The 506742-nt window shown below is 34.9% G+C and overlaps 36 protein-coding genes and 4 long non-coding RNA genes across 90 annotated transcripts; 15 read left to right on the plus strand and 25 right to left on the minus strand.

Moving 5' to 3' along the window:
- Nucleotides 1-625: 625 nt before the first annotated feature.
- On the minus strand, nucleotides 626-8122 carry LOC120327778 (protein artemis-like). 2 transcript variants are annotated; one of them, XM_039394137.2, is made up of 8 exons: nucleotides 7850-8122; nucleotides 7286-7371; nucleotides 6829-6926; nucleotides 6366-6497; nucleotides 5866-6059; nucleotides 5195-5392; nucleotides 4036-4170; nucleotides 626-3527 (listed from the first exon to the last, which is right to left on the minus strand). In XM_039394137.2, the coding sequence occupies exons 1-8, from the start codon at nucleotides 8120-8122 to the stop codon at nucleotides 3204-3206; spliced, it is 1440 nt and encodes a 479-aa protein (XP_039250071.2). In that variant the 3' UTR covers nucleotides 626-3203. The 2 variants fall into 2 exon arrangements, with proteins under 2 accessions (XP_039250071.2, XP_039250072.2); XM_039394138.2 differs by lacking the exon at nucleotides 4036-4170.
- Nucleotides 8123-8214: 92 nt separating this feature from the next.
- On the minus strand, nucleotides 8215-9667 carry LOC120328598 (ARL14 effector protein-like). Its single transcript, XM_078114329.1, has one exon. It carries the CDS (start codon nucleotides 9531-9533, stop codon nucleotides 9153-9155), a length of 381 nt encoding a protein of 126 aa, XP_077970455.1. The 5' UTR covers nucleotides 9534-9667; the 3' UTR covers nucleotides 8215-9152.
- A 2067-nt stretch (nucleotides 9668-11734) lies between these two features.
- Nucleotides 11735-14718, plus strand: LOC120327780 (methyltransferase-like protein 27). Its single transcript, XM_039394140.2, has 5 exons — nucleotides 11735-12709; nucleotides 13069-13163; nucleotides 13334-13445; nucleotides 13720-13840; nucleotides 14166-14718. The coding sequence occupies exons 1-5, from the start codon at nucleotides 12582-12584 to the stop codon at nucleotides 14433-14435; spliced, it is 726 nt and encodes a 241-aa protein (XP_039250074.2). The 5' UTR covers nucleotides 11735-12581; the 3' UTR covers nucleotides 14436-14718.
- LOC120327779 (sphingosine 1-phosphate receptor 1-like) lies at nucleotides 14538-22292 on the minus strand. Its single transcript, XM_039394139.2, has 8 exons — nucleotides 21374-22292; nucleotides 19977-20142; nucleotides 18130-18227; nucleotides 17587-17695; nucleotides 16617-16798; nucleotides 16337-16445; nucleotides 15806-15959; nucleotides 14538-15270 (listed from the first exon to the last, which is right to left on the minus strand). The coding sequence occupies exons 1-8, from the start codon at nucleotides 21822-21824 to the stop codon at nucleotides 15154-15156; spliced, it is 1386 nt and encodes a 461-aa protein (XP_039250073.2). The 5' UTR covers nucleotides 21825-22292; the 3' UTR covers nucleotides 14538-15153.
- A 6652-nt stretch (nucleotides 22293-28944) lies between these two features.
- On the minus strand, nucleotides 28945-36451 carry LOC120328291 (armadillo repeat-containing protein 2-like). 2 transcript variants are annotated; one of them, XM_078114312.1, is made up of 2 exons: nucleotides 36380-36451; nucleotides 28945-33521 (listed from the first exon to the last, which is right to left on the minus strand). In XM_078114312.1, exon 2 carries the CDS (start codon nucleotides 33439-33441, stop codon nucleotides 30742-30744), a length of 2700 nt encoding a protein of 899 aa, XP_077970438.1. In that variant the 5' UTR covers nucleotides 33442-33521; nucleotides 36380-36451; the 3' UTR covers nucleotides 28945-30741. The 2 variants fall into 2 exon arrangements, with proteins under 2 accessions (XP_077970438.1, XP_077970437.1); XM_078114311.1 differs by having other exon boundaries at nucleotides 35453-36444.
- A 3384-nt stretch (nucleotides 36452-39835) lies between these two features.
- LOC120327560 (calcium/calmodulin-dependent protein kinase type 1-like) lies at nucleotides 39836-59367 on the minus strand. The gene is made up of 10 exons (XM_039393880.2): nucleotides 59131-59367; nucleotides 58519-58650; nucleotides 57791-57865; nucleotides 57391-57529; nucleotides 54117-54243; nucleotides 53077-53152; nucleotides 52348-52460; nucleotides 43646-43724; nucleotides 42479-42566; nucleotides 39836-41981 (listed from the first exon to the last, which is right to left on the minus strand). Exons 1-10 carry the CDS (start codon nucleotides 59229-59231, stop codon nucleotides 41907-41909), a joined length of 1005 nt encoding a protein of 334 aa, XP_039249814.1. The 5' UTR covers nucleotides 59232-59367; the 3' UTR covers nucleotides 39836-41906.
- Nucleotides 59368-63752: 4385 nt separating this feature from the next.
- LOC120328393 (protein arginine N-methyltransferase 6-like) lies at nucleotides 63753-70309 on the minus strand. Its single transcript, XM_039394862.2, has 5 exons — nucleotides 70080-70309; nucleotides 68306-68419; nucleotides 67224-67559; nucleotides 66213-66359; nucleotides 63753-65421 (listed from the first exon to the last, which is right to left on the minus strand). The coding sequence occupies exons 1-5, from the start codon at nucleotides 70284-70286 to the stop codon at nucleotides 65056-65058; spliced, it is 1170 nt and encodes a 389-aa protein (XP_039250796.1). The 5' UTR covers nucleotides 70287-70309; the 3' UTR covers nucleotides 63753-65055.
- Nucleotides 70310-79471: 9162 nt separating this feature from the next.
- LOC120328946 (uncharacterized) lies at nucleotides 79472-81796 on the plus strand. The gene is made up of 6 exons (XM_078114423.1): nucleotides 79472-79869; nucleotides 79944-80077; nucleotides 80246-80263; nucleotides 80668-80899; nucleotides 80976-81103; nucleotides 81148-81796. The coding sequence occupies exons 1-6, from the start codon at nucleotides 79752-79754 to the stop codon at nucleotides 81499-81501; spliced, it is 984 nt and encodes a 327-aa protein (XP_077970549.1). The 5' UTR covers nucleotides 79472-79751; the 3' UTR covers nucleotides 81502-81796.
- A 138-nt stretch (nucleotides 81797-81934) lies between these two features.
- Nucleotides 81935-84867, minus strand: LOC120328157 (D-arabitol-phosphate dehydrogenase-like). Its single transcript, XM_039394575.2, has 6 exons — nucleotides 84728-84867; nucleotides 84044-84177; nucleotides 83499-83651; nucleotides 82687-82918; nucleotides 82472-82599; nucleotides 81935-82257 (listed from the first exon to the last, which is right to left on the minus strand). Exons 1-6 carry the CDS (start codon nucleotides 84837-84839, stop codon nucleotides 81964-81966), a joined length of 1053 nt encoding a protein of 350 aa, XP_039250509.2. The 5' UTR covers nucleotides 84840-84867; the 3' UTR covers nucleotides 81935-81963.
- Nucleotides 84868-85316: 449 nt separating this feature from the next.
- LOC120328206 (alkaline phosphatase-like) lies at nucleotides 85317-92724 on the minus strand. Its single transcript, XM_039394635.2, has 12 exons — nucleotides 92352-92724; nucleotides 91852-92087; nucleotides 91338-91512; nucleotides 90123-90298; nucleotides 89699-89903; nucleotides 89399-89545; nucleotides 89149-89179; nucleotides 88450-88598; nucleotides 87697-87846; nucleotides 87180-87324; nucleotides 85650-86884; nucleotides 85317-85396 (listed from the first exon to the last, which is right to left on the minus strand). Exons 1-11 carry the CDS (start codon nucleotides 92635-92637, stop codon nucleotides 86668-86670), a joined length of 1917 nt encoding a protein of 638 aa, XP_039250569.2. The 5' UTR covers nucleotides 92638-92724; the 3' UTR covers nucleotides 85317-85396; nucleotides 85650-86667.
- A 10211-nt stretch (nucleotides 92725-102935) lies between these two features.
- Nucleotides 102936-104214, minus strand: LOC144425068 (uncharacterized). The gene is made up of 3 exons (XR_013477245.1): nucleotides 103996-104214; nucleotides 103405-103476; nucleotides 102936-103316 (listed from the first exon to the last, which is right to left on the minus strand). It is a non-coding gene; the product is annotated as an uncharacterized LOC144425068 (long non-coding RNA).
- Nucleotides 104215-107653: 3439 nt separating this feature from the next.
- Nucleotides 107654-111299, plus strand: LOC120329102 (uncharacterized protein C5orf34 homolog). The gene is made up of 3 exons (XM_039395729.2): nucleotides 107654-107839; nucleotides 108191-108337; nucleotides 108522-111299. The coding sequence occupies exons 2-3, from the start codon at nucleotides 108278-108280 to the stop codon at nucleotides 110325-110327; spliced, it is 1866 nt and encodes a 621-aa protein (XP_039251663.1). The 5' UTR covers nucleotides 107654-107839; nucleotides 108191-108277; the 3' UTR covers nucleotides 110328-111299.
- Nucleotides 111300-113332: 2033 nt separating this feature from the next.
- On the plus strand, nucleotides 113333-118704 carry LOC120328599 (transport and Golgi organization protein 6 homolog). 4 transcript variants are annotated; one of them, XM_078114307.1, is made up of 2 exons: nucleotides 113333-113470; nucleotides 113967-118704. In XM_078114307.1, exon 2 carries the CDS (start codon nucleotides 114992-114994, stop codon nucleotides 118088-118090), a length of 3099 nt encoding a protein of 1032 aa, XP_077970433.1. In that variant the 5' UTR covers nucleotides 113333-113470; nucleotides 113967-114991; the 3' UTR covers nucleotides 118091-118704. The 4 variants fall into 4 exon arrangements, with proteins under 4 accessions (XP_077970433.1, XP_077970436.1, XP_077970435.1 ...); XM_078114310.1 differs by lacking the exon at nucleotides 113333-113470 and having other exon boundaries at nucleotides 113510-114089; nucleotides 114957-118704; XM_078114309.1 differs by lacking the exon at nucleotides 113333-113470 and having other exon boundaries at nucleotides 113510-114089; nucleotides 114960-118704.
- Nucleotides 118705-118713: 9 nt separating this feature from the next.
- On the plus strand, nucleotides 118714-132629 carry LOC120328601 (histone acetyltransferase KAT2A-like). The gene is made up of 16 exons (XM_039395131.2): nucleotides 118714-118908; nucleotides 119522-119605; nucleotides 119933-120017; nucleotides 120394-120509; nucleotides 121640-121777; nucleotides 122360-122493; nucleotides 122920-123111; nucleotides 123653-123768; nucleotides 124317-124409; nucleotides 124931-125133; nucleotides 125785-126177; nucleotides 126734-126937; nucleotides 127417-127531; nucleotides 127921-128024; nucleotides 128824-128908; nucleotides 132102-132629. Exons 1-16 carry the CDS (start codon nucleotides 118726-118728, stop codon nucleotides 132293-132295), a joined length of 2439 nt encoding a protein of 812 aa, XP_039251065.2. The 5' UTR covers nucleotides 118714-118725; the 3' UTR covers nucleotides 132296-132629.
- A 1246-nt stretch (nucleotides 132630-133875) lies between these two features.
- On the minus strand, nucleotides 133876-139051 carry LOC120328406 (organic solute transporter subunit alpha-like). The gene is made up of 9 exons (XM_039394874.2): nucleotides 138838-139051; nucleotides 138370-138524; nucleotides 137487-137560; nucleotides 136544-136699; nucleotides 136178-136289; nucleotides 135923-136040; nucleotides 135692-135817; nucleotides 135331-135458; nucleotides 133876-134653 (listed from the first exon to the last, which is right to left on the minus strand). Exons 1-9 carry the CDS (start codon nucleotides 138950-138952, stop codon nucleotides 134390-134392), a joined length of 1248 nt encoding a protein of 415 aa, XP_039250808.2. The 5' UTR covers nucleotides 138953-139051; the 3' UTR covers nucleotides 133876-134389.
- Nucleotides 139052-142084: 3033 nt separating this feature from the next.
- On the minus strand, nucleotides 142085-195322 carry LOC120328034 (uncharacterized). Of its 3 annotated transcripts, none has more exons than XM_039394419.2 (3): nucleotides 194273-195322; nucleotides 144744-144968; nucleotides 142085-143463 (listed from the first exon to the last, which is right to left on the minus strand). In XM_039394419.2, exons 1-3 carry the CDS (start codon nucleotides 194417-194419, stop codon nucleotides 142942-142944), a joined length of 894 nt encoding a protein of 297 aa, XP_039250353.2. In that variant the 5' UTR covers nucleotides 194420-195322; the 3' UTR covers nucleotides 142085-142941. The 3 variants fall into 3 exon arrangements, with proteins under 3 accessions (XP_039250353.2, XP_077970449.1, XP_077970448.1); XM_078114323.1 differs by lacking the exon at nucleotides 194273-195322 and adding an exon at nucleotides 186349-186453; XM_078114322.1 differs by lacking the exon at nucleotides 194273-195322 and adding an exon at nucleotides 145327-146181.
- Nucleotides 146525-153827, minus strand: LOC120328033 (uncharacterized). 2 transcript variants are annotated; one of them, XM_078114320.1, is made up of 9 exons: nucleotides 153700-153827; nucleotides 153028-153150; nucleotides 152495-152653; nucleotides 149656-149772; nucleotides 149178-149333; nucleotides 148613-148738; nucleotides 147855-148004; nucleotides 147322-147549; nucleotides 146525-147106 (listed from the first exon to the last, which is right to left on the minus strand). In XM_078114320.1, the coding sequence occupies exons 1-9, from the start codon at nucleotides 153767-153769 to the stop codon at nucleotides 146916-146918; spliced, it is 1320 nt and encodes a 439-aa protein (XP_077970446.1). In that variant the 5' UTR covers nucleotides 153770-153827; the 3' UTR covers nucleotides 146525-146915. The 2 variants fall into 2 exon arrangements, with proteins under 2 accessions (XP_077970446.1, XP_077970445.1); XM_078114319.1 differs by having other exon boundaries at nucleotides 147322-147552.
- On the plus strand, nucleotides 192877-194157 carry LOC144425069 (uncharacterized). Its single transcript, XR_013477246.1, has 3 exons — nucleotides 192877-193718; nucleotides 193797-193856; nucleotides 193940-194157. It is a non-coding gene; the product is annotated as an uncharacterized LOC144425069 (long non-coding RNA).
- Nucleotides 195323-195468: 146 nt separating the features above from the next.
- LOC120328035 (uncharacterized) lies at nucleotides 195469-201166 on the minus strand. 2 transcript variants are annotated; one of them, XM_078114318.1, is made up of 9 exons: nucleotides 201013-201166; nucleotides 200348-200470; nucleotides 199815-199973; nucleotides 198494-198610; nucleotides 198021-198176; nucleotides 197580-197705; nucleotides 196803-196952; nucleotides 196270-196497; nucleotides 195469-196054 (listed from the first exon to the last, which is right to left on the minus strand). In XM_078114318.1, the coding sequence occupies exons 1-9, from the start codon at nucleotides 201080-201082 to the stop codon at nucleotides 195864-195866; spliced, it is 1320 nt and encodes a 439-aa protein (XP_077970444.1). In that variant the 5' UTR covers nucleotides 201083-201166; the 3' UTR covers nucleotides 195469-195863. The 2 variants fall into 2 exon arrangements, with proteins under 2 accessions (XP_077970444.1, XP_077970443.1); XM_078114317.1 differs by having other exon boundaries at nucleotides 196270-196500.
- An 11262-nt stretch (nucleotides 201167-212428) lies between these two features.
- Nucleotides 212429-281881, plus strand: LOC120328603 (uncharacterized). 37 transcript variants are annotated; one of them, XM_078114267.1, is made up of 95 exons: nucleotides 212429-212702; nucleotides 214863-215018; nucleotides 216575-216739; nucleotides 216814-216910; nucleotides 217004-217105; nucleotides 218232-218450; nucleotides 218725-219038; nucleotides 220937-221033; nucleotides 221214-221347; nucleotides 221702-221833; nucleotides 222252-222350; nucleotides 222730-222801; nucleotides 222880-222992; nucleotides 223448-223661; nucleotides 224044-224184; nucleotides 224325-224480; nucleotides 225136-225384; nucleotides 225755-225871; nucleotides 226426-226566; nucleotides 227010-227156; nucleotides 227446-228180; nucleotides 228358-228492; nucleotides 229843-229899; nucleotides 230251-230316; nucleotides 231756-231818; nucleotides 232228-232290; nucleotides 232691-232753; nucleotides 233619-233681; nucleotides 234351-234413; nucleotides 234810-234875; nucleotides 235450-235515; nucleotides 236101-236166; nucleotides 236621-236686; nucleotides 237604-237669; nucleotides 238011-238070; nucleotides 238454-238513; nucleotides 238897-238956; nucleotides 239834-239908; nucleotides 240528-240838; nucleotides 241298-241370; nucleotides 243804-243929; nucleotides 244003-244128; nucleotides 244402-244527; nucleotides 246610-246747; nucleotides 247103-247225; nucleotides 247784-247935; nucleotides 248028-248104; nucleotides 248809-248936; nucleotides 249652-249767; nucleotides 249858-250005; nucleotides 250552-250681; nucleotides 251097-251308; nucleotides 251623-251783; nucleotides 252443-252469; nucleotides 253452-253653; nucleotides 254066-254181; nucleotides 254574-254721; nucleotides 255080-255156; nucleotides 255561-255669; nucleotides 256200-256316; nucleotides 256553-256659; nucleotides 256762-256849; nucleotides 256951-257070; nucleotides 257543-257713; nucleotides 258942-259121; nucleotides 259609-259760; nucleotides 260125-260248; nucleotides 260585-260743; nucleotides 261393-261571; nucleotides 262334-262520; nucleotides 263173-263371; nucleotides 264060-264188; nucleotides 264860-264985; nucleotides 265452-265577; nucleotides 266267-266388; nucleotides 266655-266774; nucleotides 267253-267405; nucleotides 267926-268099; nucleotides 268476-268575; nucleotides 269449-269558; nucleotides 269631-269767; nucleotides 270280-270384; nucleotides 270908-271013; nucleotides 271180-271323; nucleotides 271779-271892; nucleotides 272460-272675; nucleotides 273101-273682; nucleotides 275352-275420; nucleotides 276031-276143; nucleotides 277127-277334; nucleotides 277871-278006; nucleotides 278451-278584; nucleotides 279199-279274; nucleotides 280264-280447; nucleotides 281005-281881. In XM_078114267.1, exons 1-94 carry the CDS (start codon nucleotides 212642-212644, stop codon nucleotides 280418-280420), a joined length of 12885 nt encoding a protein of 4294 aa, XP_077970393.1. In that variant the 5' UTR covers nucleotides 212429-212641; the 3' UTR covers nucleotides 280421-280447; nucleotides 281005-281881. The 37 variants fall into 37 exon arrangements, with proteins under 37 accessions (XP_077970393.1, XP_077970394.1, XP_077970430.1 ...); XM_078114268.1 differs by having other exon boundaries at nucleotides 280264-280405; XM_078114304.1 differs by lacking the exon at nucleotides 273101-273682.
- LOC144425075 (uncharacterized) lies at nucleotides 244586-246543 on the plus strand. Its single transcript, XM_078114340.1, has one exon. The coding sequence runs from the start codon at nucleotides 244586-244588 to the stop codon at nucleotides 245330-245332; it is 747 nt and encodes a 248-aa protein (XP_077970466.1). The 3' UTR covers nucleotides 245333-246543.
- A 2908-nt stretch (nucleotides 281882-284789) lies between the features above and the next one.
- LOC144425136 (uncharacterized) lies at nucleotides 284790-290181 on the minus strand. Of its 2 annotated transcripts, none has more exons than XM_078114508.1 (2): nucleotides 288913-290181; nucleotides 284790-286540 (listed from the first exon to the last, which is right to left on the minus strand). In XM_078114508.1, the coding sequence occupies exons 1-2, from the start codon at nucleotides 289879-289881 to the stop codon at nucleotides 286445-286447; spliced, it is 1065 nt and encodes a 354-aa protein (XP_077970634.1). In that variant the 5' UTR covers nucleotides 289882-290181; the 3' UTR covers nucleotides 284790-286444. The 2 variants fall into 2 exon arrangements, with proteins under 2 accessions (XP_077970634.1, XP_077970633.1); XM_078114507.1 differs by having other exon boundaries at nucleotides 284794-286540; nucleotides 288913-290029.
- Nucleotides 290182-295145: 4964 nt separating this feature from the next.
- LOC120327573 (regulator of nonsense transcripts 2-like) lies at nucleotides 295146-357253 on the plus strand. 2 transcript variants are annotated; one of them, XM_039393899.2, is made up of 29 exons: nucleotides 295146-295274; nucleotides 295799-295860; nucleotides 297486-297647; nucleotides 298395-298475; nucleotides 299199-299351; nucleotides 299837-299890; nucleotides 331849-332018; nucleotides 332812-332854; nucleotides 334507-334625; nucleotides 335635-335740; nucleotides 336252-336291; nucleotides 339155-339306; nucleotides 341851-341966; nucleotides 342670-342887; nucleotides 344356-344459; nucleotides 345217-345411; nucleotides 346205-346318; nucleotides 347618-347836; nucleotides 348628-348753; nucleotides 349542-349703; nucleotides 350398-350585; nucleotides 351150-351240; nucleotides 351771-352005; nucleotides 352815-353152; nucleotides 353801-353920; nucleotides 354209-354327; nucleotides 354909-355109; nucleotides 355721-355816; nucleotides 356966-357253. In XM_039393899.2, exons 1-29 carry the CDS (start codon nucleotides 295253-295255, stop codon nucleotides 356973-356975), a joined length of 3816 nt encoding a protein of 1271 aa, XP_039249833.2. In that variant the 5' UTR covers nucleotides 295146-295252; the 3' UTR covers nucleotides 356976-357253. The 2 variants fall into 2 exon arrangements, with proteins under 2 accessions (XP_039249833.2, XP_039249832.2); XM_039393898.2 differs by lacking the exon at nucleotides 356966-357253 and adding an exon at nucleotides 356090-356451.
- Nucleotides 300720-315843, minus strand: LOC120327574 (uncharacterized). The gene is made up of 16 exons (XM_039393900.2): nucleotides 315051-315843; nucleotides 311917-312042; nucleotides 311178-311321; nucleotides 309512-309635; nucleotides 308320-308490; nucleotides 307711-307865; nucleotides 306916-307096; nucleotides 306338-306460; nucleotides 305397-305552; nucleotides 304975-305052; nucleotides 304411-304632; nucleotides 303607-303739; nucleotides 302931-303086; nucleotides 302220-302413; nucleotides 302029-302143; nucleotides 300720-301837 (listed from the first exon to the last, which is right to left on the minus strand). The coding sequence occupies exons 1-16, from the start codon at nucleotides 315695-315697 to the stop codon at nucleotides 301383-301385; spliced, it is 3180 nt and encodes a 1059-aa protein (XP_039249834.2). The 5' UTR covers nucleotides 315698-315843; the 3' UTR covers nucleotides 300720-301382.
- Nucleotides 357254-360220: 2967 nt separating the features above from the next.
- Nucleotides 360221-365828, minus strand: LOC120328583 (GDP-D-glycero-alpha-D-manno-heptose dehydrogenase-like). Its single transcript, XM_039395115.2, has 6 exons — nucleotides 365638-365828; nucleotides 365268-365358; nucleotides 364893-365052; nucleotides 363776-363921; nucleotides 362893-363050; nucleotides 360221-360658 (listed from the first exon to the last, which is right to left on the minus strand). Exons 1-6 carry the CDS (start codon nucleotides 365778-365780, stop codon nucleotides 360382-360384), a joined length of 975 nt encoding a protein of 324 aa, XP_039251049.2. The 5' UTR covers nucleotides 365781-365828; the 3' UTR covers nucleotides 360221-360381.
- Nucleotides 365829-368835: 3007 nt separating this feature from the next.
- On the minus strand, nucleotides 368836-376669 carry LOC120328886 (mannan-binding lectin serine protease 1-like). Its single transcript, XM_039395449.2, has 8 exons — nucleotides 376537-376669; nucleotides 376060-376300; nucleotides 375186-375393; nucleotides 373854-374012; nucleotides 373411-373514; nucleotides 372846-372938; nucleotides 371624-371771; nucleotides 368836-369208 (listed from the first exon to the last, which is right to left on the minus strand). The coding sequence occupies exons 1-8, from the start codon at nucleotides 376545-376547 to the stop codon at nucleotides 369006-369008; spliced, it is 1167 nt and encodes a 388-aa protein (XP_039251383.2). The 5' UTR covers nucleotides 376548-376669; the 3' UTR covers nucleotides 368836-369005.
- A 3607-nt stretch (nucleotides 376670-380276) lies between these two features.
- LOC120327592 (ras-related GTP-binding protein A-like) lies at nucleotides 380277-383547 on the plus strand. The gene is made up of 9 exons (XM_039393920.2): nucleotides 380277-380709; nucleotides 381028-381127; nucleotides 381306-381372; nucleotides 381578-381800; nucleotides 382389-382484; nucleotides 382559-382651; nucleotides 382734-382855; nucleotides 382955-383070; nucleotides 383158-383547. Exons 1-9 carry the CDS (start codon nucleotides 380698-380700, stop codon nucleotides 383277-383279), a joined length of 951 nt encoding a protein of 316 aa, XP_039249854.1. The 5' UTR covers nucleotides 380277-380697; the 3' UTR covers nucleotides 383280-383547.
- LOC120327593 (spliceosome-associated protein CWC15 homolog) lies at nucleotides 382648-385066 on the minus strand. The gene is made up of 5 exons (XM_039393921.2): nucleotides 384809-385066; nucleotides 384270-384452; nucleotides 383943-384041; nucleotides 383666-383775; nucleotides 382648-383477 (listed from the first exon to the last, which is right to left on the minus strand). The coding sequence occupies exons 1-5, from the start codon at nucleotides 384950-384952 to the stop codon at nucleotides 383351-383353; spliced, it is 663 nt and encodes a 220-aa protein (XP_039249855.1). The 5' UTR covers nucleotides 384953-385066; the 3' UTR covers nucleotides 382648-383350.
- On the minus strand, nucleotides 385034-387846 carry LOC120327591 (leucine-rich repeat protein 1-like). The gene has a single exon (XM_039393919.2). It carries the CDS (start codon nucleotides 387730-387732, stop codon nucleotides 386494-386496), a length of 1239 nt encoding a protein of 412 aa, XP_039249853.2. The 5' UTR covers nucleotides 387733-387846; the 3' UTR covers nucleotides 385034-386493.
- A 1200-nt stretch (nucleotides 387847-389046) lies between these two features.
- Nucleotides 389047-401163, plus strand: LOC120327589 (outer dynein arm-docking complex subunit 1-like). 2 transcript variants are annotated; one of them, XM_039393918.2, is made up of 16 exons: nucleotides 389047-389230; nucleotides 390209-390300; nucleotides 390942-391041; nucleotides 391171-391301; nucleotides 391905-392086; nucleotides 392690-392803; nucleotides 393021-393167; nucleotides 393867-393966; nucleotides 394039-394164; nucleotides 394563-394645; nucleotides 395503-395671; nucleotides 396521-396684; nucleotides 397276-397379; nucleotides 398380-398436; nucleotides 399370-399463; nucleotides 399932-401163. In XM_039393918.2, the coding sequence occupies exons 2-16, from the start codon at nucleotides 390234-390236 to the stop codon at nucleotides 400001-400003; spliced, it is 1710 nt and encodes a 569-aa protein (XP_039249852.1). In that variant the 5' UTR covers nucleotides 389047-389230; nucleotides 390209-390233; the 3' UTR covers nucleotides 400004-401163. The 2 variants fall into 2 exon arrangements, with proteins under 2 accessions (XP_039249852.1, XP_077970797.1); XM_078114671.1 differs by lacking the exon at nucleotides 398380-398436 and having other exon boundaries at nucleotides 389048-389230.
- Nucleotides 401164-404071: 2908 nt separating this feature from the next.
- Nucleotides 404072-427888, plus strand: LOC120327586 (NUAK family SNF1-like kinase 1). The gene is made up of 7 exons (XM_039393911.2): nucleotides 404072-404361; nucleotides 414108-414228; nucleotides 418056-418207; nucleotides 418621-418686; nucleotides 419186-419305; nucleotides 424481-424613; nucleotides 425141-427888. The coding sequence occupies exons 1-7, from the start codon at nucleotides 404161-404163 to the stop codon at nucleotides 426640-426642; spliced, it is 2295 nt and encodes a 764-aa protein (XP_039249845.2). The 5' UTR covers nucleotides 404072-404160; the 3' UTR covers nucleotides 426643-427888.
- Nucleotides 427889-429698: 1810 nt separating this feature from the next.
- Nucleotides 429699-436935, minus strand: LOC120328546 (ATP-dependent DNA helicase Q1-like). 2 transcript variants are annotated; one of them, XM_039395063.2, is made up of 14 exons: nucleotides 436699-436935; nucleotides 436049-436243; nucleotides 435302-435478; nucleotides 434776-434882; nucleotides 434156-434263; nucleotides 433719-433809; nucleotides 433566-433645; nucleotides 432952-433120; nucleotides 431986-432134; nucleotides 431810-431911; nucleotides 431348-431502; nucleotides 431150-431241; nucleotides 430491-430704; nucleotides 429699-430129 (listed from the first exon to the last, which is right to left on the minus strand). In XM_039395063.2, exons 1-14 carry the CDS (start codon nucleotides 436856-436858, stop codon nucleotides 429790-429792), a joined length of 2139 nt encoding a protein of 712 aa, XP_039250997.2. In that variant the 5' UTR covers nucleotides 436859-436935; the 3' UTR covers nucleotides 429699-429789. The 2 variants fall into 2 exon arrangements, with proteins under 2 accessions (XP_039250997.2, XP_039250998.2); XM_039395064.2 differs by having other exon boundaries at nucleotides 436468-436932.
- Nucleotides 436936-437397: 462 nt separating this feature from the next.
- Nucleotides 437398-438843, plus strand: LOC120328396 (large ribosomal subunit protein bL17m-like). The gene has a single exon (XM_039394864.2). The coding sequence runs from the start codon at nucleotides 437814-437816 to the stop codon at nucleotides 438315-438317; it is 504 nt and encodes a 167-aa protein (XP_039250798.2). The 5' UTR covers nucleotides 437398-437813; the 3' UTR covers nucleotides 438318-438843.
- A 5-nt stretch (nucleotides 438844-438848) lies between these two features.
- On the minus strand, nucleotides 438849-442946 carry LOC120328395 (transmembrane protein adipocyte-associated 1 homolog). Its single transcript, XM_039394863.2, has 8 exons — nucleotides 442573-442946; nucleotides 441796-442027; nucleotides 441569-441721; nucleotides 440832-440948; nucleotides 440689-440752; nucleotides 440060-440162; nucleotides 439596-439770; nucleotides 438849-439523 (listed from the first exon to the last, which is right to left on the minus strand). Exons 1-8 carry the CDS (start codon nucleotides 442806-442808, stop codon nucleotides 439317-439319), a joined length of 1287 nt encoding a protein of 428 aa, XP_039250797.2. The 5' UTR covers nucleotides 442809-442946; the 3' UTR covers nucleotides 438849-439316.
- On the plus strand, nucleotides 439711-440185 carry LOC120328397 (uncharacterized). The gene is made up of 2 exons (XR_005567645.2): nucleotides 439711-439821; nucleotides 439996-440185. It is a non-coding gene; the product is annotated as an uncharacterized LOC120328397 (long non-coding RNA).
- A 16229-nt stretch (nucleotides 442947-459175) lies between the features above and the next one.
- On the minus strand, nucleotides 459176-461073 carry LOC120328279 (T-complex protein 1 subunit alpha-like). The gene has a single exon (XM_039394721.2). The coding sequence runs from the start codon at nucleotides 460988-460990 to the stop codon at nucleotides 459314-459316; it is 1677 nt and encodes a 558-aa protein (XP_039250655.2). The 5' UTR covers nucleotides 460991-461073; the 3' UTR covers nucleotides 459176-459313.
- Nucleotides 461074-462636: 1563 nt separating this feature from the next.
- Nucleotides 462637-468458, minus strand: LOC120328341 (uncharacterized). The gene is made up of 11 exons (XM_039394801.2): nucleotides 468161-468458; nucleotides 467591-467732; nucleotides 467384-467484; nucleotides 466230-466960; nucleotides 465769-465945; nucleotides 465352-465479; nucleotides 464803-464939; nucleotides 464460-464559; nucleotides 463593-463730; nucleotides 463232-463398; nucleotides 462637-462992 (listed from the first exon to the last, which is right to left on the minus strand). The coding sequence occupies exons 1-11, from the start codon at nucleotides 468232-468234 to the stop codon at nucleotides 462824-462826; spliced, it is 2064 nt and encodes a 687-aa protein (XP_039250735.2). The 5' UTR covers nucleotides 468235-468458; the 3' UTR covers nucleotides 462637-462823.
- A 1952-nt stretch (nucleotides 468459-470410) lies between these two features.
- LOC120328362 (guanine nucleotide exchange factor DBS-like) lies at nucleotides 470411-483731 on the minus strand. Of its 2 annotated transcripts, none has more exons than XM_039394826.2 (22): nucleotides 483558-483731; nucleotides 483082-483286; nucleotides 482567-482657; nucleotides 482063-482176; nucleotides 481546-481662; nucleotides 481318-481464; nucleotides 480220-480332; nucleotides 478999-479101; nucleotides 478613-478744; nucleotides 478100-478291; nucleotides 475747-475935; nucleotides 475072-475218; nucleotides 474755-474849; nucleotides 474457-474523; nucleotides 474065-474250; nucleotides 473516-473704; nucleotides 472865-472987; nucleotides 472398-472658; nucleotides 471925-472117; nucleotides 471479-471639; nucleotides 470932-471055; nucleotides 470411-470632 (listed from the first exon to the last, which is right to left on the minus strand). In XM_039394826.2, the coding sequence occupies exons 1-22, from the start codon at nucleotides 483622-483624 to the stop codon at nucleotides 470523-470525; spliced, it is 3126 nt and encodes a 1041-aa protein (XP_039250760.2). In that variant the 5' UTR covers nucleotides 483625-483731; the 3' UTR covers nucleotides 470411-470522. The 2 variants fall into 2 exon arrangements, with proteins under 2 accessions (XP_039250760.2, XP_039250759.2); XM_039394825.2 differs by having other exon boundaries at nucleotides 482057-482176.
- Nucleotides 483732-488655: 4924 nt separating this feature from the next.
- LOC120328846 (uncharacterized) lies at nucleotides 488656-497635 on the plus strand. Its single transcript, XM_039395393.2, has 5 exons — nucleotides 488656-489566; nucleotides 491094-491247; nucleotides 491784-491914; nucleotides 494019-494192; nucleotides 495573-497635. The coding sequence occupies exons 1-5, from the start codon at nucleotides 488778-488780 to the stop codon at nucleotides 495705-495707; spliced, it is 1383 nt and encodes a 460-aa protein (XP_039251327.2). The 5' UTR covers nucleotides 488656-488777; the 3' UTR covers nucleotides 495708-497635.
- Nucleotides 497636-500744: 3109 nt separating this feature from the next.
- On the minus strand, nucleotides 500745-503028 carry LOC120327987 (uncharacterized). The gene is made up of 3 exons (XR_013477406.1): nucleotides 503005-503028; nucleotides 502285-502383; nucleotides 500745-501974 (listed from the first exon to the last, which is right to left on the minus strand). It is a non-coding gene; the product is annotated as an uncharacterized LOC120327987 (long non-coding RNA).
- Nucleotides 503029-506742: the final 3714 nt, after the last annotated feature.

Genomic DNA, 506742 nt, shown 5'->3' on the forward strand with positions numbered 1-506742 from the left:
GTTCACAGATCCAGCTTTGCTCAGGCTGGGTTCTTCGGAAAATTGTGGGTGAAATATTTTAAAATATTTCGTTTTTGCTTTCGTGTCTAAATATTTGAGCATTTTTCTCTTGTGTTTTTTCAGAGGCATGGGCCTAATGGCAGGGAAACAGTATAGAGTCCAAAAACGCGAAAACGAGGTAATGTTCACGACCACGCTCGAAAATCTGTCTGAGTGAGAAAAGTGTCTGATCGGATGCGAAAAGGGAGCATTGTTACGTCACTTTTTGCATCTTGCTGATTGGCCAATGTCATGAAGTAAACAAGGAAGTCGATGCTCGGGGAAAGGTCTATACAGCGACAGAGTCCAGCCATCCTCTCGCACACAGTTATACCCGACGAGATTCGAACCTACGCAAGGAATCAGTGGTGCGCTGGCAAGCGTAACCTAAAGGCTTATCATCCACGCAGGATATTCAGAGGTGCGATGAATTTGGGATAAATGCCATTTTCCAAATCAAACCCCAAAACGTTTTAAACGGTAACGGGACACTCATGTGTGTTCTACTTACTGAAGATGAGCACCGGTATTTCACAGTTCTGTCATTCTTTTTCTCACTCTGGTTGTTAGATCAGAAGACACAAGATTTCAAATTTGTTATTTATTGAAAACAGCAACTTGACGCAATAACTTGAATAAAAAGCAGCCGACCCCCATCCCAGCAGCCGGAGAAGTGAGCTATATTTTTTCGCACGTGGTATGGGAGATCAGAGTCACATATTATACAAATTTAGATGTTAACACAGTAGGCTTCTTAGACTAGACCACTGGTACTCAACCATGGCCCACAGCTAGGCCACGGAAAGATTTTTGGGTGGACCACAGAGAGAGAGATTTATTTTCGTCAACCAGAAAAAAAAAAACACTGGAACAATAGCAACAATAAAAATGTATAGTTTTTCGGTATAGACTGGGAGGAGCGATACGACCATACGGTCATCAGAGTCAGCTCCCCCCATATTCACTATTTTAATTATGCATATGAGAATTCTTGAAAATTGAAAAAAAAAAAATTTTCTATTACAGAAGAAATACAGAAATAATACAGAAAATAATGACATCCTAAATAGATATCTAATATTGAGTTAGGTGGAATTTTTGTTCAACATGCCAGCTGATAACAAATCATGGGATATGTGGATTGGAGCTTGGAAGGAGCAGCGGTGTGGAAAACAGTTACAGAAAAGATTTGGAGAAGATTGAGAACCACTTCTGAAAATCATGATCACGAAAATTGGTCACGTCTGGGAAAATTTCACTTAGCAACTTATGCAAAAAATAAATAAAACTTTCACATTGTCAACGTCAAGTACATTCAAAAACCTAATGATGAACTTTTATGATGACAATTGGGAGAAAAGCTTTCATTGAAAGGCATGTGTTGGCAAGAAGAAAATTTATACACATCTGAGGAATGTTGGACTTGATAATGCGGAAGACTGAGTGCCCCCTATTATATATTCATAGGACATATATTTATAGGGAATGTCATAACTCGAACTATATCTATGTTTGCTGACTTAATGCTATGAGAAATATTTTTTGCTAATAAAAACTTGAGCCTTTGGGTGATGTATACAAGTCAGTCAAATTACTGTTCGTAGGGTCCGCATTGATAAAAATAGATTTGAAAGGAGTACTGGGAATAAAAATAATTACACTCCATCCTGGATCTAGTATAGTTGGGGCGTTCAAGAGGTTTTCAGCATGGTCATTATCAATGTAAATGTACCAATGCGGTGATCAAACTGACCTAATCACAATGAAGTATAGGAGGAAAATTTGTAAATATTAAAGCTCAATAAAGGCACTCAAAAGATCTCATTTATATAAATACAATATTCAAAAGAAATAATATAACAGTAATCAAACATATAGGATAATTCTTATATCATTTGGATAATTATGAAAGTGATGGACAACTAAGACAAGTACAGTATGATTAACAGAACTATTGAAAATTTGATAACTAATGATTGACGATGCTGTTTCCTGCTACTGAATGGTAATTGGACACGTAGTGGACATAACGATCGTTTCAATATTATGTTGGTCTTGTTGTTCTTTGACACTTTTTGGACATCTAGTGGAAAATCTAAAAAACCGCTTTTCTCTTTCATTTCTGGACCGATTGCTTCGAAATTTTTACTGGTTAAAGATGAAATTTTTCTCCAGAAGACATGGAACGTCGATGGTTCGTAACGAAGTCCTTACGGTACTTTGCTACGATTTTTTCCTTACGCTGTCTTACTACGGTACCGGTACTGTACCGTATTGCAATAATGTTGGTTTTCTTTTCTGCGGGGACGTTATGGTACCGTACCGCCTTAGCGAAAGTTGGAAGTCCTACTGTACTGCTTCGCTTGGTGTGAATATATTTGTAGACTGTGATCTGACGGTACGGTAAACCGTACTCTACTGCGAACAGACGTGTCCATATATTTGGGCGTAGCTCTCTTGTTTTCATTCTAATTATAAAGGGAAAGTGTTCATTTTCGCAAAACGATTTTTAATTTTTTTGTAGTTTTTCCTTTGCAATAAAAAGTTAATGGGTCACGAGAATTTTTGTGCAAAAAAAATGGGCCACAAAAGAAAAAAGGTTGAGAACCACTGGACTAGACAAAACAGCATCGAATGGGTCAGCATAAAAAAGATATACACAATATAAATATATAATTTGGCTCGGAGGTGTGATGGCGACGGGTCGTGCGGCTTGCCACCGCATCTCCGATTCCCGTGGCGGATATCATGTGCAAGAGAATTTCTGGACCCTGGTCGCCGAAGGGTAAGGGTTCACGTAAACGATCAGCGGTTACGGCTTCCTCAGGCATCAAGTCCACGCATCTGAAAACATATACGGTAACTGCTAATTCCATACTTGACTGGACTGATAACCGGAAGCCGGGAAGATATTTGAGTGCGGTCTAATAATGAAGTAAAATGCATTAATTTATTTTATCAATTCATGTCAACTTCAAAATTGAATGAAATCTAGATGTACCAATAAAGTATATTGTCTGTTTTCCACTCACGGGAAAAAACAAACTGGTATCGTATTTGCACAAAATGCCCAGGAAATATTTCTTCAAACAGATTCAAAAAAATCAATTCATTATAAAGGTACTATTTATTTAGGGGAATATTCCATCCAAATCAGATCATCATCAAGGAGGTAGACCGCTATTAAGTGCAATTTTAAGGTGTAGATCATCAATTTCATTATTCAATGGAACTTTGCCCTCAGGCGAACAACTAATATTAAAATCATCATTATTATTAATTTGTGCATCACTATATGATTGTTCTTCGTTATTCGATTCTGTTGTTATTTTCTTTGAATAATTTTTAGCAAATTCTTTCCATAGCTCCTGGGAATCATCATCTGTGCTACTCAAAGACAATGCTCTTTTTCTTGGTTTGATTTGGCTACTTGTGGATAACTTATTCATCGTTAATTCTGGTTTCTTCAAATTTCCAAAGGATTTAAACTGGAAAATAACATTTGGTTATCAGCATTTTCATCTGAATAGTAGAATATGGCCGACAGCCTTCTTATGAAATATGTGAAACACAGGATAACAAATTTACCAATTTGGTTTATTGCAAGTAAGGCACTAATGAGCATGTTAATACTTGATACCTGTGTGAAAATAATAGAATATAATCCCGAATCCACCTCCCTGGATAATAGTTCATTATGTATCTCTTCATTAGGCCAGTAATTTTCTGCCAACATAAATTAAGGTAGCTGGGCTCGCCGTTTTAAGCGCAATGCTGGGTTTAGGCCTAGAGAGTCTTCGAAAAATCTGATCACTTCTATATTAGGGCTTGCAACCTGTCTTCAAGTATAAAAAAATACTTAATAGGAATAAGTGAATTATTTATATCCAGACCAAAAAAATTGAAACATGATGAATGTAGCTACTAAAAAATTACAAAATTGCTGCTTTAAGTAAACAGATTGAGCATATTTGTAGATATAAACAAAAATTTCACCGTAATTTCATCTTTTACATTCGTCAAACAGTTAGCAGAAAGTTCATCTTCAACTTCTTTCAATGTCATTCCACCACGCGGTATTACATTTGCATATATATTATCAGGATTGACATACTTGACAAAATCACAAACCTGATAAACATAGAACATTGTTTTTTGCATGTGATATTTTCCCAAAATGCATATTTGATACAATTTGATATTAAATCAAGATGAACTCCAACCTTACATTTAGGTATAGCCACATCTTTAAATACTAAGCACAGTGGTATATTTTGTGCAAAATCAAATTGAAAACCGATATTTATACCATATTAAAGAGCAGCAATTTTCAATTTTTTTGCCCTGGAACATCTATGTTTTTTAATTTGCCTAGCGGAACACCAAGAAATTGGAAGGTAAAATTGGTGGGTAATTTCCAAAATATCTAGCTTATGGTAAAATTAAACTGTTTGCTGTAAACTTGACAATTAAAAAATTAGGCCGATGGTTATCAATATTGAACGGTAAACGAAACCTCCATGCTTTCCAAACTAGCACAAGGCCTTCCCGCATGTTTGAATAGCAAGGCCTGTCCGCCTTTTTATCGCTAGTTGGGAACTTGGGATACAAATGTACGATCCAGAATCGCAGAAGTACGACCGAGATCGCCATGGCGACCAATTCAGTCACAACTCGTGGAACAGCAGTGTTCCGTGGAACAAAGTTTGGAAATCGCTGTTATAGAGATACACTTATTAATATATTCTTTTGATGTACAACATAATCCTTAGAACAGAATTTTCATATTTATCCCCCAGTCCATAACATACCATACAGTTGTCAGTCCATGACGGGTATAGAAAGAGTTAACCAGTTATTTTTTTCAGATTGAACGACTTAATAGTGGAGGAAACCGCAACTGACCAGTTATGACCAGGTTATGTGAACACTGTTTATCGTGGAGGAGTCTAGCAATCCTCTTATACATAAGTATCTGCTACTGGACTTGAAACTACATACCTGTGGAGGTTTATCAGAGGAATATTTACATACGAGTAACTTGATTTTCTGTGATTGTGATACATTTTTTCATATTTTGTACACTATCTTAAAATTTATGAAACAATGGTCAGCCATTCTGGCAAAAAAATGAAAATCTCTTAAATATACAAACCTCACTATTCGATGAATGAAAAGAGAAGCAAAACCGAAAATGATTTTTCCCAACTTGATGAAAAACTTCATGAGGTTTAGCGGAATAAGTAAAATACAGTGTACTCAGCGTCAATGTGAGAAATTTTTTATGAGTTTTCCTCTCTAGATCTTCTTCATCTGCTTCTTTCATGTTCCACTGCTGAGGTTTGTTGATTCGCTAAGAACAGATTAAATGTAAAGCTTATTTATTGATTGGGTTTCTGCATGACCAACTACTCATCCTTTTTCTCTGCTTTTGCGCCAGTGGATCAGATGCATATAACTGCAAGAATGCTGTAGCAAGAGTTAAAATGACTAGTTTCGTGGAATCTAAAAGCCTTGTTGTGCAATAACACAAGTATGTTTCTGGTAGTTGAATTATGTATGTTTGAGGAAGTCTGACGTAAAATATTGCGGAAATATATTTTAGTTAGTATGCTGCAAGAAGCTTGAAAATGATTAAAATCTTTAAATAAGAAAAAGGTGGTATACCACTACCAGTACAAGTTGTGAAAATGACCAATTCTAACCCATGACAAATTTTATAAAAGACCACTTTGAGAAGCAATTCATTCAAACTAATGAAACAGTAGTATCCAAAATTATTAAACTTACTGATAAGAACCATACAAGAAAACAAGTTATTTTCACCTCTTTTTTGAAGCAAGCAAAAATTTTTGCATATTCTGGGTTATCCGTCAATATTTTATGAGTTTCTGGCAAGCACTGGTAAAGATCCTTCCGTTTGCAATAAATTTTTGTTTTGAATTTATTATGAAGTGCATGGAATAAATATTCATATCCATATTTTGCACTAATGTTTAGTCGTACAGCATGCAAGTCATCTGAAAACATGGGGATTAAAAAAAATAAAATATGATACTTTTTCTACTATTAATATGAATTTTAAACTCAACTTAAAAAAATGAAAAGCATAATTGAAGTTCAGATTGTATAAGGCACAATGTGTGGAATATTTATTAACTAAGATTTCAAGATAGGCTTTTTCAAATATAAACCAGGTTGGAATTTAAAGTTAATATGCCTGTGAAATTATAGAGTGAATCACTACTGCCTTTAACTTTGGAACTAACCATCTGAATTCACGTAATGGACATAATATAGTGGACATAGTCGAGCATCAAACTCACCCTTTGTCAGCCATTCTGCTACAACAAGTTCTAATCTTTTTAAACAGTCTTCCCTGCTTGGTATAAAAATAGCATCTGGTATACAAAAAGTTGTATCAGCATACATGCTTTTGATATGCTTTTTTGTCCCATCTAAAAATAGTAGAAAGTCTTCGAATGAAAGATTAAAATTAGATTGAAGTTTAAAATTAAAAGCCAAGGCTATCTGAGTTTTATGTCCTCCACTTTAAATGAGGTTTTGTAAACGCTTTTAGGGCCTACCGGAATTTAATTTTGGAAGAACCTTAATCTTTGTGTTTCTGCATTGTCTACCCAATTCATTACATAGTGGGTGATTATAAATGAGAATTTGGTGGATAATGTGAAATTGAAAATCAACACAAATACAGTTCATTCACACCAGTACTATCATGATTATATTTATGATTGAAAAATAAATAAATACTATCAGCATATTCCTTACTTGATGTATGAAGACATTTCATTCTATGACCTGAACCTTTTGAAAATCGAAAATCTCCTGTGTATAAAACATTACCTTCTTCCCCTTCAAACAAAAACCTGAATTAAAAAAATATGCAGATCATAAACAAGACAAATTTATTTACTGAATGTCGCAAGTTAATTTACTCTCGAAACAAATAAAAAATGCTCATAATGGACAAGAAGGAGGCACATCAGTACGGGATTCAGTACTGAAGATTCCCATGGATCACAATGAAACAGCAAAATTTTGGGTGCTACGGGACTCCGAGAAAATTGGAAAAGAAATAAATGAGTATCCTTCTTCCAATTCTTTCAACCATCTTCAAATTGAAATTGATTGGTGTATCAGTAGTATAGAAAGGTGATTTTTCACAATAAACATAAATTTAACAAAGCTTGTAGGTTATTTAATGTTACATTAAAACTGTTCATACATTACTGATCCTGGACAATGAGAAGCTGGAAGAAGTGTAATTGTGATTGACTTCAATTCATTTTCATTGATTTTTATATCGATAACCTTAACAAAAATAAAGATAAAAAATAAACTAAGTTTCAAATTGAAATATTCACAAATCAACTGGGTTTCAAAGGTCAAATGAACAACTGTTTCTTTCATCTTAAAAATAAAATTATTATCACAAATAAATAGTTCCAACACAAGAAAGGTTGCAATTCTCAAACTTCAATCTGAAAAACAACCATTAATGAGTTTATCAGTACACATAATCAATATATATTTAAAAACCAATATTTGAGTCCAAATCTCACTTAGGGTGTAATAAATGTTATGTTTTTTTCCAAACCAAAAAGATGCCAGGCTTTTCAAAACATGATAGCTGTCTATATAAAAAGTGCTGCTTGTCTAAAATTTTGTTAGTGTTTAAAAAAAGTTTGTTTGGTGACATCTCTCTTTCTTGTGACAGATTGACACTGATCAAAACAGAAACACAAAAATTACTGCATTGTCCCATTTATATGGTAAAATATATACAAACCTTTGGATAATTAATCGGAAGTGCTATTATATTATTGGCAAGATGATAGTAGCGGTCATCTGCAAGCAATAAGGCCCTTGAAACTTCAGAGCAATAGAGAAACACACTTTCATTCGATTTCAAGCGCTCATGAAAGCTTTCATCTCCTAAACCAACCATGTGATCAGTGTGGCAATGAGAGAGAAAATATGCCCATGAAGATAAATTTTCTCCATCAAAACGATCAATGGACAGGTATTTGTATTCATTGAGAAGACCACCAAAACAACTCATTGCATTAATGTTTTAAGTATATCAATTCCAAAGTAATCATTCAGAAGCTATTGATCAGTAAATTTCATTATGTTACCAATTTAAAGTTTCACTGTAAAAAAAATACATAAGAAATATGAAAAGTGAACTTGGAAATCACAATACAGCTAATGATGATCAAATGACGGGTGATCAATCAAAAAAATTCAAGGAATAATAGTCATTTAGTGTGACCAACATCCTATGGTTGCGCCAGCTCAAATATATAGTTTACTCTAACAATGTAAGAAGCTCAGTTCTCGGATTCCAAGAATTCCCTACATTTTTTTTCAATAAAACAAACATCCTATTTGTGAAGCGTCATGCTTGGCGCAATAATAATATAAATCAATCGCGGCATGCAGTCGCTGTCATATGACTAAAATTCTCCCTGGCTGACATTTTTTTGCTAAAACTCTCAAAATGAATTGTATTAATTTTTCTGAGGGATCCAATAGTGATACTTTAAGATTGCGTTTCTTTTAGTTTATCCTGAAGTGTCGTTTTGTGGTTATATCGAGACATCAGACCTCGTAGAGAGGGGCTTGTATTCACTTTTCTAAATATTGTCTTTAAATATGGGGGTTATTCTTGGAATCGGAGAACTTTGCCGGACTAGATATTTGACATGGTATACCATATGACAGAATGATTAGGTCTAAAATAAAGAAAAAATATATTACACAATGCATTAAAATATTAAAGTTCAGCATTCCTCTCCTCTGGATAGATAAGCTATCCTACGATATGGAAAATCTTACATTTATTCCAAAGCTAAACTACAGGCATTTACACCCATGATATAAAAATATTATAGGATAGGATTACCATATTTATCCAGAGGGAGAGGAAAGCCGGATAGACAACTTAATTATATGGTGATCCACTACCTCTGGTCTGGTTACAAGCCCATGTCGGGTATGGGATTAGTTAGCCAGTTATTTGTTTCAGATACGGTACATGGATATTTCTGTATTTTACATTTTTTCGTTTTCTCTAATCAACTACTGAACTATCCATTAACTTTTTGGGTCGATGGCTCAAATGTTCGTGTTTTCCCACCCTCAACTTCAACACTTTCGTATTGCCAACGTCTAAATGTCCGACAGTCAATTCCACATTTAGAACTACGACATGTATCACATGGATAAAAACATCCAGGACAGGTGACCATCAAGCAATCACATAAATCTCTTCCATCTGCTACAAGACACCCTCCTTCGTCATATAAACTCTTTTTGCGACTTTGATTTTGTTTGATAATTCTTTGTAGCTTTCTTTCTTGACGCTGGCTAGTTTCTGGATTGAAGTGATCAAGAGCAGGGCCAGGATTTTGAAATTGAAGATTCTTTATTTGTCTTGCTTGTTGCATTCTATCAGAATATCGTCTCATATTTCAATGTTCAATTCTCACTTTAATGCTCTAAGATTGTGTCAACTAAATTAATAATCAGTTTGTCAATAAAGGAATATTCGCAGACAGATAAACACATAAAGTTCAACCCACCTCCACCAGAAAAAAAAACAGTAAATTAGGGGGAAATCCCTTTCGACAGGAAGAAATGGCAACACTTATCTATGAAATTTGTTTGTTAAAAGTCTATTATATATTTTCAGAAAATTTATAAAAAAAATTTAAATATTACATTTCAATTTTAAATTAGATTGAATTGTTTCATTGTTCATTTGAGCAATTGTTTATTCAAATGTGACCTTTCAACTCGTTCAACTAAAAAAGCCCCTACATCAGCGCCAACGACACTTGTTGCATTGCAGCTGGGAATATAATGAAAGCGATCGGCAGGTGTGTAGATATATCTAGGACACGTCAGTCAGTCAGATGAGTATAACTTTATTTTTATTAGCGTGTGTAAATGATACGAGCATATTTTACAGTGCAAGTCGGAATCATTTTGTATGACAGAAGTCATAATACAGTATTATGGTACCTTGGTACAATGCGGCATGATTCGATGAAACAGCATTTTATCATTTTCAATCAATCAATTTTATTTTGGTCGCTCCGGTATAAAACTAAACAGATAAACTATATCGATTTGGAGTAATCAATCAAGTCCTTTGACTGTATAAACGACTTCCTTTCATCCGAATGTTCACAAACCATTGCGCTCTTTCTAAAGATATGATTAATACTAAGAGCAGGTTTCTGTCTTATTTTGCATAGGTTTATTTTTCTCTTTTCCCACCTTACCCACTTTTCAGTAATTACCAAAACCTCAGCACGCAAATTTTTGCATTTGTCAGGTATATTTTTTTTTTAGAAAGTCAGTTGAAATGTATATTATTATTTTTTTGTTTGTGTGAAATCGACTCTGATCATCCAATCTTATTCGCTTTATTTTTATATTCACTCGACTTTGCCATTCTTTATCTGTTTCATTGCACATCGTAACATATGACTGAAAATCTCATGCATGTTATAATAATATTCCATGTTTGTTCTGAAGTGATTCACACTTTTACCTCAAACAAAGCTATAGAACAGTGCTCTTCAACAGGGATTCCGCGGAACCCTAGGGTTCTGCAACACATGCAGTGGGGTTTCGTGAGTTTATAGGGTTCCTTGGGGGTTCCGCGTAAAGGAAAAAATGACTGCTGGGCCAGTAAAGTTGCAAAAAATGATTATTCTTCTTTTCCATTTTTGGATGAATTTCTAAGTGCGCAACAGCAAGAAGGACTCGTAGATATCTGTAATGATATTAATTCTGAGGAAACCTTCAAAAAAAATGGAAAGGAATATTTTTGGATTTCTCTTCACAAAGAGGGTACAGCAATTGCAAAAATGCTTTAAAATTTCTGTGTAAATTTCTCAATACCTATTTGTGTAAATCAGCATTTTCTGCTTTAATAACTATTATTAACAAAAACGAAGTTGTTTAAAGAGTGTAGACATGAGTATGAGAATTGCTTTGAGCGTCGTGGAGCCACGATTCAAGAAAATGCAAGAACAACCTTGTCATTGAATTTCACGCTTGTTACCTTCTTTCTGTTTCGTTGTTGAGGTGGAAATATTTGAATTACAAATATTTCGTGTTACGAGTATTCCATGTTTTATTTTTGTTATTTAGGGTTCCATAAAAAACGAAAAATGATATCAGGGGTTACGCAATACCAAAAAGGTTGAATAGCACTGCTATAGAACCATAGCAATTGATATGACTATTATGCTTTTAGTAGGGATGGGATATGCATATGCACTAACCACTGGGCCGAAACATTCACTATTTCTGTATTTATTGGAAAGCTCAATGCTATAATTTTGTGCCTCCTATCATGTTTGTCATGCATTCTGTTTAAAAAATATACTTAGCCACTTATCTATATGTGGTACAAAAAATACTGCCAACAAGTTAACATCCAGACAACTACGGTGATCCAGCTCAAGATGTTAGTTACTGTTTATCTCCAATACTATAGTCCACTAGGTGACATAGTAATAATTTCTAGATTATAAAAGAACTAGCTTCCTTCGTTAATTTGTGATATTAAGACAGAATGCCTCCTTTGTACCCGTTAATTATTGAGCTGAATCTTGAGTCAGAAGCATAGGATTTTTGTCAAGGGTGTCATTTTATAACAGTGTGTAAAGTTGCTGAGGAAACACATCAGTTCACTGAAGGAAGTCGTTTAAGTGTATTTAGCTCCCATTCTTGTTTCCCTCTTACTATCATATTACTTTGAAGGATGCAGTAAGCGCTAATGGTGTTCATGACTGATATATAAATAAACGTGCCGTCAAACAATTGTTCGAAATCTCTCCGTGGATAATATCAGTTGTTAACGCATGTATTGCGCTATCAGATAGTAAATGTAGCAACCAAAAATGTGGAATGACGCATAAAATCATTTGCAATGACACAAGATGTCAGTATTATTTGTGAGTTGAAATTAAGTACCTAAGTAACATGAGTAAACTTCTCACAACTAATTAGCTCTGATGTTGAATATTTCATTAGCCTGTTGTTTTTTTATGTTGAGTTTTATCGGTCAAAAATATCATTATAATTGCGCTTGGACCGGATATGCAAGGCTACAGCAACAAATATTAAAATAATGATGTTATCAACGATACGTCTCAAAGGGCTTTTATTGATATATATGGTATAATTTGTGTCCGGATTATTCGTGCCGATTGTGACTTTTGGCATCAAATTTATGTATTATAGTATTATTTTTAAATTATTAGGTCGGGAAAAACGCTTTGAACATTTTCATTTCACAAACTCAATAGCTCAGCGTTTGGCACATCGTGCTGACCGCTACGAAGAGTACGCCATTGTGTATAATAATAAATTCTCTGACTCGAGCTGTTTGCAATTTTTTACCCTTCACGTATTTTACGAAATTGAGTTCTATAAGTAAAGTTTTATATCCTTTGCAAGGTACTACATAAGGTAACTTATACTGTCAGTATCTAACCATGGAAGAGTCTTTATGCCGAATCAAAAATTTGGCTCATGCTTCTGTTGCTTCTCTGGAAATGAAAATGCAACAATATGATCGATGGTCCGAAAATTTTGAAAGTGATGTCAGCAATCTTGATTATCGGTAAGCTGCAAATCTGCAATTCAGATTGGTAATCTGTGAAGATTTGACTTTCATATTCAGCGTATTTTCATTAGTGATCGGAAGCTGAAAAAAGTTATTTCATAATCAACGTAGTAATCAATCCGTATCTAGATACCTTTAATAAATTTTGCTGATTTAAATTTTCGTTTATTTTTTCAACGAAATGGTATCGTTTCTGGGGATGTTTTGATACTAAATACGAAAAAATGTTTTGGAAAAAAATTTGTTTTAGATAGGATAGTTAATTTCGTCAATCAGAAATTACCCCTTTTTCTAAAAGATTTTTGCGAGGTCGTGATATATGTCGAATTTGTTTATTACATATTTACTTTCAACAGAGCTCCAAAGATTTGCGTTGATCATTTGTATCGAGTGATTGAATCTAAGGGACTTCAATTCACCGAGGAAACAGAAATAATCGACTTAGCTGCCGGTAATACTCCTATTAAAGATTGTATAATCAAGTAAAGCTCTTGCTGCATCATCAATATCAAAACTTGACGCAGTCGTCTTAAATAAGTAAAAATTCATAATTCGTACAGCCAGAACTGCTGTCAATATCTGTGCATACATAATATGCTTTTTTTCGTGTTTTTATGGCAGGAACTGGATTGGTCGGTAAATTCCTCCGCGATAAACAATTCATAGGAACAATTGATGCTCAAGATGGAAGCTCCGGAATGTTGGACGTTGCAAAGACTAAAAACATTTACTCGTAAGCTTTGCCAAAGATAGGATAAAATTTTCATGTTTATCCCACCGGATGGGAAATCTCAAAATAAGACCTATCATGTAGAAGATAACGACTGTCCATACCAGACATATGTACTCTTACACTTTATTTGTTTGTTATTTGTTCCCCTGGGATATTTAAGTAAGTACTATCCTATGCACGAAAGCTGCAATACCATGATAATACCATATTTGTCATAAAAGAAATTATGTCATACCTATATATATATGTAATAGTTTAATATTTTATTTCACAGCAATTTCTACGAATGCATTTTAAAACCAGATGCGATCTTGCCTCTGCCGGTAAATCATTACGACGTCGCAATTTTGAGCGGTGCTTTGAGTGACAGTCAAGTACACCCGACGTGCCTAAAGGTTTGTGCATAATGAAAAAGTTACATTTGAAACTACATTAGACATGAGCGACAGTGCGTTGCCGTTTTCAATACCGGCGTCTCAATTGAGTTCTGTAGCCTAATTTAGCACCATTTCCACAAACTCGCTCAGCGCGTAATAAATTGGGTACCGGTAACGCGATATGGTCACGTAAATGCTTCATTCCATCTCTAATTCTAAAACATAGGCGCTTTATACGTAATCGGTGATTGCATGTTTTGAACGAGAGTGCCAAAATACCTTGTATATATATTCCTCATTGTGGTGAGAGGCGCATCATATTTAAGATTCGTAATATTTTCAGGATATACTGCGGCATATCGAAGTTGGTGGGATTTTTGTATTTTCCACTCGTTCCAATAGAAACAACCTGGATTTCAAAAAGAAGTTGGAGATAGAAATTGAAAAATTAGAGCATGACGGCTGTTGGGAAAAGCTATTAGTAAATGATGTCAAAGAATTTGAAAGAGCCACCTCTCCAGAAGAAGTAATACAGGCAGCTGACAAACAGCAAATTACTGAGGAATATCCTTTTATATCTGGATCTGTTTATTGTTATAGAAAACTAAACTAGCTTTCTGTCTATTTATATTGTTGATTTGCAGCTAAAGTGCACTCGTGGGTTTTTACCTAATTATTTATAACCCACGATTCGATTATTTGATGTTTTCCAATGGAGGTTGCAAATAATGTTTCAACTATTTTTGATCGAAAGCAATTTCAACTATTTTACAATATACACTCAGGTGCATGTTTCCCATTGCAATATTGTTTTTAATTATGCTAGTGGTTTATAAAGCAATCACAAGTATATATGGTACATTATATTAAAATAAAATCATAGTGTTTTTCGTTGATTGCAGCTCTTTGTATTGAACGTGAATGTCGGCTTCGAGTGTTACGGCGATTTGTATTGATGTTACTTTTAACATCGTCGTTCAGCCACGATCTCATGCTCTCAGGTTCTCGTATTCAGACATCAGGAAAATATATAAATGCGCTATGTTTTATATGTGAATATTTCTGTATACTGCGGCTTGTAAATATTATTTCCAAATTTAGCATCATAAATTAAAGTTATTTGCCAAAAAGAAGTTGGCACGATGGCAACTTAGATACACGACTGGCAGCGACGAATCAATCCCGTGATTTAGTCGTAAGCTGTCGGAGTTGTAATTTGCTATTTGACAGTTAATGACACAAAGAGAGTTCAGTCTCTACCGCTGCTAGCCAGTTGCTTAGTTTGTCATAAATATATTGTCTAATGATAGAAACGAAATAATCATCGGTGGTTAAACAGCGGATGATTTCTGCTGGTGACTGTGAGTGTCTTCACTGCTGTATGTTTGTTTTCCTATCGAGACAGAGACTGTTTGTGTGCAACATCGGACAAATGGCTTTTTGAGTGCCTGAAATCAGATGCACGTGGTTATGAAAGTCGATCAATAAGATGAAACTGTTGAGCCAGGGAGTTTAGCAAAGAAAATAACATTTTACACAAATTTGGATTAGATTTGTTCGGACTGATTTGGGGCATGACTCGAGTTGAACATATATATATACATATAGTAATATCTCAGCGCAACACGAAAATTATACATTTTACTCGATATGGACTAGTAACAGAACAAGAAAAATAAATACACTTTCCAATGCGGCCGAATTCAGGTATCGAGTAATGAGATCGTCTTCAACTTAAGACTAAGAAAATAATTAAATAGTGTAGAAAGATTCGCTGTCAGAATGTCAAAAAAACACTTAACATGATCATGTTAGTACGACAGGGGTGATCACTTTTACTTGTAAAATTTATCATGATAAACCCCTTCAATACACACTGTCTAAAAACAAGGAGGCACTTACGAAAACGAAACTGTTAACTTGACCTCGCAGGATTAGTCGAATATCTCACTTTGATATTTATATATCATACAGGGCACTTACTTCTTTCATTCCATGGAGAGTCAGTGTGAAAATAATTGGATTTATTATTGAATGAGAAAAGCTCAGAATAACAATAGCAGCAGCAGCTTCGTTTGATAAGTTGAGTCGGAAGTTTGTTACTGATTCAATAAAGAGGAGTATTGCCGAAGGAACTCTATACGAAGAAAAACATTTGTGGTTTGTTTACATGGGTTAATACGTTGTGTAATCAAAAAACTGCGACATAAATTCGTGACTCGTGGTTGAAACTTTATACGAAAAACAATTCAAATTTTTGTTGTGAGATATCTTTCAAATGATTGTGGTAAACTGAACATGCATGAACTCGGCACTAGAGTTTGGCGCCATGTATATATATATATATCATAACTAATTCAACATTGCCATCATGTTATTCGATCCAGATACATGGACGATGACGATGAATGAATATAAACTGTCCAAGGGCATTAATAAGCCAGGTCACTGTTTAAGGTGAAGTTGAAGCTTTGGACAAGGTAAAACACAGAAATATTGCTATAAATTACTCACTTGCATATGACAAATGTAAAAGTTATTGTAATCATAAAATGCATCATGTCTCTCATGTAGTTCATCTGCACGGAGTGTCCTCGTAACCTTCTGGGCAAATTTGTCGATTCTGATAATGAAATTTAAGAATATCTTCAATGCATTCACAGAAATATTATAAGCAGAAATATCACGCCGTATTAATAGTTTTTTTCATTGTGGTAATGATTAAATTTTCAAATTGCACTTAATAAAATCGCGTTTTATGGACAATGTTATATTGATATTATCCAAAATTTACCTTCGGAACTTGCGCGACGTCTTCGGGCGTAATATTGGTGTAGTCGAAAAGGTAGAAAGGCGATAAATCCTCCAGCTGCTTGCGTCACTTGAACGGATGTCACAACCAGAATTATTAGTGTCACGAAAAAGAGGAATAAACATAATATGTAGGATACCGATTTCAGTGGTGGAAACATATAGCTAAAGTGAAAACATAAGATAATTTAAAATCTGAAACTAAATGTAATGTGTATTCAAAATGAAGTGATTTCGTTATTCGCAGAACAGAAAGCGTATAAAAACACCAGTTAGCTTCAAACACTTCCGGCAATAGTCAGTCAACATATGTCAAAATTCAATGCAGTGAAGCTATTAGACAATAAAGCTAATGAGTTTCGTGTGACCCACTTTAGAGCATGCTTAGATCAAATTTCTTTATCGCAACCGTAATTACCGCGTGTTTTCACACCTTTTTCGAAAGAGAGAGATGATTCATATATCCCACTATGGAACAAGTGAGATTGGGATGGACGATGATAAATTGAGGCTGATAAATTGAGCCACGAAAAACTATATCGCGGATATGAAGACCCCAAGTTTCTGATTTTGTTGTTTATTCAGTACAGACCAGGTAAATCTTCGAAGCTACCGAACCAAAAGTTTTACCAAGTTCTGCATCATGTGCGAAACTTGCCAATAAATCTAAATGAAAATACAACATGAAAATTATCCATCCCTCATCCGCCACCTAGTATCCCACCGAATTACCCGCCTTAACAATCCCCTATAAAATATTAATATAGATCGGCTTCGCAACTGATGGCTTAGAAGGGTCACAAAGCATTTTTGTTGGCAATAATCGTAGAACGGTTCACAATTTTCTACTGTTGGCAGTAATCCCAAAACGATGAATTGTGAAACTATCGTAGCTGGTCTTTTCCTAAAAAATATTATAGTAAAATGCACAAAATATTCCATTTCTATTTTACCTGCATCCATGATTTTCGAAACACCGACTGGCATTTACACTCTGAATGCGACCGGCTTCGACAAAACATGCACAGGCTTCGCCACAATTCCAGAATAGTGGTATAATTCCTGAAATTTACAATCAGTTCACTTCACTATATATAATTATGTTTAGTGTTAGGGTAATACGTATACCTTACATATTGCATGAATGACAGCACTTTCACGTGTTTCTAATCCCATTCAAAAAGATTAATAATCAGTTGCATGGGACTAAATTGTAAAGTGTGTAACCAAGTACCGCTGGCCGTCAGGTTTTTGGCGGTTCAAGTGTAGATAAAGTGTCGTGAAACACGCAATGCATATCGCTTCTGCGTACTGCGATGACCGGGGTAGTAATGACGTCTCTAATTGGCGTCTCGCCTCAAAACAACGTCATTCCATATTTTATTGCATTCGAGTTCCTACCTTAAAAATGGCACATTTCCCGTCTGGCAAACGCGTCATAATCATTCTGACGCCCCGGACAATAAGTATATATAATTTGAAATTAATCAACTTACCAAGAATCAACGAGACTGTCCAAACGAAGATTGTCATTCGGTAACTCACTTTTCTGGAAAGTATACCAGAGGGTGCTTTGCCGCTTTCTTTCGACTTCCTAAAAATATAACAGACCAGGATACTAAAATGGCAAAGGGATCGCTAGTCTTAAACCACAACCATTTAACTTATAATGCTAGAAGGCTAATTTGGCTGTTATACAGTACGTTTAGGCAGCCGAAGAAAAAAAGGCAACCTTAACTCGGCAATTTAATATTCAAATCAAAATATAACCAGTATTTTTAAATTCGTGACTATGGAGGACCCTAATCATTTTAACCCATATATGTCGTAGTGTAGGGGAATCCCAATGTCTATACCAGGGGTTCTTAAACTTTTAGAGCCGCGCCCCCCTTTAAAATTTTTTACAAATTTCGCGCCCCCCCCCTATTTTTGCTTTGAAAAAATGCTTTTTTGTGATGGACAGGTTGTTATATATTAAGATGGCGCTATAGGAGTGTTGTTCTCATAGCGTCATTGCTCAGGTTGTTTAGGCATAAAACGCTTCGGAGTACAACTTCGCCGTTCACTGGCGTATGTATAAAGCCAAATGAGGGTTGGTCATCATACATCCTCGTTTTTCCGCCTAGTTTGCAATACCTGGCAAAATCAAACTAATTATTAAGTAAAACTAAACAAGCAATAAACCTATGCTTTAATGTATTTTCTGCCCAAACGTTTACATAAGACATGTAAAATTTCAATCAATTGTTTACTTCATCACTATTGAGCAATGCAAAAATTTTTACTGTGTGTTAAAAATAAGCAACAATTACAGACTTCTTGGCTTCACTAACGTTTCAAACAAAATGGAGAAGTGCAAATGAATTTATGTAAATTTAAAAGCAGTTCATTTTTTAATAGTCATTATGCATGTGGACGTTTCCCCGGTCCTTGACCGCTGAAAAATAAAGTCGCTAAGGCGTTTGCGATTGCATTTTGTTTTAATCTCCATTGTTTACGTCAGCGTGGCGTGTTATTTAAGCCCTAAAAATCTCGATTTCGGTGTTTATTCTCCCTAAATCCGAAATTTCCCTCGACATATTCTTGTGCCGTGAAGACTATTCTAATTACTTTTTTTTTGTTTTCGAATGGAACCATGACACCTCTGAGGAAAACGAGTTAGTTTTTATTATATAACCATCAGCGACGAGATGCTAATGATAAAATAAAGAAGTGAATCCGTAACTAATAATTAAATATACTTTCTGGGATATTATACCAGATCGTTCTAATGACGACAACGAATTCGCATGAGTGCAATATATATAAAAACTAAATATAATCGGGCAGTTGATCACACTTTATTATGTCCGCGGATTGGCGTGGTATTTTAGATAGGTAATGAGTTTATTTTGTCGTGAGTCGCCGCAACCGCGAGTTACCTTGAACACATATGAATTAAAATAGAAAGAGAAAGACATTTTGAATTATTGTAGTTATTACGAGACAGAAAAATTTATTATAACACAAAAAGCCGGTATTTTTAACGAAAGCGGAGACCGTTTCAGGAGCCGTTCCATGTAAATTTCCGATTCCATCTTGTGACCTCTCGCCCCTACCCCAGACCAACCCCCCTGTGAGCATCTCGCGCCCCAGTTTAAGAACCACTAGTCTATACCGTCTATTTGAACCCAGTACATTCACGTATGTTCAGTCGTTTAATATTCATGAATACAAATTGATAATAAAATGAATTATGAATGGCTTCACAGAATCGTTTCATTCATAAGGTAACGACATTTGGGTAAGAAAAGACGTATATTAAAATCCGTTAAAATACTTTTCCATATGAATAAAAACAAACCCCAAGGGAATTTTCGGTGTAGATCCACTGGGCGCCAACGCATCAACATATTTCTTGAATGCAATAACGAGACATGCAGCGTTTCCTGTTGATGCTACTTGTGCGGTCAGCAGAGTTGTGGCACGTATCAAGTAAAACCACGACGATAACCCCATTCTGTCAACCGCTGAAATGAAAAATTGCATATATACTTATTTTTGTAACAAATTTGCGGTGAGTATTTATTGCAGGATATATTAGCACCATAGCGTTAATTCCGATGTCATAAAAATAACTACCAGTTTGAGACGATCATAGAGTGGTGATTACTGATTAGCAATGCATATTGCATTCTTTTCAATCGTCATGCATTGAGTTGAGCTGATGACGAAAATATTTTTGACCAAATGAAATTAAGGGTGAATGCCGTCGTACGCTTTATCAGGACATTGTGCATTGGGCGGGCTTTACTTTACTGAAAGGTGCAAGAGACTCACAAAGTATGACCGTACTCTGTAATTTAAAATTATTGACATTAGCCAGCGATTCTCGGCTTCATTCCGTGCGCTGCGTACATAGGGTATATGTGTTAATAACCTAAATTTAAAAACAAGGTTAAGAAGCCCAATGCTCTAATATTATGTCATAATATACCTAAGGCATGGTGTCATAATTCCCGTTTTCAGTCGCTTGGTCTGGTATCATTCTATATACAGTAGTAGTGTGAAATATATGCGTCTTCCTTTGTCGTTATATATATACGATTTTAGATTTGTACACGTAGGGTGATTTTATGTATAAGACAACCGTTACGCTCATTTGCTTTAAAATTGAAAATCGCCCCAAAATTCAATACAACGTTTCTTTAGTATCAATTGCATAGGCATATAATATGCGTCTCGCGATTCGCGAATTTGCTCTATTGATGACTAATACTCAATATATGTGGTTCAACAAATCATCCGTATTTTTTATTACTGTATTTTGTAACCTAACCTTATTTGTGGAACCTGTCAAAATGACATATTTTATTATTTATAAATTACCAATATATACCATACCATTTCAATAGGGTGCTTTTGTATTCTTTCGGTGCTAAGCTACACATGTTTGAATGAAGGGTGTTGATGAAAACTCAATATTTAGACAAATATCATGAATCAAATTTTGAGTAGATTTTTTAAAATTTTGTTTAAAAACTGCGAACACAGAACATTGAATTTTGTCGAATATTTGGTTCAGCTCCACGCAATTTCGAGTTCCGTCAATATAGTCTTTTTCCTAGAATAAAGGGGGAAATAAAACTGGGATCTTTCGTACAAAGCCCCCGTCAAAATAACTGGAAAACTGAAAGACTGGAAAAAGTCTATAATCTCGACATGAATAAAATTTAATACTCATAAAACAACATTACTAACCTTCGTTTTGCAAGCTCTCTTCATCGCTGGTTGATAATCCTATCACTATCGAGTTTATTATGTGAATAAATCCCAATAGACAATCCGAAAAAGCAATGCTCAAAGCAAAAATATAGATATTTTGTCTCAAACTTTTCCAACTGTACAGTAATGCTATCACAACTATTGCGTTTTCCAAGAAACTCGCCGAGGCAATAATCAATCGAATGATTGGTTCATGCACTTGTGTCGTATGGGTAACATTTCCTCCTTCAGCGAGCATGAAAGTTTCACATTCGTAAGACGTATAATATGTTTCATTGGAATTTCTACTTTCTTTTGTTGTTGATTCTTGTATATCAAAAGTGCTCATATTACCAGAAACTATGGTTGTCGCTATATCCAGCGTGCTGCTGACAGACGTCGCGTCTCCAGAGAAAGCCATGTCATATATTGGCGTACTTTGATACATAGCTTTTAGATGTTAGAAACGCAACGTACACATTTGCGGAATAGAAACCTACATATGGCCTGAGAATTTTCCACGCGAGGTTTTTTCCGCTTGCGTATGTCGACCTATAGGCGTGAAATCTTTTCAATAGTGAAGCACATCGCTCACGCCATTTCCTACGAAACCGCTTACTCAGCTCCGAATATATCTGACAAACACTGGTTACGTTTTGACGAAAATGTTATGGAGGAAAAACACCGCATGCCATTAAATTACCTAATTGTTGAATGTACATTGTGACATTCATCGTTCTATTTTGAAATTTCTAACGCGTATTTAATAAAAAAAAATACGTTTTTGAATAGGCGGCATATAATGTCTGCTCGTGTAATGTTTTTGGTCCATTTTAAAGTTCCCAAAATTCATGTGTTTAAATCTTAATTCTGTATGACTGACCTTTTCGGGCAATACACCTCGCAAAACATTCGAGTCAATCATTTCCTCTGCCCGAACTCGGTATTGTCTAGCTCTCGGTATTCCAGCGCATGTTTGTGCCTCATTCGACCAGTCATCATACGAAATGACATATTATGCTAGGTCATTTCGCTCATGAAAAATAAATCGAAGCCCGGACTTGCCGAACAGAGATGGATGTTGCCCGACTCTCGACCCAAACTTCTTACTATATAAATATATACGGGGTGTCTCAAAAGTATGTATATATACCAGTGGCGGCGCGTGGTCATTTTGACAACTGGGGCAAGCTACTGCGGGACCAAGTCACCCCCACCTACGGGGACAGGATGAGCGCTGTAAGTTCTCCCATCATTTTATGAGTATAAAAACCATTCCATCGGTAACAACCAATCGGCAAAAGCGACAATTTTTAACGATAAGAAAGTGTCTTTAAAACCGGTCCAAGTCAAGGGATTAATAAATATAGACATAGTTTATTTTGAAACCTCTTTCAAAAGGAAAGGCAATATTTACCCAGATAAATACAATGACATATTAACAGAAACTTCGGGAAAGCAGACAAAACCTAAAATAAGGTTTAAAACGTTACTATGAAGAAAGGAAATATAATGCAAAGATAAGGACATGCGTCGCTCACTCATAGATATATATGCTGCTAGACTTCTACTGCTTGAACATATATGCGACACGCCGCGGTTTCTTGGAAGCAAAATGCTCAATAACGCGCTGATTAAAGTCATGCATCCCAGAAATAACGTCTCTGTGAATGCATAAAACAGCCAAGGAATTTAATCTATCTTGCTTCATTGTGTTTCTGAGATACGTTTTAATACGCTTCAGCGTGCTGAATGTTCGCTCTGCGTCGGCGGAAGAAATAGGCGTCGTCAAAATGATGTCCAGAAATTTTGCAGACGCCGCAAAGGTAGTTACTAGAGTGTTATCTATGAGGAACCCATAGAGCGCGCAAGTTGATGTGATGTTCAAAAAAGTTTGATTGGTGTATATACATCGCAATTCATTTTCCAATTTACCCACGTTTATCATGGGGTAAAATTTGGAGACAGTAGCCAACAAATGGATGGGAAATTGACGTGCAAATTTTGAAAAATTTTTGGGGTTCATCAAAGAGAACGCGGCAAGGTGTTCAGTGCGCAGACGATCGCCTATTTGATTCACCAGAATGTCGCATCATTCCTTTGCAGACAAAATCAAACGCTGCGTTATTTGCCCGCGGCGTAAAGAAGCACTCCATGTGTCGTCGTATTTTATTGTTTCCCGGATACGAGATACAGCATCGCAGAAGTCTGAATTACACGACTGCACAGACGCTCCATCCATTAGCCGTGACTGCAATGCGCCGTATAATACATCCACGTGATAGAATATTGTGGAGAAAAAAGCGAGAAAAAATGAAAACTCACCATCTTCTAGCAGACGCTTTAGACCTGCCGCCTCCCTCACAGAGCGTTCGTCCCAAACCGGAGAGCTCTGAATGCCATTGAAACACTCAATGAGCTCAGACCTAATTTCGGACACGCCCTGCACCACGCGTGATTGGAAGTTCCAACGTGTTGGTGCACAAGCTGGGAGACGGCGGCTACATATCTGTCGAAGGAGGTCAGAGCGCTTCGACGAAACGGAAAAAAATGAAGAAAACCCCGAAACATTTGCAAAAAATATACGGACGAGAGGGGTATCAAAACACATATCTTTAATAACGAGGTTAAATTGGTGTGCATAACAATGTAAAAAATGCGCATGAGGAAAATCTTCTTTTATATAAACTTGAACACCATGTTTCGTCCCACTCATGACTGCCGCGCCGTCATAAGTTTGAGCTATCAATTTTGATTTCGCGTTGTAAGGCTGTAACACTTCTTTCAGTACAGCCGATATCCCGCAAGCCGTGCGACAAACGATTGGTACAAAGCTGTGAAATCTCTCGGTAGGTTTACCATCTTTCACAAACCGAAAAATCACAGCCAGTTGGGAAACGCACGTGATGCCAGTTGTCTCGTCAGACTGAATCGAAAGGAACTGGCAATTCTCAATTTCCAGAGCCAAATGTTGTAAATAAATTTTATACATTGAGCCGAGCAAATCATTTTGGATATCTTTAGATGTCCCTTTCGAACAGTTGCGGCATCAAGATGATCTCTCAATACTGTATCTAGGGATGCGGTGTATTCCACCATATCCAAAAATACCCCTCTATTAGAAGAGCCAGCCCGTTCAACGTGCCCACGGAGGGACAGCTCGTGACAACCAATGAACTTCAAAACATCTATCAATCGACCGAGAACATGGCGGTTTTTCTCGACGTTTTGGTTGTGCCGACGAATAGAAACCGCGCTTCCTTCATCCAACTGTGCTGCAATATTAACATTTCCGAATGTTCGGTATTTTACTGCATTGTCCAGATTCTCCATAGAAGATTGATGATCCCTGGCACGCTCGGAAAGATGTTTAAGATCTCTAAAACCAAATTTACACCAACGTGAGTCACGGGCGGTAGCGAAAAGTAGGCAATGTAACACAACCATTCGTGTTTTTTATACCAAGTTTCTGCGCAGAATGTACGCCGACGCTTTCCTCCGTCATGGGATTGTTCCAGTGAACAATTTTTTGGTTGATAAGGCTCAAGACGTTGTACCTCTAATTTTTGTTCCAGCGGCAGCTGCGAAAACAGAGTGCGAAGTAGTGCATCAACCTTATTCATTATGAGGTCTAAGGCTAAGAAATGCGAAGCCGGAAAGAAGTGAGGAGCTCAAAAGGAATGTGGAAAATCGAAAGCAAATGGACTAAAGGATCTAACTGATTCAAATAGCGAAACAAGCGACAAAAACGAAGGCGAGGAAACTATCAACTCTTCAGGCAACCAACGAACGAGAAGTAATGCGTGAATATGTCAACACGTTGTTGTAAGAAACGTCGGCATTGTGTCGTCATAATTCCGGGGCTAGCCCGATCGGCCCCGATGATTTAGTAAAAGAAACAGAAAACAAACGAGACAAACGCGGCGAGTGGAAGATAAAAGAGAGAATACGATATACAATGAGCAACCGGGGCAAAATCGGCGTCGCCCCGTCGACGTTCGGCGAAGGCTTTGCGAGCGAAAAATGAACCATGTCGGGAGAATATGGCTAGTGTAGACAGTCTGTGCAACCGATATTGAGGTATTTTTCGAATATTTTTCATTATACCGAAAAAACAACCGGGGCATTGCCCGGTTGGCCCTATTGACGCGCCGCCACTGATATATACACTTTTAAATCTGGTTTTCTTTTCAGGTACTCACCATTATGGTGGCCCATCGTTGTCACGCGTAAAATTGAAAATAAAAAATAAAATAAAAAACCGAAAATAAAAAAATTGTTGTAAAAAACATAAAAATAATTGAAAAAAAAAATGAAAAAAAAAAATTAAAAAAAAATAAATAAATAAAAACGAAAAACAAAACAAAAAAATTAAAAAAAAAAAAAAATTAAAAAAAAAATTGAATAAAAGGAAAATAAAAAGGTTGACAACGATGGTCCGCCTCGTGGCCCATCGTTGTCAGGCGTTTTTATTTTTAGAAAATTTGCTTCTGCTTGGGACCAACGTTGTCAGGCATAATCCTACGCGCACAAATGTGTTCCCTGGGTTTCAAACTCACTACTGATTTTCTTGAGCAATATTCAATATGAAAATGTTCTATAAATTCTCCATGCTACAAGTTCAACAAGAAGTAATATATTTATAATAATGATAAGAGAATATAAAATTGAATACGAAAATTCGGAAAATTTGTTGTTACGTGTATAAGGTAATTTAATTGGAGAATGCTGCTTAACTACTCAGTTGTCTGGACACTCGCGATGCCGGTACCGTACCGTCTTACCAAATACCGGTAGTCGGTTATAGTCGCTTTGCGTCTGACCGTACCGGTAGCCATACAATCACTCATCATCTCCCATTCTTTCACGAGTGATTGCATGGGTACCGGTACGGTCAGACGATACCGTACCGGCATCGCACGAGTGTCTGAGCAGTTAAGCAGCATTTTCCAATTAAATTATCTTCTACACGTAAAATCAAATTTTCGTATCCAATTCTATATTCTCTTATCCTTATTATAAATATATTGCTTGTGGTTGAACTTGTAGCATGGAGAATTTATAGAACATTTTCATGTTGAATTTATTGGATATTGCTCATGAAAATCAGTAGTGAGTTAGAAACCCAGGAAACACATTTGTGCGTGTAGGATTAAGCCTGACAACGTTGGTCCCAAGCAGCATCAAATTTTTCAAAAATAAAAACGCGTGACAACGATGGGCCACGAGGCGGACCATCGTTGTCAACCTTTTTATTTTCTTTCTATCCAATTTTTTTTTTTCAAATTTTTTTTTTTTTTTTTAATTTTAATTTTTTTTTATTTTTTTTTGATAGTTTTATTTTTCAATTTTTTTTTTAATTTCAATTTTTTTTTTATTTCTTTTTTCAATTATTTTTATGTTTTTTCACAATTATTTTTTTTATTTTCGCTTTTTCATTTTATTTTTTCATTTTTTTTTAAATTTTACACGTGACAACGATGGGCCACCATACACCATAGAGCGTTCATTTCTTCCGAAAACATAGTATGAATAAGTAATAAAGTTTGGATATTGTTTGCATTTTTATCAACCCACAGAATGACAAGAAGATTAACCCAAGATGTGAGGTGCAAAATCGCTGTTTGGCAAGAAGCGTATAAATCAGTAAGGCAAATTCAGCGCTTCTTTAACAGAGAATTTGGAATCTCTTCGGTTAATCTTCTTTCATTTTATGGGTTGATAAAAAATGCAAACAATACCTAAATTTTACTACTTATCCATACTAAGTTTTCTGAAGAAATGAACGCTTTATGATGAGTACCTGAAAAGCAAGCCAAAATTAAAAGTGTATATATACTTACTTTTGAGACACCCTGTATATAAATTTGACTATTGGAAAATTTTTCAATCTTATAAGTGTTTTCGTGTGATGGCACTTACAAACAGATTTAGTTGTTTTACAACAGTTCTTTTGATTCGATTAATAATACGGGTATGTAGCTTATTCCGTAAGGGATGGATTATAACATCTAAACTTTAGATTCTAAAGTGTAGGCCTACATTTCAGCGTTGACCGCGCGTGGGCCATGTAAAGTGAGCCGTTCCCAGTAATTTTTTGTAGATTTCACTAGGTCTGAATGCAGCTCTAACAAATCATTTACTGATCTGTACGCTGATTCCGACTATTCAGAGCTGTGACTGCATATGAATTAGATTTTGGGATTCCATTAGTGGCTGTTATTCAATAGACCGTGTCCTACCTAATTAAATTAGGCTGGGAGTCACGATCACGCATTTTGATAAATTTTAAATAAACAAGCTATTTGAGGTATTCGAATCAGTTGCATGTTGGGCACTCAAATACGAAATAAGTTTCGTTTTGTAGCAATCGAATCACAGCATGTCTAATTTTGCAAAGAAGGATTTGCCATATTGGACGGGAACGGATACGTTTGAATAGGTGGCCGTACATTTGAACCCATGTACATTTGAACCCATGCGTATATCCACGGGTTCAATCTATATGCGGGTGCTAAAACCCATGGGTTAGGGTTAGTATGAGTTTAACTATCCGCGAAACAAAAAAAAATTCCATAGGTGCAATAGCATACAGGTGCAATTGTCATGGGTTCAAATGTACGTGGGTTCAAATGTAATGGAACCGTTTGAATATTTTATAGGCTGTCAGCTGTCTGCGTGTAGATCATTTGTACGTGCGAGAGTTGTTTCTGACACTGACCACCTCCTGGTCGCATCGTTTCAGCAACCTGTCCATAACAAGAAATCATTTTGTCCATGATATTTTGCTCTCTTATTGTGTTGATATGTCGGCAAAAAATAAATAGAGCAACCATCCACTCTCTCTCCACCTCGAAGATTTAGGGATGCCTTCGGGACGGGAAGATTTCCACATCCAGCGTGAGTAAAACGCAAAGGTACACCAATGAGCATATGTATATATGCTCATTGGGTACACAAACAAACCGTTCGTGATTTTTATTCGATATTTCTCTGTTCTTTTCACGTTTTTATTATGCAGCAATATATTTCTAACATTTTTTGTTACGAGTTTTAACCATAATTGTAATTTATAAAAATATTATGTCAGAGTTTTGTGGGGGCGTTGAACGGAATAGGGCATTTACAGGTAAATTGCATCCCTACTTTCTACCTACGAATGGGCTCCCGGAACTAATTGATTTCGCAGGTAGAGTTTCTACTGTGGTTGCGCGCAAAAATATTTGTTTCTTTTAGTTATTGATCACACGGCATTGTTAGTGGTCCTTGTTGAGTTAAAACGCATAAATTTCTAAAGAAAACTGCTCTTCAAATTCATTGCCACACTGACTTTCAACAAATTCAGTGAGAAACACGTTTTTATAACATTGTGCAACAGGATTTTGCAACCTACTTTTATTAATATGGCAGTGGCACTTAGGTACTGGTATAGGCTTTGCGGCGAAAAGAGATTGGAATTGCTCACCCGTTTCAGATGAATTAAACTAAAAACTTGTTTCGTGAAAGACACCCCACATTCATAAATACCCAAGACTGAATCTTCACTGGAGGAATAAACACACAAAGAGTTCTAACAACATATTTTTAGATGTTACAATGTTCTGCAGTCACTTATTAATGGCATTATTAACATAAATTGATGACATCGTCTATACCAAAAATTTCGACCAAACTGGACACACACAGTACACATCATATAAAAGAAATGGGAAAGCTCTGAAGTGCAATAAATAAATAATTTACCAAAAATAAACTACTTTGAATACAAAAAGCGATAAAATCAAATAAAAAGTGAGTGGTCAATACAATAGAAAGGATCCTAAAAATGATGTTTATTTTAAGGAACAGTTGATTAATTTTTCAATTTCAAAAATTAAATTATATAAAATAGGAACAGTGTTATTTTAGATTAATTGAGGTCGAAAATGGTAGCTTGATCTAGCATATAGTATTCAAAATATACAGAAAATTCAAATAAACAATTTTGCTTTCTTGGGGAAAAATTTCCTTGTCAACAGAATCTAACTAAAGAACTGACTGTGAATCTTCTAAACGTTACAAAGAAAAATACTGTTAAGTCACTTAAATTCATCACAAAATGATACCTCCTGAACACTGGCCAATGTAAAAGTGTTGCTGCAGCTACATTTGTTGGCACCAAGATACATGACGACAAAAAAATAACAGGTATCAAGTACAAAAAAAATAAATAAATTATGAAGCACAGTACATTATGGCACCAGGAGATGACTTGCTACAAAATTATGGTTAAAATACCACATTATTTCAACAACTTCTTATAATTGAAATACAATTAATAGGCAATAAAAAACACAATTTTCTGTTAATTACGTATTATTAATATACAATAAGACACAGCTGTTGTAGTCACATTGAATTATGTATGCCCATGAATACGGTTTGCAAGCAAATTCCGATTATTAATTTTTAATGAGACATGGTTAAGAAATGACGGTCGGAATAGTACAATACTCCAAATTTCTAAAAATACATTACTTTGATTTTGAATGTTATACAGAATGGTGTGCAAATAGTCATAGTGTAGATGGTAATTTGGATTGGAACTACTGGTATATAATTGCAAATTTCATCAATTATGACACAAACTGAGTGCTTTAAATCCTAGGATTGGAATTAGTCCCACTCTCAACTCCAATCAAAATGTTTTGGATCGATAGAGTTGGCAAAATTTTTTTTAACTTTTTTTTACTCATCATAGTAAGTAGCATTGGCTCGATTATCAAGAATAATTAATGATTGAAGTATGGTAAAATGGGGAAATTATGTTGTGATTATATCAAATTAATATACCTTTAACAAATATGATGACATAATATTCAATTTGGCTGTTTTTGCTCTTTCGGAATTTATAAAATAAAACTTGACATAAGTTATTCTATATCAAAATGAATTATAAATAAAAGCTAAATTCAAAATATACCTCAATATTTCCAAATTGATAAAATATAAATAAACAGTGCCAGTGCTGAAATGAATGTGAAGTTGTGCAAAAATGAGTGTGAGCATTAAACATAAAATTGGGATGATATCAAGTTATAAAACCATACAATATTTTTAGCAGAAGCAAAAATCATTAAGAAAATAGAGTATTTGGGATTTCAGAATTTTCTCAAAAATCATCCTACGTGTTACTTGAATCTTAATGGAAAACTCTTCAGGCATTCGATGCGAATACTCATCTCAATTTTTATAAAAAAAAACTGGAACATTAACAATGTAGCAATAGCTAATTGAATCACAGTAGCAATACCTATAAAATATAATAGGTAGATAAATGAAAGCGCCAGTCAATGTTAAATATCACACAGCTGAACTTTGACATCTTACTGCGAAGAGTCATCTTGAGCTAATGGGACAAGTTGGGAGAAATGAGAAGATATTTTTTTATAAAGTCGAGTTGCAACAGGACAGAAATCAGTTTTCCAATTGTTCAAAACATATTGCTTTATATCTTCTTCCCAGCCAGTTGAATCGAGTAGTGTAAATGGAGCATTCTCTTGAAGATAGGCATGAAGAATTTCCATAAGAGAATCCGCATCTTTAGATGATAAAACTGATGTAGTTGAAGATTGGATAGATTCACAAAGATTCCAGAGTAATTGACAAGCAACTCCACCGACTCGCCATTCCATAGGAGCAAAATCTTTCAGGACGTCACACAGTTTTGAAATTATACCCTCCTCAATAACACATGCCCTGTATGCTTTATTGGCTGTCATATTTATCAAAACACCACAAGCAGAGTAGACCATTTGCCAAGTGCTGGAGTCCAAAAATGCCACCATCATTAAATCTACTTGTCGATTATGGAGAAGTTGTCTGACATCAGCATGCTGACTCACATTTCCAAATACTCTTGTTGCTTCCATCACACATGCCATGTTATCAGAGAGTAAAATGTTCGTCAATATATTTACAATTAAAAATCTGCTTTCAAACACAGCATTGTCATCATAACTGTAAAACGACAAATTGTTTAAAGTAGTCAGTGTGTTTATGATTAACTCTTCTGAATCATCAATTTGGACTTGTTGTAAAATAGACAAAATTACTTCCACAGATTGGGCGTCGAAAGCTATATTTTGACCAATTTCTTCACTGATTGATAAGTTGGCAATTACTCTCACAATCTTGTTGACAGTATCCAAGCATTTATCACCAACTTCTTTATCATTAGAGTCACTGTTATCATCCTTGCTTGTTAAAAATGATGACAAGAAATGAAGGAGAACTGAATTTAAAACAGACAAATATTTGAAACCACTTTGGCTTGTAGTTTCTTTGTTCAATCCAGTGGCAAAAATCAGCATTCTTGCATGGTCTTCTTTAGCTGTTATATTTCCAAGGGCAAAGCATAGTCGTACTACAATATTGGAACATTTTTCATGCATTTCCAACGCATGTAAAATGGAAGTAGCCCAATCTGGGCTGCTGAAAACTTCTCCATGCAATTCACTGTACATTGTGAGTTTGCTTAATAATCGAGAAATGTTAAGAGTCAGTGTTTCATCTGATCCTAAAACTTTCAATGCGGCAAACAGATGAGTAAACAATCCACTATTTGAGAAAGCATGCTTTTCAACATCGGCCATGCTTCTTAAAACAGCTGTAGCTTGAATTAAGATATCAGTGGCTCGGAGTTTTTCCTTCTTCTGATTATTACGCTCATGCAGAGATAACATTGTATTGCTGAGTAAGGATATAAACGAAGTTACACAATCCTTATTTGCGAGTTCTATTGCCACTGCTTTGTTATCAGAAAGAAATTTGATGGCGCCAGTAAGATATACCAAAGTTTCATAATTGTCGAGTGGATCCACAAAATTTACAATCAGTTTGAGCATGCCATCTGGAAGATTATTCTCTATGAAAGCATCATCAAACCTTTTCTCTCTACTGATTTTAAAAAGCATTTTGCATACACTGTTAAGATTTTGTCTCCGAACCTGTAGATCCAATATTATTCTTGCACATGCCAAGTGGACAGGGGTGCTAACACTGTTTAATTGTTTGAAAAGTGTAGATAGCAGTGATGTTCTTCGTCGTCCTAAAATACTGTTCAAGCAATTTCCTTTGTTCAAAGCACAGTGTAGTTTGACACATACTTCATAGGCGGCTTCCTTTGATAAACTTGGGTCTTCGAGAGCTTCTAAAAGAGGTAATACATTTTGATTCCAGTACTTTGCTTGATCAGGAGTTTCTTCTCCAGTATTGGTTCCTGAACCACCTCCTGATCGTTTTTTTCGTGGAATATTTTGCTGCTCCACTGATCCAGCAGAAGATGAAGAGCTTGCTGAATTTCTGGGATGACTAACAACAGGATTATCTACATTTCGATATAATTCACTCAGGTTTATATTGATAGCTGATGCACTATGTGGTTTGACTCTTGATTTTCCTTTGTATGTTGGTGGTGATGGTTTTGATTGGACAATCGGTTCCGCTAAATTAATTGTACCTTCACCAGCACTATGTACATTTCTGACTGCGGTTGTTGGTGAACCCATTGCACCACTATTTCCAATGTCTTTTTGATCAGGATGAAAAGCTTTCATTGGCAAATTTCCAACAGATTGCTGTTTTGGGCTTGGAAATAAATTTCGTGATTGACTTCTCACTGACCAATCTTGTCTATGAACACTTCTGGGTGGCATAGGAATATGAACTTTAGAAATCACAGGCTCTGCATTGGCTGGAACAGTCGGGGCTTTTGTTAGTGGTGCCAACTTCACAGATGCTGCAGAAGCTGGCCTAGATCCTGGGTCACTAGGATCAAAATGATGAGAGCTTATACTAATAGCAGAAGGTGGCCTCGACCCAGATTCTCTACCGATTTCAAATAACTTTCGAGTGTAATCCTTGGGAGTGCTAGGCCGCCTTGTTTTAACACTAGCTAGTGCAGTCCATTGTTTTGCTTCTTTTATAACATCGCTGCTCCTAACTTTTGGTGACAGAGAAAGAGGTCGATCATTTGAAGATGAAGCTTTTTGCCTCATATGAGGTGATCTATTTTGATGATTCATTTTCTATTTGCGTAGGAATATTCAACTTGCCCCAAACACAAATTGGCAATATACCACCATTCAAGGTGTCTAATTGCCTTCTGAAATAAATAATTACAGAATTATGATAAAATTTTTAGTTATCATACTATATTCAGATTTCAGAGATCAAGTATAGTAACACAAGTACTTCAAGTGGGGTGGAATAAACATTTTTTGCATATGTCATTCCTAACCACTATCTGACTAAGTCATCCAAAAATTATGTTACAGTGACGTAATGAGGCCTGTCGAAATATCCGAACAGACGCACAAATGATCATCTGAAATGATTCAACAACGAGAGAGTATGACGTAGCTTGTTCGATTTCGGGGAATCCTCTATGCGTTTCGGATGATATTTCAGCCGCCGTTATTGCATCACTGTGATATAAAATTTGGATGATGTAATCAGATAGAGGTTAGGAATGACTAAGCAAAAATTGTTGAGAAAGAGATTTATTGTTTTAGCAACCAAAAAACAAGCGACAGTACAAAAAATATATACATAATACACATTGTTAAATTATTATTACCGTATTTTGTTTCACTTTTATTGTAGAAAACTATTTATTGAATACTGACATATTAACTCAACATATTATGTGTCGAGCTGGATGGACATTGTTTGTCACACCAAAAATTTCCGCTTAAAGTAACAGCTAAGAACACATCAGTGGATAATGTTTGAAACAGGAGATAATTGGAATGATTAGGAGAAGACTGAAGACCATGAAAATTCATCATGATGAAAAGTCTATGGTCAAGTCTCGGATTATTTCATTTAACAACAATGCAATAGGTATCACCGCCTCATATTCATGGAGCTCGTATTGAAATGGTGTATCATTGCACTATACATTTTGCTGAAATACTTATCACTATTAATAAATGTTGAAATGGGGGCGTACTAAAAGTGTACATAATTACATTGAGTTGAAAAAATAATAGAACATCTAATGTAACATTTTAAGATAAAGCAAATATCAATCTCAGATAGAGTATAGTTGAGTCGATTTAGACAAAATTGGGCATTCAAGAAGTTCAAAATCTCATCATTTTGAAATGTGAAATTTACAAATAAACCTCATTAAAAAAATGTGATCACAAAGAGCCACGCCACCCAGAAGTACTTGTGGTACTAAACTATACTAAGACAGACCGTAGTCTACTGCTGTACTACTGCTTAAATTAAACCGAATACTGTGCGGTAATACAGAAATAAGTCTGATATGTGGCAGAGTCACTAATCAGCAGAACATAATTTAGGTATGAAAATGTTCAGTGTGCTAATTCTGTACTCTGTAATGGCAGGATGCAGGATTTGAGGGTCTCGTGTAGTTTCGTATCTAACGTACTTCTAGTAGGTGTAGCATAACATTTTTTTGATATGTCAATCCTAACCCCCATTTGACTACGTCGTCCAGAAATTATGTCACTACGACATCACAATCACAGCATAGCGCTTGCCAGATATACGTACTATCGCCCGAAATGTCGTCGGCGCCGACGATAAAGAATTGACAAAAGTCATCTATCTCTCTCCTATTGGGATCGTAACGACGTTAAAACGAGAGAAATAGCTGTTCGATTTCAGGTGTTCGTCTACACGTCTTAGATGGCAGTTCGTATAGTTTGAAGGGCTCTATTACGTCACTGTGACATAAATTTTTGGATGGCCTAGTTAGGTGGGGGTTAGGATTGATACAGGAAAAAATTGTTATGCCACGCCCAATATTATTTCCTAGCTTTTTACTAGAATTTCAACCATTCATAGCCATGTTATAAGGAGTGTTACAAAAAGGACTCATTTCATGCCATGATTTTCATCAATAAAAAAATCGCTTAAAGCAGTACAGCAGTAGGCATACTTATTTGGGAAAAAATTCTGTCAAATATTAAAGAATATTCACTTGTAACATTCAATGAACGATTAAGAATTCTAAATCATCTCCTATGAATAGATGAAAAAAAGAGACCATGTGTTAGTTACCTTTATTCAAGTTGTGTTATTATTATATTATTGCGTGTAGTACAGTAGTTGTATTGATGTGTTATACTGATGTCTAATATCTTATAGAACTTGGAGATAATAAAAGAAAATTATCTTGATTTACTTGCCCTCGTATACAATCAATCAATCATTTATTTTGGTTCTTTGACATAAACAATACAAAAAGTAAACGGACAAAACAAAATGCAGAGATGTACCTGGGAGACGGGCATAACTCAAAATAAAGTTAAACAGCGTACAATGTACGTGCCCGCCCAACAAAAAAAATAATAAAACAAACACAAGTAGGCCTATATCTACGGTAATAATAATTTTTGTCACTGCTCATGCCCAATCAGCCAATTACTAACACTAACAGCCTTGTAACACATTTGAAATATAAAAGCAATGCCACTATAAACAATTGACTAATGCCAGAATGTAGTTTTTTCATGGTTCATAGACTAATTCTTATCTTTTACTACAGTACTAGCAGCAATAGGCTACAACTGTGAAGCTAGCAGCAATCTCAGCCAGAATCATTTTATACATTGAATATATACGGTAACTTAGCCAGCCAGATACGGTACCGGTAACCTATTGCAGTATTGAGGTTTTCTGTGACCCCCTTCACCTGTGAATAACAATATTTTGCTACCGGTACTGCTTGTAACGTTAAATCAGTAAATGTACCGTATCCAGGCTAATTATTAAGACTAATTCTAGAATATGAGAATGTCACTTTTTTTTTTGCCAAATTTAAATCCATTGCCAATTCGGATTTATGATATTGATAGTTTTGGTTTATCCAAATATATATATTTAAATTTAGTTGCATGAATCCCAATTTTCCAGGTAATTTAGGTGAATTTATAGAGCATATAAGTATACAATACATAGATAAATAATGATAAATTTTAAACAAACCAGATACAGAATGTCACTTTCACCATCACAACGGGACGCCGAGTTAAAATACTACGCTTCGATGGAATTCCACAGCCACACCACCTAGCGCACAGAACACGGTAGCGCCATATCAGTACTGTAAATTACAAGAGTACGATACATCAGTAGTCAGTACCGGTACCTGTGCCAAAGGGTTGAGCCTGAGAATAAGTTTAAAACGTATTGAAGGCGTTCACCCACCGAAGAAGACAAGTCACAAACCTGAACAAATAAACGTGAATATTAACTCAAGCGTTTCATTTTATCATCAGGTTGCGTGCTATTTATTCAAAACATATCGGTGCACTGAATAGTCACCGTGCAATGATTGCGGTGGGATGTAAGCAAACATTTTTAAAAAATACTAGGATAAGTATGAATGCATGTCGCCGTTCCATGTGAAAAATCAAAAATATATCTAGTGAAATTCATGATTTCGACTGAAACGTCTATGCAAAAATAGATTGTGAGCTTTCAAATATAACGTTCATGCAATTTAACATTTGTATATCCAGTAAGTCCAAGCTCAATTTCGTTCGAACTATCCTCATAGATCTCTTTTCTGAGTAATCAGGAGCGCAGTTCACCCACAATGTAGGATATATTCAGAATAAAAGCCATGTAGATAAAACATTAGGGTAGTAATGAGATGCAAAGAGTGCACTACTCCGACGCTGGAGACGGCTTAGTCAAACCGCATTCCACACCTAGGAGCGCAGTTCACCCACAATGTAGGATATATTCAGAATAAAAGCCATGTAGATAAAACATTAGGGTAGTAATGAGATGCAAAGAGTGCACTACTCCGACGCTGGAGACGGCTTAGTCAAACCGCATTCCACACCTATAGTATGTTTTTGTTTCACGAAATCAGGCTCCTTGTCTATTACTTGTATCCTGCGCAACAGTGGCGGCGCGTGGTCATTTTGACAACCGGGGCAAGCTACTGCGGGACCAAGTCACCCCCATCTACGGGGACAGGATGAGCGCTGTAAGTTCTCCCATCATTTTATGAGTATAAAAACCATTCCATCGGTAACAACCAATCGGCAAAAGTATTTTATTGTTTCCCGGATACGAAATACAGCATCGCAGAAGTCTGAAATACACGACTGCACAGACGCTCCATCCATTAGCCTTGACTGCAATGCGCCGTATAATACATCCACGTGATAGAAGATTGTGGAGAAAAAAGCGCGAAAAAATGAAAACTCACCATCTTCTATCAGACGCTTTAGACCTGCCGCCTCCCTCACAGAGCGTTCGTCCCAAACCGGAGAGCTCTGAATGCCATTGAAACACTCAATGAGCTCAGACCTAATTTCGGACACGCCCTGCACCACGCGTGATTGGAAGTTCCAACGTGTTGGTGCACAAGCTGGGAGACGGCGGCTACATATCTGGCGAAGGAGGTCAGAGCGCTTCGGCGAAACGGAAAAAAATGAAGAAAACCCCGAAACATTTGCAAAAAATATACGGACGAGAGGAGTATCAAGACACATATTTTCAATAACGAGGTTAAATTGGTGTGCATAACAATGTAAAAATGCGCATGAGGAAAATCTTCTTTTATATAAACTTGAACACCATGTTTCGACCCACTCATGACTGCCGCGCCGTCATAAGTTTGAGCTATCAATTTTGACTTCGCGTTGTAAGGCTGTAACACTTCTTTCAGTACAGCCGATATCCCGCAAGCCGTGCGATCAACGATTGGTACAAAGCTGTGAAATCTCTCGGTAGGTTTACCATCTTTCACAAACCGTAAAATCACAGCCAGTTGGGAAACGCACGTGATGTCAGTTTTCTCGTCAGACTGAATCGAATAGAACTGGCAATTCTCAATTTCCAGAGCCAAATGTTGTAAATAAATTTTATACATTGAGTCGAGCAAATCATTTTGGATGTCCCTTTCGAAACAGTTGCGGCATCAAGATGATCTCTCAATACTGTATCTAGGGATGCGGTGTATTCCACCATATCCAAAAATACCCCTCTATTAGAAGGGCCAGCCCGTTCATCGTGCCCACGGAAGGACAGCTCGTGACAACCAATGAACGTCAAAACATCTAACAATCGACCGAGAACATGGCGGTTTTTCTCGACGTTTTGGTTGTGCCGACGAATAGAAACCGCGCGTCCTTCATCCAACTGTGCTGCAATATTAACATTTCCGAATGTTCGGTATTTTACTGCATTGTCCAGATGCTCCATAGAAGATTGATGATCCCTGGCACGCTCGGAAAGATGTTTGAGATCTCTAAAACCAAATTTACACCAACGTGAGTCACGGGCGGTAGCAAAAAGTAGGCAATAAAAACAAAAAAGTGCATTTTTGTCCACGCTGTAACACAACCATTCGTGTTTTTTATACCAAGTTTCTGCGCAGAATGTACGCCGACGCTTTCCTCCGTCATGGGATTGTTCCAGTGAACAATTTTTTGGTTGATAAGGCCCAAGACGTTGTACCTCTAATTTTTGTTCCAGCGGCAGCTGCGAAAACGGAGTGCGAAGTAGTGCATCAACCTTATTCATTATGAGGTCTAAGGCTAGGAAATGCGAAGCCGGAAAGAAGTGAGGAGCTCAAAAGGAATGTGGAAAATCGAAAGCAAATGGACTAAAGGTCTCTAACTGATTCAAATAGCGAAACAAGCGACAAAAACGAAGGCAAGGAAACTATCAACTCTTCAAGCAACCAACGAACGAGAAGGAATGCGTGAATATGTCAACACGTTGTTGTAAGAAACGTCGGCATTGTGTCGTCATAATTTCGGGGCTAGCCCCGATGATTTAGTAAAAGAAACAGAAAACAAACGAGACAAACGCGGCGAGTGGAAGATAAAAGAGAGAATACGATATACGATGAGCAACCGGGGCAAAATCGGCGTCGCCCCGTCGACGTTTGGCGAAGGCTTTGCGAGCGAAAAATGAACCATGTCGGGAGAATATGGCTAGTGTAGACAGTCTGTGCAACCGATATTGAGGTATTTTTCGAATATTTTTTATTATACCGAAAAAACAACCGGGGCTTTGCCCCGGTCGGCCCTATTGACGCGCCGCCACTGCTGCGCAACAATATACCAAACCCTCTTTCCCGAGTTACAACAAATTATCCCTACTTCACTTTAATAACAAATTTAGCTCTACAAGATACCTTCTCTGCAAATAGCCCATTTCAATTTGGTTACTGTCCTGGCCAGAGTACCCCTATTTCGACACTTTCCTAGATTTTAAACAAACATATCTATTTTGCACATCTGCCAGAGCGATGTAATCTACTTGACTGATTTAACTGAACATGCAATGTAACGTAGAGATAAGGGCCACCTGTATAGGGCTAGTCTCCAAGACAAGCTTAACATTCGCCGCCATAGTGAAATGGATTTATACAACAACATACTGTAAATGTGGTGCAACTGACAGCAACCATCCTAATGCATTCGAAAACATTTTTAATTTTATTAAACACCAGATCTCAAAACAAATTAGTCATTCATTTCAAGAATGATAAAATTGATGTAAATTGATAATTTCATGAATTAAAAAAAAACCTTGATATGCTTGGATAATGTCTGCTGTATACTGCATAAAAGAAAATGACAGCATTAAACTACTACAGTAGCCAATAACAATTATAGCGGAAGAAAAAACGTTTGCTTCATAGGTGACAAACTCATTAATACAAAGAAGCCAGCCAGGCAAATCAAATAAAACACCAGGAAATAATGGAGATATAGAACAGCAAAATATCATTAAATCGCGAGAATGACTTAAAAAACGCTTGAGCTCAAAATCTGTCATGTTCCATTCAATCAGAGAATCCGACACTTGATGATAAAGAAAAAAACTAATAATTAAAAAAATCATTTCAAAATCTGCATGGTTTTTTATTAACAATGAACCATTTTATCACAAAATTTCTACACTCGAGAGATGGACGGAATATAATTAACAAAAATGTCATAAGCATAGATCAATGTGTCACAGTTCTAAAAGAACTTGGTCAAAAGGAATGTCAAATTTGAGATGAAATGGTAAAACACAGTTTATATATTTCTAATGTGTAACATGATTATAATGTTATATTAAATCAATGGAGTTCAATGAAATTCTTAAACATATCTTACATTATTCAACTCAACTTGAAAGGTATTTAAATATTTAGATATTTAAAATTGTTTTCATATGAGGCATATGGGTTGATACTATCCAGATTTTCATCCCAATTTTAGTCGTTTGACATTAATAATTATCAAAAAAGCATCATGACATGTAATTTAAATCTGCTTCCCCAAAAAATTTCTTTCAAATTAACTGAATTCATGTTAACGAAATGAAATGTTGCAAACGAAATCACATTGTAGCGCAACCGAAAATGATCAGCGCAAAAACATGTATTTATATCAAGAATATATCTATAAACTATCAAATTAGTGCAATAAAATATCATTCAAGCAATTAAACTGTATTTGAAAATGCATCATGATACTGCTGTTGCTGTATGTAACAACTGGTGATTGTGATTATTTCAATGTCAATTATTTTAAGAGGTCCGTTCAGTAACTTGAGTCGGGAGAAGTTAAAAAAATGAATACCAGAAAACATATTTTCAACTAGCAGGCACAGAGCCAAATTAAAGGCATGAGTTTTCAAATTTGTGACTTGCGTTTGAAATTGATGCATGGGCTCTGCACTGGTGTCAGAGACTGGCATTAATGTAATTTATCTTATTACATTACAATTATTGGAGTTGATTTGATTATTTAGAAATGACATCATATTTAAACAATTTGTTTTCCCTTTCCACAACTCTCTCTAAAAGCTGGCTTATGCCCCAACACGAAAATTGGCAAAAAATTCCGCTTCAATTCATCAATAAATTTGTGAATAGGTGAAAAAATCACTAACGCAAATAAGTTTGAGAATATGTACCTGAATAATAATAAGCTTATACCAAGCATCGATGAGAACACATTAAAATGTTTTCAATAGATGTGAAAATGTTGATGATAAAAGATAAAAACAATTTAAATGCTTATTTTCCAATTGCAACCAATAAAACTGAAATAATAATGGCACAAAAGAAGCTCCTGCTACGATAGGATAAAATTTAATAACCATAAAAGTCTCTTCTTTAGGATATAATGGTAATTGGTAATATATATATCAATCTCATAAAGGTTGAGAAAAAAAGTTAGGAATGATAAAACAATTATATAAAATATCCATTCACTTGAATTACTTAATTTATTTAAAATATCTCATTTCTAGTAATGCCGATTTATGTTGTCTTCATCGTGATATATATATATGTATATATATATATATTTACAGAAAATATGCTAGAACAACATCGTATACCCATTATTGAGAAACATTGATTGCGTTAGATATTCGAGCATATTTCCTCTTTTCAGTGGCCCATACTCGCTACAATAACAATTTCAGTTAACCACCACATGGTCAGGCAGTAGGAGGTGAACTGTTGACAATGAAATTAACAATCCTATGAATTGTCAGTGGAAGAACCGAGATTCATTCTTCGCATTCTTGAGGTAGCCGCCGCAACATGGAAAGCTTGCTGAAATCGAAAAATTGAAACTCAATTATTTTCGGACAATCTTTCATATTGTCTGGTGTGAATTACAGATTTCTATTTTTAAAATAGGTAAATGTTTTCAAAACCTAAATGAAAACGTTTGGGGAATTGGGTAACATATCTAGACAATATAACAAATTTTTACCCTAATTATGAATTTACTAGAAAAATAAAACAAATTTTATTGTATATGAAAATGATGGTTTTAATATCTGGTTGTTCCTAAAAACAATTACAATGATTTTTAGATCCTAATTGGCTTAAACCAAACCTCCATCTTTGAAAAGACAAAATAAAAGCACAAATATTGGGATGTGTAACACCACAGTTTCGATTTGGAAAACCGTTAGTGGTCGATGGTAATTTCACTCAGCGAGCAATCTCTTTGTTTCTGACCGAGTGCCCGTGACCTTACTTTGAGCAAATTCCTCAAAAAAATACACTTTTTTGACAAACAGATAGACCATGTAACAACATACTTTCCATTTAGTTCTTGCGAAGTTTTTCTTCATGTTGGTACTGACATGTTGATGGATATTTTTTGTACTTGCAGCTCCTCCTGATATCCTGAATAACAAACACAAAAGCTTCTATTTTATATAAAACTATCAAATAAACAATGCCTCATTCCATATGAAAACAGAGCAGTGCTTGGACAAGTTTCATATGTATATGCATATATAAAACAGCGGACTACATTAGGGTATTATATGGATCGCATAGCCTGCTGTTAACTCTGTTTGGTGATTGGAAAAGATTACAATACATTCCTATTCTCAACCATACGAGTGGCTGACTAGTATATTATTATGTATCAGTATCATTCAGTAATATGCATTGCTTTTACCAGTTGGCATATTGTTTTAAGGATTATGAAGAGGACCTACTGCTCCCACCACTAAAATGCCCTGCGGGGGTGTGCAGGTACAAATCCTGTGGGAAATTATTATGGTATGTGTTAGCAGATTACTTGATCCATTGATGTTACAGGATTTGCATAACTACTGAATGTAGACTTCTCATATCTACTCTTTTATTGCATTGTAAAATAAATAAAGAAGTTCATGCATGCCGATTTTCAATAGTTATATCTATAGAAATAACAATATGATAATAAAAATGTAGAAAAATGGTAATAACGTTTGTCAAGCATTTTGTTATGAGAAGCTTAAAATTTCTATGTGACAGGACCTTTAAAGTTTGAAAATCGTTGATAAACAAACAGAAATATAAAAACCTTAGTACCAAACAATTATCGGATACTCGAGAATACAGTAACTTTCTGGTTATCAAAAATCAAAAACCTAATTCTTCAATTCATAATAATTTATAGACGTTATCTAATTGTTACAGCAGATCTCAAATGGGAGGAATTCCTCTAGAGGAACAAATTTTGTTGTTTTCGGAGAGGAGATAAAAAAATATTGCTTTGTATTTCGTGTAGTTTTACTAATATTATTTAGTCATAAAGTCAGATCACTAGATGAAGATTTAAAAATTAGATGTATAATGAAAACATAGTGACACAAAAAATGAAGTGTGAAAAGGAAGAATAAGGTTGGGAAGAACTTCTTACAGCATTCAAACTACTATTTAATAAACTTTTTAAAAAATGATAATATATATATATAGAACACTTCACTTACCAGGGATCCTGCATTGCCTGTTTACAAGAATATCTTTTATCAGAATTTTTCTCCATCAACCTTCGTATAAAACTTTTAGCTGTAAACGAAAAACACAGAAAGAATAGTATTAATTAAATGATATACTCGAAGACATGAATGTTGAGGATTATTAAGACTAAATCAGAAAAAAAATTTTGTCACAATATTCTTAATTATAAAATAAGAAAACATCTGAGATTAGTTTTTACAAATACAGTAATGAATAATTCAATTCCAATAATTTAATGATAGATGCTCAATTCAGAGAAAATTTATTATCGTCCATAACTTTGACTTTTGACCCAACTCTGATGTAATCAAGTATTAAATCAACTAACAAAACATTGGCATTTGCAAGCCTCTTAGTAAACTCGATGCTTTTTGAAAATCCATAGAAAAATTTGGGTAACTAACTTTGTTTGCCTATTTTACATCAAGTTGTGTAAATGGACTGAAGCCTATGGGCAGGGGGTATATTCACTTTGCTAACACAGACAGTCCCCGAACTCGTAATAGAACTAAAATAAGGAAAATCGGAATAAAATTATGGCCTAACCTTAACCTCGCACACATACTACGGGAGTATTAAAATTTGACTCCTATTATCAACATTGAAAGTAAGAAATTCAGTATCGAACCCTGGGAAATTCAAAAACGTCGACTTCAACTTCCAACTGTTGGAAAATACAATCCTCGCTCCGACCTCAATGAAAACGGCATGGCATATTATATCCTACTTGGAATTATCAGGTCATTGAATCTCAACTTCAGTGACATAGGCTACGTCTTTAGTAATACATGGTATGACATGACAAATGATATTACCGTATATATCATTAGTACGTACCATATTTCACAATAGCATGATTTGAATAATTAAAATTTGTATTGATAAATTACTGGATATACTTTGACATGACTGCAAACGATATGAAATTGAATTCAAAAATTTTAGAAAATCTAATTAATTTTCCTGAAGGTTACAGTTGTCCAATTTCAAACATTTGATTTCAGCTTTTCAATTGTTCAATACAGAATTTTGTTTTGTAAAAATGTATAAAGAACACAGACAAAGGATATGCTACAGATTTAATTAACCCAACAAAATTATAGTTTTTATTTTCTAAAGCAATGTGGTTAGATAGTGGTATGGATATTTATAGTTTGACATTTTTCTCTTTAATTAATATTGATTTCAAATATTGACTTACTAAATTACATAACCCTCTGACATAAAAGAAAAAAAACCACTGAATTTTCATTACTAAAGATAGTGTGGCAAATTTTATAGTAAAAGAGCTATCTCGACATCTCCAGCTATTGGTTCTGATATTCATCACTGTACCTGCCCTTCGGGGCTCGGTCCCATCTAGTAAAACGCTAAATACTGTCCATATTAGAACATTGGTTCCAAGTATAGTATGTAATCACACGAAGTGAAGATGGAAGAAAATGAAATCAAAAAAATATATCAAAAGATTACTTCTATTTTAAGACATCGCTCAAATAATAAATCAGCATGTCAGTGGTAAGGATGATTAAAATTGAAGTTGTTTTGACAAAATTTCAGTTTCAAAGAAACTAAAGTAAACATGATTTAAAGCTCGGAGTTCATAATAATATTATTAGTTAACATAACTTATACGATAGGACCACCAAAGAATTTATAATTTGTAATATTCAAAGAACGTAAATTTAAATTTTACCAAGGAAGAATTTCGTCAAATGCAAATTTTCGATTTATTTAAAAACTTGTTTTCATTAGAATTTTAGCATTTAAAGGATGGTGCGAAATAATAAAAAGTACAATATCAGTTTTAGAACAACAAATGACTCAATATCGCATTTCTAAATACAGAGCACATTTTTTATGACAAGTTTCATATTGTACAATAGCATGGATTACTGGACACGAAGTAGACCTGTGGATCCTTTCGTTATTATGTTGTAGTTGTCATTCTTGTTGGTATTTTGCTTCTTATTGTTATGAAAATAATCGCTTTCCTCATTAACTACTGAACCAATTTTCAGAGGTTAAAGATTGTATTATTATCTAGAATTTTTTTTATTCATTTCAAAAATTTCTGTGGTCTCTTTAGAATTCGTTTTTTTTTTGTGTGCGATAACATCATCAAAAATCGCTTTCGTGTTAGTTTGGAGATTGCCAAAGAGGTGGTGATAATATATAATAATTGCCAGCGAGAAGAGCCGCACAAAAACTCCAGCGAGCCGCATGCGGCTCACGAGTCTACTGTGATAGTTTGAATACCCGTACATGGCCGTACTACTTCCTTTTGGCCCTTTGCGTCTATAATTGATCATCACGTTGTTATCATCATCACGATCATCTTGTTGTTAACGTATTCAGAATTTTAAACTGAATTTAAAAAAAAACCTAGCATGACAACTAATTTGGATATGGAAGTACCAAAGGCTGACATACATCCTCGTGATTCAGAGACTGTTACATCCTGTTTTTGCCATGATGAATACATAATGGTACCTCCGTCATAGGACATTAGTCGTAACAGATTTCGATTATCTCAGCATTACTGGGAAGGGAATATGGGAAAAAATTAATCTAATCCAAATTCAGAACTTTAGAAATTGAATTTAAATATCATATTTACTTTGGATATAGGTCTACCAAAGAATCATTTTTTAATTCTTGTTCAAAATAGATACTTTTTATCTATAATATCATTACTGCTTATTATTTTTAGCATTAGAGAGCAATTGTAAATACTAAAACATATTAGACTAAATGGACTAAAATAGAGAATCAAAATAAAGAAATATAGATAAATTTATATTTTGCTCAAATGATACTGTGATTTCAGCATTATATGCCCTTTATTCCTCTGAATGTATTCTAATCGAAAATAAAAATAAATCATGAATATCCAATATAAAACAAATTATATAAGGAAAAGGTACAGAACAAACGAAGACATAAAGTTAGAGTGCAAAAAATATATTTGTTTCAGTCTATCTATGAATTTGCAAGAAGCTAAGTTTCAGTCATAAGATGCCACACGTGAAAAAAGATGCCAAAATATATCGATGAAGAAAAGAATTTATGCACTATATTGACTATGATCTATTAGCTCCATCTATTAGCAGTAGAATGAATTTGCTTTCAATAATAATATCCACGGTGTATTGAATTTTAGGGCAATGTCGAATCCAGTTGTTCTAAATATGGTAGATCTATCAGTTGCTATTTATCTAGGCTCTACAAATCTTTATCGCAGTGAAAATATGGAAACCTCATGAAAAAATATCATCATTTTCTAAAGTTTCTAGTTGAGGCTTGACTGCTTGAATTTTATCTGACAAACTAGTGTTTCAAAAAACTTCGAAAAATTATGGCCATTTTTTTTGAACTAATAAATCAAGAGCAGGAGCTAAGACTATGAAAAGATATAATAAATACTGTTGGACAGTGATAAACCTGAATTTTTTATTTTATATGGGTTTATGCATCTTTTGGTTGGAAGTTATTAATTAGTTCTTTTGTGAATAAAAATTATTTTATTATTGAACATGGATCGTTTGACACATGATATTATGGCAGGACATTCAGACATCTTATCGACAAAGCTCACTGTTCAGCTATGGTCTTACCAGTATCAATGTTAAATTCTTAAGCAGTAAGACTTGTTTTGCAATTTTGATACGGAGCTTCCGAATGATCGCATATGTTACCACCAGACACCAGTACAACATTTATTCATTGAACCTCCATGTCCATATTATACTAGAGCAGCATTTCTTAAACTTTTTTGTCCCAGAACACCTACCCTTTATATCTTGCTTCGCGGAACACCAAGAAATTAGAAGGTAAAATTGATAATCAAAAAATTGTGTAGAAGATCAACTTGCACAACCGGCTCATCACAACATCTTTTGAGGCTTCCAGTTTTAAGCCAACAATCCATTGAAAATGGTGGTTTCCAAAAAAATTTAGCCCACGGTAAAATTAAAAGTTTGCTGTAAACTTGACGACTAAAAAATTAGGCTGACCCGCCGGCGGTCAACGATATTGAACGGTTAACGAAAACACCATGCACCGCAGACTGGCACAAGGTCTGCCAGCCTGTTCAGATAGTGAGGCTTGTCTGCCTGTTTGTTGCCAGTTAGAAGACAAATTTACGATACAACGTCATCAAAGTATGGCCGAGATCGACATGATGACCAATTTAGTCACAATTTTGATCCCTGTCTTGCAGAACACTCCGAATAAGCTCGCGTAACAGCAGTGTTCCGCGGAACACAGTTTGAGAAACACTGTGCTAGAGCATAGTTCTTCTGTTTAGAATTTATAAAGAATGCTAACAAAGATGCTCGGAATCAGAAAACGCCAACAAAATTAAATTCAAAATTGAAATGTTTTAATTTCTTGCCCAATGTAACACCTATTTCTTAATCCTCTTGGCATTTACAAAGTGAAAAAATATTGATTATTCCCACTGCATTGTAAAAGCTGATGATTATTATCAATCAAAAATATTGACAGAATTCACAAAACATGACTACTCAATTGATCCATTTATTATTTGTAGAATGGATTTCTCAAGAGAGAATAAAGGTGTCAATAAATTAATCATTAATTTAGTCATCAACAAAAGGAATGCAGTATATTATTAATAATATCAACAGCCGGCTAATGTGTCAAGACTTTATTGTGTTGGTATCGTAGGGTATATATATATATATGAGGTTGAAATCATATGCTCAGCACATCACCCAAAGTGTAATAAATTAGGTAAAATATTAGCTCATAACATAATAATGGCTGACAGTACAGGGCCTTGTTCAGAGAGAAATGTGTTAATTTAAGTTAATTCTTACTATATATCCCATACACCACAATAAATATGTTGCTATTGTCATTTTTGATGTGATACTTTAGTTATGGTGCTGCTCTTTGGAGCTCGATTTTCAATAAATTTCGGGAAATTTTGAAACATATTCTTTGACTGTGGGATATGTGCCCACAATGGCACACAAGAACACTAAAGAGGCTGATAAATACCCCTGAACACCAACTATACAAAGTCAACAAATAATAAGGCAGAGATTTACGACAAAGTCAACAACGCAAGCGCACATTTTTGAGGTCGATTTAATCTTACAATACCAGACATTATATGAATGCACTAAGTACCCAACAATGAAAATATTGTTAATATAACAATCGAATCTTATTATAACAATTTAGAGTGATAAAGAGATTTAACAGTAGCATTTTTTACCTGAAAGTACATTCCTATCAGTAGATTCAACAAAGAAAAATTTTAAGATTGATTGACAATGTTAAATTGTTCCAAAGTCGTTAATGGCAAGACCATTCGCAGCCGGATTTCGAAATATCTGACAAAAGTAACTGTCAAAAAACAAGTGATGAATGCACTACAAAAATAACAGTACAGTTTTGTCTGGTTTGCCGACCAAATTGATAAAAACTCATGCTGGAAGAAATCAATTTTTTGTTTATTTATGATATGAAAAAATTTCTGACTTATTATAATAGTTTTTATTTTGAAATTTACACATAACAATAAATTTTTTAGAAAACGACACTTAATAGCAACATGAAATGTATGCTGTGCTCTTATTATTACCAAAAACAACAGAACTAGATAAAATCAGGCCACTAAGGATATAATACACTGTAAGAATTTGTTCAAACTATTTAAAAAATTTTCATTTCCGAAATGAAATTCATTTTAGAGAATGCATATTGCATTTTTGTTATGGTACATAGAGTGCTTAATACCTACAATAAATACCACCAATTAAATTCAAGAACATATCCCTATGAAACAAAGTAGGTCTACTTTTATGTGATATTGAAAATAAGTATTGCTTGGCAAATTGTCATAATATGTTTATATAAGGTAACCAAGGCAATAAAATACAATTGTACATTCCCATTGCCAAAGTGGTACCATGACAGCGGTTATTTATAAAATAAATCAAGTGTAGCCTAATTATACTCAGTGAGCATAATAGAAGAGATCAATTTCTTGAAATTATTTAAGCGAGACCTTCATCATATGCAAGGAATTTATTAATTTTTAGGGACGGTATGTCATGTTTATTTGATCTATTTTTACAAAATGTTTGAGCTTCACTCTGAACAAGGCCTTAGAAGAGCACTTTATACAACATTTTTGGTTTCACATTGCCCTTATGGGATAAAATAATTCTGGATTGCAAAATTACAAAATTGAATACATGGAATATACTCTATTTTGGCTAGTTTGTGACTCATTGTGTGATAAGCAAAGGCAATGAATGATAAGAAAAACGAAAGTAATTACGGCAATAAACCATTAGTTACACATTATTCCGGTTATTACATACCATTAGATTCGCTCAGTACACAACTTGAAAAATCTGAGTACAAAAAGATAGGCGGCAGGGTGAGGCAATATCAATGCAACAACGGCTAACAAAAATGTAATAACGCCAAATAATGTACGTATTTTAAACATAACAGTCAAAAAGATTGCGGCAATGACATGAATAAATAATAGCATCAAATCCCAGGGTCAAACACATGAATAATACATTTTTCTAGTTTGCTCAATATGGCGTTCCAGTGACAAGTTTAGACAGAATAATGTATGAAAATTACAATTACCATATCACATAATGGCATTTTTGAAAAAAACATTACTAGGATAATCTGTTACTTCAGTAGTTAGATGAACACATTAGCCTGAAACCTTTTCCCCATGGGCTGGGTAAACAGATAGTTTACCAAAATTGAACACAAATTTATATTTCATTTTTAAAAAAAGTTTTGAGGTAAAAATTGAAACTTATACAGTAAACATAAAATTAAAAACCCTTCAAAAGCAAAAACAATGCATTTTAACGAATCATTTTCAAATCGTAAACTGACAATAAGATTATTTAGGGTGTTTATAAAGTACCATTACAATTTCAACTTTGTTATGAAGTAAGTTCTCTATATACCTCGTTCGGTTTTGTTTATTATAATCAGGGTTTATTTAAATTTTCTATTTCATTTAATACATCTGTAAGGGCAAACAAACTATATATGATATCGATAAATTCCTTTTGCCTTCAAAAAAATTAAGACTTTATATGCATACTGTATCACCCCTTGCCAGTTTACTGTTATAAAGTTCATATAGGATTGTAGAATTGCTGTTAAGCAGATTATATTTAACTGAAGCCCTAAGGAATAAAAGTATACGAATTTCATATCATAGTGATAGACCAAATGTTGAAATGTCTCTCGTAAAATCTATTTGATTAATATCATCTTACTGGAAGGTAGCTGTAGACACCCTTTGTGTAAATATTAGGTTAGAGCATCTGTCATACGAACCTCTTAACAAGGCAGTAACAACTAAGCAACAATGAGAATAATTTTTTTAGATGTATGAATTATGCTTACGGTAGTTATATTGTACCTCAAATTTGCATAATTCATCACACCACTCAGAGCCCATTCTGGGACCAAATCCCCAGGTGGAAAAAATCAATGAAATCAGATGAGATCTCTCAGTTCTAGAGTGCACTGTGAAATTTTATGGCAAGTTGGCCAAAATGCATACCCTAATTGCATTCAGTCATGCAATAGCGTATGAACGGGAAATTTAATCTGGGAATCGGTATGAGTCTCACAGTCAACCAAGCGCAATATTTATCCAATGCATAGCATTTGAGTAAGACAAGGAATGATCCAGAAAACAAAGCAATGCCAACTTCAATTTCAAATACTAAATAGGACAGAGATGGACAAATCCCAACTGCTAAATATTGAATAATTTTCAGTAAATTTATCATGGCTATGTAATCATAAAAAAAGTCCAAAATGAAACAAATGCTCAAATCAATTGAAAATTGATCATGTTCAATATTTTAATTTTTTAAAGTGAGGATCAATTTAGAATAGCTGTTATTTGAAAAGTTATTTTTTTAAGAAATTGAAGGCATACAGTATGACCAAAAAGGTCCTCATTCAATTTCTGGAAACTTTAAAAATATAAAACCAATCAAAGCATTGTAATAATTTTCTTGCAAACTGATTGAATATGCCTTTACATTTTTGTGTTCTTTGATGAACATGACCCAAATTAAACAATATTCGATATTCCATAATCTAAAACATTATTTTAGAATGTATTCTGCATAGATGATTTCAATTTTGGAAATTACTGATTATGTTATTATATTCCATATATATAGCTAAGCAATGAAGCTATATTAGATTGACTACATAGAATGCAGTTGATTGTCTTGCTTAACATGACCCAATTTAGAACATATTCTATATTCCATAATCTAAAATACTATTTTGAAATGTATTCTGCATAGATGATTACTCAATTTAGAAATTTCAGGTTATGTTATTGTATTCCAAGTATATAGCTTAACTAATGGAACTAATTATATTGAATTGACTATATAAAATGCAGGTGATTGTCGGAATGAAAAAATTTAAAAGATGTAGAACAATAATTGTACCTATATAACCTTATAACAGTAGACTAAACAGTTTGTATATAAGAACAATAAAACATACTCAGCTGTTTATGAGAATGAGTCAAAGTCTATACAGAACCTACAAGAAGCCACATACGAATGAGCAATCGCGTAATCTTTCCTTAATAAAATATTACAATAGTATTACTTACCTGCTTCTGAAATATCGTCCCAATAAGGCGAATCAAATTCATATTCCGCTTTCTTGATTTGATCGAAAAGTTCAGGATCTTCTTCCGCATAAAAAGGAGGATAACCGCAAAGTCTATGAAAAAATATAGTTTTAAAATCTGAATATCAATCCAATTCAATTTAATGGGTATTGACCTCAAACATCAGGTACTGCTGCAGAATTAAAGCCTTTTACACTTCGCCCGGGCTGCTATACAGTAAACAAAAAATTTCAATAAGCAAAAATTGAAAAAATATTGTTCTTTTTTTTAAATTCCTATAGTGAGAGTAGGAGCAAACTTATCAAACGTTGTAGTGACACACATATATATTAAATATTTAGTAATTTTGCTGATTAAAATGAGGATATTGGTGTGACAGAATTACAGTATGCTTTATGGTTGTTCTATAATAATGATGTATAATATTAATGTGTATGCAAACGTTTTTCGTAAATGATAAAGATTTTGTGCTGCAAAATGCATAAATTTACAAAATCCAACCAGAACTCCTATTATAAAGAATTATAAGTAAAAAAGATGTTCGGAAATAAAATACAATTTGACTAATATGAAAAGTTAGAATAGCACATTTTTTGTTCATAATGAATCAAGCGTTATTACCATTTACTGGCTATTCAATAACTCCTACAATTTCAAAACAATTTGCCGCAGCTGTAGTTGATTTTTCACTCAGACCAATATACTTACAATATGTATGTTATTACTCCCACCGACCATACATCGACAGCTTTTCCATATGGCTGTTGTAATAAAACTTCCGGCGCTGAAAGATATTTAATTACATCGTTGAGCTTGCGTTATTGTTAATCGAAAAAAGTTTTATTATGAATGCCATTTACGGCACGTAATATAACTAAATTATGTGGAAGACTGTAAAAACACATGCTTTGTGTCATAGCATTGTTAAATTTAGAATACCGCTATCAAGAATTTGCTTATGCGAAAATTCTAAGAATATAATTTCGGAATGGATGACATAAAAAAAGTATAGCAAAATCAATATTCAATCCACCGACATCCGGTTGTCAGAGACTTTTTGCTCTAAAAAGCCCTTGAAACAGCCATAATAATGCAGCTATATCCATAACTCAATGCAGCGCAAATATTTCATATATATAATTGACAAAAAATGCATCATAAAAATAATTTCAAATTCATGATCTTCAGAGTGCTATTCCATTGACCAATCAAAGCTTGTAGATTAAATATTAATCAAGTGTTGCAAAAAAATTTAAGTCTGTATTTTTAAACCTTTTATTGTTAAAAACATGTTCTGAAAACATAACTTATTATGAGCAAACTTCAAAATTTATTACTAACTGGATTGGATATTTTAACTGGATTAAATTCCAAGTTTTGAAGAATAGTCTTCAGCTGAAAATAATATTTTTCTCCATCATGCACTCAGTCTGATATTATACAATCAATACAATCACTCAAAACCAATATCAACACATCAGAGACGAAATGAATGAAAGATTCAATTTCAAGACAGCCTAGCAGTTAAAGCATTAGGCTTAACTATGTTAGCATCACAGGTTACACATATTGGGTTCAAATCCCATGGCTACCTGGTAATAAAAGAATCGAGAAGATTCCGTTCCTTCCAAAAAACAGTAGCTTCTTGCATCTTATTAGATAACAATGACTACTTGCACATGGACTTGTTTAGAGCAAAAAATGTGGATAAATGCTGAATAAATGAATAACAAATGAACCGCCCATACCTACATAACCCGGTGTACCGCATGCCGTCTTAAGTGTTTTCCCTTCAACTACTGTTTTCGAGAGACCAAAATCACTCAACATGATTTTTGAATCTTCATTAGCTGTTGCATATAAAAGATTTTCAGGCTGAAAAAAGTACAAAAAAACTTTTGTAACTTTAACTTTTAACTGTGCCGTAGGGGTACAAAATAATTACAATACAATTCAGGAAAGTAGCTAAGCATCAAATAAGGTTTAAAATACGAGACATAAAATGACTACATAGGCAATTTCCCCTTGTGACATAGAATAGTAGTTCCCCGCCTTTTTTCAAGCAAACCAAATTGAAAAAAAATTGATTTGGTAAAATCTCGCTACCCAAGAATATGCTGTAGGACTTTTACAACCAAAATTAAATAAATAATATAGAAAAATTAATTTTATACAACATTAATTTCCCCATAAATTGTTATAAGTTGAGAAACACTGACATAGAATATAGATGAAAAACATTGAGAAATTTTCTCTAATCAAACTTTAAGCTTATGATATTACGCAAAAATACTGAAAAAAAAACTGACAAGATACTGTCAATATTCATTATCATAACAAGAGGCAAATTATAATGGGTTGATATGATACAGAATTAAAGTTACCTAATTATTATTGTTAATGAATATTGAAATGAATATTGTTAATATTAATTAAGAGGGAACCGCTTGGCTATGAAGAATCTCACAAAAAATAATTCCAAGTTTTAGTTTTGTGATATTCTTCAAAAACATTTGATTGGCAAAATAAACAGAGCCTCTGCAATAAACATATTTACTATTGCAACATTTACATAAAAGTTAATTAACATTTTGTCTATGCACAAAGTTCTGTTTAAATGGAATTTTAATCCAAGCATAATGCATAACATTTGCGAGAATGCTAGTCTTTATGTTACAGCATTGATGTATCAATTATTAAGTGAAATATGCATTTGTGCGTGGTATGATTAAAAAAGAGAGAAAACATCATAAATTGTTGTAGCTCCAGAAGTATGTGCACCAAGATGGCGCACAACCTCAACGTAGTATGTGTACCAGGTTGGGGTTCAGGTTGTGCGCCATCTTGGTGCAGATACTTCGGGAGCGCCAAATTGTTTGTGTAAAAAGCTGCCTAATTGCTGTGCATCAATCATTAGCCACACACTATAGATAATAGGACGACCCATGCTGTAAATTGCCTGTAACGAGCTTGAATAGTTGAACATTTCCTACCGGCTAATTGACTAAATAAGCCATTATTGTACACGAAACAATGAATATCGAATATCATCAATGAGTATTACATAATCCATGCTATGACTGAAAGGATTACAGTTCACATTACAAATTTACAAACAAATACAACAACAAGGAATGCCAGGAAATACATTTTTTATTGATATTCATATGTGACATGTCATTAACATTTTGTATTTATTCAACTTTGCTTTTGCTATTTTACACTTTTCAAATAGATTAGGTAGGTTCTACATAACAATATAATATCAATCTCACAAAGTGATTTCTAAGATTGTTTTATATATTGAAACAATAAATGATGTAATAGCAGTATTCCACACAGGTCAAATGAGAGTAACATTTGTTTTCAGGTAGAATCCCATACAGAGAATCACTTATTGCTTGAGATAGTACACAGTAGACAATTTGAATTTTAATCAACCAATTTTAACATTGGTCGTAATATGATTATTTATACTGCCATATTTTACTGACACGTATCGTCAAATGGTAGAATAAAACTAGACGCATATTCACACAAAATAAGAAACAACACTTTGCGAATAAAGAAAATAAAAATAAAAAAAAATATTTATGTATTGTGAATAAACTAGTACAACTGTATCCCATCATGTGATAAATAAATGTACAATGTGTAAATGACTGATAAGTAATCTGCTATTGTGAAAAACAAATCATTATCCTAACTAAATGAACATTATACTGATAATCGACCACAAAGAATGTGATCCTAATGCACCTTTGCACATTCAATATGCATAATATCCCAGTAGGCCAAACTAGTTTGATTTTGTCCATATTGAAAGGGTTTGTGAAGATAGGCATAAACGATGTCTGCTTTGTAATATGGCTTGCTGACAAAATATTGATATCAATATATTGAACTCAGCGCATCCAAAACTTCACATATGCTATCTGTTCACTATAGTCGGTTCATTTAATTACCTTTGCTTTCAACAGATTAGTGTCCATATGTCAAAGACATTAATAAAAAGAGGATATGGGGATACAATATTGAATGATGAAACATTATATGTAATACATCACAGACTTCATGATAATACTGCATGACCAATGGGCAGTCCGATGAACATTTACCAACATGAATAATTCAAAAAAGCATATATATATTATATATATATATATATGAGTGTTGGCTTATGAGCTAATTTTATTAGTTTGACCACACATCATATCAGGGATCAGGATGATAACAAAACATGAATGTGGCAGATTATTATTGATTTTAGTAGCTGTGTATTACTTAACCCTGCTGGGCCCAATAAATACAGATGACTGACCTAATTAATTTTTACTGTTTTGCCATAAAATAGCAAAGCCATAAAACTCTTGTCACTGTTGTGGGCGTGAGGAAGTGTCAAGCTGACAAGCACAACAGGCATTTTAATCACCTCAAAAGGTAGTTATTAAATTTTAATCAGCACATGTTGCACAGCAGCATTGTAAATAAATAATGATAAAAACAACATGACTTCTGTCGTCATTGTTTCAGTTACAAAATGAAAATAATATAGAATTCACCTCAGCTTAGTGGTGAATGCTTACCCTGGAGGCATAATTTAAAGTTTGCTATGCTCATTGCAAGTACGTATGATAGTGATTGCATGAGCATATATGATTTATGACATTCTTACTTTGTGTAACTCGTAATTCTACTTCACTAATTTAATGCTTTCGTCCTTAGTACAAAGGAAATCAAAGAATTAGGTGTGACTTTCTTTTGGAACTCTGAAAGTTTTTGAGCTAGCATGGCATCAACATGCTCAAATTTGCAAAAGCACCCTTGGGCCTCTTTCATCCAATTGTGACAATCAGAATTTGACAACGTTTATAACGTACCATCATAAATCTATATAATCTCATTAGCTTATGACAATTCTAGTCGTTGTCCATAACTTTGCTCATAGTATGTATTCAAATTGTATCAGTATTCATAAAATTATTATGATTTATGGATTATTGCAAACAAAACAAAAAGTACCTTAAGATCTCTGTGAACAATACCAGCATCATGAAGATACGAAACAGCGTCTAATATTTGACATACTACATCACTCGCATCTTTTTCTGTGTATTGTCCTTTTTCTAATATTCGATCAAATAGTTCCCCACCAGTTACACTAGAGAAAATAACAACAAATAATAATTAAATTCACAGTCAATATTATAGTCAATACATATCGATTAGAAGAACGATTTAGTAAAAATTCACATCAAAATAGTTAAGAAAAAGTTATCGAAATCAAAAACATACGGCATGATAGTTTATTATAATTCAACTAATTCTTACTACCAGTATTCAAATTGAATCACATAAAATTTTAATCATTGCAGCATAAATCAATAGAAGGTATAAACAGAATAAAAACAACATGACTTACAGTTGCATCACCAAACACACTTGAGTAGGATTGCTAAAAATTTCAATAAGACGAACTATATTTGGATGCCTCAATCTGTAAATAAAGACAAATTTTTAATCACAATTATTTCATACTCTTATATAATTTTTTTTAGGGTGCTAGTGTACTGTGATGGCATAAACCATGCTGAATGGCCTACTCGTATACGATATATACTAAAACGGCAAATTTTGATTGTGACATTTTATGTAGAATAGCCAACATGCTAACAAGCCAACCCTAATTTTCTGGTGGATAGATTGGATAAAAACCTGAATTTGTAAAATATATTTATATCTCTTAAATAGTCCACAGTCCTAAAGGCTAATGTACAAAATTTGATTTGGCACCGTTGACATGCTATAGCGGACATGAGCAAACTACGGCCAGTTAGGTATTTCAATCAGCAAAGAATTTCAAAGAAGTCTTTGATCGCAATTAAATTCAGTTTTGGCATGAGGTTTATTGTTTTCCACTTTTTCTTTTGTAACACTGTAAATATTGTTCATAAAATATCACCAACGGGCGAGACTTTTGTTTGGCCTTATTTGAGTAATTTGAGCACTATACCCAGGTTTTGTACAATATTGTTTTACAAACCAAGTGTGAAACCCAAATGATACATGAGTTATCAGGTCCTAACTACTGGTATGTTGAAAATATTCTCAATAACAGAATTATTTTTAAGATATAAATATAATACTCACTTTCGTAAAACATCAATTTCATTTGTTAAGGCATGACTCTTTCCTTTCAAAGTTTTAGTAAAAATACATTTGATTGCAACCATATCTCCTGTCTTTTTATGTTCTCCAAGATATACTTTCGAAAATGCACCTCTGTAAAAAGAAAAATAATGAATTAGAAGTAGATACATAGCCATATACAGAATAGAATTAATATTCATCCCAAAAGTCCAAACCCATGACTTTACTAAAATTCTCTGTCTATTTCAGCATTTGGGTACAGTTAAATGAGTCATAGACAGGGGTGACGCAAGCGCATCGAATATTCGGATACATTCAATAAAATTGGTTATATTCGATATATAGTAAATTCTGGATTTGAGTGAGAATTTAGAATATTTAGATACTTTCTGACAGAAAAAAAAGAAAGAATGCTAATTAAAACAATGTTTATCTTGATTATTCTGCATAACTAAATTTATTTTAAACAAATTTACAACTGTTTTCAAGTTCTCTTGTGGAACAGACCCATTTCAGGATATATTGGATATTTCATCTTCGAAAATATCATTTTAGAACATATTTGAAATACTATAGAAATCTTTTAAAAACAGATATAATCGATGCACTTACGTTCCTAACAAATTCTTGAACTCATATTTATTTCTTATATCTTCTTTACTTAGTGCAACTGTGGCACATTGTACATCACCAGATTTTTTAATTGAAGTCATTTTATCTTTTGAGCGATGTAGAATTCATGTGAATGAATTAAAACCATTTAAATATATACAATTATGACAATTCAAATCATTTGAGTCCTTGAAGCTTATTACCTATTGTTAACCTGCTAATTACTTATTTACAGAAGAAATAAAAATGAGAAGAATTAGGTAGTGTTTCATCTTTAAATATTATACCTGTATACTGTTATAACCAATCACAAATTAAATCCAACAATTCATGTGTTTCCTAGATCAGTAGGTTAAGTTATAGTCTACCATGTAAAACTTGAAAAACATTTCAATACTGCAATAAATTACTTCTTCACAAATATTGCTTACTATAAATGCCGAAATGATTGGCACGTACCAGTAACCAGGGAAATGAAAAAAATTTGAAAATGTTACTGTAGGTGTTATCTGCATTATTAGTCTATTTTTTCAAAAAATAATCAAGTCACCACGTGGTACGGTAACTTCTAAAATTTCTTCAAATCGAAACTTGCATCCCTAGTTCAGTAGTTTCGACTGTCAGTACCACCAGACTACTGACCTACTGCAGAACTGTTTGTTTGTAGTGCAGTGTGCATTGTTTTTGTTCCAGTAGGCTACGGTATTCTGTTATTCCAGTTTGTGAATACCGGTAGGCATTCTGATGTTCTGGCAGATACAGATATTTTATTTCGTCGTGCATGAAACATTGTCAACAAATAGTAATAATAATAAACCGGTATTCTTTCTATTTGCTTGCTTTTACCTCTGACTACTGGATTAGGTAAATCTACAAGTTTTAGGATTCTCACTACTGCATCACAGACACAGTCAGTAGTACAGACCAAAGATACATAGCATTAGCCATTAGCAGACTGCAGCAGAAATCTTTCTCGTTTTCGAACGCGCCGATCGTAGTTGCCAGAACTCAGATTCCAATTGACCGATGCGAGAGTCTACGAAAAAGGCATCGACGGAATAAATTGTGAATACTGTAATTGCTAAAAATTATAGTTCTCCCCCAAATATAAGTCTTACCAATAAGTTCGCCTCTAAAAAGAAAGACTAGTATAAGTGAACGAAACACGAGGTAAACACTGCTTATTTCCGTATAAACCGTCCCCCCACTTTAATTAAACAAAAAAAATACACAAAGACATATTTCGCCCCCAAAAATAAGTGTTTTACAATTACAACGAGTTTGAAAAAGATTGTATGGGGGAAATATATTTATGCTCGTTTAAACCTGGCCCAATCGTCAATTTATGCAAAAATTGCCGAAAAGACATATTTTGCCCCGTAGCGAAGCGGCCGACAGCGAAGTATATTCAGTAAAAACCATGGATGAACAGTGTCATGTAATCGGAAATAATTTTGAGCGAGTATTTGGAACAGAAAATTTTCCAGTGAAATACTTTTCACCTCGTCGTTTAATGTAGTACTGAACAATACAAAATTTGCTTGCATGTGCAACAATATCTCGATGCCTAATAAATGGGCCGTGACCATTATATCATATTTGTAAGACGCGGTATTTGCAAGCAACATCCGCAAAGATAAAACTTCTTCAAGAAAATCTTGGATTCATAAAATTCAGCGTCAGGAATAATTGCTCGCTTGGTTAAAACCAACGGTTAAAACTTATTTCCTCAGTTTTACATTAAATACCCATTTTGAAGCATGAAGCCTTTCTATAATTCTGTTCTCCACTTTTGACATTGTAACTGTAAAAATTGCCCATAAAATGTAACTTTTTACGTCACACTTACACGCTAGTGTAATTTTAAACAAAGGTTGCGATTGTTAGCGCTTTTCTAGTTTAGCAATTGTGTCTTGATCTGGCGACCCTGGGTCCGCTCGTTGTTTCAGAATGCGCTTTGCATTTGGCAGCGCTTTTCTGGTTCAGAATTTAGGTCAGAGTAGGGAGCTTGGAAATAGTACACTTTTGAGATTTTCTCGGAACCTAGAAGGTATGAGCAACATAACCAATGAATTTTTTAATACAAATGCTTCGCAATGAAGTATTTCTCTGAAATCAAACAAAATAGCGACCCCTCCAACTAGCATATTTAAACATGACGAAACAAATCATCGGATGATTCTGGCTGGAAACGATCAAGAGTTCTAATCGATATCAACAGAGTGGAAGTGATTTGTGCTTTCTACAAGTCAATCAATCAAGTTTATTTTTTTCCACCCAGTAAAAAATAAATAAATACCACAGGCACAAATTACAGGAAAATAATAAAGTACACAGTTTTACTGGGAAAGGAAAGTCGCGGGGAACCAATAATGGTTATCGAGCAGCGACACCCGAAGTACCACTGTTATTATTGGATGAACAATAAATAAGGTGAACACTAAACACAATAAATAAGGTGAACACTAAAAACAAATAGCCTACGTTAAGCATTTGTTTACAGCAGTGCTCTTCAACGGGGTATACGGTATACCCAACGACTAACATACCATGATGCGCAACTAAAGCCTTGACCAATCAGGAGTGTCTGACGCGTTCCGCTCCATTACGGCAACTTGATTTGTTAACGCCCACTCGAGCTTTCAGCGTTTTGCTGCAGTTTCATCATATCTGACTCATAGGGCAGAGGTGTATAGTTAATATATTATTCGGTGAATATGGCTAATAAAGGTAAGTTTATTATTTTCATACGTTAGATAAAAAAATATTCACCTGTTCAAAATTACAGATTTCTGTAGTTTGTGCAATGTTTCCAAGAATGTATTTAAAAGACTTTAAACTACCCCTGCATTTCATTTGTTTCTATACTAAACCCACCAATTCAGCCCTAACTTGGACGCTATCTATCAGTCTATGAACTATAGGATATGATAACGGTAAGTTTAAATATTACCTTTCAATGAAAAGTATTGTATCCTTCTCCTGCTGGGCGAAAGAAAAGTTCTTGGAGAACCAAGTCATCTCTGAGTAATTTCATTTTTGTATGGTAAATAAGCTTTTAGAACTAAGTTAGGTAAGCGGCGGTGTGGCTCAACGGGCTAAGCGTTAGGAATACGCTCGCCACCGCACCCCTAATTACTCTGCGTGGGTTCGCAGGTTCGAATCCCATGCAGGGATGGTTATGTGCGAGAGGATTGCTGGACCCCTCGCCGTCGTTGGGTGGTTCACGTAACCGCTGGTCGGTTACGGCTTCCTCCACCACCAAGTCCATGCTTCCGGAAACAAACAATATATAAATAATCCCATACCCGACTTGGAATGGTAACCGGACGAGAGGCCGTGGTTCGCCATATGGATAAGCCGTCTTATCGGCTTTCCTCTCCCCCGGGATAAATATGTAAATCCTATCCTAACGAAGAAGACAAACCATGTCTTCTTATTAACTAGCTGAAAACGCTACACCTATCACACTTGTAGGAAGACGGTGGGCCGAAAATTCAAATCTCAATTTTATATTGCTTTCTGGCTCGAGGAACAAATAAACTGTTAAATATTTCTGACGAAAGGATCAGCGGAACGTTCTTCAACAATCAAAAATTACATGACACCCAAGAGGGCGACTGCTCAGCTTGTGGCTATGACCTGATCATTTAATGGCATATTACAGTTTTTGTTTTGTTTGCACCCAAGAATGAAAAACCTCACTTACACCCTTTGTAACCAATTTATTTCCACCTCCTACTTTACTTAATTATAGTAATTTTACTGTTACCGGTAACTTTAATTACTTACTACAATCTGGACTAGAATTTGGCAATAATAGGCTCTAATTTGGGGAGAATGGAATGAAATGGTCTCGCCCACCTCTTCATGCACCCAATTCTGGCAACTTTGGTTGGGCAACTTGGCATTTGACTCCAACTATAATCAGCTTGGCAATATGTTTTCAATAGAATCTTCCTTTTATATCTTAATTAACGATTAGAAGATCGATCAATTTGGCAATGGCAATCATTACAAAAATATCAATATGGTGTGGCAGAAAATTTTTTTTTTCTTTTCTTGTATTTATTTATTTATTTTTTTTGTTTACTGTATAGTATACCCTAAATTTATCGCGTCTTATTCTTACTTAAATAAATTCTCAGTGGTTGTGTGTGTGTGTGTGTGGCTGGTGGGTGCATGTGAGCGTGTGTGAAATAACTTAATAATTTTAGGTGAGTAAACACGTACCACTTCCTCTTGGCAAAACCTTCCATCTTATATTTTGTACGTTATAAACCTTATCTAAGGTTTTGTTTGCTCCCCTGATTTCATAATCATTTTGTTTTTATCTGTCAAATGTATTGTTATGCTGATTATGGAGTCGAAATAAACTTATACTTATTAAGAATATTGGCCTTATCGATTACAGACCAGTGCACACGTGATGAGTGTTTTCAATTTTAATTCAAGTCTGTAAGTACCGTATCCTGACCTAAACCACTCTAATTTTTAGGCGATGCCCAACTGAACTGTGTCAAAATATCAGCTTCTACTTATCGAACTGGATAACAATCGAATCTCGCCAGTCCCCGCACTTAATGCTTCTGTAATTGGCAAATAAAAGATCAACACTCGCATCAAATTTTCATTCACGTATTTATCTTATTTTAAAGAGGTATGTCTAATCATTCCAATGGCTTGTGCAAGTGTCCTAGCAAAATACAATCAAATGGAAATACTGTTGTTTAACATTAGGTATGAAAAAAGTAAATGATAAGAGAGTTTGCCTATGAAGAATAAAAATAATAAAAAAACAACAAACAGTCAGAATAAAAGAAAGATCGTCCGCCTTACTTATTAAGGATTCAAAGTTATAATCCTATAGTATGAGCGGTAATTTCCCTAAAGAATACTCATAAATGGCAGAGAATGCAAAACAAACTTGATTCTGTCAGTATCATACTTGGTAAGCCATCAAGTAAAACTCGAAATTTACTTAATTAAGGTAGTTGTGAAAATTGTAGCATGGTTCCATCTCTGAATCAATGCTACAAGTACTAAAGAACATTGCTTGAAGCTAACATTCAAAATTCATGCTAAGTTAATTAATTGCTTCCCAGATTTGTAAGGAATCTGATTTTTCCTAGCAAGTTGAAAAATATTTGAAACCAATTCCACACATTTTCGAATAACTAGGTACATAGGGAGTAGAGCTGGGCATTTTCGAATACCTGATGATTTCAGAATCGAATCGAATATTTTTTTCGAATGGAATCTTGAATACTTGGGAAATATATAATTGTATGTAACTTTCTTATTGTATTGGGTCCCCCAGACACATCAATTACTGGAAACGTAACATAGATTGCTGAGCGTTCACACACAATAAAAAACACGTTTTCATCAATAAATCACTACAGAAGAGAGTCATATGTCAGAATTTCGTTGAAAAAATATGGTTTAAATAAAAAAAAAATTGCGAAATTTTCCTCGACCATTGGCGGAAAGGAAAAAAACAAGATGGCGGCGATTCGAAATGCCGCTCTGAACCGATTCGAATAATTTACTATTCGATTCGAAATGCCCAGCCCTAATAGGGACCCAATACGAAAGTAGCTGTAATTGTTTATTACTAAATACTACAGCCTTCTGTGCATCTTTTACACTTGATAAATGCATACCGCCGAGAATCCACTAGTAAAAACTGCCAATTGCACAGTTCTAGCATAAAACGACATCTAGTGCATATTAAGCGGACAAGAGCTCGCATATCAAAATGCTGAATGACTAGTATCACATTGCAAAACATATCTAAAAATTGCCTATAATATGAGGAAGTTATTTCCACAATGATTCCTTTGAGGACATAACACGACTAAAGATATTAATAATACTTGACGATACAATATTTAAAACATGCATTTGCTCATACTGTTACTGTTAACTTTCTAAAGCACTGACATCAGCTTTAGGTAGCTCATAACCCATGGAATATTTTTTACATATCATTTCACCATCATCTATTTTTGTATCGAGGGTGATTGAAAGAAAGCGTGGGTTATATTTCTCAGGCCGCAGCTGTATTTTTCCACTGATATCAGAATCTTGCTGTACAGCTACCTCGTTATCCAAGTATAATATGGATTGCTTCCAATGGGTTTCAGGTTTGAATGGTGAAGTTGACAAAATAACACTGTTCTTAGTGTGGTTGTTCGATTGCGAGTCTTTTTTATCGCCATTACAAGCTAGCTTATATGTTGAAACATCATGACCAGAAAATTTCACATCAAACCAGACAGAAAATCCCTGAAAATCATATTTGAATAATCATAGTTATAAATATCCTTTATCATGAACTGAATAATATGAAAATGTAACTGGTTAATATTGATTCTAGATCAGGGGATGGGTAATTACTTTTCTGAGTGGGCCAGTTGCAGATAATAGACTTGGCTACTGGGCCGGAGACTCAAAGCTCAGTATGAAAAACGTTTATTTCAACAGCTAGACTAACATTTATATAGCAATAAGTAGCACAGTGTAACAATTTGGGTCATTATGGCGTTATTTTAGTCAATATTTTCAACAGAAATTTATATCCATAAATGCTATAGTCATAATTTCAGCAGACACAAGTGGGTCGGATGAAACATTTCGGTGGGCTGGATCCGGCCCATGGGCCGTAATTTATCCACCCCTTTTCTGATCATTGATATATAGATTGCTGGGGAAATTTATTGCATCTTCATTCATGTTCCCTCAAATTTGCATTTCAAAGGTAAACGAGCTTGCAGGAATACAAGTTTTACATTATTTTGTGATACATGACTGATTTTATAATAATAAGAATGCAGAAGTTATCGAAAAATCTTGTTCATACCTGGCAAGTCGAAACGATACCAATGTGGCTGTTTTTCCAGAAATATACTGTAGCCCCATATCACAACTGACCACATAAATATTTTCATGACATAGTCTAATTCTTATACACTTCTCAACGTCATTTACCCTTATTCAGGAGCTTGGAGCTTGGTAAAGGCCACAACTGAGCACTGAAGTATGCATAGCTACACAATTAACATGTTATATATAAAAACCTGTAGATCGGCGATTCCAAAACATTTGAATGAAAACTTATATTGAACTAATGATAAATCATCTGTAGTCACAGTGTACAAGTCAAGTTTTGCAACAGTTTGCTCATGAGACAAAACGCTTTCTCCACCTATACATTTCACCATTACCTGAATTAGAAAAATCATTATAGCAGAAATAATGGTTCGCATTAACATCAAACCCAGTCTAAAGATATGAATATACAAATATTTCATATGAATAATTCATAATTTATTCAGAAATTTAGCATGAATCCTATTTCCGCAGCTAACGAAGCATTTCACAAACAATTCAGAATATTAATAATTGAAGTATTTGGTTGCAATAAGGTTCCATCATATATAATAATTCGCATTCTTAAAACATGGTATTTATTATTATTTTATATACACACATATAATACATGATGGTTAGTTAAATAGGTTTTTTCCTATATTTCAATAACATGAAATATATAGTTCCAATTAAATTCAAATATTCACAACTCAAATACAATACTAACATATCTCCTGAATGATATAATTTAAATTTTAACCCACAATCTCAGTGTTACTTCAATTGGGTTGGGGTGGCTGAGGGGTTAAGCATTAGACTTAACTGTGTTGGCATTGCAAATTACAAATCTCATGCCTCCCACCTCACCTGGGGTGTAATTAATTGGATAGGCAAGAACCGGTAAGATTCCCCCTCCAAATAAATAGTAGCGCTCCCCCATCGTTAGATATCAGGAGCTGCTCGTACAGGTCCAGGCAAGAGTAGTCATTGTATGAAACAAATTCATTAATTATTCCAGACCAGTAAGATCCATATTTTTTTCCAAGATTTCTTCCCCACAATCACCAAAAAAAGCAAAGTGATCCATAGGTATACCAATTTAAGATGCCATAAGGCTAGGTTATAGAATCTGAGATAGCCCATCACAAAAAGTATCTGGGAATCAAGTGATGATTGCAAAAAGATGTTACTTCTGAACTACTTGCATGCGTTCTTACCTCCTTTGCTAATGATTCTCTGGCAAATGGGATTAGACATGCCATGTCGACACCATAAACTTCATCCATATCATTCCAAAAATTAACTTTTTCCACCATCACCTCATCATCGCATACAGGTGCAACAAAGATAGTGGCATGATCTGGCAACATTAAACCTCCGGGCTTCAACCATTTATCTCTGGCCCATATGACGGATGACAACATTGATTCATAAAGCAAACAGTATCCCATCCATTCACTGACGATGATATCAACTTTTTCTGGCAAATTTACTTCTTCCATAACACCATGAATAACTTGGACACGGTCTTGCAATCCATTGTGCTCAACTACCTGTTTAAGGATAGGAATATTCTTTTATAACCCTGGGAAGAGGAAAGCTGATATGACGACCTAATGGCAAACCATAGCCTCTCGTTCGGTTACCAGTCCATTTCGGCTATGGGATTAGTTAGCCAGTTATTTGTTTTCAGATGCATGGGCTTGATTGTGGAGGAAGCCACAACCACCAACCGGTTATGTGAACCCCCCTTGTGAGTGAGCAGTGAGAAAACCAACAATCCTCTCGCGAACCCACGCAAGGCAAGTGTATTCCTAATACTTAGCACGATGCGCCACACCGCATACTAGCTGTTTTTATTGGAATAGTTTATTTTGAAATACGAAAGATGAGAAACCAAATTCATATACGAACATAATAGGCTACTAAATTTTGCTGTCATAGCTATAATGCAAGATGCACAAGTAAATCTTGCTGGAATTTATGGCCATTCGAATTATATCAAAATGCGACATTAAGATACCAGCATAGACAAAGATATTAACGATGATTTTTAGATGGTAGACCTAATAAATCTAAGAACAATATACCCCAGATTTAGCTGGTCTTACAGCTGAACAGCTCAAAGATATAAGCTATAGAATGTGTGATTGAAAAATCTGGTTGGAATTTATACTATATATATACGATATACTATTATAACACTAACATCAAACAACTGACTTTCAAATACTTACAGAATGAGTAAAAATAAGATTTGTAAATAATATGAATCAAAAAATGTTTAACATTTTCACACCTTTTCTGCCTGCTTGGCAATTTTGCTGGCTTCAACTGCATAAACTTTTGCTGCACCAACTTGAGCACAGAAACAACTTAGAATACCAGTGCCAGCACCAACATCTAGTACTACCTGAAAAATGAAATAGATAAAGTTATTTTATTATTACAAAAGGAATTCTATTTTCTCTAGAAATACAGAGAGTTTTTATGAACATGGTGTGAGCATAATAACGGTTCTACAAAATAGAAAACTTTATTGCCATACAAATGTCTCCTTTCACTGCTGAAAATCAGAATCGTTCCAACCAGGGGTTGGAGGTTTTTGTGCAAGGGAGGAGGAGAGAATCTATTTTGCATAGGGACGCATTAAGAAAAGCATTTAATTCACAACTTACATTGTTGAAAATCGCATTAATATTATTTCAATAATTCACATTTGAGATATTTTAAATACAACTGAAATTCAAAAATGAATCTAAATTTTGTATGTAGTGGTAAGAAATATCCTAATTTTCCCCAAAAGCAAAGGGCGCGAAAATTGCTCCGGGTCATAGTTTGCGCATCCCTGATTTAAACTTATAACCTAAAATGAATAAATGCCAATGCTGCAATCTTCCATGAGGCAGGTTAGTATAAATGTTCATACAAAGTTGGGTTGTGCATAAATAAATTTGATCCCGAAGTTCACATATGCAACTCGAGTGAATATAATGCAATGTCTGGCACTCAATATGGTTCTAGACAAAAAAGGCAAACTTAAAAACATTCACACATAGAAAAACTATCAAATAATGTGCCGGTCAAAAATTGAAATGGGTGAAACATATAACATGAAATGTAGTGCTGGGATCCCATTGTGCGTAAGAAGAGCACACATAAAACATCTCACATAAAAAACATGTACATGTCACATCATGTCCAAACACAATTAACTCTAGTGAAAATTTTGCTGCCGTTTCATTTTCAATACAAGATTGCAAATGAGGCCTCAAAGAAGTTTCTGCAACTTGTTGCTCTGCAGCGGCGTGTAGCCGATTTCTTTGCTTCGTTTTAATTAAAGCTAGTGATGAAAATGTTTTTTTCGCATAATGCAGTAACTGGTTGAAAATACACACAACAGTTTGATTGCTCGATTGCTTAGCAATGGGTATTTATTATCAAGAGATATCCAAAATTGTGACAGTGATTCTTTTTTAAGTCTGGACTGTAAAGTCAAATCACAATTTTAATCAAGCGTTTTCTTTTTTATCGGGTTCATCAAAGCCGGGGCCGAATAAGCTAAAAATGTGATTACTCTGCACCAAGATGACGCAAAAGACGTCGCAAGTTGTCACGAAAGACTTCGCAATACTGCTAGTGCAATATGACGGCAGAAGAGAAATTGCGTAATAAACCAACGCAACCTCGTCTTCGGTGAAGCGATTGAGTCGGCATAAAAACAACAAAAGAACGAGACTTCTCGCGAAATGGCGATTGGGAACCACTGTCATATACCATACTTCTGTACTTGAATTGGGAACTGACATGTCACAACAGTACCAGGTTGCAGCAACGTACAAAGACACAACATGCAAACTTCTGGATTTGTGCAATTTTTAAACTTGAACAATCAAAAAATTAGTCTCACACAGTTCAGTTGGGCAATGGCTAAATCATTAAATACCTGTAAATCCAACCCTTTCTGGTGATTTATATTTAATGGCATGGCAGAATCGTGTCACATGTCCTGACTGCCTGATGCAGTGCAGCAGTGATGTGTTACCGGTAAGCAGTAAATATTACAGAATTACCTTTCCACTTATTGCATCTCTACATGAAAATATTGCTTTTTTGTATGCATTAGTTCGTTCACCATCACCAAGCATTTCCTCGTGGACAGAAATATCGCAATACGATTCAAAATATGATTTTTCTTTCATAGAGTGAAGTCTTGGGCGTTTCGCTTTGTCAGCCATGTTATTAATCGATAATCGTCGAATCAAAGATTTAATAAGCATTACACATCACTGCAAAAACTGAAAAAAATAAGTGTAAGTTGGTGTTACTCGGATATCAAAGAAATACTACTTCTATCGAACACCATGAACTACAGACAATACAAACAAGAGCCTATGAAATTAGTATTACTTTAGATAAGATAATGCAGCACGCCAGACATCGCTGCAATCTCGCCAGCAAGTAGCTCACGCTGTGTTTAGCATTTGGCCTACTCCGGAGGTTCTCGACATTTTCACTTGGCGGTTCGCAACAACGGTAATTGATAATTGAATGAGCACTAGGCCTACTGTATTAATGTCGTATTCCTCGCAATAATACATCCGAGGATTTACCGCTACTTCGGTAAAAGGACTGATTTTTATTGATACGATTACCCACAATTGCCACAATATTAAATTAAAGTCGCGTAATAATTTTATGATACTGCGTTTGGTCAGTATATATTTACGGTTTGGTGCTCATTGTGCAGCAAATTGCAGGTTTATGATGTCACAATGAGTTCGGTAACAGTTGAGTAGGGATGGCCCCCGATTGTTGTTTGGATGGCCAGGTTGGCCACGTGTATGGTGGCCCATCGTTGTCACGCGTAAAATTGAAAATAAAAATAAAAAATAAAAAACCGAAAATAAAAAAATTGTTGTAAAAAAACATAAAAATAATTAAAAAAAAAAATAAAAAAATAAAATGAAAATTAAAAAAAAATAAATAAATAAAAACGAAAAAAAAAAACAAAAAAATAAATTAAAAAAAAAAAAAAATTAAAAAAAAAAAAATTGAATAAAAAGAAAATAAAAAGGTTGACAACGATGGTCCGCCTCGTGGCCCATCGTTGTCACGCGTTTTTATTTTTAGAAAATTTGCTTCTGCTTGGGACCAACGTTGTCAGGCATAATCCTACGCGCACAAATGTGTTCCGCGGGTTTCAAACTCACTACTGATTTTCTTGAGCAATTTTCAATATGAAAATGTTCTATAAATTCTCCATGCTACAAGTTCAACAAGAACTAATATATTTATAATAATGATAAGAGAATATAGAATTGAATACGAAAATTCGGAAAATTTGTTTTTAACGTGTATAAGGTAATTTAATTGGCGAATGCTGCTTAACTACTCAGTTGTCTGGACACTCGCGATGCCGGTACCGTCTTACCAAATACCGGTAGTCGGTTATAGTCGCTTTGCGTCTGACCGTACCGGTAGCCATACAATCACTCATGAAAGAATGGGAGATACGGATAGTCTCGTAGAATATAGAATACTGAAACACTCTCTGCGCCTGCCCCATACCGTACAGCCGTAACGTACCGATCCAGACAAATGATAAATCGCCCGTGCTCAACCATTTATTTCAATCCATACCTCGATCCTAGTAGAATATAGTGAGTCGAGGTATGGATTGAAATAAATGGTTGAGCACGGGCGATTTATCATTTGTCTGGATCGGTACGTTACGGCTGTACGGTATGGGGCAGGCGCAGAGAGTGTTTCAGTAGACTACATTCTATCGAGACTATCCGTATCTCCCATTCTTTCACGAGTGATTGCATGGGTACCGGTACGGTCAGACGGTACCGTACCGGCATCGCACGAGTGTCTGAGCAGTTAAGCAGCATTTTCCAATTAAATATCTTCTACACGTAAAAACAAATTTTCGTATCCAATTCTATATTCTCGTATCATTATTATAAATATATTGCTTGTGGTTGAAGTTGTAGCATGGAGAATTTATAGAACATTTTCATGTTGAATTTATTGGATATTGCTCATGAAAATCAGTAGTGAGTTAGAAACCCAGGAAACACATTTGTGCGTGTAGGATTAAGCCTGACAACGTTGGTCCCAAGCAGCACCAAATTTTCCAAAAATAAAAACGCGTGACAACGATGGGCCACGAGGCGGACCATCGTTGTCAACCTTTTTATTTTCTTTTTATCCAATTTTTTTATTTTTTTTTTTTTTCAATTTTTTTTTTAATTTCAATTTTTTTTTTTATTTCTTTTTTTTCAATTATTTTCATGTTTTTTCATAACTATTTTTTTATTTTCGCTTTTTCATTTTATTTTTTCATTTTTTGTTAAATTTTACACGTGACAACGATGGGCCACCATACACGTGCAATAAAAAAACATGGTAGATTTAGCGTTTAAACAGCGGTAAATGTGACATGTTTTAAATCTTCAGGAACTACCTTGTTTCCCCGGAAATAAGATAAATATTTCAATTTTGTTCCAAAAAATAACACTAGGGCTTATGGACCTTTCCCCGAGCATCGACTTCCTTGTTTACTTCGTGACATTGGCCAATCAGCAAATTGCAAAAAGTGACGTAACAATGCTCCCTTTTCGCATCCGGTCAGAGTGAGACACTTTTCTCACTCAGACAGATTTTCAAGCGTGGTCGTAAACATTACCTCGTTTTCGCATTTTTGAACTCTATTCGTTAGTTTTCAGTTGTGTTTTGGAAACTTAAATGTAAATCAGATAATTAAATGGTCACCCTGTCTTCCTAGGAGTTTTATTTTAATTGCAGTAATAAAAATCAGTGTAGAAATAGCTGTGATAGACTAGGCTAAAATTCTTTATCGGTAATTTTAAAAAACAGATTGTTGTATGCGATGAATCATAATGATGGTTTGAAACACATATCCCATTTCACAGGCGCCAACTCGCAAAAGCACTCTTAACATAGCCCCGAAAATTTTGCATTGGTTAAGTCAGCGATTCCCAAACTCTCCGCCCAACACTAGTGTTCCGCGAGCGTCTTCCGAGTGTTCCGTGGAGAAGAAATCAAAAATATCGCCATTGCGATCTAGAAATCGTGTAGTTGTCGCCAAACTGACCGTTCAATATCGCGTTATCGTCGGCCTAAAGCAGACTAACTGAGGTAGAGTAGTGGCATTTTCGTGACCGTCGTCGTAGCTTTTTGACTGTTAAGTTTACATAGACTTACCATACGTCCCGCCGTTTTAGGCGGGACAGTCCCACTTTTTAACGTTTTGTCCGGGCGTCCCGACCGGTCAGCCAAAAGTCCCGCTTTGGCGTTCACCCAGTCAGCATGATACATGAACATCACCAATTAGCATGTTCTCGATACTGTTGTTGCCGTGTGGTGTACCGGTGGTAGCATACTTACTGAAGGTGGATGCGTGGTTTTGTTTGTTTCGTTGTTTTCCGCTAACATTATTAGCGGTTAATTGCTACAATAGTTACGTGTAAGCCCCATACGTCAAAAGAGCGCTTAACGTAAAGTCCTTTCTATTTATTGAATTGAAACCGATTTTTAGACAGACACCACATGCACTCTCGATGACAATATAGTTACTGAAGACAGCCGGGATGGTTTTAAATGTGTGCCTAATGTAAAATCGGTAAATTTAAAGTTGAAAAAAAAAACACATCTATGGCCTTTGGAGGCGTCCCGCTTTGAGGTCACAAAAAATATGGTAACCCCAAGTTTACAGCAATCATTTTGGTTTTGTTATAAGCAAACAAGTAGGTCTAAAGAAAAAAGGCAAAAGGCCAACTCTTCTTCCTCCGTCGCTGCCTGGTTTTACTATGAAATGCTGAAAAATTACTCATGTTCGCTAAATTCAATTCAGCAGATAAATAAACTGCAGCTCGCGAAATTGCAGCAAGTAGGCTACTTTTATATTTCCCTAGAGGTAACATTGGAGGCAAACACTACGTAATGAAAAGTAAACGACATAGACAGGTAAAAAATTGTGAATTGGTGAATTTATTGATTCATATACACAGCTCTTAAATTAGGAAACAATAAAACATTTATAATAAATGCAATATGTAAAATATTCAATCATATTTCAGGTATGTTTAACCGTAGTAGTATATATTTACGGTTTAACACAATTCTGTTAGTTTTCGCGGCGCATTTGGCAACTCGTCACGGCGAACCCATTGGGAACCGCTACATTACACCGTTTTTCTTTATCAATTTTAGCTTTCCATTTTTTGGTGTTCCGTGAGGCGAGATAAAAAGTCTAAGTGTTCCGTGGCCGAAAAAGTTTGGGAAACGCTGGGTTAAGTATAGGAAGAGTTTTTCGGGGGTCAAAGGTCCATTTTCGGGTGATATCTTATATTTTTATTTATCAAAAACGAAATTAAAAGGTAGAGAATTACGAGATTTTCAAATATACAAACTATGAAAACCGATATCCATTTACTTACAAATAACACGTTCTTAGTCAAAACAATTTTAAAATATAGATTATCAATCATTTAAAACGTGTAGGAGCAATGACATTAAACAGACTAGGTCTTATTTTAAGCGGAGGGCTTATATTAAAATCATTTTTAAAAATTAGGCTAGGTCCTATTTTCAGGAAAGGTCTTATTTTCGGGGAAACACGGTATATAAAATGGGTGCCGAAAGCGCAAAACACTTCGCCATATTTTTTCAAATTTTAGTGTTTGAATATTCTCTGACACAACTTTATGTGGCGACTTTATCTTAGCTATCTTGGTATCCCAGGCTAAAAGATTCTCTTACTCAAAGTTGTATCAACTATCCGATTCAATAGTACTGGATTCAACGATACCTCACAAATATGTTTACGGTTCATTGAAAAAAAAAAAAACAGGCCCGACTCAATTAGTTTTATCATCGAGAACTGCAGTCACTCTACCTTGTTCGTTTGCTTTCGGACGAAAAAGGTAAGGCTTTTTTCGAAAAAACATCCGCTCATATAAAAGATTCGCCGAAAAGACAAACGCCATATCATTGATGCTTTTCAGTTGTTGGGTTACTATGGATACAAATGGTACGAAACGTTCAGTTGAGTCTCGCTTCCGATCAAAGAAAAATGTCAAAATTACTGTCGTGGTGAAGGATAAACAATGTTCAATCTATACAAAAAGGATGTACAGTATGATTCCACCTTGTTCGCCGAGATACAAAACAGAACAAACAAAAACTATACAGCACGCAACAAAGTCTTTCAAGTGGGAACAAAATACTTCAAATTGGGATAGTATCTTCCGTATGCTGCATGGCACGTCAAAATTAGCCACAATAGAAGAAACGGGTGAACTTTACAATGAAGAACCTAATACAGACTCTGGCATTTACTATCGGCAATGTACAAAATCGAACGTTTTCACATCGCGCTCCGGCAAAGAAATCTCAAGAGAAAAATTGTTCAGTATTCCTGAAGAACAAGAATCTCCTAGTTTATGCGAAGTTATGTCACCAACGTTCAAGTCGAAATTTGTATTTCCCCCGACTATGGTTTATTGTCGATAATCTTGTGTGGAATTCCTGTACATAAATAATTTTTATAATTCGTCACTTTTTGCCTCATATTTTTATTATTTCTCATTTTATGCAATATATTTTTTATGAATAATATTGTCGATATTATTACTTCGGGGGGAATTATTAGAAGGCCGTTATGACATTGAATTGTCTTGACAACTTAGGCACCTTTCAGTTTCAGAAAAGTAGTGTTAGGGAGGCTCAAACCATTGGCTCGATTAGAGTTGGATTATAGTCATTTCATTAATCAAAGACCCAAAGTAACTCGAACAATCGAAAAAGAATGACCCCGAAATAGAGAGACCTCGTCAACAACTAACCTAGGGCGACTTAACTCAGTGATATACTAGACTTCAATTCGGAGGACCCTTGAGTGACTCGTCTTGACGCAGAGATTAGAGATTTCTATCCAACACTGATGAAAAACAATGATTATTTCTGCGTTATATGACGCTGTTTAATATATTTGGCGTATACACATACATATATATATATATATATATATAAGTGGAAACCCAATACGAAAACACAAAGTTCGAAGCGTCTGAAATTCTAAGTTTATATGCGAGTTTGAGAATGATAAAACTTTGCGTTAATTGAAGTCATTCAGAATTTCGAAGCCTTATCCCATATTGTCAGTATGCACGACTTCAATATTCGATCCATTTGTGACAGGGTGACATTTCAGCTAATATTTGTGACAGCACTTGACACGTCTTATTTTCTATCGAAAAATAGTCATGTGAAATGAGAAGGGTGGACATAAGTTATCTTAGTTCGAAGTTGTTACACCATGCTGGGCTCTTATTTCGCATAGGATATGGTCGAAATCGTATCCCTTGCTTCCGACCAAGTATTTACGTAAGTTAATTGAAAGAAATGTTTATAGTAAGCAAATGCAATTGAATGCATATACGTCCGCTCCTTTAACGTTTTCCAAAAACTTTTGTTTTGGGATGTTTCTCGTTTATTTTGAAAATAGTGGAACTATTTAACATGACGCATGTACAACGATTTTGTGTTAACGCAGTCGATCGTGTTCGTAGATGCGGCATACATAATACAACATAAAAATGTGAAAATAAAAATATTGTCTGTCGTCTTTGGTCAAATTATTTATATATATTTCAGAAAATAGACAGTTTGACAATTTTACAATAAGTTTTCTATATCATGAGTAACTAACATCATTAGTCTTGATTAGTGATATCAATTTGACGTCGATGTGTTTTACCATTTTATGACGACCAACTAACTACATGAGATATCTTTTATTATAAATTAGTGGAATCCGTGTTACATAATTAATGATGCTCGGGTGGCCATAACTTCACGTGTACTTCAAATCAAATGTGAACTAACAGAATACTAGCATTCGAATCACAATGTTAAATCAGAATCTAAATAACCAGTTGAAAGGGACTATCCGCAAATTTATATATATATGTGGAATTAGATTAAACTAGACATATGACTTACTTATCTTAACTATGACTCTTTGGCTCGAAACTTGGAAGCGGATATGCTGTAGGCCAGTAGCAGTACCGGATTTCAAAAAACACTTGAATTTGGAGGGTTCATCCTGTTTGTCATTCGATCCCGATCTTTTGTTCTTTCGAAAGGGGGCGTACCCCAGATTCCAATCCGATCTTTCATTTAAACTCTTACATTTTTGTGAATATGTCTGAATAGAGTATTTTTAAGGATGTTCCACGTCAACATTACCGTTAGATTGTGAGAACATAGGGTAGCCAAAGTCGGACATGACATACAATCCTTTCGCTTTTAATTTTGCTTAGCTGAAAATGAAATGTCAAAAATACCGCCACGCTGTACGTGGTTATACATTTTATGTCGGATCTAACATGATCAAGTTTAGCATTTTAAGCGCATATTTTCATCATTATTAAAAATTAGTGGAATTCGTGTTACATAATGAATGTTGCACGGGTAGCTATAACTTCACGAGTACTTCAAATCAAACGTGAACTAACAGAATACTAGCATTCGAATCACAATGTTAAACCAGAATCTAAATACCCAGTTGAAAGGGATTATCCACATTCACAATGAAATGTCCAAAAAAAACCGCCGCGGTGTACGTGGTTATACATTTTATGTCAGATCTAACATGATCAAGTTTAACATTTTAAGCGCATATTTTCATCATTATTAAAAATTAGTGGAATTCGTGTGGAATAAATTCAATGTTGAATTCTACTACCAATATCCTCCGAGGCTGAAAAGTGAGTGTATGGATGAGCGGAAATACGAAAGTTTTTGCTGAGAATACGTGATGCGATGCATCGCATAAACCAGTGATTTCGCTATTTTGTTGTTTTTCCGTCGGTGCAGCCGTTCCACCCAAACCAAATAGGCTGCATTGCTTTGTTAAGCGATTTCTCATCCGCCGTTATTTTGCGTGTTTGATACCTGCGGAGATAAACCATTGTTAACGTTTTTGTAAAAATATGATTTCATGCATTTCACTGCTGTGTAATTTTGAAGTAAGTGCTATGCATCCAAGATGAATCTTAATTTATCACATCATGAATTCTGTAACATTCCGTATATTTGTTCGCTTGCAACACATATTTTAATGGCTTAACTTCTATAAATTTGAATTAATGAATCAAGCAAGACATCTGTGACCGCTTATATCATTTTTTAAATTATAATAAGGAAAGACTTTGGAGCGCTTCTTTTATCATTTGTAAACATTTATTAAATTATAGGTAAATTGCATTTAATTTTACAACCACCGGTTGGTGAATGTATTTTTAGATACAGGAAGGTTTTGAGTCAAATTTCGCGATTTGGTAATTATCAACTATCATACAGCTGTTCTTCTTACTGTGTGATGTTACAAGTTACAGTCTGGGTTTTAATGAATCAATTTAAATCAATGTCTAACGTTATGTGAGGAGCTACTATTATTTGGAAAGACCGGAATCTTTCCGGTTTAGCATGGTCAAGCAAATTTGTCACATCTTGGGTGAGGTGGGCAAGTGTGATTTCAATACGAGATGTGTATTCTTGCGATACCAACACAATTAAGTCTAATGCTTCAACCGCAATGCCAGGGATGGCGAACCGTTTTAATGAGTGGATAAAAAATGATATATTCATCACGGAAAAAAGAACTGTTGGTCATAAACTTTCAATCAAATTTGTGCATGAATGAGAAACCTACTGTTACGTTTTTTCTGCGAGTCATATAACTTTGGTTGCAGTGTGTAGTTTTGATCTTTACACATGCAACACTTATATCAGGACTGAGGCGATTGCCGGCACTCTTTTTTACAAAATTTATTCGGGAATACACTGATTCGTTTGCATATAAATGATCGAAAACCTTCATAACGCTATAATTTTTTTCAATCTGGTGAATTGTATTTTTCCATCCCATCACAGGATAAGGGATAAGTTGCAAGAAATGGATGTACTATAATGCATACTATAGTTCACATATGTTCGATATATATGCCGCGTGTTCGATTTTTTCGTAATGAACAAGTTTACGATAAAAAATCCAAAAATTGCAAAAAAAATCATTCTTAGATTGTTCGTTTTCATCGTCGTTCCGAAAAATAAAGGCCTTATTAGGCTAAAAAATTCGATTGTATTTAATTTTTAATCTTGTAAACGAAATTTATTTGCGACAAGAATTATTAAGTCGATTAGAAATATATATAAATAAATGTTAGTTTGAAAGAAATTTAAAACGGAAAATTCGTTAGCAAGCCTTTTTATTTGTAAACGACAAAAAATTAATAACTTTTCAATTTGAAACACGCTGTCAGTCAGGTGGAAGTGGAGAAGGTAAAATAAATTTCATTGATGACGTCGCAGTGTTATATAAAAGGCCCCTACAATACCAATAGCCACACTGCTGCCGGCCCCACAGAATACTTTTGTGCAGCGGTGATTATTGGATAGCCGACTTTGTTTTGTGTCAATCGATTCTTTTTAAGACTTTTTATTACTCGCGAAGTAGACTTTCTAGCATCTAAGCACATTTATTTACTTTGGTGATCCAAATCGGTAACTGATAATATATATTAGGTAATATATAACTTAGCAGCAATTGCACTGCATAGAACAAATACATTGTGACTAGTATCCAATAAGCCATTCGACGTTCTGCGTTACACCGTTATTTCTACCGATTACAAAATTAAATTCAATTGATGAAAATGAGAGCTTTGTGGTGGGAAGGAACCACAAAAACCCTTTCATACATTAAGGACGCAGTTGAGCCTAGTGTGGTCGAAGCAGATGATGTAAAGTTAAAGATTGCGTTTTCAGGTGCGATAAGTGATGCTGTTGTATCACTTCGCATTTTCTACGATGTATCGACGTATTGTTTATTATAATTGCAGGTGTTTGTGGATCTGACTTCCATTTTATGTCCGGGGAAATGGGAAAGTTTGCACCGAAGAGTGATGGAGTTATATTAGGTCATGAATACTCTGGAACTGTAGTTGATATTGGTTCTGCTGTACAGGATCTGAAGGTATCATTAGTATTAATAATTTACTCTGATAAAATATGGGGACTTCTATGCGTAACGTCGCTGGAAGATCTAAAACCGCCAAAGTCTAGTTTGGTTACTCTGCATGTGAAAGTAAGTTTTTATCATTATTTTTTATTATTTTTTAGTTCAAAATTAAATCTTCTGCAGGTCGGGGATACAGTTGCAGTAAATCCCAATAATTTTTTCAAAACTGTTCTTGGTGTAAAGAAAATAAACCCAACTTTTGTGAAAACAACATTAATATTGGAGTGAAAAAGAATGGAGGTTGGGCGGAGTACTGTGTTGTGCCTGTCAAATTGGTAAGCGTTCGTTTAAATAATTTCAAAATTATTGTCATTGGCGATATTTTCAGGCAAGTTTTATCATTGGTACCTTGTATATCGATGCCAAAATTTCCACTAATGACTTTTCATGCTCGCAATTCCTTGGAAGTTTTATCACGTCATTATCATTTTGCGTCATGTGAATTTGCTAATTTTTATGTTTAAAACTATTAAAAACGAAATTCGTTCAAGGTTTTCTATCTGCAATTCATAGTGTTATGTTGGTTTCGAATTAACAACTTGCAGGTGCATAAGTTACCAGAAGGTGTGTCTCTTGAAGGTGGTGCACTGGCTGAACCTTATTCTTGTGTATTGAGAGGCTGGAACTTGATGCATCAAAAACCGATAAAAACAGCCAAAGTATTAATTCAGGGTGCTGGAATAATTGGATCCATGTTTGCCTGTTTGTTTCATGTTAATGGGTACAAAGATGTAACAATTTGCGAACCACATGAAGTACGTCGGAATATTTGTTCTGGTAAGGTGGTAGGCAATTTTTAAACTTTTAAATCAATGTTTATAATGTTGTATAAGGTTTATATGACTTGTAACAGGGTTGAGGCTGGGATATGAAATTACACACCCGGATGAATTAGACAAGATGATGTCAAGTAAAGACGAAGACACACACGGTTTCGATGTAATCTTCGATTGCACAGGAAATTGCAGAGCTGTTCAGAAAGTAAACTTTTGAAATTTATTTTGGTTTATTTACGTTTCCCATATTTGGATGTAGGAACTATTCGAGACAAGCTTTTTATAATATTTATATGTTTATATTTAAAGACAATCAATCTGGCACGTCGAGGCGCTTTCATCTCGATGTTTGGCTGTTGTCCAGCAAAAGAAAAGATCGAAATTGAACCGTTTCAAATATATTGGAAAGAGTTGAAAATTGCTGGTTCATTCATCAATCCGTTTTGCTTTGAAGAAGCAGTTGCTTTTCTGAAAGATTTGAAGGAGTACAAACTGTTGGATTTGCAAAAATTTGGCGTCAAAACTTTCGATCTGTCTGAATACAAGGCAGCGTTTACTACACTGAAAAGTGGAGAGGTGTCAAAAGTAATTTTCAGATTATGATTCACTCATAATACATAAAATTGAAAGTAAAAGTATATTGATATAGGTAGTCAGAGTGTGATTGATATAGGTAAGCTGAGTTGTATTATTACGACAACTTCAGGTAAATACAGAGGCGCCTTTAATATATAATTGGCATGGAGTCTTGGTTATTATTTTCATTACAACAGCCTCAGACTTAGTCAGAATAAATAACCATGGGACAAATTTGGTATAATGAAATAAAACACAATATTTTTCAAAAATATTAGTACAGATATGATACGCGACGACAGGTGGACAAAGTCTGTGTTGTACCGGCCAATAGGAAAACTGTGTTGTTTGTAAAAAATAATCTAAATTTGGGTTTACTATCACGCTGTGCCAATCAATTGTCTTATCATTAGCTGTCTGCTCAAGCTTTATACTCTTATATGTGATTAACACTCACAAATGCTTGTGCCTTTCAATTTATTAAAAAATTCACATTTTAAACATTGCTTTCGCTGCATCTCCACGTTTGAGAGATGCGAAGGCAGCTTCGAAATCGGATAGTTCAAAAATTTTGACTCCTATTTTATTCAGATCGAGTAGATTTTTTTCGTTGAGGATTTTCAGCATTCCAACAGCTTCTTCAAAACAAAATGGGTTGATAAAGGAACCAGATATTTTCAATTCTTTCCAGTAAATTTGAAATGGTTCAATTTCAATCTTTTCTCCCGCGGGACAACATCCGAACATTGAAATGAAAGCCCCACGGCGTGCCAAACTGATGGTCTGAACGAAAATTTTTTTTGAAATGTTAGAATATTTACAGAGGATTTTAAAGATGGTAAAACTAATTCTGTTGCAACCTAAATCAAGTTTCGAATACAATAATTTCAATTCATCAACAAGTGCACTTCCGAATTATCGAAAGTGTATTTTGTCTTTCCTTTTTATATGAATATGAGCAATATCAATGTGAACAAAGAGAAATTTAACGACGTACCTTTTGCACAGCTTTGCAATTACCAGTACAGTCAAAAATAACGTCAAAACCATGGGTATCCGCATCTTTGCCAGCCATAAGCAGATCTAACTCTTGTGGGTGTATAACGTCATATCCAAATCCAAGACCTACAGTTTGGGTAAAGAAATAGCATATTAATAAAATAAACCCGTATATATCAATACTTAAAATAAAGGTGAGTAAACAAGCATAACCTGAACAAGTATTCCTACGTCCTTCATGTGGTTCACATATTGTTACATTGTTATATCCTTTAACATGAAACAAACACGCAAACATAGACCCAATTATTCCGGCTCCTTGAATCAATACTTTTGCGGTTTTCATGGGAAGTTGGTCCATTAATTTCCAGCCTCGTAATACGCAAGAATAAGGTTCGGCCAGAGCTCCACCATCTAATGATACGGTTTCTGGTAACTTGTAAACCTGTAGTATGGTATAAAGGGAATAGTTATCGCGAAGATATGTATACCGAAGAAATAACAAGTTACAGCAGTGAGTAAAAGCTGAGATAATATATTATAATACAGAATTTTCATAAAGTCCCTATACAATTTCAATTTTGTTATGAAGTCAGTTCTCAATATATCTCAACCAGGTTTGTTTTGTTTTATTCAGTAATTGTTCAAGTATTTTTACTTCATTTAATGCATCTGTAAGAGCCAAAACAATATATTGTATTGATAAATTTCCTTTGCAATTTTTTTTCAAGTCTTTTTTCAAGTATATATGGACACCCTATATATTTATCCATGTGGAGAGGGAATTCGATACTTTTTTAAACTTGGTTGCTTGGAAATAGATGACCATTAACATAAAAATATGCAAGAATCCCATAGTAGAAATTATGTAAGATTTGCAAACCTATGTCGGATAATCGAGATTCGGTAACAACTGTGGTCATAGCACCATAATTATGCTAACGATTGAGCAGATTTTGTGTACTTGCATTTTCGTTTTATGATTGCTGTTGACATTATTTAATTTTGAATAGAAATTTACTAACCAGTTTATTAGGCACAACACAAAATTCTGCCCATCCTCCGTTTTGTTTTACGCCAACTGCGACATTTCTTTCACAAAACTGTGGCTTTTTCTCTTCGTGCCACACACAGTTTTCACAGCAAAAATTTGGATCGACCGAAACTTCATCTCCAACCTGTAAATTTTCGAAAAGAACATATATATATTTTATATATTTTTTAACATATATATATATTATATGAGAATCCAAAATTGAATACCTTTATATATATATTACCATATACCGAAATTCCAGAATATTGTAATTTTATTGCATATGAGAATAGAAAATTTGGGAATTCCGATTTAAGTGCTATAAAGTATAAAAGTCAAGTTACTTAATATTATATCGAGAGTTATGTATCAACACTGTAAAATCAGTTTGTTCAAAACGTAGATATGCAAAGCAAATAACTTTGAAACGTTATTTAATCATTAATATACTAAAAGATTAGGGGTATTAGATGTAAACTGAAAGTTTTGGAAATTGCATATATACAAAGCAATAAATGAAAAACTCGTTTCAACCTTTATGTTTTCTACTCCTGTTCCAACTTCGACTACAATTCCTGAGAATTCATGACCCAGAACAACTCCGTCAGGTTTAGTAGAAAACTTTCCCATTTCTCCACCCATGAAATGAAAATCAGAACCGCACACACCTGAAGAAGAACGATATACATTACCTTTACCAGAAAATCAGAGGGTAAGTCTTCTTACGACTCTTTGGCTGGCATGATAATTTATATTAAAATGTCAGCATTCTGAAAATTTCGCATCAAAAAATTGTTGTGGCCTTTCGATTCGATTTTGGATTGATATTAATTGATTGACCTAACAAACCCATTTTGAATATATATAATTTTACAACGGGATGCCATATAAAATAATTTATTGAGTATTGATTACAAGTCTTGAGAGGACTTTAATTCAGACTTGAGGATCGAGCGAGGTTCTAATAAATACCGCGGTGCGGAGTAACTGAATATTCAACGAGAAATTTTGTAGAATTAGGACCGTATTTGAAGCGCCTATTGATATTTCCGTCCAGTATTCAAACAGTATGAAATAGTATGCATTGGTATTTATTAGACAAAAATATTATATATATATATATATGTTTAAGAAAAGTTGTATTTCTTCGAAGATTGAATGCTGAGAACGTTATCATATCTATCTATCTGAAATCTATAAATTTCTGAAAATGTTTACCTGAGAAAGCAACCTTTACTTTGACTTCATCTGGTTTGGTGACAGTTGGCTCTACGGCATCTTCCACAAAAGAAAGTTTTTTGTCATTTGCTTCCCACCAAAGGGCTCTCATTGTTTAGCATAAGAGGAAACTTCGAAAAATACTCTGAAAAATATTCAATTTCAAATTTGCAACATTACTGTTATTACAACAATAACAGAAAAAGGAAATGCCGCAGATGTATCGCTGTCAAGACTAAATAAACTGTTGACAAAATATGGATTCCTACCTAAAGTGAAATTTAGCTAAATAACAGTAGCTCTCAGCTGCAAGTATACAATAAAAATAAACAGTCCCACAAGCAATGCAGATACGACATGGTCGTATTTACTGTTATAGTACTAAACCAACCCGTCGTGCCCTAAATTATTTCTTAAATGTTATATCTTGTTTGCAGCACAACAGCCGAATAACATTTTCGTTCTGCAATAGATAAACTTCCCTCCACAAAAGTTAAACATTTACCAAAATGGTTCGACGACGGCATTATTGCAAATCAAACAATGGTACTTCATATCGACATGCAAAACAAACATACTCAACCTATCCGCTTTGAACAAGCTGTTGCTTACTATCTTTTATCGGCGTGTCTCTCTCCTTGATAATTGATAAATATCGGAAATTGCGACCTAAAAAAACTCTTAAGTACATATGTCTGCGTTCTGATTGTGTTGGAGTTGTTTGCATAAGAACCTTTCAACATGATACGAAAAAACTTTTTGGTCGTTTTAACTTCACGATAACGAGCTTTGCGGAAACCTACCTTTTTGTAATAATATTTTACGCGGATTTATCAGAGAGCATTCGAATAAACAGCACGACCCTTTATTACTATTTACTGTAATAATCTATTTAGTCCCAATACTATTTAAATGTAATTACCGAAATATCTACAGTCTCTACTCCTTCAGAGGTGAATAAACACACAATATGCGTGTTGCTTATGTACATATATTGCAAAGTTGCACAATCAATTTGGATCATTCAAAGTAGCAGATAATGTAAATTCTCATAACCCTTAATACAATCAAATACGAATTATTATATGTAGCCTACTTCAGAAGCAATAACAAAGTCAAGCAAACTCTTGTACGCGGAAACACACAATTAATCTTGTCGCATGGCATCAAACGCTTGTATGAAAAAGACATTCCTTGGGACTCGTGTAGGCTATATAGGACATGGATTGGGTTATAGCCTTGCTTTGCGCAAATAACTTGCTTTTTTGGACTAAGTGGGTAAAGATATTAAAATGTACAATAACCATCACTATGTACTCGCTATTGCGCCATTTGAATCCTAGTATTTCTCGCCATCAATTTTGATAATATCAATTATTACTGGGTAATGAGATAAGAAAATGTTGACCGAGTCACTGATGAGTGGTGCTTCAGTTTATCCGCAATTTATCGATAGAAGGCGATTGTGCATTAAACAAACTGCAATTGCTTTGTTATAAGTTTCTTTATTTGGATTAATTTGAAAATCGATTAGGTAAAAATAAAATGGATTTACTTCGCCGTGTAGTATATTCAGTAAAACTGAGATTAAACAGTACCTCCACGTAACCTAATCTCCTAATATATTCTCTTCTACTGCACAATACCAAAAGTTTTGTTTCATTAAATCTTGTATTCAAAGACCTATTTCATTTATTGACAACATTAGTTTGAAATATTATATTTTATATTTGATATTCTAACGCAGAAAACTTGTATTGGTGCGAAAGTCTGTAAGAGTGTCAGGAGAACTAAAATCAGTTACCGTTTCAAAATTTATAGCTAGTGGCATAGCTGACGCCATCTGAGGTAAATTAGAGAGATATGGAAATTACATATAATAAATCGGAAATTGCATAAAATAAACAGAAAAGTCGAACAGTAAACAACACAGCACATTTCTACAATTTCTTTTTGTGAATCAATACTCCACAAAGTCCGATAATTGCGATGGAAAAAACTAATTCCAAAGCAAACAGAGAATATAAAGCTGCTTCCGTGTCCGCTTTTGTCATCTGGTTTCCCAGAAATTCGATCGTATCTTCTTCTGGAGGTTCGGTAACAACTATTTCTCTGTCCAAGCAATGATCTTGGTTTTCTCCCAGGCAAGCAGCGTATCTAAATTTAATTTAAGATTGTTCAGGAATTTTAGAATAGATTTAGGAGCTAAGTATGATGCAGCTCTTAAGTCAATATGTAGGCTTGTTTATGAAAATTCTCGGAAATAGGAATACACTATATATAACATTATTTCGACAATAGCTTGTTACAGGTTATGGCAAAACGTAGTGAATTCTTCATTTGATAAACTTTGGTAGTTTAATTATTCGAACACACCATAATTAGTTTATTTTCATCTTTCGTTCCCACAAAACGAAGTAGTAGTGAAGATATATAAATATAAAGATTTTACCTCATGACATGGGCAATATAATTTTGTTCGTGAACTCCGTGAAACAGATGGGCCATAGGACCTGTTGCAAATATACCAACGTCTTCACCTCCGTGAGATTCACTACCCAGAGGTACAGCAGTTTGTTGTTCGTAGTATATGTTCTCTAAAATTTAATTCGAACTAATTTAGAATTTCAAAATTAATGTGTACCAGAAAAGTTGGGAAATATCCAAGTATATGCTCAAAAACTAAGCGGCATGTTGTGACGTGGCTATACTTAAGAAAAATAGATGGTCACAAGTTTTTGTGCGGCGATATATTTCCCACATATACAAATACTAATGAGCAATAATTCAATACCAAATACAAAAACAAACAATGAAATTTACTAGAAAATAAAATCAATAACCTTTTGTTGAAAAACTATCGACCAAAAGGGATTTTTAGGCAACCCAGCTTTGGGTAGCAATCCATTAGGTTGGGAAACACTGATCTACTGCACAATCAAAACAACATAATTTAGCTTCATTCTTACCCGTCAGCTCAACTGTCACGTTTTCACGAACGATGTCGTTATAATCAACAGTTGTGCTTCCCTGATACCCCGGTCCGTTTCCGTATGAAAGAGCAGTATATTGTTTCAAATCTAATGCTACATCTGGCTCCTCGTTTGAAGGTGCAAGACCTATAAATACAATTATTCAATTCTCCCAATGCATTGTAATAAAGTACAGATATCAGAGATAAAAGGCATCATTGACGCCTTGAGAACTATAGAAAGTCTTATTCCTATGGAGAAGATGTCAGCAAGTAGCGCTGCCACGATACCTGGAGCAATTCAAGACAATACCGTTACCAAGTTCAGCCACAGATATATAACGATATGTGAAAATGTACTATTATATGTAAGGACCGGAATTATTTATTACACCCCGGATGAGATGGGCGATGAAACCCGATATGTATAATCTGTAATTATAACACTGTAAGTCCAACGATTTACCCACCACCTTGACGCCGCTAAAATTTCCGGTTCCAATATAGTCGTAACCAAGTGGCCTGCGTATGTTTAAGCCGCTCTCAATGACAATATAGTCAATGAAGACAGCCGGGATGGTTTTAAATGTAGGCCTTTTATGTGAAATCGGTAAATTTAAAGTTGATAAAATCACAGATATGGTCTTGGAAGGCGTCCCGCTTTAAGGTCACAAAAATATGGTAACCCAATATATATATATATATATATATTGATAGTTTGATACAATATTGTGGTAAAACGTTTATTCACCTGTAATTGGATTTCCACGAACAGAATATTCTCCCATGTTGAAAGTATGACTATGATCTGCAGTGACAACAGAGAGTGTGTCTTCTACTGATGTCATAGACAAGCCAACTTCAATGGCATCGTCAAACGCAACGACATCTCGCAGGGATCTTTAATAGGAAATATATACTCAATTTTATGACAATTTGCGTTAAATTTCTTGGAACTTCAAACGTCTGGTAAAGCTCTTTCATACTAAAGACGATGGGAATTGTAATTGTCGACAGTAATTTTCTGACATTCATGCTTGCTGTATTTTTGCGTGTACGTTAAAATGCCTATTCGCACTTACAAGTGTTTGTGTATTTCAGTTAAAATTTCAATCAGCTGTCCATTTTTTAAAACTTACAAATATACTCCTAATAACAAATATATTCCTAACATCAAAAAGCAATCGGACTATTCCTGCTGTCGATAAAATATTCAAAGATTAATGGGAAGTTATGGTGACAGAAGAGTGAAGATTTGAGTCAAGCCCACCTTGAACAGTATTATGACGTCACATTTTTCTTGTTTGTTTTTAAGTAGTTATCACACATTCAATGGAATCCTAACTAGAAATTTATATGTCGGACACGAGGTTGACATATTTTTGACGTTTTCTCCTTTAACACATTTGAACTACAGCATTTTGTGAAAATGAATATAAAGAAGACGTACCTATAAGCGTTTCCACCGTGATGAGAATGATCTAAATACAAAATTAAAAGTTCACCATATTTTTTTAAGAATTTTCTCTATTCCTTTTGTTTTGGTTTAGTCTCTATTTATGAATGTCTTTGAATATTTTATTGATAACGTAGCTGCTAGAGTAGCTGTTTACCTTTTCTCCCTCAGTCACGTGATACTTATTCATAGTGCACTCTTTTTGGACAGTACTAAACGACGTAATAAATTAAAACATATCTACCTATTCGAGCACCTTCCACCAACAAGTAAAACCCATTTGGATTTTTCTGTAAAATTTCAATGGCTTTCCTTGTCATTTCAGCAAGACTTGGTTGCATGGTGGGATCTCGATCGGCCTCATAATCCATGCTGCCAGGAGCAAACATTCCTAAAAAAATGTTAACAAAATTACTATTGTAAGAATAAATTTTTTTATAATCAATAAATAAATGGATATCGAAAATGAGAATTTAATAAGGAAGAAAATGATAAGTTTGGTGATATAAATCAATGTAAGTGCATGTGAAATGTGTCGACTTACCCCACAAATGGTCAATATAATCAGGAACTTTATCGAACTGCTGTTTGTTGTGTACATACATAGCATTCTCTTGTGATGCTTCTACATTCATTTGCCATTGTTTAATAAAATCTTGTCCATCGGCTCTTTCATAATGATTCCCAGGATAATCTTCATCTTCTACTGTGTTTGGTCTGAAGTATCTCCGTCCTCCGCCTAATACGACCTATATACAATCTGCTTTCAGTGGTTGGGGAAATAAAACATGAATTCCCATGCGGAATAAATAGAAGCACGCGGTATGAAAAGCATTAGAACGATGTGCATGGGGCTATTGCTATTTCCATATAAACTGGTTACACACCTGCTACAATATATTTCGACCCTCTTGTACACCAATAATTTTGACTCGAAAAACATCACTTACATTGGTTATGCAACTTACATCGATATATGGAAGATTGTCGTACAGTTGATGAGCGATATCCTTGCAATCATTAGTTTTGGCTTCCTCTGGAAGATCCGAATCGGAATACCATGTTCTACTGGCTGAACTTGCAAATGCGGCAGCAGGTGTAGCGTGGACAACGTATGTGGTCGTAACTATTCCAGTCGATTTTCCTGAAGAGGACATACAAGTTGTCATTGCCTTATTTTGAAACAACAACGAGCAGATTTATGTCGAATAGTTTTGTCGGGTATACTGACTGTCTGTTTGGGTCAATTATGCCGTTTGGAGGTCTAGGACTCTAGAGTGAGGTATTTTAGGTGAGTGATGAATATAAAATAAGATTAATATCAATTCCGGCACATAGACACATTAGGTTAAAAAAAATGATTTCAATTTTAAGTTCAGATGTACTTGGTATAGTTGGTATTATCTGTGGCAGAGTGGGTAAGCTGACAGACATTGGTTTGAATTCAGAAGATTCGAGCACCGTTATTAAGACAAAAACATTCCGGTTTCCAATTTTTATTTAACTAACTTGGTGTCTGCTGGACGAATCGCCCTTAAGTAACATTTTCTTCAAACCACTCTAAATCAAGATTTAGATATATATACGAGAGAATAGAAAATAAACTGAAAATTTTTTTACACTGTACAATATTTTGACCGCAAGTGACGAGGACCGCGAAAGACTGTCAAGTCATCGTGACAGCGAGAACATACGGTAATTGAAAAGTTCAGCAACTGATAACGCCAAACAATGGTCACCATGATAAATATCACAAAAGGGGCAAAAGAGGACTTGAAAACAAAAATGATGACTGAGATTCACAACCTGTTATTTGCAATGTGCCTTCTGAGTTAGTTCTGCCACTAATGGTATAACTTAACGGTTAAGTTAACCAAGAATAAAGCCAAGAATAAAAGGAATTTTCAAATTATTTGAGTGTTTGAATACGACGATATATTCTAGATTTAGTGTCAGTAACATAATTATCCACAGTTATTACTAACATAATTGCGCTGGGGTAGGTTCACAGCTTTCAGGCAGTAAATGTTACAACTTTATCAAGTTACAACCTTATTAAGCCGTGAATAATAAGCTATTTCTTTTCAAATTTACTGAAGTACTGTAAATAATCGTTAAAATTTTTTGCTCAGTGTATGATGACAGAAAAAGAAGAACTTTCCAGTACTGCATATAATTCATACCTGCTTTCTTGGCCTCTTTAAGAACAGATTCCAATTCGTTTCCTTTTGAAGATGCACAATCACCATATCTTGTTGCTGCATTGACACCAACTGTGTAATATCTCGTTTTTACTCCACATAAAAATGCTGTTGCAGTTGCAGCGGAATCAGGAACTTGGTAATCTACGTTGTAAGTCTGATGCAGACAAAATCATTCATTTGCATCAAATCAGTATATATATATGTGATTTTTCATTTTATTTATGTACTCTTGATGAGGGAGAAATTTAAATCTTATTCGAGTCTGGACAAACGACAAATGCAAATTGCGAAATACTCAGAAATGAACCAATATTACTAATACATATTTGCTGTGATGCCAAGGCAAATCCTAGAATAATGGTGCAAAAAACTATATCCGACCAAAGTATACATGACATGCAGTGCCAGATATAGCATTTATTTCATTTTTAAGTGATTCAAAGTTTTAGCCTGCTTTAAATAGAGGTGGTTCGAAAATGGCTAATACGCATACCTTTGACAGTGCAAAGTGAGGGAGTGATTCCATAGCTAGTTTGCTCTCCTCGCCTGATTGTCCTTTCAGTTGTCCTTTCATGATTCTACCTGCAGTAACGCTCTGAAGGCCCATTCCATCGCCAAGATATATAATTGTGTTTTTGGCAACATTAGTATTCAAGTTTTCCTTATTCAAAGCATCTTTTAAAGTATTCTGTGCTTGTTCATTCCAATATTCCGCAGTCTCCTCGACAGCTAAATAAAACATATGGTATATCGCTGTTGTGTGTTTATATATCGCTTTTCAAGTCAAAAATATAGGTTTATGCGTTCAAGATACGGTCTTCAATTGTATATTGAGTTCTGTATTTAATATTATAAATACTTTATATCCTGTTACGGCACGAGTTTGAAATGTATTCGTAAAGACTCAATAAACACTAAACTTTACGATACATCAGGTTGAGTTGGCTATATCAGAAATTGTATTTATCTCAACCTTGAAAATATTTTATTCACCTGATATTCGACTCAATCTCTCCGAAAGTATTCTAGTGTCGTGATATTTTTCATCGTCGTCTTGCGGTGGCGATTGTGGAGTTTTTGATGTTTCTCTACGTAGTTGGTAATCATAAGACTGTCTTTTGGGTTTGTTTGCGCAATTAGGGTCCAACGGTTTCACATGATAAGGATCATTTTTATCTTGCTCAGATGTTTCAACACATACTTCACTATTCTCACATTCTAGTAACTGTGCGAGAATAATTACTACACAATATACCAAACGCAACTTTTCTGAATTCATATTCTATATCGCAAATTGCATTATTAGAGATACCAAAACAGAAAAGAGTGTTTTTAATGATTGGTTGAACGTCGACTCAGTATACGCAAACAAATTCGACAAATATTTACTGTGAATAATGCAGTGAGCAAATCAACATGTCGCAACTGACGACCGCGGGGACATCGTGCTTGATTATCACATGCTATAGAATTATTATTGGGCCGTGAAAGTACCAACCAAATCATTACATCAAGAAAGAAATGTAGTATTTTTAAATTTGGCAAATACTGGAGCCTTTTATACTGTATTTTATTTCCCTCAATTACTTATCACTCCTAAGCAATATACTCATATATTGAATGTAACACAAATGCGACGCTTGTTGACATTAAATTATATATTATGTGAATGTATGTGTTGAGTATACATTGTATTAGCTTCGCAAATAATTAAACGTCCGACAACTACTGATAAAACATTCTCTACCTATTTGCAGTACGTTTATGAAATTCTGTCAGAAGAAATTTCGTCCTGTGTACGGGAGGGCAAAGCCATACTTATGATCGCAATGGTAGCCGGTACAAAATAGGACATTGCGCAACGCGGGTCCTTGCCCTAAATGCGCTGGTGCTTGTGGTATACATAATTACAACTTTGGTGTAATAGTATCAAAATTTACTTACTAGTCAAATCAAATAAATCGTTTTTTATTAGCCGTCCAGGCAAACGGGCACAAAAAATTGAAGCAAAATTGAAAAATTATACATGCCTTTGCCCAGAACGGGCAGGATGGCCGCGAAATGACCATTCGGTTTACTTGTCAGCGGCTATCTTGAAATAGCTGTATTAAATAAAATTTAGGAAACGAACATAGGTAATCGCTTCTATACTTATTAGTCAAATGAATTATAACGACTACACGTCCGGTTAACAGTCATTGAGTTTTTTTTAATAAATTTGACGAAAATTGCAAAAAATTCAAACAATGCTTGCGAACTTTTGTCTTGCGTTTAAAAAACTCTAACATTACAATATCGCGGTAGGCTTTTTAAATTGACTGAATATCACTATCAAGATTTATATTCATAAATAACGAGTTGCATGTTACACCTTATCATAGTCCGTCGACTGCGGAACCGATAAGAAACCTGGCAGGTTATCGAGCATCGACTGCTGGACCGAGCACACAGGCGCACCCACACTTATGCACGTTCGGTGGTTTCTGTTGTGATTTCTCATCAATTTTTTTACCGTCTTCAATGGTGCTCGAATCCTTTGTCTTCACACTTGATCATAATCAATCCTACGCATTTCGTCGCGCCATAGGCCAGTTTTGACCCGATATTTGCGATTTTTTTCTGAGAATTCTGAAATTAGTATCTCTCTACTCATCAAATGTATAGCCTACCGCCTGACTCAGCGTTACATCTCTATAATGAGCAACATTATACGAAAAATAACCATTGTATACGCCTTGCGGTCACGCAGCACGGTGTGATTGGGAGGAAGGAATAAGTCACATTCTCTGGTTCGCTTTCTAAAGATATAGAAGTACCAAAGCTCTACAGAAAAGTGTATCAGAGATCATAGTGCAACGCCAATGCAAATCCGCAAGATAGAGAATAATGATCCAGTCAGGGATCATAAGAAATTGTATATTTGAATCGATTGGAAATTTGTTCTATATTAGATATAGTATTTTCTTGATTTCACGAATCAATTAGAATATTGTAAACTTCGTGCAATTCCTGACAATGTAATGAATATCAATGAATAGGTTTTTCATATATATCCGTAAATATTATTCCTGAGGCTTTCGGATCAATATTTAATTCGATTTTGGCTCGATTGTCACTTTATCCAATTATCATATAGTGTACCAGCGTAGCTATCAGTACAAAAAAATTGAATAAATCATATATATATGATTATTTTTTTCGAAATATCGTGAAACCAACATGAATTTCAAAAAGTTAATAATTAATAATAATTTATTGTAGTTGTAAATCATCTATAAAATACCCGCTCATTTTTGATGAAATAGAACTATGGATTGTTTCATCTACTTGGTACAGAAGGGTTTTCAGCCGGTCAAAGTGTTTGTGTTTGCAAAATTTGTTCGATGTATACAGTGCTGTAATCAGGCGACGATATATAAAAGTTTGATAACCACAGGTCATTTCAAATCTAGCTATTGTTCGACTGAGCGATTTGCCATTCATTCTCAACTCTACAATAATCAGTTTGGCGATGTATGTTTACGTATTTTGCTTTTCATGTGTTGAGCTTTTGGTTAACCTATCTACATTTCGTATCCAGTGAGTCACCTTATGACGTTTAGGCCATATTCAATGATATATTGCTATTCGATATATATAACTTTTTATACTATTTGGGCGTTTGGGTGTGCGTTCGAAAAAAATGGATATGTTTTATATATATTTCTTTTTCATTTATGGGTGAGCAAACCCCTGTCCCTTATACCTCACAATTGTCCTCACAAATTTTAATTGCCCTTTGAACTTCATTATATAGGTTTAATTTGTTTACCTGACATTCATATTTATGCATTTATTTATGTGTTTATTATTGGACACGTAAGGGACATAACGATCGTTTCAAAATGTTGTTGTTATTGTTATTATTTGTCTCCGTCAACACGTTTTGAAGAAATCGCTTTTCTCTTCAAATACTGGACCAATTGCTTTGAAATTATCAGTGGTTAAAGATGAAAATTTTCCCCAGAAGGCTATTACTTTTTTTTCGCCATGACGTCATCAAAATTATGTGACTCTACGTGTTCATATATTTGAGCATAGCTCTCTTGTTCATAAGTCGCTTATATGCTGATTATGTAGTTGAAATACATTTACTTGCTAGTCGAGTAGCTCTGTACCGTGTTACCCCGAAAATAAGACTGGACTAAAGACTGGATGTCTCATATCATATTTTCATTTATCCAAAACAAGGTTATAAAGTAGAGAATTATGAGATTTCCAAATATACAACATATGAAACCCGATATCCATTTACCTCTAAATAACACGTTTTTATTTAAAATAACTGCAAAACATAGATTGTCTATCATTTGAAACGTGTAGGAAAGATTTCTTGCTATCGACTAGGTCAAAACAAATTTCACTTTTTTGACTAGTTTTTTATTTTTATTTTATTTTTTTTGGGCTTATATTAAAATCATTTCATGCTAGGTCTTATTTTCAGGGTAGGTCTTATTTTCGGGGAAACACGGTACTGACAACCAATGTGAATATATATATATACTGATTATTCCAGGTTTTCAGTTATCTAATTACTGCACCCGAAAACCACTCAGTTGTTTCATTCACATCCAAATGTCAAAAACTAACCCCTAATATACGCATGGCCAAAACCTATAACAGTGGTGAAAGACATGAGTGGATGACAACTCCTTCAATTATTATTCCACCTTCAACTGATTGCTCTCGTCGCATAAAAAAAATTGTTAGTCTATAATTGGTAAACGTTCATTGAAACATTCACTATCATTATGGTATAGACCTTTCCCCGAGCATCGACTTCCTTGTTTACTTCGTGACATTGGCCAATCAGCAAGATGCAAAAAGTGACGTAACAATGCCCCTTTTTCCCATCAGGCCAGACACTTTTCTCACTCAGACCAATGACATTAAACAACATGATGCGCAACTCCGGCATTTTTGTCCGAAGATCGTATTCGATAGCACGCTCCAATGCACATACTTGACGAGACGAAAACGAGCGGATGTGTGCTGCTTTCAAGGCGTAGCACGAATGGTGTTCGTGCCTGCTTTGACAGTTGTTGTCGATTTTAATGATATTTTTGAAAGTTGGGGTAAAAAGAAATCGGTAAAAGGTAAGGTGAATACTATTGTTGTATATCACACCCGGGCATCGCACTGTTAAGTACATGTGGGAAAGCCAGCCTTTGTCAAATACTACGAAGTTATTAATTCAGTACGGTACGTAGTTGCCCATTTGCCGAAATTACATATTTACTTACCCCTTATGGTTTCAAATAGTTCATGCACCTCCAGTTAGATTTTTTTAATCAGTGAGGATATATACTCATTGTTGATTGCTGCTCATTGTAACATACTATTACGCATTCACTTTTATTTGCGTATTGAATCAAAGTGTTAACAAGTTCACCTAACATTTCACTCATACCGGTCTATATTGTATAGTCTGATTTCTCAAGTATTTGGAGCCACGAATGCTTGTAATTTTCTGACTAAACCCTTTTATTAGTTGGTTTGCGAACGAATCAGATGTGCGTGGAGTCGTAATTTTTGAAAACCAAATTTTGGTTAAAGACCTTGCGTGCATCATGTCAGGGGATACTGAAAGATTCAGTCTAAAGGGAATTATAGTTAATCGTTATATTTTTTTTTTACTCCACATCGATATATAACATATTTTATGTCTTTTCGTGCAACCGTTTAATTCTACGGTGCATTTCATCTTTTATGAATTTGGTCACTGATTTAAATAATAAAAAAACATGCTCGTAACCAGGATGTTATGTTTTTTTTTTATTTTAAATACTTATGATGGATATTTGGTATTTTTTGTTTTTTGAAAATGTTCTTTTTTTCTTCAAAATATTTATTTTGAAATGTTTTGGTGTTTCATTAACTTTTTAAGCTATTAACCTGAATCAACAAGCGTTTTAGGTGTCGCTGCCTGAAGACCTCTTGAGGTCCCTCGCGACTCCTGTCACACAATTTAAGTTAGTTTCCACTTATATTTGTAATTATTTTTTTTATATATCATACCATGTTTAAATTGTGTTGACGAATAAATGATGATTGATTGATTGATTATATACCAAATTCAGTAAAATATTTTTTAAATAAAACATGAGATATTGGATTTATTAGCTTTTCCATTCTGAATCATATAGACTGCTTTATTTATTCTTAACGAAAATTAATAAATCTCCTCTCTTTCTTCAGATGTGAAAGTTGTGGACAAACCTGTCTAAGCATTGCGAGACTCTTGCAGCACAAGAGGCAATAGCAGAAATAGCAAGTATATCAATCAAGAAATTAAGCCGACATAAAGCAAAACTTTCAACTATTCGTCCAATCTCAATTTCCTATTATTTATTCACAGGACAACTATAGCAGACGGGGAGATATCAGAAGTCTGGCGACATATCAGTGACAGTGTGATTCCGAGAAATATAATGCAATTGAAAATAGAAAATTGCAATAGAAAAACAACCTATGGAGGCATGCAAAGACATTTGACCCTCCGGTAGAGTTGTGTATGGCCCCCACATCCTGCAGGGCTTGAGGAAAATAACTAAAAATTCCAAAGCGTAAGATTGCATAAGCGGTCTTATTTGTAAAAAGGCACAAAACACGCCAGACATACTTAAAACAGCTTTGGAAATGAGGATAACGGGTACCTCACTGCACCTGTGTTATATTTGGTTCATCAACTTTTGGTAGTACTATAGAAGAAATTCCGGAAGGGGTATAATCATCATTCATGATAAAATACTATCATATATTTTTTGAACAACTTCAATCTATACCAGGGATCTCAAACTCGCGGCCCCAGAGAACTTCCAGTGCGGCCCTCGAACGCTTAACAGTAATTGTAATAGTATTTTGGAAGTTTTTATTTTTATCTAAATGTAATAGATTTTTCAAACCTTCTAAAGTGAAATTGATTATTCACACAGAAAACAATTTACTGAAAGTAGTTTTGAAATATTGATTTTTTTTGTCCACATTTTGACCCAATTAAGTTTACACATAAAGCTAGCAAAAGAATACTTGAATAAAACACTTGAGTAATTAAATTAAACGCAAAGTACATGAAGAAGGTGGCATTTTCGAAGAAAATGGGAGTTGTAACATTTCTGCTCTTCACAAAATTCTGAAGCACATTGTTTAATTTGTCATATTTCCATCAATACAATCAAAAAACACAATAAGCTCAGCAGTCAATATGACAAATTCGAAGACCAACTTCGAACAGAAAATTTCCATGTGTTTGTATATTAATATAATTATACAACGACTTAGTTACTAAAAATCAATATCAATAATAATTCAAGCAATCCTATGCCACGCAATGTAGTGCGAAATGTCTTGTCGAAAAAATCTGTCATTTGTTTTTTTACTGATCTATACATGAAATGATAAAAGTAACTTTTTTGCATTACTGGAATTAATTAAACATTCGTAAAGATCCAGATAAACCCATGATCATGTGGCCTCGTTAGTTAGAGTTGGTACTATAAAATCATTTCAGACTGGCCTTAGTATGCTGGTGACACAAAAAAATGCCAAACGCCAGGACAAATGTAATTATTAAAACATTGAGTTTATACTGTAGTATTTTTGTTAATTTTAGGTTCATATATTTAGATAAGTTATTTTTAGTGTATGTATTATTCTTTCCTTATTCAAAGCTTGTTCAAAAATGATTTTGATGGTTGTACATAGAATTTTACGATTTTTTATAATAAATACTGTAACTTGCAAATGTTGCAATAATAGTGGAATGCAAATATTAATATGTAATTGCATTTGAAATTGAAGAAAATAATAAAACTTAATCCAACTGTTTAGTTGCATCACAATATATGTCACAAACTAAAACTATCTTAAAAATATCTTTTAAGTATACATTATCAAAAACTGTTTGCGGCTCTTTTTACAATTTTCAAAATGCAATGCGGCTCTCGAAAACCCATGAGTTTGACACCACTGATCTATTCTAGACGATTCAAGCATTGCTTTGGGAAATTATATCACTTCAATTAAATTGAAATAATCTCGCTATATTAAATACAAAATCGTTGCTATCATAAAGGTAAACCAATTCAGCCACTCGAAATATATTGGCCTTCACAAAGCAATGGAGGCAAAATTGAGAGTTCATGAACTATGAACATTTGTTCTTTTCTTTGTCTTGAACTTTCCATACTCCACAGCCCCTATTAATTTTTTTAAATTTTAATTACCATGTGATGGTCATACATATCTTTAACTTGTATTTTCTGTCAGGATGTATTATCTCAATGTGCCAAACTATTAATTAGTGTGCATATTTTGCTTCCAGATGACATAAATGTATTGTCATGTTTATTACCTCAGCTTGGAGTATTGACAAGAAAAAGGTGCCAGTAAATTAGGTAAAAAATTTTCAACTCATTGTTATAATCAGAATTCACAATCAATAGGAATTATAAACAGCCAACAATCAGTGAGAATTATATGCGAAATCCCTCAGAATAAATTTGTCTAAAATCGGAGGAAGTCAAAAAATATAGGTAGTTTCTATCCACACAAGCATTTCAAGAAGACTTGCTCGAGCCAAACTAAATGAGCATCGTCAGGTGATCGGTAAGGCTGCAAGTTGAATTCAGCCCTGCAACCTCCTGCATAGAAGATAATATTAATTAGTGGGCTATGAGCTAAATTCTTAAATTTAAACAAACCTATCTACGATGCATTATGTACCAGCAATGTTACCTACGATTAACTGAATATGTAATATGTCTAATAAATTCACCTACGAAAGCAAGTTCGATAGGTGCAAACTTTGTGTTATGGAATTGTATCGCAGCACAGTTTTGTATGACACCCTCTTTAAATGAAATTTCAATGATTAAGCGCAAACATTAAAATTACTAACTTTGAACTTTGTCATTATCTGCAAAATGTTCCACACAAATCTTTCCGCTATCGCGTTTGTAATCTTCTCTGATAGAAAAAAACGTCTATGATGTCCAGAATTGCTCTTTACAGCTTGCCTGTTATTCCAGCTTTCCAAGGAAGCAAAACTTCTTAGATATAGAGATTATTTTGTTTCGTTACAGGCGCAAAAAGGCAGGTACTACACGTAAAAAAGACGCCGAGTAGCAAAAGCGAGCGGAAAACGGACGCGAAAGGCGACGAGAAATATGTGCATTGGAGCGTATCATGAAATACAATGTTTTGCCTGTAGTCTTATGGAGTGACGTCAGAGTTGCCTATCGTGTTGTTTAATGTCATTGGTCTGAGCAATGACATTAAACAACATGATAGGCAACTCTGACGTCACTCCATAAGACTACGTGCGAAAGATTGTATTTCATGATACGCTCCAATGCACATATTTCTCGTCGCCTTTCGCGGCCGTTTTCCGCTCGCTTCTGCTACTCGGCGTCTTCTTTACGTGTAGTACCAGCCTTTTTGCGCCTGTAACAAAAGAAAATAATCTCTATATCTAAGAAGTTTTGCTCACTTGGAAAGCTGGAATGGCAGACAAGCTGTAAAGAGTAATTCTGGACATCATAGATGTTTTTTTTTATCATAGAAGATTACAAACGCGATAGCGTGAAGATTTGTGTGGGACATTTTGCAGATAATGACAAAGTTCAAAGTTAGTAATTTTAATGTTTGCGTTTAAACATTGAAATTTCATTTAAAGAGGGTGTCATACAAAACAGTAAAACTGTTTATACTTCTCTTAAAGGCGATACAATTCCATAACACAAAGTTTGCACCTATCGAACTTGCTTTAGTTGGTGAATTTATGAGACATATTACATATTTAGTTAATCATAGGTAACATTGCGGTACATAATGCCTCGTAGATAGGTATGTGTCTAAACTTAGGAATTTCGCTCATAGCCCACTATTTAATATTATCTTCTATGCAGAAGGTTGCAGGGCTGATTTACCTTGCAGCCTTACCGATCACCTGACGATGCTCATTTATTTTGGTTCGAACAAGTCTTCTTGAAAGACTTGTGTGAATGGAAACTAACTATATGTTTTGCCTTCCTCCGATTTTAGAAGACAAATTTATTCTGAGGGATTTCGCATATAATTCTCATTGAACGTTGGCTGTTTACAGTTCCTATTAATTGTGAATTCTGATTATAACAGAGAGTTAAAAAAAAATTTACGTAATTTACTGGCACCTTTTTCTTGTCAATACTCCAAGCTGAGGTAATAAACAAGACAATACATTTATGTCATCTGGAAGCAAAATATGCACACTAATTAAAAGTTTGACACATTGAGATAATACACGATGACAGAAAATACAAGTTAAAGATATGTATGACCATCACATGGTAATTAAAATTAAAAAAAAATTAATAGGGGCTGTGGAGTATGAAAAGTTCAAGACAAAGAAAAGAACAAAAGTTCATAGAATTTTGCCTCCATTGCTTTGTGAAGGCCAATATATTCCGAGTTGCTGAATTGGTTTACCTTTATGATAGCAACGATTTTGTATTTAATATAGCGAGATTTTTTTCAATTTAATTGAAGTGATATTATTTCCCAAAGCAATGCTTTAATCGTCTAGCTCTAGAATAGATGGGTGGTGTCAAACTCATGGGTTTTCGAGAGCCGCATTGCATGTTGGAAATTGTAAAAAGGGCCGCAAACAGTTTTTGATAATGTCTACTTGAAAGATATTTTCAAGATAGTTTTAGTTTGTGACATATATTGGGATGCAACTAAACAGTTGGATTAAGTTTTATTATTTTCTTTAATTTCAAACGCAATTACATATTAATATTTGCATTCCACTATTATTGCACTGTATTTATTACAAAAAATTATATGTACAGCCATCAAAATCATTTTTGAACAAGCTTTGGATAAGGAAAGAATAATACATACACTAAAAAAATGACTTAATCTAAATATATGGACCTAAAATTAACAAAAATACTACAGTATTAACTCAATGTTTTTTTAATTACATTTGTCCTGACGTTTGGCATCTTTTTTGTGTCACCAGCATACTTAGGCCAGGCTGATATGATTTTGTATTACCAACTCTAACTAACGAGGTCACATGATCATGGGTTAATCTGGATCTTTGCGAATGTTTAATTAATTCCAGTAATGCAAAAAAGTTACTTTTATCATACCATGTATAGATCAGTAAAAAAAACAAATGACAGATTTTTTCGACAAGACATTTCGTGCCACATTGCGTGGCATAGGATTGCTTGCATTATTATCGATATTGATTTTTAGTAACTAAGTCGTTGTATAATTATATTAATATAAAAACACATGGAAATTTTCTGTTCGGAGTTGGTCATCGAATTTGTCATATTGACTGCTGAGCTTATTGTGTTTTTTCATTGTATTGATGTAAATATGACAAATTAAACAGTGTGCTTCAGAATTTTGTGAAATGCAGAAATATTGCAATTCCCATTTTCTTTAAAAATGCTACCTTCTTCATGTACTTTGCGTTTAATTTAATCACTCAAGTGTTTTATTCAAGTATTCTTTTATTCTCAATTGGATCAAAATGTGAACAAAAAAAAATTAATTTTCCAAAACTACTTTCAGTAGTTTCAATTGTTTTCTGTGTGAATAATCAATTTCACTTTAAAAGGTTTGAAAAATCTATTACATTTAGATAAAAAAACCTTCCAAAATACTATAACAATTATTGTTAGGCGTTCGAAGGCCGCACTGGAAGTTCTCTGGGGCCGCGAGTTTGACATCCCTGGTCTAGATTGAAGTTGTCCAAAATATATAACAGTATTTTATCATGAATCTATATCATATCTATATTACTACCAAAAGTTCTTCTATTGCAAACATTAATGGAGTACTTCAATTATATTTCTTGGAATTACACTGTCACTGATATGTCGCCAGACTTCTGATATCTCCCCTTCTGCTACAGTTGTCCTGTGAATAAATAATAGGAAATTGAGGTTAGACGAATAGTTGAAAGTTTTGCTTTATGTCGGATTAATTTCTTGATTGATATACATACTATTTCTGCTATTGCCTCTTGTGCTGCAGAAGTCTCACAATGCTTAGACAGGTTTTTCCACAACTTTCCCATCTGAAGAAAGAGAGGAGATTTATTAATTTTCGTTAAGAATAAATAAAGCAGTCTATATGATTTAGAATGGAAAAACTAATAAATCTAATATCCCATGTCTATGTAAAATATGTTTTACTGAATTTGGTATATAAACCAACTAATAAAAGGGTTTAGTCAGAAAATTACAAGCATTCTTATACTTGAAATACTTGAGAGATCAGACTATACAATATAGACCGGTATGAGTAAAATGTTAGGTGAACTTAACCCTTTGATTCAATACGCAAATAAAAGTTAATGAGCAATAGTAGGTTACAGCAATGAGTATATATCCTCACTGATTAAAAAAAATCTAAATGGAGGTGCATGCACTATTTGAAACCATAAGGGGTAAGTAAATATGCAATTTCGGCAAATGGACAACTACGTACCGTACTGAATTAATAACTTCGTAGTATTTGACAAAAGCTGGCTTTCCCACATGTACTTAACAGTGCGATGCCCGGGTGTGATATACAACAATAGTATTTACCTTACCTTTTTCCAATTTCTTTCTACCTCAAATTTACAAAATATCATTAAAATCGACAACAACTGTCAAAGCAGGCACGAACACCATTCGTGCTATTCCTTGAAAGCAGCACACATCCGCTCGTTGTCGTCTCGTCAAGTATGTGCATTGGAGCGTGCTATCGGATACGATCTTCGGCTAAAAATGGCGGAGTTGCGCATCATGTTGTTTAATGTCATTGCTCAGACAAACATTGCAATATTCAGGCTTGTGTAGGGCAATAGAGTGGTACCGGTACGTTTCTCGCTTTAAAGGCCTTCGAATGGCATTTCACTGGTGATGGCGGTATTTTCGTGCTTCTAAAGTTATGAGATATTGTCAAGTGATCTATTATTAACGTTATTCCGCCTTCACATTGCCGTTACCGTACCTAACTTAGTTCCAAAAGCTTCATTAACATACAAAAATGGAATCACTCACAGATGACTTTTCTATGACTTGGTTCTCCAAGAACTTTTTTTTCCACCAGCTTTAGAAGGATATAAAAAAATTTTAATTGAAAGGTGATATTGAAACTTATATGGTTGAAGAATGTCAGAGGACTGTGAGACCTGTGCGAGTGTGACTACCGGTACCGTATCCCATGGTTCATAGACTAATAGATAGCGTCCAAACAGCAACACTTCCGACAACATTCAGACATTGCGTCCCCGAATCACCTCCCTGTATGAATCCACTTTTTAAACTGCACTTCCCGGCAACAAATTTCAAAGTATTTACTTTTCAGACAGTCAAACATGATTTCATACTATTATGGTTACCTGTAACTTGACGATCTTTACTAACCTGTTGAAAACCATGAAAAAAAAAATACAAAATCATCTCCATAACAGAAATCAAGTATGGCTCCATATACAGATATACCATGTTTCCCCAAAAATAAGACTGGGTCTCATTTCAATTTTCTTCCGAAAAATGACACTAGGGCTTATTTTCGGGGGATATCTTATATTTTTATTTATTAAAAACAAACTTAAAAAGTAGAGAATTACGAGATTTTCAAATATACAAACTATGAACCTATATATATATATTATAACCTATATATAAACCTCGGTTAAACGTGATTCAAGCGAATACTTTTCACTAATAAGGTTTGCCTGTACCTTCAAGATCATCACTAACCTGTTAAACACACAAAAAATAAGACTAATCCACACCTAATAACAGAATTTGAGTGTGGCTCCATATTACTGAACTGCTCAAGTCTGTGGCTCCATTATCTATCCTGTATTTCCAGACAATAAATTCTCGGTTAAATGTGATTCAAGCGTATTCTTTTCACTAATAAGGTTTGCCTGTACCTTCAAGATCATTACTAACCTGTTAAACACACAAAAAATAAGACTAATCCACACCTCATAACAGAATTTGAATGTGGCTACATATTACTGAACTGCTCAAGTCTGTGGCTCCATTTTCTATCCTGTATTTCCAGGCAATAAATTCTCGGTAAAATGCGATTCAAGCATATTCTTTTCACTAATAAGGTTTGTCTGTACCTTCAAGATCATCACTAACCTGTTAAGCACACAAAAAATAAGACTAATCCACTTCTCAAAACGAATTTGAGTGTGGCTCCATATTACTGAACTGCTCTAGTCTGTGGCTCCATTTTCTATCCTGTATTTCCAGGCAATAAATTCTCGGTTAAATGTGATTCAAGCGTATTCTTTTCACTAATAAGGTTTGCCTGTACCTTCAAGATCATTACTAACCTGTTAAACACACAAAAAATAAGACTAATCCACTTCTCAAAACGAATTTGAGTGTGGCTCCATATTACTGAACTGCTCTAGTCTGTGGCTCCATTTTCTATCCTGTATTTCCAGGCAATAAATTCTCGGCTAAATGTGATTCAAGCGTATTCTTTTCACTAATTAGGTTTGCCTGTACCTTCAAGATCATCACTAACCTGTTAAGCACACAAAAAATAAGACTATTCCACTTCTCAAAATGAATTTGAGTGTGGCTCCATATTACTGAACTGCTCTAGTCTGTGGCTCCATTTTCTATCCTGTATTTCCAGGAAATAAATTCTCAGTTAAATGTGATTCAAGCGTATTCTTTTCACTAATAAGGTTTGCCTGTACCTTCAAGATCATTACTAACCTGTTAAACACACAAAAAATAAGACTAATCCACTTCTCAAAACGAATTTGAGTGTGGCTCTATATTACTGAACTGCTCTAGTCTGTGGCTCCATTTTCTATCCTGTATTTCCAGGCAATAAATTCTCGGTTAAATGTGATTCAAGCGTATTCTTTTCACTAATTAGGTTTGCCTGTACCTTCAAGATCGTCACTAACCTGTTAAACACACAAAGAATAAGACTAATCCACTTCTCAAAACGAATTTGAGTGTGGCTTCATAATACTGAACTGCTCAAGTCTGTGGCTCCATTTTCTATCCAGTATTTCCAGGCAATAAATTCTCAGTTAAATGTGATTCAAGCGTATTCTTTTCATTAATAAGGTTTGCCTGTACCTTCAAGATCATTACTAACCTGTTAAACACACAAAAAATAAGACTAATCCACTTCTCAAAACGAATTTGAGTGTGGCTCTATATTACTGAACTGCTCTAGTCTGTGGCTCCATTTTCTATCCTGTATTTCCAGGCAATAAATTCTCGGTTAAATGTGATTCAAGCGTTTTGCCTGTACCTTCAAGATCGTCACTAACCTGTTAAACACACAAAGAATAAGACTAATCCACTTCTCAAAACGAATTTGAGTGTGGCTCCATAATACTGAACTGCTCAAGTCTGTGGCTCCATTTTCTATCCAGTATTTCCAGGCAATAAATTCTCGGATAAATGTGATTCAAGTGTATTATTTTCACTAATAAGGTTTGTCTGTACCTTCAAGATCATTGCTAACCCGTTGAACACACAAAAAATAGAACTAATCCACTTTTCATACCAGAATTTGAGTGTGGCTCCGTATTACTGCATAGCACCATGGCCTGGCCCCGATTTCTCCGTGGCCCGGCCTCAATTTCTCTGTGGCCCGGCTCCAATTTCTCCGTGGCCTGGCCCCAATTTCTCCGTGGCCTGGCCCCATTTCAGTGGCCTGGCCCCAAAGCCACAAAAAAAGTGACCACTCCCTCTCCGGTACCAGTACCTTTAATTGCATCAGTACCACCCTTGATTGCATCAGTACCGGGACCGGTATGACTGTCTACTATTTTTTGGTTCGAAATAGCAGTTGGTTGACCTGTACGGTACCTTAACTGAGAGTTTATTTCATTTTGTCAAACCAAGAAAACAATTTATGCACACATAAACAAATATCAAAAATATCAATATCAAATAGTTTTCGGTATATGACTGTAAGGTGCCTGCAACGGGTACATCCTTTTAGTATAGATTGCGTGAACGTGATTTGCAACAAGTAACATACAGTATTACAGCTTTCTAATTCTCGCAGCCCTATAGAGAAAACAAAAAGGGACAAAGATCTGCCTAAGCCGCCAGCAGCCTGCGCGGAACGCGTCCAAAGTTGTCTGAGCGACTTTTCAGCGGAGAATGTTTGTTTACATCTGCTCGCTTGTGATTGGTTGAGAATACGGATGTTTTGATGTCGGGTAAAGGTCCATAGGGAGAATTTTCCGGGGGTCAAAGGTCGGGGAGAGGTCCATATAAAGCTCACTTGCCTCACAATGATGAAAGCGCTTGATTTAAACTATCTGCATGAGCGATTTTCGGAGTTCCGCGCACATCTTTGAAAACTGATGAATTGGCAAGTGGGCTCAACTTCTATGGACATGTTATATCGGAATGTATTAACTTATTGAAATCGTGTTAATGGTATGAATTTGTATTTAGTTTTATATTTACCATACTATTCCAACTTGTTTGGCATTGGAATTTATTTGACAAGTGTTTATTTTTGAACCAAGCCTTGTTTAACAAGATTTGTATTTTTTGTTGTGAATGCGTGTTAGTGAGCGGGCACATGATACTCATCATGTTTTAAACTTTTTTATAGGTTTTGCTCGCTCTCCAAAATTCTCCATTTTTAATTTTTTAGAGATTCACTCTAAAATATAGATTCGCTTCTCTCATAAGTCATAATTGAATTGAAAATTTGATTTTAAGAGTTTGGTAATGTATATAGACTACCATTGCTTCTTCAATTAGAATATTTTTTACCTACAGATGATGCAACCTTAGCAAAGTTGACACACTGCAGATACTACTATTCCTGCCAGTAACTTCTTTGCTGCTGGCTGTGGAAATGATGCAATGTTGAGCCTTCCGCTATGCCAAGCCTCAGCAAATGTGGATTTGAAAAACATCTTCCAGGTTATATTCCTTTTTTGTGGTATTTTTATCAAGTGTTTCATGAAATCAATATATTGTGTCATCAGTTACCGTACCCTAATTTTTAACCAGTAACTTACAACACCAGCATTTGCCTTAAACACGTTTTCACACAAGATTCAAACTTGGCACACCTTGCTAACCTGTATTTATTGTATTGTTTTAGATAATTTCTTTTGAAGATGACAGTTTGGAAATTTTGTTCAGAGACCAATCAGTTCTTCAGCTATCACCATGCGGAGCCAACTTTAGATACACACGTCCTCATGGACAAAACCAACCAAGTTTAGCTCAAAATCTGAATGAAGTATGCCAGAGATGTATATTTGCAACAAGCGAAACACGATCAAAAGTTATTCAAGCGATTTCGATTCGTAATCAACTTAGTTCTTGTCCTTATTTGCCCTCAGACTTACTTGAACATATGGGTGTAGACTCTTTTCGTTTTCATCGAAAAATTGGAACATATGAATGGCCACAAGTTTTGAGCTTCAATACAGAAGATACAAAAGCAATAAACAAGCAGGTTGTTTTCAACAATGATGGGTCAATTACAGTAAAGAGTGTGGATAATTTTGCACAACTCGACTTATTTCCTGATGGCCATCGCATCAGAATATCGTTTGTTGTTCCATTGTCAGAGAATGACAAGGTTAACCATAAATTTGAATCACAACAAGATATAGAAAGTTCTCAGAGCAGCTCTCAAAATATATATGTCTGGCAAACTCGTATATTTCCTGTATTTAACTGTCCTACAGAATGGCAGTACCCTCTAGAACTGGCTCTCCATGCTAAGTATGGAACCAGGCATGAAAAATGGAAATCAAGGGATAACAGAAGCTTAGCTGTTGCTTCTGTATCTAGGATATGTGAAGGGCAATTCAGGCACAAATGGAGAAATGTAATATCATGTTCATCAAAAGATATCCAACCTATGAACAAGGATAATGGCAATGAAATAAGTTTATATGAAACTCATTTTTCATCTGGGAATTCTGTCATTAAATTTATGTGGTGTGAAAATGCTTCATATTGGATGTCCTCTAAATTGAATGATCAGCAATCAAAAGTTGAAGTATGGTTTGCCAATGGTGATGTCTTCAAATCTCATCCTTTAAACGATAGGTACTTTATTCATGTATATCCATCTCTTCATAATAGCAGTTCATGTTCGAAGGAATATTTATATACCAATGGGAAGTTCGTGGAAAAAATAATATCATCTGCCTCAGTCCCTGCACAGAATTCAATTTTGAAAAGTATTATGCTCCGTTGTATAAGAATGCTCTTAAACAGACAGCAAGAAGTTGCAAATTTTGCAGGAATGGATAATGATACACCTTGTTGGAATTCAAACAAACATGAAGAACTGAGACATGCATCGTTTTCATTGGACGATGTTGAAAAAGTCAGCATTAATGAAAAAGTACATATTACAGGAGTTGGAAAATTCTCTGTTGCTGATGACAGCATTCAAATAGCATTTGATGATGGCTCAGTTTTACATATGACCATCGATATTGGACAATTAAGAAAATCTGGGCAACATTATGCCAACCTTTTTATTCCTGGCCAATGCAGAATTATGTTGGCAACAGGAAAATATTTTGTGATTGAAAAGTTGGATAAGCCACAGGAAGAAGTGGAAGAGTACATGAAACATGCTGCTGCATGGTTGGAATGGTTGTCAAAGCCAGTTCAAGAAAGAACAGAAGCTTCATTTTATTCTGATACAATTTACAATATAGAAAATGTGGACATGGTGTCTCAAGAACTTGCAAAGATCAACAGATTAACACTTACAAGTACACCTCAATATTTAGAATTATCAGAAAATCATTCAGTTGAAAAGAAAGGGAAATTCACTGAATGCTCAAATTTTCAAGATGTTTCCAGGGCGTTGTCACATACAAGTAAAGCAATTACTGATTTGGAGAATATAATAGGTTCATTCAGAAAAAGTAGTTAGCTCAGTCGTCACTCTCGCATGTTCAATGCTTTTGGTTGTTTGAATTGAAAACACTTCACGAAACAGATTGTACATTGATAATGTAGACCAGGGGTTCTCAACCTTTTTTCTGTCAAGTACCCCCCGAGTCACGGAACAATCAATGCGAGCCCCCAGGAATCAGACACCGAACAAAGTTGTGATATGTTGACAATTTGTTGCAACACCAATTTATTGACCTTATGTAACTAAATTAAATCGTCTTGTTGATAGTATTGCCCTTGTCATCTGCCTAACTTATGAATTTATAAAATCTGTTGCAAGTTTCAATAAGCATAATCACTTCTCCAATGCTCGCAGCACGCTGTCTTTGGAGATTTCACAGTTTGCATGCAAAACCTTGAGTTTCACATTGTTGCGCCACAATCACAACAACGCAACATCAAGGAAAATCTACTCTTCAATTGGCATGCATTTTCCTATGGTAGTAATAAAGAATATTAAAAAAGATCGCCACACAAAAACTTGACTGCCATCCAAGTACCCCTGGGAATCTTCTCAAATGGCTCTCATTTTGATGCCATGATTTGAAAACAAATTGTATTTATTGAACTTAATTCTATAATGTATATTTTAAAGATGTGTAATAGGCAGTTTTCTGTCATTGATGAGTGCATTGGCATATCAATGGCCATACTTGTGCATGTTGTTGTGTATATTCTGATATAAAATGATTATGAATCCGAAGGCGATTTGTTTGAACGAAAAATTAGAGCGATAGATGACTCCAAATCTCAGGGCTATAAGTTTATTTCGACTCCCATAATCAGCATACATATGATAAAATGATGATAGAAACAAATCAAAAAGCCTTCGAAACCTTCAAAAAGTGGATTTTATTTTAAAACGCACAGAATTTAAATTGAAATGTTGCCAAAAGTAGTGGTACGTGATTACTCACTTATGAATAATAAATAAATTTACCCACTTGCACACGCGTACTACCACTCAGTTATAATGAAATGAAGAAAAAAAAACGTTATTTGCTACACTATATTAGTAAGTTTGTTAGAATCGCCAATTGAATTCGTCACTGAGTGTAAGTTAAAATATATCGTCAAGTTGATTTTAGTTGGAGTCAATTGTCACAAACATCCTGTCATGCAGGGATAAAGATTTGACGTTCTTGAAAGCACAAGTCATTTATTTCCTGGGTGTGACAGAGATTCAGTTGCGATTGATTCCTCATATTTCCAAGTCAAAGCAGAAATGACAGCCAATGCTTCCCGAAAAAACAACCAACACCAATCGTTCGCGGTAAAATTTCATTTTACCGTCATAATCTTCAAGTTTCCGATCTTTTTCATTTGATCAGCAAAGCGCTTAACTAGGTTCGCGAGCCGAAGTAGCTTTTTAAACGCTCCTCTTTATGATATATATATATAATATATATCCTGGCTATGCCGAGCGTTAGGTTGGAAAATGGCCTTTTTCGTTGGGAAATCGCAAATTCTAGAACGGCCATGGCCATCATAGTACGGGCGCAATGTTGCTATTTTAGTCTCAGCATAACGGACATCCCTATCTTAGTAGGAAGATGCTCATTTTATAGGATTTACATGTTTATACCGAGGGGGAGGAGAGCCGATAAAACGGCTTAATCATATCACGCCACGACAAACCACGGCCTCTCGTCCGGCTACCATTTCATGTCGGGTATGGGATTAGTGTTGTTGGTTATTTGCTTTCGGAAGCATGGACTTGATGGTGAAGAAAGACGTAACCGACCGGCGGTCACGTGAACCAACCTACGGCGGAGAGGATCCCAACAATCCTCTCGCACATAACCATCCCCGCATGGGTTTCGAACTGACGCAGAGTAATCAGAGGAGCGGTGGCGAGCGTATTCCTTACTGCTTAGCACGATGAGCCACACCGCCGCGCCTATGGACCTTTCCCCGAGCATCCCGTGACATTGGCCAATCAGCAAAAAGTGACGTAACAATGCCCCCTTTTCGCATCCGCTGAGACACTTTTTTCACTCAGACAGATTTTCAAGCGTGGTTGTAAACATTACCTCGTTTTCGCTTTTCTGAACTCTATTCGTTAGTTTTCAGTTGTGTTTTGGAAACTTAAAATATAAATCAGATATTTAAATGATCACTCTGTCTTCCTAGGAGTATTAATTTAATCGATTTAATTGCAGTACTCAAAATTAGTGTAGAAATAGCTGTGATAGACTAGCCTGAAATTCTTTACCGGTACCTTTAAAAACAGATCGTTGTATGGAATAAATCATAATGATGGTTTGAAACATATACCCCGTTTTACAGACGCCAACTTGCAAAAGCCTTCTTAAACTAGCCTCGGAAATTTTGCAATGGTAAAGTCTCGGAAGATTTTTCTGGGGGTTAAAGGTCGGGGAAAGGTCCATAAGTTAAGTGAATACTACACCCAGTGTATAAATTGAAATAAAAAAACATATGGCACTTTTATTTAAGAAATGTCGATATAAAATTTCCATCCGGATAGGGAAGTTACGAAGCGAAGTTCCTGTCTTTCTTTCTAGTTGCCATATGCATGCATTTTATTGTATCGGTCTTCTCAAAATCTATAGAAGATGCTGGCAGAATGACTGGCTACATAAGTCACGGACCTTGTTTAATGTCCTTATTTACGATGTACTCGGTATGTTAGTCGTTGGCTGTACTACAAAAAAGCGAATATGATCCCTTTTTGACTACAACCAAATTGTGACACATGTCTGTAACTGCCAGGGGAAAAAGTTTCATGCGTCTAGGACCTAGGTTTAAGATGAAAAATGAAAGTAATGCCGTATCCTTTGTGATTTCTTCCATCTTTGAGTACTCGAAATTTAAAGTTATTTGATGAAAAAGTTTATCAGTTTATTTAACCGATCTCCCGGGATTTGGCACCGGGGTCAAATGGCTAAATTGGCATAAGAAGTGCAAAGCCGCAAGCTGATTGGATTTTTCCATATTCTCTGTCTAATTTTTGTATTGTATTTTTCATGCTAACAAAAAAAAAAAAACTGATTACCTGTAAATTAAAATTATATTCAACTAACTGCTGAGTGGATTACATGTGGATTAACTCAACTTTTTTGGACATATATTGGAATATATTGAATTAATGACATCATGGTAATGTAATGGAATGAATTTTGTCTTTATTTTGATTTTTACTATTCATATGTATTGGGGGGAATGGAATTAAATTAAAAAACGATGAACAAAAACATGGAAACAAAAAACTATCTAGCCTAGTTATATATTTATAATAAAATGATTTGATACCAAAATATCAATACGAAAATTCCGTTTGGCATTGAAATTTATTTGGCACAAAAAAAAAAGGTATTGGACTTTTTATTGTTGTTTCGATTCATGCATACGTCATACTCATACATATTAGATAAGATAAGATTTACATATTTGTCTGTATATGGGACCATATTATATGTATTCGATTTATTTCTATTTAAAACTTTTCAAAGGGGGTGCATGCCGCACGCTTGTGTTTTAGGCCAGTATGGTCTTGTGCTAAATCCCGTCTTCAGTAATGATAATCTATCTACGCTTTTGTTGCTTTTTTACGAGACAAATAAACATACATACATACATTTATCACGGGGTATAGACTACAAAACATTGGAATTGACCATCGACTGCAAAAAATGATTGTGAAGTGCTAGGGTGCAGGAGTTGCCAAGAGTTTGGTGAATGTGGAAAAATATCAAAACTGCAAACGTCAATACTAAAAGTATGTAACTTTTATGTATCGTAACTTGTTGATACAAACAATGATACCGGTACCCCAACTAGTCTGCTCGTCCAGCCAACTAAGGTTTCATTGAATAGCGATTTTACAGTGAGTATAAGGATAAGATAAGGATAAAAGTTCTTTAACCCCGTGATCGCAAGTACTTTAACCCCTTGATTGCAGCGTGAGTGTGGGCTAGCTGGGGTTACTCTGATGGATAGTGGGGCATTAGTTTTTGAATGGTCTGAAAATGCATGGCCAGTTTTAGTGATATAATCTACTGACCTTTGTGCCCACCCACTAAGGGCCCACAGAATTTCCGTACCCAAGGTGAAGAGACGTTATTATGAGTTGGATTTTCAGTCCCTTGAAGATTAGTCTATTCAGAAATATTAACCGAATAATACACAAATAAATGCTGACATGTGGAATTTTTGGGCATAGTATGGCCAGTATATATATATCTACTGTCTAATTGCAGAATTGTGATGAATAACTTATGCCCAAATGTCCCATAAATTCTGAAATTTACATGTAGCCTACAGATGTATTTGTATATCTATTTATTATTTTGTTTAAACAACTCCCAAGGCTGCAATGGGAATCAAACTCCTAACTCGAACTGTCTTATGCCACCTCATGACCCGAAAGTTTAGTTTTAGCACATCCAACCTAACTCAAAGTCGGCTGCATGACAATTATAGATCGAATATTATTTTCAACAGAGAATTTCAGCCGTTGGTTAATATAGCTGTGAAAATCTCATAAAGTTAGTAGAGTGGTTACTAATGCTCTGTCTCTGAACTGTCTTCACCTGCATATAAAATATGAAATTATCTGACTTAATTCAATTCCTCTTTTGTCCAGCAGTTCAACTCTATCTATTTTGCCTAATTTGAGAAATGGATGATATCAAGGCTGTGATTGCAAATGTCACTGATGTTATCAGATTGAAACATGAAGTTTCAAGTGGTGATGTACATACCCTGGAAGGAATGTATCAAACTGTTATCAATTTGTTGAAAGAGAGCGAAATACAGTTTGACAGTGTAGAACTTTCTGAATCTCAGGCAAAAATATCAGTATATTTTGTGCTACAAAAGTTTATACAGTGTATACAAATTCTGCTTTTAAAACTTGGTAAGGAACTTGAGAATATTGGTAATCTTTCTGAAGGACCATATTTATCAGTCGCAGATGTGGATCATGTGTCTTGCCTATTGCAATTTGTGTTCAAATTTGGCATTGTATCTCATCTTGAACCAAGTATACAAGGAATTATGATTTCAAAAATTTCACATTTCTATACTGAATTTACCCCAAGACAAAAATATGGAATGCTTCTTGAGAATTCCTTATTTATCCATGTTATTTGCAAAGCCATTGAAATCAGAAACATAGTCACCAAGAATTTATTACCTGAGATTATTGCATCTTATATGCAATTATGTTTTTCTCCAAATTCCGCCAGATTAATAGACATGAAAGATCGAAAAAGATGTTTACAAGTTCTTAATGAAATAATAGAATCATGGATTTCAAAAAGCCGTCTTATACAAGAGATTTTTGTACTACAAGGAAACCCAGAAACAAGACTTTCGCCAAAATGGTTGCGAGAGAAATGTGGATCAATATTATCAAGAACATTGCTGGAAAAAGAGGGCATGAAAGCTATTATTTCTGCAGTTGTCGAAAACTCGCGCGATTCTGATTTCAAAACTGCTGGATGGGAGCATATAGTTGCACTTTCTTCAATTATTTCTACCCTTCCTTCGAAGGGTATTCCTGCTAAAAAATATTGTATTTCGATTGGCCATCAAGCGATTGAGTTGATTTCTGATTCGCGAAAAGACAATTCTGAAGCTATGCATGTTGTCAGAAAAGTAGCTGTTACTACTCTGCATGCTCTTTACGAAAAATATCATTCAGAATCGGATATATTGGAAAGTATCATATGTAAACCTTTGTCGGAATGCTGTTTTACAATCGGAAAAGAAAAAATGTTCCATGAAAATGTTTCTTCTGAAGAAATAAATGACTGCATTGAAAACTTACATGATATTTGTATTTCCATCGGAATTGTTCCTGATGTAGCACTTTCTGCACTCATCAAACCCTATTTGAAAATATTCTTTCAGTTGATTTGTGATACAAATGAAACTTCTTCTCATCTAAACTTATTGACTAAAGAACTTTTATGTAAATCCTTAAAATGTTCAGATGACTTGAAAGCAGAGGAAATGTTTTTTTCAATGTACGGGCAAATTAAAAGCACAGAACTTGGGATTAAAACTCCATTGATTAATCTGAAGTTTGAAGTGGATGCAAATGGAAACGTTTGTCCAATAGCTAACAACAAATTTTTTGAACCTTCAGAAGTCTTACAACATCAAGATATTAAAGTAAATGTATTGCTAGACATTTTATCGAATATGGATAATAGCGGATTTATTGGTGTTGTGTTTATTTCACTTTTAAAAATTATTTGCGATCCATCGAAAAATTTTCCAAATGAAATTAATGAGGACAAAATTATAATGACACCTGAAGATCGAGCTGTTCAAGCTTTGAAAAATAACGAGACTCGATTTATTACTTTCGGTTTATTAACGACAATGTGTGAGACATACAATCCGAACACTTTACTTTCTGATGTTTCTCAAATAATTAGCTTTATCAAAACAATGTTGCAAAGTCTGGATAATAATTCACTCGAAATGTTAGGAACTTGTGCCAGTGTATTGGGAATATGTCTAATGAGCGATATGACCTCTGAAGAAAAGAGTGAACTGTTGTCTGTGGTTCCATTGTTGCAAAAAATATGCGGTAATAATAATTTGGATAAACATACAAGAGATTTGTTGTCGGATCTTACAATTGCAATATCAACGTATGGCGCTGTAAATGAAACTTCAATGGATGCATTCTCAGTATTAATGAAAGAACAAATGAAAAAGTTTGAAAATATGGATTTGAGTAAAGAAACCCAACCAAAATGTAATGAAGAAACTACATTGCCATCGCAAGCAGCACCATTGCTTGTTGATACAGATCGGGATACTGTTTTGAATTCTTCTGGCAGGGATCAGTCTTCAAGTAGTGAAGATACCATTAAGAATAGTAGTAAAGAGACTCATTCCACTTCAGTGACTGATTCTATCGCTAATGAAGAAGATTTCAATCTATCATTTTCTCAATCATTAGATGAAGTATTTGACCCCAGTCCTGCCATAAAAGGAGGTTCAATTCGTTATTTGACTAAATGCATTGAAAGAAAACTGCCAATTGCTTTTAAAAAATTGGACAAACTGGTTGAAATTTTTGTAGAATGCTTGGACAACCAGGATTCATTTGTTTATTTATCTGCTGTACAAGCTTTAGCAGTAATCGGGTCTTTGTCTGTAAGCAATATTGCTTCAGAGTCTCTCCTAAAAAAGTTAATCAATATATTTATGAGAGATTCTGAAACCAAAACCCAAAAAAATAATTCAAATAATACCATTGATGCAAAAATGAAAGTGGGTGAAATTATAATGAGAATAATTCGGCATATGGGTGATATGGGACCGTATCACGCTTCTATACTATTACCAGAGTTTCTGAAAGGTTCTAGACATGTTAATCCTGACATGAGAGCAAGTTGTTTATCAAATTTTTCTGAACTTGCACCTATGGCACCATATTATTTATCTCAAATACAACAAGAAATAAATGAGTGTCTCAGCAGTACTGCAAAATCGGATCCTGATCCTATGGTTCGTAGAGCAGCTGTGCATGCTATTCGTAATCTTATAACTAAACTTGGTAGCAATTTTATACAGATATTTTCTAATGTTACAAAACAAATGTATCGAACATTGAAGTTTTTATATGAAAGAGATGAGGATACTGCGGTACAACTACATGCTCAGCTTGCTTTGGAAGAACTAGATAACATAATGCGTGAAACCATTTTTAAGAAGCAAACTTTATCAAAGAAAATTACAGTGTTGCCAATATAACATAAAATTTTTGTTTGTATCGTTATACTTAGCCTATCAGGACTCGGATTCTGGGAAACCGTACACCTGATTCCAAACTCTTATTCATTTAAATATTGGCTCTTGACACCTACTTAACAAAAATGTTACCTGAAGACTCCAGTTTCGAACTCTGATGAAACTAAATTTTGGTACGAAAATTTGGGTTTTGGCAAGACTTATGAATTACGTGTTTACAATGCGGATTTATGCTTTATGAATTTCTGTCTAAAATTTCGATTTTGTTTATCACTATTTTGATTCTGGAAGGTCAACTTCAAAACCAAAAAATTTGATATTTCGACCTTGTCTGCGGTTCCGAGAAGTTTTAACACTGATCCAATTCCAATGCCAAAAACATCCAACTCCAAATCTACATTGCTGCATTGTTCTGCAAATAAGACAAATATCTTAGTCTGCATAAGTATTTTTTACTGATCAGCCATGTTCTTACATGAAAATGATTTTTAATGTGCAATTATTTGTTTATTTTTTACAATTTTTGTAAATGTCCTGATCCTGATGCCTTTGATGATAGATGACACGTTTCCTTAACTTTCCATTTCTTACATTTTATGTTTCCACCTATTTGTAGAATACTGATATAGCCAACATACATGGATAATTCAACTAATGTGAAAGCTGAGACGTCACAAAAGAAATCTTCTCGGCAGTCGTTCGTCCCAAGTGAACTAGCTCGATCTGCCAACCTTGCAAAAATCCAACAACGTAAGGCACAAGTTCGAGGTTATCCACGGGTTAAGAAACTTGAGAAAATTGGTGTTTACTCATCATGTAAGGTTAGTATACATCAGTGCTGATCAATTTTTTTTTAAATGATGTTCATTCAACCTTTCCTTTTAAAGTCTGGTACATCCCATCCATCTTACTATAGGTTGGTAAAAATTATAAGAATTATGTGTGAGAGACTGAGAGGATCACTTGACTACTCATTGTCATAGGTAGCCCCCGGCATGGACTGGTAACCAGACAAGAGGCCGTGGCTTGCAATTTGATTCAGTTGTTGGCTTTCCTACCCTCAGTATAAATATGAAATTTCTATACTGAAACTCTCATTATGGAGAATATAATAGGCTACATGTATACTTTTTATACAGACACAGTTAGTTCGGATTCCATCAGACAATTGTACCAACGCCTATGCTGTGGCATAATACAAAAAGTCTTCCCATCTTTGTGACCACATTCTCTCAAGACCCAACGATAAAAAAATTGGTTCATGCCTCTTTGTGTTTTTTCACATGGGATAGGTTCAAAAATGACTAAGGTTCATTGTGATAAACTACAGCTTTGAAAATCCGATTCTCGGGTTATATTGTGCCATTGCCTAGCGATCCTCATCATATGTCAAATTATTTTAATTGCTTCATTTATTTTGTTCTGACTTTTCAGGATGAAGGATGTAAATGCAACGGTTGGAAAAATCCTTACAATCAATTAGCAACAGCTCAACCTGATGCATCTTCATCACAACAGGTAAGGTGGTAGGTTGGTTTCAAAATTATTAGCATAATCCCTTATTTCTGTTGGGCAATTATTTTCAACTAGACCAAATCTTCCAACTTTTCACAAAATATTGGTGGACTATTGATAATATATTACATTGGAATGGATTTTCATATTGATTCTATGGTGTGATAATTAAAGAAATAAGATTGATGAAAAGGATACTTATTCTGGATGAAGATCGGAATGGCGGGTGATTACTACTCAATCTGCAATTTGCAACCTCCAAGTTTTTGCAGTGTTTGTGAAAAATACTTGTTTTTGATGCCATTACTGATTTGTTTATTCGTTTTTCAGGTTCAAAGCACAGTGACGTTAGAAAGCAAATGCAGGAGTTGTACACATGCTCTGCAGAATCATGTTTCCCATTTGGAAATGAGTGGTATGCATCATTCTTAACAGTTTATGTCATGTGTTTATTTTGTTATGCATTTAGGGATCAAAATCATGATATGTAGGCCTACGGATAATTTACTTCTCTTCCGTCGAAAATTTTAGTTTTGTGAACTTTGAATTGATTTTAAACATTATCTCGTTGGTTAGGTGTAGAAATAAATTATAAGCTTTTAAATATCTCTGCTATCTTCAAATTTTCATTTTTGATTTAATTAAATGATAGATTTTGCTCATTAAATGATTACAATATGATAGAATTTAGTATAGTCCTACTCATATTTATGTCCACATTGATTCATTGAAGAAGATTGCAACTAGGCAATACAATATTCAATGAAATTTTTGTTTTAATACTTTTTCAGGAGAAGATGAAATCAACAGATTATTAGGAATGGTTGTTGATGTTGAAAATCTTTTTCAATGTGTTCAGAAGGAAGAAGATGGTGATTCCAAACAAGTTTATTTCTATTTATTCAGAGTGAGAATCGCAATGTTTTTCTACTGATTATTCTGTACAACCACCAAGTGGCGGCATATTATATATATCAATATTTAAGGAGAGATATTTTTGGAAGGATCTATGTGGTTGAATGTCGCCTAAGCCCTAATACACTCTAATGCAGTGGTTCCCAAACTTTTTGGAGTTGGGATGGGACCCACTATTTATTACCACAGCTTATGGCGACCCACTTAACTCTAATTCAGTTTTTTTTTGTTTTTTTATGATGTAACACAAACACAGCAATGGCTAATCACCGCAAAACTACTGTGTTTCCTCAAAAATAAGACCTGGCCTGAAAATAAGATAATAATTTAAATTTTCAAAATGATTTTATTTAAACCCTACCCTTAAAATAATTTTTAATTTGTGGGGAGAAGAAAGGTTCATTGGCCTGAGGTAAGGTGAAAATCACACCACTATTCAAGATTGTGTAATATCACAATTATGATATTTGTCACTTGATTTTTGTATAGCAAATACAAATAAAAACAATGGATGTCGGTTTTTATATAATGTTTAGTAAAACATCTTGTGATTTTCTACAATATAATTTTTTTTTCAATAAATGAACACAAAAGACCCTTTCCCCAAAAAAACCGTAGTGTTATCCTTCAAAAGAAAATAAATCTAAATTCTGTCTAAATTTCGGGGAAACACGGTAAGAAGTGCTGTGCAGTGTACAAAACTGCTATGCAAAAAAAAAGCCACATGGTCATTCTTTGTGTAGCAAATTTTTGTTCTTTTGAGAAGATCGTAAAAAAGAAACTTTCACAGATTAGAATTTAAATTCAATTTAATTTCTTTTGCTTTTTTAAAGATTTGCGTATTCGAGTCGCCACCGATCCTAATAACCAGCATAATTAACCAATGCTTTCTACATCTTTTCACGACCCACTAAGATTCCGTTTGTGACCCACCAGTGGGTCGCAACCCATAGTTTGGGAATCGCTGCTCTAATGGGTGTGAGATTTGAACACAAGTTGGCGACGGCCATACCGATTTTAAGTTTACCGCTTTAACTGCTAGTCATCGGTCATCACATGCTAATTAAGTAATTATTTAACTGTTGGATACTCAGCTTATTATTTTTGATTATTTTGTTTCAGTTGTTAAGAAAATGCATCATTCAGTCAAGTAAACCAGTGATAGAGGGACCTCTTGGTTCACCACCATTCAACCAACCCAGTATATTCAAAGGAATCACAAATTTTATAATTTATAAATTTGGACATTTACCTCAAAAAGTAAGTTGCAAATATATCTGCTTTTAATTATTCTTTTTATATTACCGCCTTAGAATTAGAATTCTCAAAAATTTAAGCTTTATGTTAAATGAAATTTGATGAAAAAAGCATTTAAGCATCTGACATAGGTTGGCCTGAATTGAATAATTCATTCGTAAATAATATTTATGAATATGGATATTTGACTCAAAGCTTGTAGTCTGGTCAAATTTTCCACAACTTCATATCCATGCTAGAAACAATGAATTCATTACTTATCGATTTCAATTGGTAAGTATGTTGATAGGTATTTGTCTGCCTGTTTGTTTGTCTGTCTGTTAGATGCACGCGATATCTCATGAAAGCGAGATTGAATCTGCTCCAGATTTTGCATGTGCTTTCATCATATGTCGTACCAGATGAATTATGTCGTATAATTAGCGAGTTATTAATTAATTAGTAATGGGACACAAGGTGTCACTATAGAGTAAGAGCGCTGTTTTGGGGGATCTCCTAACTTTCGATCGATAAGTCTTCGGTCTCTGACCGATATCCTCGTTTACTATTTAGTCAGTTTTGATTAAAATATTATTTCTTGTAAAGGAATTTCAAATAATGCACGACTTGGCTAGAACATTCTTGGCATGTCTCAATCAAGAAACATTGGAAACTCCATCTGCAAGAAAGTCTCGGACACCAGATGATGACGAGAAAGATTATAAAATGAATTACACCAGGTTGGATCACTTTTATGGATGCTTTCCAAGCCTGTTGCTATATTATTGAAAATATTAAAATATTTCTGATTCGGCCATGATTTGAACCATTTTCTTCATATAAAATCTCTTTCGAATTACTAGTTAGTGTTTACATGGAACGGAAGTCACACTCCCGACTTTTGCATAGGATAGGATTTACATATTTACAAGGGGAGAAGGAAAGTGGATAAGACGGCTTAATTATATAAGCCATTGTTTTTATCTGTTCATAAAAAATGCTTGTATTATTACAATGATATCAAATATCTAAACAATATCCTATTAGTCAACTACACCAAATACAGTTGCAAACACTGGCTTACGTTCTTACTGTTGTACGATTGATTTTTTATGAATTCAATTGTGAAAACACTGTTAATTTTGTTTCATTTTAAATTCATTTAGATGGCTTTGTTATTGTCGTGTGCCTCGATTTTGTGACAGTTTTGCTTGTCATGAAACAACAGAAGTGTTCGGCAGAATTCTGCTACGTTCAGTGTTCCCCACAATTCGAAGAAATGTTTTGGAAAGTTTTCGATCTGATAAACATCACATGCTTGCTGACAAGAGGACGCTTGTATTGTCATATTTTCCAAAGTATGCTGTGGTGTTGTTTGATATTGTTTAAACTTAATATTGTGCGGCTTTATCAGGATAATAGTAATAGAGAAAGGTATATACTGTAGGTTGCATAATCAAGTTAAACAAAACCCTAATCTCGTCTTCTTTTCATAATTTTAAGTCTTTAATAAACTGTGGAGTTTTTCTGTTCTTCAATATTAATCAAAAGGGATAATAATTTGGGCTTCCATTTATTCCATTTGATACCAAGTTAGCACCTTATTTTTTATTAATATTCTCAATGAACTACTGTTAGTTTAATTGATAAATTGCTCTTAGAAGTAGTTTATAAAGGAATGTCTCATTCTTCGTAAACCTACATAAATCATTCAGTTGTCATTGTTTCGATTCAATATTTATGTCAGACTTGTTCAGCAGGATACTTCGTAAACATTTTGCATTTTCCTCGCTAACCGCGTCCGTTGAAAAGTTAAAAATTCAGAATTCAGATATCGTAACTCAAATACGTAGAAAATTCAAAAGCATTCCTGGTATGTTCTAATGTTTTGTTTTTCAGATTTCTTTCCATGTTAGAAGAAGAACTTTATGCAACTGATTCTCCTATATGGGATGTTGATTTTTCACAGATGCCTGCACACATGCCACTACCCTCACCTAGATCTAATGATTCAAGTATGTCTGTTAATAACAATCTACATCTATCTATGCATTTGAAAATGTTTTGAAATTGTCCCAATACCTGATAATTTATTAGTAGGTTACATGATTCAAATATATGGTATTTGCTAATTTCTAAACAAGGGCTCTGGAGTCTGGCTACATTTATTTCCGACACCCAGACTTTTAAATATCAACATCGGACTTTGGGTTGATAAAAATTTTGAGCGAAGGTGAAAGTAATTTTGTTTTTGTCAATTTTTGTCAAGTTCAACTCTGACATAAGCGATTGATTATCTTTTATTAAAAATGCGAAAACAGCTTAATGCTCTTCAATTTCTGTCTGTAGTTTTGACTTTTATTATCACCATTAAAAGTAATTCCAACTTCAGGCTCATATTTCAAGACTTGAATTTTTCAACTCCCAACTTGGGGAGATTTTGGAAAATGTGCTTTAAATATCAGTAAAAACATGCCATTACTCCACATCCCAGTTCTGAAATAAAGTTTTTATTACTTCTCGAACAGTTCATCTATTTTCAACTTTCTCATTACATTGGCAGGTGATCCATTCATTACAAGTCCAGGAACACCAGGTAGTTTGTTTGCATTGACATCACCTGCAGGTGGTGTATTGGATCCCAGGTTCTTAACAGGTCAGTTATTATTAATATACAGATACATTGATATAATCAGTCTCAATAAGCAGTAATCAAACTGTAGTAGTTTATGTTGCATTTGTTAGCTTCGGATTGAGTTGTCTTGGTAAACTGGTTGAAATTACGGTAATAATTTCCTGTTTGCCAATTTTACAGCTTTCAGCAACATAACGATTTCCCTCAAGGTTTAGATCAGTGGTTCGCAATTGGCAATCCACATGTAAATTTTAGGAGGTCCATGAGCTTCGCAAGAATTTATAAAAACTAGGTAGCTAGGCTAGAATGAAACACAAGATGCAATTCATGTGCAAAGTCGTGTTGATCAACTTCAAAACAACATTTAACACTTTTGTATAACAATGCATTATTAAATTTCAGGCGAACCACCCAAGCAAGGGTCTGTTTCACTGAATAGGTTGGGAACCACTGACTTGGGGATTACAATTTTTAGTATAATGTTGTCATCATGAAATAATTTTTTCAAATCTTGCAAAATTAAAGGCATCCTTTACATTCAGCTCAGCGTTCATCTTTCTTGTCTGAAGAAATGTCAAGAGGAGAAAAAAGAAAATCATCAGACTTGGTTCAACAGTTCACACCTCCAACAGCAGATGAAGACGGAGCCAAACGACAACGATCAGCTTTGACAGAATTTCCATTAGAAGTTATCAATGAAGTGGTATCAACTGTTACAGATCCAGAACAAATGCTTGGACCAGAGGTTTGTTTTATTTTGTTGTGATTATTCATCCTTAAGATTTTAAAATCAAGTTCAAGTCATTTGTTACTAGCCATTCAGGTAAATGACCACAAAATGAAAACAACAGAAGTAAAAAAATATATTCAGGCATTTGATGGGAATGAATAAGATACTTTGGCTTGAATGGACAGTTCAGTCTACACGTCATCAACTATTATATTAGGCTGCATGCCTGAAAAATGCCTGCTCCTAAGTTTTGTATAGTCCCTGAGTAACATGGGCTCGGCGGTGAGGAGCATTGTGCTAAGCTTTAAGAATACGCTCGCCACTGCACTTCTGATTACCGTGCGTGGGTTTGCAGGTTCGAATCTCATGTGTTTATAGTTATGTGCAAGAGGATTGCTGGACTCCTCGGCGCCGTGGGGTGGTTCACATAACCACTGGTTGATTACGGCTTTCCCCACCATCAATTCCATGCTTCTGAAAACAAATAACCGCCTAACTAATCACATACCCGATATCGACAGGTAACCGGTCGAGAGGCTGTGGTTCACTATATGATTATGCTGTCTTATCTACTTTCTTCTCCTTCGTGATAAATATGTAAATACTATCCTATCGTATCATGTAACAGTAGAAGGAATTTTCTTTTAAACTACTCTATTTTTTTAGCCAAACCTACTGTCACCTCAAGCAGCCAGAGATGAGGCAGCACGACAAGAAGAACGAAGAGGAATCATTGAATTTCATGTCATTGCTAATAACTTGGACACCAGTAATCCATCTTCAAGACAAACTTTAATTTGGTTGGTCGAACTACAAAATGTATTTTCACACCAACTTCCTAGAATGCCGAGAGAATATATCACAAGACTCGTCTTCGATCCAAAACATAGAACACTCGCTTTGGTGAAAGAAGGCAGAGTGATTGGTGGGGTTTGTTTTAGGATGTTTCCGACACAAAAGTTTACAGAAATCGTGTTTTGTGCTGTCACATCTAATGAACAAGTAAAAGGCTATGGAACTCACCTTATGAATCATTTGAAAGAATATCATATAAAACAGGTGAGTGTAAAATTGTGTTACTGCTTTTCTAATATTTGGTTAATCAGGTATTAGTGTCTAGAATAAGTTGATTTATGAAAAAGGTAATTCATTTGAATGTTAATCAATGGGGCCATTGAAGATTTACCTTATGATCAGTCTTGACTTTTGACGAAAATTCACTTTTCATTCGAAATATCACTTAGTCATAGTTTTTACTTTCAACAAGGCCCTGTGCAAAGCCCACTAATGATATGTAAGGATCTACTATATTATTTGGAAGGACTAGAATATTCCTGGTTCTGAGTTCGCCTACACTCTGGGTGTAGTGGTGCACAAGGAATTTGAATCCAAGATATGTACCCTGTGAAGTGATGTCAACACAGTTAAGCAAATGCTTTATTAACTGACAGGCCATCACACCAACACAATAAGTTAAATTGGAAAGTTTCCGAGAATACGACAATCATCCATAAAATTGACAATTAAATATTATCATGCGATTTTATAATTTATCCAAACATAAGAATTCCAGAGATTTAAACCCTTTTTATATTTATATTTTTCAACTCTTCAGGGTGTTTATCACTTTCTAACATATGCTGATGAGTACGCAATCGGATATTTCAAGAAGCAAGGTTTTTCTAAAGAAATTGAAATTGAACGGGCTGCTTATGTTGGTTATATAAAGGAATATGAAGGAGCAACGCTCATGGGTTGTAAATTGAATCCAAGAATTCCATACACTGAGTTTAGCAACATCATTAGAAAACAGAAAGAGGTTGCTATTATATTTTACTTCTCATTTTGGTTTTCATATTTCATTTTTAACTGATTATTTTTATTTACTGACTTACCATTTGGCCTAAATTCATGTAGTGCAGTGATTGCCCCCTCTAAGCACTTTATCATAATCATAGTCGCCATTCCAGCGATACGAAAAACATGAAGTTATCATATTTACTATCAAACAAGCAAGTACTTGAGTGTTTTTTCAATGAGGTGGGGGATCTTGGTGATCTTCAACGAGTATTCTTAATATTTTGAGACATTTTAAGTCGGGTACAATTCATAAGCAAAACGAGTTTTACAATAATTTTGACTTTTCAAGAATGCACCATCACACCTATGACCTCTATTTCAGGGGGCGATATTGCCCACTTTGAGAATTAACGGTCCAATGGACTTTATGTTATTTTGGTGACTTTGGCTTAAAGTTTCAAACAATAAAATGTATAAAACTTGAGTTTTGTTCTACAGATTGTTCGAAAACTTATTGAAAGGAAGCAACAACAGTTTTCTAAAGTTTATCCTGGGTTGACTTGTTTCAAAGATGGTGTTCGACAGATTCCAATTGAAAATATACCAGGAATTCGTAAGTTTCGATATTTATATACAATGTCGGTTGTGAACTCATTTTTTAAGATGTTGTTGACTGGTACTTCTTGCACGAGTAGAGAAAACTACATAAACAACTAACTTCAGTTATCCCCAAACTAACATGTAAATTTTAGTTGCTTTCGCTTGAGAGCTTTCATAGTTTCTTGTTTATCCCCATGGTTGGCACTTAAGGTTAACGATAATGGCATCCCTCCCATTGCTTTTCGTGGTGTTTGCTTGTTCAGATACTGTGGAGATTAGCTATATATTTGATCATTTGTGTACCCTTCTTCAAGACCATGTACCTGCAACTGGCTTACTTGTGATATATGTCCCTTCTTTGAGACTATATAATTATGAAAACCATTTTGTATCATGTTTCAGGTGAAACTGGATGGAAACCAGCTAAAGAAAATGGAAAGAAAGAAATGAAGGAATCGGCGGAAAGTTTGTACAGTGTTTTGAAAGCAATTATACAAAGCATGAGGGTGAGCTCAATATTATGTTTCTGATATAAACTATGGATGCTGAAACATTTTTGAGGTTATTCTACTAATTACTAGTAGCGTAAGATCAAGTTTTTTCATGATATTGAAGTTCAAGAATGTTGCAAGACGTTATTGAATATGATTATTATTCTTATTTTGAGGTATGGTTATTGGTATTTACCTCAAGTGGTTAAATTCATTGTTATTTATTAAAAAAAGAAATTATTGTACAGGTCACTGAGCTGGTTGAGACTTAGATGTATCCCTATATTCACCTCTTTTAGCTTAGGAATAGGTAATTTGTGGGTTTAGGGCAAGTTTTTTATACCCTAGGTGTTGGTGATGGCTAATAATTCCTTGTCGAGTAACGTCCCTAATAATTGATTGTGCTATCTGTCTAGTGCTAACGTGTCGCAGTTGCGTCACTCGCTAGTATGTTCTGTTGCTGTAAGCATCTTATGTTGTGTGTTATGCTGGTGTAATAAAGAAGTGTAAGCGTATTCAGTTGAACCCTTATTCTATAATAGCTTGGGTGTAGAACTTAACATATAACCAAGACATTATTAACACTAGGCCTAGTAGTTGAGCAACATAGCAACTTCTTGTTAAGTTAGTGCATATTTTGACTTCGCATATCTCATGATTTTACTTCAAAATATTGACGAATGAAATCATTTGTAAATGACATTGTTGGAAGTATGTTAGATTTGGAACTTTTTTATAGTTTTAATCCTCAAAATTCCAGATATTGTTATAATTTTTTTTTTATTATATATTTTTTTTAATTTTTTTATCATAGAGTCACAGCAGTTCATGGCCTTTTCTTGAACCAGTGAAGAAATCTGATGTACCAACGTATTATGATGTCATCAAGTCACCTATGGGTATGTTATACATTTATTGGTTTTTAAATTTTAGGTACAGGTATATTTATTTATACTTCTAAAATGGTCAAGAAAGAGATTATGTGTGGGCACAGTTATTTATTATCTCTGAGGTTCGCCGGCCTAGTTGCATGCAATATTTAAACACATGTGGGGAATATCATTTTTGTAATAAGCTTGCAAGTCGAAACGCTAGAGTCGCCTCTGATCTATCTACAATGAATACAAAGCCATGTATTATTGTTAGGTCTAGGGAACTGGTTTAAAATCACATTCACCATTCTTCATCATCGTCCTCAGAGTCATTGGTGTTTTTGTAGTATCATCATCAAATTTTAAAATTGAACATCGAACTTTAATTTTACAAATTTACCTCGAAACTCAATTAACTCAATGTTTTAATTTAATTTATATTCGATCATTAATATGATTTAATCATTTGAAATCAGTATTTAATAAAATTAATAAGATGACTGAAGTTTTCTAGCTTTGGTTCAAGCTCCAATAAAACGTCACACCTCTACAGCCCTGGTTAGTTAGTGATTGTTCATCTGATTTAACTTAAAACCAGACAATTTTATTTATTTTTCATTGTTTTACCTTATACTAACTCGATTACGGGGTTGGCATGTGCGTTGTTGTCACTGTAATAAAAATAAGATACTTTGAAACACTATTGATTTCACCGCCACCTGTTTCTCTACACCGATGATTTAGCGTTGACCAATTTTTAATAGTCAATTATCCCATTTTTATTGCAATAAAATTCTCGCTATTGTTTCCGTTAAGTATACTGTTATTTAATTGTTAGGTAAACCTATTTCGTCGGAACGGTGCCTGTGAATTTACTAGTCCTAAACGCATCATAGCATGAAAATTTAAAAATTTTATGCTCTAATCGCGTGTGGCTTATCAAACTGGGAAAATGTCATATTTGGTTTAAAATGTTTGAAGTACCGCTGGTACCTACCTCGTTATTTCAGTAATATTTTTTACGATATACAAATATATTTGACAATAAAGTTCTGTGAATCACCTAGCGGTCTCGGCTAGACGGAACGTCTGTTCGATCATCCCGTTGTCTGTTTGTTTATCTGAAATAAAAATGAGGGTTTTAGTTGTTCTCTATTAATTTTGATAATTTTTATTTCATAGGCGTTATTTCAACTGTATATCATGAACTATGGACTCGTGCGCCCCCTTCAAAAATTACTACATAGGTCATATACTGTTTTGCTTCACAACTTAATCGTCAGCTCTTCTCTGAGTCAAATGCGCGTTTATTATAGTTGTTGGTAACTTAGTTATATAGTATCTGCGTGATGCTATCTGTTTATGTATATATATACTGATATGGTTTATTTATTCTGCGTCTCGATCGATAATATTTTTAAACGTAATAAGAAGTCAAAATCCCGAAACATATATGATAGATTGATTTTGCTTCATCCATCAGATTTACCATGAATCTCACTTAATATGCTCAACCAAGATGATACACATCAATGAACATTACACCAAAGGAAATTGGTATTGGCTATACATTCAAGAATATTCTGTATTGAAACTGTATGAAAGCTTGTAACCCGGCGAACAGTGTTAAATGTATTATAAATTTGAACACCCTTAATAATAATCATTGCGAGTTGTCCACAACCTAGTTGTAATATTGCACATAATTTGATAAGCGTTCATGCGTGTGTGATCGAATTCTCATTGCGTCAAAAATGTTTAAATCTTCAACCTATCCTTGGTAATGATTCCTAACGACTGTTTGCCGGCGTTGATATTAAAATACCATACAAAATTTCCGGCTCTTGGGTAATTTTAATTTTCGACTCTTCAACAAAATCGTGTCTGGATCAGCCTTAAACAGCGCATCAAGGCAAGTACTGGTACATGATCTGTATATATGACCAAGAAAGGAATTCGCAAAAGTCGTATTATGAATTCCAATTAAAAATTGTGGTCTGCCTTGTTTTGCAATGTCATCATCGTGTTATTTTATTGGTGTTGTCACTTCGATTATTAAATTTTACGATTTTAATCGATTTTTAGAATTAGGTAGGCTGTAACTTCAACGTTCGTGATAAGCGCTTAACGTCTCCGAAAGTTCATTCCCTGCGGTCGTATGCACGCTATGTGTTCATTAGAGCCGTATGATCCGAAATTTGCGAGGTTACTTAGGCAGTGTGGATGTCCGAGTGGCCAAGTATATACGAAACACATGTGGCCCGCTGCTTGATTGTCTGTGACCCGCGTCGCATTCGGAGAGTAATCAAAAAAATCGCATTTGGTGTTGTTTCGCCATAAAAGTAACCAGAAAAATCTTTTGACATATTGTTACATCACTAATGTCACTGAATTGACGCTAGCTGCGTCAACTAGCGAAGTTGAATTATGTGCTTGGCAGTCTAAATTGTTATCTGGCTCTCTATCTTTTTGGTCGGGAATACATGCTAACACTTTTGGCATCGAATGCAGATTCTATTAGCCTAGGTTGGCTATGCCTGATAACTAAATATTAATGTTATGGCCGAACAATATAATCCATGCCGGGTGTTTTTTGCAACCAGCCTAAACAGTATTACAAAAAATGTTGACTATATGGCAAAAAAATTATTAATTACTCTCCTGTACCTCACATTTGGTAATCAATCAATCTGCAGTTATTTGTAGATTATTTTGTAAACATGAGCTTGAAAAAAAACCTGACGAATTCAAACAGATTTTTAACTAAATATGGGTGAGAAAATCCCACAATGCTTGCTTGATATGTGGCCAAGTTGTGTCGGTGACAAAAGAATATAATTAAGAACAGCATTTTAGAATCTTGTGAGCAATGAACATTTTCCAAAGTTAAGATTTTGCTTGCGAAAATCTCATCGATGTCCGAAAGCACTTACATTTGCGGAAGCGCTTTTCCGTTATGAAGAGATTAAAATCTTACACTAAATGTGGATATAGAAAGACTCTTGCAAGTTTTAGCTTGATAAATGACAAATATTGATCAATGTGTTTGTACAATCAAAGTGTTTGTTTTGTATTGCACTGTCTACGTACTCTTGGCACTATTGTGGCCCGCAGACAATTCAAAAATAATTTTGTGGCCGATAAAATTGGACCACACTAATTTATATTGTATTCTACACCTAATCAAAAACACGACCAACTCAACATATTTCATTTTCAGATTTGCGAACTGTAAACGAGCGTTTGAAGTCAAAATACTACACAAACAGAAAACTATTTATCGCCGATATGCAGAAAATTTTCAATAATTGCAGAGAATACAATAATCCGGATACTGAGTATTACAGATGTGCCAACACGATGGAAAAATATTTTTTTAATAAGTGCAAAGAGCATCAATTAGTGGAGAGATGACTGCAATATTATTGTGATTGACTCCCAAATACTGTGCAAAGTTTCGTTTCCAATAGATCCTCGGCTGCATCACACAAAATCTAATATGGGCGTTGACTTAATCATCAGAAATACATTTTTCTAGAAAATTTGAATTAATTTCAACAAAAACTTGGAATTGTGTCAAATTTTGCTTGAAATCTGGCCGTGTGACGCAAAAAAAGAAGAAAGAAAAACCTTGCGCTTGTGAAATGTGTGAATGATCATATGATCGGAAGTACGTTCCTTGATTTTTTTTGTATAATTTCTTAATGTAATAAGATGGAAATTAAAAGCATTAAATGCACAAATAGAATGTTTTGTGTATTTTTGCTGTTTGCCAATACTGAACTATCAGGGGGGGAATAAACAACTCATTTAAATTACAATTATAAATGAAGTGCAGACGCAATGTACCGAAGTCGCAATATATTCCGTTGGAGGTATACAATTACGTAGGACAACGTGTACCCACCGGGGAGACATTCCTCCCCATGAAGGAAATACTACTTTGTTGTAAGCATGGTTTCACTAATATTGTTTGGTTATTTATTATTTTTTTAATACGTATTTATGAATATGTTACCTGTACCAGAGTGCGAGTTGCCCGTAGCAATAAGATTAAACAAACTAGGAAACTGAGAATTTAGGCATAGTGGGGAAAAACTAAAGATGTCCAAAATAGGCAAAAGGACGAAATTATCGAAAAAGTTTGGGGAACACCGACGAAGGTAGCTTTGCTATTAGACTCCTCCACTTCATATTGAGTCAACATGACCTTGCTTCGAGCAAATTACTGCTCTAGTGATAATTCGGCGGTCGAATTAGTTTTTATCAGACCCAAGCTACATCAAAAAGTGTTGCGCCGCTTTTATGAACTTTAGAAACAACTGACATGAAGCGGCGTTGCGAATCAGTCTTGCTTAAAAATCGTAGTGCCTGCCGAAAGATGAAAATTTCAGTTATGATAAGGACGAGGCCCGTGCTTTAGAACTATCACTTTGCGGCGATGTTTTGTTGTTTACTTTACCTTATCTCGCACACGAGATGTATATAACAGGTTTGACGGCCTAATGCGTGAAGAATCGATTCTAAATTAACCGCTAAACAGAAGCAAATGTGATCGGAAAATCTTTTTGACCTTTCGTTGACGCTTGCTCTGTAATATTGAGTAATTGGAAGTTGGCGGTTGCGCAGCGAAACCTAAAATGCATCTGAAAACGTTTTCCGCAGGTAAATTCGAATGCAAGAAAGTCGCACACATTTATAATTTGGCATTGGACGTCCAACAAGATGGCTATAGGCTCGCTTTGTGAAGTTTCATTGCTCGGATGCCAAAGACACTTTGTTGACGAACAATTCCTTAAAAATCCCTTTACAGCCCATACAACGGAACAACTGCATGTGATAGCATATTTCCCACTAATAGGCTTAGACAAACTATTATCGTTCCGCTTGTATTTATTATTGCTTGATCTTATTTGCATTCCATTCTTTCAAAAAAAACCATCTAATTTCGAGACCTCGTTGTCGACTTTATTCAACATTCCAAAAGACTACTAGAATGTAAATATATTTTAATATGAGATCGGAACCATATATACTGAACAATTATACTAATGAACAATGCAATATGGCGTGCTGCGTGAAGCAATGTATGAATGCGAACTTAAATTGCAATAAATGAAAAGGTGCGGAAGAGAAAAAATACAAATAATTTTAGAGGATGCTTGTGGGCAATAAATTTATTACAAAAAGTATTGTAAATTATAAAAATAAATATATCGCCTTACACAATGATACGAATAAATTTGAATAAAACAATAACAACAATGTATTTGCATCAGTGGTACACTTTGATGATACAGTCTCAATAAAATAGCGTATGTTTTGAGGAACATAATAATCCACTGGGTATAAATAAAAGGTTTAATATTCGTAGGCGAAATAACGTAGGCACCCATGCACTTCCGGAGCGTCATGGCTAAATGTTCGCCCATTATCAGATGCCATGGATGACGGTCAATGCCATCGCCGTCGTTCTGAAATTTTAAATTTTGTGCACTGAAGATCTTTCTATATGGATGTGTTGTGCATATAATCTGTTGGTGTGTTATGGGATGCTGATTTGTTATAAAGTTTCAGTCGAACTGAATTACTCGAAGTATCAGAAGCTACATCGCTTGTAATTTCATAAGGCTTCTTTGTCAAATTTCCTGCAGTTCCAGAGTTTACTGATGAATGTCTGTCTGATGATGATCTGTAATCTGAATCTCCGTCGCAATCAACTCGGCGTTTAGAATGAGGAGCCACAGCGTCTATTTCTTCACCATCATCGACCTGGTTTAACACATTCTGTTAATCATTGGTATATTGTCTAACTCTAATAGAAGTTTATTTTTATGTTAAATTTCCAAACCACTTCCATCGATATAAAGTTTAGCCATACATGAACTTCTTTGTGGTATTTTTTTCTAATCGCTTTTCGATGCCATATACAAAATACTAATAAATATTTCCACTTGGAGACCGAGCCGGAATCATCTGGCATCACAAAACCAATTTAAATATTTCTTAAGCCCAAGCTAATAGTTGAAGCAGTAGGAAAATTTCTGTGATAACTGGCTATGGAACGATGTAACAGGTTATTGAGAAAAATGTTTATAGATCCCAATTCTTTCTACCGGTCATTTACATCAAATTAAATCATATATATATATAGCTAACTTCTATATACTCTATACTTTAACTTGAAAAGTTTTAGCTACTTTAAATAATCATTTGTATCTGTCAGCTGTGTGAAAAACGAGACAGCCAATAGAGTTTCTCATTTTTACCCAATCTATCACATACGCTGTGGTTGAACCATAATTTTGACAGATTTCTTTCCGCATGTTGGACATAATTCAGAATCAGCAAAAACCTTCGCGTATAAGATCTTTAGATAGTTCGGTGTGTATAAACGTTTCAGTATTTGCACAAAGAGCCTTCTCAGTTTTAATTATTATATTTCTCACCTTGATTTCATCAAAGTCATCTCTTGGTTCTGGAATGGGCAATATGCCAACTTCAGATACTCTGAAGACAAATCTCGCGGCCACAGATAGAAGAAACAATTCCATGGGAAATATGTATAAATGAAGCACTGAAAAGATTTTGAATAAATGACTAAAATGAAAAGTAAATAATCTGATACAGAATTCACCGATATTTTTTTTCTACTTTCATTTTCCTTTTGTAATGAAATGAATAAGTACTTAAGAGTGAGATGAATTAGACAAATATAGTAAATCGATAAATCAAGCTTTCTAGGCAAGATTTATCTTCGAACATACTTGATAAAATACCAAATTTGAGATGATCGGTAATGTTACTTACTGAATCCAGGTCTTGGACTTTGATATGGAAAGGTGCATGGTACTGCCCTAAATCTGTCCATGAGCAACAGGATGACTCCTTGCACCGTGTTGATTCCCAGAATAAGTTGTACAGTCACGAATTTCCCTGTTCAAAAACGGAATCGCATTATTGCAAAAATAAGATATACAATATTATTATTTAAATATTATTAGTGTATAAATATTTCAAAAAATACTTTCAAAAACTTACCTCTAATTCTGAAATTTCTCAGTGGTCTCTCTGATGCTTTATTCATTATAACGAATCCGTACACAGCCACAAACGATGCGAGGGGAACACTTAGATTTAAAACTGTCAGAAGAGGAGCCTAAAAAGATAGTATAAATGTGGATGAAACGCGGTAAAAAGTTGGATATTATGTAAATTCTCAATATTCCCAATTTATGTTTTTCATATTTGAACAAAAGTAAATTTATTTACTACTAGCTGACAATAGTTACTTACTATTGATGTGCCTCCTAAATCTTCGTTCCACAGTACAGTTAGAATGAAAAAGACGATTGGTTGGTATACTGTGACTGGATATATTAAGTACTGCATAATTCTGATATTGCGTCTGCGAAGAGAGAAAATTATATGCAATAAATAAACTATTAAACACACTTAAAACATCAAAATAATAAATTTTTGCTTCACTGAACTTTATTTAATAAAGCCATAATATATATTGTGGTTGGGTGGATCACCATTTCCACCACTTGTATAATTGAGTTGAAAATGCTGAATGAGACCTTGAGAAGGAAATTACAGCACAATTTGGTCTATTTTGTTATCTTATTTGCTGCTTAAAATGTTTACAAATTTACTTACACATTCATCACGATTTTGGGAAAACAGAACCACATAAAGCACGGGAAAGCATATGGAATCACTTTCATTTCGTTACATATTTCTGCCATTTTCTTTTTTCCGCCATAATAATGTAGTACAAGATCAGCATATTTCTTCATACAAAGCGCATTGTAACTGAAATACAAAGTTTTGTATTGATAGGCTATGCCATACCATTATGTTAATAATGTCAATAATTTCATTCAGTTTATTTAAAAATTTGACGACAAACTACATCTTTCTACACTTTTTTTTTCAAATTTTGTTTCTACTCAATCTGCAAACGCAGGGTTCAAGTTGAAATAGATTTATTTAACGCAATTTTGATTCCTTCAAACTGGATCGTATGGAATGAGTTTGCCAACGGAATCTTCATCACAATCTGCCAAAATGGCAAATAGGTATAATCAAATAGAAAACTCATTTTTAGTGCCATTGTGAATTTTGTTTGCCATTGTTTTTCACCTTTATACTATTTTCTCGTAAGATGGAAAACTAAGTCAATAGTCATAACGATCAAACAAAGTTATTGAAAATTTCAGAGTAGCGGTTAAAATGAAAATAAATAAAGTGCTCGTCTGAATGATGTGGCTAACTTAACATTCTTTGTTCGCGATGGAGAACACCGTGTTAGATGTTAAATATATATTCATTAAAACAAAATGGACACACTGTAGAAGCACTTACATACAAATTGGCGTTGCCACAATCCGTTTTACATAACAGAATTTCATGAACTTTGTTACATGTTCTATTTTATCATCGTTAATTCAAACTCTTGAGTCGTGATATTTTGGAAGCCGACTTATTTGGTTGTTTAAAAATCCGTATATTTCAAAGAAAAGTATCGAGAAAAAAAATTAACCTTTTCGCTGATTGTAGTTTTTGTTTTTTATATAGATTATCAGAAAAATGTACTTACAATGATATTAGAATTTGAATTGTAGGTGAAGAACGAGGAAAGAAGAGTCCGACAACACATAGTCCGGCTATTACCTAAATGGAAAAAATCAAGAAATAAAATACTGTTTTCTCTTTGGGAAATTCTATCATAAGACTCATAAAGCATCCGAAGCTGTTTGCAATGTTAAATTTTCCTCTTTTATGAAGATGAATAATATCTTAACATTAGTATTATTTACCATGGCAGTTATGAGAAATTATTCTCACTTATAAAATTTAAAACTACCTAAAACAAATTCTGTATCACCAGTCAAAAAAGGTGACCCACAAACATACCAACAAAACAAAATTTGAAAGTTTTTTGTGACACGGAAGTTCTTATTTGTCTTTGTGAAAGTGTTCCGATAAAATCTTTTTACGAGTAATTATTGTGTTTGCAATAGTTTAATAATGATGAGTTTTAGTTTATAGAATTTGTTTCACAAATACAATGAACTTGTTTGACGTCTTTCGTGGTATTTTTATGACACAAATCTTTTGCCCATACTGATAGCTTCATCTGCAAATCTATCTTCATCGCCTTGTGGGATAGATTGAAATTGGGCGTCCACATTCACGTGACTTCCGACTTGCATTGGGAATTAACAGTGCAATTCTCAAATATAATCCTCAGAATTAATTTTAAATATTAAAAGAAAATAACAACAACAGCCCCAACAACAAGAATTCAACAAAACGAACCATATCGGGCCCTATCCAACAAATACCTTCAAAAGGATCATCCTTCGGGCCCGACTTATGTTACGAGGCCAGACAAAAACAATTGGACCACAAACTCCATTTACTATCATAATTTATTATTGTTTGAAAAGAATTATATTTTGATTTTGAATGTTACTTACGGGAAAAGCAGACAATATCCACAATTTGTGTTGAGTTCTTCTCCAAAAATCTGTATTTTGAATTAGAAAAACTGCCTCTTCTACATATATTATTGACAATGCAGTGAACAATACAACAGGCACCATCATATAAACATATGCTCCTGTACCCATATCTAAATCAAGACATATAAGATTAGTGATCATGGTTAAACAAAATAACACTTTATCAGATAGTAAAATAAGAAATATCAATTTTTTAGCTACCAATTTTTATTTTCGTGTCAAACAAGCAATTTGAATATAAAAAATTCCAAGTTATTGATCGTGGATCTCTTTTTCAAACCGATCCTATAAGGCTGAGTTTGATAATAAATGGATAAACTGACCACATAAATGACTTGCTGTCGTATTGAACTATTTTGCATACAAACATTTTAACCCACGTCTAATCAAAATATACCACGATTTTCAGTCGTGCTTGGGTACCTGCAATCTGTTGTATCACTTCACTTGAGTTCGGGGCTCGGTCTTGTGGTCCGTATAAACATTGAGATTCTTGCATTGAATCTGTGGTCATTATTTCAGCAGTAGTATCAACCATCTTGAAGCTTTATTTTAACTTTATTTAGAGCAAACGACACTGGATATTAATTCAACAACAATTACATAGGTTTATATACAAAATCCATTACAGCAAATAACATTTTTATGCTATATGCCCCAAAGGCTACCGTCTGACGCCACATCAGAAACGTGTTTATCGTAACAAGCAGTGTTTTAGTATATCTGATTTGACGTAAATCTTTACACTTTGACGTAATCATATTTTCTTTGTTATTTGAACATTTTTAGGCTTTTTTGCTAATTGTTGTCACCTTCAACTGTACGTGAGGCCAGCTATGTTCGACCAAAGTCCGTTTATTTTTCCACAAATATGTCAAAAACGTCGAGTAAAAATTTCATCATTTGGAAGAAAATTCAAAACAGCTTTGATCGATTGATTACCAACTAACCTATTTATTACGTTATAGTTCTTTTCTCCATCACAAAGTTCAATGACACTCTGTATACAGTAGCCTGTTTTTCTCGACGAAAACAGTAATTTTCTACCGTACATATTATTTTTAAAATCGGAAGACTAAAAATCGTTGTGTACCTCTCCTATTCAACAACGTATATATCGTATATCGCTTAATTGGTAAGATTGACTATATATCAAAAATGTTTCTATTTTTTGATTTTATTCAAAAAAAATAATCAGAAAGCTGTTGACTATCTAAATATTTCTGTTTTGAAAGTTAGTGACGTTACTATCTTTCGTCTTGAGAACAGGTCACGCGGAGAATGCTAATTACAAGCAGTTCCTTTTTCAACAGAAACGCTATAACGTCCTGTCTTATCAACCCTAACGCTTACTCTCAGTTTTATACTCGCTTGCATATTCCATCTCTATCATATATATATGAGAATGATTGTACAACAAAAAAGGTTTTTCTTTACATTTTGGTCCCAATTCTATATTTCTACGACTGATGTCACAAAACACAAAAGGGCCGTACGTTTTCTATTTGCATTGTCGCTAGCAGTAAAATTCAATTACCGTGCGATCATTGCTTGGATAAAGTTTTTTACAAGTAAGCTGTTAAAATCGGTACCTTTTATCCGCCAGATGGTCGTTATGCGAAAGAAAAATGCAGCCTTACGTATATCCTGACAAAAGCTCGCTACTTTTTAACACCCTTTATGACCATGAGTTGACAAAAGTTGTTATTTTCACGAGTTTATAAGAAATTGATTTGAAGCTTTTGATCCCTGAAATTTCATTGTTCGATTAGTCAAACTGTACTAAGTACGTTTATTCACATATTCAGGATATTAAATGGAATTATTGTAATTCTGAGCCTAACCTAAAACAGTAATCATGATATGCAAAGTTTGTTGACCCTATTTATATCCTTATAATAATAACAAGATGGCCCGCTCCTCGGAATCGCTTTCATGTTTTCAGCAATCGCTTTAGCTCGTCATTGCGGAGATGAAATTTATTAAAACGTTCTCAGTTTTTTCTAATCTCTGTTGGAGATTTCTAACTCTTTGACTGTTGGAGATTCATAAGAAACAAATGCACAGAATGTTCAAAAATAAAAATAAAATCTCAGACTTAAGTATTCGATAAAAATTATATATTTAATATTGTTTTAAATTTATCAAAATTTACGTACATGGTAAATACAAAAATTGCTAATTACCGAGGAATTACCGAAAGAAATCGTACTTGTAGATGAGTAATTTATCTGATGGCATGACTTAGCATTAAGTCAATGTTTTGGGTTGAATATGCGTTTCCAAGAATTTATTTTCATAAAAACTGACGGGGTCCGATTGGACAAATACCGATAGAAATTCACGTAATTGAACAATGAGTTTTTCAGATCTAAAACCATCAAATACAATAATTCCGGTAATATTCCGACTTTTAAAATTTTTTGTTGGAGAAACTGATTCTGATCAATTCAATGTGGATTCAGGTTGAAATTTTAAGTAAATTGTTATAATGACAAGTTCTCGAAATTTTTTCGTTTATTAGAAAAATAGCATGAAAATAAAATGAATTTAACTTGGCAGTTATCTGTAAATATGGAAGAGATACATTACTATTTCTTTTTATGCAACCTCTTACTTCAATAAATTTATATTATACGGGACAAAGAAATATAATTCGTCAATTTAGTGTTGGTCACGCGAGCACTGTTGCGTACGGAGTTGCTATTTTTATATACGTATCGGTATCTTTTTTATTGGGCGTAGTCAATTTACAATCAATTTGGTTGATTGAAGAGAATCTTAGAAACCTATCTTAGTAAATTATTTTATATTTCACGACTTTATATCCAGAGTCTATGATGATATTGAAACTTGTTTTAACTTAAAGGTATAGTATGTAAAATATACCCCACCACTTTTTAACGTCCACTGGTATGTGATCTAAATATATTTTTACAGATATTGTATATGGACATACCAAAAATTTTGGTCATCAAACGTTATTTTTGGTGGTTTTCCATGCTTATTTATGCCATATATATAAAAGATCAATGTTTGGCAGAAGCATCTGAAGATAAATCGCAAAAATAGTCTTTTTCAGTTGACGAACCTTTAGTTAATGTTAATTGATTCGTTTGAACTAAGAATGAATTTAAAACTGTTTTGAAATGCACTTCTTCTGATTTTATCCTATGGATTTGTTACGGAACTACGGAAGCACGAAAATATACTTTAATTCAGAGTAATTAGTTTGTACATTAGTTTGAAAAATACGAGTTAAAAAGCTATCGGAAAATGTCTAAATCTTCACGTCTAATTATTTGAAATTTATCATTTTTGGTCGCCCTTATATGATATATATTAGGATTAGAACATAGCGCAAAATCAAGTATGATTCACAAATAGAGCAGACATAAACGACCATGCTCGGGACCTCGGGAACTATCGGTTCAGATTTTTCGTCAGTGGAAAAAATAAAAATCTATGAGTAAATGGACGAGTGTGGGAAGAAAAAGTACATACCCAGAAAAATGCGATTTAACATAAATTATAGGGATATTTTGGAAGACTCCGGCTAGGCATAAAAGAAATTTTAATTTCTTCGGGTCAACGAATATGACAAAACTAGTTTTTGTGCCGATAGGACTACACTCACCCTCAGAATTCTGCCATAGACATAGAATTCAAACAAAATTTTACAGTTTCTCTTTCATCATTATGTACATACACCACTTCTTTGAATTATTTTTCAAACAATAAGTTCTCAACACGAAAACAATTTTAGCGAAGCAACAAGAGCAAGGCAGCAAAGAGAGCAATTCTTCGTATTTGCCCCATTCAAGCCGGAAATAATTCGTTTGCAAATAAGGCGGCTTTGATTGTGTACTTCGGCAATGGTCCATAGTCGTACGTATTCACAAAAATTTAATAAACCGGCTGGATAAAATGTTTTTACTTATTGTATGTATTCTTTAAAAATACACATAAACTTAATAAAATAGACTGAATTAAAAAATTTGCCACGCTTTGAAAATAGTCGTCATAAAATGCGAATAAAAACATGAATCAAATTACAAAATATCAGAATATAAATAAAATAAAATGGACGGAACTCAAAATTCGACGGCCCATGAAAATAGTCGTCATATTTTGTAAATACGTAAGAAACGAATAAAAACCATGACTAGTTTTTATTATGTGAAAGTTTTATTTCACAAACAAAAATGAGTCAACGACCTAAGCACTATGATAAATTTATAGTCGGATTCCTATTTCAGATGAACAATTTTTATATATTTTTTTATTACTTCATATGCTTTTGACACTATGTCTAAATCAGACATAAGCTGTGATAAATCGAACATCAAAAGTGAAGTATATTTATCTACGCCAAAATAATCTGAAATAATGAAAAAAGGAAATTTGACAGGACAATACCACTCATATTTTGTTTGAGGGACAATGCACTAATGGCTCAATAATTCGAACGTTCGTTTCGTTGTAATCAAACTTATTTGCAATTGGATTAAGACGTGAAAGACTGGTTTAAAAATATTTCCAAAAACAGCAAAATACAAATAGACGCAAAATTGCGGATATTTGAAGTTTTGGCGAGCTATTGGTCGTGAGGTATAAATTTTTCGTTGTCGTTTGCGGTTCCGTAAGTAGATAGTCGTGTCGAAAGTCAACAGATTGTGAAATGCTCCCAGGCATAATACGAGTTGAGATTAATTCACTGAAAGGTAGCTTTTCAGCTGCAGATTGTTCTGTCGGTACGTCTTCCACTACTTCCGGGTCATCATTTTGCTTTTTGAGATTTTCAAGTTCCATTTCATTTATATCTAAAAACATGCTTGCGTCAATTTCAGACCGGAAGTCGATTTGAATATCCGGAAGTTGACATCCGCTTTCGAGAATATGATCTTCTAATGCTACTCTGTTGTCTAAAGTATCTTCAAAAACAGCATCTTGCTTGTTTACGAAATCAAGTAGAAATTTTTTCTCAGAAGTAGTGTTTTGATTGACGAGAAGAAAAAGGAAATATGGTTTACCAGTCTCCGGGATAATCTGAAAAAATGTAGTTTCGTATGTGTAATTTATAATATGATATTACTACATTAAAGTGGCATGAAGCGTGGAAATATTTGCTCATGATATTTCCACCATAATTTATATTCATTTCATTCCATTTTCATATTAAAATGCATCATAAGCTTCATATCAAAACATCTAACCAAGCCTACCAGCTACCATTGTATCAATTTATGTCGGTACCGGTAAGGCCGAAGCTGGGCACCAGGTTGGTCAAAAGATTGCGGAGTAGACTACCGGAATGCCACGTATCGCGCACAATGTGAAAAATATGAAATACCATAGGATTCAAATAACAAATAAATAAAAAATAACAGCCTTCTAGTGACTTCCCCATTTTCAAAGTACTGGAAGTTTGAAATAGATTTATCAACTAGTTGCAAAGAATGGTAATTATTCACAACAACAACAATTCAGTTGTCAAACTTCGTGTCCAATTACGTCATCGTTTTGTTTTTAAATTAGAGGTATTTTATGATATTGCTTACAATATTTAGCTTCAATCGTCAGAATGGTTTTCTTGATTTCCTTAAAAGGAATAATCCAGTACCTGCTAGAGCGTATCATAATAAACCAATACCATTATATGCTGTTTATATGAAAATAATTTAATTCCAAATACACGACATCAAATTATGGCCCGTGGCTAATGTAATTACTGTCATCTCTATTAAAAATAGTAAATTATACACAAAAAGACAATGACTTTCATAATGTAGGATAATGAATGTCTACATATTATATATATATACATGTTTATGCGGAAGTATAGATCGATGGTCGGAAAAATAACTAAAATATATATATCAACAAATTTCGCAGATGATAAATTTCTAATATTGAATTCCTCAATTGATAAGTTCATGACACATAATGCGGCGGAATAATGCATTATGCATATAGCACAAAAGTTCATTACGGATGCCTCGATGGTTTATTTATACAAAGTCCTTAAAACTATTCTATAGCCATTTGCAGAAATGCACCAAGCAATAAAGAGGTGACGGAAAGCGCGACGAATGCGGTCAAGCGTGAGGAATAAAAGATGTTCTTCTCTTATTAAAATAAAACAGCAAAATTTTGCTTAGGTAATACCGGGATTATATGACTCAAAGAAATAGACGCACTCCTCCCATTTGAGTACTGATAATTTGGGTCAATTAGTTAAAAACGTAGAAAACAATTTTACTGTACAACACCAAGAATAACTTAGCAAAACGATTCATATGTGCACTTACAATAATCATTTTACTTACATCGCCACAGTATGTATCACTTAGGTTGGTGTTGGTCACATTGAACCTTTCTTGATCGCCACCTTGTGGATTTTGTAATTTATACTTCTCTCCCCGATATCTTTCATATTTCAAAATACAAATGAGCGAAAATTCAGCTTTATTTAATGCATTATCGTCTGCTGCTGAACTCTTTTTAATACTGACGACATTTTCTGCTAATGATACGCTCGGTAATGAAAGAGGCTGTGAAATGTAAAAATTTGAAATGATGTGATTCATATTTCATATTGAAGTTGGCGGTTTCAAATCCCGGGTGCTTCAAGTTTCAAGCTCACCTTTTTATTCCTGGTCGCAGAGTAAATTTGTCCTCAAATACAGATGAATCTTACGTATACGTATATGAACGTTTATCCAATGCTATGGCATCGTATCGATGAAACTTCCTATTTTAAGTTTTCAAATACTGACTTTGAAAAGTAAAATGTACTTACATAATATGATCTTCTCTTTCAAAGAGTTATTCCTATACTTAATTTTTACTTTATTCATTGTTTTATGTTTATTGAAACAAATAGACATTTGAAAAAGAAGTACGACTTACAACAGCATATACAATAATTCTTGTTTGCAATGCCCTCGTTGGAATATCTTGCGGCTCCCAGTGATTATCCTTTTCCCCACATGCATGAGTATCTTTAACATTTACTGCAGTAAACAGCGCACAAAATAGTACAAGCTTCCCCACCATTTTTGTCCTAGAATGGCTATCAATTTTATTTTAGTCTTCTGAATGTAGACAACAATGACAACAGTTTTATTGACTCATCCGCTTTATAATATAAAATGGATTAAATATGAATAATTTAGCTGTTATGCATTAACTTCATAACACATTGAAATTAACATTTACAGCGGTGTGTGTAAACTGTGTATATAGTAAAAAAGACTTGTAATTTTAACTAACATATCCCTGTAGAACAAGCAATTTCTATCTGATTTTGTCGAAGAGCAGTAATAAATTACTAACAGATTTCATGTACTTTATAATTCAAACTCTTCTAGTATAATATGGATTTTCTTTCGAGTAATGGAGAGCAGTCATGGAAAATATTTCAAAATGGAAAGTGAAGAAAACACCTCAAGTATATTTATATATTTTATCTTTTGATAATGTGTGAAATACTCAACAGTCGACTGCATTATAGCGACAAGTTTAAGAAATTTTTGGGATTTATGACATTTCCCAAAATTTTATTGTATGCGGGGAATATAAGGAGTGTGCATTATTATAACTCCAGTATTATCCAGTAACTCGGTAATTATCGGTCAGGACTCAGGAGTAAATTTAGCCCGTCTTCTTAGTCTATTCTGGGGAGAAAGCATGCAAATTGAGTGCACTAAAAATACTTTAGGCTGATATGGTTTGATAACATATAGTATAAAAATCTATAATTGCACAAACTGTATATATAATATTATTATATATACAAACCCATCTGTAAGCATTTGGCTTGAAACTACCCATATGCGCCGATTTACAAAAATTTTCTGTAAACCCAACCGCGACCCGAAAGGCCGATTTGTCATGTAATTGTAAATGATGCCAGGTATATTTTTCATTCCACTATCACGCCTTCAAAATGTATCTAGGTAGCGGATAATTTCGTAGTGCCCAACTCTAGGACATGTATAATGAGTTACATATATATCTATTTATATCAAGCTATCGTTATATATGTCCACTAAAACTGATGTATAAATCATCTACAAACTCGACAGTAATAAATCAACCCATAGAATTGTATGGTTAATTTTATTTATTATATCAAATCTTAACGATCTGCTTTGTTATATATATGAATCCCAAATCATTCAATTCGATATTAATACAAGCAAGATGATCGATATATCAAGAAGGGTAAACGAAATCTAACATGATATATTTTCAGAATCTGCGTTATTATCTGCAGCAAGTATGTGGAATTTGAAAGTTACATCACAGGTAGCAGCAAGTACGATTTCCAGTTCAAATCCTTGTAAATCACATCTGCGTGATAATATGTAGAAATCCTAGGTTTTAATTGTCTGTACTGAAAACCTTTATGAGGAAACATTTTTAAAGTGAGGAAAGTAACAAAAGTTCAAGAAAATCATTATATCGTTGACAGATACTTGAGATATCTGTGAGCTTTAATACTCATTGGCACATTGAACACGTTGTCCGGTACGTTCATCAATCCAATATGCCAAGCAGAATCCACATTTTGTTACGCGACATCTTGCGTTAGGATTTCCGCGACAAACCAATGGTCTGCCATATATGTCAGAACAACTGTTGGCAAAACAAGAACTGTATTCTTGAGCACCTCTGTTGCACGGACCTACAACAAAAATAATGACTGTTGTACTTTTTTCTTTTGTCATAACAATTAATACTAAATATTGGAGCGCAATAGATCTCCCAAGGTCATTCAAATGTCAATTGGAGGTAATATATTTACCAATTTACATACATATATTTTAAGGGGAAAAATTTGAATCTATACTTTCGCTACTATGAGAACTAGTTGGATAAATAGTTTTCAACTTTACTTACAATTCTGTGTAATCAGATGATTGGTATACTGGTCATAAAAATGGATATCACATCGTCCCCTGATCGGTTGACATCTTGCTCCAACATTTGTGGGACAAACTAGTTGACCGCATAGGTTCGGTGGACAATAAGGTACATATGGTGCAGGAATTACAGGAGTTTGACGCCCACGGTTTGACAAGGCAAGAGCAATCAACAACGGATTTAATGGCTTGCGGGGAGGTGAATCTGCTAAAAATAATCAAAATATTTTAGAAAATTTCGAATTAGCAACAAAACGATGGAAGAAATTTATTTTTGATAATGTAAAGCAAGATTAATTAACAGTAAAACATGAATTGGTTTTTCTGTTCCGGCAAATAGATATAACAGTTTGGCTAGTTAGCTTATAATATCGAAAATGATGTATACATAGTGCCCATTTTATACAAATGTAGATGGTATCAGAGAACTATAAATAACATATGTTTCATAATTTCCATCGTCACTTTCAATAAAACATGGTTTATATTTCTATAACACAACATTTTCACCTGGGTCCACGCACTGAGTTCCGCATCCTGTTGAACAGCAGTATTTATCACCTTCGCAATCTTCATTTTTTGTACATGTCGTTGGATATTCAAATTCAAGGCATGTATCACCAGCAACCTCCGGAAACTCGCAACGTTCATCGAGCAATGCTAGATTTTTCAAATAAATCGGTTTTGATTATCAAAACACTTGCTTATGATCTTGGTTACTCATTTCATATTTTCTATGACGTCTTGCCAAAAGAAAAATTGGTACGTATTCAAATGTCTACACCCTATATATATATATTTCTATTGAAACACCTAGCACCTTTAAAGCCAGTTTGCTTCCATGGGTTTATAAAGATGGCAATAAAACCATCTACATGATAGTTGGAAGCGCCATATAATAATTACTGTACCAGGTGTTATGAAGTAAAATTATATTTATATTATTATTTAATATAATTATTAATTATATTTATTTATATACTCAATTACTTTAATTTACATACTCTTTAAATAGCTCGTGAACCCATAATGCTTCTTTCTATACCTATCGAAACCAATACGGATTACCCTTTCTCTTAAAAAAAACGCTATTTCAAACTCATTTGGTAGTCCCTAAAATAGATATTTTCGCTTTCGGCGCAAAATATGTTGTTTTTTTTTTTTATATTCGAGTGTGGCTATAATTGTTACTTCTTACTGAACTTTTTTACTTCTTAACTGAAACAGTAATGTTTCTTCGTAGCATATTGAGCATACAAACTACTCACCTATTTCACACATCGTACCGACATATCCTTGCGGGCATATGCAACTGTATACATCGGTAGAGTCGTCGTTTATACATAGCTTATTCTGGTCTGTACATGTTTTGAGTTCTTCGGCATTTTCACATCCTGATTATGATAGAATTGAAAATTATGTGCAAAAACAAAACTTCTATATGATAAACCACTTGAGATTATCATGTCTTAATACGTCGAAATAAAGTTTTCTTTTTTAAAGCAATGTTCTAATATGGGGGATCCCGACGGTCTTCATCACACACAACTTCAGAGTGAAAAACGAATTCCATAAAACACAAAGAATTTTTTTAAATAGATAAAAGTAATAGCCTTCTATCGAGAACAACAATCTTGAATCACTGAAAATTTTAAAGCAATTGGTCCAGGAATTGAAAAGAAAATTTTTCACAACAACAGTAGCAACAACAGGATACCACAAAAAATACTAATAACAACAACAATTTAACAAAAAGATATGTAGGTCCACATCAAATTGGATATCCAGTCTATCCAATATTGCCCTGTTTCCTAGTTTTTTATAAAATCTCACCTATCGGTAAGCAAGTGGTCGAACAGGCGTCCGGCGCTACACAGCATATGTGTTTCGATGGACAATCTTCATGTCCTACGCATTCTTCCTTATTTATATCTTCACAAACGTCAATGATATCATTCGGAAATGGACATCGTTGATCTAATTTTTGGTCTACGAAAATCAATTTAAGATAGAAATAATTACCTGAAGTTGGCTACTTCACAATAAAATATAGTCACAAGTACTTACAACCTTTTTTCCAGTCTTAAACTGTGGGAGATCGTTTTGAGGAAATACGTGAGATATCATTTTACAAAATTTAATTTATAATATTTATACTTCAACCATTGTAGACATGTAGTAAGTAAACAATAAAACTTACATCAGGGCTTCGTTTGTAGCCCTGTATAGCACAGATTTTTTTAAAACTTTTAATATATATAAGACTTTTGAAAGATAAATTTTAACGTTTTTCAATAGTTCCAATACTCACGTTCCATGCAATCTTCGCCTCCAAATCCAAACGCGCAGAAACAGATATTATCTTCCTGATTAATTTTATAACATCCCTGATTCGGTTTACAATCATTTTTTGTTGTACACTTAAGTTCTGAAATTATGGGAATTTGAATATTCAGCATACAAATCTAGCCAAGTACTGCTGATTATTAATAAACTGCCCATTCATACCTTTTTTAATTAAATCAATCAAAATATAAAATATATTAGTTATTCTCAAGGATCTGTTTTTGCCATGAAAATGGTAGGAATAAATAGTTACATATAAGTATTTAAGTGGTTCTTGAACTTGTTTGTGCTTGCGGCGCACTAAGCCAATAAAAAAAATGCGACACACTTGTAAAAAAATAAATTTAAATTTAAATAAATTTATTTTGCAAATGTAAATGCAATGGATGTGCCTGTTTTGAGGAACAAATAAGATAAAAAGGATGTTCTGTCGTTGCCAAGCACACTTGCATTTCGTCGTCAATTCCAAGAAGTCACTCCCTTTTTTGCTTTTAATTTCAGTCAAAGAAGATAATCCGTGTTCACGGAGCGATAAAGATGCAAATGCCAAGCTAGCCAGTTGCATGTATGCCTAAGTGTGATACGAATGATGTATTTTCTAAAATTCCAAAATTCTCAAGCGACACACCAGTGTGCCGCGGCTCGCGGCACAAAGCTTGAGAAACGCTGACGTATTTCGACAGTGCTGTTTTAATATTACAAGCATGCAAAATTGTGACAAGCTGGATTTTCGTATTTACGGATATTTTTGAACGATAATACATCACGCTTTTGTAACGTGTTTTCTAAGTAAATTACTTCCGTGCCAATCTGTACCGGTTATTTTTTCAACCGCGGTCGTCGAGGCCTGGGGCAATAATAATTAGTTTCAACTATAGTAATACTGTCGGCAAGTCTACGATAATGTTATTCAATATTTTTTTTATTCATTTGTACAGAATATATTATATAGATAGATTTACGTAAACACATGGTGAAAATACAACAAATTTTTCAACAGAAATACCAAATGCAATTTTTTTTTTGTTCGTGGTGTGTGCTACGAAGACTGATTAACCGGCATTTGGTCTAGACCAGGGGTCACCAACCTTTTCAAAGCCGAGGGCTACTTTTTGGGTACAGATTAAGCTGCGGGCTACCAGTTCAATGTACACTTCTAAAAAATTCAGTTGCTCGATTAAGCTTCAATTATTGATATAATTACTGGTATTTAGTGAGGTATAGACACTTATAAACCTTCGGATTGTTCAGGAAATCAAACGATTAACACAACGTTGCAAATAAATTTCTATCAATTACTCTTGTATTTCAAAACTGAGTGTTTTCAAATTGATTTTCAACACTCTGCACAAGTCTAAGATAAAATGGACTTAACAGTTGTACTATCGAATGTTGCAGAGTATTATACTCCGACGTGTAACTTGACACTGTAACTCTGAGCGAGTCTTGCAGATTTTCATCAGTGAGGCGTGTTCCATGTTTGTTCCTGGTGGAGTGAGTCGCGGCGCTATGGCCCATCGTGTTAAGCGTTAGGTTCGCAGGTTAGAATCCCATGCGGGGATTGTTATGTGCAAAAGGATTGCTGGACTCCTCGCCGCCGTAGGGTGGTTCACGTAACCGCTGGTCGGTTAAGGCTTCCTTCGCCATCAAGTCCAAGCTTCCGGAACCGACATCGAATGGTAACCGGTGAGAAGCCGTGGTTTATCCGTCCTATCGGCTATCTTCTCCCCCGGGATAAATATGTAAATCTCCTATCCTGAATTTATGTCAAAAATGTTGATTCGAAAGGATAGGTTGAAACAAACGATGGTCTCGTAAAATAGGATTACTGTATGATTTGAATCGCGAGATTTTTTCTGTCCGTACTGTGCTGAACAGTGGGTAATTAGCGCGGAAGATCACGTGACAAGATGTGAAATATCTCTCCGCTTTGCCGTCGCTAAAATCGCCCCACTAATGAGACACACGCAGGCTGTTTTCATGGTGGTATAAATATATCCACCTCCCATTCATCGTGAAAATGATGGATTTTTCATTGGAATCAATAATTGTGTTATTACTGCTCCGCTAACCAACGGACAAGAAAAAGCGCGGGTTCGTGGAAACTGATCTCAGTGTGATGTCATAATTGGAAGAGTGTTAATTGACCCGTCACATTATTGAGGTCAAATAAAAATAAGGTTGATGGTTACAATTACAATAATTATTATAGTGCCATTTCTAGTTCCCATACAAGTGTGATTTATACTAAAATAGCAGGATGAAATATAATTGATGTAGCTTACTTAAAAGAGCCTTTATTAAGTTTAGTTTGGAACAGACCTGCGGGCGACTAATATGGTCTTCGCGGGCGACTTGGTGCCCGCGGGCAACGCGTTGGTGACCCCTGGTCTAGACTCTACATCTAGGTCTAGAATCTGGATGATAAAACATTTGTTTTCCAGGCATCCCTTTTTTAATCTTTGATTTCGAAATAAAATATGAATTAAGTATCAACTTCTGGTACTCTCGTAGCATGTGTACCAGGTTAGGGTGAGGCCATGATTTTATTTCGAATTCCTATGTTTTAGTTCTACGAGTTCGGCACTGTCTGTACTAGCCAAGTGAATATCCCCCTGTCCATAGGTTTCATTCTCTTTATACAACTTGATATGAAGTAGGCAAGCAAAATTAGTTACCTCCATATTGGTGCACATACTTTTGGAGCGCCCAACTTTTTTATTAAAATCGTGTTGTATTCACACTCAAGGATATCCGACTGCCTAACTTATGTACGTTATTGAAATTTTCAATACATTACTAACCCGGATTAACTACACATGTTGTCCCGCATCCAGTTGAACAACAAATTTCGGACTCTTGGCAATCATTATTTGTACATTGGATTGTGAGTTCAAATCTGTCGCACAAATCCCCTGGTTTGTCTGGTAGCTCACACTTTTCGTCAATAAGGTCGGTCATTGCTGCATAATTGTATTTAAAATATATTTAATTTTTTTGTTTGGAACATTCTTCAAAGATAAATTTTAAAATATATCTAGTTTCAAAATGCTTATGAATTGATGACATATCAAACTGTTCGGTAACTAAGCACAGGTAAATTATTTATAATATGACCTATCGGGCGTACATGCGTGATTCAACTTATTCAAGTTCTAATTTTAATTTAGTTCCCCTTACATAGTTTACTTTTCACTGTCCTAAACGGAGACTATTTCGTGTTCAACAAAATGCGTCACATATCGCTGTCGGAACTGATTCTAAAATTGCTACTGAGCTAATCTGTAGTAATCATCAGTGAACATAGTTAGACAAAATAATATGAAATATTTCTTACGTTCCTCGCAGTTGTCACCCTTAAAGCCATATGGACAATAACAGTTGACAGAATCACTATTACCGCGGAAGCAAATTTCATTTTCTTCTATGCATTCCAGCGTTTCTTCTGGACAAGACGATCCTAGATGTATAATAAAATAAAAGTGACTAAAATTTATATGCAGCTAGGTTTTGGTAACTTCATTCAAATAGCCTGAGCTCGTATAACTAATCTGTAAATTTGATCGAAATGATAATATATAGTCAATCAATTTAATAGAACATATTACCCCGTGAAACAATGAAATTTGATTAATTACTTGGTTTACTCCGTTCAGATTAGGTGCATTTTGGGCTGGTATAAGTCCTAAGTGAGTAAATTGGTATGGTACATTTTATTTGATGTAGTGGGAAATCAGCAAAATCAAGATAAACCGGAGTAAAAAATTGGGAAACGAAACGAAATGGGTTTATTCAACTTCTTCAGTATAGGCAGGCTTAAAGGTTAGATGTGCCTTGTGTATATGGAAAGACGATCTCTCATTTAAACTGAACTAAACTAAATTTGTAAAATTTCATTTATCATCATGAAACAAAAACTTCAAACCGCAAACGGGTATAATGAAAAACAACATAACAATAAGTTCTTTATTTTTTATTCTTTATTTTTAATTAAACAGTTATCACCAACCTGAACCAGAAAGTTGTCCCCGACAGCGTGTCACTGAAATTAGGAGTAATATGTAGAAATACTTGTCCATGGTAAAAATATTTGAAAAAAAAATATCGACTGCGGCGATATTTCGATTGAAAGAACTATTTAAATACAAATTTAAACTTTTCTGTGAGAACAACTTGCCTCCGGGTCAAGACAGTGAAGTGACGTTTACAGTTTGATGACCAGTTTTAAAAAATTGCTTTTGCGGGTCACATTGCTTTGTCGTCATTTACAAAAGAACGCTTTTAGCTTTTAATCTTATAGGGTGACCGACTGGTTAACAAAATGTTGAATTTGTATTTCGTTTTTTTATTGTGGCCCGGATTGCCCTGTCATTTATATTCGAGTTCATCACATGATCAATGAAAAGATGAACATTTTTTCCAAGACTTACCTTTCATCGAATTTTCCCGAACGTTACTATATGGTGGATCATTACTCATGTAATGCATATTGATAATGTGCATTTAATCACGCATTTCCCAAATCTGTAGCAACAGGAACCCCAAATGTACACCAAATTCGAATTAAAATTATGAAAACAAAGTTAATTTTTTCAAATGTCTAATTCTAATAATGATTTTCGTGGGGTCAAATAACAGAATTTAAGCTTTTGGGAACATGTTTCGACCTGTCATGATCAAACAAAAATTCATAATTAAATCTACGTTATAACCGGTACACTCATACTAATACTTTAATTACGATACTGTTAGTGTTATGACGTGAATAACGAGATCAAGTTTTTAATATTAATTCGCTGTTTGATTAGCGTGTTTTTTTATATATATATATATATATACTGCTAAATATATTTCCAATGAAGTTATAGTCATGATAAAAGAATTTAGAATTGTATTCTGTATATCGTTGAAAGCTACAAATAAAATAAAATACAATAAAGATTTTTAAGAATATATAAATTTTCAGTCTTATATAAATACAATGGATAGGGATTGATAACATCAACTCAGCGACTTCGGCGCAACATTTATACATATCGCCAATACATATATTTCAATATATTATTTCTGACATTTGCAGATTTGCATTGACTGCGCTTTGTGATCACTTTCCCATTTTAGTTCACATTTCCAAGAAATATCAACTTTAGAAGCTTATACTTAATCAGTGAACGTTGCACACACCGTGAAAGAATGTTAAATTCTCACGGCGATCAAGAAATTTCGTTAAATATCAATTACATTTCTTCAGTGTGATCTTTATTTATAATCTTTATTTTTCAAATTCCTAAAACCGTTCACTTGATACAGAATAAAATGGGAAAAACATGTGAATGTGAAAAACAGTCGGATGTTGACAGTCATACCATAGTTAAAACTACTGATTATCCCCTCAAGCACATACCAGATCATAGACGAAATAACCGATACAAACTGACACGATAATTATTTTATATATATATACATCATGATTTAGAAAATATCTCCCAAAATAAGTGAAAGCTAGTGTTACTGTTATCATAATTACACGATCTTTATCTATAAACAAAGATCCTCACGTACACTGTACCTTAATTAGAGAGCAATGCTGGACAGAGCAATATATTGACATGAAGGCTCAAAAACTTACCACATCAACATAGTCTACGTGATTTGGACTGAAGTCAGTTATCAGATCATGCAAAAGCTTTAAATCAAAATTACAAATTAAATACCATCGCCCATTAAGACACATCGGTACCGACAAGGTCGTATAGTTGAGCAGTGAGCTGAGCACCAGTTTGTCGAAAAAATGGCCGACCGGGTGACATAATGCGACGCAGTGGCGCAATATTCATATAATATGGGTACCAAAGGGCTCAAAGCAATTAAAAAAAAGGGAAGGAAACAACGATCGTTTGTTTAGTATTAAACATTTAATTCGATTGGTCCATTTACTGCAAAAAAAGCGACTTTTCTTAAAATCATTAACAATCACATCAACAACAATAACCACAACACGAGTTAAGCAAATAATCCATTAAATTGAATTTTGACATTTCTTGGTATCCTATTACTCTGAGCACACCAAATGTCATTGTTTTTGTATGAAAATATACAATACCACTACTGTAGTGCAGTCGATTGATGATGTAACTGACAACAACTAATAAATCACATATTATTTCGGTATTTGTATTTATATAGTCTCCACGTCGCACCATCTTGTCGCATCTGCAAGATCGCAGGTACAACCCCCGTGCTCACCTCCTCCACCTCTTCCGGAGATAGTAGTTGCGGCGTATCCACATTCTTTTGCTAAGTGAAAGAGTGAAAACACGCATAAGTTTTCTATATTGCCCGGCAGACACATTATGTACACTGTGCATCGGGGTAAATCTGACGTTCTTTTAGAGATACTGAGTCAATTATCAACTCAAAGTCAGTGTTGTTGGACACAAAAGGGCAGTGATTTTGACTGTGTTAACTGATGCTGCCCACCTAACTCACTTATTTCGAGTTGAATAAATATCGATCAAGAATCGCGTGATCCAAACAACGGCATTACTGACTTGTGTGAATGAGAGTGTGACATGGTGTGGGCCTATGAATGATGTTGTTGCAGCTTTAAAAAAAAACTTTATATCTTTAACTACAAGACTAATCGGTTTTAAATTTTAGGGAATACAAACGAAAACTAGAGCTGCGTGCAGCTTTAACAGGCTTCCCGCGTAAAGAAAATGAAGACGCGTTTTGTTCACTGGAGCGTGAAAGCGTGGTCAGTCATGCATAAAATTTGCAATTTATGATGGGGTCTTATTATCTGCATGTGATGTAAATTTCAAGTCTCCAAGTAGTGTCGTTCTCGAGAAGTAGATGAAAATGTAAAATCCTATATTGCTCACTGGAGCGTATCGCCGAGGTCACTCATGCGTATCCTTGACATATCGTATCCGGAACCTGTCCATTAATCATTGTTATGAATTTCAACCCAATAGCATGTATCAATTTTGAGAAATCGCAAAAAAACTGAAGACGCGTTTTGCTCACTGGAGCGTGAAAGCGTGGTCAGTCATGCATAAAATTTGCAATTTATGATGGGGGACTTATTATCTGCATGTGATGTAAATTTCACGTCTCTAAGTAGTGTCGTTCTCGAGAAGAAGATGAAAATGTAAAATCCTATATTGCTCACTGGAGCGTATCGCCGAGGTCACTCATGCGTATCCTTGACATATCGCATCCGGAACATGTCCATTAATCATTGTTATGAATTTCAACCCAATACCATGTATCAATTTTGAGAAATCGCAAAAAAACTGAAAACGCGTTTTGCTCACTGGAGCGTGAAAGCGTGGTCAGTCATGCATAAAATTTGCATTTTATTGCTAGCTGAGAACTTCTGCACATTTGAAGTGAATTTCAAGTTTGTAGGACCAATTTGAAAAAAAAATAATAAAAATAAATAAATAAATAAATAATAATAACTAGAGCTGCGTGCAGCTTTAACAGGCTTCCCGCGTAAAAAAACTGAAGACGCGTTTTGCTCACTGGAGCGTGAAAGCGTGGTCAGTCATGCATAAAATTTGCAAATTATGATGGGGGACTTATTATCTGCATGTGATGTAAATTTCAAGTCTCTAAGTAGTGTCGTTCTCGAAGAGAAGATGAAAATGTAAAATCCAATATTGCTCACTGGAGCGTATCGCCGAGGTCACTCATGCGTATCCTTGACATATCGTATCCGGAACATGTCCATTAATCATTGTTATGAATTTCAACCCAATACCATGTATCAATTTTGAAAAAACGCAAAAAAACTGAATACGCGTTTTGCTCACTGGAGCGTGAAAGCGTGGTCAGTTTTGCATAAAATTTGCATTTTATTGCTAGCTGAGAAGTTCTTCACATTTGAGGTGAATTTCAAGTTTGTAGGACCAATTTGAAAAAAAAATAATAAAAATAAATAATAATAATAATAAATAAATAATAATAATAATAAAACACAGGAATACAATAGGTTCCCTGCTGACAAGCAGCGGGAAGCCTAATAAATAAATAATAATAACTAGAGCTGCGTGCAGCTTTAACAGGCTTCCCGCGTAAAAAAACTGAAGACGCATTTTGCTCACTGGAGCGTGAAAGCGTGGTCAGTCATGCATAAAATTTGCAAATTATGATGGGGGATTTATTGTCTGCATGTGATGTAAATTTCAAGTCTCTAAGTAGTGTCGTTCTCGAGAAGAAGATGAAAATGTAAAATCCTATATTGCTCACTGGAGCGTATCGCCGAGGTCACTCATGCGTATCCTTGACATATTGTATCCGGAACATGTCCATTAATCATTGGTATGAATTTCAACCCAATACCATGTATCAATTTTGAGGAATCGCAAAAAAACTGAATATGCGTTTTGCTCACTGGAGCGTGAAAGCGTGGTCAGTCATGCATAAAATTTGCATTTTATTGCTAGCTGAGAACTTCTGCACATTTGAGGTGAATTTCAAGTTTGTAGGACCAATTTGAAAAAAAAATAATAATAACTAGAGCTGCGTGCAGCTTTAACAGGCTTCCCGCGTAAAAAAAAACTGAAGACGCGTTTTGTTCACTGGAGCGTGAAAGCGTGGTCAGTCATGCCTAAAATTTGCAATTTATGATGGGGGCTTATTATCTGCATGTGATGTAAATTTCAAGTCTCTAAGTAGTGTCGTTCTCGAGAAGAAGATGAAAATGTAAAATCCTATATTGCTCACTAGAGCGTATCGCCGAGGTCACTCATGCGTATCCTTGACATATCGTATCCGGAACATGTCCATTAATCATTGTTATGAATTTCAACCCAATAGCATGTATCAATTTTGAGAAATCGCAAAATACCTGAAGACGCGTTTTGCTCACTGGAGCGTGAAAGCGTGGTCAGTCATGCATAAAATTTGCATTTTATTGCTAGCTGAGAACTTCTGCACATTTGAGGTGAATTTCAAGTTTGTAAGACCAATTTGAAAAAAAAATAATAAAAATAAACTAGAGCTGCGTGCAGCTTTAACAGGCTTCCCGCGTAAAAAAAACTGAAGACGCGTTTTGCTCACTGGAGCGTGAAAGCGTGGTCAGTCATGCATAAAATTTGCAATTTATGATGGAAGACCTATTATCTGCATGTGATTTAAATTTCAAGTCTCTAAGTAGTGTCGTTCTCGAGAAGAAGATGAAAATGTGAAATCCTATATTGTTCACTGGAGCTTATCGCCGAGGTCACTCATGCGTATCCTTGACATGTCGTATCCGGAACATGTCCATTAATCATTGGTATGAATTTCAACCCAATAGCATGTATCAATTTTTAGAAATCGCAAAAAACTGAAAACGCGTTTTGCTCACTGGAGCGTGAAAGCGTGGTCAGTCATGCATAAAATTTGCATTTTATTGCTAGCTGAGAACTTCTGCACATTTGAGGTGAATTTAAAGTTTGTAGGACCAATTTGAAAAAAAAATAATAAAAATAAATAAATAGTAATAAATAAACTAGAGCTGCGTGCAGCTTTAACAGGCTTCCCGCGTAAAAAAAACTGAAGACGCGTTTTGCTCACTGGAGCAGGAAAGCGTGGTCAGTCATGCATAAAATTTGCAAATTATGATGGGGGACTTATTATCTGCATGTGATGTAAATTTCAAGTCTCTAAGTAGTGTCGTTCTCGAGAAGAAGATGAAAATGTAAAATCCTATATTGCTCACTGGAGCGCATAGCCGAGGTCACTCATGCGTATCCTTGACATATCGTATCCGGAACATGTCCATTAATCATTGTTATGAATTTCAACCCAATAGCATGTATTAATTTTGAGAAATCGCAAAAAAACTGAAAACGCGTTTTGTTCACTGGAGCGTGAAAGCTTGATCACTCATGCATAAAATTTGCAATTTATGATGGGGGACTTATTATCTGCATGTGATGTAAATTTCAAGTCTCTAAGTAGTGTCGTTCTCGAGAAGAAGATGAAAATGTAGAATCCCATATTGATCACTGGAGCGTATCGCCGAGGTCACTCATGCGTATCCTTGACATATCGTATCCGGAACAGGTCCATTAATCATTGTTATGAATTTCAACCAAATAGCATGTATCAATTTTGAGAAATCGCAAAAAAACTGAAAACGCGTTTTGCTCACTGGAGCGTGAAAGCATGGTCAGTCATGCATAAAATTTGCATTTTATTGCTAGCTGAGAACTTCTGCACATTTGAGGTGAATTTCAAGTTTGTAGGACCAAAATATGATGAGGGACTTATTGTCTGCATGTGATGTAATGCATGTGTAGTGTCGTTCTCGAGAAGAAGATGAAAATGTAAAATCCTATATTGCTCACTGGAGCGTATCGACTAGGTCACTCATGCGTATCCTTGACATGTTGTATCCGGAACATGTCCATTAATCATTGATATGAATTTCAACCCAATACCATGTATCAATTTTGAGAAATCGCAAAAAAACTGAATACGCATTTTGCTCACTGGAGCGTGAAAGCGTGGTCAATCATGCATAAAATTTGCATTTTATTGCTAGCTGAGAACTTCTGCACATTTGAGGTGAATTTCAAGTTTGTAGGACCAATTTGAAAAAAAAAATAATAATAATAATAATAACTAGAGCTGCGTGCAGCTTTAACAGGCTTCCCGCGTAAAAAAAACTGAAGACGCGTTTTGCTCACTGGAGCGTGAAAGCGTGGTCAGTCATGCATAAAATTTGCAAATTATGATGGGGTACTTATTATCTGCATGTGATGTAAATTTCAAGTCTCTAAGTAGTGTCGTTCTCGAGAAGAAGAAGAAAATGTAAAATGCTATATTGCTCACTGGAGCGTATCGCCGAGGTCACTCATGCGTATCCTTGACATATCGTATCCGGAACATGTCCATTAATCATTGTTATGAATTTCAACTCAATAGCATGTATCAATTTTGAGAAATCGCAAAAAAACTGAAGACGCGTTTTGCTTACTGGAGCGTGAAAGCGTGGTCAGTCAAGCATAAAATTTGCAAATCATGATGGGGGACTTATCGTCTGCATGTGATGTAAATTTCAAGTCTCTAAGTAGTGTCGTTCTCGAGGAGAAGATGAAAATGTAAAATCCTATATTGCTCACTGGAGCGTATCGCCGAGGTTACTCATTCGTATCCTTGACATATTGTATCCGGAACATGTCCATTAATCATTGTTATGAATTTTAACCCAATACCATGTATCAATTTTGAGAAATCGCAAAAAAACTGAATACGCGTTTTGCTCACTGGAGCGTGAAAGCGTGGTCAGTCATGCATAAAATTTGCATTTTATTGCTAGCTGAGAATTTCTGCACATTTGAGGTGAATTTCAAGTTTGTATGACCAATTTGAAAAAAAAATAATAATAATAATAATAACTAGAGCCGCGTGCAGCTTTAACAGGCTTCCCGCGTGAAAAAAAAAAAAAACTGAAGACGCGTTTTGCTCACTGGAGCGTGAAAGCGTGGTCAGTCATGCATAAAATTTGCAAATTATGATGGGGGACTTATTATCTGCATGTGATTTAAATTTCAAGTCTCTAAGTAGTGTCGTTCTCGAGAAGAAGATGAAAGTGTAAAATCCTACATTGCTCACTGGAGCGTATCGCCGAGGTCATTCATGCGTATCCTTGACATATCGTATCCGGAACATGTCCATTAATCATTGTTATAAATTTCAACCCAATAGCATGTATCAATTTTGAGAAATCGCAAAAAAACTGAAGACGCGTTTTGCTCACTGGAGCGTGAAAGCGTGGTCAGTCATGCATAAAATTTGCAATTTATGATGGGCGACTTATTATCTGCATGTGATGTAAATTTCAAGTCTCTAAGTAGTGTCGTTGTCGAGAAGAAGATGAAAGTGTAAAATCCTATATTGCTCACTGGAGCGTATCGCCGAGGTCACTCATGCGTATCCTTGAAATATCGTATCCGGAACATGTCCATTAATCATTGTTATGAATTTCAACCCAATAGCATGTATAAATTTTGAGAAATCGCAAAAAAACTGAAGACGCGTTTTGCTCACTGGAGCGTGAAAGCGTAGTCAGTCATGCATAAAATTTGCAAATTATGATGGGGGACTTATTATCTGCATGTGTTGTAAATTTCAAGTCTCTAAGTAGTGTCGTTCTCGAGAAGAAGATGTAAATGTAAAATCCTATATTGCTCCCTGGAGCGTATCACCTAGGTCACTCATGCGTATCCTTGACATATTGTATCCGGAACATGTCCATTAATCATTGTTATGAATTTCAACCCAATACCATGTATCAATTTTGAGAAATCGCGAAAAAACTGAAGACGCGTTTTGCTCACTGGAGCTTGAAAGCGTGGTCAGTCATGCATAAAATTTGCAAATTATGATGGGGGACTTATTATCTGCATGTGATGTAAATTTCAAGTTTCTAAGTAGTGTCGTTCTCGAAAAGAAGATGAAAATGTAAAATCCAATATTGCTCACTGGAGCGTATCGCCGAGGTCACTCATGCGTATCCTTGACATATCGTATCCGGAACATGTCCATTAATCATTGTTATGAATTTCAACCCAATACCATGTATCAATTTTGAAAAAACGCAAAAAAACTGAATACGCGTTTTGCTCACTGGAGCGTGAAAGCGTGGTCAGTCTTGCATAAAATTTGCATTTTATTGCTAGCTGAGAAGTTCTTCACATTTGAGGTGAATTTCAAGTTTGTAGGACCAATTTGAAAAAATAATAATAAAAATAAATAATAACTAGAGCTGCGTGCAGCTTTAACAGGCTTCCCGCGTAAAAAAAACTGAAGACGCGTTTTGCTCACTGGAGCGTGAAAGCGTGGTCAGTCATGCATAAAATTTGCAATTTATGATGGGGGACTTATTATCTGCATGTGATGTAAATTTCAAGTCTCTAAGTAGTGTCGTTCTCGAGAAGAAGATGAAAATGTTAAATCCTATATTGCTCACTGGAGCGTATCGCCGAGATCACTCATGCGTATCCTTGACATATCGTATCCGGAACATGTCCATTAATCATTGTTATGAATTTCAACCCAATAGCATGTATCAATTTTGAGAAATCGCAAAAAAACTGAAGACGCGTTTTGCTCACTGGAGCGTGAAAGCGTGGTCAGTCATGCATAAAATTTGCAATTTATGATGGGGGACTTATTATCCGCATGTGATTCAAATTTCAAGTCTCTAAGTAGTGTCGTTCTCGAGAAGAAGATGAAAATGTAAAATCCTATATTGCTCACTGGAGCGTATCGCCGAGGTCACTCATGCGTATCCTTGACATATCGTATCCGGAACATGTCCATTAATCATTGTTATGAATTTCAACCCAATAGCATGTATCAATTTTGAGAAATCGCAAAAAAACTGAAAATGCGTTTTGCTCACTGGAGCGTGGAAGCGTGGTCAGTCATGCATAAAATTTGCATTTTATTGCTAGCTGAGAACCTCTGCACATTTGAGGTGAATTTCAAGTTTGTAGGACCAATTTGAAAAAAAAATAATAAAAATAAATAATAATAAATAAATAATAATAATAAATAATAATAATAATAATAAAACACAGGAATACAATAGGTTCCCTGCTGACAAGCAGCGGGAAGCCTAATAATAATAAATAAATAATAATAATAATAAAACACAGGAATACAATAGGTTCCCTGCTGACAAGCAGCGGGAAGCCTAATAAATAAATAATAATAATAAAACACAGGAATACAATAGGTTCCCTGCTGACAAGCAGCGGGAAGCCTAATAATAACTAGAGCTGCGTGCAGCTTTAACAGGCTTCCCGCGTAAAAAAAACTGAAGACGCGTTTTGCTCACTGGAGCGTGAACGCGTGGTCAGTCATGCATAAAATTTGCAATTTATGATGGGGGACTTATTATCTGCATGTGATGTAAATTTCAAGTCTCTAAGTAGTGTCGTTCTCGAGAAGAAGATGAAAATGTAAAATCCTATTTTGCTCACTGGAGCGTATCGCCGAGTTCACTCATGCGTATCCTTGACATATCGTATCCGGAACACGTCCATTAATCATTGTTATGAATTTCAACCCAATACCATGTATCAATTTTGAGAAATCGCAAAAAAACTGAATACGCGTTTTGCTCACTGGAGCGTGAAAGCGTGGTCAGTCATGCATAAAATTTGCATTTTATTGCTAGCAGAGAACTTCTGCACATTTGAGGTGAATTTCAAGTTTGTAGGACCAATTTGAAAAAAAAATAATAAAAATAAATAATAATAATAACTAGAGCTGCGTGCAGCTTTAACAGGCTTCCCGCGTAAAAAAAACTGAAGACGCGTTTTGCTCACTGGAGCGTGAAAGCGTGGTCAGTCATGCATAAAATTTGCAATTTATGATGGGGGACTTATTATCTGCATGTGATGTAAATTTCAAGTCTCTAAGTAGTGTCGTTCTCGAGAAGAAGATGAAAATGTAAAATCCTATATTGCTCACTGGAGCGTATCGCCGAGGTCACTCATGCGTATCCTTGACATATTGTATCCGGAACATGTCCATTAATCATTGGTATGAATTTCAACCCAATACCATGTATCAATTTTGAGGAATCGCAAAAAAACTGAATATGCGTTTTGCTCACTGGAGCGTGAAAGCGTGGTCAGTCATGCATAAAATTTGCATTTTATTGCTAGCTGAGAACTTCTGCACATTTGAGGTGAATTTCAAGTTTGTAGGACCAATTTGAAAAAAAAATAATAATAACTAGAGCTGCGTGCAGCTTTAACAGGCTTCCCGCGTAAAAAAAAACTGAAGACGCGTTTTGTTCACTGGAGCGTGAAAGCGTGGTCAGTCATGCCTAAAATTTGCAATTTATGATGGGGGCTTATTATCTGCATGTGATGTAAATTTCAAGTCTCTAAGTAGTGTCGTTCTCGAGAAGAAGATGAAAATGTAAAATCCTATATTGCTCACTAGAGCGTATCGCCGAGGTCACTCATGCGTATCCTTGACATATCGTATCCGGAACATGTCCATTAATCATTGTTATGAATTTCAACCCAATAGCATGTATCAATTTTGAGAAATCGCAAAATACCTGAAGACGCGTTTTGCTCACTGGAGCGTGAAAGCGTGGTCAGTCATGCATAAAATTTGCATTTTATTGCTAGCTGAGAACTTCTGCACATTTGAGGTGAATTTCAAGTTTGTAAGACCAATTTGAAAAAAAAATAATAAAAATAAACTAGAGCTGCGTGCAGCTTTAACAGGCTTCCCGCGTAAAAAAAACTGAAGACGCGTTTTGCTCACTGGAGCGTGAAAGCGTGGTCAGTCATGCATAAAATTTGCAATTTATGATGGAAGACCTATTATCTGCATGTGATTTAAATTTCAAGTCTCTAAGTAGTGTCGTTCTCGAGAAGAAGATGAAAATGTGAAATCCTATATTGTTCACTGGAGCTTATCGCCGAGGTCACTCATGCGTATCCTTGACATGTCGTATCCGGAACATGTCCATTAATCATTGGTATGAATTTCAACCCAATAGCATGTATCAATTTTTAGAAATCGCAAAAAACTGAAAACGCGTTTTGCTCACTGGAGCGTGAAAGCGTGGTCAGTCATGCATAAAATTTGCATTTTATTGCTAGCTGAGAACTTCTGCACATTTGAGGTGAATTTAAAGTTTGTAGGACCAATTTGAAAAAAAAATAATAAAAATAAATAAATAGTAATAAATAAACTAGAGCTGCGTGCAGCTTTAACAGGCTTCCCGCGTAAAAAAAACTGAAGACGCGTTTTGCTCACTGGAGCAGGAAAGCGTGGTCAGTCATGCATAAAATTTGCAAATTATGATGGGGGACTTATTATCTGCATGTGATGTAAATTTCAAGTCTCTAAGTAGTGTCGTTCTCGAGAAGAAGATGAAAATGTAAAATCCTATATTGCTCACTGGAGCGCATAGCCGAGGTCACTCATGCGTATCCTTGACATATCGTATCCGGAACATGTCCATTAATCATTGTTATGAATTTCAACCCAATAGCATGTATTAATTTTGAGAAATCGCAAAAAAACTGAAAACGCGTTTTGTTCACTGGAGCGTGAAAGCTTGATCACTCATGCATAAAATTTGCAATTTATGATGGGGGACTTATTATCTGCATGTGATGTAAATTTCAAGTCTCTAAGTAGTGTCGTTCTCGAGAAGAAGATGAAAATGTAGAATCCCATATTGATCACTGGAGCGTATCGCCGAGGTCACTCATGCGTATCCTTGACATATCGTATCCGGAACAGGTCCATTAATCATTGTTATGAATTTCAACCAAATAGCATGTATCAATTTTGAGAAATCGCAAAAAAACTGAAAACGCGTTTTGCTCACTGGAGCGTGAAAGCATGGTCAGTCATGCATAAAATTTGCATTTTATTGCTAGCTGAGAACTTCTGCACATTTGAGGTGAATTTCAAGTTTGTAGGACCAAAATATGATGAGGGACTTATTGTCTGCATGTGATGTAATGCATGTGTAGTGTCGTTCTCGAGAAGAAGATGAAAATGTAAAATCCTATATTGCTCACTGGAGCGTATCGACTAGGTCACTCATGCGTATCCTTGACATGTTGTATCCGGAACATGTCCATTAATCATTGATATGAATTTCAACCCAATACCATGTATCAATTTTGAGAAATCGCAAAAAAACTGAATACGCATTTTGCTCACTGGAGCGTGAAAGCGTGGTCAATCATGCATAAAATTTGCATTTTATTGCTAGCTGAGAACTTCTGCACATTTGAGGTGAATTTCAAGTTTGTAGGACCAATTTGAAAAAAAAAATAATAATAATAATAATAACTAGAGCTGCGTGCAGCTTTAACAGGCTTCCCGCGTAAAAAAAACTGAAGACGCGTTTTGCTCACTGGAGCGTGAAAGCGTGGTCAGTCATGCATAAAATTTGCAAATTATGATGGGGTACTTATTATCTGCATGTGATGTAAATTTCAAGTCTCTAAGTAGTGTCGTTCTCGAGAAGAAGAAGAAAATGTAAAATGCTATATTGCTCACTGGAGCGTATCGCCGAGGTCACTCATGCGTATCCTTGACATATCGTATCCGGAACATGTCCATTAATCATTGTTATGAATTTCAACTCAATAGCATGTATCAATTTTGAGAAATCGCAAAAAAACTGAAGACGCGTTTTGCTTACTGGAGCGTGAAAGCGTGGTCAGTCAAGCATAAAATTTGCAAATCATGATGGGGGACTTATCGTCTGCATGTGATGTAAATTTCAAGTCTCTAAGTAGTGTCGTTCTCGAGGAGAAGATGAAAATGTAAAATCCTATATTGCTCACTGGAGCGTATCGCCGAGGTTACTCATTCGTATCCTTGACATATTGTATCCGGAACATGTCCATTAATCATTGTTATGAATTTTAACCCAATACCATGTATCAATTTTGAGAAATCGCAAAAAAACTGAATACGCGTTTTGCTCACTGGAGCGTGAAAGCGTGGTCAGTCATGCATAAAATTTGCATTTTATTGCTAGCTGAGAATTTCTGCACATTTGAGGTGAATTTCAAGTTTGTATGACCAATTTGAAAAAAAAATAATAATAATAATAATAACTAGAGCCGCGTGCAGCTTTAACAGGCTTCCCGCGTGAAAAAAAAAAAAAACTGAAGACGCGTTTTGCTCACTGGAGCGTGAAAGCGTGGTCAGTCATGCATAAAATTTGCAAATTATGATGGGGGACTTATTATCTGCATGTGATTTAAATTTCAAGTCTCTAAGTAGTGTCGTTCTCGAGAAGAAGATGAAAGTGTAAAATCCTACATTGCTCACTGGAGCGTATCGCCGAGGTCATTCATGCGTATCCTTGACATATCGTATCCGGAACATGTCCATTAATCATTGTTATAAATTTCAACCCAATAGCATGTATCAATTTTGAGAAATCGCAAAAAAACTGAAGACGCGTTTTGCTCACTGGAGCGTGAAAGCGTGGTCAGTCATGCATAAAATTTGCAATTTATGATGGGCGACTTATTATCTGCATGTGATGTAAATTTCAAGTCTCTAAGTAGTGTCGTTGTCGAGAAGAAGATGAAAGTGTAAAATCCTATATTGCTCACTGGAGCGTATCGCCGAGGTCACTCATGCGTATCCTTGAAATATCGTATCCGGAACATGTCCATTAATCATTGTTATGAATTTCAACCCAATAGCATGTATAAATTTTGAGAAATCGCAAAAAAACTGAAGACGCGTTTTGCTCACTGGAGCGTGAAAGCGTAGTCAGTCATGCATAAAATTTGCAAATTATGATGGGGGACTTATTATCTGCATGTGTTGTAAATTTCAAGTCTCTAAGTAGTGTCGTTCTCGAGAAGAAGATGTAAATGTAAAATCCTATATTGCTCCCTGGAGCGTATCACCTAGGTCACTCATGCGTATCCTTGACATATTGTATCCGGAACATGTCCATTAATCATTGTTATGAATTTCAACCCAATACCATGTATCAATTTTGAGAAATCGCGAAAAAACTGAAGACGCGTTTTGCTCACTGGAGCTTGAAAGCGTGGTCAGTCATGCATAAAATTTGCAAATTATGATGGGGGACTTATTATCTGCATGTGATGTAAATTTCAAGTTTCTAAGTAGTGTCGTTCTCGAAAAGAAGATGAAAATGTAAAATCCAATATTGCTCACTGGAGCGTATCGCCGAGGTCACTCATGCGTATCCTTGACATATCGTATCCGGAACATGTCCATTAATCATTGTTATGAATTTCAACCCAATACCATGTATCAATTTTGAAAAAACGCAAAAAAACTGAATACGCGTTTTGCTCACTGGAGCGTGAAAGCGTGGTCAGTCTTGCATAAAATTTGCATTTTATTGCTAGCTGAGAAGTTCTTCACATTTGAGGTGAATTTCAAGTTTGTAGGACCAATTTGAAAAAATAATAATAAAAATAAATAATAACTAGAGCTGCGTGCAGCTTTAACAGGCTTCCCGCGTAAAAAAAACTGAAGACGCGTTTTGCTCACTGGAGCGTGAAAGCGTGGTCAGTCATGCATAAAATTTGCAATTTATGATGGGGGACTTATTATCTGCATGTGATGTAAATTTCAAGTCTCTAAGTAGTGTCGTTCTCGAGAAGAAGATGAAAATGTTAAATCCTATATTGCTCACTGGAGCGTATCGCCGAGATCACTCATGCGTATCCTTGACATATCGTATCCGGAACATGTCCATTAATCATTGTTATGAATTTCAACCCAATAGCATGTATCAATTTTGAGAAATCGCAAAAAAACTGAAGACGCGTTTTGCTCACTGGAGCGTGAAAGCGTGGTCAGTCATGCATAAAATTTGCAATTTATGATGGGGGACTTATTATCCGCATGTGATTCAAATTTCAAGTCTCTAAGTAGTGTCGTTCTCGAGAAGAAGATGAAAATGTAAAATCCTATATTGCTCACTGGAGCGTATCGCCGAGGTCACTCATGCGTATCCTTGACATATCGTATCCGGAACATGTCCATTAATCATTGTTATGAATTTCAACCCAATAGCATGTATCAATTTTGAGAAATCGCAAAAAAACTGAAAATGCGTTTTGCTCACTGGAGCGTGGAAGCGTGGTCAGTCATGCATAAAATTTGCATTTTATTGCTAGCTGAGAACCTCTGCACATTTGAGGTGAATTTCAAGTTTGTAGGACCAATTTGAAAAAAAAATAATAAAAATAAATAATAATAAATAAATAATAATAATAAATAATAATAATAATAATAAAACACAGGAATACAATAGGTTCCCTGCTGACAAGCAGCGGGAAGCCTAATAATAATAAATAAATAATAATAATAATAAAACACAGGAATACAATAGGTTCCCTGCTGACAAGCAGCGGGAAGCCTAATAAATAAATAATAATAATAAAACACAGGAATACAATAGGTTCCCTGCTGACAAGCAGCGGGAAGCCTAATAATAACTAGAGCTGCGTGCAGCTTTAACAGGCTTCCCGCGTAAAAAAAACTGAAGACGCGTTTTGCTCACTGGAGCGTGAACGCGTGGTCAGTCATGCATAAAATTTGCAATTTATGATGGGGGACTTATTATCTGCATGTGATGTAAATTTCAAGTCTCTAAGTAGTGTCGTTCTCGAGAAGAAGATGAAAATGTAAAATCCTATTTTGCTCACTGGAGCGTATCGCCGAGTTCACTCATGCGTATCCTTGACATATCGTATCCGGAACACGTCCATTAATCATTGTTATGAATTTCAACCCAATACCATGTATCAATTTTGAGAAATCGCAAAAAAACTGAATACGCGTTTTGCTCACTGGAGCGTGAAAGCGTGGTCAGTCATGCATAAAATTTGCATTTTATTGCTAGCAGAGAACTTCTGCACATTTGAGGTGAATTTCAAGTTTGTAGGACCAATTTGAAAAAAAAATAATAAAAATAAATAATAATAATAACTAGAGCTGCGTGCAGCTTTAACAGGCTTCCCGCGTAAAAAAAACTGAAGACGCGTTTTGCTCACTGGAGCGTGAAAGCGTGGTCAGTCATGCATAAAATTTGCAATTTATGATGGGGGACTTATTATCTGCATGTGATGTAAATTTCAAGTCTCTAAGTAGTGTCGTTCTCGAGAAGAAGATGAAAATGTAAAATCCTATATTGCTCACTGGAGCGTATCGCCGAGATCACTCATGCGTATCCTTGACATATCGTATCCGGAACATGTCCATTAATCATTGTTATGAATTTCAACCCAATAGCATGTATCAATTTTGAGAAATCGCAAAAAAACTGAAGACGCGTTTTGCTCACTGGAGCGTGAAAGCGTGGTCAGTCATGCATAAAATTTGCAATTTATGATGGGGGATTTATTATCCGCATGTGATTCAAATTTCAAGTCTCTAAGTAGTGTCGTTCTCGAGAAGAAGATGAAAATGTAAAATCCTATATTGCTCACTGGAGCGTATCGCCGAGGTCACTCATGCGTATCCTTGACATATCGTATCCGGAACATGTCCATTAATCATTGTTATGAATTTCAACCCAATAGCATGTATCAATTTTGAGAAATCGCAAAAAAACTGAAAATGCGTTTTGCTCACTGGAGCGTGAAAGCGTGGTCAGTCATGCATAAAATTTGCATTTTATTGCTAGCTGAGAACCTCTGCACATTTGAGGTGAATTTCAAGTTTGTAGGACCAATTTGAAAAAAAAATAATAAAAATAAATAATAATAAATAAATAATAATAATAAATAATAATAATAATAATAAAACACAGGAATACAATAGGTTCCCTGCTGACAAGCAGCGGGAAGCCTAATAATAATAATAATAAATAATAATAATAAAACACAGGAATACAATAGGTTCCCTGCTGACAAGCAGCGGGAAGCCTAATAAATAAATAATAATAATAAAACACAGGAATACAATAGGTTCCCTGCTGACAAGCAGCGGGAAGCCTAATAATAATAAAACACAGGAATACAATAGGTTCCCTGCTGACAAGCAGCGGGAAGCCTAATAACAAGAGAGCTACGCACAAATATATGGACACGTTAGACCAGAGCGAATCAGTCCTTACCGGTACCTTTGACGCTACCGGTACCCTCAAAAAAGTTCTGAATTTCCAGTAGCAAGAATTTTGCAGAATCAAAACGTACAGCCAGTCATGACACTGACTAAAATCCGTGTTCCCATGGATAAAAAATAATACAGCAAAATTTTAGACGAATATCAAATTTCATAGAATTCACGCAAAATTTTGAAATAAATAAAAGTAATAGCCTTCTAGCGAAAAAATTAATCTTTAACCACTGAAAATTTCAAAGCAATTGGTCCAGTATTCGAAGAGAAAAGCGACTTTTTAAAAACGTGTCAAAGAACAAGAACAACAACAACAACATAATATTGAAACGATCGTTATGTCCACTTCGTGTCCAATAATAATAACTAGAGCTGCGTGCAGCTTTAACAGGCTTCCCGCGTAAAAAAAACTGAAGACGCGTTTTGCTCACTGGAGCGTGAAAGCGTGGTCAGTCATGCATTAAATTTGCAATTTATGATGGGAGACTTATTATCTGCATATGATGTAAATTTCAAGTCTCTAAGTAGTGTCGTTCTCGAGAAGAAGATGAAAATGTAAAATCCTATATTGCTCACTGGAGCGTATCGCCGAGGTCACTCATGCGTATCCTTGACATATCGTATCCGGAACATGTCCATTAATCATTGTTATGAATTTCAACCCAATAGCATGTATCAATTTTGAGAAATCGCAAAAAAACTGAAGACGCGTTTTGCTCACTGGAGCGTGAAAGCGTGGTCAGTCATGCATAAAATTTGCATTTTATTGCTAGCTGAGAACTTCTGCACATTTGAGGTGAATTTAAAGTTTGTAGGACCAATTTGAAAAAAAAATAATAAAAATAAATAAATAGTAATAAATAAACTAGAGCTGCGTGCAGCTTTAACAGGCTTCCCGCGTAAAAAAAACTGAAGACGCGTTTTGCTCACTGGAGCGTGAAAGCGTGGTCAGTCATGCATAAAATTTGCAATTTATGATGGGGGAATTATTATCTGCATGTGATGTAAATTTCAAGTCTCTAAGTAGTGTCGTTCTCGAGAAGAAGATGAAAATGTAAAATCCTATATTGATCACTGGATCGTATCGCCGAGGTCACTCATGCGTATCCTTGACATATCGTATCCGGAACATGTCCATTAATCATTGTTATGAATTTCAACCCAATAGCATGTATTAATTTTGAGAAATCGCAAAAAAACTGAAAACGCGTTTTGTTCACTGGAGCGTGAAAGCTTGGTCACTCATGCATAAAATTTGCAATTTATGATGGGGGACTTATTATCTGCATGTGATGTAAATTTCAAGTGTCTAAGTAGTGTCGTTCTCGAGAAGAAGATGAAAATGTAAAATCCCATATTGATCACTGGAGCGTATCGCCGTGGTCACTCATGCGTATCCTTGACATATCGTATCCGGAACATGTCCATTAATCATTGTTATGAATTTCAACCCAATAGCATGTATCAATTTTGAGAAATCGCAAAAAAACTGAAATCGCGTTTTGCTCACTGGAGCGTGAAAGCATGGTCAGTCATGCATAAAATTTGCATTTTATTGCTAGCTGAGAACTTCTGCACATTTGAGGTGAATTTCAAGTTTGTAGGACCAATTTGAAAAAAAAATAATAATAATAATAATAACGAGAATATCGGTCTGAGACCGAAGACTTATCGATCTTAGATCGGTAATTAGGTAATAACTCGCTAATTATACGACATAATTAACCCAAAATCGATAGGCGTCTGGTCCGAGGTAAGGTGCATGCACATGCAAAATTTGGAGCAGATTCAACCACGCGTTCGTGAGATATCGCGTTCATCTAACAGACACACACACACACACACACACACACACACAGACATACAAATACCTATCAATATACTTACCGATCTTATGATCGATAAGTAATAATAATAATAATAATAACTAGAGCTGCGTGCAGCTTTAACAGGCTTCCCGCGTAAAGAAAACTGAAGACGCGTTTTGCTCACTGGAGCGTGAAAGCGTGGTCAGTCATGCATAAAATTTGCAAATTATGATGGGGGACTTATTATCTGCATGTGATGTAAATTTCAAGTCTCTAAGTAGTGTCGTTCTCGAGAAGAAGATGAAAATGTAAAATCTTATATTGTTCACTGGAGCGTATCGCCGAGGTCACTCATGCGTATCCTTGACATATCGTATCCGGAACATGTCCATTAATCATTGTTATGAATTTCAACTTAATAGCATGTATCAATTTTGAGAAATCGCAAAAAAACTGAAGACGCGTTTTGCTCATTGGAGCGTGAAAGCGTGATCAGTCATGCATAAAATTTGCAATTTATGATGGGGGACTTATTATCTGCATGTGATTTAAATTTCAAGTGGTTAAGTAGTGTCGTTCTCGAGAAGAAGATGAAAATGTGAAATCCTATATTGCTCACTGGAGCGTATCGCCGAGGTCACTCATGCGTATCCTTGACATATCGTATCCGGAACATGTCCATTAATCATTGTTATGAATTTCAACCCAATAGCATGTATCAATTTTGAGAAATCGCAAAAAAACTGAAACGCGTTTTGCTCACTGGAGCCTGGAAGCGTGGTCAGTCATGCATAAAATTTGCAAATTATGATGGGATATTTATTGTCTGCATGTGATGTAAATTTCAAGTCTCTAAGTAGTGTCGTTCTCGAGAAGAAGATGAAAATGTAAAATCCTATATTGCTCACTGGAGCGTATCGCCGAGGTCACTCATGCGTATCCTTGACATATCGTATCCGGAACCTGTCCATTAATCATTGTTATGAATTTCAACCCAATAGCATGTATCAATTTTGAGAAATCGCAAAAAAACTGAAGACGCGTTTTGCTCACTGGAGCGTGAAAGCGTGGTCAGTCATGCATAAAATTTGCAATTTATGATGGGGGACTTATTATCTGCATGTGGTGTAAATTTCACGTCTCTAAGTAGTGTCGTTCTCGAGAAGAAGATGAAAATGTAAAATCCTATATTGCTCACTGGAGCGTATCGCCGAGGTCACTCATGCGTATCCTTGACATATCGCATCCGGAACATGTCTATTAATCATTGTTATGAATTTCAACCCAATACCAAGTATCAATTTTGAGAAATCGCAAAAAAACTGAAAACGCGTTTTGCTCACTGGAGCGTGAAAGCGTGGTCAGTCATGCATAAAATTTGCATTTTATTGCTAGCTGAGAACTTCTGCACATTTGAAGTGAATTTCAAGTTTGTAGGACCAATTTGAAAAAAAAATAATAAAAATAAATAAACTAGAGCTGCGTGCAGCTTTAACAGGCTTCCCGCGTAAAAAAAACTGAAGACGCGTTTTGCTCACTGGAGCGTGAAAGCGTGGTCAGTCATGCGTAAAATTTTCAATTTATGATGAGGGACTCATTATGTGCATGTGATGTAAATTTCAAGTCTCTAAGTAGTGTCGTTCTCGAGAAGAAGATGAAAATGTAAAATCCTATAGCGAGCGTATCGCCGAGGTAACTCATGCGTATCCTTGACATATCGTATCCGGAACATGTCCATTAATCATTGTTATGAATTTCAACCCAATAGCATGTATCAATTTTGGGAAATCGCAAAAAAAAACTGAAGACGCGTTTTGCTCACTGGAGCGTGAAAGCGTGGTCAGTCATGCATAAAATTCGCAGTTTGTGACGGGGGACTTATTATCTGCATGTGATGTAAATTTCAAGTCTCTAAGTAGTGTCGTTCTCGAGAAGAAGATGAAAATGTAAAATCCTATATTGCTCACTGGAGCGTATCGCCGAGGTCACTCATGCGTATCCTTGACATATCGTATCCGGAACATGTCCATTAATCATTGTTATGAATTTCAACCCAATAGCATGTATCAATTTTGGGAAATCGCAAAAAAACTGAAGACGCGTTTTGCTCACTGGAGCGTGAAAGCGTGGTCAGTCATGCATAAAATTTGCATTTTATTGCTAGCTGAGAACTTCTGCACATTTGAGGTGAATTTCAAGTTTGTAGGACCAATTTGAAAAAAAAATAATAAAAATAAATAATAATAATAATAAATAAATAATAATATTAATAAATAATAATAATAAAACACAGGAATACAATAGGTTCCCTGCTGACAAGCAGCGGGAAGCCTAATAATAAAACACAGGAATACAATAGGTTCCCTGCTGACAAGCAGCGGGAAGCCTAATAATAAACTAGAGCTGCGTGCAGCTTTAACAGGCTTCCCGCGTAAAAAAAAACTGAAGACGCGTTTTGCTCACTGGAGCGTGAAAGCGTGGTCAGTCATGCATAAAATTTGCAATTTATGATGGGGGACTTATTATCTGCATGTGTTGTAAATTTCAAGTCTCTAAGTAGTGTCGTTCTCGAGAAGAAGATGTAAATGTAAAATCCTATATTGCTCACTGGAGCGTATCACCGAGGTCACTCATGCGTATCCTCGACATATCGTATCCGGAACATGTCCATTAATCATTGTTATGAATTTCAACCCAATAGAATGTATTAATTTTGAGAAATCGCAAAAAAACTGAAAACGCGTTTTGTTCACTGGAGCGTGAAAGCTTGATCACTCATGCATAAAATTTGCAATTTATGATGGGGGACTTATTATCTGCATGTGATGTAAATTTCAAGTCTCTAAGTAGTGTCGTTCTCGAGAAGAAGATGAAAATGTAGAATCCCATATTGATCACTGGAGCGTATCGCCGAGGTCACTCATGCGTATCCTTGACATATCGTATCCGGAACAGGTCCATTAATCATTGTTATGAATTTCAACCAAATAGCATGTATCAATTTTGAGAAATCGCAAAAAAACTGAAAACGCGTTTTGCTCACTGGAGCGTGAAAGCATGGTCAGTCATGCATAAAATTTGCATTTTATTGCTAGCTGAGAACTTCTGCACATTTGAGGTGAATTTCAAGTTTGTAGGACCAAAATATGATGAGGGACTTATTGTCTGCATGTGATGTAATGCATGTGTAGTGTCGTTCTCGAGAAGAAGATGAAAATGTAAAATCCTATATTGCTCACTGGAGCGTATCGACTAGGTCACTCATGCGTATCCTTGACATGTTGTATCCGGAACATGTCCATTAATCATTGATATAAATTTCAACCCAATACCATGTATCAATTTTGAGAAATCGCAAAAAAACTGAATACGCATTTTGCTCACTGGAGCGTGAAAGCGTGGTCAATCATGCATAAAATTTGCATTTTATTGCTAGCTGAGAACTTCTGCACATTTGAGGTGAATTTCAAGTTTGTAGGACCAATTTGAAAAAAAAATAATAATAATAATAATAACTAGAGCTGCGTGCAGCTTTAACAGGCTTCCCGCGTAAAAAAAACTGAAGACGCGTTTTGCTCACTGGAGCGTGAAAGCGTGGTCAGTCATGCATAAAATTTGCAAATTATGATGGGGTACTTATTATCTGCATGTGATGTAAATTTCAAGTCTCTAAGTAGTGTCGTTCTCGAGAAGAAGAAGAAAATGTAAAATGCTATATTGCTCACTGGAGCGTATCGCCGAGGTCACTCATGCGTATCCTTGACATATCGTATCCGGAACATGTCCATTAATCATTGTTATGAATTTCAACTCAATAGCATGTATCAATTTTGAGAAATCGCAAAAAAACTGAAGACGCGTTTTGCTTACTGGAGCGTGAAAGCGTGGTCAGTCAAGCATAAAATTTGCAAATCATGATGGGGGACTTATCGTCTGCATGTGATGTAAATTTCAAGTCTCTAAGTAGTGTCGTTCTCGAGGAGAAGATGAAAATGTAAAATCCTATATTGCTCACTGGAGCGTATCGCCGAGGTTACTCATTCGTATCCTTGACATATATTATCCGGAACATGTCCATTAATCATTGTTATGAATTTTAACCCAATACCATGTATCAATTTTGAGAAATCGCAAAAAAAACTGAATACGCGTTTTGCTCACTGGAGCGTGAAAGCGTGGTCAGTCATGCATAAAATTTGCATTTTATTGCTAGCTGAGAATTTCTGCACATTTGAGGTGAATTTCAAGTTTGTATGACCAATTTGAAAAAAAAATAATAATAATAATAATAACTAGAGCCGCGTGCAGCTTTAACAGGCTTCCCGCGTGAAAAAAAAAAAAACTGAAGACGCGTTTTGCTCACTGGAGCGTGAAAGCGTGGTCAGTCATGCATAAAATTTGCAAATTATGATGGGGGACTTATTATCTGCATGTGATGTAAATTTCAAGTCTCTAAGTAGTGTCGTTCTCGAGAAGAAGATGAAAGTGTAAAATCCTACATTGCTCACTGGAGCGTATCGCCGAGGTCATTCATGCGTATCCTTGACATATCGTATCCGGAACATGTCCATTAATCATTGTTATAAATTTCAACCCAATAGCATGTATCAATTTTGAGAAATCGCAAAAAAACTGAAGACGCGTTTTGCTCACTGGAGCGTGAAAGCGTGGTCAGTCATGCATAAAATTTGCAATTTATGATGGGCGACTTATTATCTGCATGTGATGTAAATTTCAAGTCTCTAAGTAGTGTCGTTGTCGAGAAGAAGATGAAAGTGTAAAATCCTATATTGCTCACTGGAGCGTATCGCCGAGGTCACTCATGCGTATCCTTGAAATATCGTATCCGGAACATGTCCATTAATCATTGTTATGAATTTCAACCCAATAGCATGTATAAATTTTGAGAAATCGCAAAAAAACTGAAGACGCGTTTTGCTCACTGGAGCTTGAAAGCGTGGTCAGTCATGCATAAAATTTGCAAATTATGATGGGGGACTTATTATCTGCATGTGATGTAAATTTCAAGTTTCTAAGTAGTGTCGTTCTCGAAAAGAAGATGAAAATGTAAAATCCAATATTGCTCACTGGAGCGTATCGCCGAGGTCACTCATGCGTATCCTTGACATATCGTATCCGGAACATGTCCATTAATCATTGTTATGAATTTCAACCCAATACCATGTATCAATTTTGAAAAAACGCAAAAAAACTGAATACGCGTTTTGCTCACTGGAGCGTGAAAGCGTGGTCAGTCTTGCATAAAATTTGCATTTTATTGCTAGCTGAGAAGTTCTTCACATTTGAGGTGAATTTCAAGTTTGTAGGACCAATTTGAAAAAAAAATAATAAAAATAAATAATAATAATAATAAATAAAGAATAATAATAACTAGAGCTGCGTGCAGCTTTAACAGGCTTCCCGCGTAAAAAAAACTGAAGACGCGTTTTGCTCACTGGAGCGTGAAAGCGTGGTCAGTCATGTATAAAATTTGCGATTTATGATGGGGGACTTATTATCTGCATGTGATGTAAATTTCAAGTCTCTAAGTAGTGTCGTTCTCGAGAAGAAGATGAAAATGTAAAATCCTATATTGCTCACTGGAGCGTATCGCCGAGATCACTCATGCGTATCCTTGACATATCGTATCCGGAACATGTCCATTAATCATTGTTATGAATTTCAACCCAATAGCATGTATCAATTTTGAGAAATCGCAAAAAAACTGAAGACGCGTTTTGCTCACTGGAGCGTGAAAGCGTGGTCAGTCATGCATAAAATTTGCAATTTATGATGGGGGACTTATTATCCGCATGTGATTCAAATTTCAAGTCTCTAAGTAGTGTCGTTCTCGAGAAGAAGATGAAAATGTAAAATCCTATATTGCTCACTGGAGCGTATCGCCGAGGTCACTCATGCGTATCCTTGACATATCGTATCCGGAACATGTCCATTAATCATTGTTATGAATTTCAACCCAATAGCATGTATCAATTTTGAGAAATCGCAAAAAAACTGAAAATGCGTTTTGCTCACTGGAGCGTGAAAGCGTGGTCAGTCATGCATAAAATTTGCATTTTATTGCTAGCTGAGAACCTCTGCACATTTGAGGTGAATTTCAAGTTTGTAGGACCAATTTGAAAAAAAAATAATAAAAATAAATAATAATAAATAAATAATAATAATAAATAATAATAATAATAATAAAACACAGGAATACAATAGGTTCCCTGCTGACAAGCAGCGGGAAGCCTAATAAAACACAGGAATACAATAGGTTCCCTGCTGACAAGCAGCGGGAAGCCTAATAAATAAATAATAATAATAAAACACAGGAATACAATAGGTTCCCTGCTGACAAGCAGCGGGAAGCCTAATAATAACTAGAGCTGCGTGCAGCTTTAACAGGCTTCCCGCGTAAAAAAAACTGAAGACGCGTTTTGCTCACTGGAGCGTGAAAGCGTGGTCAGTCATGCATAAAATTTGCAATTTATGATGGGGGACTTATTATCTGCATGTGATGTGAATTTCAAGTCTCTAAGTAGTGTCGTTCTCGAGAAGAAGATGAAAATGTAAAATCCTATATTGCTCACTGGAGCGTATCGCCAAGGTCACTCATGCGTATCCTTGACATATCGTATCCGGAACATGTCCATTAATCATTGTTATGAATTTCAACCCAATAGCATGTATCAATTTTGAGAAATCGCAAAAAAACTGAAGACGCGTTTTGCTCACTGGAGCGTGAAAGCGTGGTCATTCATGCATAAAATTTGCAATTTATGATGGGGGACTTATTATCTGCATGTGATGTAAATTTCAAGTCTCTAAGTAGTGTCGTTCTCGAGGAGAAGATGAAAATGTAAAATCCTATATTGCTCACTGGAGCGTATCGCCGAGGTTACTCATGCGTATCCTCGACATATCGTATCCGGAACATGTCCATTAACCATTGTTATGAATTTCAACCCAATAGCATGTATCAATTTTGAGAAATCGCAAAAAAACTGAAAATGCGTTTTGCTCACTGGAGCGTGAAAGCGTGGTCAGTCATGCATAAAATTTGCAATTTATGATGGGGGACTCATTATCTGCATGTGATGTAAATTTCGAGTCTCTAAGTAGTGTCGTTCTCGAGAAGAAGATGAAAATGTAAAATCCTATATTGCTCACTGGAGCGTATCGCCAAGGTCACTCATGCGTATCCTTAACATATTGTATCCGGAACATGTCCATTAATCATTGTTATGAATTTCAACCCAATACCATGTATCAATTTTGAGAAATCGCAAAAAAACTGAAAACGCGTTTTGCTCACTGGAGCGTGAAAGCGTGGTCAGTCATGCATAAAATTTGCATTTTATTACTAGCTGAGAACTTCTGCACATTTGAGGTGAATTTCAAGTATGTAGGACCAATTTGAAAAAAAAATAATAAAAATAAATAATAATAATAATAATAAATAATAATAATAAAACACAGGAATACAATAGGTTCCCTGCTGACAAGCAGCGGGAAGCCTAATAATAATAAATAAATAATAATAATAATAACTAGAGCTGCGTGCAGCTTTAACAGGCTTCCCGCGTAAAAAAAAACTGAAAACGCGTTTTGCTCACTGGAGCGTGAAAACGTGGTCAGTCATGCATAAAATTTGCAATTTATGATGGGGGACTTATTATCTGCATGTGATGTAAATTTCAAGTCTCTAAGTAGTGTAGTTCTCGAGAAGAAGATGAAAATGTAAAATCCTATATTGCTCACTGGAGCGTATCGCCGAGGTCACTCATGCGTATCCTTGACATATCGTATCCGGAACATGTCCATTAATCATTGTTATGAATTTCAACCCAATAGCATGTATCAATTTTGAGAAATCGCAAAAAAACTGAAGACGCGTTTTGCTCACTGGAGCGTGAAAGCGTGGTCAGTCATGCATAAAATTTGCAATTTATGATGGGGGACTTATTATCCGCATGTGATTCAAATTTCAAGTCTCTAAGTAGTGTCGTTCTCGAGAAGAAGATGAAAATGTAAAATCATATATTGCTCACTGGAGCGTATCGCCGAGGTCACTCATGCGTATCCTTGACATATCGTATCCGGAACATGTCCATTAATCATTGTTATGAATTTCAACCCAATAGCATGTATCAATTTTGAGAAATCGCAAAAAAACTGAAAATGCGTTTTGCTCACTGGAGCGTGAAAGCGTGGTCAGTCATGCATTAAATTTGCATTTTATTGCTAGCTGAGAACCTCTGCACATTTGAGGTGAATTTCAAGTTTGTAGGACCAATTTGGAAAAAAAATAATAAAAATAAATAATAATAAATAAATAATAATAATAAATAATAATAATAATAATAAAACACAGGAATACAATAGGTTCCCTGCTGACAAGCAGCGGGAAGCCTAATAAATAAATAATAATAATAAAACACAGGAATACAATAGGTTCCCTGCTGACAAGCAGCGGGAAGCCTAATAATAATAAAACACAGGAATACAATAGGTTCCCTGCTGACAAGCAGCGGGAAGCCTAATAACAAGAGAGCTACGCACAAATATATGGACACGTTAGACCAGAGCGAATCAGTCCTTACCGGTACCTTTGACGCTACCGGTACCCTCAAAAAAGTTCTGAATTTCCAGTAGCAAGAATTTTGCAGAATCAAAACGTACAGCCAGTCATGACACTGACTAAAATCCGTGTTCCCATGGATAAAAAATAATACAGCAAAATTTTAGACGAATATCAAATTTCATAGAATTCACGCAAAATTTTGAAATAAATAAAAGTAATAGCCTTCTAGCGAAAAAATTAATCTTTAACCACTGAAAATTTCAAAGCAATTGGTCCAGTATTCGAAGAGAAAAGCGACTTTTTAAAAACGTGTCAAAGAACAAGAACAACAACAACAACATAATATTGAAACGATCGTTATGTCCACTTCGTGTCCAATAATAATAACTAGAGCTGCGTGCAGCTTTAACAGGCTTCCCGCGTAAAAAAAACTGAAGACGCGTTTTGCTCACTGGAGCGTGAAAGCGTGGTCAGTCATGCATAAAATTTGCAATTTATGATGGAGGACTTATTATCTGCATGTGATGTAAACTTCAAGTCTCTAAGTAGTGTCGTTTTCGAGAAGAAGATGAAAATCCTATATTGCTCACTGGAGCGTATTGCCGAGGTCACTCATGCGTATCCTTGACATATCGTATCCGGAACATGTCCATTAATCATTGTTATGAATTTCAACCCAATAGCATGTATCAATTTTGAGAAATCGCAAAAAAACTGAAGACGCGTTTTGCTCACTGGAGCGTGAAAGCGTGGTCAGTCATGCATAAAATTTGCAATTCATGATAGGGGACTTATTATCTGCATGTGATGTAAATTTCAAGTCTCTAAGTAGTGTCGTTCTCGAGAAGAAAATCAAAATGTAAAATCCTATATTGCTCACTGGAGCGTATCGCCGAGATCACTCATGCGTATCCTTGACATATCATATACGGAACATGTCCATTAATCATTGTTATGAATTTCAACCCAATAGCATGTATCAATTTTGAGAAATCGCAAACAAAATGAAAACGCGTTTTGCTCACTGGAGCGTGAAAGCGTGGTCAGTCATGCATAAAATTCGCAATTTATGATGGGGGACTTATTATCTGCATGTGATGTAAATTTCAAGTTTCTAAGTAGTGTCGTTCTCAAGAAGAAGATGAAAATGTAAAATCCTATATTGCTCACTGGAGCGTATCGCCAAGGTCACTCATGCGTATCCTTAACATATTGTATCCGGAACATGTCCATTAATCATTGTTATGAATTTCAACCCAATACCATGTATCAATTTTGAGAAATCGCAAAAAAACTGAAAACGCGTTTTGCTCACTGGAGCGTGAAAGCGTGGTCAGTCATGCATAAAATTTGCATTTTATTACTAGCTGAGAACTTCTGCACATTTGAGGTGAATTTCAAGTATGTAGGACCAATTTGAAAAAAAAATAATAAAAATAAATAATAATAATAATAATAAATAATAATAATAAAACACAGGAATACAATAGGTTCCCTGCTGACAAGCAGCGGGAAGCCTAATAATAATAAATAAATAATAATAATAATAACTAGAGCTGCGTGCAGCTTTAACAGGCTTCCCGCGTAAAAAAAACTGAAAACGCGTTTTGCTCACTGGAGCGTGAAAGCGTGGTCAGTCATGCATAAAATTTGCAATTTATGATGGGGGACTTATTATCTGCATGTGATGTAAATTTCAAGTCTCTAAGTAGTGTAGTTCTCGAGAAGAAGATGAAAATGTAAAATCCTATATTGCTCACTGGAGCGTATCGCCGAGGTCACTCATGCGTATCCTTGACATATCGTATCCGGAACATGTCCATTAATCATTGTTATGAATTTCAACCCAATAGCATGTATCAATTTTGAGAAATCGCAAAAAAACTGAAGACGCGTTTTGCTCACTGGAGCGTGAAAGCGTGGTCAGTCATGCATAAAATTTGCAATTTATGATGGGGGACTTATTATCCGCATGTGATTCAAATTTCAAGTCTCTAAGTAGTGTCGTTCTCGAGAAGAAGATGAAAATGTAAAATCATATATTGCTCACTGGAGCGTATCGCCGAGGTCACTCATGCGTATCCTTGACATATCGTATCCGGAACATGTCCATTAATCATTGTTATGAATTTCAACCCAATAGCATGTATCAATTTTGAGAAATCGCAAAAAAACTGAAAATGCGTTTTGCTCACTGGAGCGTGAAAGCGTGGTCAGTCATGCATTAAATTTGCATTTTATTGCTAGCTGAGAACCTCTGCACATTTGAGGTGAATTTCAAGTTTGTAGGACCAATTTGGAAAAAAAATAATAAAAATAAATAATAATAAATAAATAATAATAATAAATAATAATAATAATAATAAAACACAGGAATACAATAGGTTCCCTGCTGACAAGCAGCGGGAAGCCTAATAAATAAATAATAATAATAAAACACAGGAATACAATAGGTTCCCTGCTGACAAGCAGCGGGAAGCCTAATAATAATAAAACACAGGAATACAATAGGTTCCCTGCTGACAAGCAGCGGGAAGCCTAATAACAAGAGAGCTACGCACAAATATATGGACACGTTAGACCAGAGCGAATCAGTCCTTACCGGTACCTTTGACGCTACCGGTACCCTCAAAAAAGTTCTGAATTTCCAGTAGCAAGAATTTTGCAGAATCAAAACGTACAGCCAGTCATGACACTGACTAAAATCCGTGTTCCCATGGATAAAAAATAATACAGCAAAATTTTAGACGAATATCAAATTTCATAGAATTCACGCAAAATTTTGAAATAAATAAAAGTAATAGCCTTCTAGCGAAAAAATTAATCTTTAACCACTGAAAATTTCAAAGCAATTGGTCCAGTATTCGAAGAGAAAAGCGACTTTTTAAAAACGTGTCAAAGAACAAGAACAACAACAACAACATAATATTGAAACGATCGTTATGTCCACTTCGTGTCCAATAATAATAACTAGAGCTGCGTGCAGCTTTAACAGGCTTCCCGCGTAAAAAAAACTGAAGACGCGTTTTGCTCACTGGAGCGTGAAAGCGTGGTCAGTCATGCATAAAATTTGCAATTTATGATGGAGGACTTATTATCTGCATGTGATGTAAACTTCAAGTCTCTAAGTAGTGTCGTTTTCGAGAAGAAGATGAAAATCCTATATTGCTCACTGGAGCGTATTGCCGAGGTCACTCATGCGTATCCTTGACATATCGTATCCGGAACATGTCCATTAATCATTGTTATGAATTTCAACCCAATAGCATGTATCAATTTTGAGAAATCGCAAAAAAACTGAAGACGCGTTTTGCTCACTGGAGCGTGAAAGCGTGGTCAGTCATGCATAAAATTTGCAATTCATGATAGGGGACTTATTATCTGCATGTGATGTAAATTTCAAGTCTCTAAGTAGTGTCGTTCTCGAGAAGAAAATGAAAATGTAAAATCCTATATTGCTCACTGGAGCGTATCGCCGAGATCACTCATGCGTATCCTTGACATATCATATACGGAACATGTCCATTAATCATTGTTATGAATTTCAACCCAATAGCATGTATCAATTTTGAGAAATCGCAAACAAAATGAAAACGCGTTTTGCTCACTGGAGCGTGAAAGCGTGGTCAGTCATGCATAAAATTTGCATTTTATTGCTAGCTGAGAACTTCTGCACATTTGAGGTGAATTTCAAGTTTGTAGGACCAATTTGAAATTAAAACTAGAGCAGCGTGCAGCTTTAAAAGGCTTCCTGCGTAAAAAAAACTGAAGACGCGTTTTGTTCACTGGAGCGTGAAAGCGTGGTCAGTCATGCATAAAATTTGCAATTTATGATGGGGGACTTATTATCTGCATGTGATGTAAATTTCAAGTCTCTAAGTAGTGTCGTTCTCGAGAAGAAGAAGAAAATGTAAAATCCTATATTGCTCACTGGAGCGTATCGCCGAGGTCACTCATGCGTATCCTTGACATATCGTATCCGGAACATGTCCATTAATCATTGTTATGAATTTCAACCCAATAGCATGTATCAATGTTGAGAAATCACAAAAAAACTGAAGACGCGTTTTTTCTCACTGGAGCGTGAAAGCGTGGTCAGTCATGCATAAAATTCGCAATTTATGATGGGGGACTTATTATCTGCATGTGATGTAAATTTCAAGTCTCTAAGTAGTGTCGTTCTCAAGAAGAAGATGAAAATGTAAAATCCTATATTGCTCACTGGAGCGTATCGCCGAGGTCACTCATGCGTATCCTTGACATATCGTATCCGGAACATATCCATTAATCATTGTTGAACTCTTTTTATAACTGACGACATTTTCTGCTAAAGAAACGCTCGGTAATGAAAGAGGCTGTGAAATGTAAAAATATAAAATGATTTGCATCATATTTCTATGTTTTGGCAATGGCATAACTATGATTACCTACAAGATATTGAGGTAATGGTTTATTTCGAGTACATTTATAAAATTAGGCATATTGGAGTGTAAGCAATGACCATAAAATGTCATAATCGGAGGAGGGCGGGCAAGGCTATCAGCCCAACAATGTCAGACTGACTGTTTCCATGCTGCATCGCACTATGTTGAAGTTGGCGGTTACAAATCTCGGGTGCTTCAAGTTTCAAGCTCACCTTTTTATTCATGGTCGCAGAGTAAATTTGTCTTCAAATACAGATGAATCTTACGTATACGTATATGAACGTTTATCCAATGCTATGGCATCGTATCGATGAAACTTCCTATTTTAAGTTTTCAAATACTGACTTTGAAAAGTAAAATGTACTTGTTACGTCACGATCCACAGGATCCAAGTATTATTGTTTGGCAATAATATTGTTGCCACGTGTAGGCGCTGTTAAGTCGAGTTCGCCGTCATTAATGGATATTGCACCATACTTTGCTGCTGTTTTGCTGCCAAGTCAAGTTTTTAAAGTTTCTTTGGGTTGGTATTATTGTGATTTAATTATTGCTGTTTATTGTGTTTATCTTGTAGATGACTTAGACATCTAAATTAGTTAGTAACTGGATTTATTGGGTTGTTGCCCTTGGTGTTAAGATATTGTGCCGTACATTTGTTACTGTGAAGAAAGTGTACTGATGTTTCCAGAATGTATTACTGTATTATGCAATGATTTTTGGGTAAGAAAGCTAGTACTTTAAGTTGCATAATTTGAAGTTCACTGATGTATGTGTATTAAATATTGTCATTGTTAACAGATTGTGAAGTATTCTCGTGGATTCACAAAGTTTTCTTACCCGGTGTCATAAATATTATCGGTATGTTATTTATATTTGGATCATTGCTGAATTTGGTATTATTTAGTTTTATAAGTGTTCTAAGACATGTTATTTTGTTTTAAAAAACCGTCTTCCATCTTTCATTTCCATCTATTGTGATGTTTGTGTATTGCTGAGCATTTCATGTTATGCTATCAATTCTTCGAATTACAATTTCATTACAAGTTTTCAACAATTGGTTGTGTTTGGACAAGGATTTGGGAGATGCGTTTTCGATTTGTTAGTTTTCTCTATGTGACACCTTGTGCTACCGGGTCACGTTGAAAGGGAGGTTACATAAAGTTTTCGATAATATAGAATTATCGATATCACATGAATAACACAATTCTGAACAGAATCTAATTATCGAATAAAGCAACAACATAACTTTTTGAAGATGTCAAGTTCAGACTCCAGTCAACGTTTGATTTTTGAAATATTGGAAGGTCGACTGAAAGACTTGTATTTAAGGGTCGAATCCCTTATGATGGATCGCAAAAATGCTGTTTCTGTTCAGGAATTGTCGAAGCACATTTCTGAAACATTTCAGGCACTCATGAAATTCTGTAGTGAGAATCCATCTGCAATTTTTGAGCACAATGCAAATTGGATGGAAAGTATTGAACAGAATCAGGCAGAATTTGATAGTAGAGTGCAGCAATGGCTGCTGGCTGTAGTCAAAGCAGCAGCAGATCAGTTTTCTCAATTGGAGAAATCAAACAGTCTAGTCATCCTTCAAGTGCAAGTTCACGATCAAGTTATCGAAGAGCAGAAGCTAAAGTAAAAGCTAAATTGGCTCGATTAGAACTTGAAAAGATTAAACGTAAACATGAGCTCCAAAACAGAATAAATCAAATCCACCAGTCAATAGAAATGTTGGATTCGGAACACAAAGTTCAAACGGCTGATGCCGAAGAAGAGTTTTGGGAGCAGTCCACTAGTTCAGATCGAATGAATGTTGATGTCACGGATAATTGTTTTTCGAAGGATGTGAGACATGTGGGTTCAGAGAAAGCCAATAGAAAAGGGCTAGAAGTTGGCATGGTAGCCAACAAAACCACATGTGAAAGCTTACATCTTGTGCAGAGTACACCTGTTTATGCACAGTCTAACGTTGGCTGTGCTGTGGGCAAAATTGATGCCGGTACTCTGGCAATGGCTGTTGAAGATTATCCTGTCAATACTGAATCAAAATCTGTACTAGATGATAAACCGAGTGCTGGGGTAAATGGCCCTGTAGTGCCTCGAGTGTTGGATTTACTTGTTCCAAGCAAATTTGAAGATGGAAATCAGGACAATAGAATTCCTGCTATGTATATTCCAAATCAGTCAGTGGTTACAAATAACCCTGATCAGGCAAGTGTTAATAAGACTTGTCAACCGGCCAGTGGTAGGCCTCCGGATTCTTCTCAATCATTGTCAAATGATGTTTTGACATTGATCAAGCATTTGAATAGACCAAAACCCGAAGTTTTATATTTTTCTGGTGATTCCACGAATTATCATATGTTCAGGCGTAATTTTGCTGCTCAAATTGATGAAAATGTTGATAGTTATGCTGCCAGATTGTCATATCTACTCCAGCATTGTACCGGAGAAGCACGAAAGCTCATTCAGTCGGAAGGATACCAAAAAGCAATTAAACTGCTTGAGAAAAATTATGGTAGAACACATGAGGTAGTTCATTCATGTGTGAAAAAGGTGGTTGATGGACCACAGATAAAATTCAATGACCATGAAAAGCTTAAAGAATTTGTTCGCACATTGGAAGATTTCAAACTCACTTTGAAAGGCATAAACAAAGAGAATGAAATGGACAATCTACAAATTTTGGCTAGAGCATCAAATCGCTTATTTCCTAGTATGAGAATGGCTTGGAAACGTAGAGTGGGGAAGATAATAGCGAGAGATGAAGAACCATCTTTCCAAGATTTCATTGAGTTTGTGACTGAAGAAGAAACTGCAGTCATTCATCCGAAACTTCTCGAATTAGAACAATGGCACACAATGTCACCGAAACTGTATCAGAGAAAAAGATGCAGTTGTCATCTTCAGAACTAAATGCATGTATTGTTCGATGCCTCATGATCTGTCAAAATGTGAAAAGTTCAAGAAGAAGCCGATTGTGGAACGAATTAAATTTATGAGGGCACGTCGACTTTGCTATATTTGTCTGAAATATAGACATGTTGCCAGTATGTGCAGATCTAAGCTTTCATGTGGAGTGGATGGATGCACTGCAAAGCATAACAGACTTATTCATCGTTCATTTCAGGAAAATAATGAACCTGATCAAGAACAGTCTACTAATGGTGAGAAAGAAAACATTTCTCCAGCTTCCATGCCAGAATCAAGCTTGTGTCAGGCCACAGAAAGTAATAGGTCCGTGTATTTTTGTATTGTGCCTGTGAAGGTATCCGGTAATGACCGAGAAGTGGAGACATATGCATTTTTAGATGTTGGCTCAGCAATAACATTGTGCTCAGACAAACTGATTGACATGCTTGGATTACATCGGGAGCCAGCTGATATTTCATTAACAACTGTGAATGGTGAGTCAAGGATACACGGGGCGTCAAAAGTTCAATTGCGGGTTGAATCTTGTGATGGCAAGGAAGTTATGGATTTGCCTGAAGTGTTTTCAATTGACAAATTACCTGTGAAAGCAAATGCTCCGTTATCAATGAATGACAAGAACAGAATGGCACATCTAAGAGGGTTGAATTTATCTAACATTGACAATGCTGAAGTACTACTGATGATTGGTGCCAATGTACCAGAAGCTTTTTGTGTACAAGAAGTGAGACGAGGTCGTCCAAGACAGCCTATAGCTTGGAAAGCTCCATTTGGTTGGACATTGATTGGTCCAAAAATTGAAAGGTCAGAATTGTTATCTTTCAATGTTAATTTTATGAAAAATGATGAAAATGACTTGCTGCAAATACAACTTGAGAGAATGTGGAAAACAGATTTCATTGATTCACAAAAAATGTCAGATACTGCTATGTCTCGAGAAGATAGGTATGCTCTTAATTTGATGCATGAGGCAATTAAATTTGAAAATGGTCAGTATCAATTACCTCTATTGTGGCGTCCTCATGCGAGAACTTTGCCAAATAATCGTGATTTGGCTATGTCTCGATTGTCAAGCCTTAAGCGAAAACTGGTTCGCGATGATGATCTACGTTTGAAATATGTAGAAATAGTTCAAGATTACATAGCGAAAGGCTATGCAGAAAAGGTGACAAAATGCAATTTGAAAGAGTGCAATCAGATATGGTATATTCCTCATTTTTGTGTTGTACATCCACAAAAACTAAAACCAAGAGTTGTATTTGATGGAGCATGTCAGTACCGTGGCTACTCATTAAATGAGTCTTTGTTGAGTGGACCAGATTTGGCAAACTCATTAACCGGTGTTCTTATGAGATTCCGCCAGGAGCGGATTGCTCTAGTAGCAAACATAGAGGCGATGTTTCATCAGATTCATGTTGATCCGAAAGACAGAGATGCTCTGAGATTCTTGTGGTGGCCTGGTGGAGATATGTCAAAAGAGCCTATTGGTCATAGAATGACTGTACATTTGTTTGGCTCAAAGAGTTCACCCACTGTTGCTAACTTTTGTCTGAAAATAGTCGCCCAGGACTTTGGAGGGGAGTTTGACACTGATGTTATCGAAGCCATTGAACAAGATTTTTATGTGGATGATTTGTTAAAATCTGTGTGTTCTGAAAATGATGGCCTATGAATGAAACAACAGCTTACTGAAATATTGAAAAAAGGTGGATTCAAACTAACGAAGTGGCTTAGCAACAGTGAAAAAATACTGAATAGTATTCCTGAGGATGAGAAGGCCAAGTCTATATTGAATTTGAAGTTTGATGAAACACTGTCTGATCGTGTTCTCGGTGTGTATTGGAAAGTCAGTTTTGACTCATTTGGTTTCAATATAGATATGACATAACCTGATGTGATGACCAAAAGAACTACTCTATCGCTTGTTAGTTCGTTATACGATCCACTAGGCTTTGTAGCAGTGGTGGTGATAGTTGCAAAAATCATGCAACAGGATTTATGTAGGAAACGTCTTGGATGGGATGAGCCTATTCCTGATTGTGACGTTGCAAAATGGACAAAGTGGCTTGAGCAGCTGAGTGCTTTAAAAGATATTACTATCAATCGATGTGTAAAGCCCAATGGATTTGGAAGAGTTGTAGTGATGCAAATACATCATTTTGCAGATGCTTCCTCGGTTGCTTATGGTGCAGTGGCTTATTTACGCCTGGTTAATGAAAATCAAGATATACATTGTGCATTTTTTTTTGGTAAAGCAAGAGTGACACCATTGAAAGCAATTTCCATACCAAGACTTGAACTGACTGCTGCAGTTTTATCAGTGAAAATAGACCAGATGTTGAGAAGTGAACTTCATCTAGGTAATGAATGTGAATCTTTTTTCTGGACAGATTCGACTGCAGTTTTGCAAAGTATAAGAAATTGCAATAAGCGTTTTCCGGTTTTTGTGGCAAACCGCTTAGCCAAGATTGATGGAGGATCAGAAGTGTCACAATGGCGTTACGTAGCTACAAAGCAGAATCCAGCTGATGAAGCATCGCGGGGTATCGGTGTAAAGAAGATGGCCACGAAAAGCAGATGGCTCAGTGGGCCTGAATTTTTGTGGAAAGATGCTGAGCAATGGCCTCAGCCTGTGTCGTTGCCTCCACTGCCTAATGAATTTCAGCTTGTAAAACAATTGCAAGAACCGGTTTGCATGTTAACAGATCAAAGTGCTACTAATCGACTTGTGGAGCAGTTTTCTGATGTGCATTCGCTGAAAAAGGCGACTGCTTGGATTTTGCGATTCATTTCATTTTTAAGAAGTAAGAAAAGTGGGGAAAACCTACACAAAGGTATGTTGATGAACTGAGGAGAAGTGAATTTGCTCTAATTAAATATGTACAAAGGCAGTCCTTTGGTGAAATCATAGATAAATTGTCAAAATCTTCTGGTGGATGTATTGATGCTGGAAAAAGGCTGTCATCCAGAAACATCTTGCGGAAATTAACGCCAATGTTGGTGAATGGAATTTTACGTGCTGGAGGACGTATTGAGAAAGCTCCAGTGGAATTTGATGTCAAACATCCCATTATACTGCCTTATGACCATCATTTCACCAATTTGGTGATACTCCAACATCACAAGGAGGTTGGACACTCTGGAATGGGACATACTTGGACATCACTGCGACAAAAATATTGGATTATCAAAGGCGGGGTTGCTGTCAGAAAAGTTTTGAGGAACTGCATGTCATGTCGTAAACGAAATGCACCTCTTGGACAGCAAATTATGGCTGATTTGCCAGGTGCTAGATTGGCAGTGAGCAAACCTGTTTTTTCTGAAGTTGGATGTGATTTTTTTGGACCCTTCTTAGTCAAACAAGGCAGATCAAATGTGAAACGATATGGATGTATATTTACTTGTATGTGCACGCGTGCAGTGCATATTGAAGTGGCTTACTCTTTGTCAACGGACTCATTTATCAATGTTTTACGAAAATTCATTGGACGACGTAGTAGGCCAAGAGCTATATATTCTGACAATGCTGGAAATTTTCAAGCCACAAATAAAGTTCTTCGTGATGAAATAAAGAAGTGGAATCAGCATTATATCAATGATTTCTTGAGTCAAAGGAACATAGAATGGAACTGGAATTGTCCCACTGACAGTAAAGCAGGTGGATGCTGGGAATGACTCATCCGGTCAATAAGAAAAATACTTGGAGGATTGCTGAATGATCAAATTCTAACAGATGAAAAATTACATGTTCTTTTTGTTGAAGTCGAATTAATCCTAAATTCAAGACCTCTTTGTCCGGTGACTTTTGATGTGAATGATGAAAAACCACTAACTCCTAATCATCTGCTGCTATTGAGAGGATCACGAAACGAATCGCCAGGTGTGTTCACTGAAAAGGATTGTTACCGCTTCAAATGGAAGCAAGTTCAATACATGGCTGATCAATTTTGGAGAAGATTCAATAAAGAGTATCTTCCAACACTTATTGGAAGACAAAAATGGACTGTTCAAAAACCAAATTTAAAAATTGGTGATATAGTTATGATTTCTGAAGATGCACCTCGTTGCCAGTGGCTCATGGGGCGAGTTGTTGAAGTGTTTCCTGATAAAAATGGGACTGTGCGCCAAGTTAAAGTTAAAACAAAAAATGGCTTTTTAAAAGACCAATAAACAAATTGTGTTTTATTATTCACAGTGATGCTTAAATTGTGAACTTGGATATTGTGGTTTGTGAGGTGACGTAATTGAATTTGAATTTTTGAAAATGGCTCATATCTAATTATCCATTTTGGAGGGGAGAATGTTACGTCACGATCCACAGGATCCAAGTATTATTGTTTGGCAATAATATTGTTGCCACGTGTAGGCGCTGTTAAGTCGAGTTCGCCGACATTAATGGATATTGCACCATACTTTGCTGCTGTTTTGCTGCCAAGTCAAGTTTTTAAAGTTTCTTTGTGTTGGTATTATTGTGATTTAATTATTGCTGTTTATTGTGTTTATCTTGTAGATGACTTAGACATCTAAATTAGTTAGTAACTGGATTTATTGGGTTGTTGCCCTTGGTGTTAAGATATTGTGCCGTACATTTGTTACTGTGAAGAAAGTGTACTGATGTTTCCAGAATGTATTATGCAATGATTTTTGGGTAAGAAAGCTAGTACTTTAAGTTGCATAATTTGAAGTTCACTGATGTATGTGTATTAAATATTGTCATTGTTAACAGATTGTGAAGTATTCTCGTGGATTCACAAAGTTTTCTTACCCGGTGTCATAAATATTATCGGTATGTTATTTATATTTGGATCATTGCTGAATTTGGTATTATTTAGTTTTATAAGTGTTCTAAGACATGGTATTTTGTTTTAGAAAACCGTCTTCCATCTTTCATTTCCATCTATTGTGATGTTTGTGTATTGCTGAGCATTTCATGTTATGCTATCAATTCTTCGAATTACAATTTCATTACAAGTTTTCAACAATTGGTTGTGTTTGGACAAGGATTTGGGAGATGCGTTTTCGATTTGTTAGTTTTCTCTATGTGACACCTTGTGCTACCGGGTCACGTTGGAAGGGAGGTTACAGTACTTACATAATATGATCTTCTCTTTCAAAGAGTTATTCCTATACTTAGTTTTTACCTTATTCATTGTTTTATGTTTATTGAAACAAATAGACATTTGAAAAAGAAGTACGACTTACAACAGCATATACAATAATTCTTGTTTGCAATGCCCTCGTTGGAATATCTTGCGGCTCCCAGTGACTATCCTTTTCCCCACATGCATGAGTATCTTTAACATTTACTGCAGTAAACAGCGCACAAAATAGTACAAGCTTCCCCACCATTTTTGTCCTAGAATGGCTATCAATTTTATTTTAGTCTTCTGAATGTAGACAACAATGACAACAGTTTTATTGACTCATCCGCTTTATAATATAAAATGGATTAAATATGAATAATTTAGCTGTTATGCATTAACTTCATAACACATTGAAATTAACATTTACAGCGGTGTGTGTAAACTGTGTATATAGTAAAAAAGACTTGTAATTTTAACTAACATATCCCTGTAGAACAAGCAATTTCTATCTGATTTTGTCGAAGAGCAGTAATAAATTACTAACAGATTTCATGTACTTTATAATTCAAACTCTTCTAGTATAATATGGATTTTCTTTCGAGTAATGGAGAGCAGTCATGGAAAATATTTCAAAATGGAAAGTGAAGAAAACACCTCAAGTATATTTATATATTTTATCTTTTGATAATGTGTGAAATACTCAACAGTCGACTGCATTATAGCGACAAGTTTAAGAAATTTTTGGGATTTATGACATTTCCCAAAATTTTATTGTATGCGGGGAATATAAGGAGTGTGCATTATTATAACTCCAGTATTATCCAGTAACTCGGTAATTATCGGTCAGGACTCAGGAGTAAATTTAGCCCGTCTTCTTAGTCTATTCTGGGGAGAAAGCATGCAAATTGAGTGCACTAAAAATACTTTAGGCTGATATGGTTTGATAACATATAGTATAAAAATCTATAATTGCACAAACTGTATATATAATATTATTATATATACGAACCCATCTGTAAGCATTTGGCTTGAAACTACCCATATGCGCCGATTTACAAAAATTTTCTGTAAACCCAACCGCGACCCGAAAGGCCGATTTGTCATGTAATTGTAAATGATGCCAGGTATATTTTTCATTCTACTATCACGCCTTCAAAATGTATCTAGGTAGCTGATAATTTCATAGTGCCCAACTCTAGGACATGTATAATGAGTTACATATATTCATATCAAGCTATAGTTATATATGACCACTGGAACCGATGTATATATAAATCATCTACAAACTCGACAGCAATAAATCAACCCGTAGAATTGTATGGTTAATTTTATTTAATATATTAAATCTTAACGATCTGATTTGTTATATATATGAATCCCAAATCATTCAATTCGATATTAATACAAGCAAGATGATCGATATACCAAGAAGAGGGAAATCAAAATCTAACATGATATATTCTCAGAATCTGCGTTATTATTTCTGCAGCACGTAAGTGAAATTTTAAAGTTACATCACAGGTAGCAGCAAGTACGATTTCCAGTTCAAATCCTTGTAAATCACATCTGCGTGATAATATGTAGAAATCCTAGGTTTTAATTGTCTGTACTGAAAACCTTTATGAGGAAACATTTTTAAAGTGAGGAAAGTAACAAAAATTCAAGAAAATCATTATATCGTTGACAGATACTTGAGATATCTGTGAGCTTTAATACTCATTGGCACATTGAACACGTTGTCCGGTACGTTCATCAATCCAATATGCCAAGCAGAATCCACATCTTGTTACGCGACATCTTGCGTTAGGATTTCCGCGACAAACCAATGGTCTGCCATATATGTCAGAACAACTGTTGGCAAAACAAGAACTGAATTCTTGAGCACCTCTGTTGCACGGACCTACAACAAAAATAATGACTGTTGTACTTTTTTCTTTTGTCATAACAATTAATACTAAATATTTTAGCGCAATAGATCTCCCAAGGTCATTCAAATGTCAATTGGAGGTAATATATTTATCAATTTACATACATATATTTTAAGGGGAAAAATTTGAATCTATACTTTCGCTACTATGAGAACTAGTTGGATAAATAGTTTTCAACTTTACTTACAATTCTGTGTAATCAGATGATTGGTATACTGGTCATAAAAATGGATATCACATCGTCCCCTGATCGGTTGACATCTTGCTCCAACATTTGTGGGACAAACTAGTTGACCGCATAGGTTCGGTGGACAATAAGGTACATATGGTGCAGGAATTACAGGAGTTTGACGCCCACGGTTTGATAAGGCAAGAGCAATCAACAACGGATTTAATGGCTTGCGGGGAGGTGAATCTGCTAAAAATAATCAAAATATTTTAGAAAATTTCGAATTAGCAACAAAACGATGGAAGAAATTTATTTTTGATAATGTAAAGCAAGATTAATTAACAGTAAAACATGAATTGGTTTTTCTGTTCTGGCAAATAGATATAACAGTTTGGCTAGTTAGCTAATAATATTGAAAATGATATATACATAGTGCCCATTTCATGCAAATGTAGATGGTATCAGAGAACTATAAATAACATATGTTTCATAATTTCCATCGTCACTTTCAATAAAACATGGTTTATATTTCTATAACACAACATTTTCACCTGGGTCCACGCACTGAGTTCCGCATCCTGTTGAACAGCAGTATTTATCACCTTCGCAATCTTCATTTTTTGTACATGTCGTTGGATATTCAAATTCAAGGCATGTATCACCAGCAACCTCCGGAAACTCGCAACGTTCATCGAGCAATGCTAGATTTTTCAAAGAAATCGGTTTTAATTATCCAAACACTTGCTTATGATCTTGGTTTGGTCGACCTACTTATTTCATATTTTCTATGACGTCTTGTCAAAAGAAAAATTGGTACGTATTCAAATGTCTACACCCTATATATATATATATATATATTTCTATTGAAACACCTAGCACCTTTAAAGCCAGTTTGCTTCCATGGGTTTATAAAGATGGCAATAAAACTTTCAACATGATAGTTGGAAGCGCCATATAATAATTACTGTACCAGGTGTGATGAAGTAAAATTATATTTATATTATTATTTAATATAATTATTAATTATATTTAATTATATACTCAATTACTTTAATTTACAGACTCATTTAAATAGCTCGTGAACCCATAATGCTTCTTTCTATACCTATCGAAACCAATACGGATTACCCTTTCTCATAAAAAAACGCTATTTCAAACTCATTTGGTAGTCCCTAAAATAGATATTTTCGCTTTCGGCGCAAAATATGTTGTTTTTGTATATTCAAGTGTGGCTATAATTGTTACTTCTTACTGAACTTTTTTACTTCTTAACTGAAACAGTAATGTTTCTTCGTAGCATATTTTTCTTGAGCAGACAAACTACTCACCTATTTCACACATGGTACCGACATATCCTTGCGGGCATATGCAACTGAATACATCGGTAGAGTCGTCGTTTATACATAGCTTATTCTTGTCTGTACATGTTTTGAGTTCTGCAGCATTTTCACATCCTGATTAAAGATAGAATTGAAAATTAATTGCAAAAAAAAAACTTCTATATGATAAAACACTTGATGTTATCATGTCTTGAGATTATCATGCCTTCTATCGAGAACAACAATCTTTAATCACTGAAAATTTTAAAGCAATTGGTCCAGTAGTTGAAGAGAAAAACGATTTTTCACAACAACAATAGCAACAACAGGATACCACAAAAAATACTAATAACAACAACAATTTAACAAAACGATATGTAGGTCCACATCAAATCGGATATCCAGTCTATCCGATATTGCCCTGTTTCCTAGTTATTTATAAAATCTCACCTAACGGTAAGCAAGTGGTCGAACAGGCGTCCGGCGCTACACAGCATATGTGTTTTGATGGACAATCTTCATGTTCTAAGCATTCTTCCTTCTTTATATTTTCACAAACGTCAATGATATCATTCGGAAATGGACATCGTAGATCTGAATTTAGGTCTACGAAAAACAATACAAGATAGAAATAATTAGGTGAAGTTGGCTACTTCAGAAAAAAGTATAGTCACAACTTTTTTTCAGACTTAAACCGTGGGAGATCGTTTTGAGGAAATACGTGAGATATCTTTTTACAAAATCCATAATAAATATAATTTATAAGATTAAACTCCAACCATTGTAGAAATGTAGTAAATAAACAATAAAACTTACATCAGGGCTTCGTTTGTAGCCATGTATAGCACAGATTTTTTTTAAACTTTTAATTTAAGACTTTTGAAAGATAAATTTTATCGTTTTTCAATAGTTCCAATACTCACGGTCCGTGCAATCTTCGCCTTCAAATCCAAACGCGCAGAAACAGATATTAACTTCCTCAGTATATTTATAACATCCCTGATTCGGTTTACAATCATTTTTTGTTGTACACTTAAGTTCTGAAATTATGGGAATTTGAATATTCAACATACAAATGTAGCCAAGTACTACTGATCATTAATAAACTGCCCATTCATACCTTTCTTAAATCAATCAAAATATAAAATATATTAGTTATTCTCAAGGATCTGTTTTTGTCATGAAAATGGTAGGAATAAATAGTTACATATAAGTATTTTAGTGATTCTTGAACTTGTTTGTGCTTGCGGCGCACTAAGCAAATAAAAAAAATGCGACACACTTGTAAAAAAATAAATTTAAATTTAAACAAATTTATTTTGCAAATGTAAATGCAATGGATATGCCTGTTTTGAGGAACAAAAAAGATTAAAACGATGTTCTGTCGTTGCCAAGCCCACTCGCATTTCGACGTCAATTCCAAGAAGTCGCTCCCTTTTTTTGCTTTTAATTTCAGTCAAAGCAGATAATCCGTGTTCACGGAGCGATAAAGATGCAAATGACAAACTAGCCAGTTGCAAGCATGCCTAAGTGTGATACGAATGATGTATTTTCTAAAATTCCAAAAAGCTCCGCTCCGGTTATTTTTTCAACCGCGGTCGTCGAGGCCTGGGGCAATAATAATTAGTTTCAACTATAGTAATACTGTCGGCAAGTCTACGATAATTATATTCAATATTTTTTTTATTCATTTGTACAGAATATATTATATAGATAGATTTACGTAAACACATGGTGAAAATACAACAAATTTTTCAACAGAAATACCAAATGCAATTTTTTTTTTTTGTTCGTGGTGTGTGCTACGAAGACTGATTAACCGGCATTTGTTCTAGACTCTACATCTAGGTCTAGAATCTGGATGATAAAACATTTGTTTTCCAGGCATCCCTTTTTTAATCTTTGATTTTGAAATAAAATATGAATTAAGTATCAACTTTTGGTACTCTCGTAGCATGTGTACCAGGTTAGGGTGAGGCCATGATTTTATTTCGAATTCCTATGTTTTAGTTCTACGAGTTCGGCACTGTCTGTATTAGCCAAGTGAATATCCCCCTGTCCATAGGTTTCATTCTCTTTATACAACTTGATATGAAGTAGGCAAACAAAATTAGTTACCTCCATATTGGTGCACATACTTTTGGAGCGCCCAACTTTTTTATTAAAATCGTGTTGTATTCACACTCAAGGATATCCGACTGCCTAACTTATGTACGTTATTGAAATTTTCAATACATTACTAACCCGGATTAACTACACATGTTGTCCCGCATCCAGTTGAACAACAAATTTCGGACTCTTGGCAATTATTATTTGTACATTGGATTGTGAGTTCAAATCTGTCGCACAAATCCCCTGGTTTGTCTGGTAGCTCACACTTTTCGTCAATAAGGTCGGTCATTGCTGCATAATTGTATTTAAAATATATTTAATTGTTTTGTTTGGAACATTCTTCAAAGATAAATTTTAAAATATATCTAGTTTCAAAATGCTTATGAATTGATGACATATCAAACTGTTCAGTAACTAAGCACAGGTAAATTATTTATAATATGACCTATCGGGCGTACATGCGTGATTCAACTTATTCAAGTTCTAATTTTAATTTAGTTCCCCTTACATAGTTTACTTTTCACTGTCCTAAACGGAGACTATTTCGTGTTCAACAAAATGCGTCACATATCGCTGTCGGAACTGATTCTAAAATTGCTACTGAGCTAATCTGTAGTAATCATCAGTGAACATAGTTAGACAAAATAATATGAAATATTTCTTACGTTCCTCGCAGTTGTCACCCTTAAAGCCATATGGACAATAACAGTTGACAGAATCACTATTACCGCGGAAGCAAATTTCATTTTCTTCTATGCATTCCAGCGTTTCTTCTGGACAAGACGATCCTAGATGTATAATAAAATAAAAGTGACTAAAATTTATATGCAGCTAGGTTTTGGTAACTTCATTCAAATAGCCTGAGCTCGTATAACTAATCTGTAAATTTGATCGAAATGATAATATATAGTCAATCAATTTAATAGAACATATTACCCCGTGAAACAATGAAATTTGATTAATTACTTGGTTTACTCCGTTCAGATTAGGTGCATTTTGGGCTGGTATAAGTCCTAAGTGAGTAAATTGGTATGGTACATTTTATTTGATGTAGTGGGAAATCAGCAAAATCAAGATAAACCGGAGTAAAAAATTGGGAAACGAAACGAAATGGGTTTATTCAACTTCTTCAGTATAGGCAGGCTTAAAGGTTAGATGTGCCTTGTGTATATGGAAAGACGATCTCTCATTTAAACTGAACTAAACTAAATTTGTAAAATTTCATTTATCATCATGAAACAAAAACTTCAAACCGCAAACGGGTATAATGAAAAACAACATAACAATAAGTTCTTTATTTTTTATTTTTAATTAAACAATTATCACCAACCTGAACCAGAAAGTTGTCCCCGACAGCGTGTCACTGAAATTAGGAGTAATATATAGAAATACTTGTCCATGGTAAAAATATATGATAAAAAAATATCAACTGCTGCGATATTTCGATTGAAAGAACTATTTAAATACAAATTCAAACTTTTCTGTGAGAACAATATGCCTCCAGGTCAAGACAGTGAAGTGACGTTTACAGTTTGATGACCAATTTTAAAAAATTGCTTTTGCGGGTCACATTGCTTCGTCGTCATTTACAGAGGAACGCTTTTAGCTTTTAATCTTATAGGGTGACCAACTGGTTAACAAAATGTTGAATTTGTATTTCGTTTTTTTATTGTACCCCTGATTGCCCTGTCATTTATATTCGAATTCATCACATGATCAATGAAAAGATGAACATTTTTTCCAAGACTTACCTTCCATCGAATTTTCGCTCTGATCCCCAAACGTTACTGTATGAAGGACCACTACTCATGTAATGCATATTGATAATGTGCATTTAATTACGCATTTCCCAAATCTGTAGCAACAGGAACCCCAAATTCGAATTAAAATTATGAAAACAAAGTTAATTTTCTCAAATTTCTAATTCTAAGAATGATTTTCGTGGGGTCAAATAACAGAATTTGAGCTTTTGGGAACATGTTTCGACCTGTCATGATCAAACAAAAATTCATAATTAAATCTACGTTATAACCGTTACGACTCATTTTAATACTTTAATTACGATTCTGTTAGTGTTATGACGTGAATAACGAGATCAAGTTTTTAATATTAATTCGCTGTTTGATTAACGTGTATATATATATATATACTGCTAAATATATTTCCAATGAAGTTATAGTCATGATAGAAGAATTTAGAATTGTATTCTGTAGATCGTTGGAAGCTACAAATAAAATAAAATGGAGATTTTTAGGAATATATAAATTTTCGGTCTTGTATAAATACAATGGATAGGGATTGATAACATCAACTCAGCGTCTTCGGCGAAACATTTATACATATCGCCAATACATATGTTTCAATATATTGTTTCTGTACTTTGCAGATTTGCATTGACTGCGCTTTGTGATAACTTTTCCATTTTAGTTCACATTTCCAAGAAATATCAACTATAGAAGCTTATACTTAATCAGTGAACGTTGCACACACCGTGAAAGAATGTTAAATTCTCACGACGATCAAGAAATTTCGTAAAATATCGATTGCATTTCCTCAGTGTGATCTTTAGTTATAATCTTTGTTTTTTAAATTCTTAAAACCGTTCACTTAATACAGAATAAAAATGTGAAAAATGTTACCAGCCGGATGTTGACAGTCATACCATAGTTAAAACTACTGATTATCCCCTCAAGCACATACCAGATCATAGACGAAATAACCGATACAGACTGACACGATAATTATTTTATATATATATACATCATGATTTAGAAAATATCTCCCAAAATAAGTGAAAGCTAGTGTTACTGTTATCATAATTACACGATCTTTATCTATAAACAAAGATCATCACGTACACTGTACCTTAATAAGAGAGCAATGCTGGACAGAGCAATATATTGACATGAAGGCTCAAAAACTTACCATATCAACCTAGTCTACGTGATTTGGACTGAAGTCAGTTATCAAAAACACATCGGTACCGACAAGGTCCGTAGCTAAGCAGTGAGCTAAGTAAGCACCAGTTTGTCGAAAGAATGACCGGCTGGTCTGACATGATGCGTAGCGGTGGCGCAATATTCGTATAATATTGGGTATCACAGGGCTCAAAGCAAATTCAAAATAAGGGAAGGTAACAACGATCGTTCAGTACTCAAAGTTTGGAATCGATTGGTCCATTAATATAGCGAAGAAAAGCAATTTTTGCGCAACAACATTTACAATCACCTCAACAATAACAACAACATGGGTTTAGCAAACAATATATTAAATTGAATTATGGCATTTCTTGATATCTTATTACTCTGGGCAAACGTTTAAGGCGTCCTCTGACTATCATCCACATTTTATCGACCTTCTATCAAAATATACAATACCACCACTGTAGGACAGTCGCGATTAATGATGTAACGGACAACAACTAATAAATAACATATTATTTTGGTATTTGTACTTATATAGTCTCCACGTCGCACCATCTTGTCGCATCTGCAAGATCGCAGGTACAACCCCCGTGCTCACCTCCTCCACCTCTTCCGGAGATAGTAGTTGCGGCGTATCCACATTCTTTTGCTAAGTGAAAGAGTGAAAACACGCATAAGTTTTCTATATTGCCCGGCAGACACATTATGTACACTGTGCATCGGGGTAAATCTGACGTTTTTTTAGAGATACTGAGTCAATTATCAACTCAAATTCAGTGTTGTTGGTCACAATAGGTCAGTGATTTTGACTGTGTTAACTGATGCTGCCCACCTAACTCACTTATTTCGAGTTGAATAAATATCGATCAAGAATCGCGTGATCCAAACAACGGCATTACTGACTTGTGTGAATTAGAGTGTGACATGGTGTGGGCCTATGAATGATGTTGTTGCAGCTTGTAAAAAAAACTTTATATCTTTAACTACAAGACTAATCGGTTTTAAATTTTAGGCAATACAAACGAAAATTATCGTATCTCTCACTTTTCTTTTTTCTTAATACTGACTGTTTGTGTTTTTTACACCTAATTATGCTGGTTTAAAAAGATGGACCGCGACGTAATTTTTGCTAAACGATTATGACGATCTGATGCTCAAATTAATTTCAAAACTCGCTTGCAAAATAGCTTGCATTTTATATCAATTTCTACATTGGAAATTAGTGTAATTAGGCCGCAGCACAGCAAAGAGATAATCATTAATGCAACAGATGGACTTACTTTGAACTCGAGATTCACCGATATAAGTGTAAGATCAAATAAATATATCATCAATTAAATATAACTACTCTACTTTTATAAATTCTTCCAACTTATTCGCAGAATATCATTCTTTGCATTATGTTTTCACATATATAAACATGTTTGAGTAAAATGCAAAAATATGCTTGACCGACTATAGGCTTCAAACAAAACCCTTCAAAAAGAAATAATTTCGCATTTTTCTCTGCTATACCAGCAAATGAACTTTTTTTGTTATTGAATGGATAATTAGCCGACATAACCTATTTTATTTACATTATGCTATTTCAACGTTTTCACCGAATAACCAAAATAAAATCTGACCTTGTCTTGACAAAGCATACTGTCTTCGATAATATTTGCGTTCACCATTTTAAAGTTGAATTTTTTCGATTTCGATAAATGCACTATAGGTTTACAGGGTTATATGAAAATGTACATTGCTCAAGAAAGATCCTATTATACAGTGGAAGTCATTCATTTTCATTGTTGGGGGATTCAATCAAAAATGGCAGCTAGTAGATATCGTTTTTTTTTTTATCTCTGCTGCCACCATTCTTAGAAATCTTTCCTGAGAGCATGCCACCGGGTGGGGTTGTTGCTTTCTTTCAACAGTCAACTGAAGTAACCAACACGTTGACACTTGGTAATTTCGTCTGATTACGTACATTTTAGCTGAGAGTTGGCTACTCCAATTAACGATAATATAAGTAAAAGTATGGATGAATTGAAAAATATATATCCAATTGAAATAAATTTCATCGATAGCAATGAACCGAAGTTAAAATTCCACATTCACTTTATATATGCAGATGGCTACCACCCCCATGAAGCTTATAAAACATTCATGAGATAAAGTCTTTCTTTGATTTAGGAGTTACACAATTAGTACTATCAATCATTTGACAAATATTTTAAATTCGTGCTAATTTTATACTAGTAGCTCTGGTATAATTGTACCAATATTCAAATAAAATTGAAAATACATGGAGATTTTTAGACGGGCCCCTGTGACACTTGTTGAAGGGTACTCAAACGACTACATGCATTAACGTTTGCATCGTCTTTGTGAACGGAATTATGTAAATAATCTATAGTTATCTTGTAGAGTAAGTTTTCAACTGATGATATCGGTTGTTTATCAACGGTTTCGTTGTCGACTCAGATCATCAGCACTAATCCGCGAGTAATCGCATTTCCATATGTTGCTGTGCTCTTATAAATATTTACGAAGAAGTAGGTTTTATAATTTCTGATGAGTGATTATGTACAAATTACGATTTCTGGTACCTCCTGATAATTAAAAAGGTTGATTGAAACTCCATTCCGAATGAATCTGTGTGGATGATTGACATAAGCCTTATTAATTTAATTATCTTAGGAATGAAATCCTATCGACGGGCAGTCACTATGAATATGTAGTATATATTATTTTACATGAGGTATATATAATTTCACAATATACATTGCCAATTTACATTGTCATTGTTGTAAACTGTTTGTCTGAGGAAGTCTGATGTGGGGCCAGACGGAACGTTACAGAAATACATTTGCGTTGGTGTGCAGCGGGACTCCTAAAAAATTGCATAGCATCTACATTGGGTATTTGAACCTTTTTGTGTGCAGAATGTCGCATAAAATTTCCGTGTGTTCATATGCCTGTTTTCTAAGTAGTACCATATGTGCATGTATCTCAACCAATTTATTATTAAATATTACCGGGACAGCGTTTCTTAAGTCTACTGCTTTTATTTAACACTGGCGCCATTGATTTTTTGAGTTCATTAAAAATTTATGAAGGTCTTATATATCAGCAAAACTAAAATTCTATTTTGAATTTTATGTTTCTTAAATTATGTATAAGGCCTGGCTACCACTTTTTATGGATGATGATATAGTTTCTGTCAATGACAGACTAGACAAGTTACTTATATCTTTCATCTATACTGGCAGCTTTATGGACAGAATCATTCCACTCTGGCTAAAGATCAGTATTACACACGCTGCTGAAGTCTTTGCAAGTCAGTGCATTGCAGGAAGCCTGAAACATCGCAAAAATTGAATCGACGAGATTCAGTTGAAGTATTTTTAGTAGGTCTAGCGGATACTCTTAAACGGCGCAATGTTTTTGTGTCCTTGGAAAAGTAAAACATGTTTACCAGATTATTATAGTAGCTTGTCGAAGACGTGCCTTCTTTTTCACACTGTGAGATATTAGTAATTTTAATGGACTGTATCGGTATAAAATATGCTTCGTCCTCAGCAAACCGCGTTTTTATAAGTTTAGGGAGGTATATTATTCTTTCTTCGGTTAATCTTCTCTCTGTTTTGTTGATATCGTCAATTAGAAATAGTATTGGTACATGATACTATTACCTTTTGCGAGTATTACCTTTTTGTAGACAGAAAAATGTATTATCTGTGTTACGATGTCACAGGTAACGATAGATTGAAGCACTAAAAAGCACAATAATCAGTTTTTCGGAATTTTTACAAGAAAATTGGTTTGAATTGCATCATTCAATACAAGTCAGAATAGGCAATGGAATGCCGTTAAATTCATTTGTATAACTCCCTTACGAATTTAATTTTCACAGCTGTGTGTGATTAAATAAGAGTCCGAGCAAGAAACAACCATTCATTTGTTAATCGATTACATATTACTATGTGATTGATTTCGGGAATTCCAACAAGGCAAGCTAAAGCTTCCATCAAATAAGGTTAATTGCATATATTTCTTAAAGCAAATTTTGCAGAGACATGGTTGTTATCGTAAATTGTAAATCAGTATAGAACAGGTTTTCGGACAGGCTACTGTGAATATGGCAATAAGTAGAATAGAAGAAAAGAAGGGGTCATCTAAAATAGATTCTAGAGAGCCGAGAGCGTGAGTATAGTGACGGCACAGTACATTCATCTGTGCGGTGTGATTTATGGAAAGAATGATTACGACACAATAGAATTTGCAATTACCTCAGGTACGACTACAATACGACAAGTAAACTGAAATGTGATATGCCGTCTAGGACGAAGGCCATTCAAATGGCGATTTAGGGCCATGTAATCATTCTTATATCTAATTATATTCGATGAATTTCAGACGAGTATTTAATTGTGTATTTTGTATTTGAAATAAACGAAACGGCAAGATTTTGAGTCACCAGAATACAGGTAGAACCATAAAAATGTAGTAAAAGTAATATATTTTCGGGTGTTCGGTGAAATATTACCCAAGTATTTTTAATTGCATTTTCACAGCGGGAGAACGAATTGATTATTTCCCATACTTGTCTTATTTTGTAATTACGAATAATCTTAGGCTTTAAATATCATTTTTTCGATCAGTAATTTGCTCACAAGTATGCACAATCAATAACCAAACCATGCAATTCTCTTGGGTCAAATTTCTATATTTAATCATTGCTTTAAACAGGGATTATTATTCTTTTTGCGAAAGAAATGTGCTTAAAGTGTTGTCAAAATCTACCTTGGTGATATAAAGAGGGACGCCCATTCGATTAGTCAGAATATATTTCCTTGGCAAGTTGCATGTGCTTGCAAGACAGTTTAACAAAAAGTTAGTGACTCTGTATCTGATTGAAGGATTGTATATTCAGCATTTTCAACAGCGTGTTTACCAACAGACCTATCCTGTTTTGAAATTAGGATAAGGATTGTGCGTCCCTTTGGGAATGACTTTGTGTAGGAATTTATATGGAAATTTGGTATAAAAATATTCTCGCTTGCTATTCGTCGAGCCAGGCTGATCCTAAAGTATCATATATCCATACAGCTTCTCCAGTTACATATCTCAAATAAATCATCTCACTAATTAGGCATAGCCAAACGTTACTGCTAGATAAATAAAATTTAACAATAGTATACTTTTTAGTGCGTTTTATAGAATGCCTCAAATCTTGAAACATACTTACTCAATAGCTTTTGCTTAAAATACAAATGTGAAAATACAGATTATCTATTTCATATATAAAGTTTTGCTTGTCTCATCTTTATTATTTTCAAAGTAACTTTTTTCTATCTTAAACATTGTTTTGGTACATTTTATCAAAATGAAACAATGTCAATTTTAATATTTTGTTAGGAAGAATGGTTCATGAGCGATGCTTTCCCCACAAATTTGTTTTCAATTTCAAAGTTGAACCACTGAATTCAAGATTTAAAATCCCACGAAAGAAAAATCAATATGGATTCCCAAAATCGATGTGAGTCTGTGATTACACGTTCGCATGTGTTTTGTTAGCGCATAATTACGCCCTTTTCAGCAATTGATTTGTTTTCTAAGCTGGTTTGGAGCGTGCATATCGTAGACTGAAACATCATCTTTAACGTCAACTATTTACTGAAAAATTGAATGCAGTCAGTCTACTTGTCTTTATAAATATATATCGGAGAAAACGTTGTAGTTCGCGAAGTAGCTTGCACATATATACAGTGACATTATAGACCAGTTTAAAATGTTTTGTGTCTAATAAGTCATGGGGTAAGAGGGATTGTGAATGGTGTTATCATAGATGTTATCATCCGTAAATAAAAGAGTTAACAGCTCTGATGTGCATCAAAATGCCGCAATTCAACCGCCTGTGTACAGTTAATTTTATTTAGTGTAGTAAATATTATATATTATGTCATTTTAAATTTGTGCAGTTTTGTTTGCAGAACTTTTTACTGTATAAAAAACATACAAATAATTCATTATGCGTCATATGATGCTAAATAGAGGTGGTAGACGATTGACAAAATCGTCTACTAGCGCTGAATTAATACGAACACCATCTAGTCGAAGTTCCATTCTGTCACGCCCATCAACAAAACGATCCTGGTCTACCGTGACTTCGGTAGCGCCTCCTAGCGAAGACCTCCGTAAAGGTACGATTCTACGTCGACAACATACTTACGCTTGCTGTGATATGTCAGACGATGACAGACATCTCAGTTCGACGTCTTCTCGTCGTGACGATAGAAGATTGACACGTGGTCATTCGTTTCTAGTACATGATGAAAACGAAATTTTCAGCAAAAAAGAAATGCTTTGGGGACCCTACCCGGACCGAAAACCGACGCTAGAAGAAAGTGATGCGTCTCAGGAAGGTGTGATGGCAGCGTTTACCTTTTGGGTGTGGGGAACAATTGTGTCGGCATTTTTCGGATCGATAAAGCAAAATAAAACCAATTCTGACACTGGAAATCTGGAACCAATACTGGAAGAAAAAACAAACACCAAAGAATCAAAGTCTTTGCCGGCAAAACAAGAAGCTCCCAAAAATGTGATGTATCTTACGTTCATCGTTGCTGTCAAATATATTCCAATAATTTTATATTTTTCAGCAATAGCATATGTGATATTCTACCTATTTAACTATACATGTATACTAACCTAACACCATTTTGATTTTATTTAAAATTATTTTTCATCGTCTTCCCGCTGTGTTTTGTTGTTTGTACTATAAACAATGGGGCACGAAACAAGTATTTTACTTCATATGCACACAATGTTTGTGGACGTTGCTCATTATAACAATCCAAGGCAAGATATCACATCGCTGAAATAGTTGGGTGAGAAATTCATTCGTAATTGGATATGAAATAACTGAATTTCATTTTTTCTATTGTAAGAACAATTTACAGATTTAACTTAACATGTGAATCCAATCGAATCAAAAATTGGACAGCCGATTAGATTTGTGGGATCGAAGATATGAATTAATATAAAGATATAATATATTTCAATTTTGATTGCCAATTCCAAGAATATATATATTATAAGTAACGATATTGATTTTGCCGTTATTAAACGTTTCTTCTGATTACCGATTGTAATCTCATTACACTAATTTTTGTTTTGAAAATATACTGTAAATATGCGGTTTTTGTTCCGAGGACTTGCTGGTGAGTCTGAAATCTGAGCATTTTCTGTAAATGAGCCATGTTAACGATTAGTATCAAGGCATGCATGAGGGAAACCAATGTTTTGATTTTGTGAACGCTTCCTCCAATGTACATGGGAATAGACATTTGATTTTATCATAATAAGTTACAATCTTCGTCGATATTTCTAAAAGATGAGCATAGCCATCTAATAGAATAGAATTAAATAGAAATATGTAGGCTACACTGTTAAAAACATCTAGCCACTGGATAACGCTGCTATACAGTCACAAGAACCAAAAATATATAAATTGCAGATAGGCAGTGGGCCCTTCAGCAGGGCATGTAACATAAACCTAAAACACATGTCACTAAAATATGAACTACGTTTGTCGACGTGAGCCTTTTTCATTTATTCCACTACGCAGGTATAGGGAGAAGCGATGCAAATCTTAGGGATAAAGACTTTTCACCCTAATATTCAAAGTTCGATTCCCACGTTATTAAATTAACACGTGTTGTGGAATGTGACTCCAATCTGGATTCCCTCAGACGATAATAATAAGCACGCGATGTTGAATGTCGAATTGTTGTATATTATTGAACAGATGCACGATCAAAATTCCAAATACAGATAAAATTGTACACACTTAATTCTAATACAGTAAGATTACGGTCAGATCCCAAGTGGAACAAAAAGCACAGTATTAGAGAGTCATCTCGGCAAACCGGAAACGATACGTCATGAAATTGGTCGAAACGAGAAAGGCAATACATGGAACGAATGCATTATCGCTGGTGCGAAAACATAATGTGGCCTATAGATTATGTATATATAGTTTTATTATTTACTTACAATTTGCACTGTTAAATACAGGGCGTGAACATTTGCATAAAATACGCTCCTTTCCAGATGGAGAGGAGGTACCTGAACATAAAGATCTATGAGAAACGTGAGAGGATAGTATAGGAATGTCCAATCAGTTCAATCAAATATATATTGCTCGCTATTAATATTTTCGAACATTTCAGATTTATATAAACAAAACGTACTCTGAATCATTTTCCCGTACCTCAAGCGATAAATTTTCCATGGGTTTTTGCTTCAAATACATTATTTGCGACCTAATTTTCATTTTCAATTTAATATATATTATACAGAGATTTCCACAAACGTAAATGTTGACATTTGAACAAAGAAATATACTGATATCAGACGAGAATAATCATAAGATAATTATATGACTCTGTCAAATAATACAACATTTGATCAACGTTATCCCAAATATGTCAACGCGATACGTGGATCATACGTATATATAGACAATTTAAATAAAAAAAAGAATACGTTTCAGGTGTATCCAAAATCTGACATTTTATAAGTAACAATATTTTATTAAATAAAAAGCGGCGCTAATGTTGAAAAAAAAATCACAACTCACAAGTTTCTCGAGAAATTTATGATTACTTTTTTAGAGAGTACATATTTGATTGATTTGATGTGGCCTACTGGAATACAATATTCTGTACACTGTCGCATCAGGGAGATTGCTAAACTTCCTGCTGGTTTGGCTTTTTCGCTTTATTAATTAAATATTGTAGCAATTACGACCGTTCTCAAAGTGCGAACGAATTTTGTAAAAATAAAACATATTTATATTCTAATAGTAAATATTTACACATATTTATTGAAACTTTTCGAATTTCAGTGATCAGGAGGAGCTGGCTCATGAACTGCCTACCTGAAAACTGTATGAGTATATTAATAAAAACAAAGTGCAGCTATGATTAAATTGTTTCTGTAAATCAATGTTTCATATGGGATGAGATCCTTGAATCGTTTTTTTTTTGTTTCAATTTGTGATTATAATCACACGTACAAAGTAGACTGCTTGCTTATCATCTCCGAACCGGACATGAAAATTGGGAAATTACACATCTACCACGTTAAATATGTTCACTTTATATACATTTTCTACTTGTCATATATATGAAAAATTATTTATTTATCAGTTGCTGTTATTAAATTTAAAAAGTAAACAGCAAAGTCGGAAGTTGAATTAATACCGGATTTCATTGAAGACTCCGTTTCAATCATAATGCAATCTTTCTTTATTATATATTTGTCAATGTATGAAAACATTTATTTCTTCATACCTGTCCATTGTGCGGTTGAATCACCTCAATGCTATAACTACGTCACGCTTTGTTGGGGACTTGCTTTCGTCAACAGTATTCTTTCACGACTCCGCGATGCCTCTGCCACGCGAGAACCACACAGAGGCTTTTAACTTTCTATGGGTAGAAGTCGTTCGAACGTTATTTTAAGATTTGGTATAAACGGGGGTTTCTTTTCACTCGTTTAATCATGCGCATAGCCGAAACAATGGGGGTAACGGCGTTCCCTTCGGTATTTTTGCGTTTGTGATTACTGTTTTTGTCAATATTAATTATCTTATTAAGATAAAAATTTGTTTATATTATTTCTAGGCAAGAGTTTTTTCTCGTGAATCCTCGAGTAAGAGTTGAAACATGCAGTTGGTCGTTTTAACTGTTCAACATACGTGCGTTGGGAACATAGGGGATAGGCAAGGCGTGACGTGGTATTGAGTTATTTTTGCTTTGGTAGTCTATTCAGTCCACGATTTTGCGTGAGAAAAGCACACGAATTATAGTTTTGTCAAATTTTTCGTATATTTGACAAATATCTCACGCCAGAAAGAACAGATTTTATAAGAGTCGATATTTTATAAGTATTTATAGTGAGCTGTACGTTTGAAAAGCTTGAAGTGGACCAAGCTTATACATACTATGAGAATTAGATAACAAAGCTCACACAGAAGAAAATATGTCGAAATTAAAAGAAAAACAACTTTTAACATTCTTGCTGACTTTTGTTACGGTTTTTGGTAAGTCTTTCGTTTTTTGTATATTATTATACATGGTATCAAGAATAAGTGATTTATAACCATCTTCAAAATATTTTACACAACAATAACATTAGACTCTATAACAGATTAATTTCGCATTTTTCAACCTTATCAATTTTATACTCACAAAGTTTTTTAAAAAGAGCCATAGAGCATTCAAAAACGAAATTTGAAACACTCGATATCAACTTAGCTGTGATGAAGCTGAAAAAGCTTATGGATAATATTTTTGTGATATAAGCCAGCTTAAGTCCATACATCTGAAAACAAATAACCGGCTAACTAATCCTATACCCGACATGGACGACTAACCGGACGAGAGGCCGCGGTTCGCCATATGATTAAGCTGTCCTATCAACTTTCCCCTCCCCCATCCATGTTTTGTCAAATCGTCGTTGGGTACGATTAAATAAATTTGTTTAGAAAAAATAATTTGTTTTGGGGAATAATATAAACGTTTGACAGATATACAGATTGGTCTCATCCGTAATAAAGTTATTACAAATGTTTTTTATATGACAAAATGAATCGCAATCATTTGCATACAATCTTTCAAAATTCTGAATTTTGTATTTACCAACCAAGGACCGATTTGTAGGAAGTCTTGTTTATTCAAACTTGAAATAGTACCGTGTCTTCAGGTATAGTGTCTTTCATAGAAAACTAAATACTAAGTTAGCTGAATACCGAAACTAAGTGCAAAATGCGAATTGCTGTGATCTGTTTGTTTATTTCATGCTTGAATACCTTTTTTACCCAATCATTCTCATAAACGTCTATTATGACATAAAACGTAAATCGAAAGTAAACAACCGCATCATAATGACTTCAAGACCTCTTGATCATTAAGCACAAGGAGATTGAGTAGTTTAAGATTTCATACGTTATTTGCTTATGATTTTGCCTCGTATTGTATTATCCTTCTTTAATCTGGGGTTATGAGAGCAAGTTTCATAAAATGCATTTTTAAATGAATTTTGATGTGGTGGTTATAAAATACCACCGCATTAAAAATCCTTAAAACTGGACTTCTGTCGTATATTCCTTACATGTGTGAAAGGTGATATTCAAACGAGACACAAAACACAAACCTTACGACTACAAAAAAAAATCGTTTGGCTGTTTTCACATCGAAATGCGCTGTCTCAGACGATATCAGCTATCTTATCAGTCCTACATTGATATATGAGCGGTAGAACATTGGCGATGGGATGGGATTTAGAATATTGACAACATGTTCTCTTATATCGGAAAACTGTGCCGAGCTCTGTGATCTACTGTACGTCATATATATATATATATATATATAATACAATAATTCACATGGCACGTTCTACATGAATCTAATACATAACTTTCACCAAGCAGAAGTTTTATGGTAGTAGTCGGCTGCGATGTATACGTTACCCATTTTAGCTGTTCTATAACGCCAGAAACAAAAGAAAAAACGGATTTGCTAATTATCTAAATTCTAAACAGTACATTCGACCAAACTCGTGCAAACCTACTGAAGCCCACCACTGAATAAGCCTGTTTTATCGATTTCTTATTTCCTATGATACAAATTAAGGTGCTCCAGAAGTATGTGTACCAATATGGAGATAACTAATTTTGTTTGCCTACCCTACATTCAGTGTAAAAGGACTGAAGCCTATGGGTAGGGGATATATTCACTCAGGCCCCGAACTTGTAATAGAACTAAAATAAAATAAAATCGGAATAAAATTATGGCCTAACCCTAACCTGATACACATACTACGGGAGTACCCAAATTAATACGTGTTAGTAATTTATCAATTCCGGAGTTCAATAGTCATGACCCATACAACGCAATGGGTCCTATGTGAAGGCTATGACTTCACACATATACACATAATTTAATCATTTATACGAATTAAAAGCATGACTGCCATTGCAAAAACAATTCCGTGAATGTATAAATGGTGGCTGTGGCCGCTTAGTTTATCAGTCGTAAATTATAGCAAAAGTATGACGTTCCTGATATTGTAAATTGTTTTTAAATAATTTAACACTCCGGAGCGTTAGTCCCAAAATATGCCATATTTATGTGCTTGTTATTTACTATGTTACTTTTTTATTATTTAGTTGAAATAAAAATTTTTATTTTGTGTGATCTAGGTATTGGATATGGACAGAATGCTTTATCGATAGACTGCACTGGATTCCCTGATCCAGACGCATGTGCTGTCTTCCTTGAAAATCTCATTAGAGACTTTTGCCAACAACCAGAGAACTACGCCCAATGCCCCCCAGATTCAGAAATTGAAATAAAAGGTACGTGAATATTCCGTTGATTAATATATATAAATTTAATTTTGCAAATTGTAATTTAAATCACATTACCAACACGGTGAATTTTATGTATAGAACACGCTTTGAATTTCAAATTGTGTAATATAAGATAATGAGGTAGACTGTTCCATGAATTCCAATTGTTCCTTTGTATCCTGTTATATCATCTGGATAACCAGAAAAATACTAACGAGATATCGTACTGAGAATGAGAATGAGAAATAAAAAACTTTGTCTCCGAAAAAGTCCTTTTACAAAATACTGATAAACCATAATACTTTGATATTAGTGGTAGTAATATTATTGGCAAGTTTTGGTTCGTAGTAGATATCAATCTTTGCTCAAGCACTCGCCAAAAGTACGCATAAAAATGGGACTTTGTGAAAAATTTTCCGTAAATGAAAACCGAAAACATACATATACAGTATATATATATATATATTTATTAATATGTTTAATTATGTATATATTCTGATATTATGATCTGATTTTCCGGTTAAATTGCCTGTATATATAAATAACTATTCAATCAATATTATTATCAATTGTCCAATCAATGTCAAGGTGCGCAAAGGCGCATGCCAATCATTTTATGATAGGCAAAACGACGGAAGTAACGCTATCTAAGTTCTTTAAAAATTGTTGTTTGTTCGAACCTGACTGTTACCACGAACTTTAGGGTAGGGTTATTTCACCACTTTTCACTCGACTGCGCTTGAATGAATCTTATTATGACGTTTCCAACTCGTGATCCACCTCGCCCAACACTTTATTTAGTTTGTAAGAAAGAAAATGTCAAGATAACGGATGGTAACAACTTTATTTACTGAGTTCGGTAGCGACTCATTCACTGAGGTGTGTTTCGGTTTAAAAGTTAATCATTTCCATTGATTAAATCGGAAGTTCAAAAAATAGCTTGGCCCTTTTTCCTGAACTTCAGTGAACTTATTCAATTATTTTACTCATTTGTTGTCGCGGTGTATTTTTCGTGCACATAACAAGAGAGCTCAAATATAATGGTCATGAAGGCCAAATCGAAATAGTATCAAATCTTTCACAGTACCGGTAGTCTGACCACCACTTCGCTGATATGCGGGCGCTCCAGAAGTATGTGTATACCAAGATGGAGGTAAATAATTTTTTCGCTTACTTTACATCAAGTTGTGTAAGAGAGCGAAAGCCTATGGGCAGGGGGTATATTCACTTGGCTAACACAGACATTCCCCGAACTCGTAATAGAACTAAAATATTTGTATAAAATCGAAAAAAAATTATGGCCTAACCCTAACCTAGTACACATACTACGGGAGTAGTATTTTAAAAAATTTAAAAGTGACAGATGAATCTCATAGAAAACAACAATCTTCAATCGCTAAAACTGTCAAAGCAATCTAGCAGTCCAGTCCAGTAGTTGAAGAGAAAAGCGATTGCAAGCGATTGCAGCAGCAACAATACGAATACTAACAACAATTTAACAAAACAATCCATAGGTCGATTTAGTGTCCAACATATAACGATGAAATTTTATTCTGTTTTAGATAAAAATGAATGTGATTTTTTGCACAACGCGAATGACGGGCACGATTGTAATCCATCATACTCGGAATGCGTGAACACGCATGGATCTTTCCATTGTGTTTGCTTGTCAGGATACACTGATTTGTATCCCGATGATACTGAAAAGTCCGGACAGAACTGTACAGGTTGGTCTAGTTTTTTTGCTATCTGTATTCCCTTACAACTACCCACATAAATTAACCCCAAATTTTCTATTTAGACATAGATGAATGTGAACCTCAGCCAGGACTATGTGCCCCTGATCACTCGACGTGTACAAATCAGATTGGAAGTTATTCTTGCGCATGTAATGAAGGGTACGCTTCTTGATTTCACTCTCGGAATGTTTTAAGACAACTGATGTAGCATATTCATCTATGCATGATATTAATTGAATTGTTATTTTCCAGGTATACCGGAGATGCAAGTGTTGAGTGTGTGGACATGGATGAGTGTGCAGGAGATCCTTGTCCGATGAATTCCAATTGCGCCAACACGGCTGGTTCATTTGTGTAAGTACCGTCGAACGTCAAAATGGTGTTAAATGCATTACGTGGGACGTGGTATCTTGAAAGGATTTTGATCATTGTGCATTGGAAATCCATTGTTTTGAATAGTCTGCAAAGTCTAGCGGGGAGAATTTATATATCTTATCCATTGTGTTCAAGTTCGTTACCAAATCTGTAGTTTGTTCCAAAATCTTATGCCCCGCATGCCGATAATAACGTCTGCCGATAATAACGCTGGATGTATGCGATATACTCAATATCAGGCTACAACTTAAATGAACGAAAGGGCCGCAACAAACAAAAACAATTTTTATGGGCCGTAAGTTATGAATATTACAGTATAAAATATATCATGTCATATTTTTCCGGACTATATTCAGTGTAACACATGATCGAATCCACAGGAACAATCCTAAATGAGATATGTTGCACATTTTAGCAGAGGCAAGCTTCTCATAATTGGGCACCATTATTACAAGTTGTAATTTTATAATATTTCACAAGTTCGAAGAGTACAGATCACTGTTTGTTTTTGTTAATAGCGTTTACAGGTGCTCTCGATCAAGCGGAAAATTTGATTTGCTAAAAGCGGTGGGATTGTGAAATTTTGCTTTTTGTTTAGTGAAACTGGCGCCACTTTGCGTCATGCAAGTCAGAATTTTTTCGGTCATTGTTTAGTTTCAAAATGCTGGAACCAAACGTTACTATCACATGCGCTCCCGTACATTTGTCCCTTACAGCGAGATATTGTGATGCAACAAAGAATCCTAATGACTCAATCATACGCCGGATGTAAGAATACTTGGATAATTCATACTAGCAAAACTTGGAACTGTAGAAAACTTGGATGTTGTTCGATTCAGTGATTTTGGGCTTTTATATATATATATATGAATTTATCTAAAATTAACTTATTATCATTTTAACTGATCGCATACATTTTTGTATGTTTAAGTAAACATATAAGTAAAAAGCTTTCGTGGGACACATGCGACCCATGGGTCGGTCGTACGTTGTCCAGCAGGCGTGCTTTATATGTTTATTTCTAGGTCAATGAAGAGCTCCATCTAGTTATACAAATGACGAATAAACACTAGCTTTCATAATGACTCTGATTCTTATTTGACAGCTGTAACTGTGCCACAGGATATGGTTACAACACCACGACAAACACCTGTGAGAACATCAACGAGTGCGATGATTTGCCATGCACTCTTCCAGCAGTGTGCGAAGACGATGTGGGTACCTTCATCTGCAGATGTCCGGATAAACAGACGTGCTCTTCGGAAGGATGTTCCGGTACTACAGACTGTAGTGTGAATGCAGTATGCACAGATGTTACTAATGGGTATTTGGTTTACTTCCTTTTTTAATTCAGTTTATTTTTGCTGTATTGATTAAAATAAAAACTGAGAAATCGCTTCAATCACGTTCCACAGGTTTTTGTGATCACCTCACTCGAAGTACCGTTAAGCTATAACTTTAGGAAGTTCTAGTTAACAAAGTGACAAAAACATGACACGAAATGGATAGATTTTCTGCTATCTTTTCTAGATGCTTTTTATCATAGCCCGGACTGGCAGTTCGCTTTGACCGCGTATTTTATTGCTTCTTTTATTTAGATACACATGCTCGTGTTCTAATGGATACACAGGAAATCCACGGGGATCCGTATGCACCGACATTGACGAATGTATCTCGGGATTATCAACTTGTCATTCTCGAGCTGATTGCATTAACAGTAACGGTAGCTACTCCTGTGCTTGTCAGCCGAATTTCGTCGGAAATGGTTTTACGTGCACAGATATCAATGAGTGTACTGCAACCCCACCGAAAACTTGTGGAACAAATTTCAAGTGCGTTAACACTTATGGATCCGCTAGATGTGACTGCGAGTCGGGATATCAATTGGATTCTACAGGGCTCGTTTGTGAAGGTAATCTTTAATTGATATCTTGAACTTGAATCTTGATCGCAATTGAACAGTTTGTCTTCTATTCCGTTAATATTGACAGATAGTGGCGGATCCACAGAGCGGTTATTCTATATACCTGAAGCATGCAATTGGTGTTGACGACTCGTTTGCCACAAAGAGTCTTGGATTGCTTAGAGCAGGGCTTCCCAAACTTTTGAGCTCGCGACCCCTTTTGATATATTAAAATTTTTCGCGGCCGTTGTTCACGCTGATAATGCTAAAAAGTTCAAAATATGCATTTTTGATATTTTATTGACACAGCTAATTCTTAACGTTTAATAGGGCTACTCAATAACAAAAACATCTTTACTCAGAATATTCAATATAATGGGTGCAAATCTTTCTTTCTTAACTCTGCCTAGTTTTTCTTTAAAATGCTCAAAACTCACTCATGTTCGATAAACTCGGTTCAGCAAATGAATAAACTGCGGCCAACGAAATTGCAGCATTAGGGTTTACCTGTTACGCAACAGAAAGTAAATAATTTAGAACGATGAAATGAATTTTATTCATATACACATCATTTGCTTTAATGAGAATCAATAAAACATTTAAATAAAATATGTGATATGCTTCGAGGCTCACTGAGCAAATCGCCTTCCGGAAACGCAAGCTTAGCGATTAAAGCCGGCATTGTTATGCAAGCACGCAAATCGGGTCTTACCATCAGAATATGCATTGTTATGCAAGCGCGATGATTCTACCGTGTTTCCCCGAAAATAAGTCCAAGCCTGAATTTTGAAAAGGATTTTAATACAACCGCTCCCCTTAAAAAAGACTTCGTCGATAGCGCAATTTGTTTACCTAATCCCGTGGAAGTCTCAATTCTGCTAATACGTCGCAAAATTCCATGATGGTGTTATAATAAAATATGTGATATATATGTTTCGAGGCGCACTGAGCAAATCGCTTTCCGGAACCGCTAGCATAGCGATTTAAAGCCGGCATTGTTATGCATTGTCTTACGATCAGAATATACATTGTAATGCAAGCGCGATGATTCTGCCGTTTAATTCTGAAAATTCGGTTTTCTGTAGATAAAGATTATTTCTACTTGGCTCAAAAAGCGTTGCGCACCACATCTTCTTTGCGTTTTCGCATTTATATTAAGCAAGCTTTTCTACCATGGCCCATTAAATTTGATTTCACTGACTGTTGTTAGATTTTGTTTGTTCGTTTATATAAAACTCATTGCAAAAAAGGTATTATATATATTGAAATGTATCAATACGTACGGCATTTTTCACGGGAAGTCGCAACTTGAGCATATTTCTGGAGGTCGTCACAATACAATTAAGTTCGAAAACTACTGAGTCCTATAGTTGAAAGAAATCTACTTTTTAAATTGTTAAAAATCTATATGTAGCCGCTATTTTGAATGGAAACGTGCTATTAAATTGGTATCATATTTCGGTATTCATATGTCGTATATTAATCTCGTTATTCTCTACATCCCCCTAAAATGAGCTCCAGTGTTCAAAAGAAAATTGATGACAATGTCTTATTTTCGGGAAAACACGGTGTGATGATGTATAATCACTCGGAATCGTGAAATTATCGTTTTACACTATTTTTAATGATTATATTCCAAATTAAGAGTCTGAAAAAGTGCAATATAGTATTTTGTGTAAAATTGGTGTTCTCTTCGCGGCCACTAGAATTCGTTTCGCGGCCCCTTCCAGGGCCGCGGCCCCTAGTTTGGGAAGCCCTGGCTTAGAGTTATTCATCTGTTTTATAGGACACGCCCTCCTGAAACAAACCGAAGGTGACGTTCGGTTCCACGTAATCGCCAAGTCAATCTGACGCCCCAAATATTGAATACTGAGAAGTATTTACTTCAATAAAATTATTATTTACAGATATCGACGAATGCGCGAGTGACGGTGCAGCCAATTGTGGGGCGAAAGGAACTTGTAACAATTTCGTAGGTGGATACAACTGCACTTGTGAAAAAGGGTAAGCCGTAGAACAAAAATGATTGCATAAAACCAATTGTGAAATATTAAAATTATATATCAGTTTAAACCATATTTAAATATGTCCAAGGCCATGTAAAAAATATTGCGGCACAATTTTAACCCATATATATAATGACAATGTAGACATATGCATGTGTGTATTTACCTAAACCCGCAGGTATGGTGGCGAACCGTGTGAAGATATAAACGAGTGCGATAATAATCCGTGTACTGGAGATACCAAATGTCAGGATTCAGCTGGAAGTTTTACATGCGTGTGCGACATTGGTTACACTGGAAATGACTGTGATGGTAAATAAAGAAATATTTTATTTCTTTACAACTATTTAATTTTCAATCCTCTAAATTAGTAGATCAAATGAGCTAATAATAAATGAATAATCTGAAATGCCATAAAAAAGATGTCGAAGTCATAACTCAGCCCACATCATAGCATCACCGATTTTCGAACATAACTCGGTCGTCATCCTTTTTGCATGATATGCTTCTATAGACGAAAGAATATCGCTTGGTGTGTATGGCAATACGTACTGTAAAGAATTACCAAAAATCAATTTATTTATAAATTCTATAGAATATTGAACCAAATTATTTCATACCCAAATATCTTTTTTGTCTAAATCATCAAAACTCACGCTTTTTCAGATATTGACGAGTGTGCTGATGGGTTCGATTGTGTACATGGGAATTGTAGCAATATCCCAGGTTCGATGGAATGTAAATGCGAGAACGGATATTCTGGCATACCTTGTGAGAATATAGATGAATGCGCAACAGGTAAGGCAACAAAATTTGAAATTGACCTCCTTATTGAGCCCGAGATGGTAAATCAGATAGCGAACTACTTTCTTTTCGTCTGGTTCAGAATTAGGTGTTCGGGAATGACTCCTGGATAGGCTCGACAGATTTGAGTTATGTTTGACAAGCAAGAATTTTGTTTAAAACATATTTCTAGTGATCCAATCAAAAGATACTGTTTTGCAAATTCGGTTATTTCCACTTTAGCCTTCACTCCAGAATGTTAAATGCATTCATTTTCAGTAGTTATCTTTTCAATTCTGGATGGGTTTAGTTTACAAATTTTCCATGATACCTCGTGAATACGGATTATTAATCAAAATAAGATTCTCAGAAATTATGTATATAGGTAAAGAAAACCGTAACAAATAAAACTTATGTAATTATTTCACGTAAGGTAACCCATGTCACGCTGACGCAACATGCACCGATGGCGATGGGTCGTATTCATGCGCATGCAAAGAAGGTTTCTTAGGAAACGGGAAGACATGCACAGGTATGTATGGTGACTAACTAGAAAACACTTATACTCCCAACCAAGCCGCTAACAATTTGCTAGATATCGTTTATTTTTTACTTGGAATCGGTCAAGCCTCGGCCAAATTCAATAAATTGGCAGAATGGGTAAAGTGGTTGAAACTGGAAAATATTAGTAAATTTAACATGTTTTGTTACATTGGAAACTCGGTAAATTGACTAAATTGATCAATAATACTGTATATTCACGATAATAATAATATGTTATAGGTAAGCTGAACAATTTAAGGTTTATATTTTAGAGGTGCAAGGTTTGAGAATCGTTGTGTTATATCCGGTATATCGATATAACGATACAGTATATATGACGAAGCTAACACACTCTAATTTCGATTTAGCCATTCCTGATTGCGAAACAGTAACATGCGATGACAACCAAGCCTGCGATCAAGAGTTTGGAACATGCAAAGGTACGATTTCTAATCTTCTTATTATCAGTATACATATATATAAATATATATATAATCGTATAATTGCATTATTTGCAGGAGCGAGAACAATTCGTTTCAGAGGAACTTTCGTCAGCTTGGTGTTCTCCTTTGATTTGGCTAACACAACAAGTAATGCATATGCTGATACAAAACAATCACTGACTTCTACGGTAAGTATATATTTGCCAATTCATAAAACTTTTAAGAGCAAACAATTGTTTCCTAGGAATCTTTATATTATCTGGATAAACGGTCTTTAACATAAACTAGTCAGTTAAACGGCGGAGCGCGGTGTCTGAATCGCAAATCTTAATTGCCACAGATGGACGTACCTATTAGACCAGTAGTTATGGGAACTTCCACGCGTTGGCGATATTATATTTCATATATTTTGACTATTTCTGACGCGATCAACCGCTTTTTACGATAACGACGTAAACAGCTTCCGTTTGTAATAATAGTGAAAGTTGGATTAACGAACTGGAAGTTTCCATTTATACATAGTTGATCACCTGCATTTTGGCCGTTGAATTTTGCTGGCATGAACATTCACAAACTCAATAATGTGTATACTCTAATTCGTGAAATAAAGACAATTTAAATATCATACTAATGTATATTTTAGATGACAGAAGTATTAGCGGCGATCGGAATCAAGCTATACCAACTGGTGAATGCTGTTTTCACTGAGGGGAGCATAATTATGACGGCACAATTGAAGATCGATGATACCGTTATCACTCCGACAAGTGAAATTCTTATCCAAATGAATGAAGTTATAGCAAATGGATCTTTGGGATCACAACCCCAGTACAATATATCGTCAATAGAAATTGAAGGTACATAACAAAATTTAAGTCGTTCATTTCGTACGTTACGAGGAAGTACGCGACGATTTGCTATTGGATTTTTGTAATGAACATGAATGTTAGTGGCATTTTTAACTGGAGTAAACGACTTGTACGTTGCAAAAATATATGGCCAGAATCGGTGTGATTCTTGCGTGCCCAGAAAAAGCCACAGATATGTAAAAAGCTACTATTTTTTGGAAGAGATGGAATACATTCGGTTTGACGTTGCATTCCTAATTAATCACACCTTGGGTGGGGAGACAACCCGATTTTCACCCCTCACTGAAGTTCATCATTTGATCCAAATATACTTAAAACAAAATAAAATGAAATTTTGTGATAATAAAGATTCACGTTTTTACATTTACAGAAGACGAAGATGAAGGGACGAATTCATTGATTTTGACTTGCCCATCTGCGTCTCCCGAAGTTTGCAAGGCATATTTTGATGCGTTATATCAACTGTTGTGCAAAAATTTTACCGATGGTTGCCCGCAATACAACATTACAGGTAATTTAATAACAACATTGGGTTTTCAATTGTATAATACTCGAAATGGTAATTGTATATTACTCGAAATGTAGTATGAATAGTAAGAAAACACTTTGCAAATGTAAAAAATGTAAATCTAATCCAATTTTGTTTACTAGATACCAACGAATGCGATTATAATTTTAATACAACAAGTGGGCATGATTGCAATCCAGATTTTTCGACTTGCAATAATACCTTTGGTAGTTTTGAATGCCAATGTAAGGATGGTTTCACGGATGAGGATCCTTCAAATCCTGGTCAAAACTGCGCAGGTATTATCGCAGTATCATCTTAATTTGTACAGCTGTTATGGCATTTTACCAACCTTAGCAAGAGTTAGAAGTATTGTTGTAATTGTGATAGAATAATGGGTACTCCTGAAGTATGCGCACCAAGACGTCGCACAACCTGAACCCTAACCTGGTACACTACTTGAGTTCAGGTTGTGCGCCATCTTGATGTGCATACTTCAGAGGGTCCGAATAATGTAATCAAAATAGAAACACGGAATGGTAGTCTTGTGGTGAGCAATATGATTAAGTAAACTATATAACGGATTCTAATATTCGTACCCGTGTACCAAGTGTAACATGGCTTCTGTAGATTCTTGTTTCTTAACAAAAATTACAGAGATTCTAAAGGCACACAGGCACAGCCCTGCGAAGCTTTATTATTGAATGCTAATTTCCAAATTTACCATTACCTTCCTAATAGACAGAGTTAACTGAACTTCGTTCAAAAATCGGTTGGCCAGGAGGCAGAATTACATTAAAGACTAGTTTTAATTGATTCGTGAAGAAACCGATTAAGATAAGACCATAACATTCATTATTATATACGTATGTACTTGTATTGTCTGCACTGTTTATGAATTTCTCTACACAGTATCATTTATGCCGCCTGAATTAGTTTATTTTATCGTTTCAGATATTGTTGAATGTGAGCTTGATTCGATCTCGTGTGGTTACGGAAATTGTAGAAATACCATCGGATCGTACGTTTGCGATTGTTATGATGGGTTCTATATTAACGGATCTACATGTATCGACATAGATGAATGTGACTCAAATCCTTGCCACGCTGGTGCAAATTGTTCCAACGTTGCAGGTTCATTTACATGCGCATGTAATGACGGATATAAAGGGGACGGACAGAAAGCCGGAAGTGGATGCACAGGTATTGTTATTGGTTCTTTGTAATAATATTGCATTGTGAAATTTTGAAGTGGTTCAAAGGTTTTGCATCACACAAATTTGATTCTGTAATGACCAAAGCCAGAATTTTTCGGACAAGAAAAGAACAATGATAGGAAAAAAACATTTATATGGTAAACTTTTTATTTGAAAAAAAAAATTTTTTTGATGATGAAAAAATGGATTTTCACATAACATGCTTGATAGACACAGTATTTGTAAAATGTGGCTATTAATATTTTTTATAATCATATAAATGCCCAAAACTCGATGACTTTTGATTCCGTTCCAAACCAAACAATCAACTGTGAAACGCGCATTCTTATTGTATGGCCAATGATGTTTTATTATAGATATCGACGAATGTGAAAATGAAGACGACTCGGACAACACTGCCATTTGCAATTCGAAAAGTTACTGCGAAAACAACGAAGGATCATACACTTGTCAATGTCTGGATGGATATGCGGGTAAACTAGATTTTTGTCGTCGTTTAATTGCTGTAATTGAAAGGCATGTTTATGGGTTACAAATTTAATATGGTATAAAAGAAAAAATGATTTTCTTTCATCTTCGTGTCACATTGTACAATGTATTTTTGAACTTCTGAACTATGTTTTAACCTGGTAACTTGAACTGCCTCAAACATAGTGCCAATTCATATTTATCGAGTCCTCGCAAGCTGAATCTGTCTCTAAGTACTATTTGAAAACTATGAAAATTTAAAGAGAGTTTCAGTTAAAATGTTAATGAACACCCATTAAGTTAGGTCTCACATAATAATTTATTGACCTAGTCAAGACTATAAAATTATATTTCCGTAGAGGCAAGTTCAAATGGGTTATTCAATGATTTGAATTATTGATTCATAGCATACTCAAGTCCATTGTGTCCATCTTAAGTAGAATCTCAATCAAGATAGTGGAAACTTAAGCCGAAAGTCATCTGTTCGAATAGCGTGATTCCGTGACTCCATCAGTGACCTTCTATTATTTTTTTTCAATCATTACAAATATTTTACAAGGTGATCCATGTGAAGATGTAAATGAGTGCAACTCTAAACCATGCGACGAAAATGCAGATTGTAAAAATGAAGAAGGAACGTTTGTTTGTGTATGCAAGCCTGGATGGTATGGTAACGGATTAGGTCCTGGCTCATGCACAGGTTTGTAACTTGATTTTATTCCATCTAATCCGGTTTAATCATTTTTCATTGGCGGGTGTTCAAGCACCCGACAATCAAACACGGTTATTTATAGCCTGGGAGAATATAAGACGCTGAAAATGAAGGAAATATCAGTGTGAGAAGTTGTACAAGCAAATAACATCTGAGTAGCGTTTTAGACCATAGAAAAAATTGTTCTTTCAGTTTCGTGCCTGCAAATTTGTGATATGGCATATGATTTTGGGATTATATTATAGAGAAAGTATCATGTGCTACGGTCATGTACTTTATTCAGAATATATTCTCCGAAACATTGCTGTTTAAAGCTTGGTTTGGTATTCACTTATTAAAAACTGATCAGTGGATATGTATGCATGTTCATAATAGTTTATAACGTGATTATGTGTCACACTAGGAGGTCAAAGTGAATATTTGTATGATAGATCATGACGAATGTGCCAATGAAAATGGCGGACATGATTGCAACACTACAATATCAAACTGTGTTAATGTGGATGCAACTTACAGTTGTGCTTGTAAACAAGGATTTATTGAAAATGATCCAGAAAATCCAGGCCGAAATTGCACAGGTGAAGCATTATTCTATAGTCTTCTAATTTTACGAATCAAATTTTCGAACTTTATCTAGCTTAATCTTAAACTAAAAAAATTGGTCGACCTAATTTGACTTTGTGAAAATGTGGACAATTTTAATACAAGATTAAATTTCAAATATTAACACTAAACTTATAAACCGAGGTGCCAAGTCGTCAACCGTGGCAATGGTTATTTTTCAACTTTTTCTTCTCACCTGAAGCCAATTTTAATCGCTGGAAATGAGTTCTTTTTCATAAATTATAATCATTATCATGTTGATAGATATCGACGAGTGTTCTGCTGAAACGTTTCCTTGCGCTCCCGATAATTCTTATTGTGAAAACGCCCTCGGAACTTACCAATGTCAATGTGATGAGGGATACAGTGGTGATGCAATTAGTCAATGCTCCAATGTCGACGAGTGCAAAATAGATTCACCTTGTCCGTCACATTCTACTTGCATTGATACAACCGGTTCGTATATTTGTCGCTGTGACAATGGTTACACTTTCAACCAGACAAGCGGACAATGTGATAATGTAAATGAATGTGACAACAACCCTTGTGTTGCTCCAGCAACGTGCAAAGACACCGATGGTTCTTTTGAATGCAATTGTCCAGCTGACGCAACCTGTGATGGTAATCCATGTAGCAATGACATCACTAATGATTGCAGTGTAGACGCAACATGTTTGAACGTTACAAACGGTTACACTTGTCAATGTCGGGAAGGCTACACGGGACCGCCTTACAATTCAAGTTGTATTGACATTGACGAATGTATGTTTGAGACATCGAATTGCCACACGAGAGCAAATTGTTCGAATACGCCTGGTTCCTTCCAGTGCCAATGTGTGAATGGTTTCACTGGAGATGGAGTAAATTGCACTGACATAAATGAGTGCGAGACCGAACCAGTGCATTCCTGCGACGAAAATGAAAAGTGTGATAACACTTACGGATCTGCTCAATGCATCTGTGTTGATGGATACGTTCGGAATAACAACAAATGCGGATGTAAGTCTATTGCAGCTTGATTACCTCTGTTTTCGTATCAAAAATGAGTAATTCAACTAAATAATCCCAGTAATGCCAGAGGAAAGAGGTTTCACTGAATTTTTAACAATATGCATCGTTCATTGGCCCCTCATTTATTTGAGATAATTTGATCATTGTATTCTTTATTACGTTTAGTGGATATTCCTACATGTTCGGATCAATGTCACGAATTTGCCACATGCATATTCCTGGAAACAATGCCAGTTACTCGTGAATGTAGATGTAATGAAGGATATGAGGGAGATGGCATCAACAATTGTACTGAAATAGGTTTGTATATAATGATGCACATTTTATCGTCGCAGTTTTTGTCAATTGTGAATAAACGTCACGATGAGGCCAATAGAACATATAAAGAAAATTGACCTTAAAATATGAACTATGCTGCCATATGCACACCACCCTACCCAATCCAAATACCGATTTATCACTATTGAGAGATTGGTTCAGCGATTCAATAGTAATTTGAAGTAAGAATGAATATGACGTCTCAATAACTATTTGAATTGTCATATCCGTACAGTATGAAAACATATATATGCTGTATAAATGTGTTTGCCTTATAGTGCTTATACCGCCTCAAGAAAACATGAACAAAAATCAAATTCGACGACGTAAAACTTTATGGATATAAATCTTGATCGCGTGACAATTTATTGTTGTGAGATTGTAGAAATCCATTCAGCCTTGAAAATTTACCTTGGTAACCGGTAGTGTTGTGGCAACAGCGGTTTTAACAATGGTAGTGATCCGTAACACGGGCAATATGTATGGAATCATATTCCTCTTTACATGGTACTGCGATTTACGTGTAACGTTAACGTATTCCGTATAAGCGAGTAAGTCTGTTAGATTATCTTTAAATCGAGTAAAATAAACCAAATATTGGGTTTGGGTTATCATGAACGCCCAGCTCCAATAAACATATCATCTTACAAACAACAAGTTTTTATTCCGAAATCACGCTTGGTGATCAACTAAGTAACAAGAGAGCTACGCCCAAATATATGGACACGTCTGTTCGCAGTACAGTACGGTTTACCGTACCGTCAGGTCACAGTCTACAAATATATTCACACCAAGCGAAGCAGTACAGTCGGACACAAAATGGCGTCCGATGTCGGCAGAACGTTCAGTGACGTCATAGCAAACAAAAACAAATCTCACAGAGCTGACAGAAATATTTGAAATAAATAAAAGTAAAAATTTCAAAGCAATTGGTCCAGTAATCAAAGAGAAAAGCATTTTTTAATATTTCCACTAGGTGTCCAAAAAGTGTCAAAGAACAACATAACAACAAAACGATCGTTATGTCCACTAAACGTGTCCAAAAATATAATGCTTGGAAAAACGTACTTCTTGTTTGTAAAACGATTGTGAAGTACTGTTCCCACATCAGGCAGAATTTTGTTGTAAAGTGAACATACACACAACATACACCCTACTGAGACAAATACGAGTATTTAGAAAGTAATTCGTCTCCAATCGAATCTAGGGCTAAGGTCGTTTGAAATTTTGCAAATATTTGTTCAACAGATTGGAATTTACAATAGTTACGATTAATACTCACAGGAAACAATTAATTTTTTCCTTAATTTATTGCGACTTATTTCTGTTTAGAAGTCACAACACCAATGCCGACAACAACACCAACACCTACTACACCAACCACCAATGGTAAACATTTTTTTCTATAAAACGTTAATACTATTGTACGGTAGAAAATATATTACTATTGTGAAAAAATGTAGTGAGTTCATGGTAATATCCTTGAACGATAATTAACATTTCGCTTGACGTGATTTTAGTTTTATGTAGTATAATTGCTGAAACGAATTTGGTAGTATTTGTGTATTCTGTAATTGTAGATGATTTAATTGTTATACCTACATTTTAATTATTTAGTTACGCTATTACAATACCTAAACTAAAAATCCAAGTTGTTTTAATTGCTTTTCTAGACGCAATTTGAGTACAATACAATACAATAAAGCCAATGATCATAATCAACCATTCAATTCTATTTAGTCACAATAGTATTGCCGCCACCACCAACACCACCTCCACCCCCTCCATTGTACGAGGACGACACAGGTAGAAAATCTGTTCTTTTTGATCCTTTATTGAAAACACACATTAAAGTATATTTAATCTGTATTCATATCATTGAAACTTGTTTCAATGCAGTATAATTGGTTTTAATTCAAGTAGTGATTTCTTGGTTTGTTTGTAAATACTTTTAGACTAACGAGAAATTACTGTACAACTGTCGGACGTAATAAATTTGGGGAATTTATGTAATACCTTGGTGAAGACACCGATTGGTTGTTTTTTAATCACGGCTTTTGTTGATTTATTTTTCAATATATCATTGACATGGGATCAAAAACAAATGGTCAACCTTCTGAATTTTTTCTGATTGCATGAGGTACCTACATAAACAATTACCGATATTTGTTTAGTAACTTTTCTTATTTTTGTGCGATAAACTAGTTACGTAGTAGCTGTAGTAGACCAAGTAGTAAATAATTTCGGTTAATTATATCCAATCAACACGATTAGCTATTTAATAATTTAAAAATTAAGAAGCTGTGATTGCACTGTACTATCATTATTTTATGTAATCGCAGTACCATTACTACCGCCACCACCACCACCGCTAGATGATGATGAAGATAGACAATTTCGTATAATTTTTTTATTCATTTTCTGATTTCTTTTTCACTTTCGTTACCAATGTTTGTCCAATAATTCTATCCACCTGTGACTTGTATTGGTATTGTTTGGTATTTCGATTCACGTTGAGACTGGAGGCATGAATCTTTATTGTCACACATCCTCGGGATTAGAGCTCAACTGATATATCGGCCCGATATTGCGTGTTTGCCGATATATATATCGGTTATATATAATATAGATAGATAGATAGTTTATTTCGAAAACTCCATAACAAACCTAAATTTAAAATGGAGAATTCTGGAGGGCAAGCAAAACCTACAAAAAAGTTTAAAACATGAAGTATCTCATGTGCCTGCCCACCAGCACGCACACAAAAACACAAGCCCAATTAAATGAGGCTTGGGCCAAACTTAAAAAACAAAATACACGATAGTAATAAACTTTCGGGCTGTTGTACTCTCTTTCAACAATTACAAAGTGACCAGGTGAAAAACCTAAAAATGATCGTAAAAGTTGTTTTATTTACTGATGGTTGTGATTATTTCTAATGGATAATACATTTATCTGGTTCATTGTTTTTATAATTAAATTACACATAAGGGGGCACCAAAGTCTTCAGTGCTTGGCGGAACCAAAGGGGCATAATCCGCCACTTACTACACAGCAATCTCTGAAGTTCAGTACTTGAATATTGTCACTTAACTTGAGAATACATAATTCGCTTCTAATTTATTATAGTACCGCAGAGATTATCGGTAGATTTAGATAGAAAAATTCACCAAATAGAATTAATTTTTCACTAGAAAGCAAATCATAGGAAATAACTATTTTTATGACTGGATAATTGTTTTTAGGTTTTATTCTACCTCCACCACCAATGCCACCGATGCCACCAATTTTCGATGATGAAGATCTAGGTAGAGTATAGTACAAGATTTATGTAATTTGGTCTTCGATCTTGTACTAATTTTGTGCTTTGTCAATTAATATATTGTTTCATGTAAGCTGTCTTTTTATCCATGATTTGTCATTCTTGGGCAAATATGAGGTTTTGTATGTCTATAATTATGGGTGTTTGTTACTTATCTTTCCTAGCTACTACATGTGTTGGATTGGCAGTGTATATTCCCAACCAAGGCAGATATTATGCTTTATTAACAATATTTCAGCATTGTTCTGTGTGATATAAACAACAATGTTTCAATACATGACAACTTGAATCTTACGAAATACCCTATAACTTATAACACAAAAATATAGAATAACTGGAATCTTTGCTCAATTTTTGCATAATTTTTTGGTGAATTGATACAATTTTGATTTTAGCAACAATATCACCACCACCAATGGTTCCTCCTCCACCACCATTTGGTTTGGATGACGTTGGAGGTATTCCTTTGATATATTTTTTTTGTCTTCAAATATTATTTTGTATAGGTCAATAAATTTGGTTGGCCTATGGACTCTAGAGTAGACGAAGTATATAACAAATCTACGAAGATAGACCACTTCGAATTATCCTAAATCCTCAATATTTCGCAACTACTAGCCATAATTATCCAGAGAAAATTTCCACAGATTTGACATAGCATCAACATTGATTCTATTTAGGACACATTGATACTAGTTAGCGCTTATTTGTTAGAATTAGATCTAGGAGGTCATAGTTTATATGCACAAAATATTACACTAATAAATGTTTACAATTGAAAAAAAAATATTGTTGTTCTGATAAATAAAAATGATTTGCATGTTTTGTTTGGTGTCTTTAACCTAATTTTAATTTTAGTGACAATTTCGCCACCACCATTTTTACCACCTCCGCCACCATTTGGTATGGACGACAACGGAGGTATATTGTGCAAATGTTTATTTTTACATTCATTCTTTTGGACTGAAGAATGAACCTATATACATTCTCTTGAACTAAAATTCATTTAATTGATTAACTGTTCACGAGCAACTCATATCACTGTGAGGTTCACTGTTTTAACTGATTTAACATGTTTCCATTTTGATTTTGATTTAGCATGTACCATATTGCTTGTGATGTAATTCTAATTTTACTTCAAGCAACAATATCCCCACCACCAATGTTCCCACCTCCACCACCATTTGGTTTGGATAACAAAGGAGGTATCTTATTTACTGCACTTTCTGATCTTCCGATAACATTGGGGACTCTTTTCAATATAGTAACCAGATCCATAGATGGGATGGATAATATAATTTATTTCCTTTACTCTATATTGTCAATATGGCTTTTCTAAATTTTTCAAATTAAAATAAAAAAACTATTCTGAAGTTTTTTTTATTGGTTTTATAAATAGCCTAGTTAACTTTCGCTTAGTGTGTTTTATAATGTATGCATATTTATTTACTTAAATTTGGTGACAAAATATCCACCCCCAATGTTTCCACCTCCACCACTATTTACTCTACACGAGTCTACAGAATGATGCTGGAGGTATTTATGTGAATCTAAAAATGTCCTGCAACCAGTTTTTCTTTCATAAAAATGTTCTCGATAAAGCTTTTAGCTGTCACATTTATCGAGAAGAACTATTGTAAACACACTAGAAAATATTTTATGGGTAACCAACACATTTTACCAATTTCAAGTAATTTTGTGTCAGTAGTTTTTTTGCATCTTGTTGAAAGTTACTCTACTGAACCTGCATGGTGTGTTCATGATTTAACTTTAATTTTAATTCTAGCAACAATATCACCACCACCAATGTTCCCACCTCCACCACCATTTGGTTTGGATAACAAAGGAGGTATCTTTTTTTTAACACACTTTTTGATATTTTGGTAATATTGAAGACTTTTTTCGGTGCTCCCGAAGTATGCGAACCAAGATGGCAGATATCGGAACGTAACATGGGTAACAGGTTAGGGTAAGGCGATAATTTTTTTCCAATTTTCCCTATTTTAGTCCTATTATCAGTTCGAAGACTAGCCAAGAGCCTCCCGTAGTATTTATAGCTAAAATTATGGCCTAACCCTAACCTAGTACACATATTACATTCCGATGTCCCCCATCTTGGTTCGCATACTTCGGGAGCCCCCTTTTTTCACTATAGAAATAAGATACATAATATATTTCTACTACTCCATATCTTCAGCATAGCTTTTCTAAATTTTCCAAAAAAATTATCCTGAAGTTGTTTTTATTGGTTTTACAAATAGCCTAGTTATTTTTTGCATGGTGTATTTTATAATGTACCTGTATTTTACTCACTTAAACTTAAATTTAGCGACAATATCTCTGCCACCAATTTTGTAAACTATTGTAAACTAACTAGAAAATATTTTATGAGTAATCATCACATTTTACCGATTTTCATGTAATTTTGTGGCAATAGTTTAAATTTTGCATCTTTCTGAAAGTTACTCTACTGAACTTGCATGTTGTGTTTGTGATTTGATTCTAATTTTAATTCTAGCAACAATATCACCACCACCAATGTTCCCACCTCCACCACCATTTGGCTTGGATATCGTCAGAGGTATCTTATTTTATTGATTGAAATAAATATGGTTGAAATTTCTTTGGAAATAGCAAATTCTGAAAACAAATTCAATTAGAAAGACAACTTTCAGCCATAAAGAGGAGTGTTTACTTTTGTAATGCATGCTTATTTATTCAACTTAATTTTAGCAAAAATATACACTAATATTTCTACCTTCAATTCATTCTTCAGAATTCGAGAGTCGAGATATTCAAGTTTTTTTCTTAAACTATCTAATACCATCACTTAGTGCAATCTATCATCAAAACTTTTTACGAATAAAGCTATTGTGTTGTCAAATGAGTCATATTATTATTGATTTAGATTTTGTTTAATTTTTTTGCATGCTGCGTTTGTGATGCTTGTGAAAATTTAACGAAATCTAATTTTTAGTGACAATATCTCCTCCACTGATGTTTCCACCTCCACCACCATTTTGCTTTCAGGATGGTATCGGAGGTATAACTCTATCTAATCTTGTTTTATTCATAAAATAAATTGGTCGCAGCAATTGGACAAAAACAGAAATCATATACTATTATATAAAAAAAAGTTAAATAACAATTTTATTTGAATTATATGCTGTCTCAGAAAATTTATGTTGGACTGTCACTTTCAACATTAAATCTATTTATTGCATGACACTAAATATGAATAGTAACTTTCCCCGCTACTGTTCAAATTTGACTAGTTTATGAATGACAATTGTGTGAGAGCTTCAATATGAAATAATTCTGTGTTTTCTTCATCAATCTTAACCAAGTTTAATCAAAAAAGTCTGAATTAAAATTTGATGATCCTCAATGTTTTATTCCAATCATACTATTTAATATATTAAATTACCAATTGTTAGCTAACCTATAAATAGATACACTAAACTCGTACTTGAATTTTCACTGAAGTCAAGTCAAAAATGTGTATTTGATGCATATTAATGATTTTATAGTACAAAGTAGGAATAAATTAGTTTTGTCAGGTAGATTCTACAATATAGTATCATTTATTTTATAACTATCACATTTGATCACTTTAGCTTCGTTTTATCCACCACCAATGTTCCCTCCACCACCACCGCTTGGTTTGGATGATTTTGTAGAAGGTATTTAGTAGTTTTTTTGTCTAGTATGTTTCAATTAGAATAGTATTAACTATATTTAGGTTCGATATTACAAAAACAATGTATTTTTGTTACGCTTACATTGTGAGAAGAGTACAAAAATCAATGTAACGTTATCAATCTCACAAAATCAGGACTCAATAACAATTCATTCTGCATGTGCATTTGGAGTTGCATTTTGATAACCGTGTGTTTCATTAATTTGGTTATAAACATGTTTAACAAGTTTGTAATTAATCTCACACACCTTTAAAAACACATAATCTATGATTTTTTTTTCACTCTCATTATATGAGAGTAAAAACGTGACTAATTTGCTCAGAATGGGCTGGGCTGAAGATTCTGACAGACCAACCAAAGAAACAATTTATTTACAGGAATAATTAATTACAGCTTATTTGGAATGGATCTACATGAATACAAATATAAATTCTTCAAAAATTCAAACTTGCTAACGAGCTTGGATGAGACACCAGCAAGAGACAGTTTTACTGTTCAAAATATATTATTGCTTAGGAATATTAACTATGATGTCAACATAATTAACAAGTGAAATATTTGGTTCAGGTTTCATTGCTCCACCACCAATGTTCCCTCCACCACCATTCTTTGACTTTGAGAAACTAAATTCAGGTAAATTGCGGCGGGTATTTTTTTCATGATAGAAAGTTTCCAAAATTCATTCCCTTCCAGTTTTGTATCAGTTATAAACAATAATAGTTATGACTTCTCCACACACATGCTTGTTGATTGATTCATGTTTCCAGCGTTCATACATCACTAAACAACCTGAAGTTTTCATGCTGGCAGACAAAAATAGCCTGCTGGTATAAGATCATCATAAAAAGCACTATGTCGCTACAGCTCTAAGTAAAAAAGGAAAATTTACCCTTGAATTAGTTTGGAAACTACTGAACTGTAGAAACTGTAATTTCATGATTACTAAGAGTCCTCCTACTAAGTTAGCGTTTGAACTCCGATTTTAGCAGTGTTTTGCCATAACATACTAAAACACTGCATTGATTGCTGATTTTGCTATAATATGATTTTTGATCTGACATTAACATGAGATACTCTATGTTTTCAGGATTACGACCTCCTCCTCCTCCTATGTTCCCACCACCGTTTTTCGGTTTGGAAAATTCGGAACAAGGTTTGTTGTTTGTACTTATTCATGGAGGATTTATTTTATGTTACTTTTACGAATTCATTGCAAGATTTGTGTGTAACTTGTTTTAATGTGACACTAACATTGCCTGTGCGATTTCCAATCTGGTATTATAACCATATATGGGCTTGAATTTAACTAATATCTTCAGTTAATTTGATAGAATTTCTAGTTTAATCATACAAATTGTGATAAATGAAACAAGTTCAGAACAACAAGTTCTTCTGCCCATTATGTAAATATACTCACCTGGTAATTTCAAAACAGATTACGTAATTCTAAAAAACTCTAATTTCTTACATAATGTGCATTGGAATTACAAAGTTCCAAGTTCTATTATTTCGTTATATAATACCTAGGGTTGGGCAATTTCGAATATGTGATGATTTTAGAATCGAATTAAATATTTTTTTCCGAATGAAATCGAATCTTGAATACTTGGAAGATGTAATTTGATGTAAATATATGTAACTTTTTTACTGTAATGAATCATCCAGACACATAAATTACTGAAAACATCGAAACCATCACTCAGACTGTTCACACACAATCGATAACATATTTCTTCAAAAACTCACTCCAAAGAAAAGAGTGCCAGATGTGCCCTATGCCAGAATTGCATTTTATAAAATAGTTCAAAAAAAAAAAGATTCACCCTGACCGATGAATAACAATACAAAACAACATTTAATTTAATTTACTATTCAATTCGATCTGAATATTCGATTTAAAATGCCCAGCCCTAATAACAACCCTTTAAAGAATAATGCATACTTCAATTAGTGTAACAATAAAAATCATAGGATTTGAGGTACTTCAGATGTATTATTGGACTTGGATATGCCTTGCATGCCTGATGCTATGAATTTAATGTGTTATGTGTTTGAATATGTTAATTTAAGAATTCTATCCACCACCGATGTTCCCGCCACCTCCACCACCACCGTTCGGTTTGGACGAGAGAGAAGGTAATCTGAAACCAATAGTTTACAAGTATTTATTCACAAATTATCCCATTATTTATCCAAGTTAGTCATTATCATGGTCTACCAAATCTATTAAATTTGCTCAACTAATAACGGATGAACATTATTGAAAAAAATTTTGAGTATAGGTAGAATCAGTGAGACATTGTAGAAAAATATTTTGTCAATCAATTTTGATTTAACTCAGTAGCAAAGTTAAGATTACAACTTGTACATAATTTCCATGAGTTAATATTTTTATGAGAGTTTTTGAGCATGTTCAAATAAATATCTAATTTGTTTGAATTTTTATTAATCTGTGTGAATAATAACATTGATTTTAGCATACCCTCCACCTCCTATGTTCCCACCACCTCCGCCACCATTTGGTTTGGACAGCAAAGGTAATAATTATGAATAGACTAAAAATTGTGATGCTTACCTGTTTTCAATCATAAATATTTAAACAACATTCAAATTTAGATCAAGTAACTACTAAAGTTAAAATTGTCGTTAGCTTTCCTTAATTTATTAAAAAAAGAATCTATAAGTACTTTCTTTTCAGTCATATTGTGTCATGTATGAACTACACTTCAATTTAACTGCAGTCATGGTTGATTTGAATGGCAAATTATGTAAAATGCTGTCAATCCACTTCCAAGCTTGCCCGAATTGTACATGATATCCATGAGCTAATAGTTTTATGAGAGTTTTTGAGCATGTTTAATTTAATACCTAATTTGTTTGAATTTTTATTAATCTGTGTGAATATTAACATTGATTTTAGCATACCCACCACCGCCTATGTTCCCACCACCTCCGCCACCATTTGGTTTGGACAGCAAAGGTAATAATTATAAATAGACTAAAAATTGTGATGCTTTCCTGTTTTCAACTATAAATATTTAAACAACATTCAAATTAAGATCAAGTAACTACTAAAGTTAAAATTGGCCTTTGCTTTCTTTAAGTTATTAAAAAAAGAATTTATAAGTACTTTCTTTTCAGTCATATTGTGTCATATATGAACAACACTTCAATTTAACTGCAGTCATGGTTGATTTAAATGACAAATTATGTAAAATGCTGTCAATCCACACCTAAACTTGCCCAAATTGTACATGATTTCCATGAGCTAATATTTTTATGAGAGTTTTTGAGCATGTTCAATTTAATATCTAATTTGATTGAATTTTTATTAATCTGTGTGAATAATAACATTGATTTTAGCATACCCACCACCTCCTATGTTTCCACCGCCTCCACCACCTTTTGGTTTGGACAGCAAAGGTAATAATTATAAGTATAGGATAAGGTTTACATATTTATCCCGGGGGAGAGGAAAACCTATAAGCTGGCTCAACCATATGGCGAACCACGGCCTCTCGTCTGGTTACCATTCCATGTCGGGTATGGGATCAGTTAGTTACTTGTTTTAGGAAGCATGAACTTGATGGTGGAGGAAGCCGTAACCGACCAGCGGTTACTTGAACCACCCTATGGCGGCGAGGAGTCCAGCAATCCTCTCGCACATAACCATCCCGCATGGGATTCGAACCTGCGAACCCACGTAAGGTAATTAGAGGTGCGGTGGCGAGCGTATTCCTAACGCTTAGCACGATGAGCCATACCGCAGCGCCAAGTAGACTAAAAACTGTGATGATTACCTGTTTTCAACAATAAACAGTTTGTCACATACTTCACTTATTTTTGGTAATGATGAGATTGTAGACTTCTGACTTTTATTTTAATTAATGCATAACATAGATGAGTGTGCACAATTTTATTCAAAATTATCCCATCCTATTTCTTACACAAATAGTTTGAAAACAAAAAATTTCTACAGCTTTACAAGTTATCGTTATTATGTTTTTTCTGTTTTATTACAAACCATAGATATGTTTGTTGAATCCATTTTGCATCTCACAAATGGGAGCTCTAATATGTACACTGTAATTTTAATAATTTGTTTACAATGTTACTTACTTAAATTATATTTTTATCAGAGTTAACTGATTATAAAATTATATATCTTTGTGTCTGATGATCTTGCATGTATAACTCGGTATATTATTCTAACCAAACAAACAAACCAAACAATAATAACCTAATTAATTTTCTGCATTTTTAATTCAACTAACCCTGTTAGCATTGACTTTGATTTTAGTTGATTCCACTCCACCATTACCACCATTGTTTCCACCTCCACCTCCTCCATTCAATATGAATGTGGAAGAAGAAGGTAATGTATGGTACCGGATGAAATGAAATCTAAGTCAAAGTCTAATATTTTAATACAAATTGTCTATAGAATAGTTTAAAGGTTTTTCAGTTTAAAAAATCAAGTTAGTTACTTGTAACAATCAAGTAAATTATGAGATATACTATATTGAGTGTATTTCCCCGCTACAGCAACATAAGAAGCAGTTTTTTTTTATACTCATCACTGGTTAACCATTTTCCCATTCAGTGGATATGTCATATATATAGGTTCCTGTAAGCCTGTAGACAATGGTAAAATAAAACAAATGACACACAACCATTATACTTTTAAACTATGCTTTGTGTGTTGATCGTGCTTTGGTATTAATATGGTTTTGAGTGTTATTGATCTATTTTCATAATTGCATGATTTATTTCTAATTGTTTTTTAATGCTTCATAGAATATGAAACGTATTTGAAATTCATTACAGTACAGTTTTTTACAGCAAATACATAAATCTGACCTTAAAGACCATACGACCACAATTTTTATATATGCACCATTGATACTATATTGCCTGCATCAATATTCAATTTAAAAAATAGTATAATGCATTTATTTTATCCCTTTAACACTAATTAATCATGTTTATTTCAGAATTCTATCCTCCTCCGCCAATGCTACCACCACCGCCATTCTTCCTTGTTTCGGACAAGACGATTATCCGGCCACCCCCACCACTCATCCCACCACCTTTGTTTTTGGTCAGTGACTTACAAAAACCGTTCCCTCCACCACCTGCGCTCATACCACCACCACCTCCTCCATTTACCACAATTAGTATTAGTCCTCCTCCACCTTTGCTTCCACCACCGCCACCACCACCAATGGGAAACAAGACTGTTGTGCCTCCACCACCACCACCACCATACATCACACCTCCGCCACCTCCAAGAAGAAGTAACACTGTATGTTAATTTATATTTGTTTCAACATATTTTTGTTAAAAATTTCAAAGTTATTAATTTTGGTGCCATTTATGATGATTGGTACAGTTAGCTGATAATAAATTCTCAGGATAGTATTATATAGAATTCGTAAAATGTCATTCAACCTGGATAAGCTATTATATCCAAAATGGAAAAAGGCTTGCCAGTTTGATGCTTTTTAACATTTTCTGTCCCATGGTCAGTATTTTAATTTTTACCATTGATTGACAATGAAAACGAGAGAAATTCTCTCCTATTTATTCTTTCTCGTATTTTTTTCTTTAATTTGATCAGAGAAAGGGCGGAACCTAGTGATGTCATCTGTTTTTGGTCACTTAGATACATCTAGCCTAAGTGAATTAGCTAATACGAACCGACTTATCAGTTAACAGTTAAATATAACTGTTTGAAACCTTTCTTTAAACTTCAATCTTGCAGACATGTGAGCCAGGATACAAAGTGGTGAACCAAACTGCTGATATCTGTGGTTTTGAGAGCATCACATGTGTTGGTAAGTTTGTATTCTTACTTTGGTTCAAATAAATTTAAGTTTAAATTTTGGTATATATTTGTTGCATAGGGTAATCAAAACATTGCATATGTTTATATCTGTTAAATTATACTTACCAATTAGAGAGTGTCTATCTCATCATGTTTTTTCGCTCTTTTTTGTGTATTATTAAACTTCAACCTTCAACTTAGCTTTAAACTTCGAGCTTTAAACTTGATTAGATCGTATCACATTGGTTTCTCAATGTCCATGTACTGCTTTTATCCCATGTTTTAAATCTCATTTTTGACAACTTTTCTGAATTTCTGTCCAGTGTTTGTAATTTTTTGTACCATGGCAGAATTCAAAATAAATTACGGCATCTTATCACTGGATATCCAATTCTTGTATCATGTTCAAATTTTCCGCATTGTGTAGGGCCCAGGGATGGCCAATTCGAATAAAGTATTCGAATGTATTCGAATATCTCGTCATTCGAATATCGGAATTCACGTTCATAAGAATATCGGATATTTGTGTGACGTCACACAATTTCGACGCCGCTTTCAAGACGTTTCCGTTGAATGAAAACATTATAGATAGAAACTTGCGTGTGATTGTTTTCATCACTCATTAGCGTAACGTGTTATTTATGCCTGTAAACGCCTTTACGATTGTGTTATTTTCTCTAAAACCAAAATTTTCCACAAATTTGTTCCACGATAACATTTATTTTATTTTTGTATGCCCACGGAATTGTGAATCTGGTAAATACGCTCATCGGCGGCGAGTTTCTAAAGACAACGCAACTTTTTGATTGAAAAGCGGCAATTTTAAATACTGAAAATAAAACCGTAAACAACATAAGTTTTATTGAGGCCTGCGAAAATTCAAAAAACGCTTTTCTAGGCAGTGAAAATCGCAAAATTTCGTGTGCCTCTGGCACACATTATGTTTGGTCGGCGTTTAGAAACATATCGTCACTAATTGAGGGCGGGATTTGCCTGATTATCCATTACTTTAAATTGCCGTCGAATACCGCGGTTTGCAACGGTATATAAGAGTGGTGAGGATTTTATTTTGTCGACGCAACCGCAGGATAAATTGAAGACAATTAAATTAATAAGAGCAAGACATTTTAAATATGCCCGTGTCGGTCACGAATTCATCACTTTGCACAACAGAAAAATATATATTCGTTGTTATATTATTTGTTGTAAAAGTCGACTCTTTAAACAGGTGGCATAATCGCGGCGATGAATATGTATTTTTAATTTACTGCTAAACTTTATATATATATTTATTGTATGAAATGAATTATTCTCTACACAGGATTTTATATAATTATTTGAGATTTTTCTAACGGCGATAACGAGTTGGCAAGATTGCAAAAATACATATTAAAATTAAACACATCAGGCAGTTCATCTCGTACTTTTAGGTCACAGATTGCCGTGGACCGAATAGTAATGTTTTTTTTTGACGTAAGAAGAAGCAACCGCGAGTTACGTTGCACACATTAAATTAATATATAAAGATATTTTAGAATCTCGTAGTTGTCATGGATTGAATACTTTACGCAACAGAATGATCATTATACGCTGACAAGACGGCTCTTTTAACGAGTGCAGAATCGCGGTGGATGTTACACGCGGCAATAGGAATTTCCGATTTCGAAAATCCTGGCTGCGCGCTGGCAGTGGTGGTCATCTATGCTCTACTAATTAATTTCTAACTCCAAACACAACAATATGTTACACATAATAACAATATGGTTCACATAAATTTATATACAAATATACTGGTAGGTAGTAGAATACTCTAGGCTTAAATATTAGAATTTTTAAAGGCATGATGGATTTTCGATTGTTGCTTGTTTCAGTTGCCTATATTGCCAATAAATTTTATTACTCTCAGAAAATATACACAATTATCTGAATACAAGTAGTATTTTTGTCAATAGACTCGAATATTATCGTAATATCATGGTACCAATGATAGAAAGCGTCAGACAACTCCTTGGCTATCTTTTCATATGGTCATTTGTACAAAGTGAATAATTTTAATAAACTGACTGTCACAAGTTGCTATTATTTTTTATTATTAGCTATAAACTATCAATTACTTTGTGTACATATAGTGTTGGTCTGTGGCTTCATTCTGATATTTCTATTGAAGCTTATTTCCTAATTTACTGGGTTTTAATCAACTAAAACAATAATGTGTTATTTTCGATTTTAGAATGTATTCGGAATTCCAGATTCGAAAACATTATTTTAGAATGTATTCGGAATAGTTTAGTATTCGGAAATGGCCATCCCTGTGTGTAGCTCATATAACATAACAATCTAAGTTCAGTTTCATTTGTCGACTCAATTTTAATAACTAAATATATTCAAAAATATATGATTGTTTTATGCATAACTAAGTTTATCTTAAATTTCTTTATGTAAGACATCGATGAGTGCGAAACTGGCAACAATACTTGCAATGAAACTAACCAAAAATGTAAGAATACCGAAGGATCCTATGAATGCGTATGCAAGGATGGGCGAGAACTGATTGATGGAATTTGCAAAGGTTGGATTTGTTTATATGCTAACTGTAGTTGAACTCATATTAGAATTTGAATAAGTTTTTTTGTAATATCAAGATATCGACGAGTGTAACACTGGCAATCATACATGTAATGGAACTATTGAAGAATGCAAGAATATGGAAGGATCATACAAGTGTGTTTGCAAAGTCGGATTTGAATCTGTAAATGGAGAATGCACAGGTATGCTTTAAAAATTGCACTAAATTAGTAATTTTTTCACACAGTCAGGTCATTAATGCTATGCAGTTATCAGAAACTTGTTTACTTCTGCCCCCATTGTTGGCACTTGGCTTTGAGCCTTTGATAAAGTTTAATGATCTCATTTGTGATCTTTACTTGAGTTTTGATACATTTTGGAGTAGATATATCCATCTTCTGTAGGATGTCAATTTAGGATTTATCACCACAATTCGCGATTGCTTCATTACAATGTATTTATAATTTAACTCAAAGATATTGATGAATGTGAATCTGGCAACCACAGTTGTGGCGGAGATAATCAGGCATGTAAAAACACACATGGATCTCATGAATGTGAATGTGCAGTAGGAACCGAATTGGCGGATGGAGTTTGCACAGGTTAGCACTACGTTTTTTGCTTAGTATCGTATAATGTTTTATCAATGATTCATTATAAATGAGTTACTTTGTGATTCAAGATGTTACGCCCTGTGGAATTTATAAATGTCATGACAAGGCCTTATGTAATGTGCAAGAATCATGCCAATGTCCGGATGGTGTGTTTGGTGATGGGATCACATGGTGTACAGATTACAATGAGTGCTCTGATAAAACTACCGAATCATTTGGAGTTAATGGCGTCTCTCGGGCTAACATTGAAACCAATCACACTGAATGTGGTAGCTCATGCTATGCAACATATAATGGATCTGAAATTCAAGTTTTTGCTTCCAATTGTGACGGAAATGCAACATGTTATAATACATTTGGAGGATTTAATTGTACATGCAAAGAAGGTTTCAGTGGAAATGGTATAACATGCACTTACATCGATCTTTGTAAAAATGTATCATGCCCAAAATTCTCAACATGCTATGCAAACACGACTTCCTACAACTGCACATGCGATGAAGGGTACGCCGGCACAGAGTGTTTAAAAATCACGCCTTGCTACCCCAGTGAGCCATGCAAATTTGATGAGGAATGCATCATTGATGGTAATAGCCATATATGTAAATGTCATACTGGATATGAAAAGACTTCCAGTGGTTGCCAGAACATAGACGAATGCAATGTAGGAAATATTTCATGTGTTGTCAACTCAACATGTCATGACACAAATGGATCGTATGAGTGTGTTTGCGGAAACGGCCAAGAAATGATGGATGGATTCTGCAAAGGTTTCAAAGTTTTTAGCATCTGAAGGCTGGAGCGTAGAAGCTATTTATCTAATGTTACATTTGATAAGGCCGCATCAATAGCTAATTATAACCTCATCTGTTTCGCAAAGCATGATATTGCTGATTTTTCATTTTTTTATCTTGACATAATAGGCTAAAATAAAAGAAGTTTTATTTAAAGAAGATTATAATTATCATCTGTGAGTGAGATATTCTAAAGTTTCAGCTTTTATTTTGCAGGAAAGGGTAAAATAGATTATATACCCATTAGCAGTATTATCCCTGACATGAAGTCAATCATACAGAAAATAGAACATATTAAATTGCTGTGCAGTTTTCACAAAAATTCTGGCATCAACACATTTAACCTTGAAGCCTAGTTTTAAATAGCAACAATTCAATTTTATATTTGTATATTGTTCTACTGTTAGCCTTACTTACCATAAATATTAATTACCGGTAATAACCAATATTAGTTTAGGAAGTATGCTGCCATATCGGTTACTCAAAGGATGATAACAAGCTAAACATTAATTAAAAATATTTGATTCATGGATGAAATGCTTTATTTTCTATAAGAAGGTTTATTTTGTAACTTTTATCCAAGTGCACTCACTCTACTTGATGGTGTAGTAATTAACATGCAAATCGTTCCATTTTTGTAGTTCGGAAACGAAAACCCGTGCATTGCATGCCTGTGATTATATTATGTGCAAAATCGAAAATATTCCCAGGGAACATGAAAAAAAAAATGCTAAGAATACTTGTTTGAAGATTCAAATATTTGGTTCTTGTAACCTGTTTCGGTGTTTCATTATTAGTTTTTTCCTGCATCTAACAACTGAAAGCAGAATAAAGGTTACATTCATAATTCGAAGGGTAAACAATAAACCCCACATGCTGCGTTAAAGCTATGCTTGTTGCTAGGTGTATCTGATAGTTTTGAAATTCAAAAAAAGAAAAAAGGAATAAAATTTGTTCTGGAATGTACTTTATTGTGTGTTTTGCATTATTTTTTCATTTGCGATTTAATGTTTTTAGACATTTAAAATGTCAAATTTTTTTGTTTTATTGCATCTTGTGATCAATGCATCTTTTATTTGTACTCATCTGGCAGCTTCTATGAATTAAACTTAATTATGGGGTTATTTAACCCAGAAAGACTGTGCTAGTTGCCCTGAAATACCATTTTTTCAATCTTATTATGTTGACCATAACAAATTTTGTTTTTTTGCGAGCAGGTTTTATGTATTTCCCTGCTATTTTCATAATTAAATCATATTCTAATTCTTGTTCGCAGATATTGATGAATGTAAAACTGGAATTCATGAATGTGGAAATTTTTCAATTTGTAAAAATGAGCCTAATGGATATAGTTGTTCATGTATGTGCGGATATACTGACCTTGGTGGTAATGAAAGACCAGGATCTGACTGCGGTAAAGTTATATCAATATTATCAACTTAGAAACATTATATCAGTGTATAAGTTTATTTATACTATAGGAAGCATAAGTAACAGATATCTGTATTAAGATATCATAATATAATAACCTTAAGATTGATATTTATTCTGTAATTGCCACATGGTAAAATAATGTTACAGATATTTACTCAATTCAAAACTCATTATTGACCTGGCTAGAATTTGGTTTAGATAAACCAAGATAAAGTCAAGTGTGAGTCAAAGTGAAATAGGTGATTCAAAATGTCAAATTGACAATTCAAATACAGTTACAATTTTGTTGTATCATAGGTAAACATTTATTTGTACTGGTAATTCATTTTTTATAGATTTTGATGAATGCGTTCATGGAACAACGCCTTGCACACATGGATGTGTCAACACCAGGGGTGGCTACGAATGTATATGTGATGACCAATTTCAACTGGAAGATGATGGATATACCTGCACACGTGAGAATTATTATTTTTAATTTGTACTAATTTTTGTCCTCATATGCTGCCACTTATAGCGTCAATAGTGTGGCTACGTAAATCGAAGTTTTAATACAATTCTTTGTTCTTTTCACTTTCATCGAGAATATGCCTCTGTTTTAGCGATCAACCTGTAGTTAGAGCTACAAGACACCACTAAATTGCTACCATGCTACTACAATCTGAAATATACATTGAATCAACATGCAGAACCAGACACAAATAACAGAATTCACAATAATTCTTTGTTTATATTCATGAAATATGTGCATGTCTGAATCAACTTACAAAGATACATCTATAAATAAGGTTGCTAACAGTGGATTAATGTCTCGTAGAAAAGAAAGTCAAGTCAACACTGACAGTGACATACAAAATGAAAATCCAAAACTTGTTATATTATTATGTCATTTTTTATTACACAAAACGAGAAAATTTCATTGCATGGAGTTTCAAAGAAATGCATTATGATATTGTAATGTCATAAATATTAGTTATTATAATCTATTCAATCTAGAAAATTTTGCTATTTTTCAGCTCTTGAACCATGTAGTTTCAATTGGTGCCCTGCTGAATCTACTTGTCATAATGATGGTGATAATTGTCGTTGTGATAAGGGATACATCAATCTTGCATGGAATTTCTGTTTGAAACCATGGGCTTGTCCATCAGATAATGGATGTGAACATGTGAGTTTTTTTTTATTTTGTTGGTTAAGGAGTATTTCTTAAACTGAAAACTTCAATCAAAGTATGAAACTCAATATTTCATTTGTCTTTAGGGATGTGATGTTGATTTGTCTGATAGGTCACAAAATTGCTTCTGCAATCCAGGATACACAACATCTTCTTGGTCACCGTAAGTTATATAAAAAATATGTTGGATATGTTTTAAGATTTTGCTCAATGTGAAGAGTTGCATTTCCAGGTTGTGTTTTAACTATTTATGTAAGTCTGATCATAGCAAGGTTCCACACACTCAACTTAGAGTGAGGAAGAGTACTGTTTGAAGAATTACAAATCACCAATGATGTGCTAAACGTTTTACAGAGATGTTAGTAAATAGTGGTTACACAAGACTTCAAAATTGACCGGGTTGTTAGGGTAACAGTTAGGTGGGGTTTCAACATTGTGGTTAGATATGGTTCAAAAAAATTCCTTCAGCAAACAAATACTTATTGACAACTTGTGAGTGTGGGATTAAACTATAGGTTATACTCATGTTGAAGAGATACTCTTACAATGATCGATACTTTGGATAAAATAGTTTATTTTTACTCAGGATGGTGTTATATTTGAATTATTAGGCTTTTTTGGGGTTCAGAATATGATCAATCAATTTCAGGTTCCAAATCTCTCACATGGGGTATGTAATATTTTGCAAAATAAGAAATACTGATAAAACTAGTGTTTCCACATAGCCATTCTTTATTTCTAAGTGGCCCTTAGCTGTACAGAATCTTGGCGCTGTCAAACCTGATTTATGCATCACATAGTTGATGAAGTCAGACTACTCTTATTTTTCTTTCAGCTTGGTAGTAAGTTTTCTATTTTCTGTTCTAGTAAATGCTGTGTACCGGAAGTGTGCGATGAAAACACATGTAATGGTCATGGAAATTGCACTTATAACAATGATGGCATGATATCATGTGAATGTGATTATGGATTTAAAGGAGACCGGTGTGAAACAGGTAATTATCTTCAATTTGAGAAAAAAAATGTTAGACAATGTCATGCTTATTAAAACTAGATGTGGTTTATTGATATTTCATTGTTATTAAGATGCGGCTTAGACATCTACTTTATCAGAATAGGTTGTCATAGGTGTATAAAGATAACAGTTACCCAATCTTGTTCATGTATCCATTTGGTTATTCATATATTAATATGACAACATACCATATGTGATCTGGGATTAGGCATGTCAGTAAAATGCAATGAAGTTATTACTTTTTTTGTATATGTTTTTTGGGGGCTCCCGAAGTATGCGAACCAAGATGGCATCGGACGACATCGGAATGTAACATATGTACTAGGTTAGGGTTAGGCCATAATTTTAGGTATGAATACTACGGGAGGCTCTTGGCTAGTCTTCGAACTGATAATAGGACTAAAATAAGGAAAATTGGAAAAAAATTATCGCCTAACCCTAACCTGTTACCCATGTTACGTTCCGATGTCCGCCATCTTGGTTCGCATACTTCGGGAGCCCCGTTTTTTGTTTGTCCTAATATCAGCATAGACCAAATTTGTCTTGAAATATAAACCACACAAAGAGCAAATCTCAAAAAATTTAACCTGTATTGTGTAATTCTCGAACATAGAAAACATACAATATCTTGGAAATTCGTTTTGCATATATCGATATTATTTCTGAATTATTGAAGGTCTTATTATTATTTTTAGCATTCTCTTGCTCTGATTCTGAAGTGGACTGTGGAATGGGAATTTGTGATGATTTGTCTGAAGGGGGATATACATGCTCATGTTACACAGGATACACAGGAACAATGACATGTGTGGTGAGGATTTTGCTTTACGGTTTTGTCTACTAAGATGCCATTTCAAAAAAGAATATCTGAATTAACGAATTATTTCATTAATATTAAAAGGACATTGATGAATGTGCCGATGACGCATTCTGCCCCAATGAAGGTCAAGAATGTACAAATTTCAGTCCATTTTATCAATGCGATTGTGCCGAAGGATACAGATATCCAGATGACTTGAATGAACCACAAGATGGCTCTGTTTGTTACGGTGTGTGCTTTTTTCAATTTTTCTTCATGTTCATCTAATCTGTAGACAAGCAGCTATCAATCTGTTTAGAATAGTTTTTTAGTTTCTGTTTATTTATTACACCCTTATGGGTATGTATTTCTATTCCAACATGTTCTTTGTCATCTAGATGAGATAGTTTGAATAGAGTTTGTTCATCATGGAAAATAATGTTCCCAATGTCTAACTCTAACTGCCTTTTCTAATCGAGTCTAGTTTGGAACTAATCTAAATATCCATAAGCGAAGAAACTCTGTTCAAAATCTGGGTTTTATCATGGCAATGAAACAATGGCTTATAGTAGGTGATATAGTGCAACAATTTTGTTTATGTTACTGAATCTCATCCCTTTATGATGCTTCTAAATCTTACACATAATATTATTGTTCCAAAACAATATGATAAAAAAACATATACCAGCAATAATGAATATTCACAATGCAAGTATCAAAGTATTTATTAATATTTTTCATTTTTCATTCACAATGCAAGTATCAAAGTCTTTATTAATATTTTTCATTTTTCCAGAAATCACCCTTCTACCATACGAAGACAGTCTCATCTTCTCAGAAGTAAACCCTGAGCGTTCAACTGATATTGTTTTATACAGAGGAATGTTTGATACTGATATGAGATTTCAAGATAAAGGATATACAAGGTTTGATATACTTTGATACAATTAGTCATATACTTTTAACAAGACAAATAGAAATCTTTTATTTTGGTGAATTGTGGCATTGAAATTGAAAAGTTCTTCATTCGTCTTGATTAAACTATACAAGTTTGCTGCGATCTAGTTTGAATTGAGCAAACTAGTATTCTATAAAATTCAATACTGTACAAGTTATCAGCACAGGCACCTTCACGCCAACAAAAGTCATTAATGATTTGCGATTGATTCTTCAAGTCTTGTACATGATTGAAATCTTGGGTCGGGCAGGTATCAAGCCTTAAATAGTCAATTACAGTAGATTATGAATCATAACAGATAACAAACATATAAAAATATTGTAAACAACACATAATACAATATAATATATAGTTGAAATGACTAAAACAACTATTTTTCATAGATACTATGTAATGAGCAATGGCGCTATCGTTCTTGAAAGAGGTTTAGTACAAGATGAAAGGATTTATACATTAAATATGAATGGAGGAAATTTCAGCGCATTACCAAATGGAAACGGCATAGATCATGTTCTAATCGCACCTTTCTTAGCTGATTATGATCCAAGATCTCTTGAATCTGAACTTTATGTTGAACAGTACACTTGGAATTCCGGTAGGATATTACAGTTTTTCAATTTTCATAAACCTCAAGAAAAAGGAAAATTGGAATTGTCCTATGTAAAAAGTTTCAATAAAGTAAATCAATGGCATCTATGATATTTATTATTGCCTTTCTATTTTGTACATGATGTTAAAATATCCAACAGAAATGGGGATTGTATTTTTTAAATGTAATTTGATTAATTTGGTAGATTCCTCAATAACTTTGATCTGTATGGAAACACTGGAATCGATTGAAAATGTTAGCAATAATATTTTTAAAAAAATTTGGTTTTTTACAGTTGTGCTTTGTAATTCATTTTAAAGGATTGAATGTGGATTCGGTGACACTGAACAAAGTCACGAATCTTGTCAAAGAATACTTTCCTGGAAACACAACTAAAGATTTCGACGCAGCTGAGGTTCTAGTTGTTACATGGGGAAGAATGGTGGCAAGGGTCGGTGTGTTTCCACAAGCCACAGAAGAGGTAAAAGTAACTGTTATAATTTTTCTGATTCGTGTATGGCGCATTTGTAGATAGAAACTTGCCAAAATTAAGCGGGTGGCACAATGGGCTTATGGTGAAAACGTTAGTCTTAAATGTATTGTCATCGCAGGCTACTCCTTTCAAGTCTGAATCCCATGCGCTCCACCTCATCTAGGGTGTAATATACAAGAAAGAAGCTTTGTAAAAAAACGTATTAGATTTGTTTATGTATACTTTGTATTGCAAGGATTTTTTTTTGTATCACCATTCCTTTATGCATAATATTGTTCTATCATTTTCTTGGCTATTATGTACATAGTCGAAAATTGTAAACAATAAGATTTAGCCTAGCATTTTAGTCAGATAATTATCTGTGCACCCGTAAATGATATAGGACTCCAAAGGCAGATGCATGGATGTGAAATGTTATTGATGATCCACTGCAATATTTTTGGCCCCAGTTGCTGCAAATTTTCGGTCATACGGCCTTCGCTTGGTCGGTTTGTAAGCGACCGGTTATCCGGGTCTAAAAAGTTATCATTCGAGACGAGAGATATCTGGTGCAAATAAGCAGCAAAGTTATCTCGATTTATTACTTACACTGGTTGGCAATCCTTTATTACGTTAATAAGAAGTAACATTAAACTTTTCATGTGCAGCTCAAGAATATATCTCAAAAGAATTTGGTAGGTGGTTCACATGTAGTGTGTTATTGTCCTATAGCCCTCACAATCTTATTTACATTGTAGATAGCACATTTCATACTCATTATGAAAAAATTCGCTCAAAACATAACACATTCATTATTTATTCAGGATATTTTGTCATTTCTTCAAATATATTTTGCATCGTTAAGCCATTGATATATCTTAAGCATTTGTAGATGTATCTTAACAGGATTATTTGCCCCCATGTATTTTCTTCATTGGGAAATCAAATAATAAACGATAAAATGGCTTGCAACCTGGAGTATGGGTTAAGCTGTTGGCAGTTCATTTCATGCATCGAAAACCAAATTGAAATTTTGCTCATATTTGATTTTACCTTAATATATAAATAGTTTTCACCTGTGTGTGAACTTATTGTACGTAGTCGTTACATTCACAAGCATCAAACATTTAATATTGAATCCACTATCCATCATTCTTCACAATAAACAAGCAGATTTAGAAGTACATCCTCTGCATTATAGTCATCATATACATTTTCTTGATTTTGTTATAGTTGATTGTACTCCATATCCAATTTTCTAATGAGTTTTACACCAATTTGATGTTTTAATGTCGCTATCACTGAATAAAAGAATATGTTACCCATATTATTGCACTTCAATAGTTTGAATAAATATCAGAAATCTTGCCAATTCATCTAAAAAAGGAATGATAAGAAGCGGAGAGGTTTCTTTTTTCATTTACACTCCTCATCTTCTTTCCTACTTCTCATTATCTCTCCTTCATTTTCCTTTTTGTCACATGGACGACTTGTCTCATTTGAGAAGCTATTTTGCTTTGTTTTTGGACCACAACTGTTTGCATTTTTATACACCTTAATTTTGTTGAAACACCCTGATATATTTTGCCAATTTACGTTCAAATTCACATGTTCTAGCAATATTTTATACAGTTCCTTATTAACGGTGATTTTTTGTTGCGCTTGGGTGACATGTAGGATGACACGTTCCAACTTGTTCTTGTCACGGATGGATCAAAAACGTATTCATTATTCAACTATCAAATTGAATCAATGGATGCCCAACATGGCCAACGGCTCACAGATTCAGAACCAATGATTGGATTTGCATCAACTGATGGATATGCTTTCAAACAAGACATACCAAACCCACGAAGACCTGACCAAGCTAATAATACAGGTATGCCACAAAAGAAGAATCATATCTGGTGCAAGGCTCTGTATCTTTGCATCAGGATTTTAAATAAACTTTCATTCGACTTAGGAATGACTGATTTCCAGATGGAGAAAACTAGCCCCCCAAACTCTGATGACATTGCAGGTTAAAATATTGGGTTCAAATCCCCTTCCCTCCACCTCACCCAGGGTGTAAACAAATGGGGAAAGCAATGCAGAAAATGGAAAGATTCCAGTTTTGTGAAGCCTTGTTCCGAGCCGAGTTAAATTTAACAATTTACGAAGACCCATGAAAATGTGTTGTACATTATGTGATCAAATATCTTGCCTTTTTGCAGACTTTCAATTAAGAATAATTGAGGGGATTAAAATGTTCAATAATCATGGTTCATAATCATTCTATGACCTCTTTTCAGGAAAAGTTGCTCGATTTGCCTACAGACTTGATGTTGAATCAGATGACACAGAAATTAATGTAGTCAAGTATTGTAAAGATTGGTTCAACAGACAACCAGAATTAGAAAGTAGTCGAGTGAGTATTTCAATATTTTACTATACTTTGTTTTTATTTCCTCTGAGCTTTGGGCGACCTGATTATTTACTTTAAATTTTGCTGTTCGTTGTAATTAAAGAAAACACTTTTTTATTCCATCACGTAGGTCACCTCCATCAGGCTTATCCAGCAAATTGGGTGCTCAGCTAAGTACCAGTACTAATGCACGACCTTTAAATTTCAGCTGCACTCTTGTCTGTTTATATGTCGTTTTATATTCAAAATAATGTTAATAAGCGTATATAGATATGAAACTTTGGCATCTATGATTGATTAGCTCCGAAGATTTTTGTACAGATTTGAATTTTTTATATCAACATGTCCTAAATGTATTGTAAATACTGAGAATTTTTTTCTTATACTTTTGTCAGATCTGTCCTCCAACTATACTTCAAGTCATATATGATTTATCATGGACTTATTTACCTCATCATAAAAACAGATACTTCAGGCAAAATGAGATTAAATTGAGTGGTACTGTTAACAATTCTGTGCTTGCAGAAATGAACAATTTTGCAGGTATGTGAGTATTTTATATTTAAATTATGTTCAAAACAAGATCAACTGATCTCACTTTAAAGTTGATATATTACCAATATAAAGAATACAGACTCAACATGGAAGACTTTCAAACTTGTATTTCCGATTTATATGCAGATAGATTTATCAGATCATCATGAATAATATACTAGAAACATATCAAATACTTCAATATGATAAGGGAAATAAGCTAATATAAGTTTCTGTAAATCACGAATTGTTTTACTCAAGTTCAACTTGAGTCATGAATTCCTAGATTCAAAAATATATTGTTAATACTATATACCACTGCATAAAATGTTTTTTTGCTGGATTATTAACTTGTTTTTGTTTTCAGGTGAATTATGCGTGAGACCACAAAAAGCGGCTTCGGACGGATCTGGACAGATTTGCTGTTATGCTCAATTTCCTGGGGTAAATTTGTAAAAAATAAACTAGTATGCATGCTAATGAAAAAGTTGCAAATAATCAAATCAACTGGGACATAATGTTTTTTTTATACATCGTAGACGTTGAGATATACAGACATGAGGTTTTTCAAAGAAATTTATTTATATTTCCAACACAAACTTTCATACTTTCAGCATTTCTAGATATTAACCCCCATATTTATTATTTATATGCTTGTGAATGAATCGAAGTACACATGATCGAAGTACGCTGGTCAGTGGTCATGATCATTCAGCTGTAACTGATAATATCATTGATCATGCTCAACCATCTAGGAAAACACAATTGGCCAGAAATATATTAAAAAGACAATTAACACATGGAGCCTTATGACTGAATTAAATAACAAATTTATTATATAATTTCAGTCTTTACTCGAAGGAGGATACAATAGAGTTCCGTCTTTACGTGGTGGCCAGGTTGTTAGATATTTGATTACTGATCCCACAGATGAAGAATTGGCTATTAATCATTTGGGTGTGTTATTTTTATTTATTTTAATCATATCTTATCGCGTGTCATTTGAACCATTTGTATTCTTAATCTATATTGCATTAATAACTTTTTAAACAATTCTTATTCAATATTCTTATCAAGGGTTTTAAAAACCTTGACACACTGAAAAGTTCGACACACTTAAGCACACCCTACCCAATATATCATTCTCCATGTGGTACTGTGCCTTTGATCTTTAATCTCAAAAAGTCAAGATAATAAAGTCCAAATGCATTAACAAAGTTAGAAATTGTGTGACAATCATTCACAAATTAACACTAACTTGGAATTTTTTGACTTTTTGTAATATACTTTTCATAAAAAATCCTATCTTTTACACAATTGCTTGAATTTCAGGAGTTATAATTGGAGTAAGGACTGTTAGTATCATGTAAAACAAAACCCAAATTCTAAAATGACAAACCAACATGTTAAATTATAAGTTTACAAGCATTTCACACAAAATATTAGTGTCTTTCTGAATAATAAATTTTTTTTTCATTTCCATACAGTGGAAGATGTCCGCCCAAGGCAAATCTGCTGTGAAGAAGCAGATCTATGTAGTTTATATAAGGCTAAACGCCCAAGCACAACACTTGAGGGATCGGTAACAGATGATAATAGTATAGGTGAGCAATTACAGCTTTGGCAAATGTAGAAATATTGTCTGTGGTAACATTCAAAGTCAAATTGTATTAACGCATGTTCATTTTCCATTTTTAGACGTAATACTAATTCCTGTTCTTATTCTTCATGAAAAAAACTATATTGTCGAGAGTTTAATTGAATTATGGTATAAATTTCAGAAAAAATAACCAACTTATATCCAGTTTACTTTACATTACTTTTCATCTATATTTTACAGCGAAAACAGTGGGAGACCCAACTTTGGGCACTGTTGATGGCAACAGCTATCCATTCTCTGGGCTTGGCGAATATATATTTGTAACTGGGCCGGACATCATAGTACAAGTATGAATATTAAGCATTTATATTATGTGGCTTTTAAAGAATAAAGTCTACTAATTTATTAAATTAGATCTCGAAAATGTAATCTTGCTTATTCAATTTCAGGGCAGACTTATTCAATCTACTGATGGGGCTGGAAATCTTGTTGATGGAACCTATCTGAATGTGATTGCAACACAGAGTCCATCTCTTGGTAAAACATTTACTATGTTTCCATCCCTTCAAATTGATCTTAATTTACCTGATTTATTTTACTTTGACAACAAAAAATTTAATATTTATTTCTATCCATAGGATCACCGAAAATTGAAATAAAACTGGTGAAAAATGGAAGCGATTCAGACATACAAAATATGACAGTGAAGGTTAATGGAACAAGACTCTCTGACACAGAGAAGACATCACTGACAAGTGGTAAACACTCTATATTCTCAAATAGAAATGGGCTGATCTGATGAAAAAATGCGATTTAAAATTAATTGGGTGAAGGGAATTCTTAAGATAGAGATCGTGTTTTCATATTCAACTCGGGAAAAGAGAAAACCTGATAGATTGGCTCAATTATACTTCAAACTACAACCTATCGTCCAGTGTGAATAGTCGACCAGTTTATTGTTAGAGATGCTTGTATTCATTTTGGAGGAAGCCATAACCGACCAGTGACTACAAGGCCCATCCTTTGCATATAATTATCACCATCAGAAATTGATGACATGTTTAATGTGCAATCTAAAGAATTATAGGTCAAGAGTGGCAAATAATGAGTATAAAAGAGATTTATTTTGTCCGTTCTTCATTATTGTTTTAATTTTTATTAAATCGCATATTTTATTTGCTTTTTTATGTATATTTATGTCACCATTCATATTTTGTTATATTTTACCAGGAGGAACCTTGTCATACACTGGAGTTGAAATAAAAACGATTGTAAATCGGGATGGGTTGAATATCATATATTCAAATAAACTCACATTAACAGTGATTCCTGATACAAGGATTCTCACAAATGTTCTTAGCATACCATCCTCACAGAAGGGGCAACTCAAAGGCTTGTATGGTTAGTTTATTTAGAGTATTGAGACACTGGATATAAGAAATGGCAATATTATCTAGTATATTATCTAGTCCATAAGGTCTTAAAATTGTTTTAAATTGAAATTGCGAAGGGAATTTATTGATACTATATATTTTTTTAACCTTTGCAGATATATTAAATGAAGTAAAAATACTTAAACAATTACTAGTAAAAACAACAAACTTGATTGAAATATACTGAGAACTGACTTCATAACAAAATTGAAATTGTAAAGGGAATTTATGGACTTCCTATATTTGGGCCAAACTATGTTGTAGTCAAAGTTTACAAAAATTGGATATGAGAAGCCCATGCACCACATTATCATAGGTGTAGTAAATAGTAAATTTGATTGTCTATTCGCGTGGTTCCCAAACTTTTTGTTCGTGCGGCACAAAGTTATCAGGAAAAAAACTCACAGCGCACTTACATGAAAAAAAATTGCTGCCTTGAAATAAAACTCAATTTTGTGATCGCTAGTATGTACTTTATGCCTTTTAAAATTCAACTCTTCTTTCTCATCTCTGCCTGATTTTCCTTTGAAATGATAAAAAAATCACTCATGTTCGCTGAACACGATTTAGAGGATAAATAAACTGCAGATTGCGAAATTGCACAGGTAGCGTCTACCTCTATTGTTATGTAACAATAGAGAGACACAACAGAAAATAAACGACTTAGAAAGGTAAAATGAATGTATTGATTCATATACACAGCAATATACGATGAAAAATTTATAATAAATACAATATGTGAAATATTCGATTATATATTAAATTATGTTTAACACAATTCTGTAAATTTTGTGGTGCATTTAGCAAATCGCCAAAGCGCATTAGTGCACCGCGGCGCATCTTTTGGGAACCACTGGTCTATACCAAATGACGAGGATTTAAATATTCCTAAACCTATCAATGTGTGAACTGATTTTTGTTCAGAGCAAAAATGCTCAGGAAAAGAATACCAGTATTCAAATTTGTACAGGATTATTTGTATTCAATATTGTCGATTTTCAAGTTTAAGAAGAATAGAGACTGGTTATATATGAAAATTCATCATTTTTGGGTATTGAAAGTGATAGTTTCTAAAAACAAATCAATGAGCTGTATACTTTTTATATTCCATATTCGAGTATGTTTAAGTTAAAATAGTAACACACATCGTCAAAAATTATCCAAGACAAGCTATTATTAAATTTTCTATTTTCAAGGATTTTACGATGGAAATGCAACCAACGATTTTGAACTTCGTAATGGATCAAGCCTCATTTTGGATGATTCAAAATTTGTTCCTTTTGCTTCACCTTCTAATACAAGAGAAATCAGAATGAATGAATTCATAAATTCAGGCACAATCTTAGAAGAAAAAGTTTTTGATTTTGGACAATCTTGTGAGTATTTAGTTTCTCAACAATTTTTGAAGTGTATTTGTGATTGTTAATTATGGAATTTAGGTTAGTCAAAGTTTTGCACATTTGGTGAAGATATCATTTTTCGTGTGGATAACATTGTTTACATTTGGTCTGTTACATGTCTAGCATGGTTTTCTGTACCCAATACTTTTTCCTATGGCAGCGTGTAGCCCAGCAATCCTCTTGCACATAACAATCCCCATATGAGAACCTGCAAGCCCATGCAGGGTAATCAGTGCAGTGTCGAGCGTATTCCTTAACCCTTAGCACGATGCGCCACACTGCCAGGCTTTGCATGATGGAAAATCTGAAGGTACTTTTGCATATACTTGCACTCCCTATTAAATTCATACCCATGACCATTGAAAAAGGGAAATGAATTGCAAATAACGCCATCTGCAAATATTATCCTTTTCTCATTATATAAACTATGCTTTGTCCAATTTTACTATTTTTTGTACAACAGGGATTACTACATTGGATGAGACCTTGTTCACCTATGGAGAAGGTGAATCGTGGGCCAGTATGAGAAATACTTCTTTCATATCAAAGTCTCTTCCCACATTACTTGAAGAAGCCACTGAGGAGCAACTGGCTATATGCAGAACATTATGTATAGTAAGATCTGTTTATCAAAAATTTGTTTTCTTGTACATCCTTGTTACAGGCATTGAATTGTAAATGTTTTTCACCTGATTTTTTATTTTACCATTTTCATACTAAAAGTGTAGCTGCGATGATGACAAAAAGCTCCATTAACTTGTACTTGGTTTTGTATATACATATATCCTCTTTTATCCATTATTCTGATTCGTGTTTTTGCAGCTGATTTTGATATTTTTTTCTCTTTCATGACTATACATTTGTCTCTTTTATCATTTAGCTAGTGCCATAATTTGTGCCAGTGCTGGCCCTTATAATATACCGGTATCTACAAAAAGCCTATCCATAAAAATCAACTTTCATTTATTCTCTCATTCAGAATTCAGACAATGTCACCTATAGTCAGGTTTGTCTAAGAACCTATCTCATCACTAAAGACATATCTGTAGTAGAACAAATTAAGAAAACTGAGGAATTACTTGGAGAAGATGAACAAGCACTAAGTAAGGGACATTAAATGCATATACAAAAGAATATATTTCAAATTCAATGGGTTGGGTTAGCTAACTTTTGACTAGTAGTATTCTTATTTATTCCACCAGTAGTATTAGTATTTTGGCATTTAGTATTTAAATTGTTCCCATCAAGCTTGTTAACATTTTTTTATTTGTTATGCAGAATCCATTTTGCAATTAATTTATCTTAGAGAGACAAAAAATGGGGACAGTCCCGAAATCGCTTTTCACATGTGATACTCAAATTGTTCAATATTTTTTAATTCATCATAATCACCATGCCATTTACATACATCTGAGTTAACTAAATGTTTTTGTTTTTAGACAATCTTCCACCAACATGGTCTACAACAGTAACAGAAATTGAAGTTCAGGTCGGAATACCATTTTCACTTCAACTTATTGCGACTGATACAACTGATGTTACATACACCCTTGATGGATCAATTTCTGCAGTGCCCGAAGCAGCAATTAACTCTTCAAGTAAGTTTTTAAAACGTAATTTGAATATAATCTCAAAGAAAACAAATTTACTGTTTGTGTATGGATGGAGTGTATTTATACCATCTGTTCAACCAGGGATATATAAAAACATCTATGTATGTATCAGTTTTCTTTTGCCATGTATGCTTGTGAAATATTATATATTAAGTTTGTCATAGAAACCCTGGCAGACATACCAAAGATAGTAAATCCATGTAGAAGACTGAATATCTGAAACTTCTAAAGCCATGTGGCCGACGAACTGAAGAAAGCCAAACATGGGTACATTAGTGCAGCCAGGATTGTTTTAGGAGTCAAAACTCCCTCTTTTTATAATCTTTCAAAGACTATTAAAGTTGATAAAATGGCATACAACTGATTCAGGAGCTGTTGTATAATAATAATTTTGATACCAGTCCATGTTTTGAAAATTCTGGTTGTACCTGTGTATGGGCATACTACACAGAATCTATCTTTTCTCACAATACAGAGGCCGTAAATTACTTACCCATAGAAAATACATCATTTTCCAGAATTATTTGAATATTCGATTCAGTTTCATAGATTATTCAGATTTTGGATTTGGGCAGGGGTATAAAGCTTTAGTGGTAGTATAGAATATTATTCTTCAACTTTTTTTTTTCTCTAGCTGGGTTATTCACATGGACACCAAAAGATAAAACCAGTTACGCTGTTATATTTGTTGCAACTGATGCAATAGGGCTTTCACAAAAAAAGGGTGTAACAGTTAAAATATGTGACTGCCAAAACGGAGCAACTTGTAGCTATACATCTACGTCACCACCTATCGATGATAATAATTTCCAGGTAAAATATTTTGTTGAACTTTAGGTTTTTCTTTTATTTTCCTATAAAATTAAAGCTGAGCTTACTAAAGGAGTGACTCACAGTCTCAGGCTGGACGAGTCAGAGTCTTAAAAAGCATTCTTAACGGAAAATAAAAGAATTCTAATATACTTATATACAGAGTTTTATTCACAAAATCAGATATTCTTGGAGTTTAAGCTTTGAATCTGAGTCAAAACTTGCTTCAATCCGGAGTCAGAACTGGAGTTGTTTTTTAAATGGCTCTGAGTTTGGATTCGAAATCAGGACTAAACTTTTCCTGAATCTATAAGTCTGGCTTCATGTACAGTTTTCAAATCAGATTAAGCAGTCAGTTCCATAATTGTATATAATAATTCATAATGGTACTATTTTCTTATCTTTTTTGCATTTCACCACATCCTAAAAGTAACTGCTTTCTATTATCAATGTAATGCCAATTATACTAGGGACTCAGTTGCATTCCTGAACAAAGCATTGTTTAACCTGTTCACGTTTATCGTTTGAGTCAATTTGTTTCAATTATATTTGATTTAATAAATTACTCTGGAATAAGATCACTCTCAATCATTAAAGGAGACATTAAATTACCAGTTGTCCTCGAACCAACCATGGATCACCACATTCCTACCGTAGTAGATTAACAGGGAATGAAAATTAGTGGTTCTGAATGCAATAAATAGGGATCATGCTTTGGGTTTCATCTTCAGCATATAGATAGAGGTTTATACAATTGTATTTTAGGTTTTCGGTTGCAACTGCACTGCAGCATACACAGGAGAATCCTGTGAAGCAGACAAAGATGAATGTGTTACAAATCCGTGTGGTGATGCACCTTGTAATGATGCTAAAGCACCAGAGATCGGTTATACATGCAACATTACATGTGAAGAAGGACAAACTCTTCTCGATAATACTTGCTTCAATACAGGTTGGATATTTCATCGCTTTCACTAATATCATAATACTCACATAACCACTAGCATATTTATTGGGGACTGCACTGGGCTTGTTCCATTCTTATCTACTAATTTTTATTACACCATTGATGAATTAGTTGGCATAGGATTGAATTCGAAATGAGCAAACTGATATGCCAATAAAATTAAGTCCAACATTTTAACCCCTGATATTCTATTTTATGGTTATTGGGTCTTCGCTTTAGTAGACCCCTATTCTCAGTTAATCTGTATGTCTGTCAATCTGTGTATCAAGCTGTAGCTTTCAAACAATGGGAAAGATCTGTGCGTTATTATACGTTTTACCCAAAGTCGGAATTGATGTTTCCATGGCAGCAGTGAAAAAACGCATAGATTGTTGAGAAATTTACGATTCTCTGGTCATTTATCGCCATTTTCTTGTAAAATAAGTCAAAAATTAAATTTCATGAACGCTACCCTTCGCCAAAGGAAAAACACTTTCAAACGAGTCATTTATCATCTCTAATAGATTTAAATATGTCTACATCGATTGAAAGTGTGAAACCTTTATTTCCCTTGAATGCAATTCATTGGTAACATGGGTGAATTTACAATGCTGTTGTCTTACAATTTGCTATTCAATAATTCTCACACATATCACAGATTTCTGCAAGAACGAAACTTTGAATCAATGCAAAGGTAAATGTTCCAGTGTTGGTACAGGAGTAGTATGTTCGTGTGATCCAGGATATGTACTAAATGCAACAGATAGCATAACATGTGATGATATTAATGAATGTGATACAAGTGGAAAGTGTACTGCAACCAATACAATATGTAACAACACAATTGGAAGTTACAGGTTAGGATTGTATTCTGAATGCAAACACTATCAAAGAATATCATTTGTACATAGTTGATATAAGACAACATTTCAAAGGCTATATAACTTGCTTAAAGAAGTTATAGGACTAGATATGAATAAACGCATAATAAGTGATATATATTATATATGTTTATATGACCATGTATATTTATATATGAAGTAAAATGATATGGAAAAATTAGAGACCCCATTCTTCTATAGTATAAAAATTTGATTCTTCAGATTCCTATGTATATCTGTTTTACATTTTTAACTACAATATGCTAACACAGTATTTTGGGAAGTGGAAGTAAGTTATGGTATCATAGAAAATAAAATATTTGGGCACTATATCTTCATATTTTCCTAGCTCACTTTTTATTTGTGCCTAATTGCCAACATAATATTGAGATCCTGAATATACCGCTCTACTACAGGTTAGCCTATATATGTTGCAAATTGCAAAATAAAAAACACAGTATGCATTGTCCTACTTTTGATACATTTTAAAAAAGGAAATTCCTACCCACTTATGAAACATAATATCTGTTTATGTATAATTAGCTGTTTATCCAGAGCTTAATTCAGAGTTGAATAACATACACTGTTCAGAAAATTGTTGGCATTGTTTATTATGAACAGTTCTGTTTAAAAATTTAGTTTATTTGAATCATTTCCATTTTAGCTGCATTTGCAAAGATGGATATAATGGTAATCCTGCTATAGGATGTTCCGACATTAATGAGTGTACCACTGGTACTCACACATGCAACACAACAAATCAAGACTGTGTCAATAATGAGGGATCTTTCAAGTAATTACAACATCTTGCATTACAACTTGAAATTTGCAATTTACAGAATGATCCTAAACAATTTAATTAGCACATTTATAATAAAAGTGAACAAACTATTTTAAGGTATATCTTGTTTTTTTTGTTCATATGTTTTGGTTGTCAAATAACTTCTCAAAATACCACTATCACATATTTTTATGTTGTAAACCCAGTACTGAAATATTAATTGGTACTGGACAAACCGTGGCAATTTTTATGGGCATTTGTACTGAGAATGGCATTGCTGTATTGTTGTTTAGCTCAGGACAAAAGTCTCTTCTGTCTTTAACTACTGGATTCAATACATTTCCAAATTTTGCATGGTAAAGAATGGAAAAGTCTCCTACAAGCTATTACTTTTTTTATTCCAAATTTGACTTGGACCCGATGCTCATTATTTTATAACAAATTTCGCTCTTTTAAAAGTTTTTCTATGGTCGATTTCAGGGAGTGCTAAATAAATAGGAATAATGCTACCGTAATGGCAATCCTAAAAAATTGTCATAAAAAAATTTATAAAGCAATGCAACTTTTTGTATAATAATTGTGTATAATTATTAAATAGTTTTGTGGATTATTCAATGTAGCATTTATTGCTTTTAACTAATGCAATTATTAACCATACCTTGATTAATTACCCTAATTCGTAGGTGCCAATGCAAAACAAGCTTCACAAATTCATCTGGAGAATGTTTGGATAAGGACGAGTGCAATTTGGGACTTCATGATTGTAATTCAGCCACTGAATTATGTGAAAACACTTACGGATCATTCAGGTATGTGCTATCTTGAATATTGCCTACTACTACTGCCATTCTCACGACTCCTTCATATGTAGTAATGTACCGGTAGATACTACCCCATTCTAACAGAAACTGAAATAAATGTTCAGATATATAAGAATGAGCTGGTTTTAGCCCTTATATTGCTCCTCAGAGATGGTTTTCATAAATTACCTGCATTATAAAATGAAAACTTTAGATTTCGTTATCCCCTTGATTATAGACTTGCTTTGAACAAAATTCTGTAAGTGATATGTGCTTAAATTTGAAGTTATGCGGCCTTGATTTCTTATTGTTGGTCGCGATAATTCTATTTCTACACAAGATAAACTTGTTGCGATTTTTGTATTTCCGATAATCTTACTCAGTGAGTCAGAAAAAACATTGCTCTGCAAAATACATGGCTTGACTTTTATTGTGTGAAAATGATATATATAAGAAATGCGTTCAATTTATTCAGGTGTAATTGTGCTCCGGGATATTCCAATGCCACTGGAACATGTGCTGACATCGATGAATGTACTCTGGGAACAGACAATTGTGCAGCGGATAGTGCTTGTATCAATGTTCCTCCTGGCAGCTACCAGTAAGTTTCAGTGATTATTGTTCGATTTATATTAATCATTTTTATTCTATGAACCCTACTTATATTAACTATGGCACACTGAGAAGCTTTTTATCTTTCAGTTTCCAGTATCTTCTTTTTATTTGTTCATTACTACTTGCGATAATCTATGTTTTTAGGGAATATGTGAAAGTCAGCCAAACATTAAACCTTAGTTTAACGCAATGAAAGTTGTAAAAATCTTACTTGTAGTACCGAAACAGAATGCTCCCATTTCAAGTCCATGCTTTCAAAAAACAAATAACTCACTAATCCAATACCTGACATGGAATGATAACCGGAGAGAGGTCGTGGTTCGCCATATGGTTAAGCCATCTTATTCACTTTCCTCTCCATTGGGATAAATATGTAAATCCTATCCAAAATGTAGTTCAACTGTTGCTCTGCTTTCAAGTGAAGCACCTTATAATGTTTCGTTTGGAATTTGTAAATATATATATAGGAAAATATTTGTGCATTTTTAAACATAAAAATTAATTATGCAAGTATCAGTGATCATGATATGAGTGACTAGTATGCTACTCAGTTCGAGTGCATTCAGATCAAATGAGTTTTTAACTGGGCAGTCTGAAGTAATTCTCTACATAACTGGTAAAACGGTGTCTAGAAATCATAACAAACAATTTTTTTCTATTCCAATCGAACCACAGATGTATATGCAACAATCGAGGTTATGTCTACAACACAGTTACTAACAAATGTGATGATATTGATGAATGCTCATCTAATGGTGGCAAAGGTCCTTGTAATACATCTTGTCAGAACAATATTGGTAAGCTGGGATTTTGTGATTCACATACAAAATTTTAAAAGCTGCTAAAATGTAAATAGGTATTCTATGATTTATAATTTATGAATATAATTTAGCCAGAAAGTTTTTAAGCAGTAAGTAATTTATGCACTTTCTTCCATTACTTCTATAATGGATAATTGTTTATTTTAGATGTAATTTACCGGTAATCTTGTATGATCAGTTTTAAAAATGAAATCTATTAGATTCATATTTCTCCATTTCACAGTACTCGTTTTTACTTACAGGAAGCTATGTGTGTACATGCAACTCTGGCTTTGTTCTCCACTCAGATGGAGAGTCATGCATTGATTTTGATGAATGTATAAATCCAGATAATTGTCAACAGAACTGCACAAACACAGCTGGTAACTCAATTTTGATGTTTATAAGTTGAACTATTGTACTATTATTAATACTATGCTAAAAACATAAATATTTATAAGAATGAAACTTAGCATTGTCAGAAACAATTTCAATACTTTTTTCAACCTAGTGATATACACTTACATATGAATATAGTTATCACCATACATTACTGCACCAATTTACACTTCTACATGCAAGAGTTAATTTGGCGATTTAGGTTAAATAGAAAATCATAATGAAACGGAAAGAAGGTGTGCTTCTTGAGAAATCAATGTTTTCAAAAAATAATACTATACCAAGGGTCCAAAATGAATGAGCATTTAGAATATCTTCAGTCAAATCCTTTTGTGCTAATTAGGAAAAAATAATACTCTGATTACTTTTCACCATTTTCACTATTTTAACACATGCAAATTCAAACAACTGATACATATTTATAATATAAATTGTATTCAAATTTGCATTGATTTAATTTAGGTAATTTCACTTGTTCATGTTATGATGGGTTCTCTGAGGTAGATGGCGCATGCAGTGCTACAGCATCTTGTATTGAAGGGAATACATTGGATTGTGTCAACTCAGTCTGCTATAGAAACAGCTCAGATCAAGCCAATTGTGCCTGCAATTCTGGTACATAGTGTCTAATTTCTACATATGCATGCAAGGATATATAATATAATATTTAGGAGTTGAAAAAATCTCGCCCCTCTACTTTGTAAATTTATGATGCTTTTTGCATGCCTTTCTTTACCCAAAATGCTATTTTACCACATATTGAATTTTAAATTGTGTGTGTGCGTATGTATTTTCAATATGGCAGAAAAATAAACTACTGATAACTGAGGCAACAAAAATAAAATTTATAGAAAATACCGGTATTACAAAAATAATTTTGTCTCTGGATAGCCATAAAATATGATTCTAAATTAAGTATCTTCAATTAATCCACACATTCCCATCATTCAAAACAAAAATTAGTTTTCATCACATTTTCAGAGCAGATTAAATAATGTTTCTGATGTACCATGAAAATTATTACATCCACAATTGGTTATAATCTGGCTTTTACTTTTCATTGAAACTTGCCGGTAACCAACATAATGAGGATATTTTTAGAAAGACAATTTTAATAATCAATTACATTTAACAGGTTTCCAAGCTGTCAACATAACACACTGCGAAGACATACCAGAATGTACAACGACACATAAATGTGGCTCCAATTCAATATGTACTGAACTCGCTGGTTCCTATAACTGCTCTTGTGAACAATATTATGCAGATGTATCAGGAATATCAGATGTAACTGTCACCACCTGCGTCGGTAATACAAATACTCCAGTTTTTGTTTTGATTTTTCACTGCTGTTCTTCTCAATTCTAATAGTGTTTCATGTGTTCTTGTATCAAAAAAGATATTTATAGAGAGTAACAGAATGTTTCAAGTTGTTTTACTTATTTATATTAAAACAAAAATGATACAATTGGAATGTATGTTGTTCAGATGATCTAACTTTGTATTTTTGCTGTAAAATTTGCCATTTATGAACTGAAATCATTGTTTATGGAAAAAATAATGTTAACATAATAATTGTTCCATATTCGTACATAGGCATTTCAAGCCTAAAAGTTATTAATACTAAACTGACACTATTCTCATGTTATGAAATAAATTCAATGATTATTTTCAATTTTTTACAGTTGTTGTATCACCAAGATTAAATGCAATTGCTGATGCCAACATTGGACACAACAGTATGTACATGACCTGGACAGAACCACCACGAGCAGATACCATAAGGTTCTTTAAAAGTTTTTTTGCATTCATTGACAAAAAAGGATATTCTGATTTGGAATTTTATATTGTTCATTTCTTTAAAAATTATTTGAAATTTTGGAAAGTTTGCTCTGGACTATCTTGTAGTGTCTTGTAGGAATGTGGAATGTACTGTGGTGAAACATCTGAACCATACCAACTGAATTAACACACACTGTTAAGGGGATAAACAAATGGGACAAGTGGAACTTGTGTGGTACAAGTGGAAAAAGTGTGGCAAATGTAGCAAAGTGTTGAGCAAGTGGTACATGATATTTTAAGGAATGCAATTAAATCCACCATTCATATATATTCTTGGTTACCATTGATTTAATGGCCCTGAATGGACCACTGAAAGATTTTTTGGATCCATGAGCTTTACATGCAATAGGTGAAAACAAAATGATAATAAATTTAAATTATGCAGGGGTTTGGATTGCTCTTGAGGCATCACACTTAAGACTGAGTCCCTCCCTTTGATAAGAGGTTTTGATAAGATACATAATAGTAGAGTACATAACATAACTGTTCAAGGGGTCAACAAATGATAAAAGAGTCCATGGCACTGAAAAGGTTGAAAAACAAGTGCTAAAACGAAGTGTTGTGAAGCGCTAAAGATGAAGATGTGGGTGTCAATACTTAAAATGGTTATAGGCTATGACAATCATTAAGATTGCAATTTTACCAATAATTGAATCCCTCTCGTATAAAAAGTAGGTTAATTAATACAGAACATAGAAGCAAAAGAGTTCAAAGAAATTTCATATGCATAAAAGGTTTTCACACAGAATTTTCATGCAATAGCAGAATGAAGATGTTAAATCCAGTTTTAGTATAAGCATATCCATTATTTTTTAGAGTAACCATTTCTAAAAAAGATGGCTCTGGAACTCCGATGCTCTATACCTTCCTCAAAAACAACACAATGCGAAACTTCACTGGATTAGATTTTGATACTACTTATACAAGTGAGTGAATTTTTAATTTTATCCAAGTATAATTTATTTGAATATTTAAAACAAAAATTATCTCTTATACAGTCACATTCTTGGCTATTTACAATGGAGTGGATAGCGAACCCAAGTCGGCTGAATTTACAACAAAAACTCTTATATTGACACCAACTCTCAACAATATCACATTGTCAGATGTAACTGTTACAGATAATAGCATTGCAGTAAGTTACTTTTACAATCAACGTTCTTATTATGATTCAATTTTTTGGATTCCCTCATAAACACCTCTGGGGCGTCAAGTAGCACATTGTGCTAAGTGTTAGGAATACGCTTTCCATTGCACCTATGATTACCCTGTGTGGGTTCACATGTTTAAATCTCATGGGGATTATGTGCGAGAGGATTGCTGGCCCTTTTCAATACAGTCAAGTACAGTACGTAGTCCACATAACTGCTGGTTAGTTCACGCATCTGATTCCTTACCTAACATGGACTGGTAAGCGAACGAGAGGCAGTGGCTCGCTATATGATTAAGTCATCTTGTGGGCTTTCCACTCTTCGAAAATAAAAATTTTAACTTATTTTTAAAATGTATAATACAAAAATAAATAAGATGTATTATTTTACAATTCATAAATATGATCATTTTCTTTATTTCTGTCTATTGTTACATATTCATAAATTTATTCTGGTTCATAACACCATGAATACATTAACACTGTGTTCTTCTTAGATTTCTTGGGTTAAACCTACCATTGGCTACTGTACGGATATCAAGATATATTACACCGGCAATGGAACCACAGGAACTATGTCCGTATCTGCAACCCAGTCTTCTGTGAGTTTTTTGAACTCGGTATATTGTTTTCAATTTTTTGTCAGCTATCATAAAGACTTAATAGCAGTCAAGATAAGTATTTATTATCTCACTCTGGTGCTGAAAAACTCATTGATGGTGACCCTTAGTCGTATGGTACATGTTGATGAATATTTACTAATTATGTATGATAAGCATCCTTTGTCAATGTATGAAGATTGTTAAAACTTCTGTGACTTCACACAAGATCTGCCCAGAAAACCAACACTTTACTTTATTTATAACGTCCATGTTATGACATTTTGAGAATTTGTGAATTTTCAAATTGACAGGAAATGAAATATCAATTATTATACCATTGTACATCTGAGAATATGAATTGAATATCTAAATTGATTTACAGTTACATAGGGAGATAATTAGTCGTAGGGATGGCTAGTCATCTACACTCATATTATAAAATAATTCATCATGAAAACGATGCAATCCTGCCCAACTTTGCAACTATGTCACATCCAATACTCTAAATTCTCTAAATAAACAGACAACAGTAACTTCGTTACTCTCAATGACCCAATACTTGATTGAACTGACATGCACACACGACACTCAAGAAAGTAAAAAAAGCAATGGAGTCTATCAATGGACAAGTATGTAGAACTTTTATATAATATCAATACAGCTTTTTAAAATTATGTTTCCTATGTAGGCGAAAATTTTTGTTCACTTTTTTTGTAATTAAAAGTTAATTGCTGTTGCTATATTACAATGTCCAACATATTGCCAATGTTAATTTACATGTTTGAATTTATATAGGACCTAGTCCGCCTACCAAGATTCGAGAGAGAGCAGTTGCTGACCTATCCTATGGATCTGTTGCAATAGAATGGGATGCTCCATCAACCATACCGGATAATTATTCGGGAACTGTAAAACCAGATACTGCAATCATAGAAATCGGTATGAGGGAATCATCTTTAGGATGTGTTTTCTTGCTAATTTATAGTATAGTATTCATATATACTAGATTCAAGACCCAATACACGCAACATTTCTTGCAACGACTAATATCAATCAATCAATTTTGTTCTGGTCACTCTGTTTTCTTGCTAATGTTTTAGTATAGGTTTTCATATATACTAGATTCAAGACCCAATACACGCAACATTTCTTGCAACGACTAATATCAATCAATCAATTTTATTCTGGCCGTTCTGGTATAAAACAAAACAACAACAAATGGACAAACAAAATGCAGAAATATCTTGAAGACAAGCATAACTACAGGCAAAATTAAAAGTACGAGTGCACGCGCACCCGTCCACCAAAATCAGTTTAACACATCACATCCCAACATTCAAATACGTTATTCTGTTACATTCAATAATATAACTTGCAGAATTTCAAAATTACAGATAATACTGGTAAACCAGAGGCTCTCATTACTGCAATTACTCCTGGTGTAAGCACAACAGTTACTATCTACTCCGTTCATCAAACTTTGAGAAGTACTGGAATCAATATGACAGGTAATGTACCTGTGATATCTTTCATTGTTCATATGTAATTTTATTTAAATACAAGATTTGCAATTCAAGAAACTTTATTCTATTACCAATACGAATCTATATGTATGGTAATACACAATAAATGCAGCCAACTGTCTCTAAGTAGACAATAGGATGGACGTGTTGTATAGATTTTTCAAGTTGCAAGACTCACCATACGCTCTCTTACTATAAGCACTTCCAGTAGAACTGCCATTCTGTTCATTGTATCAGTCAAAAGATTTTACTAAATATTTTTCTTTACTGTTTATTCCTGTTTACTAATTTGGTATTCAATTTGGCTGTTACAAAAGTATTAATATGGAGTGGTGAATAACCTTTTTTTATTTCTTTTTCTAGTTTTCTTTTTGTTTACGAAGTAATTTATCGTAAGTTTCTTAAGCTTATTGAGTTGAAAACGACTTATAAATATTACAAACTCATTAATAGTGTGTGAGTAAGATAGACAAAATATTTTCTTCTCTTTCTGTAACAAATGGCATCTGTTTATGTATTTATGTTTCATGATACCACATATATTATTTTTAGTTTCAGTGCCAGTTACTACAGCAACAGTGGCCCCAACTACTGAAATGACAACATCTGAATCACCAACCACGACGACTATGGCTACGACAACACCAATATCCACCATCGCTGATGCTACCACTGCAGCAGATACAACAGCAGCTGAAACAACTCAAGTTTTGAGCTTTACTGAAAGTACCGCTGTTAGCGAGAGTACTGTTACTAGCACTGCAGCAGGTATGCTTTTTTGTTTGCGCTTAGTTATTTAGTGGCATTTTTGACAGAATACAGTGTTTTTGTGATTCATTTTTAATAATAAGTTTCATTTGTTGTGTTGTGCTTGGTAGATTAGGGTTTATGTGTGATAGCGAGTGTTTTTCGTATATATGTGAATTGCAATGTGATGTCATCTCATTGGAATCTTCATTGGAAATTGGAATTCATTGGAATCTTTCCATATATGGAATAATGGTTTCAAACTGGTAGAAATTTGTAGCATGTAGTCATATCACAATATATAGTCCACCTTCTCACTTAGAATCAAATCTAGTTGTGAGCACATTATTCTTTCTTAGGGGCATCATAAATTTGAGATATGTTCGATAATTGAATCAAATATTTCAATATATAAATGCAATAGGGTATTAATTCTTATGCTTTAGAAACCACTGTAGCCATCACCACAACCACACTAAGTAGCACTGCAGAGGTTAGAACAACAGTTGCTGTTGTCCAACCAGAAACAACCACTGCAATTGAAACCACGACAGAACCTATTACCACAACAACAAGTACGATCAAAGCACCTGATGTAACTAGTGCATCTAGTAGCACTGTAATTGCAGAGATAATGACTAGTAGCACCAGTAGCTCGAGCACTGCAGCAACAACTGCATCAACAACTGCAACAACAACCACTAGTGCAACCTTGCCTACAACCACTGCATTGACAGAAAGTACCACTACCACCACTACATTGGCAGAAAGTACCACTTCCACGATTGTACAAACAACAGCAAAAGCAAGTACTGCTGCTGCTTTACCCACTACTGCTGCATTGGCAGAAAGTACCACTTCCACGATTATACAAACAACAGCAGAAGCAAGTACTGCTGCTGCTTTACCCACTACTGCTGCATTGGCAGAAAATACCACAGACACATCTGCATCTTTGACAACAACCACACTTGCAGCAACAACTTTTACCAGTACAGTTACCAGCACGGATAGTCCAACTAGTGCAGGTAATGGTAAATAGTACCAGATGTAGAAAAAATGTGTGTCTATCATATCTAATATTGCATGCTCATTACTAATTATTGCTGTATGTATTTCAATGGTGAGCACGAAGGTAATGGCCAAATTTTATCTGTTGGTTTTCAAAGTTAATTTAGAAGGTCTTTTAATATTTAATAAGCATGTTTGTTAGCTTTGTGAGATGTGTAATCTATAATCTAAATACACAAATTTGTGAAGTCATTGGACTCCCATGTTGAATTCTCTATAAAGACTAAAAACATTTTTCACTGCTTAGAACCAATCTACTCCCAACTGTAAAACATACACAAATTGCACTTCAACAACATGTTGAAGCTGTGGTTTGTATGCATCTGTGAATTGACTCTCAATTTGAAAAATGCTTTCTGATGAGCATATTTACCAAAAAAAGAATTTCAATCTCATGAACACGAAATTCATAAATTGTGACATGACTAACCTAACATGGTAACAAATCAAGATAGATATATCAAATAAATTGCAATTCCTTGAGTAAAGCAGATTAAATTTCATAAACTGAATTTTTAATTACTGGTATATTCAAAGAAAGAACTCGGAGGAATGTTTCAAGGATGTCCAAAACCAATCAAAAGCGTGATACATAATTTGCCATGTTTGATTTAGTAAATTCTTGACTATTTGAAATAATTCAAAATAGTTTCATTCAAAATTTTTTGTCATTTTTTAGCATTCAACATCTGCTTGTCAGACCTCATTGAAAATATCAAACAATTCTATGCAATGTTTATATCATCTATTCTGCACTACGAGATACAATTTGTATAAATTTACAATTATATTAATCAAATTTCTATGTATAACATGACGCAATCTAGTATATATATATTTCTCATTTAAAAATATAATTTTTCAAAATAATAAGTACATAGGTTTTGAAAGTACCTGGTGATAGGCAATGCTTTTTATGTGAAGAAACAACATTTCCTAATTATTTATTGACATCAAAAATTTATTTATTTTACTTTGACAATTATAAGTTTTACATTAATTACTCTAATAGCCGTCACTGGTAGTTGCATGTAACAGTAATAAGTCAGGGTAGCTTTACTAAGTTTTTCAACAATTAACAATTTCTGTACAAATACTTCACTAATTGAAATTACATTATGATTAGTTTAAAATTAATATTAATGCCAGACTGTTTTTTAAATTCGCTGGTAACTGCCTTTGGTAAGTACTTTGCAAGTATGTTTTCTTAATTTATGAACACCTGTCAAATGTCCATGTTTAGTTGGTTTGTCACAAATTTGAACTTGTGATGAGGCCTGCTATAGCTTTTGTCATGAAGTTAGATTCTATAGGAACTATAGAACGACTATACTTTGTCCTGACGAAATTAAATGGTAAAAAAGTAAGCACAGTTGAATTGAGTCAAAATGCAAACAGCAATAACAAGATATATTTTACGCTGCTAAATTGTGATAAAATTAAGATGGCTGAGAAGAAAGTTTGACAAAATGAACTTTAATTTCAGATACCGGTATCTATTTTTTTCGAGTAGGTTCTCCTCCTAAACAACATGGTATTAAAATAAATTTATATCTAAATAATGATTCATAAATGAAAAATTTCTCCGTACTTGGATTAACAAGTAAATCTCAATTTTATATTCAGGTGAAACGCCTACCTTCCCTACAGTGAGCTGTGGGTTTGATGAAGTATCCTATGAAGGACAATGCAGAAGTACATATAAATTAATTAATATATGTTTTTATATTCACTCGTTTCGTTTCCAGTATGTCTAATTTTAACAGAATTTCATGTTTATTTTAAACATAAATTGACTTATAAACTGAGTTCGGTCAGAAGGAAAATATCTTCTCTTTTTTCGTAAGATTGTTTGTTTTCCATTGAATGCATACAATGGCCCTAGACATCGATCATAGCATGGGATTCACATATTCATTCTGTTAGAAAGGAAAGAAGCTAAAACAGCTTAACCTAATGGCGAACCACAACCACTTATTTATTTTTCGGACCTCCCAGTTCATGTCGGGTATGGGGTTAGCTAGCAAGTTATTTCTTTCAGATGCATAGATGGTAGATGAAGCCATAATTGACCAGCGTTTTCTTGAACCATAGCTTTCAAATATTGCATCAACTGCTGTCTACTGAAACAATCAACAATATGGAAATATTATTTAGAAAAAGTCATGAACGATACTGCAATGTGCAATATTAACTATTAGGAAAACACATTTACATTTATTTTAGAACAGTTCTTTCATTATACTCTTACTTGTCCCTAGAGTAAGATAAACTATAAGAATACCTCACAATTTTTGTTTCACAGGAAGACGACGTGTTGGGTTTGGAATCCGTGTCTTATCAATTACCTTCGTAGAAGAAATGAGAGATGTCAACAGTGCTGTGTACCAACAAACAGTTGGTCTTGTTTATCGATTGGTGAGGTTTTTATTCCAAAATCTAAAGTCACATGTCATCAATTGGTTGTTGCTTCTTGCTTGTTCAGTGAAATAAAACTAGAAGGAGCTGCTACAAATGTGAATGTAAAGATAGATGTTTGAATGAGATAACGCATTATAACGCGCGGCGGTGTGGCTCAACGGGCTAAGCGTTAGGAATACGCTTGCCACCGCACCTCTAATTACTCTGCGTGGGTTCGCAGGTTCGAATCCCATGTAGGGATGGTTATGTGCAAGAGGATTGCTGGACTCCTCGCCGTTGTTGGGTGGTTCACGTAACCGCTGGTCGGTTACGGCTTCCTCCACCACCAAGTCCATGCTTCCGAAAACAAACAATATAACTAATTCCATACCCGACTTGGAATGGTAACCGGACGAGAGGCCGTGGTTCGCCATATGGATAAGCCGTCTTATCGGCTTTCCTCTCCCCCGGGATAAATATGTCAATTCTATCCTATCCTATTATTGAATATGAAATATAAGAGAATTTGATAGAATCTTTATAATTTGAAAATTTAATGTTTATAATTCAAAAATTTAATGTTCAAATCAACTCATTCAGCATGACTGTAAATTTCAACTGTTACTATTGTCCAAAACACTATTTTCTTATATAATAATTTATCATTTTAGTGCGAATTTGTGCTAATGATTTGGTTTCTGTGGGACTAGGGACTAATTAGGTGCAAATACTTGGAAATTTTAGGGACAATTCAAGATACCGTTTTTGTAATTATAATTTTATGCAAATATGAAATTGGTCAATGACTGTTGTGGAAAGATTCAAATACTTGATGAATTTAGGAAAAAAACTACATTCATTTGTTTAAATAATATGATACCACGAAATCATGCGAAATCATCGTTTGAAAAAATAACAGACAAAAAAGTGTTTCAAAGAAATATCATTGATACAAATGAAAAAATGTAGCATTCATCTCATCTTTTATCATTCATTTTTAGATTTTCGGACTGTTTGGAGAGTTCAATGTTGTGGTGTTTAGTGTGAACTTGAGGTTTTCATCTGGCAGTGTTATTGCCGATGGCACAATTGATATACCTCCTAACTCTCCTAATTCCACAACCTTGAATGATAATGTCAATGCAGTTATTGCCAGTGGCACAGCACCAGTTCTTGGAGCTTTTACTGTTGATTCTTCGGCAGTTTCAGGTACATTAGTATGAATACCTATATCATGACAGCCAAGACTTGTAGGATAGGGATTGAATGGCCCCAAAATATTATATACAATACCCCACTTGAAAATATGTGAATATTTAACATCAGGGGTTCTCAACAAGTAATTTTAACCTACTCCACTACATGAATAGGCTAACAGTTTTCTTTCATTACATGATCGAAAGTGGCCATTTCGAATGTAGCATAATGCAACAATGTTTTCTGTTGCATAACCGTTGCATTTTCCATTGGTTGTGAATAAAATTAGCAAAAGTGGTCATTTAGGATGTGATATAATGCTACTTTGTCGGGATTGCATTATTTTCTATCACCTAACTCTCTCTCTCTATGGAAAGACTATTTGTTAGTTAAAAAAAAGCATTATTACGTGCCTCAACCGTAATTATGTGAAATCAACTCAATCAAATGCAGACGTCCTCAATTCTACATTAATTAGGTTATCTATGACTGTAGATCTGTGTTTTTCCAGCATCAAAATTTAATACAAAATTGTATTTTTTCTTCAGATTTTAACGAATGTCAAAATACGACGCTGTACACAACATGCCATGTGAATTCTGTATGTTCAAACCAAGATCCTGGATATTCCTGTGAATGTGAAGCTGGATTTAGAGACAAGAATTTAACAGATCCAGGAACAAGGTTGGTCTCAAGAATATATCTTGTTAAAATTATTGTTCAAGAATAGCTAACGATAGTTTATTTGTTATCATTTTAAATATTACCTGTATTACAGATCTTTCAGGGTGCTCCATATCCACCATGAATCAAAGATCCATCTTTCACCCTGGTTATAATAAATATTAATGGTATTTGATCGACCTTATGCAAGAATTTCTCTCAAAAAAACCTACTCCTTAGGCCTAGGGCCTATGCACTCTTTGGATGGGGTCATCTGAATATGGATTATAAACCATATACCATTTTTTCCAAATTAGGAGAGCGGAGGGAATCAATATTTGTTTTTGTGTATGTCAGAAATTAGCCTATTGCTTCGTTATGACAGAAATTGTGTAACTTAAATTAATTTATCACTGCTTGAGTGCGATGATAACAATATAAATATATATATTTTTAATGTTACAGCTGTGAACCACAATGCCAATACAACGGAGACGACTACTGCGTGAACGGTGGAACTTGTACTGCTTCAGATGGTGTTGGTGATCCTAAATGCTCATGTACTACGTTTTATCAAGGACCAAGATGTGAACAAACAAGTATGTTCGATAAACATTTTTTGTCATTTTTTTTTATCTTTGGGGTCAATCTGTGATTTTTATTGCGTGCATTTTGATAGGCTGCCAAACCATAACTGTTGGTACATTTGTACCGGGATACCATGCCATAAATTTCTCACAACTGCGTGTTGTGCCATAAAAATATACATATGTGTCACGCTCCTCACACTTATCCAACAAGACAACATGAGACGATTTGAGTTATGACTTTAATTTTCAGTCAAAAATGTCCTATTATTAATCTACTATCGATACGAATCTTTATATTATTATTTTCAACCAACTCCCAGGCGAATAAGAAACAAAATCATAACTCAAACCGTCATGTGGTCAGAAAAGTTCGTGGGTTTGAACGTCTGGAGCGGAAAGTCTGCATACCGAGTTATGAACCTGTTTCATTTTTGTTAAGCTCTTTTAAACATAATATCCTTTATCTGAATAGCTACTTGAATCAGAAGACTACCTTTACAATTACTGTGACAAAATTAGGAAAATCTAAATTAAGCCCAATTCACGTTATTAGAATTATATTGCAAGTTCGTCATTCATATGTTATTTCATAATCAAGAGGAAATATTGAAATAATTTTACAGAGGAAGACTTGACACCGACTATTATTGCTGTAATGGTGGTTATTCTTCTGATTGCCGGCATTCTGACAATATTAACGTAAATATTTATTGGTAGAGGACACGTGTTGGTATATCATAGGCACTTCGTCGTAATTGGGTAGTTTTTGTACGATATCGATATTAATTACATCGTGGACGGGATTTTGTAGGTTTGTATTGAAGATGAATCATCAAGCGTGGTTTAAAAACTATTAAAACAAAGGTCGGAGAATAAATAATCGCGACGGAAAAAATATCAGCATTTCTTCAATCTAAATTTTACAGCTTCATCAACTACAGTTTAACAAATTTTTCGTTTTAATTTGAGCCTCTTGCCTTATTTGGAACTTTGGGTATTTAAAGTCGTTGACAAATCAGCTATTCATCGAATGTCTAAAAATCTTATTTAACTTGGTGGTATTTGTTCGCCCACTACCTTCAAAGTTTAGGATGGATGGCGTCATATTTTCTCAATCTAGTTCATCATTTATTATTAGTATTTACTGTTGGAACTTCGCTTTCCCGGCGGAAATCATTTTTAGTTATTGGCACATATAGTCAACAAATTTGGAATCCAGATTTGTTTCATTATTGCACTTTTGTCATTTATATGCACTCATTTTATATAGGTCATTAAAAGAACAAAAAACAATGGGTTAAACAAGGTTCTATTGTAAGCTTTTAAAGCACAACGTGACAGAAGGGCGTAAAGTAGTTTTGCTGTTAAAATCAATCTTACTTTGTCCCTGCGCCCTCGAGTAAACGAACTACTGTAAAAATCACCTATTTTGGAATTGTCATTATCCTTCCATTTTTCTGTGATACTCAGATAGAATTCTTATATATATATTATTGAAAGGGTAGTATCGAAAAAACATCACACATCACATAAACTATTTCACATATGGAAATGAATCTCGCTTTTATAGTAGGAACAATCTACTGTAAAATTCAAGTAAGACTTTCACTGCTTTTCTACCAACAATTTGATCGGATAATTCATAAATCTTCAATTTTTCATTTGTCTCAACACAATTACATTTTTAGATGGCGGTGCCGTCGCAGGTGTTGTCCTAGGAGTTCTGGGCGGTGTTCTCCTCATAGCCATCATAGTGATGCTGGTCCTATACTTGAAGAAAAAACGCCAGGGGAAACAGAGGCTCAGTGGGAACGACGATTCGAGGAAAAGGTACGACGAGGTTGATGAAGGCTCAACGAATGGATCTTTCCGGTGCGTAATTGCGCTGAATGATGGCCCTTGTCTTGTAATTTGCCCTTTTTTGCACGTTGTAATCAAGCTAAGTCTACTTCACTGAATGTCTTTTTGCAAATATGTTTTCCCATTCATATGCAATCGATTAAACGCAGTGTTGGACATTTATAAAATTCTCGGAATTATCAGAGTCATCTAAATGAAAATGATCAGGGCTCGTGCCCAACTAACTACCAGTGAGACTTAGCTCAGTGATTGATCCGACTCCAGACTCGAATGACTGGTGACTCTACTGGACTGCGTTCTCCTGGTTTAGAGACTCCTAATTAACACTGATTACAAGTAATTTACTTTATTGAAAACTTAATTTTCCAATAATTTGCTTATCGTCATATTTGCCGTACTCAAAAGAAACTTGCCGTTTAGACCTCTCGCAAATTCTCGCTGTAGTTGTCAATTACCAAGAAATTAAATATCGTTATATATTGACTGTTGCGTTCTGCACTTTTTGAAAATTCTTCATTCACACTTGTTATTCAATTTGCATGTACAATCAACCATTTTTTCTGTTACAGCTATAAAGAAAGAACCCTCGATGACATGCTGGCGTAAAACTATTTGGAAACGGAAACGACAACGATTTTTTTTATTTTTACGCTTGTAGTTTGCTAACAATAGTTCTAGTCTACACTCATCCTCACTTTAGTCGATGTTATCTGAAATCCCAATAAGAAATTTTCATAAAATTTGTTTTCATAAAGAGTGGTTAATTAAATTTCCCTGTTCGGTTTCTTCGTTATTCTACAGTAAAACTTGAAGTGACATAAATCTCCTTGTTTTTTTCAAATCAGGTGTCTTATTCGATTATTTCTATTTGATGATATGTTATGACTAGAACTGTTTTATCCTTTCTCGTTCTTTCTTCTTTGGTAGTATAAATGTAACATAACTATTACAGTTCAAAATTAAATAGCTTGAATGTGGTTGATGCGCTTTGTTCACAAGCTTCCAACCACATTCCAGCATTGAAATTATGAATGTGGCGATTGCAATTTTGACTGAAATTGGAAAGCGATTGTGCCGCTGTTATTATAGATTGAGGTTTTTGAAGAGAAGCCGTATACTCGGTCAAAATTTAGTATACTGGAGCGTAATTTGGAAATTTCAAACACCAATTACGATCCATTTATGACCCACATTTACCGATTTTGAACTGAATAATAGAGTAATTTGACGTAAATATTTTTAACAATTACTGAATTTTTGTAGTATTCATTTGGATTGATTTAATAAGCGTATTTGCTGGCAATTATTTGACAAAAATATTTCTAAAATTTAACAAAGCTAAGACACAATTTCATTGCGTGATACATTACCGTAGTCTCTTTCTTTCTCTGTCCTATCGCAAATAAATGAAGCCAATGCCCCAAGCATTGTTAGTTCGCATGAAAATGTATTCATAATTTTGAACAAATGGGACTTTAACAGGGGGAGCTTAGCGACGTGATTTAGGCATCGCAACCAATCTTTGAAGATGTGCATCGTCATGAGAACTGAAAGTTGAGTATCAGTTTACCAGAGCGCTTTTCTTTTTGGATAATGACGTTTTATCAGTAATGTATTTCTGTTTAATTGTCAAATCAATCAACTAAGAGTTGCCAAATCACTGTGAATAATGAAACTACCTGAAATATGCTTAAATATTATCATGGTGATTTTTTTTAAATTAAGCAGAAAGCTCGCATCTAGAGTTATCTAATTCATGTACAATATATCTATGATATTTCGAATTCCTACAGCGGACGTACTTTTGATGGTATAAGTTAAACCCATTTTAAGTGTTGCGATAGGTGAGAAAACAATGGATCACTTCCAATGTAAAACCGAACTGTGTAGTTGCACGACAATTAAAGACATATTTCATTCCGTATAACGGGTTGTTTTGAATAAATTAGAAAAGCTTATACGCTCTGTTAATTGAAACTCGCCTTTTCGTTTCAAAATTGCGCTGTGATAGGCGAGAAAACGATTAATCACTTTCATTGTAAACCTGAACTGGATAATTGCGCGAAAATTTAACACATATTTCAGTAAGGAGGGGGAGTAAAATATAGTTGTTTTCGATGAGTTAAAAAACTTATAAGCTCAGGTAACTGAAACTAGCGTTTTCGTTTCGAATGTATTATGCACTGGGTGTATTATAATAATTTATTTTCGATGTTTTTGATTTTATAGGCATAATATCTATTAAGTTGTCACCCACTGTTAGAATATAGCTCTCCGCCATTCAAGGAAATTTCCATGTTATTCTTTCTAGCTGTTTCTCAGCAGTTTTTGTTTTAATTGAGTTTTGATTCGAATTATCTTCCAAATTCTCGTGCTAACCTGTCATCTCTTCCCCAACAATCTATCTATTTGCCTATTACCGCGTCAAAGACAACGCTGTAAAGTCTTCGGAAAGGGTGAAACTAGGACCTACTTAATTAACTAAAAATATCAGCTATAAACATAGCTAATCTAATAGCAAAAATCTAATAATTTTCAATAATAAAACGTTAATAATGATTAGCGATTAACGGTAAAGTCAAACAACAATGCTGTTGCAAAAGGTGCTGACTCAGTCTGATTCCTTATCTCTGAACATTTTCATCCGTTTTTTTATATTCAAAGTGCTTTTTTCAAATCAATCCACGGGGAATGATTATGCGAAAACAACTGCTGAAATTCTAGGCTCTGTAAACCGGTTTACGCTACTGTACATTGGTTAGGATACTATAGGGCTTTTATATTTATTCCGGGGAAGAGGCAATTTAAAGGCAGGAATGAGGTACTGTTAAAAAGCGTCAGCCGTTGAAGGTTTAACCAGCATTTTGGCGTAACTTCAGTATTGTTTAAATGCGTCAGTCGGTAAATGTTTCAATAGCATTTAACTTCAATAGCCTACTGGTAATATTCGATTTCACTGAAGGTTTACAACGCGAGGCTAACTCTATTTTGTCTGGCTATGTTATGCTGACGGATTTGTAGGCGTATAATAATGCAAGGATGCCGTAGTCAGGGTCGAATTGACCATAAATCAAAATACGCACGTGCTTAGGGCACCAAGAAACTTTCACTTTCAACACCCTGAAAAACGTTTTCAAATGCATTCGAACTCAAAACTACACAATACCAACACAGGAGTATAAGACTCGCGAGAAAGATGCAAAAGCAAGTTTCTCGTTAATAAATACATTGATTAAATGTCTATGTTCTTTTCCACAATAAAAACATGATATATATATATATATATATATTATACCGTAAATATATATTATACCCATTCTAAAAAATGGTACGCAACCCCTGTCATACCACGTTTACCAGTTCATGTCGGGTAAGGCCAAGGGGTCAGTTATTTGTTTCAGATACATGTATGTAGTTGGTGATGTAGGAAGCCGTAGCCGACCACCGGTTACGTGAACCACCCTACGGCGGAAAGTAGTCCAGCAATCCTCTTGCACATGATTACCCTCACGGTAACCCATGAAGGATAATCAGGGGCGCATGGAAAGCGTATTTTCAACGATCAGCACGATGCGTCCCGTCGCCGAGCCAGATTTGTTTCAGATGCATGAACTTGTTCATAGCATTTCTCCACCATCTTTTATCTGTAACGTTTATCTGGTTAATATTAATGAATATATCGAATTTCAACCTTACATGGTGAAGGGTTGTCGTAAGGCGGTAAGCGTTAGTAACCATCACATTGCCATCACGCAGCTGATTTGTCGAATCTTGACCAATCGACGACTCTACTGTTAACCGGACAAGCAATTAATATTTGCACACTAGGCCTATAAAAGAAACGGTTTTTGTGAAAACGCGCTTACTGCCTCACAGTCGGTATAAATATGGAATATAATTGCAACAAAATATTTGTTTATTTTATACAACTCTTTGAGTGCGTGAGAGGACGAGAGCGCACCATTGAGGTGTATACAGTCTAGAGATGTACCGATACCACTTTTGTCGCCGATACCGATCCGATACCAGCTAAAAAAGCCGATACCGATACGCCGATACTACAAAAAGGCCGATATTACCGATATTCCGATACCGATACTATGTAAATATTACTTAATTAGGTGTGCTGTGTAGGGCAGACGGGTTAAAACAATGGTCTTTGAGCGTTGTTCATAGTACACATTATTTCAGATCGAAAAATGATATATCACATCATATGAAATTAATGTTTGGTGTTTGCTTCAACTGATTAAGATACACTGTACAGTAACGCTAGTAATCTCCGCCAGTAATAGGTCGTAGTTATCTTACAATGCCAAAGACCTTACACAGAAAAACAAGCAACGTCTTGTATGAAATCCAGAACAGGAATGAATTTATTATCCACGATAACACGCGCTATTGCGCGAGAGAAATAATACGAGGAAAACGAAATCAGCGAGGCATATCGTAATCAGTCGACGCTTCAGATGCGTCGGCAGTACAAACACTTATTATCACACAATAAAGGACAAACACTCGTTATTATATAACTGGCGCATCCCTCCTTCGCTCCCATAATGGGTATTACTATGAAAAACATTACTAAAACTTAGTAGAATGACGAGAAAGTATAGGTCACTTAAAAACCGAATGCCATAGTAAACGAAATTGTAATCAAAACAAATGCAAAACCGGGCTTATTCTAAAATGTAATCACTCAAATATGAAGGCTTACGATGCTCACGACGGGGGTAGCGAGATTGTGGTGCTGGGCCATCTTGCAAAAATAATTCTGGTGGTCCAGGAGGGGGAACATTCGCAGTAGGTAATTGGGGGAGTAAATCTACAAATGAGCTTGGTAGTAGCGGAGGATAGAAATCCTCAGAGTTCTCGTCATTGATTGTGGTATCTGGTATAACTTGGGAAGGGGAAGGTAATGTGGGTGAAACTAAAAAACAATCAGACTTTCGAACTTTGTACGAATTGGCTCGAAGCTGATTACCAATGAATTTTTTTATATTACACCAGTCACCATTGACAGACACAACCAAGTACCTGTCCCGGGCTTTAGTTTTTTTGCGGTCAGCATATAAATATACAAGATCACCTACACGAATCATGGGAGATATAGGAATAGGGTTACGGCATTTTGACTTTTGGCTGGGCTTATGGTTCTGGAGTCGACTAGCATATTGTTTTTCAATCATGTGTCTGTCTTCCATAGGAATTTGTTGATTAGTGAATTGGTCTCTTTGGGTCCACATTTCCCGTGATGATAATCCCCTCTTGCGTAGTCGTGAATTGAGATTAGCAAGGGCCACTGATAATGTGACATGAGAAACAGGCTGATTGTCCGGTGCAAGTCTTAGTAATTCTTCCTGCACTTCTTGTACGGCTTTTTCAGCAATGGGATTTTTATTGATGTTCTTCGAATGGCCAAGTTCGAGTGTAAGTCGATGCTTGGCTAGTCTGTTATTTTTTGCCATTGAAGCAAAGGCAGGAGCAGAGTCTGTGCGTATTAATGCTGGTGGGCCATCAAGAGGGGTCATATCCAAAGTTAAACACACAAGACCATTACGTAAAGTCTCTTCTCTTTCATTTTCAATTAAGCAGGCTCGTGTGAAAGAGGTAACACATTCTCGTATGACTAATATCAATTGTTTTCTTTGTTTAATAACGTCTGCAGCAAACATTGATCCGACGGATGGTAAGTTATCACTGGTAGTTTGTGGTATGGGGCGGGACACAAACTTTTTTAGGGAGGCACATTGATGGCAGGCATTAGAAACATGTTTAATCATAGCATCAGAATCAAGAGCAAAAAAATAACGATTAAATACAGATGCCAATTGGTGAGCGGAGGGGTGCTCTAATTGAATATGTAAAGCAGTTAAAATAGCATCAACGAAATGACGTGGAATAATAATACGATCTTGGCGAGAGGAAAAAGGGCGAGATGTATGATGAACAAGTAATCCATCACTAGCAATAGTGGCATGCATGAGGTAACGTTTCACGTCAATGATCTTAGTCAATTTTTTTGATGGTCTGGTGCCTTGTTGTAGGTGAGCGTGGACCCGCCGAAGATCCGCACATTCTTTTTGAATCGTAAGCCAGGCAGACCTTGAAGTAAACGGCATTTTAGTGTGGCCTGATAAAATGTCGCGAACAGAAACCTCACGCATGACAGGTTGTTGCTTGATATCATCAATAAAAGCACAAATTTGACAGTTATTAGTACAACACTGCGGTGCATTACGACTAGCAAAATCTGAGGGGAGATTTTTAGAACCCGCTAAGTGCTCCAGGGTGACTTGATATTGACTTGTGACTGATAAAAATGTTGAGAGTCTTGGGCTAGCTGAAAACTCTCCTCGGCATAGCTTTTGAAAGGCCTGAACGCAAGGCTTACTGTCTGTTAGAACCCGTGTAGTATTTGCAGATTGGATGATATAGGGAGCAAAGTGCTTGATAGCAGATGCAATACTGAGGGCCTCGATTTCGCATGGAATCCAGGAAGTGAAGCGAGACTTAAGTTTAGCGCTAAAAAAACCAGCAAGGTGTGTCTCGCCCTCACGTGTAATATACAGTGTGGCTCCTAAACCCGGATGTGAAACTGAACCATCAGTAACTAGCCACAATAAATCACTGGGTCTTGGTAATGTTATAGACTTGTTGCTAGATAAATGAGATTGAGCAGAGTGAAAACTTTGACGTAGCTCATCATTCCACAAAATACTTTCTTGGGAAGCACGGTTATCAGTGACTTTTTGTAGGTCACACAAAAAATTTGCACATTTGGGTATGACTCTAGCAAGAACACGGTAAGCTCCTAAAAAGGACCGCATAGCTGCTACAGTTTTAGGTGGGTCGCATGTGGATAATGTGGCAATACGATGTGGGGATGCTTTAATTATGCCTTCTGACCACATCCAACCAAGGATGGTGGTTGACTTGGGGGCTATAATAGTTTTGGAAGCAGATAAACATAAACCACATTTTGATAAGGCAGAAAGCACACTACTCCAGTTACGGAGCAATTCCTCAGGAGTATTTCCCCCACAGTATAAATCGTCTGCTATTTTAGTTACGATACCAGCCTGTAATAGGTCACCTAAAACCCGGCACATAAGCTCTTCCAATGCAGTTTCAGATCCAGGCATTCCCATAGCAGATCTGGTATATACCCGGGTACCACGAAATGGTGTTACCACACCACAATATTTCATAGACTTCTTTTCAAGTGGGATTTGATAGAAGGCACTTGTGAGATCCGACGTGACTATGTATTTCCAACATGCAATTTTGCGCAGAGTAGAGTCAACATCAGGTAAAAGGGAAGGTTGTGGTTTTGAGTATCTCCCAACATCTGCGAATGCAGTGACTAGACGATAACCCCCCGAGGCTTTCTTGACTAAGAAGGAGGGGTTTAAATATTCCACAGTGACCCCAACGCATTCTGGTTTTTGGAAAACACCCAATGCCTCAAGTTCATCAAACTTTTGCTGTAACTCAACTAATTTATCACGCGAATATTGAGGTATTCTACCTTTCCGTTGAGGGGGCTGGGTAGGTCCCATATTAACCACAGCTTTGAAGGGACCAACAGCTCCATTGTAACCGGGAGGGCTCGGGTTAAACACGCTATCAAACTTTTGGTGTAAGTGTTGAAATTTTGCGACAACGTCTGAGGGCAGGATATGTTCAGGATCGACTTTTATGTTGGTTGCAAACGGAGGGGATGGTCGAACGAAGGAATTATGGTTGGTAGACTGGGTAATGGATTGTTGAGATATAACAGGTAAAAGTTGGGCGAATTGTTGATGCTTGTCAATACGTGCAGGTTCGCATGATGAATTTTGAATAAGGATGTAATCGTTATGGCGGGGAGCAATGCAAGGCGTTAACCATTTTTCAGTGGTAACGGACTGACAATCGATGCGAGGCTCGACAGCCACCTCGTCAACATCAAGCAAATGATTTGGTAAGGGAACTGTCATAGTTTCGCCAGGCCAAAGGACGCGTGACTTGCTGGAGTGTCTAATAATATGAGGCGGGTGACTAGCCTCACTATTGAGACGTTTATCATCATATGGCAGTGGAGGAAGGTTACGAATACTGATGGTATGCTTTGCAGGTCGCAAAATGATATCGTTCTCGACCATAAACGGGGTGCCAGCCAAAATGTCGGAATCTAAATGCTGAACTACCAGTGCTTTAAAAGGCATAGAAACAGCATCAAGTGATAGGGTAATAGCTGTTTCGCCAAGTACATTTAAAAATGATGATCCGTCAGCCTGTAGAGCTTTTTGAGAGCACTTTGATATTTTGGCGCCCAAAAGACTAGCAAGGGATAGAGATATCATATTACACTCAGCACCAGTGTCGAGCACGACACGGATGGGTTTTCCTTTACAATACAAGACCAGGTGAGGGCAATGGCATATGTTAACACGTCGTGAGCGGTAAATATAATGATTAGAGTTAGGATTTACCTCAGGACAGTCAGAAGATGCTGAACTTATGTCCACCAAAGGATCCATGTCATCGTGATCCGTACTGATCATACGTGCTTTAGCCATGAATTGCTTATCGTTGTCAGGAAGGAAAGGGCAGCGGCTCAGGTAATGCTTGAATGGTCGACCCCCTTCCTTGCACAGAGGGCATGATTGACGTATGTTAATGTTGCGGCGGCTGGAACTATCCTTCTTTGAATTCAACTTTTGAGAGTGAAGAGATCTACACACTTTGGCATATTCCATGGAGGCCAGCTCGTCTAATAGCGACTCGAGCGCTCCTGAAATTTCAGGTTTGATAGAAGCTAGTGTGCGAGAACGCAGCTCAGTTCCATAACGTTGCTTAACGAGCATTGGTAAATCCTGGTGCAACAAAGACAACCAGAAATAAACGATTGTATTTTCCAAGGTAGGAGTTAAGTCTTCGTCTTCCGTTGGCACAGAGCCGTGATGAGTAATTGAGCTAATTGTGGTAGCGAGGTTGTCTTCAAAAAAAGACACTAGGCGTTGGTAAAGGTCTTCTGCTCTTTCCCCATCTTCAAGTTTGATATTGGCTAACTCCAGGAGATGGGCGCCGGTAGTATGGAACCCAAAATGCATGCGGAGCGCTTGCCAAATACAGTTCAAAGATGTGGAATTCTTGACGATGGTGTTGCGAGACATAATCGGACAATAATTTGCTATTTGTCCGAGCATCAACTCTAAAGTGGCGTTTTTTTGAATTGCCGACTTTCTGCGGTCTTCAGCTACTGCCTCTCCATCATCGGTCAGACCTCTCAGTGGGTTAGCTTTGGTTTGTTTCTCCCATTGGACGTCAGGGGCAAGAAAAGGCGTAAAGTTATTATCCAGGGCTAAAGTGTATAGCAGATTTTGTCTCCATGTTTCGAAGGAAGTGATTGTCTCACATTTCTTCAGAGGCCACTGCTTTGGTGCTTTAACAGCTGCCATTGTTAACCTCAGTATAGGAGATATACAGCGTAGAATTCGTCTTCGCTGCCACCACGCCAGTAATAGGTCGTAGTTATCTTACAATGCCAAAGACCTTACACAGAAAAACAAGCAACGTCTTGTATGAAATCCAGAACAGGAATGAATTTATTATCCACGATAACACGCGCTATTGCGCGAGAGAAATAATACGAGGAAAACGAAATCAGCGAGGCATATCGTAATCAGTCGACGCTTCAGATGCGTCGGCAGTACAAACACTTATTATCACACAATAAAGGACAAACACTCGTTATTATATAACTGGCGCTCGGTGTTCAATTAGAAAACTCATAAGCCGGGATGTCCAATTTGAATTTAATGTTAATATCGCGACCTTCGAATATCGTTATTCGTGTTTAAGAGAATATCGAATATCACCCACACATTCTAGAGCCGCCGTCCTACGTTCAAATTAAAAGCATTTTTCAAATATTTTATTTCGTGGCTAATCGTAATCGTCGACGCAATAAGTCAAAGCCAACATGAAAGAATATCAATCAGCACCGACCAAAAGAAGGCCTACCTATAACCGTCGAGGATGTTTTTTTACTTTACTATTTTATATTATTATACAATTGCTATCATATATTTTGAGACAGTCTAGGACTCTAGGCCCTCTAGGGCTAGGCGGTCATGTCAATATATCTATAAAGAAATTGTGTTGTTAAACAAAATTAATATCTGCGTAGAGGGATAATTGTGTCGGAATTTAGTTTATCGATGTCGTCGGACTAAATGACACTCGTACTTGACGACAAACAGTCAGAATTTATACCCGTGCCAAAAGTCCATGTGCCGTTAATAAGGACCCCAATTCCACTGTATGATTTAAAACTGGGTGCCTAATTGCTTTTTGTTATGTGCCGTGTTGATATATTTCTTCATAATTACTATGTAATATTAAAAATGTCAATATAAAAATTTGACAGCGAAAATAGCTAAAAATACGTGAATCATATTCTCTCGCGGGGGTAGGGACATGTATGGCTCATAGCTCACGATCTCTCCAGACAAAAAATAAATTAAAAAGTAGTATTCCAACTTATCTTTTAAAACATTCTGGACCATATCAAAAACGTAAATATATCGGAAATATCGGCCTTAATCTAACCGATACCGATACATGGCCGATACCGAAAAAATGGCCGATATTGCCGATACCGATACCCGATACCGATACATCGGTACATCTCTAGATACACCTCAGTGGAGCGCACCAACTCAAAATCCGGAAAATGACGGTACAGAGATGCCGCTGCTTGGACTCTTGGAGCTGGTTAACCGTTACGGGACCGTAAATTTGGGAAGGGGGATTGTTTGGGAGTCAACATAATATATGCTGATACTGAAGGACTTTAACCATAGAACTTGGGCGATGGAGTGATGGATGGAGTTAACACAGGTAGCAACTCTCACAGAAAACTGACTGACTGAGCAGGTAGCGTAACACACGGTACCGGTACTGTGTCTTACGTGTACGGTACGGTAATAACTATTAATGAGAGCGAGTTGGTTAACTTATTTAATATTTACCTGTACCGGTACCTTTCAGTACAGCAGTAAGATTAGGCTTACCATACGTCCCGGTTTAGCCGGGACAGTCCCGGATTTGACAAGCTGTCCCGGCGTCCCGGCCGGTTGACTCAAATGTCCCGGTTTGTCAGCACGGTTTTCATGGGTAAAAAATTCAAATTCATTAATATTACAAATTTTTTTTAACGGTGACAGCCCATTTACCACTGTTTTGCGACACACTTTGCTAGTTCAGAGAGAGAAATCGCTCTATTGTTATGTCACAATTGGTATACGTTTTAATGCGTTTTCTGGCGTTAACTGCAATGTCGTTAAGTTGTCGAAATGCCAAAAAGAAAGTACAAGTTTTCTGATGAGTTGAAGAAAGATTTACCTTATTTGAAGCAAACTGAAGGAGGAAAGGTACACTGTACGCATTGCAGATCTGTTCTTCTATTAGTCATGGCGGACGTTCAGATGTCAACGATCATATCCAAAGCAGGAAGCACAAAACAATAACATTGAAGCATCGACTCGACTGACCAATTTTGCGATAACAAATTCGGATGATTCTGTGTCGTTGGCAGCCGACATTTACCTATCACACTGCTATTCATGACCAAAGTTTTGACTGCACCTCTAAATTGATTTCAAATTTTTTTGAGGCTAAATTTGCATTAACTTGTAAATATACACAGTTAGAATTTCTGATGTCCGCTGTTTGATAAGCGGATTCGCTGATTTTGCACGTTTAGCCAGAAATAAATGAGAGTTGGTGCATTTATCCGTTGTTCTCCTCTGAATTTAATGATGATTTACTTCAAGCTCGAATGGCAACAAAACGCAGAAAAGTTGATGCTAAGTGCAAAGGGTTCAATGGCGCTGAAAATATTCAAACGGAATTTTTTGAGATGCAATGAGGAAATAAATCTATATTCTATTCGAGAGATGTATCACTGCTTGATTTTTAATATAAAAACTATCATTCGTTCAGTTTCAACTTTCTAAAAATATGTGCGGCCCGCCAATGACTCGCAACCCTTAATTTTGGCCCGCGGGCGACAAAAGGTTGCCGACCCCTGCCGTAGATGTTGCAAATATTCTGTCAGAGGTGAAGCTAAATTTGCAGGGAAAAAATTTGTATTTAAAAAGAATGTTTGCGATTTTTACGAGAAATGTCTATCGAATATAGAGCTGCACGATGAAGCCTACAATGCTGCCAGGCCACACATATGGACAAATTTGAAGAGTGAAATAAACTGGACTGAAGTGTTTGGTCTGCAAAATTGATAAATGATATATTTGGTTAGCTGATCAGATTTTGAATAGCGATGCACTTTTACGAATACTGATAAAGAGATATTTATCTGAGCATGGTTCAAATGCAATTTGACTTACTTTGCCGGTTGAAATTAAGTGGACAAAGATGTTTAACGTTTTTTTCTAACAGAAATATTAGCATTTCGAATTTGCAGCAAATTGGTTGATTTTGTTTTTCGGAAAATCGGCATCTGTTAAAAGGATTTTTTCCATTGTTAAAAAATTTTGGTCCGAAAGCAGGTGCAGAATGCCTGAAGAAAATATAAAACCACTCCGTAACCTGCAAATTTAATGGTGATGTCTCTTGTTATCAGTTTTATGACAAAATCAAAACAAAAATTTTTGAGAAAGGTTCCATCTGCGGACAAATACTTTTGGTCTAAATGAATAATACAAACTAATTTTTTGTGTTTTTTCTAATTCAATGATCAGTAGAGATTTACAGCCGTATATACCCGCAATGGCATGGTAGACGTTCCAATATTATCAAGACTGGCAATCGACCGAATGTTTGCCAAATCGCACCGTCCCGGTTTTTTGTTTCAGATTTATGGTAAGCCTAAGTAAGATGCCATATGATCGTATGAATGAGGTTATTCTGACTAGTCCATGCATGGTTGGAATTCAGTATTTAATTAAAGTAATTTCAGAACATAAGAGTGCCGGTACTGGTACGGCACCGTACGCATTTTACCGTACCAAAGCTTGCGGTTTTAAGTGAAGACCGGCGACGATGGATTGCGTTAACCAAAATCCAAAGTTGAGTATAAGTACGGTACCGGTATGTTCTGATTTTCTCCAATAAAAAACCATACCGGTACACAAAACATAAACAATAAATATTAGAATCAAGTCGGTTTGAGCTCAGCCTGAGATGCCCAATTTCTGAATTTTGAAATTTAAAAGAAATGCCTATTTCAGTATTCCTGTATTTTGATGAATTTACAGATTTAAAATGGTTATATTTATTTTTAAATGTCTGAATACCGGTATAGGTCTGTTGGTAGGCTGTGGCTGGGCTACAGTATGTCATTAGATTAGAAATAAGTTACAACACCTGCATTTAAAAAATTATTATTGACATCTGATTACTGGACTGTCTGATGACGACCAGACCAAAATAAGTTTGGATTTCACCTTTTTTTAAAAATGTTTACATTTCAGCATTTGCCATCTGTTTGTTTTCCCATAGTGATGAAAGAAACACTACTACTACACTGTCAGTATGGCACATGACATTGTCTTGTTTCGGAGAATCCCATTTTGCCGATGAACAGACACCCCTATTTTTGAGAACGTCTTTACATTGTTGTCTTTCAATATCGGTAAAAATATAGTGCAATAAACTAAAAAAAAGCTCAATCTAAAATCGCCATCATTGAATTTCTGGAGAAAAAATAATTTATTTATCGTGGCATTCAAAAAACAGCAATTTTGGTCACATGACGGCTGCGATTAATTTAGATTATTATCGAGACAAGCATGGCGTGATATGAGGCATTTGCCGTCGGGCAGGAGGCCCCTTGTTTGTGAGTCATATGGAGTGTTTTTTTTTAACCAAATGACTGGATATTTTTGGAATTTGGAAACTGATAAATAATATTTATCCAACTCTCCGACTGTTCTATATTTTCATTACCAAATTCTATTTCTATCAATTTACAATAAATTGTGCAAATTTTCAAGTTGAACATAGATATTCAGCAAAAATATTGTTTTTGTTTGTTGGAATAGTAAATTATTTAACCTCAAAACTATCCTAAGAAACAAAAAAATGACAAACACGGTATCTGTATTTTTGCATTAGTATTAGATTTTTCTGATCGGTCTTGTCACAATGATTTCTTTGACAAAGTGTGAATTGTAACTACAAGATCAAGTTAACCAAGCTTTGGACGGTGTAGTCTGGCAATCTGCTTTCACCCCTTTTAGTCAGCACATATAGTACGATGCGGTTCAACAAATCCAGGAATAGCCCCCACATCAAAATACATCAAATATAACAGTGAATACATACCCCTCCGTTACCACTTACCAGACAGTCTGGCCCTCTATATCGGCACAAATAGGCAATCCCGCACTGAGAAATAAACTAAAATGAACGACTACTGCATGCCGCGATTGATCAAACTTATTGAGACAAGCATGGTATGATCTGAGTCTGATGCATCTGCTGTCGTTCCTGTGCCCTACTGATAAATGGGGATTGCAATGGTGGCCATACGCAGCATAAATAACATTGTTTAATAATATTTTGGCTCGATGTTTTTATCTTGATCAAAAGAGGTACATCTATTAAATATAGCAGAGGCTGAAAAATTAGGTTATTTATATGCAGCTCTCAATGATATTTTTTTTATTTTGTTTTTTTATGAATTATAATATAATTTTTCAGTTTGGTATTGTAAAGTGGAAAATTAGGAATAAATTTCAATGTCTAAATGCTGAGTGATATATATATAACAAGTCAGCATAGAGGCAGCAATTACTGTTCGTCATGGACAATAAAGATGAGAAAGGTACAGTTATGGATTTTGTATAAAATACACATATTTTAATGGAGGTTTATTTTTATATGTTTAAACAGATTAGAATCATTGATGAACTAGGTAAATTCTTTTTTGTTATGATCTAGTCGGGAATGTTGAATCAATTTGATGTGACTTAATCTTTTACCTTTTTTAAGAGCATTGCTCTGTGGAATTTGTTATCATTAAACTGGTAAATCATTAAACCGATAACATTGACATCAACTATTTTAAGTTAGCATTAAATTAAGCAATGCTCAAACTCAACTTTTCTATTTGAGAACTGTTGACAGTCATTTTAAAAACTGCGACTTTTGGTCATATATTGGGCAAGAGACATTACTACTCGTAGAATAACATCTAAACATGTCAAAATAATTGCAATATGGCGAATTCTATGTTCCTTGAATAGATCATGCAGTTATGTGATAGTTTAAATTTTTATTAGTTTGGCCGATAGACTATGAGCAATGAGCTTATTGTCAAATTTCTAACTTTTTATTATCTTTGTGTAGATGATAAAACTGAACTTGGAGGTACCACAGAAGATGATGAGAAAAAGCTTCAAGAGGAGAAGGTTTGAGTTGATGAAAAAATTTATTTTCAGTAATATTTGAAGCGTTGATGAATCATTTAGACCAGGGGTCTCAAACTCAACTTACCTGGGGGACGCCGAGACAGAGCCCTAGTGAGTCTGGGCCGCATCAGGTTTTACACAATAAAAGCATTAAACTTGAAAAGTTAAATCTTTTCCACTATTTTTCTATACACAAAACATGTCAAAAACATAAATGTAAGTAATTCCGCGATGGACCTTTCCCCGAGCATCTACTTCCTTGTTTATTCCGTAACATTGGCTAATCAGCAAGGCCCAAAAAGTGACGTAACAATAGACTTTTTCGCAGACGCTCAGACACTTGTCACTCAGAAAGATTTTCAGGCATGTTTGTAAACATTACCTCGTTTTTGCATGCTATTTGTTAGTTTTGGGTTGTTTTTCAGAAATTTGAGTATGAATCAAAGAACTCAATAATGATTCTGATTGCTTGGGCGTCGTAGCCTAATTGTAGTAATCAAAAAGTAATCTAGAAATAGCTGTGATAGACTAGGCCAAACTTCTCTACTGGTACTGTTGAAAAACAGGTTGTTAAATGTTTTGAATCAAAATGATGACGTGAAACATATACCCCAGTTTATAGGCCTTAACTTGCGAAGCCACCTCTAAAGTAAGCACCAAGAATTTGCAATGGTGAGGTAAAAGAAAATTTTCTTTGGGGTCAAAGGTCCATCGAATATCATGCCTACAGGTATGGTACTAGTAGGTTACCGTGCCGCATATGCCATTTCGGGGGATAGATTATAAAATATTTAATTTGCTCTACTTGTCCTGATCATATATTAAATGCATCAATCATTCTAACTGAGCTGAGTGACTTACGGGACGCACTAACATTATTAAACTTTCATACCAAGGCGGGGGCCACAAACTATCGTCCTGCGGGCCACAATTGGCCCGCGGGCCGCGAGTTTGAGACCCCTGATTTAAACATTGTCCCGACTGTCATCATTCTGAATCCATATCCATCATGCTAAGTGTTAGGAATAGGCTTGGTGCTGCACCGTCATCTTTCCTTGGATACATATGTGAATGCTATCCCATCCTATATCGTGGAATCAATCTTTCGACATATGTTAGTTTTTTCTAACTATTTCTATGTACTGCACTTCAAGCAAAAACTTATAGTTTGTTAAATACCATCAGCCAAGGCTATTATCATAGCATCAATCTTAGAATAGAGCAGTTTGAGGACTTTTCCTTGGTCTTACTTATTAAATAATCAAAATGCCTGAAATCATTTTTGGTTTGAATATGGTAAAACTATAATGGGCAGCTTTGGATGATACTATTCAGTTTTTAAAACATAGTATCACAAGACTGTATATATTAATTTATAAATGACATATTGCAGTATTGGATTTATATATTAATGTTTGTTAAGCAAAGAAAGAATGCATAGATATATAGAAATTTCACACTGTTTAGAAGCCATATCAAAAATTCAAAAACCCACCAGCCTACAATATGAGAGGGTTTGCTTGTTCCAATATCTCCTTATCTGTATTATCCTTAATAATCTGTTTTATTGTTTGGAAATTTTTTCTACTGCTCTAATCCATGTTCAATCAAACTATAAATTTCAGGAACAAGCCTCCAACTTATTGAAAGAGACAAATGAAAGGAATGCCGCCAAATCAAAGTTCAGAACTCAAAATCAGAATGCTGCTGATCATCGACCTGATGAAGATTATTTTCACAAACTTGATTCAAGTTTGAAGAAAAACACTGCTTTTGTTAAAAAATTGGTAAGTAGTTATATAGACAGATTTTTATGTTACTGCCCATTCGGTGAAACTTTGTGTCATTTTCAAAGAAAATGTAGTACAGGCAGAGCTGTTGAGTTGGGGGAAAATTCATAATCAACTCCTGGGTGTTCCAGATGTGTGTGTACCAATGTGGAGGTAACTAATTTTGTTCACCTGTTTTACATCAAGTTTTATAAAGGGGGCAGGGGGTATATTCACTCGGCTAACACAGACAGTCCCAGAACTCGTAATATAACCAAAATAGGGAAAATCGGAATAAAATAATGGCCTAACCCTAACCTGGTACACACCCTATGGGTGTACCCAACTCCTTCCTGACTCTGGGTCGAGGAAATATTGACTTCGATTTCTGACTAGGTTTAAGAAATTTTGACACGCTTCTAGCTCCAAATTGGAGGAAATCAACTTTCAATAACAAACAATTTGGTGTATGCAAGTATCCTTCAACAGACTATCAAAAATTAATGCTGTTTAAGTTTCTGTAAAGATATTCAACTTTTCTATATCACTGCTGAAAGTCTGTCAGTCTGGAATTCCAACATCGACTTTGAAGAATTCACAATTTTGACCGTGACTCTCGACTCAGGGGAGTTTAAAAATGTAGCTCTTAGCCTCTTACTCTAGCAAAACATGTTGAAATTTTGAAACTCCCGCCTCCGAGTCTCAACTTTGAAGTCCTGTGTACAATTATACTCAAAAACTTATCCAAGGCCATTATTGTTGCAGGGAAAACTTACAGAGCAACAGAGAAGTTCATTAGAAAAGGAATTCAATTCTCTCAACTTGACCAGATATATTCAAGAAGTGGTGAGTATTATACATATATACTTGGATAATGTTGGTTTATCATTGTGTAACTGTAGTTTTATGAACCCATTTCGCTCGCTATCAGTAACATTCCTTTCAGTAATAGTGCCTTTGCACCAAAAAGCCATTGGTTTATTGGTCATTGCTTTATTGGTCAAATGGAATGTTATTGTGTATGTTGATTAGAAAATGGAGTTATGGGAAATTTGCAATGCTGCAATATATGCAAAGTGCAACATTTTGGACCCACCATGTCAACACCGAAAGATATTTGAAGTTAAACAGAAATATTATCTCAACCACATGTGGGCGATGTTGAGTCGAAATCTTTTAGTTGTAATTTGGTCTGTGCTACGGAACTTTCCCCATGTCTTCCAGTCCCAGGTTCTTTGATGTCAGTAGCATGGTTGGTGAATGAAGATTGTAGTCCCCTGAATCTCATGTCCCACTGTTCTGTGTTGTGTTAGATAAAAATTGTGTGGTAAATTGTTAAAGTGAGCATATGAGATGGAATTAATGCTATGTTCTTGGTTGGTATAGACAAAATAGGACAATTGTGGGTCATGTCATTTTTGAGACACACAGCAAAGTTGTCTTTTGACTCCTTTTTTTATCAAGTCAATATTTTGAGGTTGTGGTATTAGTGTGCAGAATGCAGCCCTGTTGGGAAGAACTAAAAAAATCTTGAAATTGTTTGTGTTCTTATTGGTATATTTTTTATAGGTTTCTACAATTGTGGATGCCAAGTTGAAAATGTCTGATGTTCCATGCGCTGTTTATATATGTTCCCTAATGCATCGAAGATATTCAGATTTTACAACTCTTCTGTTTCAAACATTGAGGAGAACTTTTCAGCAGAGAAATGAAGATAAAGCAGTGAGTTTTTCCTCACAGTTTGCCATATTAGCATGCTCTGTGTCAGTTTTTCTATGAACAAACAATTATATTGATGATTCTGATATAATCTAAACTTTGAAGAAAATGAGTACGGTATATTAAAAGTATCTTGAGGTAGATGTTTTATGAAAGATATTTCATATTGTTTTGCAAGTTGCCTGAATTTGCGTAACTAGATTCAATTTGATTATGAACTATCATTTTACAACGTTTTTAGATATTTACCTGTCTTGTCTTAATGTCTACATGTCTTCATACTAATATCCACTGATATGCAAGGAACAGAAATTTTTGAAATGACTGGAATCTTTGCCGCTCAGCATTGCCTGCTCTATTTATTATACGTAGTGACTTATGTGAGGCGCTGTGCATGGCATTTGAACTCAGGATTTTAAGCTTGCAGTACAAATATAGTCAAGTCCAACGCTTTGATCACTAGGCTTGACTATTTTTTGTCTTTTTAGAATTTGTGCAACATCATGAGCAAACTTCGCACAGACCTACGATTTGTATCTGAAGTGAGTACATTGAATTTGTTTCTTAGTTTTGATAAAATATTTAGTCATTTTTAAAATAAAATATGCTGAATAACAAATGGCCTAATCTTGGCCTCATCACCAACTTGTCCAGCTTGCTGCATATTAGATATCAGGTTTGTTATGTTTTACTGATAAGTTTAATATGCATTTATACTTTTGTCTTCTACGCTACATTCATTATGCCCCAGTTCGTGATTATATCACAACTTTTATGGTTTTGTTTCCTATAAGTATAAGATTGACTATTGTGCAATCAGTCAACGAATTGTTATACCCGATAGAAGATGACATTGTTAGTAATTTTTACCAACTGCTTAACGACTGCTAAATACTGATATCAGTATTCTTTTGCATTACACTTGGTTGCTAATTATAGAATCATAGATGGTCGGACTATCAAAGTAAAATATTGATGGGTTTCAAGATCATGGAGAATAATAAATAAACTGGTAAAAAATTTGATTGAAACGAAACTCACTCTATGAATGTTTTCGTTTTTTATCTGTCTGTTCTCCTTACAATACAAAGTCCATTTGTATATTCCGAATAGTACCTCATTGGGCACCATATACCGTACTATGTACTGTATCTACTATCGCTAAGAAATTATAAGAGCACACCTAAGTAGAGGCATGACAGTAAGAACTATGTTGGATAGAAATTGCCTCTAACATCACTGAAGTTAAGTTTCTGTACACATCTGTTCTAAATGTGTCAATTGCTCAACGTCAAATATTCACTTTTGTTGGGCAATCTGCCAATATTGACTGCCATAAACAATGTTTCTGGTAAGTGGTACTAACTACAAAAGTACAAAATCATAGAAATGTGTTAGTGATAGTTTATTTCGTATGACAATTTCTGCTATACAGTAACCCGATAGTAAAAACAATGAATTTTATCAATACTTGAACAAACTATGAAAAGATAAATTGAAAAATATTAATGTTATTGCAAATGGTGTTAGATGCTCTGCGACCTGCGCAGTAATTCATAAATCATCACTTACCAATATTGTACTAAGATAAACTTGGCTACCAAAATCCAACTCTTAAATATCAGTTCACTTTTAAATGAAATATTGTAACTCTATCAATTTTCAGTTTCAATGTTTTTTGTCTACTTGTTTCCCAATTCAGGCTTGTCAAATCTTATACTATAGGCATTATACCTGAAATGATTCTTCAGCGCAAATTGTAACCTGTAAATTGACCGTCCACATTCAGATATTGTGATTTTTATTTAATATCAAGATCATTCATTTCGACTTCTGGGCTAAAATTTTGTGTAGTAAATTCACTTATTTTGAGGTGTGATGGCTTATGAGATTTCATTATCATTGGACATATGGCCTTTCTGTTTGATTTTCTATGGTCAGCGTCCATCCATCTTTCCCAATAGTGGATAATATTCAGATCATCTCAGTCACAGAAATGACCTGAACAATTTTTGATTTTTTGCTACTATCTACTCAGCCATCATTAAGGAGTATGTTTATGTTATAGTCCAAATTTTCATAGTCTTGAGGTCCAAATATTCCAGAGCGTTTAAGGTCATCTTCATAGGTTGGTGGGTGCTCTAAATTTCTTTCATGATTCAAATGCGATTCACCAAATTTGTCCCTTTCATGTGGGTTATTTTGTAATAAATTGTTTTGATTTATCCCATCTCTTGAATCACCGTTTTGAACTTCAGTAAGTTCTGGGGTTATGGGACTTAATTCTTCTAGTTTTGATTTTAAATGGTTGTTCAACACTTCTGATGGTATTATCTGCATTGTAGCACTTTTCAACGGGTAACCGACACCCAACCAGTCTTTCCAAAATATGGTTGATGATATTCGAGCATCTTGCGCTGGCCCTTTTCGATATACTCCATTGAGATTTGCTTCACCACAATCTGCTTGAGGGGTGGCAAACCACCAACCTGTAAAATTTTCAAATAATGGTTGTTGCCAGTTTCTAGTTTCACTATTTTGCTAGGTTGAGAGCAAAGGGTTTCATGAGGAAGATATTTTTAAGGCGGGATTAGTTTTAATCCTTTTACTACCTTCTTTAGTTTGCCAAATTAGCCTAAGCGAACCTATTAAACTATGTATATGAATTTAAGATTCCTACCTGCTTTTCTTCTTAGCGGGCATGGCCCAACATGACCATTTTCTTTTTTTACCATAAATGGCATTCCGTTAGATTGGAGCAGTGAGTCACCAATATCTCCTGAATGTTCACTTGCCTGAAATCATAAACGAAATATGAATTTTCATATTTTTCACCATGAATTAAATTATTGGTACTATTCTTTGACTTACCACCAAACTGTAATATTTTCCATACACATAAAATTGTGAATATGTAGCAGTTCTAAAATTGCCTTCCCAGTCTTCCAGAATGATTTGAATACCAACGCTCATTCGCACCTTGTTTGTTAGACTTTTGATTGTATCTAAACCCAGCCAATACTCTCCATATACATCTCCGAATCCTCGCTTGTATTCTTCCATCGCTGTAATATACAATTTTGATTAGATGAGGTTTTTTGATATATGGTATATATCATAATAAAATTTGTGTAGAATGATTGAACCCATTATTCTCTTATGTTATATGAAATTGAAAGTTTAGTTAGGTTTATTTGCCATTGACATTGATTTTTTAATGATTGGAAAAAAATAAATCTGTCTAAACTTGTCCCCTATTAAACAATCCCTTTGGGGCCACAGAGCAAATCACTGGGAGCAAAGAATTTTACTAACTGGAATAAATTAAAGTAAATTGACATTTGCTTAATTTTTTGACTTCAGTAGTGCGCATTCGTTCTTCTGTTTTCGTTGTTGGCTTTTTTAATGTTAATTAAACAAGACGCTTAAAATAACTGATGGAAACATGTTAGTAGCCACGAGAGTTGATAGTCTCTAAAATAGGGCACGGATCATCAGAGTTTTTAAAACCACTGGTAAAAATGGTTGATTTGGGTCACAGCCATATTTGATATTACCAAATTATTGAACTGTCAGACATACTTTTGTCAAAATCTTGAGATCCGTCTTTCCTTTTTTGAATAACAGTCCACCCTCCATATTCTGTCAAATTGCAATACATTGGTCGCAAACTCAAGTCCTCTATAACATTATACACTCCACTTTTTCTATTTCCATTCAACCACACATCATGACAATCTAAGAAAGAACCATGTTATGTGAATATCATTTTTGGTTGTAGGAAAATTTATATAAATATAATAGAAATTTACTGATTTTAAACCAGTTACCTGTTGTTTGAAATTTGTTATTTTGTTACCTACCCCACCAATCTTATTTGATAACTAAATACCCTTTTTTATATCGTTTCTCATGTAACTAGACGTCCAGCAGATTTTCTTACATATCCGGAAAAATGATGTTAATCACTGGGAAGATGGTCTAAATATGAAAATCATGTCTTCATCATTTGGTTGCGACGTCTATAGAGCGTTCCAGAATGATCTTGTTTGTGATAACTCTTATACAAACATGGTTTTTTCAGGGCATATGACTTCATTTGTTGTTGAACATACTTAACTGTGTATTATCACCGTCTTGATCACACCCTGGAGCTATATTTCGAAAACTGTTTTTGCATTAGTTATCATAAACTGCTTCCATATCATGGTATTTTATTTGTAATTCGCATATAATTTCCATTCAATAGTTTTTTCACCTCTTTGTGATCCCATAGGGCTTTTGAACTGGGTCGCTATATTTGCTAATATATTTGTTAGTTTCATGACTGTCTCTTGTCCATGTGCCAGCTCGGTCCCAAGACTTTTTATTGTATCTCCTTGATTCGCCGCCTGTAGATGTAATAAAGTTTGATATACTGATTTTATCTTTCACAATTTTTAACAATAATAGTGGGTGATTGAATGACATGCGTTGGAACGTAAACGCAAGCAAATATAGTAGAATTGGACGCATCAATTCACGCCTACCCAGCGAGCTTATGTAGTAGTAATACTAATATGGCGTCACATTTTGTGTTTTTAATGTCGGATTCTTGTATTATGACATCGCTCTTGTAACAATTTATAACCCCCAGGCATGTCGGGGCCGCGGAATTTACAATTCACTGCGACGCCGACTATAAAATTTTTAACTCCACTCAATTTATTTCAAGTTTCTGTAGAACATTTCGACTTCCGATTAGCACGATGAAAAGCCCGAAATTCTGATTTCGGGGAGTGGCTAAAGTGAAAACATGCCAAACTGACGACCATTAGTATTTAGCATCTCGCATTGCAGAAAGAGCCAATGTTGATTGTGTAACCTGCTGGATGGCGGGTAAACCTCAATACGTTTCTTCTCATTTTTTCATCATCCATTTATAAGTGAAACATTCCTTTTATTAAGTGGATTGTGAATTGTTGATGTTTTCGTGGATTTTTTATGTACAGATCGTAGAAGGCTGTATTTTAACCGAATAATACCCGATTATTCTCGACTTTAATTACAAAAATACACTCACAATCATAGCCAATTTCGTGATTGTCTCATTCTGGTCATTGATAACTTTTGCCTGCGAATTAATTAACGTGAAGTAATGACTCGTCGTCGTAGTTATAGCTTCGTTGTCTTCTGCTATTTTCAAGACTGCCCTTGTGACGTTTGACATTCTTTGCTGTTGATGACGTAGAACCCGTGTCAGTCGACTCATCCTGTCTTCAACTCCGATCTCTGTTAGAAGTGTCTGTAATTTCAAGATGTCTTTTGTAACAAACATTTTTTTATTTTTACTTTTCATAGCGCAATGAGACAAAAACATATTCGATGGTTTTAAAACAAAAAATCAATGTTTCTTTTAAAATTGTTACAAAGAAATAGGTGATCTTTAAGCTGTAATCTAATCTAAGTGTGAATCAACATTCACGAACGAACGTATTTCAATAAAATTTGCAGGAATTTAAAAATCAAAAATGAACGTCTTATTTTCTTCAAACAGCTTCTTCAAATTTTGCGCTTTTGGGTTAAAACCCCGAATCAAAAGAGTTTTGAGGACAACTAATACTGTGCAAGTTACGGCTATATTTACCCGTAGTTCATTTGGTGTCACAGATGTGGATTCAGGCGCTGGTTCGTCGGATGGATATTGGGAAATTAGTCCACTGCTCTGTAAAATATTTTTTGCTTAACATAAGTTCTTGTATGAACAAACAACAAATTGAATTTTTGAATTTCTTTTTACACAATTGTTATGAAGTCGAATGATATATATATATATGGTGATTCTGACAAGTTCAGACTCTTGTAACGAAATATTGGATGAACTCGCGTTATGTATGACGAGGCTCTGTTCTTGTGTTGCTTCAAACATTTTCATCTTGTTCAAGTATTTATAACCCACGTCATATACATCCATATATCGTGGATACTAAGATGATTTTAACTTAAAAAGGCCATAATTGGGAGTAAAATTTGTGGTTATTTTCCACATTTGAAACAAATAAATCTAACCCTTTGTTGTCCTGGATTTTTCAGAAGCTTAGTCAGGTTGTGGCGGTGTATTCTTTGTACATCCAAAACCTCATCTAGGTCATCTCGTATTTGTTCTGTTTCAGTATCTGTCTTCACTTTATAAGCATCAAGTTCATGTGACACAGATCGTATTGCCTGGAAATTTGATATGTAACACTTTTTTGAATTGTTTTATATTTTGACTGAATACATTTGTGGAGAAAGTTATTTGGTTTGCAAACAAACGAAATATCTTCATGGAAAGTTCGTCTTTCGCTTTTGTCTTCTACCGAATAGTATTGAATCTCGTTATGGAGGTGATACGGTGTGAATGCTAATTCATGTGCCACACAAAAGAGTCTTTGTCCTGTCCACAAACCGCGAAATGCATGTATCACGACAGTTTTACTCGTTCCGCACGGTTCACGATACATTTTTATAGGATAAAACTAGCATTCTATTTTGCGGTCAATGAATTTTCATGGATATTGAATTAGCGACCGGTCTTATTTTTTTCGTTAACCCGATACTGTGTTCCTATTATGTTGACTTTATAAGTTAGCAATCATTGTAAAAATGAGACTAAGATGTTGTATGTATATACAATACAGACTAAGCTGTTTATTCCGAGCGATAACACTTTCTCTTTGGGCGTGATGGCCTAGAAGCTAAGGATTGGAATTACGGTAAATAAGATGGCATTACAGGTTGAAATCTTGGATTGAAATTCCATGCCAACCATCTCGCCCAGGGTGGAATAAATTGGAGAGGCAATCCCGAATCGAAAAGATTTCGCTTGTGTGCGGAGGCTTGTTCGTGCGCCGTATGAAGACGTCGTAAAACAAAAACGTAATTGTGACCCTCGGACTTATATCGAATCCCAATAGTAGTAACATTGGGAATCTTTCGTTTAGTGAATTAACAATTACTCGTTTACCTACCTCTTCAGTAAAGTTCATTCTTTCCACTGTTTCTCCGAGAACTACATGCTGACCATTAAGTGACGACAGAAGCTGTTTTGTATTTTCTTCTAATCTGCCGATATCTTGTTTGGTCTCGTTTAACTATATAATATCAACAATGTTCCATGTTAAATTTGCTAGATTTGTCTTTATTTATTTTTATTCATAGTTAATTTGTTTACCCATATGTACAGGCCACAGAGTGATCTCCTTAAAACGGAACCCATAAATTTCATAATTACTTGCGTTAGTGCTCAAAAGTGAAAATAATTATTTGTTTATGTACAATTTATTTACTATTTTTTTCTTAAATGTACTGAAAGTTAAAGTAATCTAGGACGTGACTTTGCACAAAAGTTATGTTCTCTTTAGAATATGCTTCAAGTGTTATTTTTGTTTCTTTTTTAGTTACTCTATATATACCTGTACCGGTATATGTATTTATACTATGCTATAGTCTTGACGATTTTTGTGTATCACAGTTCTCCTGCAAGTTTTATAGTTGAAGTATTTCTTAGATAACGGATATCAGATTTCGTCCCACACCAACACCTTACCCCTGTTTTTGTGTTGTGATAGTCTTGCATGAATCGCGATATGTTCGCCTCCATTTTCTCCAGTCCTTGAGTCACGTTGGTAACCTGATCTTCAAAAACCTTTCCTTTAGATTCAGTCGATTCCAATTTGTCTTCATGCTTGGTGACTAGGGAGGTTATGTACTTGATATTCTCTGCCTGTCTGTAGTAAAATATAGAAATTGGCAAGCTGTGGGTGATTGAGTCTTGTCGACTTTTGCATACCTTGCAATATTATCTGAACTCGTACAGTTATCTGCCGTTTCAATTGCTTGCAATATAGGAAGTATTTGGGGTGTTACTCAGATATTGGCTACAGCCGTTTTGTCTTGTATTACATGGTAGCTTTTGCCAAATTCTACCTTTGCACAATTGAATTGAAAAGCTATTTTAAGATAAGCTAGGTTATCTGAGTAATTATCTTTCAATCATCCTACCACCTACGTTAAAATTAAGCAACACGAGTGGAATTTTGCGAACCAGGAATTGCATGTACTTGACTTCCGTGTGCCATTTTAGACTGGAAAATCATAATTGTGAATTGGTAAGTCTGTAAGTTATCACACTTTTCGGCATACTTGAGCACATTTGGTATATCTTATCTATTGGAGTACACACGGGATTACTTTTACCGTTGTGTACTCAATTTGCTTAAAGATCTGAGGCCAAAAAACGTTTGGTGTGGTCGGTAAATGGCGTTACACATTTTAGAGTTTGTATGCGAGCGTCACGCGTTTGATAAAGATCCTATCCATCTCGATAAGCTGAGCATTTTACCTGCTGAGTGAACCCTCTATCTTATTCAATTGTCTGACATGTTCAGTTAGGTGAGTGTTCACGGTTTCTGTAAGACGCCTCTGATGTTGTTCCAAGCGTTTAGCCATCGATTGTTTTTCTTTATGCAACGAGTCCATTTCCGATCGAACTTGGTTCTGTGTGTACAAACAGATATATATTTTAATATCGGTGTATCGCATAATATCATTCGCGGAATGTCTATATCATGCCCAGCTGCAAATGTGCACATTTAGGACGCCGGCCAGTTTTTCATCGCAACGTGATATATATTTTCCAATTGAAGTTCACTCCTATGCAAACGCCTGATATATATGGATTGACTGCTTTTATATTTATCACAACATTATTCACTTTTATATTGTAATAGTGATAAAGACTAAAATACGGCAATATAAATTTTGACATCCGTTTATATCCTTAAAATAATCACCGTGTTTCTATATGTCAGAAAAGCGATGGTAGATTTGTGATGCGTCTATGCATTTTTGTCTACTACCTAAAATGGACATGTTCTCAAACAACTGCTTATTATGTTCTTAATAATGTTCTTGTTAAATATTCCATTTTTGTCATTAAAGCAATACTTACACCCAAATTTGCCAATGTGTTTTGTTGTACGAGTATTTGGTTTGTCATGTCAGCTATGTTTCCTCTTGCGTGGGTGTCCAGCATTTCCAGTGCACGTTTTTCTTGTAAATTGGTTCTTTCTATATTCTCGAACATACCGCCTACAAGAGGTAGCAATACTGCCATATCCGCCTGTAGAAATATAGTTTTGAGAGATTAATATTAGTGTTCTGATTACATTGTAAACCCGACAGGAGCCTATAATCGGCAAACAGAATTTCGCTCTAAATGTGATTGACGGATATTAAACACAGATCGCAGTTAACACGCCGCAAACTTATTATAACGTCCGCATCTCCTCAAGAAAGTCAAGTGAAATTTCTCCTCAAAATGAGGTATGCCATGCGGAATTTCTATTGAAAATGAAATAAGCCAAGCTAAAAGTGCCACGCATTGAATCCCCTATTTTAAAAGTAATGACCATCTTGTAGCTTTATCGTGACCTGGACAGCGTGCAAAGACAAGATTTCGTTTGGGGTCAGTTAGAAAACAAAGTGATTCTTTCCGATTTTGACGCATTTTCTGTGGCTTATCGTAATTGTTCAGTTATCAATGCACGGGTCATTTAAGCTACTTTGTTAGATTTACATATTTATTTCTTTTTACGATCAATCATTGCGAACACCAAAACGATATACCCTGGCGTAATGCGTTCTTGAAGAGAATTTGAACGGTTATCTGACCGACTGAATGTCCAATAACGCCCAGTTTTGTACTCATTAGTTTCCAATTAACATTGTTTGAGATTGAACGGCATTTTGGTAAAGATTTTAGACGGGGAAAATAGATATACAATTGCATCTTCAATATATAAGTTTCTCTCATCGCATCAAGTTTATATAGCCCACACGCATTGCTATGAAAATAATTTCATTCGCTCATCGTGAATTCGCCATGAGCTCATCAGTAGTTTAGGATCTAAAAGTGTGTGTGGGCACGGTGGATAAGTGTTTAAGATTTATTAAAACGTTATACATAACTATGCCAAACTGGAACGATCCCTGCATTTCCAAACTATTGTAGCTCATCGTCTAGCAGTGGCTGTTCGGCGCGATGGCGTATATATACCTTTAAAATATATTTCCCACTTCAGTGGTGTGCTACTAACATTTTTTTACAACCCATAACAATGATCAAAAATCAATAGACATACCGCTACTCGTTCTAGTTGTTTGGTATTATTTGTGCATTTCTCGTATACTTCAAAGTATTGCTTGTCCTGACTTCCTTGGTGAGTTTCTATTTGATCTATCTTCTTTTTGGCAGTTTTCTTGTAACTGAAGTAAAATTATAACGTAACAAGCAACGAACGTTGGCTAGTGTAATATTCTAGAAAAATTACTTCTGTTTTCATGTGAACCCATTGGAACAACTTCATCAGTGAATTTGTAGAATACTTCCTTTCTGAATTATCACTTGTATAAAAGTGTGTATATGTAAAAATTGGGTATTCAAATGGCTGTTCTTGAATGCTGGCCACGAATACTGTATAATCAAATTGAAATCAGACCTTGACCACATCGCATGTGACGTATTGCGGAAAGCTCTCTGGCTTGTGTTGTGGATGCGGTTCTCTTTCACATTATTAATATACAGATAACATCGATGCCTTATTTGTAATTGCGTATTTCGAATTTATTAAGGCAATTTGAAACCGTACTGGAAGTATGGTTTACGATCCAAAATTCATGCTATCGAAATATCATATCATTCCATTTGGCCTCATCTCCAATTATTGAATTTTTTTTTCAAACCAATACAAATAATTTGCTTGGCCATATCTAGTACTAGTGCAGGGCCCGTGCATAAAGCAAGCACAAATTCAACAATAAGAGAGTTCAGCGGTCATAAATTGCCAGACCTAATATTTCCGGTAACTTCACATACTCGATCACAATTTCGTATTCCCAATTTTCCATGACTCAATTCGGTATCGCTTCATTTAATATGGTACCGGTATACCTTTTGTTTTCAAATTGAATGCGTCAACTATTTACTACAATTTGACCACAGATTGATATAACATTGTGAAGGGCCAAAACAATTTGATAATATCATTTTATAGTACAGAGAATTTGTTTCCTATATATTCTTTATTGTCTTTATCATTTTAATATTGGCAGATAACTTTTATTGGGTTCTTGAGATATGATATTCGTCTAATATGCAATCACTCACATCCCAATGATTCACAACCTTTTTTAATACACTCCCTTTGCTTATTTAGAATCTTTTTATTTCTCCTTCACTGTGCATAAAGACGGTTTTAGTTATTTTGTTTTTGAAGGATCCTTATGGCAAGTATTACATGCAACTTGCACCCTGGACTTTTTACTATTTAAAAAGTTTATTATGTTCATAATTTAGACATAAATTATGATTGTGACTAAATAAATATACAATATTGGTAAAACGACACCAAATTCGGTGCTCCCGAAGTATGCGAACCAAGATGGCGGACATCGGAACGTAACATGGGTAACAGGTTAGGGTCAGGCGATAATTTTTTTTCAATTTTCCTTATTTTAGTCCCATTATCAGTTCGAAGACTAGCCAAGAGCCTCCCGTAGTATTTATACCTAAAATTATGGCCTAACCCTAACTTAGTACACATATTACATTCCGATGTCCGCCATCTTGGTTCGCATACTTCGGGAGCCCCCCAAATTCTTTAAAAATTTCTATGGCCCCATGGGCAGGGATTTCTTCAAGTTCGGAGACACTTCCATAATCCTTTACTAATATGTTTTTGGGACTACCTCTTTCCCGCGTTCTTTACATAAGCCTACTTTTAAACTTGAAAAACAGTTCAAACCAACCTTTCAATTTCATGGGCTTGTCTTCTAACTCTTGCCATGACTTCGGTTACATTCCTGTGCATCGCATCACACTTTGTATTCACAGTTCTAAGATCGGACTTGACCCGGAAAACACCTTTCCAAATTCGTCTACGTTCCTCTCGACTGGAAAGTAGGTTTTATTTGTCCGTGTTAGATGAAAATAATCAAATTTCAGTTGGACTTCAAATATATTGGTGAGAAACTATTCTATTTCATTCAGTTTTGACTGAAAGAAAGCCAAATTATTTTACGTGAAAAATGGTAATTTTCCGATTAACTCCACTGCTTTTTATGTAGTTTAAAGGAGTACAGCCTTTGTGTGGCCATCGATTTTCTGCTCAGCAAAGACTTTTTTTTAAATATCACTCAGCTCTACAGTACATTATACAACAGTACCAAAGAAATGTGTATGGTCTGCAGTAGTTTTTTATTCGTAGTGTAATGTAGGTAGCTTATGTAACCTGTTTCGTGAACCTCCAAACATTCAAAGCAAACTTTGGTTAATTCCAACGTGTTCTTGAAATTTTCTCATATTTCGACAATTTTTATATTCGATTGAGCAAATTAATCACAGCTTTTGAACTCACGCAGACACTTCATTTTGGATTACCGTAAATTCATATCTAAATTTACCTCATGTTTTTATTCAAAAATAGGTTACGTTGATCCCGGTCTTAAGTTTTCATTTTAATGGTTTTTCTCTTGGCATTAAGATTACCTGGTCTGTTCATGCTTCGTTAACAGATTACTGAGTCTTGATGCCGCTTCCCGTACAGTCGGATAATATGACATAAAATAATCCAATTTCTTCATTAGATCATTGTAGTCCAAGTCTTTATTCATTCTAAATTAATGAATGAAAATAAATAAAAAAAAGTTTAAGATGTTCATGCGGCATGTATAATTAAGTTCATTATTGTCATGGTTTAGTCGTATTTGATGCGGGGAATTGCATTAATGGTTAGGCACTTGCGAAAGAGCGATTGGAAATCAGGCAATTTCGCCATTTCGAACAATAATCAGGAATAATGTAGAAAGTGAATGCGAGGCTTGTTGTTTCATTTCTCTGAATTATCATTTAGCCCAATTCAACTCACTTCCAGCTTATACATATTCTCTTGTTGTTAAATTACCGGGTTGCATGTTTGGGGTTTCAACTTTTACCCTAATCCACTTTTCTCACTTAGATGAAATAGATTAACTCCGAAAATATTTTAAGTACGAATCTTGCGCACGCTACTTCGCCGTATTATTCAATGGTATTCAACGTTGGCCGTTCTATACTTTTCTTGCATGAAGATGATTTATGCCCGCTTGCTTGTCATTGATCGTCATTTGAAGTATCGCATAATTTCGAAATTTTTCCATATAAGATTTATACTAGTTTTTGTATTTGTTTGAGTCACAAAACTTTCATGTTTATGGGGTGCTTTAATATTAATTCGAGGATTGAAGGTTTGGTGAATGTCGAAAGTTTGAAAAAATTGTAATTGAAAAAATCACAAAAAAAAATGCTTTGTAAGCTGCTTTTCTAATCAAAGTAATTGAGTAGAAAGCCAAAAATATGCGCTTTTCTCATTTTATCGAAACATTTTTATTTTCCAAGTTTCCTTCTTTTGGAATTAAGCCCCCAAATTTCGTCATCGAATTTAATTTCGCTGACACACAACGTTATATCAGTCAATTGAATATTTTTGAAAATGGAAAAGTGTTTGTATTAAAATTTGCGGTCGTGGGCCTATTTTAGTGAATAGCGAGAGAGCAAAACTTCGACGTATGGCACGTGAAATGTGGTTATGAACAAACACCAAATTGTAGGCTGGTTTACACCACAGTGTCGTCTGAAATACCGTATGTCATTTATTATTGCAGCCGGTTGACGAAGTTTCGACATTTCGGTAATCCGTTAAATAAATTCATCAATACTTTGCGTGCGTCACATTATTCATACCACGAAACTACTACTGGCAAATCTCGCGCGGTTTTGAAAATAACTGCATGTAGCTGTGGCAATAATAATAAGATAGATGATATTTTGGTACGTGCCGCTGTGCAACTTAGTCTGCAGCCAGAAAGAAACACGTTTATCACCTATTGCTCACATTGAATATAATGATGTCGAATATGAATTGAGTCTTTCTTGTGATAATTATAACACCATTCTAATATCTTCTAATCAGCCCGAATTCGGCTATGAAATTGAAAAAGTCAAATGATTTGAATCGAATTCATTACCATATTTTAAGAATGTGTTCTGTTAATTGAAGGCAGTGGACCCGGACGAGGTTAGCTCAAATAAATATCTTAGAGCAATTTTTTTGGTGGTTCGGTGGTACAAGTAATACCACATCTACGATGTTTTCGCGTTCGAGGTAACTTTTTTAATTTTTTTTTGCGCTCCCATGAAACTGTTACGCTTCGATGTTGACAATTTTAGTTTGTACTGTAGTATTCGCACAGTGAGTAAACATTGGTCCTGTTTTATTTACCACAAACATTGAAAACAACACCTTAAAACTCGAAAACGTACAGAAAACATGTATCGAACTAAACCAGGGTTTGCCGATTTCGGCCTCACTAAGAACGAGATACATGGATTCCTGCAGCATTTCTTTTTTTTTTGCATTTTTCAGGTTTGAAAATTTAAACGGAGTCAACATATTGTCTGATATTGTTTTATAATTATTTATTGGCATATTGTGCGCTACATTTTGTGTTGCCCTCTTGTGAATAGCTAAGGTCATATAAAAGCTTGAAAAATATGATATTAAATATTTTTGTTACAAAAAAATGTCCCTAAAAGTACCAGTAAAACTTTTCTGTGTCATTGTGTTTGCATCAAATACATATATGTTAACTGAATGAATAAGCGTTTAATTTTTGCTAGGTTTTCTAGAAATCCCCGCATCAACGACAAGACCCTATCCATAATTTATCACCAGTAAATGTAAATCGTCTCATGTTGAAGTAGGTAAAGCACTTAACGTATCTTGTAGCCGTGTGAAACGCTTTGTGGGAAGTTTAAAAAGTTATTAATCAAATTGAACTAATATATATACTACGTAGATCAAATATACTCCTGGTCTATTTTAAACCTCCATTGATTTAATTATGAAAATAGACACATTTTAAGTAGTATTTTTGTTAAAAAGGCCACCGTAGCGAACCGATAGCCTTCTTAAATTCGTTTTAATTGACAGTGATTCATGAGCACATTTGTGGTTCAACTTGCAATATCCCAGACATATCTACCACACACCGAGGCAGTTCATAGCCTATAATCGCTTAAACGAATGGGCACTGATAACTTATTATCGGGGTAGGAATTCGTTGTTGAACGAGTCGGTGTAGAGTTGGTTATTGGACCTATGGATGGTGTTGTACACATGTTCTTCTTATTGTTGTTGTTTTGTCGTTTTCAATCGCATATCTATATCGTGAGTTGTGATTTTACTATTCCAATACTTGCGAATATACAGTTTGGTATGCTACTATGATGTCGTCAGCTGCAAATTGACGCCAAATGGACGCTTACTAAAGTACAACCCAATGCGACTGGTGGGTGTTAAAGCACTAATGACGCATTTAAAATTGAACTAATTGAAAGTGAAATAGGGAGTTAGGTTTTATCCACATAAAACGGTGGTTATCCATCTGCTTTTTATGTGTGTCATAAAAACTAAATTCCTTTGGGGCTGATTGGTATAATAATTTCAGTGTGCAATTTCTTATGAACTTTTGTAGCCAGGGTCAACCAAGAAACACTTCTCGGCGGTAATAAAATACGCCACAAAAATTAAAATCGTCGCTATTTGTTGCGTAAATACAAACTATTTCTGACTGGATACTTACCGCCTCAATGCATGCATTATTGACATATTTCTCAGACGTGTTGATTTTCTCATTTGATTCATATTCAAGTTGGTTGGCCTTAATATCGGCTGGGCAGTATAACGTCGAACGGTACTTGTTTCGGGGGCAGATGTGGATGTTGTTGCCCGTGTTGTTGCCCGCGTCGTTTCGGTAGCGTCTACAGAAATTGGTTCTATCGTTGTAACTGTGGTGGGTGATGTTGTTGAATTTGACACAAAGGAGCTTCTGGTTGTACTTTCGGCGGTTGACGTTATCTCTGGTCTCCGCTGTCTGGTTTGTTGTTTTCTTGAAATCACTCGTCGATATCCTGGGTTTACAGGCACTCTGATAGGAGGACGTATATAAATCCTTCGTCGTCCGGCGGGACGAACCCTTGACACTCTCATGGCTGGTCTAGTCAATACTGTCTTTGTTGTTTTCTTAGTATATGTACTCCCATCAGCGCATAATGACACGTTAACAAAGAGTATAATTGTTAGTAAAACTACAGTCCAAAGAACAATAGATAAACTTGAGTTTTTCATCGAAAACCATCCGTTTGAAATAGAATACCCATTGTCTTTTGTTCTACCTTGACATCTACTGTTGCAGTATACAGTTGAAGTCATGTTTCTTGTCACTGTCATTTGATACAGTAGGTCATGTAATGTACGATCCCAAATTATTCCTTTCTGACATCGATTCGTCCACGTTATCAATGAAATATCGTTATTTCAATCTATACTGCGAACGACCTAGGCATTATTAAGATTTAGCCAAACACTGTAAAAAGAATTTATCATGAATGCCTATACGATTATTGTAGATAACTTCAATCTTTGTATCAAAAAGTTCGTAACTTAGGTAAGCCGGCAAGTAGGTATCCACCTATGTTTAGAATGATAGCGTCTGTACAAACACTAAAACTAGACACGATTTTTAAAGTCCATATCGCATTCTGATAGAGGCCACTTTATGAGGGTGTGTCTCTTGGTCAGTCACTCGGAGAAATGCGCTTTCAGAGTATACTTTGTATATATGAAAAAACGTGGCCACCGCCTGGAACAGCCGAATCTAGATAGGCAAATATATGCCTGATAGAATACGACAACATTTAGCTGTTTACAGAATTCACCCACCCAACTGTACCCACCGTATGTGGATTTCATGAGAAAATAGTGTTGGGCTTTTATGTCGAGTAGCTCTCAGCTATACTAATCAGAAGGGGGAAGCGCAATGTCTTCTTAAATAACCTTTTTTAAATGTTGAAAAGAAATGTCGGAAATTTGCATCATTTTAGTGGGACCAAATTTCTCAACTTGTGACCAAAAAATGCGAATGAACTAAACTGCTATCAATGTTTCACATAATAGCAGTCTGATCGGATTATCTTTTTATCGCAGCCCATTTTTAGCTTATACGTTTGACAGGTCTTGGGTCTGTACCGATTGTTTAACCAACGAGAACGTAATAATATTCACTCATACTTAATAATTTTGGTGAACTTATGAATATCATAAATATATACCAGTGATATGACGAATCTGTAATTTGATAAATTATCACTTTGGGTAAAATCTTTATCATTCTATAAAGCTGTGTTTATCCGTTTAAGTCGGATTTATCGCTCCTTTTCCGCATCACAGCAATTACATAACAAAATAGGTCTAATGGAGACGGAGTTTCTCCGATACCTTAGATATGATCTACGATTCGTTCTTCGATATATTAGCTGAAATGAAAATTGATATTGTAGATATACCGAAGGAATGCAAGAAAGGTTCTTTTTTTTTAAATACCTTACTAAGGCAAGCTGATTTTACAAGCTTCAATTTCAATGCTCTGCCTTTTAAAGTTCGAAATCATGTGGTCTGTGGTGTAGTGCCAATTTGCTAATTGACTTGTAGAGTGCATTGGCCTAGTTAATAGCGCGTTCAATTAACGATTTTAACATCGCATGTCAGAGATCTGAGATCGGCCATTCTAAACTCAGAGATTTCTTACATCTAGCAACTCCCTGTGTCGAGAGAGGGTTATTTAATGAAAATCTATACGTCGCCTCGAGAGAAAATGTCACCACACAAATCTATGTTTAAAATCAATTCACTATTCGTTCCTGCCCTACTTTCTCGTACTGTCACTAAGGTAAATATATCTTATTGAAACAATTGCTTTCTGAACATAATCCTCGAAACCACCTTTTTAAATATTTTTCCTCAAGTACGATAGTTTCAAAAGACCCGAACAAAATCGTCGTTCACTGTTTTATCTGCCTACAAGTCTCTCTTTTTATTCTCACGCATGACGGATTTCTCAGTTGCTTCCAGCTGACAATGAAATTGTTATTTCAAGGTGAGCCACCATGGTTTAATTTAAGGATCATATTACACTAGACACAATACAAATATTTAACCTTCCACAGCAGTTAAATGAAAATTTTTTTATAATGGAAACTGCATTCCATCAGACATGAATTACAATTATTTACTCAGCAGATGACAGTCTTATACTTGGCAGACCCAAAAGATTATAATTGACATGTTTACAACAGGAAGTTGTATTTTGATTCTTGAATACACATATCCACCACATAAGTTTTCATTTTCACACAAGATAATTTAAAATCAGGCGGCGAAGTTATTTAATGCCAGCTGTAAATGACGTTTAACGACGTATATAGATAGATACACAGTATTAGAGATATAGCATGTATGGAGAAAATACAGCCCTTCTGCAGCAAATACATACTAGTACTACCCAGATTTTCGTATGGAAGTGAGCAGTCCATGGTTGGGCATCATTCTCCCAGACTGTTGAAATTTTGAATATAATTTGCCTTTCGAGCTGTTTTCCTAGTCGAAGTTTGAAGCCATATTCACCAAAGTGTTTCTCAATAAAAAGTGAGAAGTGTTTAAAAGTCAAAAATTAATTTTTTCCTAATTATTTTTTTTGGGTTAAAGCCCTCGTCTTGTCAAGTGATTTCAAAGTGCCACCGAAAAACTTCCTAGATGATGTTCAAGGGACTTGAATTATACTTTGACTCCAGAAATGCATCTGCTACCTAGGATAATGTGTCGCGTTTTCTGTGAAAATAGGATTGTGTTGTTTGTTGATCTGAAGTTTGGTGCAAGTTCTTCGAATTACTTTGCTGTTGTGACATTTCGTGGAGTTTCAACTAGCATTTGGCGACGAAATAATCTTCTTTGTTTCTACCTAATCTTATTTCATGCCTACTTCTTAACTTAATCCGGAAAGTAAAATGCTTTCTAAATTGCTAACATGTCTCTACTTAATACATCACATCATTGTTTATGCTTTCTATTTTCGTGTATTCGGTTCTCGTGGGACCAATTGCCTTCCTAGGTTAAATGACAAGCAATTCCTCATCTACCACATAAGCTCAATTCCGACGACATTGCATCTGTCTTATGGGAAATTAAGTAATTGGCCTCGTCTCACCTTATCAAATGGAAATTCTTTCGCAGTATTTCAAATTGTATCGCAGTTGATAGAAAGCCAAATTAGTTCACCTAAAGATTTGCTTTTCAAGAATACAGATAAAATCTAATGAACAATGAGAAAGTACTGATGTGCTACAACAAAATCTGCAAGGCGGAGTGATTGCTATATGAGATCATTACCTCATTCAATTCGGATTTCAATAAGCAATGTACTGAATATCAGACGCTGTCAGTTCTTATATTGTCGCCTACTATTAAAAAAGACTGGGTAATTATTAGTACCCCCGTACCTCAACCTGATAACTCATTTTCCAGTTATATCCGGTCAAGAATACCCCGAAATTGGACCAATGGTGTAAGGCACATGAAAAAAAGTGTTTCCTTATCATTTTTTCCCATTTATCTGGGTAGAATCCTACCTACGGCCGATACTTTGCGCGCAACGACAAGTTACTAAGTTAGTCCCACGATGTAATTTTGTGTCTGGAGAACTTGACAAGTGCCGCCAATATTATCTTATCACAATTTCATGCTTTTTGAAGAAGACTCTTTGTTTGGACGCGAGCTCTGGAAATAATAAATCCCAGTAGGATAAATACTATAGTATCTAGCACAACTATTATCGTAAATTTGCCCAAGTACTGAAACAAAAACAAGGGTAGGCCCGATAACGTGAAAATACGATAAAAATATCTTTGAAAAACAACTCTTTTAATGTTTTTCTTATACCCTAAGGCCATATCCTTCAGAAATAAATGATTTACATTTTTCTAGTACTTCTCCAATTGGGCTTCGCCACGCCCAAAGGGGTCGGATTCCTCTTTAAAGTTCGATTTTCGTTTAACATTTCTTCTAGTTTTGAAGCTAATAATCCCATAGTTATTATAATCTGGAATTTTCTCATACTCTGTTAATTTAGTTGCAACCTCACCTGTCAGTGATACAACCAACCCCTTAGGCTGGGGTTCACCAATTGACTAGATGGAATTTATCACAAATTAATACATATTTCTACACGTTACAATTTTCTACTAATTTTGCCAGTTTACTTGTTCAAATTTTACCTAAAGGGCTTGCGTCGTTGCATATTTTACAATATGAACCTATCAATAAGTGCGCTCTCGCAAACAGTTTTTACCAATACTAATTTACCGAATCAAAAAATTGTTTGGTGAGGCGGGAAAAGAGGTAAGGTCAAGCATAATTAATGGGCATGGGCAGTATGTTCAGGCCGGAGTTATTATCGTAATCAGATTTTAAACGCGAACAGTCTACAGCTGACATGGGCAAACCATGGCCTGCGGGCTTAATTCGGTCCGATGGGTAAGTCAATCTGGCCCGCCTGATGTCGCCACAACCAAAATAAAAACATATTTTAGCTAAACCTCGCCCATCTCTGGACCCTACATCAACCATTTCATTGCTCAATTTGTCCTGTATCCCGAATACAACCCGAATACAACGTCAATAAATTCCGACGAAATCATTCTCAAGGCGATCGTCGCATGGACAAATCAAAATTTAATAATTGCGTGATTCAATAAATACCAGAACATAAGCCAGAGATAAATCGCCATATAATCAATGGCCCACACACATATCCGCTAACTCCACAAACAAGTTTCTAACTACCTACCACCACTAAGATCTGCACTGAAAAAGATTAACTCTTTTTTTTTTAGCGAAGATCTTAAAGTTTGATTTCCGTACTTTGTTGCCAAAGCAACACATATACAAACAAAACTCAGCTACTCACTTAGCAGTCTGCACCAATTTGTGTCATGTATAAGCTTCTTAAATGTAAAAGAACCTACTGTACGTCATCCGATTTTAAACTAACAACAACGAATTCACTCAGACTACAAGTTCACTTGAAGTCAAATTTGCAAAGTAGTTTACCAAATCCAACGTAAAATTGTAATTTTTCTCTACTTTCATTTCATTTTGGTGGGTATGATATGTTCATATCATATATGCGCCAGAGATATTACATGTTTCAAGAGCACGCTTAGCCTCTGGTCCATATATGTATGAGTTTGATCGTGTCTTCTTACGTCTTGCAGATTACCATTGTTGTGGTAATTTGTGCACTTTTTACTCCACAAAGCTTCATTGTCTGTGGTCCTACTATGGCCATTCGCATTTATATATGTGTTATCTATGTGCCATGCATAACGAACAAGTTCGTTTACGTTTGGTTGCATTCCCATTGTCATAGACTTAAATTTATCGGAAACGTTTTTATAAGATTACGCGGTATCAAGTCGGCTCAGTCGAAGGTTATAAACAATTACGTCATAGACGTGAATGCGATTTTATCTTAACATTTTCCTGATATATTTTGTGTAATAATATTTATTACATACCGATATTTGGATTCAATAATATACATGCAATGCATTTGGGATCGAAAAAGTCTTTCGAAACAAATATCGAAATAATAATATTTGGAAATGGTTAAGTTCAAGATAGATACTTTTCTGTCAAAGTATGAAATAAGTTTAAAAATTTGACATTATTCTCGAAGTATTCTCGGTTGATTCCACTGGGAACTCTTTCACAGCTGTACTTTCCTAGTACCGTTAATTTAAATTATATTTTATTTAAGTTTGCGTCTTTTTGCGTCAAAATCTTGATCCTCATTAGTATTATGAAGAAAAATAGCGTGTATACGATTTTGCTGTACCATAGGTAGATCAAGGTTAATATTGACTACAAGATGCATTCTAGAATTACAAATTTGGACAACTCAATACTGCAGGTATATCTGTGTTCTGGTGACACGAATAAGTTATTAATTAGAATTTACGATCAACATTTACAATTTTAAAGTTAACTTAGCTTTTCTTCTATTCTACTAGGTACATCCATTCCCATCTGTTTGCCTTTGTTCTAAAACATGTAAATTATCGCCTGTGTACATGAAGTAAATGTTATTGATTTACTGACAATTAGCCAATTCGCGGTTGATTGCAAATTGTTTTCGGCATCCCTCAGAACTAATATTACGGCGCAATGCTGAGTACGGCGTATGAAATTTATTACATGTTGACTATCTTTTATCACTTAAGAATCGAACTTAATCATCCGGGACTTGAAGTGGTTGATGAACCAGAACAGTTGACCCCTTCTCCACCCAAGAGTTAGTACCCAGGTGCATTCATTTCACACGCTGCCTTTAAACCGTATAATTCCACCGCTGAAATTTGATACAATTTTGTCGATTTTCGTGCAAGTTTTCCATCAGATATATCGCCTACCTACGTATGCTTGCTCATCGTAAGATATCGAAAATCGACGAGGCCGGCTGAAGGATGGTCGAATAAATAAATAAATCAACGAGTTGGTCAACATAGAATGCCAATCAAAACCCGTAAAACAACGGGGCTAAGCTCGAACCTTGCATATTGCATTGGTTTGACGGTTGGCCGATTGGATTTCCTGGGGGTAATATAAGTTCCTTTGACAAACAGTTTTCGACGAAGTGGGGGCGGGTTAACAGGTTCTCCAAGCCTCCCTTATGCCTCAATGCATCACAATAACTATGATTAATTTCGTGTCCGAGATCACTTTCTTAGTCTAAAGTAAACTCTACTATACCGCTGCTACGTCGCATTACATCACTGACAAATTTTTAGGCCCTTTTTAACGATGCCGTCAGCCCGTAAAGTCGACTTGTTTACGAGATTTATACAACACAAATAAACTCATCGGAGGCCTTTGGATATACAATTTACATGAGCATTATTGTGGCTTATTACGTCGCCGTTTAGTAAAAAGATGAATGCGTTCGCAATTTTTTTTTGTTTGTTATCTCTTTCAAACGTAAAAATATTTATCGTTAAAATTACTCTCAAAATATTTTTAGGCTTAAATTTGTTGAGACGGGACCAAATTTTTTCACTGTGGAAAAAAATTTATATTTGTAGAAAATCATATATTTTCCGTTTTGCAACAAGAGGGCCAAAATACATATACATAAGGGTGTTAAACTGTTAACAGTCCGAAATGGGTAATAACATTGACTTGAATATATATTTTGATAAATATAATATAGCAATCCACTAAAATTCAAAGTGTTTTGAGTCCTGTATTAAAATAGGTAAAAGAAGGTAAATTTACTTCGTGCAGCACATGATGGGCATGGTATGTACAGGCGTAAAAACTTCAAAACAAACTTCGTTAAAATATATTGAGAACTGACGTCACAAAATTTTGCTATTATAATAGACACAAATATCCTACAAATTGCTTTCAAATTATTTACGTTAATTGTATATTGATTTAGTTGAAGTCATGTTCACCAACTTAAAGCAATAGCTTTGAAGCACAATCGCATCATTGTGGTACAACCAATCATCTAATAATTTTCAATTCCATTCAGCAAATTCTATTTGATTATTGCATCATTTTCATAAATGCATACCTCATTATTACAATAAAATAAGGGAGTTCGTTCAACGTTGTCGGCTCAATAAGATACGAGATCAATCAGTACAATAATCTTGCATAGCTCGCATAGTTTCTGAACCTGGTACTACTAGACCATGCCATTCAATCTTTACTGCCAGATATTCTAAATTGGAATTATTGCATATGTATGCTGTAATTGCATAGAAATCAAAAAAGTCAACGACCCCGCATTGACGAAACCTATTGGCTAGAGATCATAACTTCCGGGGAAAAAATTTGTACAATCTTTATTTCTCGCACATTTTTCTTCCTAAAATACATCTCAAATATTTATATGAAATAGCATGCAAAATTTTACTGCGAGTACATATGCTTCCAAGTAATAAAACCTAATTTCATACATTAATATACTTTTGTAATGCGCCGTACTAGCCGTTTACGAAACTATACACGTATTATTTAATAAAAAAATCACGTTGTGGAAGTACAGTCACTTATAAGTGGTAAAATTCCAATATTATGCTACTGAAAAACGTTATTTATATTATAATTCGCAAGCCTGACACTCGCCAGGTAGAACGAAATAGGACTGACTTCAGTACGGTATTTGGCGGCAAGCGACGCGTTTCCTGACGGCGAAAGATATCAGACGCACCCATCAACGTTCAGGAACCCTATCCTACGCTGTAAATTACGCCTGAGGCGTATCAAATCCAAATTTCAACCAAGAGCAGATTTTTTTTCCAATTGCTTTTTTGTCAAGATGTTTTGACAGCTAAACAGACACACGTCATTGTAGACGCCAATGCAAAATTCTCCCCGCATTGTAGAAATGGTGGTATAGATAAGTTATTTAGAAGCCGAATCTTTGCTAGTTATTATTTGCTACAGAACAGAATAGTTTAGACTCTTAAAAATACTTTCATAGAATATTGACTAATTTTAATAAAATTGAAACTCACTCTTAATCAACTGGACCCAAGAAAGATTTTTAATTCATCGATGTATTCTGATTTTTTCTTTTTCGTCATTGTTACGTCACTTTCTATTACGTCATACGTCATTTTAATCTATTCGGTCTTCCACCTTAAGGTGTTACTTAGTTGTTAACACTAAACGATTGATTTCCTGAGCTTAGCCTTTCTTAGCCCTGTCTGTTGCCTATGGGTTCCGTCCCGTGCGCCACTCCCGCTTGCGTCTGCGAGTGTAGGCCGACGACCGCTACATGCCGTCACATACCAATAATACTACTAATGTATACACTCACTTTAGACGCTATCACCGTTAGCGTGTTGGACTCGTACCTGGCGAAAGTACTGCAATGTAATCTACAATATACGACGAATTGTTTATTTTTGACGCATTGAGATACAAATTTGTCGCGATTTTCAAAAGTTTTATTTACTGTATGTGAGCGCGGGTTTAATAGTTCAGTACGTATTTCGTAAGGTAAATAGTTCTGCCGTATTTTTAATATCGGTCCTGACTTGACCAGTTATGCGACACAACTCAATCCTACTGAACCACCGGATTTATCTACAAATCAAACTTGGACATGTTTATTTATTGATTTATTTATGGTTACAAATTCTTGCGTGAATTGGCTTATTTCTCCCCTATATTTCCTGCTAGTCAAAACGGACTTTTTTGGAACAGCAAAAATAAACTACATTGGATCCAAAATCCGTATTACGCTACCCAATACGGAATTGTACCTTCGTCGGAATAGGTCAGATCACTTGTCAAAATTTTGACCATCGAAGATATAATAATGGGCTTCATGCAACGTAAATCTTCGCGTTTGTAACGTGTGGCATGTATGTTTTATATTATCATATGAGATGAAAAGTATGTTACGTTATAAACACGCCGTATGAGATTATATTCGCCTGACTTTTTATAGATATTACAATTAAAAACAAAAAAATAGTTTCCAGAAAGAATCTGGTGTACGTACGTGTTGTGATTCGTTGCGACAATCATGTTGCCCTTTTTGATCGATGTATCCCGTCAAATCTATTTTTACTCTGACAAAGGGAACCACAAAATCTAAAAATTCTAGCAGCTTTTCCCAAATACTTCAAACTTTTTTTTGACGGCATGGTATTAATTGGGTTACAGGTTGCATTTACTTCAAAATCCAAGTTGAGTTTACTTTAACTATATATAGCCATGTGACGTAAATTGATAGACATGACCTTTTCACTACTCTAAATTTCGTCATCATAGTTAACCAAAATTATTTTCGCTTCTTAACTTTGGTTTTCTAATTACTTCAAAGCTGTTCCCAATTCTTTTTTTTTTAAATTCCTCCCTTGCCTATTTTGGAGCTCTCAATTCCTCCCTTGCCATGTATAAAAATTACTTCATTTCTTCAATCTTTAATTAAAGAATCCTTAGATAATGTCATGCACAAGTCGCTCACCCACTTTTGTACAATTTAGGTAGTTAATATTATGACCATAAATAAGAATTATAGTTATAGTAATCAACTAAATGAATATTAGCAATACTACAGCATATACAAAGCGCCTCCCTACAAACGACAACATTCTACCCTAAAGTTGCTTTAATTAACGTTTGTCAGTCGGAAAATTGTAATATCCATAATACGGCCAATCAACCCTGTACAGTAAATCGATTTGGCAATTGCATTTATAGTGTCCATTTCTCGATTTACATTGAAGTTATAAATAATACAACCTAATTTATCTTACATAGTTTCACCGTAGCGAACGAACTAGTTTTTTTACGGTTTACGACTTTGAGACCCAATATATTTTATGAGCAACTCGGGTCCAATTCTCTTTTTTTTAATCTAACATTATTCATATATGGAGATCACGCATCATAGGTGCACATTATCAAGTATCCATACTTGGTCGTATGATACTCGTCAATCAAAATTTAGTTGAATCTACTTTAAAATTTGTGTCTTTGGCCATAAAAAGGGAAACAAAGTTAAGATGCTACGAGCTACGACCTTCATGTTTTGTCTACCGCGACTCCTCCAAAGCAAATATTAGTTTCTTTATATTTATCAAGCAACGTGAAAAATTACAAAATATGAGGCCAGGGAATTAGTAATTCGGAAATTTTAACACCGTCTTACTAATACTCGAATGATAGCAGAAATTATTTCACAATTTTTCGTCTTCCCTCAAGACGTTTTGAGAATCTAAATTTAGCAACATTTTGCATAAATATGGTAAATCGGTTCAGCTTGCAATAGTGTGTCAATCATACTACTCCCAATTATCCAATTACATTCGATTTTGCAATATGCCTGGAACGTGATCGAGTCTGACTATCTTAGTTTGGACTTTGTATTTATGCAATATTTCTTTGTGTTTTTCATTTCTAAATGACCCATATTACAAATTCATCTTTTCTCTGTTTTTCATGTTTAGAAAATTAGGCGCGATACAGCTGTCAGAAAAAGTTATAGTTGATTCTCCATTCAATAATCCCGAGGATTAAAATTACATATTATTCAGTTGAGTTTGTCATTGTTAAACAATGTGAAATTCATTGCTGTGAAAGGATTCATATTACCGGTACATTTTGTAAAGTAATACTTTTCATATATTATAATTTTGCTTTAAAATTAATTGTACCGGTAATTAGGTTCATTATTCGAAGATTCAAAATTTAAGATTTAGAAATAATTGCAATATAAAATTCTCGAATAACAACAATATAATTCATATACGTAACCGTCTATAGTTCGATTACGGCCTGATTTTAAAATCGACATATTTCGTCATTGTTGTGCATTTTCGATCAAATGCAGCTCTCTGCAGGGTAAAAACTTTCTACCATTTGCGCCACTACATCTACTTTCTCACTGAGTAAGCATATCTTTTGCTGTTTTACTAACCACACAACTGTCACCAAACATCGACAGTAAAGTCAATATTTGCCATATGCAATTGCTTCCGAAATTCACTCATTAATCAAAGTGACATATATGGTTCACTTTCCCAATCATACAACACATTTTGCCTCCTTTTCAAGACATAACATCACTCTACAATCGTAACCATCCTACTTCAGTGGTCTACGAGAACACACTCGGCGGCCAACTTGTGAGATCCCGAATAAGGCTTGAATCTAAAATTGGTCATGATGAACTACGTCCATTTAGGTTTGTGTTATTTTGTTGATGTTTTTTTTATTTGTACACAATCATGTAAGGACTGTATAACTTGTCGTGTAATTTATCAGGACATCATACTTGATTTGAAGTTACTGATTTCGTTATCGACTCGAGTAGCTTTGTAATTGTCGGAACCACTTGCGCGACCCGTCCTTCAAATAGAAAGTCTGTTTTACGTCATCGGTAAACTGAAAGGACACTTACGCTTGCTTCTCGTAAAAGTTTATGGAAGATCTGTAAAAATCAAAGTTTGATTTGCCTTGTGCTGTGGTGAGGTTTGGCACCAAATTGCTATTTGATTGAATGTTTATGACCTGTCGTATCCGTTATCCGTATATAGGTCAAACTTTGCAAAGTCTGTTTTCGATTAATATCGAATCAACCAATATTCATCTAATATGGAGTTATAGATAGGATTTGGTCGAAATATGGAATTGGATGGTTTTAAAATATTTCATTTTTTCATATGTTGTTTTCATAATTCCAAATCTGCAAGAATATTTTCTTGTCCTGAAGCGTGGGGACCTAAACGAAGGTGATACGAGATTTGGTATCTGATCCAATTCTGTTAATGTCACGTTGTAGAATATTATAATGTTAATTTAACATTCATAAATTTGGACTACGTTACCTGATGTATAATTGACCAGTTCAAAGACATTTCCCTGCAATTTTAGAAATATCTTTAACACAAGCTTTCTCGACACTTTGGCATAGGTATATCGTGAGATATATCGTTCCAGACATAGCAAAATGTGTCTTATCTGCCCCAAAATATTTGTGCAGCCAAAAATCACAAAATTTGCCAATAGAAACTACCGTAGTATAAATGACCTGAATATTCAAATTAAATTATTTAGTTCAACTTTATGTTTGATTTGTGTTTCGACTTTGTTTGTTGTAAATTTATTGGACGGCATTCCTATAGCCTAGGCGTCAGTTTGTGTTTTTTTATTATTATTTATGAACAACTCGTAAATATAGACGAGTTTGTGAGATACACCTAAAATTGAAGTGAGAATGCGACCTCGTTGATAGATGATTTTCTTTGTATAAATAACAATGAACCGCGTGTTCGGGGTCGCACTTTTCAAGAGCCCAAAACAGATGTATCTTGTTTTTTGTTACTTTAAGATATTTTCATTGAAACAAGCATGATTTGAATCTGGAATTTGCACTTTATCATTTGTTTTGCTTGTACAGGTAATATTATGAACACAATAATAGAAATATGTTAATATGGGTCGCGTTTAAAATTTTAATTTGTGGACGGTCATATCCGTCGTAAATTAACTTGTCTGTCGGCAATACTTCCAATTTTGAGAGGCTGAAATAATTTTGCGCATGGATAGGTGGCGTGAGAAGATCTGTGCAAGAGTTTTGTACAATGTCAATTTTGTGTGGATAGCAAAGTGTTCGGATTTCAAGTACGTGAGGCATAGGTCACGCGAGTTCATATTTCAAGGAACCTAAGCGACGAATGGCTTCGATAAGTTGGAAGTTTAGACATTTTATTTTTCGGGAAAAAATTGGTGTGTGTTGTTAGGTGCTATGGTTTTCAAGGAAACTGAAAGATAACAAATGACGTCAGAAAGACTTAATGCACATTATCTAACTGGTTGAAGTCTACATACCGATTGATGTTTATATTTTGGTAAGACTCACTTATGCTAACATGAATGTCAATTATGTCAGTATTAACATCTAATTTCAGCTGATTTTTTTCCTAATAAAAATCCATTTCCTGTGTATATGACATCGTTGAATTTTAGTTCGATGATAATTGTAGTTTTGAATATTTTAAAAATCTAAATAGACCGCTAGTACAAGAAAATTAGACATGCGTGGTAAAATTCAACATTAATTGTACTCGTGACTTTGAAAACAGGGCTGTGGAGTAGGAGGTCGGCTTGATTTTACCTGATCTGGAGCCCGAGTCGTATTTTCAAATTCGAGTCCAGATTTCGGATTTTCAATGGCGATGAAATAAGTCCAAACTTTCTACGGACACTCTCCATCAGTGATTCTCAACCGCTGCTCGTAACTATTCCTCCTGTGGCCTTCATAACATTTTAAAAATGAATCATTTTCATTGAACTTGGAATTACAAGTGGGTAGGGATGCCACTTTCGGATTTACGAATCGGATCGATTCGAATCGCATCTTTTCCGAATCGATTCGAATCAGATTTACGCGATTCGGAAAAAGAGAGCGATTTAGCGAAAAAAAAACATTGAACGTTTGTTAAATCGTCGTTTTCGGCGGCTTTAAATCTGCCAGAGTGTGTTTATGCGGCACTCCAAATAACGCCAAATTACGGGACCGAAAAAAAAATATTGAACGTGTGTTAATCGTTGTTTTCGGCGGTGTTAAAACTACCGAATGCGTTTATGCAGCACTGCAAATAACACCAAATTACGGGACCGAAAGAAAAACATTGAATATTTGTTAATCGTTGTTTTCGGTGGCGTTTAAACTGCCGAATGCGTTTATGCGGCACTCCAAATAGCAACAAATTACGGGACGTAAATAAATGAAAATGAATTTTTCGTGATTGACTTTTTTACTTGTCTGCCGTCATTTGTTTCAAGTTCGACACAACACACTCTTTTACGCATCACTCGAGATGATGTGTGGCGTAATTACCAGCAAACTGCGAGTTCAGTTTTCCACTAAATAGCCGAAGTTTCCATTATGCGCGAATTCAAATGGATCGTATACCTGAAAATTCGTGACAATTTTGATGAAAATTTTCAACAGCACACCTGCGCTGCCACTAAGTTATTGTACGCCCTGGCATGATTGGATAAAGAATCGGCTACCGACGTCTAGATAATGTTTAATTTTGATTGAAATTTAATTTAAACTTTGTTCTGAGAGCAATATTTCGCGTACATTTGAAGAGAACTATTGCTGAATGAGTTCATCGGCCGGCAATGTTAATTTACAATCATGTATCTCATCCTAAAATATATTTTTATTTTGTTTGCGTTTGTCAGGCTTCCACTCGAGTGGCGGTAAACGAAATTAGGGGGACATAATGTAATAGTACATACACGTCTTTTTTCAGCTGTTACCAAAAAAAGTAGCATTTACTTTTAATTTTGTTAGCGCGATACAAGCGGATAAAACATTTCGGATTATTTCGAGCAAATGTCATAACGGACAGGTGGGAGTAAATAATACTTGAGGAATGGCAACTTGTGCACTGTTTTACATCAACACGTGGCAGATTTCATACCAGACCGAGCATACGGTGCGAATGTCGTCTTACTTTAGCCCCAGCGACCATGTTTGATCGAGATAAAGCGTCAACCAATTATCGCTCGTCAGCGCGGCGTCCATTATGCACATTTGGACTTTCTGAATTACGAAATTAAACGTAGTCCACATTAATAATGAAGCCCGAGTTAGCCAATAACGCTGTTTGCCACAAATAATACTGTCTCTAATATTTATGGAAATTTTTGTTCGCAATCGTAGTCGGATGAACGATTGTTTTTATCGAAATTAATTTAATTTAATCGTGGTTAATTTTATCGTCTTCAATCATATTCTTGTAAGCATTTCCCATTTATAGTAATTCAGATGCAATTAGAATGTTTTTGTCGTATTACTCTATGCTGCTAGCATAAATATAAAATATTGTACTAAGATTTTGAAGATAAAGAATCGGTAATAAGGCCGTCCCTAGTTCAATATAACAAGAAGGGAAATACCACGGTCACATATACTGGTGTGGGACAAGGGAAAGCAGTGCTGTTACTGTGTTTACGACATAACAGTACAACTGTTCCCTGCTTATTTTCTCATATGAATTCCATCAAATTGCCTCAGCCCTGATACAAGTATAACACAATAACTCAGTATTGTAAGACTCACAGATAAGTTGCAACAGCAAGTTTTTCATCAATGCATTTATTAGTGATATCTATGACCTACATCTTTTTTATCATGATGAAAATAAGTGTGACTTATTCACTGAAAAACCCTCATCACCCTTGCTATATAGCCTATTCCATTTTCAAATTTTTTTCTTCTAGATTTGAGCTTTTTTGTGAGTTTGGCCAAACATACGCATGTAATAAAAAAAAAAAAGCTTAATGGAATCAGATTCGGAAAGATTCGATTCGAAAAGTTTTGATTCGAGATTCGATTCGAAAAAAAATGTATCCAGAAGTGGCAACCCTACAAGTGGGTAATACTCCCGATACACTATCAGTCTTCATGGCTTCGCCTGACCACCAGATAGCAACGAACGCGAACGCGGAACCGCCACAATGTGCGCACTTTTTTTATTTTGATGACGTCATCGCAACAAGAAATGAATTCCGTAGAATCTAAATACACCAAGTTATTATAACAATTTATTAGAAAAGGTTCGCAGGCGCCAAAAATATTTGTTATCAAAATTTGAGTTACTCGGACTTTTGAGGATCTGGATTCGTTCTTTTTTTACAGCTTCGAGTCAAAATTTTTCTTAACTCAGAATCGGAGCAAATTCCAGCAGTAATGTGCCTTAGAATGATAGGAATTTATACTTAAAGTGGTTTTGAAAAAAAAAATTATGTTATTTTTTTGCAGCTTACAGCATTTTTATTATTGCATTTTGAAATATTTTTAAATTTTATAAAAACTATCTCCATTCCACATCTTTCCTGACACGATAACACCCTCCAAAAGCTATAGAGATTGCCTCTTCCCAGCTGCCTTTTCAAAAGTTGAGTTACCTGCAAATTATCCACATTTTTTATATTATTTGCAGCTCACCGTGGCGGGAATTCTAACAGACAAGGGAGGTTTAACGTTGGTTTATAACCAACTAAGTATGATGATTAATGTCGATAAAGACAAACATGATTTATTATCTGTCGTCATCAGCTTATGCAAACATTGTGGTGAAGATTTAGCAGGACTTATATCTAGGAAAAATAGGTTAGTCAAATCTTATTTTCTTTTATTTTCCCTTGGAAATTGGCCACCTGCGGAGTCAGATTTTTTTTTTGAAGGATCTTATTAACGTCGTTCTCTCTGAACAAGGCCCTATACAACAACTACAAACACTAAGGATATGTTAGAGCTACTTTGTATGCGATATGCTTGTATATTAAATGTTGTTTGACAATATCGCCTCAAGCGAGTGACTATAGGTGGTAGGTGGTCACTCATAAGTAAAAGCTACAACATTCAAATTGAAAAGACCTGAATATTTTTTGGTGTATGGGAGCTTGCCCAATTTCTGAAACCTCGATTTGATGGTGCAGTCTATACCGCAATTTCAACATGGTAAACCAATCACCCGGAGTAACCGCTTTTGGCGCTCACGTCGAAAAAAAAAATTATTGGAAAAATTGCCATTTTTACATATTTTGTTGTTTAGTCCGTGATCTATTTTTCCCAGGCAGTTTATCCTAGCATTCCAATGAACTCATTGGATTTAACTATCTATGGAGAAAGCGATTGACGACCAGCCTATTTTTATTAACCCTATACCGCTGAATAATGATCTTCAAATTGTTTCGAATATATTTTCTGCATAGTATATGGTGATAACTTGTTAATTTACACAATTTTTATATTTCCTTGTTTGGTACATAACGATAATAATGTGTACTTTTAGTACTACGAAAGAGATTTAATTTGTTAGTTTTCAAATTTGTCTAATGAATACTTAAAACTAAGGTCCTTTGTCGTTTCGACCGCTAATTATTACTTTTCTTAATTGCAGAACATTGGCGAGCAAGTTTGACATTGAGTTACCACGAAGCAACGTAAGTGTGCTATTTCTAACTAATTACCATATTTTGTCATAAAAATCTGGACCGTGTTCCAACTATCACTGACACATAACATACGTATGTTTTCGTTGCCCCATAGATGATTAGAGGTTGTTTGACTGATACTCCTAATATAATAATGATTATACTTCCCAAGGGATCTATAGTACGATATATATTGGTTTCCTACTGTCGATCGTATCCTTGTCCCATTTGTCAGAATGCATTTGCGAATATATGTTTATTAGATGTACTTTTCTCCTCGACGAAAATAGACGATCGTGGTAGGGCTAAGTTCGGAGCGGTTTTCTGTAGGCTGCTCCACCCAGTAGAATGATCGAACTATATTACGTTTTATTAATCGGTTAATACCGATAACATTTCTAAGATTGATCTGACCTGCTTGCTACTTGGCAAATGAATAAAACGTTAAGACTCTTGTAAAACCTCAAACTACAGTTTGATTTTCGATTTTAATCTCCAATAAGAGCAATAATCTTGATGTCGCGGTGGCCCAACGGTTAAAGCGTTTGACTTCACTGAGTTGACATTGCCGATTACACATCTTAGGCCTCCCCCTCGCAAATGGTGTAATAAATTGTATAGGCCAAACCGGAAAGATTCCGGTGTTTCCAAATAATAGAGTTAGATGTCGGAGAAAGCCTCCATAGGTCGCCTGATTCGGATAAAATAGTATTTCCCAGTATCGAATATCTGATATATTGTACACTCGGTCACGTTCAACAAAGAACGCACAAATCAAAGTATATTCAATAAGCTTCGATCTAGAAATGCAGAAACATTACGATAAACAATGATTTGGCTGGTTTTCTATTTTTTTTTTTTTTATAGTTTCCATTCAAAAACGAAATGAGGATATTTTTGGTCGTCTCTGGAACCCGATTGCTCAAAATAATAATTTTTCGAATTTAACCATTTTAAATTCAAAATTATTCCTATAATAAAAGCTTCAAATATCGAGAATTCCAATCGAATATTCAAATTGTTTTGGACATTCTTGACCTCTTCATGAAAAAGCATGTAAATATATTCTGTTCTTGGACGAAAAAATTGATATAGGTTGACTCTTCTTTTGGGATTCTATCATTTTATGTATTTACCAATTTCTATTTTAAATATTCCATGTAGATTTATTTTTGAGCGAATGCGCAATTCAAATTTCACTTTCTAAAATGCTGAGTAAATTTCGTGGTTTACTGAGCAAAATGCACATTTCCAAAAAATAAACCAAGTAGTCAAACAATAATATAATTTTGAAATGACATTAATTTTGAATTTCGCCTCAAATAAGTTCTGAAAATATGTCTAGTGTCCACACCCAACGAAATATAGTAATATTAAGATCGATAGCAAGCTTCAAAATTTTAAATTATTTCTTATATTATATAGTGATATATTGGACGGTAGTTTACTATCTGCTAACTTACCACTTAGTATGACTTTGAAAAATTCTCGAATCATCCCAATTCAATTCAAAAATCATGTCGACTGACAACTCTGCCTCAACAAATTCATATATTTTAACGATTCATGAGTAGTGTTAATATACACTTCTTCCGCGTTTCGAAATAGAAATTTATGAGAAGAATTTCAAGTTTTTCTAAATAAATTATCAATTGATTCAGGTTTTCGCAGCAGAAAAACAGAAAATATTTTACAATGCGTTGACTGAATATTGGCAATCAGTCCGCGATCATTTGCTGAAGATTCACAAAGAATTGAAGAAAATGGATAAATCTAATAAGTAGGTATAATTTTTGTAGTCTGCCTATGGCAACGTCTCACAACCTTTGTACTTGCGCCCTATTTTGTGTCATACATCATCCCGCGGCAACCAAGGCTGTGGAATTGGAATCGCGAGTTTGGATATTTTTTACTGGAATTGAAACTGGAGTCGTATTTTCAAACTTTCCGGAGTCGGAGTCGAAGTTTCGATTGCGTCGCGGCCGGAATTACAGACTTTCGATTGTTTCAAAGAAACTCGAAAAACATTAATTTTACTAGCGTTTTCAACAGTCAATTCAAGAAGTCCTGTTTGGGCTAAAGTTTTTATCAAAATTAGATTGACTCGTAGTTTCGGTCTGTAGTCGAGTCAAAATTTTTTGCAACCCGAAGACGGAGTCAGAATTTTCTAAACCCGAAGTCGCAATTGGAGCCAACTTTTTTAAAACTTTCTTAAATCTGAGACGATGGTGAATTTGCCCCGAATCCGTAGCTCAATGACAACACCCTTCCCTTTTATTTAATCAAAATGACCATCGCAATTGGCTAAAAGTAAGTATTGTAACATCTTTGCGGTAGCTATATTGGCACTTAAAAGTCCTTGTTATTCGCGAGCAGCTGGAAGTGGAAAACTGATGTCATTGGTATTTGTATCAGAGCAAGAAACGTGCGAATGTCGTAATTTGAATTCAGACTCCCCACTGCCAGAAGTACACCGCATTATTCAGCTTCTTTCGTCACTGGAAATTAAAACTTCACTTCATTCATTTTACGAAGATTGTAACAAAAGCAACTAAAATTCCGTTACACTGTTAGCTTTAAATTAATAAACGTTCAAGTAATAACTTGAAAAGGCATTCGGGACTGAGAAGAATTCTATTCAAATTCGTTTTCAATTATAAAATTCATATTGAAGCGTTTTGTTAAAAAGTTCTTATATGGCTTCCTCCACGATCACCATTTAACAGTTTCCATGCCTGATATGGACTGGCAATCGAACGAGTGACATATATCAAGTTTATCTCTTGCAGGCAAATTCTTCAGACGAAAGGTGAATTACACGAAGAGCGAAGTAAAGCATTCCAAGAGAAACAATCTTCTTATCTAAAATTGTCGATGAATTGTAATACATTGGCGGTACGTATTCAACGGTGTTATGTTCAGAGTTTGTAGAATAAGGTTTTTGTGTGGATTTGAAACTTTATCGTTTAATAATAACGTATAAAGACGAATAATATGAAAACTATATTGACAGGGTTGTAACCACTTTGGCCGCATTATCTGAAAAATAAGCAAAATTGACTTTGTTTGAAAATAGCGTCGCTCGGCTAATCAAACATTTTTTTAGTGGTGTCTCTGTTCGTGTCCAGGTGACGTAATTGATTTTGCTTCAGTGGGGTCTCGGCTTCGAATTCTTGAAGAAATATCAGATCGGCCTGCTTTGAAAAATTTCGGGTTGAAGTTCAACTTTGGGGTTTAATTGATTAATGATATTTCGGGTTTTTTGTGACAATTAGTTATCCACTTATAACCACGATTTATGCGAATTTTACAATACCCTTCAATTTGTCTGTGTCGTATATCAATGTGTTGTTTATCCGTGGTTACTTTGTACATAATATGTATCGTAATATATTATATTTTATAGGATCTTTTGGATGTCGATGTTCCCGATTTACCGGAAGATGGTACGTAATGTTAACGTTTTTTGTTGATTGTGAAAATGAGGAATTTGAAATTTTAGATTTAAAAAAAATATAGTTTAAACGAAACTTTGATACGCCAAACTTTAGGCATACCAGATTTAAATAATAACACAGAAATCGAAATTATTTTCTATTTTTTACATTTTCTCACTGCAAGCCACTAGGTGTCGTAGTATTTTCTAATAAATTCTCGGTCTGGACTCTTACCACATTATTGAAAATCCTTCATTATGACTCACGATTAAACGGCTTATCCGTATACCAAACACTCAATCACTGAAAATTTCCGCCATATACTTTTCCAAGTTCATTACATGAATCACCCCAGGCCTATATCCGGCCAAATATAGACTGACATTGAAGTTGAGTCAGGTTAGAAAAATCGCAGAATGCATTTGGAAACTTATTCGGTGTTTTCAAAGTCTAGACATCAATCAATTACTACATCTGTTTGCTTCGAGTTTCCTCTCCCGACGCTAAATCGCGAGCCTTATTAGTTTATACAACCACTGTCTGTCAGTTTATCCGACAACTATCGATTTAAGTTCGTATTGGCTTGATCTGTCTCGCCATGATCGCTACCTATTAACGCGTAATGCACCTTACAGTAGCTTTTTGCATTTAGTGGTCGCCCGTATCTTCCCCTCGGAGACGAGTGTCTTTTACTTCTACAAATTCACTCAAAGCCGTCTATAGATTAACTCATACAATTAACCTTGGTTCGGTCTGATTTTCTTAAAAAAAATGCAGCGATAGTTCAGCAAGCGGTTGCAACTATTGTAATAATCTATTTTGTCTTCTTCAAATTTGTAAATTATGCAATAAATTTTGTCATCCTAAAAGCAATAAAAATCACCATGGAATCTTGCTACCCCGAAGTGGGCCGACGTGAGTCGCTTGTTTCAATTGTTGTTGCTTTTGTTGGGTGCGACAGTGGGACAGGCTTCTCAGGTTAATACAATCATTATTAAATTATCCGATCCTATTGGTTGAAAGTCTGTAGAAAGTCGTTACTTTTAGTTTTTTTAATTAGTTCAATCTCCCACGCGTCCAATATTTTCCTTCAAATTTCGCGTTATTATAATTCAGCTGACATCGCCGCGGTCAGATTATTTATATGATCATTCGTGGCCATTGTTTTCTTGTTTTTTGATTAGATATTACCCTTTTTTACTATATATATAATTATACGCTATGCTAGCGTCTTTGCTATTTACCGCGCGCTAGTGAAGTTTTACCAAAAATTGATTTAGAACTCGGCAAAATATATATCCATATAAGGTTCTAGTTTAATGCTAGTTAGTTGAATGTAAACGCCTTTAGTACTTTATAATATTACCCGAAATTTTGTATATAATTGTAGTATACCCAAGGTCCATGGATGGATTAATGTTATACGACCTTCTCAACATCAGCGCATTTCCGCCAATCCGGTGAATTGCATGTTTTCGAACGATACGGCCCGCGTTTGTGGAATAAGGAATTTAATATAAATTTTACAACTTGACATTTTGATCGAATTAGGGAATGGCGTTACGTATTATATTGGGACATCTTGCGCACCTAGTAAATTGAGTCCATATGGTTCAAGAATATAGAGTATAGACCAATGGCGCACATACGTTACATATCAATGGTATGATACATGCTGAATATATATATTTAATTGTACAAACTTAAGCACGGAACCACGGAAACGTTCGGTGGCCTTTTAGTACTTTCATACGACTTTGTTCTGGGTTTATGCTTATTGCGGTTTTGGGGAAAAGAAGATTGGAATTTATTTTTTAAGGTTATGTATTGCGCTCCATCTAAAGTGTCTGCAATGAGCAGTTTCTCCTTTAACTGGTAATTTGGGAACAACTTTTACCGGTTGGATATGCCTCACATACTTTAAAAAAACGCTACCAAATATGTTAAATTCTGGCTTAATTAAGTGTTTAGTATATAACAAAAGACAAATTAGGTCTTCTAAAAAGGACAGAAAAATGCAGTTCAAGTACGAAGTATCAGAACAATATAGATATAAAGTAGGATAAAACAGTTAATTTAGTTGACAGTGCGAGAGGATTGCTGGACTCCTCGCCGTCGTTGGGCGGTTCACGTAACCGCTGGTCGGTTACGGCTTCCTCCACCACCAAGTCCATGCTTCCGAAAACAAACAATACAGTAAAAACTAATCCCATACCCGACTTGGAATGGTAACCGGACGAGAGGCCGTGGTTCGCCATATGGATAAGCCGTCTTATCGGATTCCTCTCCCCCGGGATAAATATGTAAATCCTATCCTATTCACAGTAAATCAGTCTGGGTTGAAGAAATATGCATTGCCTGGCAGAAATATTCCAGTTCATACCGGTACTCCGCCTAAAATAGTATGGTGGTAGGTGGGGGGCTACGATTTTAATGCAATTTCCTTTGCATACTGTTCTTACTAGTTTTTTTTTACCTGATAAGGATATATTGCAGATTGTTTTCTCTTTTTTGTGCATGAATTATTTGATCATAATGGGATTGGAATCTGCTAATCAAAATAACTTTATAAATACCTCTCTGCTCCATGGATTCCAACCTTTGTAGTTAGTTGGAAGGCCATTTGACATGCAACCTTTGTAGTTAGTTGGAAGGCCATTTGACATGCAGTTAACGATTGAACTTAGACCGACAATTTCACATGACTGCAAGATAGCGGCTGTAAACGTATTGTATGCGAAAAAATAGGGCCACAAGTCATAAAAGGTTTTGGATTAAAGCCTCGTTCATAGTGTAGGTGCGAAAACCCTTTATAAATCTACCAATCTGTTTATTGCATCATAGTAACATCTAATTATATATTGTATCACAGAACTAACATCACAAGATCCTGATTCGTCTATAAATATCTACGATCCAGCAGTGAAAGGAGCAGAATTACTCGGTGAACAATCACCGTGGGAAGATGAAGACCAAATGTCTTTTTACACCAATTTATTGGACTTGAAAGCAATCATTCCTGCAGTAAGTTTATTACTCATCTAACAAATTAATTTTAATAGTGTGAATGTGTAGTATGATTATGAGGGGCTTATTCCATTCAATATAAATGCAGTCACTGTTGGTTGCTCTGGTTAGAGATCCAACCCTCTTTACAAGGTCGTAATTTTTGTCTTCTGTGTTCAGCACGCTACTTTTTTTTGCCTTATATTATATAATATATTATATTTATTTATTGTAATAATCATTCTTATGCTTGTTTGTTAGAAATTTTACACTTTTGCAAATTTTGATATCAAATTTTTTTCGTGGCTACTACAGTTCTAGGTCTGCCACGCTATAACTTAAGATCTACACCTCAAGCTATTACTGTAGCATAATGTCTACCGCTGCATTTTTCTCCCCTAATGGATATCATTTAGATTAAGAATAAACACGTAATTCGTACAGAATCTAGGACATAAATAGATATTGGCCACTCTAATCACATATGACAATATACCTCACGCTATTATAGTAGCATCCTATTCATGCATAAGAATCATTTTCTGGACGTTTACCCTACAGACTGTAACTTGTTACTTATCGATCTTAAGATCGGTAAGTATATTGATAGGTATTTGTCTGTATGTATGTCTGTATGTATGTGTGTATGTCTGTCTGTTAGATGCACGCGATATCTCACGAAGGCGTGGTTGAATCTGCTCCAAATTTTGCATGTGCATTCATCATATCTCGGACCAGAAGCCTATTGATTTTGGATGAATTATGTCGTATAATTAGCGAGTTATTAATTAATTAGTGATGAAGAGATCTGGATTTTCACAAATCGAGAGATTTTCGAGACGCGCTGAATCTGTGTGTGCGTATCAGATGCGCAAGTTTTCACGCTAGTGAGTCAGAGCGAAGGATACACACCGCTAGATCGTATCTCGTGATTAATCTTTGAGCCTTGTCCATATCTCTCTTGTAACTTTGACGTCGTCGCGATGCGCAAGTTTCCTTCGAGAAATTTTCCACACTATTGAGTCAGAGCGAAGGATACACGCCGCGAGATCGTATCTCGTTACTTATAATTACTCCTCAAAGTTTAAGCAATGTCCATATCCCTAAATCAGGTTCGGGGTTGCAGAATTCCTCACCAAAATATCGCTAGGCTGTGTTTGAATAGCCGTCGCAACCTGGGTTAGCGCCGTTGTATTTAACACAAACTATAGGATTGGTAAATACAGAAATAGGCTATTGGCTGGAAACTAATCGAAACAATCCAGTTCGGATTTGCAGAATTCTTCATAAAAGTATTTCCTCGAGTAGTATTTCGACGACATGGGGAGTTGGCTATTGTTTACTACATTTCTGATATTGGCTGAAAACTAATCAAAACAATCCAGTTCGGGTTTGCAGCATTTTTCGAATCGAAACCGCAGTTTCTGTTTTTGGGATCCCCTAACTTTCGATCGATAAGTCTTCGGTCTCTGACCGATATTCTCGTTTTTGTCTTGTCCAGAAAAAAAAAACTAGGACACTGCTATGAGAGTTATGTAATTTTTTTTGTCCATTATCACCAACTTTGTGGGTTGTAATAATCCAGTGGTTCTTAAACTTTTTCGAGCGCGACCCAAATCTTGAGTTTTATGAATACTCGCGACCCAATCCTAAATAACGCAAAATGTGTTTTTAATGTTAGTACAGTTTGACTCAAATACAGACAACTATTCATTAGAAACAGTCCATTGACTCAGTGAGATTGATGAAACTGAAATTTCCTTTTCATTATATCTTCATTATATCAATACACAGCTCTATTTTACTTAACGCAATACGCAAGTTGTCACGGGTATCGAGGCGATTGCGAGCTTAGTTTTGATAACCGTCAGTGCCAAATATCTTCGCTCGGACAAGTGCCTTGTCGCGAATTGTAGCAGGAAAGGCGCCCGCTGTCCGTCGCAAACACGACATCCTAGCTGACCTTCGGTATCTCTCGCAATATACAACTTTTTACTCATCAAATGTGCACGCACTGCTTCGTTCGCGGTAAATGGTGCCTCGAGATGAAGTCACATTTTCTCTAGATATTGAATCTTCTAATGTCGAGAAGCGAGCTTTTTCATTGCGTCGTCTATTACGATTTACATTACCAAAAAGACACCCATTTTTGGTTATTTTATTCCACTAAGAGGACATTCCACGCGGTCAACACAACGACAAGCGACGTGCATGGTTACCGATACCATAAAAATAATACACGTGACTGGCATATCAGAATTGTGATGTAACAAAGAGCTCAAGACAGTTCTTTCCGTGAATGAAATTTTATATTTCATTATTTTTAAATACCAGAGTTTAGAAGCTAAATTGAAACATTGGGGAAGCTGAAAATTCGTCCCTCTCCTCTTAGATTGCCCTTGCATTGACGACCTTGTCGAGACCCATTTTTAAACCTTCCGCGACCCATGTTTGGGTCGCGACCCATACTTTAAGAACCACTGTAATAATCATTCTGTTGTCTGCCCTTCGATGAAGAATTTCAACTGTTTTGAAATAATTCTATTTGTTTTATTTCTATAGATTTTATTCAAGGACAATGCTGCAAACAAATCTGGTAAAAAAAGTCCAAGCAAGCGAACTAGGATAAAAAGTGGTTCTCAGGAGAAACCAATAGGACCGAAAATATCAGGAAAGGGGTAATAGCTCCTGTTCATACTTTTTGAAAAATCAACTGTCTAACTCACTCTGATATGTTGTTTCTGGTATTGGATTTGGTATAATATAGGATATAATGCAGTAAGCCATCAATACTGCACAGTCAAATAGCAATCCAAGGCTTTTTGTTCAGTTTCAAGTCTGGGTCTGCTTTAAAAATTCATGATAGTTTAACATATTGTAGGTGCATTTAGTGGAGGAAGCTCTAACATGTGCTAGCGTATAACAACCGATGGCAATAGTTGTTACTTTCAGATGTATGGACTTGAAGATAGAAGAAGTCATATTGGAACATAGGTTACGTGAACCACCCAACAGGAGCCAAAGGTCCACCAATCCTCCTGCACATAATTATACCACACAAGATTCGAACCTGCAACACCATGCAAGGTAATCAGAGCTACAATATGGCATACAAGTTCCTAATGCCCCACAAACAAAAAGTCGTAATTGAACCATGGCACCTATTCATGTAACATGTAGCTGAACTTGCAAGTCCATGCAGGCTAATCATTGGTGCAATGGCAAGAGTGTTCCTATTTCTCCGCATTGTGCACTAACCTGTTTAATTAGTGGAATAATGTCATACAACGCAAACAAAGCGACAGTAAGTCCTCTGACAAAAGACATATTTAACAAAATAATTTTTATAAGATGTGTGATATTATTTTTAAACATTACTAGGGAAGAGTCCATTGATCGAATCGCTGAGGATATGTCAGAAATAGACATCGGTCAAATAGATGACGCAGCAAAAGATGCTGTTCAAAAAGCAACAGAAGCTGCAACTGCTGTTGTCAGTGGCAACGCAGAAGAAAACAACGATGATGTAGATGAAGATGATGATGACATTGCGGAAAATGAAGAAGATATTGAGAAACAAGTTCTCGGACAAGATGACGGTAATTCTGCTAATGTAGTTATTGTCGATCATGTTAGATTTCATACTTTCCGAAGGAGTTATGAGGACCACCCTGCATTGCCGCGCTATCTTTTTGCACTTAATTATACCCCACAAGATCAAATCCTGTGAACCAAATTATGGTAATCAGAGGTACGTTAACAAGCTTGTTAAAACGCTCAACACGATGCACCAACCATGGAGGCCTTACATATTTTGCAACTCTTTAATCTTTGTTACAAAAATGTATGATAAATTTTGCTTTGTTATGCTTTTCAAATTCGTGGGTGATTTTGTACTTATCTGGCTATTACTGAATACGAGAGAAGAAAATTTAGAATCGCCGCCATCTTGGTTTTTTATCCGACAAACGTCGAGGTGAATTCGTCAATTTTTCTTATTGAAGCCACACCTTATTCTGACATATGACAATTTTCTTTTTTGTGAGTTATTGATGAAACATTCTTATGGTGTGTGCGAACTGGCCAAGTGATGGATTCCATGTTTTCAATAATTTATAAGTTTGGAGGACCTATTACAATGAAAAAGTCACATACAATTACATATTTTTTAAGTATCGATTCTGAAATCATCAGGTATTCAAAAATGCCCAGCCCTAGTTGTGAATTGACTGTTAGAGATGTTGGGTTTGTCAAAATCTGGCTAACTACTCAATTACAGAAGATGGAAGAGTTTTCTTCGAAAATTTAATACCTGATGATTTCAGAATCGAATCGAATATTTTTTTCGAATCGAATCTCGAATACTTGGGAGCTATAAAACTGTATGTACCTTATTGTATTAGGTCCTTCAGACACATTAATTACTGAAAACATAGAATACATCACTCAGACAGATTGCTGAGCACACACAATAAAAAATACGTTTTATCAATAACTCACTACGGAAAAAAGTCATATAAGTCAGAATTGCGTTGAAAAAATATGGCTTTAATGAAAAAAATTGAGAAATTCACCTCAACCATTGGCGGAAAGAAACTAAACAAGATGGCGGCAATTCGAAATTTTGCTCTGAACTGATTCGAATAATTTACTATTCGATTCGAAATGCCCAGCCCTAATGGTGCGTCATGCAAGTATTAGGAATACGCTTGCCATTGCACCTCTGATTGCTCTGCAAGTTGGCAGGTTCAAATCCTATGGGAGATACTTATCCAGAGGATTGTTTACCTTCTAATAGGCCATAGGATGCTTCATGTAACAGCTGGTTAGGTACTGCTTCTCCTCCATCAAGTCCACACATCTTAAACAAATAATTGGTTAGCTATTCCCATGGACTGGAAACTGGACGAGGTTCACCATATGAATAAAAACCATTTATCGGCTTTCCCACAAATATTTAAAAAATTTTCCCCATAATTTTTTTATGTATATCTGATGCTTCATAAATAAACCTAATACTGTTTGAAGTTTCCCTGTAGTTTAAATGATTTTGTTTTTTATCTTCAGAAACTGAAGAAGAAGATGTTAATCTTGGAACAACAATGAAATTAATGATGGAAAATTTCATAACATCATTGCAGAATTGCATCAATCGTGATCTTATTGATCGAGTCAGTATTTGGTTTATTTTATAATCAATGATAAATGTTTGAAATATTAAAAAGATATAGATATAGATTAAAAAGATATTGTTTATTATGATTCGTATATTTATACTATACTTCAATGTGTTTCACAATTATTCAACTCCGCTATGACTAATGTATGACTTTATATTACAATTTCTGTCTTGGATATTTAGATTATGAACTTTTATGATGCTTTCTGGTCTCTTCGCCTCGAAACTTAATATGAATATTTTAACCTTTTGTCCATGTATTATATAGCACATAACATAAATCCGTCTTTATATGATTTTTTCAACCATTTGGCCTTTGGCCCGCAGTATATATCAACCCCAACACAAAACGGTTGAATAAGTTTGGGATGAGTGGGGCAAATGTGATATAAGTGGGCGATAAGTGTGAACTTTGGCGCACAGTATATATCAACCCTAACACAGGACAGTGGAACAAGTTTGGGATAAGTGGGGCAAATGGGATATGGGCCGGACAAAAGTGGGGGGTAAGTGTGCTAAAAATGGGACAAGTTATTTTCGAGACGCTGGTATACCATTTTATTTACCATTTTTGTGATTTTGTTTCAGATCTGGGATTATCTTTGCCCTTCAGACTAACTTGTTGATACTTTTTGTTTTTTCCAAAAAAAGCTTAATTAGGATACTGTACCAATTTGCCTGTTGTGGCCAGCATCGTTAATTTTCAAATGATAATTAATTCTAATCGAAACTATATTTCTCTCACACAGGCTGCACAAGATTTCTGCATGAATTTGAACACCAGAGTAAACAGAAGAAAACTTGTTCGAGCTCTTTTCAATGTTCATAGATCGAGACTTGATCTTTTATCATTCTATGGTCGTCTTGTTGCAACTTTGCATCCATGTATGCCAGATGTTGCTGAAAACTTAACAACTATGCTTTTGAAAGATTATAGATTTCATGTAAGTAGTACCGTATAGCTCGCTTTCATCCTACACTTTTAAATTCCTTTTTCAAATTATTGTTTAACGACATTTATTTAGATTTTAAACGGTTAGTCTGCATTACTTGTTTTTTTCTTAATCTCCTGTTTTAATTATGTTGGCGTCAAAATTAGAACCGATTTATACGATTATTGCCTCATTGTATTTTCTTCTAGTTTAATAAACTGTTATTATACATTTCCATCATTTCATCATGGTTTTGAATAACCAGTCGCTTTGATTGACAAATGTTCCAGCACAGGGTTCTCCAATCAGGAAGAATTTAATTGTTTCAGGGGAAGACTTTTACTTGTATTTGGTGTAGTAATATAGTATTTAATATTTTTGTAATTTATGTTTATGCGCACATTACAAATTATAAATTATTCAAACTGACAAAAGCAATAGTGCAAGTTGTGAGTATCCCTATCTAATGCTTCAATAAATGTTAAACAACGAATAGAAACAATATATTTGAGAGGGGAATAAATAGTTTCAAAATAGACATAGGAATACTGTATTGAAAAAGGTTGAGAACCACTTTTCCTCTTTTCTAGCAGTTTCTGACTGACTTAACTAACATCAGAGATTGAAGTTCAAGCCATAGTCAGTCCATTATTGATGCACATAAACTCATGCAGTAGCTTATTTTAGAAATGGTGTTTGCCATTCCAATATTCATCGAAATTTCTATTGCTTTCTGTTTCAAAATCATGATTTTAATTCTATTCAACATAATCCAATTATTCTGTTGTACACTCCTGTTTTGCAGATGCGAAAGAAGGATCAAATTCACATTGAAAGTAAAGTAAAAACAGTTAGATTCATTGGTGAAGTTACCAAGTTTGGAATGATTTCTCATTCTGATACTCTCAACTGTCTTAAAGTGAGCTATGCCTATACTTCTTATTTCATCATTAAAAATTTGTAAGAGCTTTTTTGATCGAAATATAATTGTAATCTTAATATACCAATTAGATTGGATATAAAACCAGGTCCTTCATTGTCGTTTCAAGGACATAGTTCTTTGCAAACAGTCTGAATTTGCATCAGGTTATGCATCACCTGCCCTCACATCGCGAGTTACACTGGAATGGCTCGCCGGTCCCACAAGATTATTACTTGATTCCTTGCTATCATCGGGTGGTTCGAATTTCTGTTGGTCAGTTTCGGCTTACTTCACTATCAAGTCCATTTATCTGAAACAAATAACTGGTTAACCCTTTCCATGCAATTTTTATTTTTTATCAAATAATCGTATTTGCTACGCCGATTTTATGCATTTGTACCCCCACAACTAATCGATCGACTAACGAAAAACTAATGATCTTCTGCTGCCCACTGACGGCTCGTTGGAAACTTATTTAAAGAGCTTGCAATTGGCGATTAAAAAAAAAAGTTTTTTTAAAAGTGGTGGTCTGAGTCACAAACCGAATAGAAAAAAGGCATTTTTTTTCTTACGAGTTGAAACTTCAAACCGTGATAAAAAATAGAAATATTCGCTAAATCCTTTACTGTTACCGCTTCGTGGTTGGCAAACAATAGCATAATATTGCTGTAGCAATTTCGTGATCTAACTCAGAATACTTTGGTAGATGGAAGGGATAATATGTCTTCTATTACCACCCAAAAAACACCGAAATTTGCATAAATTTCAAAAACACTCCCTCGTTCCTCCGCAAATAAAATTCCCGTCGTAAACGAAAGCGAGATTTATCGTCGCTTATGTTAATCTCGAAGAAGACTTCTTATCAATAAACCAAAACCCGGAAAAACTAGACCAACAGTTTGCGACTGATTGCTAAATAAAACAGTGGAGTACATCAACGTACCCGCCGCAATCTAGCGACTTTTGTCGTTGGTACGTATACGTGCCTACCGCACGGAAAGGGTTAAAGAAATCCTTACCGTAAGGCTATAGGTCGTGGTTTGCTATGTGTTGATCATGCTGCCTCATCGATTTCCTCTTCTTCCAGTATATATATATGAAAATCCTATCCTATTCCAATGTTGTGCTAGCATTAGAAAAACTAGTTCCTTTGATTTTGTTTGAAGTATCACACATGTTAATCAACAGATTCCTCCAAAATTTTTCAAGCAAACATTACTTTGTAAAAAATTTCTTATTCAAGTTTTATACATAAAGTCAACATAGCAGAACTTTTTTGATTTTTTAACTCTGCAGCAACTCATTCATGACTTCTCTCCTCATGCTATTGAAATGGCTTGTGGATTGCTGGAAGTTTGTGGTTGTTTCTTATTCCGCACTCCTGAGACTCATTTACTCACAAGAGTACTACTTGAGCAACTTATGAGAAAACGAACAGCAAAACCACTCGACACAAGATATTCAACCATGATTGACAATGCATATTACTACTGTAACCCTCCAGAAGTTGAAAAGGTAACGGAAAATAAAAACATTTACAGTGTTCCATTCCACCAATCAGAGCTGGGAAATCTGTTAACAATTATAATCTATTCCAGGCCCCGGTTAATAAAACTGCGACTCATGACTCCACAGTCAATATATTTTCTCCCATATCTATGTTGTAAAATATTTTCGACTCCAGCTCAGAACTTTGAGAAAATCATATTTTGATTATTAAAACTTTGGCATATACAAGTCTCATTGAAAGCTGTCCATAAGCTGTTTTTTGAGTTGTAACTGCAAATTTTGACCTATTCCATCACTGTTTTCCAGACGGGAGACATTCATTCCCCATATTGTTGAGGCAATGTATGGAGAAATAAGACACATTTATCCAACGAATTACGCAATTCAAGAGTCATGTTGCACAGTAACACAAATTCTTTTCTGTAACGTTTCGTATGACCAAACTCAGACCTCCTCAGACAAGCAGTTTACAATAAAAATTCATTTGTGTTACTGTGCAGCATGACTCTTGAATTGCATAGCATAGACGCGTAGGGTTTTAGTCTTGCGCAACCCAACTCATAATTTATCCAATTTGTAATACTTCCTATTCACATGATATAGCAAAAAGTTTTTGCAGCAATATCTTTATCGTTATATTAAAATTGAACAAGTTAACGTTTAAGAAATTGTTGCAAAAATAAAAATCATTTGTAATTGACAAATTTTGTAATATTTCAAGAATGTAACTTCTTTAAGTCAGATATTTGTGCATTTGAAAATAGGTTTTTTATATGTTTATTTCTATCTCTGCAAAGGTTGTCCAGAAACCGCGACCACCTCTTCATCAATACATCAGGAAGTTGATCTACAAAGATTTATCAAAATCAACTGTTGAAAAGGTTTTGAGACAAATGAGAAAACTTCAATGGACAGAAGAACCGGTGAGTTATGCTTCCAGTATGTTTTTATTCAGCGATCGGATGAAAAGTTAAAGCTTAGAATAGCCGCAATGTTCAACTGCCGTGGTTGTTGACTTTCGCACTTACTTTCCGCCAACAAAATCCTATTAATATTATTCTGAATCTGTATGTCCTTTGTTTAATTGCCTACCCAGGTTGGTGAGAGCTAACCGAAAGTGTAGCGAGTTATCCCAACTATCTATTATAATTGTAACAAACATTATAAGGTGAAGTACGTTTTATGCTTTTGAAAAGTTTTCATGCCTTACTCTAAACAAGACTTTGTACAAGCAGCGCTGATATGTATGCTGCTATTTTTATATAATCCGGAATTTTTTATGAGCATGGGATTCGAACCAAGTACTTTTAACCAGCAACTAGGCTGTGGTGTCTATGGAAATCGATAATACACTCAGATTCTGGGATGGAGAAACTTTTGGATTTGACGCTAGATTCCGGTCGAGAAATTTTCAATTCCCGATTTCAAGTTGTACTAAATTTTGATCCCCACTGTAAATCTGATACCAAAAACTGTTAATAACGTTGAGCAAACTTGATGCTTTTTGAATTATTGTAGAATATTTTGACTTCATTTACTCCCTTCGACAGTCGAAAAATCCTCTTTCGAGGATTTTGGAAATTTCGAATCTGGGGTGTAAAATACGACCTCACCAATCTCTGACTTTCGACATTCCACAGCCTTGAATGCAATGCCGGCACGTTTGGTTCAATGGTCTACTCTAAAGTAAATAATTTTGTTCTTTCAATAGGTAAAGAATTATGCCATCAGGGTTTTAACCCAAGTTTGGAATGTCAAATTCAACAATGTACATTGTCTGGCAAGTCTTGTTGCAGGTCTTATTAGTTATCAAGATGATGTTGGTATCAAAATTGTAGACGATTTATTGGAAGAGATTAGAATAGGAATGGAGGTTTGTAGTTTGTATTGTTCATTGAATAGATAGATGTGTATTACACTGAAATCTTTTTATCTGATCACTAGAAAGCTTCAAATCCAAATTGCGATTCAAATCCTATCACTGCAGGGATACACATTGGTACCTTTGAGACTGCTGAAGCTGTGTTGCACTATAGTAAGGTCTTTGAATGCCTTAATGCATTCAATCATAAAGAAATGAAAAATATGTTCCAGCTTTACTAAAAGTAAAACCACAAAATTTTGGTGAATTATTCAGACCCAGAAAGTAGTCTTTTCGCTGCTTCAGCAGTCTATAAATACTGGAAATTTTAAATTGTTTGATCCATCAACCTTGAAAAAAAAATTTCACAACCAAAAAACTAGAATTTGGAAAAACATTCTATAGGTCCATTCCATGTCAAATAATCCTCAACTCCAATACAATTAGGATCAAACCATATGACCACACCTTGCCCTGAAATGAAAAAATTAGGTAGGTATCAGCTTCCGTTATATCATTAACTTGCCTTTCTTAGAGTGAAGGTGTAAAACACCACACAATGATTAATATGATTTAATCGTATGGAGAACACCGGTCCTTCGTTCGGTTACCAGTTTGGTTGGTATGGGAATATTTAACCATTTACATGTGTTAGATGCATAGACATTTGCAAGTCATTTGTATATAACTGCATTTTATTTTTTAGATCATCCATCCTCGATATAACCAAAGAAGAATAAGTGCGGCAAAATACCTGGGAGAATTATATAACTATCGAATGTTTGATTCAACAATTATTTTCAATACATTGTATTCATTCATTACCTTCGGTGTGAGTTATAATCACATGAATCCATCTGTACTGGATCCACCTGAACATTTATTCAGAATAAGGTATGTTGTGATGGAATTCAAGGTTATACTTGCAAGTTTTTTAAAAGCGTTTTCTTTAATTCACTCCTGTAATAGCAGTCAATGAGCTATTTTTGGAAGGTTTGAAATTACCTGTCCTATTTATTACATGCTAGGTGAGGTGGTGACCACAAGGTTTGAATCCGAGATCTTTGACTTTCAATGCCCACATAGTTTATGACCAACGCTTAACTACTAGGCCACATAGTGTTCCCTGAATTTATATAAAAGTAAATTAAAGTTTTTTTTCTAATCTTATATCAAAGTTAGTCTAAGTTATTATTATAACACCGGATTTAGGACAGGATTATTATAAATTTGATCAAAACTGGAATGATAGTTTATCCATGCATGTTCAATAATTGCCATGATAAAATTGATAAAATTTTTTCAAGATATCAAATGTTTTAAAATATTTCAAATAGAGCTTACCCCTGTTAAAGACAATATTTTTTGAATAGAGAACTGATTTATTTAAGTACTTTTTTGCACTGTAGTTCTGTACTTTTTAATTGATATTAAATATACTGATGGGAAACTTCACAGGCTTGTCTGCATACTTTTGGAAACATGTGGACAATATTTTGATAGAGGTACGAGTAAGAAGAAGCTAGATTATTTCTTGCAGTATTTCCAGGTAAGTAAAGAATTTGTGGTATTGACAAATTTAGGCAAATTTCAAAGCCGAATTTTACCATCGGTTAAGAGACAAACTGTAATGATTCGGAACCCATTGCGTTACTTTTCTTGAAACTAGTCACTAACCAGACTCGGCGGTATGACCTATCATGTTAAGCGGTAGGGAATACGCTTGCCACAGCACAACCCTGCTTGGGTTCATAGGTTCGAATCTTGTGAGGGATAATTATGTGCGAGAGGATTGCTGGACTCTTCGACGTCATAGGGTAGTTGTAACAGCTAGTCGGTTACGGCTTTCACCACCATCAAGTCCATGCATCAGAAAACAAAATCACCTTAAACCTGACATGGTAACAATACAAGAGGCCGTGGTTTGTCATATGATTTAGCCATGCTTGTGGATTTCTTCTCTCCCAGGGTATATATGTAATTCCTATCGCTTACAAGCAGTGATAGACGAAGATCCTTGCAAATTCATAAAAATGTGCTCTTTGTGAATTCACCAAAGCATATCATTACTCATTGCAGAGATACATCTGGTTTAAGAAGACTTCTTCTATATGGTCACAAACAACTGAAGGAAGTGAGAGTGAAGATGAACAGCAGACTTCAAAGTTTTTGAAACCTCCTTTCCCTGTTGAAATTGAGTATTTGGTGCAAGATACAATTGAACCACTGAGACCAAAATTAAAACTGGCTTCTTCTATTCAAGAAGCTAATAAATTTGTGGCCGATGTAGAAAAGGAAATTTTCGCAAAACTTGGTAGGTTGAAATTATGGTTGTGTAGACAAATTTTAATTTTTTTCTTCATTTGTGCAAATCTTGTAGATTCATAGTAGCCCTATTTTTCATATAATTGTTTAATTGATTTCACTGAATTATGTGAGTCTAAATTGCGATATGCCTAGACCATATCCAGTTCAAAAGCTTGCTGTGGACTCTGAAAGCGGTTGCTATGACTACCAGCACTACAGCCCAATCCCGTTTATAGCCCACTTCTGCATAGGCTTCTAAATTATGCAAACTTGGGTCTGGTTGATATCTATAGGAATTGACTCCAACACTCATGTGTGCACGATTTGGTTCATGTATTTCATGGTTCCATTACTTCCATACCATATGTGCACCCAATACAGCCATATCCCCATTCCAACACCAGCCTATCAATAAGTTTCAAGGCGTGTGTTAAATAATCATGGTTTAGAAGTATTACCTATTGCTAAATCAAAACCACCACAATACCATAACCTAATGCGAGCAGAAATTGTTACTGATTATTACTATTAATCTTGTTTGGAGAAAAGAGTTACCTTATTTATTCTAGTATAACGCACAAAATTATGTACTGCGTTATCTGTGTAATACATGAGTAAATAGCAATAGCAGTGTATAATATGTTGTCAATAAATTTTTTGATATAACCGCATGTTTTCAACAGCAGTTGTTTTGTTCTATCCACTTCTCAACAAAAAATAATACAGTGCATCATAATGGTTGCGAGTTATACTCGCATAAATACGGTACCTTTCATACAAGAATGTGATTGCTTTATTATTGCCTTTTTTTCGCAGCTGAAGTTGCTCCAAACGACAATTTCCATAGTCTAGGCAACATTCCTTCTAAAGAAAGTCAACCTGCAAACGTATCTCAGCAAGGTTTACAGCCTATTCCAGAAGACAGTGAAATCAGAGGTGGCCAAGTGAGTTCGAAGCCTGTTGTTGCACCAACTACCACAACGACAGCTTCATCTGCTTTGGATACAAGCAGCCAATCAGGAACAAGCGATTATGATTCGTCAGATGAAGATGATGACAGCGGTAAAGATGATGATTATGATGAAATGGAAGTTAGAAAAACAAGGGTTGGTATGAATGATGACCACACTGAACATACGATGGAGGATGAAGAGGTAGAAATAAGTTTTTATCTAAAATGTTTATTTCAAAGCCTTCAATTTGCTACTTGAAAACATCAAATTCCAAACGAAAAACTTGAATTATTAGTATATTCTAAGTCAGTGGTCAGATAAACTCTCATGATCTGTTACCCCCTTTCAGAGACTCTCAACACTTGTAGCGCCTGCTCTTCTATAAAAAAAATAAAAATTAAATATTTAGTTTTGCTTTTTACTTGTTAACTGTGCTACAGTTAATAGGTTATGCCATAATTTTATTCAGAATTTCCTTATTTTGGTTCTATTATGAATTCGGGGACTGTCTGTGTTAGTTAGCCAAGTGAATATACCGCCTGCCCATAGGTTTCATTCCCTTTACACAATTTGGTGTAAAGTAGGCGAACAAAAGTAGTTACCTCCATATTGGTGCATAACTTCTGGAGCGCCATGATTTCTTCTCTTACAATAGCAGTAGCAATAGCATGTTTAAGTGACCTGATTTGATGTAAAGAGTAGTTGTGCTTTTATATTTGTGTAGTCTAATTCCTAATTTATGTTCATGCTTGACATTGAAAATGACAATTAGGCAAAAAGACAAGCCTGTTTTAAAATATCATCCATTACTGGAAACTGATTTTGCCTTCAATCCATTATTTATTAAAGTGCATTGATGATGAAGACATTATAAAAGCTGATTCAATGCAAACAACACCAAGAGGTAGTGTTCGTCATCTGCCATCCACCGAAGATGATGAGTTTCAGAAAGCACTTGATAATATTATGGTAAGTAGGTTGGTTAACACAATTAACTGTTAGTCGGTTACGGCTTCCTCCATCATTAAAGCCATGCATCTGAAACAAATAACTGGCTAACTATTCTCGTATCTGACATGGACCGGACAAAAGGCTGTGGTCTGTCGCTTAAGCTGTCTCAATGATTTTTCTCTCCTCTGGGATAAATATGGAAATCCTATCCTATTCGAGTTTCAATGTCTTATTAATGCAAAGAAATGAATATAGTCGAACAGAAGACAATGACTACTTACATACCGTAACTCTAATTTCCCATAGATTGAAAGTCTTCAAGCTCGTAAAACAACTCAGGTGCAGCAACAAGATATGACTGTTCCTGTCAGTGTCAAAAAATCAATGCTGAAGAATGATAGTCCAGGAGAAGATAATGCTATCAAGTATGATCATTTTTATGTCTTATCAAATATATTTTGAGTCGTGACCGAGAAAAATGTACATCTGTCTCTGGCTACCAACTCCAGGTTGAAGGCATATTTTGACTTCATCTCCCAACTTGGAGAAATCCAGATTTTAGCCACATAAACTTACTTATGCAAGTTATCAAAAAGTGTCTGTTGAGACATTTTAGTCAATTTTATGGTTTTAAGTTAGATTCTATTACCATATTGATTACTACCATTAGAAGTCTGATGTTTTGACTCAGCCCGAGTGATTTCAAAATACGCTACGACTTCAAAGCCCTGAAATCATTATTATTATGTATATACTAGTCAAAAACAACTTCAATTTTTGCAAGAGTTCGGCATTAATAAAAGCTATCATTTTAGTCTTAACTGGCAATTTGAAAATTACTCCATTTCCTATAAAATATCTCACCAAGAGTAGATATTAACCATGAACTGTCAAACATCTATGAAAGAAGCAAATGAACAAGTTTCATTCAAAATTTGACTTTTGTTGCTATAAAAGTGTGCTTTTATGAAAATCTTGCCAATTTTGACCAGTTATTTCGATTCAGGTTTCTTCTTCTGACCAAAAAAGCTGGAAAACAAACCCTAAAACCTCTCCTAATACCCAAAACTGAACATCTCGCTGCGAGTCTGAAAGACAGAGCACAAGCTGAACAGAAACAAAAGCAGGAATTGAAGAAAATAACTCTTTCTATAAATGAAAGACAAGTCGAGGAAGAACATCAGCAAGAACTATTCAACAGCACAAGGTTTATCTACTTCATTCGTTTTACATAGTTTCGACAGAAAATCATTAAAAACCTCTTTAAATCGAATCTGAGATATATATTCATAGGTTGTGAGTACTACTATTTGGTCTGTCTGAGTTCTGATAACACTCATTGGCAAATTTGACACGTGTCTTCGATTAAACTAAAATGATTTCTGCTATTCATTACTCTTTTGATAACAGTAGCAGTTATGTCACATAGCCTAATTAATAATGTACCTTGAGACTAAGACAGTTTTTTTCTTTCTGAGGGAGAGGAAAAGCAGTAAGATGGCATATACAAGACCTGTCGTCTGACTTCTAGTTCATGTCGGTATGGGATTCGTTGGCCAGTCATTTGTTCTAAATGCCTGGACTTAATGGTGGAGCCGTAACGACCAACTGTTACTTCTGTGGTTACCTCCTTACGACAGCAATCTCTCGCACATAATTATCCCGTAACGCCAATATGGGCTTACGTAATTATAGTTGTCAAATTCGGTTCTAAAAGGGTTATTCTGTCACGGGATTAGATCCTGCGCAGGGTAATCAAGAGGTTCCTAACGCTTGGCATGATGCATCATACTGCAATTTAAGTTTTTTGTTATCTAGATCTCCCCCTGCAAACTTGAATCGTGAGAGGAGACCGAAATATCAGCCACCGAAAGGAGCACCCAATGCTGATTTGATCTTCAACACTGGTGGAAGGTATGTTTTCAGTCGCATGGAATCACCTATCCTCTAAATCAATTATTGTTTAATGTTTATACATATATAGTACATGCATATAGCAGTAAATTGAGAAACAGGTTTATATTATTAGGGCCAAGTGAGCATTTATGAAGTAAATATGGTGTACAGTATTATTTTTCTTAGTTGTCATCTTTTGTTTTTGTATAATAATTTAGTACAGGCACTTACACCTTCTGCAGCATTTTGAAATTTAAGTTATTAATTTCCTAGTGTAATATCACTTTTTAGTTTTCTTAATCGAACTATGAGACGAAGAGGATCATTCCAGAAAAGAGGTTATGTTCGTTATAGTACCTAAGAATCTGTCAGAATAACCTTGTGAAGACATCTGTAGAAAGTTAAACTGGCACATTGATACTCGTGACTACCACAGAGGTCAGCACAAGGGACATACTTATTCAGTTTCTACGGCATGAGAGACTTTATTCCTTATTTTGAAAGGTTTATACATTGAGATTCAACAATAAATATATATTTTTCGTAAGAAGTTCGTAGTTTCTCACAGAAAATATTGAGTCTTTGTTCGATTTGAAAGGAAGTCGGTAGACATTTTAGCAGAAATCCCAGAAAGAAGCTTGAAACTTGGAGAATTCAGCTGTTTGTCACAAAGCATCAACAGGAAATAATTCAGTATAGCATATAAAAGAAGTTTTTATAAGTGTTCCATAAGTTCTCTATAATTTATATGAACATTATCTCCATGACAGGCAAAGTTGCGGTCAGTCGCACAATTTTTTATGATGTCTAATAATTAAAATTATCAGCGTGATTGCAAATGAAATTGTGAGCGACTGTTTTTTTTGATTGATGTCTGCATGTCGTACTAATATTAGACTAAAGATTGACCTTCGTGAATTCTAAGATTATCATGTAAATAGTGATCATCATCAGTTAATTAGATTACAAAATGCAATTTTATATGGCTGGTGGTCAACATTCCAAGCACATGAATTTCGAATGCACATATGCATACAAAGATTTTTCACAATTGCAGTGCCATCGGCCAGTCTAAAATTTTTTAATTTCGATTAAGCTGAGATAAATGTTCAATATACCACTACAAATTGACAGTGCATTTCGGCAATTATATTTTACACCGTTCAGGCGACGTTGATTATCCAAGTCACGAAAGAACCGCAACGGATTTCGTGGGAAATTTGAGCGGGTGATGAGACGTGATCTGGAGTTAGCTGATATGTCATGTGGAGGAGAAAGAGAACACTGGAGGAGCAACGCTATCGTATAATCATTCACGCAATCTATTATGGAATTTCAATCTGAACATGTAGTAGCATAGGTTTTATTTGTTGCTATTTAATAACCTGAATCAGAACAAGAATTTGGTAATTCGAAGTAACGTATTTCGGCAAAATAAAAGTACGCAAGATAGAATTAATTTCGATGTTTTCTGGCTGAGACTATTACTGGGCGAAGTAATAGGTACACACAAATCTCTGTATAGTCAGATAGGTAACGAATCCAAATTGATGAGAATATGACTTCAGTAAAAGTAGTGAAGAGGTATGATATATATGTATGTCGTTCCTCTCCATAAATTCGGTATATTTTCAGATATGGACCATATCCACCTTCCACTATTTGTCGGGGTAGTCTTGAGCTAATACAGTACAAATTGGCTTCCCGCCAGAATACCAACATAAATGGCTGCAATTTAGTAGTCAAGGGGTGGGACTATTGTGCTTATACGAGATTCATAAAAACATTTCGTCACGCTAATAACCGAATTGCGTAAGTCATTTTTAGCAGTTTCGAGAAAAACGTAAAAAACTTCCTAATGATATTGTTATGCCATTGAGAGTCAATAGTTTGCCATGGTTCAATTTTTTGATCGTAGCCGGATTTAAGTTAATTTGTATGACGCAGTTAAGTGACGTCATAATGGCGCACTGTGACTTAGGCAGAAACGTGTCTATGACTTGGGGACATACGCAATTTTGCAACTTAACTATATGCACCAGTCCTGAAAACTAAATATTCCAAAAACGAATGTAATTCTCAGTATCTACAATGTCCAATCCCCAAAATAGCTAATCAGTTTCGATTACATTACTTTTTATGCTTAAAAATATATATTTCATCAATATAACACGTTCTGCACACCCACCGAAATAAGATTGAGATTAAATATAAAGAATAACACAGCAATGCATTCAATATAAAAGCCAACCAAGGTGAATTGGACTCGGACAGTGAATATCACAAGTGCACGCCTGCTTATACTGTAATATAAATTCAAATTAATACGCGCTAAGCTAGAATTCGAGATACAAAAACTCAAAAATACCTCGCCGAGGTTATTTTGCCTTTGTGACGTCACAATAGTCCTGTGTGAACAATGATAATTCATTATGACGCAACAATTGCACAAATGTGCATGTCATACTAAATCTCCATTTTTATGGGTTTCGGAATTCTTAAAATGAAATCTGAGTTAACGGACAGGTGCACAGCATAACATAAATACCCATTTTATAAAAAACTCAAAATCGCCAAAAATGACTTACGCAATTCGGTTATTAGCGTGACGATGTGATTTGTGGATGTCGCTTCAAGATTTTAACATGGTTTGAAACATTCTGAATAGCTATATCAAGTATATTTGATATAATAAAACAGCACGTTCGTTTTTTTCCTCAATATTATAATATTTATAAGCTAATAACCATCTCTTTTCACAAAAAAGGAGGCACATTTGTAAGCTTTCGCTAGATTTTAGTCTAACTTCTTCAGAGAGAACATGTAAACGCTAACAATAATACGATTCAGGTCAAATGTTGGTCTAACTGGGCCGCATGTACTGCTGAGGAGGTCGCCAAAAATTGATCACTATCATATTTAGTAGAGCGCCACCGATATATCGGCCCGATATTGCGTGTTAGCCGATATATCATATCGGCATTAGTCGGGCTGCGTGCTTGAACGACTCTCGCCTTCATTTTGCGTTAAAAGGGTGTTTCCCCTAATGCCCGTTGGCGTAGGATTAGCCATTCCTTGAATGGTCATAACTGAAAAGTTATTATCAGGAGTAACATTCAAAATGACGTTTTCGAGAGTACACAATGAGAAAAAGGCAACTTTGGTATCGACAGAAAACGCTAGTTCTATGAATAAATTCGATTTGAAGTTATTGAGTTAGTAATCACAGAAACATGGTACAGGTAACTCAAAGCTGAGATTTATTGGGGTCCCTATGATGGCTATACCTTCTTCCAATGAAACTTGTATTATCCATCTATCACCATGACGAGTAGCCTAATTGTACTATTGCATTTCGATGGCTGCTATACAGTAACAATACGGTTATATATATAATAATGCCATTAAACTAGTTCCGAATTTGTGACCTCCCTAAATGCAATTTTGAATTTCTTGGGCAACAGTTTTATCTATATTAATGGTTGTTTATCATTTTGCTGATAATCGAACAAAAAATAGATGTTTTATATTTAACTAAATAAGGTATTTAGAGTCTGTGCAATTTTCAACACTGAACAGTTTTCAAAACCCTAATTTTGAAGACCTCTAGATTTGTTGACCAGTTCATGTAGGCATGGGATCTCTTTTTATAACTCTGGAAACCTAGTTATGCAGCATATCAGCAGTATTTCAGTTGTAACTGCACAGGTTAACAATTCTTGTTCCTGGAAAAGGGAAGACTGATATTGAAGTCACGGGAAAAGTTACAGAATAACATTTGTTCAAGCATTATTAACTGGAGTTAGTTAAATAAAAGTCCGACTGCAATGATAATAAATATCAAAACGAGAATATCGGTCAGAGACCCAAGACTTATCGATCGAAAGTTAGGGGATCCCCAAAACAGCGCTCTTATTCCATAGTGACACCTTGTGTCCCATCACTAATTAATTAATAACTCGCTAATTATACGACCTAATTCATTCAAAATCAATAGGCTCCTGGTCCGACATATGATGAATGCACATGCAAAATCTGGAGCAGATTCAATCTCGCTTTCGTGAGATATCGCGTGCATCTAACAGACAGACATACAGACAAATACCTATCAACATACTTACCGATTAAAATCGATAAGTAATGAAACTACAGACTCACGACGAGGTACATCGTAAAAGCCGGTACATCATAAAAGCCCATTTTGTGGCTCGCAACCTGATTTATATTAATATTGGTATCGGTGGTATTGAAAAAACTGATATCGGTCGAGCTCTAATATTTAGGTTCTTTGGGTAGTCTTGTTGGATTCATCACTGGCTAATAATTGCAAAATTAATAACCTTCCAAAACAACTTCTACACCCAGGTTCACAAAACTACCGCGCCTCCACACCCCCTATTGGCAAATAATATATATGCAATGTGATTTCCTTCAATTAGTTTATTTAATCGTTTATAAAATTAGATATAAATCATAAATAAGGCACTAATATCTACAGGATAGGACACGAATTGTGGCTTAAACTGTAAGCTTGCCACTATTTTTGGATCACCAGTCAGTTAACCTCTCCGCCGTGCCTTCAATTACACGTTTTTACATCTTGCGATCTCTTCTTGTGTCATATTGGGAACGATTTTCAATAGTTCCTCGATGCCCGTCTTCATGTCGACTTTCGCTTTGTATCCGAGAGCACGTATTTTTGCGTATGACACCTCGTAGTCTCTCTTATCCAGATCGGTGCCGCTCTTTGATTCCGTAATACAGCACCCGGATACATTAGCTTCAATCATCTTCGCTACATCACGTTTTGTCATGTTCATGGATTCATCACCCACGTTGAAAGCTTGTGCTGTCATCGACCTGTGATAATTAAAATAGATGACTTAGTACGATATGGTCAAATTTTGATATGTTATTGCATCTTGTATTACAACAAGAGAGCAATGATCGAATATATGGGCACGAAAACCAAAACGAAGTAGTATCAACTCTTACAGTACAGGTCCGACTGCCGACTTCACTGAGCACCAAGATCGCAAATATGCGATATTTGAACCGCCACATGGTGCGCAATTTTTAATTAGTGAAAAACAAATCCTATTGGCGAAACAGAACTTTTTGAAATAAGTAACAACCTCCTGGCGACAACAGCGATCTTTAAACCGCTGAAACGCTCGAAGAAATTGAAGAGTAAGTCGACTTTTCACAACAAGAATAAATTTAAAAAACAATTCACAGGTTCCTTTTCGTGTCCAATAATATATTCGTCAACTCAATTTCGTTGGCCTCCCATCGCATTTTAACGGACGTTTACGCCTCGAGCGATCCCACTTTTGATGCATAAAACAAAAATTGATCCTAAATCTATTTTTCCTCCACGCGGATTTGTGTCATAACCCGTAACAAGAGCTGTTTTATAGTCAGTCGCGTCATTACTTATCGATCTTAAGATCGGTAAGTATATTGATAGGTATTTGTCTGTATGTATGTATGTCTGTGTGTCTGTTGGATGCACGCGATATCTCACGAAAGCGAGATTGAATCTGCTCCAGATTTTGCATGTGCATTCATCTTATCTCGGACCAGAAGCCTATTGATTTTGGCGAATTATGTCGTATAATTAGCGAGTTATCAATCAATTATTGATATAGTGATCTAGATTTTTGTAAAGCGAGAGAATTTTGAAACCCGCCGAGTGTGTGTGTGCGATGCGCAGTGCGCAAGTTACAAGAGCGGATGAATCGAAACTGCAGTTTCTGTTTTGGGGGATCCCCTAACTATCGATCGATAAGTCTTCGGTTTCCAACCGATATTCTCGTTTGTATGTCATTTACTTGCTGAACGTGCCTTTTGCTATTCGTAATTATCAGTTTAGTATATATATATTTTGATTTTCAAATTTGGCTAAGAATAAGAATAAACTTCGTACTCTCTCGCCAGATCGTCATTTGAACTACGTACTGCAGGACAACGAGGTTGTCAGTTGGTCTTGAAGCTTTGGCCAGCACAGAGAAACAACGGTTCCATTACATTTGAACCCACGTACATTTGAACCCACGACAATTGTACCTGCATGCCATTGCACCGATGGAATTATTTTGGTTTTACGGATATTTGTACCCACACTAACCTAACCCATGGGTTTTAGCACCCGCATATTGATTGAACCCGCGGATATACACGTGGGTTGAAATGTACATGGGTTCAAATGTACGGTCACCAGAAACAACATTATCTTTCACATCAATGATAAGTGAATAAAAACAATGTATTGTGTTCGGTAATAATCAAGAAACGACAACATACACGTCTCGATGTGGTCGACTTCTAACACAGAAATAGTCGCGAATGTGCCATAATTTGATATTTAAACGTGGCGATTGTTCGTAGGCGTAATAAGAATGCGGCCCGCACGATATCGAAAATCTGTATATATGGCCCGCTAGTATATGACATAGCAGGACGAGAAATATTTTGATTGTAATGCGGTGGTTCTCTTCAGTCTACAGTACACAATACAATAGGGTAAATATAATGGCTACAGCACCAAGTATACAATAGTGAAGTGCGCGTTCTGACTGATTGGAGGAGATGTTTGCATGAGCACGTTCTTTTTGTTGAGGCGGTTCTATTGGATAGTCTGCTTGAAGTACCTCTTTTGCCGAATAATATAGTGTAATAAACGTTGATGAAATAGTCCTAAAGTTGATGAAATCCTGTAAAATACACTGCTTTCTCACAAGAGTGGCCAATAATAACTATATGGAACAAGGAAAACGTAATTATTGAATGTAAGTGTGAACTAAGCGTAATTGGTGAAACTAACAATTTCATTGTTGCAAGTTGAGAGTATATCTCCAATAGCTCAATTTATAAGAAAATTACCAACGTAACAAATAAGCTTTGTACGCACGCGTTGTCGTAGGGTAATAATTACTCTCACAGTATATCTATGTAAAAATTAAACATACATACCCAATCGCCCAATTTATAAAGAAGATTACCGATATAATTAACAAAAAAGCTTTATATACACACGTTGTCGTAGGATAATGATTACCCTCGCATTATATGTAAAGATTAAACAAACATACCCATAGTGTTGCAGAGCAAAAACAAACGCCCTTGCTGCATCTCTTACATGAAGGAAAGTACGGCGGAAACCACCCTCGTAAAGATCAAAGCTTCTCTTCGACACCGCCTTGTTCGTTAAATCATTTACCAGGAGATCAAGTCGTAGGCGAGGCGAAACCTGTAATCAGTATCGTGGTTAATCTATGTCGATTATAATTTTGGATGGTTTAATATTTACTGCTCGAGCCACGCGTTGTTCGAGGCTGGCGACTTTTTGCCAAAAGGATGCGATGACGATATGTTGCCCTGGGGCCTTCCACAGCCAGTCTCGTTTATTTTATGGTATTTCACATGGTGATTATTTTGAGAAATGAAACGTGGAATTACTGAATGTTCCCGAACACTGTTCAATCACATTTTTCGTTGGAAGTTTTTTATTCTTTTTTCAATTGCGAGACAGTCAGAACTTGAACACAGGCTATAATATACGTCAGTGTTCTAACATGTCGTCATTTCCTCGACAGCGAAATTAGATGGCGCTTGCACATCTATCCTATTAATTTACCTAATCCCAAATCTATTCGGTAAGAATTCTTGAAAATAGAATGTCATGGTGAGTTTATATCTCGGTGGTATTCTCGAATTAAAAATGCTTCGTCATTTCTAAATTCGTAACTGTCACATCTGTCACTAAATTATTGTAGGCGTCATGAGTACGTCATGCGGTGTCTCACTATTTTATTTCGAAATTTAGCGAATTACTGTAACATAAGTGACATTTATAGTTTTTAGTTGGCTTTTTTGCCTACTTCTTTTGTAAAGATTTCACATGATTTTTGCAGTGAGGCAGAACAATTCACATATAGTATTTGTGCAATGCAGAGAGAAGTCTCCTTTACTTACCCCAAAAACTGTCGCCAATCGCAAGCCAACACCTCCAACTTCCCTGATGAGTTTTTCTCCATCGGCTTTTGTACTTCCGTATAAAGTCAGCGGACTGATAGGTGTTTCTTCGGTGCAGACACCTGTAACTGCTCCGTAACACGAACCTAGAAAATATTAGAATATTTATTATTATTTATTAAATGTTAGAATGTTTTTGATTTATTGCCCACTTACGAACCTTCAAACTTCTGAGAAAAGTACAACAAGAGTTTAAAAGAATAATCGATTACTATCGATTCAATTGACTGCCAAGTTATTTATTTATTGACAGAAAATAGTGAAATTTTTGTAAGCCAATCGCATTCGTGGTTTAAGTTCAAATATTGAAAATTCATCATCATTGTGGATTTCGCAAAAGTGATATATACAGCAGATGGAAATTTCAGATTTCCATATTAGAGATGTATCGGTATCGGCAATATCGCTTTATTTTCGATATCGGCCATTGTATCGCGTGGGTAATCCTATGCTTTATTGTTGCCTTTTTGTGATTTCTATTTGCATATTTTATTCGAAGTTAGAAAACCGTTAAAACCCCATCTAGACTAGACGTCGTTAAATCTCCTACACTATCGTTTCATGATTTCATTGCAATACATCAGACGTCGTTAAAACCACATCTAAACACCGCTAAATCTCGTAAACTATCGTTTCTGAATTTCATTGCAATGCAATAAATTCATTGTACAATGTACAGCATTACTGATATATATTTGTGGGATTGGACGCAATGAGTGTTCGCGCGTTTTCGAATAGTTTTCCAAGGATCGACAGGGCCAGATAATTTATTCACCCCCATATTCAACTTCTGTATTTGCCAGGATACATAGAAAAGTTGTTACAAATGGCAGTTCGATTACATTGCATACAAATGATATTTATATTGAAAAAAAATGATCTTACACCAGAAACCTATTTTGGGCCTAAATTATAGAAAAATATTTTTCTCACCCTAACTGAGATGATATATATCAAAATTCGGTCGAAAATGCTACATGACTATTACATGCCGGCGGATGTGTAGAGGAATTCTGAACATTTACCACGAAATTTCAATATTTTACATATTCCATACCTGTTGATGCATACACTATTCTCTGGCCCGGCTTCATGTTTTGTACTACATTTTTAGTTCCCTGGACATTTACAGTTGTTGCCAGTTCTGGATCTTTTGAACAGGCTGGGTATCCCACAATTGCGGCCAAGTGAATGATAGCGTCAACATCGGCCATCACCTGAAAATTTAAATTTATTTCTTTATCAATATTCCCTAAAATAAAATTGTTACAACTTTAAAATCAAGGTTAACATGCTCTCAGTATTTTATACCACATTTATGTACCAATATACTTTGTCAGCAACAGATTATAATCTCAAAGTTGCCTACTGCTTAAATATATATATTTAAAGTATTAATAAGAATGCGAAAGTGCTAATTTAATTCAATTACCGTTTTCAAGTGATCTTCATCAAGCACGTTCCCTTTTATCACAGTGAGTTTGGGATGAGAAGCTATTGGAAGCAGCGGTGCGATTCCCCAGCTGTAAAAGAGTAACAATGTATTCAAATTGAATAATTAAACCAAAGACCGAATCAATATCGGGCCGTTATATATAAAATGTAATTTTGTAAGTGTATATTTTCCTTGCAAACAATTGCACATCAAGAATATAACGAAGGCGCTGTCTATTGTTGTTATGAAAAATATGAGTTTTAACACAAACTACATCTTTTGTACAAAGAAATTAAAGTTATATATATGTTGTAACCACCTATCGATGATAACTTTTGTCATATACAAGATTTAATGTTTCACAAACCTGAAAGAATCATACACAATAACTTCATATCCATCTTCCAACAGCATAGGAATCATCGTCGAACCAAGATATCCGGCTCCTCCGGTTACAAGAACTTTCTTGATGTTTTGATCATCACGCGGAGCAATTGTGGATCCCGACATTTTGTGAAGGAAATTTTGTTTCGAATTAAAATTTATAAATACGTTGATCTGTTGACATGGAATATATATATATGATTTTTTTATATAGTTTCAGTGAAGTTTTTCGTTATTTGATAATGTCCATACGTTTTCTGGACTTTTTCGTGATAGTTCAAGTGTCGTCTTCAGATGCGACTGCTTTTGGAATAGTTAACGTTGTTGGAGCAGGCCTACTCTGTACACAATATTGTTTTTTTATCTAGATTTCTATCTCTGCTAGTTCTTCTAAAATATTTCTTTACCAAATCAGCTATATTCCGAACAACTATAACTAGAGCAGCACAATTTTCGGCATGTTTTATATCTATTCCCTAGCGACAACATCATGCCGCTAGACCGCTATTTTACCGGAAATGTAAAACGTGTCAGAGCGGGTATCTAATATATATATGAACTGTCTATATAACCGAGAATTACGACGTTGCGAAATCAATACTTTGTCTTTATCTTACTTCATAACCTGTGACACAGTACTGATTCCAAATATGCTTATCATTAGCATGCACTTTCGAATTTAGATTTCTAAATGAGAAGTCCTATTTCTTTCCTATAGTATTCTTCCCGACGAATTTTAATTAAACCGACAAGAGGCCATCAAGTATTTTTGTCTCTTTTTATACGCCATTCCACGACTGACGACTTACGTTACTAAATTGCCCCGGGGCAGTTATGTATTTTCTCTTTGCAACGTGTGTCTCGTGGAATCCTATGAGTCGGGCGACCTCGAGGCGTGTCACCTGATGATCAACTTATATTATGTTATTTTTAAATTAGAGTATAGTTTGTCTCACCGGGTTTAGTAAATCGGATTAGGTAAATACACCAATGTCCAGGGCCGACATCCCGCCCTAGGCTCTTCAACACTGACCTCCTAAGAATTCATTATGACGTCACAACAGACTTACACACTAAGTAAAACGCATCCTAATAGCATAAATAAATTGTAATACGGAATTTCAGTTACAGGCAAGATACGTACGCGAATCACCCACGCCATCAAAAAACCGACGTCATGCTACCAGTTTCTAGTCGCGAGGGGTCCCGTTAGAGATAAACAAAACATTAATGATAAACAGAGAAGCTGGTGAGAAATCAGGCTCCAGTTCCGGAACCACGTATGTAAGAACTCTGACTCCTGCTCCAGTTTCGAAGATTCACAACTTTACCTTGACGCTGAGCTCCTGCTCCATATTCATGTTTTTTTAGTATGAATACCTTGAGGCATCAGCCCAAATTTTACAATGAGCCTCTGAAGTTTTAAATATACAAATTTAACTTCATATTTAATTAAATAAGTTTAAAAAATATAAGCTGAAGAGGATAGTTTTCATGAAAATTCGGTGATTGGGAGTTGGAGCCACTTAAATTTTTAATAGCTCCGACACTATCTATTATGGTAAGGCTAGAACTAAATCATCCCTAACAATATGTATCGGGCCCATGGCTGAGGCTCTTCTGACCAATTTTTATTGATGATATAAACGGTCTATGATAAAAATATCCGAAATGTAAAAAATATAATAAATCATTAGATACGTTGTTGCTCAAATAAATCAGTATAGCTATATATCGGTATTTTCATATTTTTTTTCAAGTAACAAATGCATTGTTACGGTAAAACTGTTCAAATATTTAAATTATCATATTCTGTTTTTAATGTCAAATGAGAAAGTGTTTCAAATCTGAAACAGTCATTTATTTGACCGTGTTTAATTCTCATCCTTTTAATCGGTGAATGATTGAGACAAGAATTATGAACCAGATCAAGAAAATATCAGTTTTATAAAATTTTCTCAAAAGTCTTATTCGGAAATTTTGCGATTGAAAAACAACCAAAAAAAGGAATAATAGTTTAAACTTGAAAACCGAGTTCCTCAAGCCGCTTAAGGCACCTAGGCTTCATCCTATCTCGCCTATTGGTAAATCCGACCTTGTCGTTATCGCTCTGTTTTCAACGTCACGTAATAACATAAGGACAGAAATAGTTACCAATAATATAATACGAGAGAGACCGAAGACTTATCGATCGTAAGTTAGGGGATCCCCCAAACCAGCGCTCTTACTCCATAGTGATACCTTGTGTCCGATTACTAATTAATTAATAACTCGCTAATTATACGACATAATTCATCCAAAATCAATAGGCTTCTGGTCCAACATATGATGAATGCACATGTAAAATCTGGAGCAGATTCAATCTCGCTTTCGTGAGATATCGCGTGCATCTAACAGACAGACAGACAAATACCTATCAACATACTTACCGATTAAAATCGATAAGTAATAAAGGCCAAATGCACCAAATGGGAAGGTATGGGTGGTTTCGTTTTCGGTAAATATTTACTTTTGTTTGCTTGCCTATTGTTTCACTACACTGATAGGTAATAAAATGTTGGTATCGTCGCGTTGTAAGTCAAATCAAATATACAGCTTATTAGCAATTCAGAAAATATGAGGCTCCCTATATATATAACCCCATATATTAATACTTCATATGCTCTTGACTGCAAACTGTATTCATATGGATAACAAATAGACAAACGCATAAAATGGACCTATATGGATCGTTTTATTATTATGTTCTTCTTGGTATTTTTATCGTTATGAAAAAATCGTTTTTCTCTTCAACTACACGACTAATTGCTTTGAAATTTTCAGTATGATTAAAGATTATATTTTCTCGCTAGAAAGCTATTACTTTTTTGTGTCCATATATTTGAGCATAGCTTTCTTGTTCATATGATAATACCTCATGACATACATCTCAATTGCTATCGGGGGAATTAGCCAGATCCAACGTTTTGGCGTAGCAATTGCCGTCATACTATGATCACGATTCAATGAACAATTCAATGAATTGAACATTCTGTCTGATTGACACACAAAATTATACTCCGTTACGAAAGGTCTAGTTACAAATGGCGCAATACACCGCGTGGCCAAATCAAGTCGTGCACTGAAATTGCTGAAATGTAATCCTTGAAAATAATATATATCGTTGTAATAGTCTTTCCAATTGATTCGCAAAATTTATTTCGGTGAGAATAAAGTACAGAACTCATCAATTAAATGCAATGAATGCTGATTAAATGAAAGTCATTCTAATACAATAGTTGTTTGTACAATAGTTGTAGCCGATGTTATGTATACTGAATCATGAAATGCAGAATGGTCCCATAATGGTCACTATTTGTGTGGGATGCAGGTAGGAATATCGTCGTCAAAGGTTCCATCTTTCAGACATGTGACTTTATGAACGCCTAACATTTCGTAGTTATTTTCACATTCAAAAACAACCACAGAATCAAACGGTAGGCGTCCGTTTTCCGCTCCAAATGTTTCCACAACCCGCCCATGTTCTGGTTCAACAGGAAGATCACAGTAGATACCTTCAATAAAAATTGTAAAAAGAATTATTCTTTCTCGTTCTATGTAGAAATATTTCCTTTCTAAGTTACAAAAATTATATTGAGCACGAAACGACCATTTGAAGTGATATTGCATCAAGTTTAAGTGATGCCTTTGGAATATTCCTATACTCTATGCCAGGGGTCGGGAACCCATGTCTCGCGAGCCATATATAGCTCATTTAGTGAGAGCCTATGGTTCCCAGAAAAATCTAATATTCCAAGGTCAAGCTTACTATTGTTACGAGATTTCAAACTCTTTTATAGCAAAATTTGGCAGGAAATTTGCCAATACGTTTAAAAACACGCGCCCAGCGCACGTCTCTGTTATGTGGGAGAATTACCAGATAGGCATTGTGACACAACTAGGGGATTCTGGAACATATTTTGTGACATAACAAAGCGATAGAGTAGTGGAGCAATAGAGAAAAGCTTTTCGTCCGTTTGTACGTACTGGTTACTCAACTATTTTCACTAAAGGGCTGTACACAAAACTTAAAAATTACCGGGGTCCGGTCATTCCAAAAATATATTTTGGCTATGCAAACAAAATTTCAAATGTATCGTTTGACGAAATACGCTACGAGAGCAATACTCATATCGCGATTCGATGTCAGTATGACTGGGCTTCACTTGTGTAGCTGAGCGCCGACTTTGCTGAAAAGATATGAAATATTCGTCCCCATAGCACCCGTAATAATATATATATTCAAGACTGAAAATTTAGAACACATTAGTTGCGGAAAATAACTATTTTTTATTAGGAAAAACCACAACGTCACAAAAATGTTAGCAAAACGATGCGGTCGCTAAAAGTTCAGTTTTTACGCCCCATTCACATCTTTCTGATTAGTTAATGCTAAGGAGGTAAACAAGTGAGTCGATGCTCTGAAAAATGATATTGCTATGACAATTTTTTCTTCCTCAGTGGATTAGCAGAAAACGCATTACATTACGATTTCGAAAGGAAAAGAAACGATGTATTCGAAGTCGAGAAGCAGCTGCGGTCCAAATTTAATTCTCGGAAGGTCCGGATTCGGACCGCGGTCCGCCAGTTGAGTAGCCGTGGGTTACAGTATTTGTCATATTTATATCAGACTAGCAAAGCTAGTTTTTAAAATACTACGGAGATGCCTGAACGAAAGAAGGGAGATAAGTATTGTAGATTTCAACTTGTGCTGCATGTGAGCAGCCGTTTAAGGCCCGCAGTGACAACATGCAGCGTCAGAAGTCACATTAAATGTATATTGACATTGTATATGTGTTGACCTTTGAGTAAAAATTTCAGGCCTGATTAAGTGAAGAAACTCTATATGGCTCGCACGGAAATGCAATTGAAAATATGTATTTTTCATGGCTCTCTTGACCAAAGAGGTTTCCGACCCCTGCTCTATGCCTTATATTCTATTTAGTCTATGACGTAATAAAGTCAGCACATCCTGTTATCAAGTCTAGCCCGCCTCATAGAACATTCGAGAAATAGTCGACGTGGGAGACGCTTGTGTTGGAATTCAATTTACTTTCCTCTAAGTCTAATACATATTGTGTGAGCAATTGAAGTCTTTGTTACTTATAATTCAATATCAGATTTATTCTTGATGTGTCTTTTGCATTAAAGGAGGTAAGACAAAAACTATGGATGCATAGTTTTGCTTTATTTCTAATCGTTGCGAAATTTGAACCTACGTCGGTATCCAGAGTGAATTGCCGCCGAGTCCAGTATATTCTCCGTTATTGCATTATTACACTGATTTTTAATTGGCCCGTGAGTTATGTTTCATGAATTTTCTTGACTTTATTTACACAAAGCGTCTCTCTCATATCTCAAATAATCTGTTAAAACGCTATGCATTTGGTGTAGGTTGGCGATAAAGCGACGCGATGAGAGTGTAAGCAAAAATTTTTTTTAATTTTTGAAATTATCATTCCGACAGCGTGTGTATCTGTCAAAAGGCACCATTTGCCGATGAAAACAGTATTTTGATAAAAAATAAAAATGTTACTAAAAAGATTAATTTAAAACAAGTTCTTTTTTAAAAACTGGCCGTTTTTTAGAAATAAAAAAAAACATACGTGTGTGAACGCCCCGCCCCGTACTTGACGAATTTAACTCTGAAACAATTCATTTTTTCTCAGGGCAAGTCGTGAGAAAGTACTAACACCAACCGATTTTAATACCGACTTCCCACCTGCTCGCAGACCTTTTTCAAGTTTTGTTGAAAATTTCGACTCCGGTCACAGATTTTTAGACTAAAACCCCGGACGAGGTGAAATTAAAAATAGGACTCCGGTTACGAATCCGCAGCCTATACTATTGATATTTTCATTTGAAATTTATTATAATATATACAAATGCCTCCTCTCTCAATTTCAATAAAATATATTCGAGCATATTACCTCTGCTTGCGTACGTAAGTTTAAATCCTTTCATCTCAGTGACCTTATCCGAATGAAATTGTATTTTGACAATGTTTCCTGTAGACACAATTGAATTTGGTGCTGTCGGTCCACAATGTCCATTTGATAACCCCGATCCGACATCAACCTGACAAAAATGTAAAAGAAATCTATCAGTCCAATTAATCAGTAATTTATTTTATCACCAATGCCTAAAATACGTAACGTCATATTAAATGTAGAATGAAATGAGAATAGCATTTCAGGGTGCAGTAAGAGGCGAAAAAGTCAATACTGGTTATCGAGCAGATACATCCTATAGTACATGAAAAAAATAAATACAAACAGGAAACATGAATTAAATATACGTATAGATACAAAATATTCACACAAATATATTTATACACTAGATACGTTTGAGTATTCGGAAGCGGTCTGGTAAATCCAGAGACGCTCGTTTATGTAAAAGAGTGACTCCAAGCACCATCAAGCGAGGTAACCACAGGAACGACTCAGTTGAGACACTGGCAACAGATTTGTGCCTAATGTAGAATTAATATATTTATTTATTCGTTAAGAAGAGATCATAAAACATGAATCTGGTATTGTGGCTTGGTGATTGAGTCAATGCTGAGTAATTGTATTGTTGATATAAATGAGGGATTTGACATTAGAAGCAATATCCGGTTTAGTTAGGACGTAATTTTCTAAAACCTGGTACTTCAGACCCTGAGTTACCGAAAAAATTGTGACTCCGTGATTGTGATTATAAAGAAATGGAATAGGAACATAAGAATGAAACTGCTCTCTGATATCCTGCACAAAACAGGCTCACAGATCTATCGTCAAACTACGAACCTCTGTCGAACTTTGACCTACAGCCTACAGGTAGCAAATGAGAATCAGGTCATGAGGAGTAGGTATATCTGTGATAGCGTTAAGTATCATTCCGAACAATTCCGCAATTTTTTTTATAAATAAAAGATCGTTTTGTCGTTCCCGCAAGCTAAAGCCGTTAAGCCTCCGTTACCTCATTCCACCGATATAAACATGAATCGCCAGTCAAAAACATTCCGGTATGGCTAACCAAATATCGAATCATGCGAGTGAATTACAAGATAAAAGTAAACATTGAAAAAACTACTATCCCGTTTAGTGAAGAGAATTTGCTGGTAGCGCATGGTAGGAGTTTCTTACTCTATAATAACAAAAATTATCATACCTTGATCCAGTCATAAGGGCAGACTATCGCGTTGTAATCTTCAATGTCATACTCTTCATCGAAAGATAATTCGATGACTTGGCCGACCTCCGTCTAAACAAATTTATAGTAATATTGATAAAAAAGTTTTTATGATAATGGACACGCTTTCTGTTTTTATTAAAGATTTTCTCTGTCACGAAAAAAATTTGATACAAGTATTCGTCCTTTTTCTGAGCCAACTCGAAATTTTGGTCAATGCCGGAATTCCCCACTGCCTGGCAGTGTTTTGGTAAAGTAATGAAGAAAGAAAACAAGTCACGGGGCTTTTGTGATTGCCTTAAAAACATTATCGTTTTGTTACATTATCGGAAAATTTAGGAGTAGCGTTTATGATATTAAAGTTAATATTGTGACTATAGAAACCTAAGGCCCACATATTGAAAAGGCGTCCTATGTCATTCAGTATAGAAAAAAAACTTTTTTACCACTCGATATTCGCCGAAAATTTCGTAAATTGGGACTCTGGTAAACAGTTTAGTGCAAACCAATAAAATCTTGTAAGATTCCAGCAACGATAACGAACCTCAATAGTCCAGTCACAATCAGTCAACTTCGGATAAGCGTCCGGATAACCAGGGCTTGTAATTACACCGGAAGAACTGCTGAGTCGAATTCCAGAACACTTTCCTGTTAACGATTGAAGAATTCGTGAATATCACATACAAAATCGTGTAAAAATAATGATAAATGAATATGCATGCTAATCTGGGACTTGTATAGTCTTTGTTTACGCACTACACAGCCTAAATGAAATAACTGTTAAAATTCATAGTGATTACCTCGGTGTTTTAGGCATACAAGTACAACGTGTAGATGAAGACTATTCATTAAAGATTTCTTACAATAATATCACGGACATTTTAGTATTTGACTTGATGCAAAGTATTTTTCTCTGCATTGATAATGGAACAATACTGCAAAATATTATTTTAAGGGACAAGACTCGTAATTACATATTTCACGTACCCACACAAGTGTATCCGTCTTCATGAAGTTCGTAACCATCCTTGCAGTTGCAGGTATATCCACCCATGTAGTTGATGCAATGATGATCACATTTCCCTATTTCCTCTGGAAACTCTGATTCATCGTATTCTACTTCGAGTTCTTGGCATTCATCTCGATCTATAACATAAGGCCAAATAATAAACAAAATTTCAAGGTCAGTTTTATTGTAAGGCACGGCTTATACTTTATCTCGACCGCCTATAGGCCTGGAACAGTATATATATTCACTGTTTAGTATGTATTTTGAAATCTACGCCGACAAAATAGCAAAGGTATCAGCGGCGAAAGTCGATGTGGACAAAAGATTATCCCAATCACAAAACAAAGTCAAATCACAAATTCGACAATTCTGCGCTAATAAATGGGATCAACATTTTATACACAGTGACCAAGCGTTTCATTACAAGACAATTTTCCCCTCAATTGAAGACAGCATCAAGAATTCCACTTGGTCGCCACGAATAATGGACAAAATTTTATTTCGACTTCAGACGGGACATTGCCGTTTAAATGGGCACCTCCATAAAATAGGATGCCATAATAATGGACTTTGCGATTTTTGTAATGATCCAGAGACAGTAGAACATTTTCTAATGAACTGTCGTGCATATAGAAATGAAAGACGCATACTAAAGATGAAATAACGCGATTATGGCATTAAATTTCAACTCAAAGCTATCTTACGCGACCCTAGCATTTTCCCTGCTCTTGTTGATTTTGTGAAATCTACCAAGAGAGTACTATAGGCATATACAAAATTTTGATTTAAATTGTCTGGCGCAAAAGACTCAAATTGTTTAAAGCGCCATATATTACCATACCACACACACACACACGGGTATTCTAACCCGGTATGTTATAGATTAAACAGTAACCTGCAATAAATACTTATTAATGATCCAATTGGACTAAAATATATATATATATGAATGATTTCCAACCATGATGGATTATTCACTATTACTCGTAATCATCTATCAAAGAGAACACCGATCGAGTGAGTGCAAACTCTTAGTAATGCATAGCGTAAAATACTTCCCGCATATAATGCGTAAGTTCCAATATAAAGGGTGTCCAAAAAAACATCGATTTTATAGTAATAACAATTGAGAATTTTTTGTCTTTGTTTATAGATAGTTCTATTTATATACGGTATAATTTTTGAATGTGTTAATGCTCCACGCGGAGTTTTTAATGTTGCTTATGTCAGTTTCAGAATTAAACTAAATATCACGATCGTGAGTCATTAGAAGCGAACAATTTTACAACATTGCCCTATTTTTTACAGACCTTCTGCTTTGTATACAGCCCGGAATCCCATTAACGGAGATATATCAGGCAGATTGTTGGAATAATCTGTTTCAAATTTTAAAGTCATCACATTTCCGGTAGTTGTGAACACGGTTGAATATAAAGCAGGAGCATCGTCGGGGTAGTAAGTTGGATTTCCGCACAGTCTTTTGCTTGTTATATTCGAATCCAATTCGCCGTCAAATATCTGAATAAAAAAAAAAACGATTTGCCCGAATACAAAAATAAGCCGCCAATAAAAAAATGTAACATCGCAGATTTATTAATGTGCGAGTCGCCACTAAACACTCGATTGTACACTTAAAAGATTATATATACTTACTAGGCTAACCATTTAAAATACACTTTGAATTGGGTGTTTTGGGCTATAGTCGTGGTCGAATACGTCAGATGACATGATTATTTACGTATAATTGGTTGGAAAAACCCGTATTGGTCGTATCGCTCCCTCCTGTCCATACCAAAACAATTTTATTGCTGTTGCTATTTTATTGATGACTGTATTTTTTGGTTGACGAAATAGTAAAATCTCTCTCTCTCTCTCGCTAGTGATCAAGAAACTTTCAAGTGAAAGGACAGCACTGGAGTGGCGAACCATACGCTAATGAACACTTTTCCCAGCCCGCTAAAACTAGTATTTTATTATGATATGATTAATCGATTATATAGATCAGCAGTAAATTCTTCAGATTACATAAGAGTAACTGCGGCATTTTGCCTCACATACATCCTATCATAAAATGGCTTTGATTGAATGAGAGGTGTTTCTATGTAGAGACTGTTTGTAGTAAACTCAGTCACCATTTCTTTTACATCCAAAGTAAAAAATACACGAGATAAATAAAACTTTCACCTGTACATGGTCAAAAGGGCATAGAGTATCCTGACTATATGAGTCTTCAATATCAAACGCAGTGAAAATCAAGGCCACTTTTAATCCTTTTGACACTGTGATCGTCCAGGTTTGATTCAAATTATTGTCATAATATGAGGGAAAATGGTTGCTAGAGAACACGCCATATGTTCCATGTAAGTTGAATGGATCACACAGGCCAGACTTTACGAACGATAATAATACAACCAGTAGAATATATCTAAAAACAATGACATTTTTCTGTTCGTTCTGAGCTGTGCATTTTTCAGCACAGGATGAATATATATATACATAGATATTTCCGGCTAACCTACTGTTCATTGCAAAATAATGAAAAGAATTTCCAACAATTCGTAAGTAACCTGCATATATAAATATATAGACTAGTGACTGCTTGCAATTTGAAAAACTATTATTTTGTTATACACACTTATCACTATTATTGGTTCTACTTACTTGGACAGCATAGTTCCCTGTCTTCATTTGAAAGTCGTATGAAGGAATAACATGGTTGAAACGAACTCACTGAATAACATTTGTTGTTATTTGTTTTGCTCTCGTAGTTAGTACTGGGAATTGGGTCAGTATTAATCCTGTTAAATTTACGTGTAAGACCAAACTCGAATTAACATGATATCGACTGTCGTGGAACCAGTACATATGTAAGTTATTTCAGTTAGGAATATGGATGGATTACAAACATGCAATAAACGCACGCTGGTTTATACCCACGGGGATTGCGTATTGAAATGGTGATTCATAGACTCAATTTTCGGTTTCGTATTGGTTTTGATTTGTCTATATCAGTTGAAAAATAATATTATATATATCACTATGTAATAATTTCCGAAAACATGTAAGCAGTCAATTCGGAGAGTTCGTCAACATCTACTTTTACCAGGAAAGTATCGGGAATTTGCACTAGTCCCAAGAATATTGTTTCGCATTGCTCCATTATCTGTACTAAATTGCGCCAAGTGTTGTTTATCTTGCTGGATAAAAGAGAAACCAATACCACACCGTAAACGATTACAACTCATCTTTTATCTTACTGAAACAATTTTATTTAATTAATGTAAATAAAATGGAACACACCAAAGCATCACAGTGTAAAGTGAAAAGAATTCCAAAGAAATCGGCCGACTTGGTTGGTGACAAGTCATCATTACCCAAATCGAAATGGACTCTTGCTTTAAAAAAGGCATTTCAGTTAAGTCGAGTTTGAACTCTCTTATCGAGTCACGTGTGCTAAAACCATAAAATAGGTACGATCTGGGCTAGTGGATCACGATTACCTAATTCGGTTGGCTCAAGTTATATTTCTTGAGTTTCCTGTTTAATCAAATTTTCAATAATTTAATATTTTATTGATGAAATTTAGTAGGTAAACTCCAATTGAATCTTTTAAATTAAAAAAAACGTAGCGTCGTAACTTACAATTGGCCAAAAGTAGACTGGAGCATCTTGTTCAATAATGTATGTCGCTCTTGAAATCATCTGTAGACAATTACAACAATAATGAAATCCGATTGGAATTCAGGTTCAAATTTTTTAATTTAAAAAATAGGAAAGAACGAGTCCTGTTTATAGTCTCGAATGCTATACTAACGCCAACAATTACATAGACTCAACTATCTTATGTGTAAGATTTTTTCTTGTCTTCCGAACTCATATCCACCGATACCGATAAATTGACACTCCGGATCAGGGGTGGTCAATTTTTTTTCTGAGTTGGCCAGTTACAGATGATAGACTTGGTTACTGGGCCGGATGCTTAAAACTCCGTATGAATCTATGAATAAAAACAGTTCTTTTACAAAAAAAAAAATAGCGCAACAGCTAATTTATAACAAACAGCTAGTGTACCAAGTGCCACATTACTATGACACATTCAGGTGCAGAATAAACTGTCGGGAATTACCGTCTATATTTTAACCGACGATTTGTTATTTTTATCAAAAATTTCAACGCAAATTTATATCCATAAAAACTATAGTCGTAATTTCTACAGCCACAAGTAGGCCGGTTGACCCAACCACTTCGCTGGGTCGGATCCGGTCCGCAATTTGCCCACTCCTGCTCTGAAATAAGTGTATTTATAAATTGAAAAATTCTACAAATTACGGTATTCGTATTAGTATTCATTTACGGGTATACAAAATATTTAAAGTAGAAATATATTTGAGCGTTTTCCCTGGTTTGGGTAAATATGAATATTTACGTCCACAGTTGAAAAAAACAACGTGATAACAAATCTATCCATATGTACATTTCGTGTCCAACAAAACGATATATATATATATATATATATATATGTACAACCAAAATCGATCCATAGGTCTACCAAGTTCACACACACACACCTATGAAGCAATGATGCGTGTACAGACTAGGGTTAGTTCGGATACCTATAATTTTTACTATCCGGATAACGGTTATATCCGGGTATTCCGTATTTTAATTATTCGGTTAACCGGATAGTTACTGCTAATTTTAGAGAACCCATTCCACAATATTTTTGCGGTGAATTGACCGAAAAGCACCACACAGTTCTATAGTTTAGTATAGTATTTTGTGTTCTGTATTATTTTGTGATTTCTTGCACGACGAAATATTGACGAACATTGTACATATATAATGTAATAGCATACATATAAATGAAATCATGAACACACAAATTCATGCATTTCGAACATTTTATTTCGATGAGAAGTACTCAGGGGAGACACAGGAAGTCCGTGAATTTTTAGTGACAAAAAAAATGATGATATTACAAAAATCGAACTAGAAATATTCACCTTTTTAACTTGTCACTGTAAATATTCTCACGTTTGTACTAATTAAGCCACAACTTAACATCTAATTCGAATACTTTATAAACTAAATTAACAGAGCCAAAACAATGCTGCACCAGTTTTTGAACAACTTTACTTATCACCCTAGGTAAGTAAATGAAAAACATGACAAGATACAAAGTCTGTCAAATTAAACTTTGCTGGATAGACCATCCTGCAAACAAACTATTTCGGGAAAGTTCCATGAAAACCAATAACAGCCCTTCTTTTCAAAATTTTCGAGAAGGTCACTAATAAAGGCGGTCTCATTTTTTAATCTAATTTTTTTTACAGTCTGATTTTGTTAGCATCGCCGATTGTTTTCTTCCGTGTCCCGTGATTATTTGGGGAATTAACATCGGCATTATGCCAATTTTAATTTGATAATAAGTTACATTGCGTGAGAAGTTACCCTTGTTGCAAATTCAGTAAATGGCGATTCAACAGCGCCCAGTTTATCCATCACTGGCCCTTAAATCAAGAGTCGTGGTATTTTCGTTAGCATTTACTGCCTTATTTTCAGTCAAAAATGTGTGTTTCAGATTCACTCATTTAACGATAGATACGGCGATTTCAGTTCCGGCTGAAATAAAACAATACTTGGCGTTATATACCGAAGAAACCGCATCCCGACTTTTCTCCCGAATATGTTGCATCTGCATTTATTGTAATAAATTAATTATACTCATTGAACTTGCAATAATAGCTCAAATTTGATAAATTCGCAAGATCGCAAAATACGGATTAAAACTGTATTTATTCTTGCAGCTCGTATTTTCATATCTAGAGTAGAAGTGATTTTATTTTAACGTAAGTCGACGCAATCGCAAGATACGTTGAACATATATTTACGGTTGAACACAGTTATTATGGAAAAACATTTTAAAATACTCGAGTCGGCTACAAATTGAATATTTTGCGGGATAGAAAAATTATTATCAAACTGAAAAAGTAGGCGGTATTATCAGCGAGTGTCATGATCGCAGAGACATCTTCACAAACCGTTGCAAAGTATTTATTAAGTATATTTATTCAAGTTTATTTAAGTATATTTTACATATTTATTTTGAACTACGCGACGTAACGAAAACAATCGAGGGGCATGTAATATTGAAGTTCACTCCAGCATTCCACGGATGACTAAGATATAAGTATTGTGAATTAAAGTTGTTATTATATGCTCTGGGGGATGTCGTTTGCCACTCAACAAAAAATATAGAAATCACTAACGCGCATATGCATAATTTATACTGCTCTATTATCCGGTTAACCGTCACAATAATATCCGGATATCAGATAACAAAATAACTTTCGGTTAACCGGATGTCTGGATGGTCCAACTCGAAGTGACTATAACTTTGGTCCAACCCAAAGTGACTATAAACCCTAGTACATTTCATTGACATGAACTGTTATCACTGAGAGTATTTCGATTTGAGTCAGCATTTATAACCTGTGAATGATCGAAAATCACGAGCTTATTGTCCTGCGTCATCCGGTCTGCTGGCCGAGCAAAGCGAGAAATTTCCCTTTGTGCTGCATATCGTCGTCCCCGTTGCCTTGATAGCAGCGTTTTTCATTTCGATTAGATCAGCCTACGGCTATACCGTACCACCCGCAGCAAACTTCGTTTGTACGTACGGGTACGGGTCACTACTGAACTAGGTGATCCAAAGACAGAGAAGAGCGTACCGGTGATAAATATAAACGCGACCGTTCAGCCGCTTATCACAGTCAGACAGTATACTGGTATAAGTTTGATTGCACTACTTGAAATCCAGCCATGAAGAAAAAGGTAAATTTTAAAGTAATTAGGGAAAATACTCTTTGAATTCATAGTACAGTTGTAAGCATACCCATCTCGGGATGAGAATATATATAAAAAAGCAAACATTTTATGTTGCATTCTGTACATTCCATTAAATAAATGTCTATAATAGCAATATTAAGATTTTAATTAGGTAACATATAGCTTAGTCGGCGGATATTCGATATCATTGCTATATCCAACGTCAGAAATTGCAAACTAATATTGATACCTTCAGGTTAGACAGAAAAGACCCGTTTCACTCACTATGTTATCAGCTAAACAAATCCTAAATTTTAATTTCAGGTTTTATTAATGGGAAAGTCTGGCTCAGGAAAAACCAGCATGAGATCAATCATATTTGCAAATTATATAGCGAGAGACACAAGAAGACTTGGGGCTACAAGTAAGTTATTGTAGAATATAACAATACTTTTTCCAATATACTTTATATATTTGTCTATTAATGATAAAAGTGAATTGGACGTTCTACGTGTGTTATAGATAATAAGTCATGTAAAATTTTACAGAGTTTCATAGGTACTTTATTAACAAAACTTATATTTGTTTTTCTATACACACAGTTGATGTTGAACATTCACATGTCAGATTCCTTGGGAACCTTGTTTTAAATCTGTGGGATTGTGGAGGGTGAGTACCACTTCTCTTTGATTACTTTTTTCGAGATTACTGCACTTAGCTGTAGCAGAGATGTAATACAATGTGCACACTTCAATACATGGAATGTATGGGTACAATAGAATTGACAAATAAGTCGCAAAACAAAGAATACTTCACAAGTTTACTTTTTGTAATCTCCTTCGCCAATTCAATTATTGAACTTGTCATTTTGCAGACAAGAAGCATTCATGGAAAACTACTTTGCCAGTCAGCGGGACAATATTTTTCGCAACGTTGAAGTTCTCATTTATGTTTTTGATGTGGAAAGTAGAGAAATTGAACGTGATATGCATTATTATCAGACCTGCCTTGAAGCTATATTACAAAACTCTCCTAATGCAAAAATATTTTGTCTAATTCATAAAATGGATTTAGTACTAGAAGACCAACGAGATATGGTAAAGATAAATAATATTATAGTGATTACAGTCTTCCAATATTGTATATCTTCACATGCTACATCTGCCATCAGAGTTGTGCCATAGCTGCCTAGCTTTCTTGAATACACCACCTGCAGTAGATGTCTCCCTGGCCCATAAAATTTCTTGGTACACTTTACTAATGTAGAATATTTGACGGAGCGTATTTGGGCAAGCAGACCAGTTTTATAACCGAGTCCTTTTTTGGGATTGATTTTTTTTTTACTGCAACTAAATTTAAGCTCGGAATACAAAAACAGCAAGTAAAACAATGTTCTAAATGCTAATGTTCAAAACCACAAGGAAGGTTTCTGAACTGCTGCTAGACTTTCGATTATTAAGTACCTTTGACATCTTGCAGATTAGTTACTGTTACCGAAATAAAGATATAAATCAAAAAAGGCTTTCTACATCTTTGACATTGTCGTCAAAAAGTCTCTTTCAAGCATGAACCAGAGTTGAAAATTTTCATCTGGTAATGAAATGATACATATTATCCTCATCTTTTAAAAAATGAATCGCAAGATGCTTTTTGTATGTCTCAGAATTATGTTTTCATTTGTACAGGTATTTCAGGACAAACAAAACGACCTTATAAATTTATCCAAACCTTTGGAATGTACTTGCTTTAAAACTTCAATTTGGGATGAAACCCTTTACAAGGTTAGTAGTACATTCAAACAACCCTAAGAATAAGATAAATCTGATTTAAGACTCATTATTTTCAATTTTAACAGGCATGGTCAAGCATCATGTACCAACTGATTCCCAATGTTCAAGAACTTGAATCAAACCTCAAAAAATTTGCAGAGATCATAAACGCTGATGAAGTAGGAAAATGATTTTATTTCAACCATAGCTGAGGAATGAATATATAGAAAGTAAATAAACAATTTTATAATCTCCTCACAGGTGCTATTGTTCGAAAAAGCTACATTCTTAGTAATATCTTATCACCAGAGAAAAGAACACAGCGATATACATAGGTTTGAAAAAATCAGCAATATCATCAAACAGTTCAAACTAAGCTGCAGGTAAGATGACACTCGCATGCTGCGATGATTAAACTTACCGGTAATTGATTTTTGGCAGTGGCTTAATGTTAGATGTTTAAATGTACGCTTTGTTTTTAGCAAAGTAGCAGCATCTTTGAGATGTATGGAAGTAAAGAACAAGGACTATGCAGCATTCATTGAAATGTTTACAACAAACACCTATGTTATGGTGGTGACCTCAGATACATCAATTCGTAAGTAAAGTTTCGTCTTCATTGCAACAACATAATCAATGTCTTTCCCAGTTCCATTATTGGAAGGACCATATATTTTTTTTTCAGCTCCTGAGTTGACTCTGATTAACATCAGAAACGCTCGAAAGCATTTCGAAAAATTGGAAAAAATAGACCGGGAGAGAGATCGTGGACGACTTGATCAAGGACGACAGTCAATGTACAAGTGAAAACGAACATCTTCGGATAGTTTGGTGTGCAATAAAGTCCACATTCGATTTCTTTTCCTCACTACTCATCATCACTTAACGTATTTATCCATGAACTTTTTGTGAAACTCTGATCTCAATGTATCATTTATAAATCGTTTTTGTGTTTTGTCGGGTTCGCCTCTAGCACAGTTCTTGAATACGACATCGTCATCCCATCTAAATGAATGTTTGTAAAATAACACTTTAATATTTTCTCATTACTTAAAATATATTTGCAGCAAGTTAATTAATCGTGTTCAGTGTGAGAGGAAGCAACAGTAACAAAAAGGTTGATTTGTAAAATATGATTGTATATGAGCATGCTTCTATTCTGATAACCCCATGTATTCACAATCAGCACTCACCTCCTCTTGACAGCAAAATTTGATTCACCACGTTTCACGTTCATTAGAGGATTTCCACTCAAAATATTTTCTGTTCGTATCCGCGCTTCTTCCTCTTTCTTTTCTAGTTCCTGGAAAGCAATAATATTCAGGATTAGCTTGTGATCTGAAACTTTAATAACTACCGGTACGTATGTATATACCGGTAATCTAAAAAAAATTGATTCCTTCTGTTTTTGTAGACCCCTTATCAGTGATTATACATCTCAGTACATTGTATAATATTTTAATCACAAACCTTCTTTGCTGATTCTTCTGCCCTTTCCTTCTTGATTCTATTCAATTCTGCTAGTAATTCAGCGGTATCGTCTTCCGAATCTGAATCACTGTCGCTATCCTGAACAGTAGAGCAAATATTACCATTAATATTATTAGAATTTCTGAAATTGTCATGTGCCCTGTAGATATTTGAGATTTGGCTCCAGGTCTGACAAGATGAACATCTCAGAATCATAGACCATGCCAGATCAAGATAACGAGCGTCTATTTAACGATAATCTCAAGAACCCATATGAAAAGATAGGCCATATATTTGAGATAGGTCCAGTAAGGAAAATCAACTGACTGTATCTGCTGGATCATCGGCATCAAGATTAGCCGCTGGAATTTGATTTAATCTTTGTCGTTTGTGTGAGTCCCGGGATGTTCTGTCTGACGACCTCTTTTCATTTCTCTCTCTATAGCTTCTGCTTTCTCTGTCATCCAACTCGCGTCTGAAATCACGAGCGTGGATGTCTTCAGGTGCATTCTGTGAAAATAAAAGTTAATGAAGTTTGGCAATGGTGGCGTTAAATGTGGCAGTAATCAAATATGACATTATTTGTTAACGTAAATAATAATAGCCAACCTCTTCACGGGCTCCAGAACGCCAAAAGTCTGAGAACCCTGGTCTAGTTAACAAACTGCAATTTCTGATTATTTCATGAAGCTACAACACCTGTTTGGCGATGGGGTCATAAGGCCATGTGCAGAAATAGATGTAGTTAACATTATTTTGGATTCAAATGTTTTATCTCGCAGAGATTGAATTATGAAACAGTTTATTGATGAATATATATTTAGATAGCGGAAGAATGACAAGTTGCAAGACATAGAGTTAGTCACCTGTCCTTCTTGGCGATATTTTAACTTAGTATGGCTTGGTAAATCTCTGCTTGAATATTGTTTTGATAATTTTCCCAAATCACTTTCTCCTCTACTAGATCCTCCTCTAGCAGTATCAAATGTTGGTCTTGCAGCAGTTGTCATCTCTCAGTGATTTCTCTTCACAAGTGTTTAAAATATTCACAAAATACCCATCAATAAAAACCAATATAATGAAAATTTAACCTGCAAATGATAAAAATCTGTTAGATAAAGATGTAAGAAATAGATATCCAATACCAAAATGATTCTTAATTAATATGTGAGACATGTACAAATACTCTAGTAGTAAAGTTACTAATGCTGCAAAATGATTATACCACTAGCCCACTAACAACAAGTTAGGAATTAGTAGTGGTTAACGCAGTGGTTCTCAACCTTTTATACGCGTACGTACGCGGAAGATGATCGGATGGTACGCGAGCAGCTTTGAATTATTTCAACAATTAACTTTTGAGCTGGCTAAAATACGCCGACAACGCTTTATGTTCCATACTGAATGTATTCGCTGAACAGCCTTTATGAATGTTTCTCCAGGCATCAATTTTCTTGTTTATTACCGTATCCAGCAACAATCAGTAAACATTGCCTCGTTTTTGTAGTTTTGGCTGTTATTTGTCAGTTTTGAGTTGTGTTTCAAAAAAATAGTTGTGAATAAAATATCTTAATTGTGAATCTATCTTCAAGGGAGCATTAATTTAGTTGCTGTAATCAAAAATGAGTCACGCAAATGCTGCGATAGACTAGTCTAAACTTTCAGTGCCTGTAAGTGGCACATGGGAGGGTTTCAAACACGTTAAACAGCTTATAACCGCCAACAAAACAAAACACTCTCGAAATAAGTATAAATTTTTTTTCAATAGTAAAGTATTAGAAAAACATTTCTGCGGTAAAGGCTCGGAGAAACGTCCTATAGACCAGTCGAGTCTTTACAGATCGCCCTCGCCTGCTATTGTCCGCGAATAGAGATGGGCATGTTTTCGTCCGTCTTGCGAATTAGGTCACGAAGGAGGTAGTGCCACATTATAAAATACTCTCATAGCGCGTGTCTTGTGCCATTGTTCCCCACGCCAAAAAAGGCCAGAGTAAAAACAGTAAAGTGGTACGCAGTCAGTAAAAGGTTGAGAACCACTGGGTTGACGTGTTATAGTTGACTATGATGACATCACAATCCCGGGTTAAAATCTTTGTTTCAAATCTCATGCCCACCACTTCACTTCAAAGTGTAATAATTAATTTGGGTAGGCAATGCAGAAACTTGTTTGAAGCAAAGGGTATACAAATATAACATAAAAAATCATGATTCACCTAGCGAGGTAAATTTCAATATAAAAATGTTGCAAATCGATTAGTACAGTTCCATGGAAATTTATATTAGTATGGCACAGGTGATGATCAATGAGTTGAATAATATGAAAAACAAATCTCATTTGACATGTATTTTATTGAAAATATATATTAGCATTATTTTTACTGTCGTCCTTATATTCAAGTGCAGTTATGACCACTTTGTGGCGTCTGAAGCTGCTGCAAAACCATAGCGGGAATGCCAAACCATGGCGTCTGACTTTCGCGCTGCCACAAACCAAGGCATGTAGTAATTCTGTGTCATCTTCATAACTGCGACTCCTAATTTTCATAAAATATTAGATTGCTAATCTAGAACCCTGATAGCATCGCAAGCTGCACATGATACAATCAATAGGAACTTCAACAGCTTGTTCATTGTCCATACGTACAACAGTGTGTGTTATGTTAGCGATATTGAATGAAATAGCTGTTCTAATATATGATTCAAAACAGTATAAAGAACAACGCCAACAACATCTTCCGCCCTCAATAAATTCTCGACAAAAATGAGTCAAACTTTCTTTATCATATGGAAGCCTTTTCTTTATGATCACCCTGGCAGCTAAATCTTGAAGAGATGAAACATCTTTTAGCCTGAACAGTGGAGGAATAGATCCTACTTTCAAAAAATCATTTCCAGAAAGATCAATTTGCTCTAACGACAAACATTTGATAGAAGCTGGTAGAATTCTCAGCAAATTATCTGAAGCAAGAAAAACTTTCAACTTCTGTAGTCCCCCGATACATTGAGGTAATAGTTTTAACTTGTTCGAGCGAATATGAAGTTGGTACAATTCGCATAGATTTCCAAAATCTAGTGGTAAACATTTTATCTGATTTGTATTGAGTTTTAAACATCGTAAACTTGAACAAAGTTTTGAGTTTGGCATAGAGAATGTATTTGGCAGTTCTGATAAATCATTATTCTCTAAATTTATTTCCACAAGGCTTTGCATCTCTGCAATGCTATCTGGAAGAGTTTTTATTTTATTGTTACTCAAGTTGAGAATCTTCAAATGTCGTAATTTTAACATTCTTGAGTCTAGTTTAAGAAGCGAACAATGTTCAACAGCAAGTTGTTCTAAAGTACTCGGAAAACCTTCTAAAAGTGGATACCTTTGTTTTGAATTTACCATCAACTTCGTTCTTGGTTTTTGTATTACTCTATTTTGTACAGGTTCGGCAGATGACAAGACTCCCCTGCCCAATAAAGATTGTCCAGTACTAGCAACCTTAATAGCATTGACAAGTCGTTGAAGATCAATACTATTTGCCCCACTGACACATAAATCCAAATGCGGATCTTTCAGTCGAATTGTTGCTTTCCCTTCTGACAACATTCTGCTGAAGATTTTTTCAACATTGTTATGGAGTTTGTAACGAGACCCATGTTTATTTTTTGTTGTACACCACATAAGAAATGTGTTTTCTTCTTTTTTGAATACAGAAAGTGTGGAACGAACACCTTTACTTGCTCCAAATCCTCTGGAGGCCGCTTCTAAATTTATTGATGCCACTGAGCAAACGAGCCTCATGTTTTTATATTCTCTGATTCTAGAATGGTAAGGAACATGAACGGATTATGGAATTCAAAAATACATCACCGGTCTGCCGGTAATTGAAGATTAATGATAGAAGTGATAGCAATTTTTGAAGATATAATTTATTATTGAATCAGGGGTCTAGTATGGTTTAGTACCACAAGTACTTCCAGTGGGCGTAGCATAACGATTTTTGCATATGTTATTCCTAACCCTCACCTGACTATGCCATCCATAAAATTACGTCCCTACGACGCCACCATCACGTCATAGGGATTGCCAAAGTATAATTATGATCGCCCGAAATGGCATCTGCGCCGACGATAAGAACTTGCTAAAGCCAGCGATCTCTCTCCTATCGTGATTGTTGCGACGAGAAAAATAGCTTGCTCGATTTCGGGTTATCGTCTGCGCGTTTTGGACAACCATCCGCATACTTCGGTGGGCCTTATTACGCCACTGTGACGTCGGAATGACGTAATTTTTCGGTGACGTAATTTTTCGGTGACGTACGGTAGTCAGATAGGGGTTAGGATTGACATATGCAAAAATTGTTGAGCCAGGCCAACTAGAAGTGGATGTGGTACTAAACTATACCAGACCCTAAACCAGTACTGCAGTCTGACAGCACTAGAATATCTGCCATAAATTCGTAACTAATACCGGTACCGTACCGTACGGTACCGTACCGGTGTACCGTGGAGAAGTGCCGTACGGTACGTACCGGCAACTTTGCCAGATTGAGCGGATAACGGTACCGTAACGCATACTGGTGAAGTAGATGAGCCAAAACCGAAATATAGACACGGAGAAGCTAGCTAAATTTAGAACGTCACAGGTAGTTCTAAACAACTAAGTCGCACCCCAGAAAGACGCAACGTTAATCAACAAGCCACGGCCACCACGGCTACTGATAAAACGACCCGAAAATTCCCTGTCTGTGCCACTGGATGTCCTCGTAGTCAACAAAATTTCATCCTAAATGTTTTTCACGAGAATTTTCTTTAAATGACATTACACCAAACTGTTCTTTTGCAATTTGATCTTACAAGTCCCGTTTCGACTGCTATTTTCTGACATCCTAGAATAAACTTCAAATTTTAGTTCGAAGCTTGGGACGTTTCTTTGAACGATAAATATTGCTTTACTCATTGAGCTAACTTAAATAAATATATAACGTTAGAGTAAAAATAAGCAAGTAATATGATACATTTGGTGATATCTGGTAGTTTCAGCTAATATATGACGTTCAAGTACTGTACCGACACACTAGCGGTGTAACACGGACGAAGCCATCTCGATTCGAAAATATCACGTACGGTATGCAAAGGCTGTGAAGCTTTCAGATGAATGAGTATTCGTTTCTATGGCAACAATGTTGATAAGTGACAAACGCACAGTCGTCGGCTATCCAAGCATTGAGAATCTTGATTAATTCTGCTTTGTAAGTTACAGCGGTACAGTGTGAGAAACCTGCTGATAATCGCTGGTGGTGAGTTTATTTTATTGCAGTAGACCTATTGTTATAACTGTACAGGTTACAATCTAATTGCTATTTCAGTATTTAGGATAGGATAGGATTTACATATTTATCTCGGGGGAGAGGAAAGCGGTTACGTGAACCACCCAACGACGGCGAGGAGTCCAGCAATCCTCTCGCACATAACCATCCCTGCATGGGATTCGAACCTGCGAACCCACGCAGAGTAATTAGAGGTGCGGTGGCGAGCGTATTCCTAACGCTTAGCCCGTTGAGCCACACCGTCGCGCCAGAATTCAGGAATTGTTGCAAACCTTTCTGTCTTCAGAACCAATGTGGTTTTGGCAATGCATCGGTATTATTCCATATAGATGCAACGAACTTTTGTGCAACATTATGTATTTTATTAAAATAATTTCACCACACCACATTTGAAACCAGGATCACAAAATATGTATTGAATTCAAGTTTGCACAAAGTGTTGTCCTGTTCTACTTTAGATCAGTATTTTCATATCTTAAATGGATTTGTAAATTTTATTGCTTGAAGTTGTATTGTGTGTGTTTATTTTGTTGTGTGCTCTGACTGTTTTTTGGGACGAGCGATGTTTAACTTTATCCTAAGTTATGCTCGTCTTCCAGGTATGTCTGAATTTTGTTTGTCCGTTTGTTGTTGTTTTGTTTTATGTCAGATTGACCAAAATAAAATGGATTGACAAGTGTTGAATTAAATAATCAAACTTACATCACTTCTTCGTCCATTTTCCATTTTTTCAATTTTAATTAGGTTAATGGAGTTAACGACTGGCAATTTTGTTGTGATCACAAATTGGGTAAAATAACTACTTTTTGATGGGACTTTGAGTTTATTAGCATTGTGTTATTGTAAGCTGGTTCCTTGAGCAGAATGGTTAAGATTTTGTAATTCTTTCACAAGACTGATTCACTTGGTATCATATACTGAATTCAGACACCAATTTTTTTTATTCAGTTGAAACTTATTTTACATCTACACAATGCCTCGAGGAAAATCAGGTATGAGTCATCCATCAGAAGTCAGTGATGCAGATCTGGAAGGATTTGGTATGTTTCTTTTTCAATATTTTTTATTAACATCATTTACTTCTTCTCACAAAATAGCCATTACCTATTAAAGAATTTGAGGAATTAGAAATCAGAAATGGACCGAAAGATTTGCTTTTTTCAAAATGTATGAGGTGGCTGTTTGTACAGAGCTTTGTTTAGAATGGAATGCATGTAAAACGTCTTTGAAAAAATGTGAAATGGGATGAAATATTGTTTTTTTCATACTGTTACTTTCGTGGTGATTGCCTCTATGAATCAATAAGCCTTGACTAGAGTTTTGTTTAGAATGGAATGCATGTAAAACGTCTTTGAAAAAATGTGAAATGGGATGAAATATTGCATTTTTCATACTGTTACTTTCGTGGTTATTGCCTCTATGAATCAATAAGCCTTGACTAGCTTTAGATTCCACCATGTTATTATATGAACTCTCTGATTTTTTCTGATAGATCATTGTTCATAATAATTGAAAAAGTGGCATATCATTCACCATTTTCTTGCTTAATTATTAAAAATATCTGAATCTCAAATTGAGATCTAAATTTCTACGACAAAAGAATTATTGGATGTTTGGTGAATATTAAAAATTAATATTAATTCCAGCAGCAATTTCTAATTTGATTTTTTTATTTTTCCAGCGGAAACTGAGCTTGAGAAGTTGCAGAGGAAATATAGAATTATGGAAGGAGATAGACAGGCATATGCACTTGAATCTCAAGATTTGATTAGGAGACAACTGTATGTTGCAGTTCATTTTATTTCAAAAAATTAATAAAATGTGAAAACATTCTATAGAATGAAATTTATTATCTTATCTTCATCAAAATATTATGCTCATTTATGATTAAAATTAATTTCTTCTACCAGTGCTGAAATTGAAAAGTTACAATCAGAAAGAAGTGAATTGATGAAGGATCTAAATCTTGCTGAGAGTAAATGCAATCAAGACAAAGATAAAACTAATATCAGTGATTTGATAAAACTTCTGGATGAGAAAGGTATGATACATTGAATTGAGTTTTCTTCATAGGATGTGTAGTTCTGGTAGAACCCTAGATTTTGTTTCCAATAAAATTGGGAATATTTTGCAACTTGTTCAATACCATATTGCCCTTAAAAACCTCCCATTCTGGCATAAGAGTGATAAGTAATTCAAAATTAATACTGCAAAATCAATTTAAATATATGAAATTAAAATTAGTTGCGAAGAGTATCCTAAGAACACTAATGTTCTAAGTATGGATATTCTAGGTGATTTATGGTACATTTTCTGAAACAAGTTGTTTAACTTGAAATATACATTCGAGAGCACTAACCTGGGTGCTGCACTGGGTTTGGCAGCCATCATTTGAATTAATCAGGGTTCAAAACCACCAAGATAACTCACTCAACAGTCAACATACTTTCTAGTAAATCAATGTAAACTCATTTTGTTGTTACTATATCTATCATTCATTCATATCATATGGTAAAAAAGTATGAACGGCTTTAAAAAATAAATTTTTTAGCCAAGAAATAATTTACCAGATTTTATCTGTTGATACTGTTTTGTACTTGAAAACATGAATAAACATGTCCTTGAAAGTTAAATCTTTCTTCAGATTTGTGTGAACAAGAAATTGAACAAGAGAGAGAAACTCAAGAAAAACTTGATGCAGAAATAAAAGAATGGGAGAAGAAAGTAAAAGATCAAAGAATAAATATGGGAGGAAACGAGGCTACAAGATGTGTTGCACAACAAACTCAAAAAAGAATGAGTGTACTAGAAGGGAGACTTCATAGGGTATTCTATTTTATTATTATTCCAAACTAATTAGCATTTTAGCTTTCTCATAAAATTGTTTTGATCCGACTTTGATCTTAATGATGCACAAACAGAAAAGGTCAAATATCTAGAATAATGTTTTAATTCCATTTTAAGCATCTATTTCTCTGATGACATATGTAGGCTAGATACTATGACAGCCAGGAATGGTTGAAAAGGAATGAATAGGAGCCTAAATGCTCTTCAAATTTTCCGAACCTAAATTTTGGTTTTTGGTATGTTGTGAGACTTCAATTGGTCATAATTTTAATTTCTCAAAACAATAATTTTTTACAATAACCAAGTACTTAAATTGTTTTTCTTTAAATTTCTGTATCCTGTATTCTGTATCTGCCTGCAACTTGCATATTATCTGAATAAGTGGTTATTGTTACACTATTATTTCAAACATTATGTTTTCAGTTAACCGAACAACAAAATTGAATTTACTTCACAAAATACACAAATGACCATTTTACAGTGAAGAATGCTATTTCATCGAACAATAATTTTAATTGAATTTATATTGAGCGTATACTTTACAATAATAATATTATGTTTTTCTATTCCCTTTTACTTTAGGCTCTGTCAAAATTTAATACTTCACTGACTAAAAATGCTACTCTCCGAGATCACATTGAAACTTTAAGGATTGAGAAAGGACGTTTCCAGCAACTACATAAAAAACTAGACAAGGTAGCTGTAGAACTCAGTTTTAATTGAATATGTGAATGCAGTTGCCAACTCTAATAGTTTATGGTGATTAAATTTTAATTTAAGATTTCAATTCAACACCTTTGTATATTAAATGTATAAACTTCCATGTATATCCTCATTGTTTGATAGGAACTGACAGGAATCTGAGTTATATCTTCAATCTGTTTTTTATTTTTATTTTGTTGTTGTTATCAAGGAATTGAAAGATCTGAAAAGAGAGATTGGCCAAGTGATTGAAGCATCTACTCTTGCTTATGATCAAAGAGATGAAGCTCAGAATAAAATACTCCTATTGAGAGAGAAATCAGAGAAGGATCTTCAACAATTCAATGCTGAAATAAAGGTATATTACCTGATTTATCCCAGTGGAAAGAAAAGCTTGCAAGATGGATTATTTATACATCGAACCCAGACCTCTTGTCGAGTTACCAGTCTAGGCATGTGAATCGTTGACCAGTTAATTGTTCCAGATTTACTCATTTGTGTTAATATATAATAAGCTTCATAACTTACATTGTATTTGTAAGTTTTTTTATTTATTTGAATATTGTGGTTGTTTAGAATTAGACTCAACAATTATTTGATTTTGACTAATACAAAGTAATCCATCTTGATGCAAATGCATGATATATGTCAAAAATCTTAATTTTAAATTCTATATAAATCATGATAGGGTTTCATAAATGCAGCTTTCAATCTTGTGGGGCCAGGGGTATAATCATGTTAGATGTGAATGACTTACGTCGTAAGGTGGTTCGTGTAACCACTTGTCACTTACGTCTTCCCGTACCATGAATACCATGTCTTTGAAATGAATAACTGGTTAACTAAACTAGTTACTTATTCCCAAACCCGGTGGGAAACTGTTGTTTGCCATACTGTTAATTTACCTTCGCTCTTCATCATAATAAATATGAAAATCATATCTGTATCGTATTTGAAAATTTCATAAAAAGAAGTGATTTTTTTAATTATTTCAATTTCAACTAAAACTTATTGAGCGTCCCTAGATTATAGTTAAGTTTTATTGCTTTGTTATTAGGAACTACAAAGAGTGATTGATCATGATAAGACTCTTCGTGAATTCATGATGGTGAAGGGAATAACAAGAAGTACGGAAGATGGAATGCTAGATAGAAAAGGTAAGACTGATTTACTAATTCAGTTTTCTTCATTAAATTCGCCGTTACTTAAATTTTCTTTGTATTTTTTAGGAAAAGAAATGAAAAAGAGAGGAGATGGAAGAAAAAGTATTGAATCATATGAAAATGCGTTCAGAGAAATTGAAGAAATCACTGGACAGACTGATATTGATGCTCTTGTAGCCAAGTTCATACAAGGTATATTTTGTGAATCTTTGATGTATTTTTTGAGGGAACATACTTTTGAGGCCTATTGGATAACCTAGTCCAGTGGCTCCCAACTTCCAATGATTTTCATCGTTTCACCGTGAAATACATTTCATTCAATTTACTTTAATTAATGTAGTCATCGTGAATGGGACCTTGGGAAAGCTTTTTCTCATGGCCCACCATCTGTGCCCCCCTGGAGTAGCTATTTGGCGAAACCCTGCCTAAGTCAACTTCATCATGACCCCCTTTTATAATTTCTTCGTATTTAGAATTTTTAAACATCCTTAACTATATTTTACACCTATAAAAAGCAATGCTGTTGTGTTATTCATTTATCTCTATAATTTTTCTCTCAAACGATTCAATTTCATACTATTAATGTACAGTGGAGGACAACAATTTTGCACTCTTCAATTACGTAAATGAACAGAATAATGAAATTGAAAGACTTCATGATGCGATTGAGCAGGTCAGTTGATAACAAATAGGGAAAATTAATATGGCATTGAATATAGCATCATTTTTGTTTTCAATAATATTTTCTACATAATGAATTTCGTTTTTCCAAAAAGTCACCATAGTTATATTTACATTAACAGTACGATTTTATGTATCTTTTAGTCAATTGTCATCTTTATACAAGATATTCATTTTATAACAAATGATAATATGTGATAAATATGATAAAAATTGTATGATAAAATTTTATAAAAACTTAACTTGCGGACATGACTGGCCACATTCACATCAGTAAATGATCTTAGCTAAGCAGCGAATTTTCAAGAAAGATCAAAGTACAAACTTGACAGAATGTCTCATGGTTGTGAATATACGCAAAACAAGCTCACCTTGGGTGAAATATCAGGCCTCAATGGGGCTCAAGAAAATTTGAAATAAAAAAAAAGAAATAGACTTCTAGCAACTTCTGCCATATTTAAGTACTGTACCAACGTTTATGACATAACAATATCATTGGGTAGTTCACTTCTCCAAACTTGTCTTGTACCAGGTGGGGGGTACCTCTTCTGGGGGTACATGTAGCAAAAGGGGTCCCAGCTTTTTTTTTCTAGGTAGGCCTATACGAAAATTAGATGCTATTTTGTAGTTATTTTATCCCACATACAATTCTGTTTGGAACACAAAATTTTATCGGCTTAAGTTAGCTACCACAGAAAAACAGAAAAGCATTAGTGAGAGAATATCCACTTTATGTCCAATAACTTTCTGGGAATAGTCAGACCAGGTTTTGAAGTAATAAATAATTCACTAATCCTAGATGTGTACTATTTTTCTTGACAACTATTTTTATATTATTTTGTAATTCAGATTCTTAAAAACATCCATGGATTTGAAAGTGAAGGAGATCAAATGGAATCAGAAAGAGCAGAAATATTGAGAGATCTCGAGCATTCAATATCTGTTGCTTCAAAAGAATCAGAACACAGCAAGAAACAACTCACAAATACTCTCAAGATACTAGATCAACTTAAAAGAGGTAAAAATTACATTAATAAATATTAGACATCATTGAATACAAAAAATGCAAATTTCTTTCTTTTAAGTTTGAATCGGTAAGTAATGTATATGTGTGCAGATTGCCCATCTTTAGTTATTCAGTAGTGATTTATTACCTAAATTAGTTACTTCATGTTTGATTCATGTGTCTAGCCTTTTACCTATTTTCCAAGATGACTTTTTCCCTAACCCTTGACCCCAGGAAATTGTTTGCTATACTTAACCATCGCAAAATTTTTAATGCTCAATTTGAGAATGATTTCATTAGTTACCTACTTGTTTCATATTCATCATTTTGATTTGAAAAAATTATTTTTAGACTAGTTTTTCACAGCTTTTTATGAACTTATTTTTGATTACTGCAACTAAACTAAAACTCCTAGGAAAACAAAATAACAATTGATTTATTCCGAAATTTCATAAAACTGACAAATATCGAGCTAAGGCATGTACACAAAGATGCTTGAAAATCTGTCCTGTTATGTCACTGCTGATGTTTTGAAGATAAGCAAATATCATGGAAACAAACAAACAAGTTGATGTTCAGGAAACATAAAAAATAAATAAATATTATTTAAATATTGAAAAAAAAAAAAAATTTGATAACTTCAACTTCAAAATTATTACATTGGGGGTAGTTGACTCTGATGATCGTATGGTTGTATCGCTCCCCCTTCTACCTCTCTCTGGGGTATTTTAGTTTCTAGTCTCACCGTTTTGGTCATTCCTCCTTATGATGATCCCAATTTATACCAGAAGCTTCCATAAACCCAATCTTCTTTCTCATTTTATTCACTATATCTTATTAAATAAAAATTTTATTTCTCAGGGATTTCTTCCATTTTCAACAAGATTGGTTGCGATAACCAAGCACTCAGTGATTTACTGGGAAGTGCAGAAGGTGTTAAGGATGACAATATGATGCAATACCTTGGTTTGGTCGAACAAAGAGCAAATGAATTACTTGCTGCACAGGCATATATAGATTCCCAGGTAAAGATGGGTAATACCATATATCCTCCATTCATTTGAGTGTGATCAGAGTTATGTGTGTATTGGCAATTTTTTTTTGAGTTTTGAACTCTCCTTATAGACGAGGAATTCGAGGATATATGGTACTTCAAAATATAAATGATATGATGATGGTTTATAAGGTATCGTGTTATAAATAAATTGATTTGAATTATTGAATTATCCAATTAACTAAGGCTGTGAGGAAAATCAAAACTCTGCTCAAAACAGCGAACCACTCGAAAAATGACATGCTGAAGTCCAGCGCCACGGCTCTGTTAACCCATAGCTCATACATCTGGGGTGTTGAACTGTTTAGCCATTCCCTCAACTGCCCCTTCATCCAGTAGCAAAAAAAGAACTGTAGATACTTTGTAGAAGTCTTCTACTTCAAATATCTACATAGAAGAACAAGACTTATCAAAAAAGATTTTTAAATTATGTTTATTTCCTGATCATGAATAATTGGCATCACTGTATTATTCCTTATTCATAACTTTCCCTTTTGTTTATTTTGTTGTCATTATTATTCTAAACTCAGTGTACAAATTCTTATGTTTTTGATTTGTTTAGGACTTTGAAAAGCCTTACGATGCACAAGAGAGAGCTCGAATGCTACTAGGACAAAGTCCATCAACTCCTGTTCCACCTTTGCTCATTGCACCTCCATCTACTGGGTAAATTTTAATTTCTTGGAAGTAATTCTTCTTGGAATTACTTTTTATCTGTTATGCAGGGACGTGCCAAACTTTTTTGCTGCCCAGGGCGAGTTTTTGATGATGCCCCTTATACCTAACTTAATTGAGAAATATAGGAAAATAAAATTGAGAAAACAATTAAGAAAAATAATTCAGGGGATGAACTAGTTATATGTTGTTATACATGAGAATAAATTATTTAATTAAAGGTCAAGTCAAAATGAAATGTTTGTATTATTAATTAATAATTTAATTATAATTAAATCATCAAAATTAAGCAACATACTCATACGTATAAGATCAAATTCATTCATTTTCTGCATCTACAACATGTTGCATGGGGCAGCTGCCGCTATGGCCCTCTCCTAGGCCCCTGCCCCTCCCTGCTGTTATGTCATAGATATTCATTTGAAATTCGACAACTCCCCTTCCATCTACATAGTTTAGAAGCGGTCGCTTGTCACTTTTTACTCTTTTATTGGGGATTTTTCCATTATTAGAATGAAACATCTTAACATTGTCTTGTCAAACTTGCATGACAAATAAAATAGTATTCCTCAGTACCTACTTTTTTTTTTTTATAAATTATGGATAAATCACTTGCTCTTCATAATTTTATATCATGTTCAAGTTTACAAAGCATGCGACAATCATCAAAGTGAATATTAATTTGAAGCAAGCCATAAAATACTGGTTAAGAAATCAAAAAGGGTCAATTTGAGGCATTGATGAGTGTAAGATTTAGATAATAATCCAGATGCAGAGTGTCTTAAAATATGTATGAGTAGTTTTGATTGCTAGTGACTTTAAAAAGCTTAGATCAGGGTTTCCCAAACTGTGGTCCGCTGACCCCTGGGGGTTCGAGATGACTGATGAGTTTGGTCCACGGCCCAAAAAGTTTGGGAAACCCTGTCTTAGATTATATTCAGTTACCAAAATGAGCAGTTTGTCAGTTTTAGTTGTATTTGTTCATTCACAGTGATTTGAGACAAAGAGCTAAAAGAAACAAACTGTTAGCCAATGTATTGGAAATGAAGTAAGTTTTATTTAGATGTTTTCTGACAGGTTTTTAACGTCATTACAGTAGATTTTGAGTGTTTTGAAACTTTGTTATAGATGGGTCATCAGGCAGTTGCGGGTACAGTAGCTCACTTTTTTTCTATCAGTTGCATGAGTGTCAAAAAACAGTAAAGATTCGAATTCATTTAAATGTGTCCTGGATGGTTGAATGTTTCGAACAATAATCGTTTAGTCAGATCACAATTTCATTAACTCTAGTAATATTATGGTTTCAGCATGCATTCCAAGTCAATATTTTAAATTCGTTATATACCACATTTTTCAAACCAAAAGGCGCACTAACAAAGACGCACTTTGAATTTTTCCATTTTTCTCAAAATGCAATTGTGCCTCTTATGAGCCAGAGCGCCTCATGCAGTGCTTCATGGTTTATTGCCTACACTCAAAACCAGTACCAGTACTATTGATTTATAAACAAACAGCTGTTTTACGTTATTTTTTTTTGAAAAATGAAAAATACAATAACCATAAAAATACTTAACGGTACTTGTTTTTTTTCGCCCAGAACCAAAACCTAACAAATTTCCGGTACGTAAAGTACAGTATATATAGGCATACACAATACCATAATTAGCGCCATTAAATTTTATTTAATAAAAAATCTAAAATTTCGAACCAGGTCTAGTTTAGATATCAGCCTGGCTCCAATCTTTCTTGTTGCCAGACAAGGGGAGAGGAAATAAGTCTGGAATCAAAGGATTTGTGAGAATTCTAACTTGTTTTAGTTCTCATACCATGACTTATTTTTCTCAATATGGGGTCACTGCTTAAAAGTCTATATACATCCATCCATATGTATTGCTTATTGGGGAAATTATGTACCAATTTTCAGTTACCGGTACATTTCACTGTTATATGCCTACTCATATGTTAACTTTTAATGTTTTAGAGAGGAGTATGATAGTGAGGAGATGGAAGCAATGAGTGACGAAGAGAGTAGACCGTTCACACAAGAGGAACTCAAAAATAGAATCATGAAAGCGGTAAGTTTAATTTTCCTAACTTTGTAATGCTTGTTCTTGGTGATTTTTTTCTGGTACCCAACATGGACTGGTAACTAGGCGAGAGGCCGTGGTTCACAACTTATTAACTTTCTTTTCCACCAGGATAAATATTTTTTTCTCTTTAACTACTGGACCAATTGCTTTGAACTTTTCAGTGGTTAAAGATTGCTGTTGTTGCTAGAAAGCTATTTCTCTTATTTATTTCAAAAATTTCTGGGGGCTCTCTGGAATTCGTTTTTCACTTTAACTTTTTGTTTGTTGACATCATCAAAATTATAAAATTCGTGATCGTGGTGATTTTGTAGGCAGCCTACCGGAACTCTAAAGGATTTGATGATACTTCGTGTTTTTTCTTTGTGTCCATATATTTAAGCAATGCTCTCTTGTTTTGTGTAATATTCCCTCCAGGGTATTACAACCTATTTAAAACATTCCATATATTTTCAGGTTTTGAAGAAGGAAGCAGCTGCTGCTAAAAAGGGTTTTAGATATGACCTGTCAGCAGCAAAGAAAAAGTAACAAATCTGCTCATTTATCAATGAAGAGATAAAGTTGTTAATTTTATAGTCAATCCAAAGTATATCATTGAAATTTTGTATCATATAACTCGAACCAAAAGTATTCCTCAAAATTAAAAGCGTATCGTTTTGTATTGGACATTATTTTAATTCAGTAACATTAAAAATGATATGTCCAAAATTCCAGTCAACAAAAACTGAAAATTTAGATTCAATGGTTTTTGAAAGCTTTGTCCGAATTAGATTGTTTTAATATATAATCAGAATAAGTTTTTAAATCACTACCGTAATAGCTCTCCATCATAAAAGCATTAGTCTTGTTAATCAGAACAAATACATATAAAAAATTCATGTTGCAATTGCAATAATAGGGACAACATTGGCAATTTACTCATCAATAACATTTTCTAATCTCATCGGTCTGTAAATTCTGTTTTGATATTTTTTTGTTCGTACTATAAATACTATATATTATTTGTGGTTTTACCTATATAGTTGATATATCATATAATCTTCCTAAATTAGCTAGCTGCATTAATTGCCTTGTTCTTCAATCATTAGAGGCTTTTGTAATATACTTTCTGTGTATAAGAAATACCCAAATACCTGAGCTACCAATACTTATTATTATATACAGGATGCAAATCTTACCACAATACAATTACCTATGAGAGATGCCTATCTAGGAATAATTTCACATTCAGAGTGCCTTTGTATAGAATATTCTATATTATTCCTTTTTATGAAAAAGTTGTGATACATTATCATTATCATATTGTAAAACAAATTTGATATTCTCAAAAAAATTTCTTCTTAAAAAAACTTTTTGGAGCAATGCTATTTTGTGTCAATCTTTTTTGAATCATTCTTTTATATTTCGGATCGCTTGTTAAATAAGTTCTTGTTTTATGATTAATTTCTGTCGACCAGTTGTAGTATTCTGATTAAGATTTACTAGCAATATATATTCTTTTTAGAGTCTTATTCTATCGCAGTATCTTGGACGATTGAGCAATATATTCCATGGGTTGTTGTGCTATATTTTTTACTGCTATACGGTTTTTCAGTAATTAGACTTCTAGTTTTTTACGTTGAAGTTTAGATGTTTTGTTATAGATAATCAACCACTGTTGTTGTTAATAAAAGGTGTTAGCACATGTGCCGTTTTGTACTCTATTGGCAACAATATTTTGGGACACCAGGATGCATATGTTAGGTTTATCAATGACTGATCCCATATAGACTGATTCATGATAGTAACATGCTTTATGGCAATAGCAACAATCCGTGGCAAAAATTCGCTTGTTTTCGTAAAATTGGTGCTCGGTGGTGTGGCGCATCGTGCTAAAAGCGTTACGAATACGCTTGCCATCGCAGCTCTGGTTACCTTGCGTGCGTTCGCAGGTTCAAATCCCGTGTGGGGTAATTATGTGCGCGAGGATTGCTCTACACCTCGTCGCCGTAGGGTAGTTCACGTAACCGCTGGTCGGCCACGGCTTCCTCCGCCATCCGTGTCCATGTATCTCAAGCAAATACCCGACTAACTTATCCCATTCCCGACATGGACTGGTAACCGGACAGAGGCGTGGTTCGCCGTATGAATAGGTCGTGTTGTCGGCCTTCCTCTCCCTCGGGATATCATATGTAAGTTCTAAAATGCTTTATTAATCGCAATTGGTTGGTTAATTGGTTCAGCAAAATGTTGAAGTATGTGTGTGGATTTCGAGGTAAAGGAAACAGTCGGAATAATAGGTAATGAAATTAGTTTTGTTGTGATGATGGGGTGAAATTTAATACTTAGACAGCTAAAAGAATGGATATAGATGACGAATTTAAAAAAAACTCCTTTGCCCAGATTGGATACTATAAAAAATATAGATTTCATCATGCGAATCAATAGCGAATGTAGTTCTAACTCCCATCCGACTCAAAACATTAAAACTGTAATTTGAAAATTTCTTTTCTACTTTTCTTTCAATTTGCCCTTATATTTCCATAAACATATTTTCGCAAATATTTCTAATTTCTTTTTCAAATAAACGTTTTCACAAAACTTGTTGAAGATTTTCATTCTGGGAACCACTCATTTTCCATCATGCAGTATCATTTGATTAATTGTCAATTTTTATTATTATTAGTTTTATTATATTAATATTATTATTAGTTCGAAATTATTTCCCCTCTTATTTTTCGTGTCAGAATTTAGTCATATGTTTTCTATTTATTCTATATTTATGTCTATATATCTATTATATCTATGTACGTTGTCCGCATAGGGTGATCCATGTTTTCACTCTAAGACGAGCCAGGACGCAGGGATTATCATATTTATCAAAAACAATTTATACTGTTCAAACCAAACTAGACTAGACCATAAGAAATCCGCTTATCCGCCTATTGGAAAGTCGAAAAAGTTTTGCATAGAAACCTTAAGAGTGGAATAGTCTCGCCGGGATTAAAGGAGAATCACAACTTTGTGGTTTGGGTAATGATAGGCATAAGTAAACTGAGTATAAAAAGAGAACATTTCGATATAATTTTTTAATTAATTCGATAAGGAGTTCGAAACGAGAGAAAGTTGTATATACGACGCTAGTCATGCGTGGGCCTTATTACACAGAAAACGAGAGAAATGAAAAAGGAAGCTTCTCGTTCCATTGTCAATCCACAGTCATCCGTTCACACGCGTCTAGACGCTCGGCGGGTGCGTTCGAATCTTTTCGCGTCGGCGTTTTTTGTTTCTGTTGTTGTTATTTATTTATGTTAATGATGATAGTTTCCTAGATAGTTTTAGCGATAATTCACTCAAAGTAATCTCATTTTGATTACACATATACTTGTTGCGGATTTTGTTTGTGGACCAGTTTTAAATTAATAGTCTCTTCGTTCAAAATTGGTTATTTTGGAAACTCGCAACGTAGTTGGCGACTTGGCCTCATCATTATCAAAATTTAATGCCAAATAAGTAAATCCACAAAGTATCAATTTACTTTAATCTTTTTGTTTGTGCCGCATCCTTTTCACTCGTGCATTCGAGCGAGTTCGTGGGATGGGAAGCGGAAAATTACATAAAAATGTACGCAATTCAACCCGAACCGCATTCGGGAGTTCATAATTCGCAATGCTTGTGATATAAGCGTAAGCAATGATAGCTTTTATGCCACATGTCTTATGGTATAATAATTATGAATACCACATATTACGCATTCATTATTAATGGAAATTATTATTTTTTTCATAAATGTGGTAACTGAAAGAACACAATATGCATTTTTAAACAGTAATTCGTCAAAGTTACCTAACTTTAGCTCGATGTCAGTATTTTGGTATATTTGTGAAATTATAAGCGGCATTCAGACCATTTGTATTTTTTCATATAGGCCTACTGATATAAAATGATGACTAACAGTAGTCAAACGCCTATTTGTTTCAAAAATAAGGGTAGTCTTGTTTTAATGTGTTACTATTATTAGAGTATATCTGTATACAATGACATGGTAATGGACATCTTTACCTTGACTGAGGTTGGGTTCGGGATAAATTCAATGTAGTGTTAAAACCTTTGTATACAAACTATTTTTAGAAATAAGAAGTCAGGAATAGAGTATGATATAGTTTTTCCTAAGCCATATCTGCAGGTGTTGTTGGTTAAATTGTTTGAATTCATTTAGCATGTGTAAGATTTCTTGAAATGTGATTTCACATTTTCAAAATTTGAGTGACTGTTATGTTGTCTAGTGGAATATACTACTACATTTGTGTATTCAGATAATAAATAAGATTTATCATGAATAGAATTCTTGCCAAGCTTGTAACTATGTTTGGAACTGTTCAGTGCTAGGAAAGTTCAGATTTTTACAATTATAGTTTTAAAACGAAGTATGATACTAGTTTTTTGAATTCATATTATATTTGTATATTGTACTGTTGTGAGATTCATGTACACATTCAACAAAATTGGCTTTGCGTATACCAGCTGATAAACCTGTAAACTGGTCAGTTTTATGGTCAGACTTGAATTAGACAGAATGGATTCAATTACTAAACTAAATCAGATAATATTGAGTGGATTTCTTTTCCGCACAGCTATAAACAATATAATTCATCTAGCTATCTTTGAATCTTCTCTTCAACTGTTTAATACATTACCTGACCCAAATGTTGGGTTCGTGTGAAACCTCTCAAGATAATGCTTCCGCTGAAGTAGAGTCTGATAAAACTTTACATATTTCATCTGTGGATCCATCTTTACATCACACTCGTTACAATGTAAGAAGCCGGTATGAATTTGTAAAAACTTTGGGTAAAGGAACTTATGGAAAAGTGAAGTTGGCAATAGAACGAGACACGGGAAGAAAGGTAAATTGCATAGTTATTTACTGTCATGAACTTTAGTCAATGCTCTATGCACTATATATTGAAATATTGATATAATTTTGATACTGGTATTGCTATCAATGATGATAACACACATTTGAATGATAATTTTTAATAGGACAAATAAGAAAAATATTAACATAACATTAACAATTGTTTGAAGCGAGATAATATTTTTAAGTGTATGGCGGATATCTCAAAGCTTTATTTAAAATATAATATAACCAACATTTTTTTTTATATGGGAAATTATGATTTAAATTAAAGTGAACTAACATTGGTAGGTTTATTAACATTACCAGAAATCAAAATTATGATTCAGGTTCTCAGAATATCAAGTTTTATATTGTAAAACCCATTGATGATATGCCTTGTGGCTTGTATTAAAGTGGAAAGAAAGGTTTATGTCCCGGAAGTTTATAGTTACAATTTAATTATGCACCGGCAGAACTCAGAATGGCTTAACTGATGTTATTTTGTTGATCTATTGAACTCCTTGAGGATTAAATCATAATCTGATCAGAAAGTTGTACAGACATCTGTGTCTGGTCTTATCCCACTTGTTTTTTTGCCTTGGGCAAGCTCATTTTTATTAAAGTTGATTTGTGAGTGATGACTAAATCGTAATTGTGTGAACAATAATTATATTTTAATTTCTATGTTTACTTTGGTGTAATTTAAACTCTGTGTGGAATATCATAGATAAGATCATAGAAATTTGTTCCCATATACCAAATATACTTCACTTGCCACTAGTGAAGATTCACTAACTCTTTTGTATCGAACTAGCTATCAATCAACAGGTTCATTTCAGAAAATATTTCCAAACTTATAGTTCTAAACCACGATCGGGTTCGCTCATAACGACATTCTAAGAATTTTTTCCCCAGGATCTCACAAATGTTTAAATACGCTCTGATTCATTAAATATATTATTGGGCTAGGATTGAATTCATATATAAATTACTGAATGTTCTGTATAAACTATCCAATGGAATTAATGTACGGTAACTTATATGCTTTATCATGGCATGGCCCATAGATTGGGAAAAGAAAATCAGATATATATTTACCGTAAGTATATTGTAAAATTATGTATTATGGGCAATATGTATTATTCTAATTTATTTCTCCAGTGTCATTGTGGTATTGGAGTCATGAAACCATAGAAATTAACGAATATATAAAATTATCTTACTCTTTTCATCAATGCGGGCAAGAGTATTTTGTAAACAGAATATGTTATTTTAATTAATTTCTCTTGTGTCATTGTGGTATTGCATTAGGTTGTAAATACTGCTTTTGTGGTCAGACAATGCGAAATTCGCTCAATGTCAAGCATGGACATTCTATTCAATGATATTACAATTATCACGGTTTTAGCAATGACTCTCATGGACTCATTCCCTAGATACTGTGACATTTACCATGCATAATAACAAGACCTCAATACTATCGATCTGCTATCATGCTGACATATACTGCATCTAAACTATTCCCTTGCCAGTTGAATGAAGTTAATGAATGTACCCTATTTGGTGTTTAGGAATTGGTTATGTTAAACACTGGTGGGGGTGTGGTCTCCATAAGCAAATGCATTGTGTACTTTGATATATCTTTTATTGCCTTTAGTTTTCAAAGTTTTGGGTTGGGAATGCCACCTAAGCTAATGATTGTCAAAGTACAATTTAATTATGTGTATATGTATCCATCCGCTGGTTGTTCATGCGACATAACACTCATAGGAATGGGAAATTTTTTTAATCAGAAATGTGGAAAATTTAGCTATTGTCAATTGTATTTATAAATACCTATCCCAATTCCCAAATTTCGCTTTTTTAGTATACTGGCGTGTATTTTAGTCGTCTCAAATTACTATAGGTTCCAACCAAGGTTTGCCTGTTTTTCTCTATGCTGATTGCTTTCTCACGAATAGTTTTAGTCCCCTTACAAATCTACATTTACATGATTTTAGTATAGGGTAAATCGCCCTTAGCTCACAAAAAATGGGTGTAAAGAATAGTTGCATAACATGTGGTCGTAAATCTTTTATGATGTCATAATTCCACCCAAACATATGTATTTCATGCAGTTATTGTTTACGATAAGAAATTAAAAATTCTTCCTGCTATGATAGTATCATATAAATTTCAAGTTAATCCAGTTGCTTACGAAATAATTTCTAAATCTTACTGTGTATAGTAAAGTATAGTGTGATTTTGAAATGTAACTTGAAAACGAAAATTTTTTTCTTATATTAGGGCATTTGAAATCAGAAACATGAGAAACTTGCTTCAAGTTCGCCTTGCTTTTGAATCTATCTTTTTATTGTATTTCGTTAGGTTTGTGGAGACGTTGTTCGTAGTGAAAGTTGGAATTACTGTATTAAACCTTGTAATGATATTGATTTTTGAAATTGAAGCCAAGTTCTCTCAGTAGTGTTTATTGGAAATTCTTGAAGCAATTGTTTATCCCACGCTCCAGTTAATTACAATTCTGTAGGGAAATCTTATATAAAAATATTATTTAGATATGTGATACAACAAAATTGTTTTGCCCCATGGATTTGAAACTATAGTTCATTCAGGTTCGATTTCTTTATGATATTATGTAATTTAACCTTGTAACCAACAGCATGTAATACTTTCTCTTTGATGTTTGTCATATGTCAAGTGTACATTGCTGTTTGTCACCTTGGTAATGTAGTTATTTTCCGTGTTTATGATGATCACAAGAAGTCGTTTTAACACATTTTATCCAAGGTCTTTGTTGTTAAATTAAGCACAACTTAAACAGAAAATTTGAATGGTCAAAGGTAGCAGATGATGATAATAATTTGATAACAATACACCCGGTTATTAGTACTGTTTGTTCAGTACTTAAACACCTTAAAATTGCGATGAACATCGGGAATAGTTCTATTTTTGGAGTAACTTCAGATCTCAAAACTAATTGCTATTATTGTCATCGTACAACAATACCACTCGTAAAATCAACCTAGTCGTTTTTCGTTCCTTTATTCACAGTCATTCATATTATTATTATTATGTGGTCGCGGTTGGCAACCATCGCACGCTGAAAAGCGAGACAAAAGTGTCTCTGTTACGTCACGTAACTCGGACGTGCTTGAACCCAACCCGACCTTACCGCGCTTCGTCGCCCCCGCCTAAAACGGATTCGTTTGAGATAAATAATGAATTAATAATATTCAAGGATATTCAATCGATCGATTTATTAAATGAATTTATTACGATTGACCCATACCGTGAAATACTTTGAAATTGAAGCATCTGAGAGTTGCTGCTTTTTCCCTCGCATAATACCTGACTAAAATAGATAGAAACATTCCACAAGAGTCACTGCAAGGACAAATTGGTATACCGGTAGTAGAAATCTGGTATTTGAATCAGTTGAAAAAAGGGGAAAAATTTTATCTGGAGTGGGATCTACTGAATCAACAAATTTATTACCCCTTATGTTTCTGTGTTCACAGCGATTACATGGATGCAGGGTACAAAATTGGGAAACACCATTCGATATTACGAACTTGTGCATTTCATTTATAAAGAATGTTTTAAAATCAATCATGATATTGGTTATCTAAATTTCATTATCGCGCAATTTGGTACGAACCAACCTTCGCGTATCTGAAAAGGAAAAATGCTTACGTGAATTAGTAATACATTACACTTCCATTATATTGTTTCTTTGTTTTCTCAAGCGTTTGTCGTGTTATGCATAGCACCCATTGTGCTTTTGACTTAGCATATGCATAGTCATCAATGTTTACAATAGATAGATAAGATATATATCACGCTTGCAATAAAAAAAAGTCCCGCGGCCGCAAATGTCATCCCGTGTATTTAATAATTTATTTCTTCCGCGTTACCTAAAATGAAATTAGTGTCGAAACATATTTAAATAGGGTGTGGGCCAAATATGTTTACCAACGAAACAAAAATCAATATTTTAGACTGTTGTGCACAGAAAGTGAGTTCGTTTTTTCGTAATGACGTTGGATTGAGTAGAAAATGGATGAAAAACAACAATTATTGTGCCTCGCGCGTTTTGTGTTTATTTTTAATTACAGTTGTTGTCATTCTGAACGCGGAAACACCGACCTAAAATGAATTGTGTCATGTCATGACCTACCGGTATATGATGAAAATATAGAAATATGGGACATTTGGAAAGCAAATGCTCTGTTTACATTGAATAAAGAATTCGAAATATTCTTAAATTAATTCTCCACCGACTAGTAGATGGTGACTGTGCCAACTTTGTCTCAGATATATCGGAAGTGAATCCTAATTGTGAAAGCTTTCAAGTCGAATTCACAAATTTTCACCTATGAAGAGAAATAATATTTTGGTTACTATAGTAATTTTACAAAGAAAAGGGGAAATTATTGGCCATCTTTTGCAAAAATTTCCAGGAAAAAAAAGATTTTGTGGTTTCTGTGGTCTTTTTACATATGAACAAGAAATAGCCTTTATTTCCATCTTTTGTTATGAAACGGCGATGTCCGTGGCGCCTAAAATACGTTATCAATTTTCATTAACCCATTGTTGGCCCTTAAATAATTAAAATGTAAATTTTTTTTTTGATGTTCCGTAAGATATGTATAGTGTCCAGTGTCCAGCAATGTTTCATATTCCCAGTCAAACACACAATTCACCATCAGCCTGTTTTTGTACCAGTTCATTCCATATACATACACCTGCTTTAAAGTGGTATTCAGTTTCATTTCTGTAATAACGCTATACCCCGAACAAAGCCATTCGGCGACTTACGAATTCCGCACGCCATTGTTGAGCGTATCTTTAAAATCAAAAAAGCCTTTTAAATGCGATTTTATTATTCGTTTGTTTTTTTGGCATAGGTGATTCGAGGATATCATAATTTCTACTTATGCTTCGGCGTGTATTGTCCTGGCTTCCCATAGCATTTAGGAAATTCCTTTTACAGCATGTTTTGTTAAATAACATTCATCTCCGGTGGTTCCGACAAATTACGTGCCAATGGCGCGCAGGCGGTATAGTCGAACACTACATGATCTTCCGTGAAAATCAGAAATAGACTCGACCAGTGACAAACACTTCTCGGATTCCTCTATAATCGATAATATAGACTCGATTTTTGCGTCAGGAATGTGGTGGCGGTTTTATTCGAAATACGTTTGCACTCATTTATCGATCGGCCTGTCCTTTTGACAAAAGTAATTTATTCCGCTGTGAACTTACTCGATATTGCTTTGATACGTTTTCAGCTGCCCAATAGCGCGTGATATGACGACTCTTTGAGTGTAATGGAATGGTAACGCGTGGGCGCTGAGTTTCCTATATGGTGATTGTTGTGAAACTTCGTTTTACTATTCATTTCAATATCACATATTTCAAATCCTATTATAAGAAGACAAAAAATTATGATACACTCACAATGCTATCGTGTTCTGATAACTTTTTATCCCCCAAAGTGACTTTGACCGCCCGAATTTGAAAACCACTTTTAAGTGCATTATTTTTGTAAATTATGTAGGTTGATGCTTATAGTACTTTACCCAAACTAGGAATAAAAAATCACTATTTTATCGACCTGTTATTTCCAAAATCCTATATTCACACCTAATTTTTATTGAATTGCGATATGAAACCAGTGCCTTGTATATTCATCATCACTTGGGTGTAATGCGTTTTTGCCACTTATACCCCTAATACCAATAACAAAATTATCACCTCTGTCGTCGGCAATACAGCTTCGATGTAGCGCCGACGTTTGATCGTCGTAGGCACAGTTCCGCATAAATGTCATTCACATATACCTATTATTGTTGTTTGAAATGTATCGCCACGAACCAATTTCCCATCGTAAAAGCGGTGATACTGTGTCATTATCACAGCACCTTCACTATCTATTACTCCCGCTTATTGCATTGTGTTCCATTTCTGAATATTTCACAGGTTGATTGTTAAATTAACAACTGTTGAATATGGAAAACTCTACTGCTGTTCTAAAATCTATTACAGGTCTATTTTAACGATTTGAATGGTTGTTATTGTGTCATTAGAACAACTGGGACAGCTGTTTACTGCTTGTTTTATTTCCTATTACCATAATATGTTTGTTAATCTTATTCTCATGTAAGTAAATTGGCCATTGGTGCTCTTAATTTGCATATAATGAGGGTTTTGATTGCGGTAGACCAACGTATTTGTCTCTTATTAGTGAATCGTTTTAATTCAAATATGTATATATCGAAAATAACATTAAACACATTCTATTATTAGTCTATTGTGGTGCATTCACTTTGAATATGATCGTGTGCACATTCCCCACTATTTTTCGACCTCAAACTTGAAAAACATTCCATTGAAGGCCGTCTCTAATGTACGTGACGTCAATGTCGCCCAGCAGTATCTACAATCTTTTATCTATCTGGTGACATGCCATCGCAACATTAAGACTCGCAATTATGTGTTTTGACGTCATCGCTGTTTTGAATATTAAAATTACGATGTTACCTGCATTGAGAAAACAGACCGTTGTACCTGGTAAATGCCAGAATCCTTAATCTATTGTCATTGACTTGTATTGACCCCGTTTTTCCAGTATACAATGCAAGTGCTCATTTTGACTTTTCTACTTTTAAAAAATCAGTTTCTCATTTCATATGAGTCACTGTCTGAGTCTTCGTACACTCGCGCAATACTGTATTTCGAGTTTTTTTTTTTTGCGTGGCCGTGTTTCATGAAGAAAACTACCATGTATAAAAATATCCAGGAATAGTGCATTGGATTAAGATTTACAGAAAAGAAAGCCTGTATTCGACTTTTAATTGTTCACAGGTTTGCCACTCGTACACTGACGAGTTCCAATAAATTACATTTTCTTCCTATAGTAATGCGTCGCAGACTTGTTACTCAGCACGGGTGATTTTTGCATTAGCTGTTGCGGCAATGCCGCATTTTTCACAGTTCACGCATTCGAGAGAAGTGAGACGGGTTCGTTTTCATCCCCCGTCGATCTCCTTCCTCAGGGCGTCTTAATAAGTTCATAAGTTTGTTCTCGAACTTGCGTTTCTGGAATTTCTTCGACAGACACGAGGTCAAATACTGGCACGCCAACCAGTAAAAAAATATTCTAGAATTTGTCTTTGCAGTTACTTACGACTACGAGGTACTATCCCCGTTATTCTCCCATCATTGATTTTCGATTATTTTTTTTTTATTCGATTTTTTTTATCTTTGCTTAGACAAAGATAAGTTGCTTTAGGTTAGGTTATTGTCCCAATTTCAAATTTATCCTGACCCAATTCTAATGAACAAATAGTCGAAGCAATAAAAATATAGCGCCAGTTTCGTTTAATCAAATTATCAATAATTTGCGGCGGAATCACGATATGTCATTTTCAATAACATGTCTTCGTCGTAACTTCTTTCAATACTAATTAGTAATTATATTTATATTCGTTTTTCTAAAAGCTATCCCTATGTACGGATTTAAATGCAGGAAATTACTAGTGTCAGTCATGAAATTTGTTAATTGAAAGTATGCCAATATTTGTCGAACGTACGATTTTTTATTTTGGCTAAATGAAACCAACTGGGTGCCAGATTTAATATCGTATGCTAGTAGGTTTAGGCCGCTCGAAATCAGAACAAGGAAATACCGCTGCAACACTATACAGTACACAATTATGCATACAGTGGAATTAAAAAGTAGAAACATAGTTATTAGGTAATCGTTTCCCCATATGACACCGACACAAAAAACTATTTTAATCGTTGTTAAAAATATACCAAAAATTTTAATGAATTGGCGTCAAATCGTTTTGAATGTGAAAGTAAATAGCCGGTAGTTAAATAGGAGTTTGTATCCTATTCATAAGGTCCTTTTATTAATTGGGACATGTTTTTGTGAAATAATTTGATTCCGCGTTTTGTTGTCTGCCTACGCGTCCATTTGTCCCAGAGTGAAAGCGCTCGCAATTTAATGATCATTTTCCAAATGTGGGATTACAACAAAATCACCCCTTGAGGTCGAATTATCTATTCCCCGTTCTTGGTCGATGTGTGTGCTGCTTTTAATGGTCTCTTTTGTTACATATGTAGGAAGGCATCATTGTTATTGTAGCTATTAATACATTGTATTCATAAGAGCTTGTTAGCGTATTGGGATAAGCGGGCTAATAAAAACCAAATTCCTCGGAAGAGCGAGCAATAACAGAATGTTGGTATTTCCGGACGAGACTAGAAAACGACCACTTGTGTCGAAAATCCGTCATTAACAGAAGAATAGTATTTCCCTTGAAAGAAGTCCATTAAAAGATTACAGATGTGCTTATAATTTTACAGTACATAATTGGTGGGAGTATGAGGTTCGTCAATATATCGTGAGACTTTTTCTGGTCGCACATGGATTCGGAAGAAGTCCACAGAACAGCTTGTCCACAATTGTTTTAGCTGGCTTTTTCATCTTGGAATAATTCGTAGCTTTGACAGTTCATTTTGTGACTTTCTATGTTGTAATCCAATTCACTTAGTAAATAATAGAATATTTTTTTTTCATAATCATTAGGCTATACGAAAATTAAGCACTTTTGCCTTTCTCCACCCTTACATTAATCACCATTTGTTTAATATTTTATGCCCTTTTGCCATTGAAAAGTGTCCGTTTCTCCTATTCGCGACCCCGTTTCGTAACAGTTTTCGTTGTACGTAAGGACGTAAACACCATATTAGGCTCGCCCAACCGTCTACCTCGTCGCGTTTATTATGCGTCTTGTAACCATTACCAGGTTGACGTAATCGCGCTGCTAAGGTAAACAACGTCCTCGGGTCAAACGGGTTCATAAACATGTGACGCATTTTGCTCTCAAACTTATTTATGCGTTTCCGAGATTCCAATTACTTAGGCGTCAAAACCTGTTTAGGCTAATTCAATTTAACCAAGTAGTTTTGCTGGAATATTTATTATCCTCTGAAATTTAGCTTTGCTACCGAACATTCAGTGTACACAAGAACGGTGATCGGAATTTACCTGCAACTCAGTTATGGGGGTTTCCTTTTCTCACACAGAAGCTTTCATTAGCTTTTATATACGATCATAAATTTGATGTCTACAATAAAGCCTTGATTTGAAATCTTGCATGTTCATTTCGGAGTTGTTTTGTTATTCATAGTACGTATAAATTATGTTATATTGATATCTCATTCACCAAAGTTCATAAATACAGCAGTTCCCATTCTGTAATGCAATCATTCAAATAGCAATTATTTATGATATAAATGGGAAGTATTGGGGAAGTGTCAGCACTCATGTTGCTTCATTTTATTACACTAAATTACAGCTGATTCAAGAAACGTGACGTACAAACCCGTTTCTTTATAGTTCGCATGATTTAGTGCGATTTCAGCTTAATTATGCTGTATTGATAACGAACCTGTGCACTTTTGAACCCATGGACATTTGCAGCCACAGATTTTAGTTCCGACGTATAGATTGCGCCGATGGATATTTGTACCAATGGACGTTAGATGAGAGCAACTACTAATTTACAACAACAATAAATATTGCCTTTTCTGGGTGATGACTTTTCAACGTTGTGTTAGTTTATCAATAAGTTTATAACACTGTTGGGTGTTGGTACTGAATTTAAACTAGAAAATTTTTATGTACCACTTTAACATCCTATTGTCCACTTCATTGAATTCAAATCTTTATTTCAGTTTGCTGTGAAATCGATTCGCAAGGATCGAATCAAAGGCAAGAAAGATATGAAACATATCAGAAGAGAAATGAAAATAATGTCTTCACTTCATCATCCAAATATCATTCAAATACACGAAGGTAATTTTAGAATATATCCTACTTATCATATAAAAAGGACTGTAACTACTTTAGAGCTGTGCTTCCAGTTTTACCTGATACTCCACTTTCAGTATAGATTATAGAAGAACGGATTTTTATTCCATTGTTTTCATTATGCTTGGCAAAAGGATGACTTCACTGGTAACCCAATTGGTTAATATAATATATTAAATATATGTCATCATCATTGCGATTTTTTGTTTTTGTTTTTTGATTAATATGATTTATAATCATAATTTCCATCTTTTTATGGGTTGAATTAGTCTGGGACTGGCATGTTTGTTTGATTGAAAGTTTCCGTATATGGTCTGTGTGTTGTAATAATTGAGAATTCCAAATGTGTTATCTTTTATTATTCAAACAGACACTCGCCGCCTTGACTAATATCATTAGGCAAGCCCATGTTTGTTTCCAGTTCCGACTGCAAAACGCACGACATTGCGTTCTGTTTTGATACTGTACTAATATTATTACGCTCTTGTTCCGTAATTGTGCGTTTGTAATCGATATTTGAGTGGTGTTTGGCTGCGATCGTTTTACTTGTTGCGTTAAACGAGGTCGTGGGCTACATGACGACAAACGGATAATTTTGAAGTGTCAAGTGTCCTTCGTCGTCACAAAAATATTTTTGTCGTTCCCAACTCGGCAATTTAACTGTCGCTAGCTCTCGACCTGTCATATTGCATCAGTATTATTATAGGACGTGTTCAGTTAGATTTTTCATATCGATATAACGAGATCAAAGCCGGCGTTTTTGGCGCGGTGAAATTGGGTTCGCTCTGATAAAACATCACAAACAAATGAAGTTTGTCACTTCTTGAATTTTGCATATGAATTTTTTATGGGGTGTATTGTCCGATTGGATGAAAAGTAAGCTTCTTTAAGACGGTCTTTGTTTTTCGATTGGTTTTTTCGTGTAACCTACTTTTTACACTTTCCTATTTTATATCAGGTACCAAGTATAGATATGGGTTCTTTTGTACAAAGCCCCCGCCGCCAATGGAAAAATGAGGTTTAAGTAAAACACCCCCGCCACTTTTTAAAATAAAAAATCAGCGATTGCATATTTATAATTAGGGTTAGGAATGATTTATAAATTTAAATTTTTAGCACAATCTGCATTCCGAACCTTAACCCTAACCGTATAATTACTATATTCGTATTTTGAGCGTCAGCGGTGGTTTTGTACAAAGTTTCCTAGGTTTGATTATGTATATGAGTTATATATATTTATTTATTATCTGCTTCGCGTAGCTTTCGTCTGTCGGATCAATGCACGCACCAATGACACAACATTTATCGCGCCACTCGTGACCTGAATGTGAGTTCAAAAGTAATGGCATGGCATTGCTCCGCTACTCAAGCGAAATTAACACGATGCAATACGATACTGATCTCTTAGATTCGTTCTATCGCCACTTGTATCTTTTAATGCGACAGGTTTTCAAACAGCGAAAAACCAATGTAATCTGGGCACAACACTGAAAACCGATTGTCTGAAAAGTTGACTCCTAGATCTTGTTTCCTTTATAAAGTGTAACAATGGACGGCGCCAAAATACGCCTTACTGAGTGAAATTAAATATCGGCTAATTCTGTTTTCAAAGCATTATTGGTAACTCATATTGGTCCCCCAATTCTACCATTTAATAATTACCCAAGTAAGTTGTATAAAATGTTATTTTATTGTTATCATTAGTATTGATTGTTATTATTTATTAGTATTGTAATATTTGCCTCAGCATCATTCCAAAGCTGTAATATTTTCGAAATATACATCCAAATACCCCCCAATACACATTTGACAATGTACTGCTAGTCTGCTACTTGTTATAACCCCAAAGCGGATTGTGTGGGTATTTGTTGATCCAAGCGAGAGTTTTTGCGTGGGCGAAATTCAAATTGCATTTAGGCGATTTACCGCCGAATACACAAACGGAAATGTGTCGCGTCGGTGAGCCACAGTGAATCATTAGGTTGACTACCTGCTGATCACGTGATTTTTGTCAATAAAGCAGGTTGATCCGTCGCCCATGCCTCGAGTCGCTTTCGCGAATTAAAATTGCTGATCTGAATAACCATAGCTACTCTTTGTTTTGGACTTGTGTTGTCTACTCAATATTATTAGTCAGCACATTGCGTTACCTTGTCTTGAACTTACCAACGATGTCACCGATACAATACACTTGCACTTGCATAGTTGCATTAATTTCCCAATACTCGAAATGTGGAATACACAATATAGTTGTGACACAACGTAATACACTATTGCTAGTATCTATTGGTAAGCATTAAAGACGTATTTTGAACTCTGTAAGGTACCCGTTTCTTTGACGATTTCATGATATGAGCTCGTATTTGTCATATGCTTTCAGAAAGTAGGGTTTCGATTATGGTAATGTTTTAATCCTGGAAGGGGTATTAATTTTTGCGTTCACCTATTCAATCTGTATTTCCGGTTTGGGGTAGTTATCGCACTAATTTTCGAGGTACATACCCTTGGTATTCTTACTTTACTAATGCAAGGATGGCGCAATATAAGTCAATCGCACGTGACGAGCCGAAATCTGTCTTGTGCGTGCGTGGCCAAAAATATGTCTGTATTTTTGAGAAATGTTCCGCTTTGCACGATGGAAAATCACGTATTTGAATTTATATCGGTCGATGGCCTTTATCCATTTGAATAATCGATACTTGATTCTAACAAGTGCATTGCGCAACAGTGATCAGGTGATTGTGAAATTTGAAAGTATGCTTTTCATTTTTGTATTTAAGAATAAAGACACGGGGAGACTTCCTAAATGATCTGATATTGATATATATTCATCAATTCACGAAACTAATCATAACAGGAAACGTATAGGCTTGCGACCGTTTATAAGTTCAGTGACAAAAATGACGCTTGTTATATCCATACGGTAAAATGTATATTATATTTAGCACGTAATGAGCATAAAATCAGTAATCTATGATATACCGGCTATAGTTTTGGGTTATTTTGTCGGAAAACTGTTTTCACCCAATAATTAAAGATTGCAAATTGTTTAAAATATTGTAGCTTTATTCTCCAGATATTCGTGGCCCATACCTAGAAAAGGTGAATATAATTCTACTAAATGATGCATGTATCAATTGTGTACAGGTCGTCTTTATATCACAACACGCTTGCAAGTTCCCAATGACGTCATTGTTGCTGTCATGTGTCGGGTGCATTGTTTCAGTATCATCGGAATCGCTCCCAATTTAGTCATACCCAATTGTTTATTGTTTACTTTTTCCGTTGTATACGGAATCCTTATGATCTTAATTGACAGGCAGGTAACACCCTATTCCCTCTGCTTCCCAGTCACCATGTAAGCATTTCCGCAGTTGATGTGAATGGAATTTATCGAACTCTTTTTCGCGTGAACTATCAATATAAACAACAGCGAAATGACCTTTCTGATAATGGGTTGGAATCTGCCGCACACGAGATTGTTGCTTACCAACATCATTAACTTCTACACCGGCTATTTTACCGCAAATATTACGGTAGCATTAACTTAGTGATACATCGTAAGTTCGTAACATGCATAAGTTGCCAACAATTTTCAAGTGCTCGTATGTCAATATTCGTATGATATATACGTAAAAACTACGTGTTATTGAACCAGCTGAAACCGGTTTTCTGTTTCGTGAATCAATTTTTAATTACTTTATAGCACAGTTCACGACCACACATCGTGACAACTTATTTCATTCGTAACAGTATTCGCGTTACGGAAAATGAATTCGTTTATCTAACCTCAACCTCAATTTATTTTGCAGTTTTTGAAAATCAAGATAAAATTGTTATCGTTATGGAATATGCGCCTGGGGGAGAACTGTATGATCACCTAGCAAATAAAATGATAACTTCGGAGGAGGAATCTCGAGTGTTTTTTAAACAAATAGTGTCTGCCGTTCAATATTGTCATAAGGTATTGTGTGCCATTATTACCCGTCGTTGTCCTGAACTAAATTAAATATTAACTAATTTTGGGGAACCTATATGTTTTGTCGGACTATGTCCATATTACCTTTATCCGTATAGGTGAGTTCATAATATTTTCCCCTTTTTGCCCACTTATTCTTAATAGAAAAACATGGTAACTTGTGCATATACTAGATTCAATACATATTCTTCCCAACTCCGTCAATTAGCTAAATCAATGTAGATCACTAGGAATATGTGTGCCAGGGGAGTGCACTTTCGTCGATGTTATTTGTGATATATGCTATATTATATATTTATGCCACAACAAGTTGCAATTGGTGGGATAGTCAACCGATTATTAGTATTCATAGATATTTTGGGGTGCACTACCTTATATATTTCTTGTTTGTTTTGTAGCTTGGTGTCGTCCACAGAGATCTGAAGCTTGAAAATATTCTTCTTGGGGAAAATTTCCAAATTAAGGTGAGTACAAACATAAAGTCGAAAATTCACTTCACAACTTAGTTTCATGAACATGTTTCCTCTTGTATATTTTGTTACATACCAATGTGTCATTTATATTGACTTACCTTTCACACTAATAAAAAGCTCTTAGCTGGCTTTCAAATTGCTTCTGTCGAATTTGAACAAGAAAATTCACGTGACGACAAAAATACACATACAGGCCCTGATAAGAAAAATTCTTGCAAACAGTGAAGCCCTTACCAAATAACAACTTGAGCAGCTGACGTAATGTTTAAGGTGATTCTGGGTGAAACGTAACTGGATAATAAAGAACCTTTTGCGATATTGTGATATCACTACATTTAGAACAACACATAGACTGTATCTCTGCTTTTAAACTTGATACTTATGTCACATTTCGGTCTTCATCTCATTCCCAATTCTAGACCAGCGATCACTTCCAATTTTAGGCGAGTGTTAGTGCATTTTGAGTATAGATAAATGTTTTTTACTACAGATTGCAGACTTCGGTTTAGCGAATATTTTTGAAAGCGGCCAACTTTTAGAAACGTTTTGTGGAAGTCCGCTCTACGCATCACCAGAAATTGTTAATGGAATTCCTTACGTTGGACCAGAGGTTTGTTTGTCTTTTATATTTCTATTATTTGTATGAAAAATGTGAAGTAGCTTTGTTTCTGACTTGATTTAGTCGGGTGCTGTTCTTTTGTACTGTCAATTTTATACGTTTTTATTTATTTTGCTCTGTCTTGGGCCAATTTCTGAACTATGTACACCAAAAAAGTTGAACTGGTCCAGACATTTTCGAAAAAACAACAGAACCAAACCCCGTTCTCAACACAACCAAGTGCTCTTACCTATAATGCTCTATTTGCCCAAGCTAATTTCGTGACACAATTACCACTTTGCTACATTCCTGGTAGGGCTAGGCACCCTTAGCTACATTTTTGTTCATGTTCAAGTGGTTCGCATGCTTTTGTGCTCAATTTTTCAATATTGGATCCTGTCGAGACGGCTAAATACGGAATACTGGCTGAAAATTTTGTAAATTCTATTGTGATGGTAGCATTTTTTGCCAAGTCAAGTCTGAAAAAGAATGCAATACGGTCGTGTATTTCAATTACTGTTGATCAGCATTCACAATGAATTATTGTGCTTTACCGTTATGTTTATGCTTTGCTGGTGGAAGGCTTTTTTTTGTATTGCTTTCAAATTTTCGTGTGGCAACATCAAAATATACCGTAAATCTGAAAATCAGCACGATTCCATATGATATGGACATATACTTGTACTCATGCGAACTAGATAACATATTCAAAATATTATAAGTTTCCATTAGCTTATTGATAATAATATTGCCTCTATTAACGTATATATTGAAATTGATATAAGTGATGTTTGTCAAATGGGTGGGGCGGATTATCAAAATCATAGGGCATGTCTGCAGATGTACTTACATAAGTATGTACTCATGTCCTTACCAGTTAACCAAATGTATAAATTTTCAAGCACTTGGAGATACAACGTTACGTTTATCAATAGTCAACATAGGCTAAAAAACTCTTTTCATGATGATAGTTGATTTATTGTGCAGTTGGACCAACTAAATTTAAATATGGTCATAAGTTTGACAGTAATCACGACATTGTTTCAGTGTGATCAATACTAAATAGAAAATTTGTATTCTTTTTAGAATTTCTAGCTTGTCACACACATAAGTTCAGTCCAAATCGAAATAACTACCTTATGAACGAAATATATCTATATCTGAAATTTTTTCGGGGGGATTCGCTATTACTAGCTTCTCAAAAGTCGGTCTGCTTGACTTTGGCAACCATTTCAATTTTTGTTTCGTTCCTGGCCTTTGCTGCAACCTGTTAGCGAGTTTGTTCACATTCGAATTAATGCTTGTGTATTCGATTTAATCAAATTTTCACGAAAAAAGTTGATTATTTGAATATCGATTTTAACCCAATATTAGTCTGTAACCAAAATAAAATAGGATCAATAGAATTTCAATCAATATTTACCAAATCAATATCACCTAATTTTCAACCCTTCTCAACATATATTTTCCGGTAAACGCTGTGTGTTTTTAAAGATACAAAAAAACAAATTATACAAAGTTGGATCTGAAGCTGAAAGCCACGGTTACGCAATAGACGTTTGGAACTATCCGTCAATATTTTACATATCATTTTGCCTTTGCGTTTCGGATTTTCAATCAATTTGCTAGCATGAGAGTACTCAATCCAAAAAAAAATCATATCGCATTTAAACATTACAAAAAACTAGAAAAATTGTGTCACATAACTGAAATACCATATGTACGGTTAATAGATTGCAAAAAAAAAATAATTTATGTGCCTAAAGCCCTAATTGTATCTAGGTTTTCACATTTGAATAGGTTACCTATCTATATTTAAAGATGGTTTTAAGTTGTGTAGTTGTGTAATAACATATGACTTTTGGCATCCCAGACCTTGCATTCGCACGCTATTTTGCTGTTGAACGTAGCTGGAAATTCGAATTCGTCATTTCTCCCTATGGGCTAGCATGTACATTGAATACAGTTAATTAGTGTACCTATTTCCAAGGATTCGATACTATAACAGTTGACATAGCGTAGTTTCTATTTATTCGTATCTGAAATAAACAAGTCTAGACTTTACACCTAAGTTCCTGCATAACTCGAATGCCTTCTACGTGGGTGACTGATAAAGTGATAATGCTTATATACATTTTTGTTTGGCCACGTATTTTCGCTCTATTAGAAAGAGGCAATCAGTTAAAATTCCATACGGGAATCCGTATCAATATTTTATATCTGAATAGTATATGGTGAAGGGTAGTACATGTACATGTACGAGGTACATGTACCTCGCTCCAAACGACACCCACCAAAGTATACATTACGTCATGCATCATCACTGTTATTTAAGACAATGTTATGTATGCTCAGCCTAAAAGTTTTATTGGGGTCGCCGTCGCGACGATCGAAATTTAAGAGTATTAAATCATACCAGATATTTTGACATCGTTGTAATGGTAATATATTGAGGTTTCATCGGTTGCGTGCCATTTGCTACGAGGTTCAAGCAGTTTCTTTTCGGTTAGGAACTTAGTATGAAGATGTAACTGATATTATATTATAAAGAAATGCCTTTGGATTTTGGTAAATTTAGGTATTTTCCGTATGTTAGTATTTTTTAATATTTCCATGATTTGTATATCTTTCTAATGCATGTACTCGTTTATTCTAAATAAATGATCTCGTGTTTAGAATCAAATTTGGTTCAGCTCTCAGCTCTCATTTTGTCAAACACGTTCTGCGTGTGGACGTACGTCAACGAAAATTGGAAAAAATTCCTAATTTGTTAAGTCCTTACAACATATACCATATTTAGACTTCCTTTGATTAGAGTCTGCAATACGTCCTATAAATAAATTCATACCGTGCCATGACGGATGTGCTTCTTATCCGCGTGTTTATTGCGGAAATTTCAATCTGTGCTGCATAATGATACATATTTTTATATGGGCAACTTCATAATTACCGTATGCATGGACACAAATTCAAAATTGGAAATATTTTTAATTCAGCTGTATTTTCATCATGTAATGATTTATTAGTTTCAAGTAACGATTCCTCGGATATCTTTGTCGAGTGATTGATGACAACGTTATATCACGAATAGCGCGCCAGGGCCACATTTGGTATTTTTGCCATTTTACTACCTCTTTGATAAATGTTCAAAAAAATTTTTTTTCTAATTGCACAAGAAAATTTATCAACTATATAATTTGTTGGTCCCTGCATCGACTAAATCGAATAAAAAACTCAAATACACATTGATTAAAATAAAATAAACCTGGTTAAGATATATTAATAACTAAATTCATAACCAAATTGAAATTGTAACGAAATTTCATCAATAAATCTGAATAATAAAAGTTCAAAATTCGTCCATGAATGCTATTGAAACATAAAAGATTACCGGTATATAGAAAATGATAAAATATATTTGAAATTGTGTTATGCTTCGAAATTGAAGAAGTGCGCAGTTTCACTTTCTGTTGCCACAGTTCATCAGTTGTTGGCCATGAGATTAGCTTTTATTGTAATTGAATCAGGCTTGCTGGTGCTCTGTGTAATCGTCATTCAGTCGCATATAACTGCTCATAGTAGAGTGTATAGGTTTTTCTCACTACCTAACTACTGAGTTCGCTCCATTTGGTAGCTACGTCATTGTCACGCCCCTATCGCATGTTTTTTGGGTATAAGGTCATTGCCCCATGTTTTAGGAGTGTCCTAACCATGACAATAATCATATTACTTTTCATGTTTTTATGAGTATATAGGTGTGTCTGTAAGAACATTCTGGAGTTTTTTGGCCGTCGGATTTTGAAGTCGTGTGTAAAATTAATTGACGATAAACTTCAGTAACATATACGTTGTAATTAAAATCAACGTTTATTTCTTTTCTCTGTACTTTGCCCGCCTTCCTAGTTTGGGTGGGACATATTGTTTGGAAAACGCTAGGGAGGTCTATCCAGTAAAAATCTTTTGTCATTTTTTCGCTTTGTATTTGTGAAAGGATCGCTCATTGATTTGTGTGACGGTGCAAGCTGCATTTAGTAAACACCCCCCCTCAGTGTATCTTACCTCGTCAAACTGCCCAAAATAGGTCTATTTTACCAGGTGTATTTATCCTATAGTTTTTGCACATTAAATATTCTCACCAAAAATATCTTACTAAAATTATTTACAGTTTTATGTACATTATGTGTTTGACTACATACTGTAAGGCAGATAATTAATATGAATTAGATTTGTCGTTCATGACGTAATATTTCACGGGTTCTCAAATTGCATTGGCGATGTCATGATAAATGTTTCTTTTCATAACGTTTGAGAGAGCCACGTCACGATATCTTGTTAAAGGGTTGTACTTGATCACGGGTTCACATAGGAAACTAATCGAAATTGCAGGTGAACTAAAATGCGGTCAAATTAGCGAAACGCTTTACTACATAATTCATCGTCCGCTTTGAGCATCAATTATTAAACACCCTTGTTTTGAAGACTTTAACCAATATGTTGTGCAGAATCAGACTTCTATGCAATTCGGTGCACTTTGTGTTGTCAGTGATATTTCCGAACGCGTCGTAACGTCAGTGATTGTCACGTCAGCCGCTTCTGCTAGTTGTTACCTTACTTTACTATTTATGACGTAAACGTCACCTCGATATGTCACAATATAGCACAAGTTAATTGCTTGACGCTTACAACGTTTATTGGTTATGTAACGTAACATTTTAGCGGGGTAACAAACATAATTGCCGATGTAGGCTAGGTCAGCTTATATAGCACAAATACACCTAACCACATAGAAATTCAAGTTATGTTTGAGCACATTTTCCCACCTTATACTCGGGACAATCATTCCATTGAACTCGACTAGAATACATTAGTATGTACTCCCGTAGAGTATGTACCAGATTGGGGTTGGGCCATAATTTTATTCCGATTTTCCATATTTTATTAGTTATATTACGAGTTCTGACACTGTCTGTGTTAACCAAGTAAATATACCCCCTGCCCATAGGTTCTACTCCCTTTACACAACTTGATGTAAAGAAGACGAACATAATTAGTTACCTCCATTTTGGTACACACACTTCTGGAGCGCCCATTAGTACTTAGTTTCACAATCGGGCACATTTTTTGTGCGTTTTCTAACCGCTCTATGCTGGTGCGGACATTATGAGTAAACATTACATTTAATTGCAGGTCGACAGTTGGTCTATGGGAGTTCTATTGTACGCACTCGTATACGGCATGATGCCCTTTGATGGGAGCGATTATAAAACGCTGACTCGACAAATATCGCATGGCAAATATTCAAGACAAACAAAGTACCCAGGTTAGTAATTTTCCATTGTTTAGGTTGGTATTCTTCCATCGCTAGGGTCTGATACAAGACGAGAATATAATTTTATTGTTCAAAATGTTGTTTTGGGTATTCTTTGGGTTACGTATTATTTTCAATTATTTGGCGAAGTTTTAAGCTGTGCATAAAAAAAGAATGTGATATAGTGCTATCATGCATTCGGTATGTAAATAGCAGGTAAGCTGTGACACTCCTTAAATTAGGTGAATATTTTCTATATTTATATCGGATATAGAACACAGATAGCGACCTTTCGTTCAGTTACCAGTCCAGGTCACATGTTCGTTTGGAGTTCAGACGCATGTCATTTTAGCGACAACTCTTTATTAGCAACCCATTTTTGTTAGTTGCTGGTCAAATGAGAGATAGATTGTCCGTTTGGACAAAGGAAATATCGGCTAAATGGGAGTATTTACTATTGACCACCAAACAATCATAAACTATTTATTCCTACAATTGACCAGGCCACGTTTCAATTACATGTATGTCTTTATTTTTAGATGCTGCGGATCTCATCGGCAGAATGTTAGTTGTCGACTCTTCATCTCGAGCTAACATCGATGAGATTGCAAATCACCATTGGTTGAAACAATCGCCGCCTCCTCGTACTGCGGTATCGCCAGTAATGGTACATCAAATTTTAGACAACAATGCAAATCACATAGACCCTCATAAACAGCTTTATCCATTAGGAGTGCCTTTGCCGCCTAGTTTTTCCCCAACCATAGCCAATTATGCTGCTGTGGCTGTGACACCCAGTCCACCCCCCAAATCACCAATACAACAAATTGGTACAACTGTATTGACCCCTTGTGCTATGGAGAACTGTGCGCACTCAAACTGCCCAATGGCTTTTACGCAACCTAAAGGAATATTGAAGCGAATAAACGGACACACTAATTCTGTAGTTCAGCCTATTGCCGGGAATAATACTTTGGCGCCTCTCCAACCAACATGGAGTCCTCAGTATGCAAACCCTGTGCAACAAACTCATCCTAACGGCGTAGCCGCATTTAATAAAGACGTAGCTTGCGGTTTGCAAGCAAAAGATAGTTTAAAATTGAAAGCAAAGCCGCTTGGAGCCTCAGGAAAAAGAAGAGTTTTACGATCCAAACGAGATCGCGAAAGTGGTTATTATTCATCACCGGAAAGAACGCCCGTGGAAACTCAATCTGTGCAAGTATCTGCGCCCGTTTTTACCTTTGCTCAACCCGTTATCAAGCCTCAGTTAACCACAAATATTTCCCAAGATTGTTTTAAAACGAGACAACATCCTCAACAACCTGACAACTTCGTAACAAATCAATTTTGTGGACTGCCTTATGGATATGTGATGCCGGTGACAAACGTTAATCAAACTATGCCAATTATAGAAGGACAGACCATGTCGTACTATCCACATGTTCCAATCACGTTGAACGGTACAGTAGAACAAGGAATACATGCGAACGTACTGCCATATACGATTACCACATTAAACGACGAGTCGCAAACTCGCGGGAAAAGGCCAATCAGCACTTACAGTGATTCAAGCATTCTTTCATCTGACTCTTTTGAACTTTGCACTTTTGAATCACCACTGTCAACTGCGCCCGGCGTTTTACCCACTGGTGCCTACACCACAGCAGACGCTGCTATGGTAAATTTAGTGCACCCAACGGCTGCATATAGGACGGAAGTAACGCGTCCATCCTCACTGCCTATGTCGATTCCTCATTCAGATGGCGGAGGGCGCTGTTCGCCGATTCCGTCCGGCGCTCTAACGCCCACTAGTGCAAAACTGAACCACGATTTGAGACAAATTTTGGCGCCAAATCGTCCAAGGCGTCGCCATACGAAATCAAACGAAGAGCCGGTACAACATAACTCCTATACCGCGAATATGGGTGACGAGCAAGCCCAGTTGGAAGAAATGATGAGACAACTTAGCTTGGATTTGGAACGAGCCTGCAAAAAAGGAATTGATATGAAAGTGTCATTAACTGCAAGCGCAGAAGTTTAACTTTTTACTAGCCAGTTGGTACAAACACTGAATTGTTCTATAGTTCCGCAATACTGCTGATTATCAGTGACAGAATAATCAAATAATTAGTAATTAATCCACAAAAATATTATCAAAACCTAATGCCATCAAAGCTATACTGAACGTGAGCAAATATGGACTACGTCTCTGAATTGAGAATTAAACTATCGCATTTTATGCTCTATCCTTAGTGTGATTTACTTGAGTCGAGTAGGTACTTCTCTAGTTTCTGAATTTAAAATTGGTTGAAATATTCGTTTTAATGCCAAATTTCACCAATAGTTATGCGAATGCCGCAGCTTTTTTACCTTTTGTGTATAACTCGCTATTTGATGAAATCGAAAACTTAATTTCTTGTTGGTAATTTTATTATCCGCATAATATTTCTGACTTTTTTGATACCTTAATTAATTAAACCTTTGCTATCACTGACGCTAATTTTTCTCTCTCTATTTTCCACTGTGCACAGCGTACGTCGTATTTTTTCGTTTTCTTTTCTGCATTGGTGTTCACACGATTACAAAGTGTTTTTTTTTCTTTCAAAATTCTGTGTGGTTTTTCAATATTTGGTAAATTGTTCCTTCAGATGTCGTAATTCGATGGTATGGACTCTAAAGAATGAGCCATAGCATCGATTTCATCGCCTTAATCTTAAGCATTAGGCTAGAAGAAATTGTGATTAGGGTGTATATTAATTAGTTGCATATAGATATACTTTCGGTTATTGCTTCAAACGTTTTACATGGATAAGCAAACATAATTTCAGTGCCATTTCTCGTGTATAATTCTGTTTTCCTTCTCTTTTGGTATACATAATTCAGATTCTAGCATTATTTGATCTTCAAATGTGCATATTTGCACTCAGGTATGTCGCTGTAGCTGACATTGTAGTCAAACAAAATAGCCGCAGTTCGAAAATCTGATTTTTTCTCGCCTGTTTTTCTCATTGTTTAAAGTGTTGCATTAAATTTTACTGTAGTCTCAGACGTGGTCGGTTCAACTAACTGAATAAATTTTCCTGATCTTTAATTTGTCTTGATCATTTTTCCTCCTTTTTCGTATTTCTTTCTATTACTTGAACAAATTCTATCGTTAATTTTCAAATTCTACGGTGACTTTTTTATTTTTCCCTTTGCTAAAATGATTAATCGTTGCCGTGCGATTTGTTGATGCCTTTGCAAAGCTTGGCAGGTTTGTTACTGCAAATAAAATTTGCAAAACGATATATGTTGTTGTTTGTCTTGTGAGGGAGAAAGATAGGGCGCCTACGATTCTTATCTGATGTAATGATCAACGTAGTCAGTCCACTTGCAGATATCTTAAGCAACTATTTGCCTAGTATATTTACGCTAGAAGAAGCCCTAACAATCTGCGCCTCAGCAATCTAAAATTAGAAAGGCATGGTTAAATGATAGTTTATTTGGATCACTGATTGATGTCGATTAAATATATAGAATTTGAAATAGGAATGGATGAACAAACCAAAGTTCGAAACGATAAAACTAGAATATTTCTTTCGTGCAACTCATAGGGATGAGAGGTTGATAGAAGAGGACTTGTGAAACTTTGCGTTCCTTGCCAAAAAGCTCCATCGACATATATTGCTACAGAGGGCAAAGTATGAGACGGACGACGTTATATAAATAAGCAAACTTCGGCGTGATGGCATGAATAAATTCTGCCACGATTCCTAGCATTGGCAGGTTCGTTTGAGTAACTTGAGTCTTGTGATGAATATGATAGCGTAATAAATTCCATTTTTTAAAACAAAGCAACTCTTTTGTTTGAGACTTACCATCCCTTGTATATATATATGTACTGTCTCTATTTGCCAGATTTTCTTTTCTTCCAATCGTGATCGAAATTTTATAAAGTGTAATGCCACTTCATAAATTTACAATTGTCGAACACCAGTCCATGTTATTTAAATTTCGCCATGTATATATATTCTTTTGCCATATTATTTGATAGCCCGAATACTGGCAAAAACAAGACGAATCGTTTTATATTTGATACGATTACACAGTGCAGATACAGCGTGCCGTGGGAGATTTACAGGTGTACCGCGACACTCTCGAAGTCACCGGAAAGCGCCAGTGTCTTGTCTGATTAAATTTAACAATAATTACCCAAATTTTCGATAATTAGGTTCACTACGCCCTACGGCAATCAATTAACAACTCCGATTCGTATTATTCAGTGGTTCTTAACCTTTTTTGCATATTTGACCCCTTTATCAAACAAGATCACATGATTTACCCCCAATACAGCCGGATTTGCGGAGTTTTTATTTATTATTTAATGCGAAAATAACACAGAAAGATGAAAGCATGAACAGGTAAACTACCGTGTTTCCCCGAAAATAAGACTGGGTCTAGACTAGATTATCAATCATTTAAAACGGGTAGGGGAGATGTCTTGCTATCGGCTAGGTCAAAAAACCATTTCGGTACTCCTGAAAAATGCGCACTAAGATGTCGCATAACCTGAACACTAACCTGAGTTCAGGTTGTGCGCCATCATGGTGCGCATACTTCAGGAGGTCCACCATTTCGCGTAATTGACTGGCTTTTAGGTCTTATTTTCGGGGAAACAATAAATATCTCATCCCGGATTCAGTAATGATAATATTGTTCGCTTGAAATCGGAACCGTAATTTACAAACTGTGATGTGAAAGATCAAACGCAAAGGATGGGCTTTTACCATTCGCGAGAGTGCGGTCACATTTGTTGCCCTTCGTCGAATAGCTAGCTCATTTATGAAACAATGAAGAGAGAACAAAGTGACATGGTTACCGTCAACTACGGATCAATGGTGACGATTGGTAGATGTTTGCAATAGGGCGAGGAAAATATTCCCAAACGACATCTGGCGAACTACATGCAACTCTGGAATTCATTCAGCGATATTTCTGGCATTTTGCAGAAGTCTTGACAAGTTTCCTACAATCCTGATACTTACATCGATTGGGAACGATTAGTCAGGGTAACGCTGGCGCAAGACCATGACGGCATATCCCAATTAAACTGTAGGATAGCGCAAACTCAATAGAGTTTTTATATACCACAGAACCAGCTTACAAATTCCAACACCAACAACACAAAAGAATAAAATATTTTAGAAAATTACAACAAATCATCTTCACTATCACTCATAATAATCGCCACCCCAGTATTTTCATCAACTGTTAGATCGCATGGTTCATCAGTGTCCATGTTCAACTTGAACTTCTTTGAAGATGAAGGACCCTCATCTACAGGCATTTCCCTTTTCAAATGATTTTCATGATTGAATTCAGTTCTAGTTTCCCAATTTTCACAAAATGTTTTATATGAAGAACTCTTTCTAGAGTTTGATTTGGAGGAAGGTAAAGAAAGTTCAGGCTTATTAAAAGAGATTAAAGATGATTGTGGACCAGGAACGAGGTAGCTTATAGTTGCATAAGGTGTGAAGTGGAAATCCTCCCTAAAAAAAAAATTCACTAAATATATTTTGCCCACAATATTTAATAGCATGCCAGTATCCAAGTTGTATATATTAGCCAGGGGGAGAGGAAAGTCGAAAAGACAGCATAATGATATGGCGAACCACAGCCTCTCGTCCAATTACCAGTCCATGTCGGGTATGGGATTAGTAAGCCAGTTATTTGTTTTCGGAAGAATGGACTTGATGGTGGAGGAAGCTGTAACCAACCAGCGGTTACTACAACCGTGAGGAGTCCAGCAATCCTCTCGTATATAACTATCCCCGCATTGGGAACTGCTGCCGTACACAATCATTCCAATAATATTTAATTATGACAATCAAAGATCAGACAAAATCTTACTTAAGATATTGATTCATGATCATAAACACAAGGATCCGTTGTACATCTTCAGAAGTCATTGCTTTCAAATTAGAATTTTGAGTTTTGAATTTTCCTCGTCCCCTGGCAGCATCTACCAATTTAGCTCCAGTTAATCTTTCTCCGGCCGCAGAAGATTTTTGGGTGATTGAAACCAAATCATTGCACAGTTCTGTTATATCTTTGAAGTTTTCACCTAACAAGAACAAAAATAAATTTGTTTCAGATTTTATACACTGTTATATTTCCGTTTTGATTGATCAGACTATTTTAATACAGAAACTACAACAGGAGAAGCATCAGAATAGCCAAAATAGAACTGAAAATATTACTTTATTTTCGTGTAAAATGAACTTATGAACCAATGAACTTATTCAGAAATGATTTTAAAATTTGATATAAATTGAAAATTGTACACACATCGAGACAGATGCATCGACCAAGTTCCCTATAAATTTAAGTTAACTGCCAAGTGCAGAGAAAAAGACAAAAACCAGAAAATTTACAAATAATAAGAATTAAATAATAGACAAATCAGACAAGGTCACACAAAACATAATTTCATGCTAGCCTCCTACTATCATCTACAAGGTTTGAATCTGAAAAGTATTCACAAGATAAAAACGTGAATAATAAATCACCATTTGCGGAGCAGCAAACATCACAGCTACTTCGACAAAGGTTAGAATGCCATTCATTTCCAAAATGTGAAAAAAGAATTTTTCTGCGACACCTGGAATGAAACATAAGGTGAGAAGACAGTCTAAAAGAACTTGATTTCCACCTGCATCCTTGTTAAATATGTTATAAAGTAAATTAGAATAGTAGTGTTAACTCACTTGTTTAGATTCTGACAATATTCCAACACTTTATTCAAGTTGGTCAAACCAGTTTGTTCCGTAAGTACCATAGTGCTCTGTCGAAATATGTCTGCAAATCCATAATATAGTAAACATAATGCTGGCAATCCATCTCTACCAGCTCGACCTGATTCCTGTAGAAAGAAAACATGGAAAAAATGTTATGAAATGCCCAAAATATTTCCATCTGTATTCTCAAGATGCATGAAATTGAATACTTTGAAACTACAGGAATGAAACCACACCAGGTCGGAGATTTATTTGTTCCAAATGTATGGACTTAATGGTGGAGGAACCTGTAGCCAAACCCAAACAGGTTAATCAGAAGTGCGAAGACCAGCATGTTCCAACCGCTTGAGGCAGTATGCATCAACTGTCAAGTCTCGAGTTTATTCCGCACTCTTGCTTGTTTAGCTATCAGTTAAATGAAAAAGTGATTACCTGATAATAATTTTCGATGCTTTTGCTCATAGAAAAGTGGATAACAAAACGAACATCAGGTTTATCAATTCCCATTCCGAATGCAACAGTCGCACATATAATCTGTAGTCCAAGAGAAAATCTTGTTACTAGTAACATGTTGAAAAGATTCTATTCCGATATTTAATTCAAGATACCTTAATCTTATTTCCCAGCCACAGTTTATGTACTCTATATCTATCTTGTGCTTCCATCCTTGCATGATAGGCTGAAGCAGATAATCCACGCTTACATAAAGAGTCTGAAACTTCCTCACAATTTTTACAAGAGAAGCAATAAATAATACCTGCAAAAAAAAAAGTCAAATAACCTAAGCTATGAAATGTGTAGGTTATTATATCAAGATAGATAGACCCTAACTTAAAAGATGTTGGCATATTAACAGTCAGATAAGGACTAGATTCGAACTCTTCAAACTGGGGGTCCCGACCCATATCCCCCTTGGGGGCAGCGAAAAAGCTCAATGGGGGGTTGCGGTATGTTTCAAAAACATTATTAAAGTATTGAAAAAAGAGTATTCTAAAAAAACGCTACATGCTCAAGTGGGCAGAGAAAATTTCATTTTGAGGCAGAGCGAAACTAGACGTGGACAGGCCATCATCATGATGAAAATATATACAAAAGAAGTGAGTCATGATGAAAAAAGTTTGAACAACAACACTATGTAATAGTGTGTACTATGATAGTGTGTTCATTTGTTCATCCAATAGATAGAGTAACAGACTGACATGTGCACCATGACTGTCAACAACAGAAAAGTCAAATATGATAATGATCAATAATCCCTTGTGTATGAGTTTTAATTCTTTTATTCAGTGGTCAGACCAAATCATTCCCAAAGTCAGGGTATGTATGGTAAAATGAGGAAGGTATCTTAAACTGGACAGATAACAGCCACCACAAATTCGCTAGCCCTGTACATCTGAGTATCTGTTTGTAGAGAGGAGCGTTCGAAAAAAATATCAGCAGCAATTAAAAATATTGAAATCTGAAAAAATTATGTCAAAAAAATGCACACCTATATCATCTTTGATATGTTATATGTTACCCATATCAAAATTAACTTTAATTTGATGCAGACAAAAAATCAAAACCATAATTACCTGATGATTTTTCAAATCTGGAATTGATAGTCAGTACAATATCATCAATTGTTGAATCATAGGAATCAGGCTTTGTTCGAACTTCATAATATAAGTTGGGCCGATTCAAACATGTTTTGAACACCATTGCAAATGGGATGTTCAATATCTTCTTTGTGTCAAGTGTGACCTGAATATCAAATTCAACATTGATTAGACCTGTTTCTACTTTAACTTTGCCAACACAATATCTACTTTACGAGTATTTCTCTGCTTCGTAGAAGATGTTTACATAAATCACCTTCAAGTCATGTGATCAAATGGTATCTATTGATGTCTGCGCTGCAGCAATGTATGTATATGTAGCACTTAGCATGACAATTGACACTTTATGCTGTTTTATTAGTGAACTGTCATGAATTTGGGCAAACTCACACTAAAAAGAAAGTGACATGCCAGTAGTATTTTTTTTATTTTCGTGAAGTGTTCTCAAATAAAATCTATGAATGAAATATCTCAATAGCATTAGAGGTCAGATTAGAAATGCTACCAATAAAAAACCAATCATTCCTGAAAACTTATATACAAATTTATCTTTAATAATTCAGCAAATTTAGAGCCATACGTATTCCTACCTTGTCAGTAGATGTAGCTGTCAGTCCAAGTAGTGGAGCATCAGGGAATTGTCGTTTGAGAATTCCCAATATCTTGTAATCTGTAATTAGAAAAAACATGGGTTGCATCTGGCCATTCAAGTGAAACTTCAATATAAGTATATTTGAATATACCTGGTCGGAAATCATTTCCCCACTGACTTGCACAATGAACCTCGTCAATTGCTATCCTGCTCAAATTTCCTGATTTATAACATTTTTCTAACTGAAAAATGAAGATGGACAAAAAGTTGGGATTTGAATTTCAAGTTCAATTTATAAGCCATATGTGATATGATGACATTCATATAATGACAATATATTGTGTATATTGTATTATATATTTTGATTGAATTTGATTGGTGGGTTAAGGCTAAATCTAAAGCTACCAAAATGGAAGTGATATGAATTAAACTGAATAAATTTTGTTTTCAATGTGATGAACATGAATTGAGACAATTAAACTTGCAATTCACTGGATATCGGTGTACAAACAAGACATTATAACTGTCGAGATAAAGTTACAGGTGAACAATGTAATAAAATTTCAAATTGGAAAGCTGTTACGTTACCTGAGCCATAAAACGTTTACTCTTGGAAATTTTTTCAGGTGTAACATACAACAATTTCAACTCTGAATCTTTTGCAACCATTTCTTTGTGTATTTCATTCACTTCTTGCTAAAGATGGCAACAAAGCTTAGTAATTGTCAGCATTTGACAGAAAATATAATAACAAGTGAGGCTATTCATTCGTTTCTAGATAGAATTCATTTGTTTCTACAGATCTGTTATTATGATTATTCGTCGATTTATTTAACAGAAGTATTAAATCAGATCTAAGCAATGATGTCAATAAGTGTTTTGCAGTTTTGAGAATGATACAGCTTTTTTTGTTCCCTAGCTTAAGTTAATAAAAGGCACCAATAAATTTGGAATGTATAGCACAGATGCTGTATAAATACATTCAAGATTATTATTATGTATATTTTCAATTGCCATTATTATATTGTTTTGTGCGATGGGGTGCTAGGCTAACTCTTTAAGTACCAATTGTGGTGCGACTTTGACATGCATTTAATCTCATAAAGACATTCTCACAGAATTCAGTTCCTAACCCTAACTAAAATCACTCAGATCACGCAACTGCTGAGATCGAACTGAGATACCAAAATAGTACCCAAAAATCATACCCTTGTGGAAGATGCACTGAGCTTCTTTGCATTTATTCCCAAGTTTTTCAAAGAAAGCACTTGATCTTCAATAAGAGATATCAGAGGTGATATCACAAGGGTCAACCCTTGATATAATAAAATGTGTAAGTGTAATTTAGGATTCGAAATGAGATGTCATTTCACATAAATCTGAGCGCATTTTAATTCTAAGATATTAAATATATAGAATTTATGAAACAACAGAATTTCAATTATAATACCAACAAATGTAGTTCTGTGGCATAGCCTAAATTAAACTGAATATTACAAAACAGGCAAAATTGTGTGACAAAAAACTATTTAATATACAAAAATGCAGGAAGGTTTTTCAAAATCCAATGACTTGAGCTCTATAGCCTGATGTATTGATAAGTGGTTGTTGGTAACTCGGTACATAGTTTCCCTGTATGGGTATCTAAAAGAATAGGTATTGTAGTCCGCAGAATGAATATAATTTGTTACGTTTTGTTTTAGCAAGGACATAAACCTTAATATTTCCCATTACCAGATATCAAAGCAGGTGCCTGATAACAAAGACTTTTTCCTCCACCAGTAGGCATGATAAGTATAACATCTCGTTTACACATTGTTGCATTCATCGTCTCAAGTTGCATCTCTCGAAGATTTTTTACACCGAAATTGTCCCACAGAACATTTTTGAGTGCTTGACTCCAGTCAAAGTCTGGAAATATTATCAAATTATGTCAAATTTGAAGCAATAGATTGATGTTTTCATTACTAGTCAGGCACTAATACACTATGATCACCAGATGGAAGCAATGCCACTTGTGCTTGCGAATCTACTACCATGCAATGAGCAGCATGAGTAATAGGAGGCACAGTGATCATTAAAATAAAAATTTGGATTCTAAAATGCTCTGAAACAACTTGAAAAAAAAAATTAATTCATTGGTAATAAATAATGATGGTGGGATGATAAAATATGGGAATTAACTGTTTTATATATATATATTTCACAGTTCACATTCAAATTTCTTAACCCGTAACCACCGACCTAGTATATGCAACCCAGGAACTCGTGAATACTCAACTTTCAGTAGGATTTCAAACCTCTTAAAAAACGAGATTTTATAATTGTGTTGGATGTGCAATATTTCGATTTATGGAAAGGGTGATCAAGAAGATGCCAGAGAACCTTGACAACTTGTATGAGAATTATAAAGATTAATAACTACAAGCCTAAATCAAAAAGTCAAATAGGCTGAATGTTAAAAAATTTTTGAGTGAAAACCTGTTGAGTTCATTTTGATTTCATCTGCATCTTTTGTCAATTTATTTTTGTTGAATAAACTCTCTCGCTTCTCTATCTCTAATTCAAGATCTTTTTTTCTTGCTTGATATTTTTCCTGCCTTTCTAACAAGACTTGTACTTTTCTTTGAATTTCTGATATTGAGTTTGAAACACTCGAGAATTCATTCTTCAAATCTAAAAACAAAAGTTCCAATATACAAATAAAGCTGTAAAGCTATCATTACTAAAATGTGTAATGTCTGTTGAAATAATGGCCATGGCTAATAAATCAGATTTCTCTAACATATATGAAAGCATATGCAAAAGGGACTGGTTGTCTGAAGACTTTTTTAGATCACTTAAATCAAATTTTGCTCTACTATATTTTAAACTTTTATTAACAATCTGCTTTGACTCACCGTCAAGAGAAGCCATTATCAAAGCTTTGTTTATCAAAACACCATAAGATATATCGTAACTACTGAACTAACGCCAGTACACTTTCCCGCCAATAATTCGTAATGCAGGTAAGTTCCTTATTATCGTTTGCCTTGCAAATTGACTTCCACAGACATGGCAAAATCCGGGCTCACTGGTAAAATCATTCTTAATTTTTGCTGTGAAACATTTCTGCAGACTTCCAGACCCACCTTTTCGATAAGTTAAAAGCAAAGTTCTGCATTTACGACAAAAGACCTTAATCACAGGAGAACGCATGATAAGAACACCACATTTCTGCATTTCGTTCGGGTTGGCTAGTCCGCTAGTGATGCAAAATTCTATCATGAACCGGTATGTTAGTCGTTGCATGAACTAAACATGAAACAAATATAACATCCAATTATTATTTTGCAAACTGATTTCATTAGATACCGCTACTAACAGATGACAACGGATACGCATTTCGCGAGATTATTTTTGCAAGATAAGTTAAATCTCGGCTTTTATGCTACATTTTAATTTCGCGAGGTGGAGATGTCGGACAATCATTTTTATGCGTACAAACGTCGTGCACGACTAAAAACCTTACTGTGTACTTTCGGGAGCCCTAATTGGAAACAAATCTTGAGCGACGACATTATCTTGTGGTGCAATTCACTTATGATCGTGTCCCCATCTCTGTGCCCGACTCTATCGGCTGTAGTCTTTTTGCGCGAAAACCGTTTGTGCGAAGTGATGATCAGCATGTTTTATGTTGTGTGTTGTTGTTGCTGTATCCTAGTGCGAGACAGGTATTTCCAAACAATAAATTATATGAAACTTTAATCAACTTAAAAATATATAATTAAATAATTCCCTATAGCTCTGGAATTCAATTAGCCAAAATAGAGACAGTTATTGTATCGATATCTGAGTGTGAGAGAGGTCTTATTAGCATACAAACAGATGTTGCGTTCATCTTAAATCAAAGTCTCAGACCATAGAATTATTAGTTTATTAACCATAGATCTGTTATTATCATCTATCATTTCGATATGGGCCTATAGTTACAGAGATATACGGTAGCCTCGTTCTGTAGTTGCCCAAAATATACGGTACCGTACGTAGGCTAGTTGTCCTTTTTTAGGGTGTTTTGGTTTTCAACATTATTAGTTTACCCTGAGCCCCAATTAACTCATTATAACGACAGTATGTTGTATTACAGTAATTGCGGTGAGAGGAATTAGCATTGTACCTATCCTTTGGTCGCAACTGATATTTTGCATCCTTATTTCTTAAAACAGTTCTTCATAAACAGCTGAGTGTAATATACATATAATCCAAGATGCCTCGTGGAATGGCTCATGGGGTTCCATTCAAAAAAATGGGCCAAAACCCCCACAAGCGACTTATAATTCTGAGATCACTTGTAATGGCACTAATCAAACATGAGCGTATAGAGGCGACATTTTCAAAATCTTCAGAGGCTCAAAAATATGCGATAAGATTAATTGATATTGCCAAATATGGACCAGAAAATACTTATTGTAAGGACATGGTTGAATTTTGGACCGATGGTGATGAAGAGGTCAAAAATAAACTCTTTAATATTTTAGTCCCAAGGTATAAAAATCAACAAGGAAAATATACAAGGTTGGCAATGCTTCCATTGTGGCATAACAAGGACCAACTTCTCAGAATGTCGGTTTTAGAACTGAAAGGAAATCCTCTTCCACCGTTACCTGTTAAAGAAGAGAATCCGTATTCATTACAAAATGTGCTTATTGCAGCTGCGAAGAATGATTGGAAGAAATCTCATAAGCAAATGAATGATACTACAAGCGAATGAACTTCGTTAATGAAAATTCGAAATCATGTTGAAAACATGCAATAAATCGCAATATTTTGAAGCATATTGTTTGCTTCCTAACTACGAAACTTGAGTGAAAATGCACAGCCCCATCGCCTGCCTGCTGTATTTTATGAATTTCACCTATTCTCACTACTAAGATCTCCAACCTTTGGCTGAACCACTGTTGTGGGGCATTTTCTTTCATGCTCTATCTACGTCTTCATATGATGCCATTTTTAAAAATCAAGTAAATTGCATGTTTAACCGTGTTTGCTTTTAGTACTGAACATTGTGTTCAAGATGGAAGCCAAGTGCATGGATGTCGTTATGGACGTGATGAATTCCAGTTGGCAATGTTGCTTTCGTGCTTCAAATTGAAGCTAGTTCACTCGGGGTCAGGCCTATACAATTATGATTTCTCATATAACTGAGTTTGTTATTAAAAGCTTTGGTAAGCTAACTGCTGCCGAGTAAGATTCAATATTATTTCTGAACTGGAGTAATAAAAACAAAATATCAATCATGATGAAATGTATATATATATTTATTTGGAGGAAAGCATATACAGTGCTATTGAGAAATATAGTCGTCATGAGTACAATTGCACAACAATACTATTCACCAATGCCCATATTTTTGGAAGTTCTAGTGGAGGGAGTATTTAAACAGTACAGGTAACATTGAATTAGGCACAATATACCTTGTATAAGAGAATGTAAACATCTAAAGCAATGAAGACTTTGGATACCGGTACTAAAATGATCATTCACACATTTTTAAATGTAAAGTAGTTATATATTATCTTTCATTGACCAGTTTTTCAAGAATGCCAGCCAGTTGAATATACCAACTGCCACAGACAGAGTTTGTACTAACATACTCTATAATAAATCTCAGTTAATAATTATGATACATTTTATAATGCTATGTGAACTGCAAAACCACCTGTACCATGTAAATCTCTTTTGGCATTTTATGTATTCGGGTAACTTATTTTCATCGAAAATTTAGCTCATCATCATTGTCCCCAAGATCAATATCCTTGAAAAAGTTTACTGTTGAACTGTCGCCAACTTCACTATCATGGCGCAGTTTTTCTCCAGCAAGGTCATGTAGTGGTTCCTCCATCCCATTCTTTTCATTGCTATAATTTGAGGCTGGTATCCGATCGAACACAAGCACACCGTTGAAGTCTGAGCCAGGCTATAGATAAGGAAATATCATAAATGCATTTACAGTACAAAGTAAGATTGTGACTCAATAAATACTACTTACTCTTCCTCCATGTACTGCATTATCTGGAATGTCTTCCAATCCTTCATCAACCTGGGCCGAATACGAGAATAACACACTGTTCTGTTTTATGCTCCCAAGGTACGAATGTAGGAAGGTTACGTATAAAAATGGTGCAAATAGAATGAAATATATAAGAGATGTTGCGTCCAGAATACTGTGAAAAATGAAGGGCTGGATTAGTAAATTTTGCACATGAGAAATACAGGTACAATTAAAATTCACGTATACAATCAGTTTTATAACTTTTGGAATCTTTTTTAGAGTTCTTAATAAAGCAGAATTTGTACAGATGCGGCTCACTGCAGATAAATAACCTAAATTCAAACGTTCAACATCACAAAACAAATATAAAATCTTAACTATATTTATATTTTGACAGAGGTGTTTTGATACCGTTCTGAAATAGATGATCGTTATGTTCTCACAAAATACAATATTCATACCAAAGTCCAGCTGAATGCCCATTATACAGAAGTCCACTTCCAAGAGCGAAGCAAAAGTAAAGAAGTGCCATGAAACTCACATATACATAAAACGTCTTTTTTGCTGAAAAAAATGATTCAATTTTTTCCAAGCTTATGATTTTATCAAAATCCTTCCAAGAGAAGCTATATTTTGGTGTAAGGGATTGAAATATTGAGTAGACATATTCACATATATAAAATCAGCCAAAATACTATCATTTATATGGCTTTGATAAATCAAAACTTGTAATTCTACAACAACAAACTGGCTATTTTTGTAGGAAAAATTGTTTACAACTTCATTTTCAAAATCAGTTTTAAGAATGTATGGATATGATTCTAGAAGTCAAGACAGAAAGATAATTGATACATATTGTAGTTCCAATGATTGAATGACTTATGTAAATATTGTTACAAATACTTCCACAAATTTCAGCTATATTCACAGCAGATTTCTTTCATACGCATCAAAAAAGAAAGGATCGCTGTTATACATTAAATAAAAAAGTCCCCCTAAATTAACAATATTTATAAATCAGTCAATGAATCGGGAAAAAATATTTGGGCACAGAAGTGTCGAGGTGAGAATCAAGATAATGGGAACTTACTTGGAATAGTCAAAAAGTTCTTCACACAATCACATAAAGGCAAGAGATCAACAAGTGTATATACCTATATGAAAGGGAAAAGTATGGTTCAGTATTGCTATAATGTTCACTAAAATTGTAACAATATACCAAAAACAACTTACCAAAAAGAAGATAACAGAAGTAATAAAGCTAAATAAGGCACCGCCATGACCATATACAGTCCAAGACTCTTCCTGTACTATGTAATGTGGATCAGGATACATCATTTCAAGCACACCCTGTGTAAAGAAACAAAATTATATTATTACACTAGGCTCCAAATTTAAAGAATTATGCAATACTAACCCACAGAGGTTTTAATAACTGAATACCAAGGATGTGAAATTGGAAGAAATTTACACCAGACTACAACTCCAGCACAGACCCTGGGTCGACAAAATTTTGACCTCGAACTGTAAGGAAACCGAACTTCGGTATATAGGTCTTCTGTAATTGTTTACTGAGAATGCATAGTCAACTTAATGCGTATACAATAAAGGGTACTTCCGTAGTGTGTGTACCAGGTTAGGAAAAGGCCTTATTTTAGTTCTATTACGAGTTTGGAGACTGTCTGTGTTATATACCTTGGCTTCTGTCCCTTCACACAACTTGATGTAAAGTAGGCAAACAAAATTAGTTACCTCCACACATTTCTGGACCGCCCAAAAAAGTATAAATAATTATAAAAACATGATCCCGACTTCAACTCAAATATCAATATAAACATCCCAAATTTTGAATCTGTCTCCGGAAAGCCCAAGCCAAAGTTATGAGTTTAATGGGAGTTCAACTTATGGGAAAAGTGGATAAAAATGAAAATTTGTTATGTAAAAAACAAACAATTATATATACATCTTACTTGCGCAGTTGAGTAAATCAAAGCGAGAAAAGTTGTGATTAACAAAACTCTTCTAATACTTGATTTGCTGTCCAGGTGGCCACATGCAAGTCCAAATACAAGCACACTCATCTCTGCCATTAACAGGAAAAATCGTAGCGTCACCCAGAGCAGCTGAAATTTTAGTTGATAAGAACGTTATATATATATTGACAAATGAAAGAAATTTAAATATAAGAAAAACAAACCTTATTGGCATCTGAACCAGCTACGGATGAAACATCTACTGTCATGGATACAATACATCTAATAACACTCAATATTGCAGTCATGATCACAAGACAAAAATATGTGGTAAATATGGGGCTTGATCCTCCTAAACTTCGATGCAAACGACCCCTCGATTTGTAGAATCGATATAACAAAAACATAAGAAATAGAAGATTTGGCAAAAATAATGCTACATCCCATATTCGGACTCTGTAAAAGAATAATACATTGTGTTATTTGAGGAAAATTTTGTACACTTCACCCAGATTCTAAGGAAGTCTTAGTTCCTCGTTCCACTAATAATTCGAAATTAAAGAATTAATGTCGTAGGTAAAGCAGTGTTTGTCAAACTTTGGCAAGGTCACGCTGCTGGGTTTCACGTCTGTGGCACATAATACATGTTAAAGCCTTTAAACCAGCATTTCCTAACAGAGTTAGAATTCCTTCCTTTGGAGAAATTTTGTTGTTTCCATGGAGTAGATACAGAAGTTTTATGTATTCATTGTGGTTTTCCTAATACTATTTAGTATTATTTAAATACATATTTATATACACATGATGAACTATTCAATCCATGATAAAGCCACAGCGCCTACCGTACATACAGATCCACTAAACATTGAATGTATAAGGAGGAGACATAAATGAAGGAATACTTCGAAAAACATTGGGAACCAATGCCTTAAAATAAATTATTGTAACTTGTCAAAATGGTGATAAAGAGAACAGAAATTTTTCATATTGGTATACATCACCTCGATGCGCCAATATCTTCATACAACACACGCAAACATGCACTCTCATTTGAATTTGTTTCATTCCTGCCTTGAGTAGTTGATGAAAAATATATTGTTGTAGTTCCAGCTGTAGAGTTCAAAGTAGTTTCCTGAATTGTTGTATTTACAGAAGTTGTGGGTTGTGTTGTTGCTAACACTGTACTTGCAATTGTACTTGCATTCCCATAACTTGTAGTTGTGACATTGTCAGCCATGTTAATGTAATACTGTAATAGGGTGCTTTTCTGATACTGTGATATATCAAAAGTGTTTCTTTTTAGCTACTGTATCTTATACAGTAGGCAAATAGTCATAAATCAGTCATAATTTAATTTCTGAGAAAAAAAATTATATTTGTATCATCGTTAGGATGATAGTAGAGCAATAAATACGCTTCCCTTCTCCACAAAAAATACAAGATCTATTGTCACCCTCCGCTTAATAATTTAGAATTTTAGGATCATTTCGAAAAAGCACTGATACCTCTCGGCCTCTAGAAGTTAATAACATGACATGCATTTATAAATACTGAAATACACGAGCATAGCACAGGCATGGTGAAAAAATGCAAACATTTTGCTACTCTCAATACCATAATGTGCAAAATGAATCAACTATTGTATTTTTTTATCTCGAAACTCTTGAGTAACTGACAGACTGGAGGAGTGGAAGTGGTGACTCCTCTACGGCCCATGGGTCGGGGCCACGGCCCATTGAAATGGGCCTCGGCCCATCAATTTTTGTAAAGGGATAAAATAATAAAGACTAATAAATATGTAAATCCTACCCACTCCCCGAACTCATAATAGAACTAGGCCTATAATGTGAAAAATCTGAACAAAATTTTGTCCTAACCCTAACCTGGTACACATACTTCAGGCGTATCCTTTTCTGTAGCTTGGTATTTTGCTTTATTTTTGTGTAAAGGCTTATTGTAAGAAAAAGGTTTGGTGGCATACTGCGATTTTTTTTGGTTCGAATATAATTGAAAATTTTGGTAAGATAATTGAATTTTTCCTGATGGACCGCGGCCCATAGCTTGATGGGCCATGGCCCATGTGGCCCAATTAGATGAGCCTTGGCCCCGGCCCATGGGGCCGTAGAAGAGTCACCACCCCTGTAGGACTGGAGAAGCTGGTTCGAAATTTAGAAATTCACCTATGAATTTTAGAAATTAACACATTTCAAATATTATTTCAGGAATGAAATTGTAATGGTACGGTACCGGTAGTTTATCGTTTCTGTATAAATAGTCGGTCCCACTTGAAAAAGTTTTTTGGTTACATGCATCATTTAATCGAATGAATGAACGGAAAACGGAAAAGAAAATAACAGCAGAAACAAGAGAGCTATGCTCAAATATATGGACACGTCACAAGGTGTCGCTATTTTTTAATCTGACACATAAAAAGCGAATCTCTTGATGTCCACAGGAATTTTTGAAATAAGTGAAAGTAATAGCCGCCTGGAAAAAAATCAATTTTTAACTACTCAAAATGTCAAACCAAATGGTCCAGTAATCAAAATACAAAGCGAGGAGGATGACCCTACTAGGGTTAGTTCGGATACCTATAATTTTTACTATCCGCATAACGGATATATCCGGGTATTCCGTATTTTGAATATCCGGTTAACCGGATAGTTACTGCCGATTTCAGAGACCGATTTCGCACGATTTTAGCGGCGAATTGACCAAAAACCACCACACAGTTCTATTGTAAATACTCACATATGTATTAATTTCCTTGAATAAGAATGATTGCGCATTTTAATATTGAATGTGTCAATAAATGATAATTTAAGCTCTGTAATCGTACCGATGTACAGCGGAATAATAAAATGAAACATGTTTTGAAAATATTGTGTCCTAATTGTTTTTCCCCCGACTGCTAGGTTATTTTCTCCTATTCAAATAATATGTAAAGATTTATATTATTTCTAATTTATTGTTAATTTTTTTAAAAGCTTCTTTTGTGTCTAGAGCCTCTTTTCATTAAATTTTGACTCGTACTAAATTTTAGTGTCGCAGACTCACAATGATCATTTCTGATCATCCGCACCTTCCTATCAATTGCAATGAAATTTAATATTGTCATGTATAGTATTTTGTGTTCTATAATATTTTGTGATTTCTTGCACGACGAAATAAACTTTGTTAATATATACCACAAGAGCATACATATAAATGAAAACATGAACACAAAAAATCGTGCATTTTGAACATTTGATTTCGGTGAGAGAAGTATCCAAAAAAAAAAATAGAATATAGGGGGGACATAGGAAAATATGAGTAATTTGAACGAAAATTTTAATAACAAAGCAAATTAATGGTTTTGAAAATACCAAAGTGGTCAGGAATTTCTTTTAATTTGAAAACTTCACTTATTTAACATGTCACTGTAAATATTCTCACGTTTGTACTAATTAGGCCACAACTTCAAATCTATTTCCATTCGAATATCTTTTAAACTAAATTAACAGAGCCAAAACAATGCTGCGCCAGTTTTTGAACAACTTTACTTACCACCCCAAATGAGTAAATGAAAAACATGACACGATACAAAGTCTGTCATTATTCGCTATTTGATTAAGATACTAAATATCTAATTTAATTACTCTAACTAATTATAACATCAACTCAACACCTGATTATGCCACTCGGAATAAAAAGCAAAAAATCTCAAGATCGCAAACCTGCATCAGAACCAACGAGCAAATCCAGTCCACCGGATCCTGGTCTGTCACCAATAATACCATCTTTACCTGGTTCATCTTCCACATCCTACTCAGGCCATAGTGAAGAGAAACAACTAACACCACCTGTTTCCTCTCTGAGCTTGACTAAGATTCAGGAAAATATTCAAAAGAACATTGAAATTCAACTTCCAAGCATCATTGCTCGCTGCATCTCTGAGAATTTTAACAACTCATCAGAGTATTTACCCTTGAGTCCAGGATTAAAAGAATTTATGGACAATCAAAATAAGTTCTTGAAGGAAATTAAAAATGAACTATCTGTCATCAGAGAGTCCCAGGACTTTCAATCTAAAAAGTTTGATGACATATTAAAACATCAAAAAAATATGGATGACCAACTAAAATATCAAAATAAAAAAATTCAATGCTTAGAAGAACGCATCCTGGATCTTGAAGAAGATCTTTGGTATTTATCCGAGCACACTGAAGACCAGGAACGGCGCTCCAGACTCGAAAACCTGGAGTTTCACGGAGTCCCACCCTTAGCAAATGAAAACACCGACGAACTGGTTTTAGAGATTTCAAAACTCACCAAGGTGAATATCCAGCCAAGGGATATTTCTTTTACTCATCGCTTCCCTACAAGAAATCCGAAAAACCACCCTCCTATTATTGCTCGATTTACTAACCGAAGAATTCGACATCAGATTTTCGAAAACCGCAAACGTTTAAAGGCTGCTTCAAATACATCTAATATTAAAGACATGTCTAAAGTTTTCATTTCCGAAAACCTCACCAATAGGAACAAAGACTTATTTTTTCAAGCAAAGGCGCTAAAAAATAGATGCGGTTACGCGTACCTATGGACCTCCAATGGAAAAGTCCGGATAAAAAAAAACAGAATGACAAATACTCTTGAAATCTTGGATGAAGATGATCTCCAAAAAATAAAATAGGTCAGACTTTTTTAATAACCTTTATTTTTCTTATATAATCATTATTTTCCATGTCTTCTGAACAAATATGTTCAATATGTCATTTTTTGTGTCTACCCGATTTTTTTATATGCTGCAATTTGTGTGACCTTAAATTTCACCCTACATGTGTTGCCCCATTGCTCCACTCAAATTTAAACTATATTTGTGAAGTGTGCCTTGCTCAAAATTCTCATGCCTCTTTTCCATATACCTTTTCATGGGAATCATTGAACTTGCCCTCTACTATTTGCCCTATTACAAGTGAATACCTAGAACTCCCTAATATTAGTGGAACTTTATCGCAGCTCAAATCGACTGACTTCATTTTTTTGCATGTCAATATAAGATCCCTTCCAAAGCACATTGATGACCTAATGCAAATGTTAACAAGTTTCGACCAACTACCGCATATCATTGCCTTAAGCGAAACTAGACTTAATGAATCTCCCATTAGTACTATATTTATAAATAATTACAACTTCATTCATTTTCCATCTCCTACCAAGGCTGGGGGTGTAGGGATTTTTATACGCCATGATGTTTTATTTGTTGAAACAATTGAGTTTAGACTCAACTTTCCCCATTGTGAAGATATATGGATTCAGGTTAATGAATCCTCATCTGATAACCCCAAAAAGTTCATTGTTGGAGTTGTTTACAAACATCCTCGCAACGATCTTTCCGATTTCATGGAAACAATGAATTCCCTACTTTCCAAACTAGAAAATTCGAAAAGCCTTTTTATAATCTTGGGCGACTTTAATATTAATTTACTATCCAAAGATAATTTGTCTACACGTTACACTGACATGCTTCTATCGCACCTAGCCGTTCCAATCATAACGCGCCCAACAAGAGTAACCTCGACATCACATACATTAATTGATCATATATACACGAATGCAATCGATCGCTGCTCCTCGTCTATTATCATACAACATGATATATCCGATCACTTTCCTATTATGTCATCCTTTTCTTTTTCGAACACAACTTTCCGTAAGGCCAAACCCCGCATGAAAAGAAAAATGTCTCATTTCAATGAGGAAACATTCAGAAATGATGCTCAAAATGCATTCTATGGATTTTTATTGACAGAATTGTCCACTGATAGCTTCAATGAGGTGTTCAACATCTTTATGACCTCATTGGAACATTTACTCGATGAACATGCACCTATGGTACCGGTTTCTCGCAAAAAAACAAAAATTCTATCCAAACCCTGGATTACGAATGGTATCCAAACATCCATTAGATTAAAAAGTAAAATGCATAAAAAATATTATTTGCATGGCAGTGAAAGCCAACGCGCACATTACAAAAAATACCACAACATCTTAGTTCACCTACTAAGAAAATCAAAACAAGCCTATTATTTGTCAAAAATGAAAAGCAATAGAGGAGATGTAAATCAAACATGGCAGACAATAAAGGAGATTGTGAACATTAAATCGAGGAACAACTCCTCAATATCAGAACTAAAACTTCAAAATGGACTCAAAACTAATGATAGCCTAACCATTGCATCTGAACTTAATAAATTCTTCTCAAATATTGGGAAAAATTTAATAGCAGATGTTCCCACAACAAATGAACATTTCTCGAGCTTTCTAAAAGCTCCCGTTAAGGAGTCAATTTATATGCGAACAACAAATGTGACCGAAGTCTTCAATACCATTCTTGCTTTGAAAACGGGAAAGGCCACAGGCCCATATAACATCTCTACATTTCTCCTTAAGAAGATTGCTGACATAATCTCACCCATCATAGTAAATTTCTTCAACACGTCTATAAGAATAGGCATATTTCCATCTGCGCTGAAACTTGCCAGAGTCATACCATTATACAAATCAGGTGATAAAACTAACCCATCTAATTATCGACCAATCTCCATCTTATCATGTCTGGCAATTGTCTTTGAGAAACTTCTGTATTGCAGATTAAGTGATTTTTGTGGTGAGAACAAACTAATAAATAAATGCCAATTTGGTTTCCAAAAAAATCACTCAACAAGCCATGCCATAATTGACCTCATAGAATATATCTATGATAAATTCGAGAAGGGAGAGCATGTCTGCTGTGCCTTTTTAGACCTAAAAAAAGCCTTTGATACCGTTAGTCATAGCATACTCCTTCGCAAACTTAATCACTACGGAATTCGAGGTTGCGCGCATGCCCTCATCAAAGATTATCTGCAGGGCAGACTCCAATTTGTCGAAGTTGACTCTCACCGTTCCCAAGTTCTTCCAATCGAAGCTGGTGTAATCCAAGGGTCTTGCCTTGGCCCATTATTATTCGTTCTTTTTATAAACGACATCTCTCATTGCTCTGATTTGATGACCAAATTATTTGCAGATGACACCGGTCTTCTCTGTAGCTCCAAATCTTCACTGAATCTCCAAAATCATGTCAACCTAGAAATGGTAAAAATTTATAATTGGATGCTTAGTAACAAGCTCACCATCAATATACAAAAGTCTAAAGTAGTCCACATTAAGCCTAATCACAACCGCGACAAAACTCCTTTAGAAATCAAAATCAATGGAATCGAGCTCGAGTCTGTGCCTTCGTATAAATATCTGGGGTTAAACATAGACAATCGTCTACAGTGGGATGTGCACATCAATGAAGTGCGAAAAAAACTTTCACGTTCAGTAGGCATCTTGAGCAAACTCCAACATTACACGGACAGAAATACACTGAAGATAGTTTATTATTCTCTCTTTCAAACATATATCCAATATGCAGTTGTTGCATGGGGATCAGCCTCCAAGTCAAAACTAAATCCTATTAAAGTTTTACAGAACAGGGCCGTTAAAATTCTCTATAGGCCTACTGCTCATATTAACATGAATATTATGTATCATGAAACTGGTGTCCTGAAGTATACCGATATTTATCATCTAGAAATTGGTAAGTTGATGCACCAATTCCACAATTGTTGCCTGCCACAGGCATTTAATAACTATTTTGTCAAGCAAAGCAATGTTCACAATTATAACACTAGATCAGCATCCACTTCATCACTCCATGTACCTCGACAGACTTACACTAAAACGCAAAATTCACTCAAATATAAGGGTGTTGTTATGTGGAATGCTCTCCGTGCTGATTTACGAAGCATGTCATACCAACTTTTCAAATCAAATATGAAAAAGAATTTCGTGTCGACTTACTTCGAATGTTTGTAACAACCCGACCAAGATCTTTATTGTGGCTGCTTTTATGACACCACCTGAAAAAAAATATAATGTGAAAGGTTATTGAATCACTGCAATGACCTAGTAATTACTGTATACTTGCAATAGTTAATATATTATGTTTTCATTACTTTACAGCAACAATCTTTCTCAATTTATAGCTCTTGTATCTTTATATGACAAACGTTCATTACTGTATTTACTTTAATGTAGTGAATGAGTTCATATCTGATTTCTGTAATTGAATCAATGCCCTGAGCATTGATGACACATGTTATTCATATGTTAAAAAGCAAACAAAACATGTCCTATTAACATTATTTTTTTTGTCGACTTACTTCCAATTGTTTGAAACAATTTGTCTCCTAAGTTGTTGTATTACTGTTTTCATACCCTCACCTAAAACAGAGTGAATAATGTTATTGAACTATTCCTAATGACCAAGTACTGTAAATATGGCCTAGCTGTGATAATTGACGTAATTATTGCATTACTAATTTTCTCATTACGCTGTCCTTATATGTTCAAACTGTTGTCCAGTGCAAATTATTCTTTTAATGGACCACGTCTGCATTGATATACAGTATATCACTGCAGCACTGAGTACCGTTACCGGTACCTACCACGTTACCGTATCTCGTTTAATTTAATTTTAGCGTCACAGATATTCCGTCTTTCTATTTAATGCTACAAGATTTTATTACCTGTTTTCTTTGCTCTCAATATCCACCGCGCCTAATTGAAAGCCAGTGTTACGCCTTCGGAATCTGACGTTTATTGGCGACTGTTAGACAATGCGCATCACAATACAGCAATAGTATTGTTGTGACACAGTCCATTAATACCATCTCCATGGTTACCAAGTCAGTGGTGTTCAGAGTCGTGTTTTGTTGAAGTGAGCGACTGCTGATTATAGCAGATTGCCTCGAGATATTGTATGCATTTTATTTTCCAATTTATTTACACTGTATTTGACTTTTTCTTCTTTATAATATAGTGTCCAGAGTTATTTTATAGGTGCCGCTGCTCGATAACCACCACTGATTTCCCGCGTCCTTTTCATCCTGTAATATGGCCTATTTATAATTCATTGCCATTTGCATGTTTGCGCCTATTTAAACTATGGTTATATATAAACTATTTATTAGTGTTTATAGTGTTCGCAATCAGGCTATTTCTAGACAATATATACAACACGTATCAGCATTTCAGACCTTTACTTACCCGATTAATCAGGGAATACCCTACGAGTTATCCGATTGGATGGGATTTTCAAACCTGTACCGGTACATTTTATTCTTAAAACATAACTTCCGAGTTTCCAAATTAAATTAGATGACGAATCTTGGGTGTCGCTGCTCGATAACCAAATTTGGTTCCCCGCGGCTTCCCTTCCCCAGTAAAAATGTGTGTTAAATTTTGTTTATCTTTTGATTTTGTATGTTATTTTTTTGCTGGTTGGAAAAAATAAAATTGACTATGACTATGACTATGACTATGTCAAATTAAACTTTGCTGAAATATTATAGACCATTTTACAAACAAATTTGTTTGTGAGAGTTCCATGAAAACCATAAATGTAATAACAGCCCTTCCTCCTCTTTTTAAAATTTTCGAAAACGTCACTAATAAAGGCGGTCGAATTTTACAGGCTAATTTTGTCATCATCGCCGATCGTTTTCTTCCGCGTCGCGTGAGTATTTGGGGAGTTAACATCGGCATTATGCCAGTTTTAATTTGAAAAGAAGTTACATTCCGTGACAAGTTACCCTTGTTGTAAATTCAGTAAATACGATTATTACGAAATTTTGGCGATTCAACAGCGCCTAAAATAGAGTTTTGTTTTATCTATCACTGGCTCATAAATCAAGAGTCGTGATATTTTCCTTAGCATTTACTTCCTTATTTTCAGTCAAAAATGTGTGCTTGAGATCTACTCTCTTAACGATAGATAGATACGACGATAGATAACATAGGCCTACTGCCGCCATTTCAGTTCCAGGCGAAATAATACAATTATCTGCGTTATATACCGACGAGACTGAACCCGACCTTTCTCCCGAAAATGTTGATATAAGCTAATTAATCTGCATTTATTGTTTTAAATAAATTATACTCATTGGAATTGCAATAATAACTCAAATTTGATGAATTTGCAAAATCGCAAAAATACGAAATTGGATTTATTCGTGCAGCTTACCACTTATTTTCATATCTAGAGTAGAAATGCTTTTATTTTAACGTAAGTCGGGCTCTTCTATAACGCAAATACGCAATAATCACATTTTCCTGCGTGTTTTGTGATGTAATAGTCAAGTTCACTCCAGCATTACACGGATGACTAAAATATAGGCAGAGTAGTGTGGATATTAGTGATTATTATATGCTCTGAGAGATGTCAGTGGCCACTCAACAAAAAATATAAAAATCACTAATGCGCATATGCATTATTTATACTGTTCTATTATCCGGTTAACCGTTACAATAATATCCGGATATCAGATAGCAAAATACCTCTTGGTTAACCGGTTAACCGCTTTTCGGATAATCCAACCCTAGACCCTACCCATATTTGCTTATTCAAAATCCCACTTGATATGTTTAACCTCTATTCATTCAATAAAACAAGTTACCCGAATAATGGGTAGCTTGTCTGACCTGCTTTCCCACTTTTTTTCGTTTCGATCATTTTATATTTTGCAATATAATTTCAATTAGTGCAAAATCCCATTATTTAAAAGAATGCTTCCATAATTGAAAATAGTAAATTCATGTAAATATTGTACATAGTTTAAATCGTGAGAGACATTGATATATTGACACGAACCTGTTATTTTTATGCTTATTTAATATAATTGGAGTTTTTAAGACAAGACAATATATATAAATAGAGACAACACAACACCAAATAAACATATACATAACAATGAAATCAAAATTTCGGCGTAAATACAGCGCCTTTGAGTGGTGAGACCATATAGTATAAATGGGCGAAGTATAAGAGATAAATTTGCGGTTCTTATGCCTATATGGTATGCGTCACTCAAGGGCGCTAGTAGAGTCTTTAATAAAATATATCTATTTCAGCAAAAATGTGAACCATACGGATTTTGTTGAAATACTTCAGTTCGAGTGTCAAATTCTTAGGTATTCTTGTTTTATTTATAAAATTGAAGCCGGATGTGGTAAAAATTAAAGGAAAAATAAACTTAAAGAAAAGCATTTTAACAAAGCCCGTCATGATTGCATTTTTTCCAGAATAAAATAAATGTACAAAAGTACTATTTAATTAAGGCTAATATTTTATAAAAAGGTGTGTTTTCATTCATGGATTGGCCTAATTGTATTAGGATCACAATAGAGTAATATAGTTTCTGTTTACCAGTTCTTGGCACTATTGTGGCCCGCGAACAATACAAAAATAATGGTGTGGCCCGCGAGACCGTCAACCTTGGAACATCCTGTGTTAGCCAATGACAAGACCAAAAGGATTGCTGCAAACCTAATAATGTACTGAACAGTCAAAAAGCTAGGCCGGCGGTTAACGAAAATGCCACTACCTCAGTTAGTGTAATGAATGAGAAATATAGTACCTTGATATAAGGCTTTATTCAACTTAAATTTAAAGCACTCTTAGAATGAATCTAAAATAATATAACACAAGCAAATGTTATTAAACAAGAAAACAAATACGTATCGAATTGCTGATGCTAACAGTAAGCGGCTCAATAGTTAAATGAATAAAGTTGAAAGAATTAACACACTACATCTACAGCACAGCAATGATTGGTGTCTGATTTAAAACGCCACAGCAATCATCGCTTGACTGCAGCTGTATAAACAAATAGATACATTGAGTTGCATTTCCAAGTTATCACATTCACCGCCACCTTAGAGATTTAGTCTGTCTACGGTTCGGCGTTCCCTGGTTGATCTCCTTAGAACTGGAGGCGATGGAGATCTAGAGACAATATTATTTTCAACAATATCTTCTTGCGTTTGAGTTTTATTGTTTCCTTGATTGATAGATGGAGACATAGGTTGAATCGAGGACTCGTCTCTAACGTGCAATGGTGTTTCATGGTTGATATTGTCTGTCCCTTGCCTATTCATCGAAATTTCGTAACCGACAGGGGCCAGATGTTTTGAGGCTACAGTTGTTTCTCTGCCATCTGGAAATCGAACATGAGCATATTGTGGATTTGCTTCCAGAAGCTCGACTTCATCTACTAAAGGTTCGGTTTTCGACTTCCTGACATATCTTTTCAAAAGCACTGGTCCCGGCGTTGACATCCAGGATGGAATAGAACATCCAGACGTAGATCTTCTGGAGAATTTGAAAACTCGCTCATGAGGAGTCTCATTGGTGGCTGTACACAATAACGACCGTATGGAATGCAAAACATCAGGCAAAACTTCATGCCACAATTGAACAGGAAGACGTTTCGATTTCAGCGCCAACTTCACCCCATTCCATATCGTGCCATTAAAACGTTCAACCTGTCCATTTCCTGCAGGATTATATGGTGTGGTGCGACTTGTTGCAATACCTTTGTCATTGAGAAAAGAGCGAAGTTCTCGACTCATGAAAGCAGAACCTCTGTCTGAATGTATAAAAGCAGGCATTCCGAATGTAGTGAATAGTTGCGTGAGACATTTAATGACACTTGCTGTGGAAACATCTGGACATGGGAATGCAAACGGAAATCTCGAAAATTCATCGACTACGCACAGAAAGTATCGATTATTATTGTTTGACGGTAGAGGTCCTTTAAAGTCTATATTGAGACGTTCAAATGCCTGTGTAGCTTTGATAAGGTGTCCGGTGTCAGGTTTATGAAATCGCGGCTTGCATTCACAACAAACAGGACATGTTGAAATAACTTTTCGAATGTCATCCATCGAATATGGCAAATTCCTGACTCGAATAAAGTGAGACATTCTCGTAATTCCTGGGTGACACAGAGCGTCATGAAGTTTATACAAAAGATGATTTTCGGGATCTTGTACAGTTGCGCACGATATTCTTGAAAGTGCATCAGAGGGAATATTTTCTTGCCCAGGACGATAACGAATGTCAAAACTATAGCAGCAGAGTTCTAGTCGCCATCGCATGATTTTATCATTTTTAATCTTTGTTCTGTGATTTCGATTGAACATAAATGATACGGATCTCTGATCTGTTATAAGAGTGAAATGTTTACAAGTGAGATAGTGACGCCAATGACGAACAGCCTCAATGATGGCCTTTGCTTCCTTCTCTATTGAAGGGTGTTTGAGTTCTGGACCTTGTAGCATGCGAGAGAAAAAAGCCACTGGTCTCCCACCTTGGTTTAGGGTTGCAGCCAATGCTACATCAGAGGCATCTGTTTCTACTTCAAAAGGTAAAGTTTCATCCACAGCTATAACGACAGCAGATTCTACGAGTCGCTTCAATTCGTGAAACGCATGAATTGCCTGGTCGTCGAGAGGGAAAGTTTTCGCAGATGCTAGTGGTCTGATAGTATCAGAAAACTTTGGTATCCACTTTGAGTAGTACGAGAAAAACCCAAGACAACGCTTTAAAGTGGAAACTGAGGTAGGAATCGGCAAACGCCGCAAAGGTTCTAGTCTCCCAGGATCCGGACGTATTTGGCCTTCCTCAATCTCGTAACCTAGAATCTGAAGTTTTCTGGTCGAAAATATGCTTTTGTTTTCGTTCAATTTTAGATTTCGTCGTTTAGCGGCTTCTAGAAACTTCTGCAAGTTGATATCATGGTCTTGTTGAGTATGCCCACAAATGGTAATGTTATCGAGATACGCGAAAACACCGGTCAGGTTTTCTTCTTTTACCAGGTTCATCATTGCCCTCTGGAAGCAGGCCACACCATTTGTGACTCCAAACGGTAAACGAGTGAACTGGAACAGAGCACCCGCAGCTTCGAAAGCAGTATATTTCTGGTCTTCCTTTTCAAGTGGAACCTGATGGTATGCACTTTTTAAATCCACTGTGCTATACACACGATAATGAGCAATTTCGTTGATTATATCGCTCATATTAGGTAAAGGAAACGCGTCTAACTGAGTAAATTTATTGATGGTCTGTGAATAATCGATTACAAACCTTCGTTTCCCATTTTCACCCTTTACGACGACAACTTGAGCTCTCCACGGAGATCTGCTAGGCGTTACAATTCCTTCCTGTAACAAACGGTTGACCTCCATTTCAATAAACTTTCTGTCATCTTTGGAATACCAACGAGACTTTGTAGCAATAGGATGGCAGTCAGCAGTCAGATTTTTGAATGGTTCTGGTGGCAAACTTTTGAAAGTTGAAAAGCCACATACAGACATTGGAGGTCGATCGCCGCCGTAATTATAAGTTACACTTTGATGTTGTCCTTGAAAGTCTATTCCAAGTAAAATGTCACAACATAGATCATCCATTACTCTCAATATGAATTTTCGATAGCGTCGGCCCTGATATTCAATATCAGCTGCTGTGCAACCTTTTATAGGCATGGAACACGCCAGAGAAGCCATTGCTACCTTGTCCTTAACTGTGTCCCTTTTGATTGGGAGGTTACACCTTTCTATGAGACGAGGGTGTATGAAACTCTGACTACTGCAACTATCAAAAAGTGCGCGTACTTTGTGTCCTTCAATATGAATCACAGACGACGACCCTCTCAATGATTTCGGGGTATTGTCAAAAGCCATTCCTAATATATACGAGTTAGAACATGCAGTGACTTTGTCAGGATTTTGTGGGTTGAAAACGGTTCCTCTGCAGACTTTTATGAAATGTCCTTTTTTATGACATTTGAAACAAAACACATTTCGGGCTGGACATTTTGAACGAGGATGTTTCTTTCCGCCACAGAAAAAGCACGCGGAATTTGCAGTAGCAGATATTTTCTCGATATCACACGATGTCTCATCGTTTTGAGTTTCACTGTTTTGAGCAGCCGCAGACACAGTAGAAGGATCGGATACTCGATAAGCTTCAGCATTCTTAATTGCTACTTCTAAGCTTCTGGCTTGATCGTATGTCGTATTAAGATCAAGGTGTTTGTTTTCCAACAAACGCTGTCGTATCCATGTGGAGTTTAACCCCCGGATAAAAGCGTCTCGGACATAAGCATCTCGGTTTTGAACTGCAGATACAGCTTTGAAATTACAATGTTTGCTTAACGATTTCAATGCTTGCATGTATTCGTCTACATTTTCAGATGCTTGTTGGTTCCTGGTTGCCAGAACATGCCGAGAATAAACTTCATTGAGAGGTTTGACAAACATTGTTTTCAGAATCTCAATCGCAGTTTCGTACGATTCTGCCTCCTCAATGTTTTGGAATATACGAGGAGATATGAAATTCACCAGTACACCAAGTTTATCAAGGCCTTCAGACGGCAAGGCGTTTAGAAAATTATCGAAAGTCTTCTTCCAGTGCAGCCACTCACAGGATGCTTCACTAGAGTTAGGATCTACCTCCAGTCTCTCTGGTCTCAGAACCTTGTCCATGCTTGTACCAGAATACTCTTGTGAAATGATTTAAGTTGAATAAATTGTAATGAATGAGAAATATAGTACCTTGATATAAGGCTTTATTCAACTTAAATTTAAAGCACTCTTAGAATGAATCTAAAATAATATAACACAAGCAAATGTTATTAAACAAGAAAACAAATACGTATCGAATTGCTGATGCTAACAGTAAGCGGCTCAATAGTTAAATGAATAAAGTTGAAAGAATTAACACACTACATCTACAGCACAGCAATGATTGGTGTCTGATTTAAAACGCCACAGCAATCATCGCTTGACTGCAGCTGTATAAACAAATAGATACATTGAGTTGCATTTCCAAGTTATCACAGTTAGTCCGCCTTAGGCCTGCGGTGACGTGATATTGAACGGTCAGTTGGGCGACAACTTCACGATTCATTTACAGTAGACGTATTTTTTGTTTTATTTTCGACGGAACACTCGGAAGACGCTCGCGGAACATTAGTGTCCCGCGGAACACAGTTTGGGAAACGCTGCCGTAACGCAAGCGGTATAATTGCTGTACATATATCAGCTTATCATTTCAGGAATATTGGGTTTATTTAGAATGAATTATTCGCAGATATACGCACAATTTTCAATAGGATTTTAAAGCATAAGAAAGGCCAGGTTTCCGTTCCCAATATCCGTATGCATGTACGCCAGCGCTTTTTCAATCTGTGTGCCGCGAGAGATACTCAGTTGTTCCTCGAATCTTTTTAGAAAAAAAGCTATTTGTAATACACATGAGCATGCGGGCAAGTGCACTACTATTCATTAGATTAGAATTATTAGATAACTAGTTATAATATTGCATTTGCCTTGTCGTGTAATATGGGTGATTGTCACGATATAATTGTATTAAATTGTTATTGTATTATTATTGTTACTTGTATTAATTTCCCTATGTGTATAATTACATTTCTTATTGTCATTATACGTTTTTGACAGTTTTTCGTGCTTTAATTTTTATAGTTATTTTATAAATATCTGAATCTGGACACGTTAGTGGACAATGGACATAACGATCGTTTCAATATTATGTTGTTCTTGTCCTTGTTCTTTGACACGTTTTTAAAAAGTCGCTTTTTTCTTTGATTACTGGACCAATTTTCAGTGGTTAAAGATAAAATTTTTCTTTCGAAGGCTATGGACCTTTGATTCCCGAAAAATCCTTCCTATACTTTACCATTGCAAAAATTTCGGGCCTTATCTTAAGAGTGTTTTGCGATTTGGCGCCTGTAAAACGGGGTATATGTTTCAAACCATCATTATGATTCATCGCATACAACAATCTGTTTTTAAAAGTACCGGTAAAGAATTTTAGACTAGTCTATCACAGCATTTTTTGAACTAATTTTTTATTACTGCAATTAAATTAAAACTTCTAGGAAGACAGAGTGAATATTGAATTATCTGATTTATATTTAAATTTCCAAAACATAAATGAAAACTAACGAATAGAGTTCAAAAACGCGAAAACGAGGTAATGTTTACGACCACGCCTGAAAATCTGTCCGAGTGAGAAAAGTGTCTGAGTGGATACGAAAAGGGGGCATTATTACGTCACTTTTTGTCTCTTGCTGATTGGCCAATGTCACGATGTAAACAAGAAAGTCGAGGCTCGGGAAAAGGTCCATTGCACTAAACCCCTCGATAGAGTTATGAATTCCATGACTAAGTTCACGTTGAAAATGTGTTTTCACTTCATAGGGGAAAACCAGTGGAAGCACAAATTTCAAGTGGCACGAACAGGCCGCTGGAAACTTATCTGCTTACATTTAATGTTGTCACTGCTCACCAAACTAACTGCAAAGCGCACACATAACGCTTCATCGTGAAGCAACCTATGCTAGAAAAATAATACATTTCGAGAGCTCTTGCGCACGTCCTATGACCCAAAAAATATTAGATAGACTATTTTTATATCTCTCCTTGAGCCCTGGCATCCTGTTAATACTTGTTTTCATATTAGCACCAGCGTATGTGCCTAATGGAGTCAAAAACTTATTATATCATTTAACTAGCTGACGATCTTCATAGAGAACTGGAATGGCTTACTTTTTTGAGTTTCCACAAAACAACTGTTTCGAAGAGCTAACAACAACAATATTAATTCATCCTTGCGAGCAAACATTTCATTTTCCAAACCCAAACCTTGTATGACAAAATGAAACATGGTTGTGTGAAAAAGTAGGAACAGTCCTTCAATTCATATTTTTCTAGAGAACATGGTGATATCACAAGCTCAAGCAACCCTTATGATACAACTACATCAGACAATAAGGCATGCATAACCAAAAAACAGTGACACTATAATCAACCATCTAATTCGCCGGCATTCAATGCATCTTGGTAGGATTTGCCCTGCTTCTGTTCGGGATACAACTTGATCAAGTCATCAATACGAAGAATTGTGATAGCAGCTTCTGTTGCAAACTTCAAACACTTTGTCTTGATCATTGTTGGCTCTAATACCCCAGCCTCCTTACTATCTCGAACAATGCCGGTGACGAGATCGAGGCCACACCATTTCAATTTACGTCTTTCTTTGTTGTTCTGTGACTCGTTATGATATGCTCTCAATTTTGCAACCAGATCAGTAGAATCTTGAGCTGCATTGAGCGCTAAGGTTTTCGGTATGACAAGCAAAGATCTTGCAAATTCAGCTATTGCGAGCTGTTCTCTGGAAGCCACAGAGGTAGCATAATTTTCGAGGAAAATTGATAATGCAGCTTCTACGGCACCTCCTCCTGGTACAACAGATCTTGATTCCATAACTCTCTTCACAACACATAGAGCATCATGGACAGATCTCTCCATTTCATCAAGTGCAAGCTCATTCGGACCACGCAAAATAATAGATGCAGCGGATCGAGCTTTTGGAGATTTGATGAGAAGCAACTCATCATCACAAACTCGTTCCTGTGTGACTTCTTCTGCATATCCAAGCTGTGAAACATCGAAGCTTTCTTCACCTTCTAAATTAGCTAATGTTGAACAAATAGACGCTCCGCAAGCTTTTGCAATTCGCTTGAGATCCTTCTTGAGAACTCTTCGAATACCCATTGCTCCATTTTCCACAAAATATTTCAGATTTATGTCGTCAATTCCACCAGTAGTCAAAATCACATTAGCTCCTGTTGCAAAAATCTTTGAAATCCGTTCTTTTGTGATATCAATTTCACGTCTTCGAATTGCATCGAGTTGATCAGGGTCTTCAACAACAACATGTACACCTAGTTTCATTTTGGTTTTTTGGAGATTGAAATCCAAACATGCTATCTTTGCTCCAATTATCTTCTTCGGCATAGCTTGTGAAGCAACTGTGCAATTCAAGGCATATCCATTCACCAATACACTCTCCCTAGCACTACGGCCATGAGCCTTAAGGATGTTGACAGCCCTGATAGGATATTTAGCATTGCCTTTTGAATCAGTAAACTTGACTGCATTTGCAGCATCAACAACTATAGCAGAGAAGAAATCAGAGTCCACTCCAATAATTTTTGAAGACATTGAAGTTTTAGCTGCATTTATGATGGATTCTTTTCCCAGCTCATCAATGGGTATTGTCAAATTTTCTTGAAGATATTTGACAGACTCTTTGCATGCAAGCCGATAACCACTAATGATAGAAGTCGGATGAATTTTGTTCTTCACTAGTTGGTCAGCGTTTTTCAAAAGCTCTGCGGCAATGATGACAACAGACGTAGTCCCATCTCCAACTTCTTGATCTTGAAGTTCTGCAAGTTCACATAGAACCTTTGCTGCAGGGTGTTCAACATCTAGTAATTTGAGAATAGTAGCGCCATCATTAGTGACCGTTACATCACCAACATCATCGACAAGCATTTTGTCCAATCCAACCGGACCAAGTGAACTTTTGACAATATTAGCTATAGATGCAGCCGCCATTACATTCTGTGTTCTGACGTGATTTCCTGTTGTCCGATCTCCGCCAACAATTAACGATGTTTGAGTTTCGATCGACATTTTCGAATTATTGCCAAGAAAAATCAAAACCCGGAATATAGAATAAGTTTAACTATATCTAAATACAAATTTGAACGCAGATTTTGATTAAATGAAGATCTGAAAGCGGTTACAAGACCACAATAACTGAATAAGTGCTTTTATTTATTTTACCTTTACTAGGTGATGTTTTGTTATTTTACAATGACAAATTGATATATTCTGATATTCTTTGAAATATAATTTTATCAAACAGTGCGAACACTGTCATCAAAAAGTCAGAAAGTAGGCTAGTCCAGTAGTCACAGTCAGCTCTAGAGTTTTCTGGCAATCTGGTGTTTTTTGGTCAACCAATTACTGATTTCTGGAATTAAAATTGAAAACAGCTGGTGTCTTGATGTAGGGTAATATTTATTCTATACATTCTATTAATGATAACATAACTACAAAAGGGTGTACGGTATAGTTAGTCTACTATCAGACTATCAGTCAATTTACTTCTCTCACTATTTCTGTATTTCCAGATTTCACTGGTGCCATGCCAGACTACAATGTGTGCTATTAATAGCTGTATTCCAAGAATGTTAGGAACTTGAACCGGGATTTCAGAATTTATCCAATGACAGAATGATCACAGTTTGCTTGCCAGCCCTAATAAACTGCTTCTGTACAACGTAATACTTAACCTAATGCATAAATAAACATATCCTGACAAGGAGAGCATAGATATACTGCATACATAATATAAAATAGCGAGAAAATGTGCGGGATTACACTACTCTTGCCGAACGAGCGCAAAACCAAAAATAACGCCCTAAACCACGCTGCTGTTGCCAATCAAGACTCGCAATGTGTTCGAGATAGTTCTCAACGGACGATTTTGAAAGTGGTGCTTGGAGCATAGAAATAAATCCGTTACTGAAAAAAATGGAATTTGACGTCCGGCGGTAGTTAATAAACACCACCTAAAATAATAAATAAAAGATGCGAGATGACTGAGCCGTCTTATTAAACTTTCTTCTGTCTGTGGATATATAAAATCCAACTATGTTCAAAGAATTGCATTGTGACATAATATGTTGCCAATCAAGACTCGCAATGTGTGACGATAATATTTCAGCAGTAATAACAGTGATTGATTATTACTTTGTGCGGTTCGGTGTGGAAGAACGACGTATATGACAAATACGGTAACTAAGGCGTCTCGTTCAATTGTAATTCTATGTCAGACATGGGAATAGATAGATTTCTGAATTCTCATGGCATGGATTCTCAGAGTGATCATGGTTAAGATGTCGACACCAAGTAGCCTACGCTCTAAAGAAGTTTTAAATTACCGGTACGTTATAGGAATACTGGAGCCGTAGCCGAACATCCATCCTTTCCCAAATAATCACTCACCACATGATGCGAACATTATCAGGGGTAAGCAGCGATAAAACGGAAATTAAAATCTATAATATGTTTATGCAAGCGCAATAAATACTATATATTTTCCGTTCAGTGATCTGAATATTGTTCTGTGGCTAGAGATGTGCGAAAAAAAAATTATTCTCGGCAAAATTGTCTTTGACCCTCGAAACTCATTACTACCGTCTTTTATAATCTGCCGACCTCGATATTGTAGTACAGTTTATCGATCCGGGTATTATTAAATCTGAGATAGACATAAAACGTTTTTTTTTATTGCTGGTTTTTAAAATGCTTAGTGAAAAACGTCGAAAAAATTGCAAATATGATAATTTAGATAGTGAACTTCTATACATTGAAATATGTAAGGTATTTAGAGTTTACTCTGTGACATATTTTTTAAATTCGACAGCACACAAAAAATAGGAAAACTTCTGATGACATTCAGGTTGATTCATCAACTTCCAAGTCTTTCGAACCAGATTGTAATAGATTATCACACTGAGCGCTGTGTTCGGATCGGCATTCCTCATTTTCTTTTAAAATGCTATAGTTGTCCACATCAACGTTCTCACAAATTGTTTTTGAAAAATTGTTAGGCATTTGTCGATGCCTATAATAAATTGATAATGGAAAGTCAAACCTGTTTGTTTTAAATATAAGTTATAGATAAAATCATTTGATGTGAATAGATTTTTGAGTACAAGTCATTGAGTATACAGTAATCAGTTTTTCTGAATATTTCTTGGTTTCAGAATATATATGCAGTATATATACATCGGCTCAATTTTAATCCAATCTAGTCGACACTTGTCCTAAGCTCATGCATTCGTTAATTTGATTTCTGCTTACCTGATTGGAGCGGATTTGTAATGATGAATGTTTTTGCCCATGATAATTCGATGTAAGGCACAGGAGATCATTAATGTTGTTGCAAGCAATAATATCGTGATTCCAACAATTACCATGACCTTCATACTTTTTATGACTTTGTTACGAGCAGGGAAAACACCACATACCTTATAAATATTATGTAAAATATTATATAAAGAAAAAGCAAAAGTACTAATGCTGTACTGATATATCGATATTGAATTGATCATTCCAAAACCCGATATGTGTGTGTTTCGTCTCAAACTGTACTATCATTTGCATAATAAATAAGTCTTACGAAAAAAGTCATGCCCAAGCTCTTTTGTTAATTTAAACGTACCTCGACTCTCATATGTGATGATGAGATACAGATTGTGCCATTTTCATAATAAAAAGGTTCGACTTCGTGGATTTGAATTCCTTTTTTGATAAGTGTCCACTTTTTAGGAATGTTTTTACCAGAACTACATATAAACATCTGCAAAATTAATTAAATGATCCTTTTAATTTGTTTTGATTATACGTATTACGTTTCACTATGTAAAGATATCTCTTCCAAATTGAATTTTATGCTCGCTTGAGCACATGTATATAATTTGACTGGTATTGAATAAATGATTTGTTTAAGTCGTGGTATAAACTATAAATAACTGCAAAAACTATAGATAGCCTTTACAGTATTGATAAATTATATATATATTCTCTAAGTAAGCAAGTTCTCGAACAATCCATGACTTCCCCTTTTTAAACAATTTCTTCGATGTGAATTGTAACCAATGATTTAACACAAAGTGAAGTTTCTGAGCAGATTAAATAATTTTCAAAAGATACGATTTTATCGACTTCCTTTATAAGAAAATGTAAGACTATGGGATATATGAGCAATAGAATATTTTAGGGACTTGAAGAGCACCAATATTAATTCATTATTTATATTCCATTGCAGAAAAAGCATATCAAATATTGATAGCGTTCCACTATCGCTCAAGACGAAGGCTGCTTAGTGGCTGTAAAAGCTGAGGAAATAAGATCAAGACGTGTTCTGATGTTATGATTATTGTCAGTGGGATTATAAGGTGAACTAAATTCCCGAGAGTCGATTGAAACTCCACTAATAGTCAATGGACAGAAATATATTAGGATTAGCAATAGGGCATTACACGGCAAATCCTGATCCTGCCTATGTGGGAGCAAATATCAAATATACCGTTTCTAAAGTCGACGTGCTTGCTTTTATTGTGACGACAATCTTTGTTCTTTTAGTAGACTCTTCCATGGTAAGATTTACACCATTATCAAAGTGATACCTTTAGACAAAAGGAAATTGCTCATTGAACTAAATAATCTCATAATAAGAGACGTCTGTACAATCTGAAAGAACAGGCGAAATACCACATAAGTAACAAAATCTACAACTTGCGCAATCCACGAATAACTGTGACATATGAAATGAAATGTCGTAGTTGAATCAAATGGTTTTCTGACATATGGGTTCCCCACGGGTTTTATATCAACCAATGAAGGTTAGTTATAGTACTGAAAGTATATACCTGTATTTATATAAATTATGGTCAATTAAATATGGAGTCATCATAATAACATTGTCACTGTCACCCATGTAATCGCTACACGTAGAATTGTAGGAAGAACCTTTTGAAAATCCCTCATGAACAAGAGTTGAAGTAATCTGTAAAATGATGTTTTGGAGACAAATTAAAATACCTTTAATGCAAGAAGTCGTTTTTTACATACTAGTACATCAGAGTTCCATCAACAGCCTCCCTTCAACTTGATTGAAATTCCATATACGAAAATTTCAAGTATCACAATGAGAGTCGAAAAAGTCTATTCATGGTCCAATCAGACTAAGAATGCGAAGTTCTCAACGAATTTCGTTGGTTATATTTTATCTTGTTACAATATAGGACGTCGCCATCGTCTTTGCCTGGCATTGAAATAGGCTATTAAAGTACCTCCAATAAGAATCTCAAAGTTTCCTCGAAACAAAACTATGCAACTAAATATGTGTTTCATTTTTACTGACTTATTTTTAATCTACAAAATACAAAGTTCAAAATTTTCAACCGTAAGACACTCACAGCTGTACCACCACGTCCAGATGACATTATTTTCGTTTTTTGATTAGGAACTTCTGTAACTTCATATTTCTCACTCATTGTATTTTTGGCACTTTTTTGGTAAGATTCTGTTGTCAACTGATGGGTACCTGCCGTAAAAAATGAATGGTGTTAATCGGTTTCTTGTCTCCATCGGTATTCATCGCATGAAACATTTCATTACAGCTGTAAAGATAGGCATCGTTATGCGAATACGAATAGCGAATTCCATCTTATACTGAAAATAAGATACAGTCGTTTAATTAGCTTTTGTTAGATCCACTCGGCTATGTCATCTTGTATGGTTAAAACTGTTTTAGTATTGTATAAATATTATATTTAATAATAATAAATAATTGCTAGGATGAAATTTATGAACCAATTCAATTTAAGCATTACTTATTGTCGCATCCGTATCTTTGTCATTCACCACTTTAATTCGAGCAAGTTTTGCCACCGTGTTTGCAACATTTTCTACAACACAGAGTATTCGCATCCCATCATGGATATCTTTCTTTGCTCTGCTAATTGTAAATTCATTGTCATTCTTCCAGCCTTTTAGTTTATGAATATTCGCTGAAATAAAAATGGCATTTTGTCGAAGTGTAGCTTAGGATGATATATTACTGAATTTATGCAATTATTGAGCATTGCTTTGAATTAGTCTTAATCTGAGTGGTCTGATTGCCACACCCTGGTAACACTTTCAAATTGTTACTAAGAGTGTAAAATATAAGCGATTCGGTGAGGATCAAATCTAACCATATCCATCAGATCAGTGTCTACCGTTCTTTCATTACGACATATTTCAATTATTAATATATTCCTATATATCATAAGAAACTCATATGTCCAATTACCATTTGTCGTATCTTTATTGGTTGATGTTGTTTTCAGTAAGTAATCAGTCACTCCTGTCAACATATGTTTATTAGTAACATCGCAAATAATTTTTAAATGCATAGATTCGACGACCGAAAATACACTTTCTTTCACTTTTTCAATCATCCACACTTCGAGAGGAGGAGTTTTATTCTGATTCATCTGAATATTGGTCCATGATTTTGACATCCGCGTCAACAAACCTAACGGCTCGTCATAAAAAAGTTCGTCGCTAGTCATATTTCCATCGGATGATGGACTCCTTCTTTTCCGAGCTGATTTTTCTTCTCCTCCTGTTGTTGTTATTGCAAACATTTCTATCGTCGGACTGATGCATTTATACTTACTTTGGTGGTTACTAGATATTTGGGACGTTGGTATCGGTATTTCAAGTAGTTTGATAGTTTTCCATTTGAGTTTTGTTGTGCAATGAAGACTTTCTACGTTCTGAATCGTGATAGATTTTTTTATCGTCACCAATCTTTTTTCGTTGTTTTGAAGCAATTCCGAAAACGCAAATACATTGCAAGAACATTTGAATGTGTTGTTGTGTATTCTTAATGATACCAATTGACTTAACTTGTTAACTTGCTTTTGAGAAGGAAAATTGGACAGAAAATTGTTGTTTATGTATAACATTGAAAGCTTCGGTGTTGAATCCATGAAACTCCATGGGAATACAGTAATGCGATTTCCAGATAAGTCCAGCCTAAAATAGAATTAATTCAACTAAAATAAAAAAATTCTTCCATCGAGTTTTCCTCACTTTGCACTATAATCACGGAATTTTGTATGAAACGTAGCACAAAAACAAAATAAATTTTTTTTTTCATCGTCATGTTACCGCAAACCGCGAATCATATACGGTTAGAGAGTTGAACTTAACTATGTTTGTGTCGCAAGTTAAAGGATACGGGTTCAGTTCCCATCCGCTTGACTTAGCTCAGGGTGTAAATTTAAATTTGTTTAGCAATGTCTACTGGAAAGATTCCATTAGATTATTGCTTATCAGTGGATGCTTATCTGGAGGCCAGAAATTGTTGCGATCTTACTAAATGAAGTGAATAGAATAGAATAGTGGAGAATCGGAAATATTTGTACAGTTGCGGGCAGTCGAAATCATGCTTCTAACCTGATCAATTCCTGCAATCCAGCAAAAGCAAATTCGTCTACTGTTTCTATCTCATTGTGACTCATAATAAGATGTTGAAGATTCTTGTATCTCGTAAACATCTGAATCAAAAACAAGGATAAAGACATTTCTGTTCGTAAAACTAAAGGTTAGCATTAGTGTTCATCAGGGCGCGAAAATATTGATACAAAATGAAAAAGTCAATACCTGATTCGATATATTCTTGATTTTGTTGAGTGGAAAGGAAAGAAATGTAACATTTATCGATATATTAGTTGTCGGCAATGATTGAAATCCCATTCCACCACAAATTACTGCGAAACTGCGTTGCCCTTTCTTCTCCGAACATCTAAATTTAGTTTATCGAAAAAAATGATAGCTTTGATAATCCCTTATACTTTGTGAACAGTTTCTTTGCTATATCGTTTAATTTACATGTACAACATACACAAGTTTACATCAAAAATGACATTCCAATATTTTCAATATTCATTTCCTAATTCAGAGTAAATTAACCTGATCCAGGGGATTAGGTTATACAGAAATGTATAGAAAATGATATCCCAATATATTTATTTTTATACATTAAAAAACATCTTAATCAAAAGTGACAAACTGGCCAATTTATAGCACATCCAGTAGTACATTACTAAACTTCGTTGCCAACTAAGATGTTGCGAATATCATATCATATTGATTAATAATTATTGTTGCAATATGAACCAAGAAAATGGCAGTAATTAATTATGCATTCAACTATAATATTATGCTACTAACCTGCACTTATACGGACATAAACTTGTTGCATAGCTTGCTAAAAAGAGAAGCGTCAGAAGAGCATACCCACGCATTGTTAATTTGTATTAATTCTTAATCAATTAATTAATTAGTTTCAATCTCTCTATATCAGCATCTTTTCCTCTCTGTCTATTTTTCAATTTCGTTTTTTTGTAGTATAACAGTGGCATACAATTGAATTAAAGTATAGACTTAACAACTGTACTGTTGTTCGATATGCGTTCGACAACAAATTTTCATCTTCTTGCGTGAAAGTGCGCGTAAACATATATCATGGCGAGGACTAGTTTCAACTAGCCATCAAATATTTATAGATTTGTACAACAATTCAGTTTGAACCCGCGAACACTAGCGTTATTGACCGTTCAATTTCGATTTCTTTCTACACCATTGTATAAAGGAAATAGAAACTCAATTCAAGAAACACAATTGTAGTGAAAGTGGCTCCAGATACAATTATCCTCTTTGCTGACGACGGGTATCCCATTTTGTTTGAAGAGAAACAAATGCCAATGCCTAAGCAGCTTATCCTCGTTGGTTGTTTGAATTCCTCATTTCAGTATCAAGCATGTATATGATGGAGTAACTTTTTCACTGAATAGACAGAATTGAAATAAATTCACGGAAACTTTTGAATTCAGACACCAATATTTTTAACCTTTGACCCGTTGAATTCACACTACACATTGATTGCAAAACCTTTCGGTTCTATTTTGGCTTTCCGTCTATGTCAGACTATACTATTGAATTGTGTTAATTAAATTAGGGTTTACCGCGTAGTAACTATGTATTCAAGATGAGGTAATGCCAATAACAATCATTGTACAATACGGTTTTAACTTATAAGCTATGGCAAAGTAAACTGTTGGTCTTAAATTTTTTTGACACTCTGTTCGCTACACCGATTGTGTAGGCTAACTAAGTATATATCAGCATTTTCCATCATCAGGATTTGGCACGATGATAGCAGGTGATGCTGCCATTCATTTTCCATTCTTATAGTTGGCAGTTGTGTATTTAACACAGTTGAGTAAATGTTGTACGATATTTCATATATTCGTCATATCATTTCTGATCGGCTTTTGGGCGTTTTTTTTTTATTTTTTTTTTTTATAGAACACGAAGAGTGCAGACAAATTTTTTTTCTCAAATGTTTTTCAATTAATAAAAACATCGTTTCGATCTTTGAGTCCATATATTTGAGAATAGCCTTTTTTGAACAGTACAGTGATTCCCAAACATTTTTTAAATCTCCCCTTTCGCATATCTGGAACTCTATATCCTACCTCACTATACATAATTATAATCTATTTTATTAGCTCAATTTTAATTGGATCATAAACTAGTGTTATGCGCACATCCGCTTTTGTACAGTTGAGTCATTTCTAATGTATGCATAGATAGGTGGTATAGTTATGTAGGCCTACCATACGTCCCGTTTAGCCGGGACCATCCCGAATTTGGCAAGCTGACCCGTCGTCCCTCCCTGTTCCATGTTAATATAGTATGGAAGTCATAAATATTTTTTATATTTATGATTTTATGTTAATACAAAATTGTGTATTTTTAACGTAAGCAGCCCATTTATCACTCACTTCAGAGTTAGAGAGATAACTACTATATTGTTATGTCATACTTATTATAATATTTTTAATTCAACATATATATACGTTACGTTAAAGTATTCAAAATGTCCGATAGAGAGGTCTCGTTTTCAAATGAGTTGAATATCAATAATATTCATATGAACTTGAATATTGCTAAGTCTCTGGAATCGAAACAAGGTTTTCCCAATTTCCCCCTTTTTTGTTATATATATATAAATGGTAAGCCTAAATAATAAAGAACTAAAGAATATTAGTAATACTACAGTAAATACAAAGCAAAATGCCACCCCAAGTACGGCAGAATGCTTCTCCGGGGAGAAATTATTTCTCGGTTGGCAAAGATGGTAATAGTGAAAGAATTCCTTTGCCCACGAAGAGGTTTACATCGGTATCAGTTCGAATTCGACAGGTCTGACTACTGCCATTTAAGCCTTAACAAAGTCTGGTATCTGGCTGAAATAAACATTATTAATAGCAATTCGGCCAATAGAATAACCTGACCTATTTTCTTATAAATCAGTATGCAAATTTTGCAACAGTACACAAACCAAAATACTTTCTACCAGCGCATTTCTGTAACTACAGTCCAGAAGTTGACAAAAAAGATGACTCTACCTCGAACTACATTTAAACTTAATATTTTATTTTGATTTGAAAAAAATTACAGTATAACAAAGGAACTTAATAAGTAAACAAATCGAATAATAAATATATTGCGAATTTAAAACATCAGTTTAACTGCGAGACTGTTTAGTTGAATTTTTTCTTTTCTTTTTTCTCTCTGTTGTTGGTTGCTGAACATCAGAAGCATTATTTTGTTGTTCTTCGTTTGATGCAATTGTTCCTAGAAAACGAGGTTAGTTATCAAAATATCATTTACATGCACAAAAATACAAATGTAGTCTTAATCAATAATTTAGACGATATTGGACTCCGTGCATCCCCAACTGTTGCGTGATGATGTTTAGATTTACGCGAGCTCCATATACACTAATGATATTCAGCACAATGATTTTGCAATATAGTATGCATTCTCTGTTGTACATGACTGCGTCGTTATGGCAACTATATGTTAGAAAACTATCAGAGGCAACATATTAACACAGTTATTCCATCTTGTTATTCGTTCAAATAATGTCGTACCCGGCGACTTATCCACACCATGTATATTTCCGAAGGTAACTTCTTCAGAACTTTTTCTCTCTCCGGCTTTGTCTTTATGGCCGAGTCTGTCAACTTTGCTGACCAATTTCGAGTTCACTTTTTCCTGCAATGCAAAAAGGTTAAAAATAATTGTTCGATTCTAGTCGTTTTTTTATTAAAGGTGTCGTTAGGTTCATAGCCTGATCGATTCAGCATACGTGCTACTTCACGATCCATTGGAAGTAGTGTCACTGTCACTAACGCCTCCTATATGAAATGCTATATACATTCAACGTTCGATTAGCACAAACTGTTCAGGTCATTAAAACATGTAGAATCTGAACCTGCTTAAGGCCCTATGCATATATTCGACTGTGTATGATGTTTTTCAATTCGACTGTTACGACTTTATGAGCAGGAAGATAACGTGATGAGATCGAAAATTTGTAGGAGCAGAAAAGTAAAATCTAGAATTTAGCAATACAACAGAAAAGATGCTCCTAGTTTTTGCTATTATCATTGAATAAAAACTAGTTTCAATTCTTACTCGAACTGAGAAGCTTTTCTGTCTGTCTAAAAATGACTTGGAAGAAGTTTGTGTTGCACTTTTTCCCCAAGATTTACTTCGCTGAACTTTTGAACGATTCTGAGATGCTGTCGCAGTCTTGGGTTTGGTTGCAGGGTCCAGCCTTTTCTTTGCGTTTGTAACTAAAATGCATAATAGAGTAGGTTATCCTGAGTCTCGTGTCAAAGTTTAGGCAATCATTCTTATTTCCCTCGTTTGGATATGTTTTATGTTTGATTAAGCTTTGAAAAATAGGAATAACGTTTATTCGGAGAAGAGAATTGCTAATTGCCACAGAAAAAAAAAAATTTGGAATACCTATTGGGGTAAATGAAGCAATGCAGCAGAAGGGAATATTCCAGCGCCTAAGTAGTTAATTTAACGAAATATAGTTCCAGATTGAGATCCACAAATATATTTCTGCTTACCTCTTTTGGGCGAAGTACAAGACGGATTACTTTTTCGATATTTGTTTATGCAAGTTTGTATCGATTTTATGAAATTTTGCTTGATTGAACTTGAAGGAGTTGTCACAATTATTTCAGCATCTTCCTCTCTACAGTGGATTTTAAACTTGCTCGGTGAACCTTTCAAAACTTCAGTCACGGATATCTGACTCGCCTGAAAAACGATGAATCCTGTTATGCTAGGATAAACAATGTGTTGCTTTTACGTTGTAGATAGCAACAGACAGTCAATTTTGTATTCAATTCGTTTAGCAACAGACAGTCAATTTTGTATTCAATTTGTGATAAACGCGTTAGCGCCACTTTCAACACACTTATTTACAGTTATTGATGTGTGTTGATTTACCAGATCTTTAGCTGCATGGTGCATTCGCAGTATCACACTCAAACTTCTAAAATAAAAGAAATGCATTCAAGATTGTGGTTGCACCTACCTTTACATGTTTTTTAAATTGATATGTATTTTGAATGTCTGAAGTTTTCGATTTTGGTCCTGATTTCCCGTTTTCTTGTTCGTTTTCGCCGATTTCGCGTTTTTTACAAATCAGCAATCCATTCTCATAAAGAAACAATTGTCTTAGAACATTTTTGTTAAATTTCGATCGAGCAAAATCCTTCACTTTTTGTTTCTTGTATTCCATTTGTATCTGAAATGGCCCTTGCATCAAAAGTCGACCAAGTGTAGAAAATTCTTCCTGAAATATATTTGAATAATTTAATTTTATGAATCGATACGACCATTGGACAATCGCTAATTCCGGTCACAACATTGAGCAAAAAATCAGTTATGCATTTGCATAATTTTAGTTGCATTTTGACAATTCCAAATCAGAACACGTTGAAAAATACGTCACAAATTGAAAAAGAATGGCCGTAAGTGATGAGGTCATAAATAATTCACCTGGAATCCTGTTATAGATATTTCATGCATGCTGTCATTTAATTTTTTCAAGACATCCATCATTGCATCAACCGCTGTCTTCTTTGAAGATGACTTCGTGTTTTCACTGTATTTTTGCATTTGCTAAATATAAACACACATATATATATACTGAATTTCAATCATACAGCGAATTTCCGAATTGGAAAATCATTGCAGGCCGTTAAACGCCAGATAAATCGAAACAATGGGGCCTACTGCATTCTGGATTGTTGGTAAGTTTCATAATTAGGGTACATAATTGTTAAAACCAACGAAATTGCAATCTGCTGTTGTCCTGTGCGTCAGGTTCAAATAAATAAATCCTCTTTGTGATTTATAGCTGAGTCTGAGTTGACGGCCACATCTCGGGTAAGAAATGAAATTGTACTTCATTGTGAATACACAAATAATTTGCGCTCGATTCAAAGCATTTTTCTAGGACTATTGTAGTATTGCTTAATCTCTGTCCCATTTTTCTTTAAGTGCCATTTTTTACAAACCATGGATGAGAAACGTTCGTCACCAATTGGCTTTTCTTATTCAATTTAATCGGCTAGCGCGGCCAGCAAAATGGTTTTCGTCAATTATTTATTTATAAAGAACTGAAACATAATTCACACTGTGTTATACCTGTAACAATAGTTGGTATTTTGTAATACGCTGGACAGGCTTTAGCAAGTACGCACTCAGTGGTAGTCGATGCGATAATCTGCGTTGACATTCCACAAAGAAAGCATGGTTCTCTCCAATTTGTTTCCGGAATAATTTCCTCTTGTTGCTGTCGTGGCAGTATTCATAATAAAGTGAAAAATCTGAAGTCTGTAACAATAGTAGTTTTGAGAATGAGCGAGTTTGAAGTCAAAATTTCATAATTTTATTATATGTATTTTTTAAATAATTATTTAAATTTCGTCTTAAGAATGCCCGGCAACTCCGAATGTTCACTTAGGGTCGAAAACAGTAGAATTAAGTTAAGAAAAATAAGACAATAATGCATCAACAACAAAAGATTTGGTTTGTAAGTCAGAAGTTTACTAATAAACTTCGAATTTACTAGTGAATTCATATTCCCTGAATCATACGTTTTCACTTTCAGCCATTTGGAGTTAACTCGGACAAATTGCCGTGATGTAACTGCAGTAGTGGGGATATGTACTTAAATCTATTGAGTCTTCTCACCTTCGATATAAATAATTCACTGATGGCGATTTCATCATTTCCGCATTCGATAATTCTTGGAAGCAAATGTTCTTCGTGAAACTTTTGAATTTGTTCGAGATTGCCGAGCAATAAACCACGATTTTCTTTCAATGATTCAGGAATAAATTCGCTCATTGTTGGATCATCTATCGCGTGACCGTAACCCTAAAAATCATAAACCATATCATATCATTGCGACATGTTGCAATATCGTCCAGTATCACAATGTTTTAAATGCTTGAATCTTATTGACATTTTGTATAGCACTATTTGTTATTGGTACTCTTGTAAGTTAACTAGGAAGAAAGTCGAAGGATCAAGGCGTATGAAATAATTTATTGAATAACTTATGTGCATTGAAAATGATATACCTGTACAATTTCTTGCAATTCTTCGACGTACTTTTTCTCTGTTTCCACTAATTCGTTGATAACTTGTCTATATAAAAAAAAAGAATAATTGAAAATTTAAACCATTGCATCGAGCAGGTATGTGGAATCGTTACTCGTTGATAGGCGTTTTGAAGGTTTAAAAGGTTTTCTCATTTCAAAACTGAACCACTATTGGTGAGGTGAATCGCTGATTGATCAACGAAAAACACAGAAATTTAATACGAAATAGCCCACCAATAATACCAACATTAATTTTGTCACGTGTAAAAATATTTACCGTAGTTTATACACCGTCTCGGGAAGGGCTACTTCGCCATTTTGTAGAATCGGATACACGATGGCTGTATTGTCTGGTTTCGCAGTTGTATTCTTCTGTAAATAACAAAGTTTCCGTATGTCACTTTCAAATATCAAATGAATTTTGCGTTTGTCGCAAGAGATAGAAATGACAATATTCGATAAAGATTGAGAATTAATTCACAGTTTGGTACTCGGGCACATTATTATTTTTATGATTCTATTACAGAATTTATGTCTTACTATCATTGTGGATCAATAACCTGGACTTGATTTTGTTGTTTTCGCTGTACTCACCGAATTTCGGTCGATGTCCTGTTTATTGTTGTCAGATTTATCCTCTTCGGGTTCACTGGTGTTCAATGAAAGTTTCAAGATAGCTTTTCGTTTCTCAAATAACTCGAAAACAAGATCAAATTGCGAAATTGCGTCGTCCAGCGGCTTCTGAAATATGAGTTTGAAAAAAAAAATAGATTAATTTTAAATTCGATTCAAGCATAAGTTGAAGTTTAGAGTGCGGGGGGGCCAAGCCAAGTAAAATAAAAGCTTAAAAGGTGTAAATTTGTTGTAATTTTTAGAAATAATACCAAAAAGAGCTCTCGATTATCAGTTCAACTGATCTGTTCTTTAATGTAATATCGAGTTCGGGTCACAGTGGAAATGGATAGTGGGTAGTGGCACAATGGCCGAGCCGGGCATAGAGCGATATTTCTAATTAGGTTTAGACGCGGTTTCGGGCTTTACAGTTGAAATTTCCAAATTATTATAATGTGACTTACAATACAGGCCGTCAAGGACAGGTAATCCGATTTTAAGGTCGTGTTATGCGCATCAAAAATCGATGTCTTGTTTGACGTAATTACGTATTGAATATTCAAATTCGAAATCTCCCTGCGTCACTGTAGGTCTTTTAACCTAATAAGTGGGAGGTAAAATCTATATCTCATTATGTTAACCTGTTTTGACACTTACAGTAACGTGATCAAGCACGTGATTTTTCTCCAATAATGATTTACGTAATGCGTCGATATCCAGCGCGACACTAGAGGTCGTAAACGATTCCAATTCGTCCAATGCTTCAGATAAACCCACAGAAGATTTAGCTTTCTCCAGATTTTGTACAGAAAGTAATTTCATACCTGCGTTACTCCACTCATTTACCTATAAATTAAAAAAAAAAACGATTATTAAAAAAATTATGATTTCCATGCCATATAATTATTTAATTATTAAAAAAAAATTCTTTTTCTGTCAGCAAGGTATGGCTGTTCGATTTATCTTTTCACTGGTTGGAAAAATAAAACTTGACTTAATACTTGGTTATGGACCGCCGTCGTACACCGGTGCGTCGATTTCCATATTTAGAAACAGCGGATCGTCACAATTTCAAGCATTGTTCCCAAACAACAAATACATGCATCGCGTAAACTACCCGTGAAATATCAAATTTCACAGTGTGTGAGTCATAGTTGCGCACTTGGGAACTCGATCGACTCGATATTGATGGAAAAGAGAGGCGAATAAAAATTTATTTTTTTGTTATAGAGTTGGTTAAAAGTGCGAGCATGGTCAGTGGAAAAAAAAAGATGTTCCGTACCGGTATATCTTAAAATCAGATCGTTGAGTATCGGGTTTCAACTATATTTACTCTCGCTCCGAGAGAAATATCCATGTAAAACTTTTTAGGGTGAAAAAAACACACTGCAACAATTAAAATTGATATTTTAGTATTCTCCCGTTATGAGCTCTGATATATGCATGCAATCTTCATAATCTGAAGAAAAGTTTTCGAATCTATAAAGCGTAAGCCAAACATTTCTCGATGTGACACGAAATATCGAACAACGCTTTCTGGCCTAAGAACAAATATATTTTCTCCATATATGATATTTAGATATACTGCCTTTGTTGGTCTTCTGCATTAGAACTTACACTACCTGTTGCTACCATTGTTGCGTGCTATTCTAAAGTATACTATCCCTGCTGAGCGCACAAAATTAGTGTCACTTTCGAGCTATATCGCCGAATGATAAGGCAGCTGAACGGTGCGAATTTTATAAAGAAATATGATTGATATGAAAGACAAAACGATAAACGAAGGCGCGAGATTATAGGATGATCGCTACGTTCTTTGAGGATATCTGACGCCGACGTCGGTCTAGCGCCTAGCACTCTGTGATCCAGCGAAAGATATTATCGCCACACGCTGCAGACATAACCGGATTTTTGCCGTCTCTTAGTCTTTGCGTATATGCGAATTATCAAACGTAGTATTTAAAAAAAGATTATAAAAATGTTTGCCTTCCTTCTTCTAGGCACGTGCCTATTCAAGTAGTAGTACTTTGATTTCTTTTTCGTTATTTATGCAGGCTTGAACATATTTTATTCGCCGGAAATCGAATTATGACATTGATATCGAAATGTAAAAAGATATTAGTGGTTTGCCTAACGACGGGTTCACGGTTTTGTGTTTTGCCTTAAAGCAGTAGATAAAAATAGTGAAATTGTAAACGGATATATTCAAAACCAGAAAAATTAATACCAAAGACACAAAAACACTTCATTTAATATCCATGTATGGCAAAAGAATGCTTCATTGCCATCATTACAACCGAGATTATTATTTTAGTCTTGAAGCAAATCTGCTTATTTGAAGCCCAATTCAAGCAACAATCGTCAAACCAAAATCAACTAATAATCGGCGACGAAGTAAATCAAAAAGTCAATATTTGATATAAATATTAGTTCACCCAACCAGCCTATTTTACGGTTATTTCCGAAATCAGTCCCAAAAGAATATAATAATCATTAAACGCAATTAACTCGCATGAATTACTGTATATGAACTTATTAGTTCATATACAAATCCATGGTAAACAAATCCATGGTAAACGACAGGAGACGTAATAAATTATTCACGCACGATCACAACAAAATTTTAATTTTCCGAATAAGCTATTCTCTTTTCTGAGAAAACCGCTCGTTCTTTCTAATTAGCTGAAGAGAAGTTGAAAACAATCGACGGTCACATACAATCATCTCGCGCTATGAGTTTATTCACATCACCATATAGTTTTTTATATGCATTTTTGTTTTGCAAATTACGACCAAAACACGCAAAAATATATATACTGTATATATAGTTTGTGTGGGAATGAATATTTCCCAAATTTTCTTGATATAATTGAAGATAAACAAGGGATCCCTTTGTCCGGTTCAATGTAGATGGATTCAAATTTTTTGATTCTCTTACTTCATATACACACATCTAAATTACATGCTGTTAAAAACTTTACCAAGCTTAATATACACCTATATGTCGTACCTCTCGAATGGATTCCTTGATGCGATTCAAAAATAGATCATTTTGTAATTTCTCTTCCATTAAATTCTGGTAACAGTGTGACAATCTTTTCAATTCTTCACATTTCGGTTTTATACAATCTACGGCGTATGGATGATCACGCATTAGACCTTCACCATCAGCACAAGCTTGTATGCACATGTCTGCCGTTTTCTAGGTAAAAGATCGTTGATCGCTTGATCAATCGTTGCATAATGAAGAAGAAAATCATACTTTAAAATTAAAAAAAACGCCATTGTATCTAATAATAAAGGTTGGGCCGTTTTTCGTTCCAATTTGTTTTAATTTTCCGTCATTTTAAATTTTAAAATGTTGGACAAAATCGACTCACATTTATACAAACGATAAACACAAATTTTCGTATGAAAATGTGTTGTTTCAGTAATTCAGTTTTCTTTTGTTTGCGTGTGAATTGGAATATTTGTAACTTATCCTATAATAACATTATCACTCGACTATTCACAGACTATTTACTTCCTGTGATGAATAATGAGATAGATTTCGAATAGTTTCAAAGTCTCCAATAATCGTCATTTCTGATTTTCCTGTTTCATATTCTAAGTCTTCAATCAGGCAACTAATCCTTGATGCAGCGTTTTTGTAGTTCTGAAAATAATCGGTAGTTTCGAACAAATTGCAAAAGGGAAATTTCATGACTGAAGAAAACGTTTTTCGCCAGTCATGAAATCTTACTTTTGTAACACCGTCACGACGATGGAAATGTTGATTACAGATGATTATGATCATTTACTTTACACGACACAGTATCGATCGATGTAAGTTTTTTTATCTATTTTGAACTCTCACTCCAAATATAAAGTATAATTGCTACTCGTTACAGCCAGTATACATGTCCCAACCTTTTCAAAAGATTTCAACTGCAAGTATCCATCTCTCTTTGTTTCATAAGTTTTCCAGAAATTCCCGAACGTATCTTTGACCTCGGATATTAGAGAACGAAGACTAAAAATAAAAACAGCCCTTTCCACATTGCCTGCTCATATTCAACAATGAACAACAACGAAAACGACAACTGGTAAAATTGCAGGTGATTTTAAGTTTGTAAAACTTGCATTGTTTGCTTCTTATCAGCAGGGCATGTTGGTATATGAACACTCAATGAATATAAAATTAACCAAACGTAACAGAAATATATTTACTTTATATGCGAAACAATCAAAACATAAAGCTCATTATAATTAAGGAGTGAAGTTTGTTTTATCTGACAAGACCGCAATCTATGAGGAAAAAGACGTAGTTGCATATTTGCAAACGAATAGATAGGCTGGTTGGTTTTAAAAAGAATGGTTTGTTCAATTAACATAATAGGTAAAGAATTATCTATGGTTAAAGAATAACTCTAATTTTAAGTTTTAGTCAATATTTACTTGGCGCGTTCGTTATGCCAAAACATTGAAACGTTATAAAAAGTAGCTTATTATGCAAATTGCTTACGAGAACGTCTTCTGCTTAAATACGTTATATATAAGTCTGTGAAACCATATAGCGTTACAGTAAACGAGTGGCAATGAACGAATGAATTTTTGTTCTTATTTATGTCCAAAATATTGCAGACAAATAGTCAATTGCATTTTAAAGCTATACAGTATTTGGAAAACATTAAGTTAGATAGTCATAACCTATGCCTATTAGAATAGGATAGGATTGACATATTTATCCCAGGGAAGAGGAAAGCCGATAAGACCGCTTGATGGCGAACCACGGACCTTCGTGAGGTTATTAGTACATGTCGGGTATGGAATTAGGTAGCCAATTATTTGTTTTCAGATTCACGGACTTGATGTAGAGGAATCTGTAACCCACCAGCGATTACGTAAACCACCCTACGGCGGCGAGGAGTCCAGCAATCCTCTCGCACATTATTATTACACACGGGATTCTAACCTGCAAATCCACGCAGGGTAACCAGATGTGCGATGACAAGCGTACACAGCGCGATGTGCCACATCGGCATTTTTGGGGGAATCCACGGGTCTAAAGATTCATTGAGAATTCCTGTTTCGAATACATGAATAGCAATTGCGAAACCTTCAGAAGTCGTACTAACCAATTCAACTTACTGTGCAATGTCTTTTACACTCACACTCACGGATTCCTTGTCTGTCATTTCAGTTTGCCAAATTTCATCAAATAAAGCATTGTGGCCTTCTTTGTTCAGCATGTCAATTTCAGCCTGTGACAATGATACGTATAAAGATATATAATGTATATTATACAATGTCTTAATACTTAGGAATGAACATATATATATATATATATATATACTACCAACCGTTCTGCAAAACAGTGGCTTTCTGGTTGAGCGGCAAAGTTTTTATACAAAATAATGGAACTGAACACTGGAATTATTTATTCTATTAAGATAATTAAGTGGTTTTCAATATTTGTGGTAGAGCGGATCCCCAATGAAACATCCGAGATGCCCGAGAAACTCCTGCGCAGAAGTTAATTGTCTTTTATTTTCTAAATTGATTGTATAAATTATAAATGTTCAAAAGAGCAAACTAATACTGGTAAAACAAAACGATCTCTGAGGTGTTCCAATTTCAATAATAGTGGCAAACGTATTAGATTATATTTGATCAATATCAATATGGACTCTTGAATTGGAATGGAAACTTGCGCAACCCTGGCCTGTAGGCTATTGACGGGAAACCCTAGGGTGCCACGGAAACCCGGTCGAAAACTATGAGTTAGATGTTGGTCGAAAACTATGAGATAAGGGTGCTCCCGAAGTATGCGAACCAAGATGGCGGACATCGGAACGTAACATGGGTAACAGGTTAGGGTTAGGCGATAATTTTTTTCCAATTTCCCTTATTTTAGTCCTATTATCAGTTCGAAGACTAGCCAAGAGCCTCCCGTAGTATTTATACCTAAAATTATGGCCTAACCCTAACCTAGTACACATATTACATTCCGATGTCCGCCATCTTGGTTCGCATACTTCGGGAGCCCCGAGATAAGTGTTGTCTGTAAAAAACACCGCGCCAGTCCATGAGGGGGATTAATCCTCACCTGGAAGAATGGGTTACCAGCACTCGAACTCGGTATTTTAAAACGAGATGCCATATTGTGAGGGCAACGCGTTTTTCACTCAGTAATGGATTCGGATTCCTCTGACTTGTATTGTTTTTGGTCCATACTGTATAACTTACCATCACTCGTTCACATTCGATATTTTGAAGAGCAACTTTCTGTTCACAAATCTCCTCTGGAACGATGTGTTCGTTAATTAATTCAACAGAATATGACTTGCATCGTTGAATGACTCTCTTCAGCAATGTTGCCAGATTTTCAATCAACTAAATCATAGTAAATTTTAAACTTGTGATCAAACCCCATCTGATTTCACTGAACATTGTGCAATACATGATGTAATATACCTGTCGTTTCTTGAGCCAGGCTGTATGGTTGTAATCTGCCAGTCCACCAATTTCCCGTGGCAAATCCGATTTTGCAATCCACGGCCAAATACTTTCAGTGTGGCCCAGGAGCTCAATCTAATATTTGAAAATATAGGGAAATTGAACGAGATGTAATTCCCATCGGTATTCCACACAATTATAAACAAAGTATGTCGATAATAAAATCTGAAAGTGACATTTATAATTTCGTCTTGGAAAAATATGAAATTGTCAAAGTAAGACACGCCATTGGTTATATTGTGCTCATTGAGAAACTTATTTTTATTTGAAGCTTACAACGCGATTTACTGCTCATTACTAGTCAAATGTTACCAAATGGAATATTACATAATACAGAAGGCAAATACGACACAACGATTGTTAATTAAATGAAGCAAGGGAAAATGAAAACAAATCACATTTTTAGACAAAAGCGGGAAATTAAACCGCCAATGGGAGATACACAGATGCTCCCAATTGGAGTTCTTACCGGCACCTTGTAATTATATTCATCCTTTTGATATCGCATTGCAATCGTTGACAATGTGCCATGAAGAATACTTGTTGGTCTCAAAGCAAGAATCATCTTTAATTCTCCAGGAAAACTGGTCTGTAAAACAGTGACTTGCCATAGGAAAGTGAGTAAGGTATCAAGTGCAGAGTAAGCTTTGAAAACATACATTTTGACATATTTCCTTAATATATATTTTCAATGACAGTTTTTAGAAATATTCATTTTAGATGACGTAAACAAACTTTAAGTTTTAAAATTTTAACGCAAATATTTCCAAGCAAATTCCCAACAATTGTTGTTTTGCTTTTTCGGTTTTACCAAGCTAATTTTCAAAATAACTGATTGTTCACGGTCCCACGAAATCAATAAACGAACAACATTTTTGTTTTACGTCATCGTTGCCACGATAACAAAAAGTCCCATCAATCTCGACCGTGTACTTGGACGAGCATTCACCAATAAATAATTTATGCATTCATTTCCTACCGCAACGTTCCGTAAAATCCACGCAAGACAACTCCATCTGCTCTGGCGACTATCGATCACCACGACAAATCCGACATCTGCGGACGATGCACTAAAATTGTTGTTGTTTTGATAGAACAAAAAGAGAAAATTAGCTGTGAGATTAACGGAATTAATTCATTTATAAAGTGACAAACGGTTAATTAAAACTAATTACAAAATTAGCAGGTATTTTGTGGAACGCAGGATTGATGTAGAAAACAAAGTATGTCTGTTAGTCTGTTTCATAAATGGGCAACTCAAATAGTCGCGACCAACAGATCTGATTCGCGACGAAAAAGGCCCGGAATTTAAGGGATATGTGTAGGAAACTATATTTATTTATATGAAAGATGACATACTTTAAATAGTGCTGTAGCTGTTCGCATGAGAGTATTTGAATTCCAACACGCCACATCTCATGACATAATATTTTCGTTAGGTATACGTTTACTATTCTTTGTTTTGTTTTTGAATGGCGATGAATATTTACTTACTTTGTTGCTGCCACGAGATATTTGATTATTCCTCTGAAATCACTCTCACTTGTATCATCCAATCTCGCGTTATTGGGAATGTATATGATCGGAGATCCAAAACGATCCGTTCCTCCGGTCAAACAGGCTATTCCGCGATTTAGTGGTGACCACCCGCTTCCATTATGTGGTAAACAATTGAATAATCCGGGATACACAACTTTGTCTGAAACATTTAATCAATAAGCTGTTGAGCTTAGTAATTATTATTTTAATTTTTTTAAACGATTTTCTACGTTTTAAACTGTGGTATAACGCCAATACAACTCAATGCTACGGCTATTGATATCCTGATCATGCTTATTTCACTTCTAAAGACTTTAATAAATCAAACGTAATAGTCCTACTAGCAATTCGAAAAAAAATAATATGAAATCATGGTTTAACGATTAAAAAATAATATTATATCCACGAAGCAAATATTTTTTCTCACGTACCCACGCTCCTGTAAATTGATTCAAAGCGTTGATAAAGTTCAGAGATAGCAACCTCCTCCCAATCCATTCCAAATATTGTTTTAGAATTTTTTAAATCAAATCATAATAAGAATAGTCAGTACAACAGGCATCACCATATTTAGGTGCTACATTATAACAGAACGATAAACTGAAATAAAAAGAATATTGATAAACAAAAGTATGAGTCAAAATGAGCGTTTTTGGTAAAATATATCTGTGTCTTGCTTTAGTTATTAGTCACCATACATATAACATGCATGCTTATACCAATACTTCTAATATATAACAACCGCATGTAAGATCTGTATCATTGCGGATGTTATCGTATTGAAGAATCATTATATCAATAGATCGTTTGGCGTAATCATACCAGTGTACCAGTGTACCCGCACTTGGCAAATTCAAAGTTGCAACACACACCGCTAGCTGGAAGTATTACGTCTTACTTGTATATTTGGAAAACAAAACGCAATTGTTCTGTCGATGTATATTTACCCCGCATACATTTTTCGCATCGGCCCTTTGGATTATTTTTAATGACTTTCTAAATTCGAGGCATTCCTGCGGGATTAAAATAATACATCGCTTGAAGATAATTGAGTTTATGAGTTGGTGAATATGATATTGTGTTCGGTCAGATGACTCAGTATATTCAACCCATCAGTTTAAACCAGGGGTGGGCAAGGTTTTTGAACCAGGGGTCAAAAATTTTGCCTGCCAAGACTGGCCGGCCATAGAAGTGTGACGTAAAGAGTTGCCTATTATGAACAATATTTACAGTGTTACAAGAGCAAAAGTGGGAAACAATAAACCTCGTGCCGAAACTTTCACTTTGCCTGTGATAGCCTGACGCGGGCCATATTGAATTGCCCAACGGGCCGGATTTGACCCGCGGGTCGTAGTTTGCCCATGTCAGGTTTAAACAAATAACCTACTGAGTTTATTAATGATTTTGCATAGCCTATACAATTTATTGCGGCTCCGAGGTGGCTTTGGTGAGGATGCCATAGGTGCTAATGGGGCAAACCGAGAGTTTATGAACCGAGAAGCTAACCTAGCAGATCACACGCTATGCATTATGTGCTTACATATTGTTTCTCTTTCATGCTCGGGATCACTTTTTGATATATCTAAATGCAATACATTTTTTTAAATTTGTGACACTTTTAAATATTCATGTTAATTCTAAAATGGCTTCCTATTTTTATTTAATATAAATGATCGTCAATATTTTTACGCAAAATGTTTTTGAAATATTTTTTGGAGAAAGATCAAACACTAAAAACATAATACATCCCGTAGTTGTCGAGGCCCCGGGAAATGATAAGATTATATTTCAAACTGATTTCATCATTTTCGGATTCAAGTTTCAGGTTCAATACAGGGCGGTGTATTTTATTTACTTGTTATGTTTTGACATAACGACCACATTCCTGTGAAGTTTTAGAATTTTATTCGATGCAATTGTTTATTTTGCAATTTATTTTGTAGATAACCTCGAGAACTGTTACATTTTTCATCTCGTTTAAATGGAATAGTTTGTATTCTCTCCGGTTTGAAATCAAATTTTAGGTTGTTAGAGTCAGATATAGCTCAACCAAGTTTACCTATCGATCTAATTACTTTTTTATTATAACTAGTGTTTGTTATTCACGCTGTTTTAAATACGGAACACATAAATGTTCTTTTGTAATGTTTCACAAGAATAGTCTATTTCTCCTGACATAAACCGTATCTTTCATTTCCCTTTAATTTTCTCTTTCGGATAGCACATTCTTCAATTTCCATATATGATATTAATATTCTTTTTGCATGACGCACCCATGCATATATGTTGATGTCAGAACTCTGTACCTATCTCCTACCACACATTCATGAAATACATGGTATTTCTATCCTATCACTAAACTGAATACCACCATTGCCCGAAATTTCCTAAAACAACCTGCTCTCAGGTTATCACGATAAACTCTCGATGTGAGCGCACTTTCAAAACAAACTTGCCGACTTTTCTCGCAGAAAGCGATATGTGGAACTAAATAATTCATAAATTTAATCGATCGAAACCTATTTTGAACCAGCCACCTTCGCCCAGAAGGAATAAGACTAAATGTTCAATGTCAATGTTGCAAAAGATGCGAAGCGTTCTTTCAAAAAATGTCCACCAATGCCGGTTACATTCTTCCCTTCCATTAAACATGACTCATATATAAAATATCCATTTATGCATGGATTATGCTCGGCAGTTTGTTCATGCATAAGATAATGCATTAATTTGAATACGACTCAATTGTAGCAGATGGCAGATGAGCGATGGAGTCGATAACGTAATCAATGCAATGCAAACACAGCCGCCTTCCTCGAATGTAATAAACTGGATCATAAAATCGAATTCCATTACATTGTTGCTTGTATCTAATTAAATTATGTACTGTTAGTTCTCGCTTGTAGGAGTTGTTTTTTCGAATATGGGTCCGATAGTTCAAGCGGTATTTAATTATAACTGGCTTACTTTACCGATACTTTTGTCGTCTTTTTTTCTTATTGACAGCTACTCTATCACTGGCATTTTAACAAATAAGGAAGAGCGTCAATAGAAACCGTGTCATCCCACCTTTTACACTCATTTAACTTGGTAGAAAGAGATCAATGAATCAAACACAACTATAATGGGTAGTGCATTTTAAATAAACGCAACCTTGTTTGCAATAGAATATTTTGCTTCAACTGGAAATTATCTTTTGGGTGCATGTGGATAAAAATCGAAGTTGTGCCGGTAGTTGAATGCGTTCAGTGTGTTACCAAGGTGAACAATGGAGGATAAAGTCGTACTCATTGAACATGGCCATCTCATCAGAATTATTTTTAATCTCGTTGAATCAGCCGCGATTTGGTACTGATTACGCATCAATCCCAAGGGCTTCTTACCACTCGCCTTGATGACAAGTTGCTATATTAGCTGGTATAATGGCACATTTGATCCATATTAATGTAGCATCTATATTCGTATGAGCGCAGACCAAACTTGGCGCAGTAGAAGGTGAATTCATCGTCAACTGATGTGTATCTGCTATAAGTGTTGGAGTATGTTTTAATTTAAACAGTCAATCCAACGGATATTTTTCTTGTGTGACGTAAAAATAATTAGTTTATGATTCGACGTAAGTGGGCGGTAAAGATCTTCATTCGAGAAGTTCATTCAATTTCATACCAAGGCTTTTGCAGCGAAATATTTGTCTATTTCTTTTATAAAAATAAAGGAATCAGGAAATAAATTATGAATAAAATGTTACGAGAAAACGAAATAAGTTTGACTTATATATGCAATTCATTCTCTAACAATACAACATTTTGTCACTCACAAACACTACATTCATATTAAATTTTGCAATTCACGTTAATCATAATTGAATAGAGTACGGCCACAACCGAAATCCAATTTCATAACTTTATAGGCAATGAAACAGAACAACAGATTCCCACTGCCACTCTGAACTTGCCAGTTGTACATCTATTCCCAGAGGTATTCCGCGGAAGCTGACTTCTGGCAGTGATGAAACTGTGATAACTGAATGTGGCCAGTTATTAATTGTGTTTGATGATCCAGATATTTATTTGAGCTATTCACAATGTTAAACAAGAAAAAATGGATGGAGTGTTAAATGGAAGCTCATAGTAAACAAAAATATACATTTCATTTTGCCCATTGATGGACATATTCGTTTGTTCGATTTTTTTTTGCTTCCTCCCAGACAATTACACCTGCAGACTACCAATATGAGTATGATTATTTACAGTATAGTTCAAAATTTCGCGAACATATATATTTTAAATCAAATTTCTCGCTATGTTGATGTGGAATTTGAATTATGGTAAATATTAACTGTTATAAATAACAAATTAACGAAGTTGCGGCATTTCGTTTCTATACACTCGATATTGAAAGTAAAAGTTCCAAGAAATCAATTTTCAATTTCACGGTGAAACACTTCGTTATGCCAACTGCCAACTCGAACAAAAGAAGATTTTCATATCCAATTTCTATTGTATTCATAGTAAAAGATTTATCTTGCTCGAATGACGCACGAAAATACGTCTTCGAGTCTTTGTTAGGTTCGTACATAAAAGTACATTACACACTTTCATTCAGAGTTTGGCAATTCATTCCACTATTCGTGGGGTTTACCAGGATTGTTTGCTCTGTCGTTCTGCATTTATGACACGCATATCAATTCATGTTGACAACTTTTCTATATCAATATTCTGTGTAAATCATGCAAGTACCCTAACTGGGCCAGTAAACACACAGGTCAGAAAGCTGATCTTTTATTGGCCTTTGCCACAAGACAAATATTAATATGACTATCGATCAGAATGAATTGAAATTTCCTTATATCCAAGTCTTCGGTTAGATTCTACTGGTGAATGTGTCAATAAGTAAAAAAAAATTGTTTTATGCAAAATTAGATATGACTGAAAACAAGGCTGTTCTCACAAAAAAAGAAACAGCCCACTCGGAAGAAAACTGTTAGCAATCACTGGGGTGCACATAACCATTGGAAATGTGACTACAAGCATGGTTGAAGAAGTGCATATCGCTAAAAAGACTGGTAGGAGAACGAATAGGTATAGAGAGCGCCAAGCTAATTTTCAAATCAAACGATCAACTCAACAGTCATGAACCCAAATTTTAAACGATTAGAATAATGATATACCTATCCATGTTGATATGTATGTGACCACTCACGATGTGTGTTTAAAAATTATGGTAAATTCATTGTTCACGAGGTCAAACCATAACACTTCTGCAAAACATACCAGGCCGAACGCCAAGCTATTTATAGGCAAACGGGAGAGAGAGTAAACAAGTTGCTGAGCGTATGTTAAGCGAAGCGTGCACTTTTGAGATAGTTTCATATGACCATGATAACGTATAATCAGCATCCTTATCGTAGAAAGGTAACAGTTTTTTAGCATCGCTGGTTCAATCTCTCTGCTGTAATTTAGTTTCTATTTTCAGTTGAGGTTAATGTGTTTAATCACCTTTATTTTTTCTTATTTTTTTCCACAAAAGATTAGGCAGTTAGGCGTCGGGAATTCCCAGAAGTAAGTACTATTTTTTCTCGGCTCTCGTATTTGAAGCGCGTCTGCAGCGACGCCTCCAATCGCAAATGTCTATTGCGTTTCGTGGAAAAGGATATGGCGATGGCTACTGAAATCCTCAACCCCTTTCAAAATGGCGTGAGTATTGAATGTTGCGGTAATTGCCGGGATGAATCATCGCGATATTTGGACACAGGCAATGGCTCTGCTGGGCAAATGAGCGTACATAAACAGCATCATTTATACGCGTGTAAGCCGTTGCGGAGTTTGCCAAAACGCCATTCCTCAACTGATTCTGGATATGTTTTGGATACAATTGACGAGTGTTGTTGCCATTGTAATGGGAAATCAACAGGTAGTGATATTGGAATTGCGATGTCAAGGAATTCATCAGGAAATGATATGCACTTACCAGCCAATGGATCGGAAAATGCAATAAGATGGCCAGATGAAAAACATATTTGGGACTCACCGCGTGATATGGCAGTAGTGCCAAATGACACACAATGTTCATGCTCAAGAAGCCAAATGAATTGTAGCCCAGCGATTTATGGCACTACCTCGCTAACATGCGGATCAAAAAACCTGTCATCACCGAGCAAATCTGCGAGAACAAGAAGCAAATCAGAAAGTTGCTGTGATTCCGAATCTACAGTTTTCCCGTCACGAAGGAGTGATGCATACTTATTGCATAATGGGTCACCAACTCATGACAGCTACTCTGAAGCAATGACAAAAGATGAATGTCAAACAGCCATACCACGAGGCAAGAAACGTCGCTTTCCATTGCCATACAAATTAATGTGTATACCGCTAATCATCTCCGCGACGGCAATAGCATTACACTTTTACAACTTTTCAAGACTACAAGAGTTGGAAAATAAGGTACGTTATAAAGTTATATGGTATCGTGTTACAATAAATTAATGTAGCCTTCAAAATAGGTCCATATTTCCATGCTTAACTATTTCGAATTTATTTCGTCGTCGACTTTTCCCGTGCGGTATATTTTCAGGTTACGATGTCAATTTTTTTTGTCATGTTACACTAACGTTTTCTTTTGTTCGGTTTTGACATTCAAGAGGCATGAAAACGAAAAGGCGCGCAAATAAGAAAGTATTGTCCTCAAGGCGGGAATTTCCCAGATACGATACCTTGAAAGACGCCCCGTAGGGTTCAACGAAGCGAAAACATATTTCATTCATTCGATCTGTCGAACTTAGGCCGTAATAGAACGTGTCAGAAAATCACTTGGCCCATTCAATTAAATAGACTAAACAGTGCCTGGCGTCCCCAATCGCATGGGACCTCGGGCTGGCATAAACTAATTACAACAGTATGAAACATTAAACGCGGGATAGCGAATATGACTGCAAAACGACGCTTGTCGATACGTCTTGGGATTCAACAAGTTGCAGATAAAGCGATAAGCGTTCTGCAAGTTTGCAACGATGTTGTCAGTAAAGGTCAAATAGCTCAACAATCGTTTGCATTCCGCTCAACCAGTTTAGCGAGAAAACACTTTTGCTATGAATAAGAATACTTTTTTTTTAGCTCAAACATGCCGAAGCTATCGATTGCAATGCAAGATCATATTTATGCTGTGCTTTACAATAAATGTGAACATTTCACAATGCACAGTGGGATGTCTCGGATTTCTAATAATAATCAAGCTCATTTTATAACATTCTTTCTTTTTTGTTTATTCAAAACATTTTGCCGATTTCTCCAATTCTCCCTAAGCTTCCCAGAGCATCAATTGACTATATTGGCCACGCATTAGTACTGTTGCATTTCTTCACAACCGCTTCAAAAGTATTATTTATCATGGTATTTTCTCGATATATAGCATTATCTAGGATAGGTGCCACGAATAAACAACCAAAGTTTGACTAACGGCCGTTGTTTACTCACCACTATAAAAATCTTTGCTTGGCAAATGGCCAAGCAAATATTAGGAAATTCCCCACACCAGTGGCAAAAGCTCGTATTTTTTATAGCTTGCGAAGTGGTCAGGGGAATTTACAATGATTGCTAGATATGGGCAACGAATAAACACACGTATGTTTAATGAAAAGTACCATATTAATAAATGTCTTCCTGAGATAAGCTGATATATTTTTGTATGGTATTTCCATATTATTTGTTAAAACTGCTTTTCTGATTTGCGGTGTCTCCGGAAGATTTTATGCTTCAATCTCGGCAGTATGGTCTTTTGCGAGTTGAAGTTTTCGGCAAATCGTCAGTTTCGCCAGAGTTACGATTAATTTGTTCATTCTTACCATTCTGCATACTCTAATTTTAACATTTATAACCAGACTTGTTAACTAATCCTTTTCGCGCTAAGAGTGACCTCGGAAATTTTTCCATTATTGGTATTTTAATTAATTTATTGCCAATATTAATTTACAGATTAAAATCTTCGAAAAGAATGAGAGTAAAAACATTATCTCGCCAAAAGCAGCTTTCTCCCACGCGGGAATGATGGTGCGAAATAGTGGACATAAAGAGGATGATGTTCGTCCACACGCTCATTTGATTTTAAAACACGAAGAAAATATTGCATGTAGGTTTTTGATAACGTTTTCAATTGTTCTACATTGTGTTTTTATGCGTGCCTGAAGTTCAATTGAATATACCCCAATTGTTCACTGTTACAATACTACTAGATTGGCGTCCTACATTAGGTATATATCATTTTTATATTATTTTAATAATATTGTTATATATATGTTTGACTATTAAACTTTTTATAATGGATGTCCAATTACAAAATTTTATTACTGTCATGCAAAAAAGATTTCCTAATGCATTGACGGAAGAAATTCCGGATAGAAAAGTTTACATAAATAGAAAGAATGTGAACCAACGAAAAAAAACGAGATGTATGCTATGTATACCAATGTATTTTATCTATCAAGTCGAGGTCGAGGATGTGACATACTTCATAATAATTAAATACTAAGCTGATGCCAATACCATTGTGATAAGGTACATTAATTGGCTAAGTGGTTTGAGTACTTTCTGTTATTTTTCACGCTGTTATCTTAATGTAATTTTTACGAACATGGCCACCACTAAATTTAATACTTTAATTAACAGTGACAGAATGGAGTCAACACATTCTAGCATGGACACCGCATATTGTAGAAGGACAAACATCCCTAAAATATGATGAAAAAAATCGGTGCCTAACCGTATATGAAACCGGCATTTACTTCGTATATAACCAGGTGAAAAAATTCTATATTTTGGATTTCAGGTATTGTTCCGTTATCGCGGGCGTCACGGTCTATTTGTTGATATGCTTCATACGTTTTTAACCGTTTAACCGCCTATAAAACCTGCGTGCAAGTTATTTTGTTTACTGTGCACAAAAATATAAAAAAAAAATTCGATTATTATTTCTAGAGAACTTGTCAAGTTTAGAGAAACGCATTCAGATTCTTAATCCTTAAATCTAGCACGACAAAGACTTTTAATCGACGCTGTTGAAAGCCTGTTTAGACTTTCATCGCGAGCTTCTTGCTTACTACGTCAAAATACTTTGTTGTGATTGTCTTTCAATTTACAAACTTTTGTTCTCTGTGCACTCCTTTGGTTATATAAACAAAGATTGTTTTAATGCAAATAGTGAATAATAAATTAACGAGAATATCGGTCGGAGACCGAAGACTTATCGATCTTAGATCGGTAATTAGTTAATAACTCGCTAATTATACGACATAATTAACCCAAAATCTATAGGCTTCTGGTCCGAGGTAAGATGCATGCACATGCAAAATTTGGAGCAGATTCAACGCAGATTCACGCGTTCGTGAGATATCGCGTTCATCTAACAGACAAACATACAAACAGACAGACAGACAAACAGACAAATACCTATCAACATACTTACCGATCTTAAGATCGATAAGTAATAATGTATATAAGTGGTAACTATCCAATTTATTGAAATTAAGTTGATGTTGGATTATACATAAATAAGGGGAAACATTCGGAATAGGCGATTTTGCAAATAATATACATGGTCAATCCACAAAACTCCCCCTTCCACAAAAAAAAAGACGAAACCCATAGAATATGTTCCAAATGACCTGGATTACGTTTTGAGGGGGCACGTACTGCTATTGCTTGATTGCAAAAATTTAGTCTACATTCTTATATATTTTTTCAAAACATACCCGAAATGGCGGGATAGTTATATTTAAAAATAGGAAAATAAAAGTTTGTCTCAGCATTTTGTGATTTCAATTCGGAGAGTTTCCCGCCATATTTGACCCGATGTTAACCCAGTTTCCTATTAGGGTTATTTACCTGTTTTGAAACTCCGGTCTTGATGCCTGACATTTGAATTGTTATCAACAACAACTCTGTATTGTATTTCAATTTGATTTTTCCTGCTTGACTGCAAAGTTATGGTTTGCAGAAATGCAATGTTTTTGTATCTGTTATTGCAAATCTTTGCAATGCACGTTGCACTTGAGCTATTTTGTCACCTTTGAAATGGTATTATTTTGGTCGGATATATAATAGAGAATGCTTTGCCCTTTATAATACGATACTGTAGTTTCATTTTTATATTTGTAAATGTACATGAAATGAGGGCAAAGTGCATATAACTCAGATAATGATACGAAAATATGTCCAGGTGATCGATTACGTATTGTACCAGGCATAATCACGTCTAAGGACAGAAAAAGGGATTTATAGTGCGAGTTTTCCGTTCTTCTTATTTACAATTAAAACCGAGAGCATTTTATAATTTGTTGATTTGAATACCGATGGGAGTTTTTGTTATTTCATTAGCATTTCAAAATTAAAATATTAGTTGAGGTATTTTATTTAGGCATTAAAAAGAAATAAAAAAAGTAATATAACGGTATCTAAATAATTCATTTAGCATTTAAAATGACCAGCTCCGGTTGATTTTTGTATGAATGTGTAATTTTGAAACATCAATTTTGGTATAATCGCAATCGCTGCCAAATACGATGATGACTAATCAAGATATTGTCATTTGAAATCACGCCATCGGTTCGAATAGTTCGAGTTTTTCGATCTAGGTATATATTCGAATATAAGCCAGATTACAACTCCAATCTACTGGGTTTTGAATGACGTAATATTTTTTGGGCGCGCCAGAAGTGTGTGTACCAAATGGAGATAACTAATTTTGTTCGCCTACTTTACGTCAAGCTGTGTGGCAGACTGAAACCTATGGCAATAAAATTATGGCCTAACCCTAACCTGGTACACACACTACGAGGGTGCCTTTTTTGTTATATGTACTCTAAAATGAAGACACATATTTCTTATTCGTATATTATTATACAGATTTATGTTCATCGCCACCTCAAAGAACCTTCCAAAGGTATGACAGGTGTTTCTAACCACACGATGTTTCACACAATATTCAATAAACCGTTCAATTATCCTTCCGATCGAACTCCAATGGTCGTTACAGAAAGTAGTTTGGGTCATTGCTGGAATGAAAATGCTGACACTCAGGTTATATTATTTTCATTCATAAAATTGTAAAATTGAAACAAAATTTCCATTTTGTCACCTATTGATATCATATTCGGGAAATTTATATTGCATTTCGAAAAACTGACACAACAATATTTTTTACATTTTTTACTCTTGCTGCAAAGTTGTTTGGTACTCACGTAGTATGTGTACCAGGTTAATGTTAGGCCATAATTTTATTCCGATTTTAGTTCTATTACGAGTTCGGGGACTGTCTGTGTTAGCCAAGTGAATATACCCCCTGCCCACAGGCTTCCATCCCTTTACACAACTTGATGCAAGGTAGGCGAACAAAATTAGTAACCACTAACCTCCATTTTGGTACACATACTCTGGAGCGCCGTTTTTATCTTTATACGAATCCAATTCACGCCGTTTGCTCCGAACAAGACCCCATACAAGCATTCAAATATATATAGCGATAGTCTAAGGCTATAGGACAGGTCATGGCGTCGTATTGGTATGCTCGCAATTATTGTATAAATTAGAGTTTTAGAATGTATGCAGTTTGTCCATGGGACCTAATATATTCTACGAAATTTCTGCCAAAATGTAACAAGTACCAATATTACATACATAGTCATACCATGTATTCAGATTACAAATAAGGTAATGCAAATGGGCTGAAAATTTCCCTTCTTTATGACATGCGGGGGTTTTAGAGCTCTACCGAGACGAGTAGGCGGGGAAAAGATTACGGTACTTAAATAACGATACCGAAGTATCGCGTCTACGTTTTTCAGTGTGGTTGGTAAGTCATAACTTCTTGTCAGCCGTAACTAAGACTAGATCGGTGTAACATTCGCTTTGGTAAAAGATGCCTACGTACTGTATTACAGTAATCGCGTGTCCAGGGAGATAAATTAAATACAAAATATTATTGAAATCCAGTCATTTAGAAATTTTCAAATTCGTGCAGGGGGAAGTTTTACATCCACAATTTCTAGGGAATTTTACGAATTAAAGCCAAAAGCACTCACTGTATATTCACATTCTCAAGAATACGAGACTTAGTACGTGTTTGATTAGACGCGACCAATCAATATTTTATTTTTTTATTTCTAAAAGAAAATGAAACCGGAATAGCAGAGGTTTGAATATTTAGTTTGAACACATCTATGCATGAGATTTGAATGTATAAGAAACGAGAATAAATTTGTAGGTCACTGATGCAATCTGACAATGTTAAAGTATTTTAAACCATTGTGCATTTCTATAAGCTTTTGAAATTTGAAAAAACAGATATCTTCTTAATTTGTTGAGATATTATATCTTCCTTGAAACAAGCGCATTACAGTCTCACTCGTGCAGTTAGTAGAAAAAAACAACGTGTCTAAAATTTCTTTGCCCTTGTTACAGATCCATACATCGTATCAAGGTATTATTGTAAAATTGCAAGTGAACGATCAACTACTTGTTGCATTGAAAGATTTTAATGATCACGTGGACCAACTCGATCCAAAATCAACGTTCTTTGGTGTATTCAAGCTATAAGTATATCACCAATCCAGCATGAGCAATACTCAAGTCCCATCTAACAAGCTTGAGTTACACACATGAAAAATCTTTTTTAACTACAGATAATGGTGGGATTTTAGTTGTACAACAGCGGTATAACCAGCGTCATTACTGATAACTGAGCAATACGAACAAACTCTTAGACAAACAACAAACTCTACAACAAAGAAATTTCCATAATCGGCCCTCAGGCAAACTTGCTTTATAAGTATAAACAGATGGAGACAATAAACCCAGACAGTATTTGTAAGCTATAAATTAATAACAACCAACGTTCTTAGTTAAACCTTAGACTGTTGGACTTTAGACTAATATTAAAAGTGAAACACAATCATATGTAATTGCTTTAACCTGGTTATTTTGCTTGGTCATGAATGGTATATATATAGACCTTGTTATTGCGTGCTATATTCAAGCATGGTCAATACTTTTTCAAGAATTTATCTTATATAAACATCACATACAATTCTCGGCAGAATAGTTAATTATTAACTAATCTGAAAAGTTAGATATTCAACCAAACAGAATTTCAAAATACAATCATGCGATGTTTTTTGCTCAGTCCATTTGCAGCGCAGGGCTAGAAATGACTGTGTGTCCCGCGGTTCAATGTTAAATATTAACTACTCCATGTATTATAGAATTCTTGGACTTAAGTCAAATACTATGACTTAGGAATCGATGTTCAAATATTTATTGAGCACACACGAACAACAATAACAATCCTAGCCAATATGTTATGTTCATATTCCGTTAAGAAAACATTTGTTGTGTTTCAATGTACAGTACTGTGAAGGCTGCCAAGAAAGAACAAATGCAAATTAAGAAGATTTTAAGATAACTGACTTTAAAGGTGTATAACCCATCTTTCCTTGCTACATCAGATTTTTAATTAGAATCAAGTATGAATGCTTGATTACATGCAAACATTATTTAAAAGATACCCGTTATCCTTAGTCTGCATATAAAAAATATCTTTCCAAAATTTGCTTAAATAATGTTGTGAGCAAATGAATAGTTCTCACTCATTAGCGAAGTTGTGAGAAAGTTTGAATAGGCAGATAAATTTACGTAAAATGTTTTAATGTGACATGATTTAGTCATTGAAATGGTATTTATTGCAAATGTGAGTTATGAATTGCCAAAATTCAGGGTTGACGACAATTCAATTCTGCTACGATGCCTGTTTAGATATCACAAAATCAGTCAATGACATCTTAGTCGTCGATCAATGCGTAGAATTGATTTCTGACTTATATAGTTCGTGAATGAGATACCGTTGTTGTCGTATATTTTCATCAATGCAATTTGTTTGAGATCTGCGTGCCTTTGAAGCCTATTTTTATATAACACATTTTGATGGGTAGTTTCTCGTGCCATATTTTTCTAATTTTGTATATTTTTCATTTTAATCTTTTTTTTGCTATTTGTTCCATTAAGTTCAACGCTTCTTACAATAATTTGCTACATTACACGATTAACAATTCCCACACTTCCAATTTTATAAACGGTGAAAAGAATTAAGAACTTACTAGCTGAAAACCGAAAACTTTTACTCGATGCTTTTTATTACCACATTCGATTTTTTTGGCAAATCTTTATCTAGTTATTCATGAACTGTGAACGGAGTCAAGAGTTTCATATCCGAATAAATTTATTTTTAATATCCTATATTGAGCCAAAGAGACTATTTTGGGTCAGTTCATTTTTTTAAATTTTTATCACGCGATTATTTGATAATGAAAATTTGGTTCTCTTGTGTGATTACTCTCAACTAACTCATATACATTTATACTTTATTTAATCTGTTTCTCCTAACACGATTTTTATCAAAACGAAATCAGCAAACGTATCCTTTCACCTCATTTTAATATATGTGTTGATTAGACTGGTCGCACATTTTTTGTGTCAACCCAAAAGTGCCTTAAAAAATTTTATAACAGTAAAATCTTATTAATATTATGTGCAATTTGTAATTATGAGTTTGATTTATTTTGTAACACAAGCAACATTGTTAATAAAAGCTTCATAGATAAAACTAGGATTATTCTGTTGCGTTTGCGTCAAAAACGTTTTTTTTTCATTAGCTAGGGATGTAATTACATAAATTTTCGTTTGCAAACAATACCAGACGTAGTTTTTCTTTTATTTTTCTAAAATTGACCTCGGGGCAAGGTATGACTCAAACTGTGTTGAAACGGGCCGGACAACTATTTTTGTCAATGCAATACAATAAATTCCCAAAAGTAACTTGTACTATTAGCGCAAAATGCACGTTCGACCTTCATTTAGCACAAGAAATGTACACAGCAACAGTTTCGCCGAAAGCACGCTCTGCGAGTGCAGGAGTGCATCCTTCGCAGAAAACGTTGCGTACCGGTAGAGAATTTTTGCCTATTTTATCACAGCTATTTCTAGACAATTTTTGATTACTGCAAGTAAACTACAACTCTTAGGGAGGCAAAATAATGTTTGACTTATTTGATTTATACTTAAATTTCGGAATCATGACCAAAAACTAACGGTTAGCATTCAAAATCGCGAAACGGAGGGATTATTTGAAAACACGACTGAAAATCTGTCCGAGTGACAAAAGTGTCCAGAGCGGATGCGCAAGGTTCTACTGTTACGTCACTGTTTGCATCTTGCTGATTGGCCAATGTTATAAAATGAACAAGGAAGTCGATACTCGTGAAAACTTCACCTGGAAAAAAATTCGTCATTTTTTCGTGTTATTGTGGGTCAAATGAGAGGACGCCGCGGGCCGTAGTTTGGTGACCCCTGCTTTAGATAATGACATATTTGTAAAACTTTTTTCTAACGATAGGAAGCAGATTAAAAAATGAAGAACAACAACAACATAATAACAAAACGATCCATAGGTCTACTCCGTGTCCAATAAACAAACGTTATGGTCGATGTTGAGACAAAAACGTAGTTCGTGCAACCGCATCGTGTTGTCTCAATTCTCAGTTATTATTTTTTTGATTAGAATCAAGTCGTTTTGTCTGAAATTGCTTCGAAACGATCCATCCCTATTCATTACCACTGTGCTATTCTAAGAGACAGGGTAGTGAGCACAAATTTCTATTCAGTTCAGACTACAAGATACCAATAGATTACACTGCAGGGGTCGGCAACCTACGGCCCGCGGGCCAGATCTGGCCCGCGGAGTGATATAATCCGGCCCGCGTCTCTTCACTGAATTAAAGTAACAAAACAGCTGTTTTGGCGATTATATTCTTTACTTAACAGAATTTATTCCGAGACACGTATATATAGACTGAATTGTATTATAACCTGACAAGTATAATTCACAATTACTTGTTTAATGAGTCTATAATTTATTTATAATTAGACCAATGGCACCATTTTTTTGAGATGCAATGCAATGAGGAAATAAATCTATATTCTATTCGAAGGATGTATCACTGTTTGATTTTTATTATAAAAAGTATCATCCGTTCGGTTTTCAACTTTAATAAAAATATGTGCGGAGCGCCAATGACTTGCAACCCTTAATTTTGGCCCGCGAGCAACAAAAGGTTGCCGACCCCTGGTCATTATAGTATTACGTTGCCTCCAGCCATGTATCAACAAAGGCCACAATGCGCTGATGAAGCTGAACTAGAAAAGCGGATTTCGTTAAATGAAATTTTTTTTTATGCGTCGTTACTTTAGGACTTCAACTAAGACCCAAGTTGTGAAAAGTAATTCTATATAACATTATTACTTATCGATTTTAATCGGTAAGTATGTTGATAGGTATTTGTATGTATGTCTGTTTGTCTGTTAGATGCACGCGATATCTCACGAAAGCGAGATTGAATCTGCTTCAGATTTTGCATGTGCATTCATCTTATCTCGGACCAGAATCCTATTGGTTTTGGGCGACTTATGTCGTATAATTAGCGAGTTATCAATCAATTATTGATATAGTGATCTAGATTTTTGTAAAGCGAGAGAATTTTGAGACCCGCCGAGTGTGTGTGTGCGATGGGCAGTGCGCAAGTTACAAGAGCGGACGAATCGAAACTGCAGTTTCTGTTTTGGGGGATCCCCTAACTATCGATCGATAAGTCTTCGGTTTCCAACCGATATTCTCGTTTGTTTATTGGGATTTATTGATCAAATCTACAATTGATTTTAGCAGTAAATGTATCCGAAACTTCGATTAAGACGATTCATATACGGTGGACACTTTTATGGACTGAACATTATACAAAAAGTGTTCTTCAGAATAATCTCCGTTTCTGTGAGTAGTAAAAACAATTTTAATAAAATTGGGTGAGTATGCAATTTTGCGTTTTAAACAAGCGACAACGAAGTTAAACATCAGAAGACGAGCTAGTTGTTTTAAGCGTTGCACATTATACGCAACAAGCAGGATCGTCGGAATACACCCACTTACAATCTCCTCATTATTCTCACTGAAAAATCTTTTTTCATTTCGACAAAAATGTCTTTACAGAGGAAGAGTACGATTTTTTCTTATTTTTTTCATTAAAAATGCGACACGTTGGGTATACCTGTTAACTAAATCAAAAAATTGTATGAAACAAGACCATTCTAAACTCATATTAATTCGCTAAATCACATGCTGTCTGGCGAAAACGGGGCAATGGATCGTTTTTCTAAAAATTGTCCGTTTAATAGTTAATGTCGAGAAAAATCGTTCTCTTCGGCAAATTATAGACGAATATGTTTTGGATTTTTAGTTTTTAAAATGGAATAAGTCGCTTTTACTGAATTCTATGGGATTCAAAATTTTACTAAAAACATTTCTGTTCTATTTTAATTAATAGGGAACACTTTTTATTTCGTATGCTACACCTCCTTCATTGTGCGGATCTAACTATTCAGCTAAGTAGGTGCTCCCAGGTCTAAACAGGTCGCCCCAAGGTCTTGTTCGCTGTATATTCGCAAGCCTTGTGTAAAAAAAATGTGTAAAAAAGAGAAATGTAAAATGTAATAGTGTTTCTGTTTCCAAAACATCTATTGCAGACAAGAATATGAATGTTCACAAGTACCGTTTTATTATTATTCAACATTGATTAATAATGTAAACTTATGTAAATATAACCAGTGACGCATATTTGAGCATATCAAATTGTCAACGTTCACAGAAAAAGGAATATATATATAAACATGTCCCGCACCAAATGTAAAAAATGAAAAGACATTCTAAAGTAAAAAAAACTAGAACACTCGCAGTCGCGCATCTTTAGTATTCTAGGACTTTGGTCGTTCTTCATCTGTAAATTAAACAGTAGCGGTAACATAAACGACATATAGCGTTTCTTTCTCGTGGCCAGAATAACGAAAATTGCAAACCATGGCGCTGGTGTTCAGTCTTCCGTCCGTGCTTGAAATTTTTTTGATATGAATAATACTATTGAGTGATTTATATATAATTTATATTGAGGTTAAAGTCTTTTTAATCACCATGTGCAAACAAGAAGCTAACAGTTCACTGTAACATTTTTGCCGCCATGCTCGAATGAAGAGCCGCCCAATATCCTAATAATAGCAGTTAACGATTTCTTGCAAATAAATGAGTCTCAATTGTCGATTTTAAATTAAATTATATTTGCTTTGGTGAATTTAAAAAAAAATGCTTCAAGCGACCGTGAAGATTCTTTTCCGAGCAGAATAAGTAATTTCTCTTTTGTATTTCATAATAGTAAAACCAGCATAATAAATACCAAGGGCTAGCCATGTAACAGCAGCAAAACAACAAACATAAGTCATTGTTATATGTGCTTGCATTACGGATTGGCAGGATATCATAGGGAAGGCATAAGTAAGATATCGTCTGGTTATAGAAGGATGATCGGGCAATCGCACGTCTAAACTTTTGTGAGAGTCTTTGTTGCATTTAATGACGGACATAAGAAAGTTCCATACAGGCATACAATCCAACCATCCTGAGTCTTTCAAAAATGATACTTGACAAACGCATGACTGACCTCTTGTGGTAGTGATTTCTTCAGCTCCCGTGAACGATTTCACGATTGTGTCAGATGAAAAATCACCACAGATTACATGACTTCTCGATATATTTATACCGGATAAAAAGTAATCATTTTTTGAAATATTGGGATATATAGTGGACTCTTGTCCGACTGCAATTCTTGAATTCAAGTTCGTTTGTTTGCCGTGAAAAATCATGTATGTTCGAATGAGCTCTAACGTTGAAACGTAAGTTGTCAAAAATCCGCACATCAGGCAGAACACTGCAAGCTAAACAGTTAATGAATGTAAGCGGTAATTCCATAAAAACTACTTTTAATTACATACGCAGGACTTGTCGCTAAGGCTATGAGAAATAGCATTTCCAGCCATGAACTATGAATAGGATATATTATATATCTATATCGATACATTTATTATGTTCATATATATTATATATATATATATGACTTTTTGTATGGTATTGAAACAGTTATAGTATGTGTACAGCTATGTATACTCGGGGTAAAAACCCTGTATCTGTTGAAGTATACTAACGTGACTATGTTTCAGATATAAACTACAGTCAGGTTTTACTCACCGAAAAGGATTTTCTTTGCGAAAGAAAGTTGTTTTCTTCAATCTTCCATCTCATGTCCAATTTTGATATATTTTTCAAGAAATATAAATGCAGTATATACTATAAAAAGAAATGTAGCGATATTAGCGCAATGTGCATAAACAAATTATTATGAATATAGAAAGACTACATACAAATAATATATACTAGTACATCAAGTCCTCATCATCAAGGAAACTCGTGGTTTCCAATATGCTCTTCCTATTAATAGAAAAAATACTCCGGCGTGGGCGAGACTGACTCAAATTTCCTCGATTATTTTAGTTTAAATCGCTTCATCGAAACTCAAAAAAATGTTAATGTCATATCTTTGTAATTACCGAATCGGACTTAAGTGCCACCAGGGTCAAGCCACTGCATCCTATGCGCTATAGGCGAACTCTATATATAAATTATTAAACTTAACCATTATAAATGATAAGTACTGGATGATGTGTTTATTCCGTAAACGCTGACTTTTAAAGTGAATTTGTTATGATTGGCAAAAAAAACATAAGGCCGCGCAATAGCTAAGCTCGGTCCTGAATAGTATGGTAACTCCTTACTTCGACTCATCCTAATGCATATTTCCAACTATAGTATACTTCCATATATTGAATATAAGAAATATATATGTTGGGTATCGTAACACTCTCAATACTCATTTCGTTTCGTAAATATTGTAACGATAAGGAAACAAACCTGGGCAGAGGTTTGGGCAACCTAGTCCTGTTCTATCTTTCTGCATTGACTTTAAAATCTCTAAAATATCATAGTTATTCTGGCAATGGATTAGAATTATTAGTTAAATACTTGAAATATATATTCGATAAAAATAAAGCTCGAGCAACTACAAGGTGTGATTGCGGTTCGTCTGTACCAAGGCTAAGTCGCCTAGCTTGGTCATAAATGTCTTGGCGTTGGAAAAAGCTACAAAATGTAATAATAACACTTGTTCAAACACTGTAAACAGTTTCATTGTCGCACTCAAATTATGAACGTCTTCTTGAGGTATAAGCTACAAAGTGTAATGATAACACTTGTTCAAACACTGTAAACAGTTTCATTGTCGCACTCAAAATATGAACGTCTTCTTGAGGTATAATGTTTCAAAGCGAGCGTGTTGAAAATAAAGCAAATATAAATACCAATGCGGTTGGCGAATCAATAAAATATAGTTTTAATTCACGTTGTGGCGGATGTCTGTGATTCAGATTTTGGCTTCCGCAGCAATGAGCTCGTCGATTAAATCATACAACCAGCGCAAGATTAAGTGGTGTATACAAATGCGCTTATTTGATGATTTTTACAGAAGATGCTGTAGAATAAGCGGGGCAGCTTCTCAACATTTCTTGGTGCATTAAAAACGGAAAATTTTTATTTCAAATGTGGAGAAACAAATTTTTACGTCACTCTTCAAAATTATCCTAAATCTGCCTAATTACACTTACGTACTTTCATTACTGGTACTATATATATTAAAATTAAATTGAAATACCTATTTACTACTTTGAACAAAGTGCAGTGCCGACGAATCACTGCATATGTACTATCATTTGCCACCAAAGACCATACATCACAGCAACATCGAACACTGCCATATAACGACGAAATATAACGAAAAATATTTATGGATCGTGTTTCGAAAAAATGTGATCCGTTTATAAATTTCACGCGTGGAGAAATATTTCGGTACATGAATTGAGTAACGAGTCAATATAACAGCAACAATTTGGCTATTATACGACGAATGTGTTTTTATGTACCTACATTATATATAAGTAAGATAGTCTATATCAAATTGCATTTTAAGGTAATTTTCACAATTTAACATCATACACCCGTTTATCCCATTTCCTCCCATGCCTAGAACTATTTTAATTATAAACGAATTCGAGTATTCCTAAAATAACAACATCTGACAGTGGCATTTGGCGGTAACATTCTTCACTTCTGATGTAGTATCATTTCATTTTTAGCTTATAATGATTTCACGCCTCAATCAGACTCCAAACTGCTGTTTGTCCCACTCACTTCTAAATCATAGTTCATATACGACCGCAAAATAAAGCTTCTCCCCCACAACGAGCGATATTTCTGACGCTAGTAAATTAGAGAACATATATATATATATATATATGCTTGATATGGTTTAGTTTAGTATGTGCTCCAAATTTTCATCCGACTTTATCTGATTATAGGGCTGCCTACTGTATGTGCATGAACACGTGTTAAAATTTGTGAATATTGGAGGAGTTGTTTTACTAAATTGCAAACGGATTTCCTTCAATAATTAGGTCGGGTGTGATTTATAAATAGATTACGAATTACTACTGTTTACGCTGTAGTAATCTGGTAGCGGTATTACATAGATATGTATTCAATATGGTTTTACTAATGGAGTGATTATTTATGTTGCTTATTAGGTAATAACCCCACGACAGTGGTTCCCATACTTCTTGTTAAATTCATTCGTTTGCCTATTTTGGAACTCTTTCCCCCTCCCTATTCATAAAAGTACTTTATTTGTTCAATCTTTAATGGCTCCTTTGATAGTGATATGCACTAATCGTAGCTACTCCCGGTTTTGTACAGTTCAAGTAGTTTGTTATAATAATAATAATAATACAAAACTAACGAATATTAGTAATATATACTACAGCGAATACGAGGCAAAATTCCTAAACAACAGCAAAATTTCTCCCCGGTTGGTAAACGGTGACGACATAATGCATTCAACGACTCGTCACAATTTTTCAACGAAATACTGGCTATCTTGTTTATCATGGAAGCGATAATATCTACGACCAAGCTGGGATCCTATATATACTTGAAAGACATTTTTCCATCGCATCTGATCAGTCAAATTAATTTGAATACTGCTATTGCATCTACAATTGGGAAATACGAACCACCTGGGCCAGATCCTAATGAATAGATGAGACATGCCTTTACACCTCTCGCGTGTGAGCGTACTCGAAAAAATGTGTCGTGTGAAACACCCCATAATTTAAACGATGAAAAAATTAAAAATTATAGTGCCTAAACTAGACATACATCGACTACAATATCTGCTGTACCACTTTGAAAACGAATCAATTTAAAGTGTATTTCTTGATCGAAAAATTTATTTAGGAATGTATGCCGAAAAGCAAATTATTTGATTTAGGTTATCTACCGAATATAATTCAGAAGATAGACCCCGTAGCTAAAGGATGAATTGGATAGCGTCTGTGAATATTAGCTATTCCTTTTACATATATCCAAATGAAATTGCTTTTGAAAACTATTGATCTGAAATATTTGTAACCTTGAGCTATTTGTAACCTTGTAATACAGGTCTACATTTGGGCATTACATAATATGTTATCCAGTGGCGGCGCGTGGTCATTTTGACAACCGGGGCAAGCTACTGCGGGACCAAGTCACCCCCATCTACGGGGACAGGATGAGCGCTGTAAATTCTCCCATCATTTTATGAGTATAAAAACCATTCCATCGGTAACAACCAATCGGCAAAAACGACAATTTTTAACGATAAGAAAGTGTCTTTAAAACCGGTCCAAGTCAAGGGATTAATAAATATAGACATAGTTTATTTTGAAACCTCTTTCAAAAGGAAAGGCAATATTTACCCAGATAAATACAATCACATATTAACAGAAACTTCGGGAAAGCAGACAAAACCTAAAATAAGGTTTAAATCGTTACTATGAAGAAAGGAAAGGTAATGCAAAGATAAGGACATGCGTCGCTCACTCATAGATATATATGCTGCTAGACTTCTACTGCTTGAACATATATGCAACACGCCGCGGTTTCTTGGAAGCAAAATGCTCAATAACGCGCTGATTAAAGTCATGCATCCCAGAAATAACGTCTCTGTGAATGGATAAAACAGCCAAGGAATTTAATCTATCTTGCTTCATTGTGTTTCTGAGATACGTTTTAATACGCTTCAGCGTGCTGAATGTTCGCTCTGCGTCGGCGGAAGAAATAGGCGTCGTCAAAATGATGTCCAGAATTTTGCAGACACCGCAAAGGTAGTTACTAGAGTGTTATCTATGAGGAACCCATAGAGCGCGCAAGTTGATGTGATGTTCAAAAAAGTTTGATTGGTGTATATACATCGCAATTCATTTTCCAATTTACCCACGTTTATCATGAGGTAAGATTTGGAGACAGTAGCCAACAAATGGATGGGAAATTGACGAGCAAATTTTGAAAAATTTTTGGGGTTCATCAAAGAGAACGCGGCAAGGTTTTTAGTGCGCAGACGATCGCCTATTTGATTCACCAGAATGTCACAGCATTCCTTTGCAGACAAAATCAAACGCTGCGTTGTTTGCCCGCGGCGTAAAGAAGCACTCCATGTGTCGTCGTATTTTATTGTTTCCCGGATACGAGATACAGCATCGCAGAAGTCTGAAATACACGACT

This window comes from Styela clava, chromosome 7, assembly GCF_964204865.1.
Source record: "Styela clava chromosome 7, kaStyClav1.hap1.2, whole genome shotgun sequence".
Classification (NCBI taxonomy): domain Eukaryota; kingdom Metazoa; phylum Chordata; class Ascidiacea; order Stolidobranchia; family Styelidae; genus Styela; species Styela clava.

Coding starts and splice junctions, on each gene's coding strand:
- LOC120327778 (XM_039394137.2), bottom strand. CDS start 8,122: ATGAGTTGTTTTGGTGGTCTTCTCAATGAATACAAATACCTGTCCATT. Junction 6,927..7,285: donor CATTGTCCAGGATCAGTAAT/GTATGAACAGTT, acceptor TTTTTAATTCAG/GTTTTTGTTTGAAGGGGAAG. Junction 6,060..6,365: donor AGCAGAATGGCTGACAAAGG/GTGAGTTTGATG, acceptor CCATGTTTTCAG/ATGACTTGCATGCTGTACGA.
- LOC120328598 (XM_078114329.1), bottom strand. CDS start 9,533: ATGAGACGATATTCTGATAGAATGCAACAAGCAAGACAAATAAAGAAT.
- LOC120327780 (XM_039394140.2), top strand. CDS start 12,582: ATGGAAGAGTCTTTATGCCGAATCAAAAATTTGGCTCATGCTTCTGTT. Junction 13,164..13,333: donor AATAATCGACTTAGCTGCCG/GTAATACTCCTA, acceptor TTTTTATGGCAG/GAACTGGATTGGTCGGTAAA. Junction 13,841..14,165: donor TACACCCGACGTGCCTAAAG/GTTTGTGCATAA, acceptor TAATATTTTCAG/GATATACTGCGGCATATCGA.
- LOC120327779 (XM_039394139.2), bottom strand. CDS start 21,824: ATGTATCAAAGTACGCCAATATATGACATGGCTTTCTCTGGAGACGCG. Junction 17,696..18,129: donor GACAGTCTCGTTGATTCTTG/GTAAGTTGATTA, acceptor TGTAAATTTCAG/GAATTATACCACTATTCTGG. Junction 15,271..15,805: donor CTCTCCATGGAATGAAAGAA/GTAAGTGCCCTG, acceptor ATCTGATTTCAG/GCACTCAAAAAGCCATTTGT.
- LOC120328291 (XM_078114312.1), bottom strand. CDS start 33,441: ATGAATCATCAAAATAGATCACCTCATATGAGGCAAAAAGCTTCATCT.
- LOC120327560 (XM_039393880.2), bottom strand. CDS start 59,231: ATGACTTCAATTAAAAAATCTGGTGATGTACAATGTGCCACAGTTGCA. Junction 58,651..59,130: donor TTCAAGAATTTGTTAGGAAC/GTAAGTGCATCG, acceptor TTCTTTTTACAG/AGGTGCATTTTCGAAAGTAT. Junction 53,153..54,116: donor CGGTACACCGGGTTATGTAG/GTATGGGCGGTT, acceptor AATATCTTTCAG/CGCCGGAAGTTTTATTACAA.
- LOC120328393 (XM_039394862.2), bottom strand. CDS start 70,286: ATGCTTATTAAATCTTTGATTCGACGATTATCGATTAATAACATGGCT. Junction 68,420..70,079: donor GAGATGCAATAAGTGGAAAG/GTAATTCTGTAA, acceptor TTCATTTTTCAG/GTAGTACTAGATGTTGGTGC. Junction 66,360..67,223: donor GAGAATCATTAGCAAAGGAG/GTAAGAACGCAT, acceptor TTTCTAATTCAG/GTAATGGTGAAATGTATAGG.
- LOC120328946 (XM_078114423.1), top strand. CDS start 79,752: ATGAAAATGAGAGCTTTGTGGTGGGAAGGAACCACAAAAACCCTTTCA. Junction 79,870..79,943: donor GTTAAAGATTGCGTTTTCAG/GTGCGATAAGTG, acceptor TTATAATTGCAG/GTGTTTGTGGATCTGACTTC. Junction 81,104..81,147: donor ATTGCAGAGCTGTTCAGAAA/GTAAACTTTTGA, acceptor CGTTTCCCATAT/TTGGATGTAGGAACTATTCG.
- LOC120328157 (XM_039394575.2), bottom strand. CDS start 84,839: ATGAGAGCCCTTTGGTGGGAAGCAAATGACAAAAAACTTTCTTTTGTG. Junction 82,919..83,498: donor GTGTTGTGCCTAATAAACTG/GTTAGTAAATTT, acceptor ACCATACTACAG/GTTTACAAGTTACCAGAAAC. Junction 82,600..82,686: donor ACGTAGGAATACTTGTTCAG/GTTATGCTTGTT, acceptor CCCAAACTGTAG/GTCTTGGATTTGGATATGAC.
- LOC120328206 (XM_039394635.2), bottom strand. CDS start 92,637: ATGAATTCAGAAAAGTTGCGTTTGGTATATTGTGTAGTAATTATTCTC. Junction 90,299..91,337: donor TAAAGAGGCCAAGAAAGCAG/GTATGAATTATA, acceptor TGTCCTCTTCAG/GAAAATCGACTGGAATAGTT. Junction 87,847..88,449: donor TCGTGGAAATCCAATTACAG/GTGAATAAACGT, acceptor TTGTATTTATAG/GTCTTGCACCTTCAAACGAG.
- LOC120329102 (XM_039395729.2), top strand. CDS start 108,278: ATGTTGAGCCTTCCGCTATGCCAAGCCTCAGCAAATGTGGATTTGAAA. Junction 108,338..108,521: donor ATTTGAAAAACATCTTCCAG/GTTATATTCCTT, acceptor GTATTGTTTTAG/ATAATTTCTTTTGAAGATGA.
- LOC120328599 (XM_078114307.1), top strand. CDS start 114,992: ATGGATGATATCAAGGCTGTGATTGCAAATGTCACTGATGTTATCAGA.
- LOC120328601 (XM_039395131.2), top strand. CDS start 118,726: ATGGATAATTCAACTAATGTGAAAGCTGAGACGTCACAAAAGAAATCT. Junction 120,018..120,393: donor TTCCCATTTGGAAATGAGTG/GTATGCATCATT, acceptor ATACTTTTTCAG/GAGAAGATGAAATCAACAGA. Junction 128,025..128,823: donor CAATTATACAAAGCATGAGG/GTGAGCTCAATA, acceptor TTTTTATCATAG/AGTCACAGCAGTTCATGGCC.
- LOC120328406 (XM_039394874.2), bottom strand. CDS start 138,952: ATGGTTGATACTACTGCTGAAATAATGACCACAGATTCAATGCAAGAA. Junction 138,525..138,837: donor AGTGATACAACAGATTGCAG/GTACCCAAGCAC, acceptor GTCTTGATTTAG/ATATGGGTACAGGAGCATAT. Junction 135,459..135,691: donor AAGTCCAAGACCTGGATTCA/GTAAGTAACATT, acceptor AAATCTTTTCAG/TGCTTCATTTATACATATTT.
- LOC120328033 (XM_078114319.1), bottom strand. CDS start 153,769: ATGGACAAGTATTTCTACATATTACTCCTAATTTCAGTGACACGCTGT. Junction 147,553..147,854: donor AACTCAGTGCGTGGACCCAG/GTGAAAATGTTG, acceptor GATTATTTTTAG/CAGATTCACCTCCCCGCAAG. Junction 147,107..147,321: donor TCATCTGATTACACAGAATT/GTAAGTAAAGTT, acceptor TTTTTGTTGTAG/GTCCGTGCAACAGAGGTGCT.
- LOC120328034 (XM_039394419.2), bottom strand. CDS start 194,419: ATGGTGGGGAAGCTTGTACTATTTTGTGCGCTGTTTACTGCAGTAAAT. Junction 144,969..194,272: donor GAATTATTGTATATGCTGTT/GTAAGTCGTACT, acceptor TACATTTCACAG/CCTCTTTCATTACCGAGCGT. Junction 143,464..144,743: donor GTGATACATACTGTGGCGAT/GTAAGTAAAATG, acceptor ACATTTTTTCAG/ATTATCCCGGAGACTGGTAA.
- LOC120328035 (XM_078114317.1), bottom strand. CDS start 201,082: ATGGACAAGTATTTCTATATATTACTCCTAATTTCAGTGACACGCTGT. Junction 199,974..200,347: donor GGGTGACAACTGCGAGGAAC/GTAAGAAATATT, acceptor ACAATTATGCAG/CAATGACCGACCTTATTGAC. Junction 198,177..198,493: donor AGGCGAAGATTGCACGGACC/GTGAGTATTGGA, acceptor TGTTTTTCGTAG/ACCTAAATTCAGATCTACGA.
- LOC120328603 (XM_078114267.1), top strand. CDS start 212,642: ATGTCGAAATTAAAAGAAAAACAACTTTTAACATTCTTGCTGACTTTT. Junction 270,385..270,907: donor TATCTGCAACCCAGTCTTCT/GTGAGTTTTTTG, acceptor CTAAATAAACAG/ACAACAGTAACTTCGTTACT. Junction 271,893..272,459: donor TACTGGAATCAATATGACAG/GTAATGTACCTG, acceptor TATTATTTTTAG/TTTCAGTGCCAGTTACTACA.
- LOC144425075 (XM_078114340.1), top strand. CDS start 244,586: ATGAGTTACTTTGTGATTCAAGATGTTACGCCCTGTGGAATTTATAAA.
- LOC144425136 (XM_078114507.1), bottom strand. CDS start 286,419: ATGCATGCCACTATTGCTAGTGATGGATTACTTGTTCATCATACATCT.
- LOC120327573 (XM_039393898.2), top strand. CDS start 295,253: ATGGACAATAAAGATGAGAAAG. Junction 332,019..332,811: donor CTTATATCTAGGAAAAATAG/GTTAGTCAAATC, acceptor TCTTAATTGCAG/AACATTGGCGAGCAAGTTTG. Junction 346,319..347,617: donor ATACTCTCAACTGTCTTAAA/GTGAGCTATGCC, acceptor TTAACTCTGCAG/CAACTCATTCATGACTTCTC.
- LOC120327574 (XM_039393900.2), bottom strand. CDS start 315,697: ATGACAGTGACAAGAAACATGACTTCAACTGTATACTGCAACAGTAGA. Junction 302,414..302,930: donor ATCTCAAGATTTTGACAAAA/GTATGTCTGACA, acceptor TGTATATTACAG/CGATGGAAGAATACAAGCGA. Junction 301,838..302,028: donor CCCGCTAAGAAGAAAAGCAG/GTAGGAATCTTA, acceptor AAAATTTTACAG/GTTGGTGGTTTGCCACCCCT.
- LOC120328583 (XM_039395115.2), bottom strand. CDS start 365,780: ATGTCGGGATCCACAATTGCTCCGCGTGATGATCAAAACATCAAGAAA. Junction 363,051..363,775: donor GATTGGCGACAGTTTTTGGG/GTAAGTAAAGGA, acceptor TACTGATTACAG/GTTTCGCCTCGCCTACGACT. Junction 360,659..362,892: donor TTTGCTCTGCAACACTATGG/GTATGTTTGTTT, acceptor TAATTATCACAG/GTCGATGACAGCACAAGCTT.
- LOC120328886 (XM_039395449.2), bottom strand. Junction 375,394..376,059: donor GCCCTTTTGACCATGTACAG/GTGAAAGTTTTA, acceptor TTTTTTATTCAG/ATATTTGACGGCGAATTGGA. Junction 371,772..372,845: donor GCCCTTATGACTGGATCAAG/GTATGATAATTT, acceptor CATTTTTGTCAG/GTTGATGTCGGATCGGGGTT.
- LOC120327592 (XM_039393920.2), top strand. Junction 381,373..381,577: donor AATCTGTGGGATTGTGGAGG/GTGAGTACCACT, acceptor GTCATTTTGCAG/ACAAGAAGCATTCATGGAAA. Junction 383,071..383,157: donor GACCTCAGATACATCAATTC/GTAAGTAAAGTT, acceptor TTTTTTTTTCAG/CTCCTGAGTTGACTCTGATT.
- LOC120327593 (XM_039393921.2), bottom strand. CDS start 384,952: ATGACAACTGCTGCAAGACCAACATTTGATACTGCTAGAGGAGGATCT. Junction 384,042..384,269: donor CCGATGATCCAGCAGATACA/GTCAGTTGATTT, acceptor TCTACTGTTCAG/GATAGCGACAGTGATTCAGA. Junction 383,478..383,665: donor AATTTTGCTGTCAAGAGGAG/GTGAGTGCTGAT, acceptor ACATTCATTTAG/ATGGGATGACGATGTCGTAT.
- LOC120327591 (XM_039393919.2), bottom strand. CDS start 387,732: ATGAGGCTCGTTTGCTCAGTGGCATCAATAAATTTAGAAGCGGCCTCC.
- LOC120327589 (XM_039393918.2), top strand. CDS start 390,234: ATGCCTCGAGGAAAATCAGGTATGAGTCATCCATCAGAAGTCAGTGAT. Junction 390,301..390,941: donor TGCAGATCTGGAAGGATTTG/GTATGTTTCTTT, acceptor TTATTTTTCCAG/CGGAAACTGAGCTTGAGAAG. Junction 397,380..398,379: donor ATTGCACCTCCATCTACTGG/GTAAATTTTAAT, acceptor GTTCATTCACAG/TGATTTGAGACAAAGAGCTA.
- LOC120327586 (XM_039393911.2), top strand. CDS start 404,161: ATGTTGGGTTCGTGTGAAACCTCTCAAGATAATGCTTCCGCTGAAGTA. Junction 414,229..418,055: donor TATCATTCAAATACACGAAG/GTAATTTTAGAA, acceptor TTTATTTTGCAG/TTTTTGAAAATCAAGATAAA. Junction 418,687..419,185: donor GGGAAAATTTCCAAATTAAG/GTGAGTACAAAC, acceptor TTTTTACTACAG/ATTGCAGACTTCGGTTTAGC.
- LOC120328546 (XM_039395063.2), bottom strand. CDS start 436,858: ATGCAACGACTAACATACCGGTTCATGATAGAATTTTGCATCACTAGC. Junction 433,810..434,155: donor GTAAACGTTTTATGGCTCAG/GTAACGTAACAG, acceptor TTCATTTTTCAG/TTAGAAAAATGTTATAAATC. Junction 430,130..430,490: donor ATCATGAATCAATATCTTAA/GTAAGATTTTGT, acceptor TTTTTTTTTTAG/GGAGGATTTCCACTTCACAC.
- LOC120328396 (XM_039394864.2), top strand. CDS start 437,814: ATGCCTCGTGGAATGGCTCATGGGGTTCCATTCAAAAAAATGGGCCAA.
- LOC120328395 (XM_039394863.2), bottom strand. CDS start 442,808: ATGGCTGACAATGTCACAACTACAAGTTATGGGAATGCAAGTACAATT. Junction 442,028..442,572: donor GAAGATATTGGCGCATCGAG/GTGATGTATACC, acceptor ATTCTTTTACAG/AGTCCGAATATGGGATGTAG. Junction 439,771..440,059: donor GGGCATTCAGCTGGACTTTG/GTATGAATATTG, acceptor CATTTTTCACAG/TATTCTGGACGCAACATCTC.
- LOC120328279 (XM_039394721.2), bottom strand. CDS start 460,990: ATGTCGATCGAAACTCAAACATCGTTAATTGTTGGCGGAGATCGGACA.
- LOC120328341 (XM_039394801.2), bottom strand. CDS start 468,234: ATGCGTGGGTATGCTCTTCTGACGCTTCTCTTTTTAGCAAGCTATGCA. Junction 467,485..467,590: donor TCAAGAATATATCGAATCAG/GTATTGACTTTT, acceptor TTTTTGATTCAG/ATGTTTACGAGATACAAGAA. Junction 463,731..464,459: donor GCACGTCGACTTTAGAAACG/GTATATTTGATA, acceptor TTAATTTTGCAG/ATGTTTATATGTAGTTCTGG.
- LOC120328362 (XM_039394825.2), bottom strand. CDS start 483,624: ATGGATTGGGAGGAGGTTGCTATCTCTGAACTTTATCAACGCTTTGAA. Junction 482,658..483,081: donor TATCTCGTGGCAGCAACAAA/GTAAGTAAATAT, acceptor CAACAATTTTAG/TGCATCGTCCGCAGATGTCG. Junction 471,640..471,924: donor TTGTACTTCGCCCAAAAGAG/GTAAGCAGAAAT, acceptor TATGCATTTTAG/TTACAAACGCAAAGAAAAGG.
- LOC120328846 (XM_039395393.2), top strand. CDS start 488,778: ATGGCGATGGCTACTGAAATCCTCAACCCCTTTCAAAATGGCGTGAGT. Junction 489,567..491,093: donor TACAAGAGTTGGAAAATAAG/GTACGTTATAAA, acceptor ATTAATTTACAG/ATTAAAATCTTCGAAAAGAA. Junction 494,193..495,572: donor ATGAAAATGCTGACACTCAG/GTTATATTATTT, acceptor CCCTTGTTACAG/ATCCATACATCGTATCAAGG.